This window comes from Meriones unguiculatus, chromosome 20 (genome assembly GCF_030254825.1).
Source record: "Meriones unguiculatus strain TT.TT164.6M chromosome 20, Bangor_MerUng_6.1, whole genome shotgun sequence".
Taxonomy (NCBI): Eukaryota; Metazoa; Chordata; class Mammalia; order Rodentia; family Muridae; genus Meriones; species Meriones unguiculatus.
The window spans coordinates 12,489,184-13,065,899 of NC_083367.1; the positions used below are offsets into that span (position 1 = coordinate 12,489,184).

A 576,716-nucleotide genomic window follows, 5' to 3' on the forward strand; every position below is an offset into this window, starting at 1 on the left:
ATATATATAACAGTAATAATGAAAAGGGAAATGATAAAGGATTTCGTACAGAGTTTGTCCTAATATAAATGATTGTTAAAATAGGGCTGGTGAGGCTCATCAGGCGATCACCATGAGAACCTGAGTTTGATACCCACAATCCACATGGCAGAAGGAGAGAGCAAGCCCTCAGAGGCTGTTCTGTGCCCTCCCACCTGTACCCAGGCAGATAGGTACACACACAATTACACACAGCACACAAGAGTAACAGATAAAAAATAAACCCTAATTTTGAAAAAGATTGTTGAAAGGAACAGATGAAGACAGAGTAGGTTTAAAGAATGTTAGGAAAGTGTTGTAGGAGTTGAACCGTAGAGAAGGGATAGGCACAACTCGGCTGAGCATAACTGAAGGGTATTAATCAGCCTGCTCTAACAATTTAAAACTCTCATTTTAAAAGATTTTTTTGTTCTGCTTTTGAGTTTTTTGTTGTTCATTTTGTTTGTTTGTTTTGAGACAAGTTCTCTTTATGTAGCCTTGGCTGTCCTGGAGCTCACCCTGTGGACCAGGCTGGTCTCGAATTCACAGAGTTCCCCTTGCCTCTGCCTCCTGAGTGCTGGGATTAAAGGTGTGTGCCACCACAGCTGGGTTCATTCTTTTAGTCTCTTAAATCATTTTGTACTTAGATAATCTGAAAATTGCCCAAGATATTTTGAATTTTCTTAGATATATTCCTAAATGATAAAAAATGATGTCAATCTTGATTTTAATGTAACTATACCCAAAAAAAATCTTATTCCTTACATGAATCATATTTTTGTTATGTCTATTTGCCTGCCCAAACTCCAATCTTACTTGAACCAAGACTTAATGTCAAAAAAGATTCTGAAGATACAGGGGAAAGTCTGTAGCCGCGCAGGGAAGGGAGGAGTTGCCCTGGCCTAGCTGCCTTGAGAGGCACGTCAGGTCTTTCAGGTGAGTCCATGGCTCCTGGGCACAGTGTGCCTTCCAGTTCCCGAGACACCGATGCACTCTCTCAGGCAGTGAGGCATCCAGGCCTCTTTGTGTTTCTCCGTGTGTTCCCATGGAAGTCAGGGAAGCATGGAATTTTGACAGGACAATTGGTCTTACACATTAATCCTGTGTACCCTGCATAGCTGGCAAATGTCACTGTCATTCTGACAACTACAACTGTATTGATCCTGGCAACCACCAGTATATTTTGTTTCTGATAAAGGTATAAAAAGTCTGTGCTCTCAATAAAATTAGCCCAACCTCAGTGGGCCCCTCTGGTCTGGCCCAGTTTAATTCCTGTGGCCACATCAGTTGACCTTGGCTCAGAAAGTAAGCACAGGCACCTACATAGATCCTAGAAATGAGCTGGAACATCATGGATCAATAAGACAATATCTGGCCTCTACGTTCATGTACAGAATGCTTGGCTAATGGGACAACTGGGAACTAAAGTTCCTGGCACAGAAGTCTTGGCTGAGTTTAGCATTCTGTACAGCTGACTGACTAAAACTTGTGTGATTGTGGAGCTAAAATGTTACAGGCTGGAAGCCAAATTCATCTGGCGCTATCTTTGGCCTTCTAACTTCTCTATTCTCTATTTATATCTAAGCATAATTGAGTGTGCATGTGTTTAGACCTATGAAAAGCTACGTGTGCAGTGAGAGAAGATCTACAAAATTTAAGGCTGATAATCAAAACAGCAATCCATGCTGTGCCCCTTAGTAAGCAGCCAACCTCCCTCACCTCTTGAACTCCGCAGAAGGAAGCCCCAAACCACAATCTAGGCCCTGAATGCTCTCATCCATGAGGGCTGCTGTCACTCTTGACAATGCATGTCTTTCTGGTTTGTACTATCACATTACTTTTGAATAAAGTTTGCTTGCTACATTTTTGTTGTTGTTGTCTATGTGTGCCTTTATTTCAGCCCTTGAACAAGATGCCAAGAACCTGGACATACTTGGTGCAGTTATCACCGGTAACTCCAGGGGTCACGTGGAAGTCACGTGGGAGTCAGCTATCTTAAACTACTGCCTGGCTCTCCCTCCAACAAGGAATACCCTTCCTGGATCTCCTGTACTGGTACGGAGAAGCCATGGTGATTATAGAATAAAAAGAGAAGAGAGAGAAGGCTGGCGTCCTCAGGACAGGAAGAATTTGGATGTAAAACAGTGGCTTTAGGAACCGGCCTGGCAATGTATGCGGGTAAGTCGTGTTCAGATTGACTGGTGGTCCTGTTTCCCCAGCCTGCACTCCCCACTTCCTTTTCCCCACTCCCTCTTTTGTGGTGACTTTGTTTTGTCTTTCCTACAAAGAGGGCGCTGGTATTTTCTGCAGTAGAGTCATGTGGTGTTAGTAAGGGATTAAGCATATTAAGAACATGACAGAGGCAGGAGGTCTCTGTCCAAGCCCAGCCTGGTCTCCAGAGTAGGTTCCAGGATAGCCAGGGCTGCGTAGAGAGACCCTATTCCTCACCCACAAACAAGCAAACAGCAGGAGCCATGGAGGTCAGGGAGGTGGCTCAGTGGGTGGAGCACCTTCTAGACAAGCAAGTGGACTGGAGTTTGTGTCTCCAGGACTCACATAGAAAAACAGGCAGAGCAGCTGCCTTTGATCCCAGAGCTGCTTGCTCGCTTGGTGGCTCTGGAGGTGAGACAGGTAATCCTCAGGGCAACTGCTGAGCTAGACTGGCCAAATTGGAGGCCTCTGGGCTCAGCTGTGGGACCCTGCCTCAGTACAGTGAGGAGTGGGGAAGAAAGGCCCTTGACGTCAGCCTCTGGTCTCCACGCCCATACCTACAGACACACATGCGCACACACTCACACATTTGCTCATTCACATGTGGACACTCATACATGTGTACGCAGACAGACACACACACACAGACACACACAGACACACACACACACAGACATAGACACTCACCCCCCCCAAACAAACAAAAACATCAACAGGTAAGCAATCAAATGAACATGTTTTTCTGTCTCTGGCTCTTTCTCTCCCTTTCTTTCTCACTTCCTCACCTCTCATAATGCACACAGATTTATTTATTCATTCAGTCTTCATTCATTCATGTAAGGAAAATACCTTAATAATTTCTTCACCTGCATTAATAACATCATAATAAGAATAAAAATTGAAATTTAAGATGTAGCACTCAAAGTACAGTTCTGCCTTCCTTTCACATACCCTGACAGTGCTTTCTGCCGTGACTGATGACATGTAGGGAACAGATTGGGACTGTGGCAAACAGACTAGGCTAGTTTTCAGTACTTTTGTTAGCACATATTAATTGTATAAAATAGTGTGTTCTATTGCAACATTTTCTATCTGTGTGTGACGTGCTTTGATCATATTCCTGCTCCCTTACCCTTTCATATGCCTCTTCCCCATCTTCTCTTCTCTTTCCAAATAATCCCCTCACACGTTCATGTTTTCTGTGTTAAAATCTGGATTCTGTATCATGTGACAATTGTCTTTCGGAGTCTGTTTCATTTTTCTCAACGTGATGGCCTCCAGTTCCACCTACTTGCTTGAAAACCAACATGGTTTCATTCTTCTTCATGGCTGGCTACACCTGTGCCTGCATGCAGGTGTGCACGGGTTTACCGAGTTGGGAGGTGCTGACAGGGATTTAAGCTAGTTCCATATGGAATTCCACGCGGCTGATTCCGTTTGAATAGCTCGGTGTCATGTGCTACTGTGAAAGGTGCCACAGTACATTCGGTTACAGACAACTCTAGTGCATGACTTTGATTCCTTCTAGTACCTACCAGAGTGATTTGGTGGATCAGGTGACTCCGTATAAACGTTCCTTAAAAAATCCCAAATAGGAATAGCTTCCTGGATTCTTGTAATTACAGAAATCAGCCAGGGCCCAAAGCAGAAAGGTCTCTAACAAGCCTCTCTCCACCCCCTCCCCCTTCTTCCAGCAGGAGCCTTTTGGTGGAGCAAGAAATCTTACTGCAAAGTTCTGCATCGGCTGTAAACTGAACCTCTTTGTGGGCTGACTCTGAACGGTGGAGCCAGGTCTCGGCTGAACAACTAAAAGAGGGTTGAGCGCGTGTCATGGCCATTTGTGTTTGCTGTCTTTGCCTATGCCCAGGATACACCCTGGAGTGAGTTCCAGATCTTTAAAATACATTTTCTATGAACGGATGGACTGATTGGCTGTGAGAATATGTATGTATAGTGCATGTGAGTCGCTAAAATTCCTCCCCTGGGGGAAAATGTCTGCCCTCTTCCGCAGGTCCCAATGACAAACCAAGGCATGAGTCCACCAAACTTTACTCCGGGAAACTAGTGAGTTTATTACACTTCCTTACAGAGGTCAGATGAGGAGTTACTTTCAGGGGGTGGTGCTCTTCCCAGCCCAGAAATGTCACACTGTGTAGGGCTGAGGCCTCCTGACTTTCCCCCACCCTCTATCCACAGAAAATTCAAAACTCCTTGATCCTTTTTGGCTCTTACAATCTGTCTTATGTTGGGTTCAGTGCTATGAAGAGACACCAACACCAAGGCAACTCTTACAAAGGAAAGCGTTTAACTGGGGCTGGCTTACGGTTTCAGAGGTTTAGTCCACTGTTGTCATGGTGGGGAGCATGGCAGCGTGCAGGCCATGTGGTGCTGGAGAAGGAGCTGAGAGTTCTGCATCTTGATCTGAAGGAAGCAGAAGGAGACTGTGTGTCACTAGGGGTACCCTGAGCATATATAACCTCAAAGCCCACCACCACAGTGACACACTTCCTCCAACAAAGGCCACACCTCTTAATAGCCCCACTCCGCATGGGCCAAGCTTCAAACACATGAGTCTCTGGGGACCAAACCTATTCAAACCACCACAGCAGCTTTGCACCTCCTCTTCCAAGCTGATCCCTGCGTCTTCGGTGCAGGAGTCTTTGGTAGATGTATGAGTTAGGACTGGGCTTCACAACTCTGCAGTTTGATCGGTTGTGGTTTTCTGTAGTGGTCTTTGTTGCAAAGAAAAATATTCTTGATGAGGGGTGAGGACTACAGTTATCTATAGATCTCAGGATGAACAGTTAGAGTGTAGTTATGGATTCTGCTGGCTTAGTAACATAGAAGAAGTAGATTCTCCTCCAATACCCACGACTTCACTAGCCCTGGGTACTTGGCTTGGTTTCCAGGGCTAGGCGTGGTTTCTCTTGTTGCGCTGGTCTTAAGTCCAATTAGAGAGCTGTTGGTAAGCCTGTGCCACTGCTGTGCCTGTGGTGTTATCGTGCTGTGCTGGTTGGCATTGCGGTTTATAGGCGTCATAGTTGGTAGGACTGTGGGCTGCTACCCTCCTTCGGAAGCTTCATGGTGCCTTCTGCTCCTCAAGGAGGAGGCTTTGCAGTCAGCTGCAGCTCAGAGGCCCCTGCTCTGTGTCTGAACTACATGGCATCTTTAGCAATAGGGACTAACCTTCCACCTGTAGGGGGCAACCAAAGGCAATATTAACAGTCTGTAATGTCTGGAAAGTCTCTTAGACAATCCCGACCAACGGCTCAAAAGAGGACTTCTCATGCCGGGTGTTGGGGGTTTTTACTAGATGATCTTCAGCTCTTGAAGGGAGCATTGTCAGCCAAGAGGAGAAATGTTCATTAAGCCATGTATTTATATACAGACTCAACGGTGTGGTAGGTTTTCTAGGTAGATGGTTAATAGTGTGATTCCTCATGCCTTTTTCAGACGTCTTTACTGTTATTTTACCCTCTGTCCTGTATTTATCTCCTTTCCCTCCCTAGCTAGACCCCCCTCCGTCTTGCCCAGTCAGATCACTTGTGCCCTGGCAGTCACCTCTTTATTGCCTGTTCACCACCACCAATGGTCCTTTTTTATTTTTAACACTTTCCTGATTTCTGCAGTACAAGGTATATACTCACCTCTGAAGATACTGAGCTAAAGGTCACAGAAGAGAGAGAACAGTCGATTTTGTCTTTCTGGGCTGGGTCTCGCTCAGTACGATCTTTTCTGGTTGCATCAATTTACTTGCAAAGTTCATGATTTCATTTTCCTTTACGGCTGAGTAGTCTTCCGTACTGTATCTATACGACATCACTGAAGGGCATTTAGGTTGCTGTTAGCAGAGCAGGGATGAATGTGGTTGAGGAGACATCTGTGGAGCAGGATATCAAGTGCTTTGGGTCTATGCCAAAGAGCGAGAAAGCTCGGTCACATGGTAGGGTTATTTTTAGCCCTGTGAGGATGCCCAAACTGATTCCCGCAGCGGCCGCATCATTTCGAAATCCCACCAGCGGCGACTGAGGTTCCTTTTCCCTCACAGCCAGCACTTGTAGCCAGCTGTTTTGCTGACCCTTGCCATTCTGACGGGGGTGATGAAATCTCAAAGTTGTTTTGATCTAAACTTCCCTCATTGCTAGGAATGATGAATATTGTTTTAGATATTTTTATCCACCTTTCCCCCTTCTCTTGAGAACTCTCTGTTCAGGCCTCAGGACTAAAACAAAAAAAATTTTTTTTTGAATGGTGATGAATTGATTTCCTGAAATTGAATAACAAATTCCCTTTTCCCTCTTGGATTTTACATTACAAGCTGACTATGCCATAACCACCATGACTCCAGGGGGAGTAAGTACATAGATCGTCTTATCTGTGTCTGAGAGGTCTTCTGGAAAGTTTTCTTAAAGGTTGTTTTGTTTCATGTATGTGATGCTTTTGCCCGTGAGAATGCATGTGCACCTGTGCTTGCCCGTTGCCTGTGGTGGCAAAAAGAAGACCTCGATCCCCCTGAAACTGGAGTTATGGAAGATTGTGAGCTGCCCAGGACCATTTTCTAATGGCTCATTTGTTTATTTTAATATTTTTTCAATTTTTTAAAAAATATTCTGTATATTGATCCTCTGCCAGATGGACTGCTGGTAAAGCTTTTCTCTTTTTGTGAGATTCCTCTTCACCAGGTCGATGGCTTCTTTATCTGTGCAGAAGATTTTTAGTTTCATGGCAAAGTTGTTGACCTTAATTCTTGAATAAATAGAATACTATTCACAGAGTCCTTTCTTTTTAAAGAATTTATTCAATTTTTTTTATTTTATAAGTGAAGGTGTCAGAGTCCTTGGAATTGGCGGCACAGACAATTGTGAGCTGCCATGTGGGTGCTGGGAGTTGAACCCAGGTCCTTTGGAAGAGCAGACAGTGCTTTTAACCACTGACCCATCTCTCCAGCACCCACAAAGTCCTTTCTTATAGTATATCATGTAAAGTCCTACCTGTGTTTTCTTCCAGAAGTTTTGGGGTTTCAGGTTTCAGGCTTAGGTCTTTGATCTATTTGCAGTTAGTTTTTGTACAAGATGATAGATATGTTCTAAGTTCATTGTTTCTGCATGTGGACATCCAGTTTTCCCAGAAATATTTGTTGAGGATACTTTTTTTTCTTCAACACATGTTTGTCAAATAACTGGCTGAAGTCACGTGCACTCATGTTTGGGTCTTCAATTTTGTCCCATTGGTCTACATGTCTGTTTTTATGCCAGTACCATATTGTTTTCATTGCTATGGGTCTGGAATATATCTTAAGATCTGGAATGATGGGACTGGAGAGATGGCTCAGTGGTTAAGAGCACTGACTGTTCTTCTGAAGGTCCTGAGTTCAATACCCAGCATCTGCACAGTGGCTCACAACCATCTATACTGGGATCTGATGTCCTTTTCTGAAATGCAGGCATCTTTATGCAGATGAAGCACTCATATACATAGAATAAATAAGTAAATAAGTCTTTGTAAAAAGAAGATCTGAAATAGCAATCCCCCCCCTCCACACACACACCCAGCATTGTTCTTTTTGCACAGGAGTGTTTTCGCTATCCATGGTCTTTTATGATATCATATGAATTTTAGGATATTTTTTTCTACTTCTGGGATGAATGAGATGGGGATTTTGATTAGGATTGGATTGAATCTGTATATAGCTTTTGGTAAAATGGTCATTTTGAAAATATTAATTCTACCAACCCAAGAGCATGGGATGTCATTCCATTTTACAGTGTCTTTGTCTGTCTCTTTCTTTAAAGGTTTAAGTTGTCATTGTAGGACCCCTTCACTTCCTTGGTTTGGTTTATTGCTAGACATTTTATTTTCTTTGAGGCTGCTGTGAATGGAAGTGTGTCCATGATCTCCTTCTCTGAATGTTTGTTGTTGGTGTAGAGAAAAGCTATTGATTTGTACAAGTCGATTTTGTATCCTGCCACATTGCTAAATTTATCATTTGTAGAAATTTTCTGGTAGAATTTTTGGGGTCTCTAATGTGTAATATAATATCAAATATAATGTCATCTACATATATGGACATTTGACTTCCTTCTCTATAAAACTTAAGGGCTCTGAGCTTTCGAAGTTCACACCATCTCATTTAGCGCTCTCTCTCCTCTCTGTCTCACATTTGTGGATCAGATGTAAGCTATTGCGTCAGTGACATGCCTACCTGTTGGCTGCCATGACCTCTGCTATTACAGTCATGCACTCTAACCCTCTGAAAATTTGTATCCCTTTAATTTCTTTCTCTTGACTTCATTGCTCTAGCTTGTACTTCAAACACAATATTGAAAAGAAATGAGGATAGTGGACTTGACTCATCCCTGACTCCGGTGGGATTGCTTCAGGCATTTCTCCATTTACAGTACGTTGGCTGTGGGTTTCTTATGTATATCTTTTATTATGTTGAATAGGTTCCCTCTAGTCTTATAGTCTCTGGGACTTTTCTTACGAAGCCATGTTGGATTTTGTCCAAGGCTCTTTCTGTATCCATTGAGATGACCATGTGATTTTTGGCTTTAAGTCCATGTGATTGATTACATTTATTGACTTGCATATGTTGAGCCATCCCTGCATTTCAGAGATAAAACCAATGTGGTCATGTTGGGTAATCTTTTCGTGTGTGTATGCATTCAGTTTTCAAGTATTTTCTTAAGCACTTTTGTGCCACGGACCGGCCCAGTCGGGCTCCTGTCGTCCTCGGGAGAACAAGGCTTTGGACAGGAAGACACGGTTTCGGCGAAGAATTGACAGACAGAGACACCTTGATGGTTTTGACTCTGCTGCAACTTTACTGAAATCAAGCTAGTATTTTTATACAAAAGGCACCTTAAAATTGGCATACTTCCCAGAACATTTAGACTTTTTACCAAGAATACGAAGTTTACATTTTAACTCAAAAATGTAGTCAAACATAAAGCAGTGCCCACAAGTAATCTTGGCCTAAAAACTTTTTGATCAGAGCAAACAAAGGAAAAGAAACCTCAAATATAGTTTCATTATTGATAACCAGTGAAGAGGAAAGTCAGGAGCTAAGTCAGATGCCTGCCAAAGTCCCTCTCTATATCAAAATCTAACTACACCTTTGTTAACCATCCTTCCATATGTCCTGCTTAAGATTTATGATCTTTCTTAGGAACAAGGCACTGAAGGGAGGGGGAAACTCCCGCCAGCTGCACCTCTCATGCTATTATTTCTTAAGAAGGAGCCTATTATTATTTCACTATTCTTAATGCCTATTAATATTAAATCTAATTCATTACTTTCCTTAAACTTATTATTTTTATTAAAGCCTTTAACAATCTACTAATAATAAATTTCTTTATAAAATTAGTTGTGCTGTTTCAGGTGTCACAGAGAAAGATCAAAGAATTCATTATTCCAGCCCCAGAGCCACAACTAAAGAAGCGTAGAAATCTCAGAACACGTCTCTTTTCCAAGTGGGAAGAGTTTGCCAGGGACCTTCCAGGGGGCGTATTTCCGGAGAAATCATATCCCCTGCCCTGTAGCTTATGCTACTATGGCGACACTGGCATGGGTGTTGGCACTTTTGAGTCTATATTCAGTAGGAATACTGGCCTGTAGTTTTCTTCTCTCGTTGGGTCCTTGTTGGTTTGGACATTAGGGTGATACTGACTTTATAGAAGACATTTGTGAGTGCTCCTTAGGCTTGTTTTTGAATGGCTTAATAAGGATTGGCCAAAGATCTCTGATACCTTGGAGAATTCTGCTGTGAACCTATCTGGCCCTGAAATTTTTCTTTGCTGGAAGGCTTTTAAATTATTATTTAAGTCTCCTCATATGTTATGTCTCTGTGATAATTTGAATGAGAATGATCCTCATAGGCTTATATATTTGATTTTATGGTCGTCAGTTGGTGGAACTGTTTGGGAAGTGGCCTTATTGGAGAAAGTGTCTCAGTGGGTGTGGGCTTCAGGCTTCAAACGTCCACACCATTTCTGTTTAGCTCTCTCTCTCTCTCTCTCTCTCTCTGTCTCTCTCTCTGTGTGTTAATACTTTAGCGGCATGCCCACCTGCCTGCTGCCGTGCTCTACTGCTGTGATGGTCATAGGCACTAACCCTCTGAAACTGTGAGCCCCAAATTAAATGCTTATCTTTATAAGTTCCTCTCGTCACACTGTTCTGTTCACAGTAATGGAAAAATAACTAAGACACTGTCTGTTCAGGTTGTTGGCTTCTGTTGGTTTAATTTTAGTGGTTTGGCTGAATCTAAACATTTATCCGTTTCTTTTAGGGTTTCTAACTTGATGGAATACAGGTTTTTAAGGCATCGCCTAATTTCTTTGGTGCCTGTTAGAATGGCTCCCTGTTCATTTCTGATTTTGTTCATTTGGGTTCTTTCTTTCTTTCTTTCTTTCTTTCTTTCTTTCTTTCTTTCTTTCTTTCTTTCTTTCTTTCTTTTCTTTCTCTCTTTCTTTCTCTCTCTCTCTTTCTCTCTCTCTTTCTCTCCTCCTCCTCCTCCTCCTCCTCCTCCTCCTTCTTCTGGTTAGTTAGGGCAAGGGTCTGTGGATCTTGTTTATCTTCTCAAAGAATCAGCTCTTAGAGTCCTTGATTCTTTGTATTTTTTTTTTCCTATTTCATTGCTTTATCCTCCAATTTTTATAATTTATTGCTGTTGACTGGGCTTGAATTTGGTTTGTTTTTGTTTTTCCAAATTTTTCATCTTGTTTTTCCAAAGTTGCATCATTAAGTCATTTATTTATGCTCTTTCTGATTTTTTAAATATAGCTACTTAGAACTATAAATTTCCTTCATAGGACTAATTTCCCAGAGATTTTGTTGTGTTGTATTTTCTTAATATTTCTTGAAAAATTTTTATCTTTTTAAAATTTCTTTTTTGACCCATTCATCATTTAATAATGTGTCATTTAATCTTCACAAGTTTGTATATTTACTAGATATTGTTTGCTGTTGATTTTAAGTTTTATTGCACCATGGTAAATAGTATACATAGTTATTTAAACTTTTGAATTTGTAAGATTAGTTTTGTGTCCTTGTGTGTGGTCTATTTTAGAGACACTTCTCTGTGAGAATGTGCATTTTTTTTTGTGCTGTATCTGTTAGGTCCATATGATATCATTTAATTCTGATGTTTCTCTGATTATTATTATTATTATTATTATTATTATTATTATTATTATTATTTGTCCAGATTACCTGTCTATTGGAGAAAGCAGGGTATTGAAATCACCTACTATTAATGACTGATTTTAATCTGTGTCTTTAAACCCAATAGTCACTTTTTCCATGAAACTGGGTGTGTCAGAGTTTGGTGCATGTCTGTTTAGGATGCATGTCTTCTTGCTATACTGCTCCTCTGATGAGAATGAAGTGCTTCTCTTTATCGATTCTGCTTAATTTTAATTTGAAATTTATTTTGTCATATTATTAGGATAACAATGTCTGCTTGCTTCCTGGTCCCATGTGATTGGAGCATGTTTGTTCATTCTTTAAGACAGTTTCTATCTTAAGAGCTAAGATACGTTTCTTGTAGACAACAGACAGATTTTGTTTCTTGATCTATACAGTCAACCTGTGTCTTTTGATCAGAGAATTGAAGCCATGCTTCTCCCTCATGTCTGTCTATAATTCAAAGATTTGGTTTTTTTCATGGTGTCCCACATTTTATGTATGTTCCTTTCCTGGGTTTTAAAATGTTTTTCATATTCCTTGCTTATTTGGTCTAAAGCATCAGCTTTATCTTTGTGTTCTGATACTCTGTCTTTATTCTACTTACAAGGCTTTCCTTTGAGTTTTCCATTTGGGTTACTAAGTTTTTCAATACTATCTTCATTTCAGTTTGAGTCCTCTTCAACATTTCTCTCATTCTGAAGTCCTGGATTGTCTCCATCATTTCCATCCACCTTATCTTTGAGTTTGCTTGGGAATCACTCAGGCATTTATTCTCTTTAATATCATTAAACTCTTTCTTTGTGTGTTTTTTATACTTCTTAATTATTTAATGAAGTTTATGATTAGTGTTTTAAATTCTGCATGCTGGCCTTCATCTAAGTAATTCTCATTGGCAAACATTTCTACAGGGCTGGTAGGGTTGTGAGAGAAGATACTGGATTGATCATTCATATAGTTTTTTGCTTTTGTTTTGTTTTGTTTGCAATGAGATCTGGGTATGTAGATGTCTTTTGTAAGTTCTGAGTCTGGTATGGACGGAGCAAGTTGGGGCAGAAGAGTGAATGAACAGGTAAATTGGGCCTAAAGGTTGGAAATAGCTTGGGTGAGATGGAGTCATATGTACAGAGGCCTGGAGAACAGGCTGTGCGTCCTGGTTCAGACCTGGTGTGTGGAAGTAGATGTGGCTGGTTAGAAGGGTTGGATTTTATGTGGGAGGGGCCTGTGGATTTGGAGACTGGTAGGGACAGGTCCCAGTGGAAGTCAGAGGTTGGTTGTGACTCCAGCAGAGCTGGCCAGTCTAGACCAGGGCGCTGGATGCCGGACCCTGGCTAGATCTGGCAGGCTGGGGAGGGTGTTGGAGGAGAGGGCGAGGCAGACTCAATGGGAGACCCTGGAGAAGGATCTGGCTGGGTGGAGAGGTTGGACATGCTTGACCTTTGTTCTTTTAAGAAGAGTTTACACTCTTAGACACAAACAGGGTCTATCGAGAGCTACATCAATCCCATCAAAGGTGGAACCCCCCCAAGATCTAATTATCCTACAGTAGGCCCTAGTCCTCCTCTTCTGCCTTCTCCTCATCTTTTTCCTCCTCCATGTCCAGTTACTCCTTTTCATTTAGTTCCTTGATTCTTCAAGGTAGTCTTGCTGGCCTCAAGTGTATATAATCTTTCTGCCTCAGTTTCCCAGAATTCTGAAATTATAGCCTAAACATCACAACACCTGGCCTAGGCCCTATCTCTTAAAGAGTCAGCTGGGTGAGGTGGCACATGCCTGTAATCCCAGCTCCTGGGGAGGCGGGGACAGATAATTCTCTGTGCGTTTGAGGCCAGCCTGGTCTACAAAGACAGTCTAGGGCAGCCAAGGCTACCCAGAGAAACCCTGTCTGGAAAAACAAAAACAAAACAAAAAACAAGCAAAAGAGAGTCTACCCTTCTAGAGATAGGAAGATCAGGATTAAACAAACAAACAAACAAACAAACAAACCTTGGCTATATAAAAGTTCAAGGCCAGCCCAGGATACCCATGTTTCAGGTTGTCTTTTCAGCTGTAGAGTGCCGGGAATTGCAACTCAGTTTGTCAGCCCTGTCTGAAAGTTCTCAACTGTGTGAGCTCAGCTTGGAAGAGCTAATAGTTTGGAGTCCTGAGTGCAGCCCTCCATGGGACTCTGACTCGGTCCTGTGGTGGAGACAGAAGCCTGGGCCTGCAGATTATGTGCCAAGGTTTCTGAGCTAGTGTCGAAGGAGACACAGTGCTTGATGGCAGTTCATTTATTTCCAGATATAAAAGTCCGGTGAGGCTGGCGACAGGAACATTGCCTCTGACAGGGACTTTAGCTCTTTCTTTGCACACCATGGCAGAGCCTTTCTCCCACTTGAGCTCTCAACTCAGCCACAGCTGCCCACAAGGTGTCAACCCAAGGTTATTGAAGCCACAGGTAACCTAGAAGCAGTCGAAGCTTGAACAGGTCAGGGGAGGGTCCTGGGCAGCAGCAGTGCCTTGGCCTTTCTGCATTTACTTCCTTCTTTCTGTTTGGTCCACTTGAAAACACAGACCCTCACCAACACGTTCACCACATTTTATGATGAACTAATTCAGACCAGCCCCAAGAATGTCCTGTAGGACACAGGAATTCAGCCTCAGTTCAGAAAATCCCTGACATCTGACGCAGGAGGATTTGTGGGGTTAGTGGAAATTGCTTTCTCCCGCTGGCCAGATTACCGACTGCAGCTTCATTTTGCAGAAGTAAACATCCTTCTAATAACAAACACAGCAATGATGCCTTGAGGGGACCGACAGCGGCTCCTCACCACCTCCCTCCCCACGGCTTCTTGGGAGACCTGTTTGATTTGGAAATCTATGCTGGCTGTCCAGAATATGAAATTTGGCATATTCCTTTTGTGGTGGGGATGGGTTCTGGCTGCTGAGAGCACAGTGCACTGGCCAGGAAGAGAAGTTCATGAGTCATCTAGGAAAGGCAGGTGAGTGGCACGGAGGCAAAGGTCTTGGGGAAGGGAGAAAACAGGCTCTCCGCAGTCCAGTCTCGGGCAGCAGCATGCCGGACCTGTGTGGGGGTACCCTTCCTCCCCCCTTCCTCCCCCCTTCCTCCCCCTTTCCTCCCCCCTTCTTCCCCCCTTCTTCCCCCTTCCTCCCTCCTTCCCCTTCCCTTCCTCCCCCCTTCCTCCCTCCTTCCCCTTCCCTTCCTCCCCCCTTCCTCCCTCCTTCCTTCTCCCTTCCTCCCCCCTTCCTCCCTCCTTCCTCCTCCCTTCCTCCTCCTTTCCTCCCCCCTTCCTTCCCTTTCCCTTTCAGGAAACTAGAATGGCATTTTTCTTTGTAATGGTACTATACTTGATAGCATTCGCATATATTCTTAAATTTGTTATTAATTACATTGGATAAAAAAATTCTGGAAAAGAGAATATTATAGATTTTTCTAAAAATCAAGGATGACTGCTATCTGCACAGAGCCTCAAGGTGTCTGATGGAAGTTTCGATCTGGGGGAATTGATCCTCTAACTCCAATTATTTCTGTTATGGATGCAGGACTTTTTGGCTTTGTTTTTAGAACAGTTTTCTTGGGAATGTGCAACTAGCAGCGCTAGCAGCTTGTCTGCTCCCTGTGGCCTGTGAGAGCCTATGGAAGTACATGCTGCCCTGGCCACAGCGGCCTAGCAGACAGACTTAGGTAGCCAGGGGCCTGGCCTTCCGCCTCACCTGCCTGGAGGTCAGCCTGGCTTGGTGTGTGTCTTTCCCACAGACCCAGCATCTGTCAGTAAAGCAGGCGCTGCAGACAAACAGGCCCAGCACGCCCTCATTACTAATGAGGAGCTGGATGGAGAAAAGGGCATGTTTTGTCATCAGCGTTCCTTTCCAGTCCAACATGAGTTTTCCTTCTACTCGGATATAACTCCACAGAGTGAGAGACCAGCTAACATGAAGGGAACCGTGTCTCTCAGTTCCAGGAGGCCCCTGTCTTGTTTCTCTGCGCTCCCTCCTGACATCCACGTCCTCCACACACCGGCTGTGCAGCTCAGCTGTGCTCACCTCGCTAGTTTCTGTCTCCTACGATGTCATTGTGCAGCTGCTCAGACATCCATGGGTCACAGTGAGCCTGGGCTACTGAAGGGGACGCTGTGCCCAGAATGTCAGAAACTGCTTGGGAAAATGGAATTCGTGCAGGGATGCACCCCAAAATTGCAGGGATCTTTTGTCTCAAATGTGGTCATGGAAATGAAAACTATTTAACCCTGCTAACTGACAAAAAAGCTTCTCAGGCACAATGAGAACAGCAGCCTGGTCAGAGAAGCCACAGAGGCCCAGTAACTCTTCTAAAAAATTAATTTTAGTTAAAAAATTTTATTAATTAGAAAACTTAAAGTATTATAAGCTGATCATTAAAAGGTATAGCATATTATATAGAGGTAAATGTAGAATAATCAAATCTGACCAGTTAAAATATGTGTCACCTTGGTACTTAAGGTTTGTTTTTGTATTTTATTTACTTACTTTATGTATATGGGTGTTTTGTCTGTGTGTATGTCTATGTACGCTGTGTGTGCCTGGTGCCACAGAAGTGGGAGAAAGGCATTGGGTCCCCTGTGACTGGAATTATAGACAGTTGTGAGCTGCCATGTAGATGCTGGAATTAAGTCTGAACCCTCTGGAAAAGCAGCCAGTGCTCTTAACCATGGAGCCATCTCTCCAGCCCCCTTAGGATTTTATTTTGGTGAGAAGGCCCGAAATGAGTGCTGACAGCTTTGAGACCCACAGCACATTATAACTGCACCACCCTGCTGCTCAGTGTTTCAACATGAAGCTGTCTGCCCTTTGTCTGGCATCTCCCCAACCCCAGGCGCGAGCAGGTCCTCTTCTGTTGTTTTCGGTTCTGCCTGTGAGATGTGCAGTCAATTTAAGAAACTGCGCCTGAGGTGCAGTGCTGCCCAGCTGTTCTCTCAGCAACTGAGAGGCCAAGGCAGGCCTTGCTCAAATACATAGTAGATTTGAGGCCAGCCTGGGCTACATGAAACCCAATCTCAAAGCGAAACAAGAGGAGAGAATGGAGGAGGAGAAAGAGAGGAAGAACGGGGGTGGGGTGGGGAGTGGGGGAGAAAAGAAGGCGTACATTGGTTGTATATGCTACGGAGATCTCTTTCAGGCATTTAAAGCCAGGGAACTAGATCTGGGTCAGAGCTGGGGCCTATGGGGGAGGCTGGGAATATTTAGCTGAGGTGTTTGTCCTGTGTGCAGTTTATTAGCTTAGAACAACAGCTGCAGGTTCGTCCATGTTGTCACCGACAGCAGTTTCCTTTTGCAAAGTGCTGACGACTGTCCTGCTGAAAACACGCTACGTCCCCTTCCCTCATCCTCCCAGACGCTGTGGTTGGTACTGTGACTTGGCTGCTGTGAGCTGTGCCGCGAGTGGAAATGCAGACCTCTGTTCAAAACCCTGAATCGAAAACCTGTACACATAAGCTCTGAAGCATGATGGCATGATAATTCTATTTGTCGTTAGAGGAGCCTCATAGTTTTGTGAAATAGCTATATTAATTTGCACCCCCCTCAACAACTCACAAGGGTTAGCCCTTCTTCACTCCTGACACTTGCTCTTCCAGTTCCCATGGCCACTTGTACGGCTTCTGAAAAATGACAGGCAAGATTGTGTCTTTGTTCTGTCTTAAATGCAGTTGTTTGCTTTCTTATTGAAGTGAGCTTCCTATGAATTTTGGGGGGTGCCCTTCTCAGAGGTAGGCCTCGTCAGTAGTTTCTCCCAGCCTGTAGGTCACTTCTTCATTCTGTAATTGCTCCCTTCGCTGTGAGAAGCTGTCAGTTTGACGTAATTCCAGCGGTTTGGCTCTGCTACACGAACATTTGAGGTCACACCGAAGCACTGTCACGGAGCTCAACGGCCCGAGTTCTCCTGTTGTCTTCTCGAAATTTCCCAGTTTCAGGTCTATGCTTAAGTCTTTAACCCATTTCGAGTTTATCCTTGTGTTGAATGTGAGATAAGAGCCTAGTTTATCCTTCCGCATGTGGATATCCAGTTTTTACAACACTCTCTGTGGAACTGACCATCATTTTCCTGTTGTGTGTTCTCAGTGCCTTTGTGAAAACCAGCTGATGGTAAACACAAAGGCTCAGGACTGGAGAAGTCACTGGCAGAGCACTGGTTCATAAGTATTTCATTTTCTGTAGCTATTGTAAAAGGGATTGCTTTATTGACTTCTCTTTTGGACAGTTCGTTGCTAGGGTATAGAAACATGCTTTTATGTATTCCCTAGCTTTGCTGTATTTCTTTATTTCTTTATTATTTCTAATAGCTTTGAGTAGACTCAGGGGTCATAGGAGCCTGTGAACATCAAGCAACAGATGCTCTGTCAGGAACTTGTAGCACTATAGCTGAACAGAAATCTGGAGTGTTCATCTCAGCCTTATGCCTAGAGAGTGAAATAGATGCTTTTTTCCAAACGTCATTTTTTATTATGGAAGACACACACAACAATTTTTTAAATTCTGTGAATGTATTTTTGTAACCTTATCATATCTACTGTAATTTTAACCTATATACATATTTATTTCTCTTTAGCCTACAGTAAGATCATTTGGTTAGCTGCATAACAATGTATAATATGCATGACACAGCACCATTTGAACATTTCCCTTTATTTATTAACCTTTAGCTTCTTCCTATTTATTATTACAAATATATGTTAAGAGATTTATTGGTTCTTATTTTACATGTACAAATGTTTTGCCTGTATGTCTGTATGTATTACGTATGTGCAACACATGCACACAACGTCCATAGAGGTCAGAGACCGTATTGAAGGGTGTGAGTTAGCACTACATGGGTGCTGGGAACTGAGGACCCAAACCTGGATTTCCTGCAAGAGCTACAAGCGTTCCTAACCACCAAGCCATTTCTCTAGTCCCTACCATTACAAAAATACCACATGGTTGTTCAGTTAGAATAGACTCTTGAAAGTGTCCTGGATCAGCCAGTTGTGGTAGCACACACCTTTCATCCCAGCACTCAGGAGGCAGCGAGTTCGAGGCCAGCCTGGTATACAGTATAAGTTCCAGGACGGCTGGGGCACATAAAGAGACCCTGTCTCAAAAACTAATAATAATAAAGTAAGGAAAGCATCCCGTATTCACTAGCATGCAGACACTTGGAACTCCAGCTTCGGCTCTGTGTGAGTGGGGAGCCTCTTGCCGCTACGTTCCCTCCCTGGGTCCTGGAGAGTGGAGGGACAACAACTCCCGCAGGTCATCTTCTGACCTACACGTGTGCACCCTGTATGCACCCCACACCCCCGCCCTCCCCATAAATAAATAATATAATAAAAACTAACATTCTAGGTAGATTTGATTACAGTTGTTTACAAATAGAAAGTGGATCCAATTTATATCCCATTATTCAAGTTAAATTTTGTTTCTATGTAGCCTAAATTTCTAAAGGATGTTTCATCCCGATTCCAAAAACCTCTCTGAAGGCTTGTCCAAATGTGGCTCACTTTTGTGGACCATGTAGGGCATTAGGCACAGTTTCTAGAATGGACTTGTACTCCTGTCTTTCCTTTCTTCATGGAAAGCTGGAAACATTGGAAGGCCTGTAATCCAGGCCCTGGGGATGCCAGCCATGCTGCATGAACTCATCCTACCAGAAGCCAGAGCCTGCTAGTTTCATAACTTCTTGCCCGCACTTCCTGCAAAGGCAGAGGAAACCCAGCTGGCTTCAGCAGAATTCCATCCCAGAGAGACCAGACTTGCTTGCACCCCAGGAGATATGGTAGATGGGTAGGAAGGGTCCCAGAAGGGAGACAGCAAATAACCAGGGGCCACACCTGGAGCAAGTGAGAAATAGTGAGTGGTTTGGGATGATAGTGGGATGAGCAGGGACAGAGAAATGGAGCCCAGAGCATTTTAGAATTGCCAAGATTTGCATGGCATTAGGTAAATGGCCAGCAGGCATTTGGGTTGCTTGTCTGAGAGAGTGGCCATGTCAGGGGCAGAAAAGGAGTGCTGTGAAGAAGAAAGACCACAAGGCCCTGGATCACTTAAAGGCTGTGGAGAGACACCTGTGTGTTCTCGAGAAGGGATGGGCAGCTGGGGAAAACTGGGGCTACAGATGCAGATTCAAAGGATGTCCTCTTGGGTGGTGGTAGTCAAGAGACCCTGAGAGGTAAAGTGGCATGAAATAAGAGTAGGAACAAAGACAGAAGAAGAAAAACCATTTAAAAAGTCAGAGGAAGTGGGTACAGTAGGGTAGGCCTGTCATCCCAGGTTCTTGGGAGGTTGAAGCAGGAGGATCACCAGTTCAAGGGTGGATACATAACAGACTCAAAGTCAGTGTGAACAGCTTTAGTGAAGGAGGAGCTTGGGACCAGGTATGGCAGCACACGCCTGTATCCCAGCACGTGGGGGTGGATCATCTTCAGCTCCACAGTGAGTCAGCCTGGGCTTCAACAGACCTTGTCTGGGAAGTGGGGGGAAGAGGGAGGCTGGGATACATTTCAGTGATAAAATGCTCTCCTAGCATGCATGAGGCCCTGGGTTCACTGTTCAACACAAATCCTCAGCTCCCCACACTTCCAAAAGAAAGATGTTTGATGAAGAAGACTGAGGAGGAGTGGGACCAAGGTCTAGAGAAATGAGTGTAGAGAGAGAGCAGAGAGAGGCCAAGGACGCTAAGAACCACTTAGTGAGCTTCCCGTATTACTAATACTGCAGCAGGTACTAAGTGGACGTTCACTGGCCTCTGGAAGCCTGAGAAGTGATACAGGATGCAGGAGTCCCCACCCTTAACAGCCTTCCTTTACAAGAGACAGAAGTTGGTGGTAGCTTGCTGCTTCAGCCCCTGGGGTAGGAGGCGGGGCTGGAGCTAGATGGGTAACTCAGCAAGTTCACCTCTGACAGCACTGGACTGCAGGCTGTCTCCATGGCAGACACACTCTTGTTTTACGTTTCTCACAACTGATACGTTTAATCAGCTTTAGGAACCTTTCACATTTAGTCAAATTCACAAGGGGAGAGAAGGCTCAGTGGCTAAGAGCATTTCTTTTGTGGAGGACCCAGGATTAGTTCCAGCATCTACGTGGTAGCCCACAACCAATTGTTACTTCAGTTCCAGGTCTGACAGGTGCTCTCTTTTGACCTCTGTGGGCGCCAGGCACACATGTGGTGCACATACATACATGCAGACAATTATCCACATATATCCTTTTTCAAGATGAAAATACTAAACAAAAGTTGTTCACCAAAGTTGTGGCATGGGTATTGGAGACATAGCCACAAAGGAACAGAAAAGCCTTTCCAAGGGAACTGAGAAAAATATGATCTGAAAATTCTGTCAAAGAGAATAAGCAGGAGAAAACCACTAACGTGCTAAACGTAAAAGCGGCATCTCTCATAAGGAAGGAGCAGGGAACTTCTATTCAGACATGTGGCAGCCAAGCAGGAATGGTGTAAGCAGAGCCTCTGCCTGAGGCACAGACAGACAGACACTCTCACTGTGCTTCTTATGGAAAGATAAGGACTAGCAGGCCAGGTTTCGTCTTAGGGCCCGCCTGGTTCTTGGGAACAGTTATTAATGAGAGTGGCAAATGGATGGCTGGATCTAGTAACTCCAAGACAAGACAGAGGAATAGGTCAAAGCTGGGGGAGTGCAGCCAACACCGAGCTGCCTTCTGCTCCAGCCTCAGCACCACCTCCTTCCATGTGCAGACTTCCGTGTCAGAGTGGCCACACATGAAAACATTCATGACCCTTCATGGAAACAGACAGCATCCAGGGGACAGGCAGAATTTATTTTAAAAACTCAGGGGCTGGAGAGATGGCTCAGCACTTGTTGCCCAGGTTCAATTCCCAGGATCCACGTGGTTGCTCACAATCATCCATAACCACAGTTTTCAGAGATTTGACTCTGTCTTCTAAACTCCACAGACACCAGGCATGAGCTTTGTGCACATACATACAGGCACACAAAACACTCACACACATAAATGAAATAAATAAATAAGTTTGTTTTTGAAGGGGTTGGCTTTCGGGAATTTGTAGTGGATGGGCATGGCAGTACACTCCTGTAATTCCAGCAATTGGGAAACTGAGGTAGAAAGACTGTCACTAGTTCTAGGCCAGCCTGGGCTATATGGTGAGTTTGAGGCTAATCTGGGCTAGATAATTAGACAACCCAGTGCTACAAAACAGAAAGAGAAAAGAAGAAGAAGAGGAAGAAGAAGAAGAAGAAGAAGAAGACGACAAATGAATGAATGAATGAATGAATGAATGAACTTATAAAGCTGTCAAGCATAAACTTCAGTTGCTGATGTTATAGTCTTGAATTACAAAAACAATCTGAAAGCAGGATTCCTCCTGGTTGGGAGACTTTAGTCTTAAGAACCTTCAACTGATTGAACTTCTTGAGACCCTGATCTAGCTGTTAATTGCATCTTAAAAATACCTTCACATGATAGTCAAGACTGATGTTTAATGGAAAACTATGTACCTAGTCTAGAAAGTTCACATAAAACTCACCATTAAACATTCTAGAATATGTGTGGTGATTTGAATAAGAATGGCTCAAATATTTGAATGATTAGTCATCAGGGAATAGCACTATTTGAAAGGATTAGAAGGGTTAAAAAGAGTGGCATTGTTGGAGAAAGTGTGTTACTAGGGGTGGGCTTTGAGGTTTCGAAAGCCCATGACAACCCCAGTCCCCAGTCTCCCCCCTCTCTCTCTGTCTGTCTTTCTTTATCTGCTTGTGGTCAGGATGTAGCTCTCAGCTGCTTCTCCAGCACCAAGCCTACCTGCTGCCATTCTTTCTGTCATGATGATAACGGATTAAGCCTCTGAAACTGTAAGCAAGCCCCCAATTAAATGCTTTCTTTTATGAGTTGCCTTGGTCATGGTGGTTCTTCAATAGAACAGTGACTAAGACAGAAGTTGGTTCCAGGGAGCAGGGTATTGCTGTGACAGGCCTGACCATACTGCTTATTGATGGAATATGGAATTTGGGACTTTGTATTAGGAAAATACTTGAGTGCTTTAAGCAGGACTTTATGGGCCACAGCAGCATGTAGACAGTGGTGCTGAGAGCAATGTAGACTAGGATTATCCTGCTAAGAGGTTTCAGAGGAGAAGAATACTAGTAGGTGGCCTAGAGACCATTATGATATTTTGGTGAAGTATGTAGCTGCTTTCTGTTCTTGTCCAAAAAAATATGCCATGCCTGAGGCTAAATTGGTGAGTTTTTGATTCCTGGTATTGGCAGAGGAGATTTCAAGACAGCTCAGTATTGTTTTTTCGTCATTTGGCTATTAGTGCTCTCTCTTATGCAGACCTATAATGAAAAGGAGCAATCTGATCAAGGAAAAAAAATCAAATTGTACAGTTTGAGGAGAACTGGGAAGTGTAATGGAGCTAAGTCCAGTGTTCAAGGAGATAAAAAGTTTAAAGAAAATCCTGGTGGAGTAAAAGAAAATGGTGGCCTCAGGGCAAGACTCCACCCAGCTAAGCTTCCAACTTATGAAAAGAAATTAAAGAGAAGCTTTAGCAGTGAGGGAAACCATCAACAGCGGCTGATGCAGAAGCACATGAAAGAGGGGAGCATGCTCCAGCCCCACCAAGCAGCAGAACGTGGCAGCGTCAGCCGCATGGTTCTGCCTTTAGAGTCGAGAATACAGGAAAGGTATTGTGAGATGTCTCTCCATGCCTCAGGAAAGCAGCTGAGGACTGGTGTGTGTCAGGGGTGGCCCTGCATAGAGGCCTCAAGAGGTCTTTGTGTGGGGCTGTGGAATACAGGATACCTGCCGAGGAAAGCTGCAGACTGGGTGTGGAACCAGCCTAAAGGCGAGAGAACTGTTTCAGTGAACAAAGCTGAAAGGAATCGGTGGGCTGGAGAGCACTTTCCTATCAGACATGGAGATACAGAGTACGGGGTTTGCACAGCTGGTTTTAGGTCTTGCTGTGGTCCAGCATTTCCTCACTGTGCTCCTTCTCTTCTCTTTTGGCATGGTAATGTATGTTCTGTGCCATTGTACATTGGAAGTATGTGATCTGCTTTTCTAATTCTGATTACTCTAGGGCAACAGTTAATAGACTGATGTGAGTCTCAGAAGAGACTTCAAACTTCGGACTTTTACAGTGTTGAGACTGTGACAGACTATGGGGACTGAATGCACTCTGCATTATGATGTGGCTGTAACCCGATGAGGGCCAGGGGATGGAATGTGGTGGTCTGAAAAGGAGCGGCCCATAGGCTTGTATATTTGAATGCTTAGTCATCAGGGAGTGGCCCTGTTTGAAAGGATTAAAAGGCTCAGGAAGGGAGGAAGTGTGTAACTGAGGCGGGTTTTGAGGTTTTAACAGCCCATGCAGGCCCAGTCTTTCTCTTTGCTTGTGGTCAGGATGTAGCCCTCAGCTGCTTCTCCAGCACCTGCCATCATGCTCCCTGCTACGACAATCATGGACTAAGCCTCTGAAAGCATAAGCAGGCCTCCGTCCAAATGCTTTCTTTTCTAAGAGTTGCCTTGGTCATCACGTCTCTTCAGCAATAGAAGAATGTCTACAGCAATACGTAACTCAAAAAGCAGATTATTAGGTATCAAAATCACCTAGTAAGGAGCCAAAGGAGATAAACTATTTAGACCTGAGGGAAAAACAGAATGCTCACCATATGGAACGCGCATAAGCTCCAGGACACTCCCAGTGTCTCGCGTTGGTTTCCTCACAGGCAAACTGAGGTTGGTGGTGAGGCCTGGCGCTGATGCTCGGGGAGATGGGTCAATCAGGCTGTCCAGTGCTGATCACTCACCTGTGCCACTTGTCGTATTACTTGTCTTGTGTTAATTTTAACAACCATCATCGTGTCTGCAGCTGGTAAAACGGTGCTAAAGACACTCCACGGTAGTTCTGTCATGACCTGAGCAAGCAGCATCTACTTGCCCTGGGCTCTGTTAGGAACTGCGCAGAAACGCGTGGGTCATTTCCGAGCTGCTTTCATCGGCCTCACGTTCACTCTACTTTCCACCTTGTACTCGGCATAGGAACAGGGAAAAGGTGCTTTAAACTACCCACAGCAGTGGGAAGGATGTTGGGAACCCTTATCTGTGTCTTCCAGGCTGGAATCTAAGCTCTGCAGAGGGCGGCAACTGTGGGGTATCTCAGAGCCTGGCAGCCCTCTGTCACTTGCTGAGTGGTTGTACTGCAGGCTGGCCCAAAGGTAAAGTCAAAGCAGGCAACTTGTTTTCTAGTGCAGCAACCGTGCTCAGTCTCTTTTCTCTCTCTTTTACATGATTTATTTTTTCATGCATGGGGCACGTGATTCCTTTCTCACTCATCCGCCCTGTGCTGGAGAGTCCGCTGTGGCCAGCTCTGCCCAGGGGCAGGACACGCACAGCACTCTGTCCTTGGTGGCTGATCTCTTCTCCCACCTCTTCTCTCCCATTTTTCTCGCCTCTCCCGGCAGACTCATGCCTGCCCTCCTCCACCGAGCTACGGATGATGTAATCCCTGTCCCTGTTGCCAGTGGACGCCTCGCATCACGCTCGGAGGGACTTAACCAATGGAATCAAGCACTCCTCGCAGAGATGTGGGCTGGGTTCAGGGCACGAAGCAGGCGTGCTGGTGGGAAGACAGGAGGCCACCTGTGCCCTAAGCAGAGACGTGAGCACTGAAGAAACAAAAGGACAGGAACTGCCCCACAGCAAACGCTCCAGCTCGCTCTCTCCTTCGCTCCCTGCCGGGCCCTCTCGGCCAAATCCAGAGGCCAGGACAGCAGAGGGGGCAGCATTGTTTGCCAGTTTCATGGTGGCTCCAGGCTAGAATGTCACCTCTTAAGGCTCAGTTCCAAGCCTGGGTGGCTGTGAGTTCATGTGAGCGTGCGCTCGCATGCACGCATGTAAGTGTGCATACATGTGTGAGGGTACCAGTGAGTGAACAGGGTGTGTGTATGCGTGTGTGTGTCCATGAATGTGTGTAAGAGTGTGCGTGAGTGTGAGTGTATAGGGTGTGTGTATGCGTGTGTGAGTGTCCACAAATGTGTGTAAGGGTGTGAGTATATGTGTATGGCGGTGTTTATTTGACTGTGTGAGCGTGCATGTGTGTGCACATGTGTGTGGCGGCAGGGGGGTGGGTAGGTCCGATCTCTGTAAATCAGGCCTTCTAAATAATTAATCCTCGTTCCCTGCGCCTGTGAGTCCTCGGAAACCGCTCATCAGGCCAGATTAGCGCGCTGAGCCTTCCTCCCTCGCCCCATTTCATTCCGGCCGGATGGGAGGCGCACAGAGGCCGTGCTCTGCCGTCCCGAGTCCCCGCACAGACTCTGCAACACCTTTGCTTTGTGTTTCCACAGCCGACCTCAGAGGCAGAGACGAGGGGCACACGACGATGCTCACAAGCAAGGCAGGTACGCCGCCGAGGAGGGCGAGGGCAGTGACCCCAGCTTCCCCGCCGGGGCCCGGGCGCTGGCGTGCCCGGCCCTGCCCAGCTCTCCCCGCGTGCCCCCGCCCTCACACTGCACATCCACGCTCACAGCGGTGCTTGTGACCTGCTCTCAGGGCCTGGCTCTCGCCCGACAGCGTGAGGCAGCCAGGCTCGGAAGAGAGGAGGAAGCCCGCTCTCCCGACCTCGAGGTCCTTTCCGAGAAGACCGGGAGGCTGAGAGCCAGGCGGTAGTGAGGAGGAGGAGGAGGGCACCCGAGTCAGCCAGGGAGGACAGGGCGGCGGAGCACCACAGCATCAGGGGAGTGGGCCTGACTGGTCACTTGGGAGGATCCCCTAGACCTTTATAGAATAGACCTTGCGCTGTTGGGTAGGGAAGGATTTCAGGTGCCGCTCACGGTAGGGACAGAGGACCCAAAGCTACTTAGGTGTGGGCTGTGGGAGGACTGAAGGGGAGCTCCGCAGTGGAACAGGGGACAAGGGGGACGCTGAAAATCCAGGGCATAAAGAAGCGTATGTAGGACATTAACTGTGTAAGGAGGGAGAATAACACTGTATTTTGGTACTTTTGTATTTTTATAACAAAGTCTCGGCAGACGGACAAGGAACCGGTAAGACAACTATATGTAGATGAGGGTAGGTTAGTAGAATCCACTGCATGTTTAATTAAATTTTTTTTTATGTGTATGGTGTTTTGCATGTAGTGCCTGGGGCGGCTGGCAGAGGGCGTCAGGTCCTGTGGGCAGGAGTCACATCTGTGAGCTGTGGAGTGGCTGCTGGGAACAGCATCAGGGTCTTGGGAAGAGCAGCCAGTCCCCTGTACCGCTGAGCCATTTCTCCAGCCCCTACCTGCACTAAATAGAAAGGAAGGGAGAGGGGGATAATCAAGATGTCAGAGGCAGGGTCTGGATTTGGGGAGCCCTTCCATGTGGCTGGGAGCCCCGATCGTAGAACTCCCAGGACAGTTTCTTTATCCAGAAAAGGGTAAAGAAGGGCAGGGAAGAAGGAGGCTCTAAGAGGAAACAGTACACTGGCAAACTGGCCAAGAACAAGCAGCAGGCAGAGGCTCTGGGCAGTGGTGTGATCCGCCCGCTTTCCCTCTGTGGCAGCCCCATTCTGAAACGAAGCTCTGACATCACCAAGTCACCTCTCACCAAGTCCGAACAGCTGCTGCGGATAGACGACCACGACTTCAGCATGAGGCCTGGCTTTGGAGGTATGAGATGCGCTCCCGGAGGGGGTTCCGCATCTCCCCAGGGGTTCTTTGTCTGTGCACCCAGATCCGCTAATGTCTCTGCCTCGCTGGGCCCAGCACCTTCTGAGCATCTGCCCTTCCTGCCCTGGCTCTGCCGAGTACCTGCTGGTGTGTGGTCAGGCAAGGCCACTGTCCCAGGCTAGTGCAGTGAGAGGGCCCACTGAGTGTCAGTGAGTCACAGGCTGCCTCCAGAGCAGGGCAGGTGCAGGCCAGAGGACAACCTGGGGAAGCTGGTTCTCTCCACCATGCCAGCTCTGGGAATCCAGCTCCAGTCTTCAGGTTTGGCAGTCAGCAGCCTCACCTGAGCCATCGCGAAGGGCGGGGTTTGGTTTCTTTCCAGAGAAAATCTTTTTTATGGCTGTGTGCGTATGTTCATGTGTTTCTGAAAACAGGTCTGTAGGTGTGGGTGTACATGCCTGCAGAGACCAGAGGAAATTCTGCAGCGCCATGCTCAGGAATGCTGTCTACCTGCTTTGAGACAGCCTCTCACTGTCCTGAAGCTAAGCAATTAGGCTAGACTCCTAGCCAGAGGGCCCCGGGAATCCCGCCTCTGCCTCCTCATCCACCACACCCAGGCTCAAACCCAGGTCTTCATGCTGCCAAGGCCTGGGGTGCTTACTGACCGAGCCATCCCTCCAGCCCCCGGAAATCATCTTCATGTCTTTCTTTTTTTTTCTAATCACGTTTGCCTCCACCCCAAATCCCTCCAAACCAATCCCCCAAGTTCTAGAAAGGTCTTTCTTCTCTTTGTCATATGGAGCTATTGGACCCAGTCCTACTTCTTCAGCACATCCTAACCCTAATGCACACCTTACAAGCAAGCTCTCTGTCTCTTATATTCTCTGCCAACACTCAGTTTAAACAGCCTGGAAATAAGGACAAAAATGTAATGTTTTGATTTAAGACCATTTTGGCATGGCATGTCTTCCTGGAAGCTTCACCATGTAACAAAGATACAGACGAGTGGGAGGACAAATGACTGAGTAAGGCTAGTGTTTCCAAGAGGGCAGGGGGGAAAATGAAGAAAATTCAGCAGGCCATTTCATGCTAAGGTGCATGCAGGCTGCTCCTTAGATCAGACCCTGACTCAACCTAGGTCTTCACCACAGCTTCAAATGAGCATATGGAACCAGAAAGGAATGGTCTCTATTAGCCTCATTGTTCTGGGTCTGGAAAGATAGCTTAGTGGTTAAGGACACTGGCTGCTTTTTAGAGGACCCCGGTTGGATTCCCAGAGCCACAGGAAAGCTCATGATGGTCTCTACATCACTCCAGTCTTGGAGATCAGATGCCCTTTAACACACTTAGCTTTAACAGACACCAGGCATACCTGCAGGCAGACACTTATACACATAAAACAATTCAGCCTCACCATTCTGCAAAGGACAAAGCACTTTTATTACTAAGTTTTTGGGGGTTAGGATATTCCAAGGAGCCAACCCATGAGCCTGCTTTTTACTTCTTCTTTGACTGCAGGTGGGCATGGCCAAAACCTTCAAATGTTTGCCACGATGGACACGCCTTTGCCTGCCTCTTCTGTAGTAAAAGTTCAGCTGGGTGTGATGCACACTCCTGTACTCCCAGCGAGAGGATTGAGCTTTTGCGATCAGCCTGGGCTACATAGCTAGGCACCGTCATAGGGGCTTGCAGTAACCGACAATCAGGGCGCCCGCATGGGTCTGAGCTAGGACCTCTGCATCAACGTTAACGGTTGTGTAGCTTGGTCTTCTGGTGAGACCCCTAATGGGAACAGGAGCTCTCTGACTCTTGTCTGCTTTTTGGACCCTTTTCCTCTGACTGTGTTGCTTCAACCAGCCTTAGTATGAGGGGAGGTGCCTAGCTTTGTCATAGCTTGATATGCCATGTTTGGCTGACATCCTTGGGAGACCTGCCCTCTTCTTAAGGGAAATGGAGGAGGAGTGGATGGGGTAGGGGAGGTGTTGGGGAGGGACTGGGAGGAGAGGTGGGAGGGAAACTGGTATGAGAGAATACATTTTAAAAAGAAAGAAAAAAAAAGAAGAAAAGAGAAATAAAGAAAGAAAAGGGAAGGAAGAAAGAGAGAAAGCCACTGAGGGTAGGAGGAAGGGAAGGAGAGGGGAAAAGAAAGAGCAGAGAGAATGAGTGAGTGCGTCTGTCATGCCCTCCGCAGGCCCCGCCATCCCCGTGGGTGTGGACGTGCAAGTAGAGAGCCTGGACAGCATCTCCGAGGTGGACATGGTGAGTGCTTCTCTGGCCAAGGCTCTGGGCCACGGGGAGGCTCACGTGGACCTGTCTGGGCATCCCTGAATTCCATCATGACTCCTTGGCGGGCGTGTGTGTGCGTGTGCCCACACTCACTTTACACATGTCATTTGTCGGGAGTTCCCAGCTGGCGTGAGATGGAGTCAGGTGACAAACTTGGTCTTTATCCTTCAGCACGGAGGCCTCGGGAGATGCAAGTCCAGACTGCAGCCAGGACGCTGTGGAGTATTCCCGTTTGCTTTTCAGCGGGTCCCAACTAAAAACTAACCAACCAAACAAACAAACAGAAATGCCGCCAGCTAGGCGTGGTAGTGTGTGTCTTCTTGGGTTTGAGACCAGCCTGGTCTATTATAGAGGAAGCTCCATACCAGCCTGGGCTACCTTCACAGTGATGCCCCATCTCAAAAACTAAAAAGGTGGCAGGGTGGGGGTGGGGCGCACTCTACAAATTGGACTTTTTAAAACTCTGCCTTGGCTTGGAGTCTCCAAGAAGCGGGCCAGTGTGTACCTGGGGACTGCTCCCAGAAACCGCAGTGAGATGGGGGAAGCAAGCACCCCCCCCCCGCCCCCGCAGCGTTCTCACACAAGCCACGCCTACAGTCCTCCTCCCACAGCCTCTCCAGGGCTCAGGTCAGCCCAAGAGCTGGCACCTTCAGCTGGAGTCACCAGTGTCCGGGATGGGGGTGGGAGGGAGCTGCTGCCACGGAGACGAACGCTGTGGGTCTGGGTGGGTGAAGTTCAGAGACAGTCTGTTCTGGGCGTCTTGTTGGTCGTCCGTTTAAAAATCGGAACCCACTGAAAAGCAAAAATGAATACTCCGGCCGTTCCTTCTCCAACGAGCCCACTTGGCTCCGTTTGGTTCCGCGCTGGTGACGGCTCCACAGTGGGTGGGTTGTCTGTCTCTCTGTCTGTCTCCCGCCTGCAGGACTTCACCATGACCCTCTACCTGAGGCACTACTGGAAGGACGAGAGGCTGTCCTTCCCCAGCACCAACAACCTCAGCATGACGTTCGACGGCCGCCTCGTAAAGAAGATTTGGGTCCCCGACATGTTCTTCGTGCACTCCAAACGCTCCTTCATCCACGACACCACCACAGACAACGTCATGCTGCGTGTACAGCCGGACGGGAAAGTGCTGTACAGCCTCAGGTGGGCGAAGGCAGGCGCCTCCACGCGGCCCTGTCTGGATATTTTAATTTTAAAATTTTCAGTTAGTTAACTAAAAATTTAAAAATTCTGTATTACGTGTATGAGTGTTTTGGTTGCCCGCGAAAGCCAGAAGATCCCCTAGGTCTAGGGTTACAGACTGTTGTGAGCCACCGTGTGGGCTCTGGGAATCAAGCTCACGTCCTCTGCAAGAGCAGTCAGTGCTTTTAACAGCTGAGCCATCTCTGCAGCCTGCAAGTTTGCCTAATTTTAAAAAACGTTTATTTTTCTAGTAAGAGGCAGGGAAATAAAAAAGAAACATGTTCTCCTAGATGCAGGCACATGCCTTCTTCTCTCTGATTCCCATGTTTGGGGTATTTTTTTTTTTAACTTAGGTTTAAATATATTCTGTCGTCTTGCCTGGCCAATGTAGTGTCCGCCCTGAGGCAGCGTGGGCTCTGGACTTCCTGACAACAGTGTGGTCTGAGCACCACTTCTACAATGCCAGGGGTAAAATCTAGGGCTGGGGTGTGTAACTGAGGCCCTGGGTCCCACCAGCACTGCGGAAAGAAGAACAATAAAAAAAAAAATAATAAGGAAGGGGGAGGGAGGGCGAGAAAGACTGAGAGAGGGAGAGAGGAAAGGAGGGAGGTAAGTCTTCAGTCTCTGCTGGCGCCTGGATGCCTGGGAGTGTTTAGCCGCCATGGGCTCTGCCCCATCCAATGCCTCTGTGCAAGGACAGCTTTAGAAGTTGGTGGCCTCACCTCCCTGTGGTGGAACAAGCTCGGACTCTCACAGAAGGGAGTGGTCACTGACTGGGATTGGCTCCCGTTGACATAGTTTGCTCTGGGATGATGTGTTGAAAGAAGCAGCAAAGACAAACCCACACACTAAAGTTAAAGTTGAATTCCAATCCCAGTTCCCAGGGAGATCTGTAGCAATCTCTCGGCCCCCATCATATCTTGGGTCTAAGCACGTAGACCCAAGTAGGTGTGGGGTTTTCATCTCTTTGTTTGGAAGCCCCTCTCCTGTATGAGATCCTCGGAGAGGTGCTGGGCCTTTAGTGCCTTCCTTAGCAATATCTCTCTGGAATCCTCATTTCTGAGGATCTTACGATTCTCCATTTCAAGAGAAATTTCTCCAAAAAATCAGCACAGCTTGTCTTAGTTAGGCCTTTTATTGCTGTGGAGAGACACCACAACCACTGCAATTCTTTTAAAGGAAAACATTTAATCGGGGCTGGCTTACAGTTTGGAGGTTTAGTCCATTATCGTCATGGCAGGAAGCATGGTGGCAGCAGGCAGAAACGGTGCTGAAGAAGGAGCTGAGAGTTCTACACTGGATCAGCAGGCAGCAGGAAGGTCTGGCCCGAGCATCTGAAACCTCAAAGCCGACCCCAGTGCCCTGCTTCCTCCAACAAGTCCACACCTCCAATAGCTCTACTCAGTATACAGTTGTGGGGGCCATTCCCCTTCAAACCATTCTATTTCCTGGCCCGTACAGGCTTGCAACCATATCCTAGCGCATAAATCCACTCATTCCAACTCCCACAGTCCCCATTTATAGTCTACCACAGGCTCAACTCTGCTTAAAGGTCCAAAGCTCAAAGTCTCCTCTGAGACTCATGCAGTCTCTCAACCATTGTACCCTGTAAAATCAAAATGAAAGAGCAGATCACATACTTCCAACATACAATGGCACAGAACATACATTACGATTCCAAAAGCGTAGTGAGGAAATACTGGACCAAAGCAAGACCGAAAACCATCTGTTCAAACTCCAAAGTCTGAATCTCCAACTCTGATGTCAAAGTGTCAGATCTCCAACTTCTTGCTGCAGCACACTCCTCTGTCTCTTGGGCTGGTTCCACTTCCTGTCAGCAGCTCTCCATGCAGGTATCCTGCTGGAGCCAGCCAGCAGAGTCGGAACGGTTCTTGAGTTGGGAGGGAGGATTAGGATTAATAAACTAACACACAACACACAAGGGATCTTTCTGAGAGGCTCTGGACTCGACCAGCCAACAGTCTGACTTTATTGCAGAGAACGTTTAAGCCAGAGTAAAAACAGCTCAGAACAATGGGTTAAATTTACAAGGAGGTGAAGCAAGAGGTGTGATCTTGACAAGCTCTCCCACCTGCTGTCACAAACAGAAGGAGATGGACTTGCAAATTCTTCCCTGACTTCAGTGAAGGCCTGGTAAAAGCAGTCTTTCCGCTGAGATTTAAATATCAAAGCAGCTGCCAGAGCAATGGCTCCCCACAGTATCCCACCATTCTGGCATCTCCAAAATCTTGATATCTCCAAGGCTACCCAGGCTTCACCTTCATAGATCCACACAACGGCCTCTCTGTACTTCCAGGCAAGGGTACCCCTGACACAAGCCTGGCCTTGGTGGCTTTCCTTAGTCATGGAGGGAGATTCCATAACCTTTTCTTGTATCTCGATTCTAACGCCAGAACCATGAGGCTGAAGCTGCCGGGCTCTGCTGCCTGCTGGGGCTGGAATTCAAATACACTTTCACCAGCTTTCCGTTTTCAATGGTTTCCTTCACCACTGTCCTAGAACTCAGTCTGTAGACCAGGCTGGCCTTGAACTCAGAGATCAGTCTGTCTCTTTTTCCAGAGTGCTGAGTCACCACACCCAGCACTAGGCTTTTCTTTGATGCCTTCTTGAAGCTTAGCTGGGTGGGGTCTTGCCCGAGATCATCACTCCCTTTGTTCTGTTTAGCATCGGGTTTCTCTTTAAACTTTTTATCTGCATTTTGTGTTTTCCCTTGCTCAGCTTGTTCCTTTTCACTGTCGATCTGCGCAAACGTGGCCACTACTAGCCATGCCACACGAGCAATACTAGGTTGGTTTGAAATCTCCTCTGCCAACTCTGCTGATCCAAAACTCTCCAATTCAGCCTTAGGCAGATCTTTTAGACAAAGGCAGAAAGCAGCCAGAGTCTCCAGCAAAATACCACAAGAATGCTGTCTAGGCTGCTTACTCACATTCTTCGCTGAAACATCTTGAAGCAGCCTCCACAGTTCAAAGTCACCCTCAGCACCATCGTCTTCCGTGTTCGTACTAAGTTAGCTCATTAAGTCTCACTTACAGCATTCCACTGCCTTCCTAATCCAAAGTCCTCCAACAAAAGCACCATCAGGCCTGTCAGTGCAAGGCCCCAGTCCTGGTACCAGCATCTGTCTTATCGGGTGTTCTATTGCTGTGAAGTGACACCATGACCAGGGAACTCTTATCAAGGAAAACGTTTAACTGGGGATGACTTACAGTTCAGAAGTTTCGTCCATTATCCGTCATGGTGGGAAGCATGGTGGCATGCAGGCAGATGTGCTGGAGAAGGAGCTGAGAGTTCTACATCCAGATCTGCAGGCAGCAGGAAGAGAGAGAGTGACACTGGGCATGGCTTGAGCACATGAAACCTCAAAGCCCACATCCACAGTGACACCTTGACACATTTCCTCTTAACAGTGCCATTCCTTCTAAGCTATGGGGATCATTTTCCTTTAAGCCACCTCACAGCCACCACACCTATAACCACTGATGTACTAGTAAATGTTTAGCAACTGCTTGTCTTGTGTTTGTAATATATATGTGTATACGTGTGTGTGTGTGTGTGTAATATATATGTGTGTGTATCGTGTGTAGCATATATATAGATAGATGTGTGTGCACACGCAGAAGTTACTATAAATATTGCTGATGTAACAAATGCTGTGATGGTCAGTTTTAATTGTTACCTTAACACAGTGCAGAACCTTAATGAGGACTTGCCTAGATCAGGTTGGTCTGTGGGGGATTATCGTAATTATGTTATTTGACATGGGAAGACTCTCCGTTCCCTGAGACTGGGTTCCTGAGCAGAATAAAGGAAGAGTTAGCTGGGCTCTACGTGCATATGTTTGTTTATTGCTCTCTGCTCTCAGCTGCGTACCTCAAGTTCCCGCATCCTGACTTCCCCACAGGGCTGGAGATAACCAGGGATGGGGAGCCAAGTAGACCCTTTCCAGACTACATCACCTTCGTCCGGTGTTTTACCCCAGTAACGGGAAGCAGAACTAAGGCAGATGGATAGTGTGTCACTTACAAGTAAAACAAAACACACAATTCTCTTTACTGATAATCTCCATGTGTTTTAACTTGAACAGAGTTTCCTACCATTCTTTGTGAAACCCTTTATCAGTTTATATAATTCTGCCATCAACAAAAGTTCTGCCAAGGGAGAGCATAGTAAATCCTGCAGTCCCGCTTGCTTGGATGATAAGCGAGAGTGCATCCATGCTTTCAGTTCACGTTAAGAAGCAGAAGGTGAGAGAAGGATTTTACTCACTTGTCCAGGACGCACATTCCCTACTTGCTGGTTTGGGTTACAGCTCTCAGATACTGGATAAACATGTCCTGAATATCCATGCCATTCTCAAGGCAATGGCCTTAAACACACACACCAATTTTTTCTCTTTGTTTACTTGTTTTTATTTAAAAACCTTTTTTTCATACAATATATTTCAGCCATAGCCTTTCCCTGCCCCCAGCTCCTCTCAGATACTTCCCACCACCCTACCCATCTACCTTCATGTTTTTCTCTCTCCAAAAACAAAACAAAATGAAACCAAACCAAACAAAAAGCCCACAAAAGGAAAAACAAACAAAATACAATAAGACAGAAACTGCCAAAACAAAACAAAAAGTGCACAAAAGTCCATGGAGTCCATTTTGTGTTGGCCCCCTGCTCCTGGGAGAGGGGCCTGCCCTGGAGTGCTGGTTTACTCAGTGACACTCCATTGGAGAAAACGGATTTTCCCTTTCGCAACAGTTCTAAGTTATAAGTGGCCTCTTGGTGGAGGCAGGCCATTGTGTCCCCTCCCCCTTCTCCATGCTGGGGTTTTGTATGGTTTGAACTTACCTAGGTCTTGTGTGTGCTGCTCTGTGTCCATATGTGGTTCATTCTGTTGTGTCTGGGAACTACTGTTTCTCTGGAGTCCTCCCCACCCCTTCCTTTTATAGTGTCTTCTGCATAGATTCCCCGACACTGGAGGGGAAGCTCTGAAAAAGACGTTTACGGCTAAATTCTTCCAGGTCACTTGGGCACGTCGTTTGCAGGGCTCTGTTAGCTCCTGTCTGTGGCAAGCTTCTCTGCTGAGGACCGAGGCTCCAATGGGCAGAGCACAGAGCCATCAGAAGTCGGTTCATCACTACGTTCCTTTAGCGTAACATAGTAGTAGGGTTCCTCCTAGGCCTCTGTCCTACGGCCCGTCTTGTCTCAGGTTCTCGACACTTCACAGGGTGGGGGGGGTTCCCTTGCTCTGAATGTTCCTTCTACACCGATAAAGTAGATGCCATCAACAATGGGAGCACAGCAAACAGAAAAGTGCTAATGTCATCAAGAAGCAGTGAGCTTTGAGTAGGTATACAAATATGGATAACTATTATGCTTCTACTTTGAGAATACTCTTTTCTTTGGACAACAATTTAAATTAAAAGTGTGTGTGTGTGAGAGAGAGAGAGCGAGCATAGCTGTGTGTGTGTGTGTGCTTCATTGTTACATGGACAGACAACATTGTGTCCCCAGATTCTTGGAATGTGCTGGTGTTAGAAGAGATACTCATTTGCCTCGTATAGAGCCTACTGTTAAATGCTTGAGAGGGCTGGGAAGACCATGTCGTGCCTCAGGGTCTTTCCTGGTGTCAGCATGCTGCTCAGGATCCCAGGGGGTGGTTGAAGAAGCAGGGCCTTTTCTGCCTGCTCCACCGCTCCACGTGTGTCTCAGCAGAGGCTGAGAGCTCGTCTCTTGTTTCTAGAGTTACGGTGACGGCGATGTGCAACATGGACTTCAGCAGGTTTCCCCTGGACACGCAGACCTGCTCCCTGGAAATCGAGAGCTGTGAGTAGCCGCAGCCTGCCACCAGCACTTCTAGGTCCCTCTCAGCCGAAGGCAAACGTCCTGCCAGGAGCTCTGTTCTGCTCTTCCTGCCTTTCGCCTCCTGGGATGAGGCTCTCCCCCGGGGCTGGGGTAACCTCTACCTAAAGCCTTCTGGCTGAAAATGCTGGGCACCTCCATACAACACCTTCATAGATTAATGTCTGGTTGGAAACTGTGCCACAGTCCCGCCCGTGAACACGTGAGGTCTCCTGTCACACAGGCCAGGCTTGGAAGAACAGATTGCGTACACATGGGCAGATGATTTTGGGTGTGGCCTCACCTGAGAGGAGCCTGGTGGGCACACAGCAGCTCTGAGAGGGGGATGGCTACAGTCATGTCCACCCTATTTTGAGGATATGGGCCCAAGCAGCTGGCACACAGGCTGCCTGAGAGTGAGTCATGACCTGTCCGTCAGGAGATGAATCCTTGCTCTTTAGAAGAGAAGAAAGAACTGATTGCGTCCTAGAATATAAAGCTGAATCATTTGGCAAGCTGAGCTACCTCAGTTGCCAGTATTTAGCTACCTCTGCCTACAAGCATCACTTTTATTTGGTTTAACCTAGCAGTGGCAGCTGAATTGTGGGGAGAGGCTTTTTGAGGGAGCATAAGCCTTTAAGCTTTGGAGCCCTGCTCTGATAACTTTTGAGAAACTCAGAAGAATTTAAGTTATCTCTTAGACTGTAGTTTGCTGTCTTACTACAACCCAACTAGTCTTTGTGGGGCTGAGGACACAGAGGTCACACAACCCTGCAGGCAGGCCTGGCTTGCCTGTTGCCCCGTGCCTGACACAGGCTGTCCTCTTTCTAGATGCCTACACAGAAGATGACCTCATGCTCTACTGGAAAAAAGGCAATGATTCCTTGAAGACAGACGAGAGGATCTCCCTGTCTCAGTTCCTCATTCAAGAATTCCACACTACCACCAAACTAGCCTTCTACAGCAGTACAGGTGAGCTCAGAGCCTGGGGCTTCTGCCGGGGGCTTCGTCCTGGCTAGACCTTCAGGATCTGTTTAGGGAGTGTGTAGTTTGGTTGTCACATCAAGAGAACAACAGAGCCTTGAAACAGAAGACCAGGGTCCCAAATGACGTCTAGTGGGTGGTATGCAGCAGGTACCCGTGACTTGTTTTGTTTGAGACAGGGTCTCACTCCATTATCCATGCTGCCCTGAACTCATTGTCCACTGTGTGCCAGGCTGGTGAACTCATTGTCCACTGTGTAGCCAGGTTTGTTTGAGATGGTTGCCTCGTTAAATTGGTGCTGCATTCCTGAAATGCCCACCAGAGCCCCTGGTTCTTAGCAACAAACAAGCCCCAATTCAGACTGCTGTTCTCTGCCTCCCCGGGTGTGCCATTACTACCCAAGCTCCTCAGAATGACCACCCCCACCTCCCATCATCATATGGACCCAGCTGAGGCTTTAGGAGTCTCAGGTCTATTGCTGCAGGCCTTGTCACCTCCTGTTGCCTGAGGCTGTGCTCTGGGCCTTTCCCCAGCTGTAGGCCTATGCTGTAGACAGGTAAGGGTTAACACTCTCCAGCCCTTGCTTCTGTTTTGGCCAGTCACCTTTCGGAATGTTTTGCACTTTCTCCTGCAGGACTTCCACCTTGGAGGCACATCCTGGCCTTTCTAATCTGTTAGCATCAACACTAGTGTGGCAGTTCAGCGATCCTCAGTTCATTCAGCCTTTACGCTTTGAGTCAGTCTTCTGCATGTCACCCTGCCACCCACTGAGAATGCAGGTCCTGAGTCATAGCTGCCAAGTCCCCACTTCGCAGTCCTGGGCACCCCCTTCCCACCATCCTTACACATTCCTTTTCATGAAAAACACAAAAGCAGAGTAAAGCATAATGGGTTGGTGATTGTTACTCTACAGCTAGATAAAATACTGACCTTATGCCTCAAAACACATTTATTCCCACAAAGAAATCCAGGAAGGGGGCCAGGCATGAGGGTGGTCACCACCAGTCCAGCTCTTGTAAGGTGGAGGCATGAAGATCAGGAGTTTGAGACCATTCTCGGTTATACAATGGGTTTGTGGCTGGTCTGGGCAATTTAAAACCCTGTCTCAAAAGGAAAGAAAAAAGGGCAGCTATTCAAGAAAGAGTCAGCTCCAGTGGGTCTGGGTTGTGACTTAGGAGTCTAAAGGGAGAAGGGGAGAGAGGGAGGAGAGACAGGGCAGCGGGAGGAGATCTAGCTCAGGGCCTTGTGCATGCTGGTCTAGGACTGTCCCCATTCCAACATCTGAACTTCTAAGATGCACAGTGAGGCTGGTGGGCGCTGGGCCATATTTTCGGAAACAGGGCTGTAAATGACTTTCTCAGGGTTGCCGTTGTGTTTGTGAAGAGGACGAAGATTCCTTGTGGTGGGTTCATACAACAGGTGAGGGGCAGCATGTCACTGACACTGTTTGGTTTTGGTTTGTTTGTTTGTTTTTCACTCTCCCTCTAGAGGTAAGGTTCCAACAGGAGGTCAGTTGTTTTTGAATGAGCCGCTATGCTACATACTCTCTCTTCCTCCTTCCTCCTCAGGCTGGTACAACCGTCTTTACATTAACTTCACTTTGCGTCGTCACATCTTCTTCTTCTTGCTCCAAACCTATTTTCCTGCCACTCTCATGGTCATGCTGTCCTGGGTGTCCTTCTGGATCGACCGCAGAGCTGTGCCCGCCAGAGTCCCCTTAGGTAAGGACTGTCTCAAAGGTATATTACAGGTCATTCTTCCCATCTTTCTCAAGCTGGTCTTCCACTCCTCTTCAGAGCTTGACTTGGAAATGCTTCAAGGTACTGATTCAAGTAGCATCTCACAGTCTAAGTGCCTGCCACCTGGAAATCTGTCCAGGCCACATTGGTTGGAGTCCTCTGAGAGCCCTGTTCTGGGGAGGGGGTTCCCAATCTTTGGGTGATTTCCCTGCTGGTCTGTATAATGTATTCTGTAACAGTGTTTTTCAAAGGGCACCCCTGTGATCTTTGCAATAGAATCCTTGTGTGTGTGTGTGTGGGGGGGGTTGTTAAAAACGGAAAGTCCGCAGAGTCAGAATCCCTATGTAAGGAGCTGCTTTTTGTTGTTTCATTTGCTTTTTGGAGATAAAGTTTCCCTGTGTGTCTGGCTATTCTGGAACTTGATCTGTAGACCAGGCTGGCCTCAAACTTGGAGGTCAGCCTGCTTCTGCCCCCCAAGTGCTGGGGTTAAAGGTGTGTGCCACCACTGCCCAGCCAGGACCTGCTTTTTTAATGCACCCCTTCCCCCTTCACTTCCTTTCTCAGCACATCAACTCTCCTTAAGCGTTGAGCCCACTTAGTCACAGACACCACTGCTGCTCAGACAGCTCAGGCTGCAAGTGACAGGGTGACCCACCAGGCTTCAATGAAATGGCTTGGGGTTGGCCCTTGGGATGACCCTAATCCTCTGTGATTTGATGTTCTGAGCTTAATTTGAAATCCTGGGCAATTTCCTACAGACAGATGCCCTGCTCTCCAGCAGTTAGCTGTCGCTCCAACAGCTACTAAAGGCATGTGTGCTTTCATGTTAAAATCTGTCTCCTACAAATAAAATGATCCTGGTGGAACTGTTGTCAAGGTGGCTCAAGATACTTCTGCTGGACGGGCACCCAGGTCCAGCATGGGGCGAGGAGAGAGCGCAGGACTGTAGGATTTTATGACACAGAGGCCACAGTGTTGAAATAAACCTCATGCTTTCTGTCACCACTGATGGCCTACATCAGTATCTCCTTTCTTTACACAACTGAAAGAAAGTCCTTCCTGCTGAAATGTCTGGAGCTTTCTGCAGGGAAGGTGTGATTTAGTGTTGTAACGGATCTGCCAGCCATACAGAGGAGGATGGGGTCGAGGGGCACAGGAGCAGGAAGAGATCTGAAATAGCCCTACAAGGGCACAGGCACTGGCCTTCTAGGCCAGGGGAGAATGAGAGGCACAGCCCCAGAAAGACAGGAAGTATATGCTCATTTCTCACCGTTTATGGCAGGCATCACCACGGTGCTGACCATGTCCACCATCATCACGGGCGTGAACGCCTCCATGCCCCGAGTGTCCTACATCAAAGCCGTGGACATCTACCTGTGGGTCAGCTTCGTGTTCGTGTTCCTGTCCGTGCTGGAGTACGCGGCTGTCAACTACCTGACCACAGTGCAGGAGCGGAAGGAACGGAAGCTACGGGAGAAGGTGACTGAACCACGATGTAGACGGGGCTATCCTCGGGACTGTGGGCAGGGCCACTCCTCCCTGTAAAACTCGGATGTGATACCCTCTCCTCAGCTACTTCCAGCCAGGAGCAAATGGCATGATGTATGCTCTAATATTTGACATTTCCATCTTCCGCTCAGTGGAGAAATTCATTCAGCATCTACATCCCAGCAGCCACTAAACCAAATTAAGACATCATCCATTTAATTGGGGTTGTAGTCAGAGTTTAGTGCAGTGGATCATGACCCCTCAGGAGGGGTTAATGACCTTTCACAGGGGTCACCTAAGACCATCCTACAAATCAGATATTTGCATTACGATTTATAACAGTAGCAAAATCACAGTTATGAGGTAGCAACAAAATAATTTTACAGTTGGGGTCACCACAACATGAGGAACTGTATTATAGACAAAAGTACAGCATTAGGAAGATTGAGCACCACTGGTTTAATGAGAAAATCCCAGGTGGGAAAGAAATGGTAAGTTAACATTGTAGAACATAATTATTATTTTTTTGTAGAACATATTATTAACAAATGTCTAGAGATGGGATACAAAGTGAATCAATTGTAATAAATAACAATAATAATTGACATTGAGAAAAAGAAAATAAAGCGATAAAAAGACCACGGAGGTGGTCTGTAGAGCCCTCCCGGGACAGCCACGGTCTTGCAGGAGACTTCTCTTCACACAGGTCCTTCTTTCTCCCATCATTTCTTAAATAGCTTTCCTCCCAGCCTGCAACTCAGAGCCTCTCTCTTCCAGCAACCCTCACCGCATACTGTTCCCACAGCGCTGTCTTTTGATCCCCACCCTCATGACTGACCCTGAATAATGTCATCTGAACACATTCACTGTCAAGGGTTTGATGCCAGGTGTGGTGTCGATAACCTGTAACCCAGCTCCTCAGGGGGCCGAGGTGGGAGGTGATATGTAGGAGGCTGGCCTGCTTAACTTGCAAGACTGTCTGAAGATGAAAAGTGGAGAAAGATGTAGGTCAGAAGAGCACTCTTGTCTAACGTATGCAAGGCCCTGGGTTTGTCCCCACTGTCCCCAAAGGAGGCGTGGCTTGAGCTCAGGGCTTATGACGTCACTGGAGGACAGGGCTAGCCAGCGCTAGTCTTGTTAGTCTCTGGCACAGCAGAGTGTCCTTTCTTGCAAGTCAACATGCAGACATATCGGTTCAGCACCCTCTTCCCATCACCACCATGCTGAGGCTTGAACCCTGACCTTGGGGCTGCTGGGTGAATGCTCTGACTGACAGCTGGCTTGGGATGTTTTTCAGTGACACCACCATCATTTTTCTTATCCTTCACCCAAAACTGAGACTAAAAGAGGCTGGAGGTGACACGGAGCTTTTGTAGGCTTCTGAGGGATGGTACTCAGCCCACACGCCTCTGTGTTCACAGATCTCCTGCTCCTGTGGGCTGCCCCAGCCCCGAGCCGTGATGCTGGACGGCAGCTACAGTGACGGGGAGGTGAATGACCTGGGCGGCTACATCCCCGAAAACGGAGAGAAGCCCGACAAGATGATGGTGCAGCCGACGCTGGCCTCCGAGAGGGGCTCTCCCCAGAGGAAAAGCCAGAGAGGCAGTTACGTGAGCATGAGGATCAACACCCATGCCATTGACAAGTACTCCAGGGTCATCTTCCCAGCTGCTTACATTTTATTCAATCTGATATACTGGTCCATTTTCTCTTAGGCGCCAGTAAGTTGGCACCTCTCACGCTCTTCACAGTTTGTGCGCAGTACAGAAATTGCTGTAAAATGAAACTTATGGTTTAAAACCATCTCAGCACCTACCTGGATTTTCACTGTCCCATTGTCAGCTATCCAAAGCTGTGCTGACAACACACCTTATTTTCTTTTTGCATTTATTAAGCATCAGTTGTATACACAGTATTACACTAGGTGTTCAGGAATTTGTCATGATAGCAACTGACATTAGGCGTTCCTAGATGCCAGGGGGCACAGAGGTCAGATACGGGCACACTGCTATTCAGCCAGAGCCCTGGATGCTGTTCACACCAGGGCTTTATTCTGGGAGGCTCTGTGTTCTGTTGACTAGGGAGGACTGGGCAGCACCTACACAAGACTCCTCTGCATGGAGGCCACATGCACATACACCCCTTCTGAGGAAAGGCCGTGCTTCAGTCTGTCCCTGCCTCTGCCCTTCATCCCCCATGGTCATTGAAAGGAGGTGATGCTCATAGGATCTCTTTGTACAAGCTGTAGGTTTCTCCCTGTATAAGAAATGTTCTTCAGGTTGTTGAAGCTTCTATGTACCCATTGCCATATGTGTGCATCTTGTCTGTTTAGCGGAGGTGACTAAGCTAGAGAACCATGTCCCTTTCCCTGCTTTTAAGTCACTGTTTCATGCCTCTCTACCACAGAGCAGGTGTTTTCTTTCTTTCTTTCTTTCTTTCTTTCTTTCTTTCTTTCTTTCTTTCTTTCTTTCTTTCTTCCTTCCTTCCTTCCTTTCCTTCCTTCCTTCCTTCTTTCTTTCTTTCTTTCTTTCTTTCTTTCTTTCTTTCTTTCTTCCTTTCTTTCTTTCTTAAGTCTTTTCTCAGTAGCATGGTATTATCACTGAGGAACTTGAAGAGGTACTTTTTCCTGAATAATCAGCATTTCAAGGAAACTTGGGGCTGCTTCTAGCTCATGACAATGAGATGAACACAATTTCTTAAGAGAAAATAACCTTAAAAAGCAAAAGAAGTAGACAGACACCTGCATTTCCATTCAGTGAGTGCCAGTACTGTCTAGGAACTACTAAGTAGTTATCATCTAGACAAAGCATCCCATAGACCAGAGAAGTTGGCCCAGTGGCAACTGATATGAGTCATGGGTTGTAATTTGATGTATTATTTTAAAACAGAAGCCTTCATATTAATCTATCGAGAAGATAACCCTAACCAAACTTGCCCAAACAGTATTTAACAGTACTACATTTTCTCTAGGCCGCATCTTCCACTCAGAGAAACATCTATTCAGCATCTACCATATCCTAGTGGCCATTAAGCCAACTTAACCAAGCCATGGTCCATTTAATTGTGACTGTGTTCAGAGTTTAGTGAGGGAATTCCAGGAGACACATAAATGGTAATTTAACATTCTGGAACTTATTGTTAATAAACATGGAGGTAATCTAAGAGACCCCTCCAGAGGCAACCATCCTCCGCTCTATGAAACTCCCATATATATCTCCCATCATTTCAAAGTTAACTTCATATATAACTCCCATCATTTCAAAGTTAACAAAATAATAGCATATACATGGCTATTCTTTATTCTGATTTTAAAAAGAACTATTTGCCAATTCCTACTTAGAAGGCAATCTCATTTCCCCCAATAAAAAGGTCATCAAAAGCTTTTTTTTCAAACTCAAGTGATAAACTTAGAGGGATAAATTAAATAATTAATTATCATTGATATTCAAAATGACTATTCGTTTTGCCAAGCATGGTTTGCATATGCAGTAAAGTGGGAGGATCTGGAGCTCAAAGCCGGTCTTGGCTTTATAGGTGTTGGAGGCCAGCCTGGGCTATGTGAGGCTTAAAAAGATTAATTTTCCATTTTTACTTTATGAAGCAAGTACCATTAAAGTTAACACCTTTGCCACTGTCTTCTTCCTCACCACCAGGGTCACTGAGCTGCCTAGGTTTCCAGAGCAGGCAACTAAAGCCCTGCCTGCTGTCTGGGATACTCCACTACATGAGCCAGCGTAGAATACTCTGCGGGTCTGCCAAACTGGCATCTCAAAGGCAGAAGACTGGATAGCTTAACCAACAGACAGTTATTTCCTCAGAGTTCTAGAGACTGGTCAAGGTCAAGGTGCTGGCAGATGTGGTTTCCCATAGAGGCCTCTCTTCCTGACTTTCCAGTGGCCACCTTCTTGCTGCTTCCTTGCCTTCTTTCCTCTGTACCCACCCGTGTCTAGATCCCTTTCTCCCTAGTTATATTGGATCAGGGCCCACATCCATGGCCGCATTTAACCTTTGTTACTTCTTTAAAAGCCTTGTCTCCAAACCATTTGTTTTGTAGCAATATCCTCCAAGTTGGAATACTTCATCTTAGAGGGAAGCTCCTTAGGATTTAGGATATGCTAAAAGAAGGCAATGGCCTTCATCCTGTAGGAAAGAAACCCATTCAGGTTAAGCTCAGGAAGCAAACGACTCAAAAGTTTCAGGAAGTCCCTGAAACTAACTAGATGAACTCTCACCCTCCACCAAGTGTATTTAAGCAATAAGAAATGCTGAGAGTCACTTTTCGGTAGTCCAAGCTGTCTGGAAGAGGCAAAGACCAGCCAAGCTGCTTGAAAGGGATAGTTTCCAGCCTGTCCAGCTGTCTGCAAGCCATGCAAGTGAGCTTCAGATTTCCACCTGTTGTGAGCTGAGGTGGGTTTTGGTGATGCAGCTGTCTTTGAGTCATTTCTCCTCTAAATAACCCCAATAAAGCTCATTGATTCACAAAGTTGGACTTTGGTGGTATCTGTACTTTGGTCTGTCATTGATTTCCTGCCTGGAGTGAGTGCTTGTATGTTCACATATGCACAGGAACACTGCCACATGTGCAGTGAACACAACACCATCATGTGCATCCCATAACATATGCCCATTGAAATCTGTTTGCCCCACACTGCATCTAACAGTTATACTCAGGTAATAGTTACATTTAGGGAATGACAAGAAAACAAATCTGGGTACTAGAGAGATGGTTCAGTGGGTAAGAGCACTGCTTCTCAAATCTGAGGAATTGGGTTGAAATCATCAGCACCCACCCAGAAAGCTGTGTGTGGACATGTGCTGGGTCTTGAGGTATTGATTCCCAATTCTCTAAGGAACCTCCATATTAACTTCCACAGTGGATGTACAGGTTTGTACTTTCACCAACAATAGATAAGTGTTCCCCTTATTCCGCATCTTCAACAGCATGTTCTGTCCCTTGTGTTATTGATCTTAGCCATTCTGACAAGTACAGATGGAATCTCAATGTAGTTTTGATTTGTATTTCCCTGATAGTGAAGGATGTTGAACATTTCTTTAAGTTTCTCAGCCATTTGAGATTGCTCTGTTGAGAATTCTCTGCTTAGATCTGTACTCCTTTTTTTTTTTTTTTAAAGATTTTTTTTAAAAGATTATTTGGTTTTCTGATATCTAGTTTCTTCAGTTCTTTATATACTTTGGATATTAGATATTAGTTCTCTATCAGATGTGGAGTTGGTAAAAATCTTTTCCCATTCTGGAGGCTGCCACTTTGTCCAAATTTCAGTGTCCTTTGCCTTACAGAAGCTTTTCATTTTCATGAGGTCCCATTTATTAATTGTTGTTTATTTTTGTTTATTTTTTTTTTTTTGAGACAGGGTTTCTCTGTGTAGACTAAACTGGCCTCAACTCAGAGATCCATGTGCCTCTGCTTCTGGAGCGCTGGGACTAAAGGCGTGTGCCACCACTACCCGTGTCATTGTCGTTCTGAGTGCCTGCAGTGTCAGTGTTCAGTTCAGAAAGCCTCCTGTGCCAATGTAGTCAAGGCAATTTCCCACCTTTTGTTCTATCAGACTTTGTGTATCTGGTTTATGTGGAGGTTTTTGATCCATTTGGACTTCAGTTTGAAAATCTATTTGATTTTTTCTATATGCAGACATCCAATCATACCACTACCATTTGTTGAAGGATTTCTTTCTTTCTTTCTTTCTTTCTTTCTTTCTTTCTTTCTTTCTTTCTTTCTTTCTTTCTTTCTTTCTTTCTTTCTTTCTCTCTCTCTCTCTCTCTCTCTCTCTCTTTCTTTCTTTCTTTCTTTCTTTCTTTCTTTCTTTCTTTCTTTCTTTCTTTCTTTCTGTATTTCTAGTTTCTTTATGAAAAATCAGGTGTCCATAGGTGTGTGGATTTATGTCTGCGTCTTCAGTTTGATTCCACTAATCAACATGTCTGTTTTTATGCCAATACCATGCTGGTTTTATTACTATAGTTCTGTAGTTTTTTTTTTTTTGTTTTGTTTTGTTTTGTTTTTTTTGTTTTTCTTCAGGATTGGTTTAGCTTTGCTGGGCTTCTGTTTTTCTCTATGAAGTTGAGAATTGTCCTTTCAAGGTCTGTGAATAATTCTGTTGGAATTTTGATGGAGACTACAATGAATCTGTTAGACTGCTTTTGTTAGGATGGTCATTTTTGCTATATTAATTCTACTGATCCATGAGCATAGGAGAGCTTTTCATCTTTTGATATCTTCTTCAATTTCTTTCTTTAAAGACTCAAAGTTAATATCACACATGCCTTTCACTGGCTTGGCTGGAGTTACCCTAAGCTATTTTGTATTATTTGATGGCATTGTGAAATGTGTTGTTTCCCTGATTTCTTTCTCAGTTCATTTGTCATTTGTATATAGGAGGGCTACTGGGTTTTGTGAATTAATTTTGTATTCCGCTATTTTGCTGAAATGTAAGAGTTCCTTGGAAGAACTATTAGGGTCACATATGTATACCATCATATACATTATCTGTAAATAAAGATACTTTGGCTTTTTCCTTTCCAATTTGTAGCCCCTTGATCTCCTTCAGTTGTCTTATTGCTCCAGCTAAGAAATCAGTACCATATTGAATGGGTATAGAGAAAAACGACAATCTTGCTTTGTTTCTGATTTTAGTGGAATTGCTTTGAGTTTCTCTCAACGTTGATGTTGGCTATGAGCTTTCTGTAAACTACCTTCAGTCATGTCCCTTTTTTCCCTAAGCTTTCTAGGACTTTTATCATGAAAGGTGTGAATTTTGGCAAAGGTCTTTTCTGCATCTAATGAAATGATCATGAGGGTTTTCTTTTAATTGGTTTATATGGTGATTATATGTATTGATTTTGGTATATTGACCCATGCCTGCATCTCTAGGATGAAGCCTGATTGATCATGGCAGACAATCTTTTTGATGTGTTCTTGGAATTGGTTTGCAAGCATTTTTATTGGGTATTTTTGCATCTATGTTCATAAGGGAAATTGGTCTGTAATTCTTTTTCTTTGTTAGATCTTTATGTGGTTTGGGTAGGAGGGTAACTGTGGTCTCATAAAATAAGCTGGCAATGTTCCTTCTGTTTCCATTTTGTGAGGTAATTAAAAAAGTATTGGCATTAACTCTTTTTGGAAAGTCTGGTAAATTCTGCAGTAAAATCATGTAGTCCCAGGCTTTTTTCAGTGGGAGACTTTTAATAACTACTTTGATTTTCTTGGGATTTACAGGTCTCTTTAGGCTGCTTACCCATGCTTGACTTAACTTTGGTGAGTGGTATCTACTGAGAGAATTATTCATTTCTTTCAGATTTTACAATTTGGTGGAGTACTAGTGTTTAAAGTACATCCTTATGCTTCTCTAGATTTCCTTGGTGTCTGTTATTATGTCCTCCTTTTCGTTTCTGATTTTGTTAATGTGGATATTCTTTCTCTGCTTTTTAAGTTAGTTTGGATAAAGGTTTGAAATCTTGCTGATTTTCTCAAAGAACCAAGTCTTTGTTTTATTGATTCTTTGTATTTTTCTTTTTGTTTCTACTCAATTAATTTCAGATCTGTTTGATTATTTCTTAGTCTACTCCTCTTGGGTGTGACCACTTCTTTTTGTTCTAGAGCTTTCAGGTGTGCTGTTAAGTTGCTACTACAAGATCGCTTCAGTTTTTTGTTTTTTTTTTCTTTAAATGTAGACACTTAGTGCTATAAACTTGCCTCTTATTACTGTTTCCATTATGTCCCGTAAGTTTGAATGTGCTGTATGTTGATTTTCATTGAATTCTAGAAAGTCTTCAATTTCTTTATTTCTGTTTTGACCCATTTTTCATTTGGCAGAGTTTTTCAGTTTCCATGAGTTTGTTTCTGTTGTGGATATCCAGCTTTAACCCATGGTGGTCTGACAGGAACCAGTGAGTTATTTCAATGTTCTTGTATCTTTCGAGACTTGCTCTGTATCCAAGTACGTGGTCAATTCTGGAGAAAGTCCCATGAGATACAGGCAGTTTTAAGGTTTTGGTTGTCTTGTGCTTCAGCTTGTTGGAGTGTTCAGGGCCTGCCATGGCAGGATACCTGGGCTTCAGTGGAGACATATTTTTCTGGCTATTACTGTTTGTATTTTTACACTGGTGTCTGGGAATCTGGGATTTTCATGTCCATAGATCTAGGTACTGGTTGCTGGATTTGTCTTTGTTGGGTGGGTGTTTGTTCCTTTGTTTTGGTTTCCTCCCTAGATATTCAGAGAGTATGATGGCTGTGCGGCACCTGGTAGAAAATTTTCTTTGGACCTCATAGCTGTGGCTACTGGCAGTTCCAGGTAAAATGTGTTTCTGGGCACCAGGAACTGACATTTAGAAATGGGGGTAGACTAGGGGTTCACAGGAGGGAGGAGAGCAGAGGGTTCCACTGAGATCTGCTTAGTTTCCTTGGAATGTGGGGAGACAATGAAGAGAGGTCACTCTAGAAGGTCTGCTATAGCTCTGGGGAGCCGGATCTAGAGGAACAGAAGAAGAGGGGGAAGTACAGACAGCCTACCTACTTCTCTGGTAGGAGTAGGCTGTGGGTTAGCAGGGAGTATGTGCTAGGGTTGGTGGCTGGGATAAAGCAACAAATGGGGAGAGGGAGGTTGGGAAGGGAAGGTCTGTGGGATCCATAGGAGATGTGAGCAGAGGGAGGAGGGCTGCGGTCTCAGATAGGGATGTGACTCGGGGATTGGGTTTGGAGGAGAGGAGGGAGGAATGAAGGTCTTCAGTTAGCTTATCTGTTTCCCTGGCTGCTCTGCTGGTGTGTCCTGAGGCTCTGAAGCTCAGGGAATGTCTGCTGGTGTTGGAGGCTGGAATACTGGGATGAGTCGGTAGGTGGAAGGTTGGAGAAGATCTTTGCAATCCACTGGGATAAAGTCAGAGAGGAAAGGGAGACCACAGTAGGTCTGCGGCAGAGCTGGGGATGGCACTGAGAGGGCTGGGACTGAAGGGGCAGCAGGAGAGGAGATGAACTGCAGTCACCTGTTTCCCTGGAAGGAGTGGCCTTTGGGTTAGCAGGGTGTACCGGCTGGACTTGGGGGATGGAAGTGGGGGAAGGAGGCTAGGAGGGACAGATCTGCAGGATGCACAGTAGAGGAGGGCAGGAGCCAGGGAAGTCTGTAGCAAGTGTTCTCTTGCAGAGCTAAGGTTGAGACTGCGGGACGGGGTCTGGAGGAAGAGATGGTGAAGCTCTGAGTCCCTGGCAGAAGTCCCTCCAAACTCTTAAGAAATGAGGAGAAAGCAGAGGGATCTCAGCTGTTAAATAAAGGAGACCCTTTCTGCTCTCTAGGCATCATCATGCCTGCATTAGGCAGGGTTCTTGAGAGGAAAGGGACAGAATGTGCATAATAAAACAAGAGCACCGGGATGGCTTATACAACAGGAGCAAAGCAATCGCGTCAATGGTCACCTGTAAGCTGGAGAGGGTAGGAACCTGCTAGCTGCTCTGTCCATAAACTACATGCCACTGCAGTCCCAACTGGGCACTGGAGGCCAGGGAGACTCCCGGCGAATTATGGTGGCCTCTGCTACTGGGGCAGGGCAGCAGCGGCAGCAGCAGTGATGGACACAATGTTCTTACCAGCAAGAACATAGGCAGGCAGGCAAGATGGCCTTTCACTTGGATCTCTTTATATGTAGGCTGCAGCTCCCAGTCTGGGGAAGGGACTTGTTCCTTAGTTAATCTGCTCTGTGAAATGCTCTCGTAGACCAAGCAAAGGCATGTCTTAGTGGATTCTAGGTCCTGCTAACACGACGGTTAGCCAGCACAGCACCTTCCCTTACTTCTTGGCAGGTGACTCTCAAGACAGTCCTTCTCTACTCACGCAACACACCTCAGATTCCCAAGGCTGGGCTGATGCTGGGGCTGCACTAAGAGGTACACATGAAAGGGACCTGGAAGTTTGGGGGCCAGCTAGCCTGGAGGACACAAGTGGAGAAACAACGAAAGACCCTGCCTCAACAAGGTAGGAGAGGATTTGCTTCTGGCCTCCATATGTGCTGCGTAGCAGTTTCCTGTCTATCTTAGATGGAAACCCATTATTAAGACATACAATGTTCTAAAGAGAGGTAAATCATTCCAACCTGAAGAGAGAATGCTGGTTAAGGTCACAAAGTAAGCTATTCAATAGGCACAGGAAATTACTGAAGCTGAAAGGATACACAAGGCCCTTTCTGCCCCAAGCATATATAAACTGTAAGAAGTGCCACCTGAAAGAGACACAGACCAGGCCAGCTGCTTAAAAGACCCTTTAAGATAAGCTGAGGTACCTAGCTTCTCAGACAAGCAGTCTAGAAGAGGCTCGACCAGCCAAGCTGTCTCAAAGAAGTAGACACCAGATCAGCTCCCTGGGAAGCCACTCTCCAACCTGTTGAGCTGCCTGTCTACTGTGCAGTGTGCTCCAGGTCCCCAGCTTTTGTGAGCTGCCGCCCGTGCTGGTGTGGGCTTTCAGTGATGCAGCTGTCTTCAAGTCATTTCTGCTCCTATATGTGACCACAATAAAACCCATCAGTTGGCCCATTGGACTTTGATGGCATCCTCTCTTTGGAATGTCATTGGTTCCCCATCTGGGGTATGCAGTTGTCTGTTTGCATCTCCCCAGGAAGTCTGTTGCACAATATGTACTGTGTTCTACACACACTCACAAATGTGTATTTCTTTGCTTTGCTTTTCTTCATTTCTCCTTCCTTCCTTCCTTCCTTCCTTCCTTCCTTCCTTCCTTCCTTCCTTCTTTCTTTTTTTCTTTCTTTCTTTCTTTCTTTCTTTCTTTCTTTCTTTCTTTCTTTCTCTCTCTCTCTCTCTCTCTCTCTTTCTTTCTTTCTTTCTTTCTCTCTTTCTCTGTATCTCTCTGTGTCTCCCTGTCTCTGTCTCTCTTAAATGATCACGACCCAAAGGTATACTTCAGACCTAAAAAAATCAGGGGACTGGAGAGATGACCCAGCAGATAAGAGTACTCGCTATGCAAGTGTAAAGACCTGAGTTCAAACCCCCAGCACTCACGTAAAAGGCCAGGTATGGTCACATGCCTGCATTTGTAACTCCATCACTGTGGGATCAGCAAAAGGAGTCACTGGTGTGCTTGCTGACCAGCAGCCTTGCCCTGGGGTCTGTGAAAGAGCCTGACTTTAAGGATGAAGCTGATAAAACAGGTTGCCTGACACCCTCTCTGGCCTCCACAAATGTGTGGGAGCACAGAGTACACACACACACATACATACATTTCATTCTTTATGTCTAAGAATCACTCCATTTTTTTTTTTTTTTTTTTTTTTTTTTATATTCACCACACTGAAAACAAGCTGTTAGCTTGCTGTCACCTCGGTAAAATATCTGAGGGTAATCAGTAGGGAAGGGTTCATTTTGGTTCTAGTTTCCGCCATGGTGGCTTGGCCTTTCTCTTTGCGACTGTGCAGCCTGGTTTATCATGACAAGCACATGGCTCTGTGTGCTCGTGGCAGCTGGGAAGCAGAGACATGAAGAAGGGCTCGGGTTCCGAGGCGCCTTCATGGACATGACCACAGTAACATGGGTATTCCGCTTGGGCCTACATCACAAAGAGTCCACTGCACTCTGCAAGCTACAGACTCTCCTACATATCCTGCTGCGTGAACTGTTCCCTCAGAATTCTCTCTAATCCCCTGGGAGGACTGCTGCCACCTGCCCAAGGAATGCTGCAGGCAAGATGCTTCCTCCTGCTCCTCGGCCAGCTACCTGCTTCATACATGCTCAACTGTATACAGTATGCAAGAAGCCTCCATTCAGCCATGAGATCACGCTCCTGAGCATCGGGGGATGGCATTCAGAACTAGTCTGCCTGCTTTTCAGTTTCTCTGTTCCGGCTCTGAGCCCTGAACTGCCCCAAACAAACCTTCACAGAATGCCAGCATGGGCACCTTGGAGCAGCAGAGCTCTGAGCCCCCTAATTCTGCCGAATCTTGAATTTGACTTCAATTCCTTGGCAACAGTCATGGGTGGAAAGTGGTATATCGCCATCTTACCCCAGTGAAGACCAAGCCCTTAAGATGTGGCTTTTGGGGGAGACTGCAGATACAAACTGCAACGAGCCTTTTAAGTTACAGTGCCTTCATCGTAATCTCGGGATTACATATCGTACTGTAGCCTCAGGATTACATATGCTTGGCTTACATATCTCATTGAACACAGAAGGTCAAGCTGGTACCTAACTACAGACTTCACCCCCACTGAGTAGTCCTGGTACTCTGCATTGTCAGAAAAGTAATCGACAACCCAGCTGCACAACCTGAGGCTTACAGTGGTGGCCCGTGGACATGACATGCTGGGGGACTAGCGGCACAAATGTTGTGGGAGTAACCAACCAGTTTTGGCTCTAAGGCCCACTCCAAGAGATGGAACCAATATCTTCTATTGCTCCAGTGGCCAAGAACCTGAGACCGGATAGGCCACAGGACTAGGGGAAAACCAAATCTGTCATCTCTTAAAGGAGCACAGCAACGGGATGAGTGAGAACAACGATCGGCTATGCCCATAGATCAGTGTCTCCATCAGCACCCTCAGACAGGCTTTATCTTACAGAAGACAGGAACTTACACAGTGATCCATAATTGGACAATGTGCAGAGCGAGATCAGACCCAACAGGATGTCTTCATCAAACTTCTCCCCTCAGGGTTCAGGGATTACACGGAAGAAAGAAGAAAGACTGTAAGTCAGAGGTGATGGATGACGCTAAGGAAACCATGAGTTCTAGACAGAAAAGGACTGATATGCATGACCTCACAGAGACTCACACACAAGGCTTGCACAAGTTCATGCCAGCTGGGATCCCAGTGCCAAGAGGGGGAAGAGGACACAAGCTCCCTAACAAAGAAGCTATCTCCAACTGACAGCCAGCTGCAAAGGAGAAATTAGTTTTCATCAGTGGACTCTCCCTCGGCATACTGACCATACTCAAGGGCAGGCCCTGCACCCCACAGTGGGTGGCCAGCACAAAGTGAACCCAATGGTGGTTTCTAACTTTTATGTCTCATATTGTTTTTTGTTTTGGCATTTGAAAAAAAAAATCTTAGCAGTCTTTTGCTTAAATATTATAGTTTCTGATTTTGTGGTTTTAAGGGTTTTGTTTTTCTGTGAATGGGTTTCTTGTGTTTTCATTTTATTATTTTTTCAAATTTGCCTGTTTGTTTTCTAAAGAAAGAGAAGAAGGCATGGAGTTGGATGGGCAGGCACGTGGGAAGGACCTGAGGGAGGTGAAACATGATCAAAACACACTGTATGAATTAAAAGGAAAAAAAAAGGGCATCTTTGCTTTGTATTCTAGCTATGGTGGTGTCCATCTGTAACCCCAAGTGAAGGCAGTTCAAGGCCTGGCTCAGCTGCATAGTCAACTGAAGGCCAGCTTTGGGAATTCCCTTTCTAGTTTAAAGTTTCATTACTGTTGTGTGTGATACATGAGTTGTGGGCATTTGTGTGGAGGCCAGAGAACAACTCTGTAGAGTCAGTTCTGGGGAGAGGCTTGAAGGGCACGTGTTTTGCCCACTTGGCCATCTTGGCAACTCTGTGATGTCACTTAAGAAAATATGACACATCCTACATTTTTTGTCCAATCCTGAATAATGAATTGGAAAAAATCATGCTTGAGCCAAACATAAGAAGTAACAGGATAGGGTGGGCTTGGAGACACAGGCCTATAACCTTAGACACTGGGCAGCGGAGGAAGTATAGTGAGTTGAAGACCAGCCTGGGCTACACAGTAGGCTCAGTCTTAAAAAGACAAACCTTAATTTAGAAAATCTGGAGCTCTTATGCTGGCCAGTTTTATGACAACTTGACACATTAGAGTTATCTGGGCAGAGGAGATCTTTGTGACAATGCCCCCACCAGACTGGCCTGTTACATTCTTTTTATTGATGTGGGAGACACCACCCCTGCGCTGCTGGTCCCAGATAGTTAAGAAAGCAGGCTGAGCAAGCCAGAAAGCAGCACTCCACCATGGCCTCAGCTCCTGCTTCCAAGTCCTGCCCTGACTTCCCTGGACAGTGGGCTGTGGGCTGTAACCCTTTCCTCCTCTGGCTGCTTCTGGTCATGAAACCCTAAGAGTTCTATTTTATAAGCAAGAGATTCACAGAAAGGCCCGTGAATACTTGTTTTTCTCATATGAGATCTTTATGCTTTGGGAAGACCTGAAATGTGTTTTGAATTATTGTCTAGTGAAGATGGAGTTTCCCGTACACTGAAAGCCAAGTGTGACGCTGTAAGTATGGACTCGGCTATTACAGAGGTGTCCAGTTTTCAATTTCTGAGAGAAGACACTCATTTCAACTTGGTCTTTACGAAATCTTTATTTTGATATATATGTCATTAAAATAAGTGCTATTACATAAATACACAGACATTTTAATTTTTCTATAAACTTTAATATGCATCTTTAAAAATGCTACAAAATTATTATAATCATGATAAGCAGAGATTGCTTATTTGAAAATACTAACCTCTTACATACCCAAACACACCATATGCCATAGACCACAAAAGGCCTGAAGAAGTAAGCAAAGTAGCTCATCCTGCCTTATAGATGACTAGAGACTGCTGACTGCTACAAGGATTACAGTCATCAGCAGAATTCACCCTGATGATGTGGGGCATGTTCCAGAAGATTGCTTCAGGCAAAAAGTACAAAACCATCACAAGGGTTTTTTTTTCCTTTAAAAAAATGTTATAAAGTGAGACAACCATATTTTAAAAAAGGACCTCACATCAAATTTCTTCTGTTTAAACAGATCGAAGTGACTCACATTATTTTAAAGTATTTTAAAAGCCCTTCTTCAAAAATTGCCAAGACAGTTTTTGGACGCCCCCCCCCCACACACACACAGTGTGGTTCATATGAACTATCCTTGGGAGCAGGTGCCACCAACCAGAAGGGCTTTCTGTGTACCACTCAAATGCTGAGACTACAACCGTTTAAAGACAACAACCACAGCAAAAACAACGAAACTGTGCCGCTCAACACCTGGGGAAGTGTGGGATCATTTCTTACGTTTACACATCCTCATAACAACGCGCAGCGTCTACTTTGCCCCAGACTGGAAAATCTGTTACGACTAAAAATCAGCTCAAATATATTCGAAGGCAAACTAACCATTAGCTATCCTCATAAAACACACAGCAACTTACTAGTAAACAGTACAGGATGAACGTACATAACCTCAAACCCAAAATGCTCCAAACCTTTTTGAGTGGCATGACCCGAGCAGAGAACTGCACACCCGGCCTCCTCTGGGCAGGTCAGTCAAATCTCAGACTCACTAAAACGCTGAGCAGAATCTCCTTCCAGCCCTGCGCACATGGCAGGCACGTGTGTAACGAAGGAATTTCATAGCTCGATTTGGGTTCCATCCCCAGGCACATTCTCTCTCCATACAACACACACACACTGTGCAGGTCCTATATTCAAGCTTCCTTAAGGCTAGGCTGGCAGAGAGAATACACTTTCAGACTGTAAGTACATTTAACGTCAGTGCAGCCTCCTCGACAGTCTATTGATTTAACACAGTCCCTAGCTGGCAGCTGAAGCCAAGGCTTTCGGTACACGCTGTAAGCGATGCAAGGCTGTAAGTCACTGGGAGATAAAAACACAACAAAAACTCATCAGGTCCACTAACGGACAACTGTCAGAAACTAAGCCAAGATTTTAAAGTCTTATAATTTCACCTTTCTATGAAGCAGCCTAAGCTTTTGAGGAAATGGGTCCAGTTTTGTGTACTGGAGAAAAGTGACACTAACTTCCCTTTTCTACTCTAGGCGTCACAAGGAAGCTCACACCACAAGATGAAAACTTACCTTGTGATCGTGAGCCACAAGAAAGCTGTCTGATCTTTCATGATTCCAAGTGGCAGGAAGTATTCAAAAGCTGGCAACTATGCTGGAGAGGAAAAGTTTGAAACACTCCCCACAGACCCTAACTTCAAATACAGAATCTAGTGCAAAAACACATTTAATTACAGAATTATTCAATGATAAAAGTCTCATCAAATTGACACTGGGAGAAAATATGGTTGCATCCTTCAAAATCAACATACAGCACTCCACATTTAAGTCACATCAACTTTGTAAAAACAGGCATTCATCTCTTGAGAACAAAGAGATAAAGCTGGGCACAGTGGCACATCTCTGCCATCCAGTACTCAGATAAGCTGGCCAGTCTGAGGCCAGTCTGCGCAGAACAGCAAGCAAGGCCCCATGTAAAACTACAGTAATCTCCACCAAGAAACAATAGAAAGGAAAAACAGAGCCTTCCCTTTCTTATTTAGAGGTGACATTGCTTTTACATGTTATACATGTTTACACATTGTTTATACATGAGTAATATTGAATTTTACTTTAAAAATAGTAAACCAAACACAGGACACACAGCTGTGACGACCTGCAGAGCGTGAGCTATATCAGTAACGACAGCTGTTCTAGAATGTTGCCAAGCATTTGGTTAGCAAACCAGTGTGCCCTGTCCCCGGCTGGGGATGCAGCTCAGTGCGAGAGCCCTGGTCTCAACATCCAGTCCTGCAAGAACCAAAACCAAACAAACCAGCTAACAACCTGTTCCTGAGGATGTGAGAAACATAGAACTTGTTTAGGAGACTAACTCCATTAATATACACCACATCTCTGACGTGTCTTATTTTTGACTGAAGTTTTCATTGATACTACCTCTTTATGGAAAATGCATATGGAAAATTCATCTTATTGATGAAGTTGGTTGTGAATACCCAGTCACAGGGTGCCATGAAGACAGAAAGGGTGGTGTGCACAGCGGAAAGGCTGAGGACGTGCGGGGCACGGTGCGGGGAGCACAACCAGGCTTGTTTCAAAGGACACCCCTGTTGGGAACAGTCCAGATCACTGTGCCTCTTGTTTCTAGAGTTGCTGTTGACAGTGATTTTTATTGACAACCACTGACATGTTTCAGATTTCCGGCTTTCTCATAACAAGAACTCTTTTTTGTAGTTCCACACATGCTCTGATGACAGAAAGGCAGAGGGTGAGCTGATGTCCAGAGAACCGGCGGTAGGGAGCCTAACCAAGTCCCAGCATGGGGCTGCAGAGCTTCCTTTCCGGGGCCACAGGCTCCCATTACTACTGGGCCAGCCTGGGGCTCAGGGAGGTTTCTGAGGGGCTGCTGCTTCTGGGTAGTGAGCCAGGGCAGAACAGAGCGCACCCAGCAGCAGTCCTCTGCCTCTCCAGCAAAACCCTGGGCTACCTCGCAACACCCTGTCCTACTGTTATGTCCACTGCTCCTATGCCAAATTCTTGGAGTAATTACAAATAAGGATCATTCTCTGGTTTTAAAATGTTAAAAGTAAAGCTAGTTTGTTGAACTGGAGATTCTAGATCCGCCCCATAAGTACATGTTTATCTTAAGTTTTTCTCTCGACTAAAACAGATAGAGCCGGACTTAAACTCCCTAAGTAAACTGCTGAGGAGACATTCACTACTGAGCCACAGGGCGCCTGAGTGCTAAGCTCTGAAACCTGTGGGACTGGTAACAGTATACAACAGATACACTTACAAACCACTACCACGTTACAGTATCATGAGTCATCCAACGTAAGAGATGGCACTGCATAAGAATGCCTCAACTATCACAAACTCCATTAAGTCTAAACATGAATTAGTTTTTGCCAGATCCTGTCCTCACTTACCAACACTGAAAAATACCCATGCTCTCTTTCACTGAAAAAAAAAAAAGGCAAACAAACAATGTTTCCTGAGAAGTCCCTAAGTCATTCCTCTATGTTTTTGTATTTAAAAGCTGTTCTTCTCCAAGTTTCAACTTAAACTCCTCTCTGACTGCTTCCAGCAAGTCAGGCTTAAAGATGACGTCCAGGGCAGTCATTGCCAGAGCCTTGGCAGTCCTCAGAGTGTACGGCTGAGCTTCTTGTGATCCTGAAAAGTGAATAAACTAAAATAAAATACCTCCACATATATTAAAACGCACCAACTGATTCTCAGGTTGCCTCTCAGCACTGAAACTGCCCTTCCAACTTCTGAGCACAATACAGTAGTTTCTGAAGAAGTGTTAGAACAGCAGGCTGAAGAGCAGCACCCAGGGAAAAGAGGAAGAGACCCGTGAAGACCCACAGCTCACGCTCACCTGCAGCTTCTGTGTATTGTTCCGTGTGATTCAGGGCATCCGTCCCAATGTAAAAATACGGATGAATCCCAGGAACCACAAAACTGACATTTCCAAAATCAGTAGAGCCTTGGAAAATAAAAAGGAAGAAAGGGGTGTTTGGTTAAGTATTCTGAATGGTAAAGCTGTAATTAGAATTCTGTGCTTGGTCTTGGCTCTCTGGGCAAACTTCCGGGGGTGCTGTCTGCTGGTGCTCATGCTCACTCCCATCTATCTCTCCCATGGCCAAGCTGTGGGACCTGCAGAGCTGTCCTTGCCCAGCCACAAAGCTAGCCCCACTAGTATCCCCCTGTGGCCTGAAGACTCCTCCTCTGTCTCAGGGCTACAAGCTGTGAGAAAATGGCTCCTTGAGACTTGGTGCCAGTCCTTTCCTCCTTCCACATATTACAATACATCATCAGACTTTTCACTATTAACTGCTTCAGATTAGCAACTGAAAATGTATGTTGGCTCTCCTCTAACCCTCTTGCTTATACATCTTACTGCCCACCTGACTGCTCCTTCATACATGCCTTAGGCGGACATACTCAACACAGCTAGAATCAAACTCAGTATCATCCTGTTCTGCTTCCTCTCAAACAGCTCAGAACCATGCTTTCTTCACCAACAGCTGCCCTGCTTGGGCCAATAAGGAACACTCTCCCAATCTGTCCAGCAGAACCTACGGTATTTGTCAATTATTTTGCAATGTCTACAGAGTCCGACACCACTCAGCTGTCTGACCTAAAGTCCTCCACAGCACCTGCTCTGGACATCCACCAAGCTCCTCAGCCCCACAGGACTTCTGCAGGTACTGTTCTTTTGTTTTTATGTTCCTATTTTCCTTCCTTCCTTCCTTCCTTCCTTCCTTCCTTCCTTTCTTCCCTCCCTCCCTCCCTCCCTCCCTCCCTCCTCCTCTCCCTTTCTTTCTTCTTCTTCCTTTTTTTTTTTTTTTTTTTGAGACAAAGTATCATGTGGCCCTGGCTGGCTTCAAATTCAGACTTTCTCTGATCTCCTGCTCCTCTCTCCCAAGCACTGGAACTATACCAGGTACCACTATACGCACTTTATGCCATGCTGGGGGTGGAACCCAGAGCTTCATGCATGCTGGGCAAGCACTGAGCCACAGTCCCAGCCCTGCTGTTTCCCTATTATCTACCATTCCCTGAACAAGCCTTATCTCAGTGCCCTGGTAAGGTCGACTTCTCCAGGGGAGGCTCTCACAGGATGGATGCACTGTATCACCTTTTAGTTCTAGCTTCTTTCTTATTGGGTTATTCCACTAATGTCTTTTACTAATACATTAGTCAAAAAATAGTATTTCAAATTGCCACACACCCAGACTGTCACAAGATAAATGCTAACATTGTTGAATGAATCATACAAGCAAAAGCTTTATGCTAATTCAGTGGCTATTTACTAAATGCTTAATGATAGGTTAAACAGGTTGTTAAACTACACAAGGGTAAAAGCAAGGAAAGGACATCAAAGCGTGCATCCAACAGCAACAGGAATTACTGTTTCAAACTCTAAGAACTTCTTATACATCTTCATTTACATTTTTAAATTTTACGGTGTGTCCTTTTGTTTATTAAGACATGGGCTTGATATGTAGCACAGGATAGCCTTGACCTTGTGATCCTGTCTCAACTTCCAGTACTGGGATCACAGTTGTATACATTACACCCAGGTTTCTCATTCCTATTTGAATAGTTGTCGCTTTACTCAGGAAGAAGCCAAGTCTTACAGACATTAAAGGTCCCGTAGCTAGTTAGATGGCACAAGCGGATGGAGGTTAGGATTTGGGGCACTGTAAAAGACACTGTAAAAAACAGTATCATCACTGTTTCTGATGATACACTCTAAGCATTCTTGTGCAGTGGGAAACTGAGCTCACTGAGAAGCTGGCTCTGGAGGCATGGTTGCCCACCACCCCGTTTCAGACCCATGTGTCCCTGTCTGAGGATGTGCTGACTCCCTGAACCATGACTGTACAGCAGCCCACATGTAAGTAAGGGGACTGTGTCCTTGGGGGTAGCTAGAAGGTCAGTCATTCCAAGAGACGGTGCTGTTGGTCCTCCATGATATGAACACGGCAGCAGGAAGGAGAGCCTGGAAGTTCAGCCACAGGCAGCTGGGCTGTGGAGAGAAAGCCCCAGTGGGCACTCCTGCTCACTACCTCCACTTCTGCAGTCAGACTTTGCTAGAGGTTGTGAGGACGAATCTGATGACATTATCCTTTTGTTCTTTTATGTGGAAGCGATTGAAGTCCATATATCTCCTATCCTACATCCCCCAATGGTGACATCTTACTGCAACCCTGTGCTACAGCCAGAATACTACCATTAACGTAGTTCCCAGCACGGGCTTGGAGGAAAGCTGGCGGAGAGCACATGTGAAGCCCGGGGTCTGATCCCCAGCACTGCATAAACCAAACATGGTGCCATGCCTCTAATGATTCTAGCACACATGAGGAAATGATCGGGGTCACCCTCAGTGACACGACAAACTCAAGCAGCCTGGGTTACACAGGATCCTGTCTCAAAACACCTGCGCTTGAATGTACGTACGTGAGTGGGTGTGAGTGAGGACGTGGAGGCCCACGTACATCCCGCTGATGTTACTCAGAAGTCCCCAGCTTGACTCACACCCATGGAAGTGTCCTAATCCGAGGCTGCACTAATCTGCATGGTCAGCTTATGAGCAACCCAGCTCTTTCCAGGAAGGGGCCTCTGAATTCTTACCCTCTTTCCTGAACCTTGTGCAGCTTCTTTTTCTTTTTCATTTACTCAAGTTTTCTCATAAAAATCTGTTTGCATCGATTCTACTTTCACTTAAAGCTTCTTTCTCTTCCTCTTCCTCCTTCTTCCTCTTTTCCCTCCTCCTTTTCTTCTTTCTTTTTTTTTTTTTGAGACAGGATCTCACTAGGTAGTAGTCCTGGCTGTCCTGGAGCTCACTATGTAGAACAGGCTGGCTTGCACTCACAGATATCTGCCTGCCTTTGCCTTCCTAGTCCTAGAATTAAAGGCATGTTGTGACATGTACAACCACACACACACATACACTCCATGCACTCACATACACATAATAGTAAATAAAAACTTTAAAGACAGAGATAGAGAGATGGCTAAGTGTGTGAGAGTGCACCCACATGGCAGCTCATAATCACCTGTACTGTAGTTCCAAGATCCGATGACCCCTCTGACCTCCAAGGGTCCCTGTACCCACATGGTACACACACATACAGTCACAGCTAGATGTGGTAGCACACACTTGTAATCCCAGAAACTGAGAGCCTCAAGCAGGAGGACCACAAGGCAAAGGCCAGCCTAGACAGCATAAGGTAAGACCTAGTCTCAATAAATAAATAAATCCCAAATATAACTAAACTGTATGATGGTTTTACTCCTTAGAACCTGAAAATACACCAGATCACTAAATACTTGCTTACTGTGATAAACTGAAGTAAATTAAAATTTTGTTTCCCATTTTAGTAGCTTATTTAATGGTTAGAAGTAAAGGCTGCTTAGCACTGGGCTTTGGGTTTGTTCCCCAGCATCACAAGGAAAAAAGTAGAATTAATTTTTTTAAAGATTTATTTATTATTTATATGGCATTCTGCCTGCACACCAGATCTCATTATAGATGGTTATGAGCCACCATGTGGTTGCTGGGAATTGAACTCAGGACCTCTGGAAGAACAGCCAGTGTTCTTAATCTCTGAGCCATCTCCCAGCCTGTAGAATTAAATTTAAACACTAGAAATATTTAGAATACTCCTAGCAGACTGACCATTTTTTAAAGCATCGACTGCTATTGTGACATTCTCCACTCCCTTTAGAATGCATCAGTTTCTTGCCAGTAACCTGAGTGTGAAGGAATGCCATTAAGAACATCACCAGTGAGATGCAAGGCCCAGCAGTTAGGAGCTGCTGCTTCTGCAGAGCACCCAGGCTGCTTCTCAGCACCCACATGGCAGCGCCCAACTGCCTATATGGAACTCCAGTTCCAGAGAACACGGCGCCCTCTGCTGGCTTCCAAGGGCACTAGGCAAGCAAATGGCATGCACATACACATAGCATATCCATATGGAACATTCATACACATTAAAAACCATCAGGGTTGGCAGAGTGCTCGCTTAATATGCACGAAGCCTGTGGTCAATCTCCAGTACCCCATAAACCCCAGGTGTGGTGGCATGGACTTATAATTCCTGCATTTGGGGAGGGGAAGCAGGACGGGCAAGCTCAAGGTCAGTGTCAGCTACTTCTGGAGTCTGAGGCCAGTGTGGGCTACACAAGACCCCGCCTGAAAGGCACAGCTCTCCTCACCTCTTAAGACTGTTACCCTAAGCTGGCATTCCTTTTGCTCAAACAGCTCGGCCTATGGCAGCTTAGTTACCTGAAGGGCCATTCAACACTGCGTCTTCTGAAATGAATTCCATTCCCAGCTTCTTTCCATTTTCCATATATGCACTGCACAGTGTCTTATTGGGAATAACATTGTAATAATCGTGTGCTTCACTTTTAATTTCTACCTAATAAAAAAATTACAAAACAAAGCTTGAGATTTAAAAACTCAAATTTATTGACTCCAAAACAATGATGGTTTCTAACATCACAAAGTTTTAGAATGGTCACTTTCCATTGTACACATAGACTCTCACAAAGCTCTTACCTTAAGAAAATGCACTATAATGTTAGGTATGGGTCCTCCTACCCCATTTGCTCCGTTCCACTAGCACCACACCATAGACTGTCACCAAACTCCATTCTGAGGACCAAGTGTCGCCTTCACTCACCTAAAAACGGCATAGGGAGTGCCCAGGAACTTTAAAAACCTGAACCTCCAAGCAATTCTTACGCAGGTGTCCCAAACCACTCTGATGGACACTGCTCTAGATTGCAGTCTCCAAAAGGAAAAAATGAACCATCACAGAACTGTCCCTCATAGCTCAGCCTCATTTCAAAGGGATTCTCAGAGAACACAGACGCTTCAGTGAGGCAGGCTTGAGCGGCCTTGCTTACTGATGCAAGTACATGAAAACACAGAAGCAGCCTCTATGTGACGACGGAAGTGCCCTTACTAGGTTCTGTTTTCAAAAAACACAAGCTAATCATCAAACAGCAGACATTAAATCTCTTCTATTCTTGGCAGCACATAAGGCAGGAACAATGGCAATCATCTTACAAATCAGCCGAATTATAAACTGGTGAAATATGGATTTAAACACAACAATAAACTGTATGTTTATTGTTGTGTGTGTACAGGCATGTGGAAGATGAGAAAATGTGCTCAGCTGCCTTTCCTCAGGAGCCCACATTCTTTGGTTTTCAGATAGGGCCTCTCCCTCCTTTCACCTGGCATTCACCAAATGAGCGAGGCTGGCTGGCTAGGGAGGCAGAAACCTGCCTGCCTCTGCCTCCCCACAGCTGGGACTACAAGTGCATACCACTGCACCTGCTTTTTTTTTTTAAATTTTATTTATTATATATACAGTGTTTTGCTTACATGTAACACTTGCATGCCAGAACTGGGAATTGAACTCAGGACCCTTGGAAGAGCAGCCAGTGCTCTTAACCTCCGAGCCATCTCTCAAGCCCTGCACCTGCCTTTTAAAAGTGGATTCTGGAGCTCAAACTCGGTCCTCAGCTGGCAGAGCGAGTGTTTTGCTGATGGAGCCATTTCTCCAGCCCCTAAGCCCTAGCTTAGGGAATACACTGAAATATTAGCTAATAATAGTTCATGTATTTAACTTTTAAATATTTGAATTGTTTATAGTTATAAGGAGATAAGGGTTTAGTCCCCTGGATTGTGGGGTCTTTACAGCTGTCCACTGAATCTCTTTGCAAATGTCCTTACTCCTACACTTGTCCATGTATCTATCTGTTCACAACACAAGATGAGGTTTATATATTATCTTCCCAACACCTGCCCAAGGTCTCTATTGCTCACATATCTGGACGTAGGATCATCCTTCAAAGCTCAGGTCTACAGCATTCCAGGAAACTTTCTCATCCCGTCCCACCAACTGGAAACTGAATCCAGGGTTTTGTGTTTGCCAAGCTAAGCTATTGCCCCCACCCGGAAACTTTCTTAACTGCTCTGTTCCTCCCAACACTGTCCATTCTACTCTTAAGACAAAAAGTGCTCACTATGAGAGCAACTGCTGAAACGCCACTGCCATGTGAATGCTGCTAGACAACGGGCAGAACAAAAGGAAGGCTGGGCTGGGCCCTCCCACAGACGTTACGTCATCTGTCCCCACAGAAACCTGGAGAAATCCCATTGCTGTCCCTGCTTCCAGGGAGAGCCCAGAGGCACTGTTTCTAATGGCCAAGAGACTCAAGGATCTTGTCTCCCTAAAAATGACATCTAAGATCTTGTCTCTCCGACCAGGTTCCGCAGTGTTGAAACTGCATGTAACCGTAAACCCCACCCCATGTGGGAGAGCACATGCCTGATCATGAAATGTTTCTGACTACAGTTCTAGTCAACCAAATCTCCTTTGTTCTGAGTCTATCGTAACTTCCACTCCAGCCGATGGACACATTTACATGACACCTTTGACAAAGAGATATGTAAGTGTTATCATAAAATGCCTCCCGTGGGAACGACCCAAAGTGATATGAAAAGGAGGAAGCACTAGCACAGTGTTATGCTAAGTTCTCCAGCTACTGCTAAGTAAGGTGACCTGCAGCATTCTCTATTGCAGACATTGAAGAAATACCTAAGCATTAAATGCTTTCACTTTAAACATGTTCAGGATTTCACATTAAATATGTAACCAACTCACTTTGCAGGTTCAAGACATCACCAGTGAGGGCAAGGCCCCAGGCAGATCCCCAGCACTGCTACCCACACAAAATCACCACATGAAAAAAGAGCCAAGGTCGGCTTCAATGCAGCAACTGAACCACCACCGCCCACACGCAGCTGAGCCCATAATTAATTTGAAAAGCTCTTACTGTGCAGCCTGTAGCCAAAGCTGCAGCTCTGAAGGAATCTTCCGCCTTTTTTGTCAGAACTTGAAGCTCTTTCATTGAGGGTGCACGGAAATAATAGATTAATTCCGAGTAAGAGGGGATGATATTGGGTTTTACACCACCATTTTTTATTATACCTATAAAAAGAATCAAATTACTCAAGTTATATTTGATGATTTGCTTAAAGAAAGTTTTGCAGTCAGTATAAAAAGGGACATAATTTATCCTCATCAGCTTCACTGATAAACAAAGATTTCTTCCACAGAGAGCTGCTACTTCCCAGCTAATAAAGGAAAACTGTCTATAAGCACTTTATTCTAAGGGATCTAGTCAACATTAAGGAATTAAATTTGGGCTACGAGTAAAGTTCAACAACAGAGCACCTTCCTAGCATGTGTGAGGTTCTGGGTTTAATTCCCAGAACATGAAAGAAAAAGAAGAAAAGGAGGAGGATAGAAAGAGGAGGAGGAAGAAGAAAGAAAGGAGGTGAGGAGGGAGATCATAATCTAGATTATAAAGAAATACAGAATTATGTAACCACAAAAACCAAACAGTGTCTTAAACTTTCTGGAGGAAATTCATCTCCGTAGGCTTTATTCCAGCTGTGCAATTTGATAAACTTTTGACATAATCTTCAACAATGGAGTGAGGCTCTGTAACTACCATTATGTTTGAAAACCCCTATGAATATTTTAAATGACAGCAGTAGAAAAATAATTTTCACACCAATTAGAGACTACTACAGTCACCTCTCAGCCTTTTGGCTACAATCATGTATAGAAAAAAAGCAGAACAAAGACCCCTAAGTCCTAGAAACTATCAAGACACACATTTGTGACACAAAACGGAGACTTATTTGTTCCTATTAACAATAAAAAGAGACACCTAGAACCTAACTCTAGCTGGTTGTGCAACTCTATAATCTCAGTACTTGAAAGGATTAAGAGTTCAAGGCAATCTTTGGCTACACAGCCTGGGTTACATGAGACCTCATTGTAAACATAAAAAAAAAAAAAAGGAAAAAGAGGAGAAGAGAAGGAAGAAGGAGGAAGAGAAGGAAGAGGAGGAGAAGGAAAATAAATTTGATTTCTCCACCATCTAGTTAAAAACTTTCCACTCCTATCCCTTTTGGGGAAATTAGGGCAAGCTAGATCAGGCCTGTAATCCCAGTACTTGGGAGGCTGACACGGAAGAACTGCTTAAATTTAAGGGCAGCCTGGACTACACAGTGAGGGCTATCTCAGACCATCTGCTACCTCCACCAGAAAAGAAAATTATGACAATAAACTTGCAAAGTACAATTACAAACTGATTTCAGCATACAGCAAAATTGAGTAAAGTATTCTTTAGAATTAAATATATTAAAGCACAATTTCCTAGATCATAAAGAAATAAACTAAGGGAAGAAAGAAAGGAAGGGAGAGGGGGAGAGGCAAAGGGGAAGGAGGAATTGTAAATTGGTGTGGGAGTTCATGCCTAGCCCAGAAGGGGCAGGAGAAGACGGTGGACTCTACTTACATACACGGGATTTTAAAGGAGGTGCTAGTGAATCTCACTGACCCCAGGCTGCCCTTGTGCTGTTGAGGATGATCTTGAACTTCTGATTCCAAGTACAAGAATTCTAGTGTATGGCACATGACAGGTTTTTAGGCAGTGCTAGAACCCAGCATTTTTGGTTTTTCAAGATAGGGTTTCTCTGTGTAGCCCTGGCTGTTCTGGAACTCTGTAGACCAACTGACCCTGAACTCAGAGATCCACCTGCCTCTGTCCCTTGAGTGCTAGGATTACAGTTATGTACAACCACTGCCTGGCTTCCAACCCCCAATTAATAATAAAAACAAACTACTATTACATAATTTTACTGCACTGAAATATAGTAAGTGCCATTTACTAGAGAAATATTTAGCGAGACTACCGTGCACTCTCCATGATGGTTTCATCTGCTGTCTTAATGCAGAGAGGTTGTTATAGGCGAGGACTGCAGCGTCCAAGGCATTCACTCCCTCCCAAGGGTACGCAGCCGCGTGAGATGCCTTTCCATAGTACTTCACCGTCACACTAGGACACAAAACAAACCACTGAGAGTTACTGTCTCCAGGATCACTAAGAAAATGCATTAGCTGTGGGTGTTCCTGTGTGTTTGTGTATGAGCATGTACACGTGAATACAGAGCTGAGAAGGAGGGTGTGGCGCACCCACACGTGTGTGTGTGTGTGTGTGTGTGTGTGTGAGAGAGAGAGAGAGAGAGAGAGAGAGAGGAACCCCGAAGTTACAGGCAGCTGTGAGCTGCCTGACAGAGGAGCTGGGAGCAAAACAAGGAGCAGCAGCAGCAGTTCTTCACTACAGAGCCACAGCTCTGCTCTCACACTACCAGTTCCAAGTTGGTAAGAATGAATGTCTACCTTCTGAAAACAAGGCCCGCTGGGGCTCAGGGAGGTGAAGTTCCTGAGCACAGCGACACTGCAGTGATGGTTCTATTACCACATCCACCATCCCAGCTACTACAGAAATGAGCAGACACAGCCCAGCAGAGGAGCCCAGCAGTGGCTCCTGGGAATGGACCATTAACCAGACTACAACTGTTATTTGTGGTTAAAAACTCACGCCAATTCAACGACACATCCTTCTAGATACAAGAGTAGCATCTGCCAGTTCCATAAAACCAAAAGATCAGCATGAAGAAGTGCTTTCTTTCCAAAGCTAATCAAACTGCCCTTGGAAGACACTTCCTTATCAAAAGACTGCTGTTTTCCAGAAGTCAGAGTAAGAGGGAACACAGGTGTTTTAGCATCCCTGTTTAGGCCCTCCTTTAATAGTTCAACCAGGACTGGAATAACAGATCATGATTAGAAGAGGCTTGCCAAAAGTTACTCCAACCAAGCAGCTCATCACTCAGTTCACGGGGTCTTCCTGCCCAGCCCGCCCTGGCCTCAAACGCAGACTCCGGCTGCCTGAGCCTCGGATAATGAGACTGGAGGCCAGTGGCACCATGCGCAGCTCACTTGACTAAGTGCAGAAAGGCAGAGGTTTTGCGTCTGGCTTTTTAAGTTCTGCCTGTGAGTGATGGAGGAGGGGGTGTGCACAGCAACGGGCCACCCGTGAAGGTCAAAGGCCAACTCTGTTCCCTCCACTTTGGTGCGGGTTCTGGGGCTAGAACTCGGGTCACCAGGCTTGTGTGACAGGGCCTTCCTACCCACTCAGCCACCTCACTGCTCTAGTGCTGAGTGCCCTCAGTCTGTCTTCCACTGGGAAGCTCCTTTCGGTGTGCTGACTTACTCGTGCTCCGCTACGTCCGGTAGGTAGGCAGCATCCTCTTGAGATGGATGGGCCATAAAAACAACATCAAGGTTTTTAAAGGCACCTGCCTCAATTAAATCAACTTTGCCGCCACCGTCTTCTTCTGCAGGGGTTCCCAGGACAACTACCTACAAGGAGATTCATGTTAGCATAGAGACTCCCAGCAGGAAAACATTTAACAGGAGTTAGCGCATGTGCAGTCAAAATGTATACTTAAGTCCCTAAACCCTGAAGAGAAGTTATAGTCCGAGACTTGTACTGTGAATAAAAATACATGGTGCAGAATCACACATTTTAATTTATATCGTCTGAGTAAACTAATATAAATGCATGCTAGAAATGCTTTAGGAAGATTTCCCCAATTTTATAACTCAACTTAGACTAAGTTATACCAAAGTCCAAAGGGGGAAAAAGTAGAATTCTATGTACTTGGTTCTTCAACATTTGCTAGGACTTATCTGTTAATTTAAGGTTTCTCCATGGCTAAGCCTGTTAGCATATGTATATAATAGTTAGTTGTAGGCTTCACTGGCGAGGACCTTGCAAGCCTGCCTGCTACCCTCACAACAACCCTGTGAGGTGGGTAAGTGGCCCGGATCATGCCAGCGAGGCTTCAGGCTTCCTGGGGTATCTTAGATAGCTGTCCTGGCTGAGACACCACTTAAAAAGTCTTCATTCATTCATTTTCATTGGTGGGCATTATGCAATCTCACTGCCATGGTTAGAAACCGCCAACTGTTACACCAACTTACTAATTCGATTCCACCAGCTCAACCAGGAAGATTTAATGGTCACCAAACACCTAATCAAACAAAAGAGAACTTTACAGAATAAACATTTTACTTTGATATTTGAGCTTAACTTCTTTAAGAAAAATTTAAAAAGACAAATTACCTGCATAAGATTAATGTACTCTCAAGGTCATGTATAAAAATACAATGAAACAGATTGGGGTTTAAAGAAAAGGGCTTTGCTTGCAACGGGAATCCACTTATATTTCATTTTGGGGTAAGAACAACCACCTGAAATTAGAAGTTGATATAGTTCTCAAAGTCTGGCTTTATTTACTTTTAACTTTATAAAGCATCTGAAATTGCGCTGCTTTTTTTAGGGGAGGGAGCTGTTTGAGACAGGATCTATGTAATAATGACTGTTCTGGAGCTCTTATGTAGACCGGGCTGACCTCGAACTCACAGAAATCCGCCTGGCCTGTATTACCACGCCTGGCCACTGAGCTGCTTCTTCCTCTGAATCTAATGGGCTCTTGCCAACTGCTGAGAACTTGTCTGCTCTGGGTCTCACATCCATATCCTCAAACAAGACAAGACAAACAAAATAAACCCCCGAGAGGAATAAAAGAGGAAGTAGCTAACGGGCAAGGGCCACAAGAGATGAACTGCTGTAGAGTGTTACTGCCACTGGGGGAGGTGTGGGGTGGGGCGGGAAGGGCGTGACCGGATTGACTGACAGGTTGATTCTTGGCTCGCAGAATTGAGTATACCACCTGAAAGAGTAAACACGGGCTCAGACCCGCCTAAGACAGACAAGCACGACCTTCTCCTGCCCGCTGAAGCTGTGAAATAGAAGTTAACACTTCTAGGTGAACCCAAGCACGCAGGGACTGTCTGCTCGCTTCTCCGTGGTTTCTGCTCTTGGGTAGGTTTGAGAAGTCCAGTAGTTCTACGGACTGAAACGTACTACGCAAATACCAATCACTCAAATAAAAAAAGTGTTTTTTCCCTGAGTCTACAACTTCGTCCAGAGACCAGAGAGCACACAGCTGGCCGGGGCGCGCGGCGGCGGCCCGGGTGGCCGGCTCGGCCGGGAGGCTCACCGTGACGGGCGGCGGCGCGGCGGCGCTCTCTAGCGCAGCCCGCAGGCCGAGCGCGGCGGCCGCCCCGGCCTCGGCGATGAGGTTGTGGCCGCAGGCGTGGCCCAGGGCGGGCAGCGCGTCGTACTCGCACAGGAAGGCGAGCCGCAGCGCGCGGGGCCCGGCGGCGGCGGCCCCGGGCGGCGCCCACTCGGCGCGGAAGGCGGTCGGGAGCGCGAAGTGCGGCTGCACCGCCCACGAGGCGGCCGGCGGCTCGCGCTGGAAGAAGCGCGTGAGCTCGCGGTGCGCGCCGTGCTCCTCGTAGGCCAGCTCGGGCGCGCTCCAGATGGCGCGGCTCAGCGCGCCCAGGCGCTCGGCCGCCTCGTCGATGCGCTCCGCGGCGCGCCGCTTCAGCAGCTCCAGCTCCGCCACGCCGCTCGTCCCCGGCTCGGCCGGCCGCTCCACCACGGGACCCATGGCGAGGGCGAGCCTCGCTCTAGCCTAGGCGGCCCTCGGCTACGCTCGGCGGCCCTCGGCAACGCTCGGCAGGCCTTGCCAGTCCTCGGCGACGCTCGGCGGCCCTCGGCAACGCTCGGCGCCTCGGCAGCCCTTGGCAAAGCTCAGCTGTCCTCCAGGGCGCTCCACGGCTTCGGAACCAGCCCCCCTCCTCCCGTTTCAACCCCCAACTAACACCCCAAGCCCACTGTACCGCACAACCCAAACCCCAACTTAACCCTCCATGCCAGGAGTTGTCCTGCAGCTCTGCCCTCAGGCCAGGCGTGGAGCTAGGGTTGTCAGCTCGTCCTCCGTAGGGCAATTGTATCTGACAAGTTTTATCTAAAAATTTGATTGACATAAGCCCAAGTAACACGATCTGCACAGCTCGTGTTCTGTCATAACAGGTCTAAGTTACCCGATGAAGAAATTCAAGAAGTCATACTCTCTTTTTCCTGCAGAGCGACACAAGTTCGAAAACTTGTTATTTATGATGATGCCCCCATTGTTCTGAGAATTTCTTGTATTAAAAGGTTCTGCCGGTTCTTCCCATTCTACCATCTCTTGAATTGCCACAATTAGGTCAAATAAGATACAATATATAATGCTTAAAAAAAGTGCATGCTTTAATCCCAAGCGTTTGGGCGGCAGAGGCAGGTGGATCTGAGTTCGAGGTCAGTTTGGTCCACAGAGTGAGTTCTAGGACAGCCAGGGCTACATAGTGAAATCCTGTCTCAAACAACAACAACAACAACAACAAACAACAAAACAAAAACAACAAAAAAAAAACCAACAACAACAAAAAGAAAAGAAACCAATCATGTAAAAAGACTATTGTACCTTTGAAAATGAGTCCAAAGGAGCTTGGTGAAGTGGCCCATGCCTTTTATCCCAGCACTAGGAAGGCAGGCAGATTTCTGAGTTCAAGGCCATCTTGGTCCACAGAGTGAATTCCAGGACAGCCAGAGCTACACAGAGTAAACTGTCTCAGGAAGGAAGGAAGGAAGATTGTGATCAATTTTTGCTAGTTTATACCATAACAGTGCCAGAGTCCATGTCACACTTAAGGTGAAAACACTGTCCTTAGTTAGCACCCTGAGACTCACCTCTAGACACAGTAAATGTGAAGTTAAATTCATGGATGGCCTATTTTCTCTGTTTTAAAACACTGTTTTTCATCTTCAGAGTCATTGTGAGTGTTTTGCCTGAACATAGGCATGTGTACCATGTGAACACAAGCATGGGTGTCTAAGGCCGAGGAAGTCGAAGAATACATCAGACCTCCTGGAACTGGAGTTAGATGTGGTTGTGAGCTTGATCCTCTGACAGGAACAACACATACTCTTAATGGCTAAACATCTCTCCAGCCACAGCTTCATTCTTCTTAATAAACTTTAATACACAGCTTACAGGAAAGCCTCAAGCATCTATGAGACTTGAGATTATTTTGCTCAGTGAACTGGCTAAAAGACAAAATAATGTTAAAATAGTAAGAGCACTTCCTCTGTACCAAATGCTCTTCTGGATGTTTTAAATGTTAATACTTAGTCCTCCCAACCTATGAGGTTATTAACATGACCACTTCAGTTTACAGATGAATATCCAACATTAGCCAGCCTGCTAAGTACTGGGCACAGTATTATACAGAAGACAGTGTTTAAGCAACACACTTGATTGCTGTGTAAACAGACATCTGAGTTCATAAACGCATCTATTTCCATCATATTGGACAGAGTCATTCATCTTGAATAAGTTTTACAGCAGCAACTCTGCCAAAAGCAGTGGAAATCCTGTTTGCTCCCATCAGGAACAACTACAGACAGGCTTGTGTATAAACTTTAAATCCAAGCTTTAGGTTGCCTGCTATAAGTCAACAGTGTTGTCATCTGAGGTGGTGGAAAGATAGGTAATTCTGGGCCCAGGCCCTCCTGAGTATGTATGCCCACACATTCATATGTGCTCAGTTTCTACTTTTGGCATCAAGGCTTTCTTGTTCATGGTAACCTACATTCTTGAATCTTTAATAACTGTGATGGTTTGTGGAATGTTTGTGTCTTTCCAGCCTTCATACTCTTGTTTCATTTTCTAGTACCTAACAGCATACATCACTTGCCCTTATGGTTTGAATAAGAATGGCCCTGTTGACTCCTACATTTGAATGCTTGGTCATTGGTGTGACCTTACTGGAGGAAGTATGCCACCATGGGGGGTGGGAGGTGAGGGGGTGGGGTTTTAAAAGCCCCAGCCAGGCCCAGTGTCTTTCTCCTGCTGCCTGTGGATCTGGATACAAAACTCTCAGCTACTTCTCCAGCACAGTGTCTTCCTGTGTGCCACCATGCTTCCCGCCATGATGAGCATAGACTAAAACTCTGAAACTGTAAGCAAGCCCCAGTAAACGCTGTCCTTTATAAGAGTCGCCATGGTCACAGGGTCTCTTCCCAGCAAGGACACTACGGTGTCCTTCTTATGTGACAGTAAACAGTTTTGGCTAGTTATTCTCCCTGACTCTCTGGTAGTAGTACCCGTCACACGACATCAATTGACTAAGCAGACATCTCAACTCCATGCAACTTTATAGATCCTCAGACCTTTATTTGGAGAATAGAATTGGGTGTGCCGGAAGAATGTTTTTATTTGTTGGGAGGGGGTATGCTCATGCAGAGGCCAGAGCAGGACTTCAGGTATTTTCTTCTGTTGCTCTCCATCTTATTGCCTTAAGACAGGCTTTCTCACTGAACCCAAAGCCCCTGTTTTGTTGAAACTGGAGGGCCAGCCTCCCAGGACCCACCTGTCCCTGCCTTCTGCCCCTGCCCAAAGATGGACTTACAGACACACACAGCCATGTCAGCTTCTTACATGGGCACTGGGGATTTGAACTTACACTGGCAGAGCAAGTGATTTTACATTTTGAGCCATGTTCCCAGCTCAAGAGTGTCTTCCTAAAGCTGGGTTGGGCATGTGGCATTCTTGAACTCAGTACCCTTAACTATTATTTTTATTTCTACTATACATACAACTATCTGCCCTATCTATGATGCCACTAAGGACACTGACACACACACCCCAGACAAAAACATGTAGAAAAAACTCTCTTCCTTAACTGGGGGCTGAAGTTAAAAACACAGAATGTACTATTAAATGGGGTTGGGGGGGTGTCATTGGTTGATTTTGTTTGTTTTTCCTTTTTGGAAGGAAGGAACTGGGGGTAAATAGAGATAGTTCTTACATGATGTCTAGTTTTAAAGTATAAAAATATGTCTTTTTTTTCCCCCAGGCTACTCACAAAAACAAGCCCTCATCACTGGGGATTATAACTTTGAAATGGGAAATTCCTGATAAACAGATACTTTGCTGAAAACAACAGAGGAGAAAAGTTCAGCTCCTGTGGAAAGCAAAACTGAAATAGCACCCACAGTATACAACATTATATTACATGCTATTTTAGCTCTCAGATTCAGACCTCCTCTGACAAATGACAGGCCTCAGCACAGCTTATATTCTTTGGGTAGGATGAAAATTACCACTAATGAAATCCCTCTCTCTTCACCCCCTCTCTCACACACGCACACACACACAGAGTGGAGTGGAACAGTAGAAAAGATGAATTCACGGTGAGGAACAGTATGTAGAAGGAGAGAAGATTTGACTCCCAGAGAAAATGCAGTTGTGTCCCCCTAAAACAAAGCTGGAAATAAAATGTTTCCAAAGGTAACTGGGAACCTTCCATGCTGTCTTCAGTTAAAAGTGTTTGAACCTGAACAATTCCATCTAATGTGAATCAGGACTGTGACATGATTTGGGGGCTGCAATTACCTGAACTCAGAGAAAGAAATACTGTACCGCTCCTGAGACCCCCTGAAGCACTCTTCAGTGCACATCACTGTCTCTAGAATGGCTAGTGAAACAAGCCAGCAACACGCAGTTAAGAAACCCCTGTGGGATGGAGTGTTGAGAGAGCTAGCTGCCATGTAGCAAAAACCAGAGGGAGTAGGTCAGCAGAAAGGTCAGTTTTGATTGGGGGGAAGGATGTCTTAGCCACTGCTCTAATTCTCTGAAGAGACACCATAACCAAAGCAACTCTTAGAACATATTTAATTGGGGGCTTGCTTACAGCTTTTCATCATGGTGGAGGCTGGGGTGGAATGCATGATTCTGGAGCAGTAGCTGAGAACTACATCCAGATCTGCAGGCTGAGAGAGAGATTGGGCCTGGCATGGGCTTTCGAAATCTCAAAGCCCACCCTCAGTGACATACCTTCTCCAACAAGGTCACACCTCCTAATTCTTCTAATCCTACCAAACAGTTTCACTCCCCAGTGTATCAAGCATCAAATATTAGCCTAGGGAAGCCATTTTCATTAAAGCCACCACACTCCCCATATAGTTATAGCCATCGCAGAATATAAACATGATTCAGTCTAACTCCAAAAGTCCTCATAGTCTAACACAGTCTTAACACTAAAAGTCCGAAGTTCAAAGTCTCTTCTGAGACTCATGGCAATCTCTTAACTGTAATCTTCTATAAAGCCAAAATAAAAAAGATCACATACTTCTGACATACAATGGCACATAGTTCTCATTACCATTCCAAAAGGGAGGAAAGGAAGCATAATGAGGAAATACTGGACCAAAGCAAGACCAACCCCAGCAGGGCAAACTCCAAATTCTGCATCTCCATGTCTGACTGTTACTGATAGCCCAGCAGAGATCACCACTCAAACAGAATTTAAAGCCAGCTGGGACCACACCCATGTATTTTAGGAAGTAGCTATGACCCTGAGTGTTTAAACACGTGGCCTTTGAAGGTAGAAACCGCATCCTGGCATGTTTCTTGGCAGCTTGTGGGGAGTGGGGGCTTTGTAGAAGCAAGCACTTTAACAGAGGCTAAGATAAGCTGTTCACTGTAGGGGGTTTTACACAAACAGGCTAAGATAAGTAAGCTAGGACATCCTGACCTTGGGTTCCTAGAACAGAGTTAGATAATTTCCCATGGGTTTCTCCATCAAGGAGATCAAATTCTAGTTGAACCTAAAATGGCCTCAGCAAGAATACAAGATGGAGGAACCTCTGCACACAATGTCTAAGTGCCCTTCATATCTCCCGTTCCTTCTAACTTTGTTAACTGTAACATACTTTTCTTTCTTGGGCTGGTTCTCCACCTAGTCTGAAGCTCTCCTCCACACACATCCCATGGCTCTGGCATCTCCAACATCTCGGGGTCTCCAGTGTAACCAAGGCTTTACCTCCACAGCTTCACACAATGGCTCGGAGAGGGCCATTCAGTAACCCCTGGCATACACCTGGCCTTAGTGGCTTTCCTTAGATGTACAGGAGATTCCACAACCTCTTTCTTGTATCCTTGATCCTGAAGCCGGAACCACATGGCTGAAGCTGCCAAGTTCTACTGCCTGCTGAGGCTGGACCATGCCTCCCTCTTCTAATTACATGTGCATTAGCTTTCAGGTTTCCTTCACTATAAACAGCGAAGCTCAAATGCACTTCTTTAATTCTTTTCACAAGAAGAAAAATTAGTTGGGTGGGGTTTTGCCTTGAGGTCACTAATCTCTTTATGACGTTCAGCACCAGGCTTTTCTTTACACTTACTATCTTCTTGAGCACAGGACTTGGCTCCAACATCACCTTTCCTAGTGCTCCTTTCCTCCTCACACTGTGTACTATGTTCTTCTCTTTGTCGAGCTTGCTCCTTCTCATTATAGCTCTGCACTAGAGTGATTGATTACTAGTAACTATACAACAAAGTCAATACTAGGCTGCCCTGAAATTTCCTCTGCCAACACCATTAACCCAAAACTCCTCAACCTAGCTTCAGGCAGATTTTTAAGACAAGGACAAAATGTAGCCACATTCTTTGCCAAAATATCACAAGAATGGTCCCAGGCCACTTAGTAATATCCTTCCCTTCTGAAACTTCAAATCACCCTCAGCAATGTCTTTTGATGCTGCTACTAGTACAGCTCATTAAGCCAATAGCTTTTCTAGTCCAAATCCCAAAAGTCCTCCAGCATGATTAGGCCTGTCACTGCAACACCCCAGTCCCTGGCACTAACTTCTGTTTTAGTCACTGCTCTATTGCTGTAAAGAGACACCATGACCAAAGCAAAGAAAGCATTTAATTGGGGGCTTGTTTACAGTTTAGAGGCTCTCCATCATGGTGGAGAGCATGGGGTCATGCTCTGTATGGCTGTAGTGCCAGCTGTAGCTCAGAGCTACATTTTGATTGATCTGCAAGCTGAGAGAGCAAGGGGAAAGGAGAGGGGGAGGAAGAGGAGGAAGGAGAGCTAGGTTCTGGAATGGGATTTTGAAAGCCATTTGCCTGCTAATTCTTCTAATCCTATCAAACAGTTCCACTCTCTGGTGAACAAACATTCATATACATGAGCCTATGGAGGCCATTTTCATTTCAGCCACCACCACAAGGGACATGGAGAAATTGTACACACTACTTAGGATTACTACCTAACCCAAACTATCCCAGTCACTGGATGTGAAGCATGTGGACTGTGTGACTGGGGAAACTGGCCTAGAGCTAGGATGAGGTCAAGGTATGTCCAAGCCCCCAAAATCTCAATCTTGAGACTGGCAGGAGTAAAGATGGCTTCCATCTGTTCTGTGCCTGCATGCCCTGGTGCACATAGTCTTGCAAGCCCCACCTTCACAGTTCTTGAAGTAGTCATGTGGCCTAACACCTGGAATTCCTTTCCATTAAAATGAAGCATTCCTGGGGCTGGAGAGATGGCACAGTGGGTAATAGGACTGTCTGCTCTTTCAGAGATCCTGAGTTCAATTCCCAGCAGCCACGTGGTGGCTCACAACCATCTATAATGTAATCTGATGCCCTCTGCTGGTACGCAGGTATACATGAAGATAGAGCACTCATAAATAAATAAATAAGTGAATGAATTGAATGAAGCATCCCCAGCACCCTAGCTCCAGCCAATGATGTTTGTTCATTCGAAAACCTTTACCCATTTCCCTAAGGCTTATATAGCTCCTATTCCCCCAATAAAGAGAGCTGTATCACTGGAAGAACTGTGTCACTAGAAGGGCTGTCTCACCAAAAGAGCTGTATCAGATAAGGCTTTCTCCCTCCATTGGACTGGGATTCTGAAAACCCACCTGCCTGGCTAAGCTTCATTTCTCTGGGTCCAGCACTTATATGCTTTGGTACCTGGATACTCTGAGGGGAAGAAGCAGGACCCGGGCTCTGGACCAACAACTGGGTATATTAAACTTTATCAAAATTTTGTTCACAAGACACATTGGTGACTAAATGATGGACAAATTGGAAACAGAAGAGATTTAAGTATGAGCTAAACTAATAGGCTCCTGCAAAACCCAACAATTTCAGAAACAGTCTACATTCTAGCAGATGCCTGATTGAATGTGTGTGTCTTGGAATAAAGACAGAGCAGAGAAATCATAACAGGTTCTAGTATTACAAGTTGGATGGGTGAATTTACTCTAGAAAACAAGGGTGAACCTTCTTCAGGGTCTAGCCTGGTGAGTGTAGTCACCACCCCTCATCAAGGAAATTACCCTTCGCAATGATAGAGAGCATTACTGAAAAACACAGCCAGTCAAAATGCAGAGTTGTGGAGGTCGGTCTTAACTGATATGTCTAGAGTACAATTCCAGCACCTAAGGTTCAGGGATCATTGCAGAAGATGGGGCAGAAGCTGTTAAGAGCCAGCAGATCAGAGAGCTTGCTGTGAGAGTGTGTCTCCTAGTAATATCAGATACCTGTAAATACCTGTAAAGTCTCATCAGTGCGACCGGCTGAACGTGCACTGAACAAGGACAAGAGAAATGCCAAACTGGATGGGAGAAGGCCCTGGAGGCTTCAGCCCTACACAAAGAACTGCAGGCAACTAAGGACTACTGAGCAGACCAACTGGTTAGCCAATGGTGAAAACGTGTCTACATCTATATAACATCATACAGACTGAACAGGCTCTATTTGTATAGTTAGTAAGATATATATGTGTGTGTAGCAACAATTAATGAGAAAAGAAGTCGTGAATTTGAGAACAATCAAGGAGGGGTATATGAGAGGATTTGGAGGGAGGAGAAGATGGGGGGGGGCATGTTGTAATTACACCACAATCTCAAGAAGTAAAGTAAATGATTACAAATAAAATAAACAATGAAAACTAGGGCACTAGAGGATGAGGATGCTGGTGGGTTGTGCTGGGCATCTGAAGTAGTGGACATGCACATCTAAGAGATGAGCAGGCACATTGGAGAGTGCATTTCTCTGTATTGACTATGCAAAATGGTATACCCTAGGAGAAGCATCCAGGGAGTGAAAAAATCAGGAAGGGAAAATTAGAGCTGAGAAAGCAGCCCTGGAAAGCACAAAATGCCTCAAGACCCGTGCTCATATTGGGTAGGGGTCTGTGCCTTAGTTAGCATTACCGTTGCTATGATAAAACATCATGACCAAAAGCAAGTTGGAAAAGAAACTGTTTAATTGGCTTACACTTCTACACCATAGTCCCATCACTGAAGAAAGTCAAGACAGAAATCCAAACAGGCAGGAACCTGGAGGCGAAAGCTAACACAGAAGCTGTGGAGGGGTGCTGCTTACGGCTTGGTCCTCACAGCTTGCTTGGTCTGCTTTCTTATGGAACCCAGGACCACCAACCCAGGGATGTCATCACCTATACTGGGTTAGGTCCTTCCCCATCAATCACTAATTAAGAAAATGCCTTACAGCCAGATCTTGCAGAGACATTCTCTCACCTGCAGTTCCTTTCTCTCAGGTAACTCTAGCTTGTGTCAAGTTGCCATAAAACTAGCCAGAAAAGTCTGTTAGTACTTGTTTTAGAGATCTGTATAGGTTTTCTCAAATGGCCCACTAAAGGAGGCAGCTATTTCAAAGCCCTGCTGTCCCAGTGCTCAGTTTCTTCAAGCTCCTTTGGTTTCCTTCTCTCCAGGCAGCATTAACTGCTCTGCTTGCCACGGCCATTCCTGGAAATGAGGACAGTAGAGGCCTAACCAGGAATGGCCTCTCCTTTGTATTGATCCTCCATGACCAACACACAAACACTTGAATGTGGTGGATAAGATTTCTCTCCTAAAGGACAGGCGTGGAGAATGCTGACTGCTCCTAATCCCTGGTTGGAAGCAGTGCCTGTGACAGCTCTCTGCTTTGATCTCTCCAGCAATGCATAGGCCTTTAAAAAGATTCTTGCATTGGTTTATGGTGTGTGTGCGTTCATATATGTAAGTGCATGCATGCACATGCTAGAGCACATATGTGCAGGCTAGAGAAAACCCTCAGGTGACTGACTGTCCTTGTCTTCCACTTTATTTGAGACAGGGTCATTCACTGCTCACTGCAGCATCTGCTAGCTGGCTCATGAGTTATTCAGAAAACATCATCAACCCAGGCACTTAAAACATTCTTGCAGAAGCCAGGAAGCCCACTGAAGCAAGAGAGTTCTGGGAAGAGGAGTGTCCCTTCCATGAGGCTTCCAAGTAAAAGAAGAAACAACAACAGAAAGGTAACAGCTTCAACCTGGGGCCTATAAGCATCCATCAGACTGAGGTGGGCCCCTTTAGGGCAGCCAGCTGAGCTCCCCACCCAGAGTGTCCCCTTAGGTGAGGCTTCCAAGTCAACGAGCAGCTAGAGTTCACCAGGTGGGTGAGGCGGCTCAGCAGGCAGCACACCTGCTGCCAAGCCTAACACCCAGAGTTCATGATTCCTGTGTGGCAGGGGATGAACCATAGAACACAGACCCACAACACATACACTCGCTCACATGTGCATACACATTCACACAGACACATACACACTCACTCAAAACAGTTCCCATCCTAGCGTAAGCAGTGGCTGACAATATCTAAAAATCAAAGGTTACAGGAACAAATTATACCTGGCTCTGATTTTCTTTTCTTCATTGCTGACATCAAAGGAAGGCCATGCACACAGTAGATGGGGCGTGGGGGAAGATGTTGAGAGAATATCTTATGTCTTTATGGAAACTTCACCTGATGGCCTATAGCTCAGGTCGGAAATAGGAGGTGGGACATCCAGCAGGCAGAAAGGATTCTGGGAGAGAGCCAGGTATGAGAGATTCACCTGGGAAGACATGAATGAGGACAGACACATGGTATTGAGCAGAGGTAACCAGCCACATAGCAGAACTTATATTAGAATAAATGTGTTAAGTTATAAGTTAGTCCAAGAAGAGCTTAGCTCTACAGCCAAGGTACTTGCACATATATTTTTGAGTCTCATGAGTCATTATTCTGGGAACTTGGAGCCAGGAGGAAAAACCCCACAACATAATGGCATACCGTATGTGGAACACAGAATCCAAACTAACCTGAGAAAAGTCCTGGGTAGAGGCACAAAACCTCCCTGCAAACAAAACCACTTCACAGCTCTGTCTCTCTAAGAAAAGAGGCCGGGGAAGGGAGGTTTTAAAAACCTCTGCTTTGCACAAGCATTAGCTATGGCTCTGCCAAGCGATGGATGCATTCCTCCAGAGGGGCCGGAGCTGCACATCAGTCTTGCAGCATTCTCTCGGGCAAGTCCAGAGTGGGGGGTGGGGTGGGGTGGCATTGCCAAGCACTGCATAGGAAGCAGAAGCACAGACACAGAAAGACACAGAAAGCAAAACAAAACAAACCCAAACTCAGTCAACCAGGTAGAAAACATTTACACTTGTGTTTTAACCCTGGAGAGGGAAAGAGACTATATGTGAAACATCATAGATACAAGTGGTTTGAATTTTATCAAATAAAACTCTTAAAGCCATAATTCAATAAAATGAAAGAAATAAGCGACACAAAGATGGGAAAGAGCTTAAATAAAGTTAAATACAGAGTAAGATATTAAATTAAAAGGTGGTAAAAGAAAAAAATAAATAAATGCACATAGAAAGTAAATCTCCAAAGAAAGGAGAAGGAGAGAAAAATAGATAAAAATGTTTCCATGTAGGATACTAAAAAAATAAATAAATGCATGCCTTCAATCACAGCACTCAGGAGGCAGAGGCAGAGCCAGGGCTACATTGAGAAACAGTGTCTCAAGAAAATTAGATAGGTAGGTAGGTAGGTAGGTAGGTAGGTAGATATCACTGTAAAGAGGGACATTTGGATCCCAAACTGTTTTGTTTTACTGTCAACATGAAAATGGCTGTATGTTGTGATGGTAATTTTATGCATTCTCTTTGAGAGAGGTCAGAATAGAACAGACCTAGATAAAAAAGAACTACTAAATTAAATCGGCCTATACATACAATGACTTCAAACTGGTGGATGAAAGGTATGTTATGTTGGGAAAGGACTTTATGTTTATGTCAACAGGAAAAGAAAAACTAGGAATTCCATCCAAACTGATAAAAATCATCTTTGTCAGAGGGAGACCCCCTGAAGATCTTGGCTACACACAAGAAAAAAACAAATCAAGACCAAAGCAGGTAATGTATATGCTGGTCCCTCTGAATGGGAACAGCTTTTAAAATGGCTAAGACATGAATGTATTCCCATAGCCAATAAACCTTGTTGGCTACAAAACCCTCAGGACTTAGCATGCCATTCTTTTAAATGGCAAAAATAAAAATTTATATTGCAGTTTGGTTAAAACCCAAATGAGCTTATAAAGAAAGATGTATTTCACCTACTTAAACAAAGAGCAAGAAATCATCTTTATTTGATCTGTGCACCTTGCACATTACATATAGATGTAATTATAGAACTGTATATTACTTGCAAGGGTTTATATATTCACAGAACAAAAGGACCAATAGAATGGAGATGGCCTTAAGAAGGCTCATTCTCCAGGATGCTGAGATATTGAAACATGTTTATTCTAGCATCCTGCATGATCCAGACTCACACTGCTCCAGTTTCTGTTTCAGCAAACTTGTTTCCAGGACAACTTCAAAGAAAGCTGCGGATTCCAAGTGGTGCAGCCTCTCAGTTCCAAATAGGACTTTATTTAAGCCTGCATGTTCACAGCATTAGAGACTGGACAACAAATGTTACAACTAGATTTCTTCAAAAAGGGATGCCACAAATCAGCAAAAGGCAATTTTAAGGGAGTGATATTCCATTCCCTTAAGGTGAATTGGGTAGGTTTTGGTTATTCCATTGGGTGATGGATGCTTGTCATTGAAAGGGATTGATTACAAGTTATTAATAGTCTTGATCAGGAATAAAACAAGATATGATAGAAATCAGGGATTTCTCACTTTCCTTTTCTCTATCCCTCTTTCTTAGGTTAAGAGGAAAGGGTCTGAGAAAAAAAAAGGGGTCAATATAGAATAGCACATGGAACAATATAAAAATAATAGGGGAAAAGATTGTTGAATTTACTCTTAAACCAAAGAACATTTTATAAGTCAATAATCTAACATTGGTATTAATTTTGTATGTTGATACAAAATAAGGTTATTTTTGCTTACATTTGTGTAGATTTTTGTATATTGACACAAAGTTAAGGTTATTTTTGATACGTTGGTATATATTATTATATATTGATACAAATTTAAAATTTTGATACACATAATGTATATATGTTTCAACTATTGTATAAAATATTGGACATTTACAACTCATTTATAAATATAACATTTACTTCCAGTCCTTTTAAAAGCTCCTATTACAAACTGTTTAGGATAATTAAGTAATGCAAGTTGATAGTCAATCAAACTCATGGTCATGTCAGATACTAGTCTAGTTTATCCCAAAAATATACATCCTAGGTTGAACAGATAGTAACAACTAGAAACAAGTCACATTTGTCTATTCAGACGTGCTATCAATAGATAGGCAATGATTATGCACCATGTAAATGTGCATAGAGAGATGGACTTCAAAAACCCAAGACCTACAGAAAACGGCATTTGAAGATGTTTTATTATTTTAAAGCTTTAAATGAGACATGTCAGCTCCTAGCAGCACCCCATTCAACTTGAAAGATGATGAGTATTGAAGACTGTCCATTAGGAGTTTGCTTCAAAAGTAGCAAGCTTCAAAAGGGGCAAAGAAATGCCCCTTCTCCCTCTGCAGACAGTATGCTGTCGAAATGAGCACAACTTGGATTCAGGCAAAGTCAATAGCCAAGCTTTGCCAAGCAAGTCCTTCATAATTCCTGCTTCACAAATATGTCTGTCAGACAATCTGGGCTGGAAGGCTGAAGATGATGCTCCAATGTTAGAGACAAATTGTGGGTGACTGTTCAGGCAGCCAGCTATCTGAAGGTTCTCTTTTTGGAAGCTACTTGCCCGCACTTTCTACATACTAAGGTAAAACTATTTTCTTCCCATGTCTCTGAATTCAACCTGCCTCAGGTACAGGGTGACAGACAGCCCCTGGAGGAGGTTGTCGGGAGCACATGGGCTGAATACTCACAAGCTACAAAGCACAAGCAAGAAACGGTTAGGCCAAGGCAGTGACCATACAAGGAAAGGTAACCTCAGCGTCTAAGAGCGGAACTCATCAAATGATGCCAGTGTGGAGCTTGGTAACTCTGAGCCTGAGATGCGCGCAGATCCAGCTCTGTCACTACCTGTCTTCCGTGAGACTCACTGATACACAAGTGAGGAATTCTGAGGTTCCAACAGAGTACTTGACATCCGAAGCGGCATGCCTCCAGCAAGGCGGTTAATGCTCACTGGGTTTTGAAAGTATGAAGCCAAGACACAAGATATTCTTTCATCATTTTCTTCTTTAAGTCCAATAAAAGACTCCTTTTCTTTCAATAATAAACTGTATGCAATACTAACAATTATGAAAACTATTAGGTAAGATTTGCATCTACAATGTCTAGTCCAAAGTATTTGGCAATCTTGGGAAAATATTCTATTATCTATCCTATATTGGTACATTCAAAGTTCTGTATATAATTCAATTGCTATCCTAACTAGCATTAACAACCTAAAACATCTTCTTAAACCCGCTGCAAGGGAGGCTGAGATGTATTCTCTTTGGATGGGTAGCATGGCTTCTCTCTCTCTCTTTCCCTCTCCCTCTCTCTCTGTCTCCTTCCCTTTTTCCTCCCTCCCTCTCTCCTTCCCTCTCTTTCTCCTCTCGTTTCATGATTTGACTCTTTGATAACACTAACTGGATTCACTGGAGAAATAGAAAAGCTAGTTATATTATACAGCTACACACATTATTGTTTTACTTTAGAATAACCTCTAGCCTCCACACACGTGCTCACAAATGTGCCGCAAACATTTAAAGACATGTAAAACACACGATACTGTTAGATTTTAAATTTTACTAATAACATAGAAATAATTTTCTCATCTTTTCTCCAAAAGCTCTTTTCCCCAAAAGCTACTGATGAAATTGAGACTCAGTTTAGTATGGTGGTGTGTAATGACTTCCTTCCAGATAAACCTCCATCTTTGAAGGAAGCTCTTTATTAAGACACAGTATGCTCCAAAGGAAGGTGAAATTCTGTCCTTAAGTTCAGGAAGAGGACAACTCAAAGGCCCCAGGAAGTCCATGAAACTGACCTGATATACAAAGACCCTCCCTCCTCAAGCATGTACAAGCTGTGAGGACTACTGAGATGTGCTATCGGACAAGCTAAGCTGCCTGGAAGACATTCAGATCAGCTGAGCTGCCTGGAAGATACTTTCCCGTTTGCTGAGCTACTTGCAGTTTTCTCAGTAAGCTAGCTCCCAGCATTCCAGAGATGGTGTTACTTTTTATACCATTTTATTTATGTTTCTTAATGCCTCTTTCTCCTTTCTTCACCCCAATCTCTTCCAACACCCCAATAACCTGTAGGAGAGAAAGGAGATAGCGGGGAGATGGGACTGTGTTCTCTTTGGTTACTTTCTTCCTGTTAGGGTCGTCGTGTTCCTTACAGCAAGTCCAATCTCTCTTTTAGGTTATCTTCAACTTCTTCTCATCCAACTGCATCAAAAGCAATCAGGAGCAGCAGGGGGGAGCACCAGCAGCCTTCTTTCTCAGAGCTCCCCAGCACTCCCTGGGCTCTGGCATTTATTCCTTCTCAGAGTCCTCAGAATTAAACTATCTGCAGCTGGCAAAGGGCCCCTCTCAGAGCCTGCGCCAGGCAAATAGTTTGCTGCTGTGGACAAGCCGAATACGTCCCATATCCTACACCGGAGCAAAACAAAAACATATTCACATCCACAACAGATACCAGAGTGGGCCTTGGTGATGCAACTGTCTTTGAGTTACTTCGGCTCCTGTAAGTAACCCTTGAACCATAATCCTGTAAATAACCCTAATAAAAGTCATCCTTTACCAAGCTGAGCTTTGGTAGTATCTGTACTTTTGTCTGTTGTGAGTGTGCATTTGTTCACCTACCCTCAGGAACAGAGTGACACAACACATGGTGGCTTATGGACTATAATCCTACTACTTGAAGGCTGAGGTTGAAAGGTTGCCATGAGTTCAAGGCCAAGCTGTGCTACATAGTGAGTTCCAGGTCAGCGCGGGCTACATTGAAACCTTGTCTCAGCAACAAAAGAAGACACAAGAGAGTTGTGTTCTCCCGTACTAATTAGAAGAGGGTCTCTGGAGTGACAGAGTATAAGATGGGCAAGCAGAAGGAGCAGGAAGGTCTTAACTAATTCCTAGATTCTAAGTGACAACCACTGCTCTTAGCTGTTTTACCAGAGACAAGTCTTAGTACATACCCAAACATCAGATATAATTTCCTATGTGCCTCTGTTTTCTTTTTATTGTAATTATGTTTTATTGATTTGTTTGTGTGTATGTGTGGCATGAATATGCGACATTGTACACATGAAGGTAAGCAAACAACTGCTGGACTCTGTTCTCTCTTCTCTCCTTCCACCATGTAGGTCCTTGGACTCTACCTCAGGTTGTCAGTTTGGTGGCAAGACCTTTATCTACTGAGCCAGCCTATCCACTTTCAGTATTACACAGCGATTTAAGAATACGTCCATTAAGACAAGCTTTAACAACTGAAAAGGGGGTTCTGGCTTTTCACTTTCCAATATCTTTATAGATCTGTAATTTCTTATTTTCTCCTCCTCCTCCTCCTCCTCCTCACATATTGCTATAGTGCCGGCACTCAAATCAAGGCACACCAGGTAAGTGCCCTGCCAGAATTTCAATCGCATTTTAAACTTTATTATTTTTTTAAGTGAAATAGAAAGATCTGGTGGTGCATGCGTGTAATTCCAGTGAGACAGAGGCTGATCCAGGAGGTTTGCTACAAGTTCAAGTCCATGCAGAGCTACAACTGTGAGCACCAAATGAGCCAATGCTACAACATAGTGAGACCCTGTCTCCAGGAGCATGCGGGGTGGGGTAAGGAGTTCATAGCTATAGGACCTAAATGAGAAAAGACACAAGAGTGCCTTAAAATATTTTAAAAATAGAAGTCCCGGGTTTTTGCTTTTGTTTTGTTTTTTTGGGACAGGGTTTCTCTGTGTAGCCTTGGCTATTCTGGACTTACTTTGCAGAGCAGGCTGGCCTTGAACTCACAGAGATCCACCTCCCTGAGTGCTGGCAGGATAGTTGTGGGCCACTATGCCTGGCTTAGAAATACTGTTTTAAAGAGCAAATTAAGGAGTGTGAAATAGACCAAAAAAATTTCAAGTCAAATTTTATTCAGAGGCTTGAAGGTGAGGATGACTGAGGAAGTCAACATAATCTTATGTCATCCGCGAGGCAGAACTCCTTGGCCTGTCACTCTAGACTTTGTCGTCTTTTCATTTGAAATGTTTCTGTCTTAATGGGGAGAGGGGGTCACGCTTGCGAGTGACGTGTGCTTGTGAAGAGGCCAGAAGAGGCCGCACAGTGTATTCCGCTCTACTTGTGTCTTCTCCGAAGATGGAGTCCCTCATGAAACCTCTCCGTTTCTGCAGCGCTTGCTGGCCAGCGAGCTCTGCATTACAACGCTGGGGTCACAGGGCTGTGGCCACGCCCAGTTTTAGTTTTTCTCTCGCGTGGGTGCTGGGAATCCTATCTCAGACCGCAGTGTTTGCTCAGCAAGCGCTCTTATCTACCGAGCCGTCTCTGCAGTCAGTAGACTTCTTACGCGGCTGATACATCTCTGCAGCTCTATCATGTGTCGGCTGATGCTCTGAAGAAAAGCCTAGAACTTTGGGTAAGTTTTTTTTTGTTTTTTTTTTTTTTAACCTAGGACAAGGAGGCTTTCAGTTTGGACCCTAGGAGTGCCATAAAGCATCAGAAGAATGATAAAGCATAGCTCATCAGTTCCTCAGCACAGCTGGTTAAGACACTGGCCAAGTTCAGTGCAATGTTCCTTTTTTTTTTTCAACTATTATGTTTATTTTATGTGTATAAGTGTTTTGCCTACACATATGTATGTGCATGGCACATACGTGTCCTACAGAGAACAGAAAAGTGTGATGGATACCCTGGAACTGGAGTTAAAGACTTTGTAAGCCACGTAGGTGCGGGACCCGGGTCCACTGTAAAAACAGGAAGTGCTCTTCGCTGCTGAGCCCTCTCTCCACTCCTGCCCAGACTCTAGGCTGGTGTAAATGCTCCTGCCTCAGGCCCTCAAACAGAAAGCTGTTGTACTGAAAGAAGCACTTAGCTGCTTCGAAACAGATTGAAAGAGTAGATCTGTGCAGTATCGACGACCACAGGTCTGACTTAGCCGAGGCTGGCCTCAGTCGGCCTCTGATCCAGCCGCCTCCCAGCCGAGATGACAGGTGCCACCACCATCCCCGCTTCCCGAGGCGCGGAACGGTGCGCCTCCTGCGCTCTCGCAACTGCGCTGCGTGCCCCTAGTCCTCACCAGATAAGTTCCATCAAGCCTCTAACTGCGCACCGTTACAGCAGTCCGGCGCACGAACACTCGGTCCTCTCGGTTTTCCTGTTACTAAGCTCAGCCGGGGGCTGGTGTGGAGCAGGACGGGAGGGCTTCTAGGCCTGAGCAAAGGAGCGAGCGGAGACCCCAGCCTGCTCTCCTGTGTGGGTTTCTTCCATGCTTACCCCGCGTCCTGCCTCGAGGCCTTTGCGCGTAAAGCCACACCACAGCGGCTGCTCTGCCCCACTCCGGAGGACGGAGCCGGTCTCTCCCGGGAAGGGCTGTAGCCGTGCACATGCACATGGCTCTTTCGAAGCCCTGTCGGGAGATCTTCTCTAGGGCTGCCTGGGGGAGGCACGCCTCTCTGCCGAGCCCCTAGCTGGCCGGCTTGGGGCTCGGGCTATTCCCCGGCGGCCGGGGCAGCGGCCAGGTCGGTGCTCACCCGCGGCCGCGCAGGCCCCGCGCCCCCCGCCCGCGTCTGCGGCTGCGCGGCCGGCCCGGGAGGGGGCGCGGCGGGCGGCTGGGAGCGGGGCCGCGAGCGGCATGTCTCGCTACACCAGGCCCCCCAACACCTCCCTGTTCGTCAGGAACGTCGCAGACGCCACCAGGTGAGCGGAGCCGGGGCCCCGCGGGAGGGCGGGCTGGCCGACGGGTGGCTGCCTGGCTGTCAGATGCCGGGCGGGCGCCCCGTGTGCCCAGGCTGCAGGCTCGTCGCGGTGCCATCCGGGGGTCGGGGTGCCGGTCTTGCGTGGGGATGCTGGCCGGGTGTCCGGGTGCCGCTGCGGGCTGTCGAGGTAGTCTGGGTTTTGAGGGTGCTGCGGTGCGGCTGTGACGCACAGAGGCTGGCCGGTGTCAGGGCGCCAGGTGGGGGGCGGCGGCCGGCCATGGTGGCAGTGCTGGCCCCAGCCTTGCTGTCGCTGCGCCCCGCAGACGCCGCCCACTAACCTTCCGGAGGAACTGGGGCTGTCTCCTCTCAGGATGCGCAACTCAGGCCTTGCAATTTTCTCTGCGCTGTACAGACAGTGCTTTTAGCCCCCGCCCCCTTTGGGCCCAAATTTAATATAGAAACGACTGCTCAGTTCAATTTCTGTGTTTTTCTTTGAGTGCTGGGAACAGTCTTAGCCCTCATCAGGGTTAAGTAGTCGGTTTTCAATGCCGGAAGTCTTTATTTCCTTTATCCCTCTTGGAAAATTCTATCTAGATGGTTCCCCAGCATAGAGCTGAAGAAATGCCCAGTTTCATAGAGCACCTTTTCCTTAAACTCCTGACAGGAGCAGAGGGAGGGGGTGACGTTAATAGACACCTTAATTTCACTGGAACTGCCTAATTCCCACCTAGTTCTGCAGTCTTGTCCACTTACGGAAAAGTTGACGTTCAAGGGTTTCGAGCAGTTACCCGGACATAAACAGGCACAAACCTATGTAGCTCTTCGCTGTAGCTATCTGGAGAAATCATAATTTATGTTCTGTTTTGTTGAGAGAGGATCTGTGTCTAGTCCAGGCTTCCCTACATGGGCTAAAATGACCTTGAACTTCTGATCCTGCTGTCCCCACCTCCCTCCCAAGTCCTGGGACTACAGGTTTGTACGCCGCTAAGCTGATGATTTACTTTTAGGAGTATTAAAGGCTTTCAATGTAACCACTGTAAATATATATGTCACAACTATAGACTGCGAATTAATAGAATTTATAAGATGCCTGTGTTTTATGGTTTTCTTAACTGTTTATCAATACCATAATACATAGAGAAGCAAAATGACTATTTGGGTAGGCTTTTAAAAAACCTCAAATTTAGACATTTTGAACAATAAGCACAAGGTCTTCATGGCACGTTTACAGAAGAAACCCCAGAGAGTTCCAATTCTAGTGGCCACAGGAGCGAGGCAGCATGATACAGATAAGTGAAGGTGCCAGCTTGTGAGGAGTAACAGAATGGTGTGGACGGCAACAAATGGGCATCCTCCATCTGACGGGGAAGCCGTCTTGCCAGTTCTGTTTTGTTTCAATTCCATAGAACCAAACCAAGCGTCTTGCATATCCACTGGGGCATCACTTTAACTTATTTTGGGCCATCCAGGACCCCAGCTTTCCCTCTTCCTGCTTCCACTGCCCCTATAGCTGTGACTTCGGGCAAGTGCCACCAACTTGCCTCGGGCCAGCATGATGGCTCCATGAGTAAAGAGGACTGCCTCCAAGCCTGAGGATCTGAGTTCTTTCGCTGGGACCTACATGGTAGAGGACAAGAATAACCCTTCAAGCTGTCCTCTGACCTCACATAAGCCACAAGCGCACACACTGTAGCTTGATAAAGATGTATTAAGTTGAATCATGTGAATTCTCATTTCTGGAGATGTAGAAGCTATAAAATCTGGGCTATTTCGTACACCTATACGGTTTTCAAGTGCTCAAACATTGTTCATGCTAAGGAAAACACCTGGACTAAGGGTGTAGCTCCGTGGTCAGCTGCTGGCCTTCCATGAGTAAGGCCTTGGCTGCTGTCCCTCATTGCAAAGTAAAACAAAGACATGTCTTCATGTGACTGCTAACGTTGGGTCCAGGAAAGCTCCACCGAGGGCAGGGACTGATGACTGAGAGTTATGAACTCTCTGTTGTTCTTTCATCACGTTTTAGCCTGCCTCTGGGGAGGTAATCAAAACTGAGAGTATCTTGTATTAAGAAAATAATTGTCTCTAGGCTTTGTTAACTGTTCACTCTGTGACAGGGGCTCTGTGGAGAAGACAGGGAAGTGGCTCCGCAGGTTAAAACCGTGGCCAACCCTGGCCACCTCAGTTCAATCCCCAAAACAAACAAGGCAGGAGAGCTGACTCCTTTATGTTGTCCTCTGACCTCCACATGAACATGTAACACGTGTGCCCACATGTATACACACATGCAGAAAATAAATGTAACTCTTAAAAACTCTACATATATTATCTTATTTAGCTTTTATCATCCCCTATGTCTTAGTTAGGGTTACTACAGCTGAGATAAAACACCATGACCACCAGACACAGTATGGTGCACCTATAATCCCAGCACTTGGGGAGGCAGAGGCAGGTGGATCTCTGTGAGTTTGAGGCCAGCCTGGTCTACAAAGTGAGTTCAGGACAGCCAAGGCTACGCAGAGAAACCCAGTTTCAAAAGGACTCCAAAACCAAACCAAACCAAAATAACCATCATGACCAAAGCAACCTGGGGAGGAAAGTGTTTATTCAGCTTACACTTCCACATCATTGTCCATCATCAAAGGAAGTCAGGACAGGAACTCAGGCAGGGCAGGAACCTGGAGGCCAGAGCTGATGCAGAGGCCATGGAGGGGAGCTGCTTACTGGCTTGCTCCTCATGGCTTGCTCAGCCTGCTTTCTTTTAGACTCCAGGACCTCCAGCCTGGGGGTGGCACCATCCACAATACACTGGGCCTCTCTCATCAACTACTGACTGAGAAAATGCCCTACAGCCTGCCCACAGCACAATCTTATGGAGGCATTTTCTCAACTGAGGCTTCCTCTTCTCTGTGGCTCTGGCTCGTGTAAAGTTGACATAAAACTAACCAGCACACTGTATGTATGTTTAAATTTTTATTTCAGACAGAATTTCATCAGGAAATTATTTTTTTTTGTTTAATTCCATATATATATATATAATTTATTCACTTACATACCAATTGTAGCTCCCTCCCTTGTCTCCTCTCAGTTCCACCCTTCCTCTTTCTTCTTCCCTATCTCCCTTCGCTAGTCCTCAGAAAGAGGGTGTTAGTATTTTGAAACACAACCTGCTCCAGTGTTACCCAGCAACCTATGATGTTATCATGTGTCGTCAGCCAGGTGGCCACACCTGGAAGGCGTGGTTACCTTGCCCCTTAAAGGGCTAACCTCGACACGTGGTCTCTCTCTTACACTCTTTCTTTCTCTCTTACTTTCTCTTTTTCTCTCTCTTACACTTTCTCTCTCTCTCTCTCTGCGCCCATCCCCCTTCCCTTTTCTCTCTGTCTCTCCATGTCCTGCTCCCCCTTCCCTCCTAATAAACTTCTTGCAGAGAATATCGGCTGATACCAGCCTCATTGATTTTAATAAATAAATAACAGAGGGAGCCCATTGAGTTCATTTTCTGTTGGCCACCTACTGCTGTCATGTAGCCTACCCTGAGGAGTAGTTTGTTTCCAGTGAGACTCCCTGGGGGAAACTGAATCTTTATTTGCAAGCGGCTATCTTTTGGACATTGCTTCTAGGTGAGGGTAGGGCTGTGTCCACTTTTGCTTTCAGCTCTAAGACCCCATGTGGTTCAGACCCGTGTAATCCCTGTGCATGCTGCCTCCGTCTCCATCTCTGTGAGCTCATGTGTGCATAGATCACACTGATTAGAAGGACTTGTTTTCTTGGTGTCTTCCATTCCCTCTTTCCACTTTTCTTCCAGTTGGTTCTGTGATCTCTGAGGAGAGGGATTTGATGGACTGATCTCACGTAGGACCTGGGGTTCCAAGGTCTCTTGTTCTCTTCATAATGTCTGGCTGTGGGCCTATGTATTTGTTCTCATCTGTTGCAAGGGTAAGCTTCTCTGACAGTGGCTGAGCAAAGCACTAAGCTTTTCCTTTCTTTCCTTCTCTTCCTCCTCCTACCCCCTTTCTTATTCTTCTTCTTTAGAAGAATAGTATTTGATTTTACTCTAGGTCCCTAGACCAGTTAGTCTCAGGCTCTGAGTTACCCAAGTATTATTGTGGAAAGGGCCTTAAGTCAAGTCAGATATTGGGTGCTTACTCCCACAAGCTTTGTGTCACAGTTGACTAGCGTATCTTGCAGACAGGACACCACTGTAGGGTGAGGGGGTTGTAGTTGGGCCGGTGTTTACATTTCTCTTTTGGTAGCCTGCAGACTATTGTCCTGCACAGAACACAGTAGCACACAGGCTGGTGCACCAGCTCAGCTTCTCCAGGTTCACTGAGTTGTGTAGGTGTTGTCTTCAGCAGTGGGGGCTGGCTGTCAGTTTGCAGAAAGCAACCTGTAGGCTTGGCAACAGCCTGGGTTGTTTGAACGTTCCCATGAGGCTCTTAGATGTGGCTGAGGTGCCTACTTAACATATCAAAGTGGACCTGTTTTCCCAGCATCCCTCAGTCCCTGCTTGTTACAGAGCCCTTCTGGATGCTGCATGTGGTTCTCCTCTCTCCCTTCTCCTTTCCCCTGCTCTCCTCACATGGCACAGCTCAGTCTGGCCATGTCTACTCTAGACTCTCCCAGAGGTCTCTGAGCCTGGCTATGTCCTCCTACTATATAATAAACTCTCCTCCACCATACCTAGGCACAGTCATGTTCCTTTCCTTTCCATTGGTTTGTTTGTTTGCTTGCTTTTCATTCAGTTATAACTCATTCCCTCATTCCTGTTACACGAAGCTTCATTTGGCAACAACATATGTCCAGTTTTGGCTCTGTCTCTCCTATTATTTGGCAATTTCATTTGCATCTCCTGTGTGTGTGTATGTGTGTGTTAGCATGCTTCTGTTTTCTTTTTTCTTTTGAGTTTGTTTGTTTTGAGACAGGGTTTCTCTGTGTAACAGAGCCCTGACTATCCTGGACTTACTGTGTAGACCAGGCTGGCCTCAAACTCACAGAGATCCACCTGCCTCTGCCTCCTGAGTGCTGAGATTAAAGGCATGTGCCATCACACCCAACTTGATTTTGTCTTTCCTAACAATTAATAATATTCATTATCCATTCATCAGTTAATGGACATCTGGGATGTTGGCATTTCTAGCTATTGTAAGTAGAGAAGCATTGAACATGGATGCTCAGGTAAGAGTAAGAGGTAGTCCTTTGGGTATATGCAGCAGTGAGGAAGAATTATCCTTGCCAGCATCTGCTATCTTTTTTCTTGTTTTCAAATCTTGACCATTCTGACTGGTGAAATATAAAATCTCAGAAACATATTAATTTGCATTTCCCTGGTGCCTAAGGATGTAAATTGTCTCTTAAACTGTGCCATTTGTATTTCATCTTTTGACCACTGTTTAGTTATGTACCCCATTTTTTTTAATTTGGCTATTTGTATATTTGATGTGTAGAGGTTTTTTAGTCTTTTGTATATTGTAGATAGTAACCCTCTGTCAGATACATAGTTGGTAAATCCTTTTTCTTTTTGTAGTCTGCCTCTTCACTGGAATGACGGTGTCCTTTGCTGTACAGAGCTTTTTTGTGTAATGAAGTCTCATTTAGCAGCCAGTGGTCTTAATGAATGCTATCAGGGTCCTGTTCAGAAAGACTTTTCCTGTGCTTATAGGAGCAACTATATTCCAACTTTCTCCTCCAAAAGATTCAGGATATCAGCTCGAGACCCTTGATCTTCAAGTTGAATTTTGTGCAGGGTGAGAGATATGGATCTAGAGTCATTCTTACAGGCAGCAAATCCACTTTGACCGGTACCATTTGATGACAGTGCTATTTTTTCTCTAGTATGTATCTTGAATTGGCTCATCTTTGTTTTCATTGAGCTATTCTTTTCATGGTCTTCAGTCATTTACAAATATCCTTTTGAATTCCTTGAACATATTTATAATTGTTATTTTGAAGCCCTTGCCTTATGCATCAGCTAAGTTGCTTTTCTCCAAGAACATTACAGTGGGGGTGCTGGTTTCTGGAGGAGACACAGTTATGGCTTTTTGCGGTGGGACGGAGGCATTTAGATTAAGGTTATTTGTGCTGTTTCTTGGTGTGGCTATCTGGTGTCACTTCTGTCATGTAGGTGTTTGGAACTTTGCATGCGGCTACCCCAACTTGGAATAGACCAGCTGAATGACGCTTGAGGTCAGTCTGGGTTTCATGCTTGGACTCCTCATAGTCCTGGTCAAAGATATGGGTGGGATGGCTGACATTTGGGTACACAGAAGCCAGCTGTTTGTTTGTTTGTTTGTTTGTTTTTCTTTCAGAAAATTATTCCCTCTGACTTACTGAATGAAGAGTTGAAAGAAAAAAAAAAACACATTGTCATAGACTATTTGAAAAGGCAGCCAAACAATATTAAATAAAATATACCATAAAATCGACACTGCCTGGGACATATAGTAGATGCCTAGTCAACTTTAGGAATTTTATGTTTTTATGAATCTTTATGGAACAGTTCCTAGATCTTCCCCTCTGGCCTTAGTTATTGGGCCGTTGAGATGGTTCATCAGGAAAAGGCACTCCTTGTTCAATCCTGACCACCTGAGTTCGATCCCCAGATCCCACAGTGAAAGAAACTAACTCTTAAGAGAACTAACTCTTCAAAGTTGTCTTCCATCTTCCACATGTATGCCTTGGCAGGCTCATGCCCAGACCCAAGGACATACATCATACACATAAACATACAATAACACTATATTAAAATGTACATATTAAAACCAGACATGTTATTGTCTAGTCTCTGGAGAAGTTGGTTAGTAGCATTTGCATACCCACAGGCTGTCCGAGCACTATGACATCACACCTCATTCTGCAGCTCTGTATCAGGGAGCTCCTGGCTCTCTCCATTCTTTCCTCAAGCTCTTTTCTAACTTTTGTTACCGACAGCAACTTCCTTCTCTTTGCTGGAGTCGGGGCTGTGCAAGCTGCAATGTTCTGAAACACTCTTCTTTCTTCTGAGCCATGCTTTGAACTAGAAGCTTGAGGCTGAGTCCCTGTGGGCTCCCTGAAGCTTCGTGCTACAGAGATTAATAACAGACTAGTGTGTGAGCCCATCTCCATCACTTGCTAGCCCAGTAACCTTACAGACAGACTCATCTGTCTGTAAACAACTGTAGACTTGTGAGAATTAAACCGTCTTTAGATGAACAGCTCCTTCTATATGTATAACCGTCAGCTAGCCCTGCTAAACATGTTGTGCCTTCAGTTAAACTGTAGCTCCGCAAAGACAATTGATACTATTGTCATGTGTAAAGGAAACTCCAGTTCTCCAAACTCCAAAAGCAGTCTGAATATCCAGAAATGAGCTGGATTTCCCCCACTCCCAGATTTCCTCCAGTTCACAGGTTTCCCTCCCCCGGCACCCACAGCTACCCATTCTCCTTATAACCCTGCTAGTCTTGTTTTGTTCTCTCTATGCTGTGCTCCTGCTTCTCTATTTTCTCTCTTCTCTATCCCCTGCTGTTTCCTCCTCTCTCACAGATAGCCCTGGCCATACCTAGTCTGCTGCCCATTTTCAGTCTTCTCTCTCTTTCTCTCTCTCTCTCTCTCTCTCTCTCTCTCTCTCTGGCTCTTTCTCTCTATCTCTCCCTTTTCCTTCTCTGCTATCTTTTTCTTAAGTAAAGCCCTGTGCCTATAATGGTAGAAAACATATAGGATCAAATATAAGAATAGTTATTTTGCTTTTGGGTATATGGGAAAACACACTTTTTTGTTGTTGTTGTTAAAGTCCAAGAAATAATTCTAAGACTTCTTTAGATTCTAAGTATTCCTTTCTGAAAACAAAATTCTAATAAACATGAAGTTATAGTGAGGCAGGTTAATGTGTTCTTAAATGAAACCACCAAGTCTTGTGATGGAAATAACTTTTAAGGGTGGATGTGCTGGGTCAAATTTTGTTTTGTTTTGTTTTTTTTTTAAACTTGACTAAGTTGACAACCACCTGAACTGTCTGTAAGAAGAACAGACTCCCAGGTCCCTAATGCAGATTTCCTGAATTAGGGTCTCTAAGAGTGAGAAAACTGAGGGAGGTTTGTTTTGTTTGTTTGTTTAACTGTGGGTGAAGCTGGGCACGATGGTGCAACCTGCAATCCAAGCACTTGCAGGGCTGAGGCAGAGGACTGTGAGTTCAAGGCCAGCCTTGTCTACATAGCAAGATTTGGCTCCACCCCCCCCAAAAGAAAGAGATGTGAATAATTTTTACAGGAGACAAGTTTAGATAACGGAAGCTTAGAAAATACCATTCCTTTTACATTTTTAATATTTATTTGGTGTGTCTGTATTCCTCCTCTTCTTCTGACTCCATGCTCGAAGTTAAAGGAAAACTTGCGGGAGATGGTTCTCTTTCCAGTTCAGGTTTGACCTCAGGTCTTCAGGCTTAGCCGAATAAGCCTTTCCTCATTGAGCTGAGCCCTCTCAGTGGCCCAACCACTTGGTTTTGAAAGCTTCAGTTGGATTTCTGTAAGCAGAGGACTTACTCTGCCTTTCTGTGTTGACTTGCCTTATCTCTGGGACATGCAGGCCTGAGGACTTGCGACGTGAATTTGGTCGCTATGGCCCCATAGTAGACGTTTACATCCCACTTGACTTCTACACTCGCCGCCCCAGAGGATTCGCTTACGTGCAATATCCTTTATGTGTGCGTGCAAACACATTGCATACATGTCCTTACACACACGTGTACTAGGAGTGTGTTATGACATCAACTTTGTCTAATTAAATGTGTTTGTTTCTTTGTCTCAGAAAGTCTAAAACAGTCCACAGCAACTGGTAAGTGCCACCCCCCATCCAGTTAGAATGAACTCACAGGCATGACAGACAGCAAGGAATAAGGAGGGAGGATGGACACACCGGTGTGAGACCCGGAAGAATGAAATCTATCAAGCAAAGGACAGAGCAGTCTTTGAGACCAGCTTTCCTACATTTATTCAGAGTTCCCAGTCCAACCTGTTTGATTTTGTTGGTTCTACATCTCTTATTAAGTCCACTTTGCAAGTCCTAAAGAGTAAAGGTCAAGGTTCAGGGTCCAGTGCCACTGAGGTCATTGCCAGTCTGCTTTCATATGCATTTTTTGAGCTTCCTTGAGAAAACTAGTAAACAAGGCCCAGCATGGTGGCTCACACCTTTAATTCCAACATTTGGGAAGCAGAGGGAACTCTGGGAGTCCAGTGTGGGCCTGGTCTACAGAGGGAGCTTCAGGCCAGCCAGAGCTACAAAATGAGACACCATCTCAAAAAGAGAAAGGGAGAGAAAGAAGGCTAGAAAGCAGCCTCCTGAGCTGCAGCTGTTTGCATTTTACACAGCTACTGTCCATTATAGGGAGGCTTGGGATCAATGCTTAGTGAAGTATTCCAAAACATGTATATGATTCCAGATGTTTGCAGATTGTTTCTGAATGGAAAACAAAACAAAAACCCCAAACAAAACAAACCCGAGGACATGGCTGCTCCTAGGTATGGTTAAGGAGAAAGTTTATTTTAGACATGAGAAAGAAAACATCCCAGAGGAATCTGGAAGGGTCCAGACTGACCCAGGCCATGGCTGGGGGCATGCAGGTGGGGGATGGGAGATGACAGCCAAGAGCATCCAAAATGGCTGGATTATATAGGGAAGAGAAGCTGGGGAAGGGACTGCCTAGGGGAGGGTGTGGGGCATGCCAGCCAGGATAACCCTGTGCCTGGTCCTGCAATGCTGACAGCCTGGTGGCCATCGTCCACTCGGACATGTGAACAGGCACCTCAGTTAGCCACTTGTGCCTAACAGTTTTCCTGTTATTTTATACTTACATCCCAAGTGGTAACCCAGAAGGGGTTGGTCACAGAAGCGCTAGGTTCAAGAGTAGACACCATCTTTAAAGGACCAAAGCAGTCCTTTGTTTTTACTTACTTTTATTATTTCAGTTTTGTTTACAGTGAGTCATTTCTCCTAAATCTCGTAACTCGGCTTTTAATGACAGAGTACTTTCCCTCTCAGAATAACAGTGCAAGCTGATATTTTCAGTGAAAACCCTGGAGTAAGTCCTAAACAGTTTATCTTATATAATGCTAATTTGGGATTTTTCTTATGTTTCAAATTATACTGCTATATTGTATCTACGGTCCTGTTCTTCTATTCATGTTTCTAAATCACAAGAGGGCATTTTGTTCATAATAAAATATAAAAGCTTTTCTGATTATTCATATTGGAGCCAGGATTTGCTTTTCTTTTTAATTTAATTTCACATGTGAATAATATCTTAGAAATATTTTTTCTTACTATCCGATGTCCAAAGTGTCCTTAACAGCTGGTTATGTTTGAAGATGTTCGAGATGCGGAAGACGCACTCTACAACCTCAACAGGAAGTGGGTATGTGGCCGGCAAATTGAAATACAATTTGCGCAAGGTGATCGCAAAAGTAAGTGCCATTAGGTGGTCTTTACTTATCAGAATGAGCCTCAGCAACAATGGTGTTTTACGTAAAGTTCTTCTGAAAATGAGCCGACTGAGCAGCAGCTACTGCAGTTTTCAGGTAGTGAACTGTTAGAAGCCTTGTTCTTCATATTCCAGCACCAGGCCAGATGAAGTCGAAAGAACGCCACCTGGCCTCTCCGAGTGATCACAGGAGGTCCCGAAGCCCCAGCCAGCGGCGATCTCGGAGCCGAAGTTCTTCCTGGGAAAGAGACAGGCGGCGATCAGACAGTCTGAAAGAGTAAGTACTGAAAGCAACAGTGAACGACTTCATTTTCTGCTATTTCTAGAAAACATTTTAAGGAATTCCTGGGGGGGCAGGGACAGGCTCCTTGGATGACTTTGTTTAACGTGGAAAGATATGCTCTTCTCCATCACATGTTGTTTTTTGTTTATTTTCCTGGACACTCAGGTTGGACTTGGGCCCAGGCACATGCTAGCACGTACTTGACTGCACCCCCTCCTTTTTAGACTTTTTATTTTTAGACAGGGTCTTTTTATTGTTATTTGGATTTTCTGTGTCATAAGTACACGTTTGTGTATGTGTGGGTGCATGCATGCCCACAGGGGTCTTTCTTGGTCACTCTCTACCTAGGTTTTTGGTAATGAGGTCTTTCACTTAACCTGAAGCTCATCCTTTTGGCTAGACTGGCTGGCCAGTGAACTGGAATCCACCCTTCTCCACCCACTACATCTCCTAGGCTTACAGATGTGGACCATTGCCCCTTCACTTTTTTAAGGTGTTATGTCCAGTTCATGAAACCCCCAAAGACCACCAGGAATTGACTCCACTGCAAATCCATGAGGATCTTTTTATTACAAGCTCGAGACCAGTCGCAACATTCTCCCTGGTTGAAGAGGAGGAGTGGGGACCCATGTTCTAGGGGAACAAGGTTTTTTAAAAGGGAAAAAAAAATGTAATCAGGGAGTTACATGCCTTGGCATTACATGATTGGATAACGGGAATTGGCTTTTGAAATGATTGGTTTACTTTAGGCGTCAAGACATTAACGGTTCTGGCTGGACATCTGGGTCATTTTCCTAGCAGATGCATCTCTAGTGGGCAGGATAAGAATGCAGTAAAGCTAGCTCCTTTCCCCAGGTAGCTAGGCATGTTTCCATTTGGCTGGCCTTTGTTCAGGCTTATAAACCAATACCCACTAATTTTTAATTCTTTGGTCTCTCACTGTATAATCCAGGCTGGCCCTGAGTGCACTATGTAGCTCAGGTTGGGCTCAAATTTGAAATGACGCTCTGGCCTCTGTCTCTCCAGTACTGGAATCACAGGCACACACCACCACACCTAGCTCACATATTGTTATTCAACTTGTATTTATTGGATATACTCCACTGTTTTTATGTGATTGTTTTAAGAACTGGGCGTTATGGCTTAATTTTAACTTCTTAAATAGGTAGATATTATGAACCTGGCCAAAGTGGCACATACCTATAATCCCAGCATTTGGGAAGCAGAAGCAGGAAGATCTAGAATTCAAAGTCAGAATAAGCTACATCTCGAGATCTGTCTCAGCCTCTTCTCCCCAAGAGAAAAGACTCACACAAAAAAGAAAGGTAACATATGCCCCTCCTCCAAAATGGAAAGCAAAATGGCAAAATGGAAGCAGGATGTGGTGGTATTACAGCTCCTGTAGCACACATACAACACTCAATGGAACGAGCAGGATCTTAAGTTCAAGGCCAGCTGGGCTAAACAGTAAGACGCCATCCCCAAAATAAATACATAAAATATTATATACTCAACAAACAAGGTTAGGAATTTCAGATAAGTAAAATTTTTCTAAATGAACCCAACAATTCAGAATCTTGACTTCTGAGAAGGAGTAAACTCAAGATATAATATGATTGTTTATAAAAGGAAGGAGGTCGGCTAAAATTAAATCAGTTTATTCGTGTTTGCTTGTTTGTTTTCTTTTCTTAAGATAGGGTTTCTCTCTGTAACCTTGGCCAGCCTTGAACTCAGAGATCTGCCTGTCTGTGCCTTTTATTCTACAATTTACTCGTATAAATTGATAATATATTATTAAGAATCAGTTCCAGCTATGCTCATATTATAGGAAGGAGACAAAAAAAAAAGTAAATTTGTTAAAGGCGTTTGAAAGTTACTTATTTTATGTATAGGAATTAGTATTTCTTTTATTAGAAAAATACTAAACCACAGCGGAAATTAAAGGGTGATACTATCAAAACAGTCATTTACGCTGGATTGTCATGCCTAAGTTCTCTTAAATACTTACGGTTTAATGCTTTAACTTTTTTTAGGCATGTGGAATTTTAGAGTGAACTCTGATCTTAAAGAATGGTCCGAGTAGCTTGATGTGGTGGTAGTTGAGAGGTAGAGGAAGGAGGCTCAGGAATTTGTGGCCACTCTACAGCTACATAAAGAGTTCAAAACTAGCCAGGACTGCATATGTCCCAGGCTGAAAAAAAACAAACAAAAAGAAGAAAGAAAGAGAAAAAAAAAAAAGAAAAACAGAACAATTGCAGTGCAGAGTTAGGTAGGTGGCTCTGTTGGTGAAGTTCCTGCTGTGTACACACGAGAGGGGGGGGTCCAGCCTCTTGTGGACTGGACACTCTACACTGAGCACCTTCCCCTCCCTCAGTTCTTCTTGAGGGTGTTTATCGTAATGATGGGAGGTCTGATTAGCACCGTATGTTTTAATAGATTAATGACAAGACAGCACTGGGACTGGACCCAGGGATGTGTGCTTGGCTCTCTCGCCAAGCTATGCCTCCAGCCTTAGAAGAAATAATTCTAACTTTATCATTCATGCTCTTGCTCAAACAGAAGTAACAAGTCTGTAATATCTGTTACACGAGAATGTAGTTCAAAACACTTGTACTTTGTGACTCTATATTAGACACCTTAGTTCTGCAAAAAGTCCTGTATATTTAGACTGGATTGAGAATATTCTCATTCTCTCTCTCTCTCTCTTTCTCTCTTGTTTTTCTTTCTAAGACAGGGTCTAATTTGTGACTGTCCTGTTCAACCTGCCAAGTGTTGGAATTACAGAAATGCAACCAATACCCACTGATCAGGGCAGAGCCTCAGGCTCTAGTCATATCTCCCAAGTCTGCTAGCTGGCAGCCAGGCCCCCAGTGCTTGAGTCTGCGGGGGATTTTTCCCATTTATCAGGATGGGTCTTTTATTTGCATGTATGTCTGTGACTCACATGTATACAATACTTTCAGAAGCCAGAAGGTACCAAAGCAAGCGCTTTTAACTACTGGAGCCATCTTGACAACCCCTGTGGGGTAAATTTCATATGAAACCACAGCACACACTCAGTGTAATACACAGCACAGCAGGAAGTACTGTCTTACCCTGTTGTCTTGGATAAAGCACACGCTCTAATGGTACATCTGCTTTCAGGTCCCGACACAGGCGATCATCTTACAGTCATTCTAAATCTCGTTCCAAGTCACTGCCGAGGCAGTCTACCTCAGCAAGGCCATCGAGAACACCAAGAAGGAATTCTGGATCTAGAGGACGGTCACGATCCAAGTCCTTACCAAAAAGGTCCAAGTCGATGGAAAAATCCCAGTCGCGCTCACCTCAAAAGCAGACTGGCCCGGGAGCAAAGCCAAGCTCACACGGACGACACTGTGACTCGATAGCAAGATCCCCATGCAAGTCTCCCAGAGGGCACACCGGCTCCGGGTCTAAGACTCAGACAGCAAAACATTCTCATTTCCGGTCACGTTCCGGATCTCGGAGTTACCATCATAAGAACAGCTGGTGAACAGCAGCTTACGGAAGAGCCGCAGAGCTCTGCTACATGTTATCAGACCTCATTGTGGTTAAAATTCTGCAAGGCTTGCAGGAATGTGAACTGGCGTTAGTGTGGGAATGCGGAAGAAATAAAATGCCCTGGCTTTGATTAATAAATATTTAGTCTCAATTTAAGGGCTCATTCCACAGATCCCTACGCGGGCAGTGTCACCGTTGCGTAGCCTGTATCTGGTTCACATTGTAGCAGGGGGAACTTGCCAAAAGAAACTTTCCAGAATGGAAGCAATGCAGAAGTTCTACTTAGAGATTAAAGATTGCCAATAATATCTTTTGCAAAAGTATTTTTTATTCTAAAGCACTTTTCACAAAAAAAGTAATTGTGACGATATGTAACTGAATAGACCTGACTTAAACTGTTTGACATCTTTCTTGTGACTTCTGTTTAAGCTTGGGCCAATTCCTGGTAGGTACTAGTTCAAATTACAGCATTCTGAATCCTTAAAAGATAACATTTATATAGAGATTCCATAACTGTTTAAACGATATCTACAGGGTGTTTAAAAGATAACTCAAAGAACATTTCATTGTTTTTGGATACAGCAGCATAGACCAGCTGACATTAAATGTTATCTGTGTTTGCTTAAGCTTCTCAAACAAAGCCAGGTGCGATGGCACATGCCTGTGATCCCAGCACCTGGAAGGTGAGGCGGGAGGGACAAGACCAGCATGGACTGGGCCACGTGAGACCCTGTCTAAAGAAAGTAAATAAATGCTTTTCTAAAAAAGTAAAACCATTTCAGATGTACTAGATTTTGAATGGCTTTGAGAGTACTCTAAAGATTATGGCGTGGAACACTCGGAATCCGCAAATACTCATATTAAGCCTTACATATTTGAAGTATAGTACATTTTGTATAAATTCATATTTATACTATTATTTCTATATAGCTATTTTCATCTGCATTTTTCCTTTTTAGAGTTCTAGTTCAATATCCTAATTATAAAAAAGTCCTTGAAAAATTAAACACTTAGTATATTATATTAAGAAATATTAGCTAATGGGATGGCTTGGGTATCTCACTTGGTGAGGGGGTAAATTCACTCACCCAGACCTGGCAATCTGAGTGCCAGCCGGGCAGCTTGAACTCAGCCCCGAGAGCCCACTCAAAGCTGACTCCTGCAGACTCTCTCTGACTCACACACTGTGCCAGCTGCAGCATGTGTGTGCATGTACGTGCGCACATGTGAGCACACATACGCGAGCACACACACATAAGTGTATGCAAAAAATTTAAGGTCAAAACTATACCTTCAAGCCAGATAGGCAGCACATGCCTGTCATTTCAGCACTCGGAAGCGGAGGCCAGAATTTGAGATCAGCCTGGGAAACTTTAAGCCCATCCCAACCTCCCATAACCCCCAAATGGAAAAAAAGATGGTATGAAAGAGAAAGAAAGACAAAGATCTTCATAAAACAGCTTTAAGGTATTGGACTTTTACATTACACTACATTTTTAAAACCAAATAACTTTGTTGACAATTGTTGCTTTTTGTAGTTGTTATACCTTAGAATTTCTTTTTAAATGTGTTTGAGGTTTACATTTCAGAGGGTTTGGGTCGGTTTGTGATAAAATGGTTTGCAGCTGATTGTCAAAGAGATATGTTTACAGATTTACTTTGCTGAATCACATTACTAAAACATTGTCAGGCCTCACAGCTAATATTTGCGCTTGGAAACCTAAGAAACCTGTCTTACATGGTCTGTATTTGGAGCCATGTTTCCTCTCTCAATTTCAAATACCAAGTTCCATGTTTCTTTGCATTTACATCTTTTATGTGAGAAGCAACTTTACAAAATAATTTGTACATTGTGATATTTGTAGAGGTACCACAAATCAATGTATATTATACTCTCTGAATATATTTTCTCTATCTAACCATAGCAAAATTTATTTATTTCAAAATTTCACTCTGGTGTTCCTCTGTAATAAAGCAATTATAAAAGTATGGGAGATTGTTGAGAACTTAATGGAGAGTTTGATGCTATCCTGATGTGTGCGTATGTATGTGTAGTCATCTTCAATAACGACCAGCATGCATAAAGCCTTGGCTTCTTCAGTTCCAGCCCGGAAGGAGGTAGGGGTTAGTGAAAACAAGAAGGGAACTGTTCTTTCGGTGTTTTTACACTTACAGATCATTTTCTCAAGGGAACACCATCTCAAGGGTGCATGGCTTTTCCCAGGAAACTCCTGTTACCACAGAGAGGTGCTAACAGACCAAAAATGTTATTCCACCCTAGGCTAGCTTGGAGAATGGGCGAGCTGAATCAGGCTTACTTAAGAAGCATGGGCAGCTTACGCGCAGCTATACTGTGGAAGAAAAACCTCCCCAGCAACTAATTGTTTCTATGTCCTATGTGCTGTCTCAGACAGAAGTTGCTTCCAAGAGTGGCTCACCTGCTCACGCTGAGGGCCCTACCTCCTCATTCCATGTAGCTCTGGACTAAATCTCCCATCTACTCGAACACAGGATTTGACTCCAACATTACATTTCCAGGTGTTTTTTTTATTTTTCCTTCAAATGGTACATTTTGTATATCTTTTTGCAGCACATTTTTCACTGTAGATCTGTGTAAGAGTGATCACTAACAGCCACACGACACAGTCAATACAAGGCTTGAAATGTCTCCTGCCAATGACATCTGTCCAAAACTCTTCAGTTTATTTTTAGGCAGATCTTTTTGGGCAAGGGCAAAAAGCAGACATATTCTTTGACAAAATGTCACAAGAATGGTCTCTTCCCTGAAACCTCTTGAAATGGGCCTCCAACTATCCACTTTGCTCTCTGTCGTTCTCCATTCTTTGGGGGCCTGGATTTTAGCAGGGGCCTGGAACTTGGATTTCAAATGGAGAAAGGGGGTTCCATTTCTCTCAGGGGCAGCTAGAGCACTTTAGGGCGAGGTCCATGTGCTAAGCCAGGGTGTTGAAAAGGTTTTCCACAGAGTGTTACAGTTTAGCCCTTTTAGAATGAGATGGCTGGTAGCAGTGGAAATTCTGGAGTTCCAAAGTCTTTAGTGATACAAAAGTATTATAGCTCTTGGTTAAGCTACTATGCTGAGCATGGCAGAGATGGGAACCAAAGCCCATGTCTGGTTGGCTTACAGCCAAGATACAGGCCTGGGGTGGCCCAGGCCCAGCAGAATGGAGGGCAGGCCTGAGGAGGCCCAGGCCCAGCAGGATGGAGGGCAGGCCTGAGGAGGCCCAGGCCCAGCAGGATGGAGGGCAGGCCTGAGGAGGCCCAGGCCCAGCAGGATGGAGGCAGGCCTGAGGAGGCCCAGGCCCAGCAGGATGGAGGCAGGCCTGGGGGGGCCAGGCCCAGCAGGATGGAGGGCAGGCCTGGGGTGGCCCAGGCTCAGCAGGATGGAGGGCAGGCCTGAGGAGGCCCAGGCCCAGCAGGATGGAGGCAGGCCTGGGGGGGCCAGGCCCAGCAGGATGGAGGGCAGGCCTGAGGAGGCCCAGGCCCAGCAGGATGGAGGGCAAGCCTGGGGAGATCCGGTGGGGTAAACGACAAATCTCAGGTGGTCGTGGCAGAAGGCCAGTCAGCAGCACGCACTCCCAGCGCATTTGTTTGAAATCAGGGATTTATAAACGTTTGGGCAGTGGGAGGGATTTCAGGGTGGATGTGTTAGATTTGCTGGGGTCAGAGTGTCAGGGATACTTAATTTACATGTATGGTGCCTCAGTTTCCATGCAGTAGCATGGTCCTACCACAAGAAGGAAAATACAGTGCTTAATTACCCTAGGGGTGAGGGGGAAATCTCCAAGTATGGTTGAAGGTCACTGCTTAAGACTAAGATCCTTGGCAGGTCAGGGCATTTCTAGGAATTCCAGATGCTTGTTGGACCAGTTTCCTTATCAGAAAGCGCCTGGCCTGTAATCCACCCTGAGGGCTATGTGATACCCCTTACAAGACCTAGGGTTACCCAGATTGGGAGGTGTGTGGCCAGGGGGGCTTTTTAGGGCCTCACTGAGAAGAGGGAGTTACCATCATAGACAAACTCAAATAAATGGCTATCCAAAGATGTCAGACTTCAACCTAATCCAGCAAAGCCTCAAAGCTCTCAGCACTACTGTCTTCCTTGCTTCTGCTAGGATGGCCCATTAAGCCTCACATACAGTGGTCAACCACTCCTCCAGGCCAAAGTCCCAAGATCTTCCATAGTCCTCCCACAGACAGCATGACCAGGCCTGTCACAGCAATATCCCACTCCTGGTACCAACTTCTGCCTTAGTTACTGTGACTATTGCTGTGACAAAACACCATGACCAAGGCAACTTTTGAAAGTTAGCATTTAATTGGGGGTTTGCTTACCGTTTCAGAGGGTAAGTCCATGACCACAGCAACGGGGAGCATGGTGGCTGGCAGACAGGCATGGCACTGGAGCTGTAGCTCACATCTGGGCTGAAAGTTGCAGGCAGAAAGAGAATGAGACGGGGTGGGGTTTGGGCTTTGGAAACCCCAAAGCCCACTTCCAGTGACGCACATCCTCTAACAAGGCCACACCTCCTAATCCTTCCTAAACAGTCCACCATCTGGGAACCACTCAAATATAAGAGCATACGTGAGAGAGGGTGATACTCTTATTCAATCACTACAGTCTTCTCTCCTCAACCAAGTCAACATAATTTGGGACTGGCATGCTCAGTGGGTAAATAATCCCTCATAGGCGAGCCTGGAGGCCTGTCTCCCAAGAGTTTCCTTCAATTATTTTTGACAATTTCGGTGTGCTTGGAGCTGCTCTAAGTTTTAAAGTATTCATTAATATATCTGACATCTACATGATAAAATAACACGATTCCAAATAAAGAGGCTAAGATGCAAAAGGATTAGTTCCAGGAGCACAACTGGAGAGAAGAGGGAAGGTTCGCTTAGAATTTTTTTCCCTGAGCACTGTACCCGTCTTTTGCAAAAGTGGCCTTTGTGAGTTCCAGGCTGGCCTAAGCTACACAGTAAGACTCTTGTCTCAAAACGAAACAAAATAAAAACCAAAAAAGAAAAAAGAAAGAAAATCTTAAAGCTAAGACAATGTCTAGAGGAAAATCAGAGAACTGAATTGGGGGGAAATGCATGGGGGGTGCTGGCAGGATGGTTCAGTGGGTAACATACTTGCTGGGCAAGCCTGGTGAGCTGAGTTCAATACCTGGGACCCATATAAAAGAGAACTGCAAAAACTGTCCTATGACCTTCATAAACACACTGTATTGTGCATACACACAAATCAATAAAATTTTAAATGCCTGTGGGTTTCAGTGTGGGCTGTGGCCCTGGGTGAAAGCTGGTGTGGTATCATGGAAAGTTGCCTCCTAGGAACATCTTTATTTTTCACTATAGCTAGTACCTTAGCATCTGTCATGGTAGCTGTCTTAGTCAGTGCTCTATTGCTGTGGAAAGGCACCAGGACCACAGCAACTCTTATAGGAGAAAGCATTTAATTGGGGCTTGCTTACAGAGGTTTTACCCATTGTCATCAAGGCAGGGAACGTTATTACCATGGGGACAAATACGATGGCACGCAGGCAGACTTGGTATTGGAGAAGCAGCTCAGAGTTCCACATCTGCATCCATGGGCAACAGGAAGAGTGAGACACGTTGGGCTCTTCAAAGCCCAAAGACCCCTCCTCCCCGTGGCATACTTTCTCCAAGAATGCTATACTTTCTCAAATAAGGCCACACCTCCTAACCCTTCTCAACTAGTGCCACTCCCTGATGACCAAGTATTCAAATATATGAGCCTATGGGAGTTGTTCTAATTTAAACCACCACAGTGGCACATGCCTATAGTCCAAGCTCTTGAAAGGTAGAAGCAGGAGGATCAGGAATTCAGGTCATCCTCAGCTATCTCCAGAATTTTAGGCTATCCTGGGCTACATAAAACTCAAATCAAAATAAAAAAGAAGAGTAAAAATCACACATTGGCTTGAATGCTCAGTGGCTCTAAAGCTATTAAAGGTGGGGAGAATTCCATCTTTGATATTGGTCTCCTCCATCATTTAAGAGCAGTCTAACATCTGAAGAGTAAGGTTAACTTGTGCCTTTGCAAGGAACCAGAGTGAGTCCTTGTTTTGTAACAAGAAAACTGCAACAGTAACGTGCCCACAGTTTGGTGGGCTGGGCTAAGGGTCTTATTTTGCTTTGGGTAGTACTAAAGAATGAACCTAGGGCCTTTTATATGTAAGGCAAAGAATTATACCACTGAGAATATTTTCAGCCCCACTTAAATTTTGTGGTTTTTTGTTTTAAGAAGAGGGTATTACTAATTCTAAAATAGTTAGATCATCTAGGAAGGCCCTGATCTGCCTCTGTCACCAGAGTGTATAGGATACAGGCAAAAGCCACCACATCCAGCCTTGGCAGGATCAAAACCAAAGCCCTCTATGATTTCATGTTTTCAACTAAATGCCAGAACAGCTATCACAGAAAATTTAAAAACCAAGGAAACCAAACAAAATGAAACCAGCAACATCGGAAAAACACCACCACCATCCAAAATCTATTGTTTAAATACCTTGGGCAAATACTAGGGTCCCCTCACATAGGTTTTGGGGTAGGAGCTGTGTAGCGGATGTTGTTTGCTTTCAGTGCTCGGGCCTTGCACAGCTGAGGTAAGCAGAGATAAGCACGTCTTTAAAATGCTCACTGAAAGGAAAAGGAGCAGCCGAGCATGCGGCACATGCCAACAGTCCAGGAGGATCGTGAGTCTGAGGTCAGCCTGGGCCACAGGAGTCCCTGTCTACAGACGAATGAATAAGTAAGACCAAAAGTAAGAAGCAACTTCACAAAAATCTGGAAATCCGAGGGGAAAAGCACAAAAAGCAAAACTGAAAATAACCAGGCACTGCATGCCTGTAATCCAGAAGTCAGGAAGAGGAGGAGGCCCACCAGCTCCAAGCCAACTAGGACGATGATAACCTTAAACACCACACACATACAGATACACACACACCACACATTCATACACACATACACAAGGAATTTTTTAAAACTTAAAAAAAAAATCTGAAGATGAAAGATATTTTTGACTTGCCATCTTTTTTCCCAAAACAGAAGACTGCCAAATTCTACTCCTGCGGAATTCTCTGTAATTGAAGAACCCGTGTACGCACAAGTAGCTCTGGAGGGCTGCCTGCAGTATTTGCAGGTACTTTTTCTTTAGTGATGGGCTTATGACCTGATTAAACCCATTTTAAATAGAAAATAGATGTTGAAAATTCATTGTGTATGGGGAGGCTCAAGATGGCCTCGATAAAGAGCTGGCTTCAATAAGGAGATTGAAGGCAGGTACCACTATGTCTGGCAAACAATTTAGTGGCTCTTACAATTTTTTCAGTATGGAAAATTAACCAAAAGCAATTCGGAAGTTTGTTGTTTTGAGACAGGAAGAACACATGCCTGCCTCTGTGCACAATTCCAGCGCTGGGGCTGTAAGTGGTGGCTGCGACAGGGTGGCTCCCAACCATCTATAATGGGATCTGATGCTCTTCTAGCCCGCAGGCACACATGCAAGCAGTATACTACATAATAAATAAAACCTAACAAATAAAAACCTCTGTGGCCTCTGCTCAGTTGGGCCTGAAGAATCATCTGCAATCAAGAAGACTGCATCACTGAATCTTCGCTTTGTAAGACACAGGGGTCTGCTGTAGCTGAAACCTCAGCTGTGATTAACCAGCCTGGCGAGGTGAAAACTTCAGCGCCTCCTTGGACACTGGAGTTATCTCCTACAGCTCAGCTCACACAAACTGCTCTGAGGGGACCAAGACTATGTCAAGGCGGCCTGAGAACTTGGCAAACAATGTCTAAGAGTTTCCTACATGGTAATAACTTTGAGGAGGTCACAGTATCTTGGTCTTGGCATTGTGTGTCAGGGTTAGAGCACCTGAACTGCTATCACTACCTTTTCTGGAGGCAAGGATAATCTTCAACTTTGGATCTTTCTGCTTCCATCGTATCAGTACTTGGAGACTGGCATGTACCCATCCCAAGCTAAACTCAGAACTTGTGCATGTGTGCCTGTGTCTTACTGTGGCTCCCTACTTTACGACTGTGTGGATATGGAGGGGGTGGTGGTCCCTAGCAAGCGCATGGTCAGAAGACAACTTCCCATTTCTCCTCCACTTTCCACATGGGTTCCAGGAATGAAGCTCAAGCTGTCAGGTTTCTGCAGAAACACATACCCCTACCTGCTGCCCCACTGCAGCACGTTAGACCTGAGGCTCACACCTTTGCTGAGCTGCCTGTCTGGCAAGCCTTGGGGTCTTTGTCTCTGCCTTCCCAGCTCAAGCATTACGGCTCAGCTGACAAGGGACACAAGTTTGGATCCTCTTGCTTGAGGAGCCATCATCCCCAAAGACCACTCAAATTTTGTCCAGTGGAGGGAGGTGCCTAAGAGGTCACAGGACAACTTGCAGTTAGTTCTGTCTACCTTGTTGCTTCCAAGGACTGCAAGCTGGTGCCACATGCCTTCACCCATTGAGTTGTATTTGCTGACTGCTAAGGAAAACTTTCATAAGCCTTAGTTTTGCATAACACAACCAAAGGTCCCACGGGAAGAGTTCCTATAAAATTTCTCCAATGTAAGCATCATCACACACACACACTATGAGAACACGTGATTATCTTTACTAACTGCCGTAGATCTCATTTAAGCTTTAAATTCCAAGCCTAGTCTAACACTGTGCTCAGGTTCAAAAACCTGTTGTGTACCACAGCACACAGGTTCCAAAAGATCAAGGTCAGGCTTTGGTGGCAAGCTCCTTTATCCGGAGCCATCCTCCTCATCCTTGAACAACAGTATTTTCTCACTGAAAACTGTAGGCAAGGGAGATGGATCAGTGGATAAAAGCACTTGCTGTTCCTCTGAGCTTACTTTCTAGCATTCAGAGCTCACAGCTACCTGCAACTAACTCTGAGCTCCACAGAGCAACTCTTCTAGCTTCTATGGGCTTTGCACTCATATGCACATAATTAAAATTTTCTAAAAAGCATGGAAGCCAAGCAGCAGGTTCATTTACAAAAGGAAATTCTAAGCCAGGTAGGTCAATTTGCCTCCAATTCCAGCTTCTCAGGAGGCCCAGGCAGAAACTACAAGTTCTAGCCCCGACTGGACCAGGAGACAAGTTCAAGGACAGGCTGTAAAACTTGGAAATGAAAAATTATGTCTTGAGAGCTGGGAACATAGTCTACTGGGGTGCTTGCTTGCCTAGGATGCCCGAAGCACTGTGTGATCGCCAGCACCACATAAGCCAGTGGTGGGGGTGCACGCCAGTATCCCCACGCTGGAAAGGTGCAGAAGGAGAAGTTCCTGGCTACCTCAACTCCACAGCCGAGTTCTCCGTCAGCCTGGACTACACGAGATCCTCTCATAACTGGTTTTTATAGTTACGATAACCAGCTTTACTTTCGTTCACATTCATTTCTATTTCTAAGATGGGCAATTAATGCCCTCACATAAGTTAAATTAATCACATCCAAATTTTGCAGCAAGATTGGTACTTTAGCAAAGACAGAAAGACGGCAAAATGTTCAAAGTCCAATCACACAAAGTCACCTTCTTACATATTCACTCAGACAGCAGTCACACACAAAAAACCAAGACTAGCTTAAAAGGGGGGAGGCCAAATTATTATTATTGACTTAAAATTTGATTACAACCAATTTTGTTGGCATTTAAAATTGGAGACGTTTAGATCTCAATAATGGCAATATACCAATATCCAGGAATCAAGTTTGGTAAAAATAAGACGTTTCCTAATGACAGGTTAAAAGGCAAGTCAATTTTGAGGAACAGACAAACTCCATGTTTACAGTGATTGTGCCAGATTGAACCTTCAGTAGTATATAAGTACATCGTTCACATTTAGATCTTCACTTTTGATATCTGACAGCTGTTCTTAAAAAAAAAATTCAGTACCTGTGCAAATAAACAGTCTTCTATGTGCCTTAGAAGGCATCCACTTAAAATATCTCCACTGTATATGTACAAAACACCCACCACATCTGCAGGGTAAAATACATACTTTCATAACAAAACTATAATGTACCTCTCAAATATGAACAATATACACATAATACATGGTATACAGTATTTACAAAATATAAAATATAATACAAGCTGCTTGTATGACTTAAGCTCATCTGTTGTTTGCCACAACGAGGCAAGTTTTTACTGCTGTATCCACTTCCGTGAGAGTCCAAGGATTTGGGAAAAATCTATGTTGAACATACACTGACAACTAGACTCTAAGCCTGCACCTTGAGAAGCGTCTTCAGGTGCTCCGCCATCAGCTCCCGGCTCTGGCTGGGGTTCTCAGCACTGCCTCCTGTCCAGTGACTGGGAGGCTTTGGAAGAGCACTAGGGGACGGCGGGTCACTAAACTTTGCTCCAGCGTAATTTTCCTTTTGGCTCACTTCTGTTAGAAATGCTGACTTCTTCAAATGGTTACTTTTAATGTTCTCAGTATTTTTAAAAGGCTTTTTTCCCTGCTTCTGCATTCTATCAGGGGAAGCAGAATCTTGCCAAAAGTCATTTTCGTTCCTTTTTGCAGAGGTGATCTTGGTTAGTGGCAAGTTATATTTGCTTTTCTGTCTGTTTATCTTTGGTTGTTCACACAAGTGTATGCCATGCCCAAGCTGGCTGTGGGGAAGGACAATTTTCTCCGATTTTCCCATCTTTGATTTTAAAACCTACAAAGAAACACAACAGTGAATAGTTTTCAAGAAAAAAGTTATCTTTAAATCGTATGTTTTACAAATTTGCTTTCAAATTCCTCTAGAATTTAATCCAGTTTTGACTAAATACTTATGTGCTGGCTGTGCCTGGTCCTGGCTGTCCAAATATTCATGCATCTCATGTTGCTCTTGAAAACATGACATCAATGCTGTTAGTTACCAGCATAAAGTAAAATATCAAACAAAAATCAAGGTAACTATGTCCATTTTTTTCTAACTGTAAACAACTGTAAGGGTCCTCTATGCGTTGGAAAAAGGTTCCTGTCTGCCTTTCAGATTCAATAACTTCATGAAGAACCTTCTGAGACCCGTCAAAAGGCCAGTAAAGAGACAGGAAGGTAAATTACAGGCCAGCCTGGGCTACTTGGTTAATCTTATAAACTCTGCCCACTCCCACCAAACACAACAAAAACTTTTGCTCACTCTAGTAACTTTCCTAACAAAAAATGGAATCTAAAGAAATTTATATCAAATGAAAACTACCATTAGATCACTGCCCTTCTGATACTTACATGACAGCAAGGACATAACTGAAAGCGAAATACAAGGTCACACATTTGCACAGCGAGGGTAACACAGCCTTCCTTTTCTTTGTTTCTTTTCTCCCTTTCCTTTTTTTCAGGCTTCCTTCTAATGCTGTCTTTGAAAAATGGAATCTTCATGGCCAGACCTTGTAGGTTAGTATCTCAAGAACCTTAGAGCTAATCTGCAGGTGTGGTGCAGCCTGTAATCCCAGAATTTTGGGGTGGTGGTGAATCATCAAGTTAGTCTCAGCTGCTTAGTGAGTTCTACAACTACAATAAAATATGAACACCTTAGAATCTAAAGTTTTAATTCCACGGTCACACCCTGATTAAGTACAAATTTCAGTACGATGTTTGTGTTTCCTATCATTGTCAACAAATAAATCCTTCAAATTGTATTTTTTTTTTTTTTTTTGCTAAGACAACTTCCAAATCTTTTAACCCCGACGATACTTTATCCATTTTATTATCCAAAATCAGTCAACTGCGTAGTCCATCTGATAAACTTCTAGCAGAGCGGGCAGCGGGGCAGGCTCCCGCCCTCCTGCCCCGCTCACAGCAGGGGCGGGGCAGGAAAGGCTTTGCCAACTTGCAAAATACCCCAGGTCCAACTTAGCGGGTCAAGGCCGCGGGCGGGTCTGGCCGGGTGCCCCAGTGGGCACCGCGCCTGCGCCCCCACCCGGCACCGCCTTCATGAGCACCCCGGGGCGCCGCACGTAGCGGGCTGACGTCAGCCCTCCGCCAGGCCGCGAGCCCCGAACGCCCAGAGCCCCCGGAAGGCCGCCGCCAGCCTTCTAAATGCGGGCTGTTGCTGGGCAGCAGGCGCGGCTCCCATTGGCCGGCTGCGGAGCCAATGGGCGGCGCCGGCGCAGCCCCGCCGCCCCTCCCGCGCTTCCGCCCCGCGGCTCCAGCGAGCGTCACGGAAACTTCCCTCCCGAGTAAACAGCCGCCCCGCCCCCACCGCTACCTCCTTCGCGAGCGGGGGCTGTCTGTGCAGCGGGGCCGCGGCCGCCGGGGCCCGCTCCTCCGGCGCCGCGCCCGGCCCGGCCGCCGGGCCGCCGCCGCCCTCCAGGCTTGGCCGGTGCTGCTGGAACTGGTGGAAGCGGCTGGGGAGCTGCCCGGCCGGGCTGGCCCGCACCTTCTTCTTCCGCCGCTTCTTGGGGGCTGCCCGCGGGGCGGCCGCCGGGGCCGGGCTGCAGCCGGACGGCGCGGCGGAGCGCGGCGCGGGCGCCAGGCACGGCCCGTCCCCGCCGAGGAAGTGCGGCAGGAAGAGGGTGGGTGGCAGCGCGCGGGGGTCCGGAAGGCGAGGCAAGGGCGGCGGGGCCGGGCTCACCATCGGGAGGGCCCCGAGGAAGCCGAGCGGCGCTAGGCGGCCGCCTAGAGCGAGCTCCCGCTGCGGCACGGAGACGACGGTCATGGTGGGGCGCGGGGCTCGGTACACGACGGGAGGCAGGCGTCACGAGGCGGCGGCGGCGGCTGCTGCTGGAAGGTTCGGAGCGAGGACCATGGCTCGGGCGAGGCGGCGCAGCAACAAACAGCCCGGGCCGCTTTGCGAGTGTTGTTACCCGAGGCTCCGCCCCGGGCCCGCCCGCCTCCCCGCGGCGGACCAATCAGAGCACGCCTGCCAGGCCCCTCCCTCGGGCCCGCCTCCGCTCCCCGAGGCAAGACACAAACAAGCAGCCTGCTGCAGCCCGGGCACAAAGAGCGCACGTTGCGCAGGCGCGTCCAACGGGCTGTTTTCTGGGGGGTGTCCCGTGAACAATGAAGTTCGACTTTGGCCTCCCCTCCCTTGCGGCTCGGCGGGCGGAGGAGAGGGCGGTACAGCAATTAGGAGGCTGCAGACCTTGAGAAAGGACAGCTCTGTTTATTTCCGTTTCAGCTCTACATAAAATTAAGAGATTTCGGAGAACACTCATAATTTCATAGCACTGATCTGCCTCTGGTGAAGTGTGGTTGTGTGGTTCCTCACTCGGTTTTGTGATGCTCTAATTATCCCTGGTGATGAAAATAAGAAAGGGCTTATTGATGGATTCCACAATTTGCAAAAAGTACCCTGTAATCCCGAAAATGGGCCTTCAGAGTTTTTACTGCTTTTATAGCTAAGGATATGGGGGCCCTTGAGATAACACAATTGCCCCCATAGTTGTTGCTGCAAACCTTTGTCCCAAATAGGAAGCAAACCAGCCCTGCTGCAGTTTGCTAGCTAACTCTCCTCACAGCTTATACAGAAAAGAACTGTAGCCAGTAGTTATCAAATAAGTAGGTTCTCAGAACTAATTCCATAATCATCTTGTTTGAAACATTTTACAATGGGGTAATTAAGGGACACAGAGGTACCTGGGGTGTGGTGGCACACGCCTGTTATCCCAGCACTCAGGGAGGCAGAGGCAAACGGATGTCTGTTACAGGCAGATCTCTGTTGAGTTGAAGCCAGCCTGGTTTACGAAATGAGTTCAGGACAGTCGAGGCTACACAGAGAACCCGTGTCTCGAAAAAAACAAGAAAAAATGTGAGCCATCATGCTGGAAAGGCTCTAGCCTCAATGCTTAGAGGTGCACCTCCCTTCTTAAAAGCACAGCTTTGGCCAGCTATTCGACTTTAATCTTAACACTAGAGAGGCAAAGGCAGGCAGATCTCGTTCAAGGGCAGCCTGGTTTACAGAGTGATTTCCAGACAGCCAGGGTACAGAGAAACTTTGTCTAAAACAAAAACAAAACAAAAAAAACAGGAAAAAAAAATCACAGCTTTGAAATGGCAAGGCAGCAAGGCTGGTGGCACGTGCCTTTAATTCCAGCACTTGGGAGGCAGAGGCAGGCATATATTTCGTGAGTTTGAGGCCTGACTGATCTACATAGTGAGTTCCAGGACAGCCACAGCTACATAGTGAGGCCCTTTCTTGAAAACAACAAAAAGCACAACTTTGTTATCACCTATATTATCTGCAATACTATATTATGGAGTTTTTTGTTGTTGTTGTTCTTAGTTTTTTGAGGGTCTTGCTATGTAGTGCTGGCTATCTTGGAACTCAATATATAGCTGAGTATGAACTTGAGCTCCTGATCTTACTGCCTCCCCCTCCCAAGTGCTGGCACTAAGGTTCTGAACCATCCTCCCTGGCTGGTAGGTGGCTGTCAGTTTTAGAAAGCCACAGCCTTACTCTTCTCTTAGTCTTACAGGCCTCTCCCAGTAATTTTAAAACTAGGTAGTAGCAACTAGTGCCTAACATGTTTTGTGGTTGATAGCAAAGCTGATCATGCTCACTATCCAGAGTGATATCTTTCAGTAACTAAGCGTTTCCATTGCTATGAAGAACACCATAACCAAGGCAACCTTTTTTTTTTTTAATTTTCTGTTTTTTTTAAGAGAAGGTTTCTCTGTATAGCCGTGGCTGTCCTGCCAGCCTCTGCCTCTCCAAACTCCAGGATTAAAGGTGTGTGCCACCATGCAGTCTTACAAAGGACAACATTTTATTGGGCTGGTTTACAGTTCAGAGGTTTAGTCCATTGTCGTCATGGCAGGAAGCGTTGCAGTATCCAGGTAGGCATGGTGCTGAAGGAGCCGAGAGTGCTACGTCTTGATCTGAAGGCAGGCAGGAGGAGACACTTTTGCACTGGGTGTAGTTGAGCATTGGAGACCAGAAAGCCCACCCCACAGTGGCACACTTCCTCCAACAAGGCTGCACCTCCTAATAGTGCCACTCCCTGTGGGCCAAGCCTTCACACACAGGAGTCTACAGGGGCCGAACCTATTCAGACCACCACAGTAACTTTATAACAATGTTTACATTTCATCATGATTAATTACTGCGGTTTATCATTTCTGTAGACTTTACTGATTTTTGTGTTTGTAACAGTTCATGATTAGGTGGTCATGTCCATTGGGTGGATGGGAACCATAGATCCAAAAGTGGAAAAGATCTTAACAAAGCCTGTAAGTCACATCTTTTAATAATCAGGTGTGTGGCACATGGCTCTAGTTCCAGCACTTTGGAGGCAAAGACAGGAGATGCAAGTTCAAGGCCAAGCCTCTTTGTACATAGAGTTCCAGGTCAGACAGGGTTAAAGAATGACATTGTTTCCAAAAAGCAGAAATAAGAAGCAGCAAACAAATCTTTCAGTGTGTGTCAAATTTGATTGAGCAGCCTGTGAGAAGAGCCTGGCCTGAGCTGGTGAGGAAAAGCAAGCAGAGACTATAGCTTGGATACCACAAAATGTGCCCTCCATTTTCAGATTTTTTTAGTTACTTCCAGATGTAGTCAAGTTGACAACCAAGAAGAGCCATCACAGATGCTAACCTCGGCTAACTTTGACCACATCTGGAATCAAGTAAAACCCAAGCAGCTGGGCATGCCTGTGAGGGATTTTCATGACTGGATCATTTGAGATAAGAAAACCCACCATCTACCTGGGCCACGTTTTCTGGTGGTAGCCCACATGCTCTCACTCTCACAGGCAAGCTCACCTATCCTGCAGCTGAGGCATTCCTTCACCGGCATTAGACCCTACTCTTGAGGAGGCAGCATGGACCTACGACCAGCGGTTCACTAGCTCTGACACTCCAGCAGCACACTGAGACTGCTAGGATATCTCATCTTGTGGGCTGAACAACTATTGGATTCTTGCCCTTTCCATTTAGGTACTAGCTGGACTGCAGCCCGTAAGCCACTCTAATAAACTGCCTTTTTATACAAAGAGACAGACAGATATACACAAACATATTCATTCTATCAGTTCTGTTTACAGAACCCTGACTAATACATATTAATATGTAGTGTATGACTTTGGGGGAAGCTACAAATATTAAGCACATAGAAATTTCTGAATGCTTGTCATGGCTACAGTTTGTGTGTGTGTGTGTGTGTGTGTGTGTGTGTGTGTGAGTATTTCTAAATATAACCCGTTGAGTCCATGAAACTGTTACCTGTATGTATGTTTATAGCTGTAGCTTTTGACATGATCCTCAGATGGTTCTCTATGGATGAGTATGTTTTGACTCTGGCTCACCATCTGGCCAGGAGCCAGCAAAGTTCTGTTGGATGAGGATGGCAGTGCCCACTCATTTATCTAGGACTAATCCAAATTGAACTAATTGGTTCAGCTCTAGAATTTGAAGTGAACTAGTTGGTGGTAACGCAGGCACCTTGTGCTGGAAGCCTACGAAAGCCTGTAGGAGGACATGGAAGAAGGTCCGTCCCTTCACTGGCATTCCTTCACTGAAGAGCCCACTTCTTCAGGATTCCGGTGTACACTGAAAACCAACAGAGACATCCAGCCTTGTAGCCTGAGCAACTACTGGATCTTTGTATTTTTCCAACAGGAATTTATGGTCAGCCTTGACTAGACAGCAAGTTTGCAGCCAGATTGGATTGTGGGAGATCCTGTTTGGGACAAACAAAGCTATGGCTGAGGATTTAGGTCAGTGGTCCTCAGCCTATGGGTAGCAACCCCTTTGGGTGGGGTCGAAATGACCCTTTCGCAGGGGTTGCCTAGAGCCATTGGAAAACAGAGATTACATTATGATTCATAACAGTAGCAAAATTAAAGAGTAGCAAGAAAAATAATTTTATGGTTTTTGGGTGGTCATCTCAACAAGGGGAACTATATTAAAGCATTGCAACATTAGGAAGGTTGAGAACCACTGATTTAAGTAGGAGCGTGATTGCCTAGTATGTGTGAAGACCTGGATTCAATCTCAACTATCACAGAAAAATTAAAGCAAGTTAACTAAGAAAAATGGACTAAAACATACTTTGCCAATCTTGTTTATTTTTCTGATCATAGCATATTCAGGTCAATCTTTTCTCCTAATTAGCTAAAACCTGTAAGGAAAGTGCCTCGGAAAACAAACACAGGCCCAGTGAGATGGCTCAGTGGTTTCAGGTGCCTGCTGCCTGAAGCTACAACCCTACCAAGTTGAATTTGATCCCTGCAACAGCACATAGAAGAAGGAGAGGGCCCATGGCACGAAGCTGCTCTCTGACCTACGCAGTTGCTGCACGGCTGAGGAAAGACCCGCACACCGATAACAATAAATAAAATAAGTGAAGACATCAATAAAATCTGTTACATCTTTAAAAAAATCCTAAACACAAGAGCAGGGTTTGGTGGCACATGCCTGTAATTTTAGTCACTTGGGAGATAGAAGCAGGAGAATCAGAGATTCTAGGTCATCCTTGGCTATAGTGAGTTCAAGACTGGTCTAGGTTCTATGAGATCCTGTCTCAAACAACAAAAATTCAGCCGAACTCAGAAAGACCAACAAAGTGGCTTATAGAGGTAACGACCAAACGGAACCTCTTTTAAGAGACTTGGAAGGGGCTGCTCGTGTTGGCATTCTGCCAAGTCATATTTCAGTACTGATGATGACTCATTGCTGTAAACGTAGCACCTAAAATGATGCAATCATCATTTTGAGTTTTGGGAGAGAACTAAAGGTTAGCCCGACTAGTAAGTCAGCATGTTGCAGTTATTCTTAGCATATACAGGTGCACAATGTGATTAATTTAAATTTTGACGATAATATTTTCTTCTTTGGTATGAGATCTCGCCATTAACATCTGCTCCTACCTCTTTCTTGGAAACAGAGTCTAGCTCAGGCTTGCCTGACATGCTTGATCCTCCTGCCCCAGGCTTCCAAGTGCTGCAGTTATAGGCACACCACCATACCTGACTATATCTCCTCCACTTCTGTCCTTTAATTATAATACTCTCTGCATTACAGTATCCTGGTTCTCTAAGCCTAGTCAAATTGTCCGTCCCTTTGTTAATAATTCATGTTTTATACACAATGTCTACAATCAGATTCTCACTTTATATAAAGTCTACAATCAGAGTCTCGGCCCCCTTATACACAAAATCTACAATCAGAGTCTCTCTCTCTTATTTTTAAAAGTCAGGTTTCCTTATGTAGCCCCAGCTGACCCAAAATCCACTACATACCCCAGGCTGGCCTCAAACTTACGATCCTCCTGCCTCAGCCTCCCAGTTGCTGGCATTGTAGGTGTCCTCTACCATGCCCAGCTGGGTCATGAGATTTTTGAGAACTGAATAGTAACAAAAGGAATTGTAAACATAAAAACATCAATAGGGCCATATTTGTGTTAGGTTTTTGTCACTGTGGCAAAACATATGCTTAGAGAAAATACACCTGTAAAGAAGACAGGTTCATCTGGTTCATGGGTTCAGTCCTCGATCATTTGCTTTAGACCCGTACTGGCACAGAACATCACAGCAAGAGGACAGGACAGCAGAAGCAAGGGTTCAGGACCCTCCTAAGCACATGCCCCTAGAGCCTACCTTCTTTCCACTAGGGCCCTACCCTAGAGGCTCCACTTCCCAAGAGCACCACAGGCTGAGGACCCTCAGTACACAGGTCTCTGGGGGACATTCGGGAGCCTAGCTATGATTCCCTCTAATGCATTATCTCAGAGAATCAAGAATGTAGTGAATGAGGAGTGTGACTCTCCAGGCTGAAAGTACACAGGTTGTTCAGGACACTACTTGAAAATATTCCCACACCGAGGAACATCATGACCAGAAAAGACGTAATCATTAAAACCCTTCCAGAGAGAAACAGGCCTCGCATAAAGCATTCCCACCTGAGTAGTACTGTCACTGGCCCTGGAGTTTTGAAGACAATGCAGAAATGACTACAAAATTCCAAAGGAAAGTGAACACCAACATAGAAGCCAGTTTTTCCCAAACTAGCAAGGACAGGGACAGAATCAAACTCCAAATACAGAAAGCCTAAGAAATCTGCTCTCATTTGGTTGCTTTTAGGATGCTGCTCTTTGCAGAGACCAACCCAGAAAGAGAAAGGATGGTGTTTCTCTCAGGAAGTGAGTGAAAAGATTTATGGGTAAGAGGGAGATGAGCTTAGCGTGACGGTTGTACAGGTGGCCTAGCGTGCGTCTTGGCCAGACTGCCGCAGAACCCCTGCTAGGGCTGGGGTTCAAAGAAAAAGATTAAACTGATAGAATCTGTAATGTGTGAAGGACTTGAGAGAGGGGAGATGCATTCTCTCTCTCATTGAGAGAGCTCTAGGGTAAAGAGCTCTGGGGTAAAGAAATGATGGATAAATGAAACACAAAGTCAAGGAAAGGAAACTTACTGTACAGCGGAGGAGTGCCTAGAGTTCCTGATCAAGCAGGAGGATTATAGGCAGGCTGTCCCAACAAACCTGCTTCCTGCAGTGCTGGGGACCATCCCAGGCCCTCACACACGCTCGGCCAGCACTCTAGCAGCTAACAACATCTCCAGCCACACTTACCTATTTGAAAGAAGAGCAGAAGCACAAGAAACAGATGTCAAGAGAATTCAAATTTATGACATTGCGATACTAGGAAGAGTGGGAAGGGAATATGTGCATATCCATAAATGTCTGTCTGGGTGAGGGATCCTGGCAGGTCAAAGACGCCAGATCTTCATCGGAGGGGACGGCTAACCAATCGAGTGTATTTTCAGTATAGTCAAGGTCCCGGATTTGATCCTTACCACCAAATAAACAGCAAAAACAAAAATAAATATACATATGATACATTCTCCAAGACGCTTGGTTTCTTTAGTTAATCCCCACTGGTGAAAAAATTGGTATTTTAAGCATTTTATTTAAAAATACGTTCCTAGGGACCGGGGAGATGGTTTAGTGGTTAAGAGCAGTTGCGGTTCTTTAAAGACTCAGGGATGAAGAGATGGCTCAGCAATTCAGAAGACCGGATATCCATTCTCAGAATCCGCACGGCAGCTCACAACTACCTTTAACTCTAATTCCAGGGGATCTGAAACCCTCTTCTGGACTCCACTGGCATCAGATTTGCACATGGTACACACAAATACATGTAGGCAAAACCCATATACATAAAAAAAAAAACAAAAAACCAATGAAAAGGAAACCCGAGTTCAAGTTCAGTTCCTACACCCACATCAAGCAGCTCACAAGAGCTATGACTCAGCTTCTAGGGGTATCTGACACTGTTGGCCTCTTTAGGCACCCATCTCAGGCACATCCAATGTAGATACAAATATATGCAGAATAAAAAATATAATAGAAATAAATTTAAAAATATATTCCAAGTGCTTGACCTAGTAGCCAACACGTATAATCTCAATATTTGGGAGGAAGACCAATGTTTGGGAGGAATTCAAGGCCATCCTTAGTCTCATAGTGAGGTCAAGGACAGCCTGGACTATATGAGAGTCTGTGTCAACTTAAAAAACAATCCTAAGTACTGGGAAGCTGAGGTAAGAGGCCTGCTGTGATTCCAACACCAGCCTGGAGTACAGAGTGAGTAGCAGGCCGGCCAGGGTTACACAGCACGACCACAGCTCAGTGAAACCACAATGAGAAACCACCTCACATCTTCCAGGCCGGCTAGACTGAAAGGTCAACAGCGCTGAGTGCTGGTGCACTTCTCCCACCTATGACAGTTGCTGAGAGACGTAGCATGAAGGAGGCATGGATTATTCTTTCTCACAGTTTCCATCCAGGGTGGGCTGAATCTACAACTGTGGTTCTGAGGTGATGCCGAATATCATGGTGCTAGGAGCCTGTGGCAGAGGCTGTCCCCTCACTGGGGGCCAGGATACAGAGAATGACAAGGATGAGGCGGTGGGGCTTGGAGTGTGATTCAAGGGCACAGCCCAAGTAACTACTTTCTTAACTAGGCTCCACCACCCAGAATTCCACAGTTCTCCAATAGTCTCTTCAGAACGTGAATTTATCAGTTGATTAAACCATTGACATGCTCCACAGCCCTCCCACAGGTGCGTTTTACTAACATAGCACACATCTCTCAATCCAATCAAACAAGACTAACCATTTTAGGGAGGATGTGGCAACAACACCACATTTCAGGATGAGGTTATAAAACGATGCACTTGTCTGAGAAGTCGTTTGCCAGTTCCTCAGAATGTTTGACAGTTAACGATGGCCTAACAGTAACACTCCTTGGTGTACCCAAAAGAACTGAATCATGCAGATGGGCAAAGGTTAGACCAAACACTGAGGTGTGGTGGGAGTCAGGTGCAGAGGGTAAAACCCTGGGCCTCTCCAGTGCTGGGAATATACCCTCCTCCTAAACCTTAGTGTTCACAGCTGCATTATGCCCAAAAGCAAAACAGAGAGAACACCAACTCTCTACGAAAGTAGGAACTGACATCATGATATAGTTAGTATATTAGCACAGCTAATAGTGTTTGCCTACAGAAAGAAAAGAATGCTGTTATATCCTATAACAGTGAATCCTGCAAGGACTGGCCTGAAGTGTGTTATGTTACTCAGACTGGCCTAACCCGTGCAGCAATCCTATGTTTACCTCTTGAGTCCTGAAATTACAGGTATGCCCACCACGCCTGGCTCATTTGTCATTTCAACATCAAGAGTTTTCCTTTAAATTGTACATCTTTCTTTCTCCAGCAATACTTCCCTGGCTTAGGTTAAACAGCTGTAGAAGCTTTTACATTTTGAACAGGTGATGCAGAGACCCTCTGGCTGAAAATGGTGTGGAGCCTGGCCAGCTGTCAGACGCTTTACTGTGTAATATGATTTGGTTGTTTCCTATAGAGTCAAGCAAAGCATCACCTGGGACCTGTCTGTGAATGGTAAGCAACAAGCACGTTAGACCAGAAACCAAAAAATGTTTCTACCAGGAAACCAAGAGTGGGCATGAAAAGAAAAAAAGAAAAACTGGGTGTGGAGAGATGGTTCTGTGGATCAAATGCCCAGTGCAGAGGACAGTTTGGGTCTCCCTGAAGCTGTATAAATGCTGGGGTGGGTGGCCTGTTGGTAATTCCAGACCACAGAGGGCAGAGAAGCATATATACAGCTGTACTGACAAGCTCCAGGTTAGGTGGAGAGATTCTGCCTCAAAGTATCAGGTAGAGAATGACTGAAGAAGAGTGCTGCTACCAGCCTCAGGCCTAAAGATGCATGTATACCCACATTCGCCATACACATGCAAACACGCATGCATGCATACACCACACACATGCAAATATGCGTACACACAGACGGCACACATGCACATGCAAAAAAAAATAACAGCAATCAAGTTTTGTTGTGTAGCAGAAAGACAAATTATTGCACTAAAGAGAGATGTCTTGTTGGGTATAGTGGTACAAACTTGTAATCCTAGCATTTAGCATGCTGAAAAAGAAGGCTTGTCCATGAAATTCAAGGCTACCCTGCGTTACAGAGTGAGTTCTGGAATAGCCAAACGTATATAGAGAGGCCTTCTCTTAGAAGAAGAAAGAACAAAACAAATAAATACCTTTAAAATGTTTTAAGTGGAAGGGGGGCTTGGACTTAGAGCAGTGGCTGTTCTCACAGAGGACCTGGGTTCAGATTCATTTCCCAGAACCCACATGGTGGCTCACCATCTGTGATTATCATCTGTAATTCTAGTTCCAGCGGATCCAATGCCCTCATCTGAACTCTGTGGTCACCAAGCACATACATGGTGCTGATACAGACATTTAGGTCAAATACTCACATACATAAAATAAATAAAACTTAAAAAAATTTTTAAGGACTTGGGGATCATTATAGGGTAAGCAGACATGGAATGATGATAGGGTGGTAACGTAGAAAACAAAAACAAAACAAAAAAGACTTTCACATGCATTTTCTGTTTCAACTTTTAGGGAACCAGCCTTATCTGAACAGGTTAATTATAGCGGGTAGTAGAGGAAAAGCACATGCATGAAAGAAAGAAGCCCAGACTCAATCTTCCTTTTCTCCCTCCCTCCCTCTCCCCCCCACCCCTGTCTCTTTCTGTCTCTCATTTGTTTTGTTTCAAGACAGGGTTTCACTGTGTAGCTCTGGCTAGACAAGCCTGGAACTGGCTTTGCAGACCAGGCTGCCCTTGAATTCACAGAGATCTGCCCGCCTCTGTGTTCTGAGTGCAGGGACTAAAGACACCAAACCACCATTTTATTAATGCTCACTCACTAAATCTTCATGCATGCTAAACCCTATAACACACTTGAGATATGCTGGGTTAAACAAGGCATTCATGGTCCCATGACACCTTTAAAAAAAAAAAAAAGATTTTTTTTTTCCTAAATATTTTACTCATATGGGTTGTGGAATCAAGCTCAAGTCCTCTGAAAGAACAGCAAGTGCCCTTAACCACTGAGCCATCCCATCTCTCCTGACTTGTAGAGCAGTATCGCAAACCAGATCCCGTCAGGATCAAAAGCAGTAGCTACTGTCTGTTCCTTAGCACTCATGGGAAAGCCTCAGAAGCTCCAAGGACAAAGGCTGTACTGTTGATTTGCCAGGCTGCTCCCCTGAGGCTGAGTCCTGCCTCCTTCCAGGACACAGAGCAGGCTGACCTCCCTTACCTGTTTCTTTGTTCAGTGTAAACACTGGTACTGATTTTGAGTTTAACTTGTGGGTGTCTTTGTGTGTGTGTGTGGTGGGGGGGTGGTGGTACTGGATCTCAAGCATGTCTTTGTACCACTGAGCTGCACGACCCTATACTTGTTTAAACTGTCCTCTTTGCTTATTGGTAATATGTGATGTGATTTTGTTACTGGGTTCTCTCCTCTCTCTCTCTCTCTCTCTCTCAACAGTGTTCCTCTCTCCCTTGTAATCTTGGGAAAGAATTCAGACACAGAATGTGGTGGGGAGGACAAGCAGAGCTCACTGAAAAGTAAGTTCCATACACTTTCAAGGATAGCAGTGGACAATGGCCGGAGACCACACTGCCCCAACCAACACACTGGGTGGGGTCTGCGGAGCGTCCCTCCTCAGGAGAACAAACACCTTCCTTTCAGGTCACAGCGCTTCCAAGCGACTGCCAGGCGTCTGGCTTTCACAGAAAGGCCTTAGTGGAGCCCTTCATAGAGTAGTGTTGCGTTTTCCCGGAAGGTCTCCTGCTAGGAGGTTCAAGCTTCGTGGAGCATGGATCAAATAGTTATCTATTAATAATTTTTCAGGTAGCTCAGGAGCATGTGTCAGTCCAGAGGCCACTATTCCTTCTGTAGACAGAAGGTGGTTCAGGCCTGACTTTCTCATTGTTCATTAACAACCTTCTCTTTCATAGACGGCTGACCATGGAGAGGTCCTGCCCCAGCTTCCCCCACGCCTGCTCACACCCGATTTCTGTGCCCTCATCCCTTTGTTAGGATAACAAATCTTCTCCCTTTCACCCAAGACCACTCCCCATTCACTCTGTCAGGAATTTGCCTCTTTTCCTCTTATCCAGGGTTGTATCTTTATGTGTCTGCTGTTCCGTGAATTGCTGAGTGTTCGCACAGTTTAAGCAAAAACTGGAAATTGAGTGAGAAACCAAGATTCTAGCCTAATTTTAAGAGTTTGGGGTCAAGCAGAAGTTCCAGAAAGCCAGAAGAGGGTCCCCATCCCCTGTAACTGCAGTGACAGGCAGTTGTGCGCCTCTGGGAACTGAAATAAGGTCTTTTGCAACAGCAGCCCCAGCCCCTCCTTTCGTTTTAGTTTTTCTTGAGGGTAGGAGGTAGTTTGGCTTTGGATTTTTGAGACAGGGACCATCATACAGGCCTAGTTGTCCTGGAACGCGCCACGTACACATGGCTAGCCTTAAACTCACAAAGGGATTAAAGGTGTGTGCCACCGTGCCTGGCTCTTGAAGCCCTGGCTGGAGTGGAATTCCGTATGTAAACCAGCAGACTTGCTTTGATCTTCCCTGCCTCGGGTTTTGGCCTTATGCCTGGCTGTGTTCTGGTAAAGTGCTCTCCCCTCACCAGACCTGGAAGGGAGGAAAGCTACCCTAAACCAGATCTAGAATCACTGTTTAGGCCTGTGTATCTTTGCCTATTTTTGAAGCATAATTACTAAATAAATGTCCTCTTCCAGTTTAGACTTTCCATTTCCCTGTCCAAAGGCCTTTCTTGTGCCACATGTTCACACACAGTCACACATACATGAGGGTTAAAATAAATCTCCTTCAGAACCCAAAGTAATAATAATAAATTGTGATAATTTCTAGGGCTCAGTAGGAGACTATTTGTCTACCATGTGCAAAATCTAGGGTTCAGTCACCAGCAATGCCAAGAAGGAAAGATAAAAAGAAATGAGAGAGACCGGGGAGTTGGCTCTGTGGGTAAAGACTCTCTGAGCCAATGTGGAGATGTTGAGCTGGGACCCCCAGAACTCACGTAAAGCTGGCGAGGCAGTTCATAATCACAAGGTTCCTTCAGAGATGGGAGGTGAAGCCAGCGGAATCCCCAGAAGTCCGTGGGCCAGCTAGCCTAGCGGACACAGCAGCAAACAACAGAAGAGAGGCCCTGTCTAAAGTTACAGGCAAGGACTGACACCCAACCATGTCCTATACTCTCTGTAGGCCTTCTGTAGTGCAGGCACACACACCCAGAAGAGAAATAACACGTCTCTCTGCTTTAGGAATGGCACACCTGTGGTTCTAGCATCAAAGAGGCCGAGGCAGGAGGACCTCAAGTTGAAGGCCAGCCTGATATCCATAGCGAGAACCCCTCCATCTCAAAACAAGCAAAATAACAAAACCAAGCCCAAAGAATTACTGAATTCTCATTTAATCTGTATCATATTTTTATGCCCAACATTTTTGTGACAAAATAGTTATGATTCCCTTTCCATGGAAGAAACACTGAAAGGAAGAGAGGTTAGGAATCTTTTTGCCAAAGGCCTCTGAGTAGTGTTGCTGGCTCCAAGCCTGTCTGATCACTCCACATCAGAGAGTCAGCAGCCCCAAGCTGCTCTTAAAGAGGACTCAAGTTTGGCTTCTAGCATCTATGTTGGGCAGCTCACGACAGCCTCGTACTCCAGTTCCAGGGTCTTTGACACCCTTTTCTTGTCTGTGCAGGCACCTGCTCATACCCTCACACAGATTCACACATACCTAAAAATAAAATAGATCCTTAAAACAATAATAAAATCCCCCTCCCCAAAATATAACAAAAACTGCTTCCTCCTTCTTGAGAAGCCTAGAAACACAGCTGGGTGTGTACACTCCTTTCACCAAACTCCTTTCTATTGACCTTCAATTTATGTTAAAATTTCACTTACATTTAAAAATGTTCATTCATTTATTTATTTAGTGTGTGCAATGTATGTATGGGGGGGGGCTGAAGCAAGGTCATCAGGCTTAGTTAAAAACAGGAAAGAAGGAAGAAAGGGAGGGAGGGAGAAAGAGAGAGATAGAGAGGAACACTAAAACTGGAACCTTGAAATGACATACTTGAAATTTAAGTCAAAGTGAAGGGCTAAGCAGCAGTGGCTAGTGATTTTGGTTATCAGGAAACCTCCGAGGACACACGGATGAAAGAAAACCCACCAGGGAAGAACTAGGTCACTCATTAGGTGTCCTAGTGCGAGTTAATACAAACCGGAAGTGAGGCTGTGGCGCAGCTGGGGATGACGTCAGCTTTCACGAGGCCAGAAGTTTCCTGAATTGCAACACTCCTTGGCCAGCACCTGCGCTTTCCCTTCCCGGCAGAGTCCAGCGCCTCAGTTATGTCTCCTCATCCAGCCAGCCGGTTGGATTAGCTGCTGCTGGGGTGTGACTGTTTTTACCGTGAAAGTAGGTGGGCTGACAGGAGAAAGGCGGAGCTGAGCATGCGAACATGCCGCCAGACTGTCACACTTCGCCGTCGACTGCATCTGGAACACCGTGAATCCGGGTGTGGCTGAGACTGCTCAGGGCCTGGAATGCCCCGTTGGCAGGATTTTCCCCTGAAAGTCCGTGGCTGGACTGAGGTGCGCCTGATGACTCATGATCCCCACTCAGCAGTTATTTTGTAATCATGTTCAAGGTGATGAGCAGTCAGTGAGTATTCCAGGCTTACACCATGCTTCTAAACTTAAGGACCGAAGTTGGTCGTGAAGCCGAAATGCAGTGACACAGCATTGACAGGCCAACCCAAAGGGACAGGTCAGATGGGGGAGATAAATAACATCAGAAATATTTGTAAAGCCCACAGGGAAACGTTATTTTATAAGCTTACTCAAAAATACATGTATGTTGTTTTAAAGCAAAAAAAAAAAAAAAAAAAAAAAAGCCCAATCTTTTGGTTTTGCCAATAAAGACTAAGGAGTCAGATAACATGGTAAAAACCTCCTAGAGCAATGGAGACAGAGAAAGCACCAAACTGACCTTCCTCCTCAGCAGATGTCAAAAGGAAAAAGCCTTCCTACTCAGCTCCTGTCCCAGGAGGACAAAGCCCTTTCCCCTTCTCCTCCATGTCTTAATCCCCTTCAACCTAACGGCCTTCCTTTCTACTTCCTGTGTGTCTCTCTGTCTGTCCTCCAGACTTCCTCCCTCTCTCTGTGTTTTTTTTTCCATGTTCACTTCCAGTCAGTGTGGTGTGACTCTTGACCTAGGGTTAACATTGTTTAATCCTGTCTACAGAAAGGTCTTGGACAAAAGGTGTGCGTTAGGGCAGAGCCACACCACAAGCACTTGTTTACAGTAAACAGAAAGCTCTAGGATGAGCCATACCACAATTAGAAACAGGTTTTTATAGTTCCCAGTCTGCGGGTTCGCAATGGGATCAAATGCCCTGGGACAGAAGCATATGTCTGTGAGAGTCCGTGTACACGCCCACACACACGTAGTTGAAAGGATTTACTTTGTTTTTAATTATGTATAGGTATGTGGATATGTGCAGGTGGGTGCAACTTACCTGCAGAGGCTAGAAGAGTCTGGTTTCTGCAGTTGTGAGCTGCCCAACATGGGCTTGGGGAGCCAAACTCAGGTGCTCTGGAAGAGCAGAAAGTGCTCTTAACCTCCCAGCCATCTCCCCAGCCAAAATATATACTTTAAGTCGAGGTGCTCCGCAGTAGGTGATAGTACTCCCAAGAGCCATGCACTGTCTGACAAAACCCCAGTGCCAGGCACCGGAAACTTCCCTTCAATTTGCCGGAATCCAGGAGATTCCCAGAACAATACAGACTCTCGCGGTTGCTCTGGATTTCATCCTAGAACTTGAAGGTCAGACCTGTTTGCTGCAGACACCATGTGTTTTGGACACAGGACTTGCAGGGATTGAGCTAGAACTGGTGTAGAGCTTTCCTTCCCAAGGAAGTATCTGAAGATGTTAGGCAAGCTAGCCAGGAAGATGAAAAATGTGTGATCGTACCTAACTGTAAAGCCATGAACCACAAGGACGGTGACTGCCTCGGCAAGATACCACCAATAGCAATCTGCGGCCACCGAGGGAGGAAGAATCACCAAAGGCAACCAATGGTGCTGAGGAGGAAGAATTAGCTTTGTTTTGTTTTCTTCTTGAATGAACAAGTTTCCTGATGGGTTATCAAATCCAAGTGGTCTGTCTTGAACACATTTACATTCAAGCAACACTAAATGAACTCAGTAAAATGTGTAACAACAACAAAAGATAAGAAGAGATTTTGAGGGTTTGAGCGTTGTGGGCACAGGAGAAGTTGAAGGGGAGAGGAGATGAATATTGTGAATATAGTACTCTGAAATTCTCAAAATTTTTTTTAAAAAAAGGTCTGCTGTGCATGGTGGCATATGCCTTTAATGCCAGCACTCAGGAGGCCAACCTGGTCTACAAAGCAAGTTCCAGGACAGCCAGGGCTATACAGAGAAACCTTGGCTGAACAAACAACAACAACAACAACAACAGCTCTTTTTATTTTGAATTTTTTGTTTGACTGACTGTTTTGGAAGCAGTGTCTTTCTACGCAGCCCAGTCTCCCTGCTCTGCCTCCCAGTGTTGAGATTACAGGTGTGTATCTATATGCCAGGCACTCAGAATGTCTCTCTTGTTTGCTGCTTTTTACCTTTAGGCACCACCCCCTTGTTATACCTCTACATACCCACGTAGCACAGTGCGGGGCCCTTTCTCAGCAAATACCCCAAACTGAAAGAGTCTGACCCCCAAACCTGTCTTGTTTGGATTCTACTCATGGGAAAATAGAGGAGCTGGAGGGGGAATCAACTCAACATGAAGGGACTGGCTAGCAAGCCTGGTGACCAGAGTTCGGTGGTGCAAGGGGCGCTCCGACCTTCCTATGAACACTTTGGCACATGTGTGTGCTTACTTGCATGCACGTGGATGCTAACACACAAATGAGTGTGAAAAAGTGTTCTGAAAGAAAAATTTAAAAAAAGAGAAGCCACATGTAGATTCTCAAATCAAATATGGTTCAGTCTCTGGCAAGCACTTCTCTGGAAAAATGTGTCAAGGGAATTGATTGAAAACATGTTTAATTATAGAAAATGAGAACAAGAGTACTCATGAATGAAAATGTCATCTAAAACTCATCATTTTGTATGCCTTTAAAAATAGTTTTATAAAAAAGGGAGGCATGCCTGTCATTAAAGGAGCACCTGGCCCCAGAACATTGTATTATTTTATTTATTGAGGCGAGGTCTCATGCCTCCCAGGCTAGCTCAGATTAGCTGAGGACCACCTTGAGCTCCTGATCTTCCTTCCCCACATGGCAGATCTCCCAAGTGCAGGTGTATAATGCCATGCCTGTTCAGCTGGGGCATAAAGGTGGCTGTGCTCACTACTCTACTGCTCACACCAAACTTCATGAACACTACATATGGTGGTGGTTAGCTTTTTGTCAGACTGACACAAGCCAGGGTCATCTGGGAGGAGGAAATTTAAATCCAAAAAATGAGGCAGGTCTGTGGGGGATTTTCTTGATTAATGACTGATGCGGGAGGGCCCAGGCCACTGGGAGCAATGCCACTCCGGGCAGGTGGTTCTGGGACATTGGGATGGTTTAAATAAGAATGACCCCCATAAGCTCATATATTCGAAGGCTTAAGCATTAGACAGTGGCACTATTTGAGAAGGATCAGGAGGTGTGGCCTTGCTGGAGTAGGTGTGGCTTGTTGAGGAAGCGTGTCAGTGGGGGTGGGCCATGGGGATTTTAAAAGCCCAAGCCAGGTCCAGTGTCCCTCTTTTCTTGTTGCCTGAGAATCTGGGGGTAGAACTCTCAGCTGCATCTCCAGCACCATGTCGGCCTGTGTGCCGCCATGGTCCCCACCAAGACGATAAATTAAATCTCTGAAACTGTAGGCCAGCCCCAATTAAGTGCTTTCTTCCGTAAGAGTTGCTGTGTTCATGGTGTCTTTCTACAGCAATAGAGCACTGACTAAGACAGACATATAAGAAGGCAGGCTGAGCAAGCCCTGAGGAGCAGCCCAGTAAGCAGCACTTCATGACCTTTGCTCCCGTTCCTGTCTCCAGGTTCCTGCCCTGACTCCTCTTCATGATGTACTACAATTCTGAGCTAAAACACACCCTTTCCTCTCAGGTTGTGGTTAGTCATCGTGTTATCATAGCAATAGAAACCTAACTAGGACATGAGGCAAACATTCTACCAGCTTAGCTCTGTTGGTAAGAGGCTCCTGGGTATTTTATGTGTGTGTGTGTGTGTGTGTGTGTGTGTGTGTGTGTGTCGTGGTGTGCATATATGTGCATGCAGGCATAGTAGTGCAGATGCCCAAGGAGGAGGCTGGAGGCATCGGAGCCCGTGGAGCTGAAGTTACAGGTAGTTGTGAGCCGTTTAAAATGGGTGGTGGGCACCAAACCTGGGTCCTCTTAACTGCTGAGTCATCTATTCAGCCCTCTCGCCACCTGAATATTTTATATGATGACTATTTTATGGATCTTTGCTCCTTGAAAATATAAAAGAGCTAGAAAAAGCTAAAGAATGACACTGTTAGCAAGGGTTGAGAGAATTGTTTGTTGATGAAAAATAAAAAATATTCCAGGAAGAGAGATGGCTCAATGGTTACAGGACTGTTTACTCTTCCAGAAGACTGAGTTTGGTTCTCAACAACCTCCTGTAACTCCAGTCCCAAGTATCCAAGTCATCGTGGCCTCTAAAGTCATCTTCACATATGTGTACAAATCCTCACACAATCAACACAACATATACATAATTAAAAATAAAAAAAAACAGGAGCTGGAGAGATGGCAGAGCTGAAAAGAGCACTGGCTGCTCTCCTAGAGGACACAGGTTCAATTCCCAGCACCTGCATAGAGGCTCCAGTCCTGGGGGTTCTGATGCCCTCTCCTGGCTTCTTCACACACCTCAGGCACGTGCTGCTCAAGCAAACATGCAGGCAGACGCTCACACATAAAATAAAAAGTAAATAAAAACATTTAAATAGAGCTTAAATCCTAAAAAAAGATTCCAACTGCAAAAAGGTAAACTAGTGAAGAACACTATGGGTTATGAGAGAGAGAGAAAGAGAGAGAGAGAGAGAGAGAGAGCACCTAGAGAGATGGTTCTGCAGTTGAGGATCTGGGTTCCGTTGTTCTCCAGTTCCAGGGGACTGGACACGCTCTGCTGACATCCGCAGAAACCAGGCATGCACATAGTACGCGTACTTACATGTAGGCAGACACTCACACATGAAAATAATAATAAAATTCCTTTTTAATGAAAGGGAAAGCTAGTGGAACAGGCATGTCCTGGGAGACAGAGGAAGAGGGATCATCCCTGTGAGAAACTGCTCGTTTCTTTCCTGTTGCTGTGATACAACGCCATGACCAAAGAGACCTTTAGAAGGAAGGGTTTATTTGGGCCTTGACGGCTCCATAGGCACAGGAGCCCATCGCCATCCTTGGGGGAGCATGTCAACAGGCCGGCAGCCACGGCGTGGGAGCAGCAGCCAAGAGCTCCCGTCTTGACTTCAAGACTCAGAGCTGTCTCAGCTTCCGTTCTGTTGTTATGATAAAAGACTGAGAAATCAAGGAAGGGTTCACTGCAGCTCCGTGGAAGGTCGGGCCCAGCATACGGGGAAGTCAAGGTAGCCGGAGGAGAAGCCGCTGTCCCAGAAGTCTCAGAAGTGGAGAACATTGCAAGCAGCTGCAACCCAGCCTCCCTCCGCACAGTCCAGGAGCCAGTCCAAGGAAGAGTCCCAGCAAAATCCCCCACAGCCATGCTAGGAGTCCTGTCTTTACTTGAATTTAGATCCTATCAAGGCGCCAGTCAAAACTAACCATCATAGGAGATCGAGACCAGCCTGAGCTATGTGAGACCCTGTCTCAAAAAACAAACAAAAACGAAACACCTCCTCGCCATGAACTAATGTGTGTGTGTGTTATTTCATATGTGACTTCATTAGCGAGGTTGGTGGTGCATGCCTGTAAGTCCCAACTAGTCTCATGTAACTCAGGCAAGCCTTCAACACCACATGTAGCTGAGGATAACCCAAATGCACAGGCCAGCACTCTTTTTTTTTTTTTTCTTTCGAGAAAGGGTTTCTCTCTAACAGCCTTGGCTGTTCTGGACTTGCTTTGTAGACCAGGCTGGCCTCAGACTCACAGCTATCTGCCTGCCTCTGCCTCCCTGAGTGCTGGGGCTACAGTGAATGGAAGAAGTCAAGGTTGTATATAGAAGTGAAAAATGAAACCCGGGAAGGGAAAGTGAATGACAGGATTTGTTGTGGGGGTGGGGGTTCAGCAGAGGTGGAATGGGGCAGGACAAGATGGGGAGAATGGGACTTCCTAAAAGGGGGATGGGCTGCACTTCTTGGTGCTAAGAAAATAAGCTGGTAGAGAAACACTCCACTGCCTGTCACTTCCTTTCTACTTCTTACTTTCTTCTTTTCATTAGCAAGGCAAGCTTAGGAATTTCAGTGGAATTCCTCATAGGTTGAGGACCAAGGGAACGTGTACCCAGGCCTTGAACATCTGAAAATCTGGCAGGCACGGACCAACTTGCCTGGCTTCCCATGATTCCTAGTCAATAGAATTCAGCCAAGAAGAGGCTATGCCAGCTCAGGCCAAAGCCTTGGGAAATGCAGGGGTGGCTTTATACTCTGGAACTCTTGGTAAGTGTGAGCCAGTTCAAAAAACAACAGATCGTCCTGCTGAAGTGACAAGAAGACAGTCCAAGCTGTATGGCACATGGCCAGCCCCTGCCATGGCCACAGGAACGAGCAGGAGAGCCCAGCCCCCAGTCACAAGCAGACAGAGTTCTTACCAAGCAGAACTGCTCCGCTTCCACCCTTTCGTGTCGCCAGTCATTGGGGTTTGGGAGTAATTTCTAATGCATCAGCAGCACCTCTTCAAGGGACTCCACTAGCAAGTACAGCTAACAACCACAAGGACGTGTGAAATTAAAAAGCTTCCATGCAGCAAAGGAAGCCGTTATTAAGTAGCTAGACAGCCCACAGAGAGGGAGAGAACTCTTGGTAACTTATCTTTCTGACAAAGAATTAATAGTGGGAATAATCAAAAAACACAAAACACCGATTAAGAAATCAAAGAACCAGGAATGCAGGGCTGGCTCAGTGGCTAAGAGCATTTATTGCTCTGTGGAGGACCCAAGTTCACTTCCCAGCATTCACAGCACAGTGCATGGCCATCTGTAATTCCAGCATTCACAGGGCAGTGAGTGGCCATCTCTAAGTCCTGTTCCAAGGGGATCCAACACCTTCCTCTGAGCTCTGACGGCACCAGGCACTGTGTATAGTGGACACACATATTTACAGCCAAAGTACTCATACACATAAAATAACAAAAGAAATAAATCTTAACAACAACAACAAAAAACAACCTGATGAAAATGGGTTGAAGAGCTGAACAAAAGTTACCAAAAGAAGAAATAGAAATGTCCAATTATTATTATTTTTTACATATTCAACAACCTTAGCCGTCACGGAAATGCAAAGTGAAACTACTTTGAAATTTCATCTCACCTGTCAGAGTGACTATTATCGAGAAAACAAATGATAACGAATGCTGGAGAGGATGTGGGGAAGGGGAACCTCGATTTACTGTTGCTGAGAGCATAGACTGATGCAACCTCTACAGAAATCAATGTGGAATTTCCTCAAAAAGCTAAAATTGGGACAACCGTATGCCTCAGCTGTACCACCGTGGGACATGTACCCAAAGATCAACTACAGATACTTCCACATCCATGTTCATTGCTGCAGCATTCACACTAGCGAGGAAATGCAATCAGTCTAGATGTCCACCACGAGAAGAATGGAAAGTGAAAATGATGTAAAGAAGGATGGGAGCTGGAGACACGGCTCGGAGGTTAGGAGCACTTGCAGAGAGCCCAAATGTGGCTCCCAGCACCCACACAGCAGCTCATAACCAGCTCTAACTCCAGGGCCAGGGGATCTAGCAGCCTCTTTTGGCCTCTGTGAGCTCCAGACATGCACATGGTTTGCGTATCTGCATACTGACATATACTCATACACGCAAAATAACATAAATATTTTTTAAAACACACATTTGCAGACAAGTGGATGGAACTGGACAATACTACATCAACTTGTTTCCAGAAAAACAAATATTGAATGTTCTCTGTCATATGCAGATCCTATTTTATGTCTCTCTCTCTGTGTATTTATGTGGGAGGGAGTATGAATAGAGGCCAGAGAACTAGAAAAGGACCAGGAGAAGGGGGAAGTGGCTTTCAGAGAAAGAGGTGGGAGGCTATTAGAAAACATGTGATACAAAAGTGAAAGAGAAAACTACAAGGGGAAGAAGGACTTAAGCAGGGCCTGGGAGCAGAGAGATGGGGCAGGAGGGAGTGAGGGTAGGGTCGACCAAAACTAAGTATTGTGAAAATGTCTTCAAAAAACGTGCAGCTTTGTAAGCACATTTAAAAACAAACAAACAACAAACAAAAACTGCGGGCTGGGTGTAGTGGCGCACCTGTGATCCTAGCACTTGGAAGATAGAGGAAGGAGAATCAGGAGTTCAGCGCCAGCCTTGAATACAACGACAAGTATAGAGGCTAGCATGTGCTTTATGAGACTCTGTCAAGATAGACAGACAGACAGGCAGGTAGATGGATAAGTAGGGGTGTGGGTGGGTAGATAGATAGATGATAGATGTAGATAGATAGATAGATAGATAGATAGATAGATAGATAGATAGGTAGATCAATGATAGACAGACAGATGGACAGGTAGGTAGATAAGTGTGTGGTGATACATGCCTGTAATCCTAATGCTTGAGAGGTGGAGGCAGGAGGACTGGAGTTCAAGGTTAGACTGACTGAATAAGGCCCTGTCTCACAAGAACAAGTAATAATAATTATAAACAAACAAACAAACAAACAAAGAAATAATGACTCTTAGTAATAAATGCAAGAACTATAGCAGTGTCATCCTGAAAGCATTAACCACTGCCGCTGTGGTTCTGGAATTAGGCTTGCTATCCAAGGGTCCATTTCTCTGCCCCGACCCCTACTCCATACTGCCATGCCAGGTGATACAGGCTCAGTCACAGAAGTTTAGCACAGGAAAGGTCCCTGGGACTCACAGCTCAACTCCCAACTCATGGTTAGACACCATGAATAGGAAAACTGGGTTCTCAGTGATTCCTGGTTTTCAGGGTGACACAGCAGCTTCTTCAGATTACACTCGGGAACAGCAGCGACTAACTGGCCATCTTGCACAGCACAAAGACTTCCAGCTTTAGAGGACTTTCCTAGTGAGTCATTAAGTTAAAAAAGGAAATCCGTATTGGTAATAAATCTTCTTAGAGGGACTCTGTGTTCTTTTAAAAATTGATTGTTTCTAAGTAGCTACTTTGACTAACATCAAAAGAACAGATTTCTGATTTGATAGAAATTGGTGCTTTCTGAGAAATTGTTCCTAGTTTGTGTTTCCGTTTTGAAGTTGGCACAGAAGGTTTCTTTTAAAAAATATTTTACTTTCATTTATGTATAGATATGTATGGATATGTGCGTGTCAGTGAAGATGTCTGGGGAGACCAGAAGAAAGTGTCTGATGGTTTACTATGATCTAGCTGATGTGGGTGCTGGGAATCGAACCCAGGGCCTCAGGAAGAACAGACATATCTTAACTACTGAACCATCTCTTCTGTCTGGCACAGGAGATTTCTCATGAAGAATATTTCCAAGGACTTAGAATTTTCAATACATTTATTGTATTTTTTTTTCCTTTTTGAGACAGGATCTCATTATGTAACACTGGCTAGACTGGAAGTTGTTCTCTAGATTAGGCTGGCCCTGAACTCAAAGAGATATATGTCTGGTTTTGTTTTTGTTTTACTTGCTTTTCTGTTTTTGAGACAGACTGTCACTGTATAGCCACGACTGGCCTGGAACTCATTATAAGATCCGGCTGGCCTTGAACTCACAGAGATCTACCTGCTTATTCCTCTTGAGTGCTGGGAGTAAATGCATGTGTCACCATGCCTAATCCTTTTTTTTTTTACTATTATTATTAATTATATTTTATTTGTATGTATGTGGGATGGGAAGGCACACACTTGCCACAGTATGGAGGTCAGAGGATAACTTGTGGAAGTTGGTTCTCTCCTTCCGTCATGGCAGTGGTTCTCGGTTGGAGGTAACTGTTGGTTGAGGTTGCAGTTCTTGTCTGGAGTGGATAGCCATTGTGAGCTAGGCACTAAAGGCAGAACTCTCTCCTCTTGGCGGACTTCTCCTGCTCTCTGCTGGACTTCATCTGGAAAGAGTCTTTAGACACAGACTACCTAGCTGAGCTTGATATTTATATAAAAGCTCCCTGCTAGCTCTCCCCTCCCCTCACTTACATGTTACTTATATGTCAATTAGGTACTGTGTTTCCATTCTTATGATAGGAGCATGCTATATAATGCAAATCAATCATCCTGGAAGTGCCTAGTTCCAACCAATTATGTCCACCTATTCTTGGAGGTCCCCACCCATTCCCCTGGGGGTAAATAATCTTTGTTCCTGGAATTAAAGTTGAACTAGCCATCAGCTGATGGGGGGAGGGGTGATCTCTGCACAGTTCTCCCTGGCCATTCTAGGCATGCTTCTCTCTCCTGCCCCTCCCGACTTCCAGGGCTGCAGAGAGGGAGCCCCCAGGCAAGAGCAGAAACCACAGTTCTCAACCTGTGGATCACTACCCCTTTGGAGAGGGTCAAATGACCCTTTCATATGGGTAGACTAAGACCACTGGAAAATACAAATATTTACATTACAATTCATAACAGTAGTGAAATTGCAGTCATGAAGCAGCAATGAAAATAATTTTATGGCTGGGGGTCACCACAACACGAGGAACTGTATTAAGAGGGAGACAATAGACTTCTGGGAGTAGGATGTGAATTCATTTTCTCAGAGGACTGCATCTTTTCAGCTTGGTTTGGGGAACACATATTCAAGGGCCAACACATCTCTTAGTATCTATAATGGGCCCAGACATCACTCAAGAACAATCCCAGGTGACCTGCGAGCTGATGTCCAAGAGTGCAGCTGATGTGATGTTAAGAGGTTCTTTGCCATTGGATGCTGCCTAGTTTTCCACCCAGCTGCCATGTGTTCTATGGACCAAACACGCTAACATACTAGACTCCCTGAAACCAGCCCCACACTTCAAAAACCTTTTGCATTTGCCATAACAATAACAGTAATAACAATCTGAAATTCTAACCCAACTTCATGTCAGTGTTCTATCACTGTGAAGTCACACCACGATCACAGCGACTCTTACCAAAAAAAGGAAAAAAAAAAAAGAATTCATATTTTAAAAAATTGGATAGAAATGGCCTAGAGTTTTTGAGGTTTAGGCAGACATGGTTCTGGAGAGGAGCTGAGAATTCTACATCTTGATCCACAGGCAGCAGGAAAAGAGAATTACTGGTCCCGGCTTGGGCTTCTGAAACCTCAAAGCCCACTCCAGTGACACACTTCCTCCAACAAGGCCACACCTCCTAATCCTTTCAAATAGTGCCACTCCCTAAGCATTCAGATATATAAACCTGTAGGGGCTGTTGCTATTGAAACCCACCACACGGGGTGAACGCAAGATGTTTGTAGCAGTGCTCAGCCATGTTTTACACAGCAGATCACTGCATTCTTAGCTCTCAAGGCACAGCATGCACACCACACTGCTCATGCCCTCACAACAAACACCTCCTTAAACACCTCTGCTCAGTTTCTAGACAACGGCCAGCCATAAATCGAAGGGTTTTGCTGTGCATAAAATCGTATGCTCTTTCAGAAACACAGTGGTTTAATTAGGAAAAATATTTACAACATTCCTCTACTATCTATCATTACTCAGTAGTATGTATCAGATCAAAATATATTGGGGTTGTATTATGTTCAGATGTTTGATTTTTAACATTGCTGTTTTGAGTCAATGTCAGGGCTTTGGGAGAACAGAAGTGCAGGAAATGGCAGACAGGAAGTCAGTAGAGAAGGATGAGGAGGCACAGCAAGCCAGAGCCACTGGAATGATGGAGGAGAAAGTTCCCAGCTCAGTGCTGAAAGCTGATCACCTGAAGAAGCTGCTGACCTCCCAACAAAGCCCACAAGACCTCCAAGTCTAGAGTGACCATTATGGCCAGAAGACAAAGGAAGCATCAGCCAGATCTAGCAAACCTGATCAAGTAAGCCAAAGGCCACTGTTTCAGCTCCTGCTCCAAAAACGGCTTCCAATGAAGACAAGAGATAACAAATCAGAAGAAATGTCTCCAGAAGCAAAGGTGAGGATGGAGAACCCTGGGAGGGAAGGGCCAACATTAGCCCAATCAAAATCCCTTTGTAAAGGAAGGCAGGTTTTCTGACAACCAGAAACTGTGGGAAACAAAGGTGAGCTCATCTTGGCAAACGTTCATGACCAGGACAGTTAATGATGGATCTTGAGACTGGGTGTGGCTGGGTACATAGTTACAAGGAACAGTCTCTTGTACAAAGTTTATTTATATTATTATTGTTTTTGTTGTTGTTAATTATTTTCTGAGATAGGGTCTCACTCCATTGCTCTGGAACTCAATATATAGACCAGGCCGACTTCAAACCCACAGAGGTCCACCTGCCTCTGCCTCCCAAGTGCTGGGATTAAAGTTGTGCAACACTTTGCCCAGCTAAAGTTTATTATTTTTAATTGTGTGTTGCAGATACAGGCAGTTGTGAGCAGCCTGAATGCTGGGAACCGAGCTTTGATTCTCTAGAAGAGCAGAATGTTCTCTTAACCACGGAATCGTTGATTCTCTAGAAGAGCAGAATGTTCTCTTAACCACGGAATCGTCTCTCCAGCTCTGTGTAACTCTCCTTTCTCTGTGTATCTTTATTCTTCACCTCATTTTTTTTTTGTTTATTTTTTTCTTATGCTATGACCTAAGTAAAAACATACACACCATGAAAGACTCAGAAAGTAGAAAAACATACATCTTATACATGATCCCAACACTAAAACCACCCTTGAATATTTGGCATATTTTCTGCATTTTAAAAATCATCTTCTGTGTAACTTTATAAAAGGAAGGTGTAAGACTATATAAGGAGTAGAATGTGTAGTCTTTTCCTTCCTTCCTTCTTTGTTGCTTTCTTTTTTACGTGGTTTGAGACAGGGTTTCTTTTCTTATTTTTTTTTTAAGATTGAAGAGTAAATTAATAAATAAGAATTTGAAAGTAGAAGGAATTTATGTTTTACATACAGATTTCAGGACACTTTCCAGTACAAACTTCATGTAATTAGTATCCAAATATTATAGAGAATAAAGAAATCAGAAATGGTAACAAATAAAATCGATGTGTGAGTTTCAGTAAAATAATAATACTATTATTATTATAACTGAGTTTTGGCTTGGGTTTAGAATTTCCAACAATTTCTGAAGTGGCCTTAAACAGTTCTGCCATTTTGTATTACGTATTTAGACAGTACTCTCAGCATTGATGACTGTAAGTTCAAAGTATCAATCAAAGCAAAAGAGGCTGAGATTGTGTGGCTGGTAAACCAGGCTGTGCTGAGGCTTGGGGAAGAAGTGTCTGGCTTGGACTCTGGGGGTTGGCTGGCCTCAGTAGGCAGACACTGCTTGGTGAGCATGGGCAAAGAGACCCCAAGGAGCCATGGGTAGACTTCCTCCTAAGCCTTCTGTGCAGAGCCTCGGGTAAGAGAACAAAAGGTGGCACTCTGCCTCCTTGACCACCTTCACAGGGTCCTGGGGAAAATGCTCCAAGAATTGGAGGACCATGCCTGCAAAGGAGAGTAGAAGGTTAAAGGCAAGAGTGACAAAGCTCATTTAAACAGGAAGGTGAAGAATTAGCTCATCACCTGAAGGTGATAAGAAAGGAAAGAAAAAGAGACGCCCCCCCCCCATGTTCTATAAACACTCCGTCTGTTCCTTCCTGCTTTGTTTTGAACATCCCTCCAAAACGAAAAGTGAATACCCAGGCAGTGGAGGCACTGCACAGAAGTTGGGCGAGCTGCAGTCCCATCAGTCAGCCGAAGATAAACAACCGTGTGGGCGGAGAGCAGCTAGACTAAATGAGACGCTTGAAAGGGATGTGGCTGCATATGTGGCATACAAGGGCAAAGGCGAGCCAGGAATGGGAGGACCCTGGTGGTAAAGAGCAGGAGGAGGAAGAGCATGAGAGCGATGAGTTATGCAGCGTTAGGAGGATAACCAGGGCGTTCCGCAAACGCTCTCTCAACTGAGCTACGTCTTCAGCCATCTTGTTTCGTTTTGTTGAGACAGGGTCTTGCTGTATAGCCCCGACTGTCCTAGAACTCACCATGTGGACCTTGAATTTATGGAGATGATTCTTGTCTCTCCTGAGTGCTGGAATAATGGGGTGTGTTTATGTTTCTGCCTTCCTAGCATTTATCGTCTATGGAGGCCTGAACTCTGAATAATGGCCATACATCAGTTTTTCTTTCTTTTTTTCTTTTTCATTATTAAATTTTTATTTTTTTCACAATTTATTCCTTATATATCCTGATTGAAGGCCCCTCCCTCAACTCCTCCAGTCCCACCCTCCCTCCCTCTTCTCCCCATTCCCTTCCCCTAGTCCACGGAAAGGGGAAGTTCTCCTCCTTTGTCATCTGCCTACAAGTGGATATTAGCTATATAATATAGGATAGCCATACTAAAATCTACAGGTCCAAAGAGGCTAAACACTAAGGAGGACCCTAGGGAGGATGCTTACATCTCATTCAGAATGGCAAACAGGATAGACACCAGAAGTGGTGGAAGGGAGGAAAAAGGATGGGAGCCTACCATAGAGGGCCTTTGAAAGGCTCCACCCAACAGGGGATCGAAGCAGATGCTAAAACTCACAGCCAAACTTTGGGCAGAGCGCAGGGAGTCTTATGGAAGAAGAGTGGGGTGGGGAAAGAAGGACATAGAGGAGACAGGAGCCCCACGGGAGATCAACAAAGCTAAAAATCCTGAGTTCAGGGGGTCCTGCAGAGACTGATGCACCAACCAAAGACCATGCATGGAGAGGACCTAGACCCCCTGCTCAGAGGTGGCCAATTGGCAGCTCAGTCTCCATGTGGATCTCCGGGTAAGGGGAGCAGGGGCTGCCTCTGTCATGAACTCGGTTGCCTGCTCTTTGATCACTTGCCCCTAGTGGCACAGCTTTATCAGGCCACAGAGGAAGAGGATGAAGGAAGTCCTGATGAGACTTGACATACATCAGGTTTTCCAAGTGCAGTTTGGGGAGGAATGGGGAAGTGCAACGGCGTTGTACTCTTTATTAACCATGGAGGTGCTCCCATTCTTGAGCAGAAGCAGATCTTACCCTAAATCCTGTGCCTATAACGAGGACAACCCAGGCAGCAGAAGGCCAGGGCTGAAGGCAGATTTCACCTGTTCCTGGTTTGAGTTAGCCCAGTTCGCCAGCCTCCAGTTACAAAGCTCTGCTCCTGTGGTCTGTGACGGCTGAGCGGTCTTCAGTTCTGCATCTGAAAACCACCCACTGAGGCCGATAGTGGAGAGGAGACAGGCTGAGGGAGTTTTACCATGGTAGTTAGTGTGTGCTCATGTTGTGTGTGTGTGTGTGTGTGTGTGTGTGTGAGAGAGAGAGAGAGAGAGAGAGAGAGAGAGAGAGAGCGTGCTGGGTGTGTGTGTGTGTGCTCTGAGAGAGAGAGAGAGAGAGAGAGCGTGCTGGGTGTGTGTGTGTGCCCATATGTATGTGTGTGTGTGTGCATGTGTGTGTATGTTGGGTATGTGTTGGTTTGTGTGTGTGTGTGTTGACTTGTCATACTGTTTTCCTGAAATAGTCACGGGTCTAGGTAATGTAGGATGATCAGAATTCTGTAGTCTCATTTTGTTTTGTCTTGTTTTTGAAACAGTTTCTCATTATGCAGCCTAGAACTGACTAGTCTTGAATTCACTACATTGAGCAGACTGGCCTTGAACTTCCTGTGATCCTCCTGCCTTTGTCTCTCAAGTATGGGATTACAGAAATGAGCCAGCACACCCAGATTCGTTTACTACTTGTAGGACACTGAGGAAGTATACTCTGTTATTACATAATATGCAAAACAAATATAATTTTCCAGGCCCAAATAGTGCCCCCTTTATTAAGACAGAGTCTCATGTAGTCCAGGCTAGCCTCAGATTCTCTTATGTATCTGAGGATGACTTTGTATTCCTGATTTTCCTGTTCCCATTTCCCAAGAACAGGGATTACAGGCATGTGCCACCATTTGTGACTCAAAACTGGCTTTTCATTTTTAATTTTTAGATACGTGTGCTGCGTCTTGTCTCTGACAGAGAACATGCCTTCTCAGTAATTGCACAGGGCACAGTCTATTAATGACATCTGCTTTCTTGGAATGGGAAATCTCATGGTTCCATTCTGACTCTAGGGTTTTTCTGTGTGGAGACTTCCTGTGGTTCCTCTAGTGTAGGAACTAGCGTGGGTGGGCTGCTTCACTGGGGAAATGACATTCAAGCAGAGGCTTGAATGACAGACAGGATTTTCCAGAAGTAGGTTGGACCATGAGGAGACTTGTGGAAGTAATTTCCTTGATGTGCTGGGTAAAGATGAGAAGGAAGCTGGGTGAGACTAAAACCAGGTAAAGGTGAGAGATACAACCTTCAGAGAGACAAATAGAGGCAGAAAGAGAAGGGGGGAGGGAGGAAGGGAAAGAGAGAAAGAGACAGAGGCAGAGAGAAGGGAGGGAAAGGGGGAGAGAAAGAAAGAGAGGGAAAGAGAGAGAGGAGAGAGACAGAGGCAGAGAGAGAAGGGAGGAAGGAAGAGGAGAGACAGAGACAGAGAGAGAGAAAGAGGGAGAGAGGAAAAAAAGAGAGAGAGGAGTCTAGCCTGGTTCAGAAGTGAGGGATTATGGAGGTGAGCTTTGAGACAATAAGCAGGAAAAATTTTAAGTGCAGTATTTTACTTTCATAAAATTCAATATATAATTAACTAACATTAAAAACTTCAAAATTTGATACATCAAATTAGAAGTTTGGCTTTTCCACCCAACAGATACCGTGTCTCAGGCAAATAAACCAGCCTTAAAAAGAATCACTTAGATTTTTACAATTAGTGTGTTGCTTTGTTTTCTTTATCATATGTCTGTTTATTTATCTAACCATCCTTTTATCTCTTAACAGGCCCAACTACTGTTTCTCCTCTTCACCCCTCCTTTCTTTACTCCCTCTCTTTCTCTTTGTTGACAGAATCTGCTAACAGCCCTAGGTGGCTTTGAACTCACAGCAGCCCCATGCATCTGCCTCGCTGGTGCTCGCAGGTGTGGTGTGCATTCCCACAACCAGCTTTGAGGTTGGTTCCCCATAGTTTTAGGCATGAACCAGGGCTTTGCACACGTTAGGCAAGCACTCAGCCACTGAGCTACATGGGGGGAGGGGTAAGGCCTCACTAAATAATTCAGGCTAGCCTGTGACACTGGGTCCAGACCCCCCTGCCTTAACCTCCCGAGTGCCAGGATCCCAGGCACGTGCCACAACACCCAGCAAGAATACATATTGTAATTACCACTAGTCACTTTTTAAACATTTGCTTAAAAGTCAATGAGACTAGGGAAAAACAAACAAACTAAATAGCAAGAAGGGCAGAGGACAGAGAAGACAAACAAAGACAAAACACAAACAACAAAACTCAGCAACATAGTAAACGCATCCACAGGATTGATCAGATACATGTATATTCAGTCTTTGAATTAAAAGCCAGAGATTGAGCCAGCTGTGGTGGTGAATGCCTATAGTCTCAGTAGTAGGCAGGAGAAAGCAAGTGCAAGGCTAGGACATAGTAGGAGCTACCTCACTAAACAGATTAACTGTTAAAAGACAAGCAAAAAGCAGAGACTGTTAAAAAAAAAAACAACTCTATATACTGCAGAGAAGGCAGGTACCTGAAATATAATGACATAGGCATATTAAACTTAAAGATTGAAAAAGTCTATCCCATGCAAACACTAAACACAGAAGTGTTAATATTAATCAAGTGTGTGTCACATTGTAATTCTAACACATGGAAGGAAGGGGTAGGATGGCCAGGGGGTCGAGGCCAGCCTGGGCTACATAAAGCCTGTGTAGCAGAATTTTAGCAAAGCCATTGTGTCTGGCGTGAATTCTGGAGTGAGGGCACGTAAGCTCTGAGGCAGCCTACCGTAAACAGTCAGTGACTGAGGTTAATCTGAAGTTTATGGGATTGTTCTTCCTGAAGGATTCACAGAGCCTTTGCAAACCAGGAAATCCGTATGGCTGAGAACTGCTTAGATAATGGTGCCTTCAGACAACTCCTAGATCACTTAAAAGGTTTTGGTCTGAGAAAATTGACTGGCTAAAAGTGTCTTTTGTGTAACAATAAAGAGGCTTCTGCGAGACAGTTCTGTGTTCAGTCCATCAGAGGTTAATCCACCGTGTTGCTGAGAAGCCTAGATTCATCCTTCTGTGTCTCTCTTGTCTTAGGGTGCCTCAAGGAACTCAGAACATCCACAAAAATTCTAAAAAAAAGTGGGGTTTTGGTTTGTTTGTAAACAGGATAGGGTTTCTCTGTGTAGCCTCGGCTATTCTGGATTCACTTTGCAGACCAGGCTGGCCTCAAACTCACTGAGGTCCGCCTGCCTCTGCTTCCCTGAGTGCTGGGATTACAGGTGTGTGCTACCTCGGCCAGCTGTATGTATGTGCGTGCATGTGTTTTTAAGCTAGTATTTCTATATATTAAGAAGCATTGAGTTAATAGACAAGGAGTATTTGGAAAATAAAAATAATTTTGTAATATAGGTGGCTTCTAGGCCAAAAGTGAGACTGACTCAAAAAACCAAGTATCATTTTTTAATAAAACTGTCAATTAATCATTAATACATAATAATTCTACCAAGCATGTGTAGTTCACACTTGAAATACCAGCATTTGAGTAGTTCCCGCAGGAGGATTATGAACTTTAGCTCAGTCTGGATAACATAGGAAGATCCTGTCTCAAAACAGAACAAGATGAACATAAGTAAGATAGAACAACCCTAAGCATATGCAAACTTCATAGCAGAGCTGCCAAGAGTGTGAAGATAGCTTTTATGGTGGCACAGGGCTGTAATTCCAGCTCTTGTGATATATGAGCAGGAGAACCAGAAGTTCAAGCAAGGTTCAAGATCATCTACTGGCCAGCGAGAAGGTGCTTGCTGTCAAGTCCAAGGGACCTGAGCTTCACAGGCTGAAAGAGAACCAATTCCTGCACGTTGTTCTATGACTTACATAACACGTGTGCGCCTTGAGTGAGCCTCGCACATTTGGACATACACACATAAACACGTGACAGATGAGCGAGTAAATAAATGAGCTGGGCGGGGCGCACACCTTTATCCCAGCACTCAGGAGGCAGAGGCAGGAGAGTTCCTACAGAGTGAAGTTCTACAGAGTGAGTTCCAAGACAGCTGCTACACAGAGAAACCCCATCTTGAAAGCCACAGAAATAAAATCAGACATAAATAAACAAACACACAGAAACATTTTAAAGGTTACCTGAAGCTACACAGTGAGTACCAGGCCCCTGGGATGTAAGATCCTGTCTCAAACACTCAGACAAAACTAAGTCCAAGGTACATGAAAGCCGAAGAAAGAGAAGCAGCTACAGCGGCTCCTGAGAGTCCACTGTGTGCGGGAATAACCCTCAGACATGTGAAAAGCGTGCTCCTCAACCTGACCTGACGGACAAGTCATTTAGATAACTCATGTAACCTGAGCTAATCTCAACCCTGTTTTGTAGCCAGGACTACCTGGAACTTCTGCTCTCCCTTTCAAGGGCTGGATAATGAGCGTGCACCATCGCGCTTAGCTCTTCATTCATCAAGGTCTGCTTTATGTCACTGACCAATATACAACATTTTAAAATAATACCAAATAATCAAAACAAATACTGTAGAATAAAAAACATTAACAAAAAGACTCAAAATTTCTATCCTGAAAGATACAATATTTTCAGATAAAACCTACAGACCTAAATGGTTTTTTTTGTTTTGTTTTTTGTTTTTGTTTTTTGTTTTTGTTTTTTTTTTGTGTGTGTAGAAGATTGCATGTTAATAAGATATCAACCCTTCTGGCCAACAAAGACATCAAAACCGAAACCCTGGTAATACGATTGAAGTAGTAACACAGACCATGGATCCTGAATACTTCCATAATCTTGAAAATGGATCAAACCGGAGGACGCGCCTATCTAATTTCAAGAATTCTGACAAAGAGCCAAACAGGGTGTTGCATGCCTGCAATCCCATTGCTCCTTCTCTCCACAGCCCGGACAGGACATCCTGTGAGACCAGTCTCAAGAACACGCAAACAACAAAACAAAGCAAACTAGCCACCCGACAAAAAAAGAACGGGGCCAGTGACATGGCTAAGTTGGTAAAAACGCACTTGCCCCCAAACGGTACAAATTGAGTCCCTGAGTCCCCCGGAACCCACTTGGCGGAAGGCGGGGACGGACACCCACAGTGTGTCTTCTAGCCTCTCGACAGGCACTGTGGCGCGTGCGCTGGCTGCGCGATTTAGAAAGAGATTTATTTTTAAGTGTATGTGCCACCGTGTGGAGGGGCTGCGGGGTAGGTGAGTGGGTGGGTACGTGCACGTGAGGGCAGGTGCTCTTGGAGGCCAGAAGCCTTAGATCCCCTAGAACGGAGTTAGTTACCCAACACTGAGGGTCTGCTAATGTGGGTGCCGGAAACCAAACTCGGGTCCTCTGTCAAAGCAGTTCGTGCTCTCACCAGCTCAGCCTCTCTCCAGCCCCTACGTTTCTCTCTCTCTCTCTCTCTCTCTCTCTCTCTCTCTCTCTCTCTCTCTCTCTCTCTCTTCCTTCTTCTTTCTAGAATCACACAAAGCTGCAGACGTCAGATAACATAGTGCTCGTAGAAGCGGAACAGAACAGTGGAACAGAACAGAGTGTACCTGGTAGGTAGCAATAGTTAACAATAAACTGGCTACTTCACAAATCATGAGTGAAGAGTATTTTGTTTGTGCCCAGCTCAGAGAAGCAAAGGCTGTCTGAGACGCTAGCCAGGCCACGTATGCTGGAAGTGCCGCACTGCGCTCCGTACATGCACAGATCACTGTGTTATTAAAAATGAGAACGTGCTTAAAAGGAAAAGAACCCTAAAACATGCCTGCACATATATGAATTGCTTTTTCAAGAGTGGTGACAGGACAATTAAATTGGGAGAAAAATGACCTGTCAGACACGTGACTGAGAAGAGGTGACTATGGCTATGAGGATCCTCACTATGCATTATACTGTTGGTTCATAATTAGGACAAGTCACAGCTGTGAGCCCTTGCCATCCCAGCACTGGGAAATAGTGTCCATACATGGCTAGAGCTCCATTTCTCTGGTCACAGGGGTAGTGGTGACTAAATACATTCATTACGGTGTTACAATGGCACCGAGATTATCAAAGTATCATTGAGAAAACTCAATAATGTTGTTTAACATTTTAGTTTCAGACGCTAGAATAAAAACAGTCTCCTGATTTAGCTTTCTTCACTAAATTCAAAGTAGGAGAAAGTTCTCACTCTATTTATTTATTTAGACAGGCCTTGAGTAGTCCAGGCTAGCCTTGAATTCCTCTGTAGCCAAGGATGCCCTTGAATTTCTGGTCTTCCTTCCTCCACCAGCTGAATACTGGGATTCCCAGCATGCACCACAGCGCTCAGTTCAGGCTGTGCTGGGGGAGCACTCTACCAACAGGGGCTCTGGTAAGTCCTTAGTGACACTTTCTCACTGTGTTACACAGCAGCATCTAACTCCTGGCTCCTGCCTGTATAAAAACTGCTTTCTGGTGCCTACTCATGTGAGGTACTCTTCCTATTTCCTTTCACTGAAGACTTGAAAAAAGGGAATTACAACTTTCTTTCAGAAGATACAGTAAAAAAGGTCAACTCCCCAAGTAAAGAAAAGAAACTTGATAACAATGGATAAGCACAAAGATCACAATCTCAGAGAATCAGGTGAGAAAAATCTTAGGGATTCCTTCCTTTAAAGTTATAAAGAGAAATCCTAAGAGTCAAACATTGTTATTCAAATGTCTTAATTTCTGCTCGCATTTGGGAATATCTCAAGTGTACTTAATAATGTTATCGAAACTCATGTATTGCAATGAAAAGATTTCCATGTAAGTAATTTAATTAGTTAATTAATAAAATTTATTTACAGACAGGGTGTGCAGTCCCAGGCTGGCCTTGAACCTCCACCAGAGCAGAGGATGACCTTGAACTTATGACTCTTTTCAGGAGTGCAGGCGTTATAGCCATGCATCCCCTCACCTGGTTTGTTCCGGGATAGGTAAGGAATCCAGGGCTTGTCGCTAGCTGGGCGAGCCCTCTGCTGCATATTATATCCCTAACCTCTCTCGTCACGGTCAGTAGTGCATCCTTGTGCAATTGTTAGCCTGGATGGGAAAGCAGGTGCCATCTCCATGCAAAAAAAAAAAAAAAAAAAAAAAAAAAAAAAAAAAGACTCTCACAGTTGAACAGATTGAAAAAGTTAATATAGCTATTTAAATGGCTTTGTTTGTTTGGACACCAGGTTTCATGTAGCCCAGGCTAGTCTCAAATTCCGTTTGTGGCCAAGGATGATCCTGAACACCCTCTCCACCCAAGTGCCACCATGCTGTTTTATTCAGTGGTGTGGACAGAACCGAAGGCCTCATACGTGCTGAGCAGGCACTGGATCAAATAAGCTACCTTCTCAGCCCTGTGATGTGTTTTTAAGGTACATTTTAGATGCCAGAAAAAAAAATATTGGCTGCGTGTTCTTCATGTACTGGGGATCTGCTCTTATTGTCATGGTTGATGGGGTGAATAAAGAAAAGCGGCTCTAACTGACAGAAACACCATGTAAATGTACGGCTGGGATGGTGAGAGCATCAGCTGCTCTTGCAGAGGACCTGGGTTTGGTTCCCAGCACCACATGGCAGCTTCCTACTGTCCATACCTTGAATCCAGGGGATCTGATGTCTCTTCTGGCCTCCAAAGACACCAGGGATGCTTGTGACACACAGATACACATGCAGGCCCAAACTCATACAAACCAAAATAAGATGCAAATATAGTAAAGTCCTGAGACCTTTTCCTGGGCACAGGATGTAGCTCAGCTGCAGAGAGCTTGCCTCTGTACACAGCACAGGCTGGATATCGTCCCAGCCTGCAGTTCCAGAAACTGAGAAGCAGGGCCAGAAGGCTCAGTGGTTAAGATCACCTTTGGGTACTTGGAGAGTTTAAGGCTAGCCTGGGCTACAAAAGACCCTGTCTCATTTAAGAAAAAAATCTTGATCTTTGTCCAGGGTTTAGCCAAATAAATGTAGTCATCACCCCTCATTAAGAAAACTTCTCTGTGCAACAGACACAGACCATTATGGAAGATTAAAACTAATCAAAATGAAGAGTTGTGTAGGCCAGTTCCAACTGATGTATCTACAGCACAACTCCTGCTCAGCTGTGATGTATCAGGACTGGGCAAAAATACTGTACAGGGAGTTTGCTGAGAGACTGTGTCTCCCAGTGCTGTCGGAAGCCACACCCATAAAGTCTCAGCAGCATGACTGCCCGATAGTGAGCTGAACAAGGACAAGGCATGCTGACGTGGATGGGATGGGAGGGAGGAAGTAAAGCCCAGCAGACTTCAACTCCTCACAAAGAACCACAGGCAGCTAAGGATTAGTCTTCACAGAGGAAGAGCATACCAATAGGTTATCCAGCGCCGAAGGGTCAGCCCTGAAACCATACTTACAAGTAACATTGTTCAGGCTGAACCGGTTGTATTCGTGGACTTACGTGTGTGTGTGTGTGTGTGTGTGTGTGTGCACGTGCTCATGCCTGTGTGTAGCAACAATTAAAGGAAGGGAGGCCATAAGTTTGAAAGAGGGCAATGGGGGTTGGTACATGGGAAGGTTTGGAAGGAGAAACGGGAAAGGAGGAATGATGCAATTATATTATAATCTCAGAAAGTAAAATTATAGAAAAATATTTTCCTATTGTATATTGTGCTTTGAGAGTTTGTTTTTTAATTTTTAAACATTGTGTGTGTGTGTCTGTGTGTGTATACATAAGGGGTAGAAAACATGTCCAGTGCTTGTACAAAGGTCAAAGGACAATTTGGGGGAGTAGATGGTCTCCTTCTGTTATGTGACTATAGGGATAAAACTCGTTGTCAGGCTAAAGTGACAAGTGCCTTTACAATGGAGCCATCTTGGCAACCCTGTTTTGATTTTTGGCACCAGATCTTGTTATGTAGCCCTGGCTGGCCTGGAGCTCACATTGATCCTGCTGTTCACCGTCACTGGTGTGTGCCACCATGCCTTGGCTAATAGAAGGTTTGTAAGGGCCAGGCTGCTCTATGGCTGTAACTCCCAGAGCCAGGCTTTGACTGGATCTGGCTTGGTACTCCCCAAGGCGTTCCTGCTTCCAGCGGAACTGACGGTGCCGTTGGATGGAGTCCGTTAGAATAGCTGCAGTTTCTCTCTCATCGTCTCAGTAATTCAGGAGAGTTTCCCTGCTAGGACGAGAGCCCCAGTAGAGATGTATTGCCTTTTTCATACAGTGCTGGAAATGCACAGAGACCCTCTCTCTGGCCAGTCTATGCAGCCAGCAACACCTTCCATGACTACAGCACTTTCTGAAATGCTCAAGTTACAGAAATGATGAGGTCACAATCTCACAGGTTGCATAACAGGCCCGAGATGCATTCGAACACACTGCCCTTTGAAGCTCCTCTGTAAGCCTCGGTACTTCGGTACTGCGACTTACTAACCACTTCTTAGGAAGCCCTGCTTCTGCAATTGGGTCACCTCACCATTTTGTATTAACTCTTAGTTTGCTGTTTATAGTGAAGAACCGATGACAAAGCTGACTGCATTACCCCGTGACACCTCACCAAATACATACTCACTCCCCATTTTGATTGACTTTGGGAGAATGATAGAATTGGACTTCAAACACAGACCCAGGGTCCCCCAAAATGGTGTAGAAATGATGGCGTTAGAACAGTAAAAACTGAGGGAAGGATAAAACCATTGCGACGCTGCAATTGGAAGCTCTCACCTTTACGTCATATCCCCTCAGCAATCTCAGGACAACCCAGTCCTGGCCTTCCCCAAGTCCTCAGTGCCTTTCTGCAACTTCCTTCATATTTATAGTCCCTGGGCAAAAAAAAACTGACTGTGCAACAGAACAAGATAAAGCAAGCTGACCAGAACCTACGTCTCAGGGAGCTTGCTAACCCCACTGAGATTCAATGAAGTGGTGCTTTTCTAACTGAGTCCACACAGCCATCTGCAGAAGTTCACCAGGAGCTTGGTGGAACTCCGCCTCAGTCAGTCTGGGTACAAGGAACTTCAAACACTATGCAGCTGACCCTCAGGTACAGCAGGACTGCTCACCAACAAAAACTTCCTCACACGAATCCACATTGGAACAGCTACAATGATATATTTTGAAATCTGTTTCTTACCTCAGCCCAAAAACGATATGATGTGATTTGAAAAATTACTTGTTGCAGCAAGAATCCCACCGAGGGCAGAGTTCTTGTCTGTTAAGCTGGCCACAGTCCATCTGGGGCTGAGGAAATCAGTGCAGAAGCAAATTCAGGTACATTTTATTGTTCTGGTTTCGGTTTGTCAGACAACAGGGGCAGATGTTAAGGGAAAATAATTCTTAGAAAACAGCTGATTGGTTGGGGTACTGTTTCTAGGTGGCTCATTGGACCAAGAACTGTTTCCAGACAGTTGATTGGTCCGGTGGCTGTTTCCAGGCTCTCTAGCCAGTAGATTGCTTGGTCTCCATGGGTTACTAAATCCACAGTGTGCTAACAGGTCTTTGAAGCTTGTGTTTTGGAATTGTAAATCCCCCCACCCCACTACAGAAGCTTATTGAAGAAAATGCCAATACTCCAGGAACAGTGTCCATTATTAATGCATCTTCCCTCAGGGACATGAATAGTCACTGAAGCAGAAGTTTCCTAAATGATCCCCCCCCCCAACAACTCAAGGAGTGGCTCGAGCTATTTCATAGAAACCTGGGGCCTTTACAAAGGTAGCAGTGAGGTACAGAGTGTGGTTCAGCTGATGGCTTGTTTTCTAGCTTTTCTTTCTACTAGTTAAGTGCATTAAGCCACTCTTACTTTACTATTGGAAGCAAAACTTGTAAGAACAGAAGGAGCATTGGCTGTGGTGATACAGGACTGCAATCCCAGCAGTAGAGACAGCAAGATAAGAAATTCAAGGCTAGTCTCTGGTATGTGAAAGTTTAGCCCGGGTGGCATGAAACCTTGTCTCAAAAAACAAAAAGACAAGAGAAGACAAAACAAAACACTAAGGGATATCTCAGTGAGTACAGCGCCTGCTGCACAAGGTGGGACCTGCAGGCTTAATCAGTGAAGAGATCAAATTACAAACACTGATCCTATTTCGGATATTAGTCATTAACCTCCTACCTAAGAAGCTTCAGGACTTGGGAGAGAGGGAGGTGTTGTGGCAGAAGGGTCACTCTTTCTAGGTCATTCTTGGCTGTATAAAGGGAGTCTGAAACCATGCTGGCCTACCTGAGACTCTGTCTCAGGATAAACAAATATAAATAAGTGAGAGGCACAAGTAATTTCAGGTCCACCCCAGACCTCTTGAATTAGATTAATTCAATGATTAATGAGATCACCAGGTGATGTTATGAGTTTAAATTTCAGGGGCAAAGGTCAATAACCTTGGTCCCTGAAAGGTTATTTTTTCCCCCTTAAAATCTAATACATTTGTAGAGCCCAAGCCAGCCTCAGACCCAGGTCCTCCCAAGTCTCCTCTGGAGGACTAAATTACAGGTAAGTGCTGCAATGCCTGGCAAAAGTTTGCAACTGTATGTGATAGAAGATTGGTAGAAGGCGTGGGCTGTGCAGGTATTGTGGTGATGGACACTGGCTGAGGACGCTGCAGCAGAAGGCTCTTCAGTTCCCAGCTGGACCAGCATATATAGTTATATAGTAAGTCTAAGTCTCAAAACACACAAGTCAGTAGCCACATATGGCTTGGCATGTAGTTCAGGTGATAGCATGCTTGCCTGTAATGCACAAAGTTCTGAGTTCAGTCCCCAGAACTGTGTACAATGAGGTGTGGTCAAGCAAGCCTGTAATTCCAGCACTCAGAGGCAGAATAGGGACATCAGGAGTTCAAGGTCATCCTTGGGCACTCAAAGACTTTGAGGCCACCCTGAGTTAGCTGAGAAAAAACTCCTAGACCATCAACAAATTGGAAGAGAGAGAGAGAGAGGGAGAGAGAGAGAGAGAGAGAGAGAGAGAGAGAGAGAGAGATCCTGGTTGATAGCCAATAAATTTGTTGTTCTATAAAGTTTTGTGTGTGGTGTTGCATACCTATAATCCCAGCATTGGAAAAGTGAAGGCAGGAGGATCAGGGGTCCAAGGCTGGCCTCAACTACATATTCAATAGCCATACCTAAGGCTATCTCAAAACTAAACCCACCCGGGCCTTGTGGAGAACATCTATAATCCTGCTTCCTAAGGTGCTGAGCCAGGAGGATCAGGAGTTCATCTTGGGCAACAGAGCCAGGTCCTTTCTCAAAAGGAAAGAAAATGCCTAAAACACCCGAAGGGCAGAGCTTAGACGGGATGAAGGTTTCCTGGCAGATTCCAGTTTTACCCTCTTTCCTGGCCTACGCAGCCTGTTCCTCACTAAGTCCGTATGGTCCCACACCTACTAAACCCAGCCGTGCATACTAGCTCATGCCCATAATCTTAATAAACCAATAGTTTATGTTATTCTCAAATGAAAAGGCAAACAGCAACCCAGGTCATTGAAAACAGTTGGGCTAATTTTTTACAGCACACAGAAGCTGATAATTACTATCTGTGAAAGCCTTGGCAGTGATGTTTAGAAAGCCCCTGGCCTCCCACGATCATTGGTCTTCTGCAGTGAAATTACTGACATCAGCTGGACAGCAGAGTGCTGGAATAGTCATGGCTGCTACCTTTTCTTTCTTCTTTCCTTTCTTTCTCTTTCTTTCTTCTTTCCTTTCTTTCTCTTTCTTTCTTCTTTCCTTTCTTTCTCTTTCTTTCTTCTTTCCTTTCTTTCTCTTCCTTCCTTCCTTCCTTCCTTCCTTCCTTCCTTCCTTCCTTTCTTTCTTTCTTTCTTTCTTTGTTTCTTTCTTTCTCTTTTCTTTTTTTCGAGACAGGGTTTCTCTGTGTAGCCCTGGCTGTCCTGGACTTACTTTGTAGACCAGGCTGGCCTGGAACTCACAGAGCTCCACCTGCCTCTGCCTCCAGTGTGCTGTGCCTGGCTAGTCACAGCTACTTAACCCAAGTAGGTTGTGCTGACCTTGGTTACTATGAATTTGGTGATAGGGCGGTTGGTAAAGTGTTCTTGTGGAATGTGTACACCTTACCCTTGTTCATTCAAATGCTGATTTCTTCCCCACTATCTGGTTTCAGTCCAGACACTGCATTGTGATGTTTATTCTGAGCATCACCTGTTTCAAGTTTGTGTAAACATGCCACCACTTGTTCTCTGTAATTTCAATAAAACAAGCCAATGCTGAGCAATGGAGAGAATAGGATGGGGCATCCTGGTCCAGAGGGAAGGAGAGAGAGGAAGAGGGGAAGAGCAGAGATTGGCAGAAGAGGACTTGGAACCATGAGGAGAGATGAACCGAACCTAAGATATGACTAAAAGCAAGTATAATGTGGTAAATCTGAAAGGAAGGAAACTATGGGGGCTTGGAGGTTTAGGATGGGGTAACTATTGTCCAGATTGTGCTCTAGGTTAATTAAATACATCTGTGTGGTGATTTGGGTATACGGCTGGTTTAGGAATAACTGCTGTTTAACTAAAAGATAAATCAGTAATAAATATTAATAATCAACAAAATAGGACAAATCCAATACTTGAAATGGAACTGAATTTCAGACCTGACTCACCTGAACTTATTTTGATTCCCAAAGCAGTGAGAGGGTGGATTCCCTGGGTTGTGGTGCCACCTCGTGGACTCACATGAGATACACTAGTCAATGTACACAGTTTGATTATATTTGTGATACTTAAGGCTGAGGATGGAGCTAGCTGATAGAAGGCTTGGCTCGAATGCATGATGCTTTAGGGTATGTTCCAGGGCACTGCCTAACTCAGATATCATGGCCCAATCGGAAGACAGAGGCAAGAGGAGCAGCAGCTCAGGACCATTGTTAAGTTACATGGACAATTTGAAGTCAGTCTGGGATACGTAATTGCCTGTGTTTAAAGAAGAAAGCCATAATAGCATTGTTGAGCCCAACACGTCATCAGGCCCTAAGAGAACAGATTTCTTAAAAAAGTGGGCCATTTATACTAATCTAATGTTGCCTTTGGGTTTTTCTGCTTTGCTGTTGTTGCTAAAAGAATCTCTTAATGAGTATGCATGTGCAAGTGCCCAGCTGACATGTATGCTAGGAACCAAACTTTAGTGTTCTGCAAATCCAGTAAGCGCTCTTCATCGTGGAGCTGCCTTTCAAGCCCCTTTTTGCTTAGTGAAGGAAAGGATAGGACAATCCTCAGATTAGGATTGAAGTGACTTGGAGAGGGGGGGCTCAGGGCACCCAGCAAGGGGAAATCAGCAGGATTTCGAGCCTCATAAAAGATGCTCTTTCCTAGTAGAGGGGCTGAGAAGTGGTGGGCAGCCATGTTACAGATCAGTGCAGTCCACATGGCCAGATGGGAGTGGCCAGGGTAAACCTCTCCTCTTTTTGTTAGAAATGTTTTGTTTGCGTCTATAGAACTATGATGTACTTAATTATAGAAGCAGACTGTCAAGGATGTTAGAATTGAGGTATTCAGAGTGTTCAGGAACTTAACAGAGAATCAAGACTAAGCTGCTTTAAGAAGCATAGCCTTGTGATTTTGGCTGCTTTGAAGCTGAGGTATAAGACCATAAGTCCAAGACTTTCATGAGCTACAGAATAAGTTTAACTTTAGCCTGGGAAATTTAGCAAAACTGTTATTTTTTTTTTAAATTATAGTAAACCAGTAAATGCTGGGTCATGCCTTTAGCCCTAACATTTGGGAGTCAAAGGCAGACAAATCTGTGAGTTAGAGGATAGCCTGCTCTAGATATTGAGTTCTAGGCCAGGCAGGGCTACATATGGAGACTCTAGCATATACAACAGAGAAACAAGTCTAAGTTGATTTAACCAGCTGGGACTAGAAACAGTTTTGTAACTTTTGGTAAAAAGGTGGAAAAAATATTTCAAGCAAATAGACCCAAGAATCAATCTCGTCTAAGCCATTTTAATATCTGCCAAAATATATTTCAAACCAAAACTAATGTAAAGAGACAGGGAAAGACACTACATATTCATCAAAGGAAAAAAAAAATCCATCAAGAGAATGTTGCAATGCTTTTTTTTTTTTTTGATGTTGCAATTCTTAACATCTATGCACCAACACGAGGACACTCAAGTTGGTAAAAGAAACATTACTCCAGATAAAATCATACATTTGTTGTGGGTTTGGGAATGACCGGCCAGGGCCATAATCTGGACTCGGGCACAGACTATGACATTGGTCTGCTTCTAAAACAGTTTTTTTTTTTTTTAATACAAAAAACTCTAACCAGGTAACAGCTAGGTAACAAAACTGTAACCAGGCGCAGGAAACAAACCATAACCAGGTAACAAAAAACAGAACAAAGAGCTGGACGTGGTGGCACACGCCTATAATCCCAGCACTCCAGGAGACAGAGGCAGGTGGATTGCTGTGAGTTCGAGGTCAGTCTGGTCTACAAAGCAAGTCCAGGACAGCCAAGGCTACATAGAGAAACCCTGTCTCGAAAAGCCACAAAAAGAAAAAGAAAAGAAAAGAAAAGAAAAAAAAAAGAAAAAGAAAAGAAAACAAACAAACAAAAAAACGGAACCAAATATCCAGGTATAGGAAGCAACATTACATCATTTTGACCAGGTAGACAAAGTGTTTCTAACTGAACTTAATTTGATTGGTTCTGCAGTTAGGGGAGGGACTCCATAGAGTGTCCAGGTAAGAAAATATACAAAGTTTGAGAAATGAAACCATGGAGACATATTTGGAGGCAAAATGGCTTCTGATATGCTAAAGGCTACAGCAGCTGTTAACAGAAGAGCCATACTTATGCTAAGACCTAAAGTAGGTCTCAACAGAGGGGCTGTAGAATGTGAGCAGGTCACAGCACACGGACCCCAACACAGTGATAGTGGGTGAACTCAGTTATTCCACTCTCACCAAAAGAAAGGTCATCCAGACAAAAACTAAACAAAATTGACCTAGAAGACCTCTACAGAACATTCCAAACACAAAAGAATTAACTTTTGTCTTTTCAGCAGCTCATGGAACTTTCTCCAAAACTGGCTATATACTTTGACATGAAGCAAGTCTTAACAGATAGAAAAAGAATTGAAATAACCACCTGCATCCTATTTAACCACCATGGGATTAAGTTCGATATCAACAATGACAGAAATCATGCAAACTTATGGAAACTGAACAATTCACCACTGAATGGGTCAAGACTTAAATGAAAAAGAAATTAAAAAACTTTTAAGAGTTGAACAAAAATGAGAACCCAACATACCCAAACCTGTGGGACCCAAGGAAGTCAGTTCTAAGAGGCAAATTCAAAATGCTAAGTGCTTACATCAAAACCCTGGAGAAAACTCTTATGAGGAGCTTAGTGATACAATTGATACAGCTCTAACTGATACAACTGAGAGCTCTAGAACAACAACAACAACAAAAAAGCAGTGAAATGAAGATATCCACCATGATCACGTTAGCTTTACACAAGATATGTGGTGATTGTTCAACAAATGTAAATCAATAAATGTGATCTACCACAGAAACAGATGGAAAGAGAAAACAAGCTCATCTCATCAGATGCAATGTTGAGAAAATCTAACATCCATTCATGATGAAAGTCCAAGAACTGGTCATTCTGGCTTACAGTTCCAAAGGAACACACAGTCTGCGCTGGCAGGGAAGGACGGCAGCCAGAGCAAGAGGACCTGGTGGCACTTCATAGTTCAAGAAGTCCAGTCCATCAGGGCAGGCAAGGGTGGTGGCCGGAAAAGGAAACCAAATGGCCAGTCCTGTTTCCATTTGAAGCAGAGTTTATTTACAAAGAAAGCAGTGTTTTCTAAGCATCTCAAACAAAAATAAAACAGGAACCATTAAGAAAGAGCAAAGGTTATAGATATAATAAAATGTATTTTTTTGTTAAAGAAGGCTAAAGAAAAGGGATATGCTTTTAGACTTTTAGATAAAAAAAGACTTTAAAGGAAAGATTTTCCTAAAGATTGTTAAAATAGGTCATTTGATACCCTTAATACTAGTACATGGGAGGTAGAGGCAGGCAGATCTCAGAGTTCAAGGCCAGTCTGGTCTTCATAATGAGCTCCAGTCTAGACAAGACTTCCTAGTGAGACCCTATCTGAAAAATGGTTAAAATAGGAAAAGAAGGAAAAATAGGAAAATAGGAAAAATTTAGAACAGAAGGTTAAAGTACATTGTATGTGAGAATTAAACTTACAGTAAGGTGACACACACACACACACACACACACACGCCTATATTGATGGATGGATGGATGGATTGGAGGAGGTTCTTGGGCACTGTGTTTTCAGATGCTGATTTCAGTGCCCTGGTTACTGCCCTGCCACAGGCATTGTTATGAATGTCGAACCATCTCCTGTATTCATGTGAGGTGAGGAATTTTCCCCAATTATCCCTGATTGGTTAATAAAGATGCTGAAGCCTGTGACTGGGCAGCAGAAAGGTAGGTAGGGATTAGGTTCCCTGGGCTTGGGATCTTGAAGAGGAAGAAGGAGAAAAGAGAGTCCCCATGGGGCAGGATGGATGATGAGCATGTGGCCATGAGGACAGACGGATGGAACAGAAATTGCCCAGACAGGATGACTTACTGGCAGGTAACTTGGGATGTGTAGCTGGGAGACAACAAAATAGCTTAGAGGGTTGGTATCTGCCCAGCTCCAGTGTTTTAGGCTTATAAAATAAATAAAATCATCGTCTTTCTGTGCCAATTCTTTTGGGAGATAACTTGGTTAAGGACAAACTGTTGTTTTATTATACCAATGTTACACACACAAACACACACACACACACAAACACAAACACACACAGTCATTAAACTCCTAAAGCTAAAGCTTAATATACTGAAATAAAACTAATGCCTGATTCTTTGCTTATAACAAGATTTTTCTTAAACATTTTTTAGTAAAATTTAAAAAATAAGCACAACTGGCTTCAAAAAAGAAAGAAAGAAAGAAAGAAAGAAAGAAAGAAAGAAAGAAAGAAAGAAAGAAAGAATAGAAAGAATAGAAAGAAAGAAAGATTTGGGCTGGTGAGAAAGATGGCTCAGGGGGTAAAGGTGCGCGTTGCCAAGACTGGTGATTGATCCCTGAGATTTACAGAGGAGAAGGAAAACTGACTCCTGCAAGCTGTCCTCTAATCACACACTCTGTGACACATGCACAGACATACACACACCACCACCACCACCTCCACCACCACCACCTCCACCTCCACCTTCACCACCTCCACCACCTCCTCCACCTCCACCACCTCCACCTTCACCACCTCCACCACCACCTCCACCTCCTCCACCTCAACCTCCACCTCCAACACCTCCAACTCCACCTCCACCTCCACCACCTCCACCACCTCCACCTCCTCCACCTCCACCACCTCCACCTCCACCTCCACCTCCACAACCTCCACCACCTCCACCTCCACCACCTCCTCCACCTCCACCTCCACCACCTCCACCTCTACCACCTCCACCACCTCCACCTCTACCTCCACCACATCCACCACCACCTCCACCTCCACCACCTCCACCTCCACCACCTCCACCTCCACCTCCTCCACCTCCACAACCTCCACCACCACCACCTTCACCACCTCCACCTCCACCTTCACCACATCCACCACCTCCTCCACCACCACCTCCTCCACTTCCACTTCCACCTCCACCTCCACCACCACCTCCACCACCACCTCCACCTCCTCCACCTCCACCTCATCCTCCACTTCTACCTCCACCACCTCCTCCTCCAAGACCTCCACCACCTCCACCTCCACCTCCACCACCACCTCCACCTCCTCCCCCTCCCCGTCCACCTTCACCTCCTCCACCTACACCACCTCCACCTCCACCTCCACCTCCACCACCACCTCCCCCTCACCACCTCCAACTCCATCATCTCCACCTCCTCCACCTCCCCCTCCACCTCCCCCTCCACCTCCTCCACCTACACCACCTCCACCTCCTCCACCTCCCCCTCCACCTCCTCCACCTCCACCACCTCCACCTCCACCACCTCCACCTCCACCACGTCCACTTCCGCCACCTCCACCTCCACCACCTGCCCCTCCACCATCTCCACCTCCACCTCCACCTCCACCACCTTCCCCACCTCCACCTCTACCTCCACCTCCACCACCTCCACCTCTACCACCTCCACCACCACCTCCACCTCTACCTCCTCCACCACCTCCACCTCTACCTTCACCACCTCCACCACCTCCTCCATCTCCTCCACCTCCACCACCTCGACCACCTCCACCTCCACCACCTCTACCTCCACCTCCACCTCCACCACCTCCACCATTTCCACCTCCACCACTTCCACCTCCACAACCTCCACCACCTCCACCTCCACCACCTCCACCACTTCCACCTCCACAACCTCCACCTCCACCACCTCCACCACCACCTTCACCACATCCACCACCTCCTCTACCACCACCTCCTCCACCTCCACCACCACCTCCACCTCCTCCACCTCCACCTCCACCTCCACCTCATCCTCCACTTCCACCTCCACCACCTCCACCTCCACCTCCACAACCTCCACCTCAACCTCCTCCACCTCCACCTCCTCCACCTCCACTACCTCCACCACCTCCACCTCCACCTCCAAGACCTCCACCACCTCCACCACCTCCACCACCTCCATCTCCTCCACCACCTCCACCTCCACCACCTCCACCACTTCCACCTCCACAACCTCCACCTCCACCACCTCCACCTCCACCTTCACCACATCCACCACCTCCTCTACCACCACCTCTTCCACCTCCACCTCCACCACCTCCACTTCCACCTCCACCTCCACCACCACCTCCACCTCCTCCACCTCCACCTACACCTCATCCTCCACTTCCACCTCCACTACCTCCACCTCCACCTCCACAACCTCCACCTCCACCTCCTCCACCTCCTCCACCTCTACCTCCACCACCTCCTCCACCACCTTCACCTCCTCCACCTCCACCTCCACCACCTCCACCTCCACCACCTCCACCACCTCCACCTCCACCTCCTCCACCACCTCCTCCACCTCCACCACGTCCACCACCTCCACCACGTCCACCACCACCTCCTCCTCCTCCACCACCTCCACCTCCACCTCCTCCACCACCACCACCACCATAAACAAATAAAAGCAGCAAAATATATAAAAGATATTTTAAAACAAAACAAAAATGTCATGGATTTTATTTTATTCCTTTACTAAGTGAAACATTTAACTTGTGATGAGATTTTATTCAAATCCTAATTCACATGTTATTAAATTGGGTTAAAACTTGCCCTTTCCGGAAAGCCATTTCTCAGCAGTAAAAATGTTCTGTTAGGAGAAACTGTTCTTCCTCCTTGGGCCATGGTACGTCACACAGTGGCTGCAGAATTTGTTTTACTGGGCAAGCACCTGAACCTGTTGGTAAAACTTGGCCTATTGTATATTTCCACGGGGCTTACCATCATCAGTCCTCTGGATTGGTTGAGTGAACTAATGGCACTATTAAAAAACCAACTAGTGAAGTTAATTAAAGCCTTTGGCTTTCATAGCCTAAGATATTTGAGTTAGTTCTTCTAAATCTCTATTCCTTTTGGAACACACCCATTGTCTCCTTATAAAGTAAGTATACAATTCAGTGTTTTATAAAAAAAAAGTTAACTAAAAATTATATGAGCTGTATCAAAGGGAATCCTACACTATTATAAGGACTTTTAAGCATAAATGAAATAGCAGTTCTGGTTACAGTCTCTGCACAGTGAGCTCCCAAGAAATGAAAAATCAACCCCTGTCCCCAATCAAACAGGTGATTTCATATAAAAAAACAAAAAGACATTGCTTCAAAGATTTCCTTTGCCTGGAAAGACAGAATTCTTTCCATTACCAACTACCAAATCTCTCCCAGAGTCAGGGCAGCCAGACTTCAGGACATAAGCTCTTCAGTTTTATTTCCCACCTCAAACTTGCTGCAGTTCCTTCTGTGAACATGTCCAAATAGACCTCAGAAGTACAGGATGGTTCTCATCTCCAACAATGTCAACAAGTAAGTATGCCAAGTAACTACATATTTCTAAACATATTTAGATAGGAAAATGTGTCCACTCTATTTAGTATTTTGCTTGGTATGTTGGGAACAAGCAAAATAAACTTTTTTTTTAAAATTTTTTTTTTATTTTTAAATAATTTTATACATTCACTTGTATCCCAGCTGTGGCCCTCTCCCTCTTTCCCTCCCAATCCTTCCCTCCCTCCCCTATCTCCTCCCTGCCCCCTTCCGAGTCCACTGAGAGGGGTGTCCTCCTCTCCTTCTGTCTGGCCCTAGCTTATCAGGTATCTTCAGGATGGTTGCAATGTCCTTATCTGTGGCCTAACAAGGCTGCTCCTCCCTTAGGGGGCAGGGGAAGCTCATGAGTTCATGTCAGAAACAATTCCTGTCCCCCTTACTAGGGAACCCACTTGGATACTGAGCTACCATGGGCTGTGACTGAGCAGGGGTTGTAGGTTATATCCATACATGGTCCTTGGTTGGATAAACAGTCTCATAGAAGACCTCTGTGCTCAGATATAAAAGAAACTTATTTTAAGGACTACCATTTTGGTTTCAGATTTCATTTAATCATAGGGAGAAACTAAATTCAAGGTCCCAGGCTTTAAGGGAACTAGGGACTTCCCAACAGCAGAACAGCTTCTGTTGTGAGGAAAACAGTTGTCTCACTCCGGCCATCTCAGGGACAACTTGTAAGGAGACAGTTGTCTGAGTCCATTTCAAGGACAACTTCTCCATCTTGCCGGCAGGGTCATGTTCTTGTTCCCAGGCCCAGGAACCTACTCCTATCCTGATTGATGGAAACTCCCTTGCTCAGCCTTTTATGTCAGAATATGACGGGACGATGCTACAGCCCACCCCGCTGCCCCTGGGTGTATGGTTTCATCCTTTAAATATGCTGTACAACATCCCTTCAGGGGCTCAGTTCAAATCCCAACTCTGTTCTGCGGCCCTGACCGATCAGTAGCAGCTTCATTACAATAAATTTTCATCATCTGCATTGACCTGGAGTCTGAGTCGTGTTGGGTTAAAGTGGACCCCACAGAAGGTATAGAAGTAAGTGATAAAAATAATACTAATCTTGATCTTAGAAGAACAACAAGTGAGGAAGAGATTGTCTTCTATTAAGTATTGGTCATTCCCTCCATTTCTGCTCCATCTTTCTCCCTGCACTATTTGTAGGCAGGACAAATTTTGGGTAGAAGCTTTTGTGGATGGGTTGGTGTACCCCTTTCTTCACTGGGAATCCTGCTTGGCTACAGGAGGGGACCTCTTTAGGCTCTGTATCCCCCACTGGAAAAAGTCTCAGCTAGGGTCACTCCCAGGGATTCCTGAAAACCTCCCTCATCCCAGAGAGATGCCTCTTCACTATTTTCAATTCTCTCTCCAACCTTCCCCTCCCCACTCCTGATCACCATTCCTATACCCCTCCCCATCCCTCTTCCACCCACCTTCCTCCCTCCATCTACTTTAGATGTCTATTTTATTTTCCCTTCTGTGTGAGATTCAGGCAACTTCCCTTGGACACTCCTTGTTACTTGGTATCTTTGGGTCTGTGGATTGTAGCCTGGTTATCCTACTTTCTGACTAATATCCACTTCTGAGTACATGCCATGTGTGTCTTTCTGGGTCTGGGTTACCTCACTCAAAATGATATTTTCTAGCTCTGTCCATTTGCCTGAAAATTTCATGATGTCCTTGTTTTTAATAGCTGAATAGTATTCCATTATTTGTTTATTCAGACCTCCATCACAAAACCAGATCTGGATCAAGATTGCTTATAGACTTGACATGATCCAGAGCTTTCTTCCATAATGGCTTTACCAACTTTTCTTCTTCCTCAAAGACCATTTTCCTGCCTATGAGTTGGTCTCATCTATATCAGATCCAAGGGTTATGCTTTCCCAGTAATGGAGGGACATGAAATAGTTCTTAGAATAACATTTGGTCTCCACAAGCACAAACTACCATGCTGGGGGAGGATCCTTGAACTATTGAACATTTTCAAAGGCTGACTGAATGTCAACAACTGTGGAGTAGTTGGAATTTTGCAGAACTAGAGCCAGATTATCTCCAGTTATCTTTAGATTCCTTAATAGCCATTTATTACTAACGTCTGTGTTTGACTACTACAGGAATATATATTTATATTTGGGGGATATACTTACCTACATTAACCAAAGAGCTAAAAATGCCATCGTCTAGGAGCTGATGAGGTAGTAGCAGCCCTGTAGTAAAGCTTTCCGACTTTGCTGTGATGGTTGACCTCAGGTCTACTTGAGACATAGAGCTACCTGAAGAAGGGCCTTGGGAAATGCCTGTAAGGATTATCCTCACTAGGCTGAGGTGGTAACACCTACCCACTGTATAAAAAGGAGAAGTGAGCTTGGCACCAGCATGCACTGCGTTCTGCTTCTTCAGTCTGGACATAATGTGTCCAGCTGCTTCAAGCTCTTCATGCTGTGACTTCCCTTCGAGGACAGACAGTAATTCTGAGCTGAGAGCAAAATAAAGCCCCTTTCCTTGAAGCTGCAGTTTGTCACAGTACCAGGGAAAGTAAGCCAATACAGAAAAGGAGTGCTGAGAAATGGGGCTGTTGGGGTCATAAACATTACTATGGTTCTTAGGTGTCTGGGATTGTTTTGTGGCTAGAATACAGAAGAGTTTGGTACCTTGAGGTGAAATAGAACATTTGTAACTGTGGGTTTTCCTCCCCCATTCCAGTTTCCGGAATAAGGACTCTGAGACTTTATTATTTAATGAATAAATGCCAAAGCCACAAGCTTTAGCTCATTTAGCTCATAAATTACCCTTTATTCTATCCTAAGTGTGTCACATGGGTCCTGGGGTGAATCCTCTCAATTCACAGAGTTCATCTCTCTCTGAGGGAACTCCTACCTCCTTTATTTCCTGCTTCAGCTAGGAAAAAAAAAATATATATATATATATTAACCAGTCAGAGCTAATTGGGGAGCAAAGTTTACACAACATTGGTCAGTCAATGTGGCAGTGCCCACATCCAGAGTGCAACCAGATTTCGGGGCACAGAAATCAGCATCTAAATACTCAGCGACCAGACCGACTCCCAACACTGGGGTAGAAAAGAAGCATAGATTAAAGGGGAATTTTGTTAGTTTCTTTGGAAGACAAAAGTGCTGAAGTATGTAGCTTGTTTTCCAAGGACCTACCAAAATAAAAAAGCTGATAGCCTGTTACATACATACAGGTAATTTATGAGCTAGTTAGGGAATGAGCTAAAGCTTATGGCCTATGCATTTATTTGTTAAATAATAAAACCTCAGAGTCCTTATTGTGAGAACTGGGGAGTGGGTTTTCCCAAAAAGGAGCTGCACTTCTTAATAAATTGCTTTTGTGCACCCTCAGCTTGCTTAAGACCCGCTGACCCCAAATTTTCCTGTCTTTATCTTATCTTCTGGTCCTCGCCTCCTCGGTACCTTGTCACTGAAGAATGACCTTCTAGTCCAGGTCGTGTCTCTTCAGTATTGAATCTTTCATGCCTCCAAGAAGAGTACCACCACAGGCAGTGCTGCCACCTGGGGCTGTGTCCTGTCCCCGAGGGCCACTCATTGTGTGCTGACTCTAGGGAATCATATACTCAAGCAGGGGACTGCTTCAGCTTAGAATTTTTTTTTCTAATGAATTTTGACTTTCACACAATAGAGGCTCTGACAATGGGGTCAGGACAACATTACTGCTGCCCCAATGCTCTGTGGGAGGTTTTGCTTCCATGGTGTCACTGCTAGGATTCAAAGCACCATTCCTTGAGATGGGATCTTAGACTGCATAAAAAGGAGAAAGTGAGGTGGGCACCAGCATGCATTGTGTTCTGCTTCTTGACTCTGGATGTTCAGCTGCTTCAAACTCCTGACACTGTGGCTTACCTCCTGTGGTGGTGGACTGTAACTCTGAGCTGTGAGCTAAAATAAGCTCCCTTCCCCTTAACTTGCCTTTGTCAGGCTATTTTATCACAGCCACCGGAAAAGTAACAACCTGCCAGCTGAAGTGCCTACCAAAGTATTTGAAAAGTCTGTTGATTTAAGACTCGTCTGTTCTGTTACTGTAAAAACTCTTAGCCATATGCAGTTTGGGGCAACCTAAATTTATCTAACTGGACTGTGGTCACTGTCTTAAAGTTTCCATTGCTGCAATGAAAAACTGTGACCAAAAAGCAAGTTGGGAGGAAAGGGTCTGTTGGTGCTCTGAGTTACACTCTGTTAGGAAAAATATTGACGCAGGAATCCCAAGACTGAGCTGTCAGCTCCAGAGGGACAAAGAGCAGGGAATAAGAGACAAGGATGGGAGGTAGAGGACAAGGGAGAAGGGGAAAGGAACAAGGGAGAGGGAAGAGGGGTATTTGTCCCAGAGGACAAAGGACTGCCTCTGGATCGAGAGGAGACAGATACGGCACACAGGAAAGTGGCAGTTTATAAAGCTACAAGGGAACCCCTGTGCTAGGATGAGGCATTTAATTTTCACTGGGCATGTTAATTAGGTCAGCCAAAGGGAGCTTCTGATTGCTGGACTTCGATATTTTGATAGCTGGACCTTGGTAGTCAGCCTCTCGGGGGAAAGGAGTGGCCAAATAAGGGCATGGACCTTGATGGCTAGCTTTGGGAATGTAACCTAATGGTTTTTAGTAAGGCAGAGGGCATGGGGGAGAAGGGCAAGGCCTGCCAGAGCCTTGCTCACCACACCTGAGTCCCCCACTTGAGGCTGTATCAGCAAGCGGCAGGGTGAGACAGCCTCAGAGGACTGGACCAGAGCAGTCTTGCAGAAGGGCCTTTATTGATTTATCAAATAAAAGGCCATTTAGCAAATCAGTTCCTGTCTCCCAAAATCTCTTATGTGATCTAGGAGTTGTCTAAAGGGACCATTCCCTAAGTAATTATCAGGTGAGCAGGCCTCATACGAGTGGGCTCTGGAGAGCTGGCCCTGCCACTGGTCTGCTGTGAGTTGGAGTGGGTGTGGGGGAGATGCGCTCTCCTCTCTAGACCCTTGATACTTGTGGTATTTGGGAGATCTGGCCCCAAGGTCCTATGAACAAGAGAGTGTGAGAGCAATCCCTGCTTCTCACTGGCTGTAGCACTCTGGAGAACAGGCCTTGCCTGGGCTGCACAGTGGAGCTGGCTTTAATGGAGAAGGCATGGGTGAGCCATCCCCGAGGGTGTGAGAGTGGGAGAGCAAGTCCAGCCCCTGCTGGCTGCAACACTGGGGGGACTGAGACCTGTGCCTTGACTGGGCAGCACAGCGGAGCTGGCTCTGAAGGCGTGGGTGTGGCTGAGCCAGCCCGATGACTTGAGAACAGGAAAGCTGACCCTGCCTCCTGCTGATGGTGGCACTGGGTGGCCTAGCGGGAGCTGTGCTGGAGTGCTCCCTCTCAGGGTGCTGTAAGGGAGAGCCTGCACGGCGTCCAGCTCAGCTGCAGTCCAGGCCCAGATCCAGGGCTGTGAGCTGGCCCACCCCAAAATCTACATCATCTGTGAACTGTTGGGGCCTGTGAAAGGTTTGGTCCTGCCCATCTAAAACCGCAGGGCAACACCAGGATAGCCAGGAGGCGGTCCAGTGAGGAACTTATCTTGATGGTGTCAGGGAAGCCAGAGACCTCGAACCGGACCACGGATTCGCTGCAAGTGAAGATGTGTGGATAGAGGGGTGTACTGTGACACTTCAGCTTCCATGAGGATGTTCTCCATGCTTGGTTTTCTTTGTCTGTTTGTGTGTTTTCTGTTTTGGGGTAGGTTGTAAGGGCAGAGGGCAGATAGGAGGGGACAGGGAGATGGGTGGGACTGAGGTGCATGGTGTGAAACTCACAAAGAATCAATAAAAAGTTTTAACAAATTATTTGGAGACAGTCTCACCATGCAGTCCTGGCTAGTCTGGACTCTTTATGTAGACCAGGCTGTCCTCAAATTTAGGAGATCCGTCTCGGGCTCCCAAAACTTCTAGGATTAAAGATGTGAAACCTTAGCTGGGCTTGATGGTGTACGCCTATAATTCCAGTGTTGTAACCTTTTTAACCTGCTTAAACTCTGTTGAAACCTACTTCAGTTCTTGGCATAACTATGGCTCTTCTGTTAACACCTGCTGTCGCCTTTAGCATATCAGCATATCAGAAGCCATTTTTTTTCCCTCCAATTCTCCATTTTAATCGTAAGGTGGAATAGAGTTCAAGTTTTCAGGCCCTGCCTTCTAATGATTATGTCTCTATGGTTTCCTTTCTCAAACTTTGTATATTTTGTTACCTGGACACTCTGTGAAGTCCCCCAACTGCAGAACCAATCAAATTAAAGGTCAGTTAGAAACTTTGTCTAGCTAGTCAAAATGATATTATGTTGCTTCCTACACCTAGAGACCTGGTTGCAATTTTGTTACCTGGCTGTTACCTGGTTGCGGTTTGTTTCCTAAGCCTTGTTACAGTTTTGTTACTTGTTTATTACTATTATTATTAAAAAAAACAAAAACAAAACAAAAAAAACCTTTTAGGAGCAGACCTATGTCAGCCTGGCTCCTGAGTCTACATTATGTTCCTGATCAGTCAGTTTTTGTTTAGGGTTCAATAAACTTCCATCAATTTGAGTCTGGTGTCTGAGTGCTCAGTATGCGGTTATTGTTGAACCTCTAACACCAGCACTTAGGGAGGTAGAGGCAGGCAGATCCCTGTGAGTTGGAGGGCAGCCTAGTCTACAAATTAAGTTCAGGACAGTCAAGGCTATACAGAGAAACCCTCTCTCAAAAAACAAACAAACAACAAACACATGAGTCCTCACACCCAGAAAACATTTTTAAATAAAATGATTTAAGTGTGTCTGTGTAAGGTGTCTGAGTATGGATATGCAAATGCCAGACTTTTTTTGAAGATTTATTTATTTATTATTTGTACAGTATTCTGCCTGCATGCCAGAAGAAGGTACTACATCAGATCTTACTATAGATGGTTATGAGCCACCATGTGGTTGCTGGTAATTGAACTCAGGACCTTTGCAAGACCTTTGCTCTTAACCTCTGAGCCATCTCTCCAGCCCCATGGCACACATACTTTAAGCATCGCTGAAGGCTCTCAGCAACTTACAGTCGGGTCTAAGTCAGCCTCTCTGGCTGTTGAAGCTCTGCATCTGAGGAGTGAGCTTTGAGACAACTGCCTGAGGAGCTATTTGAGCAGCGGGGGACACTCACCGACTGTGTGTTAATGAGAGACCCAAATACCAAGAGATCCAAGGCTTTAGGTTTGTCACATACACCACTGTGGAGGAAGCAGATGCCGCTATGAATGCAAGACCACCCAAGGTACATGGAAGAGTTGTGGAACACTAGAGAAGGTTCTCAGAGACCAGGGAACCACTTAACCATGAATAAGAGCTTGGTTGGAGGTATTAAAAAGACAGTGAAGAGCAGCGGCTACAAGATGACTTTGAGCAGTATGGGAAAACTGAAGTAGTTGAAATCATGACTGACCAAGGCAGTGGAAAAAAGAGGGGCTTGGCTTTTGTCACCTCTGATGACCATGACTCTGTGGATAAGATTGTTATTCAAAAATACCGTATGGTGGATGGCCGCAACTGTGAAGTCAGAAAAGCCCTGTCAAAGCAAGAGATGCTTCCTCCAGCCAGCAAGGTCGAAGTGGTTCCGGAAACTTTGGTTGTGGTCGTGGAAGTGGTTTTGGTGGCAATGACAATTTTGGTCGAGGAGGAAACTTCAGTGGTTGTGGTGGCTTTGGTGGCAGCCGTGGTGGTGACAGTGGTGGATATAGTGGGGATTGATTTGGTATTGATGGAAGCAATTTTGGAGGGTGTGGGAGCTGAGAAAACACACTTCACAGATGGAAGCTTAAACATGCAAATGCATGTGCAGGAGGCAGTCAGCTCGGACCCGGGCCCCTCAAGGAGGAATTGCATAGGTTAGGCTGGCCTGCAGGCAGGACTGTGAGGGGCTTTCCAAAGTGACATCATCTCATGGCTGGGCCCTCAACTGAAAGAAAAGGACATGGTGGGCTGAGTACATGTAGGAACGGACTTAAAACAGACACTGAAGGGAGCTTCTGGACCATTTCAGTGGAAACTAACAAAGCAGGCAATCTGTAGTTGCTGGGAAGAGGGGGATGGAGAACAGCAAGAAGTTGAGCAAGGAAGCCAGCAGCATTAGGGTTAGGCTATGGAGGCTTGCAAGGAGCTTCACGGGTCATGGGGTATCGTGTGACATACATTTGCTGGGGAGACACAACAGACACATCTCCCCCGTCCCCAAAAGGGAGCACACAACAGAGTAATGACTACAAGTTTCCAACTCATTGAACCAGTGAGGTTTTTATTGGGGTTCCTAACAGGAGTGTGGGTGACAAGGAGCTGGGCTATCTCAAAAGCAGCTGCATGGCTGAAAAGCCTAGCCACGTGGCTGCTGACTCAGAAAATCTATAACCCTGGAGCTTTCTATGCAGCTCACAGGCAACTCTATAATCTTTTTTATGCCACGTCGTTGTAGTAGCTCACTACTGCTGTGTAGTGGTCCCCAGTAATTCTCTAAGTTTCTGTTTTCTGATAACCCTATGTTTACCTCCTGAGCCTCAAGGGCCCCCCTTTCTTGCTTGGTGCAAATGTTTGAATTTGGGGGGAATGTTGCAGTTCTGAGGAGCCTGTCTTACAACAGGACCTCAGACATAGGATGGGATTGTCCGTAATGTCAGGGCAAGCGTGTGCAGGCTTTGGATCAATATTTAGAAGAAAATGCATACAGAAAGAGAAACTATGCTTTTTTAGTTAAAACACTGAAAGCAGAACAAAATTAGTGAAAATCTTTAAGTAACTACATTGGGGGAAGGACTTGGGATAAGCATTCCTTCTTATCCATTCATTCATTCAGGTTTTTAGGCAAATCGGGGGTGGGGTAGTGTCTCTTGGTCAGGTGACTGACACACTCAGTTGGATTAACTTTAAAGGCTTTCTGGTCTACACTGACCTAGCAGTAGTAATTACTTCTGTAAACTTCGAACCAGATTATAATGGCATATCTCCCTTCATCTAAGGCCAGAGGTAGGATTTAGATTATATTTGTGTGAGAAAGAGTATTCTAGTTTGATATTTGTTGTTGCTGTAAATATAAATAAAACACTGGCTAAAAGCATCTTGGGGAGGAAAGGGTTTACTTGGCTTACTGTTCCATCAAGGAAGGAAATGAAAGCAGGAACTCAAGTTGGAACCTGAAGGCAGGAACTGAGGCAGGGCCTTTGGAGGAATGCTGGCTGACATCCTCGGCTTGCTTTCCTATACAGACAAGCCAGTGGCCTTTGGTTCTCATCCTGCCCATTGCAGTGCCCTGGCAAACCTCTATCTTCAAACATATTTACATTATGATTCATAACAGTAGCAAAATTACAGTTATGAAGTGGCAACAAAAAAATCTTATGGTTGTCAGTCACCATAACATGAGGAATTGTTTTTTATACACAAAATCCCAATTGTTCAATTTTACCAATAAACACTCAGGAGCCAGATGCTGTGGTGAAAGCCTGCTAGCTCAGAAAGGCAGAGAAAGCACCCAGTTGACTTTCCTACTCAGCTGACGTCCCATAAGGAAAAAGCCTTCCTACTCAACTCTTTGTTCCAGAAGGAAAAAGCTCCTTCTCCTTCTCCACAGTCTTAAATACCTTTCTGTTCAATAGCCCTCCTTTCTGTTTAGTCCCTGTCAGCTGGTTTCTTGCTCTACCTCTTGACCCAAGGCTAAATTTATTTAATCATCTTTACAGACATCTCAGATTAAAGGTGTGTGCTAGGGCTAAGCTATACCACAAGTACTTGCTTACAATAATCAGAAAGCTCTAGGATCAAAGCCTGAGCCATATCACAATTAGAAACTTTTTTTTTTCTTTTCAGTTCACTCTCTGGGTTCACAATGTGATCAAACATCCTACAACAAGGAATTGTATTAAAGGGTCTCAGCATTAGAAAGACTGAGAACCACTGACCCACCAGCTGAGGAATGGCATCATCCACAGTAGGCTTGGCCCTCCCCCATAACTTAGCAATCAAGAACATGCCCAACAGACTATGCCACAGACCAACCAATGCTCACTAGGGGCTTCCTCCTCCCAGTGTGTCAGGATGACAACCGAAGCTATCAGGTGGAACCAGCTTACCCTAACAGCCACAACAAAGCCTTGGTAGCTCCACCTTTTTATATGGTGTTTTAAATCTTAAGGGAAACCCAAGGCTTCCTGGTCTACACTGACCTAGTAGTAGCCGACTGGTTGAGACAGAGATTTCCCCCAAAATCCTAATTATACTTACGAGAGAGAAAACCAAAAAGACCAAAAACCAACAAACAAAAAAGGAAAAAAAAAAAAAATCAAAACTACCTCCTCCAGAAATGACAGTCTTAAGGCTTCTGGTACCAATTTTTGATTTTTCATGAGTCGTCTGCAGTTTGTCTCCTACCCCTCGCCGAAAAAGAAATTCATTTCTAGCAACCTAGTTCTGGTTTTCAGGACTTTTGATCCACGTAAGGGAGGATTATCAAATGCCAGTTCAAACCCAGATCCAACAGGGACAGCAGACTTCAGCTCTGATAAGTGGGAAAGCACTTCAACTTGTAAAACCCACGAAAGTGGCGGGTCAGTCCACTGGTGGAAAGGAGCTTGGAATCCTTCTGTTCCGGTGGTTTCTCTGGCTTAGGTGGGGGTGGGAAAGACGCCTGCTATTTGCCGGCGCACAAAGGCACAACAGGCGTTGGGCGTGGCTGACAGAGGCGGGTGCTCGGCAACAAGGGAGGGGGCTCGGGGCGTGGCTCGGGGCGGGGCCAGGTGGAACCGCTCCTCTAGTTCGCCGCGGCTTCCACCCGCTCACCTGGGCGGAGCTTCCTCCTCCCCTGACCTCGGAAGGAAGGGGGCGGGCTCTTCGGGGCGGAAGTAGCGGTGCATTGTGGGCTCGCCGGGAGCCGCGGAGTCGAACCTGAATGAAAGTGGCGCGCTGCTGAGGACCCGGTGGCGCTGCTGGCGTTGGGGTCCGGGCCCACCGGCTACCGAGCGGTTGGCGAGGCGGCGGCGTTCGGTGCAGACATGGCTTACAACAAGATCCCGCCGCGGTGGCTGAACTGTCCGCGGCGCGGCCAGCCGGTGGCAGGTACCCGGGAGGGGGCTTGCGGGCGGGTTCGAATCCCACCGAGCTGGCCGGGCCTGAGGGACTGCGCGCTCGGCGGCGGCCAGTCCGGGATCGCGCAGGGCCCAGGAGTCCGGGAGGTGGACGAGAGGCTTCCGGAGCTTAAAGTTTGTGAAGTACTGTGGTATCCTTTGCGGCTGGGTCTCGGAACGTGAGGACCGGAGCGGAGTTTGAGCCTGAAATTGAGGGGTGCTTAAGGAGAAGTGAGGCTGGGTAGCGGGGCATTTGTGGGTTTGCCCTTAAACTGACGTTTGTGGAATGTTCCCATCTTGAGTTTGACGCAGAGTAGCCTCACCCCCGAACTTGCGAGCTTCTTCCTCTAGGTAACAGAGTACCTGGGATTGTAGGCCCATGCCACTATTTGGCTGAGAGACAGTGACTTAAAAGTGATAATTTGGACCACACACATATCCCAGGGAATACACATGAGATCACCGAGACACAGTTCTCCGAGTTTGTGGAGACATTGCGTATGGTAGCCTCCAAGGACCAGACTCCAGTTACCAGCAATAAGGATAGATAGCAATTTGGAACTGTGTCGGCTGGACCGAGGAGCCAAAAGCATTTTTGTGATAAATTTGAGGAAGGAATACACGAACTGTTTTGTTTGCGCTGGATTTACTCTGCTATAGAATAATTATCGGGCGGTTATTTCACTGCTATGCCTCCTTTTCCAAGTTCTAACTTGGACTTTAACGTTCTTTCCCTTTCTAGCTATTTGACTTCCAGGCAAAATACAAAGAGCTGTGGCTCTCCACTGAGCTGATGACCACACTTGGGGCGCTTTTTCTGAGACGCCCACACTCTTGCCTTCTGCTTGTCTTTCTTCTGAGTGACTTTCTTTCTCTTAACTGTTGAGCTAAAATCTTTTATATTAAACTACAACTGTGCTTTAAAAAAAACTGTGCTCGATAACACAAAGCAAGCAGTTTTAGGATGGCGTTTATGTGAAGACAACAGTTTTGTAATGGGTCAGGATGTGGTGATAACTGGATATCTTTTCTGGCACCATTTGGGATTTGTAATTAAATTTAGGGCATCTCAGAATTTTTGCCACCTTCAGAGTTTTCTGCTGTGCCCAACTCTTACTCTCTAGTATGTTATGTTGTTTATATTATGAGGAAAAGATAGCCAAACACCTGTACTGATTGTGGAAAGTTCCAGCCAGCATCCATTGTACGGTGACAGGTGAACCAGTATGGTGTCATTGTAAGGCTGACAAGGACCAAAGAGCTCTGGTGCTACAGCCCATCTCCAGCACAGGCCATGTTAACACCAGGTCATGGTCAAGTGAAATGACTGGCTTTACACACAAGTTTTAGAATCTTGAGAGTTGTCTCAGTGCTGTTGTTCCAGAGCACATGAATTCAGTTCTGAGTACCCAGTACCTCAGAGCCACCTGTAACTCCAGTCCCAGGACATCTGATACCCTCTTTTGGATTCTTCTGGTACCTGCACACATGTGATGCATACTCTTACAATTACAAGCATACACACACTTAACTTTAGAAAAGTGAGTTTAAACATGAAACTCATGTACATTTAAAACTCTCTTGGGTTATTTAACTTTAATGTACAATTTTTTTCCTCATATAACCCACTGTGAAGCTGCCTATAGACTATTTTAACATGTAGACATAGGGAAAAATAATATGATTACTTCCACATAATAGTCTTTTTATACTATTATGTTGCATGAATCTTTCCCCCCCCCAGACAGGTATTGATCTGCTCTCTGTCATTATTGATGGCATGCATTCTCTAATAAGTGCAAACATCATTTTGTGTATATATTGTATAGGCTGTTCTTGAACTATGGTCAGTGTACTTTTGTTTTCACTTTCCCCTCAGCATTATGGTTACAGGTGTGGTACAACCACTTATGCATGTGCAGCGAGCATTCGTACCCACTGAGCCATCTCCCCAGCCCAAGCCTTTTCTTTCCTTTTTTGGTGCGAAGATCTGGTGGTGTAGTCTATATTATCTTTGAATTTGTGAACTGAGGCTGTACCAATTTTCAGATCTTCTTTTTAAGAATTGACTAGTCAGTCACACACTGATTATCATGTGTGTGCATGATGTGTGTGGGGGACGTGTGCCAAGGTTTCCATACGGAGATCGCAGGACAGCTTTGTGGAGTAGTTCTCGCTTCCATCTGTGGGGTCCAGGAGTTGAACTCAGTTCTCTAGGCTTGCTCAACAAGTGCCTTTCCATGCAAAGCCATCTCTCCACTCTCAAATCATCATTTAAAACAATATTTTTCAGTTTATTTGACAATTTCATTCATGTATATAATGTATTTTGGCTATATTTCCCCATTACATTATCCCCTCTTCCCCCATTCATTCCCTCTGGAACCCTTTTTCCTAACATTCTGTAGCCTTCTTGAACCTGCCTTCTATGTGCTAGAGTTATTTATTTACTTACTATTTTTTTACATTGTTTATTGTGTGTGTATATGTGTGTACATGTGTGTGGGCATGTATGTGGTACAACTTCAGAAAGTTGGTTCTCTTCTTTCGTGTGTGGGTCAAGGAATTGAACTTAGTTTGTCAGGTTACATTTTTTAAAAAATTTTATCATTAATTAATTAATTAATTAATTTTTGAAGTAGGCTCTTCCTGTTTAGCCCAAGCTGGCATGGGACTTGCTATGTAGCTCAGGCAGGTCTCAGACTCACAGTCTTTCTGCTACAGGCTCCTGCTGGCTGCAATTACACACATGCTCCACGTACCTAGCTCATGTTCCCGATTTCTTTCTGCATTTTCCCCTTTTTTTATGAATATAAAAATAATCTTTTTCTATGATTTGTGAATTTTTTTTCTCTTACTGACATATTGTACAAAATACTGGGCTTCCTTCATGAAGGCCTAGCTAACATCAAACTTGTGAGTGACCCTCCTGCCTCTCACTTCTTGAGTTCTAGGGTTCCTGGTGTCCAGCACTTTGCTTGTTATATAATGTTCTTTTGTAATAATGTATTTTGATCAGATTCATCAGCAGGTTGTTGGGTGCATGAAATGCTGCTGAGATGTTAAGGTGCTGGTAGTTGTTGACATCTTTGAGAAGTATCTTTTTCTACCTCCCAGGATGTAGTCACCTATGGAAGGAGAGGGATTTAAAGGACTGGGGAGAGAATTCTAATTAGACTGTGTGAGAACTCAAAATTAGGTGTGAATTAGGTATAGTTATGATTAAGTGAAGTCATTACAGTTTTCTCTACAAGTACAAATAAGTATTTGTATTCCATTTTCTTTTTTGGAGTTAGGGTTCAATATTTAGCCCAGGATGGAGTGAAACTTGATATATAGACCAGACTGGCCTTGAAATCACAGAGATATGCTTGCCTGTGCCTCTTGAGTGCTGGGATTAAAGGTGTGCACCACCATGCCTGGTGGGTGGAGATACGGCTCAGTGGTAGAGATTGTTCAAGATATAAAAGGGGGGGGAGTGGGAAAAAGTTGTGAGGACTGAAAATGAAGCACAGTAAGGGAGAATGAGTTTGGGTCCTGTTCTTTTCTGGTCAGGGTTCTAAATGTGTCTTGTGTTTGAGTGTCATTTCTCTCCTTAGCTTTGGGAAATAATCTGCAAGGGCGGTACTGAATGTTTCATGTACCTTTAGTCTTCACTTTAGTTCTTTGTTTTATAGCACAGATTCCTAGGTTTGGTGTCTTCTGTTTATCTTGTTGGTGTGGTTTTAATCATTCATTTTCTTCTTTATTATCTGCATGTACTAATTCCTTAGCTTTGTCTTCAGTTATATTCTTCCAGTTGGTCTGTTGTGATGTTTTCCATTGCATTTTTTCTTTGATCTATTGAATCTTTGAGCTTTGGGTCCTGGAGAAGTAGCTCTAGTTGCTCTAAAAGAGAACTCAGGTTCAGTTCACAGGACCCACATGGCAGCTCAAAACTGTTTGTAACCTTAGTTCCCTGGGATCTGTTTCTTCTGGTCTCCTCAGGCACTGGGCAAGTATGTGATCTACATAAATACATGTAGGCAAGACACTTGGCCCAAAACTTGTGGTACTCCTTCCTCTGTGTCCTCAGTGCTGATATCACAGGCTTGCACTATCATGCCAGGTGAGGAAAGAATCTGGTTTTTTTTATCATAATTTGAGAGGTTATGCAGCCTATGGTTGCATGACCTTGTCCCTTTGGGCTTTGGGGGCGTTTGTAAGTCAGAACATCCATGAATGAGGCTATCCTCTTGGTGACCAGAAAGTAAAGAGGAAAGGTCCAAAATCAAGTTATAGCCGTTCAGGGTATGCTTCCCTAGGGACTTGCTCCACATAGACAGCTTCTGCTAGTGTTAGGAATCTATGGACGAATGAATCTATTTATCAAGTCAGATCTCTTATGATCCGGTCGCCTCCCAGGGGTTGTGTGTGAACACTTAACACATTACACAATAAGCCTTCAACACTGGAAGTTTGCAGAGGTTTAAGACCTACACATTAACAGTAATGTAATCCCAGCACTGAGTACTCATCTCTGAGTTTAAGGCCAGCCTGGTCTACAGCACCAGTTTCAGAACCCAGTAACTGAGGCAGGAGAATCATTGCTAGTTTAAAGCCATATTATCTGTGTAATTGTAGTCTGGGCTAAATTGTGAGACTCTGTCTTAAAAAGTCAAGTAAAAATCTAAGCCATGAAAAATAGGTATTTAAAAATTACTTATTTAAGGTGATTCCCTTGGCTTATACTGTTTTTAAAAAAAGGCACCAAAATGGCCAGGCACCACAGCAGCAACACACCTGTGATCCCAGCACCCAGGGAGGTGGAGGCAGGCAGATCTTTGAGTTTGAGGCCAGCCTGGTGTTCAAATTGAGTCCAGGACAACCACGGCTACACAGAGAAACCCTATCTTGAAAAACCCAAAACCAAACCAAACCATACCATACCAAACCAACCAACTAAAAAAAAAAAAAAAAAAAAAAAAAAGGCACCAAATAAAGTGTTTATCAAGTGATTTTGATTAATATCATTTTAACACAATAACATCCTTCTTTTGATCCTAATATTGCATAAAACCGGGTTTTTCTTGGGAATACCTAATATTTCAGCATTCTGAAAATTGAGGTAGGAGAATCAGGAGTTTAAGGTTATCCCCAACTACATAGCAAGTTTAGTCTAAATTGAGTAGACTCTGCTTCAAATAACAACAGACAAGTAAGACAATAACAAAAAAGGAAATCCCCAAATACCAAAGCCATGTAGTTAGAGACTTGATTTAAACTGGATGTGTTGGCATCTGCTTGTAATTGAGGTACTGTGAGACACTGTTTCTGGGTAATTGTGAGCACTTGCTTACTCGCCCAGATAGGACAGTACAGCAGACAAGAAGTAAGGATACTCCTGAAACCCAACTTCACCCAAGTTGAAGTTTTATTGGGGTTATTGCTTACAGGAACAGATGATTAGTGGTTTGAAGTTTAGATTCTTAAAAATAAAAGATTCTTTAAATGTTTTATTTAAGTGTATGTGTGTGCACCATGTGTGTGCAGGATCTGTGGAGGCCAGAAGGAAGAATTGGATCCCCCGGAACTGGGTATCCACCATATGGGTGCTGGGAATTGAACCAGCAAGAACAATAAATGCTCTTAACAGCTGAACCATCTCTCTAGCCCCAAGTTTAGATTTCTTTTAAATGGACATTTCATTCATTGGTAATTTTTCTTTGTTTATGTCATCACATTCTAGAATTAATTCAAAGTAATTAATCTGATTCAGAGAGTGAAAGTACATTATAGGTAGTTACATTCATAATTTTTTTTTTTCTTTTAAGCTGTTAACAAGGTGGGGGTGGATGTAGCTCCATTAGTATAATATTGCTTACCAGGAAGCCCTGGGTCCATACAGCACTGCATACAGCCAGGAGTGGTGGGGCAAGAGAATCAGAGTTGTTTTCTTGTTCCTCAGACAGGGTTTCTGTGTGTAGCCCTGGCCATCTTGGAACCTAGCTCTGTATACAGCCTGCCCTTGAACTTAGAGACCCACCTGCGTCTGCCTCCTGAGTGCTGGAAGGCCATGCACCACCACTGCCCAGCTGAGAATCAGAAATTTAAGGTCACTCTCAGCTACACAGTGAATCTGAGGCCAGTTTGGGACATGTGAGACTATGCCTTAATAAAAAAGAAACAACATAAAACATTATTTTAAGAAGGCAGCTTTGGAATGGCAAATTACAGAGTTTAGTCCTTTAAAAAATAATGAAAATTATTATTCATCTTAATACTTAGGAAGATTCTTACCTCTGAAGACGATGCTGGGGCCAAGATATGATAGTCAAGTTGCTGAAGAAAACCGGTTTCATCCCAGTATGCTCTCAAATTATCTAAAGAGTCTGAAGGTAAGAAGCAAAGCTTTGCTACTAATGTAGTTCTCGCCTCTTGGGTTTGTTCTTCAAGGACTTTTTCTAAGTGAGGGTGTGTGTGTGCATGTGAACGCAGAGGCCAGAAGCCACTCTCAGGGCTGCTCACCTTTGTGTGTTTGAGATAAGGTTCTTCATTGCCAGATTCCTTTCTATGTGCATATTTTTAGGAAGCTTCTACAGTAGTAGGTTTCTCTATGAAGTTTGAAATGGCCTTTAGTGTTCCTGCCTCTCCCCATGTTCCCTCCTTTTTTCCTTTTCTCCTCCTCCTCCCTATTTAATTCTCCTCATCTAGTTTCTCTTTTATTTCTCCATAACACTGTATTTCATTGTCCCTTTCTTGGGAGATCCTTTTCTCTCCTACTAGTTACCTCTGTGGTTTTTCAGATTGTAGCACACATAGTGAAAGCTTAAAATTAATATCCACATATAAGAGAGTAACATACAAATATTTGTTTTTTTGGGTCTGGGTTACTCCACTCAGGATGAATTATTCTAGCTCCCTCCATTTACCTGCCAATTTAATTTTTTAAATAGCTGAATAATATTCCATTGTGTAGTTGTACTACATTTTCGTTATTTATTCATCAACTGGTGGTTGTCTAGTCTGTTTCCAATTTCTGGCTATTATAAGTCAAACAGCATTGAACATGGATGAGTAAAGTGTCTCTGTAATAGGATGTAGAATTCTTTGGTTATTTGCTCAAGAATAGTGTGGGTCTTAAGGTAGAGCGAGTCTCAGATCACTGTGGAATTGCCACACTGATATTTCTAGTGACTATACCAGTTTGCACTATCCCGGCAATGACTAAGTATTCTCTTTTCCTAGCATCCTTGCCAGCATGTGCTGTTATTTGTTATATTGATCTTGGCCATTCTCACTGGTGTAATATGAAATCCCAAAGTCATTTTAATTTGCATTTTCCTGATGGCTAAGGATGTTGAACATTTCTTTAACTTTCTCATCCATTTTTATTTCATCTTCTGAGAGCTTTTAAAAATTGGTTTATTTTCTTGATGTTCAGTTTTTTAAGTTCTTTATGTATTCTAGATACTAATCCTCTATCAGATGTATAATTGTTCTGAATGATGATGTTCTTTATCACAGAGCTTTTCAGCTTCATGAATGTTATTCTTAGTGCATATGCTGTTGGTGTCCTATTAAGAAAATCCTTTTCTGTGCCAATAAGTTCAAGCATATTTTCTGTCTTCTCTTCTATTAGATTTAGGGTATAAGGTCTATGTGGAGGTCCTTAATCCATTTTGAGTTAAGTTTTATGCAGGGTAATAGTTATGGATCTGTTTCCATTCTTCTACATGTGATCATGCAGTTTTACCAGCATCATTTGTTGAAGATGCTGTCTTTTCTCCATTGTGTTATTTTTGGCTTCTTTGTAAAAGAGAAAATCAGGTGTCCGTTGGTGTGTGGAAATATGTTTGAGTCTTTACTTCCATTTGATCAGTGTGTTTTTATGCCAGTACTGTGCTGTTTTTATTACAGTAGCTCTGTAGTACAATTTGAGATAGAGGATAGTAATAACTCCAGGATTGTTTTAGTTATTCTCTCTCTCTTTCATTCTCATTTGTATATGTTTGTATGTGTGTGTTTTCAAATGAAATTGAAGACTTTTTTTCAATTTTTTTCTGTAAAAAATTGTGTTGGGAATTTGGTGGGGATTACAGTGAATCTGTAGATTGCTTTTGGTAGGATGGGCACTTTCATAATACTAAATCTACTGATTCATGAACATATGAGATCTTTCCATCTTCTAATGTCTTCCTTATTTTCTTTGTTCATTGTCATAAAATTTTAATTGTACAAGTCTTTCCCAGCGGGGTTAGAGTTATCCTGATTTTATATATCTATATTTGTATCTATATATCTATATACATACACAATTTTTTTCTTCTTCTTGGTTTTTTGAGATAAGATTTCTCTGTGTAATAGCCTTGGCTGTCCTGGACTCACTTTGTAGACCAGGCTAGCCTCAAACTCTCAGAGATCCACCTGCCTGTGCCTCCCAAGTGCTGGGATTAAAGGCGTGTGCCACCATACCCGAAATATATTTTTATTTTTTTGAGGCTACAGTAAAATGTACTGTTTTCCTGACTTCTTTCTCAGTATATCTGTCATTTGTATATAGGAAGGTTACCAATTTTCTTTTCTTTTCTTTTCTTTTCTCTTTTCTTTTCTTTTCTTTTCTTTTCTTTTCTTTTCTTTTCTTTTCTTTTCTTTTCTTTTCTTTTCTTTTCTTTTTTTTCTGAGTTAATTTTGTATACTGCTACTTTGTTGAAAGTGTTTATCAGCAGTGAAAGTTTCCTGGTGGAGTCTTTAGGATCTTTCATATATTAAATTATATCTTGTGCAAATCAGGACACTTTGGCTTCTTTCCATGTGTATTCCCTAGATCCCCTTCAGTTGTCTTGCTGCTCTAGTGCCAACTTCAAGTGCTGTATGGAATAGGTGTAGAGAGAATGGACATTCTTGTCTTATTCCTGATTTTAGTGGAAATGTTTGAGTTGATCAGTTCATGCTGATGTTGGCTGTTGGCTTGCTTGTATGTCCTTTGTTTTTTTTTTTTTCTTATCTCTCCCCGCATACCCTCAGACTCTCAGACAGGGATTCTCTGTGTATCCCTGACTGTCCTGAAACTCGCTCTTTTAGAGCAGGCTGCCCTTAAGCTCAGAAATTGGCCTGCCTCTGCCTTGAGCATTGGCACCACAGGTGTGTGCCACCACAGGTGTGCGCTGCCCCCCCTTGTATCCCTTGTATCACTAGTCCCCCCTGAACCTTTATCTTGAAGGAGTTGTTAGGTTTTGTCAAAGGCCTTTTTGTCTTTCCCTCTGTTTATGTGGTAGATTTACCCACCCAGATTTGTAGGGCCTTTGGTAGGTTATCCAATTCAGTTTCAGTTTCCTTTTTTTTTTTTTTTGTCATTCTTCTAGATTATGTATAAAAGAATATTATGGAGGATATGTGAACTTTTTCTGGAGCTCAGTTCAGGCATGCATTTTTTTTCTCTTCTCTATTATTTTCTATTTTGTGGCTTTTTGGACAGTGTCTCATGTGGCTCAGGCTGTGTGCAAAGTTGCTATGTAGTTGAGGATGACCTTGAGATCTTGTTTCTCCTGTGTCCACGTCCCGTGTCCTAGCTTTGGAACTATATTTTAAAAATAACCATTTAAATTATATATGCCTCTCAGTTTTATTGAAAATAAAGTTAGGATTTTAATTTATTTTTAAACCCTTATTTTGTTTCTTTCTGATATCCAGGAAGAGAAATATACGTGCAGAGGCCAGAGGTTGATGTCTGATGTCTTCCTCTGTCGTACTCCAACCTAATTTTTTGACACAAGGTCCTTCACTGAACCTGGAGCTCGCTGATTTGGCTAGACTAGCTGGACAACAAAGCCCTGACGGTCGTCCTGTCTCCACCTCCCAGCTCGGGGATCACAGGTGTGTGTCACCACACCTGCCTGTTGACGTGGGTGCTAGGGATCCGAACTCAGGCCCTCATGCTTGCATAGCAAGCACTTTGCCCACTGAGCCATCTCCTCAGCTTGGGAATTGCATATAAGAATTGTATAAGAGTCTGTTTTCATTCCCCCGTTCTGTGTAGCCCTAGAACTGTCCTAGAACTCTGTAAACTAGGCTGGCCTCGGACTCATAGTTCTGTCTGCCTCTGGCTCCTTGAGTACTGGGATTCAAGTTGTGTGCTACCACACCTGGCTTCTGTTTTCAGTTTTTACTCGGTTTCTTTAAAAGGGAAATAGTTCTAGACATTAGTGTATTTTCATGAAACAGAAGAATAAATTAAGTAGGAAAGAAATAGACATTTTAGGTGAGATACAGTGTAGCGAATAGCTGTTGTGGGAGCCACTTTGTAGCTGGGGTGATGGGTGCTGGCACTAGAACTGTGCTCCTTCAGAATAATGTTGTCTGCCTCTATGCCAGGCTTCTGAGGACCAGACGTAGAGGAGGAAGAAAGTTGCAGTGTTTTCCTTTTTAATTGAGGTTTGAGAGGTTGAGAGTGGCATCTGTTTTGCTTATACTTTCTTCTCCGTAGCTTAGGGTTATTTTCCAGGGCCTGCTTAGTTCTTCTGTCTGGAATGCTGGGTTCTGGTTTTAAGGTGCTTTTCTCTGTCAGCTGCTTGGCAGCAGTGAGCATGCGAATTCTTGGTGGGGTGGATGAGCTCTCGTCTTGCCATCTACTCATCTAGTTTGGAATAACAGTAGTAACTAGCAAATCTGCTTTTCTATTTTTATTTTAAGGTTAAAATGAGCTTGTTGGTGGATTTGACAAATACTTCAAGGTTCTATGACAGAAATGACATAGAAAAAGAAGGAATCAATTATGTCAAACTTCAGTGTAAAGGGTAAGTTGTAAGTTCTTGAGAGTGAACGCTTTTGTTGAGGTTTTGTAATCTCTTTTCAAAACAATTTTTTGTTTGTGTTCTCAGACATGGTGAATGCCCTACTACTGAGAATACTGAGACATTCATTCGCCTGTGTGAGAGGTTTAATGAAAGAAGCCCACCTGAACTTATAGGTATGTTTGGCTTCCTTACGACAGTTCTCCTGCTTTCTTTGTCGTAGAAATGCACAAACATACGTAAGTAAAATAAAATATCATACGTAAGTACACTTAGTAATAACCATTTTGCGGATATTTTCATCTTTCCACTTATTTTGGTATTTAATTTTGCTATTCATTTTAGTCAATTAGTTGGTGTGTATCGTATGTACATGTTTATTTGAGTGTGTGTGTTTATAGAAGTTAACACAGGAGGCCTCCCACTAACCTGGAACACATCACTTTGGCTGGAGTGGCTGGCTACTGAGCAGGAATCTCCTGTTTCTGTCCCCTGGTGTTGGGGTAGAGATGTGTGCTGTACCCAGCTTTTATATTGGTACTGGGGATCCGAGCCCATTCTTGTGTGGCAGGGAATTGAATGACTGATTCATAAAGGAAGTTGTAGAGGTCATGTCATGTCACTAAGACCGTTTCAGTATCTCTAATTGTTAAGGGATTTTGGTTTTTATATAATCACTATGCAATTAGTATACCAAACAGAATACTTACAAATTCCTTAATATCATATAAAGCCAGTCTACTTTCAGATTTCTTCACTTAAACTGTCTTTTGATGTTTAGGGACAGGGCGTGAAATGACCTCTGGTCTCCACATACATACTCACATACAGAAAAAGAAAAGAAAACTGTAGCAACTAGATATTTCCTGTGTACTATGAAGCATATAGAGCCATCTATACGGTATTCCTATCTAAAATGCTAGAATGCACTAGGAAATGAATTTAATTATGTTTCTAGACTAACTTCATGAGATATACAATAGATAAAGAAATGGTTTATAGGTTAAACATCCATAATCTGAAAATCCAAAATGCTTTAAAAAATAATTTATTTATTATATGTACACTGTCCTGCCTGCCTGCATGTGTACTTGTACGTCAGAAGAGGGCACCAGATCTCATTATAGATGTTTGTGAGCCACTACGTGATTGCTCAGAATTGAACTGAGGACCTTTGGAAGAGCAGCCAGTGCTCTTAACCTCTGAGCCATCTCTCCAGCTTCCACAAAATGCTTTTAAACCACAAACTTTTTGAATATAGTTATGATACCACAAATAGAAAATTGTACATCATGAAACTGTTTAAAGCTTTGTAGTAGTTCTATAGTATTACTGCTATGCTAGGTTTGTATGAAATGTAAATTAGTTTCATATTTAGACATGCATTCCATCCCCAAGATAAATTTTCCAAAATGGAAAAAAAAAATCCAAGAGATAAACCACCTATGATCTCAAGTACTTTGTATAAGCTGTGATTAATACTGTTGGAAAACAAACAGAAATTTAGGGTGTAGAATAATTTACAAGAAAATGACTTGTTTCTCTAAGAAACTTTTAATGGCTTGAAAACAGAGAAAGCTAGAGAGACAAGATACAGCAACAAAATTTCATCTGTGAATATTGTTAGATTGTGTTTTGAGAAACTAACTTGAGAAAGGCATTGTTGGCCTGGGTATGGTGTACTACTTTAATCCTATCCCAGCATTCAGGAGGCAGAAGCCTGGGCAGCCCTATGAGTTTAAGGCTAACCTGGTCTACATAGCAAATTCTAAGTCAGCTAAGTCTACATAAATAAACCCTGTCTAACGTACTGAAAATAAGTACAAATAGGCTAGCAAATAGGCCCAGCCAGCCCTTTACCTGCTGAGCCATCACACTGGCCTCCACAGCATTCTCTTGAACTGCGTTTGGCATTTACTTTCTTCGGATACTCGATGCCACTAATTGACTTATAGTTTGCCATATGTGCTTTTTGATTACTGTATTTACATTTCAACATATTCTTATTATCTACTTTCTTTGTATCCTATTGAGAATTGTTCTTGTAAAATATTTTATTATTAATATTAATGATTATTTTATGAATCAGAGGTAGAAATAATTGATTTGGCTCAGCTAATCATTTTAGGTAACAAAAACACTTCTGTAAAGAAATCTTACATGTAGAAATGAGATGAAAATGATGTTTACTTTATTCAGGTTTTTGAGATAGGCTCTTTGTAGCCTGTGCTGGCTTGCAACTCAGGATCTTTTTGCTTCTGCCTCCTAGGCTGGGATTATGAGAATGTACCATGATGCTGGAGGTTGAACCTAGGGCCTAAATATTTTATCTTAGTTGTTATTTAAACAATTTTTTTCAGACTGTGTGTGTGTTTGTGTTTGTGTGTGTTGTGTATGTGTGCACATGTGCTGTAGCAGGTATGTGGCGGTCATAGGACAATTTACATGAGTTGGTTCTCTCCTGCCATGTGGATTCTGGGCACCAAACTCGGGTTGTCAAGCTTTGTGGCAAGCATCTTAACCCGCTGAGCCGTCTTGACACTCTGTATATTTTTAAAATTTTAAAATAAGATGTGGCTTTGTGCTGTAGGCTGGCCTCAAACTTACCAAACTCCACGTCAGCCTACTAAATAGTGGGATTCCTGGTGTAGAGTAGCACAGCTGGCTTCTATGAGAGTTCATTTTGAGTCTGCTGGAGAATCAGTTGACATGGCAGTAATCCTGAGTTAGTAATGGCCATTGAACGCGTAAGTACTTTTTTAAAACTATTTTAAAATTTGAATTTTGTCTTGTGCTTTGAGACAGGGTCTTACTATGTATCTCAGACTGGTGTCATGCTTTGACTAATTCTTCTGCCTCAGGCTCTCAAGTGCTGGAATGAAAAGTGGGATGAAAACTCAAAACTGTTAAAATGAGCCCCTCCATTTTCCTCCTGTCCTCTGCCCTCTCCCCCTCTCCTCCCTCCCCTCCTCTGGTCCTTCCTCCTCTTCCTCCTTTTGAGACAGGGTATGTCGTGGTCTCACTGAGCCTCAGCTTGCTGTGTAGCTAAAGGTGACCTTGAACTTCTGATCTTATTTCTATTTCCGAATGCCTTGATTACAGGGTTATCACCATGCCCAGGAAAATGATCTTGAATATAATCTGAAAGAGGGTTTAAGAAAAACAAATCGATCTTCACATGTTTTTTTTTTCTTGTAAAAATTTATTTTAAAATAGTATAAGCCTCATGTGAAGATACACTCAGTTGGTTTCTAAAGCACTTCAAAATAGTGCACATCAATTAGTCAATCAGTTATGTGCAGCTATCTTAGTGTTCTTTTGCTGTGTAGAGACACCATGATCATGGCAACTCTTATAAAGGGAAACACTTAATTGAGGCTGGCTTATAGGTTCAGAGGTTTAGTACATTATTGTCATGGAAGGAAGCATGGCAGCATGCAGGCAGGCATGGTGCTGCAGACTAGCTAAGAGTTTTACATCTGGCTCTGCAGGCAGTAGGAAGACAGAGACACTGGGCCTGGCTTGATCTTCTGAAACCTCAAAGCCCACCCTCACGTGACTAACAAGGCCATACCTGCTCCAACAAGACATGTCCTAATCCTTTGAATTAATACCACTCCCTTTGAGCTTGTGTGGGACCAGTTTTCATTCAAAGAACCACAGCAGCCAGTCACTGTAGTTGGTTACAGTCCACTGTTGTCATCCCTCAGATGACTTTGTACACATGTTTCTATGTTCTACTTTAGACCTTTTTCCCAATATAGTTTGACCATGTTTCACATTGATCATAAAGAGGGCTGGAAAGAGTCTTGTATTTGCGTGTGTCTTTCCTTTCTGAGTTGTGTGTTTAAAACTCAAATTCCTGATAAATTTTAGTGACAAATTTTAGATAGTAGTGTTTTGAACTAATAAAATAGTGTATTATTTTTGAATTTTTGTCTAGTGCTCAAAGCTAGATTCTAAGCAACTTAAATTGACAGACTTAAGTTGTAAGGAGTATTTTGAGTTTTAAAAATGTGTGAATATGTAGTGTACTTAAATATTTTGAAAACAAGTTGTCATTTTAAAACAGTGTGGTATATGAAGTGATTCAGTTTAAAACAGAGCTACATTCTCTTCTAGGTGTTCACTGTACCCATGGCTTCAACCGGACTGGTTTCCTTATATGTGCCTTTTTGGTGGAGAAAATGGATTGGAGGTATATATCTTATCATGGAAGAAGATGCATGTAGCAATTCGTGACGCTTATGAATCTTATAAATGGTGTATTTGCTTTTCCATATTTTTCTCGTACTTTAATATTATCTGAGGTTTGGTCTTCCAGTGTTTGTGTTTGTATTCAGCTTTGGAAATGTCTCTTGTTTTCCTTTGAAATTTGTCTTTTCTAGCAGTTAAGTACTAGGAAAATCTTTAATAATCTATGAAGGAAGCATTTAGGTTGGCATCACTCCATTTAAACAAGTCTTACCTTTATTGAGCATATTATTTGTGAAATACATTTTTAGATTTTAAAGGATTAGAACCCCAGTTACCTGGAATTTCTATGAGAATAGGGTATTGCTGACTGAATGTTCCTGTTCCTTCTCTAGGGTCCTTGTTTATGTTCTAAAACCTTCACACAGTAGGTCCTTTGACAGTGCACGCATATGACTGTGTTTTCTAGTTCCTTTACACTCAGTCATTGTTTTGTTTACTTTCTGGCTTTGGGCTCTCAGGACTGCACAGGAACTCAGGCTCCCGTGCTAGACTCTGCCAGCGGCTACCTGTCTTTCCAGCTGTGAGCTCTTGGTGCCTGGGTTTCAGAAACCATTGTGCTTGTTCTCTATGCTGTTCACATTTTCTTGGCCACTGTTTTCTTGTAGATATTGACCTTTCAGTGTTTTATTAAAATTCCTTTCACTGGCTGCACATGTCTGTCATAGGCGCTCATAGCAATGTGCTTTAGACATGGTGAACCATGTATTAAAATGGGTCATGTGTTACAGTGGACCATGTATTAAAGTGTCCCCTGTGTTGCAGTGGATTGTATATGTCTACCATATGTTACATGTGTATGTGTTTTTAGAATCAGCGTATCATGAATTGAAAGCTTTGCAGGTGAAGAAAGACTTGGTGTTATAGGCCTGTTAAACTTTTTGTGGTACTTTTAGTATGAGTTAATTATTGGTAAGTTTCCATAAACAGACATTTGTGAGAAAATTGCATTGATTGTTTTCGATAGCATTGAAGCAGCAGTTGCTACGTTTGCCCAAGCCAGACCACCAGGAATCTATAAGGGTGATTATTTGAAGGAACTTTTTCGTCGTTATGGTGATATAGAAGAAGCCCCACCACCACCTGTATTGCCAGATTGGTGTTTTGAGGATGATGATGAAGAAGATGATGATGAAGATGGAAAAAAGGACTCAGAACCAGGGTCAAGTGCTTCCTTTGGTAAAAGGAGAAAAGAACGATTAAAACTGGTAATGTTGATAATACTGTAGAATTCTTTTACATTATGTTCGTTCATTCATTTTGTGAATGTGCATGCTGGTATGCCTTGTGGGAATGGCACAGCATTCTTGTGGAGGTCAGAGGACAACTTGTGAGAGTCAGCTTTCTCTAAATACCATGTATGTGTGGGTCCTGGGTTCAAACTCAGGTTGTCAGGCTACCTGCGAGTGTCCTATCTGTTGAGGCAATCTGGTGGCCCTCAAATATCACAGCTCTCTATATTTCTGTGTAAACTTAATGTGGGGTATTTGCTGTATTTCTGTTATTGCTCTATCTGTCTGTCTGTGTTCAAGAGCGTAATACTGGCCTCTGGTTTTATGAACTCAATTTTGGTTCTACCTGAAACCCATTAAATAACTCCTGACATCATGAGCCAGGTGTGGTAGGGTCTCACTATGAAGCCCAGGCTGGTGTCAGACTCCTAGTCCTCCTTTCAAAGCCTTCTGAGTGCTGAGACAGATTATCGGCATGCCTGGCTATGTCTTGCTTTTAAACATTAACCAGGAATCAGTCTTTAAAATTTTGTCATACAAAATGATTTCTTCTTTGGGTGGAAGGACTTTGCATATGGTGGGAGTCGAAGACAACTCATGTGACTCATCTTCCCAGCCATCATGTGGTCTCTGGGAGCAAACTCACCTTGTCAGGCCTTGACTTCTGAGCCATTTTGTAGCCCAGCAGTCTTTATTTATTTTATCTTTTTAAAGAAGAAAGCTGGAATTATGAAATTTCTTCCAGGTTTTGTTTCTTATATAAACTAGAACACTGCTAGGTGTTAGTAGAGACTACTACTAGATACGTTTTGTGGTGATAATGAACTTAGCATAATACTTAATAACTAGTGAGAATGTTTTTAACAGTCACTCAGTTAATGTATCTCCTGCCCTAGGTGGCGTTTCCTTGGCACTGTCTACAGCTTAGAAGACTTCTCCTTCTCTAGATACGTTTTCTTGATCTTTTAGGAATAAGAATCTAATAAAATATTAGGAGTTAGGTTGAGGCTACAACTTATTTGGTAGAATACTTGACAAACATTCATGAAAATTGGCGTCTTTCCCTAGCACTGTGCTGCCTAGTGAAGCATGCTGATTCCAGGACTCAGGAGTTCAAAGCCTCCCTCTCCTACATGGCTGTAGGTGAGGATGAAATACTTGAGACCCTATGTTTAATAAGAAGTGGGGACAGGAGATCTATTGAGAGGTCTAGCACTTTTTTATTTGCACACAAATCTTCTTGGTGTAGACCAAAGGGAAGTTACAGGAATGTGCAGGAAATGGAATGTTATTGAAGTAGTAATTAAGGATATTGTGGCTGGCCAGTGACACTACAGCTAATGTATTAGTTGACAGTGGTTCATTAATAATGAGGAAAATGCCTTGATTATTTTATATAAATAATGTAGCTGTTACTTTAGTTTTTTCCTCTCAAGTCTTAGTTGGAAAACTTCATTTGTGTTTATACATTTCCAGCTCGAAGACTGTAAGACCACTGACAAGTGTTAATTGCTTTAAAAGAGAAATATTTTCAAAAGCAACTCATTTTCAAGCAAGTGAGATGACTTAGCAAGTGCTTAGACAGGGCATGAGGCCTGGAGTTCTGCTTCCAGCACCATGGGAAAAAGCTGGACATACAAACAATCTCATAGAAAACTTCAAAGTGGGGTTGGAGAGATGGCTCAGCAGTTAAGGGCACTTACTACTATTACAGAAGACCCAGGTTCAGTTCCTAGCACCCACGTGGCTATTCACAGCTGTCACGGAACTCCAGTTCCAAGGACTCTGATGCATTGTGAACATACATGCATACAGACAACACTTATAAAAAAAAAACAAAAACAAACAACAACAACAAAAAAACCCATTCATGGTAGTGCATGAATAAAATCTGTGCTTTCAGGGGTTCTGGGAGGAGTAAAGATTTCTGGGGTTTGCTGGCCAGCCATTCTGTTTGAACTGGCAAACTCTAGGTTTTGTGACAGACTATCTCAAAGATGAATTGGAAAGCGGGAGAGATGGCTCAGCTGGTAAAAGTTTTGGCTCCTGGCACCCACCTGAGAGCTGGGTGTGTCACTGCACATTTATAATCCCAGAGCTGAGGGGCAGCTGGAGCACATTGGCTGGCCAGCTTAACCTAAATGATGAGCTCAGATTCAGTGAGAAATCATGTCTCAGAACATAAGGTAGGTAACAATCAAAGAAGGGAACCATACTTCTTTTGTCCTCACATGTTGGCAAATATACATGTATTTTATATACAGCTATACATGTACATAACTCCTGTACACACATGCTGTTATCCAAATACCCCTCCCCCAAATAAAGTGAAAAAACAAAGCTGGAGTGATTGAAGTAAACATCTGGCTTCCGCATGCATGCACACATATAAACACATTCCTCTGCCCACAGATATATGTATATTTATTTAGTTGTGTGTGTATGGAGGCCTACACATGCATATACTAAAATACATTGTCACCTGTAGGCACACTTGGACACATACGAGTATGTATACACATGCACACTTTTTCTTTACCAAAATGTGTGTATGTATGCATGTGTATTTATATAGTTACTGTTTCTTAAAAACATTTGTTTGCATGTGTGCATGTGGACATACATGTGCACATCCATGGGACACCTGTGGAGGACAGAGGACAACTTGGAGTGAGATCTAACTTCACCCTGTCGTGGGGATCAAGCACATGTTTAGGCTTGGTTGAAAGGGCTTTACACCCTGATCCATCCCACATGCCCTGCTTTCCCTTTTATGGTAAATTTTTGTAAGGGAATTAAAACATCTTCTTTTTGTTGCTGTCGTATTTTGTTCATGCTATGAAGTCCATACTAGTCTGGAAATGGAGATCCTCATGTGTCCTCTGAGTGCTTTGACTATGGTAATGCCCACTATGTCTGGCTTTTCAGATATATTTTCAAAAGCAACATTAATTTTGAACATACATGCTTAATAAAAATTTGAAAATAATATTTGATCTTTCAATTTTAAAAGTTACTGATTTGCACAACAGGATACAATTTAAAAGTTTATTTTTATGCCTTTGCCAGTGGAAAGAGCCTTAAGAATTGTATAGACGGCCTGGCAGAGTGCTTGGTTAGCGTTTGTAGTGCCGTTGGGTGTGCTGTCTGTCTTTCTTCTTAAAGCAGATACGGGTTGTAATTACAGAAATTTAAAATGGGAACCTGATAAAGAAGCCAGAAATATACAGTGGATAAAAGAAAGCATCTTTAACAAATACTGCTGATTTAATCGGATGTTGGCATGTAGCAGAATACAAGTAGATCCATATCTATCACCCTGTTCAAAATTCAAGTCCAAGTGGATCAAAGACCTCAACATAAAACCAGATACAGTGAACCTGATAGAAGAGAAAGTAGGGAATAACTTTGAATGCATTGTCACAGGAGACAACTTTCTGAATAGATCATCAGAAGTGCAGGCACCAAGATCCACAATTAATAAATGCGACCTCCTGAAACTGAAAAGCTTTTGTAAGACAAAGGACACTGTCAATAGGACAAAGTGACAGCCCAGAAAATGGGAAAAATTTTTTCACCAACTCACATATGACAGAGGGCTAATATCCAAAATATATAAAGAGCTCAAGAAACTGGGTATCAACAAACCAAGTAATCCAATTGAAAATGGGGTACAGATCTAAACAGAAGATTCTCAACAGAGGAATCACAACTGACAAATCTCAGATGGCCGAGAAATACTGAGGTGTTCAACATCCTTACCATCAGGGGTATGTAAATCAGAACTACTTTAACCAGCACGCCTGTAATCCCGGCAGAGGCAGGCAGACCTCTGTGAGTTAGAGGCCAGCCTGGTCTACAAAGTGAGTCCAGGACAGCCAAGGCTACACAGAGAAACTGTCTCGGAAAAACAAACAAATAAGCAAACAAAACTACATTGAGATTCCATCTTGCACCTGTCAGAATGGCTAAGATAAAAACACAAGTGGTAGCTCAGGCTAATGAAGTTGTGAATCAAGGGAAATACTGCTCCATTGCATTTCTCTGTTGCGGGTGGGAGCGCAAACTTGTAGAGCCACTTTGGAAATCATTGTGGCAGTTTCTCAGAAAATTGGGAATGGATCTACCTCAAGACCCAGCCATTCCACTCTTGGGTGAATATATATCTAAATGACCCTCCATCTTATCACAAGGACATTTGCTCAATTGTGTCCTTAAACGCTTTATTCATAATAGTCAGAAACTGGAAACCACCTAGATGACTCTCAATCAAAGAATGGAAAGAAAATGTGGTATATTTACACAATGGAGTAATAACAACGACTTAAAATTCCAGGCAAATGGAGGGAACTAGAAAAATCATCGTGAGTGAGGTAACCCAGTCCCAGAAAGACAGCTCTGCTATGTATTCAGTTATAAGTGGACATTAGCTGTATAGGATAACCAAGCTATAGTCCACAGACTCAGAGAGGTTAATTAACAAGGAGGGCTCAAGGAGGGAGACATGAATCTCCTTGGGAAGGGTAAATAGAACGGATTTTGTGGGTAGACTGGGGCTGATGGCAAGAAGGATGAGGTGTGGGAGATGGAGAGAGTGCTAGGACAGGAGTGGAATTGAGGGGCACTTAGGGGGCGAGGTAAGAACCTAGCGCAATGAGAACTCCCTGGAGTCTACGAGAGGGACCCTGGTGAAGACTCCTGGTAATATGGAGCCTGCACTGGCCATGCTCTGTAGCCAGGCAAGGCTTCAGTGGAGTGATTGGGACACCACTGCAGCTACAAAACCTTCAACTTAGGATTTGCCCTGCCAGCAAGATGACCTGGGGTAAAGATTGGCAGACCGTGTGGAAGTGACCAACCAATGACTGACATCATGAGCAGGAGCCCACCCTGACACTGCCTGGAGGGCAGGAACCCAGAGGCGGGATAGCCCAGAGACTGAGGAGCCAAATACTAAAAAGAAGACAAATGAAATGATTCCCAATGATACTCTGCTATACTCATAGACTGGAGCCTAGCATAATTGTCAACATAAACTCTTCACCCAGCAACTGATAGTGTAAGCAGAGACCCATAGCCAAACATTTCTGTTTAATATGAATTTTCTTAGGTTTGTGGAAATGAACTAATTTATTTCTTCTTTGTAAATATATTTGTTCTCTATGTGTGTATATATTTATACACATACTTACTGCTATTATTGTTTCCTTTTTTCTTTAAAGGGTGCTATTTTCTTGGAAGGCATAACTGTTAAAGGTGTAACTCAAGTAACAACTCAACCAAAGTTAGGAGAGGTACAGCAGAAATGTCATCAGTTCTGTGGCTGGGAAGGGTAAGGAATATTTTCAGCTTTAAATAAAATGTATTCTTTATGTGTAAAATAAAAAAAATATGGCCTTTTAACGCCTACTCTAGCTCCCAAATGATGACACAGAAACCTATTACATTCATTAATAAGATTTAAGCATTATAGCTGGGCAGATAATTGGTCTATTCTAACTTGACTAGGTTGGCCTGGTCTACCTCCCAGCCACAAGCCCCATTTACCTGCCAACTAGTCTTACCCTGGCTGCTCTTGCTCCATCTGTGCCCTGGTGGCGACCTTTCATGGTGACCGTCTCTTCCACCTTCTTTTCCTCCTTCACTTGGGACCCTCCTCCTGGGATTGCAAGTGCTGCTATAACTTCCCTGCCCAGCTATAGGCCGTTCAGAGATGATGAACAAGTTTTACACAATATAAAGCAGGAGATGCTTCAGTAGTAATGCAACTGGACTCTGGTCCAACTGCAACCAGATGTTTGGGTACAGAAATTGAATACACAGTGTACAAACCATCCCTTTTTTGTACAGTAAAGGCTTCTTCCTCTTACAATAACAAACTATATACAATAAAAAATTATGAAAACTAACAAATAAGAATTGCATTCACGATGTCCAGTCCATGTGTATTTGGCAAGTCTTGGACGACATACTTTGCTATCTATCCTATCTTGGTGAGTTCAGAGTTCTGTACTTAAATCATTTTCTATCTACTTGCATTTATCAACCTAAAATAGGTTTTTAGACCTTAAACATTAAAAAATAATCCTAAAAAACATAAGCTTAGTTGTGAGACCATAACTATCTAGTCTTCAACCCAGCAGAAACCTGAGAAGGATAAATATTTCCTGAGTGGGCAGCAAGTGCAAAGCAAGCAGTTTCCAAAACTATAGAAATGACAGAGAAGCTAGCTGCCTGGACAGTCACCTAAGGCTCCTCTGCAACGTTGGGGCATCATCTTTGGCCTTCTGGCCCACTATATGACAGATTTTTCTGTGATGCAGGAATTATGAAGGACTGCTTACCTTGTCTTGGCAAAGTTCATCAGTCGAATTCTCTGTGTTTAGTTTGTCCAGCATGCTGTAGGCAGTTGAGACAAAGTCAAAGTCTCATCCAGTGGCTAGCTTGCCACATTAGAAGCAAACTCCATGTCCATATGGAGGTTCTTCGATGCCCATCATTTTCTTTGAAGTAGAATGGAGGTGCTGCCAGGAACAGACTTATTGTCAGAAAAGCCTTTTATTAAATGCCATTATTTAAATGCCATATTCTATGGATCTCTGAGGTTTTTGAAGACCATCTGTCTGTCTGAATAGGCAAATGTTGCTTGTTTCTACCTATTTACTATCTAATTAACTTCAGAAACATCTGCAGGAGAAATGTCAAGGTAGTGAAAATCTTTTCTTCACCTCTATATGTAGCTCTGGCTTTCCTGAAACTCACTCTGTAGACCAGGCTGGCCTCGAGCTCAGAGATCCATCTGCCTCTGCATTCCCGAGTGCTATATTAAAGGCATGCACCGCTATTCCTGGCCTAGAATGGCAATCTTTTTTAGAACTATTGTGATAGCTAATGCTATTCCATTTGAAATTAATCTCATGATAACATTGTGGTCAACCTATGATCCATTTCAGGTTGGTTTAACACAAAGATTACATTATATGGGTTGTAGCCATGACAGAATAATGTTCTTTCTTTAAGGTCTGGGTTCCCTGGAGCACAGCCAGTTTCCATGGACAAGCAAAATATTAGACTTTTAGAACAGAAGCCATATAAAGTAAGCTGGAAAGCAGATGGTACTCGGTAAGTTTGACTACTAAGAAGCAATCACACAAATAACTAATGCTTGAAGAATATTACATTGTTAGGGAACGTATGTGCTCCTCAGGGTGCGAGTTTCTGACGTGAGCAGCAAAGTAAATGTTTCAGAGATTATATAGCTTTCATTTTATAGGCATTCTAAGTTGTATAACCAGTTTTAGTTCATTCTGATGAAATTTTGGCTTCAGAGTTGTGTTAGTTGTATATAAGTCTATATGAAATCTTTTTGTTTTAGTTTTAGAGACAGACTTACTTTGCACTGAACCTCCAGCAATCCTCTTGTTTTCCCTTCCCCAGTGCTGGGCTGACAGGCATGAGGCCTCGTAGCTGGTTTCTACTGAATGCATAGGAAGAGCATTTGATCCTTTTCCCTGTCTCCTGAGTATTGGGATTATAGGCATGCGTCAACCATGCTCACATTTGGGATCTTATTTAGGATTCTTATTTAGTAATTTAGTTGCCGGTTGTATTTTCCCTTATTCCACTGTTCTTATGTAAACAAATGTATTTCAGTAAAAGCTTAGGGGTCAGGGATGTAGTTAGGTGGTACGGTACCTGCCTAGCATGGGGTAACTAAGCCCTGAGTTCAGTTTTTAGCACTGAATAAAACTTAATCTATTTGGGAGAAGGTGGCTAGAGGATCAGAAGTTCAAGCTCATCCTTAACTATGTACAAGTTCAAAGCCATTTTGTGGGGTACAAGAGACACTGCCACAACACAAACCAACAAACTAACTGAACTATATGTACAGAGCAGTAGGCCACCTTTGTCTTTTGTGTCATCGTCTGCCAATGCATGACTAAATACATTCTTTTTAAAAGTCTTTGTGTTTAAAGACAAGACCCTGGCAGGTCTGGGACTTATTATATAGACCAGGCTAGCCTGGAGCTTGTGGCCATTCTCCTACCTCAGTCTTCCCAGTTCTAGGTTTACAGATGTGACCCACCACAGATTAGATTTTTTTAGAAAAATTATTTTTTTGAAAAATTATTTGTTTTTATGTTAAGTTTCTGTTACTGTGATAAAATGCCCATGACCAAAAGCAATTTGGGGAGGAAGGTTTTTTTTTTTTTTTTAATAATTTTTAATTTTTATTTTTTTGTAGATCAGTATGAAGGGGAGTCAGGGTAGGAACTCGTGTAGAGCAGGAACCTGGAGGCAAGAACTGAAGCAGAATCTATTGAGGCTTCCTGCTCACTGGCTTGCTCAGCCTGCCTTCTTACACCTGCCCAGAGGTGGCTCTGCTCAGTCATCTGGGCTCTTCCGCATCAATTACTAAGCAAGAAAATGCCCCACAGGCTTGTGCACAGGCTGATCTGACCAAGGTGTTTTCTCAGTTGTGGTTCCCTCTTAGATCTAGCTTGCACCAAGTGGGCAAAAAACTAACCAGGACATGTGTGTTAGCATGTGCACAATGGATGTGCAGGAGTCTCCAGAGGTTGGAAGTAGGTGTCAGCTCTTTTAGGCCTAGTATTATGAACTGCCATGTGGGTGCTGGGAACTGAACCCAGGTCCTTTACAAAGAGCAGTAGGTTCTTTCAGCTGCTGAAACATTTCTCCAGCTCTTAAAATAGAATGTACTAAATGTGTATTTCAAAGGTAAATAGGCCTGAACTTCCTCAGAAAAATTATATCTTATTGATTATAACATGATTAGTCAGTGTCTGGTTTATGTTATATGTGCTGATGTAAGTATTTAGTGACCCTTGAGCATCCTTTTTTAGGAGTAGCTGTTACATGAAGAAAATCATTATAATATGTTCCCACAGATTCTGTAATTGTTTTTGCACAGAGCAGCACAATTTCCTAGGTAGTTAGTAGTTTGCTTAGATACTGGAATAGGTATCTTATCAATATGCTTGATGTTTAGTCTAGTGACTGGAGCTAAATGTTCAGACAAGAATGATATGGATGAGGTAATGAGACTCTAGAATTGTCTCTTATTTAGTGAATAATATTAAAGTTGTCTTTGGGATAATTTTAAGTTATCTACAAACAATCTTGATCTTTTATATTATGAGTCAAGTTATAGTTAATTGGCCATTATGTACATACTTTTATATTTGTTCACTTAGCTGTTTTTTAATTTTTTTTTTTTCCTTTCCCCAAGTTAGGGTTTCTCTGTATAGCCCTGGCTGTCCTGGAGCTTGCTGTGTAGATCAGGTTGGCTTTAGACTCAGATCTGCCTGCCTCTGCCTCCCAAGTGCTGGGATTAAAGGTATGTGCCACCACTGCTGGGCTTTACCTAGCTCTGTTTTAGTTCTACTTCAGGCAAGACATCAGATCAAATACGCATTTCTGCTTAGCCCTAGTTTCTTTGTGGCATTACATTCTGAGGAAAAATAAAATTATTTTTCTATTCAGTATATCATGAAACTTTTTAGGATAATTCCCAGATAACAATTATGTATCATTATAGGAGATTTTTATTGAAGGAGAAAAATGCGGAGATTTAAATTAAGCAGGCGTGGGTTGGCTCTGACAGACATATTTTTGAGACACACTCTAGTTTCCTAGTTGAGTCTGACTTCTATATTGATACTTTGGTGGTCCCTGTCCTAATGGCCAGGTTAAAGTCAGCAACCTCATCTAGATGGTGGCTAGTGAGTCCTTGAATTAAGGGTGTACCTGGGAATTTGATTAAAGGAGATCTAAAGGAAATCCTTAGTATGATGGTCAGTAAATGTTACTTACCATCATGGCTCACATTTTTTTCTGTTTCTTTTAGGATTCTTTTATTTTTGAAAATTACTTGCATATAAGGAGGCTTATCAAAAATACAAACTCAAGTTCTGATACTAAACCTGGTACAATATAGGTATAACCACAAAAGAATTGACAGCTAATAGGCAGCTTTACAGAAATGTTTACAAAATAAATATTCTTTACATATATAGGTTGTAAAGAAAGTAAGAATAGCTATCTGAGCAAAATGAGACTCAGGAAGATGTGCGTTAGGAAACTGACAACAGGACTGGGCATGTAACTCAGTGGTAGAACACTGTCCAGCATAACAGAGCCATGGGCTTGCCCCAACAACAAAGTAAGTAAGTAAGTGTGAGCTCTGTCAGCGCAGGGCACAAGCTTGGAATCTTTCTAATCCACAGTGCAGTAAATCATAAGTCACTGGTAATATACATCCAGCTCTAGTCTTATAATTTTTCTAGAATCCTCTGAATAACTGCATCTTCATCGGTGATATTGATCATAAACTAATGATAAAACTGTATGATCTTTAGAGTAAAAGGTAGAATACCTCTAGAATTTAGCAAGCAAACATTCAGTCCCTAATTTTGTCTTTCAGTTCTGAATAGAGAAACCTCTTTGAAATAGGCCACAGAGGAAGACAGTGCAGCCAGTTCTGATGAGACCTGATAGGCTAGTGTCAGAGGGAGGAGTACCTCCCCTATCAGTGGACTGGGGGACAGGCATGGGAGGACATGAGGGAGAGGGCTACAGCTGGGATACAAAGTGAGTAAATTGTAATAAATGATAATTAAAAAAAAAGTTCCAACAAAACAAAACAAAACAACAACAACAAAACCCCAAAAAACTAAAGTGAATGTCAACATTATGGTATTTTTTTTCTCTCTGCCTAAACTAAAACCAAGTACTTTCTACTATTTACTTTTAAGTTTAAAATATTTTGAGATAGGGTCTCATGTAGCCCAAGTTGGCCTTGGGCTGTCTACATCCTCTTCCCAGGTACTGGAATTACAGGTATATGCCACCACACATAGCACATTCACATACCGTAGTTCCATTATTGGCTTTCTTCTATGTTTTTATTTCCTTTTCAAAGTAATGGGGAAGTTTGCTTAAGTCAAAGCAGTAGAAAGATCAGGATACCACAAGAGAGCAGCAGGCGACCCTTGTGGAGGTACTCAGAGCCTTTGCTTTTGAGTTTACACTAAATAATGCAGGATATTTATTGTAATATGTTTATGGTATAGTATGTTAATGGTGATATCTTAAGTTTGTTATAGATTGCGTCTTTTCAGTAAAATATTTCTTGAAAATATTGAGTAAAAATTACAGGAATATGGAGCTATTTAATTTAAAGAAAATGTTCAGTATCTGACAAGTTTTAGGAGGTTGTTATTTGGACAGCCCGTTGAGTACAGCATTGTGATGTGTGATAAATTATTTAGATAAACAGTAATATTTTGAGAGAAAGTGAGTTTGAATATTTAAAATAATAATAATAATAATAATAATAATAATAATAGACAGGGTCATGTTCTTGTACAGGTCACAATTCAATTGATTTTTAAAAAAGAGAAAGCATTAGAGCATAAAATGAAATGTAATTGTCTTGAAGGGCCTGGCACACACTCTTATGCAGGGTTAGTGAAGGATGCTCACTGCAACAGCAGGAGGGAGGCTGGGATTGGCTTGCCAGGTGACTGATGGAAATCTCTGTGAGTTCTGGTCCTTAGACACTCAAGATTGCTTAGTCTGTAGGGAGAGAATTGTTACAGAAGTGACTCTGTCATCTCTTTGTTCTTTGGAAGTGTGAGAGTGCAGTGGTTACCAAGCTACACGTCTCCTGGTCACAGCAGCTGGAGCTGTGGTCTCAGCGACATAGAAGGTCCTTTGTTTCAGTCTTCATGGGGGGCGGGCATTTGGCACCTTAAAAAACATCTTCTTTGATATGATTTTATTTTCTTTCTCTGTGTGTGTGTGTGTGTGTGAGAGAAAGAGAGGGAGAGAGAGAGAGTGAGAGAGTGCACTTGTACACTTTCATGTAAGTGGGAGTCAAGGCCAGAAGAGGGCATCAGATCTCTTGGAGCAGAAGTCATCTTTGCAGCAACAGGACATTTCGATGGTGATCTGGAAGGCAGAGTGTATACTCTTTGAGGGACAGTTGCCATGCCAGTGTGTTATTATTATTTTGGTGACTGCAGGAGAAAGAAAGGTGATTTCTTGGAGAACCACACCCTACGTCCCCCTCTCCAAGGGCCCTTCCAAGCCTTGGCAAGGGGAAATCTCATGGTCACTTATTGTATAGTTATTCCCCCAATTCTTACTTTCAATTATCTATTAAGGGAATCTTTTTTGGTACTTGATGAGAGTTTTGACAGATTATAGTAGTGATTAGTTAGTATATCTAATAATGAGTGTCAAATGTTGTGTATTATGTATAAGATGCAGAAATGCAAGCAGAACTAACTTGTGATCATGGTTTTTCTATTATTATTGTTTTTATTATTTATTCCTGCCTATCTTCCTATTCTCAGGATCAAAATAGAACTTTTATATGGTCAAGAAGAGAGGAAAATTTACTGAATGTAACTTTTGGGCAGGTTCTTCAATGCCACTTCTCTCTCTTATTTTGTTATCTCTTAGAACTTGATTTTTTTTTTTTTATTTGAATGTTAAAGATGGCTAGGGGATTTTTTAATTCACCAAGTTTCTTATTAAGTTGCGAATTTTCACTCTGTAAATCTCGGCTGGGCCCCAAGCCTAGATTCTGTGGTACTAACAGGTTTCTTTCTGTATAAGGCCATTGTACAACTGGGATCAACTGGGATCACCCTTTTTTGTTGTTGTTTGTGTTGTTTTTTTGAGAGAGGTTTTCTCTGTGTAACAGTCCAGCTGTCCTGAAACTCACTTTGTAGACCAGGCTGGACTCAAACTCATAGAGATTCCTCCTGGGATTAAAGGTATGTGCCCCCACTACCTGGCTGGGGACCAAGTTTTAAAGTAGGGCTTTGGGGAGGAACTTTCATTTCATACCTGGCCCCAGTACTTACTGTGTCTTTGCTGTGTGCTGTGATAATATTTCCTTACACTGTGTCAGCTGTTCTGTTCTGTTTACATGGTAAGGCATTTAATTATTTTTTAACTTCTAAAATTGTGGCAAAATACATGTAATATAACATTTATGTTGCAACTACCCTCTCCCTTTTATTTCTCTTTTGAGACAGTTCAGCTGGCCTGGAGCTTGTGGTCCTCCTGTCTTAGCGTCCCAAGTGCTGGGGTCGCAGATGGGATCACATTAGGAGTGTGCAGTGAATTGGTATTAAGGCAGGCTGTCATCCGCAACATCAGCTCCATTTAGAATTTTGTTATCTTTTGAAGCGGAAACTCTACTATACCCATGGAGCAATAGTCCTTCCTTCTCTTTGTGTCGCCTCTGGTGACCCTGTTGGGTGTGTACAGTTTTAAGTACTTCAGGTTACTCCTGTGAGTCCACGCAGCACTTGTCTCCTTGTGCCTGGCTTCATACCACTCTCAAGGATCATTCTAGATACATCTGAGCATTTTCTGTTGAAGACTGAATAACATTGTATGGTCTATATGTACTGCATTTTGGTTATTTATTGCTCAGAATACACGGGCTGCTTCTGTGTCTTGGCTGTTGTGAATATTGCCCCTGAAAACTTGGACACGATAACTTTATTAACTTTTATGAACACCTTACAAGGTGAAGACTTTTGCTGAGGAAACTGGGACTGAGAATGATCAGGAAACTATATAAAGATATAGCAGTTTTTTTTCTTTCTTTCTTTTGTATTTTTGGTTCATATGTATGTGTTCATGTTCATGTGTATGTGGTTGTATTTGAATGAATGTTTGGTTTAGTTAGGAAGTTATTGCTGTGAAGAGACATTATGACCACAGCAACCCTTATAAAGGAAGACATATGTCAACAGTTGAGAGGTATAGTCTATTATCGTCATGGAGGGAAGCATAGTGGCATGCAGACAGACATGGTGATAGAGAAGGAGCTTAGAATTCTGCATCTTGATCCTCAGGCAGCAGGAAGAGACTGCCATGCTGGGTGTGGCTTGACCATCTGAGACCTTGAAGCCCATCCCCTAGTGACACACTCTGTCCAACAAAGCCACACCTCCTAATAGTGCCCCTTCCTATGGACCTATGGGATAATTTTTATTCAGACCACCACAGTGGGTATGGGTTTGTGTATGTGCCATCACACATCAAGGCCAGAGGTCAACCTTGGTGTGTTCTTAAGAACACTGTGCACCTCTTTTGGAACAGGATCTCTCATTGGCCTGGAGCTTGCACATCAGGTTAGAAATGGCTGGTCTTAAGAGCCCTAGATATCTTCCTGATTTTACCGTCCCAGCCCTGTGTTTTTACTTAGGTGCTGGGGATTGAATTTAGGTCCATGTTTGAAAGGTGGGCACTTGAGCAACTGAGCCTTTTCTTCAACCTTTCAAAGAAATTTTTTTTAATTTTTTTTATTTTTTTCAAAATTTGAGACAGGGTCTTAACTATATGGCCATGGGTGGCCCAGAACTTTCTATGTAAACCAGCCTGGAATCAAACTCACACCTGCCTCTGCATCCTGAGTTCTGGGATTCAGGGAGTGTACTACTGTAACTGGATATTTTATTTTTAATTATATGTATTGGTATAGGAGGTCTCTGCAGACACCATGGCCAACAGAATGTTGATCCAGGGGAGGCTCATTTAGTAGCTGATGTTGGCTCAGGTATGGAGTGTCTTGACACCAGGTAGTTTATTTTAGGCATATTTAGGCACAACTCAATTTGGAAAAAAGTTTCTTGGTGATTATTAACTCAATCCCATGTATACAACAAAGCTTAAGGTATTACTACATTGAGACTCTGTTGTGAAGTACAAGTGATGTTTTCCTTAAAATTAGATAGTTTCTATAGGTTAACTGAGAAAACAGGCTCAAGATAAACAAGCTCAAGATAAGGGTCTGGGAGGAAGATATCACCATAGATTGACTGAGAGAACAAGGTCTGGGGAGTCCATCTGGGATGTCACAGAAGTAACCAGGCTGTTAAACACATATGCTCCCAGCCTTCAGCTTATACGTCTCTCTGAAGAGACGGCCTGAGTGTTTAACCGTTATTGTCTCCTTAGTGACTCCTCAGCAGGAGCAAGTGTAGGCGTGAGAAGAAGCCAGATGTGTCCATTGTCGGAAGCTGGAGTCACAGGCTATTGTGAGTGCCCTCATGTGGGCTGGGAGGTGAGCGCAGGCCATGCAAGAGCGGAGGTCTTTCAGCTGGTGAGCCGCACCTCAGTCTCCGCACGGTTCAAGCTGCATGGTTTGGAGCACACTGTGTCTGACTTTCCACACTCGGTTATCGGTTTTACCTGCCCTACTCATGGGGTGGGTGGATGAGTCTGGGGTAGGATGCTGGGGCCTGTCCTTAGGCAAGCTCTCTGCTAACGGTGTTTCCTTGTTTTTTGTTTTTGATTCTGTTTGTTTTGTGTGTGTGCATATTTATTCTTATGCTTTGTAGAAGTCTAATTTTTTCTGGTTGAAGAAAAGTTCTTGAAATAGAAGTTTGTATAATTTTGAAAACAATTTCTTTTGATAGAACAACACTCATGATATTTGTGAATGCTTGAAGATTTAGCTGTTTATTGTAGGCATCTTGAGTTTTTACTATTTAATTGTAAATTAATTAAAATAGAAACAAATATTACTCTGTAGTCTTGTGAGTTTTCTATAGACTGGAAAAATCAGAGTTATGTCAAATTGTGCAACTGCTGCAGGCCTTTCATTTAGCATACAATTCATTCAAAGAGAAGAGATTGGATAGAAAGTGGATATTTCAATTATTAAGTAGATAATGAGCTTTGTAGTTTAAAATTAAATAATACACGTTGTCTGTTTAATCACCATGTGCATGTAAATCATCCCATAATAGAATGAAGCTGATGGCTTTAAGTGAATTTAAGACCACGAAGCCTTAATCACATCTGTCTCATGACTAATAATATGATTTGAGGATTGAAGAAAACCTAATCCTTGTAGAGTGTTCTGTGTATGTAGACTCAATACATCAAAACTAAATTACCTGTAGTATTGGAGTATTTTAATAATGTTCAATAAAAAGCTTGGCTAGTTTTTGCTGAATGTAAGGTATTTGAACTGTGTCTTTATCAGTGTTACTAGCAGTAATAAAAAACGGTGGCGACATGGGAGCTGTGTCATTTGCACAGACATGAAGATCTGAACCCCTAGGTCAAAAGCGGGGTATGGTTGAAAGCTCATGGAGTGAGGGCCAGAGACAGGAGGACTGTTAGAGCTTGCTGGCTGCTGGCCTAGCTCCAGGTTCAGTGAGAGACCCTACCTATCTCAAGGGAGAGGATCCTGATGGGATTAACAAGCTGTGGGCAGATGGCAATGGTGGAGGACTCCCCCTTTCAGTGGACTAGGGGAAGGGGATGGGGGGAAGAGGGAGGGAGGGGGCTTCAGTTGGGATATATAATGAAAAAAATGTGAAAAAAATGATAGAGCAAGATAAATACTCTTCTGGAACACTGGGGTTGGGGGAAGGGTGGGGGAGGAGAGGGGTGGGATTAGACTGTGGTGTTAGTGTAGTCTGTATGTTTTCTTGTTGTGAAAATGAAAACCTTAATGTGAATTTTTGAGTTTTTAGGAGTTTAAATGATGGCTTTCTCATTCTTTAAGGTTTTGAAGTGTTACACATGTCAGGTAAACACAGGAGTAGTAGTAGGTTTGAGTTTAAACTCAACCATTAGATTATGGTGTTTCATCATCTTGTTTCTTTTGTGAAATGTCTGAAACAAGATTTTGAATTATCTTATTTTCTTCTTCTTTGATTTTATAGAATTTTAGCCTAAGTAGTGATTAGATTCTCAGATTAGCCCATGAATTTTGCTTACTTCCTAAGGTAGCTAAATTATCTAGTTTGTATATCTGCCACAAAGGTTATGAAACTTACTGTAATTGCACTGTTAACTACACAATATAATTGTAGCATTAGAAGGTTATAAAAAAACTATGTTGGATAGCTTAAAAACTCTCAGGGGAAATGTGATTTTATCAGATGAGGAGATAGACATTTCCCATGGAGGTTGTAGGAACCATGTTATCCACAACATAGTTGTGGGGCTAAAACTTAGCGCTTGTAATTCTGTTTGATGCAGATATATTGCTAGCTTTGGTTCATGAGTGGATCTAAGTAAAGGTCATAAGGAGGAAGGAATTTTAAAAATATATAAAATGTGCTTAAAGTTTCAGTTTCTTTTGAAATTTGGAGATAATCTAAAAAATGTTTGGTTTAAAGAAGACATGGGTATAGTTTTACAAAAGAGATGATCAGGGATGGGGTTGACTAAACAGAGATACAGAGGCCAGTATGCATGCATCCCATGGGGAAGGAAGGAAGCTGGCAGTTGGCAGATCAGCTGTGTTTGTATTATTTTTAGAATAAAATTTGCGAAGTGGTGTTGGTGAATAACAGGCAGGTCTAGCTTTTCTTATGTCAAGAAAGTTTCTGAGTTGTCCTTTGTAAAGTGATTTTACACTCTGCATTTTCTTTTAAGGTGTTTGCAAGTCTGCTGGGATTAGAGTGAGCAGAAAGGTAGCAGTGGTTAGGTAATGGAGTCTTGTGAAGGGAGGAGATCCACAGGGAAGCTTAAGTCAGCATTGTGTACTTGTCTCTGTCAAAAGATAAGGTGTGGGTGTCTTGCCTCTTGGTATGAGGTTATTCTATATAAATAGCTAATATTACACAACCCTTGGTGTCAAGGCTATGCCAGGGACATAATATCGGTGTTATGTCATAGGCACATTTAATTTTTACACAGCTGAAGAGAGTGGGGGAAAAACACAAACCCACAAAACTAGTTTGGGCTGGGGTGGAGGTGGAGGACAATCATCCTTAATAGTGTTCTTGATGGTGGAGATCAGCTTTGACTAATACATCTAAAGGAATGTGTTGGAAGCCTCTGGGAGAAGTAATCATAAGAAGTCTTGACAACTCTATCACCAGCCTTGTTTCTCCCCTCAGAAGTTTTAGATCCTGAGTGGGAAATAATGGAATGTCACTAGCTCCAGCTCTTGGTATTTGTGATTTTGTTTGATGTATATATTTTGCAAGCTTTGGTTCATGAATGGAACTAAGAAAAGGAAATCAGGAAAAAGGCATTTAATAAATATATAAAATCTACAGTCAGGATAGAAAGTGAATAAATTGTAGAAAAAAAAGAACAAAGCTAATATGTATGTTTTTAAAGTTTCAGTTTCTTTTATAATTTGGAAAGAATCTAAAAATGTTTGAGTTAAAGAAGACATGGGCATAGTTTTACAAAAGAGGTGATCAGGAATGGGGTTTCCATATTAATGGGAAATTTTATTGTTTTAAAATAGAGCCAGGCATGGTAGCACATGCCTTTAATCCCAGCACTCAGGGAGGCAGAGGCAGGTGGATTGCTGGGAGTTCGAGGCCAGCTTGGTCTACAAAGTAAATCCAGGACAGCCAAGGTTACACAGAGAAATCCTGTATCGAAAACCAAAAAAAAAAAAAAAAAAAAAAGTAAGAAAGACAACAGTGGAATACTGTATTTTCTGGGGATATGCAGTATGTAGTCTGTTCAGTGATAGACTCAGAATTTTCATCCTTACAAATTAGTGTGATATGCTTTAGGATTCATTGAGTAGTCACCATGTGTTTAAATGGACATGGTCTGTAAAGACAAACAGATATTTGCTTTCAAAGGCTAAGATAAATTTTTTGAAATGTAAATTTATCATTAGAATTGTGAATTGGTGGTAGGATAATCAGCATTATTTTCTCTTTGAAGTACGACTCTAATGTGCTGTTCCAACTTTGTCTGCCGCCTTCTTTGTGTACTTCCTCAATTTTACTAATGCAGTTTTTGGGGATTTTGCTAGACTGTGTAATCTCAGTGATAAGAAAGATAAAAGTGGATTCTAGGTTGCCTGGAAAGTTGCAGTGAAACATTGAATGAATATTGACTGTGTATGTACCTTTGTGGAAGGAACTCTAAAACTGTAAGACCTTTTTAAGCCTGCCTCAGCTCTGAACACTGACACAGAGACTTATATTTATTCCTTATAGCTTTAGACCTTGCCTAACTTGTTCCCAACTAGTTCTTATAACCTGTGTTAACCCAGGTTATAATATATTTTATTTATATATCAATTATATAATCAATAGTTTATATTAATATGTAGTATAAATGTGATAAATTTGTTAATATAAACCTATGCTTATATTAATCTATCTTCTGCCACATGGCTTGTTACTGCTTCTTATGTCCGACTTCCTCCATGTCTCGTAGGCCAATCTTTTCATGTCTCTTTCTTTCCCAGAGTTTCTGTCTCTGCCTGGAAGTCCTGCCTCTCTCCTGCCTTTACTAGTAGCTGTTCAGCTCTTTATTAAACCAGTCAAAAGGTGAAGGTAGTGTATGTTTGCAGAACATTGAGACAAGTGATGCTCTCTGTTGGTACAGAAATCAGCATTTGAACAACACAAAGACAGTCTTTATACAGTAGACACAAAGTTCGCCCCAACGGAACACTGAATCTAGATGTTGTTATGCATATTTGTGGCCCCAGTCTTGGGCTGTGGAGGCTTCCTAGTGCTGTGCCATTTGGGAGTCTTGAGCATGAACCCAGCCTGGGCTACTTTGCAAGATCTGTTGAAAAAAACAAAACCAAAAAAACAAACAAAACAAAACAAGAAAAGCAAGAGAGGAAAAGAAGGACTCAGTGAAATTTTGTCTTAATGAAAATACATATGGGCATAAATAATTCTTAATGTTAATATGCAATAAAAATAATTTCCTAAAGAAACTATGTTACATTAGTGGTTCATGTAGTAAAAGTAAATCTATAGTTAGGTACTGAACCAATACCTAGTAATATATGAGGTAATTGTCTCTTTCAAAAATAATCTGGCTTACTTTGATAGTCTTGGGAATGATGTCAGAATACTTTCTATAATCTTTAGCCTTTCTTTGTAATATGAGATAACTCATTATTCATTTTGGTCCTGGGGTCTGAACCTAGGGCCTTGCACATGCTAGGAAAGTGTTCTATCATTGATGTGTATGTGTTCTTAGCCCTGCTCATTTCTTCCTGTAAGTAACACTTAATAGAAGGATGTACTGTTTGTAATGATTAGGATTGAGGCCAAAAACTGTACTTCAGCAACTTGTTTCAGAACCCAAGTATTAATATATCTAAGAGAATCCCTGAATGGTAATTTTAAATAACTTTTTCTTCGTTCTAGATACAGATGTTTTTCACATGAGCAAATTGTAGTAAATTGTATCCTTTAAAGCGTTTTTATTTTTGATCTTTTAAATTTGTTGATATACATGAGTACACAGTATTTAAAAAAAGTCTATTATCCATCCATCTAGCTATCCATCTATGTGTCTATCATCTGTCTGTCTGCTTGTATCGTGTGGGAGTCATGCTCTTGCAGTGTCTGTGGAGGCTAGAAGATGCACTGGATCCTGGAACAGCAGTTTCAGCTGATTGTGGGCCACCGTGTGGGCACTGGGTGTTGAACCCATGTCCTTTGGAAGAGCAAGCTAGTGTTCTTAAGCACTGAGCTATCTCTAAGCTCTTACAATATATTTTTTATTTGGTAATCTGTTTAAAGTAGAAAATTTAGATCATAAGATAGATACATCGATTTATATGTGTGTATCTTAAGTATATCACTACTTTAGAAATATATATTTTATGTGAACATCAATTCTTCTGAGTATCAAGAGAAATACAGTGTCTTCTTGTGAAAATGTGTTAACATAAGCCAGTTTTCTTGAATTATGCATGCACATTAGAGTTCAATTTGCGGATTTGGGGGCTCAGTAAGACAGATGTATTTATTTATGTTTTAATTTCTTTAAAATTTTTTTATAGATTTTTAAATTTTATTTTGTGTATGTGATTGCTTTGCCTGCATTTATGTATATATAATAGGTGCCTGGTTTCTAGGGAGTTCAGAAGAGGGTGTTGGGCTCTCCTGGTACCGAAGGTTGCAGATGGTAATGAGCTATTTTCTGGATGCTGAGAATTGAGCCCTGGTTCTCTGCCAGAACAAGTGCTCTAAACCTTTGAGTTGTCTCTCCGGCCTATCTTAATTTCTTTTTTTGAGCCTGATTCTGAGGCATAGAGCTGGGAATGGCCTGGAACTCCAGAATCTCCTGCTCCTGCAGTACTTCTGAGGGCTAGTGCTGCATATTACTACACCTTACATTTGGCCTAAAATACCCTAACATGTATGTGCGTCCTCACTTTCTGAGAGAATGATACAGTCTTTGTCTAACTTATTTTTTCGTTAAATACCTATTGTTAAATACTGGCCCCAAACCTTAAAAATGATGGATTGTGTATCTTCTGTAACGTGTTTGTAGACAGTGTCATAATTGCTTCTTACTTGACATTTTCTCATGTTGATTTAAATTTCTTTTGGAACATGGCCCAGAACATTTCTTATTTTTTGCAAGAAATCTAATTTCTTCCTATATCGTAGGAATTACTTAACTACTTTTAAAAGGCATGTGCAAGAGAGCTTTGGGAGCTAAGCATTCCTGTGGCTTTTGAATCTGCTGGGTTAGTCTTTGGTTCATCAGTTCTTTTCTCCAGACTAAGGCTGATAGATACATTTCTTAGTGAAGCTGAGTTTCTGCTCTTTTGTTTCTGCTCTTTTCGTTTATCTGGCCACATCTACTTTCACATGTAACAAAGGCCCAAACAGTCAATCCATCACCTGTCTTAGGGCCAGCTGTAATAATTATTCTAGGAACAGCAGTGAATACTATGGCCACCCTTCCAGAAGCTCCTTGGAGGCTCACCATTGCTCTTTTTCCTGTTATTTGTGCTCTTTTTGTGCTTGTATCAGCTTTCCTGTTTTTCCTCACCTTTACTAAATGCACACAGTAAACATTTATTATGTGAGCTTCTATCTCCTTGTTTGATGTTTCTTCCGTCTCCCTATTTGACATGTTACTCACTACTCTTTAAGTAGGTAGCTGGGTGGGTCGTTGTTTTCCTCTGTTTCCATTGTCATATCCTGAATGTTCTTCCACATCCCTGTCCCCAAGAACTCACTGTGTAACCACAGTTGACCTTAATAAGCTTCTGATCATCTTGCTTTTCTCTTTTATGTGCTTGGATTACAAGCCTCTGCAGTTATTACAGATTTCTGTGCTAGGGCTTTTTGTCTGCCAGGCAAACACTCTGCCAACCGAGCTGTACCCTAACACTACCCTTTCTCACATCAAATACAGTGTGGCTGAACTTGAATTGCTTCTGACAGGATCTTGCTATGTAACCTAGACCAGGCCTTTTGATCCTCCTACCTGTATCCCCTGGACTTTTTTATGTGATGTGCATATGTGTGTTTATGTGATGTATGTGAAGAATTTTTTTTTTTTTTTTTTTAAAGACAGCATTTCTCACTGCAGTGTGGAGCTCACTGATTGGTCTAGCTTGGGTGGCTAGTCAGCCCCAGGGTTCCACCTGTTTCTGCCTTCCTCGCACTGGGGTTTCAATATGTGCCTTAACACTTGCTCTTCTATAGGGTACTATATTAGTAACTTTTCCATTACTGTAATAAAGACCAAAACAACTTGTGGACGAAAGTTATCTTACAGGTTTAGAGGCCATGAAACAGGACAGGAGGCAGCTAGAGCAGCTCCTGGGAGCTTATATCTTAAGCCTCAAGCAGAGGCAGAGAGAGCAACAGGCCTGGACACAGGATTTGAAACTTCAAAGCCCATCTGCAGTGACATACCTCCTTTAATAAGTCCACACCTTCTCATCCTTGCATAACAGTTCCACCAACTGGAGACCAAGCATTCAAACATGAACCTGTGGGGGTCTGTTCTCACTCAGGTCACCACCGGTACTATAGATCAAACAGCAAGCACTTCATTGAGTGAGTGGTTTCCTCAGTCATATTTTTTAAGAGAGACAAGTTTCACTGTCTTCCCTCCCCAACCCCCCAAGCAGGGTCTTATTATGTAGTCTAGCTGTTCTGGAACTTGCTCTGTAGATCAGGCTGGCCTTGAACTCAGTGGTCCCCATGGCCAAGTTCTAGGATTATAAGTTGTGAGCGCCAAGCCTGGGGTGGAGCTCCATCCTTGACTTGCAGATAGCATGTGTGTAACTTGATTTCTGAAGAATGACTACTTTGTTAGGTATTTAAATTTCTCCATATATTGGTTGGGATAAAGGCTAATGAAAATTCTTGTAGCTGTGTTCAAAATATTTTCATTTTTCTAGTTATGAATAAGAATTCTGACATTCTGATATTTTCCTGTATCATAATATTAATTCAAGGAAAAGAAATAACCTGTGCAGTTGGTATGGTAGAAAGAGCATTGAATAATTTGAGATCTGTGTTTTCTCACCTTTGATATGGGAAGAGTAATACTGGTTTGTAAAATACCATATGTGTGGTGTGTGTGCAATTTTAAACTTTGAAATTTAATCAGATCAAAATTAGAGAAACACTTTTAACATACGTCATATATGTATTCTTGACATCACATTATCTTCATAAAAATAAGACTTCCATATTTTTATGTTTCCTACAGAAAGTAAAAGTAAAAATAAAAAAGGTGTGGTGCTTTAGTTTGTATGATCAAGAGAGGGCTGTAGTAATCATTCCATGAAAGGTCAGTCTAGGCAAACAAGTTCAGATGTTCTAAAGAGCCTGTTCTTGACTCTGTGCATTCATACTACCTTTTAAATGTTTTATTACAGTTACATGATGTTGATTGATGGGACAAATGAAGTTTTTATGATTGACAGAGATAATTCAGTATTTCATGTTTCAAATCTGGAATTTCCATTTCGTAAAGATCTCCGCATGCATTTATCAAATACCCTTTTGGATGGAGTAAGTAAATTATTTATATGTATTTTTTAAAAATTAAACAATATACTCATTGTTAGCATGTCTAATTTAGATTCAAATATAATTTTTACTTGAATGTTGAGTTTTATTTCTTATCTGTACTTACATTGAATAAGTTCCCTTTTAACGGTGGGTCCAGCTGAGAATGGTAGTCATCTGTCGTCCCAGCACTGGGAATGGCAGAAGCAGAAAGATTGCAGTGTGCTCAAGGCCGTCCAGGCCTAACAAAGTGAGATCCTATCTCAAAGACAAAGCAAGCAAACACCAATTACTTATCCTTGAGCAAAAACCGCATTTTCCAGATACTTTCTTTAGTAGAGAAAATTGTTTGTGATATGGGAAATGAGTTAAATAAATCCTGTATTGATCATAAGGGAATAAAATTAAACCTTTGTTTTTATTATTTAAAAGGAGTTATTTATTTTAATAATTATGAAGTGGCATTTTACCTTCTTCCCTGATAATACCTTTTCCTTATTCAGTTCTAACAAAACCTGGCTCTTTTAAGTAAAAATGAAAGTAATGCAGAACACTACAAAACGTCTGACAAAAGCTGAGCTTGGTGGCACCGCTTTAATCTTGACATTTGGGAGGCTGAGACAGGAGTTACAGCAAGTGCAAGGTCAGCCTGGCTTCCAAGATTGTGTCTCAAAAAGTAAAAAACAAATCAAACCGAACTATCAAAGAAAAAGCAATAAAAAACAACTGAGATTCCTGATGTTGTAATAATTTGTTTGCCTATGTTAAGGGCTGGAACTTTCTCAGTGCAAGGTGGTCAGTGTTGAAAACTACAGCACGTTGATAACATCACTTCTGAGAACTGAGTTTCCACTTTATTTTTGAATAGGAATTCAGTCTTATACAGATTGAGTTCAAGAGCCCTGAGCTTCTGCCGCTCAGGTGCTGTGCTACTACAGCTGGCTGTAGAGTATAGATTCTTTTTTTTTTTTTTAACATATTTTTATTATTATTTATTACAGTTTATTCAGTTTGTATCCTGGCTGTGTCCTCCTCCCATTTCCACCCTCCCTCCCTCTTCTCTTCCAATGCCCCTCTCCTATTCCACTGATAGGGAGGTCCTCCTCCCCTTTCACCTGACCCTAGCCTATCAGGTCTCATCAGGACTGGCTGTGTTGTCTTCTTCTGTGTCCTGGCAAGGGTGTACCCCCCAGGGGGAGGTGATCAGAGAGCCAGCCATTGAGTTCATGCCAGAGAAAGCCTGTGCTCCCCTTACTCAGGAAGTATAGATTCTTAACCAGTTTGTTACAAGCGTTAGGGAAGCTAAGGGCCTACTGTAGTCTGAGTATTCACAGAGCCTTTAGTTTGGCTGAGAGAGGAGTGCCCTGATCAAGTTATGTGCACATAGAGACCTGTCCTTGTTCCTCATTTTCATAAAGAACTGAATGCATGCTTTTAAAAGTAATTTTTTCACTTAGCAGTTTGTTTTGTACTTATTATTTGATATAAATGTCTGAATGGTGCACCTGTCTGTATAAATACCATAATTTTGAAATTCCAAATTGTTTTTTGGATTTTCTGGGACTGGATTTACAGGCAATTGTGAGCTACCATGTTGAGTGCTGAGGGACAAATCTAGGCTCTTCTGAAAGAACAGTCTGCTCTTAAGTACTGAATCTTCTTTTCAGCCATTGCAAACTGTTTTGATGAAAGAAATCAGGTTTAAAAATTACTTAAAAGGGCTGGGCGTGGTAGTGCATGCTCTTAATCCCAGCACTGGGGAGGCAGAGGCAGGTGTTATCACTGTCTGGTTTAAGAAGCCAGTCCAGGACAGCCAAGGCTACACAGGGAAACCCTGTCTTCAAAAACACCAAGTAAATAAGTAAATAAATAAAGATGGCTAAGTGGGTCTGTCTGGTCACCTGAGTTCCATCCCTCTAATCTATGTAATATGGAAGAACCTACTCCACAAAGCTGTCTTCTGATCAACTCACACATTTCGTGGCACATAAGCCCTCAGACATATCGTTTGCATACATGGTGGTGATAAATTACAAAAACAAAATGTGAAATAAAAAATTACTTGTTAAGTAAAGAACTAATAAAGGGTAACTTGAGAAAATTCTAGGTTTAATTTGAAAAAATATTCATATAAATTTTTTGATTGATTTGTATTTTTTAATAGTAGGCTCTCCTGTGGTAATAACTAAGTCTTGTTCATATTTCAGTATTTTTGTACATTATATGACCAGCAGCAGCAGCAGTAACAAAGAATATGATCATTTCCAGCTAGATATGTTGTAGACCTGCAATCCTAGTACTCAGCAAGTTGAGACAGGAGAATGCTAAGTTCAAGGACAGCCTGGACTACACGGTGAACCCGTTCCCAAAGATCACAGCCGTGGTTACTGTTGAGATTGCTCAGTGGATAAAGGCTCTTGCTGCCAAATCACTGAAGACTTGTCCCAGAGAGCCACCTCTTTGGAGGGCACTGACTCCTAGCAATTTGTCTCCTGACCTCTTTACATGCTATAGCATGCATAGAAATTTTCCCACACATAAGTGAATATAAATACACACACAATAAAGTAAAGCAAAAACAAACATCTCTTTTCCTACAGTTGCTTTTATATGTCATGATTTGCAATATATGGAAGTGAAACTCCAACCAAATGATTTTAATTAGACAAGTGGAAAAATAACGATGTAATTTCTTTGGCTAGTTCTCTTTTGGTGGACATTGCAGTTGTCTTTTTCTTTTTTTAGATTTTTTTCTAAACATTACTTAAATGTATATCCTATGTATTAAAAATATAGTTTTATTGTAAAGATTACTTTTTTATAGTATTTATTTATGTGTTCATTTGTGTATATGTACATTCCATGACTTGTGAATGGAAGGCAGAGGACAAGTTGGTGTTGGTTAACTTCCTCCACATGGGTCTTGGAGATTGATTTCGGGTTGTCCATTTTAGTGCTAGGCATTGTCACACTGTAAACATTGGGTTTTGATTTGTTATTTTTTCACTACTGAGGAACAGAATGACTTCTTTGTTCTAAGGAATAGTATGTATAGCAACTCCAGGTGCCTCTGCTGGCTTCCTCAGTTGTTCCACCAAGGACCTGACACAGTTTGTCAGTTTTGTCCTCTGTGGTGAGATGGAAAATATTGGGACAATGTGTAAGGCGGTTTTGTCTGGTGCCTAATCTTTATTTTTACGAGGCTTACCACCTCACTTTGTTGTGAGTTACTACTTTGCTTCTAAGTGCTCCTGTTTGGGTCTTTTCTACAGTTTCCTTTTAGTGTTCATCTCTTTCCTGTTGGCTTATGAGGTCTTTTGTCTTATTGGGGCATACTTCATGTTACATGTTTAATTTTTTGTTGTTGTTTTCATTTCATGCCCCTAGCACTTGTATAGTACCTTCCTGAGCTCTGCAGGTTAGGTAGCAGGCAAGAAGCTTCCAGCCCAGCTGAGCTTGAGTTTGCTCTGTCCTATTGCCAGACTGTGTTTTGTGTTTTGGGCTGTTACTAAACATACATACAAACAAAATCACTTGCTTGTTTCTCTATTATTACTCGTTGTTGTTGTTAATACATTTTTTTTTTCTTTTTTGGCTTTTTAAACCAATGTTTAAAGGAAAACACTTTTTTCCCCTGGATCATTTTATCACATAATTTGTAAGGGGAATTACTTGTCTGCTATTCAGACAAGTAATTTTCTAGCTATAGTTTTTGAAAAGAAGTATTAACTGAAATCTTGGGTGCCACCTTGTTATTGCATCAGGCATTCATATGCAGATGTGTAAGTAAACACATTTTGGTCTTCGGGTTAAAATAATAGACTTGATACTGGGGCTGTCCATCAGGTGGTAGAGTACTTAGCTGTCATGAGTAAAACCCGGGTTCCATCCAAAGCGCTGTATAATGAGGGCCTGGTAGCACACACTTGTAAGCATAGCCCTGAGGAGGTGTTGGCTTGGAACCTTCCTGCCTCTGCCTCCCTGGCACTGGGATTGCTGTTGTTCCAACCCTTACGCAGAATTTCTTTTGACCTTTTATGACTATGGTAGATTCGAAGTGATCTTTGTATGAAAAAATTAAAAAAGTCATGTAGGAAATTCAGTCTATAATAAGACTAAAGTTATTAGCATATTATAAAATTTTGTACAGTGATTAAAGTTATTTATCAAAATGGTGCTGCATTTCAGAATTTCAAATTCTATTTCTTACATCTAAATACTGCTAGTAATCCAAACACAAAGCAGAATATGCTATAGCCATTCAGCTATAAAAAGCTTAGAAATAGTTGTAATGGTCAAGTATATAAATCCAACACTTTTAAGATTGAGGCAAGAGGATTGCCAAGAGTTCCAGGCTAGCCTTGGCTACCTCATGAGCTGTAGGCTGGGCAGGGGCTACATAGTCAGAACCTGCCTCCAACAAAACTATAAATTCTCAGTCTAAAACACAAGGAGGTAACATAGATTATTTCAATATATATTATAAATACATAATAACGCTTTTGACATGCTGAAAACTTACCGATTTTATAAGTGTGCTCCCCGACATCTTATCAAGACATATACTGAAGATTTATACTCTTCTCTGTGTATTATATTCTAGTCAAATTAAAGAAATTGCTATTAAAATTCATCTTTTTTTTTTCTTCAAGGAAATGATCATTGATAAGGTAAATGGACAGGCTGTTCCAAGATATTTGATATATGACATAATTAAATTCAATGTAAGTACCTCTTATTTATAAAATTGTTATAATTGTCACTGAGATAATGTATATACTTATATATATTAATACTTTTTGGTGGTTCTAGAGATTGAATTCATGGATTCACATAGGCTACACAAGTGCTTTGCCATTGAGCTACACCTCCAATAGTAAGATTACAAGTGTTTTTAGTGAACAGAAAAAGTGTTCAGTCAGATGGTGACACATGCCTGGAGGAGGGGACAGGAGGGATAAGGAGCTTGAGGCCACCCTCATGAAACTGTCTTGAAAAAACAAAAATCATGTAGTCATTTACTTAAGCCATATGGAAAAAATTTAGGAATTTGGAATTAAAGTTTTTAAGATTTGAAGATGTATAGCAATATTTTTTTTAATTTTAATTTTTATCATTTATTTATTTATATTATGTACATTGATGTTTTGCCTGCATGTATGTCGATCCTTTGCAATTGGAATTACAGGTAGATGTAAGCTGCCATGTGGGAATTGAATCCAGATCCTCTAGAAGAGCAGCCAGTGCTCTTAACCACTGAGCCATCACTCCAGCCTAGCAGTATTTTAAAAGCTATTTTTAGGGGGAATGTATTTTACTATAATAAACTGTCCTATTAAAATTCAGAATTACAAAGTTACTTATGAGCATTTTTTTCTGAGTATTTTCATTGTATATAATATAAATTTTTGGTTGAATTTTTATAATTCAAACTAAAGCTTCCAATTAAGAACCTCAGAGGAAACATCAGCTTTTCATTTTGTCCCTCCCTCCTTTCTTCCGTCCCCCCTTTTTCTCCCCCCTCCCTCCTTCCATTTCTTTATTTTTTTTTGAGTTGAGTGTTTTGCCTGTATGAATGAGTGAGCTCCCCTTGTGTGCCTGCTCATGGAGGCCAGAAGGTGACATCAGATTCCCTGGAACTGCGTACTGGGAACTACACCTGCCTCTGCACGAGCCACAGTACTTTTAACCACTGAGCATTTCATTTCTCCAACCAGTTCTTGTTTTTTTTTTGGTTACTATTTATAGTCCTTAAAACTGGTACTTTGCGAAATCAGCAATTCTTACCAAGTGATGTTTCTTGATCTACAGCTATCCTCTCAGGCCAAGGGAGTGCCTCTGTGTTCTTGTTGCGTGCAGCAGGACGGTCTTCTTTTAACTACGATTCTGAGCTACACTTAAATATGTGCTCTGTCAGGGTCTTCCTCACTCTTCTGGAAGAGACACTATGACGGTGGGAACTCCTATAAAGGGAGTTTAATTGGGGCTTGCTTAACAGTTTCACAAGTTAGGTTTATTTTCATCATGGCAGAAAAGAGAGAGGGAGAAGAAAAAGAGAGAGAGCCAGGAGGGTAGAGAGCTAGAGAGAAAAATGAGAGAGAGAGAGACAGAGAGAGACAGCATTGGGCCTGGGGTTTCAAAAGCATTGGGCTTTTGAACCGTCAAAGCCACCACCATTGACACCCTTGCCCCAAGAAGGCCACATCTCCTAATCCTTTCAAATAGTGCCTTTCCCTGATGACTCAGCTGTCAAGGACATGAGCCTGTGGGGGCTATTCTTATTAAAACCACCATAGTTAGTTTTTTTTTTTTTTTTTTTTTCGCCTGGGAACTCACTTTTAGCTAATAGCTAAATAGTATTTGAAAAAATAAGAAAACTTACATCATGCAGAAATGTACAGAATATATGAGTATCTCATTTATTCATTTATTATTATTATATGTATGTGAGTGCATGCCTTAACTTATGTGTAGAGGCTTGAGGACCACTTTCAAGAGTTGGTTTTCTGCTTCTCCCAGGGATCAAGTACAGGTTTTTAGGCTTGGTGGCAGGTACTTTTTTTTTTGTTTTTTTGTTTTTGTTTTTTGAGACAGGGTTAATATGAGTAGCCTTGGCTGTTATAAACTCACTTTGTAGACCAGGCTGGCCTCAAACTCACAGAGATCCATTTGCCTCTGTTTCCCTGAGTGCTGCTGGGATTATAGATGTGTGCTACAGCACCCAGCGGGTGGTAGGTACTTTTACTGCTCAACCATTTTCCTGGCTTCAAACTTGCTAAACCTTAGTAATATTTCTCTCTCTCTTGTGTGTGTGCTGTGTGCGCGCGTGCATGCGGGCGTGTGTGTGCTCCCTTGCTTGTCTCTGCATGCCTGTGGAGGTCAGAGGTCATTGTCAGGTATCTTCTGTTTCTCTCCATCTTATTTTTTGGTACAGTCTCTTACTGAACCCACGGCTCCTTGCTTTGGCTGGGTAACCTGGGCAGAGAGCCCTGGGGTCTGCTTGCCTCAGCATCTCGGTTACAGGCTATGCAGTGCCCTGCATTGCTTTTATTGTGGGTGCTGGGCAACATGCTCTTTATCTACTGAGTCATCTCCCTAACCCTACACTTTTGTTTTTTTAAGTAAATACTTACACATCCAAGAGCAAACTCATGTACTGCTGATCTTATTCTCAGTTCTCTTTCCAGGAGAGCCCTCTGCTGTGAATTTAGTATTTATTGCTCTCTTGGATGTTTTTAAAAACATTTTCCTCACCTTTGTTTATATCTCCAGATGCACGAAGCATACTTTTGCCAGGTTTCTAGAGTTAGTTGCGTACTCTGTATGACCAGTTTTTGTGTTTTGCATTGTGTTCTTGAGATTTACTGCGTCGTGTGGAGAGTTCACTCATTCACTTGAAGATTTTCTAGGCTTTGTATTCTATAATAGAATGGATTCTTTCTTTGATAGGCAGCAGAGATTCTGCTGTCTGCTTTTCATTGTGTACATATATAAGTCTCTCTAGGACTGTTCTCACTGTTGGGATCCATTCTCTCAGGATTTTTAAAAAACTTTCATTATTATTATTATTACCATTTATTATAATTTATTCAATATGTATCCTGGCTGTGGTCCCTCTCTCCATCCTCTCCCCCATGCCCCTCCCCTAGTTCACTGATAGGTCCTCCTCCCTTTCTGTCAGACTCTAGCCTATCAGATCTCATCAGGACATCATTGTCTTCCTTTGTGGTCTAGCAAGGCTTCCCCCCTCCCCTCCCCCCGGGGGGAGGTGATCAGAGAGCCTGTCTCTGAGTTCCTGCCAGAGACAGCCCCTGTTCCCCTTACTGGGACTGCACTTGGATCTGAGTCTAGGGTGGCAGATTACTTGGCTAAGGTGTTTGGACTTAGACTTAAATGTAATAGGGCATCACTTAAGAGGTTCACTTGTGGTTACGGTGGGTGCTGTTTTTCTCCTTTGAAAGAGAACTTCACTGCCAATGTGGGTGGTGTTTCGAAGTGAGGAACAACTGGAGGCAGAGCCCAGAACAGTGCTTTGAGTGTCTCTTGCCATCTGTTCTCAGTGCTTCTGCAGGTGGCTATCCACTGCTTCCTGTACTGTAGTCCTTGTGGATGTGAAGGTGATCTGCTTTCTGCCTATTGTTGTTTGGTTCACATGATATATATTTTAGTAGAGAATTTACACTCCTTATAGATCTTTCATATGACAAAGTGTGTGTGGGGGGTCTTGTTCAGGCCCTGTTACTTTTATAGGTATCTGAGTACTCCTAATAGACCCAATAGGGAAGCCTATCATTTTAGGTTTCCCATCTTGGTGGGGATTCTATAGTCCTATATAAACTTTGTCCTTGTTTATTAACTTTTCCTCAGTAAATATCTTTTATGAGTTCTGCCTTTTTGTGGAGAGACCATCTTAGAAACTACCTACCTCCTGCTCACTTTGTGTTCGATCCTTGTTCTTAGTTGAATGTATAAGTTGTTATCCTTGCAGAGCAAAGAGAAAGACAACCCAAAGCATATGCTGCTGCTCTTAGGAAACATTAGGTTGGGTAATAGAGATTGGAGAAGAGGGGCAGGAAGAGAGTGACCATTTCACAAAATTTTTTAGTAGTCATTAGGGTGATGCTTTCTAACCTAGACAATTATTGTCAACCAGGGATGTGCTTCAGCTATGTTTATATGTGCAGCATGTGGCTGGAGAGGACATGAGTGTACACACACTTCCTGAGGCACCGCTGAAACTACGTGAATGACACTAAAGAAAAAGTGTGCTGGGAGAGAAGAGCTTTCTGTGTTTACAGTTGTGTATCTGAACATATGTAATCTTACTGGTTTTCAGATTGAGGATATTTCTATGTAATAAGTGTCTTCTTACTGATGTCATGAAGTTTGATCACTGTAGGTAACTGCTGTTTGAGTGTTTATATTTGCTGAATTTGTGTGTTAGTTTTCACTGATATAATTAAATAATAAAATATAGTAATTACGTTAATGTATTAATTCAGATTTGAAATCTTAATCAGCTTACAATATATATCTATATGTCATTTTCTTTTGCTGCCTTATGTAATTAGACTTTAAAAATAGCTGTTGTCAGTCTAATTATTGGGCCTGGCATGTAAGGCGTGCAAACTGTCCACTAGACATCTTCAAGGGTTGCATAGAATGCAGCGTATAGTATTGCAGTCTATAGTTATGCTGATAATGTAGTTGTTCGCGTTCAAATAAAAAAATTGTTCTTTTGTTCAGGCACAACCAGTTGGAGATTGTGATTTTAATATTCGTCTGCAATGTATTGAACGCGAGATTATAAGTCCACGACATGAGAAAATGAAGACTGGGCTCATTGACAAAACACAGGAACCATTTAGTGTGAGACCTAAACAATTTTTTGACATCCATATCTCAAGAAAGGTACAAATATTTATTTCTTCAGTTGGGAAGTCAAGTTCCATTATTTAGCTTGTGAGAAGAACACGGATGACCTCTGCTCTGTTGCCTTGTCTTTCCTGGGGTGACGCCTAGGGTTTCCTCTTCAGCAGAGTTGTTAGTGTGGATACAACACCATGCTGGTTCCCTCTTCCTTAGAATAGTTTGGTGGTCCATATTCTCATTTAAAACAGAAAAAAAAAAGCCACAACCCATATTGAGTCATTCAGAATGAACCCAGGAAGAAGAGAGGGGGAAAAAAGAGGACAAGGAAAAAGAAAGGAGAGGAAAAGGAAGAAGGAAAGAAGGACTTAATCCAGCTTTGTTAACAGCCTCTTTATGTTGTTTAATCTAGTACAACCAAAACAGTGAAGGTGCAATGAGCTGCCAGGTTTTAGAGTTACGTGTGTAGTTAGGTGTAATTTTCACAGCAGTAGTGACAAGTACAGTTCCATCATTCTATTTACATCTTCAGTTTGAAGGTTAATTTAGACTGGAATTATGTGAATAGATTAAATATGATTGACAAAATTTTAAAAGCACACAATTTATTTGCCATATCTACTCATTTTTGCATTGAGTCAAAAGTAATGGCTTCTGTTACTTTTTACTGTATGTAGAATTTGGTATAATTTACAAACATATACTATTCATGGATTCATAGAGTTGCCATGCCTACTCAAGAGATGTATTCCTCATATAGTATGTAAGTATATATAGTACAGTATAGTATAGAGATGATTCTTTATGTACTATTCTATAGTTCTTGTTTTATTATTTAATTTTCAGCCTGACAGTCTATCTTGAGTCCTCTCACTCAGTGTTGTTACACGTGGCCCCTTTATTCTTTTATAAAGTTTTATTTTATTTTTGACACAAGGTTTTTCTCTGTTACCCTGGCTGTCCTGGAACTCACTGTGCAGACTAGGCTGGCCTCAAACTCAGAGATCGCCTGCCTCTGCCTCCCAAGTGCTGGGAATGAAGGTGTGTGCCACTACCTCTGGCTTTATATTGTTACTTTTGAGATTATATTTTAATACAATATTTTCCCTCCCCTTCTATCTGTGTGAACCATCCCATATACCCTTCCCCTACTCCTTCAAATTCATGAACTCATTTTTCATTAGCTGTTATTGAATGCATGTATGTTTTTGTATATAGACACATTCCCAAATATAACTTGATGACTCTATACAATGTTACTTATCTATATGTTTTCACGGTTGTCCATTTGGCACTGGACAACCAATTGGTGTGTTCTTCCCTGGGGAGGACCACCTCTCCAACTCCCAGGTTTACTTATTTGCCTGTAGCTCTTTGTACAGGGTTGAGGGCTTGTGCCCTTCCCTCTCCCTGTGCTTGCTTGTTGTTTTTCTCCTTGTTCAGCTCATGTGTGGGCAGTCATATTGGAGATGCCTACAGGTGTAGCTTCTGAAGTTACTAGGAGACAGAGTCCCACAGTAAAGTTCCTGATCCTCTGGCACTTAGAAACTTTCTCCCCCTCTTCTGCAATGTCTCCTGAGCCTTGGGCACCAGGAATGTTTTGTAGATGCCTTCATTGGGACTGGGCTCCACACTTTGCAATGAATTGGTTGTGGTTGTCTGTAGTTTTTGGTTTTTGTTGCAAAGGGAAGTTTCCTTGAAGGAAGTGAAGACCACACTTAAGTGTGAGTAAAAGGACAAATGTGTTTATAGAGTTGTTAGAGATTATGCTGGGTATAGGTGGATTCTCCTCTAATAACCATGATTTTACTAGCACTGATGAGTTAAGTAGGTTTTTAGTACCAGGCATGGTATTCCCTTGTTGAGCAGATCTTAAGTCTAATTACAGAGCTGTTGTTTCCTGCCAAGGTACATGTGCCATTCCAGTGCACCCTTACAGTTATTGTACTGTGCTGGTCATAGGTGTCATAGCTGTGTGGGACTGTTGGTTGCTTTTCTCCTTTGGAGCTTGCATGGGATCTTCTGGTCCCAGGAAAGCTAGTCCTCAGGAAGGAAGCATTTAAGTTAGTTCCACCTCAGGGGTCTGTTTCTGGACTGCATGCCGTCTTCAGCAGTTGGGAGTTCTTTTCCATCTCTGGGTGGTTACCAAGGGCAACAGCAATAGGCTGTATGTTTTGAGATTCTCTTAGCCCTTCGTAGCCTTTGTTCTTTATTTGTATACTCTCAAAGATTGCCATTTTATCTGTGTATTGCAATTGAAGCATGTTTCATAGTCATAAATACTTAAGTGTTTTTAGTGTTTTGATAGGGATCCTTAAAATTTTGTATCTATATGTCCAATTTTTAATGTTTGGAGTACTTTGGAGGTGTCATACAATGTAATTTGGTCATATTCCCCTCCATTTCCCATGCTCTCCCAGATCCATCCTGCTCTTTCTTACCACCCAACTTTGCTGTTTTTCATTCATTTGGGGACCCCTCAGATCATGGGGTGTGCCGCCCACCTCAGTTACCCCAGTTAGATGCTATCTCAGAATGTAGAGGCTTGTTTCTAAATAATTCTGGATTCTGCCTATATGACAACCATAACATATTTCCTATGGCAGTTGCTTTCAGATTTTCTTTTTAGTTGAGATATACCAGATTTTTGTCAATTTAATTGTAATAATTCATGCTAGTGAAACAGCCAGTGGAGAGAATGTAAAAGCCATGTATACATATAAATAGCTAACTTTAATGACACAGTTCAATTATCATTGTTATTCAGTGGTAATTCATTAATTTTTAGAGAGGATAATGATGTTGGTTTTGTGATGAGCAAGAAATATAGTTTTCCATGCCAGTTAGTTACTGGTTAGAGGAACATTTGGCATAAGAGAAAGTAGATGGACTTAACTGGAGCTGAAATTTGACATGGGGAATAAAAAACATTAAGGATTACTTATCCAGGTAAACACAAACTTCCATTTTGTGGGGATCGTTAAAAACTAAACCTTGGGTTTTAGGGGAACAGTGAGATGTCATAAAAAGTCACCAGAAAATGTAATGAGGCTCCTCAGGCACTCAGCTTAGACTGGGTGGCTCTTTGCTTCAAAAATATCCAATGTGTGTAGAATAAACCATAAATGAAGGGTGGATGCAATTTATTTTTTAATTTTTAAAAATATTCCACAATACAGTTTTCTATACTTTGGTAAGTTAATAATGCCAATTTGTATTCCCAGAAGCACTGGATGGAGATCCATTTTCTGTTTCACTATAGTCTTAAGTTGCTATTTAAAAATCATTTCTAAGATTCTCCTTTTTATGTGCTGGAACTTTCCAGCTTCTATTTTGTTCCTCATGTTTCAAATTTTAAGCCTATGTATTTAAAATGATTTGGTTTCCAATGCTTCATAGACATAAAGTATCATTTCAGAGTAAATATCCAAATGTTTTGTCTATGGAAATGTCTATGTCTTCTGTATTTCAGATAGAAATAAAGAGCTAAAATTATGTTCATTAAATAAATTCAAGTTCATAAGTGAAAACTTAAGATACCCTGCTATTCTCTGATTGACACTGTTTGATATGTTACGTCTACTGTTTTGTTTTCTTTCAGTTATTTTTTATCTAGAGGAAAAATAAATAGAAAATGATTTATAACTGTACTAGTTTTATTTGCTGTGGTAAAATACGTTAACAAAAGCAACTTAGGGGGGAAAGGGCATAGCAGGGAAGTCAAAGAGGAAGGAACTTGAAACAGCCAGTCACACTGGAGCTGAGAGAAGTGGTGCCTGCATGCTGGCTCAGCTCCCTCTTTTCACTCAGTCTGGGGCTCAGCCCATGGAATGGTACTGCCTACCTCAATTAACCTAATTAAGGAAATCTCTCACAGGCATATCTGGACAGTTCTCGTTGAGACAGTCTTCGCAGGGTTCTAGACTGCGTTTAGGGACAGTTCAAGCTTACCATCACAGTAGCTTGGGGAAACTCACTGCATACACTACACCATTCTTGGAGGCTTTCCAATGTTATCTACAAATTAGAATTCATTAATTTGAAGTGCTTTGAAAATAACTTGGGTAATCTAAGTAGAATTGTGTTTTTGAAGAAAGATTGACAGGGAGAAATAGCTCATTACACCATTACATCTAAATATTCATGTTAAAATTAAGGTATTATTTAAGGATGGTATAGCAACCCCAGTATTCCTTACTTTGTTTTTAGGATTGATAGGCAGTCAGGAAATACTTAGTTGTGGTTAATTTAAGGTATGGTCTGATAATGTTTATTATAGGCCATATAATTATTACAATAGTATTATCTAACCCTCTTTTATAATTAATAAAAAACCACAGACACCTGATAGACTTTCCAATAGCTTTATTTCACCTGGGGCAAAGCAGGTATTACCTCCTAAGCTACCTTTACCTCCCAAGGCCCCATCTCATGCCATCTGTCCTAATAATTTTTATCTGGGCTATCTCCTATCCATAATCCCAAAATACTTGCCAGTGTTCTTCATCTGGGCCAGTTTCCTCCATTCACGATGATCTGGCCATGTACTTCTCTCTGTGCTAAGCCATCAAAGCTCCTTGTGTTCTTCCTCTTCTGCTGTCTCCTTCTCCTTCCCATGATCTTAATGTCCTCAAAGCCCACGAACTTTGGTGATGCCTACCTCCTTTTGCCCTGCCTAGGTGTGGACCTTTTAATCAGCCTGTCAGGGATAATTGGGGAACATTCTTCCTCATCATATGGCTACAGCAACTGGTTCAACATTATAACAAGACTCATGGCAGGGTGGTAACGAGATCGCAAGCTACTGAAATCAGCATTTAAAAACACAGTTGGACCTTCCTCCAACATCTCCTCCTTTCTGTAATTAAAAAAGCGGTTTTTAAAACTCTATACAGTAAGAATTATGAAACAGTCATAAAAAGCAATAGGTAACTTATATACATCATGTCTTGTCAAAAGGTATTTGGCAACCTTGAAGAAAACATTACCTATCTTATCTTGATGAGACTTAAAGAGTTTTGTACCTAAACTATTCTCTGTCATACATTGTATTTATCAACCTTAAAATATCTATCTAGACCTAAAACATTTAGTTCTAAGCAACTAAATTTAATTGTAAAACTATAACTATCTAGTCTAGTCTTCAGGTCCATCATAGACTTGAGAAGGAATAAAATTAATTATCTGAGTAAATAGGAAATGCAGACTAGCAGCTTCCAAAAAGTAAAAAAAATGACAGAGACAGTTTGCTGCTTGCACAGTCACCCAAAACTCTCTAACGCTGGAGCATCAACTTCAGCCTTCTGGCCCAGTATACTTGACAGACATATTTGTGAAGTTGGAACTATTAAGGACTGGCTTACTTGGCAGTCAACTTGGCCTACATACAAGCTTGCCCATTTTAGGCAGAATACTGTCTGGGTAGAAATAGAGGCTTTTTTTTTTTTTTTTTTTTTGTGCCACATTTGAAGCCATCTCCATATGGAGGTTCTTCAATGCTCATCATCTTCATTGAGGTAGGCTCGGTGCTGTCAGGAGTTGACTTGTCTTGTTGTCAAAGAGTTTTTAATATAATAAAGACATTTAAAAATTTATTTGTGTGCAGGTGTCAGACCACCTGGAACTGGAGTTACAGACAGTTATGAGCTGCCATGGGGTGCTGGGAATTGAACCCCGGTCCTCTGAAAGAGCAGAAAGTGCTCTTAACCTCTGAGCCATCTCTCCAGTACCCTAATAAAAACATCTCAAATGCCTTATTCTATAGGTTTCTGAAAGTTTTGAAGACCTTATCTATTTATTTTTACATAATTTCTCTATAGAATCATATCTATCTGTTGAACCTAGGATGCATATTCCTGTGATAAATTAGACTAGTATCTGACATGACCATGAATCAATCAAGTAATAATTAACTTGTATTATTTAATTAGTTAACAGTTTGTAATAGTTTAAAAAGTATTGGAGGTAAATATTGTATTTATGGGTTGTGTGGGTACAATACCTCATATCAGAATAAAAATATATGTGTGTGTCAGTGTGTGAAAAGTAACCTTCAATTTATATCAGTATACCAAAATTTATACCAGTGTATCAAAATAAACTTATTCAAATATAACTATCTCTAAGTTGAACAGTACATACAATAATCTCCCTTTTGTCTTATTATTTCTGTATTTCTATATTCCTTTTTTCTATCCTTTCTCCTTATCTGAGAAAGATAGAGAAAAGGAAAAGAGAGAAATCCCTGAGTCTAATCTCATTTTCTTTCTGAATAAGACCATTAATAACTTGTAACCAATCTCCCTAACTGATAACAAGCATGCTCAATTAGAACAACCAAAAATCTACCCAACCCTCTTTAAAGAAAATAGGATGTCACTGTCTTAGGGTTGCTTTTTGCTGATTTTGGGGCATAAGATACCTTTTTGGGGGCCAAAGGAAATTTGGAAAAATGGTTAAGCAAGCCAGCAATAACATTTGTGGTCCAGTCTCTAAATGTTGAGAAATATAGGCTTAGATAAAGTCCTATTTGGAACAGTCTGAAAGGCTGGATTAATTGAGATCAGGTTTTGAAGGACCAACAACTGAAGCAGCTGTTCCTGGAACATGCAGGATGTTAGAATAGATGTTTCAGCATCCCAGCATCCTGGAGGATGAGTCCTGTCAGGTTTGATCCAGCGTCACCAGTGTCTAGTTCAAAAATAATAAACGCATGAGATGTAGAGGATGCACAGATCAATTAAGGAGGTTTTCTGTGCTTTTTATAAGCAAAAGAAAGACATCTATCTCTCCATAAGCCAGTCTGAATTGTAAACCAAAATGTAAACCAAATTATCTATGCCATTAAAGGAATGTTTTTTTCTTTTTTTAATTAAATTTTTATTTTTTATATTAATTACAGTTTATTTACTTTGTATCCCAGCTGTAGCCCCTTCCTTTATTCCCTCCCAATTCCACTCTCTCTTCCTCATCTCCTCCCTGCCCCTCTCTGAGTCCACTGATAGGTCAGGATAAGTTTTGAGGCTAGTATAGCTAAGGATTCATTGGCCACGTATATGCTTTTTGAATATCCTCCTCTGGGCCTTTGGGCCCTGTTGGATTAGGCCAAGGTGTCACCTGTTCCTCCCCTACTCCCTCAAAGCCTCACATTTAAAGAGCTGTTTGCCCAGAGCAACAGAAAAGGCATTACCTTTTAAATAAACTTTAAATGAACTCCTTTCTACCTTTAGTGTTCAAGCACACCCTAGGTACCTTGTACCTGTTTAGAGGTTTGGGCCTCGGTTTTTATGTTTGTGGCAGCTATTTTCGTCCCACCCCTTTCTCCACATGGAATGGATAGTTCCGCCTTTAAAACATACAAATTGTAGCCTTTGAGTTTTGGGACTTTGGTTAGGCTGTTACGTACTTTGCCGTCTATATAGTCCCCTGTGACTCTTTTCGCCAGGTGTGACTGCCACCTCTCCCCTATGAAAATGGCTCATATTTTAAGGGATAAGCCAGCTGCCAGAGCATTGTGACACCTCAGGTAGCATTCAATAGTTTTTGGCTGTGGGAGGCATGCAGCTTGCATGTTTGTCTCCCATCCTAACTTTGGGTCCTTACATTGACCAACAGAACATATATTTTAGGCCAAAATGCCCTTTGGCAGCAGGTCTTTGTGGGAGCCCACTTTCTAAGGAGATTGGCTGGCCTTTTGGAACAGTATGACGTCTTACCTCTCCATCCCATGCATATTCATGGATTGCACGTTACCATTGAGAGCCCACATCTCCATAGAGAAAGGACCAAGCACCAATAGAATGAAGGTGGACCTGACAGACTCATCCTGTCCTTATAGAAAACCAAGATTGGTGTGTATCCATCCTGTAGATCAGTAAGGAAGGACATATCATCCATTATTAAGAAAAAACTTACCCAGCAGCTTTAAGGAAATCTAAGAGTACTGGATGAAAACTTATTTTTATCAAGCTTTAAAAAAATAGTAATTTGTGTGTTACATGCGTGTTTGTGTGTGTAATGCTTGTGTATGTATGATGCTGTGTGATAAATGCCTGATATGCTTTTGTATGTGTTGGGGGTGTGCACATGCACTTGCCATGATGTGCCTATGGAGGTCGGAGGCCAACTTTATGGGGTAGGTTCTCGTTTTCCAACTTTACAAGAGTTCTGGAGTTGTCAGCAGCCAAAGTTTGTTGCTTTACCCACTGAGCCATATCACCAGTTCTAACTTAGCTGTTGATCATCCAGAAAATTAAAGCTTAGTATGCTTTATGTTAGGATACCATGATAACTCATGAATAGATGTTATTTAAAATATAAGTGCACTCCTATAATCCCAGCACTCAGAGAGGCAGAGGCAGGCAGATTTCTGTCAGTTTGAGGCCAGCCTGGTCTACAAAGTGAGTCCAGGACAGCCAAGGCTACACAGAGAAACCCTGTCTTAAAAAACAAAAGAAAGCCCAATATATATGGAGAGACACCTACAAAACTTTAGAGACATAGTATTTAGGATTATAATGTCAGAAATAAAATTCCAAAAGTAGCTTTAAATCACGCCTGACATTTAAGTTATTAACAGAATCTGATCTGAACTTGAGGAATTTTTGTCTCCTTATTAACTCTGGCACATTTTATGGAGACTGCCTGACTCTCAGAGACTAATCATCATCCTTAGTGAATGCGTCTTCATTCAATGGTTTTACCTATCTTCAGTTTGACGTGTTTGTCACAGTAACTTTATTTTATTAAAATATATCCGTATAATATTTATCTATATCTGTGTCTATCTATAGACAGAGTCTTATGTTCTAGTCTAGGCTGGCCCTTAATCCCTCTCTGACTGAGGATGATCTTGAACTTCTGACCGAGGATTTATAGCTGTGGATGACTACAGCTGGGGCAATCAGCTGGGCAGGTTCTCCACCAGCTGAGCCACTTCAGTGACATTCTCTAAAATTTGATACTGCCACTTTGAAAACTTCTTCCCTGCTATCATTCCTACTTTTACATTTAATATTCAACACCTGTTATCTAGTTACAGTCTGGACTTTTAAAAACTGAGATTTTTCAGAGAAATTATTATTATTTTTTAAATCATCCTGTGAGCTCTAGTTGCCTTCTTTAATGAGGACTGGAGATTAGGAGAAGAGATCATTTTCCTTGCGCTTGCTTGCTTTTCCCAAATGACATTTTTAGAATTACAGTTCTTAAATTTGTTGGAATTCCTCTTTTGTAGTAGAGATTGGTGAGTCACTGATTTGTGACTCCTTCTGTTTTCTTTTGCCTTTCCTTTCTTTGTTCTCTTCCTGTTTTAGAGTCTTATCATGTTAGCCAGGCTAGCCTCGAATTTGTGATATTCCTGTTTAGTCTTCTAGGGATTTTAAGTCTTCCTGCCTGCCTGCCTATATCCATCCATCCATCATCTGTTGATTTATTTTAGGCAGGGTGTTACTGTGTATCACAGGCTAGCCTTGAAGTTGCTCTGTAGCCCAGGCTTGTCCTCCTTCAACTCCAGCATCCCAAGTGCTGGGACCACAGGCTTGTGTTGCCCTGGCTGTCCCCCCAACACCTTCTCTTTCCTCCCCTTCTCCTCCCTTCTCCCTTCCTGTTGTGTTATAAAACTTTTCCTTGGGAGATACAACACATATGTCTACTCAGCCCACACAGGGATTGATCCCACTCCAGACCAAAGTATGGGTACTGATGAGTTTTCTTGGGGCTTCTGGCAGGAATATGGGTGAGGGGCTGTATCAGTGTCAGGAGACAGCTGTATCACTAAGGCTGTATCACCTGTCCAGCCTAGGTAGCAGCTCCTTACAGCTGGGAAACATGGAGCACAGCCGACAGCCTGAAGGCAGCTCAACAGGTTTCCCAGTGATTCTGGTGGCTCTGCTCTCAGAGTTGTCTTTGCAGCTCAGCTTCCTTCTGTCTGAGGGGGATTTTGGCTTTAATTACTTACTATGACGAGGGCCTAATGAATCTGGCAAGTTGCTGGGACTTGTGAAGCTATTTTGAGTTATTTACCTTCCTGCTTAAGGAACTTCCTGCAGGATGAAATGTTTCAATCTGGAAGAAACTGTTAATACAACACCTGGTCTGCCTCTTTCTAAATTAGATGTTTAGTGTGACCTGTCAAATATCATTCTGCCATGGTTTTGCTCTTACTCAGCTCTAAATGCATGAAAGTGTTTGTTTTGACTTCTCTTATTCATATATTCTTAAAGTTCATTATTTAGGTTCTGAACATGGGACAGCTTCCCATGTTGTGGTATAGGGATTATCAAATTTTTATATTGACTTTTGTCTTCTAACCTTTGCCCATCATTTATAAATATTTGGGGTAAGTCAAGTCAAGTTAGTTAGTCAGTCAGTCAGTCAGTATAACGTAAACGCTCTGTACCTTAAGCTTCCTCAGATTATCTATGTGTAACAAGACTTTATATTAGCCTTAGAGGAAGTAAGCATGTTCAAATGCTAATGTGTACTGCTTTCATATTAGGGAAGTTATAGACTTCGGAAAATGAAGTGACAGCAAAGATGAGGTCACAAGTTGGGAGCCAAGATCACATAGTTTAACTCTGTTTCTGCCTTGCTAACATTTCCAGTTCTTAAATGTTAAAGAAAATTTCAGAAATCTTAGCAAGAAGTTAAAACAATTTTTAAGTGATTATTACATTTCTAAAGAATGTATTTTTATTTTATAGCTCCTGGAAGGAAATTTTGCCAAAGTCGTCAGCCATGAAATGGATGGACTTATTTTTCAGCCCATTGGAGTAAGTTCATGTGAATGTGTGTGTGTGTGTGTGCCTGCTTGTGTGTGTGTGTGTGTGTGTGTGTGTGTGTGTGCCTGCTTGTGTGTGTGTGTGTCAGAGTAAACGTTTTCATCACTAATTAGTTTTTCAATTAATGTTTTCTTATAATTCATATGAAATGAATATTAATTTATATTTCTTTGCTAGAAATCTACCAATAACATTGAATAAATGCTTATTTCCTCTTGTGGCTTGCTGTACCATTTAAGTATTAGTATCTTTAAAACTTCAGTTTGCTGAAGTTGAGGAAAATTGAAAGTGTTATTGAAGAACAAAGTCAAGAAAAATGATTTTTGAGATTTTGTTCTGTGTGGACATTACTGTGTTATTGGTGGGATCCCACATTGGAGTAAACTGTGAGGTACTCCACTGCACCCTTTCCCCGCCTCATGAGTGCTGATGAGCTGGGTCTGTCGGTTCTTTGGTTGCCACTGTTTAGTCACAGTAGAGAGTGTTGAGCAGGACTCGTGCTCTAACTCACTAACTCAGTAACTGCCAGTTAATGCTCATTCATTCGCGTCACCGCTTGATAACCAGTGCTTTATACAGGCATAATTTTCTTTAAAAAAATAACTCATTCATTTTTATTTTATGTGCGTTTGTGAGGGTGTCAGATCTTGGGTTACAGACAATTGTGAGCTGCCGTGTGAGTGTTGGGAATTGAACTCCAGTTCTCTGGAAGAGCAGTCAGTGCTCTTAACCTCTAAGCCATCTCTCCAGCCCCAAAGACATATGTTTCAAAGCATGTCACATGGAATAGAATTCAGGAAATGGCTGGAGATACAAGTACTGAATAGAAACCTGGGATGGGATCTAGCAACTTGTGCTATAACATGGTGCTGACATGTCTCTGGGTGTTCAAGTATAAGAGCTACCTGTTCAGCAAGAGTTAAATCCTGTGTTGGAACACCTTCCCATTTGCAGAATTCTGTTCTCATTCTTTCTGTCCTTAGTTAGGATTTGAATTACTGAGAAGTTAAAAGGCATCAAATTAGGTAACTGGAGCAAAGAAAAGGAACTAATAATTTTGAACACTAGGCATATAACACCAGAGTATATGTGCCTTAAATATGTAGAAAAACCTTTCATGGATATTTAGATAAAATTTGCTGTTTTCCAGGCTGCCTTGTTAAATAGAAGAAGAGAAAAAAATCTTATCTTCTGAGGTTGAAGGAGATAGAAATGGAATAAGCTAGAAGCTAGGGACAGAAATTGCAAGAATATTCTTAGGAAGGTGGAGTTTGGGTTTTGAATTACATACTTTTTTAGGTTTAGTCTTCTAGAACAAAAGTAGTTTAAATATAACAGTAAAAATAGAAAATTTTAGTGTTTGAAGTTCATAGTTGAGACTTATACACATATGAGATTTGGGTAAGTAAGAAATGGCTGCGGAGGAAATCTCTGTTATGAGTTTTCATGTAAAATGTGCCCTCTCTGTTCTTGGATCTGAAAAATTGTCCCTTTACCTGGTAGACAGGCTTCTAATAGTGGGTCCTTAAGTTAGTGGAAAAGCCTGACTACCCTCTGAATTGTGCAAGAAAGCCAACCTTTCCTCCTGTGTTGTTTTTGCCAGTAAAGAAGGTAACTAAGACAGTTCCTTTCTGGGATATTGAGTATAATCAATTGAATTATTAGAGTTTTTTGTGATTTTTTTTTTTTTTAATAACAACTGGTAAGGCAAGTCTCCCTATTGGCCAGAATTTCTTAAATATTTGTAGGTATTTGCTTTAACATACAAATTTCAGAAACATTTATTTTGTTTTCAAAGTTGTTATTATTATTATTATTATTATTATTTTTGTAGGAATAGCTTTGAATTTGGATTTGGAGAAAATGAGTATACTATTAAATCATTGTCTCATTGGTCTTCTGTTCTTTAAATTCAGGTAGACAAGTTTCTGAGCATTTATGAGTTCTGTTAGGGTAGTAAACAATGTCTTTGCCCCCTTGTTTGGCACTTGATATATTGCCATGCTAAATATTTGAGCAGGATCTCGTAGCTCAGGCTGGCCTGTTATTTGTTATCAGTCCTACTAATGTAAATGTGAAGTCACCATGCTTGGCAGCCAGCTGCAATTTTGCTTATTTTCTTCCAGTCTTTGGATTGATATTAGCTCCTTTCAAAGTGTTAATTTTAAGGAATCAGGTTTTTTTTTTCTTTCTATGATGAGATTATGTTCCTCCCTCCCTTTCTATTTCATTTTTATTATTTGTTTGTTTATTGTTATGTGCATTGGTGTTTTGCCTGCATGTATTCCTGTGTGAGGCTGTCAAGTCCCCTGGAACCTGAGTTACAGACAGTTGTGAGCTACCATGTGGGTGCTGAGAATTGAAACCGGGTCCTTTGGGAGAACAGCTAGTGTTCTTAACCTTTGAGCAACGTCTCCAGCCCTCTTTTACTTTTTAAAGATAGGGTTTTTTTAGTACAAGCTGGCCTCAACTTTGTATGCTGCCAGAGCCATCCCTGAAATAACTCCTAATCCTGCCTCTTCCTATCAGGTGCTGGAAATTACAAGGGTGATGACACCAAACCTAGGAGTGTTGCTGCTTTTATGGTGACTTAATGCTTTTCACATTCTAGTTAGACATTAGTGTCGCCCCTCCCCCCAACCCCCATCCGGTACAATGCTTTCACCTGGATGTAGACATCACCCTATACTGTGATTATCAGTATTTCTTTTCTGAACCAGAACTGTTGACTGACATGTTTTCAGAACTCTTCAGCATACCACCTCCATTTGGGGTTTGAAGGGATGTGTTCTGAAATGCTGTCTTCTCTAGTCTTGTGGCACAGCTTTACTGCTTGGGATTTCTTTTAATTATTTTATGCTGAAAGTTCTGTTTACCTTTTTTTCATGGCTGAGTACTTCACTAAGATTTGTGTTTTCTGCTTTCTTGTTTGGTTCAAGTGACCGTGAAACCTTGATGTTTTAGGAAACATTGTTTCTGCTTTTGGGGTTCTGCTTTAGAGTTTTCCCCAGTAGTCTCTATTCTGCTTATTTATTACCTGTTACAGTTTTATGAATCACACTGAGCTCTTTATTGTCTGTCCTGAAGGCCACCAAAAGGCACATTGAGTAAACGCTGTTGCTCAAAACTGCTGATCTAAATGCCTGGAGTTTCAAAGTTTCTTTTTTATTTTGTCACATCTATATTTTTCTCTTATATTAAATTGCTATCATCATTTTCTTCTTTTGAGACAGACATTTATTTTTAGTACTTTAACTGCTGTGAGCTTCACATCACTGTTCAAACTATCTCTTTCATTTAAAAGCCTCTAATTCTTTTAGTATTACTAGGGGTATGTAGCTGTGTCTCCCTCTACCCCCAAAGCAGGACAGTATAAAAGAACTCCCAGGTGTGGGGAGAGCAGGAGGAGTCCCAAGGGAGGAATGGCAGGCCTTCATATTTTCAATGATCACTGAAGTCTGTTGTGGTTCAGCAGCTTCCTTTTGAATTCTTGTTATCTCAAATCTTTGTGATTGTTTTAGATTAGGTCTGTATTGTTTTATTAAGTTATAGTTCAGCAGCTTCTTAGTTGTATTGTCTTTTAAATCTAGACCTGTTTTTCTGCCCTTACAGAATTATATTTTGGGAAAAAGGCCTCACTTGAGGAAACAGAAAAGCGACCCATATTGATTGACTGACACATAGTCATGGCTGCATAATGCCATTTTACTCAACAAAGGGCTGCTTATAAGATAGTGGTTTAGGGCTGGACAGATGACACAGTGGTTAGGGATACTTGCCGCTTTTCCAGAGGAACTGAATTTATTTCTGAGCATCCATGTCTGGTAGCTCACAATGGCCTGTACCTGGTCTTGTCTTGAATGAAGCTGGTCCCATTCGTTTATAACATGGTATAGGGATCTTTTGGGATGTGCATTAGGTCTGGGTAGATGCCCTAGACGACCATGGTCACTTCAAGACAGTCATGGATGAGTCACCTGCCAGTTGTCATCAGGCAAGAGGGTGGTAGGATTGATGGCAGTGGCTTTCTCAGGCTGGACTTAGGGTGATTCAGGAGTAGTACCTGGTACTGGGTTACACAGGCCTTAGATAGTCAGTGGTCTATTGTTCTTCATAGGAAAGCCTCAACCAGCCACACGGGGCACTGTGAGCATAAGATCATGAACCAGAGTTAGCTTTGCTTCTTTCACTAGAATAGTGGTAACTGTGATAGCTCTTATTTAGATGGGTCATGCTGTGATTACAGGGTCCTGTTGCCTGCCAGGGTATGCCACAGGGAGTTTCTGTGGCCCCAAAGTTTGGGTTAAGACCTCTTTTGCACTGCTTTTTGTTTCATGGACAAACAGATGTAAAGGTTTGAGACATCTGGAAATGATAGGGCCAGAGGCAAAGTCAGAGCTGTTGTTAAAGCCTCAAACTCCTTTTGTTCAATCTCAGTCCAGGTAACCTCCCCCCACCCCCCCATGGCTAGCGTTTAGAGGCCTTGCTGTTTCCCAAAACCCTGGTTTTGAGAGGTGGCAATATCCAACCATACCCAGAAACTCTTGAACCTGTCTCTTAGCTGGATCTGAAAGATGTCAGCAGTCCTAGTCTCTGAAAGGTTCCTTCTGCCTCCCTTCAGCTGGTTTCTGAGAAAGGACAAGACCCCAAAATTTTGCAGGGTAAAGTTTAACAGCTTTTCCTTATCAGAGAAAGGTGATGGTGGCTCTCAGTTGATGTAAAAGATGTCACCCCAAAAGTGCGTAGGGGCAGTCAGGCATGACTAAGAACTCTTTTGTGCCCTTTTTACTAGGTAGATGGAATGGGAAGTGGTCCAGGGTTTCCGGTTGCTCTTCAGCCTGCAGTGTTTTGATTAGCTAGTTGGCCTAAGGGTTTCGTACGGACCAAATATGTCAACTCTGTGTTTCCAAAAAAGCCAATTTCTTTACGTCCAACTTTAAGTATTATCCTAGGCTCCTGAGGCCTTAAAGTGTGGGAGCTGGGGCTCACCCCATCTCTTTTCTAAGTATAGTACTTGTGCATCATGCCTCCTTCCCAATTATGGCATTTATTTTCCCAGTGTCCTTTTTCCTTGCAGTAGGTACATTGCTCTTCCTTTAATGTTGGCCTTCGTGTCTCCTGGCCCACTGTCTACCTATTGCCCAGGCTGGCATATATTAGCTGCGTGTTTTCTTAAGTCTGCCACTATGGCCCTAGTGTGTCTCTTATCCTTCCAGCTTTCAATTCGTTCTCTTGTTAAACACCTTTGGGCTACCTCCAATAACTGGGACCTATCCATAGCTTCAAATCCCTGTAACAATAAGACAGATTGGGCAGGCCTAATTAGGTGCACCCCTACCTGAACAGCTTGGCAGAGTCCAGTGACATCTCACAAAAATTCGAGAAACTGGGTTAGTGGCCACATCTGTCCTCTCCATATGTCCAAACAGAGGGTGCCCTAGCCAGATTTAACCTCCGGAGATGACAGACCAGGCAACTCTCACTGAAGAACATTTGGACAGGCTGTCAGAGGGACCTGGACTAATGCAAGCACCGAGTTCTTCTTTCCCTGAACCCCAGAACATCTCATATTTTACACCCTCTAGGAGGAAGTCTAAGGTGAAACATGGGTGTTGGTCAAACCGGTGAGGGTCTTGAAAGGATATTGGTGAGACCTCCAAGTGTTGCAGGAGTAATGTCCCTAAAGACCACTCAGCATGACCAAAGTTCTGATTGAGAGTTCACATTAAGCTGCTCGTGACTGCATGGAGAAAAACTTCTCACAGAGTAGCCTTGAATGCATTTTACAGGGAGCTTTTAAAGGCAAAGAACATAGGAAAACTACATCCTTTTTGGTAGTTGCAGGGAGAAGTAAAGCAAGCAGACAGTCTATAACAGAAGCCAAAAACATGAAGTTAGCTGGGACATTTCAACCCCATGTTTCTAGAACTGGCTTGGATACTTTGCCATGGGACTTTTTGTGGTGGGGAAAGATGGGGAGGTGGTGGTAATTTCAGATTAGGTCAGTGATGGCCCCAGCTGAGACAAAGTAGAAGACCCTTTGCTGTCACACAGTTAGCTAAGATAAAGTAAATTAGTCTTTGGACCTGAAACATTTCAGTCTTTCCACACTACTAAATTTCCAGTCAGTCAGTCAGTCAGTTTCTGTGGACACAGCTTATTTTCAGGAGTTTTCCTTAGCAGTTTCAAAGCATCACATTTGTATATGCAGGTGGCCAAATATTATTAAATATTATAAGGTCTCATAGCTAGGAAATGTCATTCATATGATCTGATGTAGAAGAGGCTTAGTAGTGGGTAGGACAGCAGTCTTCAGGAAAGAGGAATAGCTAGTAAAGGCCCTTGAGAAAGAAACAACTATTAGCCATCATGATCCAGTTCTGAACTGAGTTTTTAATACTCTGTATATGACATAACATTTACATGTGACAAGGACTAAGTAATTAAGAACACTAACACTAAGTAATTAAGAACACAGTTTGACCTAATGAAGTAAAGGTAACAGATGGGCAGATACCGTTGCCCCCTGTCACTCCTTGCTGTGACCATGGTCAACCCCACCCAGTTCTTTGACATCTCAGCTGAGGGCTGAGATGAGCCGTTGGGCTGCGTCTCTTTCGAGCTGTTTGCAAACAATGTTTCAAAGACCACAGAACTTTCATGCTCTGAGCACTGGAGAGAAAGGACTGGGATATAAGGGTTCTCTTTTTCTTTTTATAGAATTATTCCAGGATCATGTGCCAGGGTGGTGACTTCACATGACATAATGGCACTGGTGGCAGGTCCATCTAATGGGAGAAATTTGAGGATGAGAACTTCATCCTGAAGCCTACAGGTCCTGGCATCTTGTCCATGGCAAATGCTGGACCAGATACAAACGGTTCCCAGTTTTTTATCTGCACTGCCAAGACTGAGCGGCTGGAATGCAAGCATGTGGTATTTGGGAAGGTGAAAGATGGCATAAGTATTGTGGAAGCCATGGAGCTTTTTTGGGTCCAGGCATGGCAAAACCAGCAAGAAGATCACCGTTTCAGCTCTAATTCTTTTGACTTGCAGGGAGTATTTCTGTAGCTCAGGAGAGTGCACTCCATTCCATCTGCTCACAGCACCCTGTAATCCCCACTCTCACTCAATTCTTCGGGTGCCATATTTTCCTCATTTCCCTCCAAGTCTAGTTGGATTGCAGAGTTAAGTTTATGATTATGAATAAAAAGTAAAGAAGAAAAAAGGTAACAAATGAAGGAAACATGTATCTAAGATAACCAAGATTTACAAAGGTGAGGGACATAGGAATTGCAGGCCTCATGCAGAGGAGGGAGTGTCCTCATTCCCACCACTTTCAGTCTTTCTGGGGTTGGGCTGGGCTTGACTTGACCCTACTTTTGCTTCAGATTGGCTGCTCCTGTTTCCAGGGTACCCCAGACCGTAACTCTTGTAGTTCTGGAAGTCTAAAACTATTTTCATGAGTTGAATTGTCATCTTGGCAGGACCATGCTCTGCCATGGCTACCAGGCTACTAGGAAAAATCCATTTTTTTTTTCCCTTTTTGCTTCTTCCATTTTCTAGAGCTTTAAACCACTCCTTGCTTTAGTGGTGCACTGCCAACTTTTTTTTGTTAAACCTGTTTTACTTCTTTTATCCGAGATACTGGTAGATATAAGTGATAACACAGAGAAACTACTGAACGAGATTTTTCTGTGGGCAGAAAGAAAGATTTATTGGGGCTCTAACTGCCAAAGCCATCCCTTGAGTAGCAGAGAGAAGAACAAAATGGCAGAAAACCAAACAGATTTTGTTGGTTTAAGGTTTTTTTCTATGCCCCATCTAGCACCCAGATATGACAGAGAGACCTGTCACATTTATAATAAGCTTCAAGCACCGTCACTGGGCAGATATTGATCTATTCTAACCCGTGCACCCTGGCCTGACCTACTTCTCAGCTGTGTGCTCCATGGTACTTGCTGTCCAGACTGCCCTCAGCTGCTCCTGCTCCATCTTTATCCCCATGGCCTGGTGTTCCTTAGGGCCTGGCAGCTGTCTCCTTTTTCTCTTCTGTCTTTCTTTCTCTACCTGGGACTTCCAGTTTACCCAGTCATAGGCTTTTTTAGCTTCTTTATTAACCAATCAGAGACAAATGGGGAGTAATTTTTACACAACATTGAGGCAGGAGAGTCCTCAATATCAATGACAGTACCAGAATCTGTTAATCATTTATCTCACTTACTTAGCTCTGTTATCATTTGTTGGCTTAGCAATTAACAATTCAATATACAGAGACCACCTTAATATATGATGTGAGTAGAGGTCACTTCTACAAGATTTTATGATAGTCAGCAGGTGGGGAATCTGAGCTAATAAAGATTATTCAGAATTGATCCAAACAAATACCCTTGCTGAGTTAACTTTTGAGAGAAGGTTAGAGGAGGTTCTTGGAGGACAGAAACCACCTTAAGAGATCTGCTTTTCTAATAAAGAGACCTTTTAGGCTTGTATACCTGATAACAATCTTATTTACCTAGGCAAATTTAGGACAATGTCACCAGCACTGCTCTTTCGGGTTGGAGTGTTCTGGACCTAACGTTCCAGCCTATTGTTGAGTTCCCTGGTTACTCTGTTGATTGGGATCTCTGAGAAGAGGGAGTTCTGGAATGCTGGTCCATAGCAGTAGCTCAAGTCAGCAGGTTTGAATAGGACACCTGAGTAAATCCCATCTGACTGTCAGTTTATTTCACCAATTCTCTCCCAGAGAAACCTGAAAAGGCAAGGTGCGGTATTATTATTATTGTTATTATGAGAAGGATAGAGACCAATGGGCTGAGGAGTATAGGAAAAACTAGGGCCCAAGGGAGACCAAAGGATAGCTTTAGAGTCATTCTCTGGAGATTGTATTTTGCAAGCCAGTTCTCTTTCACATTGGCTTTCAGCAAGTTCAGGACTTAGAGCATCTGGGGCTAGCAGTTGCGTGGCAAAAGTTGGTTCCTGGACGGTGCCTGTTAGCTCAGTAGAGAAGCTTACTGGGACAGGTATAGACTAGGGACAGAAGTTAAAGTGAAGGATCTTTGGCTGTACACTTGAAACTTCCTGATCTATCTTGTGGTCCTGAAGATTACAGTTGGAAAGGAGTCCCTAGACCAGGGAAAGGAAAGAGGCTGAGAGTTGGTTTGACCTTTGAGAGATGGATCCAGGTCAAGATTTCTTGAAGCTTACATTAACTTTTAAGGTTGACAAAAGAGATAAAAGTGTTAGATATATTAGTGTGACCACTGTTAGACTCATACCTTTGAGCCATAGCAAAACAAAGGCTGAAAAGTTATTAATATAATAGAAGCATAAATATCTGTAATGGGAAAATTCTTGGCAGGAAAGAAAATAAAGGGGAAGAAGAGCTTGAGGACTCATGTATCATCTTTAAGTCTCATTTTTTATATACTTTTTCAGACCTTTACAACTTGCATCTGCATACCTTAAATTACTTCCTTAGATCTTTACATCCACATAAACTTTAAACTTCTCTATTTTTCTTTATCTAGAAACATCCAATAATTTACCATGAGACAGAGATGCTTGGTTATTGAGAACAGTCATTGGAATGCAAGTTCTTTTAATAAAGGAACAGTAAAGAGCAAAACTTTTACTAAGAAATCTTTTTTTCTTTTTCTTTTTTTTTCCCGAGTCAGGGTTTCTCTGTGTAGCCTTGGCTGTCCTAGACTTGCTTTGTAGACCAGGCTGACCTCAAACTCGAAGCAATCCACCTGCCTCTGCCTCCCAGAGTGCTGGGATTAAAGGCGAATACCTATTTTGTGAATTTGCCTTTCTCAGTATGAAGCCTGTCAGCAACATAAACCAGTCTGTCAGTTTACCTTTCTCAGCAGGAAATCTAGGAGCTATAAGAAAAGCAAGGCCTAATTACATAAGAAACTAATCCAGGGTGGCAGGTAATAGAACCTCAGGTTTAAAGTTTTTTTAATTTGAGTCCAGCAGTGGTGGAGCACCAAAATAAATAAATCTATTAAAAATTATACCAGTAGCATGTAACATGTACATCTTTCGTACCCAAAATTATTGTAAAACCAAACTGTTTTGCAGGTTAAACAGGCTTTTTAACTATGAGTGACCTGTAACCTAGGGAGAGTAGTTGGTTGGTCTGCTGCTGCTAAGCTGTCTGACAAAGTTAGAACCCACCATCAAGGCCATCACAGAGATTTGAGAAAGATAAGCTTGAGGCCACATGGCCTCTATATCAGTTAGGAACCACAGACTTACTTTCTGCCTTGGCACACAGCCTGGGCTTCTCTATGGTAATCTTGATGGCTTTGTTGGGGGTAAAGGTCTAACTAAGGGCATTGTCATTTTTTGGCTACCAGACTCCTGCAGAGGAGGGAATTGATCTAGCATGATGGGGCAAGGAGAGGCAGTAGATTTCCATTGTCCCACTTGTCCACAGCTTGTGCAGGGAGGGACATAGTGGTGGATGAGATGGAGGGCAGTTCTTCACCTAGTGACCATTATAGCTACATTTGAAGCAAGTTCCAGGTGAAGTTCACTGCCCTTTCTTCTTTGGAAGAGACCTTAGGCTTGCTGCCAGGATGCAACATTTCTGTTTATGATGGGAAGCCCTTTTCAGTAAACACCTTAAATGCCATATTTAGCAGATCTCTCTGAGGGGTTTGAGGGCTATCATCTAATTTGTTAAGTATACCTGATTTAAACAAACTTGTTTAAACAAACAAGCTACTTGTTTTAGGCTTCACCTTGACTGCATATACTGAATGCTAAAGCTTGTCCTTAGAAATGAATTACATTTGTACTTAGTGTGACTACAGGTATAATTCTGAGCCTGATTAAGACGTGGTATTTATAAGGTGACTGACCATTACCTTGAATGTATTAATTATCCTTAACAGTTTACAATAAGTTAGTAGCTTTTGTAAGATTAGAATTTTGTAGTTTTATGCCTGTTAAGTTTGAGCCTTAAAATTTTTAATTGCTGATTTAACGGAAGATCCTTTGTTGTGAGGTATCCACTAGAGAAGACTAATTGGACATGGGTTTAAGCCAATAGAAAGTCTTTATTGGTCAGCAAGGGGCTACACTGGGTGTTTGGGACCCCAGTTTAGTCCTGAGCCTTTTTCAGGGTGAGCTTTTAAGCACAAAATCATATCCTGGGTTGACACACCTTATTTATCAAGATCAGTTAACCAGAGGCAGAACTACAGAAGCCAAAAGCAAGGTTAGTACAACTAGAACAACTTTGCCCAAACTATGGACTTTGATGGATTAGGTCTCTGTTTTCATTTTGGTAGGCATTCCTGTATACATGCTGGGTTCCCAAGGCCTAAATGGTATTTTCATCATGCTATCAATTATGCTAAGGTCTGAGGGCCTACTCAAGTTTGGGATCTGGCACACTTTAGCATTAAAAAATAAATAACTTCAAACTATAAAAAAAGCACTCAAGAGAGACAGAAATTATTTTACTCACCCTTTCATAGTGGACCTTCGCAGAATATCAGTTTCTGTATGGCTCCGTTTATCCGTACAACTAAAGCTTAACAAAGTTAGCAAAAGCAAAGCAACTAGACATTTTTTACTACCCTGAATGAACCATAGAAATTCATAAACCATGTTCATATATGTTGTTTTTTATCCAGAACAGTTTTGGAAGCTCGGTGTTGAACATAGTGAACAAAGACATTAGTGGTGAGACAAAAGTTTCTAAGTCAGTTCCTATTAACCTGAGTAGGCCATTAAGAGTTTAGGAATTTGAAAATCTTAACTATTTTTTAAGTCCTGTTTTCCTTAACCTTGGTTCATGGTTGTGTTTTATCTGTTATTTTTCACTCCCAGGACAAACAAATCTATTCTAAACCCAAAATATCTTGGAGGCTTGCTGTTATCTTCTTAACGTAGGGAAAAGAAAGCAATATAAACCATTGTGGAGGCTTGATGTCGGTGTCGGCTATAAAAGGAGGTTCAATGATAAGTAGAGGGTTCAGTAGGACTAGTTGTTTTGTGCCAGAGTCGGTTTATGCCATATTCTCATCTTAACTAAGATGGCAATTAAGTCTCACGGTGTCCTCTCTTGTTAACCTAACTAAAGAAAACTGTCAGGCAACTGGTTGCTTCTATCCTGCTGCTGTCATCAGCCAAGATGCAAGCCACATGGTTGCTATTTAGTTTAAGGCCAGCACATTAGGAGCAGAGTTGGGGGGATGGGAGAGACTTATGGGGGTTAAGTGCCTTGGTAACAAGAATTTCAATTTAGGGTATTCCCAAGCAGACTGAGAGACTTGTTAGTTTCCCAGGATCATTAGAGGGTATTCCTCCTACATGTGATGGGGTGCCAGGACAGAATAGGCAGCTCAGAGAAACTTAAGTTGTAGGTAAAGAGAGATAGGAGATTCAAGCGAGTAGAGGAACAGCTGAAGAGGCAGACTCCAACATTTTGAATTGAATATGGTGGGTGCCAGGAACCAACAGAAGGAAGTGATCTGTACCTAGGAGGGTAAAAAATCAGCAGTTGGTTTGGTTAGGAGGAAGATGGCCTTTTGTGAGGGAAGTCCAGTGTCCCTTCTGGGTTTCAGCACCAAATACAAGTAATGTTGCAGAGAAACTCCCAAATTAGACTGCTCCATGGTCAGAAAGATTTATTGAGGTTCAAACTGCCAAAGGCATCTTCCAGGGAGCAGAGAGAAGAGCAAAAAATGCAGAGAAACAAGCAGATTTTATATATTGTCAGGAGGTGGGGATTTTAGCTGATGCAGTCTGTCAGCATAGATCCAGAAGTAGGTGCTCTTGCCTGAGGTGAGGGTTAAGAGTAGTTCCTGGAGGAACAGAAACTACCTTAAGAGAAAATAACCTTACTTCAGAAACCAAAACCAAAACCAAATCCTACTTTACTGCTTCTCCATTAAACGAAAACCTGCATTTCTTTAGGCTTTTTACTTGTTAACAGTCCTTCTGTTTACCTGGCCAAACTCACTTTGGTGAGGATAGTGTCACCAGTGCTGATGCTTGGGAGGTTGGGGGCATGCTGGACTAACATTAGGTACACAGGATCCATCGGGATGATCTAGTCTTCCTTCCCCGTCCGCAGAGCCTTAGTGTGAAAGGATGCCAAAAATCATGTCAGAGCTCTAGATAAATCCATTTTAACATTACACTCATTGTTATGGTTTACTATTATATTTCTAATTATTAGTCACAATAATTAGACATTAGTCCTGGTATCCAGTATAATTTCTTATTCTGGTATTGGTAATTGATACAAATTTTGGTAAGAGTTGTAAATTGCCTTTCTTTGTTAGGCATTATATTAAAATTGAGTTCTAAATGAGAAGTTTAGGCCCTTTGATCAGACCGAGAACTTCTCTCAGGAACTAGTCCTGGAACTAGCTTTATAGATCAGGCTAGCCTCAAACTCACAGAGATTGCCTCTGTCTTCCTCCTAAGTGCTGGAGTTAAAGAAAGGTGTGTAGCACCACCCAGCTAGATCAAACCCTTTTAATAAAAAAATTTCCAGCCTGTCCAAATGTTTCTTCAGAAGTTTAAAACTTTGATGAACCTAGTGTTATTTACTGAAAAGGAGTTGGGGTACACTATTCTGAGAAGATAATGCCATAAGTTATTGATACTCTTTTTAAAATATTAAAATGCATGAAAATCTTAACCTTTGGTTTCGGGTTGAGTAATGTCCCAGGGTCAGAACCTGTGGTTCGGTTCTATTATTGGGAGTTCCTTCTGTCCATCTAGAGACGACCATTCCTCCAGTTTCTTGTCTGATGGCATTTTTCCTGCTGTCAGTAATCTTGGAGTAAGAAAGGTAAAGGAAGGGTTGGAGAAATGGTTCAGAGGTTAAGAGTGAGCACCACTCTCACAGTTAGTTCCTAGTACCCACAGTGGCACTCCCTACTGTGTGTGACGTCAGCTCCAGGGCTTCCATTGCTGTCTTTCAGCCTTTCTCACATGCACATATTCAGAGCAGATATACACTCAATTACAAATGAGTTGTAAAAGAATATTTAAGACAGGTTAAACCCACTCTTTAGAAGGCAGATGCTCCCCTCAAACTTCAGGTTTATTTTTCTGTGCTCGAATTTCTGGGCTGGAGTTTCTGTTCTTTGTATAGAATAGGCACACTTCTATTGTTCTCTGATGGAGGCGAGAACAAAGGTGTCAAAGCGTGGTTTTATACTGTGATTTTCCCCTTGGTACCAAAAACATTTCCAAGGGAAAGAAATGTTGAAGATAACATTACTGATGCATGTGTGTGCGGGCGCATGTGTGTACGCGTGTTTGTGTCTATCTCTAGCCACACACATTTGTGAAAAAATTGCTTGGCTAAGGTAATTAAAATGTGGTAAGAAATTATTTTTGTTTTGTTACATTAATAATTATTGTATTGAGTCACTTAATAGATAGATGTCAGCTCTTTTGGAAAAATGACACTATTGTGGGTTTTGATGCAATATTAAAGGCATTTGTACTGATGCTACATAAAGTAAAGTAGTCAGTCTTGTCAGGCCAAGACCACGAAAGTAAGCTTAGGAAAAACATGCTTAATTTTTGATTAAATGTTTTATTTTTAAAAGCAATTTTAACTACATTTTACTTTTGTGTGTATGTGTATGCACGTGTGTGTGTGTGTGTGTGTGTGTGTGTGTGTTTATGTACATCTCTATGTATAGAATGCATCCTGTAGTCAGTTTGTGAAGGCCAGAGGACACCTTCAGTTTTTCTTGAACCATAGGGAGCCCTGGGATGGGACTCAGGTTATCAGACTTGGCAGCAGGTCCTTTTGCCCACTTAGCCATCTTGCTAGCCCAATGCTTTTAGAAATATGATACTTGTCCTATCCAGAGAATTGCTTATTACTTTTATAAGAAAAAGGTGAATCTGTGATTATAGCTCTCTTCTTTCTCTCCTACTGGTCCCACCTCCTCTTTCTCTCCCCCCTTCCCTCATCCTTTTATTCTTTAGAAAAAGGGAGCCCCCCCCCATTACCAGCCCACCCCAGCTCATCAAGTTGCATCAGGACTGAGTGCATCCTGAAGCCCTGCCAGGGGGAAGTGATCAAAAAGCAGTCAATAGAGCCCATGTTGGAGACAGCCCCCATTCCTCTTCCTAGGGGACTCACATGAAAGCCAAAGCTACCTGTCAGCATCATCTCTGTAGGGGCCTGTGTCTACTTCATGCATGGTCCTTGGTTGATGCTTCAGTCTCGGTAAGCCCCTCTGGGTCCTGGTTAGTTGGCTCTGTTAGTCTTCTTGTGGAGATCCTGCCACCTCCAAGTCCCCCGACTTTTCCATGAGGCTCCCTGTGCTTCGCCCAGTGGTTAGCCATGAGTCTCAGCATCTGCTGCGTGGAACTCTCAGAGGACAGCTATGCTAAGCTCCCGTCTGTCAGCATAGTAGAGTCATTAATATTGTCAGAGGTTGGCTCTCTCCCATGGGGTGGGTCTCAGGTTGGGAAGGCATTGGTTGGACATCCCCTCAATCTCTACTCCATCTTTATAGGATTTAGTGGAGAAAGAAAAGCTTATCTTATTCTTCCATTTATATAAAGATTTGTGTCAGTATCAGAATTTGAATAAAACAGTAGTAGATCATCACAAACAATACTGATTCAAAGCAGGCTCAATTTTGTAAAATTATAGAAAGTTAGTGTTGAAAATGGTGATGACAGGGTTTATTCAACTGGTTCCTTGTCTCACCTCCAACAGACAAGGCATCAGCACATTGCACATGGAATCAGTGGGGAGCAGCCTTGAGCACCTCAGCAGCTTAAATGTATTATTGTAGGTAGCACAGCTCATGGCAGCACCTTTGAGAGGTTGTTAGTGATGCCTGTTCATTGCAGAATAAAGATCATTCTTCTAGCTTAAAAACAACAATAACAAAGCTACCCTCTAGTGCAGCCGTTCTCAGCCTGTGGGTCATGACCCCTTTGTGTATAGGGTTGTCAGACTACCCTTTCACAGGGGTTGCGTATCAGATATCCTGCATATCAGATATTTACATTTCACTTAATAAAAGCAGGAAAATTATCATTATGAAGCAGCAGTGAAAGTAAATTTATGGTTGGAGGTCACAACTACATGTGGAACTATATTAAAGGGTTACAGAACTAGGAAGGTTGAGAACCACTGCTCTAGAGTCTGTATGCCTATTGGTCCTGAAAGTATTCTTTGGTAACACCACAAGCTCCTGGCTCTCTTCTAGACTTTTGCCATTTCTTCTGTCTCAGTCACTCTTTATCCTTTACAACATTAAAGTTCAGTGTCTTGAGGCTTGTGGTCAGGATCTTTGTTTTTTTCCCATTAGGAATTACGTCTATACTTTAGTTTTCTCCCATTAGTCAGTGACTTCTGTGTGAACTCTAGATTTAGTTACCTGTGTCTAACCACACCCTGCTTTCTGACTGCTGTCTTTAAAGCTGAACTCTATCTCTAGTCCTCAAATGCTTGATGGTAGAAACTATACAAAGTGGTCTTCTTGTGTGTCAGTGACTTAACCAGAAATGTGGAGATCATCTCTGGCACTGTTGTCTTCTTACCGTCACCTTCCAGATGTTTTTTAAGTTATTCTCTGTCACCTTCCAGATGTTTTTTAAGTTATTCTCTGTCCATCATTGTGGTCGCAGCTGCAGTTCTAGCTGTGCTAATCATCTTTTGCTTGCAGAACTACGGGGAAGTTATGTCTAATCTTGGGACATCTGTTCTTCTCTTTCCCTTCAGTCTTTATTCTATATACACAGCAACCAGTCTTCTTAAGTGTGAGTGCATTCTATTGTCTTTAGTCAGTTTATTCTTTTCTTTCACGGTTGAAGGTTTTAGGGGCAGGCCCTAGCCTCACACAGAGTAAGCATTGTTACACTGAGATATAGTGCCAGTCTCCCTTCCCTCTCCTTTCTCCATTTCTCCCTTTCTTCCCTTCTTTTTCTTTTTCATATTAGGGATAGAAGCTAGGGCCTCCCCTGTGCCAGATAAATACTTTGTTACACAAGCTGTACTCTCAGTATCCTTTTACTCTTTATTTTGAGACAGATTTCACTGAGTTGCCTGCCTAGTTCAAGTCTCTCCAACGCAGCAAACTCTGAACTTGTGATCCTCCTGCCCTCAGCCTCCCACGTAGCTCTTTCAAGTCTCTGACATCTCTGCTTCCTCTCTCTCTTTCATGCTGCCTTTTTGTTTCCCCTTGTATTTTGCTATTGATTCAAGAATAATTTTGTTTTTAATTTAAAGGTAACTTTCTTGTGTTATATACAAACTGTGTTTTAATTTGGATGCTGCGACAAAATCTAATAAACTAAATAGTTTTAAAGAGCAGAGTTTATTTATGGAGATTAAGAAGGTCAAGGTTAATGTACTAGCAGATTGCTGTCTGGCAAGGGCCCATGTCTTGGTCCATAGTGCTTGATTTTCAAATATTTACCCCCCCACACATAAGTCACCTTGTAATGTGTTTCTTTTGCTGAGCAAGCTTTTGATGGAGTAGTACTTTTCATATTAATATTTGTTGGTTGGTCTTTTAGTGTTGTGTCTAGAACATTATTGTTTCACAGTGCTTCTTGAAGTGTAAGAAGTACAGGACCTGGGTTCATTCTCAAACAGTTCTAATACTCTCACCCTCTATCTAATTGCCTGAAGGTCTTGTTGCTGTGTTTCAGTTCTTTGTGTGTGCAGAGATGAGGAGGGTGGAGTACAGAAGGACAGGCCACAGTATGCATATGGTGGCCAGAGGACACTTTGGGGGAGTCTTTGTTTGGTCCTCTTTTTCCAAAAGTCCCATCTTCTAAAGCCTTAGAATATTGGGATTAGGGTTTTGCTTTAGGAATTGCAGGAGACACAAACAATTTGTAAATACCAATTTGAAAAAAATTGAAATGTCAGGCTAGAAAATGTCTCAGTGGTTAGGAGCACATACTGCTCTTAAAGAGGACCCCAGATTGGTTCCCAGCACCCGTGCCAGACCTGCCTGTAACTCCAGCTACTTGTCTGATGCCATTTTCTAAACTCCGTAGGCACCTGTGCTTTCACCCCCTATGCATCAAATATTAAAAATAAAATAAAGCTTAAAAAATTGAAAGTTCAGTTATACTTGAGAAAACATTTAAATATTTTGAGAGAAAACTTGGCTAAAGAAATTTCATTTAAAGAAATATAAACCTATGTTTTCTCCTAAGGGTTCAGGCCTTTAAGCTGAAATTGTTCTTAAAAACCCATTTTTCAAATTGAACCTCTGTGTTGTTATCAGACTATGTCATAAACCAAGTATGTCTTACTAGACAGTTCATTTTTATGATTTTAGTTACTCATTTTTCGATTTGTTACTGAAGAATGGGTATTTTTAAACAGTAACTTGACATTTTAATATAAATAGTAGATCATTTAACTTACAAAGTTGATATTAATATAAATCTTACTTACCAGATTTTATAAGGCTATTTTAGTGATAATTTAAATGGTGTATTGTACTTTTAATTGCAACAGTAATTAAACTGATTAATATTTAACCTTTTAAAAACTGTCATCAGCTCTGTCTAGCCTGGATCATCATCTTTTGACCAGACCAGGCTGGTCTTGAACTTATATTGATCCTCCTGCCTCCCTCTTCCTCTGCCTCTCTGCCTCTCTGCCTCTCTGCCTCTCTGCGCCTCTGCCTCGCAGTGCTGGGATTAAATACATGTGCCACCAAGCCTGGCTTGGTTTTACTTTAATCTTGTAGAGACATTTAATATTTCTAGACAAGAATTTCTATGCAACTAATTAAAAATAAACAAATTTTATAGAGTAGATTCTATAGTTAAGGATAGAAATATTGCAAGCTTTTTTGTTTAGTTTTAGAAAAACTGCTTTTCTTTTGTTGTATAGTAGAGATACTGTGGTTAGTAAAACACTTAATTGCTTCCATATGGAGGTTTCAGTGTTTGGTAGTAGAGGTACATTATTTTATAATTTTTTTTTTCCTGAAGTTGGACAGCTTGATTTTATGTCTCTGGCATTAATCAGTTTGCATGTAAATTTAGAGTTCGCTTTGGTTTTAATATTTTATTCTTGTAAAATATTAATATTTTTATTAAATTTTTTCTACTGCTAGATCTAATGACTGTTATAGATAGATTATAAAGTGAAAACTGGAATTAGTCTAAATGTCTTGACTTGAAGTACATGACGAATTATAGTGGTTTTTCTCTCTAGCAGGGTGGTGTTGCCATGGTGAGAGCTTCTGTTTCCATGACATTTGCTTGCATATTTTGATAGGTCTTCAGCTGAAGAAGGGCTCTGTTTCCTGGCAGACTGGAAAAGTGTCATCTCCCCACCCCCATCCCAGAACTGTGCCAATTTTTTTTTTTCAATTGAGAAATATAATCATTTCTGGGGAATTGTAATAGTAAAATGTCAAAAAAGAAAATACACCTTGTTCATTTAAAATATTTTTTCTTATTCAGTTTTCAGAACATAGCAGTTCTTAGCTGCTTTGTGTAAGGAAGAAAAAGGAGAAAACATACAATATATACCTCCCAGTGAATTTTGTTGACAAAATAAACATTTATAAATGATTAATTTGCAGTCAGTCTTAGCTGGATGTGTGTGTGTGTTTGTGTATGTGTTTTTCCTATACTGCTGTGCTTCTTAAAAACAGTTGGTCATGATGACATGTTGGAGGCCTGAGAAATGGGAAGTAAATATAAATAATGACTTTAGAAAATGAAAGAATCAGTGATGTCTTTGAGGGTGAATATACAGAATACAGAATACAGAAAGTCGATTCTCATATAAATGACAGCTAAACACCTAACGAGTCAGGGTAGTTCTTTTTATTGTTACTCTGCTGTTAATGTTGAACCGTGCTTGAGTGGTAGCTGTTTAAAGAAGAATGTATGGTGGTTTCACTGTATCTTAGTTTCACCTTTTCACTAGAGAGTATAGTCACAGGAATGTATCAACAAATCTGAGAGTGGTATGTATGGACAAACTTCTCCATGCATTTTCTCTTCTTCAGTTATTTTTGTTCTTTAAATTTTTAGGCAGGGTCTCCTTGTATAGCATAGGCTAACCCCAAGCTTACTGAGATCTTCCTGCCTCTTCCTCTCCATACTGGGATTAGGACGTGCTCCCTCACACCCTCACCTCTAGTTAGTTTTTGCCATATGCTTTCATGGTTTCTTTATGCACACCCAAGTGACTATTAGTACTCACTTTTGCTCAACTTTCAAAATTGATATGTTGTACACTTTAGTATTTATGTTTCTATTTAACATATATTTAGTAATGATAAAGTTTTAGCATCTCTAGGGTTGCATTAGAATCATAATAAAAAGATAGGGCTTGTCTATACTGCCTGTTACTCATGCTTCTGGCAATTCAACAGAGCTTAAAGATAGACATTTTGCTGTTGTGTTTGAATTTTTGTCTTTTTTTTTTTTTTTTCCTTTTCCTCTGGGATTGAACTAGGGTCTTGCTTGTCAGGTCTCTGAGCTGTTCTCCAACCCAGCATTGCACAAGTGTAGAAGAAGAAAATGGATGTTGTGCTTGATTTAGTTTAACTAATTTATTTTGAGATAGGTGGCCTTAGTGCGTACCTTAGTTGGTCTGGAACTTGCTATGTAGACCATGTTGATTCATTAACTCACTGAGATCTACCTGCCTTTGCCTCCCAAGTTATTTTTTATTTATTTGAACACTTTATATATGTTTATGTTTATTTTATGTATTTGTTGTTCTGCTCGCATGTTTTCTGTGTATCATGTATGTGCAATACTGGCAGAATCTATAAGTGGGTACTAGATCCCTTTGGAAGTAGAGTCACAGTTAGCTGCTGTTTAGGTCTTGGTAAATGAACCAGTTCTCTGGAAGATCAACTGGTGTTCTTAGCTGCTGAGCCATCCCTCTAACCCCACGCTTTGTTTTTGAAGTTCAGAATTTCAGTGTTGGTAGACCAGCGCATTTTCTAAGAGTATAAACTGAAGTAGTTTAAACATGTGCTACATGTGCTGGTCTAAGTGACTCTGGCTGCTCTTGTGTTTTCTTCTTTTTGTTTCTCTCATTTTCCCCTCATGTTCTACCTAGGTATTGTTTCTATCCCTGAGAAGCCTCACTGACAGGTAAGCTGTGCTGGCCCCAAAGCATTTATTGAATTTCAGATATGTTTAAAATTCCTGTTTTCTTTTGTTTTTCAAGGCAGGGTTTCTCTGTGCAGCCTTGGCTGTCCTGTATTTACTTTGTAGATCAGGCTGGCCTCAAACTCAGAGATCTGTCTGTCTCTGCCTCATGGAGTGCTGAGATTACAGGTGGAAATTAATCTCTTTCTCTCTCTCTCTCTCTCTCTGCCTTTCTCTTTAGTAGATCTTTGTGTCCTGCAGACAGGAACTGAGGCTGCAAGTTTACCCCAACAGTTTTGGTGTCTGTACTTTCTGGAGACCTGTTGGGTGCTTTGTAATGGGTGCACTTTGAATGTATTTGTTATTTAAATTCTCTCTTGTTTCTACTTGCTCTTACTTTACTTTTTTGTTTGCATAATCCCCAGCTTATAGTTTACTTCCTCTGGGAGCTCCAGTCTTCTTTATAATGCTTCTTAGCCTTTCATCAAACTCTGAACTTTATATGTTATAAACATTCACAGTTCGTTGTACTGACCTGGACTCCCCCATTGTCTTTATGTCTCTGGCTTCTTGCAGAGGTTGGCATAGTAGCTGACTGATAAATATTTATTGAGGGCCAGGAGAGAATAAATCCATACTTGAGATCAGTATTGAGGTAATCTGACTTCCTTGATGGTAGTATTTGTGGGAGTGGTGCTTGCTGTCCTGGTGCTGGGTGATGCTTTGCAACATCCAGGTCCTGCAGAGCAGCCTTGGAGGACTGTGCTTTGGCAATTCTTACACTTTATAATAGTTCAGATTTGCAATTCATAAACTTTAGAAAATATCAAAGAGATAACACCTTTACTTGTTCATATTTTAAGTCGTGACATTTTTTGACTTACACATACTATGCATTCTTCTTAAAAAGATTGTATATCTATGTATCTATGTATCTATCATCTATGTATCTATCTATCTATGTATGTACGTATCTGTTTATTTTTTTGAGACAGGGTTTCTCTGTGTAGCCTTGGCTTTCCTGGAACTCACTTTGTAGACTGGGCTGGCTTCAATTCACAGAGATCTGCCTCTCTCTGCCTCCCAAGTACTGGCCTAATTTTTATTATTATTTTTTAATGTGCTTGGTGTTTTTGCCTACATATATGTCTGTGTGAAGCTATCAGATCCTCTGGAACTGGAGTTACAGAGAACTGTGAGCTGCCGTGTGGGTGCTGGGAATTGAACCTGGGTCCTTTGGAAGAAGATCAGCCAGTTAATGGCTGAAGCATCTCTGCAGCCACAATGGTTTATTTTTATTTTACGCATATGAGTTTTACCTCCATTTTGTGTGCCTGGTGCCCATAAAGGCCAGAAGATGGTGTTAGAAATGGTGTGAGCCAGCCTAAGGGTGTTGGGATCTGAAGCTGGGTTTTCTGCAAGAACAATTGCTCTTTTTTTTTCATTCATTTATTTATTTTTTTATTAATTACACTTTATTCACTTTGTATCCCCCCATAAGCCCTTCCCTCCTCCTCTCCCGATCCTCCTCTCCCACCCTCTTCTTCATGCATGCCCTTCCCCAAGTCCACTGATAGGGGAGGTCCCCCTTTCCTTCCTTCTGGTCTTAGTCTATCAGATCTCATCAGGAGTGGCTGCATTGTCATCTGTGGCCTGGTAAGGTGAACAAGTGCTCTTAACCTCTGCTTTTAACCATCTTTGGCCCTGAAATTGTATATTTTAAAGGTGCACATCTTGGTATTTTGATAGTCATTGTAAGATGACCAACCCATTCCACATAATTAACACAAATCGTCTCTGACTTAGTGATTTTGTCATCGCTATTCCTTTCTTACCCCCTCACAGCCCTGGCAACACTTCTTTGTTTCTTCATCCACGAGTACATATTGTAGGTTGTACAAGGGAGATCACGTGTTTTCTCTTTCTGTATTTTGCTTTACAGATGTCTTCTAGCTCCATTTGTGCAGTGGAGAATGGCAAGGCACCTTTGTTTCTTAAAGCTGAATAATATTCCAGTGTAAATATTTCTCTATCCATTTATTTAAAAATGTGTCTATCAAGGACAAGTGTTACTGTGCTTTCGGTGTTGGGCACTGCTGCAGAGAGCATGGAGCATAGGCTTCTCTCACTGATCCCACGGCTGTGCCTTTGGAGCTCTCAGAAGTGGACTCGTTAGGCCATTTGGTAGTTTCATTGCTTTTCCCCAGGAATTTCTACAGTAGTTCCCACAGTGCTGTACCTTCTTTTTGTCCAGCCTCACAAGAACATTTGCTCTCTTTTGTCTTTTTGATACTATTCATCCTAGTAATGTGAAGTAGGGTCCCTGGTGTTGGGGATGGCTGGGTAAGTGATTTCTCATATGCCTCTTAACATCTGTTTCTTCCTTGACAAGTGTTTGCTCAGGCTCTTTGTGCCTTCTTAATTGGGTTTTTTTATATTCTCTGTATTTTTTCTGTTAAATATATGATTTTCGAATATTTAAACCCCCCCCCCCACATAAGTCACCCTGTAATGTGTTTCTTTTGCTGAGCAAACTTGATGGAGTAGTACTTTTCATATTAATATTTGTTGCTTGTTCTTTTACTGTTGTATCTAGAAAATTATTGTTATGATCTCTTAAAGTTTTTCCCTATACTTTTTCTTGGTCTTACAGTTGGAGGTTTAATCACATGGAGTTCTCTCTTTCTCTGTGTGTGTATGTGTGATGTGAATACCTGGTTTTACATTGGCCCAGTTTCCTGCAGTAGTTAGTATGCATTTATTGTGAAAAAGTATACCTAGGTTTGAATATTTACTCAGTCTAGACTCATTGCTTATCTATCTATCTATCTGTCTGTCTGTCTGTCTGTCTGTCTCTGTCTCTCTATCTATCCTTATGTGATCCATGAAGACAAGAAATTATTATGAATGTTCTAAAAATCATGTGATTTGATTTCACTCAGCACCATAGTCGGTTGGAAAAATACACAGTATATGATATTTATTATAATTTATTATAGTCTTTGTTATTCCATATAAAGATCACAGAATAGAAGAGATAAAGGAGACTAGAGGAAATAAAGGAAGACTAGATTGGGGCCTGGCTGTTGGCTTCAGAAGCTTGACCCTAGTCTGTGAGCTAATGACCAGCTGCAGTGAGGACCAGTTACATGTGACAGGCTCTGGTGGCTGTAGGGATAGCAGCTGGGTTATCACAGCAGTGAGGGAAATCGCTGGGTCACTAATGCGTGCAGAAGTGATAGAGATTCAAGAGTGGTCTGTATACAAAGTCTTACCTAAGTAGGTAGGAGGTTTGTATTCATCAAGATGGATGGGTTAGCTCTTTGTTTAAGCAAACGAGTGATTTCATTTTAGACTTAAAACCTTAGGATGCTGCCTGGATTTGAAGGGTATTGGGTTGGCTTTGACCTATTCATATTTATAAAGGAGCATCTAGGTTTGTTTGAGAGTAATTAGGATTAGAAATGAAGATTTGGGAGTAAGTTTGTGGTTACGTTTGGAGTCTTTTGGGAGTTGCTTATGGTGAAAACCAGTTTGAAAAAAACAAACAAAACAAAAGGAAAGAATAGATATGTGAAGAACGTATTCATTTAAAACCAAAGGGGAATAACAGCAAGTGGTCAGATGGTGGGTGAAGACACCTGAAGTCTTCACCCACCTGAAGGGCAGTGTTTTCCAAACATGGCTGTTAACATTTTGTAACGAGATTGTAGAGGAATGTATAACTTTGGTCTAGATACCCTATTACAGGCAAGCAAAATGCTATTAATGTTTTTTTATTGATTGCAGTTTATTCACTTTGTATGCCAGCCATATCTGCTCTCTCCCTCATCCCCTCCCGATCCCACCCTCTCTCAACTCCTCCCATGGCCCTGTCCAAATCTCCTGATAGGGGAAGTCCTCTCCTTCCCTCTGATCTTAGCCTGTCAGGTCTCATCAGGACTGTCTGCATCGTCTTCCTCTGTAGCCTGGTAACCCTCCCTCCCCCCAGGGGGAGTATTGCTGTATTTTTGAAAATGAGAAGTGAAGCCTACACTTTAAACGTCCTTAACGTTATTAGGTTGGGAGAGCCAAAGGGGAATTAAGCATACTACTTTCTTTACAGCTACTGCCGCTGGTTTTGTTTACCTTCCCTTGGCCCTGTGGTCCTGGACAGGGTAGGGTCTGTAGCGCTGTGTCTGGCTTGTACCACTAGATGGCAGTAACGCACCTTCCTCGCTCCACTGTTTTCCAGCACTGCTACTTCTCCAGGGACCACCTCTAGTTGAAAACTACTGCTTTACAGGAATCTATCAGTTTTCCCTCTGTCTGCTTTTGAGACATTTTTGCTTTATGTCCACACTAAACTGCGCTTTGAACAGAGGCTCTGCTATGTTTTAAAAAACATTTCCCTCTTATATTCTTTTATTTCTAACATTTATGTTAATTGCATTGTTGCTTCTTTAAAGATCATGGGTATCTCAGGTTATATTGGGGCTGTATCCAGGCACAGTATTTCTCTCGCTTTTCTTTTTTAAACAGCCCACTTGTTAAAATCAGTTTTATTTATAGACCAAGTATCATTTATCAGTTAACTAGAGCGTTGGTAAAGATTTTAGTCTGAGTGCATGCTGAGTTCAGTATAATTAACATACATCACTCATTACCGTACACTAGAATTACACACACACACTTCAGCAAGATTTTGTATTTCAAACATGGTAAGTCATGTTTATATTTAACAGCCTTAACCCTTACATAAAATATCTTGGCCCTTATTACTTGGAGATGATGAAAAAAGAAATTTTTATCTGTATTCTTGTTGTTGTTGGTTTTATTATTATTATTTTTGCTAACACCATGAAAACAAACAAACATGACTAAGTGATGTTTCTAAGTATGACTTTCTTGGCCAGGGCTGCGTATGGGTTCAGGAAGGCTAGGCAAAGGCGTTGTGACATACAGGGTCTTGCTGCCTTACTTTTCAGCTTGTTCTTTTCTGCAGAGTCTCCTTCCTTACTCTCTTTGTTTCTTCATGACCCGTTTTAAGAGATTTCTGTGAAATAGCTTTAATAGCAAAAATAATTAATTTTTTATTATAGGCTTTTTCACAGATAAGTTGACAATTAGAAATACTTTCCAGTTTCTTCAGTAAGAAAACCTATACAAAGCAAGTCTAAAGAGATTTATTTCCAATCACCATGAAGTATGTATATCACCTAAGTGAATCTGTTGTGGCAAATGTGGGGATGAAATGTCTACTGCCTCATTGAAGCAGTATATATTTGACTTTAAATTTATCCACTTTTAGTCAAACCTGGGGAAACAAATCTATATTATGAACTTTTAAATATTATTATGTATTTTAGATTTAAAAATTTTTATTTTGTATGTCTGAAAAATTCTTCCGATTTTTCCTACTAGATCACTTTACTTTCTTTCCTCTTTCTGCATTTACCCTCTTCCCCTCCCTAAGGAGTATTCCTTTCCCCATTTTCCTGTTCAGATTGCTTATGCGGTGCGGTTCCCTCTTTGTTGCTCTCCAGTGCCCCTATCTTTGCAGTGGTTCCATTTTCTTTTCCTGGGTTTTGTAGTTACTACAGGCCGTGTGCTTGTATTTGATGATTTGGAGCCAGGAGCCTCCAATAAGAAAATGTTTGACATCTTTTTGGTCTGTATTTTTTTTAGTTCCATCTGTGGATCTGCAAAGTTCATGATTTCAGTTTTCCTTCCAGCTGAAACAGTGTTGCATGGTGTATGTATACACATACACACACCACATTGTAATTATCTGTTTGTTGTTTCGGAGCGTTCAGGTGGGTTCTGTTTCCTAACTATTGTGAGTAGAGAAGCAGTGGCCATGGCTGAGCAAGTTATCTGTGGAGTGTAACGTTCCTTTGGGAGGATGCTGGCAGATTCATTTTAGCTTCGTGAGAATTCTTACACTGATTCCATACTTATATTCTTGATTTAGTTTCTGGATAATGATGTGTGATAGGGAATATAACTTAATTGTTTTGCATGTGGAAATCTTTCTGTCTCCGCAGTTCTTTTTCCTCCTGTATACCCTTTGTTTTACTTGACTGAAGCATCTCTTTTACATACCAGGATCTCTTTTACATGCTTAGTATATGAAAACAGTAGTTAAAAGAATTCATGAATGATCCTTTTTTTTTTGTTGTTGTTGTTTTTCTTTTGTTGTAAGACTAGCTTTCAGGGGGCATTGGCCTTGAACTCCTGATTCTAAGGCCTCTACTTTCCAAGTACTGGAATTACAGGAATGCACCACTACACTCATCTTCTAGTGTCATTTTTGCATGTGAAAATTAATGATTAATTCTGATACTAACATAAAGTGGAAAAACAAAAGTTTAGTGCGGTGCCTTTCTACTTGAATTTTAAAGGCTTACTTATTTATGTGCAGGTGCTTTGTTTGCCTGTTTGTAACGTGTACTTTGTGTATCCTGTGGGTGGTTACACATCACGATGCAGGTACTGGGAGCTGAGCTGGGTCCTCTGCAAGAACAAGGGCTCTCAACCGCTGAGCCATTTTCTAGCATACAAGATAGGCTTGTCATGCCTGTAGTCATGGTACCTATCTCTGTTTGCACCTTTCCTGATATCCTCTTGTGGTGGTTTGAATAAAAGTGGGCCTCATACACTCCGTGTTTGAATGCTTGGTCCCCAGTTGGTGGAACTATTTAGCAAGGATTAGGAGGTGTCCTCTTGCTGTAGGAAGTGTATTCCAGGGGTGGGGTAGTGTACTTTCTGCTGCCTCCTGTTTGTCCTTTGAGATGCGAGCCCCTCGTTGTTCCAGCTGAAAGCCTGTGGTGTTTCATCGTGGACTCTAACCCTTAGGAATTGTAAGTTCAATAAAACACTTTCTTTTTATTAGCTGCTTTCATTTGGGTTGTGTGTGTGTATGTTTTATCACAGCAATAGAGAAATAACCAAACGACCTCTCTTGCCCCCACCCACTTTCCACTGTTCCTTCTCTCCTGTCAAGTAGTCTTCCTTCTGCTGTTATATCATATGTGTTTGTGTGTGAAGTCAAGTCTAGATTCCACATTTGAGAGTATGGGGCATTTATTTTCTCTTATTACTCTCTTGCTCTCTCTTTCCTCATTTTCAAGTTTGGGACCTATTCATTTCCCCACATAGACACCCCCCCCTTCCCTGTGTGTGTGTGTGTGTGTGTGTGTGTGTGTGTGTGTAAATCTAGATTCTGTATATGGAAGAAAACACAGTATTTGGTTTTCTGAGTCAGGGTTAAAATTTTAAAATTTCATTTATTATGCGCATATATGGTGTGTGTGTGTGTGCGTGTGTGTGTGTGAGAGAGAGAGAGAAAGAGAAAGAGCGCAAGAGAGAATGCGAGGGCGTGCAGGGGTTGGGGGAGAACATACCACAGTGTATGTGTGGAGGTCAGAGGATTAGGATTAGGAGGTCACTGCCAAGCAGCGTTTCAGAGCAGATGCTGAGACTCGTAACCAAACCTTTGGCAGAAGGGGAGTTAGTATGATGGGGAGAGGATAGGAGCCCCATAAGGACCAAATATATCTGGGCACAGGGATTTTTTCTAAAACTGTTTCTCCAACCGAGGACCATGTATGGATATAACCTAGAACCTTTGCTCGGACGAAGCTTGTGGTAGCTCAATAACTAATTGGTTTCCCATGGTGAGGGGAACAGGGACTATCTCTGACAGGAACTCAATGGCAGGCTCTTTGACCTCCCCACCCTCCAAGGGAGGAAGCCGAGGAGGAGGACTTTGCAGCCAGCCCTGAAGATACCTGATAGAACAGGGCCAGCCGGAGAGGGAGGAGGTCCTCCCCAATCCATGGATTTGGAAAGGGGCTGGGAGAGGCTGAGGGAGGGAATAAGGGAGCAGGATACAGCTGGGATACAGAGTTAATAAAATGTAACTAATAATAATAAACAATAAAATTTCATGGTTGTGATTTAAGTTTTTGTCTTCTGTTCACATTTGAATTACAAGTTTTGTTTATTTATTTATTTATTTATTTTTCCTCTTTCTAGTTCAGTGAACTTAGAGGACTGATGGACATCATCATTGCCAGGGTCCTTTGAGCAGAGCTTCAGGGAAGGTTAGGGAGTGAGACCATTGACTCCTGTTCACTTTTGCTTTTATTGTTAAGTTTCCAGTGATGACAAAATGAAAATAGATGAGAAAAAGAAATTTACTTTATATGAAAATAAAACACAGATACATTTGTTTAAAAAAAAAAAAGGATTAGGAGGTCAGAGGATTAGGATTTGGGATCAGGGGTTCCAGGGTTTGACACAGGTCTGAAGGCTTGTTCAGAAAGTAACTTTGTCTGCCGAATCATCTCATTACCCAGCACTATTTCTTGAAGAGAGTATTCTTTCTCCATTTAATATAGTTAGTGCCACTGTGAAATGTCAATCAGGTAATTATCACATAGGACTTATTTTAATACTCTTAACACTACCCCATTTTCCTATATGTCTGTCATTATGTATGATTTGTATGTAGCTTTGTAGTATTTAAAATGAAATGGCTTTGGATATAAGGAGTTGGTAGAAGATTTGCCCTGCATGACTAAAGCCCTGGGTTTGAATGGGCTTGGTGTTTTGCATGCCTATGATTCTAGTACTTAGTAGGTGGAACCAAGAGGATCAGAAGTGTAGCAGTTCAGTGTCATTCTTGATAACAAGGTGAGATTGAGTCTTGTTTAGAATATGTCTTCTAATTTTTGTTTGATATGTTTCTTTCCCTTCTCCAAGATTATTTTGGCTCTGGAGTCTCTTGAAATTTCACATGAAATTTAAGGTGGGCTGTGCTGTTTCTCTGAAAAGACTGCTGATTGAGATTACATTGATCCTGTAGGTTACTCTAAGTAGTCCTTCCTCCTGTAACCCAGGGTAGCCTCCATCTCACTGTAGCTGGGTAAACCTTTAGCTTCTGGTCCTCTAGCCTCTAAGCCCTGGGTTGTAGGCTTTTTGCCACGATGGTAAAGGAAGCCAAGGCTTCAGGTATATGGGGAAGCACTCGACTAGCCAAGCTACATTTTTATTTTTGTGTTTTCTGTTAGCTGTGGAATCTAGGTAGTTATTGATGATGTATAGAAACAAAACAATTTCCAAGGATATTGTTGAGAATTAATCTAATAAAAATTGTTCACTGAAATAGAACATTGCTAAGATTCATTGAAGAAAATTTGAAAAGTGGAGATGCAGTGCTTATGAACTAGATTCTGTTCTTTAGTAGGATAGAATTCATGTGCACCATTGCAGCAGATGAAGAGGTAATAGATCTGGAACAACTGTTGTGTTGATAACGGTGCCTTAGCAAGCCAGTGAGGAAGGCAAGCTCTTACACATGATGTCGGACTAATAGGGCACTTATCTGCCAAGCAGTGAACCTAGTTTTCCTTTTCTTTTTGTAAAATGTTTGTTTTATTATTATGGTATATGCATAATGAATGTGAGGGTGTGGCACATGTGCAGGAGTCAGAGGACAAGCTTTGTGAAGTTGTTTTTTTCCTGCCATCATGTGTATCTTCTGGAGAATAAAACAGGTTGCTGTTTTTTTTTTTTTTTTTTTTTTTTTTTTTTAAGCTCTATTTTATTTGGGGTTCCTTAAACCTCTACCTCCATTCTAGTCCCCCAGCCCTAGCTAGGATTGAAAGAAGGAAAAGGGGATGTAGACCTCTTTAGACTTAGTTCTGGCTGGTAAGGGTCATCTGGTTCTTTGGAAAAATACCAATCTCAGTCATCAAGATATCTAGCAATCCAGTAGAACCAGCAACCTTCTTTCTCTGTCTGTCTCCTTGAAGCCTTCTTTCTGTTTATCTGTCTCCTCAAAGCCCTCACCCTATCTTTCTCTGGGCTGTCTTATTTATACTCTCTCCCAGTCCCCAGAATTCTTCTATCTGCAGCTGGCAAAGACCACACTCCTCTCTCAGCCTGCATAAGGCTGTTACCAGCCACCAAAGATCACGCTCCGCATGAGGCAATTATCAGCTGTGGACAGACTAAAGCAATCCCATATCCCACACTTAAAAATATATTTGTTGTGGATATAAACATGTTTATGTTTTGGTCCCAGGTATGGGATGTGGGACTGATTCAGATGGTCCACAATAGCAGACTGTTTGTTTTGTGTGGGCTCTGAGAGAAGCTCTTTGCTAGCTGCCGATAGTTTAAATCTGAGGTCTCTGGAGAGAGAATAAATGCCAGAGCCCAGAAAGAACAGTGCTGCTGCTCCTGCTTCTTCTTCCTTGCTGCTCCTGGTTGCTGTTGTGAGACAAGAAGTTGGAGATCTCCTAGAAAGAGAATTGGACTGGCTCCAAAGAACCTGGTGACCCTAACCATCAGGAAGCAGCTAAGAAAGAACTGCATCCCCTCTTCCCACTAACCCTTTCTTCTTCTGCTTGATGCTGGAGTTTTGGAAGGGATTGGGGTGGAGTAGAGAGAAAAAGATAAAAAATATAAATAAAAGATTTTTTTTAAGTATGTCAACACATATTTCTATAACATAACTGGGTCTTTAGAGAACCCAAAACTTCCACTACAGGTTGCCAGGCCTGCACGGCAAGTGAGAGTTCACCTGTGAGAGATTGCCCTGGTCCCTTGGTCTTTCTTCTATCTCACCATAGATATGAAGAAATATGAAATGGATCATTTACCTAAAAATAACTAAAATTATGAAATGTCTTTAAGAAAATAAAAAATTCTAGTGACTTTAGGAAAATATTTCTTCAAGGAGTAAACTCCACAAATTATATAATTTATAAGTGGGTGTTTTTATACTTTTGTAAGCCTAGCCTTTAATGTCTCTCTAGCCCTAAAAGTGGTAATTTTGACTTAATTAAAACAAAAAGTTTGATCAGCAAAGTAAACTGTAAAGGCCAGTCCAGATGGCACAGGCCTGTCATCTCAGGTACTCTGGAGACTGAGACAGGAGTATCGAAAACTAAGGCCAGTTTGGGCAATTTAGTAGGATTCTCATCGCAAAATGAAAAGTAAACAAACGGTTTGGGGAGGGGAGGTAGCTCCTTGTTGGAGTCAGCATCTGAGAAGTCCTGTGTTTAAAAATCTCCAGTATCCTAAAAATAAATGAAGGGAAAAATAAAAAGAAAGGAAGGAAGGTAAATTACGAAAATGCGCAGGAAGTATGCATGTTAGTACGTTTCTGTCATCTTAGCATTCAGGTAGAGGGGGTATAGGAGTGAGGCAAAAAGTATGGTTATCAAGTCAAGGTGAACTTTAGCTGCATAATGATCTCACACTAGCCCTGTCTCACTGCCTACCACCACTCCCTCCACACCCCCCCCCCAAAAAAAAAAAAGGAAAATGGTGCCTTGTAGTTTGAGCTTTTGGGAGATGGGAGCAGGCTCAAGGGTTCAAGACCATCCACAATCACATGGTGCATTTTGAGGCCATATTGACCTTCATGATACCCTTTCTAAAAACAGTAACAACTGACTGGATGTAGTGGCACACACTAGTAATTCTAGCACTAAGAAGGCAGAAGTAAGGGGAAGTTCTTTTGGCGTGATGGCCAGCCAGTGCAGCAGACTCAGCGTCAGTGAGAAAAAGGTAGAGCCATTAAGGAAGACACACCAGACATTGACCTCTGGTTTCCATACACATGTGTCATGTGCATGCATACAAAACTCAAACCCAAACACCAAAAGTGAAACAAAGCAGAAACAATAATGAGTAGACTATTTGAACATTTGGAAAAGAAGGCTACATAAATTAAGAAGTTACTATATTGAGAGGTAGGGAGTTGGAGACCAGTCTGGAATACTTAAGACCTTTTCTTAAAAAAGCAAACAAACAAAAAAAAAATCATTGCTTACCTTTATACATTGTAGCTTTCCCCTTAGGAAAGCTTAATGAGAGACAATTTTTTTTAATTTATTATAGTAATTTCTTTAAGTTAAAGCAAGATTAGATTGAATAATTGATGTATTTTCTTGAGCTTTCATAAACAAGAGTTTGTCATTTTGATATGGAAGGCAAAAGATCATTAACAAGCAGATAGATTGATAACTCCTCTATTAATGGAAGAAAAAAAATTAAGTTAAAAAAGAAGTAGCAGGCCATCCATCCGTCAGTCAAGGTGGTTCAGGGTAAAGATTAAGGTGATGAGGCTGGTGACCTGCATTTGATCCCATGTTGTGAGAAGAGAACTACTCCTGTGAATGAAGAAAGCAAGGACATGAGAAGGTTTCTACTGTAGGTATGAGGGCGAGCACAGGCAAAGACATCTGCAAGACTCCAGACTGAACTGGGCCATGAGAGGAGAGGGGCGGGGGAGAACAGGAGGGGAAGGGTAGGGAGAGGACTACTAAGAGAGGGGCAAGTGACCCAGGGCCCATGCAGGAACCAAGCAGGCACATAGCCAAAATGGCTGAGGTTATGTAGGGATCAGAGGCTGGAGGAGTGGGGTTGAAGCTCAGTGGCTGGAGATTGTGCCAGCTAGGATGACTGTAACAGGTATTGGCTAATGACTGCTTTGATATGTTAAATAGGCACCTCTGGCACAGAGCCCTTTCTCGCTTTTGTTAACGTGAAGGAGAATGACTCCTTTTAGTACATAGGAACTATCTTAAGTACCCAAGGGAATGCTGGCTTTTGTCTAAATGCCAGTCTTTGGGAAAAATGAATTTCTTGAGACAATATTCTGTCATTTTTGTGGATGATAGGGAGTGATGTAGTCTCCTCTATAACTACCTCCCACTGAAATTTCGGTAGCATTGTTTAGGGGCAGGATGGCTGGAATGATGACCAAAGAATTGGGGGAGAGGAGTGCAGGCTGTTTTAGCTTGCTGAACAGGTTTTTTTTGGCCACTTGGAATCTGGGAAATGAAGGATGCTTTGGAGCAGTCTAGAATGCAGATTCCAGAGAACACCTGGGGCTGGTGCATTTTTGGCAGTTTTAGAGCAGTCTGCAGTTGATTGGAAATCTGTTGGGACAAATACAGACTAGGGACAGAAAGTAAAGTTAAAGAGCTCAGGGGAAAGTTTTGTTTTTTTTTTTTTTGTATTGGGTGTGCATTTGAAACTTCCAGGCCCATGGTCCTGATAGTTGGGAGAGTGAGGTCTCAAAAGTAGAGGAATGGAGAAACTTAGACTGTTGATTGACAGGAGTACTCAATCTTGATTGAGTCTTTTTGACCTGGGAGAGGTGGATCCAAGTCAACTCGCTAAAGCTTACAAAGAGATGAAGGTTTTAGACATAAACTATTTGTAATCTGTATTAAAATTCACATAATAGAAAAAAGCAGTAGAGTTATAGTTATAGAATTATAGAGTTATAGCAGTTGAGTTATAGTAAAAGTGATTATGGGTTGAGGGCTGGAGATATATATATCTATTCAGAGAGACATATATATCTGTCCAATAGAGGACAGACTTGTTTTTAGCATAAATAAGAAGCTCATCTTGTCTCAACTTAAAGGACAACCAAAGGAAAAAAAAATTGAGCTTGTTGACTATGATAACAGTAGCAGTACTTTACCTGGGCTATATTAGTAGCTGATCAGAACTCTAGTGATTATTGTTACAACTCTGAACTTTTAAAGTCTTAGTAGAATAATAGCACAGAGAAGTAAAGAATTCAAACATTTTTATATACTTGAAATCACTTATTTAGACCTTTACCATTTGCATTTATACATCTTAAAACGCTTTTTAGACTATTGAACTAACAAACTCTAAACCTTTTTTAAAACCATGAGGCGCATGTGGTTGATTACTGAGTAGTCATTGCAAAACAAGTTTCTTTAAATAATAAGGAATAGTAAAAAGTTGCTTTGAGATCTGTTTTCTGAATTTATCTCTCTTAAGAGTGAAGTCTGCCATCAAGGTAAACTGTTTGGTTTCTTAGGATTCCTAGTAGCTCTAGAAAACATGCCTGATTTGGAATGAAGTAACAAGGCTTTTGCAGCCTTGGGGAAGGAACTGGTTTGCTGGCTGCTGTTAAACTGAGATTACTGTAGTTAGCTATCAATATCAGAGATCTGAGAAGGAGAAGTTAGAGCACGAACTGTAATCCAAATCACTTATGTATCAGTTAAAATGATAGACTCACCTAGTACTTGCCTGGTTTCCTGGGCTCTGTGGTTTGATGGCTTCCTTGGTGGGTACGGGTCCTAGTTCTTTGGCTGTCTTACAGGGCGGTGTTGTCCTTAGGCTGCCAGACTCAGAAGATCTGAGAGACTTTCCTGTGGAAGAAGAACCCAGGCTCTGTGGAGTCAGTGCAGGGCAGGCAATCCAGCAGAGCCCACACTGTGGGCAGAGCCCTGGCTCTGGGGAGGCCATGGGGCAGTTTTCCCTAGTGCTTTTTTTTTATTGTTAGAACAATTGAGGTGGAGTCATTATTTTTGGAGACCTATGGTCGCTGCTGGGAGTTGGTTCTTCTTTCAATCATGAGAAACCCTCCCCCCCTTTAAAAAAAAAACAACTAAACATATTAAAGTGTCATATTCAGTAGATCTTTGAAGTTTGAGGACTATTTTTTAAGTATACCTGAATCAAACTTTGTTTTTAGTTATTTGCTTTAGGCTTAACCTTGAAAACACACATAGGAAGATAAGTAACTTATTACTAAATGAATTACACTTGTACTTGGTATGACTAAGAGCATGGTTTTATGCACATTAAAGAATTTGATGATTTATAAGGTGACTGACTATAGCTTGCATGTCATAATTATCTTTAACAGCTTACAACAAGTTAGTGCCTTTTACAAGACTATGATTTTACAACTTAGTCTGTATTAAGTTTGAGCCTTAAATAGGAATTGAAGATTTAATTGAAGACTCTTTAACATAAAAAAAACCCTTTAAACCAAAAGTGTAGTTTATAAAGAAACTGGGAACTTTATTAGAAAATAAATACAGTTTATGTAGAGACTGGAAACTTACTTTTTAAATCCTTTTATAGTATACTATTACTGAATATCACTGTTTGTAATATGACTCAGTTTATCTAAATAGCTGAAACTTAACAAACTGAGCAATGACAAAGAGGCTAGACCTACATCTTTAAGTCAATTACTGTCAACCTGAGTATTGTAACATTAGGAATTTATCATATGCAGAAATCTACATTAATTTAAACTTTTGGAGATCTGTATGGTTGCCTCTTTAGTCTAGAAAGGATATACAATGATAAAGCAAGGTTTCATAGAACTGAGTTTTATAGGTGCTGCCTTAGTTGGTATGTATCATGTGGTCATTCTAATCAGGATGTGAATTTAAATTGTGGTGAATTTAAATTGTCATCAGCCAAGATGGAGATGAACCATGAGGTTGCTATTTTAAAATATCTTTTTTTGGTAGATCTGTTTTTTAACTAAAAAATTCAAATTACATATAAAGTATATTCTAAACAAGAGTTGAGTCACATGTATAGTATGTTGTAGCAAATTACCCATGTATGGATTTTTATTTTTATTAATTTTTTTTATTTTTATATTAATCACAGGTTGTTTACTTTGTATTCCAGCCATAGCCCCCTCCCTCATTCCCTCACAATCCTACCCTCCCTCCTTTATCTCCTCCCTGCTCCATTCCAAGTCCACTGCTAGGGGAGGTGGTCCTCCCCTTCCATCTGACCCTAGCTTATCAGGTATCTCCAGGACTGGCTGCCATGTCCTCCTCTGGCCTAGCAAGACTGTTCCTCCCTCGGGGGGTGGGGGCGAGGTAAAGGAGCCAGCCATTGAGTTCATGTCAGAAATAGTTCCTGTTCCCCTTACTAGGGAAACCCACTTGGTTACTGAGCTACCATGGGCTATATCTGAGCAGGGGTTCTAGGTTATCTCCATACATGGACCTTGGTTGGAGAAACAGTCTCATAGAGGGCCCCTGTGCCCTGATATATTTTGTCCTTGTGGAGCTCCTGTCCTCTCCCGGTCATACTAATTCCCGTTTCTTTCATATGATATTCTGCACTCTGCCTAAGGTTTGGTTTTGAGTCTCAGCATCTGCTTTGATACACTGCTAGGTAGAGTCTTTCAGAGGCCCTCTGCAGTAGGCTCCTGTCCTGTTACTTGTTTTCTTCTACTTCCCCTGTCCATCCCATTTGTATTTCTAAGTGAGGATTGATCATCTTACTCTGGGTCCTCTTTCTTGTTTATCTTCTTTAGGTGCACATATTTTAGTATGTTTATCCTATCTTATAGGTCTATATAAGTGAGTATATACCGTGTGTGTCTTTCTGCTCTGGGATACCTCACATGTATGGATTTTTAAACTATAATTCTTTTGTTATAAGTTTTAAACTAGATTTTATTACAAATTTTAAATCATACCCATACTTACAAACCCTGAGATAGTTTATAGCATATTTTTAGGGTTTTTTTTTTTTTGAGCAGAGAGCAAAGAAATCATAGAGATAAAAGATATTTAAGAGTGGAGAATAGAAAAACCTTAGAGATAAGATACCCTTTGGTAGCATAGAGGAGAGCAAACAGACAGAAGAGATTTGGGGTCATTTGTACAGCAGCAGAAGTTGTTGCTGTATGAGAGAATTTGGAAATGTAGTGGGTTGAACTTTGGTCATTGATCTGTATCGAGGACAAACTTTTTGTAGTAACAGTAAATCTCTCAATTCGTGGAGGAAGTTGAGTCCAAGGAGAAAAGGAGAAAGGGTCACAAAGTGTGACCCCACAGGAGGGAGGATTCCTTTAAGCTCCAGAGGGACGTGAAAGGCAGTGCAGCAGGCAGACAGGGTTAGAGAAGCTGTGGGTTGTAGACAGCCCCAGGAAGGAGCTGAGAACACAGGCCCAAGGGGGTAAATGTCAGTGGAGACAAGAATTTCAATCCAGGGTATACCCAAGGGAAAGGAGAGACTTGTCAGAGAGATGTCCCAAATCTTAGGGGCAAGGCATCCCTTTTCAGGTGACAGTGGGCTCTGTAGGGCAAGAGTAGCTTTCTGGCATCCTGGTGTGGCTTTGTAATAATAGTTGACAAAGAAGGTGGCTCTGGAGTGACAGGTATCCAGTAGAGGAAGAGAGTTGAAAAACTGAAGAGGCAGAGCAGCTAGCTCTTATGGGAACTAAGGGTTTGGGAAAAGGAAGGGTTCTGATAGAGGGAGAAATGTGCCTGCCTGAAATCCCAGCACGTGGGAGGCAGAGGCAGCCCGATCTCTGTGAGTTCAAGGATAGCCAGGACTATACAGAGAAACTCAGAAACAAACAAACAAGCAAACAAAAAAGATATGCTCATATGAAGGGCATAGAGAGATGCCTCAGGCAGGCATAGCAAGCTGTAAGAACCAGAGAGACGAGGAAAGGTGAATGGTTAGTACACATGGAGGGCAGAAGCAGCTGAAGAGCTGGGCTCTAGAATGTGGTGGGTAGCAGAAGCCAGCGGAAACAATGATCCATGCATATCTTCAAAGTCAGCAGCTTGGTGTGAAGGACTCACTTATGTCCCTTCTGTGGTATCGGCACCAGATAAATAAATAGAATGAAGACATGTCTGCACCTAGCATGGTGGACTAAGTTTGTTGTAGGTGTTAGGGAGAACCCAGTCAGCAGCATCTGAACCAGGCCACGAGCCAGGGTGGCGTGTGGGTAGTGAGAGGAGGAAAGAGGACAGAGGAAGGTGAAGAGCCCTGAAGCCAGCCAAGAGGCCAAGATCCCACATAGCCAAAATGTTTGGCTTATGTAGGGAAGAGAAGCCGAGGGATGGGGAGTCCTGAGGAAATGCTGGTCTAAATGTCAGACTTTGGGAAAAAGAGTTTCTTGAACCTAACATCTGAGAGTTGTCTGACCACAACACATAGGTCTTGGCATGTATATATATATGTATATGTGTGTGTGTGTGTGTATAAGTCAAAAATTTAAAAACCAAAATGAAATTAAAAAGTAACAATTTTTCTTAATAAAAAGTAATGGTATGTTTGATGAATTGAACCCTAAAATTTAACTTCTTACTAATTGCTTTTATTTCAATTCACTGTAGAAATACAAACCTGGTCGATGTGATGACATTTTGAAATGGAAACCTCCCAGTCTAAATTCTGTGGATTTTCGACTTAAGATAACAAGAATGGGAGGAGAAGGGTAAGTGCGCACATCAGGCCCCAATGGGGATGTTGTTTAGTTTGTGAAGTCTGGTCTTGCCTTGCAGCCCCAGCTATTATTGAACTCAAGATCTTACTGCCTCCCAAGTATTGGAATTATGAGCCTGTGTCAACACATGTAGTTATCTTCATGAGGTTTGCCTCTACACCCCTGTCAGATTCACATGCAATCATATTTCATATAAGGCTGCACTGTTTGTAGGCTAGTTTATATTACCCTAAAAAAAGGAAATAAAATAGTCTATATTTTCCAGATGTAGCTCATTTTCACATATCTCTTATTTTTCTTTTGTATATCCCTAAGATATTTGACAAAGGTTTTTATAATTTTTAAATACTTTTCAGTATAAAATCTGGATCTTACAAAAAAAAAATCTTATCCATTTAATTCTGCATATGAGGTCATTAGTTTTATAGTCACAGATACTGAATCAGTGGGGTTTTTTCCTTTGAAGGGCATTTGTCTGTACTTTATTAGGGGAAGTTTTTAGTTATTGACCTGGAGTTTTCATAATATTTATTAATTTTTCATTTACTGTCCATTCTCTTAAGACTGTTGACTGCTATTGTAAAGGATACTTTAGTGTGAATGTTTATTGTATTTTCAAAGTCTTGTTTTTTCTCTGTGTCTCACAATTTTAAGAACTTCTTATCAAAGCAGATACAACAAAATAAGGAAACATTTAATCAAGTAAAAATAAAGAGGAAGTAAATAGGATGATGACAGCAAAGGGATAACATTTGCAGTACATGCTATTGAAACTTATTTTGTCTGTCAAAGGTACAACACGTGCATCTTTGTAGATAGTGGATGTAAGGGTGTGTTATTGGTTATAAAAGTCCAGACTCAGTCTTTTAAGAGAATATAAATACTCAGAAAGGGATGTTGTGCAGTCTAGTGAATCTTAAGGAAGGTGGCTGGTTAATAATGTACATTAATGCTACTTTTAAAAATTAAAGTGTTTAATATTTTACATTTTGTGACTTATTTGCCACTGGACTTAATAGCAAGAATTAGTTAAAGAATAATAGTCTTTGGCTTCTAAGTTCATATTCAAGTTTCTTTGTCTGATACTATTCTACGGACAGGTAATTTATTTTTTGCATGTGTGTGTGTTTTTGTGTGTCTCTGTGTGTGTCCAATTTCCAGAGGAGAACTTGTAGAAATCAATTGTCTCCTTCAAGCATGTGTGTCTATGGGTTCATCCAGTCTTAGTGGCAAGAAGCTGTTGAGCTGTCTAACTCGCCCATAACGGGAATTTTAGACTGTAGGGACAGATGTATGCACAAACACACACCTGCATGATTGGGAGGCTGTTGATGAGAGTAACTTCCTTTGTCTAAATGTTTGCTAGATACTGATCCAGGGTTATTTTTTGTGATGGAATGTCTGGTGTGTTAACATTGTGTCTTGCCAGTTAGCTGTGGAGGCTATAGTCCAGTAGGCAAGAACAGAGACTTTTGGAAGATGGCCCACTTCTGAAACAGTGCCTGATGGAGATTATTCTGGTGGGGCCAACTTTTCCAAAAACAGACATGTTTGCGATTGTTTGCTTTTCTTTTCTTTTTTGAGAGAGTTCTTGTCTTTGGCTGGCCTGGCCTAGAACTAATGGAGATCCTGTCTCAGTCTCTTTAGTGTTTGGAGTTTAGATGTGAACCAACAAACCTGGTCTTGGAAAGTAAGATTCTTTGTATTTTTTAAAGATGTACTCATTTTTATGTATTTTTTAAAGATGTACTCATTTTTATCTTATGTGTATGTGTACCACATGCATGCTTGTTGACTAAGGAAGTCAAAAGAGGCCATTGAATCCTCTGTAACTGGAGTCACAGGTACTTGTGAGCTGCCATAGGAATGTTCGGAACCAAGTTGAGTCTTACAGGAGCAGCAGTTGTTAACTGCTGCGTCAACTCTGGAACACACTGGCAAATAAGATTTCAAACAGAAAGTAAAAATTGTTAAATGGCTTCATTGCTAATCTTCCCTTTTTCTCTAATACTATATTTGTAATATTTGGTTAGTGAATGTTGGCTCTTGTGTCTAGTTTGAAGAATCTTGAGTTGTGGTTTTTATAGGTCATAGGTATGATAGTTATACTTAGAAGCCCCCTGAGGAGACACAGAGTGCCCATCTCTCTAAGTTGCAACAATTAGATGTAGTTGAATTAATTAACAATTAATGTAACTGAATGCTTTCTTTCATGTTTTTGTTTAAAATTTTCCTTTTAAAAATATATACTTTTTAAAAACAAGTATATTATGTTTTAAACATTGAAATGTCACTGTTTAATGTGACTTTTTATATATTTAAGATACATAGTTTATTTAAAATAGGTATCAATTAAAAATAATAATATGAACAATTACGTGGTAACTGTTATAGGGCATATGCTTGTTAGCTAGGGCGTTTTTTCCACGTAAAGAGTGTTATGTTATATATTTTAACTGCGTAAGTGAGGCTTGGTCTAATACTCCACAGCTCGGTTGCTGCAGATATGCCTGTTTTGAAGTTAGAGAATAACTTTGTCCAGGGAGTGGAGGCAGCACAGACAATCTAGATTTGGTTGTCAGTCTCCACATGGTGACTTAACAGACTTGTGAAACTACAGTTTTAGGGGATCCTAGTACCCTTTTTTGACCTCTGCAGGCTCCTTGTATACATGTGGTACACAGGCATGCACCCTGTCTCTCACACACAATAAATATTTATCAAGTGGCTTTGTCTAAAATGTAAGGAGCAGAACATGTACAAGTGAGGCATAACTATTAAAATACCATGAGATAACTTCATGTCTTTTTAAAACTGATTCCAAATATTTCTTGGGAATTTAAAATGTAATGGTGTGTTTTGAATAGTATAATACCAATTCTTAAAAATATCTGCAGTGAGTTATTTTAAGTGAAATTTTTAGGTTTTCTTGTATGACTTTGAGTTTCATTTAGGTGGTATAATGCAGTAATAGTAGTTCCTGTTAGGTTCAAATTCACTATGAAGAGAAAAATCTATTCTGGTATTTATTACTCTTCTGGTAGCAACTAAAAATCTGAACTTGATTTTCCAACTCTTTGAGCTATAATAATCTAATCACTTCATCAGGGCCAAAAATAATTTTCATGTATTTTAACAATTTAAGTGTTAAGTTTTATAAACATAGCTTTTAAAAATTGTTTTGAGAATATTGTCTTCATATTATTTATAGCCAAAATCTATAGTTACTATTCAAACCATGAGTTACCCAGGTGAGTCTCCACTTTGGAAATTGTAAACTCTTGAATACAATATTATTGACTTACAATGAAGGGTGTAGATTTATTGTATTGCACAGTAGTTAAGAATTTATATTTGAGAACCGCACTGCTTGAGTTGAAATAGTTTTTCTATGCTATGCCTTCAGCACAGTACTTTTCTTCTGTGCCTCTGATTCTTCATCAGTGTCTCAGTTCTTCTCTATTGCTGAGATAAAACACTGTGACCTAGGCAACTTTTGAAAGAAGATGTTTAACTTGGGGCTGATGGTTTTAGAGGGCTACCTAAGAGTCCATGACCATCATGGTGGGAACCATGAGAGCAATCAGGCAGGCATGGCACTAGCACAGTAGCTGAGAGCTCTCATTTGGAGGAGAAGGAGGAGGGAGGGGGAAAAGGGAGAAGAAAGAGGATGAGAAGGAAGAAGGCATTGTCATTAATATTTACTATTTATTTATCTTTTAATCAGCAGTTAATCCTATACAGCTGTATAACTAAATCACCACACAGAGACTAAGATTTCTTTAATTAACCTAGAGCACAATGCTAGGCTATAGTTACTCCATCCTAAACCTCCAAGCCCGCATAGTTTCCTACCATTCAGATTTCACCCACTATACTTGCTTTTAGTCATATCTCAGGTCTAGTTCATTTCTCCACATGGTTCTAAGACCTCTCCTGTAGATTCTCCACCTCTCCTCTCTCTGCTCCTTCCTCTTCCTCCCACTCTGGACCAGGATATCCCACCCTATCCTCTCCATTGCTCAGCAGTGTGGCTGGTTGTTTTAATTGATAATTTAGAGAACAAATGGTGGCATGTTTACACAAACTTGAGACAGGTGGTGCTTTAGCATCACAATGCAATGTCCAGATTGAAACCAGATAGTGGGGGAGAGAAATCAGCATTTGAATGAACAAGGGTAAATTGTATACATTCCAAAAGAACATTATACCAACAGGAAGGAGAAGGAGGAGGAGAAGGAGGAAGAAAGGAGGAGCAGGAGAGGAGGAGGAAGGAGAAGGAGGAGAGAAGCAGTAGGGGAAGGAGGAAGACAGTGTAGGCTTTTGAAAACTCACTTCTACGCCCATCTCCACCCCTGTGACATTTCCTCCAACAAGTCACCATCTCATAATCCTTCACAAACAGTTCCAACAACTGGGGACCAAGTATTCAGACATGAGCCTATATTCTCATTCAAACCACCACAATAGGTAAACTTGTCCCATAGGATTTTTATAAGGAATAAATCTCTAAAATATTTAGAACAGACCTAGGTAGATAGAAATATTTAGGTATTTGCTACTGCTTCTCTTTGTTTTTGTTGTTTGTTTTTGAGACAGGGTTTCTTTGTGTGGCCCTGGTTGTCCTGAAACTAGCTCTGTAGACCAGACTGGCCTCAAACGCTTCCTGCTTTTCTTGTTTCCATGTAAATGAATTTAAAAGAGTATATTTTTTTCCTTGCCTCTCTTGTAGATTACCTGTTATTTGGCATACTATGTAAATCAGCTTTCTCTATGAACCATTTCCTGTTTATGCCTATTAATTTTCTCTTTTTAAATGCATGTAACTGTAAGTTGCTGAAAGAAACTATATTTGTCATGTTTCTTTTGCTGTGATTAAGATGTGGCCAGAGGCAACTTAAGGCAAAGTTTATTCCGGCTTATGGCTCCAATCATGTGGCAGCAGAAAGTTCATTCTGGCTTATGGCTCCAATCCATGTGACAGGTGTGGTATGGCTGCAGGTGGTTGGAGCGGGAAGCTGTGTCTTTACATTTTTTTTTTCTTGGCATCCCAGGAAATGGGGAAGTGGGGCAAAGCCTGTCTCCCATGATGTAATCTTCCAGCAAGGCTCCTCTTCCTGAAAATTCCACAGCCTCCCCAGACAGTGTCACCACTTGGGGACCAAGTGTTCAAATACATGAGCCCATTAAAACATTCTTTTCATTCAAACCACTGCAGAGACCATTGTTTTTTGGAAAAAAAAATTTTTTTAAAGACAGTAATAAGTGATGATGAGAATGTAAAATGAAAGCCTTCATGTATTGAGGTTGACATGGTCAATTGGTGCAGCTGCTTTGGCAGAGAGTTTGGTAGTTCCTCAAGAGTGCTAAGTTTGGACTTAACCAAAATGACCCAGCTGTTCTTTTCTCAGGCATGTACCGAAGAGAAATAAAAACTGTATCTACACAAATTATTAAACTTGAATTTTATTGGCAGCACTATTCATAAAGGTCAAAAGGTCCAAATAATGCCAACTGATGAGAAGACTGACATGCAAATGAGACAGCGGTTCTCTGGAACATGCTGGTACAGTGCGCTGTTACCTATAGAGCAAAGGGTCTCTGGACCCCGAAATTCCTCTTGTAAATTTAGTAAAATAGTTTGTGTACAACATTTGGACTGGTGCCTGTTAAGTAATAAATCCATCTTTTCCTTAAGAAAGGGTTAGTCTGTGGGTTATGCAGTAGCTGAGAGCAGGAGAGCTGTGTGCTGCGGTTGCTTACTGTGACCATTGGTCATGCCAGGGCAGGGCAGGCACCTAACGGTACTTCAGGTTGATAGAGACCCAAGCATTTGGTAACTTATACTTTTATAAAAGGTTGCAGAGGCTGTGTTGCCTTGTCTTACTAATGGTAGCATCTGGATGTGATTAAAGTGTGATAACTCATGGTCATTCTACACCTTTGATGATGGTACTGTTCTCTACAGTTCCCTTGGGGGTGCTCTGTTACTTCTGGTTTGTTCTTCTGCTAGGGAAGGTAAGTTATAGGACTTTTGTTTGGCCTTTCCTAGAAAGGTGACTCTTACTCTTAGGGTCAGAGAGCCAATGTCAAAATTCTAGTTGCCAAGTATTTCTTTTCATTATGTAGCCAATAATTGGGAAATAAGTACAGATGCTGTTTGTGGAAATGCTACTTCCGTGTAGGTTTGTTTTGGTTTATTTTTCACTTGATAGATGAAAACACAAAAATTTTGACATATGACTAATTGGGCTCCATATAATGTTTCAGTAATGTATATATTGTATAATGCTTAAATCAGGGTAAGCATTTCTGTATTGTGAAAACTTACAAAAGCCTGTTTTCTAACCTTTTAAATATGTAGGTCATTATTGCTCTCTGTGGTCAAACCCTTTTTATTGTATCACATGTAATTCTTCTTTCCACGTAATTATGACTTAGAATCCATTACCGGTCTCTGCGTCTTTCTTTTCCCTCTCCTCTTCCCTTTTCCTCTTCTTTCTTGAGTCACAAACTAGTTTATTACCAGACCACTCTAAGTTCTCTGTTTAGTTAGGAGAATATTGTTTCATCTTTGTCCATGACAATTAGTATCTGTTAAAAGTGAGTATCTGGCAGTTTCTGAGTCATCTGTGTGTTTTTTTGTGTGTGTGTATTTATATGTATCTGTCTGTCTATAACCAGTTACTAGTAAATCTGTAACTAGTAAATCAATGCTGTCAGTCTGAAAATAGTTGCAGGATTTACATGAAGGGTGCTACATTTTTAAAGTCTGTATAGTAAATATTTTAAGGCTTAGTCTATACATTTCTCTGTTTTAACTGTACCTTTCTGTCATTGTACTGCAGAATTTAACATGGACTAAGTCTGTCTTCAGGGACATGGCAGTGGTTTCATTGAGGCTTTATTTTCAAAGATAGGTTTCAGGCCAGATGCAGTCTGTGACTATAGCTTGCCGTCTGCAGTTTAGACTGAATAGTTGTGGCAGTGTTGCAGGGTTGTTCTAAAAGAGAAATCTGGCCTCTTTTTATCAAGGGGCCCAGGTATGTTTCTTATTAGAAACATTAGAAGATAAGAAACAGCTGAGCACAGTGGCACATGGCTTGGGATGTGGCAGAGGCAGAGGCAGGCGGATCTCTGGTCTGCAAAGCAAGTCAAAAAAAACAAAGTAACAACAACAACAAAAAGAAGATAAGAAACAAGGGCTTAGTAGTCCTCAAAATGCTTTACTTTCTGTGTAAGAATGTCCTCTGTGTGGTGGCACCCACTGTTAATCCCAGCACCCAGGAAACAGAAGCAGGCAGATCTCTGGGAGTTCAAGGCCAGCCAGGTCTAAATAGCAACTTCCAGGACAGCTAGGGCTATGTAGAGACCCTGTCTTAACCCTCTCCCCAAAGTGTCCTCAATGACTATTGTAATTTTTTTCTTTTACTTAGAGTTACTTAAAAATAGTGATTTATTTTGCTTTTTATGCTTATTTGTACTAGTGTTAATGTCTTAGGTAAAAGCATAATCAGAATATTTAAAAATGTCCTTGTATCAGAAAGAATTGAGTCAACAAGAATATAGCTAATGAAACTGTGTAAGGCAAGGCTTTATTTTGCTGTGTTCCTTTATCTCCTTTGTTTTGAAATGAATGCTCAACAATTTTATTTTTATTATACTTCAAGGAAGTGGAACTTGAAGATTATAATTCCATACGTGTATTAGAAAGAATGCTTAGTGACTGCAGTGATTGCCATGTAATGTGTGTGTGTACATGTATATAGTATATAATATACCTTGATCATATGTAACCCAGATTTTTCTTTCCACACTTTCTGAATCCTTCCAATTCCAATACTTCTCTCAGTCCTTCCTTCTAATTCTCTCCCTCCTCCTTTTTTGCTTTTAAATTTTCTTTTATAACTCATTGAGTTCAGTTAGCATTGGACACACTGTAGAAGAAAATGATTTCCTATCCACCAGCAACCATCCATTAGCAGCTAGACTTTGAGCCTACTCAGATCCTCTTCCATTCCTCTTGGAAAGTTGACTGGTGCCAGTCTTGAACAAGTAACCATAATTGCAGTGAATTAATGACAGCAAATACATTGTGGGTTTTTGTTTTTTTGTTTTTGTTTTTAAAGAACTTATTTCACAGCACTCTTCCCTGTCCTCCACCTCATGACATTCTTTATACCCCTCTTCTGTGTTCTCTGAGTCATGAGTTGTTGTTAAAATTTTTCTATTTAGGACTGAACATTCAACACTCGCTTATTCTCAGCCGTTTGAGCAGTTGAGCCTTGGCACTTACTGCAGAAAGACTGAGAAGAAACATTAATTTCTGTGCATTAACATTAATATTTATAAGGCACTTTGAGTACATGTCCCTTTATCAATAGTAATGGGTTCTACCCTAGGGCTTGTGACTTCTACGTCATGAGCCTTTGACTAGGTTTACAGCACTGTACGTAGATTCCTTCTTGTGCAATAGGCCTCAGATCCAGTCAGAAATCAGTTGGCCTTCATGTTCTCTACCACCAGTTGGCACATCTTGCCAGGCAGGTTGAAACTGTAACATTTAGCATTCTGTAGTGGATTGTCTATCCAGTCACTGTAACCCTTCACACCAAGGTAGGAAGGCTTCCTTTTGGAGTAATTGATAATGGGCTGGGGAGGTCCCTATTTGGGATAAATAATAAGTTGGAAGAATTTTTTTGTATGTGGTTTCTTGGCATGTAATTCATACCATGCAAAGGAGAATAGTCCAATTTGGGCCCTGTATGGTTCTGAACTGCTGTACAAGTAATTTCAGGTTGTGTAGTCCTTGCCATGCAAACAGAGCCCATGTGAGTCAGGCACACAAATTAGGGAAGTCCTGTACTGACCAAAGGGTTGGGCCCTGATGTGGGGTCCATTTCTGTGGTGTCAGGTGGCAGCATTCTAATGTTGGAAGTTTGGGGTCCTCGGCTCAAGACAATTTTCAGTGCAAACCAGATCCAGTTGTCTCTTGTGGATGCTTTTCTGCTGCAAACCCTCGCACTAGAGAGGTAGAGGCAGGAGGCTCAGAAGTTAAAGGCCAGCCTGTGCTACATGAGATTATAACAGGCATTCTAGCCCAAGAAACAGAATTCTAGTATTACTTTTTTTTTTTTTTTAAGAGCCCATTGGCTGAATGATTTTATTAATTGTGCCTATCCTCCATTTGCCAGATTTCTCTTTTTTTTTTTTTTTTTTTTTCAATGCAGTTTATTCAGGAACATTGAACAATCCTCGGACCCCGGGGAAAGCCAGCCCACAGCTTAAATAGCCTCTGGGTAGCCAACCCAGGCGTGCCACGGGGGCAATGCAGATAGGTCCACATACATGGAAGCAAGCCAGATCCTCGGCCTTAGCCAAATGTGGAGTTGTTCGTGACAGAGAGCACTCACCATCGGGAAGGTGGAAGGCGGAAACCAGCTCCATCTTTAAGGCATAGCATTCCGCAGCTCTCTACAGTTCCCCCTTTTTGTTTTAGACGCATCAGGCAAGAGTAGAGGTCTGATCTCTGATATTAGAAATAAATTGGGACTTTGTACAGATGTTCATTTAGGTGTCATCCACCCAAAGAGCATCAGACCGTCCGATACCTTTTTCTCAGAGGCGGGACCTGGGGTAGTATTACTTTTATCAGGAAATAGTTTATTATACTGGCTGGTAAGATTAATGTCCAAGAGCTAGAACTTTAAACCACTTAGTACAGAATGAGAAGGGAGAGAGCAATCAGAGAGAAACAGTCAGTTCCTATGTCCAAAATGATGGGTGGTGGTTGTTGGGAGGTGGTCATTGCTGACCATACAACCTTAAATGCTGTAAACAGATATTGACTAGTCTGTGAGGCTGTTTCCTGTGTTTTCTTTCTCTTACCCTTTAGGGCCTTCCTCCTCCCCCTACCACATTATACAGTGAAAACAACAACAACAAAAAAAAAACAAAAAAAAAAAAAAACAAAAAAGCACTCAGTAATTTGGTCCAGGGCTTCATTCAGTCTGGGAATATGAGTCATAACAAGCTTGAGACATCCTTTCTTCCTATCTTTCTACCTAGCACTTCCTGTCATTTTCCTGCAATATACTTTTTTCCTATTTTTTAATATTAGTTACAGTTTATTAACTTTGTATCTCAGCTGTATCCCGCTCCCTCATTCCCTCCCAACACCACCCTCCCTCCCTCATCTCCTCCCTGCCCTTTTTCAAGTCCACTGATAGGGGAGGACCTCCTCCCCTTTCATCTGACCCTGGTTTATCAGGTGAATTCAGGACTGGCTGCAAAGTCCTCCTCTGTGGCCTAGCAGGGCTGCACCTCCCTGGTGTGTGTGTGTGTGTGTGTGTGTAAGAACCCGCCATTGAGTTCATGTCAGAAATAGTTTCTGTTCCCCTTACTAGAGAACTCACTTGGATACTGAGCTGCCATGGGCTACATCCGAGCAGAGGTTCTGGGTTATATCCATACATGGTCCTTGGTCATAAAAGACATCTGTGCCCAGATATATTTGTTCCTTGTGGAGCAAATTCTCCAGGTCGTATTAACTCCCCCACTGCAATATACTGAAACCCACATTGCTAGCACTTAGTTCCAAATAACAAAGCAGCTGAAGGTCCTCAAACTGTGTCTCCCCAGTTTGCCGTCTTAGCTTTTGTAAAACAGTGTAGTAAAATAGAATTTATTTGTAATCCATAGAGATTTTTTTTTTCTTCTAAGTGTCAAGACTAAGCCTTTTGGAATGATAGAAGTGGCAGAACCTCTCTCGGCTTCTGGTGCTAGGGTGCTGGAAGATTATAGTTGCCAAAGCAACTTCTGAAGTTTGTTGTCTCACATCCATTAGGAGTAATAAAACATAGACAAGAAGTGAATGGAGATTTATTGAAGAAAAGTGAGAGAAACTTTGCAGTGAAAAGAGTGGTCCTAAAGGAGAACACTGGGCTGTCCTGCCCTGTGGCCTTTTATGAGTCTTAGGATGGGAATATGGAGGAACTGGGGTACTTTTACTGAGCCTGGGCATTCTCTGAGTATATCGTGGGCCTAACCTGTATGGTGTGCATACCCTTTGCATGACTCATGGGACCCGACAGGTGATGGTAAGTTGCTTGTTTGATCAAGAGAGTGGTCATGTGTCTGCTTTGGTCATCGTTGCCTGTTCACATTACTCTTTCTGTGTAACAGGCTAGTGGTTAAGTCATTTCCTTTCTTGTTTTCAGACTGTGTCTAGCTTATAATTTACCATGAGCCAGTGGTCCTTACTGTTTATAGAGAGCTAACTCCTGTTCCAGGAAATAGTCTGTAACTTAAAGTGTATTTGTAAAAATGTGGTTGGCTTTATTTAACTTAATATGTAGCTCCTAGTGTTTAATTTTTTTAAAAATTAGAATTTATTTTTGTTATTTTAAAATTATATTATATGTGTGTGTGTGTCTGTGTGGGTATATACACTTGAGTGTAGGTGCCTGAGGCCAGAGGTGCTGGATTCCTTGGAGCTGGAGTTACAGGCAGGTATGAGCCATCTTGATGCTAGGCACCAGATTCAAAAAGCCTAGTTCCACCTTTAAGGAATAAGAGATAGTTTATTCTGGAACTAAATATGACATCATGGTCAGGTTGTCCCAAATACTGTATTTTGAAGTCATAACAGTTGTATAGTTTTTGTAGTAACAGACTCATCAGTCAACGCACTTTTCAAATATATTGGTGGGTATAAGTGAGCAGGTTATTGCAAAACAGAAACTTTGCTAAAAGACCTTTGGGTGTTATCTGATAACATTCTTAGCTTTTGAGATGGTGGAAGCATGTATTCTTCCAAAAGACTTATGCAGTAATTACAAGGAAGTTAAGCACTGAGATAAACAGCAAATGCCTGTGTAAAGGTCTAAGATAGACCAAGTAGTTTGGCTCTTGATCTGATGTTCTATAATATTCTAATTCTCTGTAACCACTGAAGTTCTTAGTCTTGAACTCATTCCCACTCCCACCCGTTGGAACTTTAGTTCACAGTTACCTTGTTTCAGGCTGTGTAGTAGGTTTTCTCTTAAAAATTTAAAAAGGTTGTTTTTATTATTTAAAGAGCCTAGTGTAACAGTTACTGTACCTTATTTTTAGAATTATAGGGGTGTGTGCATGTTTGTATGCTTGCCTGCCTGTGTGTGCACTGCTCGGGGAAGCGAGGAAGGAGTCGGATCCTTTGGGATGGGAGCTCCAGGAAGTTGTGGCTCACCTCATGCAGGTCTTGTGGACAGCCTCATGGGCCCTTCTGCAAGAGCGACAGTTGCTGCTCACCCACCTCTCCAGACTCTATTCCGCCCCTCCCCCACCTTGTTTGAGACAAGGTCTAAATGTGTAGCCCTGGCTGGCCTAGAGCTGTCTGTGTAGACCAAGCTGGCCTTGAACTCAGAGATCTCCTTGCCTTTACTCTTGTAGTTCTGGGATTAAAGGTAAGTACCACCATATCCAACCTTTTTTTAATTCAATTTTATTTTTTTTAGGTTTTCTTCTAAAGCCATTTGTGCATTTAATTAAAAAACTGTTAGTATACGTTTCTACTCATGTTATCATTTTCCAAATTAAGTTTAAGAGCATTTGTATGCTCTAACATGCATTGTCTACTATTGTTTCTTTCCTTTTTCTTAATTCAGATTTATTTGTTCTTTAGAATGTTTGTCTTAGGTATAGGTATAGACTATTAATCTGCATTGCTACCTGTCTTTTCCTGGAAGGTTATCATGTCTTGCTTTCACAGAATTATTGAAGTTTCTTTTGTGGGCATGTGTGTGTGTGCGTGTTTATATGTAAGGGAGTTTGCACATGTACAGTTGTGGCGGTCAGAGAACAATCTGAAGTGTCTTATTCTTCAGGTGCTTTCACGCTTTTGTTGAAGACAGGGTCTCATTGACCTTGCACTTTGCTGAGTGGACCTGGCTTGCTGGCCAGCAAGCTCCACATTCCATCTTGCCATCACTGGGATCATAAGCATTAGTCATTATACCTGGCTCTTATGTGGATTCTAGAGATTTGAATGTAGGTCCTACATTATGAAACAGGTACTTTACTGACTTAAGCCATATCACCTCTTTAGGTTTCTTTGCAGGTTATTGGTCATTGTTTCTGCTTTTTGGTTGGTGCTCAAGTCTAGCTGTTGAGTCCTCTACATGGTGGGAGTCCGCACTAGAAGAATGTAGAGAAGACAGTGGATTAGCATCTTAACTCTGTTTTTCACCTGATCTTTAGCCAGCAGATTGTGTAGTTGTTTGAAGTAGTCAGTCTGAAATTTATGGTGATGTTTTCTGACTCTCTCTGTAGCATACTCTCTCTGTAGCTCACAAATATCAAAGTCACCAAATCTTGCATTCCTTCTGTGTGCCTCCTAGGTCAAATGTAAAACCTTTGTGTATATGCAGAGTTCTTCCTTCTTATAACAGAATCAAAATCAGAAAGATTTCCAGGTAATAGTTAAGGCAAATGGGCCTGTCAATCACCTGCACAGGGAAACTTCCCCTCGAAAGTTGTAACTTCATGAGTCATGATGGTATACTTGTCAACATGTTAAAAAGACAAGAGAAGTAACTGCCTGTAATGAGATACATGCTTACAGTAGTCCCTTTCCAATGCTGTTGGGAAAAGACATTCACTGCAAGCCTGGTGGCTTTCTGAGTTCAGACTCAGAAAACATAGCCTTTTCTTTCTCTCTCCCTACCTTTTTTTTTTTTTTTTTTTTCCCCATAGTGGCTCAACTCCTAACCCTGCTTGTCCTGGCTTTGCTCCTCACTCCACAGACTTGAAGATTTCCATTGCTGAATCTACCTGGATCTTTGAATTCTACTCAAAAAGTGTGTCTTTCTCTCTGTCTCCTTTTCCTTCCTCCCGGCTGCTGCTGAAATTTACAGTGTGCATAGTCTGTTGTTTTTCTCTCAAAGTCCATTAAAATTGTTCTGAAGGTTCTTTCTGAGTCCATTTTAAAATTATTCTAAGAACCAAGAATGCTGCTAACAAAATGTAATTTATACCGCAGTATAATGGTCTTAGTATTTAATTATCTTACAATATAGTTTACTGATTTGTCTTTTTATGAAAATCCGAATGTTACTGGAGAATTCCAGGTTCCCTTTTGTGGGTTTTTAGTCTCCTAATAATCGAATTTAAAAGCTGGCCCAGTGAGCTGTCTCAGTGAATGACTATGTTTGCCTAGGTGTATGTGGACCTGAGCTCTGTCTTTGGTACCCAGCCCACCCCAGGTAGAAGGAAATAACTGGCTCCTAATGTTGCCCTTGCTCTTAAGGAAGCTTGGGGACTGTTTTCTAAATGTTGATAGAAACACAGCAGGCCAGGCAAGCTGGAGGGCAAGAAAAGAAGAAGGGGTTCTTTCTGACTGTGCCTTCTCAGTTAAGGTTAATGAAGGCTTCCATACCCCGTAGTGCAGCTGCAAAGGTGAAAGAGAGCCATCAACTTCAGAGAACTGAATGAAATATCCAAGGTCAGTGAAAGCACTCCAAAGCATCAGAGCAGGCAAGTGAGCTGAGGTAAAGGCCCAGAAAGCCCTTGTCAAGGAGGTGCATGCCGTTTTTAGGACATTTACACCATTATTGGCCATGACAAGAAACCCAGGTGTACAAACGATTTCTAAACATGTTAATCTTGATGCTGCTTCCATTCACACTTTTTACTCTTCTTACCTTCCTACAAGTTAACTTTAAATGCCATTCTGTCCCTAGTCTTTAGGTTTTAGAATCTTGGTGATTTCTTTTGGATCATCAGAAATCTTTAGATTATCCAAATCAAGATATCTTGTATATGGATTCGTCTTGAGGGTGGAGAGTTCCTATTTATTCCTAAACTGTCTTTTCTCTAATTTTTAAAGGGGTAGAATATTTTTTTTTAAATGGCTACACTAGCTTACTACAGAAAGAGTTGTTAGAAGAACCTTAGTGAAGTGAAACCACAGTGTAGTTTATGTTTGATACAATTGAGTATGGAATTTAAAAATTAAAAGCTTGCTTTGGTTTAAGATTCGTCCCAGAGTATTCTTTTAGTTACTATAAACCCCAAGTTCAAATTCTTGTTTATATCTTAAGGATAAAAGGAGAAGAGACTTGAGTTTTAGCCAGTGTACATTCCTAACATAAAATCAAGAATAGACTAAACAGCTTCAATTATTAAAATAGTTTCAAAGTAATTAGTAGTATAATTATATTCCTTTAACTTTCAATGTCTGTGTTGAATCAAGTCATTTATTTTGGCTTAAAGAGTTAATTATAATGAGAGGATATTTAATATCCTCTAGCATGTGACAGCTTGAAAATATAAATATGGAAATTTATTAGAAAAAGAAAGGGCATGTCAGTGTTAATGCAGGCCTTTTATCTCTAGGAAATGGAACTCATATCAAGCTCTGCGTCTCAAGGGAGAGTATTTGGAGGAGGGAAATAGCTTGCTTCATTCTTTGTGTACATCAGAAAACTATCTTAGCAAGCTGGACTCTCAGGTCTTTAATAAAGGGGAAGTAGGGACAGTTATGATTCAACATTTTTGCAAAGCTATGTACAGTGGTGGAACTACTAGTTCTAGTACTTTATTATGTTGGTCCTTACTGTTTATGACCTTTATTTAAAGAGCATTCTTTCTCATAAGGAATGTGTTTCACTACAGTAGCAACTTAGGCTATGGTTCTTAGGCCTCTGTTTATCACAATAGCATCTGATATCAACACTACAGATTGTGTTTTAAGAAATTGCTGCCTTGTATTCTTTTAATTAGAAACTTCTGTCCACTGGAGGGGGAGGGCATCTCTATCATTGAAAGCTACTTTATACTCATTGATAAACAGAATCTACTCCAGATCCCAGAGTCTTGTTTCCTCATCAAAAGAAGTCTAGACCGCACCTTTTTTAAAAGTATATTTTTCATTGATTTATTTTAAAATGATAAGCTGTAGACTTTTTACTTATCACTGCATTTCTCAGATATAAAATTTCTCTCTTTTCAATAGTATCTTCATTTTTATAAGTTATTTATATTTAAAAATTGCATGGACATTTAAGCATGCATTCATTATAGGAAGTATAGGGCATGATAATGGTCTCAAGAGAGTTTAGAATAAATTAACTGTAAATTACATGAATTCATTACCAAAGAACAAAGACCTTTTCATCTTTTTCAGAGTATAATTTATGAATAAGAAAAAATTACTATTCCTTCTTGTCTTTCAAACTTTAAGTATAAGTAGAAATGCTAGTTACAGCTGATTTATCACTATTCATTAAGTACCCATTGAGAACCATCAGTGTATTGTTATTGCATGAAATAAAAAGATTCCTGAGCCCCAGCCTGAAGGAGTGAGTGGACTGCGACAGTAGGTACAGATACAGTGGTATGGAAGGATGCTGGACTGCTGCTGTGAACACATACTGCAGAAGCCCAGACAGTCTGCGTCTTAGCATGTGTAACAACAAAATAGGAAAAGGTCTTAGTTGCTAGACAGGACACAGAGTAACAGGGGTAAAGAACCTTACACAAATGTTGGAATTCCAAAAAGAAAATGTGGAGGACAAGAGGGCACAGAATTTAGAGACTCTATGGGAATGGAGATTTGAATAAAGGAGACCCAGGACTAGATTATGGTAGATCCAAAACACAGAGGATTAACTTACGTTGTAGAGTTCATGATGCTCAAACAAGGTCGAGTAAAGAATCAGTTGTTAGTATATCTTGGTAGGCACAAAAGAGATGAAGGAGGCAAGGAAGTTAGTCAGGGAGCACAACAAAAGAAACAGAGCACAGGGTCACATTGTAGCACTGGGCTTGGAAGTGGGGAGAAGTGTCTGTTGGCTTTAGTATTAATGCTGGGGAACCCCCTTGCTGAGTCACATGAAAATGTAACCTTGAACCTGGCACCAAAAACAAAGTCTTCCAATTCTAATTACCATCCTGTCTTAGCAGTGACAGGATCAAGCTGCAGTCTGCTGGGAGACCGCTTGTGGTTGCTGCTGCCTCTGTTAAGGGGTTGTAGATGGAGAGGCGGCTTTCCCTCATCTCACAGGCTTTTGTCCTGCACATGCAGCTTGCTGGATGGCTTCTGTGTTCTCTCTTGACATCACTTTCCCCTTTAGATTTTTATACATTTATTAATGCGTCCCCTGCCGTGTGTGTGTGTGTGTGTGTGTGTGTGTGTGTGTGTGTGTGTGTGTGTGTGTTTGACTATTAAGGTTAGAGGTTTTATTTTTGTGAATATCTTATTTCCTTCTGCTGTGGGTTCTAGGAGTTCAATATTTATGGAAGGCGTTACTTGCTGGACCATTTCCCTGATCTGGACTCACCACCACCACCACCGAGACAGGGTTTCTGTTTGTAAACAGCCCTGGCTATCCTGGAACTCACTCTGTAGCCCAGGCTGTCCTTGAACTCACAGAGATCCACTTGCCTCTGCCTCTTAGAGTGCTGGGATTAAAGGCGTGTGCCACTATGCCTGGCTCCTCTGATGTTTTCTCCTGACATGTTTTCTTTCTTATGCCTTTCTCATTTCTTAAATACATAAGCTGCCTTTATAATGCCAGAGTTTTCAAAAATCTAATACTGTCTTCAGCAAATTTTGGTATGTTGGGTGTTTTTAGAGAAAAGATCCTGGCAGGTATGGGAAAGGAGCCGACTAGAAAGTACCGTTCAGAAATGAGATTTATTAAAGGAATAGAATTGTTTTCTTGGGCAGAGGAGCTAGCTCATTTTGCAAAGTGCTTAACATGTAAGCCTCAGGATCTATTGGATCCCCAGAACTTAGGAAGCCAGTGTGCTGTGGGCTTCCTAAGGAGAGGGTGCAGCAAACAGTTCCCTGTAGTCCACTACCCAGCCAGTGGCCTCAGCATGGCTTGTTGAAGCCATGGAGGTGGGCCAGCCAGCCCGTGAGGCTGAAGCGGAAGCTAATACACTGTCTCAGCCTGATTGTGCTGTGGTACCACATTGTAGTATGCATCCCATGACCTACTTCCCACTCTGTCCCCTTTCAGCCACACTGGTCATGTTTCTACTGCTGTAATTCCATACTCTCTTTATCAAGCAAATAACCTAGCCAGATCTTCAGTGGTTAACTCTCCTACGTTTTACAGCATGTACAGTATGAAAAAATTCCAAATCTGTAATGGTGCCATGTGCTTAACAGTTTATTTTCCTGCTTGAATCTTGCTGACTCGCGCGTTGTGTGTGTTTCTTATAGGCAGTAAGGTACATCTGAGCTGCTTAAGGCCCTCTCACCTAAAAGTCAGGTGCATTGATTGAACGTTCTGTAGCATCTGCGCAGCCAGTGCGCAGCCATTGTAGCGTTAGATTACCGTTTCTTTTTACAGCACACTGTACATTTATTTATATACTTTTAATTTATTAAGACTTTTTAAATAAAAGAACTTGCAGGTAACATGATGCAGTGAGATTGACCAAACCCAAATCCTGTACATAACAGTGAACTTCTGTACAGATAAAAGTCATTCCAATGCTGTGGAGCTTCACACTGAATTCTGCACTTTCACTATAAATATTTTTTTTAATAAAAAAAAACACCAAACCCCAGAAAATCTGTCAGAGTTAAAACTAGAAAAACAATTAGCTTTATGTCTTCTTTTATAATTAAAGTATCTTACCCATATTCAGTCCTCTTTTTAAAAAGTTTAAAATTATGTGTATGGGTGCTTTGCCTGCATGTCTATTTGTGCACCACTTGTGTGCAGCGCCCTCAGAGGTTCGATAAGGCTGTGGGATCTTTTGAAACTGGAGTTACAGATGATAGTGAGCTGCCAAGAGTGCTGGGCTTGACTCCAGCTCATCTACAAGAGCAGCCAGGGCTCTTAACCACTGAGCCATGTCTCTAACGTTCTTCAGTTCTTCTCATCACCTAGTATTCTTCCCGTCACCTTTGCTGTTCTCCTCTCTACATGTTACACTATGTGCACTTGTGCATTTGTTTCATATAGTCATACATATTGTATGCTAGGATCAGTATAAGAGGGAGAACATAGGATTTTATTTTCTTCCTGAGAATGTGTGATCTTAATATACATTCTAAAATATATTCTAATTTCATCCGTATTCTGAAAGGTTTGCGATTTCACTTTTCTTTATGTATTTATATATTCTAATAGTAATATATATATATATATATAGATAATTAAGATTATATGTAAGATATATAATATATAATCGTAATTATATAATTTTCATTTATAACTATACACACACATATAAGCCAAATCCTCCTTATTCATTGTCTGTTGATAGACAATTAGGGTGGTCTCATTTCCTTGTTACGGTGAGTAAAGTTGCAGGGACTGTGTGGGCGCAGACATCTTAGAGGTAGGATTTAGCATTGTAGGGTTAGAATTGTAAGCCCCGTAGTGAACAAGCTGGGTCATGTGAGAATTGTGTATTTAATATTTTCAAGAATCTCTGTACTGATTTCCATAAAGGGGTGTATTAATTTTTACTCCTCTTACAGTAAATAAGTGTTCCTTTTTGTCCACATCCTTGAATGTTTTTAAAGAATTGTACAGTTCACCCAAGTTAGAGAATTTGGGAGTCTGGAATTCTTGGTATCCATTGTCTCCCTGCTATTTGAATGTAGGAGAGAGGGTGACTTATATCCTGCCTACTTTTAAGTTGATATCTAACGTTTTCCATAATTTAGGAGTATTGTGTGATACTTCAGATGAAATGTAGACCACATGTGTTGAAATCCAAGTAGGTGTATTTGTCTCAACAAACTAATTTCATGATGAAAGCATTCAAAAATCCTTTGTCCTATGTAGCTTTTTTGAAATCTGTAGTCTGTTATTGTCTGTGATCACCCCACTGTCCACTGTGGTTTTAGTACTATATGACTTAGTACCCGTGTACCAACTTTTCCTAAGCTCTCCCTCCTCCCTGCTCTCTTCCATTAACCATGATTCTGTTAACTTACCTTTTTGCTCTTAATTTTTTTTTATTTATTATTAGTGAATATGTGTACAAATGATGTGTCTGCATGCATGTGCCATGCTGCATGTCTGGGAGTCAAGAGACAACTTTGTGGAGTGGGTTCTCTCCTTCCACATTTGCATGTTTCCTGGGAAAAAAATCTGACTGGCAGACTTATATCCTCAGGTGCAAGGAACCCCTCCCCCCAAGCCATTGCTTAGGCCCTCAAACTTCTTAGTTTTCTTGACTTAGGATTTTACTCTTTAGCCCAAGCTGCCCTGGGCTATATAATCCAGCATGGCCCCAGACTCACAGAAATTGTTCTGCCTCTGTCTTCCAAATGCTGGGATTTTAGGCATGCACCATCATGCCTAGCTCAACTTCTACAAGATCAACCTTTTAAGACTACATATGTGAGTAAGATCTTATGATGTTGTCTTTTTGTCCTTAGTTTATTTTACTTAGCATAGTGGCCATCATTTCTGTGGCTGGATGCCATCTCATTTGCTTTTGTGCCACATGTTCTTTGCATCGGTTGACAGGGGCTTAGGCTGTCTCTGTTTCTTAGCTGTTAACTGTTGCAGTGGGAACATGCATGCAATCCAGACCTCTACTCCACAGGCTGTGATTTCCTTTCCTTTGACTAAATGCTGACTAGTGGGGTTGCTGGATCGTGTGGTGCTTCTGCTTTCTGCTTTTTACTTTTTAGAGGGGCCTTGATGCTGTTTTCCTTTATGGCTGGATTACTTGCTTACACTTCTACCAACAGTGTACAGGAGTTCCCTTCTTCTATATCAAACTAAGGTACCTTGGCTTGTACAGTAAGCGCCCTTACTGACCCAGCCGTGTTGCTGGCCCAATAATGCTCATTTATCATTATTATTATTATTATTATTATTATTATTATTATTATTTTGCCTTGAGAATCAGTAGTGATGACTTTTCTTTCATTTCTTATGTTAGATTTGTAGTTTTAACTGATACTCATTTTCTGTTTTCAATATTACTATTGAATTTGTATTTTAATTCTATTGAAATTGTTATTTCTTCTGGTTGGTTTAAGACATTAAGTTTCTCATTCTCCAGAAAAGTAGACTGAGCAAGTCACAAGGAGCAAGCCAGGAACAGCTGCTGCCTTTAGGCTCCTGCCTGACTTCATCAAATGATGGACTATAATCTATAAGTTGAAATAAACCTTTTTATCTCCTCCCTAAGTTGCCTTTGATCATTGTGTTTTATCATGGCAATAGGAACTCTAAGACACACTGCTTTTACATCTCAAAATTTTTAATAAATTGTTTTATTTTTATTTTAGTCCAAAATATTTTTATTTTTTCTTTAGTCTTTTATTTCTATATTCATTTGATGAATGTTTAAATTCCAGATATTTGGGGATTTCCTAGTGGTCTTTCAGTATTGATTTCTGCCTGGATTTCATTAAGGTCTGAAAATATAAATCAACTTCATTATAATGTTACTTTGTTTTTATGGCTCAGAACATATTCTTTTTGGAAACTGTTCCAGACAAAATTGAAAACAACAACAACAACAACAACCACAACAATCCCCACTTTCTCTGGTTTTGAATATATTCTATACATGTTGGTTGATCAGAGTTGGCTGATGTTGCTATTTAGTTCGACTACAGCCTTGGTTTCCTTTCCTTACATCTTGAATCACTAAAAAGAGAGCTTTGAAGATGAGCACGCCTCTGCTGAGTGGTACTCTGGGTACTGAGACATCTATCAGTGTAGGAACAGAATTGCTGTTTTCCCCTTTAGTTTCATTAATTTTTGCTTCAATGTATTGATGCTCTGGTTTTATTCAAATTTTAGGCACATGCATTTTGGTTATCGTTTCTGTTTTTTAGTTTTTTGAGACAGGGCTTTTCTTTGTAGCCTTGGCTGTCCTGGACTCCCCTTGTAGACCAGGCTGACCTTGAACCCACAGAGACCTGCCTGATTCTGTCTCTCCGAGTGCTGGGATTACAGGTGTGTGCTCGGCTTTGTTTGTATTTTTAAACTTAGTTGTTTTTGAGATAGATTCTCATGTGGCCCAGGTTGGTCTTGAACTCCTAGTCCTCCTGCTTTTGTTTGTAGAGTGCTAGGATTATAGGCATGCATCACCATACTGGCTTAGGCACACATGTTGAAGATATGTATTGGAGAATTGACCCCTTTGTCATTATGTAATGCCTTCCTGTTTCTCTGACAATTTCTTGCTCTGAAATCTACCTCATTTGAAATTATTGTAGGTATTCCAGCTTTCTTTAGATCAGTGGTCTCTTGTTTTATTTCTGCATACTTTTTATTCATTAAATTTCAAAACTTATTTTGGTTTATGTGTGTGTACATGTATGCACTATGTGCAGGTTAGAGTACTTTTTTTTTTCTTTTTTGGTTTTGTTTTTTTGAGACAGGGTTTCCCTGTGTAGCCTTGGCTTTCCTGGACTCACTTTGTAGACCAGCTGGCCTCGAACTCACAGAGATCCATCTGCCTCTGCTTCGTGAGTGCTAGGACTACAGGCTTGTACCACTATGCCAGGTCTTATGAAAGATCCTTTCACCCTCTAAGCCATTTTGTGGCCCCCATCTTTTTATTTTTAATTTATTTGTATCTTACATGTAAAGTGGTTTGTTGGTTCCTTCCTTCCTTCTTTCCTTCCTCCCTTCCTTGTCTTTGTTTTGTTTTTGTTTTTTAAGACTGTGTTTCCCTGTAGCCCTGTCTGTTTCGGAACTCATTATGTAGAACAGATTGGCACTAAATGCAGAGATTCGCCTGCCTCTGCCTCTTGTGTGCTGGGGTGTACCACCACTGTGGGGCTGAAGTGGTTTCTCAAAGACAGCGTTCTAAGTCTTAATTGTTCTAATTCAGTCTTTCTTTTACTGATGTAGTTAGACCATTGACATTGAACATGGTTTTTGATATTTTTAGATGAATTTATACCTTGTTCGTAACTTTCAAAAAAATTTCAAAGATTTTGTGTATGTATTTGTGTGAGTCAGTATTTCTTCATTAGTGTTTTTCATCTACTTGCTTCTCTGGTACCCTGTTTGAAATAAGATGAAAAAACTTGATGATTTAAATGTCTTCCAGATATACCACCTTCTGCACTCCCTCTCGTAGGATCTTAGTTTGTGCCTATATTTACTCTGTTCATTTAGTGGGAGCAATTGAGAATAGTATGTCTCTTCCAATCTGAAATCAGAAATTTGAGAAACATATGACTTATTAAAGTTTCTGTTTTCAGTTCTGGTAATCAAACCTAGGTCCTTGCTTGTGCTAGGCATGTGCTCTCAACTATATATTCTGTCCTTTATTTACAAGATTCTGTTATGTATACTATTTTAAGAACACCTAGCAGCCTGGCATGGTGTGACATACCTTTCATCCCAGCAGTTGGGAGGCCGAGACAAACAGATTTATAAGTTTGAGACTAGTCTTCATAGTAACTTTCATCCAGCCAAAGCTATATAACAACACCTTGTTTTTAAACAAGCAAACAAACAAACAAACAAACAAAAACCAAACAAAACCCCAGGTCATAGAAATTGAAAGTGTTTAATAATTATTTAGTAAATCATGGTAGACATTTATTTTTGTAAATATGTTTATTAATTTTTATTACAGTGTATTTTATCATATTCACCCTGCTACTCTTCTGTATATTTTTTAAAAGATTTATTTTTTATTTTTATTAATTACAGTTTATTCATTTTGTATCCCCCTGTACCTTCCTCCCAGTCCCACCCTCCCTTTTCCCCACCCATGTCTCTCTCCCAGTCCACTGATAAGAGAGGTCCTCCTCCCCTTCCCTCTAATCCTAGTTTATCAGGTCTCAACAGGAGTGGCTGCATTATCTTCTTCTGTGGCCTGGCAAGGCTGCTCCCCCTTTAGGGGGAGGTGATCAAAGAACAGGCCAATCAGTTCCTGTCAAAGACAGTCCCTGCCCCCATTACAATGGAGCCCACTTGGATACTGAACTGCCAAACTGCCATAGGCTACCTCTATGCAGGGTTTCCAGGCCATCTCCATGTATGGTCCTTGGCTGGTGTATCAGTTTCAGAAAAGACCTCTGTGCCCAGACTTTTAGGATCTGTTGCTGTCCTTGTGGAGCTCCTGTCCTCTCCAGGTCTTACTATCTCCCCCTCCTTTCATAAGATTCCCTGCACTCTGCCCAAAGTTTGGCTATGAGTCTCAGCATCTGCCTCAACACCCTGCAGAGTAGAGCCTTTCAGAGGCCCTGTGTGGTAGGCTCCTGTCCATTTTTTGCTTAAAATAGAGTGTTTTCTCTGTAAGAATATGAGAAGTTTGATTAGTCCTTTAATGAACAAATATTTCTTATCCTGTTTTGGTGCCATGTAAAAATGGTAGCAGCTAGCTGTGCATAGCTGTCTTGAGTGCTTGAAATAGGGCTTATCTGAAATGATGTGCTAAAAATGTATGATGTGTACCAGTCTTTGAAGATGTGATAAAAGGAACTGTAAAATAACTACAATAACTGTTCGATATTTATTACCATGTTGCAATGATGGTCTTTTGGAAAATTTAGTTAAAATATATTCTTATAGTTAATTTCATATTTCTATTGGTTGTAATTTGCTCCAAGAAATATTTAAGTTATATACATGTAGTTTGACTGGTGAAACACTGTTGAACACCGTTTTCCTTCTTTATATATAAATGTATATATGTGTATATATATGTATATATACATGTATATATGTATATATTTTTTTCTCATTTGGTCTAAATCTACATTGAAAGGCATTAGTGTCCCAGAAAAGGACAGTATTCTCTTTTTTAATCTCCTGTCAGATAAAGATTGATAAACTAAGATTTAATCTTCTTTTCTCTCTTTTTTCTCTCTTTACAGTGTAGGGGCTCAAACCCAGGGCCTTTTGTGTGCTAGGGAAGTACCCACCGATGAGATATATCCCAACTTCATTCTTCTCTCTAGAATTTACAGATGATGGCAAGTCATTTATTAAACAAATATGAATCATTTAGTCCTTTGTTTTAAAGAAGTGAAATCTGTGGTCCAGCCACCTTTCAAATTAGTTTCTTTTCAGAGGAGGCCTTGTTCCTGCTTCATATTGCTGTTCTTCTAGTATGCTTCCCTCTTGCTGTGACAATACATTTATTACCAAAAGCAACCTGGGGAGGAAAGGGTTTATTTCATCTTAACAGTTTAGACTATATGACAGAACAATGGTAGGAACTCAAGACAGAAATTGAAGCTGAAACTTACTGGTTTGGTTCCTGGCTCTCCTTTAGCTACCTTTCTTGTATACCCTAGGCCCATCTCCATAGGGACAATACCACCCACACCAGGCTGGGCCCTCTCACATCATCCGGAAGTCCAGAAGACACTCCGTAGACACACAGTTATCTGATGGAGGCCATTTTTCCATAGTGTTTCCTTATTTCTGTGTGTGTCAGCGTGATAGCAAAGGTAGCATCTCAGTTTCCAAAGTCTAAGTTTACAGCAAGATTAAAACTCCATTTACTCCTGCAAAGCATATGTAGCAAGGAAAATGCTGTTTTTAAAAGAGGAAAGAATCTTGAAACTCTGAAGCACTGTCTCAGAGGCTGAAATCTGCCTCATAGCATTAGTGTATAAGAGCTGCCTGGTTGAGCCCAAGGGCCAGGCACTGACAAATCTCAGAGTGCCAGCATCGATGGGCTCTAGAAAGGGCAGCACGAGCTAACATCCCAAACAGCTGAATCTGCTCAGAAACGTGGCCTCAGTTGACATCAGACAGAGGTTCCTGGTCCATGGAAAGGAGCAAGAAAGAAGAAAGGATGGAAAAGGAGCGGTAGGGCAGACCTTTTAGCACATAAAAAAACATATGTTTTCTGCAGTTTAAGAAAGCAGACGGTTTTCTCTTGGGATCGTGGTTAGTGAGATAACTAAGCAACTATGGCCAGCTAAGCTGTGTCCAGAAGCCCTCCTATACCCAGTGACACAAAAGAAGGAATTAATATGGCATGGCTACTCTTTGGATTACGTGACGGGAGAGGTTACTTTCTAGTTCTAACTTCCTGCCTGGCCTCGTCTCTGCAGAGTGCAGTGATACAGAGTTCAGCTTATTAGTGTGCCTTTAAAACAGAAGGCAAGGTTTAGGTATGTCCAAATGGGGGAGCGTTTGCCTAGCCTGTGCAAGGCCCTGAGCTTGCTCTGTAGTCTAACACCAAGAACAACCACGAGAGGCCATACTGGATGGCTACACTACAGTGCGCTTAGTCCCTCCACAGTGAATTGTGAGTCTTTATTTTCTGGTGACTTTTAGTAAGGCACAATATTGTGAGAGCAAAGTGTTGTCGTAGGACCCACTAAGCCTGTGTTTAGAGGACACTTTTGCAGTTTGGAGATGGTGATTATATTATCATCCCTGGGAAAAGGACTACCAGTAAGTAAACTCTCTGAATTACAGAAAGTGGGAGCAGCTGCCACCTGAGCTTGTTGTGGCACCATATTTCAGAGAACTCGTAAGGATTTTCCAAGAAACAATTTTTAACAAAAAAGTATTTTCTAAGAAACAAAAAACCAAGACCTCCTGCTACTTTAACCATGTTTCTGTCAAGCCATAAGAAAAACACTGAAAGAAACCAAATATGTGGTTTTTGATAAGCAATTTCCTTCCTTCCTTCAGTGCCAGCAGCACCTCAGTGAAGGTCAGACGGTGGCTGTAAGCTGGACTGGTCTTAACTGTCTGGAATGTGCCACAGATAATATAATGTCTGAGGTTTTCTATAACTTACGAGTACTTGATGCTTTAAAAGTGTCTTTTGGCTACAGTACTTGACAGTTATTTTAAAAATATACAATTCAAACTTTTGAGATAGAAGAATTAATTAAGTCCAGGGCTTCTCCTTTTCCTACATGGATTTCCACCCAGCAAACTTCATGATGGAGTGATAACAAAGCATCTGTTCTATTTGTTAAGCGCATCATCTCTTTCTGTTTTGATTACGATTGTATTACCGAGGCCCAGCGTGAGTGATGCACAAGCGTCATGCTGTCTTCCTTGCCCAGAGCTGAAGAAGGTTGCTTGGAGAGATTTTTCACCAGATTCCAAGTAACACATTTCTTTGGGGGGGGCAGGGAAACATGTTTTATTTTGGAGACAGGGTCTCTCTATGTAGCCTTGGCTGCCCTGGAACTTGCTCTGTGCACCAGACTAATATCAAACACATAGAGGTCAGTCTGCCTCTGTCTCCCAAGTGTTGAGATTAAAGGAGTGAACTGTCATGTCCAGCTATAGGAACATTTCTTAATGTTGGGAGTTAAAAAAAAATATATATCTTTATAGATTTAGTCTTGTCCTAGAATCTTGGTGGAGCCTAGCATGCTACTAAGACCTTTTCCATTTCAGTTTTCATGATCATAACATCGTTGCTGCTTTGAGACATACGTTGAAATTTTTGACTGGAGAGCTTATTTTTTTTTTTAAGGTTCTTAAATTATTTTTTTCCCTTTTTTTAAATTTTTCATCAATTACACTTTATTCATTCTGCATCCCCCCATAAGCCCCTCCCTCCTCCCCTCCCAATCCTACCCTCCCTCCTCCCTCTGCTTGCATGCCACTCCCCAAGTCCACTAATAGGGGAGGTTCTCCTCTCCTTTCTGATCTTAGTCTGTCAGTTCACATCAAAAGTGGCTGCATTGTCCTCTACTATGGCCTGGTAAGGCTGCTCCCCCCGAGAGGGAGGTGATCAAAGAGCAGGCCAATCAGATTATGTCAGAGGCAGTCCCTCTTCACATTACTATGTAACCCAATTGGACTCTGAACTGCCCTGGGCTACATCTGTGCAGGGGTTCTGGGTTATCTCCATGAATAGTCCTTGGTTGGAGTATGAGTCTCTGGGAAGTTCCCTGTGTTCAAATTTTCTTGTTCTGTTGCTCTCCTTGTGGAGACCCTGTCCTCTCCAGCTCTTACTATTTCCCAGTTCTTACCTAAAATTCCATTCACTCTGCCCAACAGTTGCCCATCAGGCTCAGCATCTGCTTTGATAGTCTGCAGGGCAGAGGCTTTCAGAGGCCCTCTGTGGTAGGTTCCTAGGTTGTTTCCTGTTTTCTTCTTCTTCTGATGTCCATCCTCTTTGCCTTTCCGGATGGGGATTGGACATTTTAGTTAGGGTCCTCTCTCTTGCTTAGTTTCTTTAGATGCACAGGTTTTAGTGGGTTTGTCCTATGTTGTATGTCTATATGAGTGAGTATATACCATGTGTGTCTTTTTGCTTCTGGGACAACTCACTCAGGATGATCCTTTCCAGATCCCACCATTTACCTGCAAATTTCATGATTTCCTTATTTTTCATTGCTGAGTAATATTCCATTGTGTAGATGTACCACAATTTCTGCATCCATTCTTCAGTTGAGGGGGCATCTGGGTTGTTTCCAGCTTCTGGCTATTACAAATAAAGCTGCTACAAACATGGTTGAGCAAATGTCCTTTTTGTGTACTTGAGCCTCTTTTGGATGTCTACATGTAGAAAAATGAAAATAGACCCATACTTGTCACCCTGCACAAAACTGAAGTCCAAGTGGATCAAAGACCTCAACATAAAACCAGACACATTAAATCGGCTTGAAAAAAAATGGGAAATACCCTAGAACTCATTGGTACAGGGGAAAACTTCCTGAACAGAACACCAACAGCACAGGCTCTAAGAGCAACAGTCAATAAATGGGACCTCATGAAACTGAAAAGCTCCTGTAAAGCAAAGGACACCATCAACAAAACAAAGCGACCACCTACAGATTGGGAAAGAATCTTCACCAACCCTTTATCTGACAGAGGACTCATATCCAGTATATATAAAGAACTAAAGAAGCTGAAAAGCAGCAAACCAAGTAATCCACTTAAAAAATGGGGAACAGAGCTAAACAGAGAATTCTCTGTAGAGGAATACCAAATGGCAGAGAAGCACTTAAAGAAATGTTCAACCTCACTAGCCATTAGGGAAACGCAAATCAAAACAACCCTGAGATTTCACCTTACACCCATGAGAATGGCCAAGATCAAAAACTCAAGTGACTACACATGCTGGAGAGGTTGTGGAGAAAGGGGAACCTTCTCCACTGCTGGTGGGAATATAAACTTGTACAACCACTCTGGAAATCAATCTGGCGCTTTCTCAGACAACTAGGAATAGCGCTTCCTCAAGATCCAGCCATACCACTCCTGGAGAGCTTATTTTTTATGGACTAACAGTCAGTGAAGAACTTAGTTTATATCCTTAGTTTTCAAATGCTGTTGTAACTGGGAAGATGAACACGACTAGTAGTTTTGGAGGAGAAGAGATTTATCTCTGGTTCCCAGATCTTGCAGTTTTTCAATTAACAGATGCTTTATTATAGATTAAAATTTTTTTCATTGTTTTCTTTCCTATTGTTTGTGTAAAATGATTGTGTGTGTGAGTGTGGACATATATGTGGAGGTCAGAGGACCACTTTCAAGAATCAGTTTCTTTCCATAGTGGATTCCATGAGTAAAATTCAGGTCATCTGGTTTTTGAGCTAAATATAACTGTTCTCTGAGCAGTCTCGGTGACCCTTACTATAGCAGGTTTTAGAGAGTGCAGGGACAGAAAATACAGATATGGACTCCTGTTCAGAAAGTGCCTCTTATGCAGGGTTTGTTGGCTGACATATACATTCCTAGCACTTGTGGGGCTAAGTTAGGAGAATTGAATTCGATTGAGGCCAGATTGTCCTGCGCAGTAAGTAAGTTCCAGGTCCCTTTGGTCTGCAGTGTGGGACTCTTTCAAAATACAAAATAAAACAAAAGTGACCCTGTAAATGCCTAATCTGACAGACACTGCGTATAATTTTATATTATAGATTTGTCATATATAATTTTTGCTTATTATAATTGACAGTATGTATTAATAGGATTTTACCTTCAGGGGATGTCCTTAAGATATCCCACTACATACACATTGCGTGTCTTAAACCTCAAGTAGTGTACAACCCATTACTCATGAAGCCTCAGATCATACGTAAGTCTTTATGTTCTGATCTTTTGTTGTTGTTTATACAGACAGGATGAAGTTCGGTTTGAAGTAAAGTAAGAGTAAGAGAATAAGAGCAACAACAGCAACAGAACAGGACAGGAACAACAATATAGTGTCAAAGTCATGGGACATGAAATCTCCTAACATCTTAGTGTCCTCCCTGCTGTGCTGATGTGACTGTGTAGAGCTGTCGCTCTTGAGCTACTGAATAGAGGCTATGGTGCACAAGTTCTGCATATTTTCAGAGCACAGGCAACAGAGTGCAGAGAGTAGAATTGTCTGAGGGGAGAGGTATGCCTGGTTCATAGTTAACGTTATTGAAATTGTTCCCTTTTGTTTTGGGAGTGTATGACGCTTGCTGGTCTGGACCTTGCTGTTAGAGCAGGCTGGTCTTGAATTACCAGAGATCCCGCTGCTTCTGCCTCCAGAGCGCTGGGGTTAAGGGTGTGTAGGATGTGCCACCATACCTAGCTTTTATGCATTTCATCATTACAGGAGGACTTCTTTTTAGTACAACTGTGGGTCCCTAATGCGCTCAGGTGATGCTTTTTATTTATTTGTTTTTAATTTCTAGATTTTTGTAACTATTCTTACACCGCAGTAAGCTGGTTTGATGGACCTAGTTTCCTTGTTTGTGTCTACAAAGCCCTTCTTTGGGGGGGGTGACACATGATTATAGAGAAGGAATATAATGTAACAGTTTTCTAAAAACATTGTTTTCTTTTTGTCTGTTTGAGATTTTATTTTTAATTATGCGTAGGTGTGTGTCTGCATGTAGGTATGTGCCGTAGGCCAGTGCTCTGGGAGGCTGAGGCCTCAGATCCCCTGGAGTTGGAGTTATAGGTAGTTATATGAGTCACTTGGCATATGTGCTGGGAACCAAACTCTCTGGAAGATCAGGAAGAACGTTTAATCATGGAACCAACTTCTCCAGCCCCTAGTTGTTATTTCTTATATGCTAGCTGTGAGTTTTAGTACTTGCATAAATGTGGTTTGTTTTTTTTTTCCTTTCCATAGTGCTCATGGCACCTCTGAGAGATCAGTGCTCATGTCACCTTCCCTGAGAAAATGTCTGAGAATCAGTTGTTTAAATGAAGCTGATTATGTTGGTGATCCCTTTTTCTTTTCAGTGTGGATATGATCCTTCTAGACTTCCTTTCAAACCATTGTATATATGAGGTTGTTTTTTATATTAGTGCTTTTCATAGCCAGGGATGTTTATAATTAAAAGTATTCTATTCTTTAGTCTTTATAGATAACTATGAAATTTAACACTTTCATTGTTAGGCTGCCTTTTAAACTATTATTAAAACTATCAGCGAACATTAATTTGACATCTAATTTAGTGACAACATTGCTAGCTAGGTAGCTGATAAATGATGTTGCATCTTTTCTAAGGAAAAAATTATTTTGGGTGTTACTTATAATACATATATACACACACAAACCACAACAAAAACAGATCAAATCAAATGTGTTGTTTCACTTCATATTACCATATCCCCAATCTCTTCGTGTAGCTTCTGGTGAGGGCAGTCTTAGTTTTAGCTTGGAGGCAGAGTGCGATGCAGTGCACTTGCCTTCCCGGCTCTCGGGAGTTAGGGAGATGGCCACGGGCTAGTCTGGCAGGTTACAGGCCCCGCCCTGCCAGGCCTTTATGTGTAGTAGAGTGGTGCAGGCTAGACCAGAATAACACTTCTGAGGTGACTTTCCTCTGTAACTGTGCAGGTTTATTTGTACCTGGTAGACCTCGGAAGCTGTTTCATTTTATTTTAAGCTACCTTGGTATTTGCTTTGTTAGCTTATATTTTTGTCCAGGAAAGTAATTGAAAACATTGTCCTTACTATCTCTAGGTATTATGATAAAATTACAATTAAAAATAGATTATGTGGTTTTAGATTTCAAATTGGAGCTGTTTAAATTAAATAATCATAATAATGTTTCCTTCTTACCTGATAAATCCTTTAATGGTGTTCTCAGTAGGAGTGATAGTTTCATTAATCCATCTCTAACTTATATGTAATTCATAAATATATTACTGTCTTTTTTATTTATTAGTCACTGTTCATAGCTTGTGGTAAAGGTTATAATTTTTTATTATCACAATTAAGTATAAAGATAGCTCGACTTTTGTAAAGTTAGTCTGATCTTCAAAACAACACATTGCCTTACCTAGTTTACCACCCAATACATACTTTTCGGTGCGTTGATGAATCTCTTAATGATGGTGTCAGCTTTGTGATGACATTATTATTGTTTATATTGATCCTAAAACTTGTTTTATGATGTTTGCTTGTTGTGTTAACTTGTTTTTTGTTTGTTTGTTTTAGAAATGATTAATGTTTTTGGAGTTGAGGAAAACTGATACTTGGCTTATTAACCAAAGCCCTGACTTCTTTCTTCTTGTCTATAGCCCACCTGACTCATGTCCCAATAATTCACATCAGACTCTGTGAACAAGTTCTAATATTAAAGAGAGATTCAGATTTATCAACCTATTTTAAATATTACCCGCTAGAAAGTAAAAGAAGATTTGGAGCTTGTTAACATTATAAGCATAATTAAACATAAGGAAATGAAGTGGAATATTCAAGTTTCATCCTAGAGATAATTAACTCTGGCTATTCTTATCATAATCAGAACATCTGCAAAATGTTTGTCGGTTGGAGTGCCAAGATGATTTTAGATGTTTTACTACCAGCTAAGCATATAATATAGCAGTGGTTTTGAATTTTTCATGAATACCTGCTTTGTTTTTCCAAAACTAGATCAAATGAGAATTTTAGGATTCTGCTGTTTTTTATATTTGTTCTTATAAGTCATGTGCTATCGTTTCTATATAAATCCTTTAGGTTTCCCAGTACCCAGGCTGCCTTTATCTTATTTAGCTTGCTTACAGTTGAAACTTTAACTTTCTTTGCTTTTATGAATTGGTTTGCTTGTTTCTGCGAGAGGGTTTCACTTTGCAACTCTATCTCTTCCTGGAAGCTGACTGTAGACTGAGCTGGGGCGGGGGGGTGGATCTTACAGACACCCTCTTGCCTCTTCCCTTTGAACACTGGGATTGAAGGTATGCCTCAATCCACCGTGCTTTTATAGCAGAATATTTTATGGCAAAGTATTTATATACACTAATCTACATATAAATTTTCTTTATTTATTGAAAAGAGCGTACTTGCTTCTAAGTTTATTTTCTTTAGGTCATATATCAAGTAAGAATGCTGCCATATGTCAGACACGTTACTGGAGATTTGATGTTATAAGTATCTTTCTCTGTTTGAAAAAACGTCTCATTATGTAGTCCTGGCTAGTCTAGAACTTACTGTGTATACTAGGCTACCCTCAAATTCATATATAGAAGTCCTCCTGTCTGTGCTACTCAGGTGCTAGCCTGTGCCTTTAATTTATTCATTTAACTTAAATAAATAAATGAATTAATTAGAAAACATTCTCCTACAGTAACCCACACAGTCCTCAGGTTCCCTGTGTAGATACAGCTGAGCATAACCTGGGCCTCCAGGGCCTCCTATCCCACTTTACAGTATTAGGATTACAGCTGTGTGCCATCACCCCCACTCACTCACTCATTCACTCATTCCTTCATTCATTCATTCTGCAAACCCATGGCAATCTTCCTGCCTCAGCCTCTAAAATGCTTCATAGGTATACATAACCATATTAATCTGACATAAATTCTTTTTTTTAATTAATTTGTTTTTTTACTAATTACAATTTATTCACTTTGTATTCCAGCTGTAGCCTCCTCCCAATCCCACCCTGCCTCCCTCTTCTCCTCCCTTGCCCCTCCCCAGTCCACTGATAGGGGCAGTCCTTCTCCCTTTCCATCTGGCCCTAGCATATCATGTCTCATCAGGACTGGCTGCATTGTCTTCCTCTGTGGCCTGGTAAGGCTCCTCCCTACTCAGGAGGAGGAGATCAAAGAGTCAGCCCCTGAGTTCATGTCACAGACAGTCCCTGATCCTATTACTCTAGGGAACCGACTTGGATATTGAGCTGCCGTGGGCTACCTCTGTGCAGGGGTTCTAGGTTCTCCAAGCATGGTCCTTGGTTGGAGTCTCAGTCTCAGAAAAGACCCCTGTGCCCAGATGTTTTTGGTTTTGTTGCTCTCCTTCTTAATAAAGTGATATTTGGCAGCAGCTGGTAAAAGAATTTTAAAATATGAAAATGTTACCAGTAGTTCCACAACTGTTTCTACATGGGTATGCAGGCTTTAGTAGTTAGATTATTGAGCACAAGGTTTTTTGTAAGCCCATGATTGAGCTTGTCTGTTTTTCTTGTTTTTTTTTTTTTTTGTTGTTGTTTGCTTGTTTTTGCTTTTGTAGATTAACTTTTTCAAACATGCAATTTTTTTTTTAAACTATAAGTGGCCAAACATGTGGCTAATCTTTATGTCTCTGATACCTGGTCCAGAGTCTAACACAACCAATTAAGTGCTGTGCAATAAGGAGTTGTGTAGACATGATTATTATAACATTAATATTAATAACATTAATATTATAATATTAATAATTAATTCATATTATTAGTGATGTGGGTTGATTGAGTGGTTGAATTTCTGTGAAGTAAAGAGGACTGGCAAGAGCCAAGATGAAAAGACCCAGCTTTTCTCCACTATGGCTGCTTTGTTTTCAGTTTTTTACAGAAGCCAGGCAGTGCATCAGGAGGCCCCATGGTCTGTGAAATGCTGCTCAGTGTGCATGGAGCTCTGGGTTGATCCCACAGTGCAGCAGAAGCTGAGTGGGGTAGGTGTAGCCCCAGGAGGTGAAGGAGGAGGGTCAGAAGCTGAAGGACGCCCTCAGTTACATTGTAGTTTAAGGGTGACCTGGCCTACAGGACCCTAACTCAGCCCCCTCTCTGCAAGAGGAAGGGGCACAAGCAGCAGAGTGCATTTACCCAAGAGACCTTTTGAAGATGTTGGACAGAACTTTGCAAAACCTGTCATTCTATCAGTCAGAGTTAATTGTGTTCTGCGAGATTAATTATGCTTAATCAGACACTATAGAAATTTAGAACAAAGAGCCACAGACTGTGTGCCCTGAGGCAAATTGGTCATTTTTTTATTAGCTTTCTGACCAATTAAATGAGGGTAATCATAATACATAACTCATAGGATTTCTTAAAGAGATTTAATGATATTTTTTAAATCCTATTATTAAAGGAATATTCAAACTAATAGCAGAGGGAAAAACTAGTAGAAATTAAACTAAAATTAGGTTTGGCATAGGACCTTGCATGTTGAAATTCTGGATAAAGCACTATAGTTGTTGTTTTTTTTTTGTAAGTATTAGTGCTAATTTATAGCATCTTTACTAATAGTCACATATGCATAGATATGAAGGCTGTTATTTATAGCATCCCACTTTTAATTGGACTACACTGGAAACTTAACCAATCATCAGAAGTCCTGTTTGAGAATGTTAGATTAGAGAAAGAGAAAGAGAGAGAGAAAGAGAAGGAAGGAAGGAAGGAAGGAAGGAAGGAAGGAAGGAAGGAAGGAAGGAAGGAAGAAAAAAAATTAAATAACCCTGAAGGATTGTTTTAAAAATTTGGGGTTGTAAAACTTGGAAAATCCATTTGTCTATAATTGAGATTATTCATTGCTGCTAATTATATCAATGGGTTTCTGGTTTCCTTTTGACCACCTGCTTCTATTTTTTGTTTTTCATATATAAAACCTATATGAACCATATGGATTCTGACAGATTACAATTTTAAGCTCTGAAGATGGGCGTGATAGCTGACTCATGTAATAACAGCACATGGGGTCTGAAACAGAAGAATTGCTCTGAGTTTAAGACCAGCCTATGAGAGCCTGCCTAAAATTAATTTTAAAAAGATGTTGTCATTGACCACAAGCTACAGTATTTCTTAGGAAGTAACTAATTTCTTTTCCTTATTAAGTGCCTATTTTTAGAGTGTATATATTGGTCTTTTAATGTAATTCAGTTAATTTAAACATAAACTAACCATGTATATTTATCTTAGTTAATAACTCAAAACCTCCTTGTGAAGTAAGTCTTACCAATATTACCTTATAAAGTGCTGAGGTTAAAGAGGAGCTAACTTGAGTTGCCTGTTAACTATGCAGTCAGTAAACACCCATTGCCTGCACTCCACGGTCACCTTCTCCCAGCGTCAGCACAGTCTGATGAGGAGGCATCTGCAGACCCTGCAGGAAGTCATCTCGCGGAATCCACTGTCCATTCTACGTTGGCTTTAGTGGACTCAGCTTCACAGTAGCTTTTGCAGACCTTGTAACCCTCCTTAACTGACAAAATGGAAGAGATTTAGAGATTAAAAATTTTCTTAAAAAAAAGTTAGAATCTCAAAAGGTATCTCATAATTATAGGAGAGCTTTTAGTAAGGAGACAAGAAGGAAAGCCAAGCAACTAACACTATGTCTGTCGGTCTATCAGTTAAAATAGAAATAAAATGGAATTTACCATTTGTTGTAGTTATTATTTCTTGTCATCATGACAGCATCTAGAACCATCTGGGAAATGAGCCACTGGGAACCTGTTAGAAATGATACAGAAGGGCAAGACCCACTTTTTTTCTTTTTTGAGACAGAGTTTCTCTGTGTAATAGCTCTGGCTGTTCTGTAGACCAGGCTGGACACGAAGTCATAGAGATCTGCCTGTCCCTGCCTCCCGAGTGCTGGGATTAAGGGTGTGCCACCACACTTTGCTTGGTTTATTTTCTAATGGGCTGTTATGTTTTCAGTGTGTATAAGAACATGCGTCATTTGTTTTTTGTTCTGAAAAAAAGAATACATTTTTATTTTCATAGTGTTGAGATGGAACTGCCTCATACTTTGTTATTATTATCTTTTGTTAGTCTACCAAGCAGATGTATGTATATATGTATGTATGTATGTTTGTTTGTTTGTTTTCAACAGGTTCTTACTGTACAGATGAGGCTAGCCTTGACTGCACAGAGATCTACCTGCCTTATAAGCAGAATTCTTAAAACCACCTCTGTTAGTTTCCACTCAGTCACTTCTAAATCTGTGGGAACTAACGTAGTTCTCATCCAATATTATTACTTGTAAATGTGTTGGGAGCTGATCCCCAAAGCAAAGATAGAATGAATGAACAACTCGTATTATTTTCTATGAACTTTTGAGCTAGGCACAAAATTTCTTCAAGGTCTTTATAAACTGTAGCCCGTTAGTAGTGATTATATTTGAACAAAAGAGTATGGTAGTTCAATTAAGTCAGGGCCTGTCTGTTAATCTCAGTGGGCTGCTTCATACTTATAGTCATGAAGAGGATAATTGCTTTAAAACTAAGGGTCACTATTTTGTAAGAAAAACAATTAAATATTTCTATAATTTATAATACTTAATACTTACAGAAGGATCATTCAAATTAAAATTATTAGTAGAGTGAAGCCCAGTGTAGTATATGTCCTGTCTGTGGGACACTTGACCATTTCTTTAGATTTGTCCTGTAGTTCATGTGGCAGCCAGCACTTTGTGGAAAATTGTGTGAAGCTGAAATTACCCTTGAAAATCAAGATTGTTGGGATTAAAGGCATGTACCGCCACAGCCCAACCTTTAGATTATAGAATACATTTTAAGTCTCAATCATTATGAGAATGTAAAATGTTTTTCTCTTTGACTGATCATAGCCATTGCTGAAGCAAGTTGAAGTGTATAACTTAGTACCATAATGTAGACTAACAATTGATTCGAGAGTTATATAAATCCCTTTTGAATTTTACTGTATCTGGTTCCTAGAACATCTTTTGTGCTTTTTGACTCCATGAATGGTTTTCCGACATTAAGTTATTTTTAGATAAAAAAGGGGAACAGTATGGTGGACTCTCTTGTCTGAAGCATACATAGATAGAGGAGGAAAAAACAAACAAACAAACAAACAGGCATTTCAGATTCAGACTTTCTCAATCCAGGAAGTGAACTTCATCTAACCTTTTAACATGGGTTTTTGTTTGTTTGTGGTATGTGGTTAAACATTTCTGTTATTTCTCTAAGGATTTTGTTTATTTGATACTCTCTTCACTCAACTGATAACAGTGCACAAAATTTGTGGCAGATCACCTCAGTTGAAGTAAAACTATAATGTATTCTCTTTCCTCAACAGTAAAATAATGTGTTTGTTTTCATTCTTGTGGGATTACTGTCATGGGGTTAGTGTTAAGAAGAGAATGAGTGAATATGGTGATGGTTTAGATTTCAGATTGGAGTTTAATCCCCTAATAAACCATTCTTCCTATAGTAAGGCATAAATTGTTAGCATTATTAGATAGCCCATTATGTAGGGAACTCTGATTTTAGGGAACTTGGCTTTTATAACATAGACTATATTGTGAATTTACTAACTTAAGAACATGTGGGGCTGGTGGCCCAGCAGGAAAGGGCACATAAAGCCAGTCTTGATACTCTCATGCAGTTCCCTCGACCTCCCTGGTCAAGAATGTCCTGACCTCCACAGATGCTCATGTGCACAGGCACACATGCAGGTGCACACACTCACACACATTAATGTAATTTTAAAAAAGGGCAACATGTGAGCTGGGTGTGTTTGGTCATGCATGTAATTCTAGTACTCGGGAGACTGAGGGAGGAGGATTTTTGTGAGTTCTAGGATAAACAGTATGAAATCCTATCTTAAGCAAACAAGTAAAACAACAAAAACCAGTTTTTGCTTGTGGTCATGTAGGATATAGTTGAAGTACTGGTTTCCAGTTATGTTAAGTTCTTTACATACACATACCTACTTTCATTAAAGTGGGATATTTTGAACAGTATATCTATTTTGGGGTAGTTTTGGTTGTATGTTTGATAGGAGTTATTTTTCTCTTTCTGAGTGTCACAGAAGTGTCTTTTCACTCGCCCAGTGTCTTAGGACTTCATTGCTGTGAAGAGACACCGTGATCAAGACAACTCTTATAAAGGAGAACATTTAATTGGGGCTGGATTATGGTTTCAGAGATTTAGTCCATTATTGTCTTGGCAGGAAGCGTGGCAGTACCAAGGCAGATGTGGTGCTGGAGGAGCTGAGAGTTCTACATCCTGATTCCCAGGCAGCAGAAGGAGACTGTGTGCCACACTGGACAGAACTTGAGCATAGGAGACCTCAAAGCCTGCCCCCATAGTGACACATTTTCTCCAACAAGACCACACCTAATAGTGCCACTCCCTATGGCCAAGCATTCAAACACATGAGTCTGTGGGGGCCATGCCTATTCAAACCACCACAACCAGCATTCTGTTATGCCTCCTGTTTGCACCTCCTGCTCCTGGCAAACCAACTTCTTTAGTTTCAGCTTTTATTTTCTTGTATTTGTTTTGTACATATGTATTGACAAATGAACATCTTCTCTGCTAAGGGCATACCAATGGTATCTTTTTTGTCCTTTATCCGTTTAATATTTTCTTTATTCCATTGAACAGCTGTGTTATTACGTCACTGTATCTCAAAAGACAAAATAATTGACTGAGTCTCATGTACCTCAGCTTGCCTCAGACTTGCTGTGCAGCTGAGGATGTCTTTGAACTTCTGATCTACCTGCCTCTAATGTTTAAGTGCTAGGATTACAGGCATGTATCACCATGCCCAGTTCTATGCTATGCTGAGATTCAAGCCCGGGACTTTACACAGACTAGGCAAATATCAACTAAGTTATAGCCACAGCCTTCACGTTATTAATTTTAATGTGTTTAAGTACTTTCCCTCTTTGGCATAGCTATTATCTCTGTAGATGCTATGTACTGGGCACAGTAAAGTACATGGATTTACTAGATACCCATTTCAGTGATACAATTTGGGAGATTAATTGAATAATATATAGATTAAATTGTGGTGGTTTTATGTGATAGTAACTTTTGCGACTTCCTGTTCACAAACGTAAAATATTCGTTCACTTTTTAAACTTCTTTCTTTCATGAGTGATTGGTAATTTTGTAAATTGAAGTTTCATTTACCTTGTTAGGTTTCTTCTATTAGATTAAAAGTGGGGTTTTTAAAACAGTATTTATTTTTATTTGTCTTGTTTTTGGTTTTGTTTTCAGACTGCTCTTTCCTTCCTTCCTTCCTTCCTTCCTTCCTTCCTTCCTTCCTTCCTTCCTTCCTTCTTTTTTTCCTTTGATTCTTTCAAGACACAATGTGCTTTATTTCTCAATATCAAATTACAGTTACTTTGTTTTCAGGTAGGTTCTCACGTATCCAAGTTAAGTCTCAGCTTGCAGTGTATGTGAAGATGCTCTTGACCTCCTGAACCTTTAGCCTCTCCTAAGTGCTCAAATTATAGATATATGCCACTGTATTTGATTTATGTGGGGTTGGGGACCAAACCCAGTATTTTGCGTGCTGATTATGGTTTAAAGTTAAATTTTTTTAAAGCACCGAAAAATCTTTCATGAGAGGTACCAGTTTATCTGTTTTTCTACTGTTAAAAAATCAGTGTTGGTTGCATGAAATTTTAGCAGCTTGGAATAAAGCTACTATAAAATTTCTCTTGCATTGCTAAAATTTCTTAGGCATAGTGGGGTACATGTAATTTTTAGCACTGGGGAGGCTGGGATAGGATCTCAAGCATAATGGCAGTCTTTGCCCAGCCTCAGTAAACAAAATCTAAAACAAATCCCCATTCCATTGTTTGTATAGACATGTTTATGTTTGACTAACTAAGGAGTTAGTCTGCTAAGGAGACTAAACACTAAGGAGCAGGAAGGACTGCTGGATCTTATGGTAAGGAAAGTGTTAGCCAGTGTCATGGTGCACACCTTTAATCCCAGCATTGAGGAAGTGGAGACACGTTGATCTCTGAGTCTGTCCAGCCTGGTCCACATAGAAGAGAGAGAGAGAGAGAGAGAGAGAGAGAGAGAGAGAGAGAGAGAGAGAGAGAGAGGAGAGAGGAGGGAATAAAGTTTCCTTAACTGCATCAGGACACCACTAGTTTCCCACAGTAGCTCTGCTGTTTTGTGGCCTCACCAGTGATCACTGTGTGTTTCTGTTCCTTATCCTTACCTACATTTTGCAGTGTCAGAATCAGTTTTGGCCATTTCGTAGGTGTGTAGTTGTACCTTATTATTTCAATTTTCATTTGCTTAATTATACCAGGCATCTCTGAGCATCTCTGTGCGAATGTGTGGTCTGTGCGTCTGCGTGCTGTTGATAAGTGGATTAGCTGGTGATCAAGTGCCTGGGATTACATGCACGCACTGCCATGTCTGTCTTTTTACAATGGTGCTAGCGCTCTGAACTCAGTTCCTCATGTACTTTACCCATGGAGCCACCTCTTCTATTTGTATATTCTGTTTGGGTTTGGTTTTGGATAGCAGTGTTGGGTGTTGAGCCTAGGGCCTTACCATGCTAGGTAATAAAGATATACACCTTTCCTTTTTCTTTTTATATGCTTAAAATTTTCCACTTTGTTTGTTCGTTCGTTCGTTCATTGTGGATATCGGCGTGTGTGCAAGGGAGAGGGCCAAGTCAGTGTTCTTTTCTTCTGCTCTGCCGGTTCTAGGGATATCAAATCAGGTTGTCAGACTTGACAGCAGTCACCTTTATCTGCTGAGCCAGCTTACCAGCTGTACTCCTCCTCCCTCATGTATCATTTTCTTACTGATTATTTTCTTTTTTTATTTGATTTTGGGGTATATATTTTGATATCTATTTTTTTCAGATATACTTTTTGCAAATATTTTCTTCCATTCTGTGACATCTTTGTATTTTCTCTTGATCAAGATTGCTTTTTTTTTGAGAGATACTTATCATTTTGCACTTCCTAAATTCCTTATTTGCCTTTGTGTGTGTACATGTCAATGACAACTTTATAGAGTTGGTTCTCCTCTTGCCTGTAGGGTTTCTAGGGATTGAACTTAAGTCATCAGGTTTGTGTGGTAAATATGTGCTTTTGCCTGCTGAGCCATTTCACCAGTACTAAAATTTAAAAATTTTTTTTTCTTCTTATTGACCTTTTAAGAGTTGTGCTGATACTATCAACTAAAGCAGAATATATTTCTTCTTTTAGGTGTGATTAGAATTAAATTTACCTGTAAATGGTAGAATTTGCTGTTATATCTAGCTAGACGTTTTATTTTCTTCGTAGAAATCATTTTTAAATGTTATAAGTCAAAGAAGACTTTTAACTTTGAAAACCTTTTTGATTATATATTGTTGCAGGATATTTGATCCCATTGTGAATCCTGAGATTGTGAATTATAAAAACCTGTTTTTGGTTTAGTGTGGTTCAGCCCTAGCACCCACCTTTAATGAGCTTTCAGTATATAGGATTTAATAAAGTTAACCCTAGGTTAAGAGGCAGAGCAAGTAACCAGCTGACAGGGAGTAAACAGAAAGGAGGAATTTGCTGGAGAAAAAGAAAGAGCTTTTCCTCCTGGGCTGTCAGGTGAGCAAGCTAGCTTTAGTTTGGGTTCTTTCTCTGTCTCTCTGAGCTAGCAGGTTTTCACCCCAGCATCTGGCCCTTGAGTAGAATTGAATGAGTGGGATTTTCTTTTTAAACAATATATGTTTACATGTACATGGTATTATGCTGCATAAGGATATTTTTCCGCAAGTATGTATTTATGTTGAAATTATCCTTTACATGTTGGCTACTTCCTCTCTTTCCTCCTATGAGTCCTGTCTGTCCTCCGGACAGTCTCTCTATAAAATGTAGAAGCCACAGATGAAAAAAATAATACAGATATGATTTTTATATGTCCATATAAAATATAGAAACCACAAATGAGAGAAAACAAAATTTTTGTCTTTCTGGCTTAGTTCACGTACTGTGATTTTTATCCAGTTGTTTTCCCACAGAGAGTATAACTTTGATTTTCTCTACAGCAACTTTGGGGAGGCTTGTCAGTTTATTTTGTATTTTCCCTATTCAGAATTTAAAATTTTAGATTTGGTATAAAAGTATTCTTTGTTCTTCAAAAACTTTTTAAAGATTCTGTGCGTGCGTGTGCGTGTGTGTGTGTGTGTGTGTGTGTGTGTGTGTGTATGTGTATGTGTGTCTGTCTGTCTGTCTGTGTCTGTCTATTCAGGTACCCACAGAAACCAAGAAGAAAGGGCATTGGATTCCCTGGAGCTGCCTGATAGGGGTGCTGGGAATCAAACTTGCGCATGTCATCTTCCCAACCCCACCTTTTAAAAAGACGATTCTGTTCTGATTATTTGTGCTTTATTTTTTCTCTTTATTGTCTTATGGGAAATAAGATTATTAATTATAAATAGTTATAATCATAGTCTACTATTTTGTTCCTCTGTAGTATGCTTCCTATTAAACAAATTTCGGTTTACTTGTGAGACTTTAGAAGTAGGAATATTTTGCAAATAATATTAATTACATACTGTGGTGGCTGGGGTATTGGCTCAATGGATAAAATGCTTTCTGTATGAGTACTTGAGTTGGAATTTCCAGAACCCAAGGAAAGCTAGATGAGATAGTGCTTTTGTGATCTCAGGGCTTCTGTCAAGGTTGAGGGCAGAGACAGGAGAGTCCCCTTAAGCTGAGACTCAGCTGGCTAGTCAGATGCAGAGATCCTGTCTTAAACAAGCTGGAAGTGAAGGAACCACCCCAGAGGCTATCCTTTGACCTCTGCATAGATGCCTGTACACAGATGTGACCACAGGTGAACACACACACACATACACACACACACACACACACACACACACACAAAGATGAAAGAGTCATGTGTGTTGTCTCATAGTACTTTATTGGAAATTGCAGTGATACTTGATTGTAAGTCCGGTTTGTATATGAGTGTTCTGCATATGTATAAATGTACAGTACACGCGTGCCTGATGCCTGCAGATGCCAGAGGAGAACACCATATCTCCTGGAACTGCAGTTACAGAAGATTGTGAGCTGCCATGTGGATGGTCCTGGGAATTGAACCTGGGTCTTCTAGAAGAGTAGACAGTGCTCTTAATCGCTTAGCCATCTCTCCAGCCCCTAAGGTCAATTTTGAATTATTAGGTTCTTGTTTTTGTTTCTTGAGGTCTCATTCTAGTGGCCCCAACCCCACCCCCTGATCTTTCTGTCTCAGCCTTCGGAATACTGGGACTATAGATGTATGCTACTTTCTCTATCTTTCTTTAAAATTTTAATTTGAGGAAACTGTAGACTTGATTGCTTTCTGAAGGTATGTTTCTGTATCTACCAGGACATGATTATGAATATGTATGTGTCTGATGTCAACATAGAGTGAATGAAGTTCATTTAGTGTTTGTTCTGTAACCCTGTTGGGTTTGCTTTTCTTTATTGAGAGAGTATTTGTGGGAACTGTGTTTGGACTTTTCCAGTAATAGACAGTTGTTACTATTTGTGCTTGGGAAATCAAAAGCAAAGTGAACACCAGTTTTACCTGTTTTTAGTTCTTTAAAAGCTGTAGTAGGAATTCCTCCTCCAACAACACGTTTTCCTAACTCTTTTTCAAGAGTCCAGCTCTTTGCCACACCGCCAAGCAGTTACTTAGGAGCCAGTACTTTAGAGGCCGTTATAGTTTACAGAGATGTTGATGGTAGTGTACACCTAACTTAAATGCAGAACAGCTTCATGGCTTTGAATGATCAGGATTTCTGTCTTAAAGTACACACACACATATCTATATATATTTATATATGTCTGTCAGTGCTGAACTAGTGCCTCACTGTGCAGATTGAGACCATGCGATTTCTTTATTGACGTACAAGCACCCTGTTATGGTAAATGTTGCTTATTACTTGGCAATAATTGTGTATATAATTTAACAAAACAATTTTTTAACAGAGAAAAAATTTAAAGAAATATTTCACTTTAAAATGGAAATTTATATTACCAAAGTATTATCTTACTCTTATAAAGCCTTTAAATTACTATAAAAACTACACAAATGAAGCGAAGTCCTGGCATTACATGCCTTAATCTCTGCACTCAGGAGGTAGAGGCAGATGACTCTCTGTGAGTTTTCAGGCCAGCCAAAGCTATACAGTGAGGCCTTGTCTTAACACCAGCAAAGCCCTGTTAAGTGACGATAGTAAAATATATGATAGTAAAATATATGTCTTTAACTTTCAAACAATAGATGTTTTGAAAGTTAAAGACAAAGTCTAACTGATAACGTTTAAGAAAATGCCGAGGAAATGCAGTTTTTAGATCTCAACTCAGAGGAATGGAGGTGCACTCTAAATAGTATATTGGCAAACGTCCTGAGATGTTTGTGCATAGAGATTAGAACCATATTGACTGTTAAATGTCAGCTAGCTTTCATTCTCTTCCTTTCCTAGCGCCTGTTTAAAAGAGGTTCATCAAGTTTTCTGTGAACATTTGTTAATTACCACTACTATATATAGGTGCTACCAGCTATGGTTCAAGGTTTTCTTGGTTGAATTTCTTAGTTGCTTAGTTAAAGCATGGCTAAGAAATCTTTTCATTTCATGTTGAGATTTGAAGACATATCCTATGCTTTCTATTAGAATTCAGTAAACCAATACCCTCAGCTGTATCCCTTTTATTATTGACATTATCATTTACATTCTATATGTAAGAAAGAATTTGGCTAAATTAGTTTAATTCAGTCTTGTGTATTCTTGCTATTATTGTTCTGTTAGGGTTGTTCTTTTGTTTTGTTTTGTTTTCCCGAGACAGGGTTTCTTATAGTCTTGGCTGTCCTAGAACTTACTCTGTAGATAAGGCTGGCCTTGAACTCACAGAGATCTGCCTGCCTCTGCTGGGATTAAAGGCGTGTGCCACTGTGCCCAGCTTCTCTGTCAGTGTGTTTTATTGGCCACACAGACTCTAAGGAGCAGACAGTGTTCTAAGGAGACTGAGACTCTGCCTTGTCTCATGCTTCAAGATGTTTGCTTTCTTTATCTCACAAGGCAGTCCATGCCAGTGGAGACACACCCTCACATCTGTATTCAGTGACAACGAAGGATTCCACAAGGATCAGACAAGTTATTAATGAATATGGGCTCTGAAACTCTTGAAGTAGAGTATTTGAAGCTGTCAGCTGAGTAGTACAGAGATGGTTGGGCCTGGTAATGCCCAACCATCTTGTGGTAATGCATGTGTAACTCTAGCTTGGAGGAAAGAGGTCGCTTGGAGCATGAAGTGAGATTCTTATAGCCCTGCTTTGAAAATCAGGACCAAACCATTCAAAGAAGATTATTACAATAAATCTTGAGTATCCTAAGTTTCTGTTATTATGCCAAAAGGTACACTGAAAAGGTTCCATTGGCTTTTTTGAATTTGCACTTGTTTGCTGTATATAGCTTTAAATGTTCTGTTCTTAGATTCATGCAGTAGGATGTATAAAGCTGTTAACTTCATGTGGACACTTCTCTATACAGCGATTTGGATCATGGAATAAGACTCCCTCCCCCCAAACATTAATGTTAAAACTGAAGTTATATCCATTTATTTACATGTTTTTTAGGAAAAAAAATTAGTAAAAGAATGAGATATACTATGGTTAGTATTTCTGTCCCATAGCTTACTCCATGCCACTAATCCCTTTTTAATCACTCCAAAGTTCTAAAGGCAGCATTTCTTCATTCACAGTGTTTTGATGTGTACTGTGAATACAGCTCTCTGTAAAGCACTTGCCTGTATGTATGTATGTATGTATGTATGTATGTATGTATAGGTCCCTAAGGTTGAGTTCCAGCACAGACAAAAGTTTCAGTGCAATTAAGAATAAAAAACCTTGGATTGACATAGGACCGTAATCTCAGAACTTGGGAGGCTGAATTGGGCACCAAGAGTTAAAAGGCCCTTGGGCTACAAGTAAGACTGTTTCAGAAAGGAAGACAAGGGACTGCAAAGGTAGCTCAGGCTGAAGAGCACTGGCTGCTCTTCTAGAAGACCCAGGCTTGATTTCCAGCACCTATGTGGGAACTTAAAACCATCTTTTTAATTATAATTATTCTGTCATATATTGCATTCTGACGGTAGTTTTCTCTCCCGCTCACCTTTCCTCTTTCCCAGATCCCCTGCCCCCTTGCCTCCCCTCAGAATAGAGCAGGCCTCCCTGGGACTTCAACCAAACATGGTATAGCAGGCTACAATAAGAACAGGCACACCGTCACGTCAAGGCTGGAACGAGGCAACCAGTGAGAAGATAAGGGTCCCCAAGTAGGCGGAAGAGGCAGAGACAGCCCCACTGTTAGGGGTCCCACAAGAACAACAAGCTACTCGGGACTTAGGTCAGACCCTGCAGGCTCCCTGACCTCTGCAAGCCTCATGACCTCTGCAAGCCCCATGAGTCCTGGGCGGTTATTTTGTGGGTAATGTTCTTCTTGTGTTTCCCTGACCTCTCTGATTCCTCTGGTCCTTCCTCCACTTCCTCAGTTGCTGGATGGAGTCTCTCATTTCCAGAGACACTAGTTAATTTTATTAAAATTATTGTTAAGAGTGTTCTGTATTTAAGCTAGCTTTGCACTCGCTTGTTCATCAGGTGCTGATGTTACACTTTTGATCTTCCTGCTTTCATCTCATGAATGCTAGGATTACAGGCCTGTGACAACACTCCTGGTTTTATGCTGAACTTCTGAACCCAGGCTTCATGTGTGCTAGGCAGATACCTTACCTACCTGAGCTACATCCCAGCCCAATTCTGTCATTTTACCCTCTCTTCTTCTTCTTCCTCCTCCTCCTCTTCTCCTTTCTTAGTAGAAAAATTCATTTGGTGTTACTCTCTCATTGTACAAAAGACAATAATTCTATATCGATTTTTCACAGTACTACGGATTGACCTTGGGTATTGTTTTTTAGATGCAATCTACCTTGTGTTTTCAGAGAGTCTCTTTCTTGGACTAGAACGTGGTAGTTTGGCTAGACTGGTTGGTCAGTGAGCCTGTCTTTGCTGCCCTGTGCTTGGATTACAAGCTGATGTCACCGCTCCTATTTGGCTTTTTCATATGGATCATGGGGAACCAAACTTAGGTCTCCTGCTTAGGCAGCAAGTACTTCATTGATTACGTCCCCCCTCCCCCGTCCAGTATCTCCACTTTCTATTATTATGCGTCCTTTCATTAAAGATACAGTACTTTATAAATAAGGCGCTTCTTTTATTTTTTCCTATCTTGTAGGTTACTTCCACAGAATATTGGCCTTCTGTATGTTGGAGGTTATGAAAGACCCTTTGCACAAATCAAGGTATGCTAATTCATTTTCTGTGTTTTTCTTTGGCATTCACTTATCTGGAACCCACTGTTTAGTAAAAACAGTGAAACTACCAGTCTCATCAAAGACATTATGAATATGAAGTGATTTCATGGATTTTGCTGAAATCCAGGTGATTTCATGTCTGCTGAAAAAGTTAAGCAATACCAGGCCCGATGTTTAAAACTCTGCTCGTATTAGAGTTGACAACATATTTTGAGCCATGCATTCCTTTTTATTGGGGTGTAATTTACAGCATTATACTGTAATTAGACATACAGTTTGATAAATGCTAAATATCTACTCAGGTAAAAACTACTAAGAAAATTAAATATATCTGTCACTTAAAAAAATGTATCCAGATCGTTTGGAGATTTTTGCTGCCTGTTCTGCTTTCCGTCATCCTGTCCCCTAGACACTACTAAACAACGTGTGTTATAGAGGAATTTATATGTTTTCGTATTTATGTGAATGGAATCATGCATTTCTTCCCATTCTCATCTTCCTGCCTTTCATTCGGCACGATTATTGTGAAATTCATCTGCATTCTTGTACTTACTACTTTTCCTTGTGTGGTGGTGTTGGGAATTGAACCAAGTGACTTGTGTGTACTAGGCACTGCTGGTAACATTTGTATAGGTTTTCAGTAGGAATATGTGCTTTTTTTTTTTCCTTGGGTAGAAGAATATTCTGTATTTCTCAAGGATAGGCGATTAAGTCTGTTCCACTGACCTTCTACCACTACCGCACTGTATGGAGTATTGTAGCTTTATAGTAAGTCCCCAAATGAAATTGTAAAAATCCGCCTGTTTTGCCCTTTCTTTCTGTGTAGTTTTGATCAATCTAGTTTTCCTTTCATTTTCATACAGTTTTTTTTTTTAGAACTGTTCTATCAATTTATGAAAGTGCTTATTTGTATTCTGTTGGGGATTATATTGACTCTATAGATAGATCTGAATAAAACTGAAAATTTTAACAGTGTTGTGATAGAGATGGTAAGGCTCTAAGGAGTACTTGCCTGACATGCATGGGATACTGGGTTTGGTTCCCAGGAGAGAAAGAGAGGTAGGTCGATTTTAATAATATAGGACCATTCAGGTCACCAAATCTGCATCTCTTTTTACTCCAGCTTTAATGTCTCAGAGATATTTCTTGTTTTGGTGGTCTTGCATGGATTTTCAGTGCGTGAGCATCTATATTTTATATTTATGATGCTGTTATAAAAATACTTTTATTTCTCATGTGTGAATATGTTGGCTTTGAATTCTGTAGTATTATTACACTCAGTTATTGGTTTTGGCCATAGGTTTGTAGATTTTAGAGGATTTCTGTGCATAACTATATGATCCATTAAGGAAGGCTGTTCTCCTTTCCTGACCTGGTGTATTTTATTGCAATTTCTTTATTGCTCTGACTGCAGTCTGTGCCAAGCTGAACAGTAATGGTTAGATCAGATATCCTTGGCCATCTTCCTAATCTTAAAGGGAAGACACTCAGTCTTTGTCAGTATTAGTTCAGAATGGATCAATTGGGGCTTGAGAGATAGCTCAGCAGTTAAAAGTTCTTGCTGTTCTCACTGAGGACTGGAGTTTGGTTCCTAGCCCTCGGGCAAATCATAATTGCCTTTTACCCCAGCTCCAGGGACCATCTCCCTTTTGTGCCCTCTGTGTTACAAGCTTTTCTTGGTGGTGGTTTTGCGACAGGATTTCTCTGTGTAGGCTTGGCTGTTCTGGACTCACTTTGTAGACCAGGCTGTCCTGAAACTCAAAGAGATCTGCCTGCCTCTGCCTCCTTGAGTGCTGGAATTACAGGCATATGCCACTGGGCCTGGCCTGGCCTGTGTTACAAGTTTTAACTTAACTTTTTTTTGTTGCAGATTTTAACTATACCCAATAAACTTATAAATCTTGAGGTAAGGTTTATATCTTAGCAAAAGTATTAGACAGTTAAATGAAACCAGTAGTCCAATTTTTGGCTACTATGTTTTGTTCTCTTTTCCCTGTTACAGAATCAGGTGGCTTGCCTGACACAGGACATAGAGGAAAGTTTTAAATAATCATGCTTGAGACTAGAGAAGGGAGAGCCATGATCCAACTTCAGAGCCAGCTTTTCAATAAAGTAGAACAGTATCAAACAACCTTAATATTAGCCACACCCACAAGACATTTGAATCCCTGCTACACTAAATCCAGTGACCAGAAAGCTCAGAGATAAGTTCTGAGCTCTAGCCATCAAAGCAGCAGTGGCGAGTGGCTCTAGTGGTAATGGCTGGTGGGTGGTGGCTGCAGAGATAGCAAAAACAAAACCAAGAACACAGAAAAGCTCACACACTTAAAGGAGACTAGTCAGAAACAAAACATGTGGCCACAATCATTTATACATTCAACTGACCCTGACCCATATCTGTCTTGGCTCCCACGTTTGCAATAAAACTTATAGACATACCAGAAAACACACAAAACAGACAGACAAAAGTTTCCAAGGAACCAGAGCAGGCAGGTGACATCTCGCCTCTTGATCTGAGCCAGAGAGTATTGGTTTGGGTCCGGTTTGTCCCAAATCAAATTCCACAGAACAGACTGTGACTTACTTGGGAAGCCTCCATAGATGGTTCCTTCTTTTCCCAGCATGGCAGTTCACTCTGATAGTCTGGGAGACTGAACACACTCCTAGGAGCCTTGGAACATCTCAGGTGCTCACCTCCTGAGGCAGCCCTCAGCATTGGAGTTTGTAGTGAAGATCCTGCTTTAGAATTTGGGTGGGTGGGTGATCTTACTGGGGACCTCCAGAAGATGTTGATCCCTCCAGAAAATGGGTGGTAATATGACCACTACCACAATTTTTCGACCAGACTTGAAACAGACTTTGTTCAATACTGGTTAGGATGATGGACACTGGCTAGATCCATACCCAGGATTCTTAGAGAATGACTGTGAATTACATTAGTCCCGTACTTATAAAGGCAATATACACCAGACTATGTACTTTTTGCCTTTGTCCAATCAGGGCTAAACATATATCCTGACCTGCTTCCTGCCTATGTATTTCCCACATACATGTGATCAAGCACATCCTGTGCAGTTGGGGCAACCAATCTTGTCTGCAGAAGTGTAAATGTATGGCTTGTTATCTTACAGGAACAGCAGCCCTCAGCATTCCAGGAAGCTAATCAGTGCTTGGGCAAGTGGGGCTTACAGGTTAGGGGCATTTCTGTTTCATAGTTAAGCACAGTAATTAAAACTTAAAACATAACCTTAGCCCTCACAGCATATACAATTTGGTGATGTGAGTTTTTTTGTGGTTTTAGGGTTTTGAATATTTTTAATGTTTATTTCTTGCCTCAGGAGTTATTTTTCTGTTGCTTATTTGAAACTTGTACATTTAAATGTCTTTATCTGCATACACAGTGTAGTTTTGCACTTTGAAAAAGCCTAAAACAGGATATGTAGGGCAATCAATCTTAATATAAGCATTTTTTTATGGTGAAAAAAAAGTGTATGTTTAGAATTAGCCAACTGGACTCAGTTTAAGTGATTCCATTCTTGTTGACAACATCCAGAGCATCATAATCAGGAGCCAACTGAACATATATGCCTTATCAGGGTATTGACTTTGGCCACATCAGTGTCAGAGTTTTTTCACAGCCTGTTTGATCTGGTGCTTGTTGGCCTTGACACCATTGTGAACACAGGTGTGTTGTCTTTTATCTTCTTCATGTCTGACTCGGTGTTGAAGGGTGGGGAGGATTGATGATAGCATAGTGGTTACACTCTGGAAATTTCATCATAGGACTCAACACCTCTTGCGTACAGTAATTTATCTTAAAATACTCCAAAGTCTGTCACTACTGTATAAATGCTTCTTCTGTTTTCTGATTCCTTAGCATTCCTCTGAATGGTAAGCATTCAGATACATAATGTTCAGTGTTTTTCCAACACTAGTGTTGTTGGCAAGGGTGTCTTTATTGCTTTGCCTCACTGTCCCACTCATGGAATTTGACAGTAGAGCCAGGAAGCATACTATGTTCCGATAGGAATATTTCTGTCAGCCTAGTCTCGCCCCCCTCCCCTTTTATGTCTCCCCTTCTTCTTTTCATTCCCTGTACTCCACCTCTGCTTTGGAAAATCAGTGTGGGGAGGGGGCGAGCACAAGCATTTATGCGTGTGAGTTACATGTTATCTTAAAAGCATTATTAAATATATGTGTGAGGATAAGTTCCTCTAGCAATCATCTGATAACATTTTTTTAATCTAGATCTCTTCTGTGTGTGTGTTTGTTTTGTTTTGAGACAGGGTTTTTCTGTGTAACCGCCTTGATTGTCTGGGGCTCGCTTTGTACACCAGGCTGGCCTCGAACTCAGAAGATCTGCTTGCCTCTGCCTCCCAAGTGCACCATCACGCCTGGCAATCTAGGTCTCTCCTAATAGGCTGTGTGATAGAGAATACTCCTTTATCAACTCTATGCCTGATTAACTTGGCTAGAATTTTAAAAAAATCTATTTTTTAGGTTATCTTTTTTCTTTTGATGCTCTCTCATTTACTGTGAAAAGATTTCTTAACCTTACAATGATTGAAGATCTTTCATAATTCCTTGGTTATGACTGATTACATCTCTATCTAATTAGATTATGTAGAAGTTAATTGGAAACAATAAAAATAGTTCAAATGATTGAAATTATGCTTGAAATATAAGGTTAATTTCTTATCTAGTCTATGTCTATTTCTGAAAATATCAGCAGTTTGTTGTATCTGTTTTTTTCTCCCATTACACCAAATGTAATGAGGATGTGTTTTATGCCATAGATATCACATAAAACCTTTTAAACGTGGATAGTACATTGCTTTTTAAAGATCGTGTTGATTATTGACTTTTAAAATAAATTGGTTTATACCATATGTCCTTCTTAATGCCCTTCATTTTTTAAGATTTATTTTTACTTTTAATTATATGTATGTGTATGTGCCCTCTATAACTATGTGTGTATGAATACACTGGTCTCCATCAAGGTCAGAGGTGTGAGAAAAAGAGGGAGGTAGGGTGAAACTGGGAGGAGATGAGGGAGGGGGCCACAGCTGGGATACAAAGTGAATAAATTATAATAAATAATAATAATTAATAAAAATCTAAAAATAAAAGACTGGCTCACAGTTTGGCAAATATTGCTTCAGAATAAAACTTCTTCAGCTAATGTTGCCATATGCTTCCAGCAGGAAACTGCCACATTTGTGACAGTAAGAGAGCTGTTTGCCCCTGAATTGAAGCTAGCCCTCAAGACTGGCCTTGAAAGGGGTTAAAAAAAGAGAGAGAGAGAGAGAGAATATGCATAGTTGCTAGGTAGAAGGCAGTATAGAAAATAAATGAGGATGGAGTTAAGATGTTTTACAAAACTGTAAAGCCATGTTCTGTTTCAGAATTCATAACTCTAAAGAACAGAAGGGAGCCTTCCACACCTCCCCTTCTTCCAAGTGATTTCATGTATTTTGAGGATCGAGAAAGAAAAAAAGGATCAAATCTCCCCATAATGAAAAAATTAAACGTTGATGTGGGTGAGAATTTGAGAGAAAGCAATTGAATCATATTTAGATTTATTATGACATAGTCATTGAGTAATGGCGAAATTTTCCATAGTTTTGTTAAAAATGAGGAAACATGTTCAGTGTCTTGGATTTACAATAATAAAGAGTGAAGTTGTTATCTAGATTTTGAAAGCAGGATTAGTAAGAAAAAGAAGTGAACAACAACAGACTCATCATTGAAGCTCTGAAGGTTTCTTTTTTCCACAGAACAGCTGCTAAATTATCCTTCAGCTCTCTGAAATAAGGGAGCTGTTAATTTCTAGATACTAAAGGTTTTACATCACGGTCTGCGGAGGTGGTACAGTAGGAAAGTGTTTGCCGTGCAAATATGAGAATCTGAGTTCAGTCCCTCAAAATTCTTGTTTAAAAACAAAAATGGGTGTAGTGTCTGTAATTCCACTGAAAGACAGATCTCTGGGGCAACCATGGAGCTCCAGGTGCAGGGAGAAAGAGGGGGAGTGGAGAAGGAGGGAGAGAGAGAAACCCTGTGTTAAAGTAGTAAGGTGGAGAGTGATTGAGGAAGGCACTGGGTGTCAACTATGCACACACATGTGAACACATGGACATACATGGCACCTCATTGTTAAGTTGCATGGTAACTGCTGAACAGAGTTCTAGCGAGCGCACTCTGCTGACTTCCCCTGTGTGGTGCTTTGGATGCGGTGTTGCCAAAGTAGAGTTAAGAGCTCGGACCCGAGCTGCAATTTAATCTTGCTGTTTCTCTTTTGAGAGACAGGCTCTCATGTAGCCTTGGGTGGTCCCCAGCTCTCTGGTGCTGGAGATGATCTTGAGCTCTTAGTCTTCCCAGTGATAACGGGCACGAGGCCTCCTGCTCCGTCAATCTCAGTATTCTTTGAATTTTATTTTTATAAAATATGTGTATATGTATGTGACTATATGTGAGTTTGTATGTGTAAGTTCAGTGCCCTCAAAAGCCAGAGAGTGTTAGGAATTGAACTCATTTCCTGCATGTTCCTAACTACTGAGCCATCTTTCCAGCCTCCCAATCTCAGTGTTCTCGACTTCCTGTCTTAGATAATTCATCAGTAACTTGTTTTATTCAAGTCTGTGTCCTCAGCATTTAGCCCAGTTGCAGGTCACATAAAAGTAGTCAATAAGTATTTGTTAACATTCTGAAGAGCCCTGAGAAAGTAGCACTGTGCTGGCCTGTTCATCAGTCACGAACTTGCTGTGACTGATTCGGACACAGTGGCTTTGTATGAAGTTTTGCAACTTCCTTCTCTGGGAGATCGGGATTGGAAGATGGACTATCAGGCCAGCATGGGCTACATAGTGAAACTAGCTCAAAAACGACAACACAGATCTGCCCCAGAAGAACTTTCATGTGCCCAGTCTTACGCTCTCCCTCTCCAGAGTCGCGCTACCTCGCCCTGGCTGGCCTGAATTCACTGTCTGAACCAGCCTGGTCTCAAGCTCATATCTGCCTGCCTGTGCCCGCTGTGTACTAGAATTAATTGCAGGCGATGCCACCATGCCTGGCTACATTTTCTAATCTCTTGTTACACCCTGAATTGTGCTTACCTTTGTGGCAATATAAATTAATTTTAATTTCTAATTTAGTATTATGGTAGTAGATATTATTAACATCAGCACAGGTTTATTTGAAATGTGTATTTTATGAATGTATTACATTGAGAACATTTTAAATATAGTACTAAAGTTGTGTTTCTATTAAGAAGGTTAGAATTTTTCTTAACTAAAACTCTCAAGCTAGCTTCTTTACAGAAAAAAATACTGGAAATTATTTGGCTTGTTCTGCTCTTTGTGTATGCATGTGGTGCTGGGATGGAGGTCAGGCTCTACCTGCAGTGCTCTACCGCTGAGCTGGCACCCCAGATCAGGGCCATACTGAGTAGCCCAGGCTGGTGTCTGCCTCAGAAATCCTCACTGTTTGTGTTATAGGCTTGTACTGTTGTGCTCTGCCCAGCGGGCAGCATGTGCAGTGTAAATAGCTTGGAATAAACAAAGCAAGGCTGGCCACTTGATTATTCTCTTCCTCTCTACAAAGGGCCACAGCAAACTCAGTCTATATCATACAAATCATATACATTGCCACAAATTATAATAGAAATCTTAAATTGATATTTCAGTGTCTTCAGAAGCTTGATGTTGAAATGAAGTAAATGTATGCTAAGTTAGAGGGAATGTTACCATCCTAAAACAGGGCTGCCATGGTGGTGTACACCTCTAATTCCAGCATTTGGGAAACAGAGGCAGGTGAGTCTCTGAGTTTGAGGCCATCCTGTTCAATGTAGCAAGTTCCAGGACATACAGGGCTACATAGAAAGACCTTGCCTCAAGAAAAGAAAACAAATTCTAAAGTAAGAGTAAAGAGATACTGAAATGGTTAATTTTTATTGTCAACATAACCAACAGTCACCTGGGAGGTAGAGGGAACATTATTTGAATTGCCTTGATCATATTGGCCTCCTAGTCATGTAAGAGGGACCAGCCCCCTGGAGCAGTAACGTCTGTAGGCAGGTGAGGCTGGGTTATATAAAGAAAGTATAAGCCAGAGAGCAAGCCGATAAACAGCATGCCTCCACGGGCTCTATTTCAGTTTCTGCCTCTGATTTCTTACCCTGAGCTTGTCCCTGGCTTCCTTGCGTGGTAGACATCTAGGGGATAACCTCTAAGCTGAAATAAACACAGTCCTCCCCAACTTGCTTTTTGTCAGTGCTCTATCACAGTTACAGAAACCTAGCTAGAACAGGGATATTCAGATAAATCTACTCTCATCAAATAATTTTTCTATGTTTCTGGCAAAGCATTTGTCTTCATATCTTAAAATTTCATTGTAGAATTAATTGTTTATAATTTTAAAATGACAACTTTTAGTTCAGGAAATTTATAAAGTCTGCAAAACACAATGAACTGTAAAGTATGAAATTTAACTTTGGAAATACATCAACAGTGTTTAGATACTTAGTTTTATGTTAATGTTAAATACTTCAACATTTAAAAAGCAAAATCAAAAGATTCTTCATACTCAGAAGTACTTTTATGATTGATTATCTATTAAAATAATATATTGGTATTAATCAGAATACTTTGAGTGGGGCTAGAGAGATGACTCAGTGGTCAGGATCACCTGCTGCTCTTGTAGAGGACCTGTGTGCCGTTTAAAATTGCTTATAATTCCAATTCTAAGGGCCCCGATGTTTTCTTCTGGCTTCCTAGACACTTGCATGTCCATATACAGACGCTCAGACAGACACTCACAAACACAAAATAGAAAGAAATTACTCTCTTAAATACTTTTTGGTAGTTTTACTTGACTCAAAAGAAAAATTACGTTTAGTTTGCTGAAATTTTCTGTCAGTAGGTATGTCTGGGAACTTAAACCATTCACAGTATACATGCACATAGCACATACACACATACAGTTCGGGTGGGTAGGGAGAAAGTGATATAACCATTAACTACCCTGATGTTCTTCTTAGCAGATTGCAGGGGTTCTGTTTGTTTGTTTTTGTTTTTTGGCTTTTGAAAGTCAACCAAAAGCCTTTATCAGTAGAAAACTAGTTTAGGGCTGAGGATGTCGCTCAGTTGGTAGAGTGTTTGCCTGGCATGCACAAAGCCTTTGACTCTTTGCACTACATAATGTGGATGTGGCTACACACCTTGTAATCAAGAGGTGGATATCAGAGGACCAGAAGGTCCAGATCTTCTTGCCTGATTGAAGGCCAGCCTGGAACACAGGAGACCCTGTCTCCAAATAGAACAGAAAGGGGCTGGGGAGATTGTTTTCAAGGAATTTGGGTGAAAGTTGAGACACTGAGAAATAAGAAGAGTTACCCCTTGGCTTCTAATGACATATAAGTAGAACTATTGTTCTTAGAAGTCAGGAAGCACCTGTAAAAGAATATTTAAATTTAATGTATTTCTGATTTAAGTTTATCACTCTATTTGAAAACATTACAACCATAATAACTGGTCACTGTTTGTTGTTGATTATTAATATTTAATATTGATTTATCTTTTAGTTAAACAGTGGTTATTCCTAAACCAGCCGTATACCCAAATCACCACACAGAGACTAGGACTTATTTAATTAACCTAGAGAACAATGCTGGGCAACAGTTACTCCATCCTAAACCTCCAAGCCCCCATAGTTTCCTCCCATTCAGATTACTTGCTTTTAGTCATATCTTAGGTCTGGTTCATCTCTCCTAGTGTTTCCAGGTTCTCTCTCTCTCTCTCTCTCTCTCTCTCTCTCTCTCTCTCTCTCTCTCTCATCTCTCTTCTCCAACTCCCTCCTACTCGCTTCTTTCTCCTCCCCTCCGGAACAGGATGTCCCACCTTGTTCTCTCCATTGCTCAGCACTGGCTGGTTGTTTTATTGGCAATTACAGAGATCAAATGGTAGCATGTTTACACAAACTTGAGACAGGTGATGCTTAGAATAAGCATCACAATGCAGTGTCTGGATTGAAACCAGAAAGTGGGGTAGAGAAATCAGCATGTGAATGAACAAGGATAAGGTGTATACATTCCACAAGAACATTATAGCAACAACTGTTTTACAAATCTTGCCTGTTTTCTTTGTATTTTATAACTCCATAAATATAGAAAAGTAGGATAATGTATTTGTTTAGAACCAAAAGAGTTATCAACTAAACTTTTAAGGTTTTTTGAGGAAAGATGTCATATACCATAAGGCTGGCCTCAGACTCCATATGTAGCTAAGGAGGACCTTGATCTGCTTGATGCTTCTATTTCCCAAGTGCTATCATCACACAACACATTTGTAACTTTTAAGTCTAGTATGAATCAGGTAGAAGTGTGTTATAGTGACAGTTTTGATATTATGCAAATCAGTCCCAAACTTGTGAAGTATAGATGCTTTTAGAATTTCAGTTTTACAGATTTGGAATATATAGATATCCGGGTAGATGGGGTAAGGTACTAGCTACTCTGTTGGACATTTGTGTTGCCCCTTATAGGTGAATACTACTTATCTGCGTGGTTTTTTTATTTGTTTTGTTTTTATGAATGACAGAATCTCGTGCAGCTCAAGCTGTCTTTCAACAGGCTTTGTATCTGAGCCAACTGATCCTTTTGCCTCCACTTCTCAAGTATTGGTGTTACAAATGTGTACCACCCATGCCTAGAGTCAAAATATTCCCCTTTAAAATAGTCAAAGTCTGTTCATGTTGAATTATTATCATATATTGATGTCTTCTGTGCTTTCCTTGCATAGAAAATCAAATGATCCCTGTAATTTCTGTAACTTGTACATGATTTTTACAACAAAAGTTGAAATAGAGAATCATTGTGTTTGGTTTGCATTTAAAATGGAATGGAGTATAAAGGAGCTCAGTGCTCTAAATCTCACCTCTTCCACTTAGTTAATCACTGTGAGTGTTTACATTCATTATTGCTTAACAGGAAGAGCTGAGAGTTCGTACATGGGGAATACTTGTGAATCCCTGAGGTGCTAGAGGAATCTAATTACAGTGTCTTTTTATATAGTTTTGAAATATTTTCCTTTCTGTATTCAGAACATTCTGTTTTGAAGCATACTGTGTCATATATTTCTCCTAGTCAGTGAATGCTATTCATCCATCCACCCATCCACCCATCCACCCATCCATCCATCCACCCACCCACCCATCCACCCATCCATCCATCCACCCACCCACCCACCCACCCACCCACCCACCCACCCATCCATCCATCCATCCATCCATCCATCCATCCATCCAGTGTTTGTGTGGTTATATGTACTCATGTGCACATGGATGTAGCACAGGAAACAAGTAGAGATCAGAGGACAATTTTCTAGAATCTTCTTCTATCTCTTTGGTCCTAGAGCATCAGGCTTGGTGATATTTATGCCTTTACTCCAGTGCTTTTTGTCATTTTTTTTTAAACTATTTGTTATTATATGTGCAGATGTGCATGGAAACTATAGTTGATGACAGGTGGTTTTCTCAGTCACTCTGCAGTTTACTTACTGAAGCAGAGTCTCTTGTTGAACCTGGAGTTCACCAATTTCATCTATTCTAGCTGGCCAGCTTTGCCTGGGCATCCCCCGTCCCTGTTTCCAAGTGCTGGGGTCACAGGAGGCCACCATCCTTCCCCTCGATTCTGGGGATCTGAACTCTAGTCATCATGCCTCTGTGGCAAGCGCTTTATTCCTTGAGCCTTTTCAACAGCTGTGAGGCCTGCAGTCACTTTCCAAGCTTTATTTGGTTTCTGCACTGACTCCATGAGGGCACTGTAAAACTATGTGGGCCTTGTTAAACTGGCCTACTCCTCAGCAACCTGTCCTGGGACACAGAGATCACTACTCCTGGAGTTGGCAGCCCTTGCAGAAAGTAGTGATGGTGGTCCCTCTCGACTGTCTTCATGGTCCTCACTCAAAACTTGAACTTCTTGGGTGGTTGCTTAGAGGGTTGCCAGCTTTCACAGAATGTGTGACCCTACAGTATATTTAGCTATGGAGAATATAGCATTGGCTATGGCTGAGGGGGTCAAGTGGCCAAGGCTCCAAGTGGCTATTGTCCAAGATCAGAGTCAGTGGCTTGGCCTTAATGATATGGCCATGATAGCCATTTGTGTGTGCTACTGGCCAGGAAAGCAGTTCAGGTTCCTATGGCGTAAAATATAGTCATCTCCAGCATCAACAAGGGCCAATACCCCTTGAATAGTGGGGAATGAGATGGGGAACCAGTGAACACTGAACTCAACAAGAGAACTCTAGTATTCTGGGGTCCCTTACTAACTGGATGTGTTGCCTCCACCCCTAAGATATTCTCAGCTATGGATCCCTACTTGATGAAGTTCAAAACTCTTGTTTGTATTTGGAGCGTGCTGGGAGTCCCACCTGTAGTAGCTCTGCCAACTGATAGGCCATGGGGAACACTCTGCAGTTCTGAGCACTGAAGCCTGTTGTTTAAACATGGGACACACACTGTTTCTCAAGTGACCTGCTGAGAGTCTGGCACAGTGAGTGCGTGTTTGTGTGTGTATATTTGGGCATTTTTACTCTTGGACTATCTGTGTTAAATTAGTGTAGGAGGTTCCTTTACTCGTCGTCTTTGGTAGTTCACCAGCATCACCCATGCCAGCTATACTGCAGCCATCACACAGCTCATTAGTGAATGTTCTCCATTCTGTGTTTTGGGGACCAGTAGGCACTGCCTAAAGGATGGGTGGTAGTGGAGGCTTTCTTCTCTGTCTTCTCTACCTTCAGCATTGCAAATCCCGTTCCCCTGAGCTCGTATGTGTTGTTTCTCTCTTGATAAAAGGTCAGAGTGTGGTCATACTCAACTCACATACTTAGCTCTCCGTTTCTCAGCTTGCAGCTCTGTCAAAGTAATCTCAAGGTCAAGCTTTCTGTCAAGTCAGGGAGTTTACTTTCTCAGTAGCTGCTTCACTCTTCTCCCAGCAAAAGGTCCATGAGGACTTCAGGAGGCTCTCCCAGTGACGCAGGGATCGAGTTCAACTTCTCGTATGTTTGTTTTGCATTGCAATTGTAGCCTGCTCATAGTGTCAAATATAAATGAGGTCTGTGCTCCAATGCCAAGAAAGGAGAAGGGTCACAGAACATCTGGAAGTTGAAGATGCTGTGAGGAGCAAAGAGCAAATAAGACCCATATTATTTGCCAGCTTATAGGCTGACTGTCAGGCGTCAGTGTCAGGCACTTAGACACATGTTGGCATACACAGGCTGCACATAGGCAGACATAGGCACATACACACAGGGAGGCTGACAAAAGCAGAAAGGAAGATTTCTATCCTCAAGTCACATTTATAAAGAATCACCCAAAAGTGTCACTCTGCCAAAAATAGTTATATACCATTACATCACTGTTTACTTTGGGGTTCCCTGGACATCTGCTGTCAGCTATTTTATGCTGACTTATAGACCCCATATTCAGTCTCAGCCATTCATCCCCGATTCATCCCTGATAGCCACAACCGTGCTATATGTCTAACCATAAGCTGGCCCTTAAGACTTTTCTGTTTCCAACACTCTTTATTATTTCTTAATACTCAAGAGGTTTGAGTTAAAACTATCATGGGTTTTAACAGTCTAGAAGTCCATTTAATGTCTTTGAGAACCAACTGGTATGAAATCAGATGTATAAACAAATACAGTGTGTATTTGAATATTAATTAGTTCATAAAAGAAAAGTTAATCTCATTTGCAAATTTTTTTCAACTAGATAAGCAGTTATGCTAGATACAGGGAAATAGTTTCATATTTTATAGCTGAAAGTTGGGTATGAGCATAGTTGGAATTAAAGCGGTCTTAATGTTTTCCCACCAGTGTGTCTTGAGATTGGATTGATGACTCATTATTGGTTTTAGCTTCAAAGTGAATTATAGGAGAATTGCAGAGAGAAAGAGCAGCTGTTCTTTAAGTTTCACAGTGAGTAGGTTGGTTGCATAGCACAGGGTAATAGGATGATGTAAAAGGCTGTAAGCATTACCATTCCCGTAGTGATGATGGTGTAGCAAAAGGATGAATGAAAGCAACGCACACGTGGAATGTGAGTCATTAGAGACGTTTAGAGTGATGGAGCTTTATGAGGGATGGAAATTGTCTTGTAAGGGCCATGCTGTTACCGATGAACTCTCTCAGGCTATTGTATCTAGCCTCCCAGGCTGTTTTAGAAGTCACCTTTCTGTGTAATAGCTGAAATTTTAAGTAAAGTTCAATGATAATTTTCAGATGTCTTCACTGGCTTAAACAAATGATTTCAGTAAAAGCATGGAAGATTGGGAACAAAAAGGTAAATGTAGTTCGTTCATCTGAATTCTACTCATTTTTTGGAGCCCCAAATTACCCTCTTTAGATCCATCTTGTGTTGCGATCAGGCTTCTCTGTAGTTAGCTCTATCAGCCACAGCAGTCAGCACCCACCTCTTCCCAGAGCCCCCGTGCAGGTCACGTTGCCTCTCCTTCTCAGAACCTTTACTCCTCGATAGTCTCTGTGGTAGGCATGACACACCCTAGCAAAACATCAGTCTCATACTTAACATTTCCTGTATTGACCTTGCATTAATTTTTGTTTATTTTAAAAATCAGCAGTCTAGGAAAAGAAGTCCTTCTATCAGACTTTTTCCTTCCACTGTACTTTTATTTCCCCTAAGTTCCTCTTCTAAATAATGATTCTCTCTTCCTACAACTTTATATATGTTCTCTGGTGACTTGTATGCCTCAGACCTTACTTGCTGATCAAAACCAAGTTTTGGAGATGGCATATAAAAATGAATAAGCTGCTTTGCTTTTTCCTGACATAGCATCTGATGGAAGGGATATTTTCATAACAATCATTAGTTGTAAAGTCTGAGATGAGGTGTGTCAGGTACTTAGAATTGGCTATAAGTGTCAAAAGCGGAGGAAGAACTTTGAACTGTGGCAGCTGAGGAAGGAGTCACAAAGGAAGCAAGAACTATTTTTGCTTTACTGATCATATGCATGACAGGTTGTGATTATATGTCTGTCGGTCTTTCCTTGTTTTCCTCATGTGGGAGTAGAAGATGCTTGGCAGTGTTCAAAAGTACAAAAGCTTTATTTGTAGCAGCTCAGTAGGAGCAAACGGTTATGTAGGGAAGTAATAGGTATGGGTGAAGAGGTAAATTGGTGTTAGAAATAAATGAAATGTGGTCATGCACTGTGTGATAATAAGACAGTTCTGAGTCAGCATGGTAGTACACATACTTTTATTCCAACTGAGGCAGGATTTTAAGTTTGAGGCATATGCACACACACACTCACATATGCAAATATATGGCCTATAATATGTACACTAGGGTTATATAGTGAGATGGGGTGTGGGTGAGGGCAAAATAGGGGTGGGTGATTGATTCTTTTCTCTCTCTCTAAGTTATTGTTGGGTGAAATATTATTGGTGGTGGTGGTGGTGGTGGTTTGTTTTGTTTTGAGAAATGGTCTTGCAATGTTTCTCAGGTTGGGCTTGAACTTGGTACATAGCTTAAGCTGGATTTTAAACTCATAATTTTTTTGTACCAGCCTTCTGAGTGCTAGGATTAGAGGTGTATACCACTGTGCCTGGCTCCCGTGAACAACACCATGGCAAGTATTTATATATCCAAACATTTTAAAAAGCTATAGTCAAAATATATTATAAAACTAAAAATGGGGACAGGAGAGTTTAGTAAAGCAAAAGTGCTTGCCGTACATACTTGATGATCTGAATTTAAGCCCTGGAGCCCACTTAAAGAGTAGGAGAGAACTGAATCCATTCTGATCTCCACATGTGCACCATGGTTCATTCGTGTGCACACCCCTCATCATACTCACATCATCATCATAAACAATAATGACAGAAGATGATAATCCTATAAAGGGTTCTTGGCAAGATGGGAGCTTGCAGGACTGAAAGTTGGTTGTGGGGCCTAGTGGGTAAAGGTTTAGGGTTTGGGGCTCAAGAAGGACATTGAAGTGGATTGTCTTTTCAATAAGAGATTTATTAGATACTAATGCCATGAAAAGATGGCATAATTAATGCTCTGAGAAGTGTTGAGGTGCCAGTGCTGCAGACAGTAGGATGACAGAGGTTCTGAGGAGAGTTCATCCCTGTGAGGCCCGGTGGGAATACCTGTAAATGTTTCTTGGGCAGGGTGGGCACTTCCTGCTGGCCTGGGTTCTGTTCTCACAGGGACTCGTGAATGTGAAGGCCGAGGCGAGTGCACAGCATAGACTTTATAAACACTATACACTTGGCTGTACTATTCTTTCTTCAATATTTAATTAATCTTAGTTTATAGTAACCATTATATTCTATTAATATTAAATGTTCTTAAAGAACATTTAATTTTTAATTTCTGTATATGAGTGTTTTGCCTGTATGTATGTATGTACGTACCACATACATGCCTGTTGCCCACAGATCCAGAAGGAGGGGGTCAGATCCCTGGAACTGGAGTTGCAGATGCTTGTGAGCCACTGTGTGGGTGCTGGGAACCCAGCCTGGGCTCTCTGTAAGAGCAACAAGTACTCTTAACTGCTGTGCCGTCTCTTCATTATGGACTTTTCAAGTGACTGAGTTTACTTGCTTGTTTTTGGTTGGTAACTTTACCGACTTAGCTAATTTTAGAAAGATTTCAGTTTGTATTCATGTGTGTGTATGGCTGCCACATGTGTGTAACTGCCCTCAGAACAATCACCAGCCCTGATTCTTTCCTGTTTTTGAAGCTCAGGCAGCCTGGAACCCAGGTAGCCCTGACTGACTTTAGACTTACAGCAGTCCTCCTGCTTTCATTGCCAAGAGGCTTGGGTAACAGATGGCAGCCACGAGTTCCAACTTCAGAAATTTATAAAAATGTTTTACTCATGTAGTGTGTAACTTAAAACATATGCAACTGAACAAAATTCTTCTTTATGTATTTAACTATAAGCTTTTTCCTGTTCATTTTTATATTTTATTTTACCTAGTTATTTTTTGAAGCAAAGTTACTTTTTAGGATTTGTTTTTATTTTTTTAATTACGTATGTGTGTGTGTGTGTGTGTGTGTGTGTGTGTGTACACAAGTGTATATGAGTGCTGTACCCTTCGAGGCTAGAGGCATTTTGGATTCCTCTAGAGTTGGGATGTTGGGGGTTGCTAGCTACTTGTTAGATATTCTTCAAACTGAATTTGGGTCATTTGTAAGAATTATACACTGTTAACTGTTGAGCCATCTCTCCAGCTCTGGAATTTTTGTTCTTTGTTTTTTTGTTTTTGTTTTGTTTTGAGACAGGTTCTCTGCCATTATGCAGCCCTGGCTGGTCTGGAACTCACAATATAGACCAGAATGGTGATCTTCTACCTTCTGAGTACTGGGATTAAAGGACACTGCATCTGTCACTGAGATGCTTTTGAAACATAGATTTAATAGAGTCATTTCCCAGAAGGAGAGTATGCATTCAGAAGTGTGACTGGGTTTCTGACAAAGAGTCACCTTTTTTCTTTTCTTTTTTTTTTTTTTTTGGACTCTAAAGGTTTAGGATTATCATATTACCCTTGTGCCTTCACATCTTGTTCTACTGGAAGATTGTATGTTCATTTTAGTGCTTGTACCAAACCCAGGGCTTCACCCACGTTGGGCAAATGCTTTGGCCCCGAGCTGCATCTCCAGCACCCAGAAGGCCTTCTGGGGCATCAGCACACAGGAGCTGTAATCTCCTATGGTGGAGAGGCCTTTTCTTGGGGTTGCTTTTCCTTGTTTGTTTTTGAGATAGAGGCTCTTGTAAAGCAGGCTGGCTTTAAGCTCAACTATGTAGCTGAGTATGACCTTGAACTTTTGATTGTTCTGCCTGCTTCTGTGCCATGGTGGGAATTAAAGCTACCAACTGAACCATATCCCCAGCTTTTCCATAAGATTTTAAATATATTTTCTAGTTCTTTAAAGGCTGTCATTGGAATTTTGAGGGGGATTGCAGTGAATCTATGCTTTTAGTGATGGAGCCATTCTTACTGTATTAATGTTTCCTTTCCATGAACATCTTTGAGTGCCTTCAGTCTCTTCAGCCTTTTGCTTTCATGTTTTAGGTGTGTGTGTTTGCAAAAAGTTATTGTGAATGGGATTGTGTTTCCTTGATTTCATTTGGTATGTAGAAAAGCTACTGATTTTTGCATGTTAATATGGTATTCTGGTATTTTACTCAAAGTGTTTTTAAAATCTAAGAGCTGGGGCTGGAAAGATGTCTCAGAGATTAAGAGCACTGTCTGCTCTTCCAGAGGTCTTGAGTTCAATTCCTAGCACCCACATGTTGGCTCACAATCATCTGTACTAGATCTGATGCCCTCTTCTGGCATGCCGGTGTACATTCAGATAGAGTGCTCATAAATAAAATTAAATAATAATAAAAAACTAAGAATCTTCTAATAACCTTTTAAGTCTAGGATCATATTGTGTGAATAATATCCTTTGACTTACTCCTTTCCTGTTTGTATTTCTTTATTTTTTTTCATTCTCTTGCTTTATTGCTCTAGCTAAGATTTTAAAAGTAAGGAATAGAAAGTCTTGTCTCTTTCTGATGAAAAAGGAAATGTTTAGGTCTTCCCTATTTAATATAGTGCTGACTAGAGATTTGTCCTAATAGAGCCTTTAGTATGCTGAGGTATGTTTCTTCTGTTCTTAGTTTGTTGGGCGCTCTGGCCGTGAAGGGGTATTGAGCTTTGTTAATAGGCTTGTCTGCATCTCTGCGGTGCTGACGTACTCCCTGTCTGAGTCTTTGTGCTGTACTTAGTGGGGACTGTGTGCATGCACACAACGTCCACGGGATGAAGTACATTTGACAGTGGGGTCTAATCCTTTGCATGTAGTTTTAATTTAGTTTGTAAGTATTTATTAAGTCTTTTATTTTTATTATTAAGTGTTTTTGTGTTTATTTTCTTTAGTGCAATTGGTCTGTCGTGTTTTTGTTTTGAGATGGCGTCTTACTATGTAGACCAGGCTGGCATGAACACACAGAGATTGCTGGCCCCTTTCTCTTGGATGCTAGGATCAAAAGTGTTTCACTGCCACTGGCCTGATCTTTAGTTGTATCTTTGTTGTGTCCTTACCCAATTTAAATGTCAGGGTAATATTGGCTTCACTTGAAAGAGTTTGGTTGTATTCTTTCCATATTGTTGGAGCACTTCGAGGAAATTTGGTATTAGATTTTTTTAAAGGTAGAATTATGTACTTCTTATCTATCAGACTTTTCATTGTTGGAAGACCATTGTTTTCCAGTCTCGTTGATTGCTATAGGTCTAAGTTGTTTGCGTTTTCTTGGTTGGATTTCTATTTCTGTTTCTATTTCATTGATTTCCAATGCTTTAAGGTTCATCTATAGACTTTTTGAAGTACATCTGATATTTTAATGTAGTCACTTAGAGCTAAAGACTTCCATCTTGTGACTGCCTTCATTGTCTTTGTGATTTTTATTTAATTTTAATAATTCTTAATTTTTTTTTCTTGATTTCTTCAATAGAGTCTTATTTAATCTCCAAGACTGTGTTTTCTCTAGTTTCTCTTGCTGCTTACTTCTAGCTGTAAAACATTGCAGTCAGGATATAGATTCACTTTTGCTACTTTTGTTGACATTTGCTTATGCCTTCTCTGTTCTAAAAGATAGTTTTGTTAGATAACAGAAATCCTTTTTGACAGTGTGTGTGTGTGTGCTTGAAATTTAAAAATAGACATGTTAGTCTGTGCTTTTCTTTTAGCTTCTGCTGCAAGGGCTGATGTTAGTAGGCTATATTTGCCTTTTTAAGTGACTTAGCTGTATCTCTAAGAAGCCTTTAAATATTGTTTCTTTGTTTTGTAGTTTTGGCATGTTGAGTAGAATGTGTTGTGCAAAGGTTCTACTCTGGTCTTTCTTTTGGAAGTTTTAAATGCCTCTTATGCTTGAATGCCCCTTTATTCCCCTGAATTGTTTCTGCTATAGTATCATTGAATGGATTTTCTTTTACTTTTTAATCTCTGTTCTTTCTTTAACATGGATTTTTTTTTAAGATATATGTATTTTTTTAAATACATGGGTGTGTATATTGTACAAGTGTGTGGATACCCACAGAAGCCAGAAGAAGGTGTTGCATCCCATAGAACAGGTGCTTATGAGCCACCTGATACAGGTGCTGGGAATGGAACCTGTGTTATCTGGAAGACCAACTAGTGTTCTTAGCTGCTGAGCAATCTCTCTAGCCCTTGCTCTATGGATTTTGGGGTTTGGTCCTTTTGTATTATCCCAGAGTTATTGTTGTTGGAAGAAGTGGTCATGTTTTCTCCCTTCCTTTCCCTTGTGTGCGTGTGCATCCACACAGACCACAGTGTGCATGTGGAGGTCAGAGGACAATTTGGAGAAGTCAGTTATCTCTTTCATCATATTTGTTCCAGGGAGCTCATTCAAGTCATCAGGTTTGATGGCAAGTGCCTTTATCTATTGCACTGGGCCTCATTTTGCAGAACAAAGCCCATTTCAGTGGAGAGACACCTTTTATTTTTTATAATTTATTCACTTTATATTCCAATTGTAGCCCCTTCCTCCCACTTCCCTCCTATCCCTGACCCCTATTCCACAGAAAGGGAGAGTCCTCCTTCCCTACCATCTGATCCTAGCCTATCAAGTCTCATCAGAACTGCCCAGATCCTCTTCCTCTGTGTCCTGGCAAGGCTGGCCATCAGGGGGAAGTGATCAAAGAGCAGGCAACTGAGTTTATGACAGAGGCAGATCCTGTTCCCCTTTGCCCTGTTCCCCTTACTAGGAACCACATGGAGACTGAGCTGCCTATTGGCTGTATTTGAGCAGGGGATCTAGTTCTTCATGCATGGTCCTTGGTTGCTGCATCAGTCTTTGCAGGATCCCCTGGGCACAGACTTGTTGGGTTTGTTGCTCTCCTTATGTAGCTCCTGCCCCTCCAGGTCTTTTTATCTCCCACTTCTTCCATAAGATTCCCTGCACTCTACCCAAAGATTGGCTCAGTCTCAGCATCTGCTTTGATACCCTGATGGGTAGAGTCTTCCAGAGGCCATCCATCTTCCAGACTCCCAGTCCTGTTCTCTCTCTTCCACCGCTTACAGTGTCTGTTCTAGTTGCCCTTCTGAATGAGAATTAAACACCCACTCTAGGGACCTTCATGTTATTTAGCTTCTTTAGGTCTGTGGATTTTAGCATAGTTATATTATATGGCTAATATCCACTTATAAGTGATTATATGCCATGTGTGTCTTTCTGGTTCTGGGTTACCTCACTCAGGATGATATTTTCTAGTTCCACCTGTTTGCCTGCAAATTTCATGATTTCCTTGTTTTTAATAGCTGAGTACTATTCCATTTTGTAAATGTACCACAATTTCTGTATCCATTCTTTGGTTGAGGGACATCTGTTTCCAGATTCTGGCTATAAAGTTGCTATGAACATAGTTGAGCAAATGTCCTTGTTGTATGAAGAAACATATTTTGGATATATGCCCAGAAGTGGTATAGCTGGGTCTTGAGGAAGCACTATTCCCAATTTTCTGAGAAAGTGCCAGATTGATTTCCAAAGTGTTATACAAGTTTGCACTTCTACCGGCAATGGAGGAATGTTTCCCTTTCTCCACCTCCTTACCAGCATGTGCTCTCATTTGAGGTTTTGATCTTAGCCATTCTGATCTGTGTAAGATGGAATCTCAGCATTGTTTTGATTTGCATTTCTGTGATGACTAAGGATGTTGTACGTTTCTTTAAATGTTTCTCCGCTATTCAAGATGCCTCTGATGAAAATTCTCTGTTTAGTTTTGTATCACATTTTTAATTGTATTAGTTGGTTTGTTGGAGTTTAATTTCTTCAGTTCTTCATATACTCTGGATATTAGCCCTCTGTCATATGTAGGGTTGTCTGTAGGTTGTCGTTTTGTTCTGTTGTCAGTGTCCTTTGCTTACAGAAGTTTTTCAGTTTCATGAGATCCCATTTATTAATTGTTGATCTTAGAGCCTGAGCTGTTGGTGTTTTGTTCAGTTCAAGGCTCTTACCCCACTTTTTCTTCTAGTAGAGTTAGTGTGTCTGGTTTTATGTTGAGATCTTTGATCCACTTGGAAGGTAGTTTAGTGCAGGCTGATAAGTATGTATCTGTTAGCATTTTTCTACATGTAGACATCCATTTAGACCACCATTTGTTGAAGATGATATCTTTTCCCATTTCCATTGTGTGGTTTGGGTTCCTTTGTCAAAAATCAAATGTCCGTAGGTGTTTGGGTTCATTTCTGGGTCTTTGATTCTATTCCATAGATCCACCAGTCTGTTTCTATGCCAGTACCATGCATTTTGTTGTTGTTGTTATTATTATTATTATTATTAATGGTTAATCTATAGTAGAGCTTAAGATCAGGGATGGAGATACCTCCAGAAGCTCTTTTATCATACAGGATTGTTTTTAGCTATTCTGGGTTTTCTGTCTTTCCATGTGAAGGTTGAGAATTGTTCTTTCAAGGACTGTAAAAAAATTGTGTTGGTATTTTGATGGGGATTGCATTGAATCTGTAGATGGCCTTTGGTAAGATGGCCATTTTTACTATGTTGATCCTACCGAACCATGAGCATGGAAGATTTCTCCATCATCTGATATCTTCAGTTATTTTCTTTTGCTCTGCTTAAGACTTCTACTACTGTTTGAAGAGATATGGAGAGAGTGGGCAGCCCTGTCTTGTCCCCGATTTCAGTGAAATTGATTGAAGTTTCTCTGTTTATTTTGATGTTGGCTATAGGTTTGTGTATATTGCTTTTACTATGTTTAGGTATGTGCCTTGTATCCCTGATCTCTCCAAGACTTTAAACATGAATGGGTGCTGGATTTTATCAAATACTTTTTTGGCATCTAAGAAGATGATCTTGTGGTTTTGTTTTGTTTGTTTGTTTCCTTCAGTATATTTATATGGTGGATTACACTGATGCATTTCCGTATATTGATCCACCCCTGCATGCCTGATATGAAGACTACTTGGTCATGGTGGATGATTTATCTTTGATGTGTTCTTGGTTTGCAATACTCGGTTTGCAAGTATTTTGTTAAGTATTTTTGCATCAATGTTCATAAAATAATTTGGTCTGAAATTCTTTTTTTTTTTTGTTGGGTTTTGGTGTGGTTTAGGTATCAACTTGGCTGTGGCCTCATAGATGAGTTTGGTAATGTTCCTTCCTTCAATTTCTATTTTGTGGAATAGTTTGAAGAGCATTGGTGTTAGCTCTTCTTTGAAGGTCTGGTGGAATTCTGTGCTGAAACCATCTGGCCCTGGGCTTTTTTTGTTTGGGAAACTTTTGATGACTCCTTTTTTTTCTTCTTCTTCTTTTTTTTTTTTTTTTTTTTTGGTGGGGAGGGGATATAGCAATATTTCAATGTTTAATTTGTTTACCTGATCGTGATTCAACTTTGGTAAGTAGAATCTATCAAGAAAATTGTCCATTTCATTTAGGTTTTTAAATTTTGTGGTATAATGGCTTTTGAGGTCAGACCTAATTATTCTTTGGATTTCCTCAGTGTGTGTTGTTATGTCTCCTTTTTTTGTATTTGGATAGTGTCTCTCTGACTTTAGTTAGTTTGGCTAAGCGTTTGTTTCTCTTGTTGATTTTCTCAAAGAACCAGCTCTTGATTTCATTGATTCTTTGAATTATTCTCTTTGTTTCTAATTTGATTTCAGCCCTGAGTTTATTTCCAGTTGTCTACTCCTCTTGGGTGTGTCCTGCTTATTTTTTAGGGCTTTTAGATGTGCTTTTAATTGCTTCTATGAGATGTTTCCAATCTCTTTATGAAGGCACTTAGTGCTGTGAACATTTCTCTTAGTGCTGCTTTCTTTGTGTCCCATACGTTTTGGTTTGTTGTGCCTTCACTTTCATTGAATTTTAGAAAGTCCTAATTTCTTTATTTCTTTCTTGGCTCAGTTATCATTGATTAGAGAGTTGTTCAGTTTCCATGTTTGTAGGCTTTTTGTTATTTCTGTTGTTGTTGAGGTCCAGCTTTAGTCCATCTTGGTCTGATGGGATACAAGGGATTATTTCAGTCTTCTTGTGTCTGTTAAGACTTGCTTTGTGACTGATTATATGGTCAGTTTTGGAGAAGGTTCTGTGAGGTGTTGAAAAATAAATTCTTTTGTGTTTGGGTGAAAAGTTCTATAGATGTCTGTTAGGTCCATTTTATTCTTGAGATCTGTTAGTTTCATTATTTCTCGGTTTAGCTTCTGTTTCGTTGACCTGTCCTTTGGTGAGGATAGGGTGTTGAAGTCTTCCTCTTTTAATGTGTGGGGAGCAATGTGTAGTTTAAGCTTTATTGATGTTTCTTTGAGAAATGTGGTACCCTTGTATTTGGGGCATAGATGTTCAGAATTGAGGTGCCATCTTGGTAGAATTTTCCTTTGATGAGAATGACATGTCCCTCTCCATCTCTTTGATTTTTTTGGTTGAAAATCTATTTTATTAGATATTAGAATGACTACTCCAGATTGCTTTTTGGGTCCATTTGCTTGTAAAACCTTCTTCTGGCCCTTTATTCTTAGACAATGTCTATCTTTGTAGCTGAGGTGTGTTTCTTCTATGATGCAGAATGTTGTGTCCTGTTTATGCATCCATTCTGCTAGTCTGTCTTTTTATTGGAGAGTTGTCTCCATTGATGTTGAGAGAGATTAATGACCAGTGACTATTAGTTGCTTTTATCTTGATGTTGGTTGTGGTAGTTTGTTTGTGTGCTTGTCAACTTCTAGTTTTGCTGTAGTGCAGTTATTTATTTCCTGTGTGTTAGTTAGCCTCCTTGGGTTGTAGTTTTCCTTCTGATATCTTATGTAGGGCAGGATTTGTGGTTGGGTACTATTGAAATTTGTTTTTGTTGTGAATATCTTGTTTTCTCCATCTATGTTGTTTGAGAGTTTTGCTGGGTATAGTAGTCTGGGCTGACATTTGTGTTTTCTTAGAGTCTGCATGACATCTGTCCAGGGCCAACCTAGTCTCTGTTGAGAAGTCAGGTATGATTCTGATGGGTTTGCCATTATATATTACTTGGTCTTTTTCCCTTACAGCTTTTAATATTTTTCTTTGTTTTGTATATTTATTGTTTTGATTATTATGTTTTGGGAGGATTTTCTTTTCTGGTCTCATTAGGTATTCTCTGGCCTCTTATATGCTTACAGTCATCTTCTTTAGATTAGGCAAATTTCTATGGTTTTATTGAATATATTTTCTAGGCCTTGGAGTCAGGAATCTTAATTTTTCTCTATTCCTATTATTAAGTTCCGTCTTTTCGTGGTGTCCTTGATTTCTTGGATATTTTATGTCAGGAATTTTTTTGGATTTAATGTTTTCTTTGATGGGTACATTAACTTCTTCCATTGTATCTTCTACATTTGAGATTCTTTCCTTTATCTCTTGTATTCTGTTGGTGATGCTTACCTCTGTAATTCATGTTTTCTTCTCTAAGTTCTCTCTTTCCAGGATTGCCTCAGTTTGTGCTTTCTTTATTGTTTCCATTTCTATCTTCAGGTTTTTAACTGTTTTATTGATTTCCTTTCCTTGGTTGTGTAAGTTTTCCTATATTTCATATCTTCTCTACGGGCCTCTCTAATGGCCTCGTCTGTTTGACAGTATCTTCCTGGGTTTGATTTGTTTCCTCCATTATCATTTTCATAAGGTTCTGGAGATGCCTTATTGCTTTGGCTTTCATTGATTGTGTGTTCATGCTGTCCTTTAGCCATCTGGCTATCCTTGATGTTGCCTGGTCGTTTATAGTGCCTGCTGGAATTCTAGGGATGGAAGGCTGCAAGAAGAGCCCTGGGAAGGAGACTGGTTGTTCCCACAGGAGCCCTCCTCATATTGATGGGTATGGGCTCCACCTGTCAGGCGGTTCTCAAAGAGTTGTCTGTAGTCCTCCTCAGATGTATGTAACTGTGGGGTAAATGGACTCCTCAGGAGCCCAGGGGCTCTCATCTAACCAGGGAAATCTGGGAGACAGTTTTCCTGCCACTGGCTTTTTCCCTCTAAGATCAGTGAGCTGCAGTGGATCTGACACTGTGCTCAGACAATGTGCTTGGTTTGGGCAGCCAACTTGGAGAACCAGTGTGGCCAGAAGTGTGGTTGGTCTCCTCAGTCAGGGAGATGGATTAAGCTTTGGAGTGGTGTTTGGTGTGTTCCCATAGCTCCTGGGCATCAGGAGTCCCTGAGGTTGGAGCTGTGTGCCCTGGTTCTCAGAAGGTATTCACTGGCCAGTGAGAGGAGCGTGCATGCATGTTGACTATATGCTAAGACTGAATGCCGGAGGGAAGCGGGCATAAGCCGTGTGACCTGAGGTTGGACTGACGTTTTTCCCTCACTATGGGGTCTCGATTGGGAGACCCAGACACTGATGTTTTGGGGCCCGCAGTTCAGTCTGGGATGGTGAGCTCAGCACACAGACATGTGGTAGATGCTGGAGACCTCGAGCCAGCAGGAACCCAGGATCTTTTCCAGGGATTAGCTGGGTGACCTGAGGTCAGACCTACTTGTTTCCCTCACTGTGGGGTCCCTTCTTACCTGGGAAACACAAAGGCTGGTATTTAGGGCCCACAGTTTGGTTTGTCAGTCACTGTGCAGTCACTGCTGCCATGTGATCAGACACTATGTGCGATCCTCACATGATCTTTGTAATTTTTAATGCTCTTCTCCTCCTCCTTTCTTTGGGATAGTTGTTCTTTGTTATTCCACTCCAAGCAGAGGTCACTTTTTTTTTTAAGTGGAGTGTTTTGCCTGCATGTATGTATGTATGTATGATTGTGGAGGAGAGAAGTGGCCATCAGACCTGCTAAGTTGGAATTACAGATGGTTGTAAGTCACCTTGTAGGTACTGAGAACCAAACCCAGGTCCTCTGTAAGAGTAATAGGTGCTCTTGACTGCTGAGCCATCTCTCCTCTTCCACAGAGATAGCTTTTAATCTACTGTCTTACCCTGGCTTCCCACTTAAAGATTTCCCAATTAACTGAAACTAGTGAAGAAAATTCCTAAACAAGCATATTTAGATAAGAACCAAACTTAGGGCAAGGAATGGATCTCTTCTTGTTTAAGGGCAAGCTAAGGAAATGGATAACATGGCCATTCCTGAAGATAATAAGAGTCCCTATCCCTCATGTCTTCACTGACGAGTGATATTTTTATATTTTCCTAACATTATCAGAAACAGAGAAGTAAAGCGAATGCAGAAGTGGTTTGTTAGTGTGTCTCTTAGTTGTTCTGACTCTCTGTTACTACTCATTCTGAACTGTTCCAGTGACAAATAATGAATGCACTAGGTAGAGCCTTCTGAATGGACTTAACCATTGCCTTGCACCTCACGATTCAAGCTGTAGAACCTTCCCTTGTTTGTCATTCAGATAGCTTTTTAAATTGCCAATGTCTGTTAGGCATACTTGTTCATAAGATAATTGACAGGTCATTTGGTTCAGATCCATTTCAGGGATGATTTTTTTGTGAGACACAAAGCTGTACTCAGGTATAGTAAGTAGTATTGTAATAGTTACTTGCCTGTCACGCTGATAAAATACCATGATGACGGCAGCTTACAGAAAGAAGAGTGTATTTGGGCTTCCAGTTCCAAAGATTGAGCCCATCATGGTGGGGGGGAGAGGTTTAACAGTGGGCTTCTGGAGCAAGAAGCTGAGCAAACACATCCTCAGTCCCAAACATAAACTCTCAAAGCCTGTTCCTAATGCCTGTTTCCTCCAACAAGGCCATTATTGAGATATATTAGCTTGTAGGGGGACATTTCTCATTCATCTCAACACTTTGAAGACTGAGATAGAAGCTTCATCAGCTTGGGTGTAGTGACAGAGGCCAAGATTCATCACATACTCTTCCCCGTAATGGTCAAGTTTTCTATTATGTCTGTCTTCACAGCTTCTCCAGGAAGTTATTTTGTAAACTGGTATTTGAGTGGAGTGTGTGCACAGGATGCTTAAACTCTGGGTTCGATTCCGAGTATGAGGTATGGAAGGGGAGGCTCAGTAAATAAAAGTGTTTGCCACCAGACCTGGTGACCGTATTTCAGTCCCTGGGTGCATATACTATCAAGAAAGAACCAATTCCTTCTGATTGTCCTTTGACCTCCACATGTGTGTCCACACACAGAAACACACGTGCACATGGAATAAACAAAGTAAAATGTAATAACTTTTTAAAAGATAATCTTTTATGAATGTTATGAGCTGTTTGTGGCAGCACAGCCCTGTAATCCCAACTTTCAGGAGGCAGAAACAAGAAGGTCATGAATTGAAGGCTAGCCTTGGCTATACTCTAACACTGTAAAATGAAACAAAATACCAGTCAATCTATTTGGCAGCTGGAGCTGCAGTCTGTTGGTTGATCACTTATGTAGCATGTGCCAAGTCCTCATGCCAAGACTGAAGAGTCCTTAGAGTATTTCTTACATGGTACCTAGAAACAGAAACTTGGATTCTGATGTTTTCTACCCAGGAAAATAATTTACCAGCGACTGGGTCAATGTATATATTTTCCTTTTGAAAAAATAGTCTTAGATATTATTTTTAAAATTAGATATTTCTTTTGAAATTAAAGGTAAGTTTTAGAAACATAGGTCTGGCATAAATATAATCATGATTCTAATTGTATGAGCTATAGGAGAAAACCAGATATCTTATGCAAGGCATTAAAAATAATTTCACTTATGTAATGTGGTCAAGATTCATTTTCCTTTCTAATATTTATAGCAGTTTTATAAAGTAAATATTAGTTTTGCTGATGTATGAATGAAAAAATTGTGTTCCAAAGGAAATAATTTGTGCCTGATTCAGGGATGGGACTGAGATTGGAACTTAGCTTTTCCAACCCTTAAGCCTTGTTTTTGTTTTTTGTTGTTGTTTTGTTTTGTTTTGTTTGTTTGTTTTAGTGTGAGGGAGTCTTTCTTTCTTTCTTTCTGTCTTTCTGTTTTTATTGTTGTTTTACTCTTAGGTATGTGAGAGTATATGTGTGTTTGTAACCCACATGTGTGCATATGCCTATAGAGGCTAGAAGAGGTCATTGGATCTCCTGGAATTGAAGTTATAGGTAATTGTTGGCACTAGAAACTCATGCAGGTCTTCTGCATGAGTAGCAAGGACTTTTAACCACCGAGTCATCTTTGTAGTCTCTCATGTATTTTCTATGTACTTTTATTTTTATATTTTTTTTCAGTTTTTATTTTATTTTACTTATGCATGTGTGTGAATGGTTTATGCTTGCATATGTGCATGTCCTCATGTACGTGGGCACACATGATGTGTATACACGTAGTGGTTTAAGCAATCAGATGTCTTTACCAATCACTCTCCATATTATAAACTTGGGCAGGATCTCTTTCTGAACTAAGATCTCCCTGATTCAGCTGGTCTGGCTAGCCATTTTGTTCTACAAATTCCTTGTATCTGCCTGCTATACACTGTTTTACTACAAGCTGCTAACCCACCCAGCTTCTTTGTGGATTTGAGGAATCAAAACTTGCATTTCTACTGGAGACACAGCTCAGTGGCAGAGCTCAAACACTACCAGACCTGGGTCCTCACACTTGCATGGCAATTACTTTCCCTACTGAACTTCTGTATAGCTTTTAAAGTAAGCCTTTAGATTTTTTCCTTTGCTATATATTAGAAATTTAATTTTAACACTAAGTCTGCTATAATTTATATGTTTCATTAGTAGTATTATTTCCTGCTGTTGCTCTGTGCTTTAAAAGCAACTTGAGTGCTGTGAAGCCAGTTACTACCTAAAAAAAAAAGGCCTACAAGTGATCATTTCTGGTTACAGATTTGATGCCAGCAATCATTTTTTAAGGTCAAATTCTTCCAGTTCCTTTCTTGCTGCTTCTTTATTTTCCTTGCCAATAATTCAAGAAGTACTAATGTACTAATGTTTATAAAAGCAGTAACCTTGATCTGTATGTGCAGCCCCCTCCCAACATTTGATCCATGAGCCTAAGTATACCTTTCTTCCCATCTGTAGAAATATTTAATACTTTGATTCACTACATTGAATATCTATTTTTCTCTAATTCTTATTTTGAATGTGTAAGTGCTTTGTGTGTATGCCAGTGCACTACATGCTTATGAAGGACAGTAGTGGGCAACAGATGCCTTGGAACTAGAGTTAGAGGTAGTTGTGAACAACCATGTGGGTGCTGGGAATTAAACAGCAGGTCCTCCTAAGACAGGCAGTGTTGTTAGTCTCTGAGCTGTCTCCATATCTGCCCAGTATTTTTCTTAAACTAGCCCTAAAGAAGTTACATATGTTTTAAGTTTAAAGTGCCTCCAGATGTGCTTTTTATCTCTGTCAATTGCATTTAACACAGTTGTAATCTTTAATAATTTAATAGAGTGCTAGTTCCTGGCTGTAAATGTATGAGTGTTGGCATGACAAAAAGCAGCAGCAGTTATGCCCTAAAAGAATACTTTTCATTTACAGTGGTTTCTTCAGTGGTATCAGTGCCTTTATTTTATGTGTTTCTTCAGTTAGGCAGCCGCTGATGCCACTATCATTCAGAACAATGCCAGTCTTGAGACTTAAAACTTTTCTCTTTCCAACTTGCACATGTGCATCTTCAAGTTCCTTCAACAAAAGGACTGAATCAGTTCTGCCCTGCTTGTCAGTCACTTGCTGAAGTTTTCCCTGCCCTTTACCAGTAGCAGTGTGGTATGGCTTATAACGTACATTCCTTTGTAAGGACATGGAAATGGTTTGCTTTCTTCTTCACTTCAGAGATTATTGCTACTGTCTGAGTCCTGTGGTAAATAATTGCGAGGTGGATGATACTATTAGCTCCACTCTGGCTGCCTTGAAGAAAACACAGTCAGTTGAAAGTGAACTGCGGGCCCTTTTTCTGAGTTACACTTGCTAGGCGAAACTCCTTGACAAAGTCAATTCCAGGCACTCATAGAAGCAGCATAGTGTTTGTTATGAAAACTCAAACATTGAATACTTTCCACAGCAATCTTTCCCTCCCTTCCTCCCTTTCTCCCTCCCTTCCTCCCTCTCTCCCTCCCTCCCCTCTCTCCCTCCCTGCTTCTCTTCCTCCCTCCCTCCCTTCCTTCTTTCCTTCCTTCCTTCCTTCCTTCCTTTTCTTGAGGTAAATGGGCATCTTTGACAATGTTAATAAAAATTGGTTATCATTTAATTTTTTTGTCTTAACTGGTAGTAGTAAAAGTAGTATAATTCACTTTTGGAGATACCATCCTTTGTTCACAAAAGGCTACATGATTTATAGACTAAGTTTTCACAACATTGCTTCTCTTTCCCTCTTGAAAGAAAACAGGTGCAGTATGGCAAATTATGGCTTTTGAGGGAACTGTGTGTTTAAAATACTTATAAGAATAGGTAGGAAGTACCTCTGTTGATCAGAGACCAGCTAATACTTGTATTGATATAATCAAGATAATCAAGAGAGCAGACATGGGGTAAGATAATCAATCCTCCTTTAGAAAGACAGATGGAATGTGCATTGAACGTATGACAGGAGTCTACTGAGCGCATCTGAAAGACTCTAACTAGCAGTGTTTTCAAAGCAAAGACTCATGACCAAACCTTTGGCAGAGTACAGGGAATCATAAGAAAGAAGGGGAGTTAGTCTGATACGGAAAGGATAGGAGCTCCACAAGGACCAAATATATCTGGGCACAGGGTCTTTTCTGAGACTGACATTCAACCAAGGACCATGTATGGATATAACCTAGAACCTCCGCTCAGATGTAGCCTGTGGTAGCTCAGTAACCAATTGGTTTCCCAAAGTGAGGGGAACAAGGACTATTTCTAACAGGAACTCAATGACTGGCTCTCTGGCCTCCCCACCCCCCAAGGGAGGAGCAGTCTTGTTAGGCCACAGAGGAGGGCTTTGCAGCCAGTCCTGAAGATACCTGATAAAACAGGATCAGATGAATGGGGAGGAGGTCCCCCCCATCAGTGGACTTGGGAAGGGGCACGGTGGAAATAAGGGAGGGAGGGAGGGGCTGGGAGGGAATGAGGGATCGGGACACAGCTGGGATACAGAGTTAATAAAATGTAACTGATAAAAAAATAAAATTAAAAAAAGAACAAAAAAAAACCAAAACAAAAGTTAGTCTTCTCAAAAAAAAAAAAAAAAAAAGAATAGGTAGGAAGTACCTCTGTTGATCAGAGACCAGCTAACACTTGTATTGATATAATTACATACTATGTAATATAGTATAATAGCCACTATTAATGTATTCGTCCATGATTTGTTACAGATGTGATTTACAGACAAAAGAAATAAATGAATATTTTATTTCCTGGAGTCTTTTGTTTCTATGTCTAAAATCAGTACCCCAAGGATTTACAATTTGAGTTCTGGTTTTTGGCTGAACTTCAAAACGTAAAACTGTTCTTTTTACTAAGCATTTCCTTTACAATTGTTAGAACAATGAACTCATCACAGCCAACCTGTCTTGGGATTAGATTATTTTTCCAAAAGTAGATTAATAGATTTCTGAGTTGAGAGTAGACTAGAAACTACATGGCAGTATGTCCTTGCAGTCCTTTTGATCTTTCAAAATACAAGGGTTGCGTGGAAAGAGGTGTGAATTAACTTTCCAGCTTTTGATAAGGTTGACTTCTTATCCATCCACATGCACATGTCAGCCACTTGTGAAAAGCACAACAGCTAATCCCGTGGGAAGATTGTTCCCACTGGCTAACCAGCAGAAAAAGCAGTAGCTTAGTGACAATGCATATCCCGCACCACTTTTTGTTTGTATTGCTCTTGTGCTTTTATTCTTAGAGAAGTAACTGGCTGGTGGTGTCGAACATGCTGTGTCTTACAGGGTTTGGGGCTAATTTTCATAATTAAGTTTTTATAAATCTTTATGGAGGTGTCTTTATGGAGCCATTAAAATACAAGAGAAAGATTTCTTTCAATTGAAGAGCAAACTGATCCCTGACACTGGGACAGACTTTAGAAGGAAGCAAGTGTTGGGTCTAGTTGTAATTTGTAATGGTTGTTTCCTGAGGTTTTTGTATTTAAGGTAGGCATGACAATATATAGAAACCATGAACTATATGGCATAGTACAGATAAAGTACCTAGCATAATGCTAAGTCCACAAAAGTCTTATAGAAAAATGGTTTTTCCTTAGTCCCTGTCACTCTCAAGACAGTTACAAACCAAATAGTCAGGAGCCACCTTCTCTTGCTACTTTAGGCTCTTCAGATACATCCTTTTGTGATAATACAATTTATGACAAGCAAGTAACCTAAACCATAGAACATCTTTCTTTCTTTCTTTCTTTCTTTCTTTCTTTCTTTCTTTCTTTCTCTCTCTCTCTCTCTCTCTCTCTCTCTCTCTCTCTCTTTCTTTCTTTCTTATATCTGTTTTGGGTTACCCTTGCTTCTTCAATATATAACATATAATTTGTGTATGTTTCCAAAAAAGGTAAGGCATGTGGGGTACAATGTATAGCCCTTTATGTCTGTGACACAGAACATCAGTTTAGGAACACACAAAGTTGATGAATCTGTTTCAAAGCCATTATCTCAGCTTTAATTCATAAATAACCTGGAAGAATAGGCAGCCCTCTTACTTCATTGACAGGACAATGCAAAGGAAAGAAGTGTCCTCTGTTATTACTTATGCCAAATCTTGTGTTAACTAAGTATGAATAAACCGCATGAGTACGCATGAGTACTGTTTTTTTTCTGTTTGTTTAGCTTTATTTTCTTGGTGTTTAAAATGGAAATCAAGAAAATTCTTGTTTATGTATAGATTATCATATCTTCTTACATAAATTTAGTGCAGAATAACTCAGGAAATATTAGAAAGCACACAACAAGAGTTAATGAACTCAATATTTCACCAAATGTTACAGAGGTTATTTACTGTTTGCCATACTGCACAGCTTTAAAATGCATAATATCTAGGTGTGACAGTGCAAGCTGTTAATCCCAGCACCTAGGGAGGAGAGGCAAGAATATACGAAGTTCAAGGCCTGTCTTAAACCATCACTGCAACAGCAATCAAATAAAAGACACAGACAAGAAGTTGCTGCAAGATAAGATTTCTAAGGCTCGATGTATAGCACACACTTAATTTAAAAAAAAAAAAAAGATTCCAAACTTTAATTTGGCTTACTCCAGATTTTTTTTTTATATTCTGTTCCTCAAACTGTTATAGTAATTGAAAAAAGATCTTCAGATGTAGGTTCTGCATTTATCTATGGAATTTATCTATGGAATGCTGGAAGTTGGAATTGGGTGTGAAATTTGAGCTGCTCATTTTTGATTTAAAATGGTTTCTTGTTTGTGTTTTTGTTTTAATTAAAATGTGGATTTTGGATGCTAGGGAGATTGCTCAGTGGCTAAGAGCACTGGCTCCTCTAAGACTGAATTCATTGCCAGCACCCACGTGGAGGCTCACAATCAGCTGTAACTTGAGTTCCAGGAGACTCACCATGTTCTTCTGGATTCTGAGGGTACTGCCTGCATGTCCATCGACAGGGAGGAGAAACCCATATACATCATAATTTTTTTAAGTGAGGTGTTTTTCTTCTAATTATTTTGTATGTGCTGGGGGTATGGACCAGTGTGTGGAGGTCAGATGATGATTTCTGGAGTTGGTTCTCTCCTTCCACCATGTGCGTTGCAGAGATGGAACTCAGGTTGTCAGGTTTTGTGACAAGTGCCTTTACCAACTGAGCCATCGTGACAACCCCTAAAAAAATGTTTTTGTTTTTATTAAGCCATCTAAGATCCTTTCTAGTTTGTTTTTATTAAACCAAAACTATCTTGGTTACTTTTCTTTTTAGTTTTTCAAGACAGGGTTTTTCTGGCTGTCTTTGGACTCACTTTGTAGACCAGGCTGGCCTTGAACTCAGTGATCCACCTACCTCTGCTTCTCTAAGTGCGGGGGTTGTAGGCGTGCACCACCACACCTGTCTTCTGAGTTACTTTTCTGTTGCTGTGGAGACACCATAACCAAGGCAACTTACAAAAGAAAGCATTTAATTGAGGGATTGCTTACAGCTGCAGAGGGTGAGTCCATGGCCAGCATGGCAGCCATCAGGCAGGCATGGTGCTGGAGCTGTAGCCAAGAGCTTACCTTTGGTCCACAAGCAGGAGGAGGGCAGAGCTGGACCTGACTTAAGGCATGCCATCCCCAGTGATAACTGTGTCCTTCAACAATGTTATACCTCCTCTGAGTCCTAACCACCTGGGGAGCAGGCGTCAAATTATGGCCGACCCTCCACCCTTGCAACCCCTCCAAACAATAAAAAATAAAAATAAAACAACAAAAACAAAAATCTTGCATGGAAGCTATGGTGTGGCCCACAGTATACCCCTTTGCCCAAAAAGCTTTACTTGCAAATGTGTATTGCAGTGAGTCATTGGTGTGGTCTGGGGCCTCCGGCTTCTGCTGCACCATCAGTACTGGATCCTCATGGGGATCCTCTCGTCACCCTTTTGTTGCCCTGTGTTACAGAGAGCCTACAGCTTTGGGTTTGCAGGACAGCCCTCACGTGCTTCAGCAGTTCATGGATGGGGTAGGTGTTGGGATGGCCAACTTAAAGCCCTGGATCTAGGCTTGGGTGGTAGCTGAGTTGCTCAGCCTTCCAGCTCTCCTGCATCTGTGCTACCAGGGCTAGCTCTCCCACTTTGCCCAGGCGGGTGCCAGGACTGGCTCTCCTGCACTCACATCCTCAGGGCCAGCTCTCCTGCACTCACGCTACCAGGGCCAGTTCTACTGTGCTGTGCAGGTGAAGTGTGGTGCCCTTTCTGTGAAGTGCGCAGCTAGTTCTACACAGCCTTTGGACATCAACTTGGCCCCAGGCAGCAGCACAGACCAGAGAAGTCTACATGGCCTTTGGTGTAATATGGGCCAGAGACATTGACACAGAGCCTTGCTGCTGCAGGATCACGGACCCAGGCATGGCCAGCACAGGCCAGGACATTACCATGGCATCAGCTGGCAGTACAGGCTCTACTCACATCAGGCTGATGCTCACTACCCTTGTGTCTCCAGTTCTGCTCCTCTTCAGAGTGCAAAACCATTCTGCTTTTCTTTCTCTCTCACCTCTTCACCACATACTTGCCCATCTTAGTAATGCCTGTCCTGCCTGTATCATGAGACAGCAGGCAGTAGGCCTCCAGGTATGTATGTACACACACACACACACACACACACACACACACACACACTCTTAATACTTATTTTTTGAAGTTAAAATGTTAATGTGTGTAGGTAGTTAGCCTTTGTGTGTGTGTACCATCTTTGTATAGTGTCCTCCAAGGCCAGAAGAGAGTGTTGGGTCTTCTAGGACTGAAGTTACAGAGAGGTATGAGCACTGGCAATCAACCCCAGGTCCTCTGGGAAAATAACCTGTGCTCTTATCTGTGGAGCCGTATCATCAGCCTCCTGGGTTTATTTTTAATGTGAGTTTTCCTAATTTATTTCTCTGATAGCACATTGTTGATATATATCAAAGCTAACATAATACATACATATACTTGTTTATATATAGTATCTTGCAACATTAATGTGTTTATTAGCTCCAGGAACTTCCTAGTACACTCTATAGGGGTGTTAAGATAAAGAATCATGCCATCTACAAATAGATGTTTTAACTTCTTTTCCTACTCCTATCCCTTCTATCCCTTTCTCTTTTCTAGTTCTTATAGCTAAGACTTTGAGCACTATGTCAAGTAAGAGAGGGAATCCTGGGCATCCTTGTGTCATTCCTGATCGTAAAGTAAAGGCTCTCTCAATTTGCCCCCATTTAATATCATGTTGACTATAGGCTTGTTGTATATGTCTGGTGTTATTGTGATGTATAACGTCACCAGAACTTTTGTAATGAAGACTTGTTGAGCTTTGTCAAATACCTTTTCAAAATCATTATGTGGTTTATGCTCTCAAGTTTATTTATATGGTGTATTACATGTATTGTGTTACATATGTTGAACCAATTTTGCTTTCTGGGATGGAGCCCATTTAGTCATAATGTGTAATCTTAATGTGTTCCTGAATTGAATCTGCAAGTATTTTGTTGAATGTGTATCTATGCTTATCAAAGAATTTGTCTCTCTGTATGTGTGTCTGTCTCATAGTGTCTTTTCCTAGTTTTGCTATGAAGATAATACTGGATTCATAGAATGCTTTTAGAAGTATTCCGTTATTTTCTGTTTTATAAAACAATATAGGAAGAATTGGGATGAGGTCTTCTTGAAAGGTTGATAGAATTCAGCAGTGAATCCATTTGTTCCTGGGCTTTTCTCTGATGTGAGGCTTTTAATTACAGCTCTGATGTCATTACTTATAATATGGCTGTTTGAGTTATTTCTGTCTTCTGTGTTTAATTTTAGTAGATGATAATGCATTTGGAGATTCTTCTATTACTTCTAGGTTATGCAGCCTTTTAGAATATAAATTTTCATAGTAAACCCTAATAATATTATGTATTTCACTGGAATCTATTGTGAGTATATTCTTTTGATCTCTAATTATGTTGATGTGTGTGTGTGTGTGTGTGTGTGTGTGTTTGTCAGATTATATAGAGGGTTTGTAAGTCATACTAACTTTTGCAAAGAACCAACTCTTGGTTTGGTTGATTTCTGTATGCTTTTAGTCTGTTTCATTAATTTCTTACCTGATCTGTATTAGCTTTTCTATTTGTTGTGTTTAGGATTGGCTGTTTGTTTTTCAGGAGCCTTGAGGTACATAGTTTAGTTGCTTATTTGGTATCTGTCTTAGTGTTTTATTGCTGTGAAGAGACACCGTGACCATGGCAGCTCTTATAAAGGAAAACATTTAATTGGGGCTGGCTCACAGTTTCAGAGGTTCAGTCCATTATCATCATGGCAGGAAGCATGGCAGTATGCAGGCAGACATGGTGCTGGAGTTGCATGTTCTGCAGGCAGCAGAAGGAGACTGTGTGCCACATTGGGCATAGCTTGAGCATATGTGACCTCAAAGCCTGCCTCCACAGTGACACATTACCTCCTAAAAGGCCATACTTCCCAGTAGTGCCACTCCCTATGACTAAGCATTCAAGCATATGAGTTTTTGGGGACCTATCAAACCACAAAAGTGTCTCTTAAATTTTTTAATATGAGCACTATGGCTCTCAGGACTTCCTTGGCTGCATCACTGAGGTTTGGATAGGATGTATTTTCATTTTCACTTATTTTTAGGAATTGTTTAATTTCCCCTCATATCTCTTCAATCATCCATTGTTTATTAAAAAATGTATTGTTTTGTCTCCAAGAATTTGTTTGGTTTTTGTAGTTTCTCTGATTGCTGATTTCTAGTTTTATGCCATTGTCTGATAAAATACATTGCATTATCTCATTTAAAACAAATCATTGAGAACTAATTTGTGTTCTGTGATATGATTGATTTTAGAAAAGTTTCCATATGTTGCTGAGAAAATTGTATAATTTTTATTCCTTGGGTAGAATATTCTGTATATACCCAATCAACTCGAGTTAACCTATAAATTATTTTAGCTCTGAAGTGTCTTTGTTTTTAGTCAGAAAGACGTGTATAAAATAAATATGGGTGTGGAGCTGGGCATGGGAGCATTGCCCTTAATTCCCAGCCCTTGGGAAACAGAAGCAGATTTGTCTCTCCAAGTTCGAGACCAGCTTTCTTGGTCAACATAGAGCAGTGATTCAGCCTTCCTAATGATATGACCTCTTAATGCACTTCGTCATGTTGTGGTGACCTCCAGCCATAAAAAATTACTCTGTTGCTGCTTCATGACTATAATTTTGCTACTCTTAGGAATTGTAAATATCTGCTGTGCCAGATGATATGTGGTCCCTAAGGATTCACCATCCACAGCTTAAGAACCACTGGCCTAGAGTTTTAGGCCAGCCAAGGCTACATAGTGAGACCCTGTATTTGAACAATATAAAACAGGACAGACCAAGTTGGGGGGAGGGGTGAGAAAAGGGGAAGAGAAGAGAGAGTGAAATATTGAAGTCTTATTTTTGTGTAAGGATTTCTGTGATCTCTTACCTTTTAGTGTTTGTTATATGAAATTAGGAGCTTCAAACATGTGGTACTTAAAAGCATAAAGTTGTTATGTTTTCTTGGTGAACTGCTCTGTTTATTAATGTGTGCTCTCTTCTGGTTAGTTTAGGTTTGAAGTTTACTTTGTCTGATGTAAGGGTGGCTCTGGTGCTGATTTACATTTCCTATTTGGTCTGTAATTTTCCACCCTTTGCTTTTATGGTTTTTGGTATCTTTGTTAGCAAGTGTGATTATTTTTGTTTTGTTTTGTTTTGTTTTGTTTTGTTTTGTTTTCTTCAAGATAGGGCTTCTCTGTATAGCCTTGGCTGTCTTGGACTCACTTTGTAGGCTTCGAACTCACAGAGTGCTGGGAGCCTGGCTCCAAGTGTGTTTCTTGACAACATATAGTTGTTTTTTGTTTTAATCCAGTCTATTAATCTGCATCTTTTTTAGTGGTCTTTTGAGGCCATTTGCATTTAAGTTTATTATAGAATAATAATAGAAAAATAGGTTTGCTATTTTCTATTATTTTGTATGGCGAAGTTCTGTTTTGCTGAGTTATTTTTTTTCCTTCCTCTGTATTAGTTTTGAGGGTTTGCTGAGTTGCTATGTTGGAACTAGTTATATATTTTATTTCCCAAGTCTAGATTGTTTATTTGTAGTTTAGTGCTCCAAAAGAATCTCTGGGACCATGGCAGTATCAACTCTGAATTCTGCAGTAGTCACTGGAACTTCATAAGTCTAAACCTTTCATGCCTACAGTGACTCTAAAGACCACTAGAACCAAACCCAGTCTCTGAGGGGACTCCCATCACACTGAAACAGAAGCTTGGGCTCTGCACTGACTCTTTAGACCACTGGGCCCTTCTGTTTTTAGATTTTGTAGAAAATTATGATGGAAATACTTTTTATTATGGGGAATAACTTTTAAGAAGTTAAACAGATTATTTTAGCATGAGCATACTAAGGCAGAAATGTATTTTCAATTCATTCTTATTTACAGGATGTCTTAGTCTTGTTTCTGTTGTGATAAAATACTCTCACAAAAGCAACTTAGGGAGATGGGGTTTATTTTAGTTCACAGTACCAGATTACAGTTCGTTTTGTGGGGAATCAGTGATGTAATTTACAACAGCTGGTTCCATTGCTTCTGCAGTCAGGATGCAGAGAGGAATGGATGAATGTGTTCATGGCTGCTCAGCCGCCTTTCTGCACTCTCACACAGTTCAGTTTTTGACCAAAAGTATGTGATTTGTTATATATGCAAACAGAAATTTTAATTGAACACATGCTATCATGCTGTGCTACAAAGGGTTTTGTTGTTTGTCTTTGTTTTGAGACAGGGACTTTAACCCAGGCTGGCCTTTCCTCCATTCTAGGATTGCAAGCATATATCCCATATCCAGCACGAGCAGTTTTATAGGAGGCTACTATCAAAAGAGAATTAAACACATTATATTTTGAAAAAGAGACAAATGGGGCTGGAGAGATGGCTCAGCAGATAATAGCACTGGCTGCTCTTCCAGAGGCTCTGAGTTTAATTCCCAGCAACCACATGGTGGCTCACAACTGGAGTCTGATGCCCTCGTCTGGCATGCAGGCGTAGATACAGATAGATCACTCATACATAAAATAAAAAGTAAGTAAATAAGTAAACAAATAAATATATAAATAAAACCTGAGAGAGAAAGAAAGAAAGAAAGTTTGTTGTCAGTAAAGCACAAAAACCTGTGCAGATGGAAAGTGGCTTCCAGAAAAGGTGATTCTGGTTTGTTTTTTTTTTGTTGTTGTTGTTTTGTTTTGTTTTGTTTTTTGTTTGTTTGTTTGTTTGTTTGTTTGTTTTAAAAAAGGACTGGCCAGCATAGGGGAGGCAAGGCTGATGCAGCAGTAAGGCTATTGAGCCCCTCTTATGTGTTTAGTGGGGGTGGGGCAGTAAGCAAAATTATGCCCCCATTCATTCAAGGAGCAAATCCTCTAATAAGAGAATATAAATGAAAAGACAGAATTATGTTCACCACTGATATGGGGTATCAAAAGAGTTTCAGAGACTGACAAAATAGGCCTACTTCTTGAGTCGAAAGGTACAGAATAACATCTCTAAAGCATCAGCTACTCTTAGCCAGTGTGCTGTGCAAAAGGACCTCAGAAGAGATGAGTAATATGACCTGTCTACAAGGGTAGCCTCTTCACAGGGCAGTTAGTCTAGGGCTCTTACACTAGTAGAGTCCTGTCCTGAGCCCTGTCTCTCCCCTCTCTTCTCCCTGCTCCTTGTATTCAACTCAAGACATTGTTTCTTCCATACTCGTACTAGTTGCTTGATATCTTCTCTTCATATACTCAATAAGATAGTCCCATACCCCCAACTTGGGTGATTTGTTTTGAAGTAATCATAGTAGGTCTTGTCCAGCTTGGGTTTTGTTTTAATGAAATAAAATAGAAGACAGATATGTGGATGGACAGATAAGCAAGCTTATCTATATGAAATGATGTGCCTGTTGTAAGTTGGTATGTGTGGGGGTGTCTGTTTTCATATGTGTGTTTGTGAAAAGATATTCTGAGCGAAACAATGAGCATGAAAGCTTTTGGCTGGGTGTCAAAAGGGGGAGAATTGGGTTAGTGGGGGAAAGCTTGCTGTTGTCTCAGCCCCTGTGCACGGCACGGTTACCTGACCTATCGGTGGCGAAGGCGAGGAGAGCATGAGCATTATGCTTTCTGGGGTTGGTGTTTCATTCCTCTGTGCCACTCTGGGTACCGGTGAATACAAAATACCAGGGCATTTTCCTGTAGTTTGATAGGAAGGCTGCCTTAAAAGAGCACCCTGCTGTTCGATAAGTAACAACTAGTTCTTTGAGTACTTGGGGTCTGTTTTCTGAGCTAGTAGCAAGTAAATGGAACTAAGTTAGCAAAATAGTACATGCTACAAAGTAAAAATTCTTCAAGAGCTCTCACTGTCTGTGGCCATGGAGAGAGCTGCTGACAGCCCCATTTGGGGCATTGTTAGGCAGCTCTGTTGACACATGAATACATTGCATGTGATTACCATAAAATTGTGGCCTGGAAATTGAGCAGCCATGGTGCTGCATTTCAGACTTAACATTTCTAATAAGCTGTAATAAGGAGATATTTAAAAGGGATGTAAGAATAGGCATTACTTGCAGTCACAGATGTATGGTCAATTGAAGTGTTTTTGAATCTCAATTTCACAACGAAAACAAATTCCCTATCATTATTAACATAATTGTTCTCACTGTTGGATCTTGATTTTGAAAAAAAAAAAAAAAGTAATTTAAGATAAAGAGCAAGTTGCTAAAAGAACAAAACCAGCAAAAGGAAATGTAACTGAGTTATTGTCTTGACGAGAGAAGAGAGGGCAGGAGAGAGATTGCAACTGCTGTACCATTTCCTTCTGGGCAGGCCATTGCTTTCTTGTTGGGTACCAGTGCTCTTCCTTCATGGTTGACTGCAGAATAGGTAGAATTCAGCTGTTTACTGCCACAGCAGGCCGTGAAGTCCAGCTGCACAGTGTTTATATGCTAGGAGAACACCAGGTGGGAGGCCCTTTAAAATCTCCCTCTCACTTTTTTATGCTGATGATTTAGTTTGTATCAGGGTGTGGGCATGATTAAGACAGACATAATTCCTAACAAACTATGAGGTTTCACAAGGTTTTTTTAAAAGGTTTATTTTTGTTTTAATATAAGAGTGTGTGTGTGTGTCTGTATGAGAATAAGCTGTGTGTAAAGATGCCATGAGGCCAGGTAAGGCCATTAGATTTCTTGGAGCTGGAGTTTTAGGAGGATGTGAGCCACCTGCGTTTGTGGAACTGAACTTGGGGCCTTAGAAAAAACAGGAAACACTCTTAACTGATGAGCCATCTCTCCAACCAAGCAGTATTAACAGTTAACTACTTTAGATGATACAGTTTTACTTAATGTTCTCAAATTAAGACGCTACCCCTCTCTGCCAAAACATAGGCTGAGGCAGTAAATTGCAAATTCAAGCCCAGCCTAGGTAGCATAGAGAATTTGAAGCCAGTATAGGCCACTTAACAAGACCTTGTCTCAAAAATCAAAAAGAATTTTTTTTAAATATTTATTTGTTTATTATTTATGCATTGTTCTGCCTCATTACGGATGGTTGTGAGCCACCATGTGGCTGCTGGGAACTGAACTCAGGACCTTTGGAAGAACAGCCCATGCTCTTAACCTCTGAGCCATCTCTCCAGCCCCCTCAAAAAGAATTTTTAAAAATAATTTTGGTATTCCTATTAAAATTGGACTTAAATTCACAAGTTTATAAAATATGTGGTTTGTGGTTTAAAAACAGCAGCTAAATAGCCACCATTTTGATTTCAAATACTCTGTGATTTCAATACTCTGTGAAGTGCTTTGTAAATTTTTTACAATGTACAACAAAATTTTCTTCTGAAAGTTAAAATAATGAAAACAGCAAGTGAGGTAGGAAGTTAAGACCAGTATTAAAGTTGGGCCATTCTCTGACCTTATGTAGAAAAATAAAAAATTCAAGGCCAACTTGGCACTTTATTGAGACCCTGTTCCAAAATAAAAGATACAAAAGCAGAGCTAAGAATGTAAGGAACTTGCTTACCATTTGGGAGGGTCTGGGTTCAACCTCTAATACTGAGGTAAAGGAACAAACATTAAAATGTGGAAGGGGGAGAAGTCTTTTATAGATTTTTAAAGAATCTTGTTGCTAATTTATTATTTTAAATACTAATTTATTATTATTTTTAAAATTTTAAATTGATTTTTTGAAACTACATTAAATAGTAAAAACATAAATAGACTTGGAAATTGTAAACTCTGTTCTTCCTTTTCTAAAAATAAAAAAGTGACACCCTCCAATGAACTTCAGTAAGATAGCTGTATTTGAAGGATTGTTGAATCATTCTGAAGGAAACAAAAGACAGCTAACATCACTGTGAGACAGACAGGCTCGATCTCTTGCTTGCTCTCTGCTAGCTTTCTTACAGTCCAGGCCCACTTGCTGGGGACGCTGCTGCCCACATGGACTGGGCCCTCCCACATCAATTGTCAATCAAGATGGTCTTTACAGACAGAGCCATAGACCAGTCAGATGGAGGCAGCTCTTCAGTTGAGGTTCCCTCCTTTCTGATGACTCTGGTGTGTCAGGTTGGCAGTAAAACTAACTAAAACAGAACAAAGTGTATACAGGAGTAAGCAGTATATCTCTGAGCCATACGAAGTTTTATTCTGAGAAGCTTCCACATTGGTTTTCATAGTGGTTGTCATCAACAGTGAGCACCAGCATTAGTTGTCCCTTGTTTGTGGTTTCCTTCCTTCCTTCCTTCCTTCCTTCTTCCTCCCTCCCTCCCTCCCTATCCTCCCCTCACTTCTCCCTTCCTTCTTCCCTCCCTCCCTCCCTCCCTCCCTCCCTTCCCTTCCCTTCTTCTCCCTCCCTCCCTCCCTCCCTCCCTCCCTTCCTTCCTTCCTTCCTTCTTCCTTCTTCTCTCTCTGTCTCTATCTCCCTCCCTCCCTCCCTAGGATGATAAAGAAGAAGAAGAGGAGGAGGAGGAGGAAGAAAATTGTCTATTTAATTGGCCAGTTGTCATTTTTGGTGTTTACTTTTTGCAATTCTCTGGATGTTCTAGATCTCAACTTCTACATGAACAGCTGACAGAGATTTTTCCCATTTTCAGGCTGTCTACTCTGCTGTGCAGTTGTTTTTTAATTTCGTGCTCTTTTGTGGCCTGATAAGATGTAGGGAATTACTTAACTTTTTTTTTTGTATTTATTAAGACTTGCTTTGTGGTCTGGAATGTGACAGTTTTAGAAAAGGTTCTGTGTGCCACTGATGGTTATATTCCCTATCTAATGAGTGGAATGTACTGGGGTAGCTGTTAAATGTTCAGATCTATGATTTCAGTGTCCATGGCTCATTGTGCCCCATACCCCTCCCCAGGGATGCTGAATCCAGCTTGTTTTCTAGCAAGCATAAACTGCTTCTTACTGCATAGGATTCTTGCCAAGGATATCATTTACCTGGTACATACCTGATGCATTTATTTTTAATAAGTACTAAGCTTCTGTTAGATATATTTAGTGTGAAAGTAAAGGGTTGCATCCACTTTAATTATCCTTAGACCAAATTTTATGTACCTAGAAAAGTAACATACTACCCAAAAATAGGAGCCTGGGATGTGCCCAGGGTCTGCTTTTCCCCTCAGGAAAGTCCAGACACCTTTGCACAGTAGGCTAGACTAAAAGGAATGAAGCTTAGCCTGGGCGGATGGGCTACACGTGATCTGGGTGAGCATTGGGTGCAGTAGAGTAGAAACAGCCTTCCCTGAGGAGGTTTTCCGTGAAACAGCTCTCTTTATTGAGGGAGAATAAGGGCTGTATACATTGTGGCAAGTGGACAGTGATCTCCAGGGTGAGTGCATTGTCGGCTGGGGCCACGGTGCTGGGAGGGCTTCATTTGCTGGAAGAGGAATTCTAAGTGTTTAATAGACATGTCCTTATAAGGAGAGAAGTTTAACCTGAAACTTGGCCACCAGGCTATGTGACTACCTCAGGAGTGGCAGAGGTGGAGTCACAAGGGTACACACACGTGGACATGCAGGCCCAGAACAGGGAGGAAGCAGTTCTGTTCCTGCCCCTCTCAGGACAGGATTTTCGGGTTTGGACACGTCTCAACCTCACTCCTGCTCCAGACTAGTTCCCCCCAGTCACATGGCTTTTCTGGTCCCACACCTGGAACTGGATTAAGGTAAAGACACTTGCCACCAAGAGTGACTACCTGAGTTCAGTTCCCATACCCGAATGATGGAAGGAAACAGACGGCAGATTCTCCTCTGAGTCCATACTATGACATTTGGCTAGCACACACAAACAGTAATAAATAATAAACTTTTAAAAATGTAATAATAAAAGTTTCCATGGCTCTCTGGTTTACAATAGATTCTTGAAGACTTGATAATAAGCAGTTGAATGATGAAAGTTTACATATTCGAGATCTTTTTGTCCATCTAAGTTTGCTCTTGACCAGCATGTAGAACTTAAGACTTGTGGGTGAATTTCCTCCTTCATTATCAGCTTATTTTTTAAAGATAGTTTATGTTGTAGATTATGCTGTATTGAACAGAGCATGACTTACTAGAGTCTGTATGTCTCCTAAAGTGGGGAAGAACACCTTATGGCTCAATCCCATTATCTTTGTGGTTTCCTCTTTAGTTCTTTTCTTTGTTGTTGCCTTAGAATTGGAGACTGGGTTGAGGGCCTCATGTACACACTTGTATACAAGTCTGAACTGCATCCCTAACACCTATAGCTTCTTTTTTTTTGTGGGTGGGGGGTTGCACATAGCAGCACATACTAATGGAGGTCAGAGGACAATTTATAAAGAAAGAGTCAGTGGGTTCTGACAGTCACATAGGTGGTCAGGCTTTTTAGCAAGTTCCTTCACCCACCAAACCATGTCATTGGAGCCAGGATGATAATGTGATTTTCTTGCCTTTGCTTCTGAGACCATCCTAATGACATGTGTCACCACAGCTGCTTATTCCTGGCAACAGAAACTTAGCAATGATTTCCTTTTACTATGCTGAACGCCCTCATTATTTCAAAGAGACAGTGCAGTTTGCAGATCTAGGTCTATATGCAATCCTTACTTCAATACTGTGAAAGTAACAGGGGCAGAAAATTTACTTCTTGGTAGAGCTCTGGTTTGGTATGCATCAGACCCTGGTCCAATCCATAGCACTCTCAGAAGACTGATGACGGACTTGCAGTGCTCTCTACCTCACAGACAGTAATAGAAGTAATTTCTCCCTTCTTCTATAAAGAAAAAATCCCAGCCAGTAATTCATATCTTGGCTAAGTCCTTAAAATAGCTTAAAGTACATATTATTAAAATAATGAAATTGCTCTTTTTCCGTTAAAAAAAAATCTAGGCACAGGGATCTTCACTGAGACTGATACTCCAACCAAGGACCATTCATGGAGATAACCTAGAATCCCTGCACAGAGGTAGCCCATGGCAACTCATTCTCTGAGTGGGTTCCCTAATAATGGGAACAGGGACTGTCTCTGACATGAACTGTGTCTGGCTCTTTGATCACCTCCCCCTGAGGGGGGAGAAGCCTTACCAGGTCACAGAGGAAGACAATGCAGCCACTCCTGATGAGACCTGATAGATTAGGATCTCCCCTCTCAGTGGACTGCAGGAGGGGCATGGGTGAAAAAGAGGGAGGAAGGGCGGAATTGGGAGGGAACAAGGGAGAGGGCTACAGTTGGGATATAAGGTGAATAAACTGTAATTAATTAAAAAAATTAAGCCTGTTTGTTTTCTAAGGAGAGACAGGAAGGGGGTGGGCCTGGTAGGAGGGGAGGTGGAGAAGAAGAGTAGAGGGAGGGGAGATTTAAAACAGGACATTTTACAAGGGGGGGGGTCTGTTTTCTGTAAAAGGAGGGAAAAAGCCATCCTGGGGAGACCTTGTTTGCTCAGATGAATCCTAATGACTACAAAACGTTTTCACTAACTAACCCGAGGAATTCTGAATTGTTAATAATATTGTGAATATTCTGGACAGATGCAGCACTTCAGAGGTTGTGTGGTTTTCCGTCTCTGTTTCTGCTGTTAAGGCAAATGTAGTCCTTTTGAAGCAGAAAGAGCTCATCTAGAAAATGGAGACCCATAGCATGGGTGGTGTTGCTCTGGCTCAGCTGATAGGAAGGGTCATGCTCATTGTGGATCTGGCTGACAGTTCTCTGCCCACGAGGAAGAACAGAGTGGAGAGAAAAGAGAAAATGTAGATGGGAGGAGCTTGTGTTAGTAAAGGGAAATTTTAGTTTACATTACTGGAGCAAAATTGTTAGCAAATACTTAAAAATAAGTAAAGGGCTCATTTGAATTGTATGTTAATACCTGAATGACTTGTTTGGCTCAGTTATTTGGGGGAACTTTGTTAAACATGGCTATTTAATGATCAACTGTATAGTTTTCAAGCCAGACCTGGTAATACATGATTGTAATCCTGGCACTTGGGAAGCAAGAAGATCATGAGACCCTGAGTTTATTCATTTTATTCATTTACTATGTTAGGGGTCAAACCCGGGGCTCTTGCATAGTAGGCAAACAGTCTAACACTGAGGCCTACCTTCAGCCTATTAAAAAAAAAAAAGGTGTTCAATTAGTTGTCTGCTGTCAAAAGTTGATAGAGTGAGCCAGGTATATAGTGGTGTATAAGTTTAATCTCAACACTCTGGAAGCAGAGGAAGACAGGTTTCTGTGAGTTCCAGGCTAGCCTGATTTACATAGTAAGTTCCAGCACAGCCAGAGCTTAAAAAGCAAGCAAACAAAAAGATTGATAGATTAAGCCAGTATCATTCTAAATGAAGAGAAACTCAAAGCATTTCCACTAAAATCAGGAGCAAGACAAAGATGTACATGCCATATATATTCAGTATAATAAAGTCTTAACTAGAGGAATAAATAAGATAACTGAATTATATCAAGGGGCTACAGATAGGAAGATGTCAGTATCTTTATTTGCAGATTTCATGATTTTATGCATTAAGTCTCTACCAGGAAACTTCTAAAGCTGATAAACACGTTCTGCAAAGTAGCAGGGTACAAAATGAACACCCAAAAACCAGCAGCTTTCTCATCCATAAATGACAAACATACTGAGAAAAAAATCAGGGAAACAGTACTTTAGGTAGATGGTTTTACCTAAGCAAGTGAAAGAGTTGTATAATAAAAATATTGTTATGATGAAAATGCTGAAGTTTTCATCAGAGCATGAAAAGATCTTCCTTTCATAGATCAATAGGATTAATGTAGTAAAAATGTCCACCCTACCAAAAACAATCTAGAGATTCAGTGGAGTCTCCATCAAAATTCCAATACAGTTCTTCATAGAATTTGAAAAAAAAAAAAAATCTAAAAAGGACACACAGACACATGCCACATATACCACACACAGGGTGTATTCAACTTGTATTCAACATGTCTTGAATAATTTTTTTGGAGGTGTCACCATCCAGGTAGTAAGTTGTATTGCATATTTATAATGTAAAACAACATGATATTGGAATACAACCACAGACAAGTAGATCAGTGGAATAAAATTGAAGACCCAGAAATAATTCCTTGCATCTACCAACACCTAAAAAAATTTTTTTTTAACAAAGAAGCCAGAAATACACAACAGAGAAAATACAGCATCTTCCACAAAATGGTGCTGGTTAGATGTGAGAGCTGCATGCAGAAGAATTAAAAAAAAAAAAAAAAAAAGATATGTATCTAACACCTGCACAAAACTCAACTCAAAATGGAACAAGAACCTCAACATAAGAGCATGATAGCCTAGGTAGATGGGAAGGTGGGGGATAGTCTTGAACTTAATGGCTTAGGAAAAGACCTTTGGAACAAGACACTGAGAGCACAGACACCAAGAACATCAATAAATGGGACCTCATGAAGCTGAAAAGACACTGTCATCCAGGCCAAGTAGCAAGCTACAGAATTGGAAATGTCTTTACTAATTACACCTCTAATTAATATCTAGGATATATAAAGAACTAAAGAAACTGGACATCAAGAAACAAATAACCCTATTAAAAATTGGCTATAGCACTAAGAGAATTCTCAAAAAGATGAAACAAGAAATGGCTGAGAAACACTAAAATATATATTCAACAGCCTTCACCATCACAAACCTGCAAATGAAAGCTACTTTGAGTTTCATCTTTCCCAGTTGAAATGGCCAAGATCAATAAAACAATTCTAACTTATGCTGGTAAGGATGCTAGGAAAGTACTTACTCATTGCTGGTGGGAGTGCAACCTGATATACCCAGTATGGAAATAAATGTGGAGGTTCATCAAAAGCTAAAAATCAATCTACTATAAGATCTGGCTATCTGTTCTGTACCTAAAGGACTCCATACTTACTAAGGTTATCCTTGTTCATGGCTGCTCTGTTCATAATAAGCAGAAATAGGAAACACTTAGATGTCCATCAACTAATGAATGGTATGGTGGTTTGAATAAAAATGCCCTCCATAAATTTACAGGGAGTGGCATTATTGGAGGTGTGGCCTTCTTGGAGGAAGTGTACCATGGTGGTGGGCTTTGAGGTTTCAAAAGCTCAAGCCATACCTAGTGTCGCTCTTCTTGCTGCCTGCCGATACAGATGTAGAACTCTCAGCTACTTCTCATGTCTTCCTTCATGCCATCATTTTCTGCTATGACAGTAATGGACTAAACCTCTGACCCTATAAACCAGCCCCACTTCGATATTTTCTTTATACAAGTTGCCATGGTGATGGCATCTATTCACAGTGACAAAACCCTAAGACAAATGGATAATGAAAATGTGATACATTTACTTAATGGAATTGATTATGAAATTAAAAAAAAAACAACAACAAAAAACAAAAATGAAACTGAGCCAGGCACAGTAACACTTTAATCCCAGCACTTTGGAGGCAGAGGCTAGTAGATATCTCTGAGATCTAGGCTAGCCTCGTCTACATAGTGAGTTCCAGGAGGGCCAGAGCTACATGGTAATACCCTGTCTCAAAAAAGAAAAGAAAAAAAAAATAAAAAAGGAAGGGAAAGGAATTGTAAAGTTTGCAGGTGAAGTGATAGAGTTAGAAACAGTCATTTTGAGTGAAATAACCCAGACCCCAAAAGACAAATAATGCATTTTTTGTCTTATATGTGGATTCTAGCTTTTAAGCTTTAGATTTTTGTTCAGTCAGAATAATCACAGAGGTTATGTAGCTAGTCAGTAGCCAAAGGTAGGAGTTTATTTTTCTAGAAAGATAAATAGAATATAGTATAATAAAGAGATGAAGGGAAAGATGGAATAGGATTAAATGGGGAGGGAGCTGGGAAACAGAATAAAGGAGGGAGTGTGGGGAAGGGCAGCTAACAGAAAGGCCTTTTGGAAAGCTGTATGGAAGTAATTGGAGTCCAGATATGATGTTGGGAAAACAGTGCTCCAACTATCCATCTTATGTCACCAAGATGGGTGACATCTTGAGTCATACCCCAAAGGAGTTCTATTACCCTACCTCTCCCCACCCTCCAAGCATTACAGGCTGTTGCCAAGGCTACTGATATCCCTCCATAACCTGATGGTAAGGCCCTTTACTTATGGCATCAAACATGGAGAGGTTGAGTTGGTTCCCAACTAGGAGCTTCACCCCTACTGACTAGTTCATGGTACTAGAAGGTATTTTGCATATTACTGAAAAGCCATCATCACTGTCCCCCAGGTACAAACTGTGCAACCTTCAACAGTGACTTGCCTGCAAAATATAGTTGTGTGATAGTGGCACAGCTGTCTTGGGAAAAGTAGCCAACCACATTGGATTTAAGGATACTCTGTGATTTCAACCCTATTTCTGACTCTGCTAAAGTAGCCAGCCTGAGACTAGATAAGTCAGGGGTCTGTGGAAAAACCCACTACTGTTATTTTGCTAAAGGAGCATAGTACTAAATGACTCCTAATGACATATTGCTATACTCATAGGTCAGTGCCTCATACAATCCTCACCAGAGAAGCTTCTTCATGCGGTAGGTAAACTGTACAGAGAGTAAAAGACTCTGGAGCACTCATCTCTAAAATGGGATGCCCTTATCAAATCTCTCTCTTCAGTGTTCAGAGAATTATGTGGAAGAAGAAGCAGAAAAATTGTAAAAGCCAGAGATGGTAGATAACTCTTAAGGAAACTGTGTCATCCAGGAACACAGGGTTGATACACATTTGAACTCACAGAGACTGTGACAGCACAGAAAATAAGCTGCACAAGTTCAAACCAGACAAAAATGTCAGCACTGATCAGGGGAAATGGACACTCCTATCTAAGAAGCTGTTTTTGCCTTTTGGGCTTTCTCCATGGTCTGCTGTCACTGGGCAGACCGTCCACGTTATAGGGCGGGTCTATAATGTAGTTGGCCAGCACAAAATGACTCCATGTGTTTGTTTGTTTCCTATGCTTTGTTTGTTTTTTAGTTTTATGTTTTGAGAGAGAATGAATGAACCTGTAGTCAGTGCAGCAGATCTGGAAGGAGTTAGAGAAGGAGGAAGAACATAATCAAAATATATTGTATATAGAAAATTTTTAAATAAAATGAATTGATACAGTGTTTATCAAATTCAGTATGGCAGATACTTAAGAATATCTTTAGAGGTTCTCACAATGGAGTGTAGCTACTCGTATACCCTTGACCAAAGAACCATCCTCTATTGGGGAAGGTCATCCTCTCCAACCACATATTCAGCTTCAGGTAGATACACATGGAGCACTGAGGGAAGATGAGGATACCTTCCTAAGTAGCCAGATCAGCCAAGTCAATCCTGGCAAGCAATGGAGTCACACACATCACAGCCAGATCATCTTCACATACTATAATTTGTGAATTATACATAGTGATTTCATAACATGTATTTTTTAAACACCTGTCATGCTTAGAGTTGTTTATAAAGAAAAAGGTGTCAGATATGTATGTTGTATTGAAGCTTCCTTGTGTTAGAAGATAAAGCTTTCCTTGTTTATCTGCTTTAAGTATGCAATGAGCTTAAAACTACGCGCATTCATGGTCTGTTTGTAATTCTCTTCATACTTGGTACTAAACAGGCAGGAAGCCTGTGCATTATGTCACACAGTTAGGCGCTCTATTTACTGAGCGATTACCATTACCTCACTAACCTACCTGGCAGAGGTGCCTGTTGCCTCTACTGGGTCTTTTCTTTTTGCAGTCATTCCCGTGAGAAGGTCATTTGTTCCAATAATGGCTTCTCATTTGGTATAAAAATCAAACAAAAGCTTTGCAGCTGTGAGATGTAGCCCATTTTAAAATTAACCTATTGTAAATCCTTAATGACTGAGAAATCCTGTAATTTGCTATGATTTCTGGTAGTGCTGCATGTAGAATAGCAAACAGTAGAAATGATACAGGCCAGAATGATACACACTTGGGAAGAGGAGGAGGAGTTCAGCCAGTGTGTGTGTCTGCTGCCCTTCATCAGTCACACATCAGCTCATTTCATGCCTGCGGACTTTCCCAAGAAAAACGGTATCTTTGGAAGTAACTGGCTAATGGAGTTGATTATGCCAGAAGTGAAATGGTTCATAAGTACAGAATAGCCTTTGCTTTCTGCAATATCTTTTTCACATAGAGCTTAGATTCTTCAGAGGAAAAAAAAAAAAGTACAAATTTTTGATGTACAAAGTCCTTGAGTTTGTTTTATTTACGGACTTATTTTCAGTGCTACAAATCAAACTCAGGTTCTGTGGCACTTTAGGTACTACTTTACCACTGAGCCACGCCTTTCATTCAAATTTTTGAATTTTGGTAGTAAATCAAGTTAAGTCTATCCATATACAAATTATGTAAATTCTCTGGCTTCAGTTTTGGGATCTAGAATTTCTCTGAATTTTAAACAGCCTAAGTAAACAATCTTGTAGGCATAGTGTTTTTCTACTATCTATTAAACATTTATTAAATTACTTAATTCCTTGGTGCCTATTTTTCTGTATAAAATGAGACTTCTAATAATACCTACTTCCTAGAGTTGTGGAGATTCAAAAAATTAATTTATATAAAGCACTTCAAACAGTACTCAATACCGATGAAATGATTAGCAGCAGCGATTAGTCATTCTAGTGGACAGATGCTGAACAGCTAATTTACAGGTAATGATGTACAGTACAAATGGAAAGTATAAGGTGTACTATTAGATTATAAAGAGAAGTTGTTGAAGTTAGATCAGTGTAAGCGGCTATTTCATGTACTTTGAAGGGAGAAGCCATTGACCGAAGATATGATTAAATTTACCTATGTTTTTAATCAATAAGAGTTTGTTTCTTTTTTTGAATTCACATTAAAATTTGTTTATGATAATTAGCTTTTTGGTGTGCAATTTTTTGAGTTTCGGCATACAACTACTACTGAAATCAGGATGTAGAACAGCTTTGCCTCTTTCTCCAAAATTCTCACAAGATACCCCCTTATCCTTATTCACTTGTCTTTCTTTACCCAATTGCCACTGATCTATTTTTGTAACTGTCTTTTCTACCATGCCCTATGAAATGATTTACCTAATAGATTTTAAAGTATGATTGTTGAAATTTTGCACATTGCACTTAAAATTTACCTGTGTTATTTTACTTACAGGAAATCGTATTTCTTGACAGTATTTCATCGTATAGCTTCATTGTGGTTCACTGTTCACCAGTTGAAGGGCATGGGCACTCCTTCCTGTGTTGTGCTATGCTAATGTTTGTGATATGCTGGATAGTTTTTGTTTTGATTTTTGGTTGCTCAAGACAGGGTTTCTCTGTGTAGGCTTGCCTGTTACAGACTCACTTTGTAGAGCATGCTGACCTTGAACTCACAGCAACCCACCTGCCTCTGCCTCCCTGAGTGCTAGGATTACAGACATGTACCACCATGCCTTGCTGTGAGGTTGTTTGTTTGTTTGTTTGTTTGTTTTTTAAGATACGGTCTTCTAGTCCAGGCCAACCATGATCTCACTATGTAGCATGGGATGACCCCAAACTCCTGTTCTCCCTTTCTCTACATATCAGATGCTAAACATATACAGCCATGCCAGGCATGGTTCCTATTTAAAATGATTATTTTTTAAAATCTACTTAAATCTTGGGTAATACCTAAGAGTGAGGTTGATGGTTCTTGTGGTAAGTGTGGATTGAACAAAGCAACTGCCAAAATATTTTCCAAAGTGATGATACCATTTGACATTTCCTGTCTCTGATATGTTAGTGCTCATTGGATTTGCTTGTTTGTAGTACTTCATACTGCCAGTAGCTCTAATAGAGTAGTACCTCGGTATCTTAATTGCTAGGCCTGTGTGTTAAGCCTTGAGCTCAGTATCACTTCTCTGGCTTTGTTTGTTTTAAAATTTACTTTGATTATTCTGGTTTCTATGGCTTTTCATATAAAATTCACTAAAATTATGTTGTCAGTATCTGTTACTAATCATTCTAATTAGGCTTAGTATCTATGCCTGAAGTCCCACTGCTCAGAGTCTGAGGCAGGAAAATCACCAAGTTCAAGCCCAGGCTGAACTTCATAGTAAGATTCTGTGTGTAGAAAAAGAAAAACTCTGTTGAGGTTTTTCTTGTGGTTGTGTTGAATATGTAGATCATTTTAGAAAGAGTGTTGTCAACAGTATTGGATCTTTCTTCCTAAAAGTATATCTCTGCATTTATTTAACCCCCACCATCTTTTTTCCCCATCTCTCTCTCTCTCTCTCTCTCTCTCTCTCTCTCTCTCTCTCTCTCTGAGCTAGGGTCTTAACTATGTAGCTCAGGCTAGACCCCGTCTTGCAGAGATCCTCTTGTTTCAGTCCCCTGGAAATCTGGGATTATAGATATCTACAGCTGTGCCCAGCTGAGTTTTTAAGATTTAAATCTAAGTATTTTGTGATTGTAGTTTCTAGTGTTCCAGTAGTTACATTTACTTCTATGTATGTTATGTCCTTGTGTTCTGTAACCTTGTTAAACTTAGAGTTGTTAAAAACCTCTTTATACATTGATTCTGTATAACTGTTGTCATCTGTGCCTCATGACAAATGTAGTTCTTCCTTCTAGCCTGGTAGGTATTTTCTCTTAAGCAAAAATTATAATTAGATTTATATTTTTCTAAAGTAAAGCTAGCTTTAGTGTAAATATTGATGGGGTGGGGAGACCATTTGTGAGGCAGCAGGTTCTTAAACTATGAATTTTTAAACCAAGGTAGTAGAATAAATAGACAGGTTTTGTAGGTATAATTAGTAAGCCCTCTGATGGATTGAATAGAAGGAAAAATGAAGAGGGAAAGGACACCCATCAGGACACCTGGTTTCTGTCATGAACTGGGTGAATAATGTTGCCATTTTTAAAAAAGTGACAAGAAGAAATAGACTTGGAAGATGATGACACGTTGAACATATTAGACTTTGAGAAGTCTTTGGAATGTTCAAATAAAGTGTGAAAGAGGGGTGGGGCCTAGATCCCTGTGATAAGCAAGCTCTAGGGCTCTAAGTTTATCTTTATCACAAAGGAAATCAAAACAAAACAAAATGGTATCGAATAGGCAACTAGCATATGTAAGCATATGAAATGTAGGCTCTAAGAAGTTTGGGGATGTGTCAGGTCTATGTGGAATCCCTCAAAGGCTCACAGGTGACCTCTCTCACACAAACATGGATACCCTGAGCAGCCTTCCTTTTAATTTTTTGGTATGCTAAGATAATAGAAGCTTTTACCATAGGTCTTTGGACCGACCCATTGCTTATCGCTAATTTGAAGCATGCTTTTCCTTCTCCCAGTCCATTCTCATGTGCCCAAGTAACTTTTCAATTTCCATGACAAAACACAGTGAGCAAGGCATCTTTTAAAACAATGCTTTTAACTCGAGGTTTTCATACTGGTGCCAGAAAAGGGCAGCAGATAACCTGGATCTGGAGTTACAAGGGACTGTGAGTCACTTAAGATGCTAGGTTCTAGGGGGTGCTAGGAAATGAACTCCAGTCCTCTGCAAGAGTGGCAGGCACTCTTAACTGTCCCGCCTTCCCTGCAGCCTGGCTTGGTCTCTCCTTTCCTGCTTTGGAGTACATGGCAAGTTCTCAGCTGTGGAGCTACACGGGTTTCCTGTTTCCAGCAGTGCTAGCTGCTTGAGGAGGTGGGGCATATGACCTTTTGCATTTAGTAAGCACTGTTCCCTGAGGCCCTGTTCTAGAGGCAGTACTGGGACAACGAGGGAACCAGTGACTTGTGTGTGGGATAGCATCCTAACAGTACTATTTATTCAACAGATAGACTTAGATAGCAAAACATTTGTGTTCTAACAGCACAGCATGTGTTGAAATAACTTTTCAAGCCTTGGAATCAAATATCAATATCCTCATATCCTACTGCAAATTTTTTCATACAAGTCTTGGTTTCTTTTTTTTATCAACTAACAACTTAGTTTTGCAAAGATCTAGTGATACATCAAGGACCCCTGATGCAAAATTTCATACCCTTCTGATGAATAATTTGCATGGTTGAATTATGTCAAGCATAAGTCACAGTGCTTCCCTAAAACATCAAAAAAGAAAAAACAGAGCGCCACACCTCCGCTGCATTGCTGCAGGTTCCTCCACACGCTGCAGCTGCCTGTGAGTTAGTGCAGCCGCCGTGTGCTTCCTTGCAAGTGGATGCATTGCTGCAGGTTCCCTCCACAACGCTGCAGCTCCCTGTGAGTTAGTGCAGATGCCGTGTGCTTCCTTGCAAGTGGATACATCTTCTCTTGCTCTTCATTGTGGTTTCGGAACTGTGAGGATTTGTCTTGTAATTAACTGTTTTCCTCTTGGGGTTTGGTTTGGTTTGGTTGTGTGGTGTGTGTGTGTGTGTGTGTGTGTGTGTGTGTGTGCGCGCGCGCGCACGCGTGCACGTGTGCGCCTTTGTTTCAAAAGCTAGCCTGATTATTATTATTTTTTAAACTATGTATTTTAGGTTTTTATTATGAAAAATTATAGTTCTATATAAGTTAGTATACAAACATTATATTATATTTGAAAATTAACAAATACAGAAAAGAAAATAAACCACTGCTTTTGTTGCAGTTGGTCTGTCCAGTTATTTTATATACCAGTATATTACATTTTGAATGACAAACATGCTTTGCATTTAGAGAGGTGTTAAGCTGTAGTTTAATGTGAATTTCATACCCTCAAGTTGTAATTTGTCTATAATGACTTCAGGACAAACAAAGTGGAATTTATACCTTTTGCTCTTTAATTATCTACTCTTGATGGCTTAAGGCCTGCTGAAGGGCTTAAATACTTCATCATTCCTGAGGGGACATCTTCAGCAAGTACAGGGGTGACACTTAAAAGAGTTGGGTGTAGAGGCCCAAGTGTCAGTGTTAGGAGAGGTCAAAAGATCTGGCATGTTAGAACAGTAGCTTGCCGAGTGTTCCTTTCTCCGGCAGATGGATGTGTTTTGTAAAAGCAACCCTCCCATGGCCCTGCTCTTAATGAAGCAGTTCTTAAAGGAGTCAGCTTCATTCAGATCCCCTGACATGACATGAAAAACCTGGTGTTCCATTTCTGAGTCGTTTTGATTTTATCTGACCATGAATATGAAAAAGTAAATGAAGATCATAAAACCAAGATTTTTTTTAGTTATTTTTCTTGAGTTTTTAAAAAAATCTTCCTTATGACACGCCATATAGGTAAAGCTGGAATTATTAAGAAGTAGAATTACATCTTTAGAGAAGAAAAAGTGACTTTAGTTCAACTCCACTAAAGGTGGTGGAAAACCACGAAGTACAAACTAGTATGTCCATTGACAGTGCTCTTCCCATGACTCGCTCTCTTTCTGTCTCTGACTGTAAATGTTTTGGATTTATCTTTTTGTTTTTGTTTTTGTTTTGATGGGATGAGATGAGAGCCAGTCTAGCTCTTTCTGAGGTTTCTAGCTCTTTCTTGCTGGTTCAACTCAGCTGTTCTGACCTAAACTGTCTAAGCTTACTGATTCAAACTGGCTTCTCTTGGATTCTGATTTTTCTACCTGTCCTCAAACTAATTCTGGCAATATGTTTTATCTTCTGGCTCCTATTCATTCTCTGGCTCAGTCTGTTTTCATCTGTGTTTAGCTTGTCTTCTCTGCAGTCTGTGTCTGTAAAACTGCCTGAAAAGAAACTGAGTAAAAACACTGTCTCTCTCTCTCCCCTCCCCCTTTCTTACTCCTTCCTCGTTACTTTGTCTATACCTCAATTAGACCTTTTAAACATGGCTGCTTCCTTCTATAAATAAATAGCCTTACCTACATTGTTTGAGATCAAAGTTATGTACTAAAGGCATGGCTGTATTTCAGCAAGATCATACTGTAGTTCAGAGCGTGTCTGCATTCCAGCTGGGTAACATAGACCTAGATGGTCTTTGGATGTAATCCCTTGCCAGAGCAGCCATGTGGCTGGATTAAAAATTCCTCTACATCTGACCAAAGCAAATGGTGCAGTCCTTCCTTAGCATAGTCTAGTCTGTTGAAAAGTAAAGTTTTTTCTTTGAAAAATCCCTTAAAGGCTCTCACTGAAAGTGGAAACAAGCTAAACAGAGAAGCCAACCTGAGAATTCCTGTAGTCAAACTTGAAGTTGTTGTTGATCAGCAAAATAATGAAGAGTGTTTCATAAACCATCACTTAAAAACACTCTATGTTACTAGCCAACTAAAGGAAAATGGACAAGTCTTCTTGCAGAAGTCCCATCATGGAGTGTACAGGAGTAGTCAGGGAAGAAGGACGTCCTCTGGAGCACTTCACTGGTAATCACTGTAGGCAGGTTTGCAGGTGGACAAGTGCTAAAATCAATGGTTGACGTTTGGAGAAGTGAAGTAATTGCAGAGCCTCATAAGGTATCCCTCTCCCAAAATGCATAAATTGTGTATTAATAAATTCCAGAGGGGGCTAGAGCGATAGCCCAGTCATGAAGAGTACTGGCTGCTCTTCCGGAAGACCTGGGACTGACTCCTAGTACCCACGTGGTGAATCCTAACCATCTGTAATTCATGTTCCAGGAGATCTGACTCCTTTTTCTGATCTCTGCTGGCATCAAGCACACGAGTGGTACACAGAGACAAACACTGGCAAAGCATTAAATGCATCTATTTATGTATCTATCTATATGAAGTTAAAAAATAAGTAAAATAAATGAACCCAACATATTCTTTAAAGCTCTTTTCCAGGAAGTAGGCTTTCATTTCCCTTTCCTTGAAGTCAGACTAGACACATGACTCATACCAACCGATAGAGTACTGAAAGAAGAAACCTAGCAAATAACCACCTTGACTAAGGAAGCAGAGCCACTACCACTAGTAACACAGTGAGCTGGTGTATGTGGTAAGGCCAGAGGGTCACTCCTTGCCACACCTAGAAATTCTTTATCATGAGCAAACACCAGGGGAAAAAAACCTCTAATTTGAGCCTCATTCTTAGAAATATCTAAGTGACGCTCTTAAGTATCCATGGACCTAGGTGTGCCTTTCTATAACCCTGTGCTTAAGAGGACTAACATGAAAAGGTTACCAGGCCAGCCTGGGTTACAGCAGATAGATAGATAGATAGATAGATAGATAGATAGATAGATAGATAGATAGATAGATAGATGCATTTAAAAAAGAAAACCTGAGAATAGAGAATAGATAGATAGACAGACAGGGAAACCTGCAAGGACTGAGTAATTGCCACAAGTTGGAAGAAACTAGCATGTGGCAATTAAATTCAAGTGGCTTCCTCGATTGGGTCCAGGAATTTCTAATAACATAGAAATTCTGGTAGTCTTTAGTTTATGCTAGATCAATGTTAACTTTTTTTTTTAGAGTTGATAGCTGTACTCTGATAAACAAAATATAAATGTCAGCTGAAAGACTCTACCTAGCAATGTATCAAAGCAGATGCTGAGACTCATAACCAAACCTTGGGCAGAGTACAGGGAATCATATGAAAGAAGGGGGAATTAGTAAGACCTGGAGAGGACAGGAGTGCCACAAGGACTAAATATATCTGGGCACAGGGGTCTTTTCTGAGACTGATTCTCCAACCAAGGACCATGCATGGAGATAACCTAGAACCAACCCCTGCTCGGATGTAACCCATGGCAGCTCAGTATCCAAGTGGGTTCTCTAGTAAGGGGAACAGGGACTGTCTCTGACATGAACTCAGTGGCTGGCTCTTTGACCTCCCATCCCCAAGGGAAGAACAGCCTTGCTAGGCCACAGAGGAGGACATTGCAGCCAGCCCTGATGAGACCTGATAAGCTAGGGTCAGATGGAAGGAGAGGAGAACCTCCCCTATCAGTGGACTTAGAGAGGGGCAAGGAGGAGATGAGGGAGGGCAGGATTGGGAGGGAGTGAGGGAAGGGGCTACAGCTGGAATACAAAGTAAATAAACTAATAAATATAAAAAATAAAAATTTTAAAAAAAAGAAAGAAAGAAAAGAAAGTGACAGAGAAAATAGAAAAGTTCCTCGGCCACCTTTACAACTTTTCTTACATCTTTCCAAATTAAATGTTAAAAAAGAAGAAAGTTCTAATAGTTTTCATGGTGTGTGGATATTTTTGATTTGTTTGTTTTTAATAGTTTCAGAGCAAATAGAAGCCTCTCTCTAAGATGCAAACTTGATGTGGCCGCCCAGCAGGACAGCTGACCTGCAGGCTCCCATTCTACCACCAGAAGCAGAACTATTTTCTTTCACTTTGTGCAGATTGCCAACATTTAGTATGGCCTTTGCGATTTAGTAGTGTGTTCCTATTCAGATTACTAAATCAATTTAATATAGCACTGAGTATAGTATGACATTCTAATGTATAAATATTAAAGCACTCATTAACTCAAACTAGGATTAACAGTTAACATGGAAGACCGACCAATAGGGGTCCTCTTTTAGTCAGCAATAGTATGTAATTGTCTTAAGATGAATATGGATACTAAAATTAAGTCACTCTTCTGTACCCCATTAATTTTTTTGATGTCACCATTAGTGAAAACATATTAGAGGTATTAATTTTACCAGTTTAATATATTTACCATCCACTCAAATATATACCTTGCAGCCTGTCTCTGGTAGGAATATAATGTGTAACCAGTAAAGAGTACCATTTCTTGTTGAATATGAATATGAGTTTAAGTTAGTAGTGGCAGGTGCATGCATTTTTTGGAAAAAATTTTCTCAGATTGCTAATATTTGGCCAAGAGCTACAGCAGATAGTTAATACTGCTTAAGTCTGAAACTGAGAAGCCAAGAGTGATAAGCTATGTACTACTTAACTTCCAGCTGCTAGCCAGTAGCAAGCTCGCTGGTCAGCATTCTTCCAAAACGCCAACAGTGTAGTGCTGACAGCTGTTTTCAGAGCGCACCTTTTCATGCCAGCGTGGTTCCTTTAGAGAGTTTACTTGCAAAGTTGCTTAAAGAAAATAAGCAGTGTTTCTTGTTAAAAGAAGTAAAAGAAGATAGAAATAAAGGAAAAGCTGTTGATTAGTCAGGGATCAGAAGAGAATGTTATCAGAATCTCCATAGAACCTACAGCAATCTTGACGCTGTGCAACCTTATCAAAACACTAACTGTCTTTTGCAGAAGTAAAAAAGCTGCATTAGAATCCGAATGGACTCCCCAGGAGCTGAGATAGCTGAGGAAGAGCAGAGTTGGAGGCCTCACACTCCTGGCCTCCACTGCAAAGCTACAGCACTTTAAAGAGCATGGTTCATCACAGGCACAGACAGGTGGATCACAGGAATTGGAGAGTAGTACCCCCTAAAAGACAGATTTGCTAGCACGCGCCTGTGATCTCATAGTACATGGGAGAGTAAGACTGGGAAATCATGAATTTGGGGACATGCTGTGCTATATGGAAAGCCTCTGTCTCAAAACAATAGCAAAAACAACTAGAACAGTCAATGGAATAGAGAACCCAGAAATAAGTCCTTGACATGCAGATATACAATATTCCAAAAAGGTAGCAAGACTACACAATAGGGGAAGATGATGGAACCTGCCCCTATAATATGTAAGACATTAACTCCAAAACTGATTAAAAACCAAAGCATAAGACCTTAAACTATTGAGCCTCAAAGGACTGAAAAACAAAACAGACAAAACTGGAATCACATTAGGAGAGGATCTGGTTGGAATCCAGTGAATGACACCTGAAGTACAGTTAGCAAAATACCAATAAACAGACAAACAGGGCATCAGACTTGAAACTGCTTTTTATGAGAGCAGACGGTGGCTTATAGAATGGAAGAAAAAATTACAATCATCGTCTGATGATGGTTAATGCTCAGACATAAAATTCAACAATAGCACATTTTTGATTAAAATATAGGCACGCAGTTTCAAAAATAAACAGTATAAAACAAAATATTAATATTTATTAAATTTGCATTTTTTCAGTTGTGCTATATTAAATATTTCCTGTCAGAACAATAAATGGTTCATGTTTATGTATGTGTATACAGGTGAATAGACAAAACATGATATATAGATCATGGAATGGAAACAGGCATGACAAGATTTTTCTCATCTGGACTCCAGGGGAGATTGACAGCAAAGTAAACGAGAATCTGCTAAGATCTCTGCCGTGTGGTCCACTGGGAGGTCAGAGGGTGGGAACGGGGAAGAAATGTGGTCATGTGCACAAAAGGAAACCTCTGACTGAGATATGTTATTCTTTATAGTTAACATACGCTAATGAAAATGTTTTTTTAAAAAATAGGCAAAAGTAGCTAGATACACTTATAAAGGCTTTTGATCCCAGCACTTGGCTAAGACACATCACAACGTTGAAACCAGGGTGGACATCAGAAGTTTAAGGCCAGCCTGGGCTACAAAATGGAACAGTCTTTTAATACCTACTCCCCAAAAAGCAAGGGAATTGTATTTTCCAAAAAAAGTGTACAGCCAATAAGCATGTACAACCAGTAATCATAGCCTAACAACAGGTGCCTGTCAGAGTGGTCAGCATCAGAGTATGCCCTAGCAGGGATGTGACATGGTTTAACCACTTTTGGATAATAATAGTATGGAAGCTGCTTGGAAAATTAAAAGTTGAATCACTCTGTGATCCAGCAGTCTCACTTCTAGGTATATACTCAAAAGAATTCAAAGCAGGATCTCCAAGTGGTGTTTAGACCCCTATTTTCGTACAGCATTAGTCATAGTAGCAAAAAGGTAGAAAGAAATGTCCATCAACAGATGAATGGCTGAAGAAACTGCATTTCCTGTTTATACTGGAATATTATGTAACCTAGAAGGGAACTATCACATGCACATGCTACAATGTGAGTGAACCTGCTTTAGATGGATTTCCGTGATTCTACTCATTTGTGATGTACAAGGTAGAAGTTACAAGCAGAAAACAGGAAGGCTAGGCGTGTAGGACATGTAAAGTCGCACAAAGTACACAAGTCAGAGAAGTTGACGGTGCAGGAATTGAATGTGCCTAACACTGCTAAGCTGTGTTCTTAAAATAGTTAGGCAGGATTTTGGCTTTTTAAATTTTCTAGTTAATTACACATTTACTGATTTCCTACTCTGTATCAGGTACTTTCTTCCTATGATTTAGTTTATTAAAAAGTCCCTTGATGTTTTAGAGATTAGAAAATGAAGACTTTGAAAGAATTAGAGACTTACTTCTCTTGAACACCTTCTTCTTGCTGTAACTCAGAAATGGCTGCTTCGGTTGAATGAGTTGCCCAGTACCTGCACATAAATGAGGAGTTGAAAAGAGGAGTCTCCTGCTGAGACAGGGGAGTGAGACTATAGAGAATGGTTGCTGAACAGCATTGCTTTTGTGGGGAGATGAAGTTTACAGAGCCAGAGCTGTTAAGACATTCTAGGCCTGTTAGTAGACCGTTGTTTTGTTTTTGTTTTTGACCAGGTATTAGACCGGTTGAAAATGCAAACAAGCCAATCCAAAGCAACAGTCATCTAGAGGGAATGAAGACAATTTGAAAGTTTTTATGAAGACACACCCTGCCTAGCCTGTGAATTGAAAGCAGCTTTTTAAAAATTTGCATCCCTTCATCCTGCTAGGGGATAGTGAATATATGGGCAGAAAAATGAGAGCATTTCAAATAATGCTAATGAAGTTTAGTGATTGCAATCTACCATATTGTGAGAGAGAGTTGTTAGTTCTGAGGGATGAAGACAGAATTCAAATATTACCATGACTGGCATTTGATTGGAAAAGTGCAAAGATAAGCTTAGGTTCCTTTTATGAAAGCCATCCTGCCATCCTGATGGAATATCTTTTAAAACTTACCATAGTTACCATGGATACTTGGTGGCTTTGATAGAGTATGTTGTAATCCATATTCAATCATCTGAGGTAAAGGAGCCAAGAAACACACCAGCTAAAGTCAAAGTAGTTTCCTTTCTAAATCCATACTCTCTGGAAGGATGAAAAGGAAAAATAGCCTAAGGAGTAGGTTTGGATTTTAAAAAAACTGACTAAAAATTAGTATTTAGGAATTTGATCCTAGTGTTCATTTTCTTTGTAGCCCCTTTACATATAATAAAGAGAATTGGGGGTGCTGGCATAGGAATTTAGATTGTGAAATCTTTCTGAAAGTTGATGAACCTTAAACAGTGTACTCAGTGTCTGAAAGCCAGAGAAACACAGACAGGATTGAAGGCATTGTCCCCATGGCAACATATTTGCATTTGGCCCAGAAGTGGCTGCTTTCTGCTTAGCTTCTTTTAATTGCTATATATTGACAGCCATTTTCACAACTCTGAAGTGTCGGATACTGAGCGTGCGTGCTGGGAGTGCGCGCCATATCTTCAGGCTTGATTAGACACTTCAGATGACAAAGAGCTCTGCCTGAATCGTTACTGAGGTGTTTTTGGCATTTCCTAATGTGTCTGTCACATAGTGGAAGCAAAAAGCCTTTCAGATGATTTAAAATATTGTCATCAATTCTCCTTTAAAACAGGTGACAAAAGAACTAAAGCAGTATGACAACAAAATTATAGAATGCAAATTTGAGAACAACAGCTGGGTCTTCATGAGACAGAGGCTGGACAAAAGTTTCCCAAATGCCTACAACACAGCCATGGGTGAGTATACATTAAACTACAGAAAAATTTCATGTCAGAACCCGCGTGTACTGTTGATGCTGTCCTGCTTGATGGGTAGATAGATGGTCAGGCCTGCACCTCGTTAGCCTCTAGTCAGTTGGAAGTTGTCCTGCCTGAGCTTGGGAGCTGCCCTGTGTGCCTGAGAGAGCAGAAGGGCAGGGTGATGGCTACACACCAGTTTAACTTAATGAATGGCAGCAACAGCGAAAGCCGTGATAATTTCTGATCTATTCAAAACTATTAAAACCATTGTTTGCCAGATGGTAAGAAACAGAATTAGCAAGGGAAAATGTAATTTTCAGCTCCTAAAATAACTTTACAAACAATGGAAAATAAAGTAAATGAAAATGATTTCAAAATAAAAACTGCCCTGCTATCCTTCAGAATGTTCTTTGGGTGTAATATCATTATCTTGGGATTCAGAAGACTTTGTTGTTTTCATGAAGAACACCACAAATTCATTTGAGTTTATAAAGTATACTAATAGTAGAGATGGTAAGAAAAAAAAAAAAAGGTAGATAAAAAGTATAATCAGGTTTTTTTTTTTTTTGGAAGTAGCATCTGTGTTCAGACAAGATGAGTTCATTTTATTGTCTTCTCCTACCTCCAGAATTCCAAACAGATAAATAAAATGAAATATATTAGTTCTAAATTTTGATTACTCAAGATGTTTTGTTTATTAGGCCATTTGTATCCCAGCTGTAGCCCCTCTCTCATTCCCTCCTATTCCCACCCTCCCTCATCTCCTCCCACGCCCCTCTCCAAGTCCACTGATAGGGTAGGTTATTATGTGTTCTTCAACTTAATGTTTAAACTAACAATATGGATGGAAGCTGCCATAAAAACTTCCTGTACCCTAGTAGCATTGGCTAGGGCTGTTGTATCTCACAGAATGGGCATTGTTTCTGAGAGAAGGACTTAAAAACTATTGTGCAGTTTGCTGTGTAGAAGTTTTAGTTGAATGTGGATTTTCATGAGGTGTGCTGTACTAGATTAAAACCCCTTAACATTTTTGCTTAAAAGCAATGCTCCAGCAAAGAGTAGCTACTAGAAAAGTAACTAAGCTGAAGCCTCTTGCCCATTGGTGGAGTGCCAGGATTTCACAGAGCTTCATGGGGACCTCCTCAGCCTGCAGTGAATCAGTTGCCTTAGTCATCCGAGATGCTGTCCCCCTTTGTCCACAGCTGTGTGCAACAGCATCTCGAACCCTGTCACCAAGGAGATGCTGTTCGAGTTCATTGACAGATGTGCAGCGGCTGCCCAGGGACAGAAGCGGAAATTCCCCCTGGATCCCGACACGGAGCTCATGCCACCCCCACCACCTAAGAGGCTGCACCGGCCAACCTAGTCCCTGCCTCTACCTCGCGGTCAAGAGGAAAGCAGAGTGAGAAGAATGCTGTCGCCTCGTGTCCTCAGCCAGAGACATTAAAGAGACAAGTGTGGCTTAGAACTGACTGGCACGTGTGTTTTAAGGGAAGACATGTAGTCAGCCTGTATATATTTGGTTTCTCAGAACTACAGTACATCATGGACCTAAATATTTTATTTATACTGATAAATTCAGCCTTACCTTATGGAGTCAGCAGATTGAAATATCCAAAGGTTTAAATCAGATTGAAGTCAATGAAATAGAGGCCTTGTTTGTATGTGAATAGATAACTTTACATTTTGTTCATAACTAGCAGTCTGAAACTGTGAGCACATTGAGTTTTTTAGAAGTTGGATTTTAAGTTTTCCTCTTAAAATGTAGCAGAGGCAGTATAAATTCTCACTATCACTTATCATGGATTTCCTTTTTTCTGAATTTTCTATATTCTGAACAATGGCAAGGTCAAGTATTATGCACATTAAACAGTTTGGTCTGGCTATACCATTTTAAGAAGGTTTTTGTTTGTTTTTATTTTTTGTAAGGGTGGGATATAAAAGTAAAACAATAACTTAGCTCTGTCCTTTCTGTGAGTCAGATCCTTTCTCTAGAGGCTGCTGTGCGTATTTGAGCACTTCCCATGTTTGAGCCACAGTGTCAGGCGTCTGCTGTCCCATCCCAGCAGTGGTTTTGAGTTCCTCTGAGGCACTTACGTATAGAATCCAGGTCCTTCGTGTACTGCTGTCCTAGGAACATGGCTTCTGTCAGCCACCAGGGCTCCTCCTACTTTACTTCCGTGGGATTGTCACCCCCCACTCACTGTGGTCTCTGGGAGCGATGTCAGACGCAAGCGCTGTTGTGCCGTGTCCGTCACGCAGTGCATCGGAGGCAACAGCAGCTTACTCCTTTGGTTAGAAGGTGATGTCAGCTGAACCAGGTGTTGTCTCTATGAATTGCTGTCCTCCCACTGGACAGTGAGGGCACATCAGGGACCGAGCATAGAGGAGGTGAAAACATTACCCGCACTGCTACAGCTGCACCTATGTTGGGAGACAGTGTTTCAGTGATGGGCTGCATTTCCCTGTTTACTATAGAAAGTAGCTTTAAAGGGCAGCTAATGTTCCTGCCGTTGTAAAAAAAAAAAAAAGTCTGATCGCCTTGTGGGGGAACTCAGAATTAGCTACTAGCAAGCAGCTTAATGTATTTATTTTTAGAGACACAGGTTTTAAGTGTATGTATTTAAAACAAATTTTCAAGATCTGAATTTTATATATGTATAAGCATATATGTGAAAGTATATGCAAGTGTATATTCTTGTACTGATACAACCAGAAGTGAAAACCCAAATGTGTTACCTAGCAGACTGAGTATCTGATGGAATTTTTATTTGGCATAGCACAGATTAACCAAAATTGTATTTATATGAATCTGAGTTTTAATGTTTTTAAACAAACTTTACTTCTGCAGTGCTTTTCTATTAGAATTCTAGGACTTTGTTAGGGCTTATGCCTCTGTTGTTCCTACGTTATGTAATGTCTTAGCAAATACATTCAAAACACTGTTTTAGGTTTGGTTTTGTTCTTTTCTTTTCCTAGATTGCTTGTATATTTGGGCACGGAAGGGATCTAAACACCTGACTGCTACAGGATCGTTGCGGGGGAATTGTCCAGGTTCCCTCTGTCTTTTCTGTGGTGGGTCCACAGCTGCCTGTAAACTGCAGACAATCTAGTGCCAGCTCCCCTGGGCCAGCGACTCTTCCCGCCACGCTCTGCTCCCAAGCTGGTGCAAAAGCAGGCCCCTTGCAGATACAGTAGCAAGCTTTTGCCAGCGATCTCTGATAGCATTCAACTGTTTACGGTGACTTCACCCTTTTAAATGACTTCTGTGAAAAGAGCATTGTATAGGACTTACTTTTCAGCTCATCCTTTCCTTTCAATTATGGTGACATTATAACCACTGCTCTTAAAAACAGATCCCGTGTAGTCCCCAAACACAGCCTCCTGAAGTATTTTAACAGTCATCTAGGTTGCTGGGTGAAAGGCAGGATTTGGACATCTTGAAGGAAACCTTCCCTTCTCGGCTCATGTTACAGCTGTTTTCTTTAGGTGATGTTTTCTGTACAAGAATAAGAAGACTGTTTTCCTGAGTTATCGCATGTAAAGGCTTGCTTTCTGTTTGGAAAAAAAATATCGGTGACTACTGCCTAGATGGTTACTTTGCTTTCCATGAAATGCTCAGAAATGCCAGAACATTCCTTCTCAAATTGTGTGTCAGTGTGTATTGTAATAAACTACTGATATAAGATAACAGTGTGTCTTTCTTGTCTCACTGACAGTTATTTGGGGTCTCTTCTGCTGTGTTGGTCCTTGCTGCTGTCTGCCATACCTACTGTGGTTCACCTGGCTAGTTGCATTCTAGAGATTAATATAAAGACTCGGAAAATTTATTTTGCCTTCTGAGAAACTTGATTGGCACTGCAGTGGTTGTTTGAACCTTTTTTATCTTTGAAGTCTAGGGTGGAGGTACTTTATATTTTTCTGTGCATTTACCTTCTCAGCAGTCTACCGAAATGATATTCTCTTACATTATTTTTTTGTGGGTTTCTTTTAGGCTATTTAGGAGTAAATTCCCTGAAGTAATGAACCATCAAATTCTGGTAATGACTATGCTTTTTTTGTAAATGGGATTTTTGCTGTCCTTAAACATATCACCATTTTGAGCAATGTATATAGTTTCTTCAGGCCAATAAAATAAAACTTGAAAATTGGCAACCAAGTGGTAAACTTGTGAAAAGCCCTAGGCTGGATCCAGAAAGAAATCTAGGCTGAGCCTCCTACCAGTTTGGTGTTCTGCACCATTCCCTTCTCTTCCATTTCTATAATGTCAAGGTTAGACCTGATCAAAAGGAGCTTCTTTATTTCAACTAAGAGTCTATGTAAAGTCAGAACTGACTGTGTAAGTCTGTGTTCACCCTAACAGCCATATTCCTGTGACTAGACGCAACCAAATTAAGAGTGTGCTAGGTAGGTGCCTTCCTAACATTTAGCTACAGAATGCGGGACTGAGTTTTGAGCTGAGAGCCAAGCAGGTCTTGGTATTCTGGTAGAATTGTTTCCTAAATGTTTCTTCAAAGGCAGGGTATGGAATGTCTCAGCCTGCCCTATTGAATTTTTTCTGTTGGTCATGATGGGCACCGTTTGCCTGTCACCATGTGGAGGAATGAAATTGACAGCAGGAGAGTAAATGTGACTGAACTGCAGGGAAGCCTAATATTTCAAATGCTGGGTTCTAGAGCTGTGACGAGGTGACAGCCATCCGTTTCTTGATTGTGGCAGTCAGCTGTCAACTCTCCAATTCTCGTGGGTCATTGCCAGCCTTGGCTTAACTCTCCTGCCTCCCTCCCCTCTTCTCATACCAGGTAAACACTGTACATGGTAAGAGAATAAAACTGGGGCCACTGGACTTCCAGATTCCATGTTTCTAAATGTGCATGGATAGATGAACTTGCCAGCTACTTTTTTGAAAGGCATTTTTCAAAATTTTGTGGCCATGATTCAAGAGAATTTCAATCCTGAAAAGTACAAGAAAAGGTAGGCCTTTTCATGGAACACTCTTTTGAGTTGTCCTTTGTACTTGCATCTCACCCTATGTTCGTGAGACCCTTGTGTTGGCCAGTTATGCTGACCAGTTTTCAGTCGAGCTGACACAGGCTAGAGCCATTAGGGAAGGTGGAGCCTCAATAGAGAAAATATCTTCACCACTGTGGACAAGCCTGTGGAGTGCCACCCTTGGGCAGGTGGTCCTTGATGATACAAGAAGGCAGGCCGAACAAGCTGTAGGGAGCAAGCCAGTAGAAGCCTCTTCCATGGTTTCTGCCTCGAGTTCCTGCCCTGACTTTCTTGGATGATGGACTATAAGCTGTGACATAAAATAAGTTCTTTGCTACCCAAGTTGGGTTTGGTCATCATATTTTTTTCACAGCAATAGAGACCCTAAGTAAAACACTCAGGTTGATAATCTACCATGCTGTCTGGTAGATTGCCTGGGAGTGGGATATAGAGACCCTCAGAGGAGCAATAGTTCTCGCTTATACAGCTGAAGGTCTTTTTTGAACATAAGAGTAGTTGAGTGTGTGTGTGATTCTATTGTGCTCTCATGCAAAATGTTCATAGGTAAAAAACTAGAATTATCTGCAAGCTAAAAAAATTCCCAAGTAGAAGGAAGCTTGTTTATATTTTCCCTAATTTTATTTTATTGTGTGTGTAGGTGGGGGATTATACATTAAGCCAAAGGTTTAGGATCCCCCTGGAGTGGGGGTCACAGGTAGTTGGAAACTGCTTGACATAGACACTCTTAACCTCAGAGCCATTTCTCTGGCCCTGAAACTCAGCTAGTTAAGGGACAGAATTTACTTTGTTCTATCCAAACACAACAAAGAAAAAGAAAAAAGAAAATGTATCTTTGACTAGAGCAGTGTTTCTCAACCTTCCTAACACTGAGCTTTTCGTATAGTTCCTCATGTGACTACCAGCCATAAAATTATTTCATTGCTATTTCATAACCACAGCCCCAAAGGGGCCACCACCACAGGTTGACAATCACCGTGCTAGATGGGCAGGAGTCCTGTTTTCCAGGTGTGACTTTGGAGCACAGTCTGTTATTTAGATCACAAGCTCAGAATGATCGTTCAGAACCCCACACTGCTTCTCTTAGTGGTTCCACTAGGAGCGTCCATGCCTCGCAGGAAAGTCCTCTGGGATGTGGCTCTCGCCTGTGGCCCCTAGGTTTGGAAGCAGTGGGGTGCTGTGAACCCAGGAGCCTTAGCTTTCCTCCTCTCGGGACGCCTCCCTGATACAGATGTCTGCAAGGAGCCATGCCTGGGAAACTTTCCTTGATTGCTTGATTTCTTTTTTTCAGACATGGGGCTGTAAAAATAATGGTGTGATTGGGTCACAGGGCTTGCTCGTAGTGGAATTCACATGTCCCTTTGTGCTTTTGTCCCCCTTGGATTAGCCAGATGAGATTTTTCCAGTGTGTCATTCTAGTCTCCTCATTGTAACTGAAACACCGACCTGTATCCGGAAGACTGCAGAGCCGTGTCTGTGGCTTCTGCTAATTGCATCAGCAGTACCTTTTCTGTTCTTTATTTCTGCAGTGAAAACAGGAACTTCCCAGGGAGACTTAGGAGCAGGTAGTAGTGCCCTGTTGGCTGTTTTTGTGATGTGCTTGCAGGGAGATGAGGAGAAGGTCATCCTTTTGAGCATGTCTTACTTTTCAGTGCAGTTTCATTGAACTTGCCATATCAGAAGCTAGGAGGCTCAACCTACCCATCCCACCCGTTTTCTCATGTTTTCACAGAGCGATCCTTTGGTAGCTGTTGGGACTTTTCAGTTTCAAAAATAAATTCTGGTTCCCTTTGGGTAAATGTGTGCCTCCAGCCTTGTCTTCAAACAGGAAAGTAAGTGAAGGAAGCTGTTGCTGCTACTATTGAATGTCTTCCAGGATCTAAAGGACGAAGAAACTGCACAGTTTCCGTGGAAGTTCTGCTTCTCTCTTTCTCTTTCTAGGCATCCTTGTGTGGCTTTGACCTCTGATATCAACACAGCCCGCTGTAATACACATGAAGGTGAGTCTGCAGAAGTCCTATTTGAACACATCACCACCAAACTCCTACAGTTTCTGGACAGTGTCATTTGTAGGTGGCACTACAATGCTTGAGACATCTGCTGTCGGTGGAATGAGAGGAGAGGGGTGACCTAAGCCTTCTGGGTGGGCAGCAGAACTGTATGTATGGAGGGCAAGAAAGCATGTGATGAGCGATGCTCACAGCCTTGCAAAGGAGATAGCCTAGAAATAGAACTGTAATCTCTCTCTGAAACGAGCCGTCCTGCCCTTCTCCCTCCATCTCCCTCTAGCTGGTGTCTCCTTCTGCTATTGTTTGCTACAAAAGAGCTTGAGAGAGTGGATTGCTCTTAGTCCCTCCACATCCTTGCTTCCATCCTATAGGCTCTCATCTCATTAGAGCTTGTCACCACAGCTCTGGCCAGGGTCGGTGCACCTACATAAGCAGCCTGCAGGGAGCATGTTACACGGTGCTCATTGCTCAGTGAGAAGTTTTGAAGACACTGAAAGTGCAGAGCAAAATGAAGTCCTGTTCCCACAGACTGGGTGTTGCACAATGTCAGGGCCATCCCTTTACTTTGGCTAGTCCACAAGCATGAACTTGGCTCCTAGGCCATTGTTGGCCTCTTGATCTTCCCTCCTACACATGGCTGTTCTTTCGCAGCCTTTCTTGCCCTTTGGTTCAGTCCAATGGCCTCTGCCCACACTCTGATATCAAAGTTGCCAAGTTCATTTGGAGCATGGATCTCATTCTTGAGTGCTGAACTCAGATATCCTGCTGACAGGTTAACATCTTTGCTGGGGTGTCTAATGTCACCTCAACCTAAATACGCCAAAACTGAGCTCTCCCCCCTTTCCTGTGTGCTTCCTTCTCTGCCCACAGTCATCTTCAGCATAGTTAACAGCAATCAGTTTTCCAGCTGCTTCTGTAGCGTCTTTAACTCTCTCTTACACTTGCATCCAATCCATCAACAAATGTCAGCGCTACCTTCAGAATACAACTACTCCAGCTCAGTCGGTCTGTCATCCCAGGCCTGTCTCCACAGCTTCTCTCCTCAGACATTTAGGGTGGCCTCTTGACTACACCCAGCTTCTGCCTGTCTCCCTATCTGCTCTCCATACTGTTAGTGTAGTGTTTTCTGACACAGTCATTTTCCTATCCACAACTTTCTGAAGGCCTTGCCTTTTTCAGCATGCTCCCCTTAGTGTAGTAGCAGCATGGTCTGCTCCTGTTCAATCTGCTTGTCACATCTGTGCGGTCAGCAGCAGGTATGAAGTAGAAAGAGGCCTGGGGACTCAGCATGATTAGCTAGTAGGAGAGAAAAACAACCAGCAGAGTAAAGCAGGAAAAAAGGGGAAGGGGGCGGGCAAGAAAGCAAAGTCAAAAAATAAAAGTGTGAGGATAGGCTAGAAAGGCCTGAGAGGCATGGACAGCACAGGGCTTAGATGCTGGGGGACCTGCGCAAGTGTGTTGAGGGTGAATGAGACTAAGCACAAGTAAGATAGAAGGTATAGGGAAAGCTTAGATAAGCCAGGTAACCCCAGTGCTTGAGCATCTGAGGACACAAACTGTCACGTCTGCCCAGCCATTCCTTCAGAAAACTAGCAGTTTGTCACCAGGGTGCCCACCCTCTCAGTCCACAGGACTCAGCCTTCCAGTCCTGGAGTGCCTCGGGCTTCAGCGCTGGAGCAGCCTGTGGTTCCGTAGATAAAGGCATGACAGCCAGCATAAGGTCCTCCAGGCCTTGCGGGCTCCTCTCTGGAGATGGCCAGGCCGACCAGTGCATCCCTTCTGCCTGGGCAGAGACCCTGAGCAGCTGGTGAAGTCATGGCTTGGGTGCAGGTGAGCTGAAAGGGGCGTCTGGGAGGGACGGGAAGTGGGGCTGAGGCTCAGCCTTCACGCTTGAAGGCTTGTTTGGGGGCTTTCACTTCAGTGCTGGGTGGCAGTGTGCTCTGCCCTTAGGGCCTCATCAATGTTTGAAAGGACTGATGTGAAATGTCCACTGAAGTTCAATTCCACTTGAATCATCTAAGAAATGTCAGCAAGAAATCACAATAAATTTATGAAAATGAGAAAAGATGATTCTTTAAATGTAGTTTCAACTATTGACATTTTTGAAAGATTGTAAAAACTGTTTTAAATTTTTATTCCAACACACAAACTTTCTCATCGTTAGTGACTGCTAAATATTGGAAGAGACTATCAGGATTGAGGATGGCTTCTCTAGCATTAAGCTATATTAAAAATGCAGGCTCAGGTTTTCAGAGTTTCTAGAAAAGTTGTATTTCAAAGTATCTAATAATGTTCCCTCTTCCACACATTCTGACAAACAAAACAATACTTTTGTTATGGTGGGTTTTTAAAATTGATGTGTGTGTACTATCTAGGGCTTGGAGGAAGGTTTATTATAGTTTCTTTCTATTACTGTATTATATATAAGAATGGCCCCCACAGGCTCAGATATGCTTAGTCATCAGGGAGTGGAACTCTTTGACAGGATTAGAAGGATTAGGAGGTGTGGCCTTGTTGGAGGAAGTGTGTCACTAGGGATGAGCTTGAGGTTTTCAAAAGCCCACACCCTGGCCCAGCGTCTTTCTCTTTCTCTTGGCCTGTAGACCAGGACGTCAGCATCTTCTCCAGCACCAGGTATGCTGCTGTGCTTCCTGCCATGAGGATAATGGGCTGAGCCTCTGCAATGAAGCCAGCCCCAATTAAATTCCTTTATAAGAGTTGACGTGGCTGTGGTGTCTCTTCATAGCATTAGAAGAGTGACAAGACAATTTTGTAACTTAATTGAGAAGAGGTAAAATGAAGCTTGGGGTGTATACCTACTGTGGAGGAAGTTTGTGGTGAGAGAACTTACCCTCTGGCCTCTTATAACCTCTTGGAATCTTCCAAGAGGAAAGAAAAGCTTGCTTTTCATCTGGAGCCTTGATACAATGATCCCATTTTACAAGTGAGCACAATGAGAAATAACTGACCTTTATGAAGCCACGTAATTTTGTAACTTTCTGATTCCCAGCTTGTTTGGTATTGTTCCTTTCTTAAATAGGGATGAGGAAGGGGGGAAGTTCCATCAATTAGGCAAATTGCTCTTTAAGAAAGCCAGGCTATCATCTGCTGGTGACTTCTCAGAAGCCTGAGGAGCCAATTGCTCTTGGTTTTTCGAGACAATGCTTCTCCCTTTTAGTCCTGGCTTTTCTGGACTCTCTTTGTAGACCAGGCTGGCCTTGAACTCACAGTGATCCACCTACCTCTGCCTCTCTGTGTACTGGCTCTTGGCACCTTTTATGTAGGGACCACTGGCCTCAGGCCACATCATCAAAGTTTCCAAGCTCATTTAGAACATGGATCTCATTCTTGAGTGCTGAACTCAGACATCCCACTGACAGCTTATCATCTTTGCTGGGGTGTCTAATGTCACCTCAACCTGAATACGCCAAAGCTGAGCTCTCCCCACGTCCCGTGTGCTCCCTTCTCTGCCCACAGTCTTCTAGGTGTCACTAATCACAATCACATGTTCTCCATGAGCTTGAACAGCCCAGGCCTTCTGGAATGCTGGTGCTAGCCCACACCTCTGAGGTGCACAAGTTTATCTGGAGATGAGGCAAAGACCATAACAAATGTTGATGAATTCAAGTTTTTCTAACCCATAGACATATGCCTACATAGAGAAGTTTGATTTTGATTGCCAAAGAAGGCAAGGCATCTCAAAAGGAAGTTGAGCTATCTTTGGGCAGGATGCAAACCGCCCATGCCCATCTCACATCTGAAGTGATGTGCAATTTCTTCCAGTCTTTCAACTCAAAAAAGATGAGCAGATTTAACTGATGCATTCTAAAAATAAATAAATAATTAACATCTACTTGGCTTGAAACTAAGAATAGAATAAGCGGGGCGGGGTTAGAGAAGTGGAGGGGTGGTGAAATAAAATAAAGGGTGATAGGGATTTTTTTTTTTTTTCAGTATAAAAAAGGGCAGGGTACATGTTTCAGCTATGAGCATTTTCTGCTGGAGGGAAAAAGAACCAAAGAGCACAGAAATAAGAGTTGGAAGTATGTATGAAAGGTGATTAGAGATTAAATTGTCACACATGCCTGAGGAGACACCTTCCTCAGAGCCATAGTGAAGGTCCAGGCTCCTTTTATAAAAGTCTGTTATTTCAAGAACAAAAATAGATGCTGTGATATGCCAGTCCCTGATTGGGCGGGTGAGTAGCCATGGGTGCAGGCTGGCAGCTCGCCTCCCAGCCTCGCTGTGCCTAGCCAGTGCCTCTGTGGAAGAGGTGTCCCTGAAGCCTGTCATACAGGCACAGCTCATGTCTGGACATCAGATCCCCTCCTCTCTCTGGGTATGGTCAGTCTTTAATTTGTTAAGTAGTAGAACTTACAGGACAGAAGCAAATGTCCTTCCCAGGTCAGCCAGATACCCATGTGGAGTTTATTGAATTAATGTGGCTGTGCTTTGGAGTAAAGGTTTATCCTTTTAGTTCTTTTTTGTCTTTTTCAGAAAAGAGACTTAATGTGTTACTGTGGTGTAGAAAATCAATGCTTTGAAATCAATGGTGATTTTGCAGGCTGCTTAAAATGACTCATGTGGTTGGCCGAGCCTGCTGGTAGACGCTGAGGCAAAGGAAAGCTTCAAATCTGGCCCATTCCACCATTGCGCTCACGTGTCTGCAGCTTCTTCTCAGGGCTTGGACATTTACCGGGGCATCATTCAGCACTTCAGCCCAGGCAGTGCCAATTTGACCCCGAGTCTTGCTAGACCCTCAGAAGCTGTAAATGGCACATGTGTCGGGGTCAAGGGTCAGGGGTGGATAGCCAGTGTGACTACATTGCTGACTAATCATTGAGCAGGGAATGAAAGGGACATATTGCCACAGAGGGTCAAGAGAAGCTGAGTGGCCCTTGGTGGCACCAGGAAGCACTTCCTGGAGGAAGGGCTGTGGTCCCTGGTGAGGGCTGGGTTTTGAGCAAATCATGTCCATGCTATGACTTAAGCTGCTCTGGGACAGTTATCATCGGCACTTCTGTAGGAGACCTGTGCTCAGAGGCCCAGGATCACTGGGACTTGGCCCTTGTTTTCTTTCTCCACATGGCCCTAGGGTGGCATTTGTCATGCACTTTTAAAGAAGGTACTTCTCAGATCTGAACTTCTGGCATTCATGCCTGATAAGCAGAAGCCAGAGCCCAAAGCCACCAGATACTACAAAGGCCGCAGCACAGTGTCTTGGCAGCTCTTAGTGGGCACTAACTGCACAGGGTGGCTGGGTCTTTCCTGTCTGTTCTCTCTGGGTGTGCCAGTACCCTACAGGCATCTTGCTCTGTTTTGGCCATCTGTAGAAAAGCATTTTTCTAAGACATAGCACTGACTTCATCTAAATCATGGCTGCAAACTAAAACATGCTGTTTTGGTGACTGGTCCAGACAGTTTGTTTCAGGTGCTGGGGTGGGTGGCCTGCAAATGGAGGTGAACCTGAAGGCTGGAACTCAATATTTACCATACAGTCAGCCCAGCAAGCCAGCTGCAAGTTGGTGATGTCCCCCAATGAAGGCCACACTCCCTGACCACACCCTGGACAAACAGGGACAGGAAACAGTAAAGTACCCGAGACAGCCCAGAATGGGCCAGCCCTGCCTCTTCCTTAGACTGGTGTGTGTGTGTGTGTGTGTGTGTGTGTGTGTGTGTGTGTGTGCAGTTGATACCAGTTCTGCAGAAAGCCAGTTCCCTTCAGCATCGCCACTTGGAGGCGACCTTCCCCCTCAAGAAACCTCCCCTTGGAGAGAGTTTCCATCAAGCCCTCAGCCAGGCTCTTACCATAAGGTTGTGAATGTGCTTTTGGGGGGAGGGGGGCAGAAGGGAAGTAGGGCTTGCTTTGGGGAAAAGTCGGGAACAGAACCCTTCTGAAACAAGGTGTGATTTTTGTCTGTTACGCCACAGATCCTCCATCCTGGGGGTTCCAGACTTGGAGAACAATTCTTTGGGCAGATGAAGTTGGAATGTTTGCACACATCTGTTCTTTGCATGGGCCACTTCTGTGGCCTAAGTTTTTGTTGGTGTCTCTCCCTTATTCTCTTCTCCCTGCGATTCACCAAACCTCTCCGTGTGCACCTGTGAAAGTGACAGAAGCCATGCCAGGCACAAAGCTAAGCTACTTCCCGTTTCAGAATGTGCCAGGCACATGCTAGAGTGATCTAGGGCCCCAGTGCTCTTTGGCGCCAGTTAGTGTAAAGCAGGACGCTGTGTGGCACTACTGGCCTGAGTTCCTCAGAACTACCCGGAGGTTGCCCTAGGCCACCCGGAAGAACCACACTGAGCTGCGGAGGATGCTCCAGGCTTGAGCTGAAGGGCCTCTTCTCTGAGCTTAGAATCACAGAACCCAAGCGTCTCTTCCTTTCTTCCCTTTCCTTTGCCTGTATAAAGGAAGAATAGTGTATGCAGCCCAGAGACAGTTCTCTCTCGTTGGCGTCTTTGCTAGATGTTGCCCTCCTCAAGGGATGCTGGCATCTGGGTTGTGACATCCCACTAGAGCCTAGCAGATGGTTAACGGGGGAAGACTGTGGGGGGAAGGGCTGTCAGACACCTGGGTGGAGAGCAGAAAGTGGACTGCTGTATTCTAGCTAGACCCACGGTATCAGGGGGTGGGGGTGGAGCCAACTTGTTTCTGCCTTCCGGGCCAATTGCTTGGGCCTGAGTTTTTTCCCATGAAGCCCAGCCCCTCTCAAAGCCTGGAGGCAGAAAAGAGGTGCCAAGACTTGAGGACCCTTAGGGCCTGTAGGCGGCTGTTTTTGGAGTTGGCCACTGACTCTCCCAAAACCCTGAAGCCATTGTGGGTCTAGGAAAGACCTCCAATGCCTGCTGTGAAGATGGGTTGGATTCAAGGACTTCATCACTCTGTGGTGTATCCCAAATGTGCTCATTTCTATTCTTCCCCTCGGTTACCAGACAGCAGAACCATGTGTGCAGAGCAACTTGTAAATGCACTGTTGGCCTTCTTCCCCAGCTTCTACATGAAGTCAAACATGCCCTGAAAACTGACAAATGCTTCTCTAATGCGAAACCCAGACACCAAACCCAACTAAAGCAGGCAGGCCCCAGGGGTACCTTCCAAAGGAGCCCCATTCCGTAAGCATTTTCCTTGCCAGCACACATGGCACACTCACTTCCAGTTTTGATGATTTCAGAGATTTTAAAATGTCAAAGAAATTCAGGCTGTAAATGTCCCCACAGTGATTTTGTCATTTTGTAGAGAGAGAAAGAAGCAAGCTTCGGAGCTGGCCAGCCCTTTCAGAGTGGTCCAAGCTGTGGGCCCAGCCCCTCCTTCCCAGCCCTTTCCTACCACTCCCCCTGCCTATTCATATTCTGATCTACACACTTGAAAAGATGTTATTCCAAATGTTCCTGCCAAAGAGAAAAATCTTTGTCCTGTTTTTAGAGCTGCTGTCAGAAGATTGCGTATGCTGTGGGCCAGTGGTTGCAGATGTGGGCGACCAGACTGACACAGTGTCACTGAGCTGCCTCATTTGAGGTGTCACACCCCAGAGGTAGGAAGGTCTCGGGGTCCCGAAAGCTTCTAGCTCTGGTTGTCCAGCACTCCCGTAGGGGGATCTTCCTGATTCAGAATTCCCTATCAGTGATGAAAGTGTTAGGTAGGAATTATTTTGCCAAGCCAACTTGTTAAATAACAAAAATTGACAAAGAACTTTTAAAAACAAGATAATTTGATCATTCTTCATAAGCACTTATTGGTGGGCTCCTGCGTCAGCTGATAGAGACAGCGGCACACACTCTGTGCTCAAGAGCGGAAACAGACAGCAGGCAGACCATGGCTGAATGCTGCACTGGTTGAGGGGAGGCATGTGAGCGTCACTTGAATGTTGGCTAGGACGCCTATGGCATGTGAGTGTCACTTGAATGTTGGCTAGGATGCCTCTGGCAAGTGTGGAGAAATTTCGGACACCTTTCCAGAGAGAATGCTGTTGAAACTGACATCTGAAAAGGTGGCAAGACAGAAGGCTTGTTGAGAAAGGAGGCGTCTCCCGCAGGTCTTCTAGGAAAGGGTGATGCTTTGGGAAGGCACAGTAGGTGAATGCCAGATGTCCCAGCACCCCCAGCCTGGGAATTTGGTGAGATGTGGGGCTGTGGGACGGGTTTTGAAGTAGCCCCTGATTCAGAGGACAGCGGCTGCCCTCTGGCTGGACCTTGCTGGACAAGAACCTTGCTGGAGAGAAGGGGAGACAGATGGAAGGAGGGACAGAGAGAGGTCAGCTTCCTGGGCAGGTGCCCACAGGGGTGCAGCTGGAGGAGGTCCAGGGTCTTCATGCCATGGGGGACCTGAGTGAAGACCTCAGCAGCATCCTTAGCAATCAAGTATTTGGTGCTAATTACAGATAACAGCAGGCTGCATTTGCATATTAACGACCGAGTACACTAATTACAAATTAGTCTTATCTATTCATTAAAACAAGGCTAGGATGCCTTTTTACTTGGGAAGGATTTGATAGTGTTGAGTTAAATTACTGTGCACCTGGAAGGAGTGAATACCAGCTGCATTTTCTTGTGGGTATTGTATAAATCAGTCTGGTAAAAATAGAGGCAGTAGCAAATTTGAAACCAAAGATGGGGTTCGATTTTGTGCCCTCAGAGATCCAACATATACATGCAGATAAGAGCAATTTCCCATGAACTTGTCAGGAGGAGTTCAAAATTATTACACTATAAAAAAGAAAAACTTTGTGCTACTGTTTATGCCTGAGGAAACAGGGCCCCTGACAATTCCTCCTGAGGCTAGAGGACTTCCAGTATGAGGCAGGAGGGAGCAGCTGTGCAGGGTGCAGGAGGTGGAGAGGGTGGGGAAGAAATGAGTGGTGGTATCTCAGGAAGCCAGGCCAGCTACCACACAGCACCAGCGCGAGGGGAGAAGGCCAAAGGCAGTGGGGATGGTAGGAACATGGCTCTGTGAATTCATTGCATAAAGGAGGCCCTGGCTTCGCTGGAGCTAGGACAGTAGCACTGGGATTGTGGAAAGGAGGCAGCATGTGTGTGGAAGAGAAGTCAAAGGATTTCCTGAGGACGTATCCCAGAGAAATAGGTGAACAACAGAAGGCCATGTCATGAGGAGGGGAACAAGGAGTGGAGACACAGACAGATGATTTCTCTGTGGCCCTGCTAGCCACACTGAATACTTAAGGCCATCAATAAGTGACACCTTGATACAGAATAAAGATCAGGTCTGTGAGGACATGGAAGACCGGTTTGTTTGGCTTTGATCCCTGAGCCAAGGTAAGAAGAAAGAACAGTCTACTGATTCACCAAAACAGAAACAACAACTATTTCTGAGTGTATGCAGCTGGGACAAATGCAGTCCTTTGTGGCGCTGGCCTATCTCAGATCTCAAAGATTTCCCCTCACCTGCCTGTGGAAATTAATGCCTTTCATGGCTTCTGTGATGTGGTCCCTATCTGCCTCTCTTCATGGCCCTCTTCAATCTATTGCTTGTCAACTTGACACACAAATATATCATTGTTAAACCATAACTTTTCCTTCCTTGTTTGTCCTCAAGATCTCATGCTTCTATTATAATATAAAACATAGCTAGTCCAACTTTTAAAAGCTTCATTGTCTTTAACATTTTCAGTGTTTTAAGAGTTTGATGTCAACTGGGTTGTAGTGGTGCACACCTTTAACCTTCAGCACTTGGGGGGGAGGCAGGCGGATCTCTGTGATTTCAAGAGATCTGGTCTGTAGAACTGGCCTATAGAGCGAGTTCTGCGACAACCAGGGCTACGAAAGAAAAACACTATCTTGGAAAACCAAAAATAAATAAATAAAAATAAAGTAAAAGGCCTGATGTCTTTTTAAAGGTTCAAATTTCTTAATTGTAGGCCCCTGTAAAATTCTATATACACATATGTATACATGCATACGGTACTTCCTTAGTCAAAAAGGGAGGAATCAGGACATGAAAACAATCATATCTAGGCAAACCCATATCCAGCAATGTAGATAGTTCAGAGTCCCACTAATGATCCAGAGGGCTTAGTCACCCCATCCCTACAGATCCGCCACCCTCAGCACCCACAGTTTGTTTCATAGGCTCAGGCAGCTCTACTCTACACCTACTGATATTCTTGGCAGACATCTCATGGTCCTGAAATTGCCAATATCCTGGAGACATCTGAGACTACACCTTCACCAATGGCCTTTCCTGGCATCTCTTCTGGACTCTTTCCATGGCCACTTCATGTCTTCAAAACCAGTACCGTGTGGAAGATTTTTAGACACTGAGTGTGGCTTCTAGCTTGTTGTATATAGTTTTGTGTTCCTGCCCATCCTCCTTCAATGTGCAGGTGACCCCGAGGAAATACTTCGCAAATGATTTCACCTCAATGCCGTTGATCTTGTATTTATCATGGCTGCTTCTTCAGCCCCTAATGACAAAAAAGCCACAGATTCTTAGTTTGAATTATCATACAAATAGTCCTCAAGAGTTTTCCCTCCCCTCTGAAAGTACATGGGTGAGGAGGCCTCTACTGTCTATATTTCTGTCAACAATCCTATGTCCCAAGCTCCCACAGAATAGTCTGCTGAGCTTCAACACTCAATGGCTTTATGACTTTTCTAGCTCAAAGTTCCAAATGCTTGCACAATCTCCCCAAAACCAGCAGTGGTTAAGCCATCAGGTACCACCCTGATCCTGGTACCAAGTTTGTTCTAGTTTGCATTGATTAAAACATTCTGACCAAAACAACTTAGGGGAGGGAAAGGTTTATTTCAGCTTACTCTTCCAGGTCATTGTCCATCAGTGAGGGAAGTCAAGGAAGAAGCTCAAGCAGAAACTGGAGCAGAAGCCAGGGAAGACCACTGCTCCCTCTTGCTTGATCAATAGCTTTCTTATATAGTCCAGGTACATCTGCTTAAGGATGGTGCTGCTGTAGTATCCAGATCTCCCCTAGTAATAATCAAGACTGTCCCCCACAGACATGCCCACAGACCAATGCAGTGAAAATGATTCTTCAACTGAAGTTCCCTTTTCCCAAGTGACTAATTTATTTCAAGCTGACAATAAATACTAACCTCCTCCTTGACTCCTCCTTGAGATGAACAGGAAACGTGAACCCTTTTTGTCTCGCTTCTTTCTTTCTAGGTTCTGTTCTCTAGCAAGCCCTCTAGCTCAGCCCTGCTTTCCTCTCTTACTTCAGGACAAAGGAAACCCAGGTCTAATGGGAGAGTCCCACTGGTCTCAAAAGACAGAGGGTGCGCTGGTGATGCAGGACTCCGACAGACTTCCAGAGCCTTAACCAGGTGCTGCTCGAGGCCTCTTGCTGAACACTCCCCACACGCTGTCCACGGCCCCTGGTCCTCATCCTTCATGGGGAAGTGGGCTTCAAGCACGTCCCCCGGGCACCTCCTGCCCCATCAGCTGAGATTTATAAAGACCGGGCTTCGAGGTCTGGAGTGGCTGTCCGTGCAGCTCAGTGCTAAAATGCTTGCCTAGCACCTGTGCAGTCCTGGCTTCCAGCCCAGCATGGCCAGCAACAATGCAGAAACAGTGTAACAGAGTACTCTCGGCTTGCAGTGGGCCCCAACCCCACTGTTTTCCACAAGAGCTGAAGGGGACCAGCTGAGACTATAGAGTGGAGCTTCACAGCTCTTGCAGGAAGAACACCGCAACTCTGGTTTTGCAGCGTTCCCACAGAAGTCTAGCCAGGAGATAGAGGAAAAGACAGCAGTGGCAGCAAGCATGCAACAGGGCAGCGGTTCTCAACCTGTGGGTCGCACCCCTGTTGGGGTTCGAATGAGCCTTTTACAGGGGTCGTCTGTCAGCTATCCTGCATATCAGATATTTACACTGTGATTAACAACAGCAGCAAAATTACAGTTACGAAGTAGCAACAAAATAACTTTATGGTTGGGGGTCAGCACAACATGAAGAACTGTATTAAAGGGTCGCAGCGTTAGGAATGTTAAGAACCACTGACCTAAAGAAAGGAAGGGGCTAAGCAAAACCTCAGTGCCTGTCCAGCACTAAAACCTATACTGTGGCACAAGTTTCCTCAAGACAAAAACAAAACAAAATCTTGATTGTGCAGTTGACTGACAAAGAAGACAGGAGAAAAACCAAAAAGACAAAATTCAAATCTGATTCCGAAGTCAGCCTGAAGGTGGATGTTACAGGCCCAGCGTGGGGAGAGCTGCTCACTGAGAAGGCAGGGAGTTTGACAATCAGTCCTCGGTGCAGTTTTAGATGGCCACCATGCCTCTTCAGGGGTTGCCTGCTTCTTTCCGGAGAGAATTATGTTCTGCCTAGGGCTTTGAGCTTGTCGTGTTAAAGTCATTGGTTAAGTAAATTGGCTGCTTCTGTGCGTGATGGCTTTTCAGAAGCCAGTTTCAAATAGCTAGAGTAGATTCTGGAAGTGTTTCCGGATAAGCAGCATCAGCATTCTGTTATGTAAGGGACTCGTGCCCAGGCCTTTGCTGAGTAAGGGTGGTAGTCACATGGGCAGGAGTTTCTGAGCTTCGACTGTGGGCCCATCTGCAGTCCAGGAGGTAGCCACATGACTGGAGGTAGTCATGGCTTCTGGCACTTAACGGGTATGACTACCAAAGCTCAGAGCAGAAGGAAACTCAATTTGTCCACGTCACCTAGCTTTGGCCCTTCTGCAGGTCCATCTGGCCTCTCGCTCCTGGTGGACCTGGTTGTCAAAGGACAGAGATTAGGAGGAGGGGAAGCTCGGCATACACTCGGGCCATAGCTCTCATGACTTCCCCTCCATCCCTGTCCCTTCAGGCTGCTTAGTGATGAGGTGGCAGGAGAACAGAAGGCTTTCACCCTAGAGAACACAGTAGGGGCAGAAGCTGGCTCTCAGGGTGCTTGCTGGGCTCCTAGGTCCTTGCAAGCCTTCTGAGTTCCAAAGCTGGGCCAACAGTAAGCCAGGAAATAGCAGAAGGAACGTTCCTTGGGTGTGTCGTTAATCTGCATCTTGTCTAGACTTCCTAACGCCCCGGGGGAGCATGGCTCTTATCAGCGTCCTCATATTTGACAAGCAATAAGTTCACTCCTATCAAGCCTGATGGCTCCGGAGCCTCCTTCCTGAGCTGTTAATTTCGGCTGTCGTAAGAGGGAGTTCTCTGTGGCAGGATCACACGTTCAGCCCCAAATTAAAGCTCCGTTTGGCCTAGCTGCCTTTGATTTTTATCAGTTGCACAAAATGGCTAGTTTCAGATGCAAAAATAAATCAATGGTCATTCGGCTCTGAAATCCCTTTTCCGTGGAGACAGATTCCATCAAGCTCTACCCTGCTTTTTGACTATTTCCATCTGCCACGGTGCTGATCTTTCTTTCTTCTTTTTCTATTTTCTGTCCTGCTGCTGCGCTTCCCCCAACCCTTACCAAAAAAAGAAAAGCATAGTGTCTCTCCCGTGCGCACCCCTCTGTCTGAGTCGTGCACAGTTTTAGCGTGGATGTTCCTTAACAGCAAGAATAGCTGCCTCATGAGAAGAGGAAGTCTAGGCATGCATATTTAAATGATGTTATAATAAAGAAAATGATAAAAGTTGCCGTTTGCTTCTCCAGTAATAATTTATCTGCCAAACCCAGTGTGAGAGACCACCGCAGGCCTCTGGAGGGAGAATACGCCCCCCAAACAAAAGAAGCTCTCCCCCAGCCCCGCCCACGCCTCCCCAATCTTATGCCCCCCACCCACAACAGAGAAGAGTGGAAGGCTCCAGCAGCCTCTGCCCTAGGGGAGCCACGGGGGGGGGGGGGGCTCAGGGTTCAGTCAGGAGAGTGCAGGCAAGTGGATGGTCTTGAGTGTATCCCAGGGATGGATGGGAACACTGAAGAGGAGGAGGAAGGAGCCACGGTGAGCCAGAGGAGACAGTGAAAGCCAACCGGGCAGCTGAAGTGTAAGCACTAACTGAGCTTCTCCCCTGGTACATAAGTTCCTGAAGCTGGGGAAGAGAAGGTAGAAGGAAGGTCACTCAGATCAGCCTTATCAGGACTTTGTCCAGTTCTGAGGTCCAAACATTGGTGTGTGTGTGTGTGTGTGTGTGAGAGAGAGAGAGAGAGAGAGAGAGAGTGCACACACACACAAACATACACGCACACACACAGTCACACATATACACAAACATACATACACACACACAAACTAACACGCACACACACAGTCACACACACAGTCACACATACACACACCTTTCTTACCCCAACCTACCCCCCCCCAAAAAACCCAGCAGGTGTGACAAGATGACAAGAAGAAGGGTTTTGTACTGTAGAAACAGACTGAACTTAAAATTGGAGAGTGCCTCAGTGATTAAGCGCACTGGCTGCTCTTTCAGAGGACCCGGGTTCAACTCCCAGCACCCACATGGCAGCTCACAACTGTCTGGGATCTGACACCCTCACACACACATGAATGCAGACAAAACCACCAATGCACATAAAATAATATTAAATAAGTTATTTTAAAAATCCGAGAGGGTTGTGCCTCCCCCAAGACGGTCCTTTCTGGACTCACTGGCTTAGCCTCCAGAAGGAACTTGCTGATTTCACCTGCCAGCTTAGAGCATCTTCCTTATGTTGTGTGGCAGTGGTGGACCGGTCCCTGAAGAAGGACAGTCTGGTTCCTGAGAACTTGCTATAAGCCAGGTGACCCCTGAGTCCTCTGCTGCAAATCCCAGCGCCAGCGACCTCAGGCTCAGGGCCAGGAAGCATATGTTGGCGCCCAGCCAGCTCAGCCCACTGCCAGGCTGGGGCTCTTGGCCATGCTGCCTGACAGCTGCGAAGGGAGGGTCTGTGCTTGGCAGTCACTCCTAACACTGGCATTCCCACCCCCGCTAGGGTTCACTGGCAGGGTGACTAAGTGCCAGGGCCACAGATTTGTTTCCCTTCTCTCCCTTGATGACTCACTTTTTACCTAGAGAACAGGGCAGTGGTAGCAGGTTGGTCTTGGCTTTGGAATGGAATAGCTCCATGTCTTGGTGCTTGGCCAAGGGCCTTTTCCGATGAGTTTCTTCCTCTCCCAGGAGAGTCCATATTCTTGTGTGAGCCAAAGGAGAGACACAGATGTCAGTGTGGGCGAGAGAGTTCCAAGTCCATCTTATTATTTCTACATCTACCGTTCAGGGCCAGAGGAGGAGCTGGGCCTTCCTACCGGACACTGACATCAGCAAGGCTGAACGTTTCCCTTGCAGACTGGGCTTCAAAGCACTGTGGAGCAGCCACCCCCACCCCCTTGCTATTCACCCCTGTCTACCCACACAGCCACCTACCCATTCATCCCCCACCTACCCATTCATCCCCCACCTACCCATTCATCCCCCACCTCCCCATTCATCCCCCACCTCCCCATTCATCCCCCACCTATTGATGCATCCTCCCACTCCTTCATTCATCTATCAGTTCATTCACCCACCCAGCTCTCTCATCTCCCAGCACTCACATATCCACCTGCTCACTCACTTGATGACTCTTCAAGAACCTCATGCTGGCACATAACTCAGAGGGGAAGGGTCGTGTCTTAGTTAGGGTTTCTGTTGCTGTGAGGAAACGCCATGACTGCAGCGACTCTTACGAAAATATGTAATTGGGGCTGGCTTACAGTTCAGAGGGTTAGTCAGTTCTCATCATGGTGGGAAGCATGGCAGCAGACATGGGCTGGAGAGGTAGCGGAGAGAAAGAGCTCTACATCTGGATTGGCAGGGAACAGGAAAAGAGAGAGACACTGGCCTTAGCTTGAGCATCTGAGACCTCAAAGCCCGCCTCCACGCTTCCTCTAAAAAGGGCACACCTACTCCAGCAAGGCCACACCTCCCAATAGTGCTAGTCCCTAAGGGCCTGGACGGGACACTTTCATTAAAACCATCACAGGTAGCTTCCGCATGAGTGATTTAATTGGGTCTGGGGTATTTGTGTGTCTGGAGGAAAGCCCATCAGTATGGAGTGACATCAAGGAAGATGCAGTGGATGACAAGGCCCATCTCACCTTGAAAGGATGTAGAGTTGGCCAGTCCCATAGAACATCTACCTGCATTGCAGTGCTGGAAGGAACCTGACTTCATGAGGAGCCACAAGGGAAGTCAGCAGAACAAAGGAGCTTCCTCTTGGAGTTGGAGTGGGAGTTAAAAACAAAACAAAACAAACAAATAAACAAGAAAACCCACCTCCAAATCCCCCCAAAAAACCCAACTCTTCAGTGCCTGGATCTAAGAGCACAGTTACCAAACACCACACAACAAATCCACTTCATGTCATGTCCTTCATGGATGTGCGTGCCTGTGTTTTAAAAACCCAATGCTTACTCCAGCTGCGATCCTTAGATGCACATTCCACGCCCATAGGGAATGAAAATGAGGAAGCCTACGCCAGCATGTGAGGGGCTCAGGCACCCCTGGGGTTAGAGAGACAGCAGGCTCAGAGTTTTTGCACAGATTGCATTCCCCTGGAATGTGGTAGACCCCGGGAAGCCTCTCTGGGACTTTTAAGGGGGCAGGAGTGAAGGGTGGTCACATGGCGGCCCTTGTGTCCTGGCAAGCGGGAAGCTGGCACCTGAATGAGGCAGGAGGGTGCTTCCTGCTTGTGAGATTAGATTCCAGTGTTTTCTCTCTGCCAGACCTGAGAATGGCTCTCACATTCCCGAAAAGGTTTGCCTGCTTCCTCAGCTCTGTTTCCTGAGCAGCCAGGCAATGTGTTGTCTTAAACAACACAACAGTAAAAATGGCAGTTTCGTCTCAAAGGAAATACCTCGCCTAAGGAAGAACCTCACCATGCCAATTGTGGGATGATCGTTTTTCCACACCGAAAATACACTGAAAATGTTGGCTGTCAAGATACAGCAGCAGCAGAAATGTAAATTGACTTAACACCAAGAGAGAGGAGAAACCAAAGCTCGGTGAGGGGACCAGCCAAGGCTGCTCGGCGCAGCCTGCTCCCCTCTGCGGGCTTTGCCACAGCTGCTTGGGAAGGGGGCTTGTGTTTTTCAGCAGAGGGCAGCCCCAGCACTGCCTGGCAGGTGCCATTCCTGGTGCTCACAAAGCTTGGACATCTTTGCCAGGCTTTCCTGGCAGGTTGACGCTGAGGTGGTCATTAGACTTGGTGACAGACTGAGGCTCACACCCCTCCCGGCCATCCTACAGATCCACAGGGACGGGTGTGTGTGCGTGTGCATGTGTGTGTGTGTGTGTGTGTGTGTCGCTTCCCATCCCCCCCTCACAGTGCCTTTTGCTTATGCTCGTTTGCTGTTGCCACTGTCTGAAGTGGGTTGCTGGATCCAATTTGTATTCTAATTCAAAGCCAAGCAGGCCCTGCTTAGCAAAGAGTTGGGAAGTGCCTGTGAGGTTTGAGACAATGACATAGCGCCTGTCTGAAGAAGGTGTAACCTGTGCGCCTGTGAACTGGAACCCCAAGTTCATCCTTCAAAGGAAAACATCCCATTGCTCAACCTCTCACATGACCTCCTCTGAGTGTGAGCTGACTCCTAGGTTGCGCTCGTGGCTTTGTCTAGCCACGCCCCAAATCTCACTGATGCCAGTGTCTAATGAATTAGCTGCCTGACAAAAAAATAATTAACTTTCCTTTTATGTGACATAATGAATAAAAGGAAAAACTGATCAACTTTCTTTGTTGAGTACAGAGGAAAAGATGCTGTGTGGGCACCTGAGGCATACACCTTCAGACGCGGTTTTCTGTATAACAGGGAAGTTGCCAAAGCTCCAATAGCAGGGAAGCTCTTGTTTCCCAGGTTGACTCTCACTTCACTTTCTGGTGGATGCATAAAAAACAGGATTTATGATCCCAGACAAATGGAATGGATGGACAACTTCGGCTAGTTACAGTGGAAAATCCTGGACAAATTCCTTGTGCACACAGGGATTGAGTTAATTGTCACCAGGAAACTTTTCCCCCAAATGCCTCAAGTTTTACTCCCCAGTGTCAGGCTCTCAAAGTGTGAACTAACACCAGCCTCTGAGCTGTGTTGAATCAAATTTCCTTCTTGTCTCCCCTCGACTGACCCTGCTTGCTGGCCATGCTGTATGCAGAGATCGATCCCCCATGCCCAAAGAGAATAGAGAAGAAAAACAATATAAAGACCTTGAAATGAAAACCAGCCACAGGCCCACAAAAGAAGCCCAAGGTTTGTGCTCTGAACCTATTAGATTGACTTTTCATCACTGTGAAATATTTAAGTGCCAGAGTGTCATGACATAATACCCAAACTTTTCAAGTCAAACTTGTTATAGAAAGAACAGGAACAAGCATAACAGAGCAGTCTTAACTGGTTTATCTAGAATGGTCATAAGAGTGGCACAACAATCAGGTATGAGCACTCTTGAAACAAACTCAGTAAATCAGATGATATAAAGGAACAGTAAATAGAAATTATAGAAATGAAAAATAAAGCCAATTTATAATGTGTGGCCTCACCTGCAGAGTGAGGTGACAAAAGAATTAGTAAACTAAGACATAGGAAAAAAGATACTTCATAAACTGAGTGTCAAGGATCTATGGGAAGGTGACAATATCCCCCGTGTCCCACAGGGTAGACTAAGTAAGAGACTGAGTAAATACTGTAAGGAATAATGTCAGACAACTCCCAAAACTCAATGAAATACATTAACATATAGTTCAAACAGCCAAGAGAAACACAAACAGGATAAACTTAAAGCTATCCATAGTCACACATAATCAAGTCCCTGAAAGTTAAAGACAGCCTTACGGACAGCCACAGGGAGGCGTTCAGTAAGGGGTGGGGAGTGATGAAAAGGGCAAAATATTTCTCACCCGAAGCAAAAGGGGCTAAGGACAAGGACAGTATGCTCTGTGGGGGTCAAAAGAACAAAACTGTAAGCCCTCGATTCTGTATCTAGCAAACTTCCTTCAGAAACAGGCAAAATAACAAAACTTCTCAAAAGAAGGGAAACTAAGACTGTTGTCCACAAATCCGGCTAAAGAATTACTGCGGGACATTTTAAAACAGCAAGCAATTGGTCACAGAGAAACTGGGAACATTAGACATGAAGGAGGGTGACAAGTAAATGCCCAGGTGATCACGAGTGTGTGCTGCTCTTTACATGGTTTCCGGGGCTGGGAACGGACAGCCACGCTCTGCGCATACAGAAGCAAAAGTAAAAATGACTCCATTGTAGCCTTCCTGGAAATGACCGCTATATTCTAAAGAGACCCCTGGGCCCTCTCAAAGCAGATTAAAATCTTAAAATGCCAACAAATTCAATAAGTGTAAAGTCTAAACACACTGAATAACAAATAGAGATTAACAGAATAGATTTTAAAACATGGCTTAATTCTCACGTTTTCTGTGGATAATCACTTGAAAGTAACGATATAGGATTTTTTAATGTAAAAGCATAAAAAAAAACCCTGCAAATGAATCAAAGGGAATACTGAATATGTTTTTATCTGGCAGCATAGACTGCTGTGCATAAAAAATTGCCAGGGAAAAAGAAGGGTATTACATAATGGTGAGAAGACACATTTGCCCTACCGTCCACATCACACCATTTCAAGTATCTGAAGCATACACTCCTTTATTGAGATGAGGGTCTCGGAAGGCTGGAGGTCCAAGCTACACAGCAAGATCCTGTCTCAGCAAATAAAAATGTAGACCTGGGCAGATGGCTTAGTTGGTAAAGTGCCGGCCATACAACCTAGGTTAAACAAACAAATAAACAAGAAGCTCCAGCAGGGAGGTGGATACTGGCCTGCCTCTTTAGCTGAATGGGTCAGCTCTGGGTTCAATGAGAAACCCTGTCTCTAAAAACAAGGGGAAGGCTCCTGAGGAAGGACACCCGACTTTGACATTTGGCCTCTGCATTGATGTGAACACTTATCCCATTCACTCTAAAAGCCACCTAAAACCAATCAAACAGACAAAACCCCACTTCCTCCCAGACAAGCAAACATAAAGGCCCAAACAACAATGGCGTCATTGCTCTTTCAGTGACCATGAGGTAGATAGGACAGAGGGAAGGATGTGAGGCAGTCCAACCATACCATTGACCAACACGCTCTAATCAACACTCTAGAGCCATCACCCAGCATGCCCTGTGACGGAAAAGAAAAGAGTCAGACCAGCACTCTTCTACCTCAAGACACTAGAAAATGAGCAAAAAGAGATAAGAACAGAGCAGAAACTAATGAGACTGAAGACGAGAACAAGGAGCATTCATAGAGCTACAAACACATTCCTGGAAAGAACCAATAATATTGAATAATTTACAGCAAGTCTGACAAAAATATCAAAGACACAAACTGCCAATACCCAGGATGAAAAGAATGGGAGCACTACAAAGATTGTTCAGATTCTGGAATAACAAGGGAAAGTACAAACAACGCTATGCAAATACAAGTGAAAGCTCTGAGGGAATGGAACAGTTACCGAGAGCCACAAGCTGCGCACGCTTGGTAGAGATGAAGCAGGACATGCAATTCACAGTTATGTTTTCCTGAACATAAACATCTTCAGGCTTCTGTGGTAGGATGTAGAAAACAAAGAAACAAACCCATAATCCAGGCAAGGGCTCTTACTACAGTATGACACAAAACACAAAGTCAACCCCCCAAAACTCATCAACCTGGAAACCAAAACTACAACCAGAATTCTACTTATAATAGTTTCAAAAGACATCTTTAGGACATTGCATTAGCTGCTGAAAACAACAAAATGTTGACTCAAAGAGCTGAAGTGGAGTGGCTGGCCATCCAGCAAAGGGGCCAGCTCCCCACGAGGCTAACTGGCTGACTCACTGTAGCTCCTGAAATCTCAGCTTGACTATTGTGTAGACAGAGTGTGGTGGGTTAAATGAAAATGGCCCCCATAGGCTCATGGGGAGTGGCACTCTTAGGAGGTATGGCCTTGCTGGAGGAAGTGTGTCAGTAGGGGCAGGTTTAGAGATCTCAGAAGCTCAAGCCAGGCCTGGTGGTTCACTTTCTCTTCCTGTTACCTGCTGGTCCAGATGTAGAACTCTCAGCTATGTCTCCAGCCCCATGTCTGTAGGCTGCCTGCATGCTGCCATGCTTCCTGCCCTGATGATAATGGACTAAACCTCTGAACTGTGAGTCAGCCACAATCAAATGCTTTCCTTCAGCAGAGTTGCTGTGGCCATGGTGTCTCTTCACAGCCACAGAAACCCTAACTAAGACATATAGACAAAGTGATTCCATTTCTTTTTTCTATGTAAGACAGAAGATCTGGAACAAATGTACCAACTTTAAAAAGGAAAAGGGAAGTTGAAGCAATAGTTCTACATGATTTTAAGGCTCTCTGTGTGGCCACAGGGATAGAGAAGGGCACGGAGGAGAGAAGCAGAGCAGAGTTCGGAAGTAGACCCGGGAAAGCATAAAACAACTGACTTTTAAAAATAAAGTGCAAGATTTGAAAAGAAAGGAGCATCTTTTCAACAGATGTTAGTGGGAAAATTGTCCACACTTTGTACAAAAATTATCTCAAAGTGGGTTGTAGATCTAAATGGAAAGTGAGAACTGATTTTGGAATAAAACATAGGCTCTTGTAGTTAAGTATGGTGGTACTTGCCTTTAATTCAAGCACTTGGGAGGCAGAGGCAGGAGGATCTCTGAGTCTGAGGCCAGTTTGGCCTATTTAGAGAGACAGTTTCTTGGAAAGTTTTATGTATAGTTACCATACGAATTAGCAATTACAACCCTGGGTTTTCATCCCAGATAAAAACCTGAACATAAATGTTTATGGCCCTAAGAAAATATCCATTCAAAATAAAAACTGTTCATTTATAATAAAAACAGAAAACAATCCAGGTACCCTTCAGTAATAAATGATTAAAAGAGAGAGAGAGAGAGAGAGAGAGAGAGAGAGAGAGAGAGAGATTGAGAGTTTGTATGCATACGGGTTCACTCTTTAAAATCGTGTGTGTGTGTGTGTGTGTGTGTGCGTGTGTGTGTGTGCGCGCGCACCAGACTGAGTGCAGACATGCATGTGCCATAGTGTGTGTACGGAGGCTCGAGGGCAGCTTCCAGCTGTCAGTTCCCGCCTTGTGCCTGTTGAGGCAGAGCCTTTCTGTACTGACTGCTCCAGGCTAGCTCTTCCAAGTGCTTCCCAGCGGGCTTCTGTTCTCATCAGCCAAGGAGTGGACAGGACTGCAGGTACAAGCCACTGCACAGCTCTGTGAAGTGTGGTTTCTGGGGATTGGTTCTGTGTGTCAGCCATTACACTTGCGGAGTAGTTCCTTTCCATGGCTGCTGACAGCTGCGTTCATTAGGATGATCCTAGGGATGGTGTGTTAAGTAAAAAAAGAAACCTGAAAGGGTAAGATCCTGTTTAAAATGTACAGGGCATTTTAATAACAGAATTGCAGTAATGGAGAATACATGGTGGCCACCAAGGGCTAGAGAGGGGAGACTGAGAGGTTTTCCTGTGGTGCAGGGGGCCCTTGCTCATCCAGCTATGGAGCTTACAGAACCATCAATGTTCTGGAGTGGGAATCTGAATGAGGACTCTGTAGATTGAGTAATGATACTGTATCAAGGATAATTTTTTAAATGTTCAACTTGATTTATCATTTTACCGGTCAGTCTTCTTTTTTTCTTTTGTTCATTTTTTAATATTTCTATTGATTATTTGGGAAGCTCAGACAACGCATCCCAGTCACCCTCGCTTCCCAGTTCTCCCAGGTCTGCCCCTTACCCCTGTGGCTCTCCCCCTTCCCACCCCCTCCTCTGTGTTGTTGTTTTGTGTGTGTGTAGGGGGGGGATTGTCAAGGTTGTCACAGGAACCTTCTGTGTCTCTCTTTCTCAGCTGTGAGTCTGCAGTCATTGACACCTCTGCAGAAGCTTCTTGTCCTTTTCAGTCAGCAGGAGCAGCGATCGTGGACTTCCACGTGATATCTGATGACAGCATGAACCATGGACAGCCACGTGGCCTCTGGCATCAATATGTCCCGTGGACCTCAGCGTGGTCTTCAGCAACAGTATAGGCCTTAGACACCACCACGGTCCTTGGTGGCAGCCTGGCCCACGACATCAACATGGATTCAGGAGGGAGCACAGACCCCAGACATGCGCATAGTTTTCAGTGGTAACACGGGCCATGGACAGCAACATGGTCCCTGGCTATAGCAGGACCATGGACCCACACATGTGGTCCCCAGGGGCAGCCCAGCCCACAAACATCAACTTGGCCTCAGGCAGTGGCACAGGCATGGATATTCTCATGGCCTTTGGTGGCAACACAAGCCATGGACATCAACACTTCACTATGGCAGGACCACAGACCCAGACATGGCCCCAGCTGACATCATGGCCCACAGACCTCCACAAGGCCTTTGGTGGTAACGTGGGCCACGTGGATCATGTACACTGTAGTAGGGTCATGGACCCAGACCCTGCTCCTAGCGGCTGTAGAGACCACGACATCAACATGGCCTCAGGCGGCAGCTCAGGCCTTAAATGGTACTGATTCAGCCTCCCTCCACAGCATAAGCTCCGCCACATTTCTCCATCCTTCCCACCCCTCCAACACAAATTTTTCATCGCACTGACATTGGAAACTGCCGAGTGTCATTCCATTATTTATTTATTTTTGCCCACACAGCTCTACATGCAAATTCTTGTTACCATGAATCATTGGTCTGGCTCCAGGTCTCTGGTCTCTGAAGCACCATAAACACTGGATCAAGACTTCTTTGATCACAGCCATGCTTTAGGTTTTTGTCTTCAGTGGTGGCAAGGCTGTGCTCCCAGATCTGGTTCTGTAGCACCTGCTCCTCCTTGTGGTCCAGCCGCTCATAGATGGAGTAGAGGTGTTGGGGTTGACCAGCTCAGGAGCACTGGATCTGAGCCCTGGATGGAGCCAAGCTGGTCAGGCCACCCAGGATGGTGGACTCCTCCAGATGGTAGTCTCTTCAAGGACAGCTTTTGATTTTTAGAATGTCCTATGGCTTTTTTTTTCTTAATTAAGAGATTATAATTACATTGTTTCTCACTTTCCTTCTCCCAGTCTCTCCCATATACCTCTCTTGCTCTCTTTCAAATTGATGGCCTCTTTTATCACTAATTGTTATTGTTTGTATATATGTATATAAACATATTCCTAAAAATAACCTGCTCAGTCTGTATAGTGTTACTTGTATGTGTTTTCAGAAACAACTATTCTATATTGGAAGACTAGCCAGGGTGCTCCTCCCTGGAGAGACTGTCTCTCTCACTCTTGGCATTTCCTAGCTGCCTGTAGGTCTCTGTTTCGGACGGGGGCTTCCTGGGATTTCCACTGTCCAGTTTGGCATGCCTATTTTTTTTTTTTAAATGTGTGCTTTCTGGCTTTTTTTCTTTTATTGAAAATAGATTATTTTCTCATATGATACATGCTGCTTTTAGTTTCTCTTCCCTCTACTCCTTCCAGTTTCACCTTATCTTCCCCTCTCTCCCCTCCAGATCCATTCTCTTTCTGTCTCTCATTAGAAAAGAACAGGCTGGCCTGTTCTGGCACTCAGGAGTCAGAGGCAGGCATATCTCTGTGAGTTTGAGGCTAGCCTGGTCTACAAAGTGAGTTCTAGAGCAGTCATGAATATACGGAGAATCCCTAACTCAAACATAAAAAGCTAAATAAATAAAAATTAAAAGAGGAAGAAAAAATGAGAAAAAAAGGCTTCTAAGAGATAACAACCAAACATGACAAAATAAAATATAGTAAGATGAAGCAAAAACTATTATATTGAACTTAGCAACCTAACAGTAGAAAAGAGTACCAAGAGCAGGCACAAGAGTCAGAGACCTACTCGTTTTCACTGCCACAATAAAATACTAAACTGAAAGCTATAATATAAACTCAGAGGTCCCATGTAGACCCTGTTCTTGCTCCTTCAGTCTCTGTGAGTTCATATAAGCCTTTCTTAGTTGATACAGAGGGCCTTGTTTTCCTGGTGTCCTCCATCCTTGCTGGCTCTTATGTTATTTCTGCCTTCTCTTCATCGGGATTTCCTGAGCTCTCAGGGGAGGAATTTATTGGAGATCTGCAATTAGACTCTTTCTCTGCATAATGCCTGGCTGTAGGTCTCTGCATCCATTCCCATCTACTGCTGGAGGAGGCCTCTGTGATGATGACTTGATAAGCCATCATCATTTGTGAGAGAATAACATTAGAAGTCTATTATTTTGTTTTACTTTATTATTTTTATGGTTTTACTCTAGGCCTCTGGGATATCTAGTCTCTGGTTCTTGGTTATCTGATCGGTGTCAGATGTGAGTTCCTTCTCATGGAGTAGGTCTTAAATCAAACCAGACATTTGGTTGGCTACTCCCAAAAGTTCTGGGCCACCATTGCCCTATCATATATGAAAGTAGAAAAGACTGTAAGTCAAAGGTTTTGTGGCTGGATTAGTGTCCACATTTCTCTTTTGGTGGTCTGAAGAATACCTTTCTGCACCAAAGAGACTAGAATGCAGGAATGAGGGCTCCATGTAGGTTCCAGCTTGACCTCTCCATATTCAGTGGTTGTATGGGTATTGTCCTCAGCAATGGGGCCCTGCTGTCAGTTTGTAGAGAGCAACCTTTTGTTTTAGCAACAGCCTGGATTGTTTAAGGATTTCCCTAAGATCCCCTTGGCCAATAGCTCAATTGATGCAATCTAGTTCGACCACTTACTTGGCTACAAGTGTTGGCCAGTTAAGACTGTACCCAACCAGGTGTGGTGGCCCACAGCTGTAATTCCAGTCCTCGGGGAGGCAGAGGCAGGCAGATGGCTGTGAGCCTGAGGCCGGGGCCAGCCTCGTCTACAAAGTGAGTCCAAGACAGCCAAAGATACACAGAGAAACCCTGTTCAAAAAGGCAAAAAAAAAAAAAAAAAAAAATTAAAAAGACCCTGTATCTGTATCCATCATTACTAAGGTCTTCATTAGGATCACCTTGATAGATTCCAAGAAGTTTCCACTGTACTAGGTTCATACCATCCCCCAAATGCTTCCCCCCTCTATTCTAGCTGTCTGTCTCTTCCCCAACTCTTTTCTTCTACCCTATCTCTAACCCCACACGATATTTTGCTCCCATCCCTACTCAACTCCCAGTTATATAACACCTGTTATATCTATTCTATTTTCCCCTCCCAGGGTGATCCCTGTGTTCCCTGCCTATCTCCTAGACTCTTCCTCTTAACCCAGCCTCTCTGGACCTATAGATCATAGCTTGGTTATCCTTTATGTAATGGCTATTAGTCCTTCATAAGTAAGTGTATAACATAGTTATCTTCTTAGGTCTGGGTTATCTCATCAGGATGATTTTTTTTAGTTCTATACATTTACCTGCAAATTTCACGATGTCATTTTTTTTTAAACAGCTGAGTAATATTCCATTGTATAAATGCACCACGTTTTCTTTATTCATTCTTTGGTTGGGTGACCTCTAGGTTGTTTCTAGTTTCTGGCTGTTATAAATAAAGTTGCAATGAACATGGTTGAGCAAGTGTCTTTGTGGTAGGATGGAGTGTCCTTTGGGCGTATGCGCAGTAGCTAGGTCTTGAGGTAGGTTGATGCCCAACTTTCTAAGGAACTGCTGTATTGATTTCTATAGTGGTTGTGCAAGTTTGCACTTCCACTAGCAATGGAGGAGGGTTCCCCTTGTTCCACGTCCTCGTTTGCATGAGCTGGTACTTATGGTTTTGATCTTGGCCATTCTGACAGATATAAGATGAAATCTTAGAGTCATTTTGATTTGCATTTTCCAGATGGTTAAGGATGTTGAAAATCTTTAAGTGTTTCTCAGACATTTGAGAATCCTCTATTGAGAATTCTCTATTTGGATCTGTGTTTCATATTTAAATGGAATTACTTGGATTTTTGCTATCCAGGTTCTCTTTTAAAAATACATGTATTTCAGATATTAGTCCTCTAATGAATGTAGAGCTGCTAAAGCCCTTTTCCCATTATATAGATTGCTCATTTGTCTTACTGACACTGTCCTTTGCTTTATAGAAACTTTTCAGTTTCATCAGGTACCATGTGTTAACTGTTGATCTTAGTCTCTGTGGTATTAGTGTTGCCAATACTTTCAATGCGATTCCCCACTTTCTTTTTTATCAAGTTTAGTGTACCTGGTTTTATGTTGAGGTGTTTGATCTACTTGGACTTGAGTTTTATGCAGGGTGATAAATATGGATCTATTTGAATTCTTCTGCCAAAAGCCATCCTGTTTGACCAGTACCATTTGTTGAAGATGCTGTCTTTTTTTTTTTCAGTGTGTATTTGTGGCTTCATTATAAAAAGTCAGGTGTTCATAGTGTGTAAATTTATGTTTGGGTCTTCAGTTCATTTTCATTGATTAATATGTCTGTTTTTATGACAATACCATCTGTTTTTTGTTACTGGAGCTGTGTAGTACAAATTGAAGCTAGGAATGGTGGAACCTCCAGAAAATCTTTTACTGTTCAGGAATGTTTTAGCTATCCTGAGGTTTTTGTTTTTCCATATAAAGTTGAGAATTGCCCTTTAAAGATCTGTAAAGAGTTGTGTGTGAGGATTGTATTGAATTTGTAGATTACTTTTGGTAGGATGGCCATTTTCATTATGTTAATCCTACCAATCCATGGACATGGGAGATCTTTTCATCTTCTGATATCTTCTTTAATTTCTTTCTTCAAAGACTTGAGATTTTTGTCATACAAGTATTTCACTTGTTTGGATTGAGTTAGCACAAGATATTTTATATTTTTTGAGGCCATTGTGAATGATAGCATGTCCCTGATTTCTTTCTCAGTCCATTTGTTATTTGTGTATAGGACGGGTACCAAGTTTTTTAGTTAATTTTCTATTCAGCCACTTTGCTGAAAGTGTTTAACAGCTGTAGAATTTTTAGGACCATTTATGTATACAATCATATCATTTGTAAATAAAGATACTTTGAGTTCTTCATTTCCAACTTGTATCCCTTTGATCTTCTTCACTTGTTTTATTGCTCTAGGTAAAACTTCAAGTACTATATTGAATAGATTGACAACCTTGTTTCATTCTTGATTTTAGTGGATTTGCTTTGAATTTCTCTCCATTTAATTTTATGTTGGCTAAAGGCTTGCTGTAAATTGCCTTTATTATGGTTAAAAATGTTATTTATGGTTAAATATGGTTATTATGGTTAAATATGTCCCTTGTATTCCTATAGTCTCCAGGATTCTTATCATGAAGAGGTGTTGGATTTTGTCAATAATAACCATGAAGTCTCCTCCTCCCAAAAGGGAGGTGGGCAGGGCCAGATGGTTTCTACCAAACTTTCAGAGAAGAAGAGTTAAAGCCAATATTCCTCAAATTATTCTACAAAATTGAAACAGAAGAAACATTGTCCAATTTATTTTATAAGGCCACAGTTACCCTGATACTCAAACACATAAAGATGCAAGAGAAAGAGAGAGAATTACAGACTGCTTTCTCTTATGAGCATGGATGCAAAAGTACTCAATAAATACTTGCCACCTGAATCCAAGAACATGTCATAAATATCATCCAATATGATCAAGTAGGCTTCATTTCAGAGATATAGGGATGGTTTGATATATGAAAATCAGGCAATGTATTCTAGCATATAAACAAACTTAAAGAAAAATACCACATCTCATTTTATGCAGAAAATGGTTTAATTTTAGCGGTTTAGATGAATCTTGAAATTTTTTGTTTTCTTCTTGGTTTTCCCACTACATGGAGTACAGGTTTGTAAAGCCCTCCTTTATAATATTCCAAATTTCTTTGGTGTCTGATGTAATGTTTCCTTGTTCATTTCTGATTTTGTTTATTGAGGCACTTAATTGTTACTTTTTGTTTGTTAGGCCAAGGCTATCTTGTTTCTCTTCTCAAAGAACCCATTCTTAGATTTGTTAAATTTTTAAAAATTGTATCTCATACTTCTACTTACTTCTTCTATTTCATTAATTTCTAGTCTAATTTATATTATTGATTGTCATTGATTGGATTTGTATTTAGTTTTTTCCACTTTCTGAGTTGCATCATTAAGCCATTTAATTGTGCTCTTTCTGATTTTTAAATGTAGGTACTCAGCTTTAATTTCTCTTATAAGATGACTTTCAATGTGTTATAAAGCTTTTGTCATGTTGTTGCTTTTTCATTTACTTCCAGGAAAAAATAATTATGTTTTTCTTGATTTGTTCTTGAATTTATTCATTATTTTATAAGGAACTATTTATTCTCCAGGAGTTTGTGTATTTACTAGAGATTTGTTTCATGCCAATTTAAATTTTTATGGCTTTGTGGTCAGTTGGGAAACAAGTAGTGCCTTCAGTATTTCTGAATTTGTAAAGATCTGTTTTGTGCCCCAGGATATGGTTTTCTTTGGAAAAGCTTCCATTTCAAAAGCACTGCTGAATAGAAAGAATAGTATTTGGTGTTTACGTAAAATGTTCTGTTGATATATTAAGTTCATTTGAAGCATGATATCAATCAGTTCTAACACTTCTCTGTTTATTTCTGCTTATGACCTGTGTATTAGAGAATGTGGAGAATTGAAATCGTCTGCTATCAATAGACTGATGTTACTCTGTGACCTTAAATTCAGGAGAAGGGTTATTTTTTACTTTAGTGAAGTTGGTCACCCCAGAGTTTGGTGCATGTGTGTTTAGGATAGCAGTGTCCTCTTGGTTAACCACTCTCTTGGTAAGAATGAAGTGTTCCTCCTCATCTCTTCTGAGTAAGTTTAGTTTGAAGTCTGTTCAATCAGGTACTGGGATAGTGATGCCTGCTTGCTTCCTGGTTCCATTTGATTGGAGTACTTTTGTCCTTCTCTCCACTCTAACATGGTGCCTATTTTTAAAGCCAAGATGTGTTTCTTGCAGGCAACAGATGGGTAAATTTTGCTTCTTGATCTATTCAGTTAGCCTTATCTTTTAGTTGGGGAATTGAGGCCATTGATATTTAAAGTTATTATTGAAATGTGTGTGTTGATTATAGTCATTTTTGTTGCATATTTCTTTTGGTATTTGTCTTCTCCATGGGACTTTGTATTTTAATAATTATGGCTTTATATTTCTTTCCACATAGTCTCTGCTATGCTCATTCATCTCTTCAGCCTGAAATAATGCTTTCTGTAGTTTCTTTAGGCTCAGATTGTTTGATCTAAAAATTTTAGGTTGTTTATATCATAGAAAGTTTTTCTTTCTCCCTCAAGCATGGTGTTGGAGAAGTAGCTGAGAGCTATATTCTGACCGAGAGAGAGAGAGAGAGAGAGAGAGAGAGAGAGAGAGAGAGAGAGATAGTTTTGCTGGGTGTTTTATTTTAGGATGGTCATCATAGTCTTTTTTTGTTTGTTTTGTTTTGTTTGTTTTTTGTTTTTTGAGACAGGGTTTATCTGTGTAGCCTTGGCTGTTCTGGAGCTTGCTCTGTAGACCATACTGGCCTCGAACTCACAGAGATCTGCTGGTCTCTACCTTCTAAGTGCTGGGATTACAGTCATGCACCTCTGTCACCTGTCAAATGTTTAAACTGTTTAAAAGTCCAAAGTTTAAAAGTCTCTACTGAGACTCATGGTAATCTCTTAACTGTAACCCCTGTAAAATTTAAATAAAAAAGAAAATCATGTATTTCCAACATACAATGTCACAGAATATACATTACCACTCTAAAAGAGAGGAAAAGGAGCATAGCAAGGAAATGCCAGACCAAAGCAAAACTGAAAACCAGCAGGGCAAACTCCAAACTCTGCATCTCTATGTTTGTTGTCAAAATACTCTTCAGATTTCCAACTTCTTTCAGCCTTGTTGACTTCAACACACTTCTCTCTCGTGAGCTGATTCTACAACCAGTCTGCAAATTCCTTGGCATGTAGTCCATGACTCTGGCTTTTCCAACATCTTGTGTTCTCCAGTGAAATCCAGGATTCACCATCACAGCTTCAAACGGTGTCCCCTCCTGGCCTGGCCTGACATATGAAGTCTGACATATGCCTGGCCTGTGTAGCTTTTCTTAGCAACAGAGAGAAATTCCACAACTCCTTTCTCATATTCTTGACTCTAAATCCAGAACCATGTGACTGAAGCTGCCAAGTTCTGTTGCTTGCTGGGTCTAGAACTAGGCTCCCTCTTTCAAATGCATCTGCTTCAGCATTCTGGTTTTCATGGTGGCCTTCATTGCATAATCTTTAATTTCTCTTCATAATTTGCAAGTTTAGCTAGGTGGGGTCTTGCTCTGAGGTCACTATTTCCTTTATTACATTGAACATTAGAACTTTAAACTTATCATCTTAAACACTGGATTTGTCTATATCATTACATTTCCTGGTCTCCTTTTCTCTTCAAATTGTACATTTTATATTTTCCTTGATCTACTGCTCCTTTCATCATAGATCTGTATAAGTGTGACCACTAATTATGCAGCACAGTCAGTACTAGGCTATCTTGAAGTTTCCCCTACCAACATCATTAATGTAAAACTTTGCAATTTAGCCCCAGGCAGATTTTTAGCACAAGGGCAAAAAGCAGCAACATTTTTTTTTTTTTTTTTTTTTTTTTTTTTGCCAAACTACCATAGGAATTGTAGGCCACTTGCTAATATTCGTGTCTTCTGAATCCTCTTGAGCCAGCCCACCGTAATCTACATTGCCACTGTCCTCCGTGTTTCTACCACTATGCCCCAGTGAGCCCTGCCTAAAGCATTCAGAATTCCAAAGTCTATATTCTGTCAACTAGAAACATGGTTAGACTTGTCATCGCAAAAACCCTCTTTTTGGTACCAACTTCTGTTCTATTGCTGTGAAGAGACATCACCACCAAGGCAATTCTTATAAATCATTTAATTTAGCTTGCGATTTCAGAGGTTTAGTCTATTATTATAATGGTGGGGAGCATGTTGGCAGGCAAGCATGGTGTTGAAGAAGTAGCTATGAGCTATATTCTGATCGAGAGAGAGAGAGAGAGAGAGAGAGAGAGAGAGAGAGAGAGAGTGTGTCTTTGGCTGTGGCATGGACTTTTGAAACTTCAAAGCCTACCCTCAATGGCATACTTCCTCCAAGAAGACCACACCTTCAAATAGGACCTAATCCTCTTCAAATAGGACCACTCTCTGATGACTAAGCATTAAAATATATGAGCTTATGGACATCATTCTTATTCAAGCCACCATACTTACTGTTTTAACTATGATCTGAAGTGGAAATTTTCTGGTTTTGTATATTTGTTGTTCTGTGTGCTTTTTGTATCTGTATTGGTGTGTCTTTCCTTAATTTGGGAACATCTTCTATGATAGTGTTGACTTTGGCTTCTTCTCTCTCATCTATGCTTATAATTCAAAGGCTTTATTTTTTTTTATGGTACCTCACACTTCTTGAGTGTTCCTTTCTTGTTTTTCATATTTGTAGCAATATTTAGTTTAGATCTGTAACTTTATCTTCTGCTTGATTCATTCTGCTTATAAGGCTTTCTTTTGAGTTTTCTAGTTGAGTTGCTGGGTTCTTCAGTACATCTTCATTCCAGCTTGAATCCTCTCCGCTATTTCTACCTCATTAATGAATTCTATTTCATCTTGGCTTGTCTTTGTCATCTCTATCAGTCTTATGTTTGTGTTTTCTTGGGCATCACTTTGGACTTTATTCTCCTTAGGTTCTTTCTCCTTAATTTTGGAGAGAAGATACTGGCTTGATCTGTCACATTGTTAATATTTTTGCCATGAAGTCTGAGTATGTGGGTATTTTTTGTTAGTTCTGAGTCTGATATGGACAAAATAGTTTGAGGCAGAAGAGAAGATAGGTGAGTGTTTTAGGCATAGGAGTTGGAAATAATTTGGGTAGAATAAAGTCAGGTGGACAGAAGAGATGTGCTTCCTGGCCTACGCCTGGCATATGGCGTCAGCTCTGGCCCAAAGGAAAGACTTGGATGTGTTGTAGGAGGGTCCTGTGGGTTGGTAGGCAAGGCGAGTCCTGGTTGGAGCCTAGTGATTGTTTGCAATGAAGGCAGAGAGGCCAGACTAGGCCATCACAGTGCACGTGGGAGAGAAGACATGGATAAAAGGTCAGGGAGACTCATTTGGCTAGGTTCTGGAGACAGGAGCTGACAGCCTGGCTGGGTTGGTGGTTAGAAGAACTGCAGAGGTCCCCTGTGAGGGCTGTGGGTCTACCCATCCTGATGAAAATTTAGATGTTGGCTGCTGAGCAGGTGCATGCGGCTGGACTAGTCCTGGGCTCCAGATGTGGGTCTAGGGTTAGATCTGGATCATTTGGAAAAGGGTGATAGGAAGGTCAGGGAGACTCACTGGGGAGACCCTGGGGTTGCTGGAAGGGGCACGCTGTCCTGTAGTTTTAAATATGTTATAGTATGGGAGATTTGCGTGAAAAATACACGGGAATTCTTGCCTATTTTTATGTCTTAGAAGCCTAACATTTAAAAAGTGTAACGTAAAAGACAAGCAAAATAAAACCAAACAGGAGGCTGTAGAGGTAGCTCAGGGGTTAAGAGCACTTGTTGCTTTTTGAGTGGATCAGGGTTCAGTTCCCAGCACAGATATAACTCAGCCTTAGAGGGATCTTGATGCAGCATCTCTGGCCTCTTCAGGCACTGCAGTCACGTGCACAAAGCCACATGGGTGAGCATATAATACATAATTAAAATAAAATAAAATTTCAACAAATAAACACACACAGAGAAACAACTCTGACTATCCCTGTGTGCAGGCAGTGCTCCTGGTCAGGTGTAGTGGACACTGGCCCAGAGGCCCTCCCCTGCCTCACTTTGGGCCATTATGTTTATCCAGTTTCTCATCGAGCATCCTGAAAGCTCTTCAAACAGACACACAAAATATCTGAAAGCAATGGAGGCTGTCCTGGGCGTGATGAGTCTAACCAGGCTGCTAACCCTCTTCTCTCAGACTCCACTGGAAACCAAGGGATGGAGCTCAGTGGCTAACACTGATCTATCAGTCATGTTCACTTAGCATAGGCATAATGTGTGTGTGGGGAAAAGAAACCTAATTGACTTGCTATGTTGGTAGCTGTCTATGTTTAGGCTCCCAAAGGTCTGAGGGCCAACCTCCACTATCAGAATGTAGGCCAAATTATGCCTCTGCTTCCCATTTCCCTGAATCCTCTCCTCTGGAAACTCCCACAGAGCTGCTGTGTTGTGCTGTATTCACTTGCTCCTCCTTGTCTGTTCCTTGTCTGGAAGAAAGATTCTGTCTTCTTTCTGGTTTTTAGGAGAGAGTCATGAAGGTCATGGGTGTCACTGGTCATCAGGATGCAGGTCTGTGTCAGCCACTCTCTACTTCTGTCTCCGCTGGCATAGTCATGATACCTTCTGACTGATCTTTGACCAAATGTCTCTGAATTTTAAGACCCACTTTTGATGTCAGCTGTCTTTCCCACCTCCACTTTTGATGTCAGCTGTCTATCCGCCCCCTCTACCCCTAAGGACAGCTTTCTGAGTTAGGCTCTGGGTCCAGTGGGTCCTGGGAACGGGGCTACCTGATAACTTTTGAAGCTTTGCCCATGCAGTGGCTGCTGCTGGTCCCAGTGCCATGAGAACCTGGAGAAGGTAGCCGGAGACAGACAGCCTGATGGAGGACTCACCTCATAGCAGCTCAACTTCCTGTGCTACCCTTTGCCAGTTAGTTGAGCATCTGCCCTGGGGATGAGTCAGCTCAGGCTCATCCCTGATGAAGGTCCAGGAACCCTGATTTAAAAGCAGAATTCTGCAGACCCATTCAGGATCAGCGTTTGCATATGAAAATACCAGCTGCTGGCAGGGCAGCCAGGGAGGAAGACTGTATTTTAGCCTTTGGCTTGCATGTGGGTGGCAAATTCTGTCCAGTTTCCTGTGAAGAAGGCGGCTTTTGTGTTCCTGCCGTGACTGGTGACTTTTCCACGGGGTCACCTGTGCTCAGGCACTGGCCTCTGGCCCTCTGCAGTACCCTTGGGCTTGCTGGGGGACACGGAAGGGTCCACAACGTCCGCACAGAGCCTTTTGTTCTCTTATTTCTCTTGAAAAGAAATGACGTCTTATCTCTTCCTTTCCTTCCGCCTCCTCCCAGCAGGGTGGCTCGGCTTGACGGCTCACTCCTGGGGGTGGGGAGGGGACGAATGTGCGTGGGTGGGTGGGACAACTGCCTGGTGAGAGAAGGCTAGGTTGGGGGGGTCAGCGTGGATGCCAGGTTGTAGGGCCTTGCTGGTGCTAATCCAACTAGGAGGCACGATAAGCTCCGCTCAGAGCTCGAGATTGGAATGTAAATGAAACCTCATTTAGCTAGACGCTCCCTTTTGATTTATCTGCAGATGCCTCTTGCTGCTTGAGCTTGTTAAATTGCTGGCGAACCCTTCACTGACCAGCTGTTCCTATTAAGCCCAAAGCACTCTGCGGAGCAGGGTCAATCCCCTTACACTTTGGATGGTTCCTCTTTGTCGTCCCTGTGGTGCAGCCCCTGGGAGGACACCGCCCCCTGGGAGATGGCTGGTTAATGGGAATGAGGGATTCTGGGTGGAAATCGGTGGGGACGGGGTGCCACACTGTTCTGCTCTCAGGGTTCCTGCCTGTTACTGTAGTCTTTGAGTGAAGGCGAAGACCTGACGCCCAGTCTTTGAGCGGATATCAGAAGGAATTCTCCCTGTGGGGTAAGGAGCTGTGTAATGCTCTCCCCAGCTCTTCAGCTACGGCTGTGGTTTTTCTGAGACTTGAGTTGGTTCCAAGCCCAGACCTAGATGTACCTTCATCCTCTCATGGTGTTGCAAGAAAGGGTGAACAAGATCATTTTCATCAATCATCTCAACCACGAGGTGTCCCTGTGGGGGCCTCAGAGCTGTCTACCAGTGCATTGTTGTGTAAATAGAAGAGTCTCCATTCATGGGCTGGACACCACCTGGTGCTAGGGCCAAGGGCTCTAGACAGGCATTCCTCACACATGCTTTCTTCCTCTGCTCCTGGCCTCTGTGTGGGCCTCTGCTCAGCAGCCCAGCAACAGCAGACTTGCACAGGGTGAAGACTGCAATCACTGCGTGAAGTGCAGTAGGTTGACTGGCTGCCTGCTCCCCGCCACCCCCCCCTCGGCAATTTGCTTTCCTGAGTCCCCATAGTGCCTTCCTTCCTCTCCATCTCCTGTACTCATTTGCTTGTGTTTCCCCAAAATGAAGCCTTGTGAGGTCAAAAGTGGGTCCTTCTGTGGGGGGAATGAGTACAGATTGAAGTGGCCCTTAGAGGTCCTTAGAGAGGACATTTGCGCTGGAGCCAGGGACTGGGCCACTGGATTGGGTCCAAGGAGGGCTTGCGTACTGGTTCTGGGGATGGAGAGCTGAGCGTTTGGAATCAGGTAGTGCTGCTTGTACATGGACTCCAGTGGGAGAGACCCAGATGAATTTCTGTTCATTAGAAACTATGCAGTGCCAGCTCTTTGATCTCTTCCCCCTGCGGGGCTGCCTTGCCAGACCACAGTGGAAGAGGATGCGCTCAGTCCTGATGTGACTTGATGTGCTGGCGTGGGTTGGGGGTGGTGGTGGCTCTCTTTTTCTGAGAAGTAAGAGAGGAGGGAGAGGGAGAAGAGGGAGAGAGGGTGGGAGAGTGAGAAGAGGCTGGAGAGGGCTAAGATCGGGATGTAAAGTGAATAAATAAAAAAAAAAGAAAGGAGTTATTCAGTCCCAAATGTTCTGTGATGGCAGCAGAAGATGGATTAAAACAGCTTCCACTCCATTAAAGCATTCATCCACCCAGTCATTTACTTGGCAAGTATATACTGGTAGTCTGTAGTTGATTCTGTGACTCAGAAGTATAAATATCAGAGGCCTTCTGAGAGCGCGGGTACTTGTCACCAGACAGGGAAAGCATCGGTACAGAGAGCCCAGTGACGTGGGGAAGGTCTAAGGGCTGGAGGGGAGGGTGTCCTGACTGAATTAGGGGTGAGAGGTGGGATGAAGCTCAGACGAGAAAGGCCAGTGGAAAACATGAAGCCTTGGCTTGGTGCTGCGCAGGTAAGATGGGCAAAGACGAGGCAGATGGGCAATGGGCACCTATGTAGGAAGAACAGTGCGGTAGGCATAGAGGGGCCAAGCAGTGCACACGGGATGGCAGCATTTGCTTTGTGTGGAATGTGGAGGCTGAGTGCCTGTGGCCAGCTCCGCTCAGCTGGAGGAGATGACTCGAGGGCCCTTGGCTCCTGGGTACAATGGCTTGAGTTTTATTCCGAGACAATCAGGACCCACAGAAGATTTTAAGCAAGCACTGAAGAGTGTTCAGCACCGCTCTGTTCTGCACGTATTTGACCCGCTATGCTTGTCTGCCTACCACCTAGACAGTGAGCCTCCTGGGCGGAGAGATTTTGCCTGTTTTGTTCTTTGCGGTCTCCCTAGCACATTTCTGGTATGAAGGTAGGGCCTTCATGTACGTGTATAGATTAGTGCTTAGAAGACTCACTGAAAAAGGCTGCACTGGAAGATATTACTAGAGAAACCAAGGAGTGATGAGCCGAGAGACAACAGAACGAGAGCCAGCAGGAAGTAGAGGAGGCTTCTGCAAATCTAGGCTGCTTGGAGAGGGCTCCTGGTGCTCTTTTGCTCCTAGGACAGACTCCTGCCTCCTTTGCTGTGGCAGCCTGTGAGACCCGTGCCGCAGTCAGCGAATAGCTCCTGAGCACGGTTCAGCAGCTGAGAATGACCGCAGTGTGCAGACAACGCCGGGGTTCTGCCCTCCTGGCTGGTCTTCCAGCTGGGGCCCTGAAGCCGAGCAGGCACCCCGGAAGTGTGTGGTGTTTTAGAGTCTTCCTGTTCCATGTGTGCTCGCCTTGGGCTGGGCTAGGGGCCCGTTTTTATTTCATTCTTTTCTGGGGTGTTTTCTTATTTGTGTGAATTTCATTGGCCCTTTACATGTCAGGTAGAAAAGAATGACCCAGCTCATGCTGACAAATGACTGAGCAGTTTTATGTTCATCTTTATTTTCCAAATTCAATTCAATTAAAAATTTCTTCAAGCTTTTACACATGTGTATATTATATGCTGACTATAGTAGTCATACCTCCCTACCCTTCCCATTCCCTCTCCTTCTTTCTATTGACTCCATGACAGTTTTAATTCTACATATAAATGTATACATATGATTTTTATCTATCTATATAAAATCTAATAACCACAAATGAAAGAAAACATACACTATTTACCTTTGTAACTGACTTGATTTGCTTAATATCATTCTTAAACATGCATCTATTTTCTGCATGACTTTGTTCTCTTTGCGGCTGGGAAATTTTGTGTATACACATACACACACACAGACACACACACACTTATTCATATCTCTGTTGCAGGCACTTACTTAGCTGTTGTGAACATGTTTCAGTAAACGTTGGTGCACAGCTCTTGTCACGACTCTGTTGGATAAATGCCTGAAGGGGCACAGCTGGGTCATAGGATGGTATAGGTGTATTTTCGGTGTTCTGAGACCCTTCCATCCTGGATGGACCAGTTTACATCACCACCAGCCCTGTAGCAGGCTCCTTTTGTCCACATCCTCACCAGCATTTGTTATTATTTGTTTTCTTTTCTTTGTTTGTTTTTATTTTTTATTTTTCAAGACAGGGTTTCTCTAAGTAGCCTTGGCCATCCTAGACTTGCATTGTAAACCAGGCTGGCTTCAAACTCACAGTGATCCACCTGCCTGTGATCCACCTGCCTCTGCCTCCCTGAGTGCCAGGATTAAAGGTGTGTACCGCCACACCCAGCTTGTTATTTGTTTTCTTAATGCTAATGTTCTAAGTCGGAATCTCTCAGAAGTTTTAGTTTGCATTTTCTCTGCTAGCTAGCGCGATTGAAGATTTTTTTCATGTCTTTATTAGCCACTTGTGTTTCATCTTTTGATAACTCTCTGCTCATTTTGTTATCCCACTTATTGAAGAAAAAGAGCTGGTCTGCTAGACTGACAGTGAGTATTATATGAAGGAGGAAGAGGTGTGGAGGAGGGAGAGAGAGCTGAATATGGGAAACAGTCTGCTAGGTGGGGCATTGCTTTTCAGGCCGCAGGAGTCTCACTCAGGGAGTTCCTCTGCCCGGGTTGCCCGAGCTCTCCTCTGGGTCCGGCTTTTGATGAGCTGGTTGACGGTAGTAAGAGTCTCATCTGCTACGCACAGCTTGCTGTGTTCCGGGTACAGCCCACAAATGCTGGCCTGCTCCCTGTGATCCTTTCCACGACGAGTGCGCTGCTGTCAGTGTGCAAGTCCCTGCAGACACAAAGTACCAGTGGCCCAGCCTTTTTCCCTGGTCGAGCTATGCTCTGTTGGCTGGACAGCACACAGTCTCTGGATGTTTGCTCTGAGTGTCTTGAGATGTTACAGAGGGCTGCCAAGATGCCCACACAGCAGGGTCTTTTTAAACAGCACCCGGCTTCCGCTCCCTGCAGCGCTGAGCGCCCAGACTGAGGACGGCAGGCTTTTCCCTGGCACCTTCTGCTAGTGTGGCTGCCACTCTGCCGCCTTTGTTCCACTTAGAATGTCTGTTGTTACGAGTGTAGCTTGTGTAAGCTCCTGGCTCCTGTACCGTGCTTCCTCTCCCTGGGAGTGGGAGATTCTCAGGCGGAGCCAGCCCTCCTGGAACAGGTTCTAGACGTTCTCTTCCGCTTTGTGAAGTTCTCAGTCTTACTTTTCTAAGCAAGACAGAAATACTGACCAGGCTTCCCCCACCTTCTGGTGGTTGTTTTAGCTTTTCCCAGGAGGAACCTTGGGCAGATCATGTCAGGGTCATCTTCCTAAATATCATTTGTTTTACATGTACATATTCATTGTAAAGCGTGGGGAACCGCGGATATGAAGGCTAGGCTGAGAAGTCTCATGAATTCAGAGAAGCTGCAGACCTGACACAGCTGTAGCTGTATCTCTTCCAGTGGCCTGAGAAGCATCCTTATCACCCCTAGCCCCAGCCCAGAGAAGCCTGTCAGGAGGGGGTGCAGGTTTTGCCTCCTCTGCCTTCTGGCCTGTTTGGACCTTCTGTGGTGAGGGTCTCCCACGGTGATGACGTCACTCTGTTTTACTTTGTCTGTCCTCATAGACATATTCAGACTAGTGTTCAACCAAATACTTAACACTCTGTGGCCTCGTTGATGCAAACTTGTGGGGGAAATCACAGAGCAGGGTAAGGGGATCAGGAGTGTGGGGGTAGGGTAGGCTGAGGTGGCAGTATGGCACATAGTGGTCAGGCTGGGTCTCAGCAAACAGACTTTTAGCTAAGGATCTGAAGCCGGTGGAGGAGTAAGCTCAGGGGACTTTAGGGAAAGGGAAGAAGCAGGCAGAGGGGGCTGGAATGAAGGGCTCAGCATGTGGCTGGAGCTAGAGAGGCGGGAAGGAAAAGGGAATGCACCTGGGGAAAGGCTGATGCTGTAGGTATTACTGTGCACGTGGGTGTGCTTGTGAGCCGTGTGTGCACCCGTGGGTATGTGCATGCATGCCATTTGTGTGCGTGTGTCAGTGGAGGTATGCAGATTTTGAAGACCATTGCATGAACTTCTTTTATTGTGAGTGAAATGGAACTGTTGTAAGCTTTGCTTAATCTCTAGTCCTGGATGTTTGTGAACCCACAAAACCTTAAATCTCAGTGAAGGCTCTCTTAAAGGGTGGGTCAGCTTTGGGACTCCATTATGTGACTCCAGCATAGGGAATTATGCCCTAGATAGCTGTGTGTGGACTCAGGGTGCCTGTTGTGGGAGACAGGATCTATGTCTTCAGCTGTGCACAGCAGAGGGGACAAACAGGAAGGACCATTGAAACAAAAGATGCCAACTTCTACAAGAGCGTTTTGGTTCAAAGGAAAGATGGAAAAGGGCCCTTCTTGGATAATTATTAGAGGAATTAGCCACTGATGGTGGGGGGACATCCAGAAATCCAGGAGCAGTTCTGTGTTCTTTTACAAAACTAAAATGTACAAAATCATTCGATTTCACGAATAAAGATTCAGGAGCCACAGGCTGGGGTGAAAAGCTGCTGGCTCAGAGAGGCAGAGCAAGTACCACCTGACCTTCCTACTCAGCTCACATCCTAGAAGGAAAAAGCCAAGAAGCCAAAAGTTCAAGGCCAAAGGCTTACTAGCTCAGCTGATAGCCCAGGGGGAAAAAGCCAAAGAGCTAAAAGCCAAAGAACAAAAACCAAACAAGCTAAAAACCAAAAAAAAAACCCCAAGCCCCCAAAACAAACAAACAAACAAAATTAAAAACAAACTCAAATAGCCCTTTCTTTTTCTCCACGCTGTCTTAAATACCCTTCAACTCAAAGTTCCTCCTTACTATGTAATCCCTGTCAGGTGGTTTCTTGCTCCGCCTCTTGACCTAGGGTTAACTTTATTAAATCCCATGTACAGAAAACTTTTGGATTAAAGGTGTGTGCTAGGGATGAACCACACCAAACAAAAGACATGTTTTTTGAGTTCATGATTTCGAGGATCACAATGGGATCTGACGTCTGCAACAGTCCTTCCTAGATTGGACCAGAGGAAATAGTCCAGGAATAAGCAACTAACAGGTCCTGTAAATCCATTTGGGGCCAGAGTTCTGTCTCGGAACCCCACGTGGTGGAAAGAGAGAACTAATTCCCATGGCTTCTAACATCCACACATGCTCTGTGGCACACGTGAACCCTACCTCACAGGAACCCATTCAAAAACCAGACAAATGTTTCAAAATGCTTGTTTCTTTAACTGACATGACTCCCGAGTGAAGTGCAGTGGGGCAGGAGTCCAGCATCCGGGACACTAAACCAGGAGATGGTGAGTTCAAGAACAGCCTGGGCTATGGAGTAAGGCTCTGCGCTGAGGCTGGGGAGTTGGTTCAGGGCTCAGGGTGCTTCTTGGTGGAGCAGGTCCAGTTCCCAGCTCACAAAACCCGGTAATGCCAGCTCCAAAGGGTCTGAAGCCCCGGTTGCCCTCCACAGGCCTCCTCACTCATGGGTGCACACCCCTACACAGACACACAGACACACAACCAAAATAAATCTTTAAAAACACAACTCCAAGGTGAACTGTAACCGTGTGACATAACACCCCAGCTCTGGCCCAGACCTGCTGATCGTCCCTGTCTCTTCTCTCTTCTTGAGAATTAACAAGAACAGTTTGGTTGAGATCCCCGGAAGGAGGCCAGTCATTTATTCATCAGCACCAGCAGTTTTGCAGTGAGGCAGGTGGCTACAGGGCTGTCAGGCCTGCTGCGGGGGGGAGGGGTGGGGGGTGGGGGGGAGGTGGAGGGGCGGGAGTGGGGGGAGGCTGCTAAGGTGTGGCGAGCGCATGGGGGAGGGGCACCTTTACTGCCCAGAGCACAGAAGGAAGAGGTGTTTGGAGAGCGTGTGTGCGTGTGGCATCAGGGCTGCCGAATCCCACGGAAACGCTTTGACTGATGCCGCTGACAGTGCGGAGAAGTTCACATTTATCAAATGTTTTAAAAGACAATTTTATACCAAGAGATTATTATCAACTCTGTCCTGTTGAAGTTATCGATGCCCTGACTTCAGGGGAGACAAATGCGGTTTATGGCATCCGTCAGGCAGATGAAGTGAAAGCGATTTCTTTCCAGTAAGTAGACATAAAGGACTCAGGGAGATTAGAGGCAGCAAGGACATCACTCCCGGACTAGAGATGTCAGTCAGGGGATTATCTTGTTATGAAGGGACAGAGGCATTATAGCTTGTGACTCTAAAATTGCCCCAGTCGCACGGCAAACACGTGTGTTACTGAGATTTTCCCGAGCACCTGGGAGGTGGGAGAATGGAAACCACTTCATCTTCAGGCCACAAGTAAGCTTTAGTTCTGATCAAAACATTTCACCTCTCTGGAAATCCCTTCCAAAGACCCCAGTGTGTGGGCTCTAGCTGTTCTCTTTAGTGGCACCCACAAATCAAGGTTTTGAACTTTTAAATGACATCTTAAATAGACACACTTATTATTGGAAACATTGCATAAGTTCAGCTCAGGTCTTAAATGTCGTTGGTTGACGTTTATGATCTAATTCACTTTATAATTATTCACAGAAAGGTTAACACTTAATTAAAGCACTGCTAGAATTTGCTTACAAAATAAGCCTGGGCTTTGTGTTTCCTTTGCTTGAAGTGGAGAAAAACAAAATACTCTTCTGTGATCTGTAGGTCACTGGCCAAATATGATCATCCCCGGACCCAGGGAGCTGGAGGCAAAAGTAAAATCACTTTCGCTTCTCAGAATTGATGTCTCCAGGTCCCTGGCGGCAACCACACCTGTTGAGAACTTCTGGCCTGGAATGGCTGCTGGGCCAACTGCCAAACACTGGATTCTTTTCCTTTTGGTTTTTTCTTGGAAACCAGTGAAGGTTAAGCTCTAGGCAGCTTGCTGGCTTTTCCTTGAGTTAATTACTATAAAGAGAAATACTATTAGTTACGGGAAGAAAACTTGGAAAGCTATAGGCTGCGGATAGGAAATATGGTTTACATACTGTTCTCATCCTCACGCTGTGGAAAGCGTCCTGTAGTCTAAACCCTGCAATCAGTCTAACAGTCTTCGAAATTAAGATGGTCTGTTAAAGCACCCAGTTGCTGTTGTTCTATTCTAGTTAGTGAGGAGGCCTGCTTATGGCATTCTGGCTCCACAGTCAGCTTGTGAGAGGGCACAGGTGGCCCACAGCTGTCGTCTGGGCCAGTGGGCTTTGCTGACTTCAGGAGGAAAAAGGCTGTGTTGGAGACAGCCAGCCAGGGAAACATGGAGCCACAGATCCAGTGGTCCTCGCACAGGCCCCTGGCCGTCAGCAAAATTTTCATAGTAGGATTTGTGTCATTTTCTTCCCCCAATAATTATCTGTGGAGATCCTACTGACTGTATTAAAGTGAATGCTTAAGACTTTTTTTTTTTTAATTTTGTCTTTGTTTAACAGACAAATACAACAATGTAACAGTGGCCATCTAATTATTGCCAAACCCAATGACCTCTGGAAGCTTGTTTTAAAATAATAAAAATATTCGAGCATATGGTGAAAAAATTATTATTGTGTGGTATATGGGGCTGGGCCTCGTCAAAGAAGAATAAAGATGCTCATGGCAGACATCTGTGGAGCACCATGTGCTTGTCTGCTGTTGTGTGAGGCTCAGGAAGATTAGCGGCCAGCGCTACAGTGAGGGAGCACACTGGAGCCTTGCTGGCCATCGTCTGAGAGGCTGTGCTGTCCTGTGCTTCTTTCGACAGGCGCCTGATCGTGAGCTCGTCTCTCGAGCACACGTGTTGTACTGCAGACGTGCTGAGGGAACTCGGAGTGAGTGTGGAGGAGCCTGCGAGGGAGAAAGGACCACAACTCTTTTTTTTTAAATCATAACCAATTTGGAAGTCAGGCTTCAGGAGAGATCATGCATACACCGAAGAGCGGTGGACCCCTCACTGGTGCATTTTTGGGGACTAGGAGGAGGGCCCTTCTGCTCTGCTCTGTGCTTCTGATGCTAATGGAAGGTCTGTGTCAGTCCACGACATCTTCAAGCCTGTACAAGCCGTGACACAGGGCTGACCTTACACACGGGCCGTGTCTGTGGAGGGCACCCTCTCCTGGCTGAGCGCTCTCGGTAACATTCTCAGCCTGGCATCAGTTTCCACAGCTGTGGCTGAATGGCTCCTCTGGCACTGGGGAACTTAGCTAGCACTCAGTGAGCTCTGCGCCAGTGCCCAGCACCCAGCCGAAAAAACATTAGCTCTTTTCACCATTATTACCTGTCAGCGTGGCCTTCGGTTGGACAGTTCAAAAGCCAGTGGCCTTGGCAGACAGGCAAACAGGAAAATGGTGGATGGCTCAGCATGGCTGCAGCCTTCCCGAGAGTACCGGATGACAGGAAGCGGCAGCCTGGCCTGGGGCAGATCAATAGTCTGTGCTGCTGGTCTCATCCTCTATTATTAGAAGAAGCACATTTCCTTTCGGGGTGAACATCAGGGACAAAATGAGGCTCTTCAGAGGAGCACCCTCTCATTAGCGCTATGGGTGCGCTTGCTCCCGCTCTGCGGCCGACTTGCAAATGTGTCTTCACAAAAGCAAACGTGGCACATTTGGAATCCTACTCATGGGAGCAGGAAAGAGAGGATTCTGGCACTACTTGTTTTCCCTCGGAGCTCGGGTCCTGGCTCTTAGAGTGAAAGGGGAGAACAGCTGATGTTATTTTGAGGTTTCCAGGAAGATCACAGGTGTGTGTGTGTGTGTGTGTGTGTGTGTGTGAGAGAGAGAGAGAGAGAGACTGCCATTTGATGCCTGCACACAGACAGGTGACCTGGCCAGAGCCCACTTCTCAGTTTCATCAGGTACAGATTGTATATTCCAGTGACTTTCACTTTTCTTTGAAACCGATGAAAGAACAAGGAAAAGAAAAAAAAAATAAAATAAGTAAAAATGTTGCTTAATGGCATGATTCTCCCCAAATCCTCCAAATCAATTTTGCTTCTCCAAGCTTTCACAAGCATTATCAAGCTTTGTGACTTCTTGTGTGATGCAGGTTCACAAAGCCGAAAAGCTTTTTCTTGAGCGGTCCAAGTTTCCTTCTGAAGAGAAGCCTGCAGCACCGCGGGTGTCAGCGGGCTTGTTTGTCCTGCCTGGCTCTGGAAGGAGAGAGCAGTGGGACGCCCTTTGGTACAAGGAGTTCTCAAGCAGTTTTGCAAATTAGGTGGAGGCAGCTGCCCTGGGCTCCCTCAGATGCCCTGATGAGTGTCTGGGTTTGGAGATGCAGGATGTGAGTGGAAAGGAAGCACGGTCCATTTTGCCAACTGCTTCATGAGAAACGTCAGCCTCTTCAAAACCCATTTATTCCAAGTTTACTAAAACCAATTAGTTTGCCTGTAGGTAGCTGCTGGCTAGGGATGAGTTCCACCATGCCCAGAGAAACTAAAAACCAGCTTGCTGCCACCACCACAATTCCAGAAGCCTGGAATGAATGAGTTCAGGATCATTCAATGTTCCGTGGTAGAACCTCCCCGGGCGCTGGCCCCTGAGATTCTGAGGAGTGCACGGGCTGCTGAGGATATCGGAACTCAGGGCATGGTCCCAGCTTTGTCTTTTCCCAAGTTTCCTGAAATGCCAGCCAGCAAGCTTGCCTTTGTAAACAGTTAAATTACTTTTAACAAAAAAAAAAAAAAAAAAAAAAAAAAAAAAAAAAAACAACCATATAACTAGAGGGCTGATTCAGGATTTAAATTATTCTGGGGAACTTTCTCAAAATTGCTTTTGCATTTATACTTTATAGAATAGAGAAGGACAATCATGGAAAAGCACAACCAACTGTGGCAGAGATGAGTGGAAAAAACCCCGAGCCCGAGGCTGAGAAAGAAGCGCTGGGGTGGAGCGCGTGTGGCCCGCCCAGCCTCCCCGCCCGCCTGTGCAATTATGTGTGGATGAGAAATTACAGGGGCTAATAATTACAGCGGCAATTGTCCACTTGCAGAACAATTAGCCCTTTGCTCCTTATTATGAGAAAGTGACTAATCGTACCCACAGCCAGCCAGCTATTGGGGCCTTCGTTGGGAATAAAATTTTATGCTTGCCCTACCTACATAAGCAAGAGAGCTAGGGTACCCTTAGACCGGAGACTTTGAAATACCCACCTTGTAGGCTAGGACAGAACTTGAGATATGTGCAGAAGAGGGGAAAATGCAAATTCTGCAGCTCTCTGGACCAGGCATAGCATCTATACATTTAAAAAAAAAAAAAAGAAACTGATGGAAGTAAAAATAGAACCCAGATAATGATCACAATTATACTTAATGAGTACCTTTCATCAGAAATCATAAGTGTCTTCCAGTTCAATTTCATAGGCTCTGCTGAGATGGAAGGGGAAATATTTGTAAGCTGAACTTCACTTTTTAAGTGTAAGAATCTGAAGCTCTTTTGGCAGCGGCCAACAGTTACCACTGAAAAGGGCAGAGGAGAAAGCTCAGCCACTCCTGACTTCTGCCTGCAGAAGTCCCATTCCTTCCTTTGCCGCTAAGGTAAACACATTCCCACGGTAAGATCTGGCTTGTGCCGGTGGGCTGCGGATCAGCACGAGGGCTTCCGGCATCCCTCCCCATACAACATTCACAATGACACTGAGGAGATATTGCCTTCCTCATGGGTAATTTGATTACCCATATATAGTTTTATGGGTCGTGACACTCAGCTCAGATAGAAATGGCCTTTCTTGGAGTGGCTTTCTGTGCAAGGCCCCTGATTTCTTACGGAGCTTGTGTGGCTTGCTGTACACGGTTCCCACTGGTGTTTGGTTTTGTGTGGACCTGTGACTAGAGCCTATCTGACTGTTTCAGAATGCTTGACTGAAGCAGTAATACTTTCCACTCAAGGAACATTCACGTACATCCTAAAGGCGGTGGACCTCCTGAACAGAGACGGGGCTGTGGAGTCTGCTTCCTCTAGTTTAGATGTTTGGACACTCGAGTCCCAGGACCTGGCTACCTGTTGATCTTGATATAATGCGCTCTGGATGGCTACTCATAATAAGTTTCTGTATTTTAGTGTTTGCTATTGACAGAAACAAACACACACGAGTACCCAGAGCCCTGGCATGGAGGAATGGTGGGCAGGGGGCGTCAGGGGGCAGTTCTCTCAGCAGTTTGAGGGTAGTGCTTTCCAAGCCCACAGCCATCTCCTGTCCTCATTCTCCTTTCTTTTTCAGATTATTCTACTTATTCCTTGACAGTTTCATATCCTTGACAGTGTATCTTGATCATATTGCCTGAACTCTTCCTATCCACTCTCCTTGGACCTCCCAACACACCTCTCTTTCTCAAGTTCTTTCTCTCTCTTCCTCCTTTTTTAACACAATCCATTGAGTCCAGGTGGTGCTGCCCGAACGTGCATGGGCACAAGCCCATCTACTAGACATGGGCAATTTAGGGTCACACCCCCAAATGACTTCCCCTTCCCTACAGCAATACATTACTCACACCTCCTCAGCAGCCTTCTCTCGGTGGTGGAATGGCGAGTGGCTTCATCTCCCACAAGTCTTGTGGAGCGGTCATAGCTTCTCTGAGTTCAAGAGCACCATGACTGCCATGTCCAGAAGACAGCATGTGGCAGGACCCCCTAACATCCTCTCTTCTTACACGGTTTCTGCTCCCTCTTCTATAGTGTTCCCTGAGCAGAGAGGCCACTTAGTCTCAGCAATCTGACCCGTTCTGAACTGCTGCCCATCACCGGTAGACGCTCTCTAGCAGGTTTGAGAGTGGCACTAACCTGAGGATAGAAGCATTAATATAATCAAAACAGCAGGTTTCCCCTGGGGGCTCTTGACTTTCCCAGTCATGGACTTTTGACCAAGTTCATAGCAGCAGGCCTGAGTTAGCTCCTGTGGAGGCCGCAAATCCAACCAGAAGCAATTAATTAGACCCATTAATGGTCATGCCACTACGGTGCCCATTGGCTTGCCTGGCAGGTCAGTATTGTACTATGCAAAGTCTACCTCTGAGTAAGTCCACTGGTGACAATCCTCCCCCTACCCCCAACTCCCTGCACTGCACATCAGGCGCTGTGAAACTACCTATTAGGGAGAAAAGCCCCCTCCCCCCTTTTTATTTCTTTTTTTTAGTACATCCTTAGTTTTGGTTAGGTTACACTGCCACTCCCTCCCACCTTCATTTCTTCTGAGAGTTGTTCAGTTGCTTCTCTCTCTATCCCACTGTGTTGAGGACCCCGCAAGCCTCACAGGGGGTTGGGAGAATAGTCTACACAAGGTCAAAGCTTGAGTCAGTTCCATCTTTGCAGGCACCAGGTTAAAATCTTCCAGAGACTGACCTTGTGGTTTACTTTTCTGACACATTTAAACAGGGTAGAACTTTGGGTTAAAAGTCTCCATGTGACAATTCTTGTAACAAAGCTTCAGGGTTGGCTACATCATTTGCAAAGTAGCAAAAGCACCTGTGACCTTTCCAATAAGAATGAGTTCTATTGGCTGATAAACAGAGCTCAGGGATAGGGCATAGAGGAAGGATCTGTGATAAGCGTAAGGATAGATTCTATTGTCTCTTTCATAGGGATGTATTCTATTCACTGAGAGATAAAACTCAGAATTTGGGGGGGGGGGGTTCAGGTGGAGGCTGACTCCTAATAGAATAGCAAAGGATCACCAGGTTCTATGACCACATCACTCCAGGATTCTGGGTGATCTGGCATCATTCATTCCCTTCCCTTGAAGAAAATGGGCCCATGTGAATGACAGCCCTGGTTTTTCTCTAATGCTTAGTGTAAAATGTGCTTCCTAGACCACTGCCTGTTTCCCTTGGCATGGATAGGTCTTGGTTGGGCATGGGTTGCTGGCTCAATCTTCCTTCATTGGGAAGTTTAATGTTTGTGAGGACTTGTTCCACTAAAGACAAAGCCTGGGGAACCCCAGGGCTTTGCCTGTGCCTGCGCTGCTTTTTGTGCTAATGCTCCAAAGAACAGTCTCTTCGGTGGTCTTGGCTACTTTCCTTTTCCATTTTTTCTTTTCTTAAGTGCCCAAGTCTGCTCTGTGAAACAATAGCAGAATATGGGAGTCTGAGTAATTTATAAAGAGTAGTTTGTAAAGTAGTTCTCATCTTAGTTAGGTTTCCATGGGTGGAAAACAAACAACAACAACAACAACAAAACACCAAAAACCGAAAAACAAAAAACAAAACAAAACAAAACAAAACAAAAAAGAACCACCATGACCAAAAGAAGAAGAAAGGGTTTAGTTGGCTTACATGTCCACAGCACAGTCCATCACCGAAGGAAAGCTGGGCAGGAGGAATTCAAGGCAGGAGCCTGGAGGCAGGAGCTGAAGCAGAGGCCATAGAGGAGCACTGCTTACTGGCTGGTTCTTCATAGCTTGCTCAGTCTGCTTTACATCTCAGGCTCACCTTCCCAGGGCAGCACACCCAGAGCAGGGTGGCTCCTCCAACATCAATAATTAGTAAAGAAAATGCCCTACAGACTTGGCCAATCTGAAGCATTTGCTCAGCGAAGGTTCAGTGGAGGCTCTTTCCAGTTATATCCAGGTTTGTGTCAAGCTGACGAGACCAATGCTGGACCTTCTAAAGAAAGTCTAAGGCTGAGGGGTACACACCTATTTAGCACCTTCTTGCTGCGTCAACCCACAGCGAATAACAGAAGGAAAAGAACACATATGTGTAACAGAATGGTGAAGGAAGTCCGCAGTTTTATCAGGGTCTAATCCTACACCTCAACCTACTCTTTTGATTACATTAGTAACCCACTCGGGGCCACAGCCCCACGCCTTGATCCCATCTTAAATGTGTCATCTCTAACTCTTCAGAGTAGGTTTCCAACACATTCAAACAATAGCAGTGAAACGTTTTCGAACAGAATCCTTCAAGCTATTTTCTTACAGTGCTCAGTGCTACGCCCTCTGTTCACCTCACATTCTCCCTAGCTTCTACAGCAGTCATTTTCCATCGCATTTTCTGTTTGTTATGGCGGAACACAGGGAAGGCCACAGACTACTCACTCTCCTTAGTCAGGTTCAAACCAAGACCCTGAAGGAAAGGGAACAAGCCCAAGAGAAAGGAAACAAAGAAACAGATACCCCCTAAAAAGAAAACAAAAAACCTGGCCTAGCTTTGGAGGTGCAGAGCAGAACACCAGAGCCTCCCTCCCGCCCTGCCCCTCGCCCATCACTGACTCTGCTCCCAGCAGACCACCCCAGAAAGCATGCAGAGAGGCGCTTGATGCTCTCCCTCTGGCTGGACTTAGCCCAGATGTTTAGGTACTCTGCAGTGCCAGGCTGCACATTGGTTTCAAGAAGAAGTTTTAGAAAGCAGTTATTTACATTTTTACTAACATAAACATGTCACCATTTCAGAAAACTGTAAAACCCTAGAACATACATTTTCACCCAATTTTTAGTCCCAGGACAGTTCTGCAAATCAGTCTCAAAGTCTGATCTGCGGGCCAGGGAGCTGTTCAGCACACACATAAGATCAGAAGGAAGGAGGGGAGACCTCCCCTATCAGTGGACTTGGGGAGGGGCATGCATGAAGAAGGGGAAGGGAAAGTGGGATTAGGAGGGGAGGAGAGAGGGGTTTATGGGGGGATACAAAGTGAATAAAGTGTAACTAATAAAAGTTTAAAAAAAAAAAGAAAGGAACAGAAAAAAAAATTCCTGAGTAAGAATCTGTCTTCTGCTTGGCCGCTTCCCCCAACCCTGTTCAATTAGTAAAGAGGGCATCTTCAATCTCTTGAATCCTTTTACATCCCTGGTTTAGGAGAAGTTAAGTGAGCAAGTGAATACCTCTCCTCTGTGGATTCCTTTTCACTTTCAACCACAGCAGTTCTGCTTTGTGAGACTCAAGGGGCTCCTACATTTGAGAGGCTTCGGAATGGTGGCACTGCATCTTCCCTGCTCCCAGTCCTCTCTTCCCTCTTGGAGATTCCAATGACCCGATGCCATGGCTCACGTTACAGTTTGACTCTGAAATGTCTGCAGTATACTCCTGTGTTTGAACACTTGCTCTCTAGAGCTGATGCTGAGACCGTGTTGGAATCTTTGGGACAAAAGGCATTGCTGTAGGACTATGACCTCTAGGATTTACAGCCTAGTCCTTCTCCTCCTGGTCCTGTCTGCATCCAGATGCGGCTAGAGGCGAAGAGCCACTGAGAGCAGAGCCACCTAGCGCTACGACTTCCTTGCCACTGTATCTCCTGACAGTGTGAGCCAAACAAACTTCTGTCTTGAGTTGATTTCATCAGACATTTTCTCACTGTGATGTGAAAGTAACCAACACAAGTGGCACACTTAGAAGAAAACGCAGAATTTTGCCTTGGGACATCCTACTGAGAATAAGTTGGAGCTGACCCTATAAAGTAAACCGAGGTCAAAAACATTAGTTCCTGAATTCTACTGACAAGCCTACCTCAAAGTCTTCCTCCAATTCTGATATTCTTATGTTAGGGACCCTTTAATCTGTAGCAGGTGTTGTTCCTTTAAGCCCATATTTCCTCCCTCTGACCTCGTGTAGCCCATTCTGAAGGCTGATCCTGACAATCACGTCACAGTTTTTATGGATATCACAGTTGGCATGTAGATGGGCAGAAAGCGCCTCCTCTCCAGTAGGCACAGCCTCTGGCTACAGAGCCTCCTCATCTTCAGGCGTGAGCTCCAGTGAAATTCTTTCTTCAAATAGCAGAAACTACTATTTACTTTTTCTGTGGCTATGGGAAAATAACCCTCCCCTTCCAAAAAACAGAACAAAACAAAACAACAACAACAACAACCCCCAACAACTCAAGGGAGAAAAGATTTATTCTGGCACACAGTTCAAGGCCATCATGGCGGCAGGGGCTTAAAGCAGCAGCGCAAATGCATCTATCTGTAGGAAACAGAACTGCAAATGTGTCCCAGTGCTCAGCTTTCTCTGCGTCACATAGTTCAGGACTCCCTGTACAAAATCTCACTCGTGTCGGTGAGGCCATGCCATGGGAAGGCAGATAGCACAAGCTAGTGCTATTTCTCTGGCTCCAAAATCCCCAGTAGGGCTCGAACTCACCAGCAATAACAAAAACATAGTTCTTGCCGAGGCCCTGCGCCTTGAATCTCAGGTATTATGTTAATATTTCAGAAGACGACATTAATGACCCACAAGCTCCCACTTAAGGGAATGTTTAATTGATTAGCTAATTAATTGATTGTCTTTTGAGGCAAGGTCTCGTGTGTTCCAGTCTGGCCTCTAATGCACCTCATAGCTGAGAACGACCTTCTGGTCCTCCTGCCTCTACTTCCTAAGTGCTGCGATTACAGGTGTGCAACCTCATTTCTGGCTGTATAGGGAAGTTCACCAAACCCATCAGTTTTCCTGTCCTTATGCCTAACAGCATCACATAATTTGGAGACGTCAGGGGTGGAGCATGGAAGACAAAGTTGAGTCACATCTCTTCATCCAGAAAGCGTATGTCTTCACCTTAATTATTTGTCACCTCATCTCTGCAACTCTCGGGACTATTGACAACTGAGGGGGTCCTGAGCTGCAGGTCTGCTGTAAGGACTCCCCTGTTTAAGACATTCCCTGCATAGGAGGGGCTTCCCTTACCCAGTCCCAGAGCAACTGGATCTTGCTATCGATGGGTTCCACAAGGACAGAGTCAGCCAACTGTGGGTCAAAAATATCTTTGAAGAACTTTGTATGGTGCATGCTCTTAACCTTAGTATTTGGGAGGCAGAGGCAGAAAGGGCCAGAGTTCAAGGCCAGCCTTAGCTATGGAGGAAGTTTGAGGACAGCCTGGGTTAAAAGAGACCCTAGCTTAACCAAACAAAAACCCAAAAAGTGGTTTTGGGATTATGTCTGTAATCCCAAAACTCCGGGGAGGTGGATCTCTGTGAGTCTTAGACTAGCCTGGCCTAAAAAGCAAGTTCAGAACAGCCAAGGCTACACAGAGAAAAACAAACCTGTCTTGAAAAACAAACCGAACAAAATCCGAAAGACACAAAAATATTAGGGCTGGGATGTAGCTTAGTGGGTAGAATGCTTGCCTAACATGCATTAGGCCATGTGTTCAATCCTCAGGACCACACAGACTAGGCAGGGGGCCGCATACTTGTAATTCTAGCACTTAGAGTTAGGAGGTACAGACAGGAGAAGCAAGAGTTCAAGATCAGCTAGTTATATGGCGAGCATGAGGCTAGCACGGGCTACAGGACCTTGACTTTAAGAATTATGTATATATGTGTGTGTAGGTTTTGGGGAAAAAAACAAACAAACAAACAAACAAACAAACAAACAAAAACCTAGGTTGGCATTTTCCCTTGACATCATTCCCTAAGCAATAGGAACACTGTATGCTTAGCCCTGTATCATACACTAGGAATTATAAGTGACCTGGAGATGTTTTGAAGCACATTAGAAAGACGTGTAAGTTTCACACAAACATGATGGCATTTCATATTGGAAGCTTGAGCACTTACGGGTTTTGGTATCCAAGACTCTGAATTCCCTACAGTGTGTCTGTTTTGCTGGCATCGTCAGCACACTTGTGAACCATGCCATTTTTCTTACCCAGAATATTTTCAGCTTTTGTGTGTTATTTGTGTGTGTGTGTGTGTGTGAGAGAGAGAGAGAGAGAGAGAGAGAGAGAGAGAGAGAGAGAGAGAAAGAGAGAAGGAGAAGCTTAGTAGTAATTTTCCCAGCATCCACCTTGCCTTCTGGGATTTCCTTCTCAGCACACCCCTCTTTGCTTTCAGCTGAGATGCCCTGCTGGAATTCACTTTATTACTCAAGGCTGTATCGGGTCACTGGGCCTGAGAAAATGGCACTGTCTGTGGCCTGAGTGGAACCTACTTAGAACCAGAGTCATTTGCCAAAAATGGTCGCAAAGAGTTCTTCCATTAGACCTAGATGCTGCTGAGAAGTGAGGTTTGGCATGACTGGATTGCCTGGCGCAAGCCAAGCCGAGAGGCCAGCTGGGGGAGACACAGCCAGGGGAGACACAGCCAGGGGAGACACAGCCGGGAGAGACACAGCCGGGGGAGACACAGCCAGGGGAGACACAGCCAGGGGAGGCAGCAGTGGCTCTGGGCACTGAGCTCTGCGTAAGCTGGCCGGGAACTTTTTCTTTTTGCTTTATCATTGTTATTTTTTTTACCAAGTCAATTTATAGTGGGTTACCTATTCATGCTCCTCTACGTGATGATGATGTGGGGGAGATGCCACAGTGCCTTATAGGAAGGAGTGGCTCAATAAATACTGTTATCATAGTCCCGGCAGGACGGGCTTAAATCAATACATTTCAACAATTTTAAAGGATACTCTTCCTGCCAGTGAAACAGAGGCAGATTCTTGCTTTGTGCAGAAATGAGTGCTGGGGGATGTTGGGAGGTTATGTGGGAGTAAAACCAAGGCTAGATTTCCTTTCACTGTTTTCTAGGAGACCAGAAACAGCTCCTCACCTGACCTGCATAGATTGCTTCTTCATGCTTATGTAGGTCTCCCTATCATTTCTGGCTTCTATAGGCATTTTGTCACTCTGGTAATGGACTGGGATGGTGTTCACGGAAGCCTTTCACTCAGCATTCTGACTTCTGAGGCTCAGGTGAGGGACGGTGCACAGTTTAGCATTGTTAACGCCATGTTTTGCCTGACATAGTCTCCAGGTCACTAATCCAAGTTTTTAAACCGCGTTTCCAGTTCCTGAGAACCTTTGAGGGGGACTGTCCTTTCCCAGGTGGGTAGCTGCCAATCGGCAGATGTTCCTCAGATAGGAATTTAACCTGCTCTTTCTTTCGGAGCACCGTGTCTCAGTGGTGTTGGGGATGATTTCTGTTGCCCAGCACAAGGCTGTCTCTGACCAGCTAGTAGTGCTCTCTCCATCAGAGCTCACATCTTGGATTGGCTTCTACAATTTTATCTAATAGCCTGGACTCTCAGGATTTTAACAATAATAGTTCTAAACACAGGGAGTGAGATTTCTGTCGCATGTTGTAGTGCCGCATCGTGTTAATGTGAGGCGCTCAGAAGTAAGTGGTCATTAGCACCCTCACCCATTTTTAGCTGAAGTGGATTTAGTAATGCTGACTCTAATTTTCTTTTGGTCTGATAATTACAGGGTGTGTCATTTTGGTCCAAATAGAGGTTACAATCTGCTTTAATCTGTCAGTCCTTCCCCCCCCCCCACCCAGGGCCTTGCATCTAGAAAAGAACTGTCATCACCATTTTCACAGAAGTTTTATTATGCATTGCTATTTCCTACCACACCTAAGACTTCCCTGGTGCTCACCTTGTGAGGGAGACAGTTGATGAATAAGCACAAGAAATTTACCAGTCCATCCAAGTGCTTAGCAAGGCAGCCTTGGAGCTTTCCCAACAGACACTGGCTATCAACAAAAGGAAACCATCATTTTTTACATTGTGTGGAAACTGCCTCTCTTCAAGACAAGTGAATAGGAGGTTGTTAATGGTTCTTTAGAGAAGCTTCACTACAAAACAGAATCCTTTTCCATCATTGCTGCTCTCATTTAATATTTAAAATCTGAAATTTAGGATAAGACCTGTCCTTTTCCTTCAAACAGCAGAGTTCAAGGAAAGTGAGTAAATTCAAGTGAGCTCCCAGCAGGAAAACAAAATTGATTAATGGGATAAGGTGTTTGATATGTGAAAAACAAAACAAAACAACAACAACAACAACAACAAAACTCCCAACGGAAAACTCACAGGCTCCTCCAATAATAGTGTTGATCCCAAAGCTTCCAGAAGCTGAAATGAGAGGAGAGAGGGATTTCAGAGTTTAACATGACATTATTTATATAAAACCTAAAACAAATACACAGTCATCATCTTAGAACACTTGTGCATCTTACCAGAATACTGTTGAGTCTGAGGCTGTGGAGGGTAAGGACCTAGGGACATTTTCAAATGGGACATTTGAGCATTCCTCTTAGGTGTTTTCCTACTTTCCTTTCTCCTCCTTCCTTCCTTCCATCCTTCCATCCTTCTTTCCTTCCTCATCCTCTTTTTCTTGAACTTCTTCTCCTTCACAAGGTTTCAAAGTGCCCTTTGTAACTATCTGTATATTTTGGTCATTGTGCATGTACAATGTACAGATGTATGGAAATGGTGTTGCTTGCCTGGGTGTGGGAATAAAGTAATGGCGTTTATGACCTGAGAGGTCAAGGCTAATTCTGATCTGTGGCCCATGTTTTATGAATGAGAATGCCAAGCCCGAAGAACTATGATAATTTTTTAAGGCCACAGGACTGTTCCCATTAAAGTTATGATTCATGTCCATACTATGGCCTCAGCGTTAACTCATATCACAAGCCTGGACTGGAAGCAAAACCTTCCTAATGATCCATATATCGTGGCCTCACTCCAAGGTAAGTGGTAGAAGACCCTTCGCTGGAGACACTGCAAATGTGTGAACACTTTTCATATAGGACAGTTTGAGCTTGAAATGAATCCAACTCACTAAACAAACTGAGTGTCCAGTAATTGCAAGAGATTATACATTTTCCCTAGACAAGGCTCTCATACATGTATTTCAACTAACTTTGTGATGGCTTTCATCTTAAATTGGCTTAATTAACTCAGGGACATAATAATGTCTTAGCTTAACCAGGGAAGGATTACAAGGAACCCTTCACACCAGGATACGGCAACCTCAAGCTCGAGATATGTATCACATGTTTAGAAACAACTTGTAAAGGTGGGAACTGGCCAGACAAACAGAGGTCTCAGTTAGGCGTAGTGACAGAGCCACATAGCCAGGAAAATCTATTCTTCCTGGGTCGGATCAACTCTCGGATGTCTGTTGCGAAACCTCAGGAAACAAGACAGATAACAGAAGTGTCAGGAAGGAACACAGAGATGAGAGTGCTCCACAGAGAGTGCTCAGCCTTGGCAGATGAAAAGCGAGCCCGGTGCTGCCGTGCAGGATAAAGCTAAGGAGTTTCTGCTGCCTGGATCAGCAAACATGAAACAAGAATAATTGAAATAGCCTTTAAAACCTCTAGCTTGAGACAAATTCTAACAATGTTTATTCTCATGAGTAACTCTTGAATAACTGAGCTTTGTTACCTTGGATTAGTGGGTGGGATAGCTAAGTTTCTCAAGGATTCTTCCATGTCTATGACTTTAAATCTGTTTCTGTCTCCAAGGCTAAATGTGGCTTAGCCAGAGCACTGTTCAATACCGTTTGTGAAGGACTCTAGCCAGCCAGAGCACAGTAAACATGGTTGTGGAAGTCCTTGCCCTTCTCCCTCATTTCCTCTGCCTTGCTTAAAAAAAAAAAAAAAAAGGTTAGTTTATATTCCTGAAGCTAGCCCACAAGGTCCACTCCCTTATTTGGCCACTTCCTTTTCCCGAGGCTGTCTGCCATGGTCCAGCTACCAAAGTACTGAAGTCCAGCAGTCAAAAGCTCTCTTTGGCTCATCTAAGTAGTATGCCCAATTAAAATTAAACACCTCTTCCTAATATGGGGTTCCCTTTGTACTTTAATAAACTGCCATTTGCCTGTGGGCCGTGTCCTCTCTATCCTGAAGCAGTCCTTTGTCTCCTGGGACAAATACCCTTTTCACTTTTCCCTAGGTCCCTTCCCCTTCTCCCTCTTCCTATGTCTCCTGTCTTTGTCTCTTATCAATGCCTTTTGTCCCTCTGGGACAAATAAATCTCCTTTGTGCTGAGAACTTGTTTTTGTTCTGAGCTAACTCCAAGGTTACCTATAATTTGTCTATTATAATTTAGATGTTTCTAGGTTCCTTGATACACCTGGGTTGAGGGAGCTGGTGATAAGGAAAGGTTTGGCAGTGAGGATGGACACGTTTCCCAGATTCATTCAGGGGTCACACACATACCTGCAGAGGTCCACACTCAGCTGCTCCCACGTAGCCTCACGTGGTGACAATGAATATGAGAATATGAGGAGGCACCGCAGAAGTCGCAGCCACCAGCTTCCAACCATCCCAGCTCCAGCCCCAGCCCACGGTCACCACTACCCACTGGGTCATTGGAGGTCTGCAGGACTGGACACCCGGGATGAGGTGGTGACAATATGTGGACCTGGAGGAGGAAGAGAAGTGAGACATGGTGGTATTGAGGGTTGGACATTTCCAGGTTTACTTGGGATGGTCCTGCAATTAACATTTTTCCTGAAAATTGTTAAAAGCACATTCCCCCCTTGTTCTCAGAGGAGTCTGCCCTTGAATGATGACTTACATACTCACTGCAGAATGGTCATGGGGCATAAAACAAATGTGTATCTTGTTCATATTAATTCAGACCAGAACAGGAAGGCCAGCTCCTCAAAGTTTAGGCACTTGGACGCCTGTGTTCTGACTCACAGCTGAGTAAAGGGGCAAATGTCAATGCCATCACCATTTCTTACATCCAACTGTGGAGGCTGTGAATTTAAATGGCTCCTGTCTTTGAAGCTGCAAATGAACCCTGTCAAACCACAGGGTTGTCAGGTTCTTGCTGAGGCATGGGCTAGGGCTGAGGGAATCAACCCACCAAAGAAGTCTGCCCAGGTCTGACAGAGTCTGAATATTCTGAGCAACAATTGCTCTTACACAAACTAGCTTTCTGTCTGAATGTGAATAGCTGTGCCATATACATTATACAGAACTGTAGAGGATTTTTCCATATATCCCTTGAAAAGTCAAATGATGATTTTTATGATCAGCCATTGGTGACGCTCAGGCTCACACAGATCAAGGAGTGAGAGATTAGACCTGAAAAGAAAGTGGGCATTTTAAACAGATTGTATTCTTTCGCCATTGCAATCATCTTATTCATGCATTTTTTTCCCCGTCTGGTAGCATTTTGGTATACAGCCTGTGTTCAAGATCACAATGGAAACAGGACACAGAAATAAAATGAAATGAACTTCAACAATAGGAGGTTTTAGGTATTCTGGGCAGTCCCTGTAGGCCAGGGACTGCCTGATAATTAAATGAAGGGCTCAGGGCTCATCAGCAAATCACAGAGCAGTGAATTCTGCATTTCTTATGGAGAAAGAGGGGGAAGCGCAGAGTTAGCTTGTAGGAAGGAACTTGGCAAGTGAGTTGATTAGTACTTCAGGGAGGATGGATTATGCTCCACTCTCTGTCAGAATACAAAATAGAGATGTGAAGTGAGCTCTGCCTAGAAAAGTCTTTCTCAGCATCGCACAGAGAGGCCAGTGGAAGCATTCCCCATAGGGGAAAATCCTCCTTCTCCCTTCTTGAGACTGTAGAGGAAAGACCTGGGACACTGCTGAGGAATGATACCTTTCCCAGGCACCCCCAGAGGGGGAAGTGTGGAGGCCCCAGTGTTCCTTGGTTCTTGAGCATGGCCTGTGCCTGATTAGGAACCTTTGGGGGAAGAAAGGTAACAAGAGACTGGACTCACAGGAGCTCAGTCCATGGCATCTGGCAGGAGGCAGTTCACAGGGAAAGGTCTCAAAGGTAACTCTGTCTCCTTGCCTCAAAGCCCAGAAAGGAAAGCAAGTGCTTTTGGTGGGGAGGGGAGGTGTGTGTGTGGGAGATGCTTTAGAATGAAATTCTTCAGAGCAGTCCTCTGCCAACATCATATCCTATGAGAGTGGAGACGGTGACCCAAGGTTGTAACACTCTTTACAGGATACTGGTGGCTCTTATTCTGGGAAAGGTTCGCAGCCTATTGAAATTATGATTCTTCTTGGTCTGGAGCCACAGGGGCAGATTTAGGGCAGCCACAGCCGTGAGCAGCCATAGTGGTGCCCTCTAGGTGTTGGGAAGTGCAGATGCCAGGGAGGTGCTAGAATAGAGCTGCTTCCTCTGGCAAGATAGGGGAGGTGTTTTGGTGTTGCTGGATGTGGGGGTTACTTCTGCACTGAGTGACACTGTTTGCCGCAAAATAGGCACAGGCAAGTCCTAATCCTCGGGTACCTCCAGACGTGACCTGATTTGGAAGAAGAGCCTTCGCATGTGTAATTAACTAGAGTTGGAATTGCCTCAGATCTCATAGGCCTTACACCAAGTGGCAAAAGAGGAGTGCAAACACGGGGAAGGACACCACATGAAGAGGAAGGTAGAGACTGGAGCTAAGCACAGACAGCCTGGAAGTTCTGTTTCTCAGGAAGACAAGTTAGAGAGTGTGGTCTTGACAGTCTGGCTTTTTGAGTTCCGACTGCTTGAACAGAGACACACTACATCTCTGTTGTTGAGTTTGGGGTCACCTCTTCCTTCACTCTAGGAAACGTATACAGACTCCACCTTGGTATCTGTTCTCTATGGAAAACACATGTGTGCTCCACTGTATGAGACTCCATCCCTTCCCTCAGATCCACCCTGCCTGCCTTTCCACATGCTCAGCTCTCCTCACAAAGCCCTTCCCTGGTGAGGACCATCTGGGAGCGAACACCCGCTTGCTCCCAGGTCTGCCTGCCCTTCATGAGGTGGTGGAGACAGATCCAAGCTGGCCGTTTCACATGCAGTTGGGATTGGAGACTGGGGTGTGTACAAGATGCCGTGGTAAAGAGGAACGGGACATGGAGGGGGGATGTTTTCCAGCTGAAGGTGGGAAAAAAATGGACACGCATGTTCTGAGCAGAGGCTCTTGAGGGTGTGCCCATCGTTAACAGATCCTAACTTACGTGTACTTTTTCCACTCTTGGAAAAAAGTGGTGGCTGATGAAGTACTGGACTATTTGAGATATTCCATTACCAACATTCTGTTTCCCTGAAGATGAATTTTGGGCTCAGAGCCTGACTGTCTTGGGCATGGGGAGGGATTATAGTGCAGAAGTACCCTGGAAGGGATGGTCATTCTTGTCTTGGTTGGTCCAGAAGTGCTTTATTGAATCTAGGACTTGTGGAATAATTCACCTGCATCATGGGTGCAGGTCCAAGACTCCAGAAATGGCTAATGGTAGGTACCGAAAGGCACCGTGGGATCATCAAGAGCTAAACTGGCCCAAGATGAAGTCTATCAAAGTTGTGTGTGTGTATGTGTGTCCCCTCATGTAGAGGCCAGAGGTCAACATCAGGTATTCTCCTCCTTGGCTCCCGCCTTATTACTGTTATTGTTGTTGTTTTTAAAGACAGGTCTCTCACTGAATCTGGAGGCTGACTACTGGTGACTGGCTGTCCGGCAAGCTCTGAGATCTCCTGACTCTGCCTTCCCAGCACTGGAATGATGGGCAAGTACCGCTGCACCTGGCTTCTTATGCTGGGGATGCTGGGATCCGAACTCAGGTCCTCATACTTGCATGTATTTCAAGCATGTTGGCAACAGAGCCATTTCTTTAGTCCTAGAAAAATTTCTGTACACTAGGGGAATGGAGGGTTAGAATGGCTGCCTGTTTATTTATTAACCACCATCATTCTTAATATTTTTTTGCATCAGTCTTACAGCTTTTTACGTACTAGACAAGTATGTCAGTAATATTTGATACAAATGACTGGCTTGTTTTAAAATGAACACATTTTGAATGCTGAAACCTTTATAGTCTCTGATTTTGAAAGTGTTCTTTAAATTTTAAGTCAGGTTTAAGAATTTGCGCTTTCCAACCAAGGACCATGCATGGAGATAACCTAGAACCCCTGCTCAGATGTAGCCCATGGCAGCTCAGTGTCCAAGTGGGTACCCTAGTACAGGGACTGTCTCTGACATGAACTCAGTGGCTGGCTCTTTGACACCTTCCCCCACCCCCGCCCCTCCATGTTATGATGGAGCGCCATGCTTTTGGTCTTCTCTGTCTCCAGAACTAGGAGCCAAATAACCTTTTTTCTGTTTACAGTTATCCAGCGTGTCATATTCCATCACAGCAGCAGAACACTGACACTGACTAAGTAGGTCAGGATGAATGAAGCAAGTTATTAGGTTCCAAGGGGGGCACCTGTTTGAAAATGCTGTAAAATCCTCGGTGTCCCGAATGCCGTTCTAACAGAAGAAAACAATGCTTCCACCCTATTACAACCCAGTTCCTGCCAACATTGCAAACACTCCCTCTCAGAGAAGAAAGATCACATAAGTAAAGAAAAAAAAAAAACCCTCTACGATCTCTGTTGGTTGAAGATTAGACCTCTTAGCTTCCTGCTCTTGTGAACCGTGAGCCAAAATAGACTCTTTCGTTCATAAAGCACCATTGACTTCATGGTAATTTATCACAGCAGCAGGAAAATGACCAATGCAGTGGGCAAAGTCTCTACCAACTGAGCCACATCTCCACCCAGGCTTTTTACATATGTGTGTTTATGTGGAAGTTGAGTGTATAGAGCCCACGATACTAGAAAAGGGCCAAGGAGGAGGGGGGAAAGTAACAACGAAGTTAAGTCCAAACAATCAAACAAATAAAAAAAATCCAATAAGAACAAGTAAACAAATAAGCAAATTGAAACCCGAAAGTACACAAAAACCCATGGGGTTGTTAGCAACTGCTCTGGGCCTAGAGCCTGCCATCGGGTGTGGTTTACACACTCAGGGACAGTCCATTGAAGAAAATCTCATAGGTTTCAATTGCAAATAACTGCTTAGTGCTGGGAATTTTTTTCTTATGATGAATCTGTACAGGTCTTATGCCTGTGGTCAAAGTCTTTGTGAGTTCATGTGTGTATCAGCCCTTTCGTGTTTGGAAAGCACTCTTTTCTTGTAGTAATCCACCATCTCTGGCACTTACAATATTCCCACCCCCTTTTCCACATCGGTCGCTGGACCTGGAGGGAGGGGTTGGTGAATACTTCCTATTAAGACTGAGTGCTCCAAAGTCTCTCGCTCTCTGCGTGTTTTTCAGTTGCGGGTCTCCACACTCACTGCCATCTATCTCAAGAAGAAGGACGGGCGGGGATTGCATTATGCACTGATCTACGGGTGCAGCAGTATGTCATTGGAGGTAATTGTATTGCTATGTTTCTTTAGCAGAGTAATAGCAGTAGGCCCATTACTATATCGTGTCATGTTGTCAGTCACGTCAGTAGAGTCTGGAGTTGTTGGTTACTTCTATAGCACTTGTGCCGCTATTCATCAGTATATCTTGCAGGCAGCTCATTGTTGTAGGCTGCAAGGTTTGTGGCTGGGTGGTTTTGATGATTAATTTTCTCTTATTGTAGTGTACAAGGTTCTTCTCAGCTCCACAGATGCAAGTCTGTATGAGGGAAGCTTCTGGTTGGGCAGCAGCTTGCTGTTTCTGCGTTTAATGACATAGTTAAGTGTGTCTTCAGCATCAGGTTGTGGAGAGCAACAGACTGTAAATATCCTGTGATTTTTGTAGGACCCCCTTTGGTCAGTGACTCAAGAAGATATACCCCATTCCTGATACTAGATGGGGAAATCTTCTTTTAAGGGAGGAAGGGGCAGTAGAAAGTGAAAATGGAAGGGAGACTCATGGAGGTGGAAATGTTCAGGTGGGGAAGAGGGGAATTAGGGAGGTGCGATAAAAAGGAACGGAGCATGAAAAAAAGCATAAGCAAGACTGATAGTTGCTAAGGTGATTGTGGTGGTTTGAGTAAAAATGCCCCCATTGGCCCATAGGGAGTGGCACTATTGGGAGGTGTGGCCTTGTTGGAATAAGTGTGGCATTGTTGGAGGAAGTGTGTCAGTAGGGGTGGGTGTTGAGGTTTTGGAAGCTCAACCCAGACCCAGGGTCTCCTGCTCTCTTCCCTCTGTCTCCTTATCCAGATGTAGAACTTGGAGCTACTCTCCAGCACCATGTCTGCCTGCATGCCACCATGCTTCCTGCTACGATGATAATGAACAAAACCTCTGAACCTGTAAGTCCCAATTAAATGTTTTCCTTTATAGAGTTGCTATGGTCATGCTGTCTCTCCACAGCAACAGAAAGCCTAATAAGACAGTGATGAACACCTGAAACTTATATTAATATTGTTCTGATATTGTATTCACTTGCTAATTTATTTTTTTATTGTTTATGTGCATGTACTCGCTCATGCATGTGTCATGGTATGCATGTGGAAGTCAGTTCTTTCTTTGTACTCTGTGGATTCTGGGGACCAAATTCAGGTCATCAAATTTGATAACAAGTGTCTTAGTCTGTTGAGTCATATCACTGATCCCTCCAAACACCTCAAAATCCCCAGTCTGAAAGCCACTCTCAGAATCCATAAGTCATTAATTAAACAAAACCCAAACCAAAAAAACCAAAACCAAAAAAACCAAAACCAAAACCCCCAAACAACCAAATGTGGCCTAGCTTCCCATAAGTTGTTGGCCAGGCAGGTTCCAGAACCCCTCCCCCCTCCACCTCTGTAGGTTGCCAACCAGAACTAGATGGTAATGCCCTATTGCTGAAAATGCCACACATGTTGGTCCTAGGACATAGAGAAATCAAGCTGGAGCTGGGCTGGAAGCTTCCTCCCTGATGAGTCCCCATGTCGCTGGAGGCTCTGTGCAGGCCGTTGGTGAGAATTATTACCAACAGTCTGTACTCAGCTGTGGAACTTGAGTATGACACGACAGACCACCGCAGTGAGATGAGCCCAGTGGTACAATAACGGCAAATCTGCTACAGGAGAACCAACCACGTTAGGATTGGATTTGATGTCTCCTCCTCAGGAGATAATTCACATATGGTACTGAAAACCCAAACAAAAGTGGATGGGAGGTTATAGTACCTGGTGGAGAGCTACTGCTCTTGTTTCACTAAATGAATATGATTCTTAGTCAAAATTCTTTCTGTACTTATGCCTGTAGAGTAGCACTGATGCTGACTTGGTCAGAGAAGCCAGGGGTTAAGGGGTTAGCAGTGTCTGTACAAACTCAAACCTGGTTAAAGTACTGAACACAATTTGCTGTTGAATGCTCAGTCATAAACAGAATGTCTATATCACCTCCTCCAAGGCTTAGGGAGCGTTGTGGGAGAAGAGAGAGAGAAAGTGGGGTAGGGGACAGTGTGGAAATCTGACTTCTGGGCATGGCATGGCTGTTGCACTCTGGAACTGTGCAGGCTGTGGTTCTCCAAACAAACTGTACACAAGTTCAGGGCTGCTGTTATTGTGTTGTGAGAATGGGAGTGGTTCCTGGAGCCCCACCGCTCCTTGAAAACTTATTTTCCATTTAGTGGTTGATAGGGAGAGGAGAAGCATTTTCTTCAGTAGGTGTAACCGTTGGTAAGGTACCTAGATAAACAAACCTTCGCCTGTGTCTAATGAAACTCGCTGGCACACACACACACACACACAGTGGTTGGAAAGAGGAATGGGATTGGTGTGTGTGGGGGGAATGAGGGAGGATAACTGTGTGGTGAGTTCTTGTCAACTTTACATCAACTAAAGTCAGCTGAGAAGAGGGGCCTTAAGTGAGAAGAACCCTTGTCAGATTGGCCTATGGGAAAACCTGTAGGACATTTCTTTTTTCTTTGGTTGATGACTTATGTGGAAGGGCCCAGGTCATCCTGGGCAGGTGTTTCTGGGGTGTCTAAGAAAGCGGGATGAACAAGCATCATCAGGATACAAGATGAGCGAGCCTGTAAGCAGTATTCCTACATGGCTTTTGCTTTAGTGTCTGCTTCCAGACAAATGCTCTACTGCTGTGCTCTAGCCCTCTCCCTTGCACACTGTTATCTGTAGGCACTGCCGTTGGTGTCTGCTAAGGAGGTGCCAGTGATTAACAGTGAAAAGTGGGCTGTGTCAGCAGTGTGCAGGCCGGCTCAGCAGCAGCCACCAGAAGAAAGAAGAGACAGCTATGATGCGCTGGCTTAGAGGGCATGTGGGATCTGAGTGGGTGTCGTCACCTTGTTTCCATAGAGGAACAGAGGGTCAGAGAGAACAGGGAGCTGCCAGGCGGAGCTGAGACTTGAACCCAGCTCAGCTCAGTTCTGTGCCCTGCCTCACGCTTCCAGCTCTGACATTCTGAGACCCTCTAAGAGTGAACACACTTTCCTCAGGAGGAGACTTCTCTTTGTAATTTAATTTTAAAGAGAAAAGGCAATATTGTTTTTGTTCAGCTGAATATAAGCCTTTATTTATTTTTTATTTTTTTGCCCTAAGGAATACATACAAAACTTAGGGAACAAGCACATTGAACATACAAAGTTTTCAATTTACTGAAACTACAATAATCTCATAAAGAATTTACCCAGCATTCTTGCAAAAGAAGAACAAGTTGGGAAGTTGGTTTTTGTTGTTATTGTTAATGTGGAACAAATTGAAACTAGGCTGTCACTATCAAAATTACTGACAAGGAAAAATGCTTTCGGGGAAAGGACTTTTGAATCATCTTAAATATTCAGCCTTCAGGAAAAACAGCTTACATCAGAAGAGGGTAAGAGGAACCTGGCGCATTTGGGAGGTGCGGTCCATGCAGTCCGGGATAACTGGCAGTGCCCCTCACTTCTACCCTCCACACCCCAGCAGCTGTCCCCGAGCATGACGACGATGTCTTCAAACGTTGCCAAGTGTCCTCTGGGGCAAAATTGCACCCGGTGAAGAAGCGCTGAGCTGGATGGAAAAAATATTATCATCAATTAATATTTGTGCATATCCTAATGGTTTGTGGCACTGTCCCAATGCACATCTGCTTCCTGGCAGCTCCCTCGGGGGACAAGCAGAACAGAGAGGCCTTTTGGATGGGTTCATACTCGGATTGCATTCTTAAAGCTTCATAATATTAAGATAGAGCTCACTTATCATAAACTCTTTGTGGTTGCAGACTATCCAGTCATGCCAACATTACTACTTAATTTTTAGAACATTTTCACTATCTATAGAAAAATCTCCCCCCCCCACCCATGAGCAGTTAAATGCCTTTGCCATTTCTTCCCAGCCCAGTAAGTGGATACTAGTTGGGTATACTCTGTTCTCAAATGTGAGCTGTTTGGTTGGGGCTCTGATAGCTAATGACAGCAGGGTCCCTTCCCCTAATCCAACAGCTCTGCTTCCGCCGAGGAGTTTTCAAATCTGTTTTAGTATGCAGTCCTTCTGCTCAGGTCCTGCCGTCTAATTGTCCTTCTTGGCTGTGGAACCCATTACAGCTGCTGAGCAGGCATGCTCTGCACAGGCAGAGCCTCGCTGGTCTTTATCCGAGCTCCCAGTGCAGTCACGCCAGGGGCAGGAGGGTGTATGGATCCTGTGATGCGTTGCGGGTCTCCAAAGGTGCTGTGCGCACATTTAAGGAGCACCTGCTGCAGCAGCAAAGGAGGGAGCTGCAGTTAAATGTGTGGCCAGGCAGCGTCCCGGGGAATCAGCGATGCCCAGCACGTCACGCACACACATGGCCTGGCAACAGCACTAGCCTGCAGGGTGCTAGCACCTCACTGCTTGTGGAGTGGCTTGAGGTGCGGGGGTGCCGAGCAGGATGCTGCTCCCGGTCTGGGGGCAGCCTCTGATACACTGTAAGCTCTGGGAGCCAAGCCTGGGGCTCTGTGAGAGGGAAGTTGGAAAGGAAGAAAAGTGTCTTTCATGTCTGTCCAGGCCTGAAGATTAGACCTAAGAATACTGCTGACAACTGCTTAAGTCAGCAATGAGTTTCAAAGCAGCTCAATGGGCTGGGCATGATCACTCTACCCATTTTAGAGAAAGAGAAATTGAGACCCAGAGAAATGAGTGAATGGGTGGGGTCGTGAGCACTGCTTCCGGAAGGAATGTAGCTGACTTGACAGACTCCCCTTTTCTTTTGCATGGTAGCTGTCTCCACTCCCTAGTGGAGGAGCTCATGTTGGAAAGATAAACGGTCATGAGTATAAGTGGCAGAATTGTGGTGTAAACCCCAGCTAACATTTGTCCCTCTCACAGCAAGGTTGCCAAGAGCAGGGCTGGCCCTGGGACCACCAGGGCCACCAGGGCCACCAGAACTAAAACTTGTTTCATGGAAGGAAGCTGGTGATTGTTATGGGAAAATTGCTTCATTGCTTTTAGAACTCCAAACAGAGGTGAGAAATAGGTGGAGGAAGGTAGATGAAGAAAATGGTGCTCTGCCTTAGGATTCTGAGAGTCCTAGGAGAAGTAAGGGTCCAGCTGTTCACGTTCCTGAGACTCTGCCAGAATCAAGGATGGGCAAATAGAGAGTGGCCGGCAGCCAGCCTTCCTGGCCAGGATGCTGGTGTTGGGGTTGCTTGGAGGCTCACCTGTGCTGCATGCCTGTCTGGGAAAGAAGCAAGCCCTGGGCTGATAAATATAGATCGGCTCATCTTGAACCTACATGGAAGCTCATCAAAGAGAGCTAATTACTGTGCCAGTTATTTACATAATTTAGGTGACAATCTTGAAAACACAGTTAAATTTTAGAGATCGGTGACATTAATCAGGTTACAAGTAATAAGAGTAACAGTGATCAAGTTAGTCTGAAGTATCAGGTCAGTGCCTCACATGGTACAGAGTGCCAGCTTGGCAGGTGATCTTGGCATCACTCTGCAAAGCAGGGCAACGGGTCAGAGCAATAGTCTGAAAAACAGAAACGGATCAGGGAAGTTGTTTGAATGTAGAACCTGGTGAATCTGTAACTCCGTTGGCCAAAGCATGTATTGGCAGCATAAAAGAAGACTAGAGTCAGATGGAAGGGGAGGAGGACCTCCCCTATCAGAGGACTTGGAGAGGGGCATGGGAGGAGATGAGGGAAGGAGGGAATGAGGGAGGGGGCTACAGCTAGGATATAAAATGAATAAAGTGTAATTAATATATAAAAAATAAAAATTTAATTAAAAAAATAAAACAAAAAAAGAATATATGTTAGTAAAAGCTTATTGGACAGGAACATAGTATAAATGGAATGATTTTATTACTACAAAACCATAAAACCCAATTTAAATGCAAAAATAAAAATCATAGGCAATGCAGCATTTGGGGTATTCCACAAATGCAGTCAATCGCCTTCCAGGCCCTCTCTCAGTGTTCGCTTTTTCAGTGCGCCTTGTCTCCCCCCCACCCCAGGCTCAGACATGCTTTGCCTCCTCCTGTCAGTCAGTAGGCGCGGACTTGCCTGCCAGGTGGCATTTAAGGCTATCTGGTAGCATAGAAATAAGATGACTTCGGGGGTGTCCAGCCGTTTACTTCTCCTGCCCCCTGTACCCGCCCACATCCAACAGGCGACGTGCAGCTCCTCCCTCCCCTCGAAGCTCTTCTGTTGCATTGCTTCCCCTAGAACCATCCTGGCATTCACTAGCCTCTTGGCCTTGCTGTTCGTGTGGCATTTGTCCTGCAGTCAGAAGTCTTGAGATCAAATTGTAGAGCTGTCACTTACTGGTGATGCTTCGTTTTCCTTATCTTTGCTGATAAGGCGTGCCAACCTTGAGACTGACAGCTGGCACTCTGCCTGTGTAGAGCCAATAGAAAATGAGAGGATGGGCGGGGACCACTTACAGCAGAAGGCCCTGGGAAGAACCGTATGTGCTTCCTCTATCCCCAAGAAATAAAGTCTGCTGAGAACAGCAGAGGCGAGGATGGGCCATCTTTCACCTAAGTCATCATGGGAAGAGCCTGCCCCTCCACCCCAATTACAAGTATCTATTTTGGCCTTAAAGGGAGGAGTGAGATTCAAATATCTGATTTCCTAAGCCGCTGTCAGCCGCTGTGTGTCATAGCATCTGTCATAACAAACGCATCTGAGGAATTCTGCGGACTCCTTGAGGAAGATTATAAAGATTGACCCTAGACAATGTCTAATGGGCCAGTGAGTTGTTGAGCTCTCCAAAAGAGAAAATAGAATTAGTATCTTTAATTATTTCCCCTATGCCACGGGAACTTTACATTTTTTTCCCTGTCAAGTTAGATATAAGTAATTGGTCTTCCTCGCAGGTTTTTAAGGATTGCATTCTCTTGTGGTTAAATCAGTAATAACTTGTAGTCGGATTTCTCACACATTTCCAGAGTGTTGGTGCTGAGTACGGGTCTCAGTAAGTGGGCCATAAACACAGCCTCTCATTGCACAGAAGAGAAAACCAACGCTTGGGAGGGTAATCACCCTTGGGCAATCAGGAGCAGAGAAGCCTTTTAATTCTTTTTGCCACTGGAAGAGATATTTTCTGATTATAAAAGATACAAGTGATTGTGGTTGAGAATTGGGAAACAAGGAAAGTTTTATCTGATGGAGAAAATTAGAATGTGTATAGACTGGTTATGTTTCTAATCTCTCTCTTGTCTCTCCCCCACCTCTCTCCTTGGATCTTAGGCAGAACTGTCAGAGGCCAGGGAACGAGTCTGTGGATGTTCTGACAAAGCGATATGTCACAGGGTGACCAGATTTCCACTCCGGCTTGGAGAGGGCTGGGAGCTGGAGCCTCAGGTTTTGGGTTAAGCCTTCTACCACAGGCTGTTTTTCCTGTTCCCTGCCTGGTGGCCATCTCGTTACTCAGTGGCCCAGATAGAGTCCCATGCATGTGGCTTTCAGAGATGGGAAGTAGAGCTGTGGTCTCATGGGTGGAAGCTTTTCTCACCCACTTCCAGAGCAGCTGTCAACATTTTTTTTTCTGCCAAGTGACATTGCATGGCAATATCTTAGTAATTCAATAAGCCCCAAGAGAGGGTTGTTCTTTCATGGATTCCTGTTAGCACCCAAGATGGTCGATGCTTCCAGGTATCCTACTGAGGGAAAGAGCAAAGGGAATACGTGGTCTTCAGGTGAGAGTGGCCTCATCAGGAGCAGTGCTTGGTGGCTCCTGCGGCCACAGCGGGAAGCAATAACTGATCCTGAGCAGCAAGGAGGCTGCCTCCTCAAGAGGCAGCTTGTAGCCCTGGGCTTACTGGGTCCTGGGCTGTCAAGACTTGTCATTGATGAATGTGTTAGACCCTTTCCTGATGCTGCGAGAAAGTACCTGCCAGGGACAACTTAAGACAAGAAAGATGTATGCTGCCTCATGACCGCAGAGGGTTCAGGCCATGGCCACTTGTCCAGGTGGTGGGTAGAATATCCTGAAGGGAGTCTGCCACCTGAGAGAACTGTTCTGTGAGCGACCAAGTAGGAGGAGAAAGACAGAACCTTCAGTGCCTGTCCCCAGTGACCGGTTTTCTGATGTGCCTACAACCTCCCCAAGGAGGAGCTCCAGCTGCGTAGCAACATGCCAACACAGGAGCCTGCGGGAGGTGTTTCATATGCAAATCAGAACACACATTGCTCAGGATTCAAGGACCAGCTAGCGCGGGGCTTCTCAACCTTTCCAGTGCTGCCACTTTTTAGTACATTCCTCATGTTTTGGTGACCCTCCCTCCGTAGAAATTACTTTCGTTACTACTTCATAACTGCTTTATAATTTGCTACTGTTATGAATTGTAATGATTTCCAATGGTCTCAGGTGACCCCTGTGAAAGGGTTGTTTGATCTTTAAAGGGCTCACGGCCCACAGGTTGAAAACCTAATCTAGTAGAAATTGAGCCTTGTTTCTTTACACTGTTCTTAGAATTGTTTACACATATACATATATATATATATATATAATTGTTTATATATATATAATTTTATATATACATACATACATATCTCTCTCTCTCTCTCTCTCTCTCTAACACTAACACTCTCTAACACTCTCTCCCTGTTTTCTTTCCAGCTTGTTCTCACAGCTGGTGTCCCCAACAATGTCACAAGTGTCTGTAATCATAGTAGAATGAGCTGGCCTGGCCTTTCTTCAGCTTGAAGTCACATTCAAACCACAACCTATTTCTCCAAGGGACTTCACTGTAGTGAACTGAAAGGATGCAGAAGACAGGTCACAGTCCTAAACATGGGCAATGTCAAGAAATGCTCTCCCTTCCCAGACATCTAGGCTCCCCCCTCTCCCTGCCAGTCCTTCTCCTCAGCAGCACCCTTTACTCATCTGTCCTTTCTCTTCCTGCAGCAGACTCAGCCAGGCTCCCAGCTCCTCCTTGCACAGTTCTGTGTTGCACAGAGCATGGGCGAGAGGTCCCAGCTGTGAACATTTATGTCTTAGTTCTGTGTCTCTTAGCTTGAATCCTTCCTTCAGTTTAGTCCTGCTTTGTGCAACATAGCTTCATTTCCATGACAGATGCCTTTGCAGGGAGTGTGCTTAGATATGGAACGGGGTAGCATTAGAGCTGAACCAGCTTGCAGGATTGAATAAACAAAGCCACCAAGTTCACTGCCACCAAAACAAAAAAGCCCACAGCAGTCTGCAGGAGCAGAGAGTCCTTCTGCAATCTGCAAGCCTGAGGCAACAGCTTCCTCTGCCTGAAGAGCCCTTTGTCCTTTTGGTCTCTTCTTCATTTTTTTCTTCCCCAGTTTTCCCTTTCCCTCACCAGCTGTGAGCAACAGCTCCCGCACACTCTGCCTACTACAGAAATGTTCTGACTTCTGGTGTGAAGGAAATGAGAAATGGAAGAGGAGGACTCGTGTGGCAGGGGTAGTGAGACACTGAATTCCATAGATATTGGAAAGGAAAAACCATACTCCCCTCTGGAAATACAAAGTTAACACTTTCAGCCAAAGAGCAAAGAGCAATGTGAAAATGAGGCTTTCACAGCCTGGCAGGCAGAGAAATGGAGGAATCATACTTGGAATTGGCAGTGTGGTCCAGCGCTGCAGGCATGGAAGGAAAGGAGGGCAGGGGTAGAGGAGGAGGACTCCCAGTAAGATAAACCACACAGAGAAATCTTGTGCGAAAATTATGACTATAGCTGACATGATCAATTTCTCGTACAGGAGGGGTCACACTAGTTAGAAAGCATCTGTGAGGAGAGGTGGCAGGCACATCTGATGTCAGCCTAGTACCAGCTGAGGCACGCCCCTGGCGTATGGGCGGGCTGAGGCCTCTGATTGGAGCACAGCCTCTGCCTGGTTATTCCTGGCTCTGATTGACTGATAATTAATCAAACATACTTACTACGCCATTTCAGGGAACTTGGGAAAAGAAAGTGACATCGCAGGGATAGCTGGACTTGAAGAATAGCAGGTCTGAAAAGGACAAAGTCCCTGTCCTGGAAATTCGTCTCTCCCCTGCAGCTCTCAATAGAGTCTCATAACCCCATGCAAAACCCCTCTGCTGTCTGTGGAGCTGAGCGCCACAGTCCCCGTTTCCCTAAGCTCTGCTGGCCGGGCTCTCGCCATGGATTCCAGTGAGTCCATTACAAAGACAGACACAGGCTCTTGGTGCAGGGCTGCCCCCACAGCTCTTTCCCCACGTATAGCAAGAAGCTCTCTGGCACGCTGGCTTTCTCGGAGAATCCGGCTGGTCTGCGAAGTCATGTTTGTCCTAAGACTGACTCAATAACTCAGCTCTTCCGCTTAGACTGTCTCCAGTTTCATCTTCCACTCACCTTCTTAGCCAAAACACACTGTGTGCCAATTATGTGCCAACTGGTACAGGTGCCGAGGCTGGAAAAGACGAGCACCACCTTTCACCAGCTCAGTGTCTAGCCAGAAATACAAATGATTCCCTGTGTGACCGTCCTGGCGCTGAGGAGTGAAAATAGACACGCATTCGGGAAGGTGGTGTCCTTTCTCCCTCTTCAGCTCTGTTGGCCTCATTTTAGTTAGTCTTGTCACTCTTTGACTTCCCATCCTAAGGTAGGACCCTTCTTGCCTTTGCTCTCACCAGTCACCAGAACTGCAGGTTTAGTCTGAGCCGTTTTCAGCTGTCAGCCCCAGTCTCCCTTCCTCCATGGTCTTGATAGCTGTCATGGTCAAGTGGCCAACTGGTCCTCTTGGGCTTGGGCTCTCCATCTCCAGTCCTTCCGCCATTCTTCCAACACAGTCACTTTCCTGAAATAGAAATCAGTTTGCATCGCTCCTTATTTAGAAGCGTCAACTCACTAAGCTTTCGTTGTGACTGGGCTTCACACCATCTGCAGACACTTGGCTTAGAAAGAAATGTCACTGAAAGCAAGATGACTCAACCAGGGTCTATGAATGGTTGACACTGGGCTCTCATCAGAACTGCCCCTTGCAACCGTGACATCTCGTGTAACCCGCAAATGCCAGGACTAACCTCCTAGCCCAGACTGTTGACTCTGAATCTGGGGTGAAGTCTTGAGAGGCCGCAGTGAATACAGCTCCCATGGATGAGTAAGCTCCAGGGTTTGAACTCTGAGTTGGACTGTGGGGAATAAAAGCTGGTTCATACCAGCTCTACCACATAGAAAGGGAAGCATTGTAAATATCTCTCCCAAGCTCCTTAGGCTCACGGCTCCAAACAAAAGAGTGGGCAATTGGTTCATGTGGCGGCACAGCTTAATCTTCTCAGCACATCCTCAAGCTCTGCCTAGCCTAAGTTTCCCAAAAGCCATGCTATTTTATAGATAATGTAACAGGGGGCCAATTCCTTGTCTAGGAATATTGGCTCTCTATAGAACTGCAAGCTAGAGTGCCCTGATTCTCCCTTTACAATGGTATTGCAGGCTTTCTTAGGAAGCACCTGCGAGCCACCCACAGAGTCCTTCTGCTTCAGGCTTGATTTTGAAAATGTGCTAATGTCCTGAGTGTGCCATTCTGCAGTAGTCTTAGGAAATGTGTCGTAGATTCATTTCTAGGTCACTAAGCACTGTGTTTTGGGGGGAAATCTCGTTGGCCTGTAAGCTTATGGAAAGCAGGTACTGGTTTTTCTGTTTCGGAGCCCTGCAAACACCCTTGTGTTTGGCCCGAGGCCTGGAGTTTTAACTCACTTATCAGGAGCATACATTTCCTTCAGCGGCTGCCACAGGTGCCACAGTGACTTCGTGAAACTACTTCTCTGCCGCAGACAATTGCACTGTGATGGAACCTCAGTCTTGTTTTTTTTTTTTTTTTTTTTTTTTTTTGCAACTAAAGTAGTTGAAGACTTTTTGCTGTTTTTCTTACATAAGTCTCCGCCACTGGCCTCAGGCTTGTCCAAACAGTCTCATTTTTCACGTCAGGGCTGGCCAGGCTGTAGGCGAAGCTGCCCAGATGAAAATCTTGTGCTTCTCTCCTGCAGCTCTCCACTCCTGTGCCTCCTCCCTTCTTCTCGAGTCTAAGAATGCTCCATTTCTGTGTACTGTCCTTTCTGCTGGCCTTGTCTAATGCCTTTCATTTTGTCTCAGTGGTAACTGTCTTCTCCCACTTATTTTTTTCACCCAATAATTATAAAGAAAACATTAACAACAAGACTTTCCCTCCCCATGCCTCTTTATCTGCTTAAATATCCTTGACTGCAAGACACTGAGTACAGCACATTCATTAATTTTTAATGTCTCTTCTTGTGGTTGCTGTCTTCCAGGGTCTGAAGGACCATGAACAATAGTCTCCTAAACCTTTGGATAGAGCCTTTTTTTGTTGTTGTTGTTGTAGGCAGGGTAGAGATGAGGGGATAATGGAGTCTGATCAAATAAATACCTCCTTTCTGAAATAGCTCATTCAAGGTGAATATGGATTTTTATCACATTAAACCCAAGCTGGGTGAGCCAGAGTTTTTGTTCCTGGATATTATTAGCAAACAGCAAAATAATTCTAAGAGCTGGCAAACTGAAAGAATTATTCCTCGTAGGAGCGTGGGGCCAGGCTGCTGTGGGTCTGCAGGACAACCTCATTGTCAGTGTAGAGTTTGGCAATCCAGGAAGAGCCTTAAGACTTCTGATTTGCTGTTGGTATCCCTCAGAGACCAACTTCTGCTTCTGAGGTGAATTTCCTTGTGGTATGTGTATGTGGACATCAGTTACTCTTACAGCCTGAGCCCCATCATCCTTGTATTTCAGATGTGTTGTATTCTCCTAAGCTTCAGAACCATGTAGCTGGGCACCTCCTGGTACCATCAGTTCTTTTCTGGATATTTCCTGCATTACTCCAAGCATGCTCCTTGTACGGTGGGTGATTCTATTGCTTCTCACACTCTGCCAATCTCAGAAACCTTCTGGAGATTTTTTGTTTTGTTTTGTTTTGTTTTGTTTTGTTTTGTTTTCTCTACTGTCCTCCAACAGCCCAGTTGTGAGTCCAGCTGAATCTCTTTTGTCTTAGTTTTGTTCACTTGCCACCTCTTGCTTGGATGGGCAAAGCCTTGAGTACCATTCATGCTGCCTGCACATGGTTTTGCTGACTTGCCTTCCATACCATCATAAGAACCATACTTCCTCAGCATAGATCTGACTAGCTCACCACCAAAACTTCCATGGGCTTTAAGAATCATGTAGAAGATCCAAACTCTTCATGCTTCTGGTACTTTTTGATATTTAGCTTCGGTTCATCTTGTTAGCCTCAGCTTCCATCTCAATCAGATGTACATGCTGTCCACTAAAGTCCAACTGCTCCCCAAATCCCAGTCTTTAAGACCTCTCATTTGAATTATAACAGTGCTTCTGCCATTGCCTGGTGCTTTCTAGGTACCATGAATTCATAGACAGGAAAGGCAAAGCTCATAGATGGACATAGCACTCAAACAACGATAATTGCGTGGAACAAAGAGACAGCACACTCTGTAGGACTTCAGAGAGGAAAGGTCTTAATTCTTGCTTAAAGGGAGAAAAGCTGTTAACTTAGGAGTTCAGAGACAAGTTCAAATGGAGGAACATGGCATCTTTGTTATTTTTCAACTGCTGTGAAGTAACACCATGACCAAGGCACCTTAGAAATGGAAGCATTTAACTTGGGACTTACAGTTCCAAAGGGCTAGAGTCCTTGACTCTTATGTCGAGAGCATGGCAACAGGCAGACAGGCGTGATACTGGAGCAGTAGCTGAGAGCTTACATCTGATCCACGGGCAGAGAGAGAACCCTAACTTGGAACTGTGTGGGCTTTTGAAACCCTCAAAGCCCTCCTAAAATGACACACTCCTCCAACAAGACCGCTTCTCCAAATCCTTCCTAAACAGTTCCACCAACAGGAGGCTAAACATATGAACCTATTGGGACCATTCTCATTCAAACCACCACAAAGGCCAACCGTGTCTCTGGGAAGATGAACAAACCCACATAGTCATGTGGTCTAGAATCAAATTCTTGACCTCACCATGTAGCAAAGGGTAGACTTGACTCCTGATCCTTTTGATTCTATGTCTAGAATCAACATATCATTTGTGGGACAGGGCACAATCCAATAAATACTCCACTATGGGAATGTTTGAACAAGGTGTGTGAGCTCAACTAAACAGATGTTTAAGTGATGTTTTCTCATGCTGTGTGTTATATGATTAGTCTGTAGTGATGACAGTCACAGAGACATGTCCACACTCACAGTCCATATTATTCAAGGTTCTTGCAGAAAAACAAAACAAAACAAAACAAAACAAAACAAAACAAAACATCTTGACCAGGAGACACTCATACCAACATAATAACAGAAGCAGTGTGATCCTGTGGATGCTTGTTATTTGAATAATTTTATTAATCAATAAATATTTTAAAGTGTCTACTGCTGTCTAGATTGATCATAGTCTATATTCTGGTCTACACCTAGATAGTTCTGCTTTATACCTAGTCCTAGTATCTTATTAAGTTAGCACCTCCTCTCAACCTACGTTTCCTTGTTTGAAGGACGCATGTGCATCCATGAGGTGAGTGTGTGTGAGTGTATGTGTGTGTGTGCGTATGAGTGTGTGTGTTTTCTAGAAGGGGCAGGAGAGATAGCCCAACAGTAGATTTTATGGTAGCCCACTATGTTCATTGTCATCTTCATTGTCAAGTTGACTGGATTTGGAATCACCTGGGAGATGCACTTGTGGGTGTGTCTTTTATGAACATTTTCAGGAAGGATGAACTGAGCTTAATTAAGTATGTGAGTAGCAGCCTCCCATGGGTTAAAGTCTTTGATGAAATAGAAAGAAATGAAATAAGCAGGGGCTTCCCTTCAATCTTTTTCCCATAGATCAAGCTGCTCCCACTACCCCTTCCCCACAGTGAGGGACTGTTTTCCTTTGAACTGTAAGCACCAACAAATTTTTTTTCAGTTGTTTTTTTTTTGGTCAGGCTTTCTGTTGAGTGATGAGAAAAGTAATCTGTCCTTGCCCTTGAAGGCTCTTAGTCCTTTGCAAGAGGGAAGTAAAGAAGCATTAAAACTTAGCGTAAGTGCTGGCCTTAGCAGGAACACAATGTCACCAAAGTACATAGGGATTTGAATTGGAGGATTCTTGTCAAATGAATGAAAATCAGCTGGAGAAAAGACCAGGCACAAACAGATTTCTTCTGACAAGGTTGCGAATGAAGGCCTATGTACCATCTCTGACTGTGTGCCTTAGTTACTTACTTTTCTAATGGTTGTGATAAAAATGCCTGACAGAAACAGCTTAAAGGAGGAGAGATTTATTTTCCTAATGATTTCAGAGATGTCTGTTTAGCACTGTGAAATGGAGAGAGCACTTCACACCCACGGCGGGCCCCAGAGCAGAGGAAAGTGGATGCTGGAACACAGAGTCTTTCTGGTTTTTTTTTTTTTTTTTTTTTTTTTTCTTATTTTATTTAATCTGGGCTAGATTGGTGTATCCAATCTTGAACTCTTGTCTGCCTGAGGACCCCAGGGGTATGGATTGCTGCTGGGAATGTGGCTCAGAAGAAATAAAATGGTGTGGAATTTGTATGTCCAGCTGCCTGTGGCCCACTGTTTGGGAGGTTTCTTAGTTGGATGGATTCTCAGACTCTGCTGCAGGATATCTGCACCCTGAACAGGAGATAGCATGTGTTTCCCTGGGACCCTAGTGTCCTTGAACCATCCAAAGAGGTTCAGATTTAATTGGTTGGGGGCAGCCTGCTGGCAGGGTTATAGGCATCTCTAAGTGTGGTTCCTATGTGCTGCAGGAACGAAGAACAGGTGCCTGGTTTTGGACAGGTACCTGTCCGTGCTTCTCGGTCTGAAGTGGGCTGCTGATGCCACATTGTTCCTGCCCCTATGTGAAATGTCTGGGAGAACCAGAAGCTTGAGCTGGCAATTTCAACCCAGAGGCAGCACAGTGCTTTTTGTGCTGCTGCCCTGGAGCCGGAGGACGGAGAGAGAGCTCCCTTAGCACAGCGACCAGCATGCCTGAGCCAGGGTGTGCTTCTCCCTGCAGCAGAGTCCTGAGACAGTCTTTCCTGGTATGGAACAAAATGCTTGCTCTGATAAACATGGCTTTTGCAAGCAAGCGGAGAGCAGAGCCTGCCCTCTGCACCTAACAGCAAACAGGATGGTGTGGAGATTTCAGCACCCCCCTCCATCCCTCCATTTTCTCAGCTTGCTGCTTATTTCTTGTTTGTGATGCTCTCTGCACTTCAGCCTAGGGATAATTGTCTCCTGAATCCCTGAGGCACCCTCCCCCAGGGACTGTGCTGCCATGCAGCACTGGTCAGGGCCTAGGGGACTACAGCAAAGGTTTTTCCCAAAGGAGAGGTCAGCAAGTCAAGGCTGGCTTTCAGAGCAGAAGGGGGGAGACCCTCTTCCTCCCTCCTCTTCCTCCCTCCTCTTCCTCCCTCCTCTTCCTCCCTCGTCTTCCTCCTGCCTTTCTCCATCCTTCTCTCCCTGTTGGCCTTCACGCTTTCCTTCCCTGTCGCCCTCCTTGTTTCTGTTCTGAGCAAGGGAAAAGGGTCTCTCTCTAAATGCAAGCCGTTGCCCCTTTTAGCTGCACTTACGGCTTGCTTCAGCATGGGAGGATGAGAACATTTCTTTTCAAGTCTCCTTTCTGCCTTGGGGACCCTGCTTGACTATTATAAAACTCTTAGAGGAAACTGCCAAGAGAGTAGGTCCATGGTTTTCCTCTCTCTCTCCATTGCTTGTTGGGTGGTTTCTCAGAGCCTCACAGACGGTAGGACAAGAAAAAACCCTAAGGAAGGCACTTGACCTTAGGCAGAGCCCAGGGAATTATTAATCTCTTTGAATCAATGTTGCATGACATTTCCATGAGACCCTCCGAAACTTTCTGGTGAAGCTCAGGATGCTATAAGAGAGCATTAAGGATTTTTGGGTTTTTGGTGTTTGCAGTGTTATGGATTTAGGACAGGGCCCAAGAATGCACAGCAAATGCTCTGCTGTTGGGCTATATCCCTAACCCCTATCTCGCACATGTACATACACGCACACTCGTACACACAGACACACACAGTGTCAGAACTGAGCCTAAGGCCTTACACTTGCTAGGCAAATGTTCTGTGACTGAGAAGAGAGCATCATGGTCTGGCCTCACTGAAGGCAGGAAACAGCATTAATCGCATTGCCAGTTCATCCTGCTTGCTGCAGTTAAAATGGCAGCTTAGTCTGGGCTGCAGCTGAGGACTAAGCTTACCAGACACTCTGCCACGGAGCCTGCACAGAGCCTGGCTGTCTGTCTGCCGCCATGACTTAAATCCCTGGGATGGAATTCAGATACACCGGCAGTACCAGCAGGAGCCTCAGAGAGGAGTCTTTAAAAAGCCTTGCAGGAGCACGATGCTGTGTGCAGAGCAACACTCCACAACAAAGAAACAAAGAACAAAGGCTTCTTTGCTTTTGTTTTCAAGTGCTTACTTCTTGCCCTGCTTTCTCTTCCTTAGATCTGCTGCTTCTTGCCATTGTTGTGTCTGGATGCCTCCTGCGGAACCAGCTTACTTTTAGGCAGGTGCAGCAGGGGATAGCCCACAGGAGAGAATGTTAGCTCTCGAGGAGAGTCGATTCCACTCAGCCACTCTTTCAAGTCAGTCATTCACCCTGCTAAAGCCTGCTCCTTCGGCGCATTCTGTTTGCTAGGTGAAGCTGGAACCTGGGTCCTGATCGCAGTGTTCTGTGGGTGACTTCAGAGACTCACCCCTTAAGACAGTGGTGAAAGCCTCAAGCAGCATGCTGAGAAACAGCAGTGTGTGAGGACTACTTCCAGGTCCTGCAGTGGCCACGCCCTTGCCGCTGCTCAGTTTTAGCCCTGAATATCAATAGGGTATCACTGTTCTAGCTTAGCAACAAGGACAGTGCCTGCTGGAGTCAGTGAACTGTCCAAAGGAATCAGAAGTTCAGGAACATGTCCATCAAAGTCGAGGGTCCTGCCAGCAGTGGCGACAGAACAAGTTTGGAAGGAACCAATGTCATGAGTCCCACCTCCAGCAGTGAGTTATCTGTCCCCCAGTCTCCTCCTCTTCTCCTTGCGGCTGAGAAATGGATGTAGCAATGACTCTGTCTCCTTCAATCATGTGAACCTGACACTGGGGGCAGAAGTTACAGGACAGAGAGCCGAGGCTCCCAAATGAGTGAAGCAGGGCCTAATGGTAGTGTAGGCGGCCTGCCTGTTCTATGCCAGGGAATACATTTCTCTCTTCCCAGAGTTCTGCATTTGGGATTTGACTGGCCCATCTAGTCTCCAGCATAGCTGAGAGAAGCCAGCTTCTGGAGGGACAGAAATCCTGCCTGAAAGAGGGAGGGACCAGGCAGAAGCTAGGCTTGCGTCTCCTCTCTCTTTCATAAAACATCGTCTTCTCCCAGTTACCCGGTGTGTGAAGGTGTGCAGGCATGGGGGTGCAGCCCACAGAGGGTTTGGATCGCACACTGCAGGGAGTCTTTCCCCTGTAAGAAGGCGGGGGTGGGGGGTGGGGGGCAGGAGGGCTTCTCATTCCATAGCTAAATTTTTTGAGATGTTCCATTCTCTACATATTTTGCTTATGGTTTCTGGAGCCTGAATGTTTTTTATATCTGGGAGCATATTTGTAAGGAGGTACATCTTCCTGGAGGTAATAAATAGCAGATCTACAGGTCACATGCTGGCTGGGGTCCACAGCACCTGCTTGCCCACAGATGAAATAATCTTGTAACCCATTTCTCCATTAACACAGTGGTAACAGACTTCCTCTGAGAACCACTCTCCTGCTCAAAACCCCCAGGGCTTCCTGGTTCTAAAACACTGAGCACAGATCTCTTGCCTGCTCCTTTCCTGCCAGCCTATGCTGACCTGGGCCCGAGAGAACTTTCCAATATCTCCCCATTGCCGGCTTAAACTGGCCCCACATTCAGGTCAAGCTTCCCCGCTCCCCTCCTCTCCCCTTCTTGTCACAGTGCCCCCAGAGGGAGCCCTGCCATCCATGTACCAGCAGACAGAGCAATCCCGTTTAAATGCCAAGCCCAGTGATGCCTGGCCTCAGTCTGAAGCCACCCTTTGTTTCATTGGTCTTTCAGTGCAGGAGGTATGATTTTTCACCTCCTCAGAGTCAAAGCAGAATCTGTACAAAGGCTCCATGTGGTCCAACACTCCTCCCTGTCATACTGACCTCATCTCATCTCCCATCCCGCTCCTCTTCCTCAGCCCACAGGCCTCCTTCCTGTCATTAGAACACTGAACACCTAGCACACCCTGCCCCAGAGCCTTAGACTCGCTATTTGTGCTGCCTGGAACAGCTTTCCTCTCTGGATAACTACATGCGCTGCGCGCCCCCCCTCCCCCGACTTCTTGTAGCTCTCCATTCAAATCTCGCCTTTGGGCTGGAATGTAGCTCAGTGGGCGAGCACTTGTTTAGATATTCAAGGTCCTGGGTTCAATCCCCAGCATCATAAACAATCAAAACAAAACAAAAACAAAAGAAACCAAACCAAACTGAATAGGTTCTCTTTTCAGGGCGGCTTTCCCTGACCATTGGTTGAAACTGTCACTCTCCACAAAGCCACACCTTGTCCTTGCTGGTCACTGTCATCTTCTGAGAGACACTGTGTGCCCACTGTCAGCCTTTGTCTCTAACCCTAGCTGGGGTTAGGTGCCCCAGGAGTGGTCTTTGGTCTGTTTAGCTTGGTATGGAAATCACAGTGCCTAGAATAGGCCTGCTACGGAGGATGATCAGTGAATGGACACAGAAACTGATAGGAAAGAGCTGCAGAACAGAACTCGGGGTGATAGCTCTACAGAAAAAATTAAGCCAAATTAAAAACAAACAAACAAACAAACAAACAAACAAACAAACACCAAGTATAGAACATTGGGTAGAGCTGTCTGTGTTGGCTGGCATCTCGGAGAAAGTGGTATTTTAGCAAACATTTGAAAAGAGTTTTAATAAATTCCCTCACTTACATCCTACCTTGTGTTCCCTTTGGTTAATTGCAAACCACTCTCTTACTCATGTCCTTGTGTAGAAACCCACTCCAAGCACACAGAATGCCAGGCCTCAGACATCCCTCTCCATCTGGCCCAAGGACAAACAGGCAGAGTGGAGGGACTTTGGCTGCTGTTCGAACTATACTGACAGTCCCTAAGAAGGGCCACAACCCTTTTAGTGGCCAGGGAACCCCCAACTATGTGAGTGTCTATGAGGCTGCCTGTGTCATCACTCTGTCAAGGCTGAAGCCATGAGGTTTGCTTGAAAATGAAGGTCTCCAGAGGATGGTTGAAAATGAGGCTCCTCTTCTCTGTGAGTCCCATGCTGGGATTCTGTGGATTTCTTCCCTTCCACCTTGGAATTTGTTCTCACTTTTGGTCTTTTGGCCAAGATTAAGAATAAAGCAAGCACTTTCCCTTCTAACAGCAGAACTATTTAGAAGACAGTGTTTGGAGCTTAGAACAGAAATTCTACCACTTTAATTTTCTTAGTGTCTTCAAGTATCAGGCTTCCCATTCAGACTTAGCTGGGAGATGATCCCCAGAGAGCACAGGCCCAGATGGAAGCTGGCAAGGATGCCAGAGAGCTTTGTTAAACCACCAGCAGAAAGCAAGCTCTGCATCTGTGGGAGAGCTGCCCATCCCTTGACAACCTTCACTCTTGTCTCTTTGCTTCCCCAACACTTGTGAGATATATTTTTGCAAATTTAAATGATGAAGTAGTGACTGTAAAACTTTCTCATAGCTTCCAAATATTATAGAAACAGAGTAACTTTTCCTTTGGATGAGAAACTCAGCCACAGGCTTGCTTTTGCCACTTTCCCTTTGGCTGTTTGGAAATTATATTATATCAGCATTCCATTCCATTAGGGTTTTATAAGAATATTATTTCTGTATACAATGTATTTTTATTTAAAGAATTATAAATTATATTGACATATTTGAGTGTAAATTTCTAAAAGCACATATTTCTATCATTTTATTTTCTGTGTGAATTATGAAGCTAGGCTCTTTTGAGATTGGTATCCAGAGGCTTCTTGGAGAATGGAAGTTGTATTTTAATGGCTATGAAATAGCACTTCAAATAGTAAGTACTTGGTTTTTTGTTTGTTTGAGCAGTATTTGAATTCAGTCAAAGATCCATATGTCAAATGAGCAAATCTTGGCTAATGTTCACAGTGTAGAGGGAGCAAAATTTCTTGCATTTTGTTTTTATTTATATGATAAAAGCTTATTTATCCATGCTGTCTCTTCTGATCAAAGGCATGATGAGTTCAAAGAGTAGCTAATAAGATCAAATTCATCACCTAGAGAAACATGGTTGTGAAAAGTTAATGGCTTTCGTTTACTAAGGTCAGCATTGGAGCACAGGCGGTGATACCAAGCACTAGGTGCTTACCCTACAACAGGTGGGGTAGAAAGTGCTTTCCATAGACTGTCCACCCTCCTGTTAGCTGGGTTATCTAGCAATCCCCATTCTGCAGAGTAGGGACTTGAGCTGCAGAAAGTGAGTGTCTCAACTACCTGGGTCTAGGCTTGGGCCCCTACTACTTAGGTAGCTGCAGAAGTGGGGTAGAAGGTTCCTTAGCTTACTTAGCAAGACCATATTTCCTTTATTTCCTCATTGATTAATTTATTTATTCACTTTACATCCCAATTGCAGTCCTCTCTCTCTCAACCTCTCACCCTCTTTCCCCTTTCCCCCATCCCCCTTTTTTTTTTATCAGGAAAAGGGAGCCCCCAACCCTCACAGCACATCAAATCTCATCAGGACTAAGAACATTCTCTTCTACTGAGGTCAGACAAGGCAGCCCTGCTAGGAGGGAGGTAAGTCCCCATCAGAGACAGGCCCTGCTTCAATTGCTAACATAACCACCCTCTGAGAGGCTCCACCCCACAGCTGATTGAGCTTCGACCCACAGCCAAATATTACATGAAGCTAAGGTAGTCTTGTGGAAGAGTTGGGGGAAGGATAGAGGGACCCAGAGGAGACAAAAATTCCACAAGAAGACCAACAGAGTCAACTAACCTAGGCCCATGAAGGCTTACAGAGACTGAAGCACCAACCAAATAGCAAACATGGACTGGACTTAGGCCCCTTACACATATGTAGCTGATGGGCAGCTTGGTCTTCATGAAGGTCTCCTAGTAAGACCATATTTCCAAATGAAAAATAAAACAGTTGGGGATGGATTTAAGTCAGTGGTAGAGTTTAGGAGATCAGTTCCAAGCACTGAAGAAGGAGGGAGGGAAGGAAAGAGGAATGGAGAGAAACACACACACACACACACACACACACACAGAGAGAGAGAGAGAGAGAGAGAGAGAGAGAGAGAGAGAGAGAAAGAGACAGAGAGAGCAAATCCCAACAAAACTAGAAGTTGGACCAGAGAAGGAGCTTAAGTTCATGTTACAGTATCAGCTAGAACAACAGAATTCTATACAGCAACACAGCCATTATTTAAAGTAACACAAATTTTAGTCACACTCCTGCCTCTGTATATGGGACATTCTACTTCCAGGACTTTCAAATTTTCTTTGGTCTTTCCAAATCTCAGTGCTTAGCTGTTCTGTCGAGTGGTCAACATTTTACCATCTTGATCCAACACAACTGACATTTACAATTCAAATTATGCTTAATGATAACAGAAGGAAAAAAAAATACAAACCCTTCTGAAGTAGCAGTCCTATCGTATGGAAAACTGATTGATGACATTCAAGGCTCTATTCTCAGCTCTGAAAAGCCCAGGCAGCTAAGTTTACCAAAACGTTCACTAAGAGGATGTCCACACAGGAGGAAGGATTTGTGTATAACGGGAGGAGGAGAATTCAGGGGTCAGCAGACGGGGCATGTGATTATTCTGATAGCACAACTCCTGCTTGCACAGCATGACGCTTTTCAGACCATAGGTGCTCAGTATGTTCTTACTGAGCAAGTAGACCAGAAAACTCAGACTGAAGGATTCATTTAAGCCTCATGGGAGGCAGACCATGCCACTTGTCACATTCTTGTCACTGAATGAACACGCTTACTGTCTGCTTCTGAGTAAAGAGGAAGGAAGCAGAAAAGACTTCTAAGGATGCTGAGAGTGACTTTGTTGACCCAAAGTTTCAGAAGATAAAGGGCTTGTTGTGGAAAATCTGCAAGCGGAGTGAGGTTATTCTCATCACTATTATGACTGGATAGGAGATGTATTCCTTTGAAGTAGTAGATGTTTTCCAGGGCCAGAGAAGCCCAGATGCGCTGTTACAGTTTTGCATCTGGTACACTCATTACAAAAATTCCAATAAAGGAAAAGTTAGGATAAGAGTTTCTCCCAAGGGCAAGATTGATGTTGTAAAATGGGGTTGATATGTTGGTCATGCCATTCTCAATGCTTTTCCCAATAAAAAGATTACAATGTTTTTAATGTGCAAAACACCAAAGGACAAAGCAGAACAAAGCTTTCACAGTACCTACTTCCTTTGCTTTAGCAATTAAAAAAATCCTCGTCTTCTATGTGAGACAGGAATATTGGAAGATTTCAGGAAAAGACAGAACTTGCCAGCTAGCTCTTCTGATCTGTAAGATGCTGCTTTCTCTTCCTGTGCATTTGCACCTTTGCTTTGCTGATATAATGATTCTCACTTGAGCACACATCTGTTTTTCTCTCCATTGCATAGGGTGTTTAATATACACTGCTTCTGTGCTGTGCTAAGCTCCCTTTACAACTCAGAGCTTCCAGCAAACATTACTTATTTCTTATGATTCTATGGATCAGTCTGCGTTACCTTAGCTGAGCTTTGTTAAGTTTAACACATGCATCTGGGTTCAGTGAGATTGGGAATGTCCTATTGAAAGGGCATGATTGTAGGGAGCAAGAAATTTGTGGTCATATTTTAAATCTGCACTGCTTTGCAATATGAAATGGCCTGCCAGAGATGAGAAATGGATGAAGTGCTAGGGTAACTGAAGGGGCAGACCATACAGGGCTCAAATATGAATGAGGTTATGAGATCACTAGCTACTCAGCCAATACAGAACACTAGAAGCCAATACAGGGATGCTGTCATGAGCTACTGCATTTTGAGGTGGTCTATTGAGCAAGTATGGTAGGTTGTCATGTAATTGTGCTATGATATGTTATATATGTATGTATAATATCACATCTCTCTCTCTCTCACACACACACATATATGAGGAAGATTTTAGTGAACACAGTAGATTGAGGAACAATCTGGGGACTAGGTCTGCAAAAGAGAACTTCCCGAGCCCCCAAAACCATCTACTTCTGTTTTTAGGAAATAACGTCTTCTTACCAAGGTACAATAGTTATGGTGGTAACTACAGAAAATTATTCCAGGGACAAGGCCACAAAATAGGCTCAAAATTCCAGAAAGTCTGTTGCCAACAAGAATACCCAGAGCTCCCCAACATGCAATGACATTTCTTCTGCTCCACACTTCTGAAAAACAATGTATCCAGGCTTCTGCATTCTATCCTAAATTACATCCTGCCCTTCCACTCCCCTAACCTGGGCCACTAAACCCCAGCTCAGACCCCACACTGGGCAATCTCCTGTGCACCCTGGTCAAGCACTCAGCTCCTGGTGCCTCTTTCAGACTCTCAAGTCCACTCTTGCTGTTGAAGTCTCTCCGTGTCTCCATTCTTTCAATTCTCCTTGCAAACTCATCTCTATTGTAACCCCACTTCTCTTTGCTTGCAGATTTTTCCACATCAAGCCCTCCTTTTTCTGAAATCAAAGGTTGCCAAGGTCATTCTTACCATACTTAGAAGAAACTGAGTTGGGCAGAGGGAAAATGTAAACTTGCACATAATTCTGGGTGGCCTTAGAGAACACTGTACCTGGAAGAAAACAGGTGTCCTTCTCAGAGGTAATGAGTCTGAATGACAGGATTGCAGTGGTCCCTGGGGGAGAGGATGAACTTAGGGTTGGAGGTTTCTTTTGGCAGAAGCAGGTGTTGGAGAGGGACTTGGCTGTAAAGTAGGAGGATATGGAAGGGATGTTTTGGGTAGTTCAACCCAGCATCCTATAGCGACCCTTCCTTTGTCCGAAGGCAGTGTTTATTTCTGATCCATCCTGTGGCCTGCTGTAACTATTAGACTGTGGTAGAAATACCATTTTAGAGTTTTATTTTGGAGCCCCAGGTTCTGATTTCATATTACAAAGAAGCCTGGGCTAGTCTCTCTCAAGGTGAGGAGCCCTGTGAAACCCATGAGCAGGAAAACCAGCAGATTTGTACACAAGGCCATCCTAGACCACCCCACAGCTGCCAACATCTAGAGAACACAGCTGCAGGCATCCTGACCAAACTGATTGTTATGCCCGGTTTGCGAGACCCCCAAAAGACCACCAGGAGTCCATTGCAAAACCCATAAGGATCTTTATTCACAGCTCGAGCTGAGACTCTCACAGACACCAAGGCATTGGTATCCAGTTGAGAGCCCTGAGCTCTGGATTGTGGGTGATTTATAGGTCCCAGTCCTCCCAGCACAGTCAAAGCAGGGGTTCCAGGCTGGCAAGCTTCTAGTGGTTAAAACAGAAAAGGGGAGGCTACATTTCAGAAATGATTTGCTGTGCGAAGGTGCCAAAACCATGAACTGTTCTGGCTTTCTTTGTTCTCTTGCTTGCAGGGGGGTGTGGGGAGGGGAACGGCTGGCCCTGGCCTAAGAGGGCTGATTAGATCAGTCTGTGCTATTTTCAGGAGCAAAGCTAGGAGTTGGAATGAGTTGGGGGCCTTCTGGGCTGGTTTCCTTGCAGTACTATCTCTAATGAGCAGCAAGGTCAGCATTCCTCACAGCTGGCTGCATCTGCCTAGAAGCAGCAAGGTCAACTGGCAAGTTTTAAACTTTTTGGTATTCTAAAAAGTTTGGTTTTAAACTTTTTTCAGTATCCCAAGAAACCTAATTTTTAATTCTCTGGCCTCTCATGACAAGCCCCCATATCTGAAGGAATATAATTGCTAACTGTTGTGTAACATAACTTCTGGGCAGATGTGACCAACTATTTCCTTACTGCAGAACCAACAACAGATGAAAATCAACAACCAACAGATGAGAAACAGTGACAGATGAAAGAAAAGATACCACTGAAGTACAACTTGGCTAACCGAAGAGTCTTACTGATGTTTCTTAGAAAGGTATGGAAGAGGACTTAAAAGGGCAGACATGACAGATGTGTCACTGAAAGCTGGAAATCTGGAGGACACTACATCCTTCAGGTGGCTTGACAGGTTAGAGAGGGTCTCCTTCGGGCATTTCAGTTGGTCTGAAAAGCCTGGCTGGTCTCTGCTTCTTCCAGGCCGCTGGCTCCTATGAGAGGTCTCTAAGAAGTCCTTACTGCTTTGCTGTGGGAAGTCAGGGTTTAGTGATTGTACTCAACTTCAGGGATTTCCTTTGAGTTGCTTACTTACTGAGCTTAAACTCCCTGCAGGATGAAATGCTTCACTGCCCCTAGAGCATCCTGTGACTCAAGGAGCTTCCAACCAAGGTGGAGGGTTATGTTTGTTTGTTTGTTTGTTTTTTCTTATTGTTGTTTGTTTTTCTGAGACAGGGTTTCTCTGTAGTGTAGTCCTGGCTGTCCTGGACCCACTTTGTAGATCAGTCTGGCCTCCAATTCACAGAGATCCACATGTCTCTGCCTCCCTGAGTGCTGGGATTACAGGCACATGCCACCACAGGCAGCTCAAGATGGAGGTATTATTGCAGAGGAAATTGTTACATAGTAACAACTCTAGGGATTTCTGATGTAAGGGAAGAAAATTGACACAGCAGAAAAATCAGAAACAAAACAACCCAAATCTCTAAGGCCTAGAAGAAAGGTGCTGCAGATGCAAAATTCAAAAAATGTATGTGATTAGTTTTGGGTCAGTGAGGGGATAGGTAGAGGAACATGGCAAAAGCATGTCTAGGTAATTGCTGGAAAGGTAGTAATAACTTGTTTGGGATGATGGAAAGATGGGCACATGTTACATGGTAAAACAATTGAAAACAATGCTGCTCATGGTACCTTAAAAGATAGAGAAGTGCATGTGCTAGTTAGTGTTTGTCTGCCTGACCAAGACAGAATCATCTGGAAAGAGGATGCTCAGCTGAGAAAATGTCTCCATCATTTTGCCTGCAGCAAAGTCTGAGGGACGTTTTCTTGATTAACAGTTGGTAATGGAGGGCCAAGCACACTGTGGGCAGTGCCACCTCTGGGCAGGTGGTCCTGGGAATGAAAAAAGCAGGCTGGTTAAGCCATGAATAGCAAGCCAGTAAGCAGCATCCCTGCATGGCTTCTGCTTCAGTTCCTGCCAGGAGGTCACATTCTGACTCCCTTCCACAAGGGACTGTAAGCTAAAACAAACGTCTTCTTATCCAAATTGCTTTTGGCCATGGCGTTTTATCATAGCAATAGAGGGCAAACTAGGACAATGTACCTAATAAACCTCTGATCTAGGAGCGGAAGAGATGGATCAGTTAGTAAAGTGCTGGCTGTCCAAGCTTGAGAGCTGCAGTTTGTCTCTACAGCACTTGCATAAAAACCTGAGTGTGCCCATAATCCTAGCTCTAGGGAGGTAGAGACAGAAGTGTCCCTGGGGCTTTCTGGATAGACAGTCTAGGCAATCAGTGAGCTCCAGGTTCAGTGAGAGAGACGTGTGTGTGTGTGTGTGTGTGTGTGTGTGTGTGTGTGTGATTAATGGTCGCTGTCATTATGTGCATCCAGACCCTGGTACAGATGGGTAGATGGTCTCTAGGTCCCACTCCACACTAAGGGTCTATTGGCAGTGCATAACTGCTGGGATAGAGAGAATCACTTTCTATTAAGAATGAAGCCGCTGGCAGGCTCCCTTGCTCCAGTGGATGGCTCCACATCTGTGGACTTCACATAAAGTTGGGAGATGGCTGTAAAGGAGTTAAAGAAGGGTAATGGAAGTGGATATATCATATTTCATTGTACATGTGTATGGATTTCTCAAAAATAAAAAAAAACCACAAATTTAAAAAGGAAGTGGAAGAGCTATTGAGGAAGGCCCCTGGCCTTCACATGCAAGCACATGTGAATCTGAACACATGCACACAGACACACAGACCCGCACACACACACACACACACACACACACACACACACACACACATTTTGCTCAGTTCTGGCTAAGCAGATCATGCAAAATCCTGAGAACCTGAGAACTCCTGAATGTATGCAATAAGCTGTTGCAAGATGAATGAGCCAGAGAAGGAAGTTCATTTTGCAGAATTTAAGGGAATTAGAGTGTCTGGGAGTTGCTGAGTTGGAAAATGAAACTGTCACCTCAACTTCAGCCAGTAAAAGATTCTGAAAGTGAACGTAGCCCAGTGCCAAAGGTCAAATGAAGGATAGATTGACACCGTTCTTGATGTAAACATCTGAAAGAGTCGCAGTAATGCCTAACAGCAACCTCAGGGAGATAAAGGCCTTCCAAGCCACGTGAGGCTGAGAGGTAATGAGCAGAGTGTGCTGGTCCAGTAGAAAAGCTCAAAGAAGGAATGTGAGTGTAGCATTTGTCAAAAGAAGAGGACCATAATCTGATAAACAAAATTCTCACAAATGTTATAAGGGAATCATATCACTAAAAGACCACAAGTCTGTTCTAAAAACAACAATGAAACTGTTCAGTTATCAGGAAGTTTCTGATCTTTCAGACTTCTGTGTTCAAAGCAAGTGTCAAGAACTGTGAAAAGTCTGACACTTTATCCTTCTTATAAGTCATCAAGTTGGCTTACCATAATTTCATGGGCTAAAAACACTTGGACCCCTGGGGAGGGAATTCAGATCAGTTGTAATATGCTTGCGTGGCACGCACAAGGTCCTGGGTTGACCATCAAACACTGAAGGAAAAACAAACAAACAAAAAACCAACTCCACAAATAATCCTGGAAAACAAACCAAAGCAACTCCATGAATATTCTGTAGATGAAGGGGCTTGTATTGATGGAACGCTGAAGTTTGGAAACCTAATGGTTGTAGCATGAGGTAAGACTGTCCATTGCTCCAAAGTCTTTGAAAAAGAGTTTGAAGAAGAATAGCCAAAGCCTCTATTTTAAGATGTCTATAAAACAGTCAAACAGAATTGTCTCCCAACAACAGGCAACTGCGAATATGAGCCGTTCTTTTTTTAATTATTATTTTTAAAAACTAAAATCATATATTTTCCCCCTTCTGCTTTTTTCTAACAATCTCCTATGTGTCCCTCTTTTCTCTTTTGAAAACTTTTCTCTAATTTCGGTTGTTACATTTATATTTATATCTATGTACCTACACACACACACACACACACACACACACACACACACACTTAGCCTGTATAATCTTACTTGTATGTCTATGATTTCAAGGTTGACCACTTGCTATTGGATACCAATTATGGGTCCATCCTGTAGAATGAGCATTCCTCAGTTGCCTGTAGTTATTGTTCCCTCATCCCCATTCACAGAACCCTTCTATGTTCTCCTTCTATGTTAGCAAGACTACTGGCATTGTGCTTTTCCAAGTCTTCTTTAGGCAACCATATTCTGGGTGAAGTCTCCCTGTCACAGCAGATTTCCTGGTCCTCTGGCTCTCTTTCTACCCCATCTTCCCCCATGTCCCCAGACCTTAGGTGCAGGAATTGTATTGTAGATGTACCAGTTGGGGCCGGATACCCCACAAGCACCTGTTTCCTGCAGTTTGGGCAGTCATGGCTTTCCATAATGGTGTCCATGTATTGTAAAGACAGGCTTCTTTGGTGAGTGCTGAGAGTTGCACTTATCTGTGGGTGTAAGGATATGTATTTAGAATTCGATCAGGAGTGACACATGCTGAGTGAAATGGCAGTAGAAGGTTCTCCTCTAAGATTCATGGCCTCATGAGCTCCAGGCACTTGGCTAGGCTGCCAGAAATGATTTCTTTCCTGTTGAGCAGGCTCTAAGTCCAATTAGAGAGCTGTTGGTTACCACCAAGATCTGAGTGCTACTTTTTCATCCTGAGGGTTATTATGCTGTGCTGCAGCATGAGCCATTCTAGTGGGATAGTAAGTATGTGTCAGAGGAGTCCCTCACACAGCTGAGAGCCCAGAGCATGAGTTCATAGGCTTTGAAGGGCAAGGGATAAAGGACACACTTTCAGGAAAAAACAGGGACCATGTGCATAAAACTATTTCCAGGAACTAAAACTGAGTTTTGCTAAGCACAGTGGCTCATGTTTGTCATCTCAGCTGTTGGAAGGCTGAGGCAGGAGGATCACAATTTCCAGCTGGCTTTGAAAAACAAAAAGTGGTCCATGATCAATAAATACCCTATGTTTCAAACAGAATCTTTTCAACACATAGTTAGAGTTCCCATAGTTTTGAACTGGTGACTCCCATTCTCTCCCATCAGGTGAGGAGGCCCACCACAGAATATCTATCCTGTCCCTGCCTTGCTATACTGTACTGTGTATGTGAAGGCAGATAGGTTGTCTTGTAAGCTCATCAGCCTTGAAGTCAAGAGTCCTTAAACATAGGCTTGATTTATGATGCTAAACTTTTTGTCTTCATATAGTGTTGGAAAAAATATTCTCAGAGTTGCATTAAGAAGCAGAGAAGTTACTCAATCTTCACTCAGAAAGCAAATGGGATAGACATCAGAAGTGGGAGAAAACAGGGAACAGGACAGGAACCTACCACAGAGAGACTCTGAAAGACTCTACCCAGGAGGGTATCAAAGAAGATGCTGAGACTCATAGCCAAACTGAGAGACCAAAAGATTAAAAATCATCAGTTATTATTAAAGTTTAAGGCCTAAACTAGGTGGGTGGAGAAGTCCAGCAATGCCCTGAGGGGAAGAACCCGCCTTACTGCATTCTTTCCCCACCCACTAGAGATACAGTTGCTAGGAAACTGGCCCATCCCCCTAGGGAGGGACACCAGGTCATTATGGTCTAGGTACCTTCCTATAGCCAATCACTTCAAAATGCAGCATTTTGACCAATAGATGCTTGCCAGGCAGGAATAGCCCCTGCCTTGGGCATGCTGGGAGGGACCAGAATTTTTAAATCACCCAACTAACCTGAGCATGGGGCTCTCAGCTCTCACTGCTTTGGCGGTGGGGGGTATGAGCCCAAGCTGCAGCTTGTAATGATTTATAATAAAAAGAACCTCATGTATTTACAGCGGAGTCTATTTATTCCTGTTTTTTTGGGGTTCGTGAACTGGGCAGAACAAAACTTTGGGCAGAGTGCAGGAAATCTGATGAAAGAAGGGAGAGATAGAAAGACCTGGAGGGAACAGGAGCTCCACAAGGAGAGCAACAGAACCAAGAAATCTGGGCACAGGGTTCTTTTCTGAGACTGATTCTCCAACCAAGGACCTTGCATGGAGATAACCTAGAACCCCTGCTCAGATGTAGCCCATGGCAGCTCAGTGTACAAGTGGGTTCCTAGTAAGGGGAGTAGGGACTGTCTCTGACATGAACTCAGTGGCTGGCTCTTTGACCACCTCCCCCGGTGGGAGTGCAGCTGTACCAGGCCACAGAGGAGGACAATGCAGCCAGCCCTGATGAGACCTGACAGACTAAGGACGGAGGGAAGGGGAGGAGGACCTCCCATATCAGGGTACTGGGGGAGGGCATGAGAGGAGATGAAGGAGGGAGGATGAGGTTGGGAGGGGGCCAGGGAAGGGGCTACAGCTGGGATACAAAGTGAATAAGCTGTAATAATAATAAAAAATGAATAAAAAGAACCATGAATAAAGTGAAAGTAACCTGGCAAGGCGATGTCTTCTGTAAAAAGAGTGTTCCACTGCCCAGGCGAGGCTCGCAAGCACACGCTGGGGAAGGCAGCTTACTTCATCTCTATTCCAATCATCCCTGGAAGCTCACAACCAGCATAAGGGGGAGAGTGCGACTGTCAAGCCTCAGGAATGTTCAGGGGCTCCTGATACCCAAGAGTTTTACAAGATGGAGGAGGTTGATGGAATGTTGGACACCACGATAGGAAACAAACGCTTCAAAGTGTCACAATTTGCCATCTTTGTAGTACATTCTCATTGTTTTCTTAAAATTTAGCCAGCATGTGAGGACTTTCAAAATCCTTTAGCAACAGTGGGGGATTGGGGATTGTTCTGTGACACTGGTCTCCAGGAACCTTTTGAGGAGGCCCCAGCACAGGAGGTCTGACTACCTGCCTGTCTCTTTGGGGTGGTTTTAAGGCGAGTCTGCCTTCCTGGGGGTGGTTCCTTGGCTAGGTGATTGACCTGGTCCAACTGGAATGCTAGCTCTCTGCCCAGGCCAGAAACTATTCTCTTGATGAAAAGAAATTTTCTCCTAACTAATCTTTATTGCTACCTTCACATTCCCCCTTTTAGAGATAACTTAAGAATTATTTAGAAACCCTTGCCTCTGGCAATGATGAAGCTGCCAAGACAGCCAAGAAATATTCTTGGCTTCCAGTCAAGAGGGAAATTGGTTACGGTTACTTTTCTTTTTCATTCCTCTTCCTCCTTCTCTTTCCCCACCCCAATTCCTCCCCTCTTCCTTCTCTTCCTCTTCTTCTTCACCTTAAACTGATTAGCTAATTTTTACCTCCTGTTTTCACCATGCCCCTTCCCACATGAGGTAATTCTAAATGCCATTATGGAATTGGGTGGCAGCCAGTCTGGCTTCTCCCAGCTGAGTGAGTTGCTGGCTATGGAAATCAGGGTTTCCCCTTTACCCAGCAGGGTCATTTAAAAGACCCCCATGTACATAGGCCCATATAACAGCCAGCTAGGTAGAAAAGGAAGGCCTTGGCTGCTGCTTGAGAAGAAAAATGTGAGGGGCAAGTAATGCCAAGGCTATCAGCATTACACACTCTAGGCAGGGAACCAGGAGAAACCACACAGAGGACATTTTGAAAATCCAAGTCCTAATGGATATTAATCAAGTCTCTTGAATAACAGCCATCTATTGGCTCCTTCCCACCTTTTTCTTTTCTTTTTTTTTGGCTTCCAAGGCTGGTGTTCAGAGCCGTTAACCAAAGATCTGCATTGAGGGGCTTTGATAGCCGTTGGAATGGCTGGAACTCAGTTCCTCTAAGATGGCTTCTAGAGAAGGAGAAAGACTGAGATTTAGCCACCATTTAAAGCTTAGGCTAGAACAACAGTGGGCCTGTTTCTCTTGCCTGTAGTGATGCTGCAGCGAGCCAAATTCTAAAGTCTTATTTCTTGGTAGAATTTTTCTTTTTAAGAAGATCACTAGTGAGAAATAGTTGTTTAAATAATATCCCATAAGTATTTAAGTCTAAGATCTGCCGAGTACCATCCCCAGGACTGCTAAAGAAACACACCAGTCATTTTAGCCTTTGGCTATGCTTTCCTGTTGGGTGTTTAGGACCAGGAACTTAGTCAAAATTAAGAATCTTCTTTTTGTTCTGTCAAGGCCAGTTGAGAATCTGGTCCTCAGGTTGTAGCTTGACAGGCTGCTCTAGCCTCCCTTAACATCACTTGTTTTGTCTCTGTGAGCATGTCAAAGACACTGCTTGGCCACAGCTTCACTTGGAAGCATTGATTTCCTCTGTTGACTGCATGCTGACTAGAGTTTTTCATGTAGTGTCTCTTTGTCTTCTCTGAACAAGAAACCATTATCTCCTCACAGTTACAGGACATGTCAAAAGGTGTCCCACAGTCCTCTGGGACCTCGCTGACATTGGAGGGTAGGGGTCAAAACATTGTCCCATTTTTGTTTGTTTCTGTTTTTGAGAGAGGGTCTCACTTTGTGTTCCTGGCTGGCCACAATGTAGACCAGGTTGGTCTCAAGACCCATATGACTCCCAAAAATTCTTCTGACCATATCAGTATAGATCTCAAGTATGGTTACTGAACACCCACGAAGTCTGATAATTTTAACTATTATGCAATATTTAGATGCATCTTGGGCAAGAAAATCCAAATACTTTCTTTTAAAAAAAATAAACATTAATTAGATATCCACTTTTTGTTCTTTAAGCAAATCCTTGTAATTGTTATGAAGAAAAGACCAATAACTTTATTGACTTAAGCAGAGGTTTGGTATTGATGTATTGAACTTTGACCTCAGAAGTTTTAATATCATGTATATAAAGTCTCATCTTTTATATGCCATGTTCAACTTGCTCAAACCTCTGTAACTTGCTTAAAATTTCCAGCTTTTTTTTTAATCTAGAAAAAAATCCACCCCTTGGAATCTTCATGTGTAAGTCATTATTTACTGAAATTATTTCCATTTTTAGATTTTTTTACATACTGGCTTTCTTTTTTAATACCATAGGATTTTAATACCATAGATATAGGAACATTAACAAATACATTTCCCATCTGTTGTGAGAATTTTCTCTCCCCCCCTTGGGGGGGGGTCACTTAGCAATGTATGACTAAGCAATGTCCTCTTCTTATAAGGTACCAATGACAAATCAAAGTTTGATTTCACCAAGTTTGCCCTGGGTAGCCAGTGAGTTTATTGAACTCACAGAGAACAGATGAGGGTTACTGACAGGTGTGCGTGTGGCCCAAAAGCAGCTGCCTTGAAAAGTCTTCACCTAGTATAGATGATGGCTTCTTGTAGCTTCCTGGAGCCCCTCCCTCCAGTCTTCCCCAGCCGATATGTTCTATTTCTTCCCCAAGGCCTTCAGGTCACATGTAATTAGAGCAGAATTGAATTCAACTGGCTAGAATGAGTGGCTGGATACTCAGGTGAGGGTACAGTGACCCTCCTTAGCCCCTCTTCTGTAAAGGAACATCAATAATCAATAAGCCCAGCTGTGACTGCTTATGAGCAGACACAGCTGGGCTCAGGGAGATGGTGGTTGTTAATAGGGAAAGCTGAATCCAAACTACACGTGTAGCAAACACAATTGTGACCTGTGCACATATTTTCAAACTATGGGGCTTTGCAAGGTCCCTGGTAAGTCATACAGAACAAACAAGACAATCAAACAACCATTTTATGCTTTGTACAGTCTGGAGACTGTGGCTTTTGGTTTTGAATTAGTGTAAGCAGCAGATGGAAGCATCCATACATAGTAAAACACCATCAAACTGAGGCTTCAGCCACCCAGTAGATGGCTAAGGTGACTCAGCTAAGGGAGCGGTCTTAAAACTGTGAGACTGTGTGATCCCGCCGCCTGCCCCAGCTCCTCTCTAGCCCCTCCTCTCTATGCACTGTCAACGTATATTCATTGTTGTTGTTTTTGATTCAGTACTCATAGCCTAGGAAATACAGAACATAGAAAATAATAACATCTAAAGACCCCATGAAGGCATGACATCAGCCTGTTCTTGTTCCTTAGCATGTCTGTGTCACAGGAATTGGAATGTAAAAACAAAAGCAAGGGTACTTGGGCTCAGTGGGACAAAAACAAAAGCAGATAACAATCATGTTGTTGTAAAGGAGCCTCAAGAAGGATGAGAATATTCTATCTCAGAGAAAAACAGACTTGGAGACGTTGGGCAGAAGGTACAGGCATTAGGACCCAGCAGACTCCCATCTCCAGAGTCCTGCCTAAGCCTGCTGATCCCTCCACTTGACCAGCTGTTTCAGCTGCTCACTGGCACCTAGCAAGCTTCTCTTTCGGTCTCAGTTTGGATCTGTGCTTTCCCAGGACTTGGCTGGAGCCCTCTCTAAATTCAGAAATACTTTCAAGGTCTAAAGTCATAGAGCTAACTCCCACTGCTAGCTGGCTAGTGATGAAGATACAGGGCTGGGAAGACTCCAAGGCCCCTCTAGAAACCAGTAAACATATCATGTGAAGCAATCTGTAAAAACTCCAAAAACAAACTAAAACAAACAACCAAACAACCCCCACCCCAAACCACCAAGGAGCACTTTGCCATCCTTCGTTACTTGACTTTTCTTACTTGGTCTGTACATAGACCAAGCCTGGTCATCATGATGCTGTCCTGGTCCTTCATCGCATTGCCTACACACTCCATCCTGGGATGGTCATTGATCCAAGAGAGCACCACCATAATGGGCTGTGGGGTGAATCTTCCCAAAGGAGGGGAACCGACACTCTGGCAGATGGATTTGAAATTTTGGATAAGTCTCCAAGTGATAGTATTGATATCACATAAAGAAACATGAGAGCAAAGAAGTAATGTGGCAGGGCATTGTTGTTGTTGTTGAAGAGGATGTTCCGTAATACACTCCGGACTCTCAAGTGCTCACAGGGGAAGGGTGCTCACTCATCTTTTATTCTAACGCATCCCGTTGGTAGGATCTCAGCTTTAAAATCTGACATGACTGGCTAATTCGTAATCTGTATGAGGAAGGAGGGCTGTGATAGAGTCAAATGTCAGGAATGGTCAGGGTTGGGCAAACAGGCGTGTGTGCACAGCAGTTTCAAAAGATGGGGAAGAATTATGTTGGCCCCTGGCAACCTAGTCATCTCTGACAGAAAAACAAACAAACAAACAAAAAAGCAAAGCAAAACAAAACAAAACAAAAGTTTCTCACAGTAAAATTTTCAGTTTAGAAGGAGTCCTTTCATATGGAAAGAATGTGAATAATTTGTGGATGGGAGGAACTGCAGAATAATGGCAAGAACAACCATGTTGTCTTTCTGCCTCTCCTCCGTTCTGCGGTGTGACTGTGGGGGAATCTTTGTCAGAGGTAAGACCTGCCCCTCCAGACTTTCGCCTAAACCAGTGGCTCTCACCCTTCCTAATGCTGCAGCCTTTTAATACACTTCCTCATGTTGTGGTGACCCCAACCATAAAATTATTTTGTTGCTACTTCATAACTGTAATCTTGCTACTGTTAAGAGACGTAATGTAACTATGTGATTTGCAGCCCCACAGGGGTTGGGACCCATAGACTGAGAACCACTGACCTAGACTGTCCCAGCAATCTGTTCAGATCATTGGGACATTTGTGAACATGGCATAGATGTGGGAGTAAGTGGTCTTGCTGTCCCTGTGTCCCTGAGACTGGGAGGTGGCTGAGTGGGGGAACCAGGAGATGAGTGAATGTGTGAAGAGGAACTTAGAGACCTCAACCAGCACTGACCAAGTGCTCCGCCTGGGTGAGCTCAGCCTTGGTCCTCAGTCCCCAAGCTTGTCAGAGGATCATAAACATATGCGAAAGCTCAGCGCAGAGGCCATTTCAGATGATACAGACAGCAGACCTGCCCTGCCTCCACACACACATCCAGAATGGCTGGAGGCTACTGTGGTTGGCACACCTTTACTCCTAGGCATATCTCTAGGAGTTCCAGGCCAGCCAGAACTACCAAGAGAGACCCTGTCTGGGGGAGGGGGGAAGTGGCTCCATATATCATTGTACCCTCAAATCCGAGCACACACAGAGAAAAGTCAGTAAATATTTGCTGAATGAATATTTATGGTGCTATAATGAATATAAAAATATTATCTCTATTTATGAAGATCTGCTATCTGATTGAGTCCATAAATCAGTAGATTAGTTTATATGCTCAGAAAACTAGCAGGTGTGAAGGTTGAATTTTAAAAAAAGACACCATCACAGAGGCAATTAAGCAAAGTCAAAAACAGGAAAAGCACTAGCAACTACCATCTCTGCTGGATGCGCCCTTGCTGGTAAGAAGAGTAAGGTTAGGTTAGGAGAGCAGGGGAAGTTTGAGCATTCATTATCGGAAATGTTCAGGAGCCGAAAAGTTTCTAGTTTGGGGTCTCAGTTCTTTTCGTTCTTTCTGTTTTTATTTTTTTTTAATCTTATGTTGTTTTTAAATGTTTTATGTGCATTGGTGTGAGGGTCTCAGACCACTTGGAATTGGAGTTACTGACAGTTATGAGCTGCTATGTGGGCCCTGGGAGTTGACTCCGGGTCTTTGGGAAGAGCAACCAGTGCTGTGAGCCTCTGAGCCGTCTCTCCAGCCCCAGAGGGACTGGGGGTGAGATCCAAGCTGAGCACAGGTTTCTGTGTGCAGCAGTGGCCTGCACGCTCAGCTCCATGTTTCTCGTGCACCCGTGTTTTGATTATGACACACCGCATCGGCTCGCAGGTGGACTTTCTCGCTTGTGACACGTGTTTGCTGCTCAAAGCGCTTCTGACTTGGCGGCATTTTGGATTTTACAATTTTGGACGGCAGATGCTCAATCTCTACATTACAGCCTGGTTCTTAGGACAAAACAGAGTTTCCTTTATTTTGATGCTCATTGCATTATAGAAAGCAAAGAAAATACTTATGAAACAATATATAAATTATTAAGAAACTTGATGAGATCCATTAGAGAGAAAGTGTTGATGTTTTGCTTTAAACAACAGGAAAACAACAAATCAGAAACGGGCATGCTGCTACATGAAAATATCTTGAAAATAACAGCTAAGCAGACAAGTCAGGATGCAATTTTGTTTAAAACTGGAACATATCATTCCAGAGTCTTCTTCCCTTATATCATGTAAAAATTATATAAAAAGCAGATAAATGATGAGTGAAGCTAAAGCTTGTCTCTAGATGGCATTTTTTTTCTTTTTCACATTTATTTCTTTATTAAATCGCTTTACAGCTTGATTTCAGCCCTCTCCCTCTTCTTTTCCCAGCCTCACCCTCATGTGTCCCTTCCCCCGTCTTTTCCTCAGAGAAGGGGAGGCCATCTCATGCATGCTAACCTACCCTGGCACATCAAATTGCAGCAGGACTAAACACATCCACTCCCACTGAGACCAGACAAAGCGGCCCAGCTAGGGGAAAGGGATCCAGTGGTGGGGAACAGAGTCAGAGACAGCCCCTGCTCCCATTGTTAGGGGACCCACACGAAGAACAAGCTGCATATCTGCTACGTATGTGGAGCGGGTCTAGGCTCAGTCCAAGCATGCTCTTTGATTGGTGGTTCAGACTCTCTGAGCCTCCATGGGCCCAGGCAAGTTTACACTGTAGGTCTGCTGTGCTGTCCTTGACACCTCCAATCCCTCTGTCCTTCCTCCCACTCTTCCACAAGACTCGCTGAGCTTGGCCTATTGTTTGGCTGTGGGTCTCTGCACCTGTTTCCATCAGCTGCTGGTGAGGCTTCTCAGAAGACAGTTATGCTAGGCTCCTGTCTGCAGGCATAGCAGGGTATCATTAATAGTGTCAGGGGTTGGTTCTCTCCTCTGTTCCATCTTTATCCCTATGCTTCTTGTAGGCAGGGCAAATATTGGGTCTAAGGTTTTATGGGTGGGTTAGTGTCCCCCTCCCTCAGCTGGAAGTCCCACCTGGCCACAAGAGGTGAACACTTCAGGGCTCCAAATCCCCAGCTGCTGGGAGTCTCAGCTAGGGTCACCCTCATAGACTCCTGGGGAGCCTCCCCTGTCCCTGAGGTGGCCACTCACTGATTTCCATTCTCTCTCCTAGTTTCTCCCTCCCCGCATGCCCACAGCTGATCCCCACCACTGTTAATCTCCCCTTTTTCTTTCCCCCCATTTTCTTCCCTCCATCTACCTCAGATATCTATTTTACTTTCCCTTCTGAGTGAGATTCAAGCATCCTCCCTTAGGCCCTTCTTGTTATTTAGCTTCTTTGGGTCTGTGGATTGTATCATGGTTACTTTGTACTTTATGGCTAATGTCCACTTATAAGTGAGTATTTCCGTGCATGCTTTTCTGTGTCTGGGTTACCTCTCAGGATGATCTTTTCTAGTTCCATCCATTTGCCTGGAAATTTCATGATGTCTTTGTATTTTTAAATATTTATTTATATATTTTATGCATACAAATGCTTTATCTTCATGTATGCCTGCAGGACAGAAGAGGTCATCAGATCCCATTATAGATGGTTGTGAGCCACCATGTGGTTGCTGGGAATTGAACTCAAGATCTCTTAAAGAGCAGCCTGTGCTCTTAACCTCTGAGTTTGTTTTTAATAGCTCAGTAGTATTCCATTATGTAAATGTATCACATTTTCTTTGTCCATTCTTTGGTTGAGGTACATCTAGGTTGTTTCTAGTTTCTGGCTATTATGAATAAAGCTTTTAAGACCATAGTTGAGCAAATGTCCTTATTGTATGGTAGAGCATCTTTTGAGTATATGCCCAGGAGTGGTGTACCAGGGTCTTGAGGTAGAGCTATTTCCAATTTTCTGAGACACTGTCAACAAAGTGTTTGCACAAGTTTGCGCTCCCACCAACAATGGAAGAGTGTTCCCCTTCCTCCACACCCTTGCCAGCATGAACTGTCATTTGAGTTTTTGATCTTAGCCATTCTGATTAAGATTGTGTAAGATGAAATAACAGTCATTTTGATTGGAATTTCCCTGATGACTAAGGACTTTGAACATTTCTTTAAGTGCTTCTTGGCCATTAGAGATTCCTCTGTTGAGAATTCTGTGTTTAGCTCTGTACTGCATTTTAAAATTGGGTTATTTGGTTTTGTTGGTGTTCAATTTTTTGAGTTCTTTATATATTTTGGATATTAGCCCTCTGTTGGATGTAAGGTTGGCGAAGATCTTTTCCCAGTAGGTAGTCTGCTGTGTTGTTCTGTTGACAGTATCCTTTGCCTTGCAGAAACTTTTCAGTTTCATGATGTCCATTTATTAATTGTTGATCTTACTACCTGTTATATTTAAAACCTTTACATTATATTTTATTTAGAATTATATGGTCTACAGTAAACAATAGCATGAAGTTTGAGTGTTGATTTCTTAGACTACAAATAAATTCAGTGGTGCTCATGTTGTTTCAGAATAAATAGTGTCTAATATATTTTCTATGCTTTGAGGAAAAACAGTAAACAATTTTAGAGGAGTAGTGAACCTTACAGTGTCAGTGTCTGTTGAATATTGGTGCCTCTTTTTATCTTCACCCAAAATGAACTTATTTCTTTTTCTTTTATTTCTTTTTTATTGAAGATAGATTTTTTTTCTCACATGATATATCCTAATTCCAGTTTCCCCTTCCCTACTCTTCCCAGTTCCTTCCCACATCTCCTCCTATACTGATCCATGCTCTTTCTGTCTCTCTTTAGAAAATGAACAGGCTTCTGAGTGATTATAATATGATATGAGAGGAGATGAAATGATATACTATAATATGGTAAGATAAAACAAAAATGAACACATTGCAATTAGACAAAACAAACAAACAAACAAACAAACAAACAAACAGGAGAAGAGCCTAAGAAAATACACGAGAAACAGACCCACTCATTCATACACTTAGGAATACCATGAAAACACTAAACTGGAAGCCATTAATATATACACAGAGGACCTGTAGGGTAAAAAGAAAGAAGAAAAAACATAAATAAAATAAAAATAAAAAATAAGATAAAATTTTAAAAAGGGAAATCCCTGACACAACATGATAAGACAAGAACCTCCAAAGATTTCAGTTGGTCATCCTTTGCTGGGCATGCAGCCTTCACTTAAGAGCAGTTTGTTTTCCCAGTGAGGCTCCCTTGGATGAAACTAAATTTTCATTTACAAGTGGTTATCAGTTGGAGATTGCTTCTTAGTTAGGGATGAGGACACGTGTCCACTTCTCTCAGCAGTAGGACCACATCCGGTATAGACCAATGTATTTCTGTGCATGCTGCCTCTGTCTTTGTAAGTTCATATATACGTTAATTTTGTTGATTTAGTAAGACTTGTTTTCTTGGTGTCCTCTACCTCCTCTGGCTCTTACATTCTTTCTGCTTCCTCTTCTTTGGGGTTTCCTGAGCTCCTGAGTGAGGAGTTTGATGGAGACATCCTGTTTAGGGCTGAGTTTTCAATTCTCTGCAATTTCTGGCTGTGGGTATTTGTTCTCTTCTGCAGTAGGAGGAAATGTCTCTGATGATGGCTGAGCAAGGTGTTGATCTATGAGTATAGCGGAATGTCATTAGGAGTTATTGAATCAGTTAATCAGAACAGTAGTATTTGGTTTTACCCTAAATCTCCGGGCTGTCTAGTTTCAGGTTCTTGGTCACTCAAGCAGTGTTGGGTATGGGCTCCATCTCATGGACTGGGCCTTAAATTAAATCAGATACTGGCTGGTTACTCCCACAAGCTTTGTGCCATGATTGCCCTAACATACCTTGCAGGCAGAACACCAGTGTAGATCAACGTGCTCGTGGCTGGTTTGGTGGTTAGGTTTCTCCTTTGGCGGTGTGCAGAGTGCTTTCCTATACCAAAGAATCTAGCCCACAGGGGTGAAGATTCTACGTGTTCATCAGCTCCACCTCTCCATCTTCAATGAGCTGTGTAGGTGTTGTCTTCGGCAGTGGGGTATTACTATCAGTTTGTGGAGAGCAACAGCCTGGGTTGTTTGGGGATTCTCATGGGACCCCTTTGGCCAATAACTTAATTAAATGTGTCTCAATCCTGGTACAAGAAGCTTCATTTGGTGGCAAGTGGTGGCCAGTTGGGACTTTGTCTTCCCCATTATTTGGTGATTTCATTTAGAGAGCTTTCATATATGTATCTATTTTAGGAAACTACTACTATATTAGATTTCCATACTACCCTTCCAATGGCTCTTAATTTTAGCTGTCTCTCCTTGTGTTCCCTCCCTTGTCCCCATCTTTTCTCCCTTTCTCTACTGGATCCTCTCATTCCAGTTCCTCCACCCCACCCATCCATAACAATCTAGTCCATTTCTTTTTCCTGGGAAAATTTATCTGTCTCACTATAATTCCTTACTTTATACCTAACCTCTGTGGTTCTAGGAATTGTAGCTTGATTATCATCGACTTACCAGCTACTATCCACATATAATTGAATACATACCACACTTTTCTTTCTTGGTCTGGATTACATTATTTGGGATGATTTTTTTTTGAGGTCCATTCATTTACCTGTGAATGTCATGGTTTTATTTTATTTTTAAAGGTGGATTGATGTGCAAATGTTCCACACATTTCCTTTATCCTTTCTTATGCTGAAGGATATATAGGTTGCTGCACACGACATTTTTAAACATGCTACCTGATAGAAACTCACTGTAAAATTAAACAAGTAATCATTTCCTATCTCTACAGATTTGCGATTCCCTCCTTCTGCTATAGACTGGTCCACAACCTAGTGACCAGTCCCTGGGCTGTGGCACAACCCTGTTCATTATATTTCTCAGGGCTTTAGCACCCAAACAATGTGCCCTTTATTTTTTAAGCTGCAATTGACAATGTAAAACAAGCAGCAAACGAGATGTTCCCGGTGTAAGCAAGGCCATGGCTCAGCCCCTGAAATCCCTGCCTTACAATTCTGCTCTACTGACCATTTCTGTTCCTGGTCCGCCGTCCTGGCTGAAGCTGCAGAACGACCACCTGGCACAGAGCGGCAGTTATCTCCACGAATATCCTAGATCCGAGTCCACTGTGGCCATGATCTTGCTGTACTTATCATGCATGCGGAACAAACGGCCGTTTTTCTTCTCATTCCAGGCAGTGGGTTTCATGTACTCCCAAGCCTCAAGTACTGCTCTGTTTCAGGTACCGTCTACTTTCTTATGCGATAATAAGACTCCAAGAACAAGGAATGCTTTGCATTGTTCTCAGCAAAAGCCTACTTTAAGGATGCCTACCTCTGACATATATGAATTTTCTTCTGTCAATCAAACTCCAAGGAGGTAAAAGAAGAGTTTCCACACTTGAAAGAATCTTATACAAGTGAAAGTCTTGAAAATATTCCTTAATGGAAAAGAGTGGGTAGCACAGAGGTCAGAGGCCAAGGCAGCTGCTTTGGATGGCAACAGCGTGACTGCAGTATAGGAAATGGGGCGAAGCAGGCGGCTCAGTGTTGAGACGCGGTGGGGTGGGTGTAGGTAGACTCTGTGTCCTTGCAGAGGGGCATGAAAGCTTATTTTTAGTTTAAGAGTTATAAGGAGCTTTCAAAAGATTCTACGCAGGGGGCATCAGCCCCAGAAAGATTCTTTTGGTTATAGTGTGACAATAGCTTGCGTGTGTTTAAGGATAGGGAAAGAATTAAGGGGAGGAGGAGAATGAAGCAAAATGGAGGCTGGAGAAGAGTCAAAAATTCAAAACTCAAATCACACTCGAACTTGTATCTATTTCTCGCCCAGAAGCTGGAGCTAGATAATGCACAGGGCTGGAGAGGAGTGTGTGTGTGACTTGCAAACTGATGAGCCGGAGGTGTGAGAGAGAAGGCAGGGTCAAGGCTGACTTCTGCATCTGCGTCTCCCTGTGCAGCAGAGAAGCGGTTCCTGGGTGAAGAGGAATTGCCCTCTGGATATGCTGCATTTGAGGTGCCTCTGTAGTTGTGCACATGACCCTTGAGGGGTGGAGTTCGGGGCAGACAGTCTGGAATCAAAACTGGAGGCAGTGACGGAATGGAGCGAATGTGTGAGGAGAGGGGATAAGCTGATCTTGGCGCGTAGGCAAGGTCTCCAGGCGTGCTAGTGACAGGAGGCCAGGTGACGCGAACAAAGTGCAATTCTGCTAAAATAGCAGCAGAACATTAAATCTTTGGCTTTAATATAACTCAGGACAAAGGGATTTATTAAACGAATCTATAACACTTTAATGAGAACCATTAAGGGAGCCATACCATACTATTTATCTAAAAGACTAAAAATAGTGAAGACGCTCCAGATTAGTGCATCAATTTACTGCAATGCCTGTTACAGTCACAGCAAGGTACTTTATGGAAATTCAGAAAGTGATAGTAAAACTCACTTGGGACTAATCTGTGGTCAAGGAATCACATTCAGATCAATATACAAATCTATTTCTACAACACTAGATTATATAAAGTGCTTTCATAACAGCCTGTCATCCAATGCTCACAGCGACTCCTATTGTAAGGCACGTTTAATTATTATTCCTGCTTTACGATGACACAGCCCCACTTGTATAACAGCTCATATACCCAGGCTGTCTTATTTTATGCTATTGTCCTGGGGCTCACCTTTCTCATTTCTCTTTCTTGGATGCTTTCAATTTTAATGACAGCGTTATTATTAATGACTGCACTAAAACAATATGAGGTGGCTCTTGCACACCCATGGAGTACTTTGTTGGTCTGCTTAACAGTGAGTAGGGTACATGTGCAGTGAGCAGAATTCTGGCTCCAGGATTTCAAACGTGGCCCCCTTTTCCTTCACCGGAGTGGAGGCATGTCCCCACACGCAGTTGGCAGGAAGACGTTTTCTCTAGAGAGCCTCCCCAGACTTTGCCTCTTTGCCTTTCAGGTGATGTCATTGCTACCTCCTCCTAGTTGGCGACCTGGTGACCAACTGAATGCTTATGCAAACCTGGCTGAAGCTACTAGCTGTTGAGATCAGTGAAGGTAATTTGGAAGCAGCATGTTTTGCATAAGAAGTGAAATATATGCAAGATATGAAGACGGAACTGTCCCTCAAGAGGGCTCACAGAACAGTTTATAGACTGCCTTGTCCTGCCTTGGTAGGTAACGTATCTGTTATTTGCTATGTTTTTATCATGCCATATCTATAACACACAACTTCACGCATCACGATTTTCAGTGGCAGGAAGCATGTTAACACTGTTCTGCATCCATAGTTACTACCCACGGTCAGACCTTGCCACCACCCTCGAATCAAAAACTGCGTCCATCGACGCTGACTTGTCAAGCCTCTCTTCCCCAGCACTGGACACCCACCTTTTCTTTCTCCACAGTCAGCTGTCCTCCATGGTCCGTGTGACATAGAGTGTCAGCCTGCTGCTCTGTGTGGTCGGTGTGACACAGAATGTCACCCTTAGCAATGGCTTACTTTACTAGCTACAGTTTCCCTATTTTCATCCACGTTGTAGTGTGTGCCAGACTTTCCATCCTTTTAAAAACTGAATTGTATTCTAGTGTGTGGAGTTATTCAATTTATTTTATTATGTGGAATTGCTTGTTGATTTTGTAATACTCTCCTTCACTGTCAATGAATCCGAAAAGCAAAGGTTTGTTTTTCATGAAATGTTGAGTTTTTGCATCTCTGGAAAGTTGGGGATGAGTATGTGACTTGCATCAAATTGCTCCAGTAAGTCATGTGCCACCAGAGACTGCCTTGGTGTAATTGACCACGGGAAGACAGCAGAAGATGTTTTCTGAAGAAGTGCAGGAATCTCCTTCAGAACTCAGCAGTTGTTTTTGGGAGAAATGTTTCTGAAAACAGCGAGTTCCTATGTGCAGCTGAAAGGGCGCCACACGGTTATTTACTGAGCTTGAACTGCAACGCTGTACAATTCCACCTCACAGCCTTTTACTTAGTTTAAAATAAATCAATTTCTTTTACTTAAAATACTGTTCTCCTCTTCTTTCCTCCCTTAAAACACACTCATATACCTATCTTTACTATCTTCCAAATTCACGGCTCTTTTTCAAAAATTATTATTCTACGAACATGTGTATATACATGCAGATTCTTAAATATAAACCTTCTCAGTATGTATAATGTTACTTATACATATGTTTTTAGGGCTGGCCTTTTGGTACTGGATAACCCGTCAGCGTGCTCTTCCCTGGTGAAGACTATTTCGCCCAGCCTCAGCATTCCTGACATGCTCCCGTCGACTTTGTTGTTGTTCATTTCTTGTTTAGGCAGTACTGTTAGTACGACTTTACGGGTGTAGTTTCTGACATTAGGAGGAGACATAATCTCACAGAAAACTCCCTGATCTCCTGGCTCTCACAATCTTCCCACCCCCCTCTTACTCAGTGTTCGCTAGCCTCAGGCGTGGAAGTGTTTCGTTGATTTAGCCATTGGGACTTGACTGCACAACTCTGCATATGGGTTGGTTCTGATTTTCTGTAACAGTTTCTGTCTGCTGCAAGGAGAGTTTTCCTCACTGAAGGGTGAAGGCTACAAAATACCTGTGGGTTTAAAGACAAATGGTTATAGATTGTCCTTAGGGATTATGCTGCTCTGATAAATGTGGAGTTGTAGATTCTCCTCCAATAACCATGACTTCACTATCACTGAGTAGTTAACTAGGTTTCTGGTCCATGGAGTGCTTCTTGCTCAGTGGATCTTAAGTTCAATTAGAGAGCTGTTGGTTACTGCCAAGGTGCGTGTGCCATACCAGTGAGTCTTTAGGGTTGTCGTGGCCTGCTGGTAGTTGATGTGCTTCATAGGTATTGTAACTAGGTATATAGTTGGTTGTTTCCCTCCTCTGGAGACTTTCGTGTTGCCTTTTGATAACATGAATGCTGGGCCTCAGGGAGAAGGTGTTTAGGTCAGCTCCAGCTCAGGTACTCTAAGCCCTGATTGTGTAGGTGTCCTGGTGTCTTCCCTGGACAACAACTCAAAAGAGAGAGACTCATGTCTGGTGTTCGGTGGTCTTTTCTCTTATTTGTCAACCCAAATAAGAATTTTTATTTAAACTAGGTCTGTATGTTTATGCACAGAATTATATGTTTTTTAGATAATTAATAGCATGATTCCTTATGACTTTTCTGACATCCTTACTATTATTTTTCTCTCCTCCTTCTCCCTCCCTGAAAAGCCCTCCATCCCCATTTCCATGATAAGATCAGTTGTATCCTGATATTTCCCTCTCTATTGCTCTCCCAATCTCATCCTTGCAGGGGTCACATTTCGCTTCCTGGCTTCTGCAGTTAGTCCAGGCTATGCGCTCACACTTGAAGATTTGGAGCTAGAAGCCTCTGATAAGAGAACATGCAACATTTGTCTTTTGGGGTCCAAGTTTCTGTCCCGGCTTCCTTCAGTGAGGGACAATGACATGAAAGGTAAGGCAAACAAACCCTTTCCTTTCCAACTTGCTGTTGGTGACAATGTTTTATTACAACCACAGTGGGGGGGGGGCAGGTAAGTGAGCCTTGGAGGAGTCCAGAGAGCATGAGTGAATCCCAGATATTGAACACTGAGTTATTTGCACTGAGTTCTGTTTGCTTTGTTCAGATTGTATCTATGCCCTCTTTCTTCCAGTTGGAAGTAAGGAAGTATTTATTTTTGATTTTATAGGACCCCAGAGTCGAGAGAATTTAATCTTTTAAAAAAGAGATTTAGGAATTTTACAGAGACTTTTGATTTGAAAATAGACTGAATATTTTTAAAGAGACAACTTTTAAAGTGTTTGAATTTGCAATGCTGCGGGACTTGTGTGTTATTTATTTTTTTTGTGATGTCTTTATTAATGTGTGATCTTGTGAATGAATAAGAAAGGAAAGTTTGTGGCTTAACAGCGATGTATTTGTGTGTCAAGCTGACAGGGGGTGCATTGTGCTGGCTAGTTTTATGTTCACTTGACACCAACTAAAGTCATCTCAAAGGAGGGAACCTTAATTGAGAAAATGCCTCTATAAGAATGGGCTGTGGCCAAGTCCGTAGAGCACATTTTAAATTAGTGATTGACAGGGGAAGGCCCAGACCATTGTAAACGGTCTGCTGTCACCGGGGTCATCCCTGTGCTGGTCCTGCATTCCACAAGACAGCAGGCTGAACAAGCTATAAGGAGCAAGCCAGTAAGCAGCACCCCTCCCTGGCTTCTGCATCAGCTCCTGCCTTCAGGTTCCTGCCCTGTTAGAGTTCCTGTCCCAACTTCTTTCCTGATGAACAGTGATGTGAAGTGTAAGCCAAATAAACACTTTCCTTTCCAGCTGCTTTGGTCATGGTGTTTCATCACAGCAATAGGACCAATGTCTTTCCATTTTCTAGTGTCTTCCTCTGTCTCTTTCTTCAGAGGTTTACAGTTTTCATGGCAGAGGTCTCTCACTTCTTGGTTAGGTTAATTCCTACTAGGAATTTTATTTTCTTTGCAGATACTGTGAATGGGAGTGTTTTTTTTTTTTTTTTTTTTTTTCCTGTATGTTTGGTTTTGGTGTCTAGAAAAACTATCGATTTGGTATCCTGCCATATTTCTGCATTTGTTTTATGCTTCATTTTTTTTTCTAGTAGAATTTTGGGGGTCTCTAATGTGTAGTATGTCATCTGCAGGTGGAGGTGGTTTGACTTACTTCCCTATTTGTGTGCCTTTAATCTTCTTTGGACTAACTGCTCCAGCTAGCACTTGAGCACATATCAAAAAGAAGCAGGGATATGGATATCACATCTCATTCCCTACTTTAGTGGAATTGCTTCAGGCTTTTATCCATTTCGCATGATTAGCTCTGGATTTACTGTATATAGCTTTGTTGTGTTGAGGTATGTTCCCTCTTGCCCTACATTGTCTAGGACTTTTATCATCAAGGCATGTCGGATTTGGCCAAATCCTTTTTCTGCATCTTTTGAGATGATCATGTGATTTTTGTCTTCAAAAATCCACTTACAGGATTTATGACATTTATTGACTTGTGTATGTTAAAATATCCTTTCAGTTCATGAATAAAGCCAGCCTGGTCATATTGTATATCTTTCTGATGTATGTCTGTATTCTGTAGAAAGTTTTTTTTTTTTTTTTTTAGCATTATGAGTGTATGTTCATTAAGCATATTGGCTGGTAGTTTTTGTTTTCTTTTGTGTCTTGACTTGGTTTTGTTATAGAATGATACAGGCTTTGTTGATGGCGTTTCAGAGTATTCCTTGCTTTGTTTCTTCCTTCCTGTGTCCCTTCCTTCACTACATCCTTCCTTTTTTGTGACTAGTTTTTGAAGTTTTTGATCTACTCCCTGTAGATCTTTGAAAGCCTGGTAGAATTCTGCTGTGACTCCTTTTGACCCCGGATTGTTTTTAGCTGGAAGACTTCTTACTGCTATCTCAATCTCCTCACTTGTCACAGGACTGCTTAGATTGTTGACTTCTTTTTGGCTTAGTTTTGGTGGTTTGGAGTTTTATGCATTTTTTTGGGGGGGTCCAGTTTAGTGGAGTACAGGTTTTGGGGAGTATAAATTTGCAAAGTCTTCACTTATAATACTCTGAATTTCTTTGATGTCTGCTGTAATATTTCTCTGTTCATTTATGATTCTGTAAGTTTGGGTTCTCTCTTTCTTTTAACTAGTTGGACCAAAGGTCTGTCAATTTTGTTTATTTTCTCAAAGAACTAGTTCCTAGATTTATTGATTATAGTGGTTTCTGTGTTTCTATTTCATTGATTTTTGGCTCTAGTATTTATTATTTCTTGCTGTTTACTGGGTTTGAGTTGTTTTTTCTTTTTTTTCCAAATACTTGAGTTGCATCATTGAGTCATTTATTGTGCTCTTGCTGATGTTTTATGATACGTGCTTAGAGCTGTAAAATTTCCTCATATAACTATTATCAATGTGTGGCAGAGGCTTTGTTGTCTTCAGTTTCCATTTTCATTTATTTCTAGGAATTTTCTTTTTGATTTCTTTTTGGACTCATTCATCATTCAGTAATGAATTGTTTAATCTCCATGAATTTCTATCAATTTATTTGCTGTCAATTTTAAGTTTTTATGGCATTGCAGTCAGATAAGAAACAAGAAATGCTTCTAATCTTTTTGAATTTGTGGGATTTGTTTTGTATCCTAAGATATGTTTTACTTTAGAAAAGCTTCTATATGCTGCTGAATAGAATGTGTTTTCTTTGGTGTTTAGATAGACTTTCTATAGGTATCTATTATAGCCACTTGATGTATGATGTCAATTAATTTTGAAGTCTCTCTGTTTATTTTTTCCAGATGACCTGTTCATTGGAGGACACGTAGTATTTAAATCACCTACTATTAATGGATTGACAGTAATATGTGTCTTTAAAACCAGTAGTACTTTTTTAAAAAATGAATTGGGCACCCCAGAGTTTGGTGTGTATATGTTTAGGATAGTCATATCTTCCTGGTTAACTGTTTCCTTGATTAAAATGAAGTGTTCCCCATTAACTCTTCTAATTTATTTTAGCTTGAAGTTTATTTAGTCAGATATTAGATAGCTATGCCTGCTTGCTTTGTCTTCCCCTTTGATTTGAGTGCTTTTTCTATCCTTTTAATTTATGGCAATGTTCATCTTTAAAACTAAAATGTGTTTCTGGTAAGCAACAGACAGATTTTATTTCTTGATCCATTCAGTTGACCTGTGTTAAGGTCATCGATATTTAAAGTTATTATTGAACTATGTGTGTTAATTGTGGTCATTGTGTTGTTAATTTTTGGTTTTCTTGTTCCTGTTCTTGGTGATAGTTTGTGTTTTAGTAATGATGACTTTGTATTTATTTCCTCAGTGTCTCTGCTATGCTCATTCCTCTTCTCCAGCCAAACTGTATTTTCTTTACATTTCATTTCCTGTATTTTCTTTACATTTCATTTCTGGATATATAATTTTTAGTCTGTTTTTACTGTGGAAAGTTTTTTCCTTCAGTTATGACAGACAGGTATATATATATATATATATATATATATATATATATATATATTTGCTGTGTCTAGGTTGGCTGTCATAATCCTTTAGGACTTCGAATGCATTGCTGTAGGCTCCTGTTGGTTTTCAAATTTTCCACTGAGACATTATCTGTGTAGATGGGTTTTCCTTTATGCAGACTTTTGTTTCTTTTCTCTTGCAACTTTCATACACTTCTTTTTAAAAAATGTATGGACAGTGTTGTAGCTATGATATGTAGTGGGGATTTTCATTTCTGTTTTTTCCTGTTTGGTGTTCTGTGTGTTATATTTAGTGTTCTGTATTAGTGTGTCTTTTAGTTTGGGGATATTTCCCTCTTTTATTAGTTTAGCAACATTTTCTCTTTTCTTGGTTTAAGAACATTTTCTTGGGCTGGGGAGATGGCTCAGAGGTTAGAAGCACCAGCTGCTCTTCCAGAGGTCCTGAGTTCAATTCCCAGCAACCACATGGTGGCTCACAACCATCTATAATGAGATCTGGTGCCCTCTTCTGGCATGCAGGTGTATATACAGACAGAACATTGTACACATAATAATAAATAAATCTTTAAAAAAAAAAGAACATTTTCTTTTATGATCTTGTTGAAGATCTGGTCTCTGTCATTACTGGGGTTCTTTCTCCTCATCTGTGCCTCATCTATGCCTATAATTGAATGGTTTGTTTCTAATGATGCCTCACATTTTGTACATGTGTCTTTTCTGTGCTTTAAATTTTTTTGTGTGTGTTTTTTCTTATTTGGTCTATATAGTCTATTTTCAAGTCCTTGTAGTCTATTGTTGGCTTGATTTGTTCTATTTGTAAGTTTTTTCTTTGAGTTTTCCAGTTGAGTTGTTGGGTTTTTCAATTACATTTTCTATTCTGCTTTCCTCCTCTTCAGTGTTTCTATCTCTTTATTGAGTTCTGTTCTCAGGTCCTGGGTTGTCTTTGTCATTTTCATCAATCTTATAGTTGTGTTTTCTTGGCATCTCTCAGGTGTTTATTCTTCTTCATTTCACTGAGAAGTTTGTGTCTTCTTTAAACTCGCTGAATTCTTTCATGAAGCATATGGCTGTCCTTTTATATTCTACTCCCTGGGCTGCATGTAGGTAATTCTCATCGGCAAACATTTCTACAGAGCTGGTAGGTTTTGGAAAGAATATACTGGCTTGAGCTTTCATATTGTTTGCCATGAGATCTCTGCACATGGACTTTTGCTAATTCTGAGACTTATAGACTGAGAAAGTTCTGGCAGAAGAGAGGATGTGTGGGTGATTTGGGCCTAGCGGTTGGGAATGGTTTGGTTGTAATAAGGTCAGGTGGGCGGAGGGGACTAGACTGGTGTACAGGATGAGCTTCCTGGCCCAGGTCTGGAGTGTGGAAGTAGATCTGGCTGCATATGATGAGGGAGAGTCTTGTGAGTGGGAGGGTCCTGGACAAAGTCTAAAAATCATTGGTAGTGTTGGTAGGGGAGGCCATTCTAGCCATGACACTGTATGTGGGCTCTAGGCTAGACCTGGAATGTTAGGAAGAAGATAAATATACATGGAGATGCCATGGAGATCCAGCAGGCTGGCCCCTGGAGAGGTGTGGGTGGGGGTGGGGGTGGAAGGATGGAAGGAGCGACCTGAAGATGATTGCAGGTGGGTTGGCAGCAATGTGGGTGGGAAGGTCAGACGAGGCTAGGGAATGAACTGTGGGACCAGGGTTAAATTTTGCTGGTGTGGAAAGGTGTGGATAGGGATGTCATGGAGATTCACCCGGGTAGACCCTGGAGGAGGACGTGAGAAGTCTGGGTCTGCCCTTACTTTTGATTCCATGCTTTAAAAAAAATTCTGCTTACAGATTTTTCCCCTACAGATGAAGCCATCACTATATCCCATACCACAGCCTGCTTCAAGTCATAATTCTGACCTTCTTTCATCAAACGTGATTTTATGCTTCATGCCACACTTGCCCTCATCATTCTCTTAGAACCTTTTAATTTTTTAATTTTTATTTTTTGAGACGGCCAGGAAACAACCCAGGTCACATCATATTGAGATGCTGTGGTTAGATATTCCAGACCACGATCTGTGATAAGGTCTCAGGAGGCAGCCAGCTTCCTGTAAGTGACAAATCCTCAGGTGATGGCAATTCCCAGCTTTCTAATCACTCTAACTGCAGCTGAGAGCCACCTATAGCAGCTACTTGCTAAGACCCGCCCAGGCTGAAGAAGTGCAAGCAAAACAGATGCTTTCAGTGTTTCAGTAATTCTGTGTTCTTGTTTGTGACTTAATCGTTAGAACCATAACCGTGTGAGTCCGCTGTCGATAAAGGAACCTCACAGAGTGCTGAACAATGTTCATTTCATGTCACCAGATGCTTCATGCAGAAATAACAGCAATGTATTCAGGTGACTTTTGGGCAGAACTCAGCTCTGACCTTTGCACCCCTGCAGGTTTACTGAGTGCTATCCTGTTTCTTAGTTTTGAAACTGAATTGTCTCCTTGTTCACCAAGTGCCTGGACCTATGCTTTGACTGACTTTTATGAGACATGATCTGTTAAATTATCAGCACCTGTATTTCCATAGGCAGCTACAACTCGTATGTCCCCATGTACTGTGTGGGAATATACGCCTAATAATTCTAGCCAGCACATTAACTTTGTAACTTTTAGCCCTATTTAAGAACTAGGGAATAAGGCACAGAGAAGTATATTACACAGGACTACATGAACAGGGGGGAGCTGTGCTTCCCGGAGCCACAGTGAATCCTTCTTTGATTCAGTCACCTGAGTGGGATTTGTGAACCTCTTGACAGACACTCTTGATGACATACCTCTCCGCTCTGCTGACTGCCTTACCTGCCTGTCACTCACCCTGCCACTGCTTACCAGACCTTCCTTTGGGCATCTGATGTCCAGCTGTTGCAGGTCCTCAGTGCACCAGCTCTGATCTAACCCTGTTTCCAGTCAAGCTGGACTTGACACAAAGTCATACCTTTGTAGGGGAAGGATGGGAGAAAGCCTGCACTCAGTCACCCACCATCCGACAGACGCAGGCTAGAAAGATGACGTGAAATTCAATGACTGGCTCTTTGGCCTCCCCACCCCCCAAGAGAGGAGCAGTCCTGTTAGGCCACAGAGGAGGGCTTTGCAGCCAGTCCTGAAGATACCTGATAAAACAGGATCAGATGAATGGGGAGGAGGTCTGCCCCCTATCAGTGGAAAGGGGCACGGTGGAGATGAGGGAGGGAGGGTGGGATTGGGAGGGAATGAGGGAGCAGGATACGGCTGGGATACAGAGTTAATAAAATGTAACTGATAAGAAAAAAATAAAATTAAAAAAAAGTAAAAAAAAAAAAAAAGATGACGTGAGTAGTAGCCACAAACCACTGAAAGTCTGAGAGAAAACTTCACGTTGTTTATCTGATATATGGATCAAATGAACTTCTCTCTACCAAAGAGGAATTTGTAATGTAGAAGTAAATGAACACATCTGAATATGGCGATATTAAAAACAAGAGCAAAGCGATCCAAAATGGAAAGCATTAGAGAGTTCTGTTCAAAAAGATTGGTGACCCAAAGGCAGTGGAGTGGTACGTTCAAGGTGCTGAAAGAAAAAGGCTCTCCGCCACGGAGTCTACATCAAATGAACCCATCCTTCAGAAATAAAGCTGAGATAAAGATGCCCTCAGAAGAACTGAAAATAGGAGAGTGTTGCTTTAGAGAAAGCGCTGAAGCAAGGCAGCTACTCCAAGTGAGGTGCACCTGCAGATGGTAACTTGTCTACAGGAAGCAATGGAAGTGGCCAAATTGTAAAACGTTACTATTTTATATGTTTTAATTTTTACCCCCTAAGTTTTCAAAAAGCATGTTCGCTTAAAGTAAGTTAATGGCACCATGTTACTGGATGCGTAGAGTATGAGAGCTATAATGTGTAACATAGTTTAGTATGTATGTTTATGATGTCTTACCTTTTCTACGATCATCTAAGATAGATGAGGAAATGTCATCTATAATGCAAGATTTATATAGTTATAATGATGTCGGTAACGGGGGTGGAGCCTCACTGGGATCGAGTTGCTGTATTCTTCTGATGTTAAGCCAGCATCGATCTGAAGTTACTGTGATAAAGTAAATATTCACATTGTGATCCCCAAAGAAACCTGTGAGAAAATAACTTTAAATAGATCACTAAAAATCAACAGAAGGATTAAAACTAAACCCTAAAACATATTTGTTTATTTAATACAAAGAATGACATAAAAGGAACAGAGGAATGACAAAACATGAGACATGAGGGCAATAGCATTTCAATAACAGTGTTGAGTGTGACTCGAATGAAATCTCGTTTTAAAAGAGGAGCTGTGGCGTGGCGGAACAGCCCGGAGTTAACATCCTTCATTTTCACATTTTCCTGTTACCAAGATTAAGGTGATTTTAATTTGCTACTACTATAACCAAGGGCCCAGTGACTATTCTTGTACATGGTTCTTCTTTTTCTCTTCTAGGGCACTCCCAAGGCGGCGTTAGAGCGCACCAGGACTTCATGCTTCTGTATATGCTCACCCTCCTGAAGTGTGTACGAAGGCTCATGAACAGACCCGCCGGCAGTGCTTGGCGGCTGTTTAAATGCACGTGCAGTGATAACCTGAGGTTATCTGTTCGTGGTTATTGAGATAGGCTCTCCTATCTTCACGTCTTCCTATCATCCTATCTTCATGTCTTCATGCTTCTCTTACACGAAAGCTGGTTAGCGCAACCACCGAGCAGAGCACCCATGCAGACTTCTACACCTGCCGGCTTTCCTGTGTCGTAGCTACATCAACTCATTAACTTAGCTCCACTTTGAAAACCTTTTGAGAGAGGTGATAGCTAAGAAATTAATTTGAAGAAAGCTGTCTATAAGCATCCTAAACTGTCCTTCAGGACCCACCTCAGCCCTCTCCTCCAGAGAGTCCCACAGCCGCTGCTGTGGGCCCTGAGGCTCTGAGCTAGGAGGAGCTGGCAGGTATGACAGCCTGAGGGGGAAGGCTTAGCTGAGCAGGAAATAATTGATCAGTCAGGGAAGAGTATTAAAAATAACACGAGGTAATGTTCCCACTAGCAGGCTTGCTCTTCTCCATAGAGCCAGAAATAGACTGAAACTCAGGTCAAATAAGGATCTCCAAGTTCTGTCAAGGAAGGCAGTGGGAGAGAGGGCTCCCCTCATGCTCAGGAGACACAGCGCCCTTTCCCTGGAGATGGCAAGGCCACATGCTCTAATGCTGGGTCAGTCCCCAGGGAAAGGCACTCAGGGTAGCAGAACCCTTGCAGGGTTAGCTCTGACCACAGCTCAGGACTAGCTGCCCTGCCCCACACTGTATTTTCTCTAACACTTCTACTATAATTAAGCCGGGAATACAATTTACAAAAAATAAAAAAAGATTTTGGTGATGAAAATTGAACATTTTTCATTTAAAAAAATCACAAGAGATTTTAAATTAGTAATAATTGAAAACCACTAGTCACAAGGGCTTTTGACAACCAGTAGTGACACAAAGGTAGTGCTTGGGGCTTGAGAGGCACCTAAGTCTGTTCTTGCTACTGTGACAGAATGCCTTAGTCTAATAATTTCGGAACAAGAGTCCATTCTTACAGTTCCAGGGCTGGGAAGTCTAATGTGAAGGTGCTGGCAGATTTGCTATCAGGTTAAATGCTATGTCTTGCTGCATCTTTACATGGTACATGAACCAGGGAGCTCTCTCTCTCTCTCTCTCTCTCTCTCTCTCTCTCTCTCTCTCTCTGTGTGTGTGTGTGTGTGTTTGTTTAGGGTTTCACAACTCCTAGGTAATTGTCTATTACTGAGCTCTATGCAGCCTGAAATCTCTGCCAACTAGAGAGGGCAGAAACCTGTTGCTACCACAATGAGGATTAAGTATTGCACATGGTCTTTCAAATCAGAGCAAATAGCTCCTTGCAGCTTTTAGCCTCCTTCAGGTGGGGAGGTCCCTGTGCCCTTCCACAGGATGGGGAGGGGTCACGGCAGCTGCTGTCTGTCAAGTACACTGCTGGTTAAGACACAGGCATGGGAAGCAGGTACCTGGCAGTTCAGATGACAACAGCGTGTCAGATGTGTGGCGCAAACGTGCAGCCCAGGGGGCTGGCCCAGGCTGCCCACGGCTGCAAGGTCAGCCTGTGGGTTGCCTTCCCCGGGTAAGGTTGCTGTGGGCAGCCAGAGGCCCTCTCCCAAGAGGGCTCGGGGTGCTGAGGGATGGAGAGAAGCCAGAGTCTGTAGCAACAGCGTCTCTCTGGTTATCTCTACAAGATATGCTCATCAAATCTGGAGAGCCTTACCGGTGTCACCTGGCAGGCAGGGGCTCTCCCGTCAGGAAGAGTGTTGGGAGGAGGCTGTAGGCCCTCCAGAGGTGTCTCTGTGCACAGACACAGGAGTGGGGCATGCCCTCGTAAGCAGTGGGGTTTGCTTTCCTGCTTTCTAACTTGCTCTTCTTTTCCCTTTGCTCCTCTCCCAGTGGATCGCAGTGACTACATACAATGATAGGTTAGGGAAAGTAAGTTTGGTCAAGTCTGGACTATGTGCAGGGAGTGTATGGGTCTTGACTTTCCCTGACGCCTGTGTCAGGAATGCCTGAGATCTGGCTTTCTTCTTTCAACCAAGACAAATCTCTAGGCTTGGGATTGGGGTGGAGGTGGCTTGTGGTGAGTGCTTCCCAAGGCTGTTTCCAAGGATGTCCAGGCTGTCTCTATGAGGAAGAACAAAAGACTGCATTCTTTGTCTGGCTTTAGCACCAGCAGAGATGTCCTTCTCCTGAGCATCTGGTCTGTTTCTATCTTGTACACGCCAGTGAGCATGCATGCATGCATGTATGGGGGGCACACATGCACCAGGGTGTGGGTAATTTAAAGCCAGCTTCTAGAAAGCTCAGAGGGCGGTGTGCCTGCGGCGTGCAGTGTGTCGGAGTTTTCTCCCTGCTATCTGCTTTCCATGTGTCACACACCTTTTATTTCTTTGTTCTTTCTGTGTCCTTGCAAGAAGGCCTTCTGCTCTTCTCAGGACCAAAGAGGATATGAATGTCTAAGTAAACATAGCACACCTGGCCGCTGAGCCTCTGGCTCCTTGTCAAGCTCCACTACCTTTCGGCTTTTGGTTCAGTCAGAGCAGTAGCAGAGGCTCTGTCCTTGCACCAGCTGGACAGCCTGCATCAGAGGATCGGGGCATCTTGTCATCCTTGGCTCACTGCTTCGGCCTGTTCCCGAGCCTCTCGCTGTCTGACAGCAATGTCATCTGTTCCACATCTCTGCCGCCTACCTGCCTCCCTCTGAGTTTGTTCTTCTGTGATCCAGGGTCTCAGCACCCTTCTAGCTTTAGCTTATATTTAAGGACATCATGTCTATCCTGCTGCCAGCCTTATATACTACCTTAGAGCCCAGAGGAGGTAACGTGCTGCGCTTCTTCGGAGCCGCTTGGGGTGCACTTGTTCATTTACCTTCCTGTCCCTCTTCCTCTTTACACTCTTTTTCATGCATTCCCTCAGCATCTGCCATCAGGGGGATGCTCAATGAGATCATGTCAGGAATCATGTGCATAGGGTGTGGCCTATAGCTGTCACCGTGGGTGCTTGGTCTCAACAAGGGTAGCCCCCTCTTAGCACCCTCTCCTGGGATATTCTAGGTTGTCTCTTCCATTTTCATTTGCTTTTTGTTTTCTGGAAACTTGCTTCCATTTCTTGTTCGTGGATGACTCCGCATTTCTGTTCTCTCTCAGATAAGGTTCATTTAGCTTTCCATTTGAAAAGCCGTAGCCATGGAGCAGGGGGTATGCTCGGTCATTAGGGAGCTCACCACCAAGATTGCATTAGTGAGTTGGATCCCCACATGGTGGAAGGAGAGAACTGATTCCCACAGGTGTCCTCTGACCTTCACACACGTTAAATCAATCAATCAATCGATCGATTGATCAATCGATCAATCAGTCAATCAATCAATGTTGGTTAAAAATGAATGGTACAAAAAAAAAATGAATGGTAGCTTCTAACTTGCACAATGGATGAACTAAACCAAATCCATGACAGGAAGCTTAAGCTAAGCTCCAGATACTCTAGTGCCAGCTGCTGTATGCATGAGCCACACTGCACTCTAATGTCCCTGTCCCTCTGTCTACTGTCCACTGAACCAGCTGACTCCTTCAAACACGCCACCTCCCTCCCCCCTCCCTCCTTCCCTCCCTCCCTTCTCTCTAAGTGCCCTTCAGCACTAGGCTCCCTCCTTCTCCATCAGTTTCATGAGGCACAGGGCTGGTGGTTTCTGAACAGGGGCATGCTGTGTTTGCATTTTGGTGGAGAGAGGTCTCGACATGCACAGCAGGCAGGTATGGCATGTGACTCAAGTCTCTGCCAGCATTTTCATCTGACAGGGTGGCGTGAAAGACAGATGGAAACCTCCACACATGTCCAGTGACGGTCCCTCCTGGGTAAAATGAGCCGAATGAATCCTCTGGTGACAGCAGGGTCAAATAGACCTTCAGAAAGGCAGAAAGGTGTCCTTACACAGACCTAACTATCCCCTCCTCCCAAGCTTGCTTTTGAAGGTTTGACTCTTACTGCTGTCTTTACTTAGCCTTGTGCTAGATGCTAGCAAAGTAGAGAATCTTTAGCAGAGGCCAAGGACTTAGTAACGACTGCAGGGTGAAGGCGTTTTCCAGGGTGTGGTTGTAGTTTTATATGCAATGAGAAGCATGAGGCAGAAGAACGTGGAGGCAGTCTCCTTCAAGTTCACTTGTCAGGGTCACAAATGAGCTTGTGTTAGTGTCAGTGATTATGCTGGGCACACAAGCTCTCCGTAGGCCTGCGTGCTGTCGGTGCAGCGACTGTGAACACGCTCTGAATTCCTGACATGAAAAGAACAGCTGCTTGTGTTACTCCCAGGCAAGTCATCAACAACCAAACAACCGAGGAGGATGAACCCCATCTCCTCATGCATCTTCCTTTACATCTGGATGATCCGAGGAAGACTCCTGCCCTTTCTCTGAGGGATGGGCTGATGGCTGGCGCTGACTCTCTGACAAATGAGGAAGAGTAAGCTGGTCTTCATGATCCCTGCTGGAGGAGTCAGCTGTAACTAGAAGGCTAGGAGATTAGACCCAAACCAGAATGGTTTATAGTGTAGCTGTAGAGTAGGGTGAGGGGAATTCACAGAGCCTTCCAGCCAGCCTTCCAGGGGCTTCCTCCTTTCCTGTATTTGTGATCGTGATTAAGTAGAGTGTCCACAGCCACATGTGGCTAGGATTGCTGTATTGGATGGAGAAGCCATTAAGGTAGATGGCAGAACTCAGTGTGACGCAGTGATCTTAGTCTGGGTTCTGGGATGGCTCATTTTAGCATCCCTTTTCATTCTGTCTTGACTTGACAGGCTTGACATCAGCTATGCCTTGGGTACAGGATGTAAGGGAATGACAGAAAACACATGAAAGCAGTGATGTAAAAAAACAAAAAATCCATGTAAAGTCCAACATCATTCAAAAAACAGACAGCACTATTATCACTGGCTTTTCCTTTTGCCTCAAGGACAGGGCAATTTGCCATGCACTACCACTGCTTATTCAGCAAAGCAGCAGCTCGTATGGCCCAGTCAAGGCGTGAGAGCAAGCAGGGCCTGTGTGGGAAGCTCAGGGTAAAGCCAGGAGCAGGTACATTCAACTGTGTCTTGAAAGAGGAACGACAGGACTGCATCTTAGGGTTGGAGTGCCTGAAGGCCAGAGTATGTGGATACGGGAAAGAAACAGTTGAACAATGGTGACCTGGGAAAGAATTCATCTGTGCCATTGAGCTCACTTCTAAATATACCAAAACACACAGTAAGAGAGCAACGAAGAGAAACGTCACTCCCAAGTCAACCCAGGTGAGATTTTTTTCTTTCTTTTTTTTCTGTACTAGGCTATTATTTTTTTTTTCAAGAATGCTCCTTGATTACATTATGTTACATTACAAAAAGACATAGAGAGGCTCTCTCCACCCCTCTTCGGAGCCAGCTCCATCCAGCAAGGTGCTCTATACTCATACCTCATCTCATAGTCTTGGTTTTGTTTGGGACGTTAGACCCCACCCGGTTGCTGCTATTTTTGCCTGAGATGCTTATTCCCCAGATTTTGCTTAGTCCTGGTTTTTGTTTTTTTGTTTTTTGCTTGTTTTTGTTTTTTAATCTTCCTTCCAGATCTTGCTTCCCTCTTGGCATAGAAGCAGGTCTTTGTCGGCTACCTTCCTTCTAGTTTCCACCCTTGCACCCCTGTGTGTCTTCTACTCTGCTCTCCTATCTCCCCCTGCTTTAACTAACCACTAGTGAGGTGCTTACTGGCTTCATTTTTCTTCCCAAGATGTGAGTTGCATAGGAGCAAGGATTTTTGTCTGTCTTGTGCCCTCGTCACCAAGAGCATTTGGAAGGCATGGTATAAAGGGCTTAAAAGGAATTATGGAACAAAGAAGGAAAAATTGTGGTGGGGAAGGGGAGGTCAGGGCAGAAGAAGGAAACTGGTAGGGATAAATAACACCGAAAACTTTTCCAAAACATGACATGGAAATGTTACTGTAGAAGATTCCTAAGTCTGTATGGATACATAAAAGAGTTAAAATGAACTATTCTATAATGGAGCAGCAATGCTCATCCTACAAATAAAAACATACTTCCAGGAATGGATTACTTCTTCTGGAATTGTTGGCCAGTGAGGTACCAAAGACCCCAAGTATTACAGGCTATTGTCAATGCTCTTGGTTACCCTTCAGAACTTGACAGTAGGACCCTATGACTGAAAATATCACACACATGAGTCCAGAACATGGAAAAAGCAAGCTATCCCCGACCTGGGAGCTTCATCCCCACTGGCTAGCTTTCATAGCACTTGAAGGTGCTATGCACACTACCAAGGAGAGAAGTCATCATCAATCTTGCCCATCTGTGAATCCTGGGCACTGAAAATAATGACTGATTTGACAAGACATACCCATACTGCAATAGTTGCATGAATGTTGTGGGAATAACCAAATACTTTCTGATTCTATTTAAGGCCTGCTCCACAAGATGAAATCCATACCTGGGGCCATTATTAGGACAAGAACCCATGGCTAGACAAATCATAGATCTTAGAAGAAAATGTGCTGCTATTATTCTGCTAAATGGACATATATTAAGCCAGCTCCTAATAACTTATCATTATAACCATAGATCAACACTTCTACGTTGATTTAAGAAATCAACATTTCTTAACTCTGATTTGTAGCAGATGATAAGAAGCTCAGAGACCTTCTTGTAAGTAGCCAAGGTGCAGAGAATAAGAGACTACAGAATATTCACCCCTAAACTGAACATATGTACCGCATTCCTCCCAAAGCCCTAAGGATCATTTCAGAAGTGAGCACAGAAAGGATATAAGAGCCTGAGGCAGTGGGGGGTTACAAGAAAGTGTCTTCTGGACACAGCAGGGCAGCTGTGTACTTAGAATTGTCACCAACCTACTATATTTAGGGTTCTTAAGCACTTTTACCTTCCTTCCAATCCCACAAAACCTTATGTAGGACATTAATAGGGAAAAGGGCTGTCGACCTTCTTTATCTACTTCCTGCTGATTAGGGTTGATTGGTCATTAGGGGATTACCAGACTCAGTCGTCAGGATAGCAGCAGTTCAGTCCAAAGGCCAATACAAAGCAGCAACATGAAGTCAGTGAAAGCACAAGACCCAGTTGGATTGCCCAGAGAAGCTCTCTGGAATGTTTTTATCTGCAAAGCCAAGTGTCTAAGCATGAAAATCAGTGTAGTGATATCGATCCAAAAAGCAATGTCTCACTGTGTGTGGGCCTCTCTGTATGTCCTCTCCCCAAAGTCCACCAATGGATGTTCTCAGCTGACCAAAGTCAAGCCCCTAGAATGAGAGAGCAAACCATCATGTGCCCTCTCACAAGCCAACCTGGGAAAAACATCACATGCCCAGCTTGCAGCAAAACATCACATGACCAAACTGAATTCAGTTTGTGCATCTGAACTCACAGTGGTTGTGACGGAACGCACAAGACCTGCCTAAGTCTAAACCAGACCATTCCCATCAGGGAGAGTGGAGTTGGGCATGAAGTTCTAACCTTACCAAAGGAGCTATTGGCAATTGTTAGCTGCTGGAAGAAGGAGAGTCTGTTTTCTCTAAGAGTGTAGTCCCTGATAAGCTAGCTGACCATGCCCCAGTGGAAGGCATTTCTGGAGGAAAGTCCTTGGAAGTGAGAAATAGCTGGTTTTAAAAATTAAAACGTTTTATTACATTTATTTATTTTGTGTTCATGTGTGCAGGTTCATGCCACAATCTATGTGTTGAGGTCAGAGAGCAATTTGCAGGAATGGGTCCTTGTATCTGTGGGTTAAATCTGAGAGACTCAAACTCAGGTTGTCAGGCTTGGTAACAAGTGGCTTTACTACTGAACTATCTCATTGGCCCAAATTTGATTTCTATTAGTATGCATGCACATGCTGTGTGCTTGTAGGTGTGTGTGAGTGTGTATGTCATAGTATGAGTGTGGAGTTCAGATGGTAACTTGGTATAAGTATTTCCTTTCTTCCACCTTTTTACATGGTACTAAACTCAGGTTTCTAAGCTTGTGTAGTGATTGATGGGAACTGAGCCATTCCATCAGAACAACAGAAGAAAGATGTATTTGTACAGGTTGATTTAGATCTTGACAGTATTGACATTCTGGACTATATTTGTGCTACTTCTAGCATCCCTGCTCTCCACCTAAGATGTGATCCTCAGATGTCTATAGACATAGCCAGACATCTGCTGAGTGTCAACACATCCCTTGGCTGAGTCCTCAGTCCATATATTTATACTAGAAAGCAGAGCTCTTCAATGATTGCCTTTATTCTGTGTGCTGACAGTAAGATAAAGTAGTCAAGTGGCAGTCTGGGGGGCAAGGAGTAAGAATTTTGAAGAACAAGAAGGCCTTGGTGGTCTCTGAGTCAGAAGCAGCAATGGCAAATCAACAAGTGTGTAAGGAGCTCAGTGAAAGGGAGGAGGAGGAGAGGTGGGCAGCTGGACATATTTAGACCGTGTTCAGTGCAGTCTGAATTGCCCCCCACACACTGCTAACAGGAACCATACAGAAAGGGGACATGGGACAGCCTAGACCTCAGAGTCCCAGGGAACAGTGGGAGCTGTCAAATTCATGACTCTTGGAGAAGACGCTCCTCTTTAACCCCTTGCATTTTTATAGCAATATGAATGGAGCTACTCTCCATTTTGAGTAAAATACTTTGAGTATAAAGAACGGCCTTCCAGGCTTGTATATTATCCTCTCTTCAACCTCATTGACTGATCTCTTTACTTATTTGAAAACATTTGACAGTTTCTTATTTTTCAGTTACATAAATTATACCACTTGCAACTAAGTTTCATACTTTCTACATAGCCAACACCAACTGAGGCTTCCTGTGCCGGATGCACTCCTGGGATCCCAGAGGAGGCTTACCTCTGAGGAGCAGATCTTGTATTAATTCTCTGCTGCTCCGTGTGATGTCTGTCAACTGAGCAAACTTTCCTCCTGATAAAAGGAAAACAAATCTAGTAAGGTCAAGAAAACGTAGAAGCCACCAACTAGCCGAGAGCATACTCCCACAGATTGCCTCTATACAAGCAGCCAAAATGGCCACCGGTTTGTGTGCATTTCCTCAGAGAATCTCTTAAAGCAAAGACAATTTAAGTGGGGGAAAATTGTCATGAATCTCAAACTCCTGCCTTCTAGAGGCCTTAATTCATTCCAGATCTTTGAGATTACTTCCTTTTGCCCCAATTTAAAGTGAACTTGAGATTATTCTCTGTCATTTATCCTCCATTTAATAGTTTGATCCAAAGAGGACTACCACACGTGAAAACAAGTCATGCCACCAAATTCTTTTATACTCCTGTCCTGAGAAACGTCATGTAGGAATATCCCAAATTGTTTTTCTTCTGTATTCACCAGCCTTGCTCTGAAGCACATAGCCACACAGGGAGCCAACACAGACAATATCCTATTTGATTCTTTTGAGCAAAGACAGACTACCTATCAGCATTTAAAATTTATGTTATATGAATAGAATAGGTATTAGTAAATTTTATTTACACATACAATTGCACTTTGGGTACTCTGAAAAAGCACAAAAATGAGGTCTAGAAAGATGGCTCTGTGGCGAAGAGCACTGCCCACTGTTCCAGGGGTCCCAGGTTTGATTGCTAGCACCCATGTGGTAGTTTAACAACTCTTTGTAACTTCAGTTACAGGGGATCCGTTGGTATAATGTTCTTTTGAAATACACCTTACCCTTGTTCATTCAAATGCTGATTCTCCCCCCCCCCAACTCTCTGGTTTCAATCCTGACATTGCATTGTGATACTTATTCTAAGCATCCTGTCTCAACTTGGTGTAAACTTCCAAATAAAGCAACTAGACACAATGTTGAGCTGGAAGGAGCCAGAGGACAGGAAAGAGGGGAGGAGCTAGAGGGCAGGAAATGAGTGGGAGAAGGGGAGAGAGAAGAGCTAGGAGAGATCTGGAGGAGAGATCTTGGAACTACATGGAGAGAAGGACTGGACTTAAGATATCACTAAAAGCAAGTATAATGTGGGAAATCTAAATGTTAGGAAACTATGAGGGCTTGGAGGTTTAGGATGGAGTAGCTATTGCCCAGCATTGTGTTCTAGGTTAACTAAATAAACCCAGTGTCTGTGTGGTGATTTGGTTATACAGCTGCTTAGGATTAACAGCAGCATTACCAGAAGATACATCAATAGTAAATATTAATCACCACTTACAACAGGGACCCATTGCCCTTTTCTTGCTTTTACAGGCACTGCATGCCTGTGGTCCACAGACATACCCGCAGGCAATATAAAATATATAATATTTTAATATATAATATATAATATATAATAATAATATATAATATTATTTTATCTATATAAAATAAAATACATAAATGTATTCTGTATTGAAAGTGATCAAACTTTCTGTGAGTGGCTGGAATCTCTATCACTGGAATGACATAGAGTATAACACACACACACACATACACACACGATTTTGATGGCAGCACAGTCTCTGTAACAAGTAATCAATATTTTTGGTGTATTAGGGAAGAAGTGTACATAGTAACATAAGTGCAGGGATAGAGTTGTGACTCATTAATACTTTATTTACAGAAATGTCTGCTGGGCTGGCTTGGGTATGTGAGCAGCGGCTTTCCAATCTCTGCTAAAATGTAAAGATTCTCAAACAAGGTCAGAGAACAAATAGACCACCAATAACGCCAGAAACTTCACCAGGATACATCAGCTCTCCTACAGGGGCTATCTGTGGGAGGTGGTCCACATTTTGTCTCAGAGAAGGGACTTTAAACATGGAAGTGAAACCGAAGAGTAGGAAGGAAGGCATGAGACAGGCAGGGGCAGGTTGCAGGGCTCAGGCCAAGAGTGATATGTGATGATTAGTAGAAGAATGCATTGTCTCTAGTCAGTATTTCCCAAGAGAATATTCCAAAGCAACCATCCCAGCAGAATTTGAACATGACAGATTCTTTTCATACACCATTGCCCGAGGGCCTGGGAGTTATCTGCTCACAGTCGCTGCTAACCATCCTTCACAGTGACAGAGCTGGAGGAGGCTTTGCCCGTCTTCTTCAGGTCACAGGAAAGAGGGAAACACTGTCACCTTCTGACATGGAAAGTGTCTCGAACACAGATAGGAGGTCGAGGCAAGGGAAGATGTCCTCCAGAACTCTCTGGCATAACAGGACATAGCAAGGACTACTTAACTTCTTCACCTTCCTAACATCGGGCCCTTGGTCATAAAGGCTGACACAGGGTGAAACCATTTATGGAGTGATTGAATGGGTCCTTGTTGGGTAAAGACAAGAACGGCTTGGATTATCCATATTCTCTTAAGCTCCGCAGAGCACAGTGGGGAAGGAGTCAGTGAGGTTATTTCTTACATAGAAACTCATTCTCAAGGAATTTTGGTATCCAGGACAAATCCTTCTGATAACATATGTCCCCACTCCACTTTGTCCATTAAGAACCCTCTGTTGGGAGCCAAGATGGCAGTGCCGGGAGAGCACCGCGACTGAGAAGCAGGACAGCACTCTCCATGCAGCGACCAGGAGACTGAACTCTGGGCCCTGAAACTACATCAATCGTGTTTCCCAGGTGAACGGAGGCTCCTTCGGCGTGGGAATCGGTCAGGTCCACTCACGGCTACCCAGCCAGAACCCGGAAGAAATCCTGGGTAACGCAGGCTTTGGGTCTCCGGGCAGGAGCCACAAGTGTGCGTGTCCCAATCACTTTCCCAGGCTGATCCGTGGGCACAAGGGTGCCTGAGACTGGGAGTCCCAGTCGCAAGAAAACCCCACGGGGAAGCAAAGTTGCCAGTCTGATCACGGGTCACCCAGTCTTTCCCTGGAAGGTCTCTAGGATGGCGGGTACTGAGCTCCTGCCACGCGGAGAGCTGTGCGCTTAGCTCAGCTGTACAGACAAGCTGCGCGCACCAGTACAACAGGGACTGGGAACCCCTGTCCGGAGAGGACCCCACAGGGAAGGAAGAAACGGTGCTGCTGGGGTCACCTAGGGAAAGTCTAGCAGACCGCAGATCGCAAACAGGTGAGTACTCCCAGCCATCACAGATCTGGGCCCAAACAGGGAGCACAGAGTGATTGGAAACTCAGCTCCCGCAGACTAGCAGGTGGGCGCACGCTCCGCCAGCCCAGAGGCCTGCTGTGTACCAACTATACCTTACAGGCAGAACTGTGTGCCCCAAGACACCAGAGCAGTACTCACCCGCCACAGATTACCTCTTGGGTTCTGGGGCACAGAGCCCCAACCTCAGACCTACAAAAGACCGGGAACCCTGAGATCAACCCCCAGATACTGCTCCAAGGGGCAACCAGTTATCCCTAACAAAACCGACCAAACCACGGGACACACACAGGTTACAGCAGGTGATCACTAAATTTACAGCAAAAAACCCAGAAGGAGGGCAGCTGTCTCCAGGACTTCTCCCGGTGAGAGACCTCTTGACTAATCAGGACCACAGGTACCACCCAGGTCTCTATGCCTGAGGTGAGCTGTAGCAACTCCTGAAAAACACCAGACATCCAGTGACTATACCCAAAAAGCTGGGAAGGCTTCCTTCAGGAAAAACCATCTTCCTGCCAAAGAGATTCTCTCCACTACAAGAGTCCAGGAACAACCAGAAACTAAATTCAAACAACTAAGATAGATAGGTAGGTACCAATAGATAGATAGATAGGTACCAATGGGTAGAGGACAGTGTAAAAGTTCAACCAACAAAAGCCAGAGCAATATGGCATCTCCAGAACCCAGTTATCCAGGGGCAAATAGCCCTAGACACCCCAGCATAAATGAAATTCAAGGAGATGACCTAACATCTATGCTCATGAAGAAGATAACAGAGGAAACAAATAAAATACGAAAAGAAATAGAGGAAGCTGCAGCCAAACAGTCTGTGGCCTTTAGAGAGGAAATGCTTAAATCACTGAATGAAATAAACGAAACAGTGGATTGTTCAAACAAACAGCTGAAGGAATTGACAGAAAAACATGAAAATATAGTCAGACAGGTGAAGGAAACCAACAAAATAGCTCAAGACCTGAAGATAGAATTGGAAAAATTAAAAAAAAAAAGGAAGAAATTGTGGAGAGAAAGAACTTAGGGAAGAAAGCAAGAACTACAGAGGTTAGCATAACCAATAGGCTACAAGAAATGGAAGAAAGAATCTCAGGTGTGGAAGATACAATGGAAGAAATAGATGTATCAGTCAAAGAAAATGTTAAATCTAAAAAATTCCTGACACAGACCGTCCAAGAAATTCAAGACAACATAAAAAGACAAAACCTAAGAATAATAGGAATAGAGAAAAAAGAAGATTCCCTGCACCAAGGCCCAGAAAATATTTTCAATAAAATCATTGAAGAAAATTTCCCCAACTTAAAGGAGAGGCCAATAAGAATACAAGAGACCTATAGAACACCCAATAAATTAGACCAGAAAAGAAAATCCTCCCGCCACATAATAATCAAAACCGTAAGTATACAGAACAAAGAAAAAAATACTAAAAGCTGCAAGAGAAAAAGGCCAAGTAACATATAATGGCAAACCCATTAGAATCACACCTGACTTCTCAACAGAGACTATGAAAGCCAGAAGGGCCTGGATGGATATCATGCAGACCCTAAGAGAACACAGATGTCAGCCCAGGCTACTATACCCTGCAAAACTCTCAGTCCTCATAGACGGAGAAAACAAGATATTCAATGACAAAAACAAATTTCAACAATACCTACATACAAATCCAGCATTACAGAAGACACTGGAAGGGAAAATACAACCCAAGAAAACTAGCCACATTCAAGAAAACACAGGAAATAAATAACCCCACTGCAGTAAAACAAAAAGCAACCAAGCACACAACCGTATGACCACAGCCAACATCAAATTTAAAGGATCTAACAGCCACTGGTCATTAATCTCTCTCAATATCAGTGGACTTAATTCTCCAATAAAAAGACACAGACTAACAGAATGGATGCGTAAACAAAACCAAGCAATCTGTTGTATACAAGAAACACACCTAAGTCACAAAGATAGACATTACCTGAGGGTAAAGGGATGGAAGACGGCTTTTCAAGCAAATGGATGCAAGAAGCAAGCAGGAGTAGCCATTCTAATATCTGATAAAATAGACTTTCAACCAAAATTAATCAAAAGAGATGGGGAAAGACACTTCATACTCATCAAGGGAAAATTCCACCAAGAAGACATCACAATCCTGAACATCTATGCCCCAAATACAAGGGCACCCACATTTGTGAAAGAAACATTGATAAAACTTAAACCACACATAGATTCCCACACACTAATAGTGGGAGACTTCAACACCCCACTCTCAACAAAGGACAGATCAACAAAACAGAAATTAAACAAAGAAACAATATCTCTAACAGAGGTCATGAATCAAATGGACCTAACAGACATTTACAGAATCTTACACCCAAACACAAAAGAATTTACCTTCTTCTCAGCACCTCATGGAACCTTCTCCAAAATAGACCACATAGTTGGTCACAAAGCAAGCCTCAACAGATACAAGAAGATTGAAATAATCCCTTGTATCCTGTCTGATCACCATGGAATAAAGCTGGACCTCAGTAACAACAGAAATAGCAAAAAGCCTACACATACATGGAAACTGAACAACTTGCTACTAAAAGACAGCTGGGTCAGGGAAGAAATAAAGAAAGAAATTAAAAGCTTCCTAGAACTCAATGAAAATGAAGACACAACATACCCAAACTTGTGGGGACACAATGAAGGCAGTGCTAAGAGGAAAGTTCATAGCACTAAGTGCCTTCAAGAAGAAATTTGAGACAGCACATTCAAGCAACTTAATGGCTCACTTAAAAACCCTAGAAAAAGAAGAAGCAGACATACCAAGAAGGAGCAGATGGCTGGAAATAATCAAACTCAGGGCTGAAATCAATCAATTAGAAACAAATAAAACAATTCAAAGAATCAATGAAACCAAGAGCTGGTTCTTTGAGAAAATCAACAAGATAGACAAACCCTTAGCCAAGCTAACTAAAAGGCAGCGAGACACCATCCAAATCAACAAAATCAGAAATGAAAAGGGGGACATAACTACAGACACTGAGGAAATCCAAGCAATCATTAGGACTTACTTTAAAAGTCTATACGCAACAAAATTTGAAAATTTAAATGAAATGGACAATTTTCTTGATCGATTCCACTTACCAAAGCTAAATCAGGACCAGGTAAATCAATTAAATAGTCCTATATCCCCCAAGGAAATAGAAGCAGTCATCGAAAGTCTCCCATCCAAAAAAAGCCCAGGACCTACCTGATGGTTTCAGCACAGAATTCTACCAGACATTCAAAAAAGAGCTAAGTCCAATTCTCTTCAAACTATTCCACAAAATCGAAACAGAAGCAGCATTACCAAACTCATTCTATGAAGCCACAGTCACCTTGGTACCTAAACCTCACAAAGACCCAACAAAAAAAAGAGAACTTCAGGCCAATCTCCCTTATGAACATTGATGCAAAAATACTCAACAAAATACTCGCAAACCGAATCCAAGAACACATCAAAGATATCATCCACCATGACCAAGTAGGCTTCATCACAGGTATGCAGGGGTGGTTCAATATACAGAAATCCATCAATGTGATCCACCATATTAACAAACTGAAAGAAAAAACCACATGATAATCTCCCTAGATGTTGAAAAAGCATTTGACAAAATCCAACATCCATTCATGTTTAAAGTATTGGAGAGATCAGGGATACAAGGCACATATCTAAACATAGTAAAGGCAATATACAGCAAACCTATAGCCAACATCAAACTGAACGGAGAGAAACTTAAAGCAATCCCACTGAAATCAGGGACAAGACAAGGCTGCCCACTCTCTCCATATCTCTTCAACATAGTTCTGGAAGTCCTTGCTAGAGCAATAAGACAGTTGAAGGAGATCAAGGGGATACAAATTGGAAAGGAAGAAGTCAAATTATCACTATTTGCAGATGATATAATAGTATACGTGAGTGACCCTAAAAACTCTACCAGGGAACTCCTATAGCTGATAAACACCTTCAGCAAAGTGGCCAGATACAAAATTAACTAAAAAAAAAAAAATCACTAGCCCTCCTGTATACAAAAGACAAAAGGGCTGAGAAAGAAATTAGGGAAACAACACCCTTCACAATAGCCACAAATGACATAAGGTACCTCAGAGTAACCCTAACCAAGGAAGTCAAAGACTTGTATGAAAAAAATTTCAAGTCTCTGAAGAAAGAATTAGAAGAAGATATCAGAAGATGGAAAGATCTCCCATGCTCATGGCTTGGCAGAATTAACATAGTAAAAATGGCTATCTTACCAAAAGCAATCTATAGATTCAATGCAATTCCCATCAAATTACCAACACAATTCTTTACAGACCTGGAAAGAAAAATTCTCAACTTCATATGGAATAACAAGAAGCCCAGAATTGCTAAAACAATCCTCTACAATAAAAGATCTTCTGGAGGTATCTCCATCCCTGATCTTAAGTTGTACTATAGAGCAACAGTTTTAAAAACTGCATGGTACTGGCTTAGAAACAGAATGGTGGATCAATGGAACCGAACAGAGGACCCAGAAATAAACCCACACACTTATGGACACCTGATCTTTGACAAAGACACCAAAACCATACAATGGAAAAAAAGAGCATCTTCAACAAATGGTGCTGGTCCAACTGGGTGTCTACATGTAGAAAAATGAAAATAGATCCATTCTTATCACCCTGCACAAAACTGAAGTCCAAGTGGATCAAAGACCTCAACATAAAACCTGACACATTAAATTGGCTAGAAAAAAAAGTGGGGAATACCCTAGAACTCATTGGTACAGGAGAAAACTTTCTGAACAGAACATCAACAGCACAGGTTCTAAGAGCAACAATCAATAAATGGGACCTCATGAAACTGAAAAGCTTCTGCAAAGCAAAGGACACCGTCATCAAAACAAAGAGACTGCCTACTGATTGGGAAAGAATCTTCACCAACCCTTTATCTGACAGAGGACTCATATCCAGTATATATAAAGAACTAAAGAAGCTGAAAAGCAGCAAATCAAGTAATCCACTTAAAAAATGGGGAACAGAGTTAAACAGAGAATTCTCGACAGAGGAATACCGAATGGCAGAGAAGCACTTAAAGAAATGCTCAACCTCATTAGCCATTAGGGAAATGCAAATCAAAACAACCCTGAGATTTCACCTTACACCCATCAGAATGGTCAAGATCAAAAACTCAAGTGACAACACATGCTGGAGAGGTTGTGAAGAAAGGGGAACCCTTCTCCACTTCTGGTGGGAATGTAAACTTGTACAACCACTCTGGAAATCAATCTGGCGCTTTCTCAGACAACTAGGAATAGCGCTTCCTCAAGATCCAGCCATACCACTCCTGGGCATATATCCAAAAGAGGCTCAAGTACACAAAAAGGACATTTGCTCAACCATGTTTGTAGCAGCTTTATTTGTAATAGCCAGAAGCTGGAAACAACCTAGATGCCCCTCAACTGAAGAATGGATGCAGAAATTGTGGTACATCTATACAATGGAATATTACTCAGCAATGAAAAATAAGGAAATCATGAAATTTGCAGGTAAATGGTGGGATCTGGAAAGGATCATCCTGAGTGAGTTGTCCCAGAAGCAAAAAGACACACACAGTATATACTCACTCATATAGACATACAACATAGGACAAACCCACTAAAATCTGTGCATCTAAAGAAACTAAGCAAGAGAGAGGACCCTACCTAAAACGGTCAATCCCCATCCGGAAAGGCAAAGAGGATGGACATCAGAAGAAGAAGAAAACAGGAAACAACCTAGGAACCTACCACAGAGGGCCTCTGAAAGCCTCTGCCCTTCAGACTATCAAAGCAGAAGCTGAGCCTGATGGGCAACTGTTGGGCAGAGTGAATGGAATTTTAGGTAAGAAGTGGGAAATAGTAAGAGCTGGAGAGGACAGGGTCTCCACAAGGAGAGCAACAGAACAAGAAAATTTGAACACAGGGAACTTCCCAGAGACTCATACTCCAACCAAGGACTATTCATGGAGATGACCCAGAACCCCTGTGCAGATGTGGCCCAGGGCAGTTCAGTGTCCAAGTGGGTTACATAGTGATATGAGGAGGGACTGCCTCTGACATAATCTGATTGGCCTGCTCTTTTATCGCCTCCCCCTGGGGGGGAGCAGCCTTACCAGGCCATAGTGGGGGACGGTGCAGCTACTTTTGATGTGAACTGATGGACTAAGATCAGAAAGGAGAGGAGAACCTCCCCTATCAGTGGACTTGGGGATGTGGAGAGCCGGGCTTTGGTCGCCATGGCGCTGGCTTCCGCCCTCAAAACTGGTAAACAATCCTAGAGCGCATGACCGTTCGGCAATAGCGTGCCAAGTCACGAGCCCAGCCGGGGGCGTCATATGGGGTGATGGGTGAGCAGCCAATCAGGGAATGAATGTCATCTCACACCATGGGTGAGCAGCCAATCAGGGAATGATACGTCATCTCACACCACTCTGGTGCAAGCAGGGCTTATATAAACAGCGCCACTTCGGGGCTCGGGGTCTTCCTCCTTTCATCGCTTGACTGCAATAAAGCTTGCTGCAGAAGGATCCTGTTGTCCGTGTGCATTCTTGCTGGCGAGACGATTACGCGGGTCGTAACATGGGGAGTGGCATGCAAGCAGAGGGAGGAGGGAAGGTGGGATTGGGAGGGGAGGAGGGAGGGGCTTATGGGGGGGATGCAGAATGAATAAAGTGTAATTGATGAAAAATTAAAAAAAAAAGGAAAAAAAAGATAATTTAAGAACCTTAAATGACTTTCAAAAGTGGAGGAAAACATGGAGTTAGTCAATTTACATGGAGCACGTCTCGCCCCTTGGGGCAATGGTCTCCTGAACCTACTCAGACCTCGGACACCACCACTGCTAGTTCTAGAACTGATGCAGGATGTTCCAACGAGGGGGTTAAGGCTTCTCATAATATTTCCTATAAGCCCACACCTGTTTGTTTATATCCCCCATTTTTATTCATTGTTAGCTAGATAGAGCCAAGTAATTGTGGTAATGATACTTGCTTTTTTGCCCAATGCTAGAATGCTAGTGAATTTAGGTATGCCCTGGTTACTTGCATGCCTCGCTGGGTGCCTGTGCCCGTTGATGCCCCTCACGCTATGACTCTCTTCAAACAGAAAAGGGATCTTGGAATTACAGCCGCCATTGTTACTGCCATCTCATTGGCAGCTGTTGGAGCTACCACCGCAGCATTAGCCATGAGTCATACTGTGCAGACTGCTCAGACCCTGAATAATCTTTTAGCCAAATTAGCTCATGCCTTAGATGTACAAAAAGGAATTAGTGCTCAACTAAAAGGAAGCTTGATGGTGTTTTATCAGAGGATTGACCTCGTGCAGGAGCAAATTGATACCCTATGGCAAATCGCTCAACTTGGCTGTCAATGGAAGTATGCTGGACTTTGAGTCACTAGCATACAACATGAGAATTTTCCCTGTGCTGCAAATCTGTCTAAACAATTGTCTAGCTATATTTTAGGTAATTGGACTGGAGAATTCGATACTACGATGGAGCAGCTGAGAGTGGCCATTGTCACGGTAAATTCTACCAGAGTGGACGCAGGACTAGCCACAGGATTATCATCATGGATTGCTGCAGCCATGAATCATCTGAAGGAATGGGCGGGCATGGGAGCGTTAGCAGGCCTTCTGGTGTTGGTCTCCTTGGTTTGCCTGTGGTGTATATGCAAGATTAGAGTCTCACAACAGCGTAATGCAGCCATGACCATTCAGACCTTTACAGCCATTGAAGCAGGACAGTCTCCCCAAGCATGGGAGCTAAAATGTTATGCTCAGGATGCAAGGCTAAGCACTGCACTCAGGGTCAGCCGCTTTGGACCCAGAGAAGAGTATGTCTGATTGCATGCGGGTTGATGCCCCAGGTCCCGCCTCTGAGAAAAAGGTATCGGACGGGTCTGATGCTCTTTGGGTGGATGACACCTAAATGAACATCGGTACAAAGTCCCAATTTATTTCTAATATCAGAGATCAGACCTCTACTCTTGCCTGATGCGTCTAAAACAAAAAGGGGGAACTGTAGAGAGCTGCGTAATGCCGCGCCTTAAAGATGGACCTGGTTTCTGCCTTCCACCTTCCCAGAGGTGAGTGCTCTCTGTCACAAACAACTCCATATTTGGCTAAGGCTGAGGATCTGGCTTGCTTCCGTGTATGTGGACCTATCTGCATTGTTCACGTGGCATGCCTGGGTTGGCTACCCAGAGGCTATTTAAGCTGTGGGCTGGCTTTCCCCAGGGTCAGAAGATTGTTCAAGGTTCCTGAATAAACTGCATTGAAAAAAAAAAAAGAACCCTCTGTCCTGAATCACTATTTGTTGCTGATAACCCCTATTGCCATTTGTATGCTGTGCAAATGTTTAGTTTAGCTTAGCTTTTTTTTTTTTTTTTTTTTTTTTTTTTTTAACTAGTCGGGCCTGGGGAGCACAGAATTGATGAACGCAGACTTTATCTGTAAAGATTTTGTGCTTTTGCCTACATTGTGTCTTTGTGTTTTTCCTTCTGAGCTGACAATAGACCCTTTGGCATCAGAGATTTCTTTCATCCTTCCTTTGAACCTGCGTGCTAGATACTGTAGGGCTGAGAGTTTAGTTCAGGAAATCATTGCCAAGTCTGCCACATATGTGGTTAACAAACTCCCTCCCCAGCATAGTCCTGAACTGGAGGGACTGTCTGACCCAGTCAGTGAAGTCCCCACAGGCACACCCCACCCCACTGCACTTTCAGCCGCCTTCCAGCTCAAAAGGCCCTCAGTACTCTCCACCGCTCTGTATCTCACATGAGAGAGACCAGGATGTGAGGCCTGTGACGTATAGCTTTATGCTCTGAAATTCTTATATGAAAGGGTTTGAGCAAACTATGAGCACCTTTGTATTTGAGTGCTTTAAGCTTTTATCTCAGAGACTTCACAGTTTAGGCCTTCCACTGGGAAATACTCTCACTGTATTTCTCTCACAGAGAACCGTGAGCTCTCAGTAAGTCTAAGAATAAGAAAGGTTCCCTTCCAGGGCCTCCCTGTCATTAGTAAGGTGAGGAGTGCAGCCATGCCTGCCTCCTTGGGCAGAGCAGAGCCCAGCAGTCCCTGCCCCCACCCAGTCCTCCCCGCTACAGGAAGCTCCAAGTTATGTACAGGAAGGTGGCAGGTAAGCCCACGTGCTTACTGCCAAAGACCCCATTGCAACAGCCACCCCTGCATGAGGGAAAGTTGTTCCTTAGAGTCTGCAATGTCTTACCTGTTATTTTACAGTTCACTTAAGACTTTTGTATTTTTATGTCATTTGAAAAGCATGGTGTCATTCTCAGCACTGCCCTCCCACCAATCAAGTCTGACAAAGCTGCCAGTGCCTCGGCGGGTCCCCAGCACTTCCTGTGCCACCCATCTCTTCACCAGCAAGCCATGTCATGGAAACATGCTGCCAGCTGACTGTTCCTCAGAGAGTTTACACTTCTCTGTTCTCATTGCAGTTCTAGTCACAATCCCAACAGGAATCTACGCGTTTGCAGGAGGTAGCAAACACCTTGACTTTTTTTTCTTTCTTTTTCTTTTTACTTTTTATATTAATCACAGGTTATTTACTTTGTATCCCAGCCGTAGCCCCTTCCCTCATTCCCTCCCATTCCCACCCTCCCTCCCTCATGTCCTCCCTGCCCCTTTTCAAGTCCACTGATAAGGGAGAACCTCCTCCCCTTTCATCTGACCCTAGCTTGTCAGGTCTCTTCAGGACTGGCTGCAATGTCTTCTTCTGTAGCCTAGCAAGGCTTCTCCTCCCTTGGGAGGGGGGGTGTTGAAGAGCTTGCCATTGAGTTCATGTCAGAAATAGTCTCTGTTCCCCTTACTAGAGAACCCACTTGGATACTGAGCTGCCATGGGCTACATCCAAGTAGGGGTTCTAGGTTATATCCATACATGGTCCTTGGTTGGAGAAACAGTCTCATGAAAGACCCCTGTGACCTGATATATATGGTCCTTGTGGAGCTCCTGTCCCCTCCAGGTCTTACTAACTCCCCCTTCTTTCATATGATTCCCTGCACTCTGCCGAAGGTACGCCTTGACTTTTAAGTTTAATGTGTAAACTAAACATGGGGCCATTCTGAAGGAAATTTTGTTTTGTGTGTATACTCCATTTTATTTTTCATTAATAATGAGACAATTATTTACTTTTATGATATTTCTGAGATTGAATGTGTGGTTTTAGCCCTATCAAATATATTTTTAATACAAAATTTAATGCTGTTAAAATTTCCATTGTGTATATTCATCGCACACAGTGTCATTCATGAAGGGCAGTCTCTATCACGTAAGTACACATATACACATTCCTGTCACATACTCAACCCACAAGTACATTCCTCACCGTGTCTCCTTGCCGGTTCTTCTGCTTCCCCTCTTGTCATTCCTCTGTATTCCCGCTGACTTCTGCTTTAAGCCTTCTAGACAGGCATGGTTTTACATAGCTATGTAAAATCTTAGTGGGGCTGGAGAGACAGCTTAATAGTTAAAATCACCTGCTGCTCTTCCAGAGGACTTGGATTTGATTTTCAACCAGCTGCACGTGATTTGACTGACACCCTCATCTGGGCTCCACAGGTACCCACATACATGTATCATACATGCACATAAGTAAGACACACGTTAAATCTTAGGCTCTAGGGAACACAAACTTTAAAAAGCACACGTTTACCTGAGATTGGTTTGTTTAACGGCACCATCTACAGATGCATCCATTTTCCTGCAAATTACATAGCCTCTTTCTGCTGAATGGCTGAAATAAATCCACTGTATATCTACCCTTTGTGATATGTGAAATGTGCTGCAATGCACAGCAAGATGCAGGCGTCTCTGTGATAGGTACTTAGACTCCTTTGCATGAACCCCCCCGGACTGGTGGGGGTATGTCTTAGGACAGAGAAGCCTGTGCTGACTTCCATAGCAGCTGAACTAGTTTACCTTTAGAAGGATACACTGTTTGTGCGTAGCCTAGCCAGGGTAGCTTTGGTTAGGGACTCTACTTCTGACTGGGAAGAGATGTGTCGCTGTGGTTTTAGTTGCATTTCTCTAATGGCTTGTGAACTTAAAATTGTTATGTTTCATGTTTAGCGGCCATTTCATCCTTTGAGAATTGTCTGTTAATTTCATTAGTTCACTTACAGACTGGATTATTTGTGTTCTTATTTAATTTCTAGAGTTCTTTGTTTAGGCTGCATTAGTGGCTCTTAACATTCCTAATGCTGTGGCTCTTTAATACAGTTCCTCACGCTGTGGTCACCCCAAACTGAAAAATTATTCTGTTGCTACTTCATAACTGTAACTTTTCTACTGTTAAAAATCACCGTGTAAACATTGTTATATACAGGATATCAGATACCTGACAACCTGAAGGTTGAGAACCGCTGCTCTATATACTAATTCTCAGACAGGTGTAGAGTTCCCAAAGATTTTCTTTCATCTGTGGTGTCTCTTGGTTAACTGTTTGCTTTGCTCCAGAAAGGTTGATAATTTCCCAAGGCCTCTCTGTTAACTGTCTTCATTTCCTGAGATGTTGAAGTTCTCTTCAGAATGTCCTAGCCTATGCCTGTTTCTCAAAGTATTTTCCCCATTTCTCCTCTCTCTGACCATTTAGGTCTTTGATTAAGGAGTTTGATAAATTTTGAGTTTCTTTGGTAGACAGAGAGAGAGAGAGATAAGGACCTAGTATTTGTTTTCTGACTGTGGGGTCCAGTTTTTCCAGCACCATTTAACGAAGAGGCTATCTTTTTTCTAATTTTTGGCACCTTTGTTAAAATCAAATGGTGGGTCAAGCCTTTAAAACTAACACTCATAGAGCATAGGCAGGTATGAGACCAGCCTGGTCTACATTGCAAGTTTCGGGCCAGCCAGTGATACATAGACCATGATGGAAAAGTTCAGTAAGTAAATTATAGGTGGCTGTAGCTGTGCGGGCTTATGATCCTCTACTATACTGTGTGATCTAGGTGTTATGTGAGTGCCATACTACGCTGCTTTGGAAACTGCAGCTCTATGGTATGACTTGGAATCAGGCTTTCTGATCCACTCAATACAGCCAATATTATTACTTTTGCTCAAGGATGCTTTGGCTACTTGTTTGTTTGTTCTTTTATTTGTGTTTTTACATGAATTTTATTTTATTTTTTTAGTGTTCTGAAGAATGACATTGGAATTTTGATGGGAATTAGATTATAGATTGATTTTGGGAATGGATTTTAAAATATTAATTATTCTAAGAATGAGAATAATTAATCTTGTAGTCTCTTCAATTTTCTTCTTTAATGTTTTAAAGTTTTCATTTCATAAAGTCCTTCACCTCCTTGGTAAGTTATTCCAAAGGCAATTTTGAATAATTTTATTTCCTTGATTTCTTCCCTATCATGTTTATTATTATAATTTCTATTAATTGTATAGACATACTCCATATTGAATATGCTGGCATAAACAGAATTTCTTCATGTTAATATTATATCTTGTCACTTTGCTAAAAGTGTTAACCATATTTGATTTTTTTTTTCTGGTAGACTTTAGGATCTGTTATCTATAAAATCATGTCATTTGCAAATAAAGGATATTTTGACTTCTTGTCTTTTATTTCCTTCTCTTGTCTTACTGCTTTAGCTAAGACTTCAAGTAGTATCTTGAATAAGAGTGGAGAAAATGGACAACCTTGTTCCTGATTTTAGTGAAAATGCTACGGATTTCCCCTCTTTAGTGTATGCTCTCTGTAGACTTTACAGACATAGCCTCCCTGTAGACATGTCCTCATGAAGTAAGCTTAAAATATTAACAAAATGGTAAGATTTTTATAAAAAATGAACTGTATAGTGGCTGAAATAAAATTGGGAAGGCACTGTCATGCAGTTATAGACAAATAGATCATTGGAATAAAATAGCAAATATTCAAACAGATCCAATTATATTTATGTAGTTTAATATGTAACTTGCTGACTAGTTTTATGTAGATGTGGCACAAGCTAGAGTCATTAGGGAAGAGGGAGCCTCAGCTGAAAAACCATGCCTACCAGGTTGGCACATGGGCAAGCCAAGAGTGCATTTTCTTGACTGATGATTGATGTGGGAGGGCCCAGCTCACTATGGCTGGTGCCACCCCTGGGCTGACAGTCCTGGGCACTGTAAGAAAGCAGGCTGAATGAGGCATGGGACGCAGGCCAGTAAACATCACTCCTCCATGACCTCTGCGTTAGTTCCTGCCTCCAACTTCCTGTCTTAACTTTCTTGGATGATGGACTAAAAGGTATAAGCTGAAATAATCCCTTTCTACCCTAAGCTGATTTTGGTTATGGTGTTTTATCACAGCAATAGGAATCCTAAATAAGACAGTAACAAAGGTAAAATTTCATTTCAGTGAAAAATTCAAAGAGTATATTTTATGGTAGGTACTGAAAAACTGGTTGTTCATTTTTTTTTTAAACATAACATTTTTATTAAATCTTTGGGAATTTTGTATGGTGCATCCTGATCATACTCACGTCCCAGTCCTTCCATGTCTTCCCCCCCCATCTTTGTGTTCTCTTCCTCTTGCTCCAAAAAATAAAAACAAGAACAATAAAAAAGAGTTTAATTTGTGTTATCTCTGTACTCACTGGAGCATGGCCAAACTCTCAGAGGCCTGCCCCTTCACTCCTGCCAGAGGCTGTCAACTGTGGAGAGCCCCACTGACCATCTCTATAAAACTTATAAAGAGTTCTCTTCGGTGGCTTCCTGTCTAGGCTGTTACTTTTTATGGAGGCAGGAGAGTTGAGGTAAGGGTAGGGTTGTCCTAGCAACCTTCCATGTCCCTCCCTCTCAACCATGAATCTGCAGTAATCAATATAACAGTAAAAAGCAGCCTCTGAGGTTTTCACAGTCAGTGTAAGCATGAGTCATGGCCCTCCAGATGGTTTCTGGTGACAGCTCAGACCACAGCTAACATGGCTCTCACCAACAGTGGGACCACAGACATAGAAAAGGCCCTTGGAGGCAGCTTGGACCACAGATATCAACATGGCCTTGAATGGCATAGCAGGCCGCTCAGATCAGTATGGTTCCTGGAGGCAGCATGGTACATGGTTACCAATATGGCTTCAGGCAGCAGTACAGACCATGGGTGTCTACATGACTTTTGGTGACCACATGAGACATGGACACAGATCCCAGCTGCGGCAGGACCACAGACTCAGACATGACTCTTGGTGGAGATCTGCACAGCACTCTGTGGTAACATGGGCCACAAACACCAATATGGCTCTCAATGAGGGGCAAGCTCAGCAGTGCCTCTGCACTTTGGCTATGCTGCTGGTCAAGAGAGGGGTGGACGTGGCCTGGCTGGGTGGCTTGGTGCTCTTGGCTGTTCATTTAAATAAGAGGATTTGATGTTTATCTGTCTATATTTTTCAAAAGTTAATTTTGTTTATCTGCATGTTTGTGTGTGTACCTCAGGTGTGCAGTGTCTATGGAGGCCAGAAGAGGGCATCAGATTCCTGGAACTGACGTCACATACAGTTGCAAGTCACTGTGTGTGTGTGCTGGGAACTAAGCCTGGGTCATCTGCAAGAAAACTTAAGCCTAAGTGCTCTTGCCCACTGAGCTGTCTCTTAAGCATCTCTTATCTATATGTTTGCCATTCATGGTGCACCTCATATGAGTGTGTGTGTGTATATATGTATATATATAGGTGTAGATATAAATTACCATTTGGAATACTTTTTCTCCTGACAGAAGAACTTCTAATATTTTTGTTAAAGATCTGGTGATGATAAATTTGTAATTCATTTGTTTTCCTGAAAAAACAAACAAACAAAAACAAATCTGTTATCTCAGCCTAGCTTTGACATGATAATGGGTAGGAATTAAACTAGGTGATCATATAATCACACCCCTCCCCCAGCCTACTGTTTTGAGTTTCCGGGTCATAGCACAGGCAATGTGACTCAAGCAGAGCCCACAAGTGTCCTTGAGTTGAAGCCAAGAGGGATGAGAGTGTCTGGGATGCTTAAGCAAAGTCCGAGGAATAAGTGTTGTGAACAGATTCTGAAGGAACATGTAGGATCTCTGGAGTCCTCATCAGGGCACTGACCAACACATGCACTTGAAGAAACAACTAAAGAACTAAAGTTCACAGTAATAGTGGGAACACTTCACTATGTCTATAAACCAGACTGAAAAATCTTACAGTTCACTGGGCATTGCAAAAGGTCTTCAGACGACCCCCTGCATCCATGAAAATTTATTCACTCTAAACTAAATGCTGCTCTGGATCCACTTAACAAGTATTAAAAGCAAGAGCCAAAAAGTTGATACACTTTTCATTGAACAATAATATTTATAAGAATATAAAAACATCAGTATTCAACAAGTATAGTTCACATTTTGGGTACCTGATCAATTATTTCTTAGATAATCTTATACAAATATAAGATTGTCAGAGAGCTATAGGACAGTACCAAACAGCCAAATATATGTGTAAGTAGAGTGCTGGGGGAGGGCTGAAAACAGAAAACATTTGAATAAATCATGGCATTTGAAAGCTCTAGACCTGTAAATCTGAACAAGCAAACTCTGAGCATGTAAAATATGAGAAAAATGTAACTAAGGTCCATGGCATTTTAAATGTTCAGAACCAGTGATAAAGAAAATGTTAAAAGTAGACAGAAAAGAAGACATGTCAGATACGAAAGGGAAAATAGTAGCAGCAGCGTCTCTCCAGAAACAAAATGATGGAGAGACATTGCTGAAGAACTCACAGAACACACCATGTTAAGTGAGAACCCACACTGATGTGAGTGTAGGTTATTTGCCAATCAGCAAACAACACATGAGCTTGATTTTGAGAATACATGAGCTACTTTAAAACAGCAAGGATCAATTTTTCCTTCTTCATTTTCTCCTAAATTTGAAACCAACTGAGAAATAAACTGTGAGAAACAGATCAGTGTTGGGTTTACTATTGACTAAGTTGATTAGAGAATTGGAAACTAGCTTAGATCACTGACTAAATTGGGTTGAGAGTACACATGCATCTCTGAGTGAGACAATCTACTTGAACAGTAACAAATATACCTCACCTTGTTCCTGCTTTATTCAAGAAATTTCATAGCATTTTTGTTGTCTATAAGTGAGAATCTAATGGTAAGCCCTTACCCCCCCCTGGGCTTTCAGAATGTTTAACTCCATTCATTATTAGTGGTCTTGTCTGCGGTAAGTTGGCCAATGATTCCCAAAGATTCTTGCTAAGCAGATGGATTGGAGAGCCCTGACCATCCTTCTATCATTGTTTCAACCAGAAGGATTTTTTAATGTCTGGAAACTTAGCTATGACTGGGAGCTTAACAGCTAAGGCTTTGTCTCTTCAGGCACAATTTGATTTCCTCTTCCTCAGCTTTACTCCGGGCTCTAGATGATCAGTTGTTAGAACCTGGAGAACTTCCACCCCCTCTGCTTCTGAGTTATGGGGCTACCCTGAGAAGATTTCTAGTGACTCCCCATCATCCTTAATCCTAACATCATGCCTTCTGTTAGTCCAGGTTTTCATAAACAAAAGCCAAGAATAGCTAACTTAATCTTTACCTCCAAAGTCCTCTGAAGGGAAGGCTAATAAAAGGCTATATACCCTTTCAGCTTGGAGACAGAAGAAAAAAAAATCAAGAGAACAAAACATAAGTTAACTCAACAAGACTCTTCAGTAAAATCAGAAAAAACCAAAAACATTTTAGCTTTGTGTTATATACATTCTGCATATTGCTGTTCATGGCTTCTCACCATTAGAATGTCGTCCTTGAGCTGAGCAAACCACAAAAGGTGCAAGTTGTATAATATCTGATATCCAGGCAAAGGCGACTATGCTGCCGTGTAAATAGAACCTTGATAAGAATCAAAGTATTCCTACATAATTAAAAAGTCAGGACTTGAATTAATTTAACCAAAGGTCACTGAAGAGCAAGCTCATTAGCTAGAGTACAAGGTTCCTGGTTATAAAATAGATCTCCAGCTTCTACTTCTTCTTTTAAAAAATATACACACTATAAGACTGATCCTTTGAAGATACAATTGTATAGGTTTAAATACGTGTATCTTTGTATTAAAACCATTTTTTTTTGTTGCAGTGTTTTTTCTTCCCAGCCCTAAGCTCCTGTAATAAAGATTCATGAGCCTCAAAATATACTTACAGATACCTATGCCACATAGCAAGGCTTTTCTCTGTAGTCAGAACCTGCCTGGCTGCTCATAATTGAAAATGACCCATTTATACTATTCTTAGTTCTGCCACTTGGCTGGTTATCTGTGCTCAGGTACCATGAATCTGTCCTCACATCTTCCTGGTGAAGCTCCTGAGCTTGGCTCTACCCCAGAATTCTTTTTGCTTGCTGGATGTCCCACCTTCTTTCTACCCTTTCATAGAGGCATAGGTTTTTTGAATTGACAGGCAATGCATTCATACAATCACAAGATATTCCTTCTACAATATTTTGGAAACAAAATTATTCTATCATCTGTATCTTCACATTGCCAGTTGAACACACTTGATTATTCCTAGCCACCAAAGCCTGGTGACCACTGAGCCATTGCACCTTTTTGTAGCATCCAATAGCACCTGACCTTTAGAGATGATCTCTTAGTCAGCGCTCTTAGAGCTGCATCTCTACTCTGAGCACCAAATAGATTTACTCCTTTCTCATGGCTGAGAAATTCTTTGTGGGAGAAGCACATGGTGCCCACTCATTTACCCACTGAAGGATGCTTGAGTTGTTTGCAAGTTTTGGAAATTGGAGTAGGGTCACGACAACATTTGTACAAATGCATATTCACTTCTCTGAGATAAATATCTTGATTTAGGATTGCTGGGTCATGTAGTATGAACATATTTAATCTTCATACACAACCAGAAAATTGTTTTCCAGTGTAGCCACTTCATTTTATATTACCAAACACTGTGATCCCAGTTTCTTCACATCTTCACCAACAATAATGCCAGATTGTTGACTTACTCTAATAGGTTCATGGTGACATCTCACATGGTTTCACTCTGTTTCTCTGTCACTAATGTTACCCCCTGCCTGGCTGCTTATTTTACTCCCTTTTTTCTTTTGGCTTTCAGAAGTTTTAAGATGATAACTCTAGATGTGTGTATGTACCTTGTGGGTGTTTGTATTTGTTTTGCTGGATGTTTTTTATGATTTTGATTTGTGATTAGTGAAGTCTTAGCCATTATTCTTTGAAAAATTTCATCTGTCCTGTTCTGTTCTCTTCTTTGGTGAAGTCCAAATCCATTGCTGGGGACCATTTCGTCTCCTCAGAATGTATCCATCCTTATCTTTTGCCGTAGATTAAGTGTGAATATATGTGTGCTTGATTGTGTGTCTGAATATTTTGAAAACAAAAGATACTTAATGCTTTTAATGCTTGAAGACTGCTCTCTCTCTCCCTCTCTCTGTCTGTCTCTCTTTCTTTCCTTCTCTCTCCCCTAGGCTTAAGTGTTGGATATTACAGGTCTAGGCAGGAGGTGGGTTGAGTGACGTCTTTAGTCATCTTGGGTAACACAGAGTGAACTACGGGCTTTGGGTCTCTTTAGTGGCTCCTTACTTGGAGGACGTGGTAACTGCTCTAATAGAGGATTTCTGTTCTTCCTCCTTTGAGACTAGAGCAGGAACGATACACCTTGCAAGTTAATTTTCTTCAAAACAGGAAAAATATACCTTGCAGTTTAAGGTTTCTGTGTGCAGTTAACACAGTTAAGAATAAGTTCACCAACTAAGGACCATGCATGGAGAGGACCTCGATCCTCTGCTTAGATGTAGCCGATTGGAGCGCAATCTCCATGTGGGTTCCTGAGTAAGGAGAGCAGGGGCTGTCTCTGTCATGAACTTGATTGCTTGCTCTTTGATCACTTGCCCCTGTCGATGTATTCTTGCCAGACCACAGAGGAAGAGAATCCAGACAGTCCTGATGAGACTTGATAAGCTATGGGCAGATGTCAGAGGAGGAGAACTCTTTTCAGTGGACTAGGAAAGGGGATAGGGGAGAAGAGGGTGGGAGGGTGGAGCTGGGGGGAGTTGAGGGAGAAGGCTTCATTGGGATATATAATAAATAAATTGTGAAAAAAGTAAAAATAAAATAAAATAAAGAATAAGTTCCTAGCTGGGTGGTGGTGGCACATGTCTTTAATCCCAAACACTCAGGAGGCAGAGGCAGAGGCAGAGGCAGAGGCAGAGGCAGAGGCAGAGGCAGAGGCAGAGGCAGAGGCAGAGGCAGAGGCAGAGGCAGAGGCAGAGGCAGAGGCAGAGGCAGAGGCAGAGGCAGAGGCAGAGGCAGAGGCAGAGGCAGAGGCAGAGGCAGATGTATCACTTAGTTTGAGGATCACTTGGTGAGTCTTAGGACAGCCAAGGCTACACAGAGAAACCCTGTCTCAAAAAACAAAGCAAAAACAAAAAAGAAAATAACTTTCTGCTTGTTAAGAAATTACAAATTTCTATTTGTAATTTTAAAAAGTTACTGTTTCTTATATCTGATGTAAACTGCAAACTGTTTTTCAACCTACAGTAAACTTGTGACCCCATTCTCATGATGTATACCCTTATCCTTGTTCCTTCCCTCTCGTTGTATCTTTCTAACAGTGTATAACTGCCAATTTTCTAGCTTCTATAAACAACTTGTCTCTCCTACAAAAGGGCCTTCAAGAGGCCAACAGGGGTTGTTCTCTCAAATCCTGATTTAGGGGGAGGCAGCTGGCTGGCCAGTCTTGGGTGCACCCCAAAATACAGCTTGCTCTAATTGGACAATCCTGGGTTTGGTGTTTTCTTCTCACGATTTTCAGTCTTAACACTCCCTAGACAGAAATTCTCACAAGCACTTTTTTTTTTTTTTTTTTTTTTTTTTTTTGTAAATGTAAGTTTTATTCACCAGATGTTAAGGATGAGATGAGTGCTGTACCCAAGATACGTGAATATATGGCTTGGGCTTAGCCCAGAGCAATTCTTTCTCTGTTGTAACTATCCCTAAGCCTAGAACTGGAATCTTCTAGCATCTGTACAATTTAATCTTTCAGCCTCCATCTGCTATCCTAGGCCTAGAATGTTTCAGCCTTTGCGAGTTACTACTGAATAAGCTCACCCTTGCTAGTTCTTTCTGAACTCTGGCTGGCTGGTTCAACTCAGCTGTTGTTAGCTCAAACCCATCTCCAAGCTGACTGATTCAATCTGGCTTCTCTTAGCTTCTCTTTGAATTGCTCTGCTTGGCCTCAAACTAACCCTTGACACTTTGCTCTAACCTTCCTGCTTTTTCTTATTCTCTGGCGATAGCTGCCTGTACTGACCTGCACTGAACTACATGAACTCAACTCCACTGTACTGCCTCTCAGCTGACTCCTGAGGATAGACTCTCAAAGACCTAACTCCTCAACTCTACTGTTCTGTCTTCTCTACTGAAATTCCTACTGTGCTCAGCTCTATTCCTTTCTCTATTGTACTGTTGTCTCGGCTGGACTCTCTACTCTCTCTACTGTACCGCTCTTAAGCTGCCTCTCTTTCCTGTCTGTTCTTGTGAGATTTGGGCATATCCTATCTCTGACTCATTCTGTCAAATCTTTCTCTGATTGTCATTTGTCTGCCCCTCAGTTAGACATCCATCACTTTAAAACATGGGCGTTTCCTTCTACAAACAAACGTTACCTTCATTGTTTGGGATTAAAGGTGTGTTCTAATGAGGAGTCTGTATTCTAGCTGGATCACACAGACCCCTAGAAGATCTTTGGATGTAATCAGAGCAGCCAAGTTGCTGGATTAAAATTTCCCTACAATTTCTTCTATTTTGCTTTAACCTTTTAGACCTTGTGCATGTTTGTGCTGTACATCGATCATACCAACCCTGTTCTCTCTCTGTCACCTTTCATATTCCTTCCCATATTCCCCTTCCAACATCATGTCTTCTTTCATAGTCTACTGACATGGTTTGTTCCTGTGTGGGCAGTGGGGGTGCTGCTCTCAGATGCTCTAATTAGCTTCAGTCTCTTTAGGTTTTTAAGAGACGAGTGCTCTGTTTGCAGGTCTGCCTTCATGACAGAGGGCATCAGATCCCATTATAGATGGTTGTGAACCACCATGTGGGTGCTGGGATTTGAACTCAGGACCTCTGGAAGAACAGCCAGTGCTTTTAACCTCTGAGCCATCTCTCCAGCCCCCCTTAGCTTCAGTCCTAAGTAGGCCTTGGAAACCTGGATCTCGGGGCTGTGGCTCTCACAGTGCTCCTGCTTTCAGTAGTATTGCTTGTGAAAGAGCATGGTCCCACCTTTCCCTGTGGGTAGAGAGTTCCCAAATTCTGCTACACTGCTTTTTCACTGCTACAGCAGATCTTTCCCAGTGATCCAAGGGACTGCCCTGGGAAGAGAACCCCTCCCCTTGGAATGCAAAAGATGGGTATAGTGCGCGTTCAGCAAGGTCTCTGCCGGTTCATGGACTAAAGAGTTCTCAGGATTTTTTTCCCTGATTTCCCCAATAAGTATCTGATGGGGTTTATAGAGTGAAACCCTCGGAACGATTTAGACGCTTGCCCTCATTTCTGTGGGAAGCAGGAGCTTCACACTGTAAATGAAACATGGCAGCCTTTAACTCTTTAAAACTGTAGTGAAATCTTAGCATTGGATTTGTATTTGGCACCATTTGCTCAGGTGATGAGTGTGGCTGTCCTTTCCTATCACATGTGGCTTCTTTCTTTTTATTTTTGGTTAGATGTTTGCCTTGTGAATCTAAGTGTCTGGATTCAAGTTCAGAAAATGTTGCTAACCTGTATTTTGTTGCAGTTTTTTCTGTTATATGTGTGGCCACAGTGCTTTCTCCTTTGTAGGACAGGAATACTCATTCTTCTTTGATAGTTTATGTTTCTAAACTTGGATTTTCTCTATCACCTTTTCCTTGTCAGGGCTCATGTTTCTTAGAGTCAGGGGAACTTTAACTAGCTCCATTCTCCCAGTCATTTCAATTTCCACAGCTAGGGCTTAGATGTAACTAACTCCCAAAGGCCCCTGTTTTGCAAGTTCCTCCTCAGGTGTTAGGACCTACAGAGGTGGGCATCTTGTGGGAGGTCATTAGGTCACTGAGAAAGCTGCAGACAGGACTAGGGCAGCTCTTTCTGGATCCTGTTTTGTGCTTACCAACTTGAAACTGGCTCCACCTAGCCTCTCTTGCTTCCTGCCTAGCTAATCATTAATTAAATAACCTATTAAAACTGTAGTTTCCCCTCCCTCCTTTCCTCCTAGTCCCGCCCCTCCCTTCTCCCCAGATCCACTCCCCCTCCATTTCCCTTTCAGAAAAGGGCAGCCTTCCCAGGCGTATCAACCAAACATGGCATAGCAAGTTATAATAAGACCAAGTACCTCCTCTCATATCCAGGCTGGATCAGGTAACCCAGTAGGAAAAGTGTCCTAAAAGCAGGCAAAAGAGTCAGAGGGAGATACTGCCTCTGCATCTCCTGTTAGGAGTCCTATGTGAAGATCAAGCTATACAACTGTAACATATATGTAGAGGGCCTAGGTCAGACCCATGCAAGTTTCCTGATTCAGTCTGTGTGAGCCCTATGAGCCCTGGTTAGTGGGTTCTGTGGGTTTTCTTGTGGTGTCCTTGGACCCTTTGGCTCCTACAATCCTTCCTCCTCTTCTTCTGCAGGACTCCCCAAGCTCTGCCTCGTGTTTGTGTGTGGGTCTCTGCATCTGCTCCCATAACTTGCTGCATGAAGACTCTCTGATGGTCATTAGGCTAGGGTTCATCTATGAAAAACAGAGAAATATTAAGGAATAGTTCATTGACATTTTTTTCCAATTATATTTGTTTTTGTCTGGAAACAACCTAGATGTCTGTCAACTAAAGAACTGACAAAGAAAAAGTGGTACATTTACACACTGGATTATTACTTAGCTGTTAAAAAATAATGTCATGAAATTTTCAGGCAAATGGATGGAACTAGAAAACTCAGAGTGAGGTAACCCAGACCCAGAAAGACAAACATGCTACGTACTCAATAATAAGTGGATATTAGCTGTAAAGTAAAGAATAATCATGCTACAATCTACAGACCCAGAAAGCCTAAGTAACAGGGCGGGAGGTGGGGGAGATCAGGGGAGCACATGAATCTCCCTGGAAGGGGGAAATAGAACAGATTTCATGAGTGGACTGAGGATGGATGGGGACAGAAACAGGAGGAATCAGGTGGGGGAAAGATGGAGGGAGAGAGCACTGGGAGAGATGATTGGAATTGGGGGCGATTTGGGAGTGAGGTAGAAATAGAATGCAATGGAAACTCCCAGGAATCCATGAGTGTGACCTAGCTAAGACTCCTGGCAACGGGGATGCGGAGCCTGAACCAACCATCTCCTATAATCAGGCAAGACTTCTAGTAGAGGGACTGGGACACCAACCCAGCCACAAAAGCCCTGCCCTATATTTTGTCCTACTTGCCTGATGTGCTGGGGTGAAGGAGGCACAGAAATTGTGGGAGTGTCCAACCAATGACTGGTCCAATTTGAGACCCATGTCATGAGAGGGAGTCCAAGCCTGACACTGCCTGGAGGGCCAGGGACCAGGCGCTGGATAGGCCAGAGACCTAGCTAAGAGTTCTTCTTCCTCACGTATTCCTGTGTTTATGCCACCATCCACTGTGAAGTATTTGACAGAGGTAAATATCCTGAGTTGAGAAGGTTAGAAGGTTAGCTTGCTTCAGGTATTTTGTCAATATAATGTACAGCAGAATTGACACGCCTGCTGCCTCCTCGCTAGTATTTTTTGCTTTCTTGTCTATTTGCCCACATGTGTTTCGTTTGCTTGGTTAACTGGCTGTGCTTGCATGGCCCTGGCCCTGCCAGTTAGATGATTCCCGTCACTCAAGCACCATGCAGCAGTTTTTCCACGAAGACCAAGAGGAGCCTAGTCCCCAGTGACAGACAAGTCCCTGCCACTCTGCTAGCTGTGGGAGGAGAAAGAGGTGTTGCCTGTTTGTCTGCACAGTCAGGAGGATGCAGATGGCTCCTTCACTTAGCAGGAGGTTGCAGATGGAAGGCAGCCCCCCAGTCACCGCACTCCTCATGAGCACGCACGCTTCACTGTTATTAGATGTTCAAGTGTGTGCACACCCTCCCAGACACGCCTGTCTCTCCAGGCACTGCATTTCCTGGCAAAGTAAGAAGCAAAAAGAAACTCGTTCTCCTCCTTAAAACAGAGAATATCCACATTGATTTCCTCTAACTGCACTATGTGTGTGTGTGTGTGTTTGTGTGTGTATACAAACACATACATACATATAGGATCACTGAAGAAAAAAAAATCCAACAAAACAAAAATGTAAAAGTCTGCTTTCTTTCTCCCTCCTCTTCCAGATCAGAGCACCACAGCACAGATTTTGTTGTAAATTCCCCAGTAGTTTTCTATTTGTATGCAAAAGGGTATGTGTCTTCATTTTGAAAATGTCAGGCTAAGACACTTGACTAGTGTGAAGACACGGTTAATAGAGGTTGCTTACTTTCTCTTGGCAGCTCCGGGCTTGCTGCTGTGATGGGTGACGTGAGAAGCAGCTAGTTGGAGGAGCTGCAGCAGCTTTAAACAACAGTGTCTGTGAAAGCCACAAAGAGGAACTGTAAAATTTCTGGGGGAGAGGGGTAGGTGTGTAGTCCTGTCCTTACAAACACAGAATGCTTTCATGGCTCAAGCCTGTCAGCAGGTGGCAGGGTCAGGAGGCGAGGCCAGAGCTTGTAGGAAGAGGAGCATCCCTTTGTCTGCAAGCCTGCCCTTCACGCCTCACGAGAGCCACAGCTCTTTCTAGCTGCCTCCTCGCTAAAAGGTCATTTTGCTCTTGTTTCTCTCATGGTGGTTCTGGCTCCCCTGATGTCAGGATTGCGGCCTCGGCTTTCATCTGCAAGCCTCCTCGGGGAGCTCAGACATCAGCAGTAAAAGGGTATTTGTGTCGTGCCTGCCTGGATAAGAAGGGTGCTGGCAGGACTGATGACGTCAGCACTCCACCGAAGACTGCCGGAGGAGTGGGCTCCAATTCTGTGCAGTTCCCAAACATTCTTCACTTGCAGCCAGTGTCTGGGTGACAGTGAGAGCCCACAACAATTTGAAGCTGAGGTCTGATCGCTCTTTAAGTCAGTCTAACCCAGCATTAGCTGCGGCCAGGGACCTGCTTGACCAATTGCAGACCTTGATGATGCCTCTCATTTAGGCAAACAAAGCCCTGACTTACCTATGAGAGAAAGATGGATTCTGTTGGATTCACCTAGGAGAGGAAAACAGAGCCTCTCAGATTCCTCTGTTAGGTCAGCTCAGAGATGATTCCCCTGTTCCTGCCACACTGATCCCCGTCGACGGCCTCTCTGCTCATTTATGCTGAGTCTTAATGTGACTAATAATTAAGAGTGTGGATTCTGTGTGGGGTGGTGCCTGGATCCCAGCCTTCCCTCCATCTGTTAAGCTTTTCTCTGAGCCCAAGCTCCTGCTGACTGTGGAAAGAAAGAAACCTCATGAGTGTGGATTAATCCTCCTCTCTGCCTGAGCAAGGCCTTGGGCCCCACAGGGATTGGTGTTAGCATATAGGAGGTCCCACTAGCTTGTCTTTCAGGGCTGTAGCGACCTCATCACCTGCTGCCTGCAAGGTGTGTGCCTGCTAAGAGGCACCTGCCAGAATCCCCAACTCTCTCTTACACTCTGTCTCTTACACCCTCTTTCTGTCTCTCTGCCTCTCTCTGTCATTGGCGCCCCTCCCCCCAGCCTTTCCCATAGTAAAACTCCTTTAAACCAGATCTGTTGTACGGCATCTTAATCCACATTAGTCGTTATTATAACAATAGGCTCAGCCTGTGGTTGGCCAAAGGACAGAGGAGAAAGAAATCACATTGCCCATATTTGGGCTTCCACTGAGCCATAAGCTCAGGGCCAAGTGCACCTCACCTAGACATGGAGGAATGTTTTCCCGCACTACAACCAACCCAGCTGGGATGTGCACACAGCTTGTTCTGAAGAGTAGCGGAGGTGATGGGTGGAGGTGGCATAGAGGTGCAGCTGAGGGGTCCCCAAGCCTATTGTGTGAAGAGATGTCTGGATTCACAATTATATTCAGCAAGTGGGAATGAACAATGATTCTGGGACAGGATTAGCCAGACAGTACAGGTGAGGCCTTTGAGGAATCGTTCATTTTGCTTATTATTTCCTTATCTATTTAACAAATATTACCGAATGGAAATTTCATCTTCCCTGAGTCCTGGGGCAGAATGGTGTCCTTCTCTTCAACCAAATTCTGTGCCCACATCTTAATCTGCAGCGCCTGGAAAGAGCTTCTCATGTGACCAAAAGATGTGACTAAGCTGCTTCACAGGACAAGTTTATCTGGTGGACCCTAAATACGATGGTATGCACCCAAGAGGGGCAGAGGAAGCTTTGTGACAGGCATGGCGAGGAGGAGGCGATGTGAAGACGGAGGCAGACTGCATCTCGGTCAAATGCTCTCTTTGCATTGTTGTGACTGTCACCTCATATTTATGGGTGGGTGGCTTAGACTTGTGAGAATAAGGAAACTCAGTTTGAGAGGAGAAGGCAGAGTTTTAGGGTGTGTTCTAGGTTGCTTTCTGTTGCTGTGATAAAACGCTGACCAAAAGCCACCTGGGGAGGAAGCCTTTATTTGGCTGACGTGTCCTGCTTCTGGTCTGTTATCTCTCACGGTAGGAGCTGTAGAAGAACCAGAGGCAGAGAACACGGAGGAACACTGGCTTGCTCCCCTGCTCTTGTTCAGATTTTTTCTGCAGTCCAGGCTCACCTTCCCCAATGATGGCATCTCACAGTGGGCTGGGCCCTCTTGTATCAATTAGCAACCAGGAAAATACCCCCATAGACACACCCACAGGCCAATCTGATGGGATCAACCCCTCCATTGAGGTTATCTCTTCCCAGGTTCGTGAGGTTGACAACTGGGGTTAGTTGTGACCAGAGTCTCAGGAGAGACTATGCCACTAAACAACCCCAAACTTGAAGGGGCTGTTTCTTGCACATCTGACTTATCTACCATGAACTGGGGTGGTGGCGGGTAGTGGGGTTCTGCTTGTCATTTGTCACACTGGCTCTGAAAGGTTGGAATGACCCTGGGTGACCCTGAGAGAATGAGGTCTGTCGGAGCTTGTTACTGACCACCCAGTGACACACATCTCCTCACAGTCCACCAGAACACTGGTGACAGAGCTGGGCTTCCTGGAAATGGCTGAGAAGTGCAGAAGAGCAAACAGAACATTTAGTGGCCATTGTTGACTTTGCCGCAGACAAGAGAACGTGACTGTGGCTGGCGGCAGGGAGTAACGCTCTCTCTGGGTCTGTGTCAAGGTCCTGTGGTCCACATGTCCACTTCTTCTTCTTGTGTTCTCCCCCTCCCACTCCTGGTTCCCCTCGGGGATTCAGGAAGAGGCACAGAGGTTGGTGTGACCTGTGCTGGTGAGCCACTTGGACTAACTGGATGAGGTCAAGAACAATCTGAAGGTCTTCTGCATAAAGACTGACTACACATGGCTGTGTTGAGCAGAGGTTTCAGGAAGGGTGAGGTCACCCAGAGAATAAGGCTACAAGATCATGGCCACATCTGGCCGGAGCGGAGGCTCCGATCCTAGCTTAAACCATAGAAGAGTTGAGGTTCTGCAGGCAGTGAGTGACAGAGCCGGCTCTCCTGTGCAGCTCCTCCTGGGACTCCTCACATGGTCCCAGAAGGCCGGTTCTCTGATCGTGGGCTCACAGCAGCCACCTGCGATATTTTTCTTTCCTCTGTGTGTTCAGTCCTGGGACCAACACATACCTCATTCATGACAGCCAGCTCCAGCAGGGCTGGGGTATCAAAGCCGCTTAGCTGGGTTTGCAGTTCCAGTGATTCCAGGGTAGAAATGCTATGAAGCCTGCAGCATGGAACTGTGCTAGCCTAAATCGTCAGAGCTTTGCAGGGAGCAGAGAGCCTTGCAGCTTGGCACCCTTGAGACTCACGTAACCCAAGCACGTGGCCTCTTATTTCAGCTGTTGCTGGGCTGTTTCCACAGACGTCTGAGCCACAGTCTCCTAGGCTGCTTCCTGCTTTCCCCGCAGGGTACGGCATCAGAGCATCATTCCTCTTCCACATTGCCTTTCAGCCAGTCCCGTCGGCCTGGCCTGGCGATTAGTACCTGTCTTTTCTCATTTGCTCCAAGTGCTGTCTGCCACGGCTGGGGGTGCGTGGGAGGGTGGGAAGCAGGTGAGGGTCAGGGAAGCCTGCACATGAAGAATGTGTTTGGGGTGCCTCTCACCAGTCCAACAATGTTCCTGAACCTCAAAGGAAATATTTAAGTTTCGGTAATGTGTGAAAACCCCAAACAAGTATGCATACGAAACCGCTCACATCCACATTTCACTCCAGTCCTAGTCATCCTGAGAGAAATCAGCACACAGAATCCCTGGCAGGCACCCCCATTCCCCAGCCCCGCCGCCACCCATGGAGAACTGAGTCTGACCAATCACTTAAACTCAGTTTACCCGCAGCTAGGGGTTCTTGTCCCCACTCAGTTTCCCTTCAGTCTACTGGTTCAGTACCAGCTTCCTCTAGGAGGCAAGCAGCTGCTGTCTAGATCTGCAAGCCAGGGCTGTACCGGTCTCGGATCCTGGGATGGGGGTAGGGGTGAGGCTGAGGACGGGGGAGGGATGGGGGCTGGAGGGGAGGGTTTGGTGCTGCTTGTCCGGGTAAGCTGGGACCTATTTCCATATTTCGGCTGAGTAGGAAGGCTCCGGTTGGTTATACGTGGCTGTTTCAGTTTCTAGAGTCCTGGAACAGGGTCTCTGTGTCCCACCAGGCCCGCGGACTAGTGGCGTGCCCTTCCTTTCTCAGGGGGAGAGCAGCGAGCCTCGGTTGGCTCGAGTTTCTGCTCATTTGCATCTTTACAGCTTTAGTGCCTGGGTGACCCGGTAAACCGAGGTACAGCCCCAACATGAGTGAGCTTCAGGAAGGGAAATCGGAAAGAGCCCGCATCACAAAGTCCCGCCTGAGGCCTCGCCACCAGACCAGTCCACAGTGCCCGCCGGGTAGGCAGGACCCCACCGCGCTTTTCCAGCAGCTTCACCCAGCCAACGAGGGAGGAGCCCGTCTTCCCGACGTCGCCTGTCCTCTCTGTGAAGCTAGACAGCTCCTCGGGTACCGCTTCAGGTGAATGATGACCTCCCCCTTTACTTTCCTTTGAACCACACTTGGTAGGAGAGTTCCAGGTTGATAGCACCAAGTGTTGAAGATTTTTTTTTTTTCTGGAGCCAATAAATTAGGAGAAAGACCGTTAATAAAACTCATAGTTAATTTGCTTTTCTTTCTTTAGCATTCCAGTACAGATTGCTGGGTTTATAATCAGTGAAAACCAGAAGAGGAGGAAAAAAAGAAAGAAAGAAAGAAAGAAAGAAAGAAAGAAAGAAAGAAAGAAAGAAAGAAAGCTGCAATCCTAGGCCTTTGCCTGACGTAATCCCCCAGGTTACTTCTGCAAAAACCTGCTGTTGGTAACAGTAAGATGCTGGCTTGGTGACCCGGATTCTAATTGTAATGGCACATCCGTGGTGGCAAGCGGCAAGCGCTGCCAGGCCGAATTCCAAAGCCTGGAGTCCTCAGAGCTAGAAGACACCCTTGAGTGCTCAGTGCCCGGGAGAGGAGCTTGCGCAATGGACTGAGGCAAATTTAAATAGTTTTCAGAAGGGGATTAAAACGGCTTTCCGAGCTCAGGCAAACAGCCACTCTCTCAGCCCGACGGGGGAATTCGGAGATTTGGGATTAAGCTTTAGCATCGCTTCCAGGAGTGCCTTTTCTGCCTCGGGGCTTTGATTCCACTGCTGTCCAGGGCTCTGCGGTGAACACGCAGCTTCTGCTTCCGCTGGAGGTTCTGTGCTCCCCTTAGGACCCCTGCCGGGCTCTGCACATGAAAGGAACTTCTGGAATTCTCGGACTTCTAAAGGCTTAGGTAGCGCTACCCAGACTGTGAGTGTTTTCATTAACAGAGAGTAGACCCTTGTGTTTCGGGAAACCACGTGACTTACTACCGTGCCGCCGTCTGTAAGGGATGGAACCCTTACAGAAAACAAACCTACGGGACTGCTAGCTCATGCTCAGTGTCTGCCAGGCCAAGGCACCATTTGCTTTACGTTTCTTCAAAAGCCAGGATCAGAATGAGGACAGAAATGAAGAGGGATAGGAAGTTAGGCTGCGACACCATGAGAGGCAATGCAGCCCATCTTCGGTGGGGATAGATATGGGGGGTGAGGGCAAAGCTCGGGACACGACAGTTTTATGCAGTTGACAAAAATCCACTCAAAGTGATCTTCTTGGTGTTTGTTGCAATTTTGATAAAATGACTTGTCATGTAGCTGAATTTTCTGTTGCCCATTCTTTGTGACAGCACTGTGTGCCCAGGCCTGTACCGGTGTTCTTGGTACAGCCTTACTGAAGGTCAAATTGTAAAGGACTTCCTGGAAAGTAGACATTCTCCCTGTGAGTTTCTGGTACCAGTTAACTGTGTCACACGGGGGCAGGATGACCAGAAGGTGTGTGAGGTTGAATCCAACAGTTCTCCTCCACACAGTAGTCAAATTTCACACCTCTCTTTTCAAAAGTATATCTGACAGGCATGTTTTGATTCATGGTGCCCTGACAGCTTTCCATGTTTCTGGGTCCTCCACAAGCCCATAGGATGGGAGAGGGCCATAGCCATGGTGAATAACTTTTAAAGCAGGTTGGTGCTGCCTCCCACGTCTGTGCCAAATTACAGACTCCCAGGGTCACAGCGTAAGTCAGCAGACTGCAGGAACACAGTTCTGATTGTAGCCTGGGCTGTGAGTTCTGGTTCTAAATCTCAGGCTTCTGAAGGCAGCGAGAAAGGTGAGAGGGTGCCACAATAGATGTTTCTAAATAAAAATATACAATTAAAACTAAATTGATTTTCTTTCTTCTTTATGCCCCTACCCACATGGTCCTGTTTCTATAACAGAGCTGCATTCACTTTTAGAGTCAGTGCTTTCAAATAAAGGTTCTTTACCTAGGGTCTGGAGAGATGGCTCAGGGGCTAAGAGAACTGGCTGCTCCTTCACAGGGCCCTGGTTCAGTTCCCAGCACTGACATGGCAGCTCACAACCATCTGTAATTCCAGTTCTAAGGGATCTGGCACTTCATTCTGACCTCCACAGGCACCAGACATCCCAGTGACACACATACACACACACACACACACACACATACACACACACACACACCATAGGCAAAGCACCCATACATGTAGAAGAAAAATGTAAAAAAATTAAAACAAAAACAAAAACCCTAAAGACTTATTTAAAGCCTTGGCTTTCATTTTCTTCCCATTTTTAAAAACTTACTTTTCTGTGTGATTTTAATATTTCTGTATTTTAGCTTTTGGCTGAAGAAATCTTATCAACTGACAACATTATTTTAGGTATCAGTTATGTCTTTAGTCACAGTAACACACTGTATGCTGTGAACCCCACATTAGCCCCACATATAGACATGCTAAAAATAGAAACACACATGCAAAATATTTTCTAGACTCCAAATTCACAGCCTTTTCTGTTTCTCTCTTTGAGTTCTTAAGGAGCTTTGGAGCTAGAGGATGCAAGCCTCTTCAGGGCTAGGACTGCCATGATATTCTACTACCAGCTCCAGAAGGAAGCAATGAGGAGGTACTTGTTACTTTAAAGGAAAGGGAAATTTGATTCTGCCCAAGAAACAACTGCTAAATGAATTGTGACTTAAGTGGCAGGTGCATTTTTCACTGAATAACAGAATAACAGAAACTAAAAGACAAAAAAGACCAGTACTCTTGTTTTCTTGACAGTATAATTACATCATTTCCTCCTTCCTTTTCCTCTCCCCCTGCCCCACCCATGTACTGTCCCCCTTCTTTCTTTCAAATTCATGGCCTTTTTATTGTTGTCACGTGTGTGTGTGTGTGTGTGTGTGTGTATGTGTTTTAAGCATATAAATACAACTCAGTCTATATAATGTTACTTGTATGTATATGTTTTCAGGGCAGAATATTTAGTTTTGGATAGCCAATTGGTGTGCTCTTCCCTGGGGAAGACTATTTCTCCTGCTCTCAGCACTCTTACTTGTCTGTAGATCTCTGTCGAGGGTTGAGGCCTTGTGAGCATTCTCTTTTCCATGTTAGTGCATCTTGATTTCACCCCTGTTCAGATAATGTTTAGGCAGGTATGTTTTTGAGAATATGGTCTAACACTTCTAAGAGATATTCACTCACAGCAAACTCCTTGTTCCTTGGGCTCTTACAATCTTCATGTCCCATCATCCACAATGATCCCCAAATTAGGTCCAGAAGTTGTGTTTTAGATGTATCAGTAAACGTGGCTCCAAAACTCTGCATTTTGATCAGGTATGGTTTCCTGTAACAGTCTCTGACTGTTGTTAAGAGAAGTTTTCTGAATTAAGGGTGAGAAGGATACTTATCTATAGGTACAGGGACGAATATATAGAATGTGGCTAAAGACTATTCTAGTTTAGCAAAGTGGTGGTTGTAGGTTGTAGGGCCTCCTCTAAGATGTGTGACTTCACTAGCCCTGGATGGTTGGCTAGGTTTCCAGTCCTAGGCATGATTTTCCTCTTGTTGAATGGCATTTAAGTTCAATTAGTGAGATGATGGTGACTGTCAATGTGTGTACCACTACTGAGCCATCAGGGTTATCATGCCATGCTGGTCATCGTTGTGGTTCACAGGTGTCATAGTTAGGTAGGAAGGTAGGAGTGTTGGTAGTTCCCATGCCTTGGAAGCTTGCCTGGCAGCACTCCTATTTTATACTCTTTCTCTTACAACTCCTTCAAATAACCATTATGAGAATTTTTTTTTTCTGGCAAATTTTAAGACAAGTAGAGTAGAACCCAAGATTTAAAGCTTCAGGATAAGAGAACCCCAAGAGTGACAGGAGGGGATAGAGGCATAGACTGCAAGCTAACCTGGAACCAATAAGGCAGCACCATTCCTCTGATCAGGAGTGCTTTGTGAGGACAAATGAAGATGAAGAGCACAGAACAAGGGTTCTCTGATCACATCAAGCATTATACCTCAAAGTGATGCTTCATTCACTTAATGGAACACCAAGATCATCCAGGTGAGGGATCCAAAAATGCAAACAAACAAACAAACAGACAAAGCCAGAACCTGAGGGAGTATGAAATAATTAACTGCTTCAAAACCTAGTTAGAACAACAAAGGGGCAAAACCAAACGCAAATGAAAGCATTAAAAGAATTGTTTGTAACAGAAAAAGAAAGGTTGATTTGTTAAACATAGTCAACATATGTGAGTACCTGTGGCTTGTTAAGGTAGTGAGATTTTCTGCACAGTGAGAACTAAGGACAAGGACTAAACTGTAACCAGCAGGGTCCAGGCATGGCTTAGCAGGGTCCAGTCTATGACAGACTGAAGTGGGTGTTATGAAGATTTTCCAAGTTGGGAGAGAGGAAGGAAAGAGATAAAGGAAGGCAGAATTTTATTGAGTACGCGCGCGCACACACACACACACACACACACACACACACAAATCAGAGTATTAAAACAAACAATCAAACAAACAAACAAACAAACAAACCCCTCAGGGTATAAGACAAAGGACTCTGTCCTTCACAAAGGAATTCATAAACCCAGGCTTCCCCTGAGGGAACCAGCTCTTTCGGGGAGATTTACAGAGGGCTGTGTGCACCTCTGGGTGTGTAGATCAGAATGCGGGATTCCTTCTGGAGCTGAGAGAAGCAGAGGAAGAGGAGCGATGTGTAAACAAAGGCAAGGCTGTGACAAGGAGAACAGCCAGGCACCCTACACCGAGGGCTGCAGCATGGAGAGATTACAAAGGGGAGTCACCACATCAGCTGTGCTCTCACCACAGACTTCACTCCAAGGCAAGAGGCTCTAAGCCCTGTGGAAGGGCTGGTAGGTTTTTCTGTTCATTCCCGAACACAGGGCAGATGCTGGCAGGATATATGTATAAATGCACATATGGGAAAGGCCTCTGCCTCTTACCCCCCAGGGCAGTCAGACTGGTGGACACATAGAGACAAACGCAAGATCTTTAGGATTTAAATTTTCCTTTTAAAAAGAAATTATTTTCATTGTGGATATTGATTCTACATGGTGCAGTTACACAAAGACGCTCTCATACAAGTATTTATTGAATATTGAGTATACCCTGAACCTCATTTTTTATTCTTTTCTTCCTCCTCCCAATGGTACCTTTTGTCACCCTAAACAGTTTCATTTCTGCTTTCATTTGGATTTTAGGTATCTACCTACATGCTTTAAAATGTTCTAGAGAACATACTGAAAAGGAAAAAGAAGTGAACATAACTAACCTACATATCTTAGAGACACCATTTAACATATGGCCAATGTCTCTTAGGCCGGTTTCTGTTAGTGTGAAAGACAAACACACATACAACACCAAAGTGACTTGTACAAGAAAGAGTTGAGCTGGGTTTATGATTCCAGAGGGTGAGAGGATGATGGCAGCAGGAAGGCAGGGCAGCAGGTGGCTGGAGAAGTAATGGAGAGCTCACATCTTGATCCACAAGCAACAGTCCCAGTGAATTCTCCATTGCTATGTGAAAACATGTGACCAAGGCAACATACAAAATAAAGCGTTTAACTGGGTTTATGGTTTCAGAGGGCGGAGTCAGCAGAGGAGGAGCAAAGGTATGGCAGCAGGAACAACTGGAAACCACATCTTGATCTTCAAGCCGGAGGCAAAGAGAAAGCTGGAGATGGCATGGGCTTTTGAAATTTTAAAACCCAACCTCATTGATACATCTTCTCCACTAAGGCCACATTTCCTAATTGTTGCCAAATAGTTCTGCTGACTGAGAATCAATTGTTCAAACGTATGCACCTATGGGAACCATTCTTATTCAAACCACCACACAATATAAAGTCATCAGTGAGAGAATAACATTTTTCATAATAAATCTTTAAAATACAGTATGAATTCTGTAACGATGTCACTTCTCAGTTCACATGAATCTAACGTCTAGCAACCGGTGCACTGGACAGTATAGCTGTATGTATATTTTAATTTGTTGAAGTCTCTTAAACCAAAATTAAAATTATAATATAGGATAGTCAACACTCATTTAAAAAATAAGTATCCCAGTCAGGTCTCAGATCTAGTGCCCTGCTTTAGTCTGGACAACCCTGACTGGACAACAGCTAACCTCTAGGCTTCCATCCTTCCTGCTGCCACTCACAGGTCCCCGCTGCTTGACACCCAACCTATCTGCCCTTAGCTAGAACTAAGGTTCCAGCTTAGTGAGTCTTTCTGATACGCATTCCATTGGATTTAGCTTGGTCCCACACCATCCCCTGCCAGGACTGCAAACAACCAGTAAACTTTGGGCAGGACTCTGCCCACCTGTGTATTACCTAACCTATTGGCTCCTCCCATGCCATATTTAACCTTCGCACACAGTTAGATCCACCCTAAAAAATCAGGCTTGGACCAGAAAGCACATCCTGCACAGCAGCCCAATCCCCTCTATCCATCTGACTTCCTTTAAACCAAGCCATTTTCAATTTCTAGGACCAACCTGCTCACATATCCCCTCTTCTGCCCCAACCAGCTGTGTCCATGTCACACTTAGAACTAACAAAAACAGTTTACATAGCCATCTCTCATCACAAACCACCAACAATGTGAAAGATCAAGCCACTGTATTCTCTCTAAAACCTACCAGTCCTGTAGAAATGAGGGTTACATAGATGAATCCCAGGACACAGAATTTAAAAGAACAATAATGTCATCAAGAAATTCAAGGCATTTTAAGAAGACACAAAGAAATAGCTCAGTGCAACTGAGGAGAAGGAACTTCAGCCTGAGTGATGCCCAAGAAAGCACAAACACAACCCTGATAAAGACAACCCAGAACTTGGGAACAGAATTCACCCAGGAGATAGAAACGCTGAAGAGGACTCCAGCTTTAAAGAAGATGGAACTGAAAAATCTAACAATTAGACTAGGAAACTCAAAGGAAAGACTACAAATAGAACAAATCAAGCAGAAGATAGACTACCAGGACTTGAAAATAAAATTGAGTAGCTAGACCAAACAAGGAATGAATATGAAACTTTAAAAAAGACAAGAAAGGCACATATAGAACATAGAGGGTAGCATGAAAAACAAACAAACCTTTGAATTATAAGCATAGAGGGAAGAAGAGTCAAAAGTCAATGGAATATACTAAATCTTCAACAAAATCATAGAAGTTTTAGAAAGTCCCCACACTAAGAAAAGACATACCCATACTGATAAAAGAAGTGCACAGGGAACTAGACAACACCAGAAAACAAAATCCACACAAAACAACATAGTTAAAACATTACGTATGCATAATAAAAAAGTATATTGAAAGCTTGAAGAAAGGCATGCACCAGATAAAGGAAGATCCATCAGAATAATAATGGATTTTCTAATAGAAACTATGAAAGCCAGCCTGGAGCATCCCAAGTCTTAAAAGTTTTAAAAAAGACTATAACAGCCAACCTAGATTAATACACCCAGCAAAACTATCTGCCATAATTTAAGAAGAAAGAAAAATATTCCATTATATAAACTGCCATATGTATATATATATTATTTATATATTACATATATGGATGTTTATGTAAATATCTTTACTTTGGTTTCTCATGTGTGTGTGTATTCAACAAACCAAACTAAAGAAAATACAGGAAGCATTATTTCAGGCTAAAACCAGGGATGAACATAGCAGAGATACTGTGGAAAGGCACACAAAGCCATAATTATTAAAACACAAAATATCACCAAGAACACAGACAAAAACACTTCAAATCAGCAACAATAGTTATAATTAACATACATTTCATAATAACTTTAACTATCAAAGGCAAAAGACACAGGGTGACAGAATGAATCAAAAACAAAAATCCATCTATGTGTTGCCTTCAAGAACCATATCTTGGTTTTAAAATAGGCAGCAGTTTAGACTACAATGGTGGGCAACAGTGCTTCAGTCAAATGAGTCCAGGAAGCAAGCAGGCGGCAACATCCTAATGTCGATCTAAAACCAATCAGAAGTGTTAAAGGGGGACACTGCACCCTCATTGAGGGAACAGCTAACCAAAAGGACACCACTGTCCTAGACACACATGTGCAGTGAGCGATTTTATAAGAAATACCACTGGGTTTAAAGACGCAGATGAACACAGATCCATTGATAGCAGAAAACCCCATGTTCTCCAACAGGCAGGGGATCTAAGTGAAAAAATAAACAGAGAAACATCAGAATTAATGGACATCATACATCAAGTGTGATGTATGTACATCATACATCATACATCTAATAGCTACATAATATTCCACCAAAATATGAAAGAATGCAAAAGGAAACTTTTCTAGAATAGACCAGATCCTAGACTACAAAACAAATCAAAATTCAACAACACAAAATAAAATTTAAAAAGATTGAAATGGTTTTTTGCATCCTATCTGATCACAATAAAAGAAAACTTAAAATTGTTATCATAAGACCTCTAGTAAATATGTGAATTTATGGAGATTAAGGAACTCTTTACTGAATGATGAATAGCTCAAAGGATAAATCAAAAAGAAATTTTAAAATGCTGGAAGTAAACAAAAAGGAGAACACAACACAATGAAACCTCTGTGACATACTGAAAGCCATCTTATTTTTTTTGAAAGCCATCTTATAATAGAAGTTTATAACTTTAGTGCCTACATTTAAAAATCAGAGAAAGCACAAATAAATAGCATGATGCAACTGAAAAAGTTGGAAAAACAATAAAAAATTTAATCCAAACCAAAGTGATGGCAAGTGATATAAACCAGAATAGAAATCAGGGAAACAAAGAGAAAATACAAAAATTCAATGACTCTAAGAGTGGATAGCTTATCTTTGAGATGGTAAGCAAGATTAATAATAATAGACCCTTGGGCCAATTAACCAAAAGAAAAAAAGAGAGTATCCAAATTAACATAATCAGAAATGAACACAGAAATATTACAACAGACACTAAAGAAATTCAGAATATTATATGGGAAGGCTTTATAAACCCATACTCCATTTAGTTGGAAAACTTAAAATAAATCAATAAATTTCTAGATTCATCCAGACAACCAAAATTAAACCAAGAAGTCAGCCTAAACAGATCCATAACAAATGAGGAGATTGAAATAGTAATAAAAAGCCTTCCAGCCAAAAAACATTCAGAGCCAGAAGGATTCACAGGAGAATTTTATCATACTTTCAAAGAAAATCCACAGCTAGTTCTTCATAAACTATTAACAAAAAGAAAGAAAAAAGGCAAGAAAAGGCATACCCCCCAAACACCTTTTACAAAGCCAGTATCACTCTATATTAAAACCAAGTACAGACACAACAGCAGCAGCAACAACAACAAGAAGAAAGCCCCCAAGAAAAGAAAGCTACCTGATGAACATAGACTCAAAAATAACTCAATAAAATGCTTGCAAAGAGAGTACAGGCATACATTAAAAGGATTATAAACCAGGACCAGGTTGGCTTTATCCCTGAACTGAAAGGATGGTTCAGCATATACTCAATAAATGTAACAAGCCACACAAATGGACTTGAAGACAGAAAAATGATATGAGCATCTAAATATAGGCAGAGTAAGCCTTTGAACAATTTCAGCATGGCCTCATGATAAAAGTCACAGAGAAGGAGGGAGTAAGGGGAACATACCTCAGCATAGCAAACACTGTCTATGAGAAACCCACAGCCAACATCATCCTAAGCGGAGAAAAGCTTGACGCTCTTCCACAGAAGTCAGGAATGCGACAGGGATGTCCACCATCTCTGTGTCTTTTCAATACTGTGCTGAAGTACTGGCTGGAGCAATAAGGCCAGAGAAGGAGGTTAAAGGAATATAAATAGGAAAAGAAGTCAAACTACCTCTCCCTGTAGATGACATGATACTACACACTAGAGACCCCCAATTTTTTTTTAGAAAACTTTTAGAAACATAAACAAATTCAGCAATATGGCAGGATACCAAATCAACTTGCAGAAACCAATACCTTTTCTGACATTAACAACGGACATACAGAGGAGATCATGGGCACATTTGTATTCACGGTATCCTCAAAGAAAGTAAATTCCTAGTAGGAATAAACCTAACCAAGAAAGTGAAGGATTTCTACAATGAAAACTGTAAACCTCTGAAGAAAGAGACAGAGGAAGACACTAGAAAATGGAAAGACAGCCTATGCTCACGGATCGGTAGAATTAATATAGTGAAAAAGACCATATTCATATTGCTGCTCTACTCACAATGAATAATGAATATGTAGTACATATATGAATAATGAATGAATAATGAAAATGTAGTACATATATATTACAGAATACTAGTCAGTGGAGAAGAAAAATGAAACACTGAACTTTGCAGGTGAACGGATTGAACTAGAAAAACATCATTATTGAGTGAGGTAGCCGAAACCCAGAGAGGGAAATGTTGCTATTCTCTCTCTTTAGAAACTCCTGGTTTCGCTTCTTCAGATGTGCCTACTACATAACACAGAGTGACTGCAGAGGGCTGGGAAGTAAAAAGGGACCATTTATTACCAGGGAAGAGGGTTGGGGAGAAATAAGGTAGGTAACAGCTGTGTACAAGTGGTATGATTGGGCAAACGGGAATAAGGCGACCTGGGGTGGAAAATATAGAAGAAAGGAAAATTGCAAGATCCAGAAATGGTGGATGTGGTAGTTTGAGAGAATAAATGGACTTCATAGTCTCATATATTAGAATACTTGTTTCCCAGTTGGTGGAATTGTTTGGGGAGGATTAGAAGGTATGGACTTGTTAGAGGAGGTGTGTCACTGGGGGGGAGATTTGAGCTTTCAAAAGCTCATGACAATCTCAGTTAGCTCTCTCCCTGTCATGTGTGTGATGTTCAAGATGTAAGCTCTTGGTTACAGTGCCATGCCTGCCTGCCTGCCTGCCTGCTGCCCTACTGCCCACCACGATGGTCATAGACTCTAACCCTCTGAAACTGTAAGCCCCTAATAGACTCCTCTATAAGTTGTCTTTGTCATAGTGACTTATTTCAGCAATAGAAAAGTGACTCAGACAGTAGATGACTACAAAGAAAGTGTTTTTAAGACACAAAGGGGCAGTTACACACAGGAACTCATGGCAGTTACAACAGCACACACAAGTGCTGTTTTAGTTCAAGCCAGACAAAAAAGCCCAGCTAGGAGACGGTATGGGCATGAAATGTTACTCCCTAGCTGAGGAGCTGTTGGTAAGCTATAGATGTTGAGAGAGGGAGAGTCAGTTCCCTTTAAAGGTGTGGCTCCTGGCAGGTCAACCATGGTCCAGTGGATGGCCACACACCCAAGAGAATACGGGTGGCACAAGCTGGACTTGATGGTTTAAGGAAAGAGAATTTTTAAACATTGTTGAGCAGGAAAGGGGTGGATGAGTCTGGAAAGAATTGTGGGAGTAGGGCAAGATCATAAAAATAATACTGTGCGAAACTCCTAAAGAGCAAATAAAAAATAACAAATGGAAGTATATTTGCTAGCATTCCATCACTGTGGCAAAATGCCTGGAATAAACTTCTTCCATAAAATAAAATTGTTAAGTTATGCTTTAATCGTAAACATCATGAACATTACTGCGTCAGCTTCCAGGATTACAAGGTTACATAATTAACCATTCAGCTGGAAATTTGAAAGGAATAGACTGACCCAAGATCTCCTAGCAAGAAACAATAGGAGTTGACATTTGGAGCTAGAAACAGTAGGAGCTGACATTTGGAGCTAGCCCGGCATCCTGATCCTGGTGCTGAAGAGCATGGCCTTTGTTCCCTGGAGACAGGGGATGGGGGTATTTCTCCTAGGGGAACGGCACAGGTGTTAAGCACGGCTAGTGTTCACGGTGAGTTTTAAAGGTCTGGCTGTAAGCGTTTGTTTTAATTCTCTAGCTATTAGCTCTTCACTTCTCCCCTATGGGCCTGGCTGCCTTATGCAAAAAGATGCCAATTGAGCAGCCAGTCAGGCTATCTTTGTGTCGGTGCTGGCTGTTTTGTACGGTCCGTGGATGCCTTGAGAGAAAAACCGCAGTGATTACAGATGATGACCCTGGCTCTTGATGGAACAGCGGCTGTGATGATCTCTAGATTACCCTGGATGCATTTCCAGCTAGGTGAGATGGGAAACAGCGCTCCTGGTGGCGTAGCTGAAAGACGCTGTGACAGAGGCGAGGCTGCGGTTGGTGGAAACACTGTGCCTGTTCCACGCCTTTCTGAGCATGTTGTCCAGGCTCGGCGTGTAGCCTGGGAGACTCTTCCCTGTGCTGTTCCCTCTTGAGTCATAACATTAGGCCCAAGAAAAGTCTTTGCTTACCTGCTGTCTTAGTCGGGGTTACCATTGCTGTGATGAAACACCATGACCAAAGCAGCTTGTTGAGAGGAAGGGGTTTATTTTTGGTTTACACTTTCATATCATGGAAGGAAGTAAGGACAGGGACTCAAACAGGGCAGGAACCTGAAGGCAGGAGCTGGTGCAGAGGCCATGAGGGGTGCTGGTTCCTGGCTTGCTCCCCAGGGCTTGCTCAGCCTGCTTTCTCATGGAACCAAGGACCCCAAGCCCAGGGATGGCCCCACCCACCACGGGTGGCTCCTCCGGTTTTACGGAGACATTTTCCTCCTCTCAGATGACTTTAGCTTGTGTCAAGTTGGCAGAAAATGGTCCAGCACACCTACTTTTAGTCCATTAAGTTGGAAGTTGGTGACACAAAGAAAGAGAGCAGAGTCATCTGAGCGGCAGTGGCTGAGGCAGCAGAGTGTCAGTCAGCTGGGCAGTCAGTGGGCTAAGTATGGGGAGTGGTGGAGCGCCTGGCTTCTTGACAGCTAAGGCAGCATCAGCTGAGCAGTTCACGAGTGGCTGGGAAGAAGGGCAGCAGCAGTAAGGAAATAGCAGATCACCAAGAATGAAGATGGGTTAAAGACCAAGTAGAGAAACTGTCAGCATGGTGGAATAAGAGAGGTCTTTAGAGCCAAGGATCTTGAACATCCTGTGCCAAGAGCTGTTATTACTGGCTAGTGTCGAGGGCCAGCAAGTCCTGACTTCCTTGTGAATCCAAGGGCCACAGTACTCAAGGCCTGTAGTATTGGAGGACTCTGCCTGTTGATGGTGCTCTTACCTGCCTGCTGCCGCTACTCACGGCTGCTGAACACAGGAAACAGAAGCTTCCAGATTGGCCCTTAAAAAGCTCCTCCTTCCTCCTCATGACTTCCATCTGGGGAGTGCTGAAGGACCCAGCCAGCTGCCTCTTGGCTGCTCATCAGGCATCAACTCTGACTCTCACACACACAACTGCCCAATTAGTCCCCTCTAGTTCAGGGATCACGCGCAGAGGTAGATCCCACTTCTCCTCAACAGATGCTCCTCCGTAGAGATCCCGGCTTCCCCATTTGTGCAAATGAATGGCTCTCTCAGCTTGCACAGATTCTTGGGCTAGCTGGAGTGTGTTGGCCTGGTGAGCGGATGCTTTTACTGCCCAAGGCTGCTGACTGGAGCAGCAGCAGGGCAGTCAATATCAGCGGCTGCCTGGGGCAGGAACTCTTCAGACACTTCACTCTCCTGTGTTTCTCTTCTCCTCCTGTATGTTTCGCAAGCAGAAAATGACCCCCTGAAGGCTCAGTGGGATGTGGAGACTTAGCACTCATGTTGGGGACATAGTTATTGATGCGCCTGGTTTGGGGGTTATAGATAGTCCTGGGTATCTAGGGACTGGATTTCTGTTGCGTTACCACCAGCTCAGTGGTCAAAATAACAGAGGCCTCTCTCACATTTCTGGAAGCCACACGGCAGAGAACAAGTAGTCCACAGGACCTCAAGTTACCCAGTGGCCCTTGAGTTTGCACTCTCCTTGCCTCTTGCAGCTTCTAACGATTCCAGGTATTTCTTGGCTTGTGAAGTTGTGAAACTTAGGAAAAAACAAACTGCTCAGAGGAAAAAGGACTTTTCTTTTTTTTTTTTTTTAAATTCTTTATTAATTACACTTTATCCACTTTGTATCCCCCCTGTTGTTCCCTCCCTCCTCCCGTCCCAATCCTTCCCTTCCTCCACCCTCTGCAGGCATGCCCCTCCCCAAGTCCACTGATAGGGGAGGTCTTCTTTTCCTTCCTTCTGATCTGAGTCAATTAGGTCTCATAAGGAGTGGCTGCATTGTCTTCTTCTGTGGCCTGGTAATGCTGCTTCCCCCTCAGGGGGAGGTGATCAAAGAGCAGGCCAATCAGTTCATGTCAGAGACAGTCCCTGTTCCTATTACAATGGAACCCACTTGGATACTGAACTGCCATGGGCTACATCTGTGCAGGGGTCTTAGGATATCTCCATGCATCGTCGAAAAAGGACTTTTCTATAACACGTGATTCTGTGATAGCAGGGGTTAGCGTAGAGTTTAACTCACAACTCTATCTGAAGATAGTCTCTGATCTTGTAGGTGAAGACTTCTACTCCACTGCTCTTAACTACATACACCAGCCATAGCTCACACCTTCTGCCCAACTTGTCTGGATGTTGGGAGTCCCCATGAACTCCCTCTTGGATCTGAGAAATTCGTTAGAACCACTACCCAGAACTCAGGGTACTCTTTATGGTTCTTAGTTTGTTATCTCAACAGGGGTATGACATAGGACCTAGATTGACAGCCAGATGAAAAGATATACAGGGTAAGGTCCCAAGAGTTTGACTGCAGGATTTCTGTCCCTGTGCTGTTGGGGTGTGGCAGTTTCTCAGCATATGGTGTGCTCAATATCCCAAAGACTCTTAAAATCTATAGTTGCTACTCAAGCATATACCATGAATATTTCACCAGGACAAAAGATGTTTCCATGATGTAGGATGTTTTTTAGGATTGAGAGCTCTGTTTCAGGAGCCAGGGTCAAAAACCAAATATTAGGAAAAAAATATTCTCTATTACTCAGAATGAACAGGGGATTTAGAAGCCTCTGGTAACCAGAGAGGAAGATCAATATAACATATAATAATCTTACTATGAAGTCATAATTTTATAGCAGATGAACATAATCCTTGCCTTTGCTTCACATGTCCTCTGCTCTGTCCGTGCCCTCTCTTATTATTTTAAATAAGGGTGACACTGTAAGATCATTAACTGAGTATATATCTACAGAGGCGTTCTTTCCCAATAGCGTCACATTTTGAGCTTGTAAAAAAAAGCAAGGAGATTTGGAGGACACCATTGGACTCACTGGGGGTTACCTGTGTCCTGTAGAGTAACCCTTGAGTAGCTAGCAAGAAAGACTCACAGGCCACAGTAGTCTGCTTTTGGTGAGGACTCTGTTTGCCCCTTTGAGTCTTGGTATCAAGAACGACCAAAGGAGGCAGGAAACTCCAAAGAGCCTGTGTGTGAAGAACTGAAATAAACAACTCTCTAGTTTTTGGACACTATGTATCACACAGGGGTTTTCTGATAATGGTTGGGGACCCACAACCTTCTATTTTGTTGTCCTCTCTCCATCAGGAATTGCTGTCAAAACTTCACAGGAAAAGTTAATGTCAAAGGAAAGCCAATGTAAATTCTTTCTTTTTGGGAGACATCAAAGAATATTCTTAAGAGCACTGCTGTCTTAGGACCCCCAAGGTAGTGTGTTGTTCACTTCATCTTTTTTTGTTTTAAATTAACAACATTTAAACAGATATCAATGCAAAGCAGAGGCAGAGGCAGAGCAGAGGCAGAGGCAGAGAGACAGAGGCAGCGATTTGCTTCAACAGCAAGTGTTGGTTAGGAAGCAGCCACTTTGTGGCTCCTTCTGGGAACTTGGCCTTAGGTAGCATTTGAACAGTCTTTCTCAAGAACAATCAGTGGGGTTGGGGAGTGCCTGTGGGTTTGGGGCTGGGATGTTCTTCGTAGAGTGTTCCTATACCTGCATTTCCTTATGGTACTTATGTATCAAAATTAGTCCATTCTCATTGGTAGCTCTTTTCAGAAGTTCTCCCTCTTTCTTTCTTTCTCTTTCGTGTGTGTGTGTGTGTGTGTGTGTGTGTGTGTGTGTTTAGCTCAGAAGATAGCTTGAGGGAGTCAGTTCAGCATAAGCGAGTCAGCTCCTTCCTTCCACTGTGTGGTTCTTGGGGGTTCAACTCAGGTTGTTAGGCTTGATAGCAAGAGCTTTTACCCAATGAGCCATCTCACCTGCCCTAATTCGTGTTTCCTAACAAGAAAGTGTATTGGAGTCATGGTGTATGTAGAGTCCTCATAGGCACACAGAATTGAGAGACAGCTCTGGGCAATGCTGGTGTCCTCTTTCACTGAGGAAAAAAAAAGCGTGGATCTTAGAGGCCACCCCAGAGTGCACACATACAAAGCATTGTCGTGGGTGTCAATAAATGTCTACTGCAAGAAGAAACCAAAGGGTAAACAGCAGCATATGATTCTAGCCTAGTATTGGGACTGTCAGACTCTGAGAGGCCCCATCCATCCTGACCCTCGCTGCACATGCCCTATGTAATCTCCGCCCTTGGCAACTTGATTTACTACCTAGCTTCTAGTGACGTGCACTGGAAGAGGGAATGGCATGTTCATAAGTCCAAGGCTTTCTTTGAAGTGCCTTCTCTTTCACCTTCATTTTCTCTCAGTCCCCTCGTTCTCACAAAGCCAGGCGCCATGTTTTAAATAGCCCTGCCTGTGGAGGAACCTGTACAGGAGGAATGTATGTCTCTGAGCAGTAGCCATCAAGAACTTGAGGCCCTCAGTCCAACAACCCTGGAAGAAGTCATTCTGCCAACAGACATGAGTGAGCTTAGGAGAAGATGTTGTCCTTGCTCATCCTGTGATGCCCGTGGCTTTGGTTGAGAGTTTGATGTAGACCCACAAGAGTCCCTGATAGTCAGAGGCTTTCAGCTTGGCAGGGTCTGGGCTTCTGAGCCAGGAGCAATGAGGTAGAGCTGCCACTGCAGCTGTTAGGGTTTGGGTGGTTTGCCATGCAGGAGCAGATGACTCATACAGCCACTTGGTACTTGGTGCTGAACTCAAATTCTTCACAAGAGAAACAGAATTTTTGGATAGATAGAGGATCTCAGAGGTCATCCTCCTAACCTCTTTGCTGTGATGTGCTTCTGGGGTCAGAGGTTAATGAGAGCTGATGAGGCTGCAGAGCAAGCTGTGCACTGGTCCTGGATTCTGAGGGCCTGGAGGCACTTAGCACATGTGGCCTTTGTATCGAATGCCCTCACTTTTTTTTTGTTCTCCTTAGAGGTGGAGAGGCAGCTCAGCGAGTAAGAGCACTGGCTGCTCTCACAGAGAACCCGGGTTTGGGTCTGAGCACCCACATGGCAGCTCTTAACTGTCTGTTCCTCCAGTCCCACTGGTTTTAACATCCTCTTCTCATTTTTGTATATGTCTGTGTGTATGTATATGTATGCATATACATATATTGTTGCACATGCATACACATAGGCAAACGCTAATCCATAGAATAATAATAAATAAATCAATCTTTAAAGAAACTGCAATTACCTTAGTGCTTCTAGTTATGTACCAGTAACAACCTGATCATCTCTATACTGGGAACAAACAAGTCTAAAAATGAAGCAATTTTACATATTTTAAGATAATATAATGTATGTCTTTTGTAGATATTTGTGTGACACGATGTGGAGTGATATGACTTATAATAAATTATTCTTTGATAATTCCTTACATCCACAGTCTCCCATATCTGTTGTTTTCTAAAACAACCCCAATGTGGGAATAATTAGCTCACTCTTGCCAATATGTCAGTAAATAACGCAGTCATTTACCTGTGTTTCCCGTGAGAACCTGACCCCAGCTGTCCTGGGCCAGGCTGCAGCTGGTGGTTCTTTCAGCGACTTGGCACCATGGCCAGCCTGAGGCCATCAGTGCCTCAGTTGTTCTGTCTGGGTAGGCTGCTGCTTCACTGCTGCCCTGCTGTGACCTGCTGCTCCAGCAACACTGAGTAAAATGAAGAACTTTTCAAGACTTTTGTGTGTGTGTGTGTGTGTGTGTGTGTGTGTGTGACAAATACCAACTGTCTGTAGCAGCACTAGGGAAGGGTAAGAGAACGAGAAGAGGAGATTGTTTTTGCCGAGTGACACTCCCGCTGTGGTTGTCACCTACACTCTGCCTTGCCTGGGTCTGTGGGAAGGCTGTTGTGTCACGCGGAAGCCCTGTCACAGTGAGGGGGAACACTGCTTGCAGAAGTGGACGTGAATCGTGTGAATGTGAGCGTGTGAAGCAGATTCTACACAGATGGCGTCACATCAGGCAGCTCTGTCAGGTTACTACAGACTTCATCAGGCTGGTTATAACGTGGAGCCAGGACACACATGTCTCAATGCCATCAGGCTCTCCCAACCTCGGCTCAAAAACCTCATGGTTGTGTGTGTGCACATGCATGTACAGGCGTGGTGCCTGGACAGATCTCCACCCTGTCCTTCATCCCCACATGCTGCTGCACGTGTGAGTGTGTGTGCGAGAGCATGTGCACATAACTGCTCATTTCAGGGCTGTTTACTTGGAGCCCCCTTCAGTGGCTTGTTTTGTTTCGTGTCTAATCTGCATCCGTGCGTATTCAACCTGAATTTACTG

General features: G+C 42.8%; 5 protein-coding genes, 1 long non-coding RNA gene, 1 other non-coding gene and 1 pseudogene across 13 annotated transcripts; 4 read left to right on the forward strand and 4 right to left on the reverse strand.

Annotated features, from left to right (window-relative positions):
- Positions 1-4,287: 4,287 nt before the first annotated feature.
- Positions 4,288-6,230, reverse strand: LOC132649482 (uncharacterized). Its single transcript, XR_009587935.1, has 3 exons — positions 5,877-6,230; positions 4,756-5,422; positions 4,288-4,650 (listed from the first exon to the last, which is right to left on the reverse strand). It is a non-coding gene; the product is annotated as an uncharacterized LOC132649482 (long non-coding RNA).
- Positions 6,231-14,271: 8,041 nt separating this feature from the next.
- On the forward strand, positions 14,272-45,104 carry Gabrr1 (gamma-aminobutyric acid type A receptor subunit rho1). Of its 5 annotated transcripts, none has more exons than XM_060373205.1 (11): positions 14,272-14,393; positions 25,766-25,819; positions 26,441-26,464; positions 26,963-27,069; positions 29,258-29,325; positions 30,275-30,498; positions 36,296-36,378; positions 37,225-37,365; positions 38,946-39,098; positions 40,399-40,595; positions 42,026-45,104. In XM_060373205.1, exons 1-11 carry the CDS (start codon positions 14,272-14,274, stop codon positions 42,317-42,319), a joined length of 1,467 nt encoding a protein of 488 aa, XP_060229188.1. In that variant the 3' UTR covers positions 42,320-45,104. The 5 variants fall into 5 exon arrangements, with proteins under 5 accessions (XP_060229188.1, XP_021490563.1, XP_060229191.1 ...); XM_060373208.1 differs by lacking the exon at positions 14,272-14,393 and adding an exon at positions 24,993-25,312 and having other exon boundaries at positions 26,441-26,489; XM_060373206.1 differs by lacking the exon at positions 14,272-14,393 and adding an exon at positions 24,993-25,312.
- Positions 45,105-54,914: 9,810 nt separating this feature from the next.
- Pm20d2 (peptidase M20 domain containing 2) lies at positions 54,915-71,427 on the reverse strand. The gene is made up of 7 exons (XM_060373325.1): positions 70,878-71,427; positions 69,023-69,171; positions 67,662-67,804; positions 65,729-65,883; positions 63,162-63,297; positions 58,743-58,850; positions 54,915-58,534 (listed from the first exon to the last, which is right to left on the reverse strand). The coding sequence occupies exons 1-7, from the start codon at positions 71,328-71,330 to the stop codon at positions 58,380-58,382; spliced, it is 1,299 nt and encodes a 432-aa protein (XP_060229308.1). The 5' UTR covers positions 71,331-71,427; the 3' UTR covers positions 54,915-58,379.
- A 17,342-nt stretch (positions 71,428-88,769) lies between these two features.
- Srsf12 (serine and arginine rich splicing factor 12) lies at positions 88,770-105,096 on the forward strand. Its single transcript, XM_060373326.1, has 5 exons — positions 88,770-89,722; positions 98,281-98,385; positions 100,051-100,154; positions 100,307-100,448; positions 103,599-105,096. The coding sequence occupies exons 1-5, from the start codon at positions 89,658-89,660 to the stop codon at positions 103,966-103,968; spliced, it is 786 nt and encodes a 261-aa protein (XP_060229309.1). The 5' UTR covers positions 88,770-89,657; the 3' UTR covers positions 103,969-105,096.
- Positions 99,631-156,055, reverse strand: LOC110547365 (uncharacterized). The gene is made up of 3 exons (XR_009587953.1): positions 155,896-156,055; positions 108,330-108,419; positions 99,631-100,409 (listed from the first exon to the last, which is right to left on the reverse strand). It is a non-coding gene; the product is annotated as an uncharacterized LOC110547365 (transcript).
- Pnrc1 (proline rich nuclear receptor coactivator 1) lies at positions 113,618-117,067 on the reverse strand. The gene is made up of 2 exons (XM_021634870.2): positions 116,238-117,067; positions 113,618-114,701 (listed from the first exon to the last, which is right to left on the reverse strand). Exons 1-2 carry the CDS (start codon positions 116,685-116,687, stop codon positions 114,258-114,260), a joined length of 894 nt encoding a protein of 297 aa, XP_021490545.2. The 5' UTR covers positions 116,688-117,067; the 3' UTR covers positions 113,618-114,257.
- Positions 156,056-174,011: 17,956 nt separating the features above from the next.
- Positions 174,012-174,624, forward strand: LOC110547358 (heterogeneous nuclear ribonucleoprotein A1-like 3; annotated as a pseudogene).
- A 3,092-nt stretch (positions 174,625-177,716) lies between these two features.
- On the forward strand, positions 177,717-394,736 carry Rngtt (RNA guanylyltransferase and 5'-phosphatase). 3 transcript variants are annotated; one of them, XM_021634879.2, is made up of 16 exons: positions 177,717-177,933; positions 184,209-184,318; positions 188,613-188,716; positions 188,801-188,889; positions 192,836-192,911; positions 193,935-194,175; positions 199,422-199,531; positions 201,220-201,321; positions 217,850-217,985; positions 222,635-222,706; positions 227,229-227,393; positions 238,055-238,123; positions 277,183-277,283; positions 325,333-325,399; positions 390,919-391,042; positions 392,248-394,736. In XM_021634879.2, the coding sequence occupies exons 1-16, from the start codon at positions 177,870-177,872 to the stop codon at positions 392,409-392,411; spliced, it is 1,794 nt and encodes a 597-aa protein (XP_021490554.1). In that variant the 5' UTR covers positions 177,717-177,869; the 3' UTR covers positions 392,412-394,736. The 3 variants fall into 3 exon arrangements, with proteins under 3 accessions (XP_021490554.1, XP_021490555.1, XP_021490556.1); XM_021634880.2 differs by having other exon boundaries at positions 177,722-177,933; positions 184,213-184,318; XM_021634881.2 differs by lacking the exon at positions 177,717-177,933 and adding an exon at positions 187,614-187,796.
- Positions 394,737-576,716: the final 181,980 nt, after the last annotated feature.

Coding starts and splice junctions, on each gene's coding strand:
- Pm20d2 (XM_060373325.1), bottom strand. CDS start 71,330: ATGGGTCCCGTGGTGGAGCGGCCGGCCGAGCCGGGGACGAGCGGCGTG. Junction 67,805..69,022: donor CCGGACGTAGCGGAGCACGA/GTAAGTCAGCAC, acceptor TTTGTGTCCTAG/TGTGACGGTGAAGTACTATG. Junction 65,884..67,661: donor ACCATCATGGAGAGTGCACG/GTAGTCTCGCTA, acceptor TTCTTTTTATAG/GTATAATAAAAAATGGTGGT.
- Gabrr1 (XM_060373205.1), top strand. CDS start 14,272: ATGCTGGCTGTCCAGAATATGAAATTTGGCATATTCCTTTTGTGGTGG. Junction 37,366..38,945: donor AGCCTTCTACAGCAGTACAG/GTGAGCTCAGAG, acceptor CTTCCTCCTCAG/GCTGGTACAACCGTCTTTAC. Junction 39,099..40,398: donor GCCCGCCAGAGTCCCCTTAG/GTAAGGACTGTC, acceptor CGTTTATGGCAG/GCATCACCACGGTGCTGACC.
- Pnrc1 (XM_021634870.2), bottom strand. CDS start 116,687: ATGACCGTCGTCTCCGTGCCGCAGCGGGAGCTCGCTCTAGGCGGCCGC. Junction 114,702..116,237: donor AGCCCCCGCTCGCGAAGGAG/GTAGCGGTGGGG, acceptor GTTTCTTTGTAG/GTTTTAAAATCAAAGATGGG.
- Rngtt (XM_021634879.2), top strand. CDS start 177,870: ATGGCTTACAACAAGATCCCGCCGCGGTGGCTGAACTGTCCGCGGCGC. Junction 188,717..188,800: donor GTCAAACTTCAGTGTAAAGG/GTAAGTTGTAAG, acceptor TTGTGTTCTCAG/ACATGGTGAATGCCCTACTA. Junction 192,912..193,934: donor GTGGAGAAAATGGATTGGAG/GTATATATCTTA, acceptor TGTTTTCGATAG/CATTGAAGCAGCAGTTGCTA.
- Srsf12 (XM_060373326.1), top strand. CDS start 89,658: ATGTCTCGCTACACCAGGCCCCCCAACACCTCCCTGTTCGTCAGGAAC. Junction 89,723..98,280: donor AACGTCGCAGACGCCACCAG/GTGAGCGGAGCC, acceptor TGGGACATGCAG/GCCTGAGGACTTGCGACGTG. Junction 100,449..103,598: donor CGATCAGACAGTCTGAAAGA/GTAAGTACTGAA, acceptor ATCTGCTTTCAG/GTCCCGACACAGGCGATCAT.